Source organism: Eubalaena glacialis, chromosome 8 (genome assembly GCF_028564815.1).
Source record: "Eubalaena glacialis isolate mEubGla1 chromosome 8, mEubGla1.1.hap2.+ XY, whole genome shotgun sequence".
NCBI lineage: Eukaryota > Metazoa > Chordata > Mammalia > Artiodactyla > Balaenidae > Eubalaena > Eubalaena glacialis.
In genome coordinates, this window is record NC_083723.1 from 75,501,318 (window position 1) to 76,078,033 (window position 576,716).

The 576,716-nt window shown below is 37.2% G+C and overlaps 5 protein-coding genes and 1 pseudogene across 12 annotated transcripts; 5 read left to right on the forward strand and 1 right to left on the reverse strand.

Annotated features, from left to right (window-relative positions):
* Nucleotides 1-71,682: 71,682 nt before the first annotated feature.
* STEAP4 (STEAP4 metalloreductase) lies at nucleotides 71,683-90,880 on the forward strand. The gene is made up of 5 exons (XM_061197834.1): nucleotides 71,683-71,749; nucleotides 85,792-86,246; nucleotides 86,894-87,421; nucleotides 88,684-88,848; nucleotides 90,589-90,880. Exons 2-5 carry the CDS (start codon nucleotides 85,794-85,796, stop codon nucleotides 90,850-90,852), a joined length of 1,410 nt encoding a protein of 469 aa, XP_061053817.1. The 5' UTR covers nucleotides 71,683-71,749; nucleotides 85,792-85,793; the 3' UTR covers nucleotides 90,853-90,880.
* A 40,486-nt stretch (nucleotides 90,881-131,366) lies between these two features.
* Nucleotides 131,367-149,165, forward strand: SRI (sorcin). The gene is made up of 8 exons (XM_061197835.1): nucleotides 131,367-131,476; nucleotides 132,354-132,437; nucleotides 134,529-134,598; nucleotides 141,777-141,820; nucleotides 142,613-142,760; nucleotides 142,994-143,107; nucleotides 144,969-145,027; nucleotides 145,998-149,165. Exons 1-8 carry the CDS (start codon nucleotides 131,426-131,428, stop codon nucleotides 146,022-146,024), a joined length of 597 nt encoding a protein of 198 aa, XP_061053818.1. The 5' UTR covers nucleotides 131,367-131,425; the 3' UTR covers nucleotides 146,025-149,165.
* A 5,227-nt stretch (nucleotides 149,166-154,392) lies between these two features.
* Nucleotides 154,393-391,933, reverse strand: ADAM22 (ADAM metallopeptidase domain 22). 6 transcript variants are annotated; one of them, XM_061198586.1, is made up of 32 exons: nucleotides 391,559-391,933; nucleotides 390,944-391,101; nucleotides 357,752-357,828; nucleotides 268,393-268,459; nucleotides 243,402-243,484; nucleotides 238,871-238,934; nucleotides 236,720-236,789; nucleotides 232,021-232,091; nucleotides 228,621-228,695; nucleotides 226,623-226,694; nucleotides 225,645-225,811; nucleotides 224,101-224,185; nucleotides 222,987-223,077; nucleotides 221,362-221,413; nucleotides 208,864-208,963; nucleotides 206,779-206,850; nucleotides 206,465-206,557; nucleotides 202,631-202,711; nucleotides 199,824-199,874; nucleotides 199,536-199,599; nucleotides 197,437-197,542; nucleotides 195,037-195,156; nucleotides 191,295-191,463; nucleotides 187,579-187,693; nucleotides 185,087-185,177; nucleotides 181,279-181,296; nucleotides 172,182-172,282; nucleotides 171,770-171,836; nucleotides 169,438-169,548; nucleotides 167,146-167,232; nucleotides 161,391-161,514; nucleotides 154,393-156,517 (listed from the first exon to the last, which is right to left on the reverse strand). In XM_061198586.1, exons 1-32 carry the CDS (start codon nucleotides 391,641-391,643, stop codon nucleotides 156,497-156,499), a joined length of 2,808 nt encoding a protein of 935 aa, XP_061054569.1. In that variant the 5' UTR covers nucleotides 391,644-391,933; the 3' UTR covers nucleotides 154,393-156,496. The 6 variants fall into 6 exon arrangements, with proteins under 6 accessions (XP_061054569.1, XP_061054572.1, XP_061054571.1 ...); XM_061198589.1 differs by lacking the exons at nucleotides 167,146-167,232; nucleotides 206,779-206,850 and adding an exon at nucleotides 165,801-165,830; XM_061198588.1 differs by lacking the exon at nucleotides 169,438-169,548.
* Nucleotides 391,934-411,491: 19,558 nt separating this feature from the next.
* Nucleotides 411,492-438,047, forward strand: FAM221A (family with sequence similarity 221 member A). 2 transcript variants are annotated; one of them, XM_061198593.1, is made up of 7 exons: nucleotides 411,492-411,600; nucleotides 414,309-414,482; nucleotides 417,565-417,755; nucleotides 419,813-420,019; nucleotides 424,446-424,553; nucleotides 427,658-427,740; nucleotides 437,947-438,047. In XM_061198593.1, exons 1-7 carry the CDS (start codon nucleotides 411,536-411,538, stop codon nucleotides 438,013-438,015), a joined length of 897 nt encoding a protein of 298 aa, XP_061054576.1. In that variant the 5' UTR covers nucleotides 411,492-411,535; the 3' UTR covers nucleotides 438,016-438,047. The 2 variants fall into 2 exon arrangements, with proteins under 2 accessions (XP_061054576.1, XP_061054577.1); XM_061198594.1 differs by lacking the exon at nucleotides 424,446-424,553.
* A 7,762-nt stretch (nucleotides 438,048-445,809) lies between these two features.
* On the forward strand, nucleotides 445,810-538,332 carry STK31 (serine/threonine kinase 31). Of its 2 annotated transcripts, XM_061197836.1 has the most exons (23): nucleotides 445,810-445,837; nucleotides 445,926-445,978; nucleotides 451,549-451,647; nucleotides 456,676-456,750; nucleotides 458,175-458,333; nucleotides 462,682-463,040; nucleotides 464,013-464,187; nucleotides 469,754-469,869; nucleotides 471,275-471,434; nucleotides 474,473-474,595; nucleotides 480,252-480,431; nucleotides 482,045-482,161; nucleotides 483,462-483,581; nucleotides 484,675-484,806; nucleotides 486,033-486,134; nucleotides 487,481-487,561; nucleotides 489,449-489,574; nucleotides 490,208-490,333; nucleotides 491,861-491,947; nucleotides 492,657-492,806; nucleotides 495,722-495,844; nucleotides 515,149-515,217; nucleotides 538,171-538,332. In XM_061197836.1, exons 1-23 carry the CDS (start codon nucleotides 445,810-445,812, stop codon nucleotides 538,330-538,332), a joined length of 2,922 nt encoding a protein of 973 aa, XP_061053819.1. The 2 variants fall into 2 exon arrangements, with proteins under 2 accessions (XP_061053819.1, XP_061053820.1); XM_061197837.1 differs by lacking the exon at nucleotides 515,149-515,217.
* A 4,993-nt stretch (nucleotides 538,333-543,325) lies between these two features.
* Nucleotides 543,326-544,474, forward strand: LOC133096615 (tubulin alpha chain-like 3; annotated as a pseudogene).
* The last annotated feature ends 32,242 nt before the right edge of the window (nucleotides 544,475-576,716 follow it).

Consider the following 576,716-nt stretch of genomic DNA (forward strand, 5'->3'; position numbering starts at 1 on the left):
GCTCTTACATATATTTGCAAAAGTTTGTAAGTGACTTTTTCTGTGGTCTTATAATCAAGTTGATTATCGAGGTAATAATTAGAAACCAAGACCCAAAGAAGCAGAACCACTTAACCCAGATCACACAGAGAATTAATGACAAAGCCCAGTAAGGTAGATCTGGGGACACACATGCTGTCATTGCCCCGGCCCAGTGACAGAGATGGTTTTCCCAGCCAATCCTAAAAGGCTTTGTCTCCTGACTTCTAGTCTCCATCAGATAAATGCTTCTTGTATTTCTCCAACTTTTATTTTTATCACTAAATTTTTGCCCTATCAAATCACTGTCAAAACTACTTGTAGTGTCAATTTATGTCTAACTTATTTTCTAAAAAAACATCTTGAGCACTCCTTGTGTGTTAGCAACTGTGTTGGGCACAGGTGATAAAGTAACCAACAGGACAGATAAATCTCTACCCACTAAGAGATTTCCATCATGTTACAAACTTTTCTCTAGGCTTCAAAACCCTCTAGGTTCATTTTGTTGTCCATGAGCAGCAGGCTTGTCTATTTTTTCAGTTTATAAGGTAAGAAACAAAAATTATGGTTGAGCCTTATGTATAACTTTCATTTTTCCATTCCTCTGTATTTACTTACTAGTTGCTTACGGGTCAGAAAGAATCATGGTCTCGGCTTCCATTAAAAGGGATAATTGGTGAACAAGCATTTCTCAAACTCCTCAAAAAAGGCAAATATAATTGGTTCTCTTTGTTCATGGTAACTATATTCTATCAAGTCACTGAAAACCCTGAAACACTGGATGCTCCCAGGAGAAATAGAGGGTTAGATTCCTGCAAGCCTCTGATCACAGTATTTTCATCAACCAACCAATACAAAACTCTGTTTTATGTATGTTTCAGTTTTAAAGGCACCTTTTTAAATGTATACTGTTGACTCATTAATGTAGAAATCACGGCCAACATAGCTGCATGAATTTTACCCCACATATTCTCTCCATAAGGCACATTAAAGGCGGCTTCTGCACAGAAACACCTGACAGCCATTCAGCACTAAGCTTAGAGTCCATTTAAAAAAGTTGGAGAATGCAATAACCATGGCACTAAACAGACCAAGTCAAGGACGTGTGTTTACCTTAGGAGAGCTGAATCAAGAGAGCAGAGCATCAGCCTTGTTTAACCCCAGCTGGGACCGTGTACATGGGTCAACTCAAATTCTTCACCCACATGTCCATGAATGACCTCAAAACTGCCATGACAGAGGAATGGATAAAGATGTGGTACATATATACAGTGGAATATTACTCAGCCATTAAAAAAAGAATGAAATAATGCCATTTGCAGCAGCATGAATGGACCTAGAGATTATCATACTAAGTGAAGTAAGTCAGAGGGAGAAAGACAAATAGCATATGATATCACTCATATGTGGACTCTAATTTTAAAAAAAGACATAAATGAACTTATTTACAAAACAGAAACAGACTCACAGAATTTGAAAACAAACTCACAGATTTTGAAAACAAACTTATGGTTACCAGAGTGGAAACATGGGGGAGAGTTAAATTAGGAGCTTGGGATTAAAATACACACACTACTATATATTAAATAGATAACCAACAAGGACCTACTGTATAGCATGGGGAACTCTACTCAATGATTGAATCACTTTGCTGTACACCTGAAACTAACACAACATTGTAAATCAACTATACTTCAATAAAATTTAATAAAAAAATAAAAGTATTAAAAAAAAGATACAGGACAGTTCCATCAGAAAAAAAGAAAAAAACTGCCATGAGCTGATTTTAGGGTTACAGAGAAATTCTAGTGAATAGGAGAAGTCACAAAAATGGAACCCATGAACAATATGGATCAACTGTACCTGTCCTGGATGAAAGGTAAGTGGAACCTCACCCTGATTTTGCAGTAAGTTCTCATGAAACCTATATGTACCTAATAAATTTTTAAGAATTAATCAAGAATACTTAGTGATGTTACATTAAGAAGACCAGAAAAAATACATAATTGTTGAGACAATTTAAACTCCACTCTCTTTTCTAATGACCTAGCACACAGCAGCAATCATATTTGTTGAATGAATGAACAGAGTTGGGAACACGGCTTCCTTTGCCTATAGAATATGAAGCTAATTACAAGGCTGGGGGACTTGGAATGTACAATGAAATCTCATTATTTGGGCCTCCCCAAATTTTGCAATTCATATCATCAGGAAAAACCACATGGGCAAATTTTACATTCAGACTTTCCTTTAGAAAGGAGTTCACAAAACATCTTTAGTTGTAAAGGAAAAACCTTCAAAAAAAGATCTAATAAATCAGAGAACAAGCTTTCAGAAAATGTTACATGTACCTGTTTATGTATTTTAAACGCTTATTCAACTAATTCTGATTTAGTTGTCAAAAGGATAACTTTTCTAGATCTTGGTTTGTCTAGTTCCTTTTTCTGTGTGAACTTTGAAAAAATAAGATGCCATTAAAAAAAAATCATGAAGAAAACATTCTATGAATTTAGATTCATTTACTAACCTGTGACCTAGAAAATGAATCATATCCTATATGATCTCTATACGCTGACATTTGATGATTCTGTGATTTGTCCACATCAGTGAGGGCATTTTTTTTAAATTTATTTATTGTATTTATTTATTTTTGGCTGCATTGCGTCTTTGTTGCTGCACGCAGGCTCTCTCTAGTTGCGGCAAGCGGGACTACTCTTCGTTGTGGTGCACGGGCTTCTCATTGTGGTGGCCTCTCCTGTTGTGGAGCATGGGCACGTGGGCTTCAGTAGTTGCAGCACGTGGGCTCAGTAGTTGTGGCTCGTGGGCTCTAGAGGACAGGCTCAGCAGTTGTGGCATACTGGCTTAGTTGCTCCATGGCATGTGGGATCTTCCCGGACCAGGGATCGAACCCGTGTCCCTTGCGTTCGCAGGCGGATTCTCAACCACTGTGCCACCAGGGAAGCCCCAGTGAGGGCATTTTTGTACCGACTATACATATCTACAATAAGTCTCCATCCTCTGCACAGAAATTGCTTTCTCTTTGTTTTTAGCCCATGTTTGAGGTTGCATTTAGAGGTATTTTCTCCTCCTCCTCCTCCTACTTTTCTCTCTCCTGTTACTCTTTCTCCATTCCAGAGTTGAGATCAGTTCTAAAAATGCATATCCATTTCCAAAATCCTAGCCACATTTCTAGTTTAAAAAGAGAAATCTATAAGTCTCAAATTTGGTAAATCTGTAGTCTATGAGATTAATTCATATTAATAAAAATCACTTTCTTTTATTGGACACATATATTATATGCCATCACAACAATCCAGAAAGGTAGACGGTATTCATATTACCACGCTATAGGTGACAAAAAAGAAATTGGCTTACAAAGGCTAAGAAATTTGCTTTAGGCCTCACAGCTAGGAAGTAGAAAATCTGCCATGAGTTACAAAGCCATTAATTTAACCATTATGCTCTCCTGCCTCTGGACAGATACAAGACATGGGCATTAAAGGGATGCCTGATCCCAGGGCTTCATTAACATTCCTCCAACTAAAGGGAACATCATGATTTTATCTCCTCTTAACGTATTACTTACAAGGTTGTTTAAGTCCTTTAAAATATTAAATATTTAATTAGTCCTATTACAGCATCTCCCTGAGGCAAATAGTTAGCCTATATAATTGTTATGTTGGTTAAAAAGAAGAGTAAAAGGAAGCTTGAGCATAAATTAACAATAATAAAACAGATCATTACATTTCATGCCTGGAGATTAACATGGATAACTTGCTTCAAATAAAATTGTAAGGTGATTATTAAGATCAGTCTTTACAGATGACCTTAGTCATTACACTTTAACTGGGTCTCCATGTAACCAAAATGACCAGTCATTCCATTAAACATAAGGTTACCATTCTCATCCATTATTTCTCAAAGTGTCCACCAAAGACTCCTGCATCTGAATCACCTCGGGGTTTTGTTTAAAATGGAGATTTTGGTACTCACATGAATTATCTTTCTGCACTTTTAGCAAGTATTTCCAATGATTCTGGGGTAAAATATCAACCAGTTTTTTTAGGGCTGTAACCTTATTCGTAATATAAACGTATAAAACATTATTTCTACTTATATAAAGGTTAAGAGCGTTTTATTCCCTTACCGGTTTGAGAACACCTTGAGATTTGAGTCATGCTTTGTTCAATAATTATTCCACTGTTTAGAAAGAAACTGGAACAAAACTGAGCCTCAAAATGGTTTAATGTTGAATGATCCAAACATTGTTGACTGGATTTTTCATTTAAAAAAAAATCTGCTTTCAGCAAAATATATAACGTCTTACATAACATATCTTATGGACAAACCTGAACAAACTTTTTGGTCAACCCAATATATATATTCATGTAGCCATAGTCTTTAATAATCATCCGTAACAATTCTGGGAAAGATACTTGAGATTTGCTTCTTTCGTTACAGGATTGCCGACTAACCTACATGCTCTCAAAAAACTGGTCTCCTCCATTATCTAATCAGAAGAGGTTTGCAACAGTGAGCGTTCCCACAAAGAAAAGAAAAATGCTTTTCACAATGGGATGTCAACATTCCCGCCGACATGCCTCGTATTCTAAGCCTCCTTGAGCCAATAGCAGAACATTTTATTACTTTACACACTCATCTGAAAATCCAGAATTGATTGCCAAAAAAGCCCACTTCAGATATACCTAATGCAAGAGGAAGGCTCAGTCCAAAGGTCATGTTAAATTACACATTTAGATAAAGTTCTCAAGCTCTTGTCACTGTATTCAACTGCTTAATCATCAAGAAACAATATACTATCATCATACTGTTTTCATTCCCTCCCCAAAATCACTTCACAAAATCTAAATTTCACGACCTTAGCATTTATTGAAGACTAACATAAGAAAGGTATATTTTTAAAATTCTTTTCAATTTCTTTTTCAAAAAATATGACATTATACGTCATGTTACATTATGACCTTTTATACAAAGAGACACCTAATATATTCCTCTTAGTACTCAGTTGCAGGAAAATGTGTTTCTCTCCAGATGAACATGAATGATTCTATTCATCCTACTTTGAGAGCTCAGCAGCCTCTTACACTTCCCTGTTTGACTTCACTGCCCGAAAGAGGAGAATTAAATTCAGTTTTCAACGGCAGCAACTAATTCATTTCATATTCATTTAATATAAGTATGTTTTAGCTTCTTAAACTTGTTTCTATAATTTTTCCTTTTATCTTGCCTGTTTTAAGTAGGTTTTATCATTGCAAGTCACTTCTAATGATTTGAACTAGTAGACAAGGAAAAAGTCAACCTTTTTCAAGAATTAAACAAGCAAAGGTAAGTCTGGCGAGGAATGTGACAAGATTACCTGAATACATGGAAAGATCAAGCAGTTGGGACAGAATCAATTTTTCTTGTTTTATAGTCACAAGGTCATTTTAACTAACAATAATACCACCAAAACAGATCACTAAGAAACGTCACAGAAGCCAGCACGACACATGACCCTTGTCAGACTAGCTCAAAGCCAGATACAGAAGCAAAACAGCTGAAGGATAATGAACTATAATCTCATCTGTAATTAGGTAAAAATCACAAAGGCCCAAAGATGAAAAGGGTCTTAAATAGAGTGCTTTCAATGTCTGATAGTTAACTGCCCGGAAGTTATTTTTTAAGAAACATACACCCCTTCTCAAATTTTCATGTGAATATAAGTCACCTGATTATCTTAAAATACAGATTCAGATCCCATGATATTGGGGCCCAGGATTCTGCATTTTAATACAGTCCCAGGAGACACTGAGGCAGCCGGTCCAAGGACCACACTGAAATTCTGCCTTCTGAAATTCAATGCTGCCTTTAGAGCTTGCCGTGACCGAATCCATCCCAGCTTTACCACTTAAAAGTCGTGACATTAGCCAAGTCCTTTGACATCTCAGACCTTCAGTTAGCTTATCAGTTGCGTGGGGATAACAATATCTACCTTGTAGAGCCCTTGGGAGAATTTAAAAAGATAACCGCATCGTTCAATAAGGCCCTTGATAAATATTCTTTTAGTGAGAGGGCTGTCTTTATTATGACAGAACACCACTTTAGGATTTGGAATGTTATACTTTGTTTTTAAGTACAAAAGTATGCAAGATGAAAACCTAGATTCTATAAGATAAATTTTACACTTGAAAGGCAGATGTGTGTCTATATGTGTGTAAAGTTACACTAACAAAAGTTAAGTTTCACACCCCCATACTGACTACTATATAACCAAAATCTGGGATACTATGCACATGTTTATCTGATAAGCAATAGAATCTCTATGATCACGGCTTGGAGAGTAGCTGAGCAAGAAGGGCTCCATATTTTAGAGAAAAGACGGGCAGCAAAGGCATGAAATTAAACAGTATTCTCAAACCCATTCTTTTATATGACTCTTAAAGCCAAGTTCTCATCAGCACAAAATAGGGTTTGTCAACTTACACTCTTTGTGGAGCGAGGCAAGATATAAGCACCAAAAAATTAGAGTTTCTAAAATTACACAGAACTATATTAACGACCTAGGCAGTTAATTAAGAAATGTGTTAGTAATAACCAGAAAACTGTTACCAATAAAGGATTCTAACAGCACTCATGGCCAATTTTTTGCTGGCTTTTCAATTGATTTTTGACTTCAGGTTATATTCAGGGTCCAGGAAAAAACATTTTTTCTGCTTTGAAAAATAAAAACCCTGGCCTGAAATAGACAGAAACCTTGGAGAGTTTCCTTCTAACAAGCAAAAATGGTGGTATTTTGCTTCCCCTTAACCAAGATGAAATCTCTAAAACTGCATAGCCAGAAGCAAAACCCTCAGAAGACTAATAATACTTTAACATTTTCTGTTCACATGTGAATGTTAATTCCACTCTCTGAAGAGAACCACCAAAATGGCATTCGTTAAGATTAAAGCCATATTACTACGGAAATGGGAAATGTATATGTATGCTTCCTATAAAATGCAAATGCTGACAAAGAATGGGTCTCCACTGAGTTCTCTCCACACCTATTTCTTTGCAAAGTTAAACCACACTGGCGAAGCACTTCATAAAGGCAGTATAAAATTCTCAAGTAGCCGGTACTGGCTGCCCTGCTGCCAAGGTAGCCCTGCAGGTTGTTGACACCTGTGTGCCCCCCTGATGAATGCCCACCTATGCTCATGGAACAAGCATACGGCCCTGGTAATGGGGGCAGACAGGAGACATTCCAGACTTTCAGCATCTGGCAAAGTGGAAGAGGCTCCTGCAAAACACAGCTTCTGAGTGGGGTTGTCTTGCCCTTGGATCAAACATCTTACCTGGTTAAGTCCATTGAAGAATGTGATTTGCAATGGCTTTTTTCATGACTACAAAGAAACAAAAGAAAGGGTTATAGAAAACGCTAGAGCTATATTTTTTTCACTGTTTTTTTAACAGGCAGTATTTTTAACAGGTTACTGATAAACTACAATATTCAAATTAATGATTCATTACTGGGACTGCTTGGTCTAAGGGAATGAAAAGGAGAGATGGGAAAGAATATAGATTTGAGGAGGGAGTAAAGCATGAGGGAAAAAATGTGACGAATAATAGTAGGAGCTAAAAGTTACATAGTGATTTGTATATACCAACTCATAGGATCTTCCTAAGAATTCTATAACATCAGTAAATTTTGCATCACCCCAATTTTACATATGAGGAAACTGGGACATAAGGTGGTTAAAGAGCTTCCACGAAGCCCCACAATGTAATCTGATTCCAGGCTGTCTGGCTCTTATACACTACCTCTACTGCTTCTTATTCGCTGTAGTATTGGGTGCCTGTCACATACCAGTGCTCAATAAATATACGTGAAATGAATGAGAGATTTTCACAACCCCTGCAGCCATTATGTCCTAGACACAATGTCTCTGAGGGTAAGAACTGTCTTACTCATCTTGTCCTAATCCTCAGCACCTAGCGCAATGCCAGTCACACACAGTAGATGCTCCCAAGTTGTCTGATGAATGAATGAATACAGACTCAAATAGCTATAGGTAGTATGAACCATAAATAGACAGAATCACATGGTAAAATGAGGGAGAGTGGGTATAGTTCAGTATCTTCCCACAGTTCCATGAGGTGGTCTAGAATAACAAACACAATGGTCGATTTTATTATCCAGTTTCTCCTACCTAACTACTAGTAGGACACAGAATAGAAATTCTGAATTCCTCTTTGCAAAAGAAAACCTCATTTTCATGATGAATAAAACAATAGGTTCCTGAAGGAGCTCCACTTTCAAAAACATGATATGATCATTTCTACCAAAATGAAGACGACTAAGGAAATACCCAAATCAAAGTTGAATAACAAAGTAGGTGCACAAGCAGTGTTTCTTAACCCTGCCCAGTGAAGTAATCTTTGTTGCAGAGGAAAGTACATACGTTCCTCTGAGACATAGCTATAAGCAACCTGCTTCAGCATAAAATTTCACTGAGGTCTTATATTTTCTCTTAAATATTCATCATTTTTTTGGTATTCTGAGGTGTGTTTGTTTTTGTTTTACCACAAAAATTATGTTGTGATTACTTACCATTATGTAAAATGCAAAGGCCACCATCTTTATCCTTTAGCATTCAATACCCTATGGAATGTGTTAGCCCATTTGAGAAACCAGAGATTGTAGCATCTGGTACAGACTCCCATTTAGAAGCCCAAACATTTAGAAGCAAATTACGAATACACTAAGTGAAATATAAATACAGACCCCAAATGAGCGTAATGAAATTAGAATAATTTGGTGTGAGATATGGCATCTGTGCACTTAGCAAATACCTTCTTAATAACCATCCTGAATAACCACATATAAAGGTAAACAAATATGAAAGCTAGTTAGGACAGCTCACACTCAGGAATTTCTCCTACTCCAATGCCACATGGGAGGATTAAACTTCCCCAACTGCCTAAATCTGCCCATGTAATTTGCTGGGTCAAGAAAATGTGACTGGAAGTCACCTATGTCCATTCCAAGTGAAAACACTAAAGATTTAACCTGCAATTTCCTATGTTCTATCTTCCCTGCCACATGACTAATAAGGCCGTATGTTCCAAGATGATGGCACCTTCCTCAGCCTGGAAGCATGAGTTGTCAAACAGGGACAACTGTCTGGGAGCTTCATGCAGATGCACAGTGGACTCCAAAGAAGAAATAAACCTTTGTTGGGTTAAGCCACTGAGATGTTCTTACTGCAGCATAACCTAGCCCGTCCTGGCTGATATGCTCCCAGATGTTAAACTCAAATTCAAATAGACCAAGCTCCATAAACATTAGAGAGCCCTACCTTATTTCCGTTTTATTAGTCCAGAGCTATAAAACAACAATCTGTAAGCAATATGGTTATTTGTATGCAATGCCCAACAGTTTTAGCTAAAGTGACTCATAAACTGCTCTCTTAAAAAAAATTCTGTCAAATTGGGCATTTAGAAGTGTGTAAACAAGCAGTCAGTTGACACTTTTCTTTTCAAACCACTTCAATTGGATGTAAAGGGAAGAACCCATATAGCGCACTATAAAGTTCTCTACTGACACAGACGATATTGGTGAATATACTACATTAAATACTCATTGCTACTTAATTACCAGCAAATCATACCACAAAGCAAATACAAACTGCCAATTTAAAAAAAGAATTACAATCAATTTTATTAATTTTCAAAATTCTGATGTTCTATTACTTAGCAGCTCAACCAATTTTGAAAGTTACACAAACTCACTTTTTGTAGACGTCTCCATCCATCTATGTGAAGGTTTCTTAAACTTGGCACTATTAACATTTCAGACTGGATGGTTTTCATTAAGGGAAGAAGCTGTCCTGTGTATCGCAGGATGTTTGGAAGCATTCTCTGCCTCTACACACTAGATACCAATAGCACCTTCTCAGTTGAGACAACCAAAAAATGTCTCCAAACATTTCCAAATGTCTCCTGGCAGACAAAATCACCCCCAATTGAGAACCACTAATCTACTTCAAAGTTCCACACACACAAAAAATGTAAATATAAGCAGCTCTTTGCAGGAAGCAGCTCTCTGCAGGAGGCCTTTTGTCTTGTCACTTTAGTAAAGCTATATTTTAACTAATCTTTACACCAGATGCCCCCATGCTTAACTAACCTCCATCCCAAGCACACCTTTCAAATCTTTTGATCACACAGTGCCTTGCCTAACCTATTGATTCTTTCCTTAGATTAAAGAAGTAGAAATGAAGAATACGTAATTAACAGATGCCTAGATCTTTTGGCCAGCTTCCCCTTCAGTAATCTCATGAGCAGATGGTGTCAACAAGATACCACCTAAAGAAAGATCTCAAGGAGTAAACAAGCCTGCGCACTGTGCCAGATGACACGAGTCCGACCCCCTTCCTCAATGATTAACTGAAATACTTCACCTTTTTCCCTTTAAGAACTTTCATGACCAAGCAGAATCTTCAAAGTTGATTCTGGGACATGAGTTTGCCTTCTCCCCAGGTTGCTGGCCTCCTGAATAAAGCAACCTTCCCTTTTCCAATCAACACCTGTCCCTTGAGTATCGGCTTCTGAGTGGCAAGCAGCTGAACCTGAGGTCAGTAACATGAATTCCATCCTACAGTCCCTTTGCTGCCTTACTGAAGTGACTGACAATAGCACAATAAAGGTGGTATAACAGAATTTTACTTTCTTTTACTATTATATAAAGAAGACAAATATTAATTGTTAAAAATTAGAAAATAAAAATTTGCAAAACTAACAAAATAATTACTTGTAATCTCATCTCCGTTAGCATGTTTACAGACAGGTACTCCCCGGATTCACTCACTCCACAGTAACCGAGTGACTGCTTTGTGCTGGGCACTGTCCCAAACGTCAGAGATAGAGTGTTGAGGCAGACAGATTCTAGCCTTTCTGGAGCTTACAGCTTCATGGTGCCTTCAATACCAACAGCAAATGATGATAAGAATCATAAGGAAAAGTGCAGGCTCCTGTGGTCATACAGCATTGGCCTGAGGTGTTGTCTCAGGGAAGCCTCTTTGAAGAAACAGCATCTTAGCTGAGAACAGAAGGGTGTGGAATACCAATGGCTAGCACTCCAGTGGTGCTTGCTACCTGCCAGGCATTTTTCTAAGATTCTATGCATAATAACTCATCAATCCTCTGAACAACCCTGTAAGATAACTGCAATTATTATCCCTGTTGTAAGGATAGAATATGGGTTCAGAGATGAAGTACCTTGCCCCAGACCACAAAGCTAGTATGTGGAAGAAACAGAATCTGAACCTGGTCTGTGTCCCTAATGGCTAGGACAAGGACAATCAGCCCACCACCACCCCCAAAGCGAGCCAGGCAGAGTGGGAGGAAGGGGGGTTCTGGCAAAGGAGGCTGTGGTGCACTATTTTCCCAGACAAGGAGGCGTGACCTTCCAGCCACCAAGAGAGAACACAGAGGACACTGAACTCCACCTCATTATATACTTATGGTAGTTTCCTAGTGAAATGCAGCCTCCTTAAATCCTTTCTTGGGAGAAGATGAGGTATAAATTATTTATAAATTAATTAATTATGATGAGAAGTAAGCAACAGAATAGTCTAACACTGAAATTGAAAAGAGAGGTGGCAAGTTCCAAAAGTTTGAATTCATAACAGCAACTCACTCAAATACAAATACATATTGTAGGTGAGTCAGGAGGTCTGAATTTCTAGGCTAATAAACTCATATGTTTTGAGCTGAAGTGAATGCTCTCATGATGCTCCTGTAAGTTGTGTGGTTGCAATAAGATAAAGGGAAGTCTCCTCACTAAAATGATTTCCAAAAACTTCAATGATCTAAATCACTCCCTAAATCTGGTGATGACACAGTTAATCTTATAAATCTAAGAACATTCACTATGACAATACGGATTTCAATACTACTGAATATGCTCCTTTTATTGCTTTTATTGTTTGAGATACTGTTGGTTTAATTTCTATATGACCGCATTATATATAAATTCTAACTATTACAAAAGGGAATAATAAAAGTAACTATTTTGTTTTTTTAATTCACTTCCTATATGAATGATACTTTTCAGAATTTAGAATATATATAATTATCTGTTGGTTAGAATACTAGGCTAATAAAACTATATTTATGTATTTGATCTATATGTCAAATTGCTCTGTGGACATAGCTGCTTTGGGCATCTCAGCATAATCTACTATCAGATTTAGAATGTAACTCAACAGCATTGGGGACCACTAATTTCATTTTCATCTATGAAACATCTTATAGATACCAAAATCTCAAGGAATGAGTTGCTCTGATTAATTGCATTTTCTGGATAACTGAGACTTACCTAGAAAAGGTTTAGTATCCCATCCCTAGACTTGAAAATATACTGGTAGATGTTCTTGCCATAGCAAATCATATTTTAATCTTTGTGTGAGGACAGATAATACAAAGGATGATCATATGGAAATTAAAAATAATTTTACAGTATTGCAAATGGAAGTGACAGAACGAGCACGAGATTGTGTTGAATATGTACTCATCTCAGAGCCTAACCATTGCTTTTGAAAAAAAATACTAATGTTGCTTCATTCTATTATCACTTGTCCCATTATGAAAAAGTGAACTGCAAAGGAAAATGGGTTTGATTCTTGTTAGTGTTATTGCACAAGGAATAACTGAGAGGGATAAAAAGAATGTGCTGGATATTTTAGTACATGTGATATTTTTATTTCCCCCAACAAGCAAAAGTAATCTTCCTTTTCTATTACTATAATTAAATGTAATTCTCAGCTATTTTGAGACTCACACAGCAGTGTCTACTATAATTTGATACTGCTTAAGTCTATTGTTGCTTATCTATCAGCCAATTAAGAGGCAGCAATATACTGGATTAAAAAGCAGTACGAGTATGTCTGCATGTGTTTTTTAAACTACCTCCCATGTGCTGCCTAAACTCAAGTCTTGCTGGGAACTTTTGATACAACTCTCTCTTGCTTTTACTCTTCTGAGTATTTGTTTCTCTCTAGGGAAAAGGTATTAAATAATTTTGTTGAGACTAACAAACTATGTTAGTTCTCTTTTCAAATTGTGTGTTGTAACCATTTCCTACCTACATTTTACAAAAGTGGCTATACCTCAAAGAGCAGTGGCATGTTTATAATTATGCCCTTAATTAATGGAGTAGAACGCAGGCACTTTTATACTCTATAGCCCAGCGATTCTCAAAGTCTAGCCCCAGACCAGCAGCATCAGTACCACCTGGGACTTTGTTAGAAATGCACATTCTCAGGCCCCACCCCAAACCTACGAATTCAGAAACTCTGAGGATGGGACCCAGCCATGGGTGACCAAGCCCTCCAGGTGATTCTGATGTACATGAAAGTTTGAGAAGCAATGCTTTAGGCTGAAGGGTAAGGGGACTTACCCAAGGTTAGAAGCTAATTCAAGACAGGTTCTCCCCATTTTCAACATCCCATTTCTCCAGACTAAGTCACTAATTTAGACTTTTTGAAACATCAGCACTGACCTGTTATCAATGAATGGTCAATCATCTAGTTTTCTCTAAATTCATAAGGAAGGGATACCCAGATACTGTCCAGTATACACTCTCATGATATGAATAGCCCCCAAATAACTGAGAGAATCTGGTCATTCTCCTCACAGCTATATTGCCCCCAACTAGCTCACTGTGGATGCCTCTGCTAGAACCACAAGATGAAGATTAGTGTTGCTGCTGTTGTTGCCAATTAGTGAAATCTGACCAGAGTTTCCTAGTTTGACCAGATTTTTTAAATATTGCAAAACCAAATGTGGATTGTTCTCAGAAATATTAGTATTTTACACTGCTTCATGCAAATAATAGTCATGATTAGAAGAACAAAGCCTTATCAATAAATCTCAATGCACTTTAATAAATGGAACTGAATTTCCTAACAAAATTGAGAGAGAGCATAAAGTTCTTTGTATAAACTGATCTGGAAAATGAGTCAGAAAATATTTTCTGACCAGTTACCATTTCAAAACAGAGTTATAAAGCCAACCGGCTAATCAGTTTCCTTTCTTAACTGCTCCCTTCTTGCTGCTTGGAGGGAAGGGTGGGTTGGAGAGGGAGGAGAAAAGGCAGGGTTCCAGGCACACAGAGAAGGCAAGGCATGAAATCAGCTGGATTCAGGAACTAGAAGGAGATTCGTTAACGGTGTAGGGCAAGTGATGAGGAGAGGAGATCAACTGACGAACGAGGCCAGAAGTAGGCAGGTACTTCTCATGAAGGACAAGGTGAGGATTTGTTCCTAAAGGTGGCCAGAATTCATTACAAGATTTTACGTAAGACAGTGTTGTGATCAATCCAGAATTATAGTACAATCCCTTTGCCAACAAACGCTAGAAGGATGGATTCTAGGGAGAAAATGCTGAAGAGCAACTGCCATCAGGACAAAGGTGATAAGAACCAAAACTAAAAGCACTATCAGTGGGAACAGAGAGAAGAAAACGGATTCAAGGGATACATAGGCGGTAAACAGACCTTCTACTAGAGAGCTCTACTTAGGAAATAACAACCATGAGCCTCTAGCCTTCTCTCAAGAGTCCTTGCACTAAAAAAAAATGGCTTACAAACTTTTTAGTTAAATCACTTCTGAATCACACTCACATACAAATATTTGCTGGAGAGGAAAGGGGACACCAACTCTCTGTCAAACACAACCAGATTTTGAAGCCCAGTTTAGACTCAACTAGAGAAACACTCCCTACAGGCACCCATGTGCGTGTACACGCACACACACACACACACACACAAACTCGCGCGTGTCTGCACGCGCACATTCTACCATTAGATGATGGCCTTACAATTGAGTTAGGAAAGGCGTCTGTCCAAACTACCTTATCCACACCATGGTCTGGGCGATTCTCTCTCCTCCTCAGCCACCCCCATTCCCAACCTAGCCAGTTCTTTAGGCGGTCTACTGGAATTGCTTTCTAAATTGCCTGTGCCCACCACACCAAGCATAGATTTTCTGATTACTTCCAGTTAAACTTTAAAAAAATGCCATGATGACTTCAAAGACATGAGCCTTCAGTGGGAACCATTTTTTTTAAACCCTTTTCCTTTCACTTGTCTCCACTCAAGGTTACACCCTCCATTTCTCCATCTTTTCATTACCAGCTAGTTGTACGGAGGTTCCACAGGTGAGAATGCGGGCAGTTTCACTATGTTATTACTGTTTTACTCTCTGGTTTTTGAGCACTCTTTGGGCAGCACTCATGCTTGGTTGCCAAAGCGTGGCTACCATGGTAACATCAACAGATAGCAATATTTTAAAAAGAAAACAGCAAATTAAAAGCTTGTTTTAAATGAAACAGTGAGCAAAATAGGTAGAACTCAGTCAAGAGGCAGATTGCTGCTGAGTAATTCTCCTCTCCTGGGCACGCAACATTTTTTTAAAAAGCAGCCATTCTCCAGGGGAACATTACAGATAAATAGTCTGCTTGTTTGTTTTTTACTTACCTCTCAAAGTATTTCTTTAGTGGGGAAAGTTCCTGGTTTTTCAGTAGTTAGCCTAGGTGAGGAAGCAATCGTGTCTGCTTCCCCAAAATATCGTTGCTGACCTCTCCGAGCACTCCATTGAGGTCAGGGTGGAATTCTGCAGTCCTCAAACCTCTCAGAGAAATGTTCAGCCTTTCACTATTTTACGTACTCTCTCAAGAACTCATGTACAGAAATCCCACTACAGTAAAACCTCAACCAGGGAGAATACAAATAATGAACACGTCAGTCCCCTGGCAGCTGATACTAATAGCCAGGCTTATGCAAAACTAATTTCTTAAGTTGAAATTGGTTTATTGTGTGAGGTATGGCATTATATAATGTAACATTTAGCTGTTCTATTTAGTAAGAATTGGTCCTATTCTTGGCAAGTAAAAAAGCCCTAATATTAAATTATGTAATTTCCATGCTTTTCAATTTCTTGTGTGCCAATGTTACAGAAAGCCCAATTTGAAATATAAATAAGAGAATGTTACATTTTGTGCAAGTAGAGATTCAATAGTGATCTGAACTCTTTTTTTCCTTTAAAATATGTCTTTTAAATGCACACGTGATAGCTCCTGCATTTTCATAACATCTGAATTCTGAACTTCTAAGCAGCAATCAAAGCTGCTGGAGCTGACCTACTGCAATTTTACTGCCGTGGCAAAATCAGCCCCTTTATTCCATGGTACACATTTTCAAAGACAGTCTCGGCAGTGTGCTTTTTTTATGACTCCAGTTTATGCAACTTTTCCTTAGGACCTTACCTCATCCATATATCTGAGATTCCTAAATGCAGCGAGCTATCAAGTCATAGCATTATTTTCTTTTTCATCAGTAAAGTATGAGTACAGAACAGAGAATGAGGAATAAATTGGGGTCACAGACTTGCTGGGCATGTATCCTCTATGAAATCCATTCAGAAGTTATGAAAATGTAGGAGCTGACACTTGTACATTTAAAGGTATATATATTCAAAAGAAGGGGGAAAAGAAGAGTTCACATCATTTCAGAACTAGGGTTCTTTGTGAATAAAGGGCAAGGATCCTAATGGATACTGGAGGCTAGAAGCTCACACGGGGCCACAGCTGAAATTAATAGTGAGCAACTTCTAAGCAAGACCTCCAAAGGGAATGACTCAAAAGAGAAAAACCAAACTGCATGCATTCTTTTACTCCCTGCCAGAAAATCGGGGTCTCATAAATTCACTGAGACATCCAATTAGAACACAACTGGAATTTTCCCACTTGCAGAAAAATCAAAGGTGGCCATTTGGAAGGGAAGACAAGGGGGTCTTCTGAATCAAGGATTATAGTACTGGACAGGACTATGCAGGTCAGAGACGAAGTTTTTTTCCAAAAATGTCATCCTTTGAGTAATTATGTATTATCTGTGTTCCTATAGTTCCTGGAGCTATAAAACCAATGCATACCAACGTAATTTCTTTATATTTTATGAGACTTCAGCATTTCTATCTTTGTCCTTAACTAAGCTTTCGGTTGGAAGTGTCAGTTTGAGTAGAACCCCAGGAGTGAGCATAATCCCTCTACATGGGTCTAAAGAACAGAGAAGTGTACGGATGAACTTCCTTTAGCCCCTAACACCAAAGAGCTTCTCACTTCCCACAAGTAGAACTCTCTTGTATTTTGTGATTCTGAGGATATCAAGGAGAGTTTCAAGGAAAAGGAGTTACTCACCCAACAGACAAGATAAAGATCCATTCAACTCAGTAGCGTGTGAGCCGAGCTTCCACTAAAGCGAGGAGCTCAACATGTCATAATTTTCAAGGCAGCTTATAAAATCCAATTTCATCTCTCAGCAACGTGTAGCCGATAATGCTTGTCACCTGGATGGCCTGCAGATGTGTTTTAAGGATAAAAAAGACACTGAATTTAATTTACAACTTTCTCTAAAAAGAAGAGAGCTTTTCTGAAGTTAATAGAAAACATAACATTGAAAATTAGTACGCTTTTTCAGATACAGATAAATGTTAATCATATTAGCAATCCAAAGGAATTATTCATCTATTTCAATTAAAATATCTGTCTTGGCTTCAATTATGTAGCACATATGTAACTAGTTAGAATTTTTGAGAGAGTAACTCAAATAACTGCTTTAGTTCCCTACTATCTTTTATTGTTCATTTGCCCTGAAGACTGAGAAGAACTTTAAAAATAATATAGCTACCTTTTAATTATTCATGGAAAAAAGGTTAACAATGTGAGAATGCTTTACGTTCATTGCCATGATTAAATAAATAAATTATTACAATCATTTGCCAATTACTCTTCTGCTGTATTTGTGTTCTTTTGCTTATTGTTTGAAACTAAAATATTTTATCACCATCCTACCTGGTGAAAGGGGTAAAAGATAGAGTTTTCCTTACTCTGGTGATTTTTATTTCTCTAAGAAATGACAGTGTCAAATTTCCACATGGATTGAGAAAACCCAGCTGAGTTAGTTTTAGGTTATATGACTAGATCATTGGATATAAAGGTTTGAATTCTCATACATTTCAATAAAACCACTGATAATTAAACTTCTAACCACACAGTAAGATGCTAAAACAAGTATTTGCGGATTAGCTATGCAAAATCTACTTCCCCTAAAGGAAGATAATCCAAAATTAACTTTAAATAACTATGTATTAATTGAGCATATACTCTGCATGATCATATAACATACTAAATGCTAAAATTTATTTCTAATTCAAAAACCATCCTGGAGGAGGGAAATCATTGACCAGTAGCCTCTGCACATATATATAGTTGAATAGACTATGCTTATATTAGTCCCATGACTTTCTGCAACTAGACTTTTCTGCATTTCATAAAACTATCTCACCTTACTCAAATACTGTGATGCTTTGATAAATCAAATGCAAAGGCTGTACACAAACAATGCTGTTTTTTAACATAACAAAATTAAGATTTTTATTCCATATTTGAAGTAGCAGGTATGTATATGTTTGCATCCTAGAACAAAAATGGAGAATAAATAAATTTTCAGAATTGACAAATTAAGCGATACATCTGTCCACACATGGAAACAAATTGTTGAAAACGGTGTTATTTACTAGTCTGTGCTCAGGGAGGAAAGGGAAGAAGGGATGTATTAATTATACATGACGAATGACTTGACACTTCCTGGGTGTTAAGATGAAGTTTTGAAAGGTTTTCCTGGGGGATTGCTTCATGTTTCAGATGAATATGTGTTTCTTCATATTTTTACATTTTAAAGACTTTTAATAAAGATGGCAGAAATACATGATAAATTTTGGAATACACAAACACACACATACACGTACACACATATTAATCATATTCAATTGCTCTCAACATCCAAAGAGTCAACCTCTGGGTTTCTGTAAGAAAGACGGATGGTCCCCATTTATTCATGTGCCTATGGTAACCTAATGATTCCAGTTCTCGCTTATGTTCTAGATGGTAGCTTGCATCTTGTTAGTGTTACTATTTCATTCAAAGAAACCTGAATGACACAGTGCAGTAGTATTGATGTATACAGTAAAATTATGATTACCTATGAGAAAAGGAATGGCAAAAAAAACCCTCACATTTGAAAATGACCTTATACCAAAAGCCTACTTCCAAACATTGTACCAATGTTGGCTTTTTTCTTAAGATTGTGCCATTAAAAGACAATTAAACCATCACTTTGCTGTATACCTGAAACTAACACAACATTGTAAATCAACTATAATATAAAATAAAAATTAAATTAAAAAAAAAAAGACAATTAAACCTATTTATATATCTGTTATTTCCAAGGCTGTCAATTCGAGTTATCCCAGAGTTTGTTCCATAATCTCATACACTAGGTATTCATACAAGAAATCAAGAGACCTAACATCTCCAAATCCTAACCAATTCCCCTCTTCCTCCTTTAAGTTGAATTAAAAAATTATAATTTTATCTCTTTCCTTACGGCCTTGTCTCAGATTTCAGGAAGCTCACTGTGCATAGAGCGATGGGTGTTTCCAACAGAGAGAGACACCGTTTGGCAAAGAAAAAAAATCATCATTCTGAGTCATCGTGAATACTACAGATTGCCCCTACATCCCTGAAAGTAATTCCCTAATAAAGTAGATTACAACATACAGGGCCCAACTCGCCACATTTTGCGATGGAACGGTTGCTCTGTGATACGTAATGCTGAGATAATCCTGACATAATGTGTAAGGTCGAGATCTCTTCCTTTTTCTGCCCTCACACCAGCTCACCACCTGCACAATTAATTCATCACCCACCACCCCAGTTCCCAAAGACAACGACTCCAGAAAAGCAGTAGGCTAATCACATACCAGGTGTGCCAGCAGTGTAATGCCTTCTTTGTCTTTCCCTGCTTGTTTCTCCCATTAACACCTGAGAGCAGGGACCACATCCTACTCTATCACGTGTCTGTACAGCATATAGCACAGGACCTGGCATGTAATAGGCACAAAATAAGTGCAAGTGGAAAGAACAAATTTAAACCATGATTAGAGCAGAATCTATGGAAGCCTATGTAGTTAGGTTTTATGTAGTAAAACCTAAGTACACAGGGATTGTTTCCATTATGTGTAACTTTCCAAAGAGCACTGAGAAGACCTCATTGGCCTAGGCAAGAATTGGAACTTCTGCTTTGCAAGGAGGGGCCCCTGCTTCAGGTCCACTGGCCTCGGGAGGTGAGGAGGGAAAGGGCAGGGTAGCGGCCAGTTTAGCAGAGCAGTGCGGACAGGAGCAGGACTGGCCGGCAGCCACACACCGCTGCCCAGGGGTGCGGACTCTGGGAGGCCTGCAGAACAGATTTCCCTGTTTCGTGATTCTCTGGGGCACGGAGAAGAGGGTGTAAGTTAAATATTGGCATTTAGATCTGCTGTTGTTTCTGCATAAAAACCAGAAGTGCCTATTTTTTCCATTTATTTTCAGGTAAATGGATCTGTGGGTACCTAGGAAAGTATTTAAAACTCTACCTCCTTTAACTTCTGGCATCACTATTTACGTGTTTCCCAGGTAATTTACGGCTGAAATTTCATTGAGAATGAAAAGATTAGGCCAAAATATAAGAAGATGAGGACAGTGGGATTTAAAAAAAGATTGCTTCTCACCCCTTGCTGCAATTTTACTTGTTTAACGTGTCATATTTTTTCCTAACCTCCTACATTTACATAGCTGTAATACACTGTCTTTCAATTGTTACAGGAGAACCATTCAAAATATCACTTTCTGTGACTTCTCTATGATTCCTTTGGTAGATGCTTCTTGAGGGCACCAACTTTAACCAGAATCTGGTAGCATAAGGCTCTGTGTCCCAGGCATCAGGAAAAACACACTTCCTCTTCCCTCTCCTTTCTGAAAATCAGCTGTTGACACGATTGTTTACGCTGATTTTTAAGAAGCACCAGAATTCTACTGAAATCTACGTCGGGGTGGTGTGCTTAAGCGTACCCTGAACTTCCTGTCAGAACTTTGCGGCCACCCCTCCTCCCTCCAAGACATTCTGTCAGCCAGAAATAGAGAAGTCGGCACATTCTTTCATTTAAATAGCAAGGTATAAAAAGCTGATAGGATGCCTGATCACTGCTTCAGATTCTAGTGATGTCTCACCTTCCCATGATGTGGATTGTTCAACTTGAATAAACCAATCCAACTCGTACGAGTACCTCATCAGGCTCCAATTCTGCCATTTATGGGGCGCTTACCACGTGCCAAGCTCTGTGCCAAGCTTTTTACTCTTTACAACCACCTGATGCTGTAGGTGCCCTTGTTATCTCCAGACTACAAACCAAAGCTCAGAGAGAGTCCGTGCCTTAGACAAGTACACACAGCAAGTGGAGGAGCGGGGAATCAAACCCACACCCACCGTGTGGAGTTCTCGGTCTGGACCACAACCACTCCGCTCTCAGGCGGCTCTCTGAGGGTCTCGCACTTCCCCTCCAAAAAGGTCAGTGCATCTAAAACAATGAAAGGCCAACCTCCTAAAAACGCTTTCCTTTTAGAAAAAAGATGCGTTGCTGTATCACACATCGCGCGCTCTTATATTTCAGCAATTTTTTTTTTTAAGGCGGAGGTACACAGTGGCCTGAAAATATGAGTTGGGCCTTTATGTTGAGAGCATAATTAATAACTTGGTGAATTGGTATTGCTATCCTGACCGGTCAGCGTGCGGGCTGTTAAATCACCGGGCTCTGAGCTCTACCGCCGCTGGGCGGTGCAAAGCCCACGCCGACTCCGCGGTGTTCCTTCGCCATCTAGAGGCTCCGCTCTGCAGTGGTGCTGTGTCCCTGGAAGGCCAGGCTGAGTTCTGAAATGCATCCTTGTGCCCGTTTGGATCACTCCTTTCCGGCATTTCAGTCTTCTTTTCTCCTCTAAAAACAGAGTTGCTTTCTTCGTTAAGTCTCCAAACTTAAGAAAGGCCAATTGCATTAAATAAAATATGATGTTGATATTTTCATGATAATGAATTTGCGAACAGCAATCATGAGAAAAATAGCTCATTAAAGAGCTCTATTGTTGGCATTTTAGGAGTAAACACACTACTTTCTATACACAGTGATCAATTACCAATTACGTGAGCAGTGATACATCTCTCTTTTAATATGTCTGATATTTGAATGTTCATCATATAAGTTGCTAGATGTTTTCAAATAGCAATAAGAAATAAATTTTTCTCAAATACCAATGAGAAATAAAAACAGCAAGACCTGATTTCCTAATCTTTGCCTTATATGAAAAATTTAGAGGAAAAATTGCTAGCGGATATCTTATCTGATAAGCCGTAATAATGCTGATAATGATAATGATAAAACAACTAACATTTATTGAGTCCTACTGTGTTTAGATAGTTTTGTATGTTTATATATTATTTCTAAGCTCATAATAATTTGAAAGTTATTAGTATCATCATCTGAGGAAAAAAAATCTTAAATTCATATAAATTATAAAGCTGGTAAATTACAACCAGTAATTGATGAAACTGGCATTTAAAACAAGACTCCAAAAATCCATTGTTTTTCCACTAAATCATGTTAACTTGAAGATAATAAAGAGATACTAATTGTTTATCCAAAGTGACAAGTGATAAGTTAATATCATTAAGTATTTTGCATTAAAGATAAACAATGAAATTCTTTAACTTGTTTAAAATTGGATTGAAAATCATTGAAATAGGATACATTTTAAAACTGAGTGTACAGTTTAACCTGCTTCCAGGTCAGATGAAATTGTTTAACCTGAGGACTATCCCAGGGTGAATATAAGAGAGAACAGAGATGGGTATGGAAAAAGCAGAGGTAAGGGTGACGATGAAATGATATTGTGGGATGTTTTCAAGCATCTTTCAAAAATGAATCCACTGCTTCCAGGTTCATAGGCAGGTAGCCTGGTTCTAGATGAAGAGTTAGACTACAATATCTTCCGTTCCAGTGGAGCCAGATCCTTCCAGGGTGAGGGGTGAGATGGTCCTACAGAGCACAGGCCAACATCACAATGTCTGTTTCTGATATCCATGTTCTGAGTACTTCTGGCTTCTCCACAGCCTGTCTATTGTTAAAGATTTTTGCTGAGATTTATATTTTGTGACATTTTATTCACTCAGAAATACTTCAACAAAAAATATGTCATAAATGTTGAATAGTTAATGTCCTGAGAGATTTTTTAATGCAAATGTTTACATACAAGCTCTAATATATTCCTGTGGAAAATATATGTCCTGCTACCTCCAGATGGAAAAGGAATAACTATGAATACTTGGAGGGGTATCCACAAACGGGAGTGGGGGCACAATTATTCTTCTTAGTATATAAATGTGGATTCTTCGGTATTTTTTAAATTGTAAAAGTAGCATATGGGCAATATGATCTTAGAATGTTAAAACTAGAAGGGATGTAAATATCATCTATTCTAGTCAACATTACATTTTTCACAGATGAGAAATCTGGGGCCCACAGAGACGAAAGAACTTGCCCAATACTCACAGGAAGATAAGGGCAAATCCAAGAATAGAACTTGGTGTCCCGATTGCTAGTCTTGATCTTTTGATAGACAGTGCAATATGTGCTGTCCATGCATAGTCCTTCCTACTCACACACAATGCAGTAAGCTTGATGAATACACAATGTCTGTCTTTGCTGGGCTGTAACAGATCATAGTAAGTGCCTATAACAGTGCCTGGCATATAGTAGATACTCAATAAATACTGGCTGAATGTTGAATGCCTATATCAATGCACTCACCTGGTGGCATCTTCTACATCCACCTGTATAGAAGAGAATGAAATGGAAAAGATGATACCCAGAGGACAATTTTTGAAAAGAAACCCCTCCATTATTTTGTCCTTCACGTGATGGAAATGGAGGGAGAATGTCAGATTTGCCATAATGAAAAATCATTATCCTTTTGTCATAATTCCAGAGCACTTACACAGGAAATTGACAGTGTTTGTCATCACAGATAAAGACAAGTGATTTAATAAAACTGCTAGTCTTAGAATATATAAACTATCAGAAGAAAATACAAATTAGTAGTTATGAAATTCAGTAATTTGACAGATAAATAATGGGCTCATTCTAAGAGAAAGAGTGAAACACACTTAAGCACATTCTCTGAGTTGTGTCAACCTTGACATCCAGACACAGAGCTGGAGGGTCCTACCTTCTGAGCAGCCCCCATATGACTTCATATTGCATAAAATTATGAGAGTTCAAGGGGCACAGTCCAACAGGAATTCAAAAGGTCCACCCAATCAAGACTATGCCATAGATCTCAGCCTCATTCATAAAAACAGAAATGTGAATTTAAACTATCCCAATTTTATCTATCACATTGTTAGAATTTAAAATTGTGTTAATACTCTGTTGCCCAGGCTGTGAGGAAATAGGCACTCTCATATGTTGCTGCTAAGATTATCCCTATGGAAGACTGTTTCCCAATATCTATCAAAATAAGAACTGCACATACCCCTGGAGCCTGCAATTTCACTTTGTGAATTTATCCTACATATATACTTGCATTTGTGCAAAAAATAATGGTTAAATGTTCTTAACTACCAATGTGACAGTGAAAGAATGGAACCAATGCAAGTGTCCATCTATAAGGGAATAATTGAATAATTTATTGAACATTCATATAATGAATAATATTTGCAGCTAAAACAAAGAGTAAAGGACTTCCCTGGTGATCCAGGAGTAAAGAATCCGCCCACCAATGCAGGGGACAAGCCGACATGCCACAACTACTGAGTTCACGCGGTTCAACTAGAGAGCCCACATGCCACAAACTATGGAGCCTATGTGCTCTGGAGCCTTTGCACCACCACTAGAGAAGAGAAAACCTGCACACCACAACAAGCGAGTAGCCCGTACGCCACAACGAAAGATCCCACATGCTGCGATGAAGATCCTGTGTGCCAAAACTAAGACCCGACGCAGTCAAATAAATAAATAAATAATAATTAAAATTTTTTTGAATTTTATTTATTTTTTATCCAGCAGGTTCTTATTAGTTATCTATTATATACGTATTAGTATATATATGTCAATCGCAATCTCCTAATTCATCGCACCACCACCACCCTCCCTCCACTTCCCCCCCGCCTTGGTGTCCATACGTTTGTTCTCTGCATTGGTGCCTCTATTTCAGCCTTGCAAACTGGTTCGTCTGTACCATTTTTCTAGATTCCACATATATGCGTTAATATACGATATTTGTTTTTCTCTTTCTGACTTACTTCACTCTGTATGACAGTCTCTAGGTCCATCCACATCTCTACAAATGACCCAATTTCGTTCCTTTTTATGGCTGAGTAATAGTCCATTGTATATATGTACAACATCTTCTTTATCCATTCGTCTGTCGATGGACATTTAGGTTGCTTCTATGACCTAGCTATTGTAAATAGTGCTGCAATGAACATTGGGGTGCATGTGTCTTTTTGAATTATGGTTTTCTCAGGGTATATGCCCAGTAGTGGGATTGCTGGATCATATGGTAATTCTATTTTTAGTTTTTTAAGGAACCTCCATACTGTTCTCCATAGTGGCTGTATCAATTTACATTCCCACCAACAGTGCAAGAGTGTTCCCTTTCTCCACACCCTCTCCAGCATTTGTTGTTTGTAGATTTTCTGATGATGCCCATTCTAACTGGTGTGAGGTGATACCTCATTGTAGTTTTGATTTGCATTTCTCTAATAATTAGTGATGTTGAGCAGCTTTTCATGTGCATCTTGGCCATCTGTATGTCTTCTTTGGAGAGATGTCTATTTAGGTCTTCTGCCCATTTTCTGATTGGGTTGTTTGTTCTTTAATATTGAGCTGCATGAGCTGTTTATATATTTTGGAGATTAATCCTTTGTCTGTTGATTCGTTTGCAAATATTTTCTCCCATTCTGAGGGTTGTCTTTTCGTCTTGTTTATGGTTTCCTTTGCTGTGCAAAAGCTTTGAAGTTTCAGTAGGTCCCATTTGTTTATTTTTGTTTTTATTTCCATTACTCTAGGAGGTGGGTCAAAAAGGATCTTTCTGTGATTTATGTCATACAGTGTTCTTCCTATGTTTTCCTCTAAGAGTTTTTAGAGTGTCCAGGCTTATGTTTAGGTCTTTAATCCATTTTGAGTTAATTTTTGTGTATGGTGTTAGGGAAGGTTCTAATTTCATTCTTTTACATGTAGCTGTCCAGTTTTCCCAGCACCACTTATTGAAGAGACTGTCTTTTCTCCATTGTATATCCTTGCCTCCTTTGTCATAGATTAGTTGACCATAGATGTGTAGGTTTATCTCTGGGCTTTCTATCCTGTTACATTGGTCTATATTTCTGTTTTTGTGCCAGTACCATATTGTCTTGATTACTGAAGCTTTGTAGTATAGTCTGAAGTCAGGGAGTCTGATTCCTCCAGCTCCATTTTTTTCCCTCAAGATTGCTTTGGCTATTCAGCGTCTTTTGTGTCTCCATGTAAATTTTAAGATTTTTTGTTCCAGTTCTGTAAAAAATGCCATTGGTAACTTGATAGTGATTGCATTGAATCTGTAGATTGCTTTGGGTAGTATAGTCATTTTCACAATATTGATTCTTCCAATCCAAAAACATGGTATATCTCTCCAACTGTTTGTGTCACCTTTGACTTCTTTCATCAGTGTCTGAAAGTTTTCTGGGTACAGGTTTTTACCTCCTTAGGTAGGTTTATTCCTAGGTATTTTATTCTTTTGGTTGCAATGCTGAAAGGGACTGTTTCCTTAATTTCTCTTTCTGATCTTTCGTTGTTAGTGTACATGAATGCAAGAGATTTCTGTGCATTAATTTTGTATACTGCTACTTTACCAAATTCATTGATTAGCTCTAGAAGTTTTCTGTTGGCATCTTTAGGATTCCCTATGGATAGTATCATGTCATCTGCAAACAGTGACAATTTTCACATATTCTTTTCCAATTTGTATGCCTTTTATTTCTTTTTCTTCCCTGATTGTCGTGGCTAGGACTTCCAAAACTATGTTGAATAATAGTGGTGACAGTGGACATCCTTGTCTTGTTCCTGATCTTAGAGGAAATGCTTTCAGTTTACACCACTGAGAATGATGTTTGCTGTGAGTTTGTCGAATATGGCCTTTATGATGTTGAGGTAGGTTCCCTCTATGCCCACTTTCTGGAGAGTTTTTAACATAAATGGGTGTTGAATTTTGTCAAATGCTTTTTCTGCATCTATTGAGATGATCATATGGTTTTTATTCTTCAATTTATTAATATGGTGTATCACATTGATTGATTTGTGTATATTGAAGAATCCTTGAATCCCTGGGATAAATCCCACTTGATCATGGTGTATGATCCTTTTAAGGTGTTGTTGGATACTGTTTGCTAGTAGTTTGTTGAGGACTTTTGCATCTATATTCATCAGTGATATTGATCTGTAATTTTCTTTTTATATAGTATCTCTGTCTGGTTCTGGTATCAGGGTGATGGTGGCCTCGTAGAATGAGTTTGGGAGTGTTCCTTCCTCTGCAATTTTTTGGAATAGTTTGAGAAGGATGGGTGTTAGCTCTTCTCTAAATGTTCGATATAATTCACCTCTGAAGCCATCTGGTCCTGGAATTTTGTTTCTTGGAAGATTTTTCATCACAGTTTCAATTTCATTACTTGTGATCGGTCTGTTCATATTTTCTATTTCTTCCTGGTTCAGTCTAGGAAGGTTATACCTTTCTAAGAATTTGTCCATTTCTTCCAGGTTGTCCATTTTATTGGCAAAGAGGTGCTTCTAGTAGTCTCTTATGATGTTATGTATTTCTGTGGTGTCAGTTGTTACTTCTCCTTTTTCATTTCTAATTTTATTGAATTGAGTCCTCTCTTTTTCTTGATGAGTCTGGCTAATGGTTTATCAATTTTCTTTATCTTCTCAAAGAACCAGCTTTTAGTTTTATTGATCTTTCCTATTCTTTTCTTTGTTTCTATTTCATTTATTTCTGCTATCTTTATGATTTCTTTCCTTCTACTAACTTCAGGTTTTGTTTGTTCTTCTTTCTCTAGTTCCCTTAGGTGTAAGGTTAGATTGTTTATTTGAGATTTTTCTTGTTTCTTGGGGTAGGCTTGTATTGCTATAAACTTCCCTCTTAGAACTGCTTTTGTTGCATCCCATAGGTTTTGGATCGTCGTGTTTTCATTTTCCTCTAGGTATTTTTTGATTTCCTCTTTGATTTTTTCTGTGATCTCTTGCTTTTTAGTAACGTATTGTTTAGCCTCCATGTGTTTGTGTTTTTTACGTTTTTTTCCCTGTAATTGATTCCTAGTCTCATAGCATTGTGGTCAGAAAAGTTGCTTGATATGATTTCAATTTTCTTAAATTTACTGAGGCTTGCTTTGTGACCCAAGATGTGATCTATCCTGGAGAATGTTTCATGTGCACTTGAGAAGAAAGTGTACTCTGCTGTTTTCAGATGGAATGTCCTATAAATATCAATTAAATCCACCTGGTCTATTGTGTCACTTAAAGCTTGTGTTTCCTTATTAATTTTCTGTCTGGATGATCTGTCCATTGGTGTAAGTGAGGTGTTAAAGCCCCCCTCTATTACTGTGTTACTGTCGACTTCCTCTTTTATAGCTGTTAGCATTTGCCTTATGTATTAAGGTGTTCCTATGTTGGGTGCATATATATTTATAATTGTTACATCTTCTTCTTGGATTGATCCCTTGATCATTATGTAGTGTCCTTCCTTGTCTCTTGTAACACTGTTTATTTTAAAGTCTATTTTATCTGATATGAGTATTGCTACTCTGGCTTTCTTTTGATTTCCATTTGCATGAAATATCCTTTTCCATCCCCTCACTTTCAGTCTGTATGTGTCCCTAGGTCTGAAGTGGGTCTCTTGTAGACAGCACATATATGGGTCTTGTTTTTGTATCGATTCAGCCAGTCTGTGTCTTTTGGTTGGAGCATTTAATCCATTCATATTTAAGGTAATTATTGATATGTATGTTCCTATTACTATTTTCCTAGTTGTTTCAGGTTTGTTTTTTCTTCTCTTGTGTTTCCCACTTAGAGAAGTTTTTTAGCATTTGCTGTAAAGCTGGTTTGGAGGTGCTGAATTCTCTTAGCTTTTGCTTGTCTGTAAAGGTTTTAATTTCTCCATCAAATCTGAATGAGATCCTTGCTGGCTAGAGTGTACTTGGTTGTAGGTTCTTCCCATTCATCACTTTAAATATATTGTGCCACTCCCTTCTGGCTTGTAGAGTTTCTGCTGATAAATCAGCTGTTAACCTTATGGGAGTTCCCTTGTATGTTGTTATTTTTCCCTTGTTGCTTTCAATCATTTTTCTTTGTCTTTTATTTTTGTGAATTTGATTACTGTGTGTCTTGGCATGTTTCTCCTTGGGTTTATCCTGCCTGGTACTCTCTGAGCTTCCTGGACTTGGGTGGCTATCTCCTTTCCCATGTTAGGGAAGTTTTCGACTATAATCTCTTCAAAGATTTTCTCGGGTCCTTTCTCTCTCTCTTCTCCTTCTGGGACCCAAATAATGCGAATGTTGGTGCGTTTAATGTTGTTCCAGAGTTCTCTTAATCTGTCTTCATTTCTTTTCATTCTTTTTTCTTCATTCTGCTCCACGGTAGTGAATTCCACCATTCTGTCTTCCAGGTCACTTATCCGTTCTTCTGCCTAAGTTATTCTGCTATTGATTCCTTCTAGTGTATTTTTCATTTCAGTTATTATATTGTTAATTTCTGTTTGTTTGTTCTTCAATTCCTCTAGGTGTCTCTTCATTAATTCTTCTAAATCTTTGTTAAACATTTCTTGCATCTTCTCAATCTTTGACTCCATTCTTTTTCCAAGGTCCTGGATCATCACTATTATTATTCTGTATTCTTTTTTCTGGAAGGTTGCCTATCTCCCCTTCATTTAGTTGTTTTTCTGGGGTTTTATCTTCTTTCTTCATCTGGTATATAGTCCTCTACCTTTTCATTTTGTCTTTCTTTCTGTGAATGTGGTTTTCGTTCCACAGGCTGCAGAATTATAGTTCTTCTTGCTTCTGCTGTCTGCCCTCTGGTGGATGAGGCTATCTAAGAGGCTTGCGCAAGCTTCCTGATAGAAGGGACTGGTATTGGGTAGAGCTGGGCATTGCTCTGGTGGGCAGAGCTCAGTAAAACTTTAATCTCAGTAAACTTTAATGTATGGCATCTTCTCTTTTGTGTAAGAAAGAGAAGAAAAGACGATACTGGTATGTGCTTGAATAAAATTGTTTTGTTTTTATTAATTCTGGAAGGACACAAAAGAAACTGACAACAGTGGTTACCTGTGGCTGGAGGAAGATAGGAAATGGCCAGATGAGGGACATAAGTCACATGTAAGATTTACACTGTTTCCTTTAAGCTTTGAAAAATTTGAATTGTCTTCAACTTTAAGAAAGGGGGTGGTGGTGTTGAAGGTGATGGGAGAAAATAAACTGCACAGCCTAACATACTTAGTAGAGAATTTGTCAGGGTCTCAGACTTGCTGTGGGGCAGCCCTACAGGGAGTCTTGGGCAGGCAAGCAGCTGTGGCACTAAATGGGCACCCTGAAGGGCCAGAGCAGTCAGTCCCCAAAAGCCAGATCACTGCATGCACATCTTACCTGAGATTGACAGAAGAGAGCAGGATGACTGAGCTTTTGTAATTTGGGGGTATTCTGACTTCTACAATGCATTTTGATGCAGAATCTGGATCTGGCTGAGTTTAAACTGAAAGATCTTGAAAATACCTTTTCCTATGGACAACATACCTGCTGTAGGTAGAAGACATGGTGAGGGAGAGGCTTATAAATGGACATAAAAAGGCAGGCAAAATGGGGGTCCTCCCGAGAACCCATGTATACACACTCTCATATATGCATAAAAGTCTAATGGTAAGGCCAATTGTTATAAATCCTAAAGCCAATGTATTGTGAATCAGTTTTTATTTAACTCTATAGAAATGTAAATAAGCTTAAAAAACATAAAAGGAAAAACAAAAGAGTGTACAGGAAGAGTTGTTGACAGGAGAATATTAACAATACTGGTACTATCAATCCTATATGTGCATACTATAAATTAGAAAATCATGTGGACAGAAGGATGAAAACATGATTCTCCATGGCAACATCACTGAGAAAAGGCCTAATTTTATTCCCATGGACTTTGGCATAGTTAGACCTACCTAGAGATTTCCCAAAGCTGTTGACAGCTTGTTTCTCTCTAAATCTAAATGTTATTTTCTTTTTTGAAATGAAGTCAATATGAGAATTACACAATTTACACTTCAGTTACTTTAACCATAATTTTAAAAACATGCCATTGAATTCTGTGGGCTTGAAAACAGAAATGCCTTGAAATCCCTACTCCTCTAAATGTCTGACTAAATTACGGCACTGGAAAGTTCACAAGAAGACATTTTTACTGGCCAATGTCTGCCAGATGTATGATATAGTTCCTTTTTTTAATCTTCCTAGAAAAGACTATGGATCTTTCAAGTATTTTCCATAGGTAAAATTTGCTTTAAATTGTAATACCAAACTTAACCATGAAACCCAGGAAAGTCTTTAGTGTATGGGTTCTCCACTAGGGTAATTTGCCCCTTCCCCCACCCCTGGGACACTTGGCTATGTCTGGAGACATTTTTGATTGTCATAGTGGGGGAAGTGGGTAGGTTGGTGGCGCTATCAACATCTACTGGGTAGAGGCCAAGGATGCTACTAAACATCCTACAATGTACAGGACAGCCCCCACAACAAAGAACCTCCGGCCCCAAATGTCAATAGTGCTGAGGTTGAGATAACCTTGATCCTCTGTTATAAGAGGGATAACTGTATTTACATTTCTCAGATTAAATTAGGAATTCTGGCTAGAGCACACACAGGAAGGATGCTGCTGTTATCATATCCATTCCTAAGGTTAATTGTTGTTTTAAGTATATCTTGACTCCAATATTTTAGAAAGTGAAAATGTGACTGCATTTGTTAATGGGTTGAGTTTAATGGGCTTAGCATTGTACACTAGAAGGCACTTTCATTTCTTCACAATTCTGAGTCAGAAGACAATAGGAATCCAAATTAAAAAGAAGAAGTAAAACTGTCACTGTTTGCAGATGACATGATACTATAAGTAGAAAATCCTAAAGATGCCACCAGAAAACTACTGGAGCTCATCAACGAGTTTGATAAAGTTGCAGGATAAAAAATTAACACACAGAAATCTCTTGAATTCCTATACATTAACAATGAAAGATCAGAAAGAGAAATTAAGGAAACAAACTCATTCACCATTGCAATAAAAAGACTAAAATACCTAGGAATAAATCTACCTAAGGAGGCAAAAGACCTGTACTCAGAAAACTATAAGACACTGATGAAAGAAATCAAAGATGATAGAAACAGTTGGAGAGATATACCATGTTCTTCGACTGGAAAAATCAATATTGTAAAAATGACTAAACTACCCACAGCAATCTACAGATTCAATGCAATCCGTATCACATTACCATGGGCATTTTCCACAGAATTGGAAGAAACAAATTGTTACAATTTGTATGGAAACACAAAAGACCCCAAATAGCCAATGCAATCTTGAGAAAGAAAAACGAAGGTGGTGGAATAAGGCTCCCTGACTCCAGACTATATTACAAAGTTACAGTAATCAAAACAGTGTGGTACTGGCACAAAAACAGAAATATAAATCAGTGGAACAGGATAGAAAGCCCAGAGATAAATCCATGCACCTATGGTCATCTAATCTATGACAAAGGAGGCAAGAACATACAATGGAGAAAAGACAGTCTCTTCAATAGGTGATGCTGGGAAAACTGGACAGCTACATGTAAAAGAATGAAATTAGAACACACCCTAAAACCATACACAAAAACAAACTCAAAATGGATTAAAGACCTAAACATAAGGCCGGACACTATAAAACTCTTAGAGGAAAACATAGGCAGAACACTGTTTGGCATAAATTGCAACAAGATCTTTTTTGATCCCCCTCCTAAATTAATGAAAATAAAAACAAAAATAAACAAATGGGATCTACTTAAATTTAAAAGTTTTTGCACAGCAAAGGAAACCACAAACAAAACAATGCGAAGAAATATTTGCAAATATTTCTCAGAATGGGAGAAAATATTTGCAAACAAAACAACAGACAAGGGATTAATCTCCAATATATGAAACAACTCATACAGCTCAACATCAATAAAACCAAATAACCCAATCAAAAAATGGATGGAAGATCTAAATAGATATTTCTCCAAAGAAAACATACAGATGGCCAAAAAGCAAATGAAAAGATGTTCAACATTTCTAATTATTAGAGAAATGCAAATCAAAACTACAGTGAGGTATCACCTCACACCAGTCAGAATGTCCACTATCAAAAAATCTACAAACAATAAGTGTTGGAGAGGGTGTGGAGAAAAGGGAACCCTCTTGCACTGTTGGTGGGAATGTAAATTGATACAGCCACTATGGAGAACAGTATGGAGGTTCCTTAAAGAACTAAAAATAGAACTACCATATGACCCAGCAATCCCACTTCTGGGCATATACCCTGAGAAAACCATAATTCAAAAAGACACATGTACCCCAATGTTCATTGCAGCACTATTTACAATAGGCAGGACATGGAAACAACCTAAATGTCCATCAACAGAGGAATGGATAAAGAAGATGTGGTACATGTATACAATGGAATATTACTCAGCCATAAAAAAGAATAAAATAATGCCAGTTGCAGCAACATGGATGGACCTAGAGATTGTCATACTGAATGAAGTAAGTCAGACACAGAAAGACAAATGTCATATGATAACACTTATATATGGAATATTAAAAAAAAAGGGTACAAATGAACTTATTTAAAAAACAGAAGTAGAGTCACAGATGTAGAAAACAAACTTATGGTTAGCAGGGGAGAAGGGGGGAGAGATAAATTGCGAGATTGGGACTGACATATACAAACTACTATATATAAAATAGATAACTAATAAGAACCTGCTGTGTAGCACAGGGAACTCTACTCAACACACTGTAATGGCCTATACAGGAAAAGAATCAAAAAAAAAAAAAAAAACAGTGGATATATGTATATGTATAAGTGATTCACTTTGCTATAAACCTGAAATTAACACAACATTGTAAATCAACTATAATCCAATAAAAAAAATTTTTTAAGGTCAATAATGGGGGGAGCCAAGTCAAGATGGCGTACTAGGAGAATTCGGAATTCACGTCTCCTCACAACTAGGGCACCTAACCAGGCTTGGTGGGGGACCAAAGACACCTAAGGGGATGGGAGGAACCCCCAGCAACCAGGTAGGACATGGGGTGTGGGGGGAGTGAAGGGGGAAGAGAAGTGGAGGTGGGACGGGACTGGCACCCCTGAGGGGCAGCTGGGGGAGGGGAAGGGATCCCATGTCCCAAGGGGGAAATTGGGGAACCAATGGGAGGGCAGAGGATCAAAAGGGAGCATGGCCACGTTTCCCCTGCCCACTTGGGCCCCCAGGAACATGCTGAGATCCCAGGCCTGATCCTCTGCCCACCGAGGCCCCCTCCAGCTCCGCGGGTCCTGAGGGAGTGGGAGGGAGGGAAGGTGGGAGAAAAAGTAAAGGCCAGACATCTGGGAGGGCACCCCTGAGGGTTGGCTGGAAGAGGGAAGGAATTCCTACACCCAGTGGGACCCACGCACAGTTAGGGGTCCAGTGGGGATGGAGGAGACCCTGGGGGAGATGGGGGTAGGGGCACGAAAGAACAGAAGGGAATGCAGCCAGTGCTTTCCCTGTCCACTTAGGCACCGGGGAGCCTGTTGGGCTCCCGGGCCTAATCCTCTGCCCTCGGAGCCTCCTTCCTGCCACGCAGAGCACAAGCCCCTCCCCTACACCCCCACCAGGGCCCCACCTCTACACTCGGAGACCCCCTCCAACGGGCTGGGCCTAAACCCTGCCCACACACCCTCACTCAGGGCCCTACCTCCAAACTCCGGAACCCCACACTCCAGAGGCCCACCGTTCCAAGTGCTGCCTCTCCCCTTCTGCACAGGTCCTAAGCAGAGGCCCTGCCCTACGCTCAAACGTCACCCCCTCACCCGCCTAGGTCCCACCCTACCCTAAACCCCGCCCCTGCCTAAGTTCCACTCCCTGCCTAAACTCTGCCCCCATCGCCAAGGCTTTTTTTATTTCCTTTTTTTTCCCCTCTTTTAGATTGGGGCTGTTTTACTTTATTGATTCATTGTTTTTGACCCTTTTATATTTTTATTTTTCTTAGTAAATCTTTTATTTTTCTAATTTTATCTTATTCTTTGTACTTTGTTATTGTTCTCTCCTTTTGGCTTGTTCCCCCACCCCTTTTTTAAAAAATTTTTTCTGTTTTTTTTATTTTACCTTGTTGCAGTTGTTTCAATTATAGTTTTATTTTTCCTAATATATTTTTAATCTTTCTAATTTTATTTTATTTTTTTCTTTGACATTGTACTGCTCCTTTTTCTCTTTCTTTCTTTCTTTTTTTTTTTTAAGCCATGCCACGAAGCTTGCAGGATCTTGGTTCCCAGGCTGGAGGTCAGGCCCAAATTCCTGTTGTGGGAGCTCTGAGTCCAAACCACTGGACTAACAGAGAACCTCAGATGCCAGGGAATATCAATCGGAGTGAGGCCTCCCACAGGTCCTCATCTCAGCACCAAGACCAGGCTCTATCCAACTGTCTGCAAACTCCAGTGCTGGACATCTCAAGCCAAACAACCAGTAAAACAGGAATACAGCACCACACATCAAAAAAAAAAAAAAAAGAAAAGAAAAAAATGAAATGACAAAAATATAAGTTAGAGATGAAGGAGCAAGGTAAAAACCTACAAGACCAAATAAATGAAGACGAAATAGGCAACCTACCTGATAAAGAAGAGTAATGATAATAAAGATGATCCAAAATCTCGGAAGAAGAAAGGAGAAAATACAAGAAACATTTAACAAGGATCTGGAAGAAGTAAAGAGCAAACAAACAGTGATGAACAACACAATTACTGAAATTAAAAATACTCTAGAAGGAATCAATAGCAGAATAACTGAGGCAGAAGAACGGATAAGTGAGCTGGAAGATAAAATAGTGGAAATAACTGCCAGGGAGCAGAAAAAAGAAAAAGGAATGAAAAGAATTGAGGACAGTCTCAGAGACCTCTGGACAACATTAAACGCACCAACATTCGAATTATAGGGGTCCCAGAAGAAGAAGAGAAAAAGAAAGGGTCTGAGAAAATATTAGAAGAGATTATAGTCAAAAGCTTCCCTAACATGGAAAGGGAAATAGTCAATCAAGTCCAGGAAGCACAGAGAGTACCATACAGGATAAACCCAAAAGAGAAACATGCCAAAACACATATTAATCAAACTATCAAAAATTAAATACAAAGAAAAAATATTAAAAGCAGCAAGTGAAAAGCAACAAATAACATACAAGGGGATCCCCATAAGGTTAACAGCTGATCTTTCAGCAGAAACTCTGCAAGCCAGAATGGAGAGGCAGGACATATTTAAAGTGATGAAATGGAAAAACCTACAACCAAGATTACTCTACCCAGCAAGGATCTCATTCAGATTTAATGGAGAAACTGAAACCTTTACAGAAAAGCAAAAGTTAAGAGAATTCAGCACTACCAAACCAGCTTTACAACAAATGCTAAAGGAACTTCTCTAGGCAGGAAACACAAGAGAAGGAAAAGACCTACAAAAACAAACCCCACACTCCAGAGGGTAAATGGATTAAATGCTCCAACAAAAAGACATAGAATGGCTGAATGGATACAAAAACAAGACCTATATATATGCTGTCTAAAAGAGACCCACTTCAGACCTAGGGACACATACAGACTGAAAGTGAGGGGATGGAAAAAGATATTCCATGCAAATGGAAATCAAAAGAAAGCTGTAGAAGCAATTCTCATATCAGACAAAACATACTTTAAAATAAAGACTATTACAAGAGACAAAGAAGGACACTACATAATGATCAAGGGATCAATCCAAGAAGAAGATGTAACAATTGTAAATATTTATGCACCCAACATAGGAGCACCTCAATACATAAAGCAAATGCTAACAGCCATAAAAGGGGAAATCGACAGTAACACAATCATAGTAGGGGACTTTAACACCCCACTTTCACCAATGGCCAGTTCATCCAAAATGAAAATATATAAGGAAACACAAGCTTTAAATGACACATTAGACAAGAGGGACTTAATTGATATTTATAGGACATTCCATGCAAAAACAACAGAATACACTTTCTTCTCAAGTGTCCATGAAACATTCTCCAGGATAGACCATATCTTGGGTCAAAAATCAAGCCTTCCTAAATTTAAGAAGATTGAAATCATATCAAGTATCTTTTCCAACCACAACGTTATGAGACTAGATATCAATTACAGGAAACAAACTGTAAAAAATTCAAACACATGGATGCTAAACTATACACTACTAAAAAACCAAGAGATCACTGAAGGAATCAAACAGGAAATCAAAAAATACCTAGAAACAATTGACAATGAAAACATGACACCCCAAAACCTATGGGATGCAGCAAAAGCAGTTCTAAGAGGGAAGTTTATAACAATACAATCCTACCTCAAGAAACAAGAAAAATCTCAAATAAACAACCTAAACTTACACCTAAAGCCATTTGAGAAAGAAGAACAAAAAAATCTCAAAGTTGGCAGAAGGAAAGAAATCATAAATCAGGTCAGAAATAAATGAAAAAGAAATGAAGGAAACAATAGCAAATATCAATAAATCTAAAAGCTGGTTCCTTGAGAAGATAAGCAAAATTGATAAACCACTAGCCAGACTCATCAAGAAAAAAAGGGAGAAGACTCAAATCAACAGAACTAGAAATGAAAGAGGAGAAGTAACAACTGACATTGCAGAAATACAAAGAACCATTAGGGATTACTATAAGCAACTATATGCCAATAAAATGGGCAACCAGTAAGAAATAGACAAATTCTTAGAAAAGCACAACCTTCTGAGACTGAACCAGGAAGAAATAGAAAATATAAACAGACAATCACAAGCACTGAAATTAAAAGTGTGATTAAAAATCTTCCAACAAACAGAAGTCCAGGACCAGATGGCTTCACAGGTGAATTCTACCAAACATTTAGAGAAGAGCTAACACCTATCCTTCTCAAACTCTTCCAAAATAAAGCAGAGGGAGGAACACTCCCAAACTCATTCACGAGGCCACCATCACCCTGATACAAAAACCAGACAAAGCTGTCACAAAATAGAAAACTACAGGCCAACATCTCTGATGAACATAGATGCAAAAATCCTCAACAAAATACTAGCAAACAGAATCCAACAGCACATTAAAAGGATCATACACCATGATCAAGTGGGATTTATCCCAGGAATGCAATATACACAAATCAATCAATGTGATACACCATATTAACAAACTGAAGGATAAAAACCATATGATCATCTCAATAGGTGCAGAAAAAGCTTTTGACAAAATTCAACACCCATTTATAATAAAAACTCTCCAGAAAGTAGGCATAGAGGGAACCTACCTCAACATAATAAAGGCCATATATGACAAACCCACAGCCAACATCGTCCTCAATGGTGAAAAACTGAAACCATTTCCTCTGAAATCAGGAAGAAGACAAGGAAGCCCACTCTCACCACTATTATTCAACAGAGTTTTGGAAGTTTTAGCCACAGCAATCAGAGAAGAAAAAGAAATAAAAGGAATCCAAATCGGAAAAGAAGAAGTAAAGCTGTCACTGTTTGCAGATGACATGATACTATACATACAGAATCCTAAAGATGCTACCAGAAAACTACTAGAGCTAATCAATGAACTTGGTAAAGTAGAAGGATACAAAATTAATGCACAGAAATCTCTTGAATTCCTATACACTAATGATGAAAAATCTGAAAGGGAAATTAAGGAAACACTCCCATTTACCATTGCAATAAAAAGAATAAAATACCTAGGAATAAACCTACCTAAGGAGACAAAAGGCCTGTATGTAGAAAACTATAAGACACTGATGAAAGAAATTAAAATGATACGATCAGATGGAGAGATATACCATGTTCCTGGATTGGAAGAATCAACATTGTGAAAATGACTACACTGCCCAAAGCAATCTATAGATTCAATGCAATCCCTGTCAAACTACCAATGTCATTTTTCACAGAACTAGAACAAAAACTTTTACAATTTGTATGGAAACACAAAAGACCCCAAAGAGCCAAAGCAATCTTTAGAAAGAAAAACAGAGTTGGAGGAATCAGGCTCCCTGACTTCAGACTATACTACAAAGCTACAGTAATCAAGACAGTATGGTACTGGCACAAACAGAGAAATATAGATCAATGGAACAGGATAGAAAGCCCAGCGATTAACCCACGCACATATGGTCACCTTATCTTTGATAAAGGAGGCAAGAATATACAATGGAGAAAAGACAGCCTCTTCAATAAGTGGTGCTGGGAAAACTGGACAGCTACATGTAAAAGAATAAAATTAGAACACTTCCTAACAGCATACACAAAAATAAACTCAAAATGGACTAAAGACTTAAATGTAAGGCCAGACACTATAAAACTCTTAGAGGAAAACAAAGGCAGAACACTCTATGACATAAATCACAAAGACAGAACACTCTATGACATAAATCACAGCAAGATCCTTTCTGACCCACCTCCTTCAAAGCTTTTGCACACCATGAACAAGAGGAAAAGACAGCTCTCAGAATGGGAGAAAACATTTGCAAACGAAGCAACTGACAAAGGATTAATTTCCAAAATATACAAGCAGCTCATGCAGCTCAATATCAAAAAAACAAACAACCCAATCCAAATATGGGCAGAAGACCTAACTAGACATTTCTTCAAAGTAGATATACAGATTGCCAACAAACACATGAAAGGATGCTCAACATCACTAATCATTAGAGAAATGAAAATCAAAACTACAATGAGGTATCACCTCACACCAGTCAGAATGGACATCATCAAAAAATCTACAAACAATAAATGCTGGAGAGTGTGTGGAGAAAAGGGAACCCTCTTGCACTGTTGCTAGGAATGTAAATTGATACAGCCACTATGGAGAACAGTATGGAGGTTCCTTAAAAAACTAAAAATAGAACTACCATACGACCCAGCAATCCCACTGCTGGGCATATACCCTGAGAAAACCATAATTCAAAGAGTCATGTACCACAATGTTCATTGCAGCTCTATTTACAATAGCCAGGACATGGAAGCAACCTAAGTGTCCATTGACAGATGAATGGATAAAGAAGATGTGGTACATGTATACAATGGAATATTACTCAGCCATAAAAAGAAACGAAATTGAGTTATTTGTAGTGAAGTGGATGGACCTTCAGTCTGTCATACAGAGTGAAGTAAGTCAGAAAGAGAAAAACAAATGCCGTATGCTAACAAATATATATGGAATCTAAAAAAATAAATGGTTCTGAAGAACCTAGGGCCAGGACAGGAATAAAGATGTAGACATAGAGGACGGACTTGACACGGGGAGGGGGCAGGGTAAGCTGGGACAAAGTGAGAGAGTAGCATTGACATATATACACTACCAAATGTAAAATAGATAGCTAGTGGGAAGCAGCTGCCTGGCACAGGGAGATGAGCTTGGTGCTTTGCGACCACCTAGAGGGGTGGGATAGGGAGGGTGTGAGGGAGACACAAGAGGGAGGGGATATGGGGATATGCATATGCACGTAGCTGATTCACTTTGTTATACAGCAGAAACTAACACAACATGGTAAAGCAATTATACTGCAATAAAGATGTTAAGAAAAAAAAAAAAAAAGACAGTAATAGCCTTGGGAACAAAAGGGGAAAATAAACATGTTCAAGATTTTACTATTTTTTCTTCTCTGCTACAATTCACAAGAATTGTCTTTAGCTGTTACACATATAACTGTATTGTTTTACAATTTGATGTAGGATGCCAGATCACACCCAAAACTTTAGCTAAGTCTATACTACTAAAGCATAATTAAATCAGTCATTTACATTGACTATGGCTCACAGAGTGATAAGAAACATAACCCTAATAGACATGTTTTCATATCGCCATTGAAGCCACACCGTGAAACTCTGATTAAACAAACTAACAATTTTGGACTTACTCGATCTGCCTCTAATTACAGATAGAATCTTCCTATTCATGTTAACCATCCTGGAAACATTACAGTACTTTTTCAAATTATTTCTCCTGCCAGAAAGGCTTGACTTTTTAATCTAGGTCAAGTGGAGATAAAAAGTAAACAAACTAGTGACATGAGAAGCCATTGACTGCTATTGAACTTGCTACATTGGGGAAACTGGAATTTACTAAATGAAGCCAGAGAGGGGAAATAAACATGAGAAAACCCAGAACTTTAGACCTTATGGTTCAGGAGTTCAAATAGTACATGTTAGTAGTAACTTTTGATTATTTTCCAAGAAAGAAGAATATGTAAAAATTCAAACCAAACATGCAATTTTTTTAGAAAGGTAATTATAAGATGAGGGTAAAGTGGGCTTTCACAATAATGTGGAGAAACTCTAGTTCAACTTCACTTTAAATGGGCTGTTGAGTTTGTATTAAGGTTCATGAATATCAATCATTTACAAAGTGATTTAAAATATATCTGTGAACATGTGTGTGCTCAAAACAACTTATTTTCCTTTGGCTTTTGTGTGTCATGTAAAACACTTCATGTGTCAATGGGAAAAGAAGCCTTACATATATAGAGTTGCATTTGTTTTTTCATGTTGGTAGAGATACCACAGACCGGTTCTTTTCCATGACTTCCTCACCTTTTAAAAATGGGTCCTGAAAGTCAAAGCAGATAAAGTTCAAAACCTCAGCTGACATCTGTGCTGTGAGTCACCTTGACAATCTGGCCCCGACTCCCAGTACCTTCTAGCCTCCTCTAAGCTCGTCTAATGTCCTTCTCCCTCCAGAACAGGGGTTCCCATGACTGTCACTGATTGGTCTTATTTTTATCTCTGAAGGACAACATTTCTGTCATTCCCTTACCCTACAGCATAACCCTCAGAGAGTACACTGCAGCTCAGAATATGTGAGCTGAATTTTTTAAGCTCTCAAAGAGTGAACAAGCAGAGTCAAAATGTCAATTAAAGAAACTTGGAAACAACGTGATGCCCTGTGCCTTTTAGAGGTTGGCTAGGAGAGATTTTCTAGGATCCTGTGTAAGGCTTCCCTCCTCTTTTCCGGATGGATTAGACCATGCCCATCTCTTACTGATGGGAAAAACAATTTTGAAGGACAGTAATATTGACTCACTTTTTTCTGCAACCTACAATTTTTTTTAAAGATTTTTTTGATGTGAACTATTTTTAAACTCTTTATTGAATTTGTTACAATATTGCTTCTGTTTTATGTTTCGGTTTTTTGGCCAGAGGCACGTGGGATCTTAACTCCCCAACCAGGGATCGAACCCTCACCCCCCGCGTTGGAAGGCGAAGTCTCAACCACTGGACCGCCAGGGAAGTCCCTCTTATGATTTACGCTTCTTTCATTCAATCCTCATAACAACCATATAGGTTAGGCGTTATTTGTCATTACTAGTATTAGTATTATTAATGTTATTTCTGTTGCTGAGTGACTTGGCCAAAATAAGGATTTACGTTCAGAAGACACGAGACTGCATTTTCTGTATGCCTTTTCTGTACAAATTCAAGCAAACTACTTTCATCTCTCTGAGGATCTGTCTCTTTATCAGTATAGTTGTCCTAAAATAGATTATGTCATGGACTTGCAGAGAGAATTAAACAATACAGCCTACATGAAAGCATCCTCCAAAGTGCTCACAACACTCTTTATTTCATGCCATTTTTAGAATGAGGTTTGTTTATTTGGTTTGGTTGGGTCCATTTTTTTTTTTAATGAGGACATGATGACTCAAAGAAATTAGAGGATTTTCTCAAGGCCTCACAGGCCAGTATGGTAGAGCAGAACTGAAATTTAAGTCTTTGGAGTAGATGCTATGATGGACCAACCAGACGCTCTCCGTCCCCAGCCTGCACGTTCTGAGCAAAGCACTCGTTTCCCAGCTGCTTCCAGGATTGGTGGCGGGGAGCTCACGTTCCTCTCGGGACCAAAGGTAGCTGCTTCCAGGATTGGTGGCTGGGAGCTCACGTTCCTCTCGGGACCAAAGGTAGCTGTCTCCCACAAGGTAAGCCCCCTCCCCATGCTGGTCACTGCCAGGTACAGAGGCGTGCTTCCCTTGTCTCCCTTGCAGATAATGCTGGAGGTCCATCCTAGCTCCAGAGATCCCTGTAGGAAGGGCTGGAGTCTCTGTTGTCATGCCATCACAGTTCACCTTCTCCTTTTGCCCAGTCTTGCTTCCCTCACCCCGCACAGGTGCTGATCCCCAGAACATTCCCCGATAAACCTCCTGCTCACAAATCTCCACCTCAGAGTTTCCCAGGAACCAGACTTAATATAGTTTCCTGACTCCAAATTCCACGTTCGTGGCACAGCAGTTCATGTGAGAGTGGGCAAAAATTTCTTGACAATAAAACTATATCTGTCTGCCAAGTTATCAGCAAATCTTTTAAGAATGTAAAACAGGACGTGTAATTGTAGAGAGCTGTAGGGCAGCTTCAGGATCGTAAAGAACAGGGCCCCGAAGCAAAATTTAACACCAAAAATATCCTCTGCCCTTTATTTTGTTCAAGGAGGTACAAAAGGGGATAAAAGTGGCCCTTGCTATCAAGGACTTTGCAACCAAATTGCCCAGGATATCAGCTCCTCATAGAGGAAGAGAGCAGAGACATGGCTACTACTCAGAAGCCCCTGCTTTAGGGCTCTGCCTCCGTCAGAGTGCATAAACCAAGCATCTGAGTGCCTGCCCCCCCAGCAGTCACAGACCACTGGAAAGCTGTCTGTCCAGCATCGTCTTTGGGAACCATGCCCCTCACCCACACGGGTCTTCTCAGAGCTGTTTTATTTCTGCTGCCATTGTCCCCTTACCTAGAATTCACTGATTCGGAAGAGGATGGCTGAGGCAGGCTGAACCAATCAAATTCTCTCTCCCAATAATTTGGACTTTTAAACAAAGGCACCCAGAAACTGCCGGCCTCAGTACTGTGAAACTGCAGAAAAGGGGCCACAGATGGCTGCTGCGAAGACCCCTGGAACAGCCCTGCTTCCCAAGGCACAGATGGACCTCTTCCTTGGATTCTGAAAGATACACCATCACTTGTCTGATGAAGTTTGCTGAAGTAATCTGCGTTGGATTCTGTTCTTTGAAGTCCAAAGAAACTTCACTACTCCAGGTCCTCTGTAACATTTTACATAAAGCCCCAGACATTTTAATTATGCCTTTGGCAGAGAGACAGTATCTATCTGTATAAACTGTCTCCCACATGGTGATGGTGACAAAAGCAAAAGGGAATTTGAAAAAATATCCTCCTGTCTCAACGCCGTAGAACAAGACCATACAAGCAGAATTAGAAAACTCCAGAAGAGTAACAGAAGGTTAATAGGTGACATCACTTCTTTCTCAAAACCTTCCACTAGCTTCCTATCACACTTCAAATAAATGCAGCCTGTACATTGGCTGGACCCTACATTACCTACCTTACCTGACCCTTGGCTATCTCGGACCTCACCTCCTCCTACCCACCCCTTTACTTACTCCATCCATACACACTGGCTGCTTTGTGCTTCTCAAGCACACTCCCACTCAGGGCCTTTGCACTTGCAGTTTCCCCTAGCAGGACATCTATATGTCCTACAGATATCTACATGGCTTATTCTCACTCTTCCTTCAGGTCTCTGCTGAAATGCCATCTCTTCAGAAAGACCTTCTCTGACCTCCTATCCAGAAAGGTAGCCTTTCTCTCCCTTTAGCCTCATATGCCACTTAATTATTCTTCATAGCACTTGTCACTGCCTAACATCACATGATAAACCGCTGCCTATTTGTTAATTATCTGTCATCCCTACTAGATTGTAATCTCCATTGTGGTCATGAATTTGTTTATTTTTGTTCAATGTGGAGTCCATACCACTTAGAAGTGTCTGACCCATAGAAAGTTCTCAGTTTATATTTATTAGTTGGATGAATAAATAAACAGTTAAAATCTAAGCACTGAGATATTTCCATTTGGAGGCAGAGTGTCAAGAGTGTATGTGCAGGGTTAAAAATGACCTTGCTTCAGTCCCTCATGTCCTGTGTTGGACAAGGACAGCAGACATATACCCCTGGAGGAGAGAGTAGGCCGAGGCCCAACAAGGGAGCAGCCCTCCTTCTGATGTCACTTCAGCACATACCTGCCATGGGACCAGGTGATGAGTGTCTTGAGGCTTGAGGAAGGTGGAGGGCCTCTGTGAGGTAGACAGCCAGCTGGCTTTAATGGCCGCAACCAGAGCAAGGTGGCAATGAGTACCGACCAGGGCAATCCCAGGTTGGGGTGCAGGAGGAGAAACAAGACTTGGGAAAGAGGCAAAAGGATGTCCGACTAGCTAACTGTTGAAACATCTGCTCTGAAAACTGCAAGGTTTCTCCTACAGGTCTTTTCATTCTTGCTAAACAGCTTTTCAAATAATTCTGCATACATGAACTAGGCACATTCTCTTGTAGTTTTGAAATCTAGCCAAAATTGTGCATCTTCACCTCTGTTTGTTCCATAGTCTCACTCCACCTGCAAAATAGTTTCCCTTGGGTTCAAAGGAAAAATCAAGTTTTTATATATTAAATTTATTGTCTCACAAAATAAATTTTGTTGGAGTTTCCTAAACTTCTTTAAAGTGGGCCGAAGCAAGTAGGACAACTGTCATTCTGGCTTATACAGCGATGATGAATTGCATTACAAATGATCTCTAGACAAATATGGCTGGGATACAGCCACATAATGACAGGTCCTTTTCCTGCCATTCTTACCAAACCCACTGGGCATGGGTGAAGGACCAGGTTACAAGGGCCTTGGATGAGAAAGTGTCCCAGAGAGATGAATTCACACCACTGCTAAATATCAGTTTTCTTTTATAAAGTACAATATGTGAGGATACATAGATGCCATATATGTGTCCTTATGTTACTTTCTTAGGTAAGTAGGTAGGTAGGAAGGTAGATAGGTAGATAGATAGATAGATTGATCGATCCTTACTTGGTCGTTGGGTATCATACTAGTTGACAATTGAATATAAAATTCATGTTGCCAAAAGCAACAAAAATATAAAAATGGGCTCTTAGAGAGTGAAAATAGGTATGATCTCTTCAAGAGAAAAAAAATCAAAAGCCTCAAAAATATACTTCTCTTTGATCTTTGATTTCTGGGAATGTAGACTAAGATAATAATCATAGATATGCAGAAAAGTTCACTTACAAAGATGTTGGCATTGTGTGTAATCATAATCATGAAAATTTGGAAATAACATAAATGTCTAATGAAAGGAGCTGAGTAAAATAAGCTGTGAACTAGCAGCACTACTTACAATAGTCAGGACATGGAAGCAACCTAAGTGTCCATCGACAGACGAATGGATAAAGAAGATGTGGTCCATATATACAATGGAATATTACTCAGCCATAAAAAGGAATGAAATTGGGTCATTTGTAGAGACATGGATGGACCTAGAGAGTGTCATACAGAGTGAAATGAGTCAGAAAGAGAAAAGCAAGTATCGTACAATAACGCATATATGTGGAATCTAGAAAATGGGTATAGATGATCTTATTTCCAAAGCAGAAACAGAGACAGACGTAGAGAACAAATGTATGGATACCAAGGGGGAAAGGGGTGGGGTGGGAGGAATTGGGAGACTGGGATTGACATATATACGTTATTGATACTATGTATAAAATAGACAACCGATGGCAACATACTGTACAGCACAGGGAACTCTACCTAGTGCACTGTGGTAACCTAAATGGGAGGGAAGTCCAAAAGGGAGGGGATATCTGTATATGTATGGCTGATTCGTTTTGTTGTGCAGTGGAGGCCAACACAACATTATAAAGCAACCATACTCCAATAAAAATTAATAAAAAAAAAATAAGCCATGAACATCCATGCAAGGAGATATAATGAAGCCATTAATGAGATGTTAAAATATTTAGAGGTTTTGAAAAGTAACTACAATATAGTTTTAAGCTTGAAAATGTACTCTAATTTTTAATATACTGTAATGCCAACTTATTTGAAAAATAAATGTACATTTTTACTCAAACATTTACTCAAAGAAAAAACCTGGAAGGAAATATACCAAACATTATTAGTGGTTGTTCCTAAGTATTTTAATTACACATAATTTTTATTTATTGCCTCCATACCCTTACTCCAAATATCAGCTACAATGAATGTATATTGCCTTTTATTAAAAAGTGCTATGTATTTTTTTTAATTGGGGTATAGTTGCCTTACAATGTTGTGTTAGTTTCTGCTGTACAATGAAGTGAATCAGCTATATGTATACATATATCCCCTCCCTCTTGGACCTCCCTCCCACTCCCCCGCAATCCCACCCATCTAGGTCATCACAGAGCACCGAGCTGAGCTCCCTGCGCTATACAGCAGGTTCCCACTAGCTGTGTATTTTTAAACTGTATGATAAAGGAAATGCACATCGTGTGCAGCAGAAGATTGGAAACAAAAGCATTTGTTCATTGCAACGACAGAGAATAATTTGTGTGCTACCTCTTAGAGATATAGTTCTATCTTGCCACTCTGAAATGATAATAAATAACAACCACTCTTACAATGAAGCAGTGTCAGAGTGCCACAATGGGAAGCCAAAGTAATATTAATAGTCCCAAAGTTGTATGTCAAGCAAATGCAAAAGTTCTCTAGAAAAAGATGCTGGTAGAATAAATAATCAAGAATAGAAGACTGTACTTTTGGTAAATAGTGCGCCTTGTGAGGTGGCATAAACAGAATGAGTTTTAACAGCATTTAAGATATTAATCACTTCTAATTTTTGATGTGTGGTGATAAGTATTTGAAGAGTTATGTTGCTAGATTCATACAATCACCACATAAAGAGTTTGTGAAACAAAACGATTTGAAAATTTTGGTCTACATAATCACATTAAAAACTTATTTGTATTAAAGGGCTTATAAAATCATTATATCTACAAATTTATGAATATCGTTTTCCTTCAAATGTAACTTCCTTTAATTTCTCCCTACCCTGACCAAGCTTGCAGGCTCCCCAATACACACACACACACAGACACACACACGTACATGCTCCCATCCTATTGTCATGGTATCAAAAACAATCAGTATTTCTCTGCAGTTTTACCTGGTATATTTTCTACTCTCTGGTGAGAAAGGGAGCTGAAGCAACATACCAGGAATCAGAAGTTCATAAACTATCATTTCCTGCCAGGGCACTAGTCACTGGTGGCAGTAGTATAGCTTCCAAATGGGAGTCTTCTGGCACACCCGGAAATAGTAAGTCCTCAGAATAATAAAGAGACCTTGTCTCTGAATGATACAAACAGTACATATTTATCCTTCAAAGTGATTCAAACCATCTAGAGTGGAGAGCTTCAATTATCCTAATAATTGAAGTTCATTTCTAATTCTAAAGCTATTATTATTATTTTTTTAATTCATGAGACCATAAAATGTCTGAAAAGTAGCATTCAATAGCCCTTACTTGATTCATGGGTAAAACAATGGCATAGATGCCCTTGGGCTCCATTAAGCAGCCATCTACCAGTTGGAAATGTCTAATAGAACTTGAACAAATAGGCAACTTGTTCAACAATCACTACTCAGTGTTCACAGATACTGTTCTTCTTCACACAGAGAGGAAGGAACTCTAAGCTAGCCTAGTTTTAGACAGTGTTACACTGTATCTTTGCATCACACCAATGAGTAAGGAGCAAGTCCTTGGCAAATAGATTCTGAAATGGAGTTATCAGAGAAGAGTGGTGATAACATTATTTCAATCACTTTGAATCAGGGGTCACTGAAACCTCAAATCCACAATCTGATGTTAGAAACATAACTATTTTTTTGTTTATAATATATTTCTGTTTGATATAGTGAAAAGTAGTATAGTGTAGTGGCCAAGGTCATGAACTCTGAAATTAGATGTTTGGAATTCTGGCTTGCCACAAACCAGCCATGCAGCTTGGGCAATTCATTAAAGCTCTCCGTGCCTCCATTCTTTTATGTGTAAAATGAAGAGGATAATGTTTCCTATCCCAAAGAATTGTAGTAAGGATCAATACAAATAACACTCTTAGAACAATACTGGGCAATGTGATGAATATTAACTATTTTTAGTAGTGAATTACCATTTCCACATACTGGCTAGTACTCCATGAACTTCAGTTCACAAGAATTATTTGAAAACAGAAGTAAGCTGGAAAGAGTTTACAGATACGATTTAATTGCACCCAGATGTTAGTTAATATCTTGAGGAGATTAAGCTCTGTAAAAATTAGGAGCAAGCAGTTCTGACTTCAGTAGATCCAAACTTTTCTCTCTTTGACTTCTTGGTAAGAAATAACCTTTCCATTGCACACAGACATCCATTTATAAGACCCACATCCACACCCACACATAAACATATTTGCACACATACACCTAAAAACTGTTTCATGAAGCAGCACTCGTGATATTCTCTACTGTCTTTTATTTCAGTTTATTAAAATATCGGTAGAAACCTTCTACTGATTTCGCCATCATTAATGGTTCATGACCTAATGTTTGAAAAAATACTGTATAACCAATCCTTTCCATGAGATAATTTCATGGGAAAAATATGTGCCCTTCCCATTTCTGGCCACTCTTCGGCCCACTCCTGCCCCGTAGTACCAGGGTTAAGCTCTCCTTTAGTACAAAGGGAAACAGGAGTCTTTTTTCTAGATCTTCTCAAAAATTCCCAACTAGATCAGAATACCCTGATCTCTAGTCCTGACATCAGCTACTCATCCTTCTCAGCGCTTCTCTGAACATGGAGGATGTGGGGAATGATTGCTCCTTCCTGGGAAAATAAAGATGGTCTCTCTGACCCAAAGTTCTCCAGTTGTGAATGTGAGAGGCATGAGATTGCAGCAAGAAGGGGGTCATCAAACCCCTGGAGAGCTGTAAAGAGCTTCTTCCCAGCCCCAGAATAGAAATGATGTCCCTGCCCTTACATCCAATTTGTGGCCAAAGCAGCGCACAACACAGCATCTAGTTGAATCCTGGACAATTAAACACATAGCGAGTTTTAAGGGATGGAAATTTTGCAGGAACAAGGCCAGATGGAGTATATTTTTAGATCAATGGTCATTGTCTCCCACCACAAAATCACTTGAACCATGGTCCACTTGCTCTCTCAGCTTTTTCTACTCATATCAATTGTATATCACTACATTCTACCTTAGTCATGATACGTTTCTTATAAAGTAGCTCTACTCCCTGGTTTCCATACTTGGTGGATTGAATTTGAGATGTGAGACTTTCACTTCACAAAACAGTATTAAATGAGCGTTCTAAAAAGGTGATGATTGGGATTGCACAATGTAAATATACTTAATGCTGCTAATCTGTGCACTGAAACATGGTTAAGATAGTAAATTTCATGTGATGCGTATTTTACCACGAATAAAAAATAATTTTTAAAGTATTAAATAGAAGTTCTTTCAAATTCAGATTACACATTTAGACAATCCTCCCAACTCACCCCCTCATTACTAAAAAAAGAAAAAACACAAGCAAGCGTTACATTTTGTAGTTGTTAGTCAAGTAAAATTTAGCTAGTTATTTAGATCTTTAACTCTAAATGTCATCCATCACCACTTGCTAATTTTTGTGGTTGTGGGGGATAACCAGAGGAAACGGAAATATCCCTCTTAATCTCTTATTTACTTAAAAGTTTCCACACATACACCACCCGACTGAAAAAGTTCTCCCTAATAAACATGTATCCACAAATAGCCTGATATTTTCCCTGATGCCAGAATTGACATAGTAACTTAAGCTCTGGGTCAGAAACCCACTGACTTACTCAAACTGAGCAGTCAAAAGTAATAAAAATATATTCAAAGAATTGTATAAATATGCTGTTCTAAAAAGTATGAAAATAGAGGACTTGTTCAAAATTTCTGCTTGGCTACACCTTGAAAAGACAACAAGGACATTTGATTTGGGTGCCTCCTTTAAATGAGGGCTTGAAGAAAGCCAGGGGAGCCGTTCATTAAACATATGTGCTTCTCATTGACCTTGCGAGGCATCTGTCCGGCATCTGTCCAGCATCTTAAATAAAAGAATGCTTTGAGTAAGCATATGCTCTTACTGTTGAATTTTGATGGCCTTATAAGCCACTCAAGCTTCACCTTTGCGGTTAATGTGTAATCAGGATCCATTTCTAGTCATTTGTGGATAGCTTTGTTGTAGTTTCCAATTACCGTAGTATATAGGCTTCTCTCTCATGCTCCTGTTAATACCCAAACCAAACATTCTCCTTACTAAGAAAAAATTCACTTCATGTAAGATTCACTTTTAAAATCTTTTACATTTAGGCTTTTTTCACAGTGCTTGAATAATGCATTTAACATCTCAGTCTTAATTCTTATCTTGAAATCTACCTCATTCAAACATAATGGCTTGACAGTACTCCTGTGCCCCAGCCCACCCCTCCTGATTTCCCCAAATAATTGGTTATATAGGAAAGAGAGTATTATTGAAGGGATTGAAGGAAACACACTTAAAATTTAAGGCTGACTGTACAAATACCTGTTTTTCAATGAACAGTTCTGCTTAAGCTAAAGGCCTTAAGTAAAGCATATTTTGTGGCACCATCCTCATCTAGAACTAAAAGGAATTTCTAGACAAAAACAACAGGTCAAAGTTTCCAATCAAAAATTCTGTAGTCCTGTTATGTTGTGTAGTATACAACTACTATACTACAAGGAGTTGAAGGGAGATAGTCAAATATAACTAAAATTTCAAGGACAAACGATAAAAACAGATCATATTTCATACAACTACCAATGAGCAAATTATATCAACAGCAAGATTTTTTTAAACTTGGCAAAAGAGATTTTGAAATTTACATAATGGGCAAAAGATGAAGATTTATACATGCACACTTTCAAGTATAAGCCCCTTTAAAAATAAGGAAATCTCAATCTTGGACCCTTGAAGTCCTAAACCTATAAACAAGTAAGTATAGCTCACCCAAAATGTTAGTGGCATTTTTTTGCAGTAAACAAAGAGCTGTTAAATAGCTAAGAAGGGTGGAGGATATCGAATGCATTTCATACATTGGCCAGTTCACATTCCTTTCATCTTTCAATAGTCCTCCTGAAACCTTTTAGGCCCACATCCAGGAAATCTTTCCAAATGACTTATATATATCACACTCTTGTTATTATCACAGTCTACTCTGCTCAATCTAGTGACTTCCAAAAACTGTTGCTTTTTCAACTCCCAATCATGACTTTGATTACTACTAACACTTCCTACCATGTAAGAAGAAGAAAGGGAATGGGAATAGAAAAAAAAGGAAAAAGGGGGGAAAATATGGGAAATCAATGGAAGAAAAAAAACAAGTAAAATCATTATTACAATAGGGCAAAATACTTCATCCCATTCTTTTCCCATTCCCTAATTTACCAAATTCAGTGGCCATACATTGAAAATTCTTCTAACAACAATAGATAATGTTTACTGAGAACCTATTACGAGCCAGGTATTTCTCTAAGCACCTTACAAATATTATCTCATTTAATACAACAATTTAATGAGGTAGGTACTATTAACATTCCACTTTACAGAAAAAAGGCTGAGGTACAAAGAAGGTAAGTAACTTGACCCAAGTCATACAGCTAGTAAGTACCAGATTCAGAATTCAACCTAAGCAATCTAATTCTGGAGGTCACATTTTTGCCAAGTATGTTATGTTGCTTTTCTGTATTAGAGGACCTGCTAACCACATCCACCTGTGGGTTCCATTACAATACCAAGCACTCAGCAGGGAGGGAGATCCTAGGGATTCATTCCTTCGATAAACCTTTATGATGAAATGATTCTAGCTTTAGCTGCTTGAAAAGAACACAAAAATGAATGAATCATCATGCAAGCCCTAGATAAACTCACACTCTAGTGGAAGATATGTAATTACAACACAGTGGAAACAATGCTTATAGAGCTATGATCAAAATGTTACTGGGGACATGGGAGTGGAGTCACTAACTTCTTGGAGAATTCAGGGAGATGCCCCAGAGAAGGTGATAAACAGCCTAAGTTTTTTTTTTTTTTTTAACATCTTTATTGGAGCATAATTGCTTTACAATGTGTGTTAGTTTCTGCTTTATAACAAAGTGAATCAGCTATATGTATACATATATCCCCATATCCCCTCCCTCCTGCGTCTCCTTCTCACCCTCCCTATCCCACCCCTCTAGGTGGTCACAAAGCACCGAGCTGATCTCCCTGTGCTATGCGGCTGCTTCCCACTAGCTATCTATTTTACATTTGGTAGTGTATATATGTCCATGCCACTCTCTCACTTCATCCCAGCTTACCCCTCCCCCCTCCCCGTGTCCTCAAGTCCATTCTCTACGTCTGCATCTTTATTCCTGTCCTGCCCCTAGGTTCCTCAGAACCATTTTCTGATTCCATATATATGTGTTAGCAAACGGTATTTGTTTTTCTCTTTCTGACTTACTTCACTCTGTATGACAGTCTCTAGGTCCATCCACCTCACTACAAATAACTCAACTTCGTTTCTTTTTATGCAGCCTGAGTTTTTTAAAAGAAAAGTAGGAATTTCCAGAAATCAGGAAAGATAGAAAGAGTAACTAGGTATCCATGTTTTGGATAATGAAGATTCATTTGTTAATAAAAAAATGTTTGGTGCACGTATACACAAGGGTTTGTGCTATGCTTTTATAAATAAAAATTTATATAAAATATGTAATTTTTATAAAAATAAATTATAGTCTCTTTTTCAATAAGTTTATAATCTAGGAGAGGAGATAACACACAAATGAATATTGCAAGGCTACGTGTTTTTTTAAATGCTCTAAGGCTTCTACGTTACACCCTTTAAATTATCTAAGAGCTTCCTAGTATGAATGCAAAGAATTCTGGGGAACTGATGCCTAATCGGCTTCTATAACCCTGAGTTTAGGAACGTGGTTGGATCAGCTGAAGAGCCTGAGGGTAATGGATGAGGACTGCATGCACTGCTTCAATCCCATTCTGCATTAGACAACACTGAGCCTGATGAGGTGTACCTGGACCAAGTGAGGGAGGATCTGCACAGATCCAGACTAGACAGTGTGTAGGCCTTCTCCAGCCTTCTGCATAAACACTGGGCAAGGAAAGGGACAAGGTACACTTCCAGAAACACGTGCAGTCTGCACTCACAATCATATAATCCCTGGTTAGATGGGGGTGCTCAGAAACCTGCATCTTTGTACCAGATGATGCTGCTGATCTTGCCACCATTTATCGTAACTGCACTTTGTACTGCACTGCTAATATAAATAAAATGTGTTTGATTTGCTCAAAGGGTATCTATGCTTTGTCTTTCTGTCAAACCAAGCCTGCTAAAGAAATTTTCCAGGACGATAGTTGGGCAAGGAGTTGAACAAATTATACAGGAGTTTAGAAGAAGAGACTACTGCTGATTCAATAATGAAAGAGTTCTCCAAGGAAATGACATTGAAAGGATGACTAATTGAATCTACCCTACCACCAAACAATCAAGATTTCCGTCTGACTCACCCCCAAGTGATTGATACATTCACCCATTACGTAAGTTAATATATTCCAAAATATGAGAGTCTAGTCTTATTGGCCTTGGAAACATCCTGCCCTTTACAAGGTCTAATTTTACAATTTATTTATAAAGGGAAAAATTTTAATACCCTCATTCCCAGGTTCTTACAGGCATCTTACACTACTGACCAAGGATGTCAACAATAATAATAAACATCTATTGCATAGTTCTTTACTATTTACACAGCATTTTTTAAGATTATTGTCTCACTTGATTCCCCAGTAACCCTGTGAAATATTAGTCAAGTTTAGTGACTTGCCCCAGGCCACATGCCTAGTAAGTGGACAAGCCAGCTTTTTCCTGTTATCCCACAATGGAGTCCCAGTTCTGACTGAACACACTTTGGAACCTCCTCTTAACCCATGAATTATTACCCCCTCTCTTTTCTCTGAGAATTGTCCTCCCCATTACCCTCATAGGTGTACTCAGCCATGTTGTACCATATAACATCCCCACCCAGGCCCTAGTTAATTGGCCTCAAGTATACATAGAACTAAGCCAGAAAATCAGATTCTCTAAAGGAAGACTTCGGAAATTGACACCAAGATAAGGAGAGTTTTTCTCTCCACGTGCCAGGAAATAAAGTATGTAAATATAGAAGCTCTGAGGGGCCACATTCCTTCCTGAGAACAAATGTTGGAGAAGAGTTGGCAGAGAGAAGGATGAAGGAGAAGCACAAAGAGAAGCAAGGGACAGACACGAAGAGAGTACCCAGTGGCTTTGCCATCCCCATCTCAGGCCTGGGAGACATAGCTGTGTTCTTAGTCCTTAGTCCTTTCATCTTATTTAAAACCACTTTCTCACACCATATACAAAAATAAACTCAAAATGGATTAAAGACTTAAATGTAAAACCTGAAACCATTAAACTTCTAGAAGAAAACATAGGCCATATGCTCTTTGACATCAGTCTTAACAATATTTTTTTGGATATGTCTCCTTAGGCCAGGGAAACAAAAGCAAAAACAAACAAATGGGACTACATCAAACTAAAAAGCTTTCGCAGAGTGAAGGAAACTATCAGCAAAATGAAAAAGTTGCCTACTGAATGGGAGAAGATATTTGCAAATGATATATCCAACAAGGGATTAATATCTGAAATATACAAAGAACTCATACCACTCAACATCAAAAAATAAAAATAAAATAAAATAAAAGTGAGAAGAGGACCTGCATAGTCATTTTTTCAAAGAAGACATACAGATGGCCAACAGGCACACAAAAAGATGCTCAACATCACTAATCATCACAGAAATGTAAATCAAAGCCACAATTAGATATCACCTCACACCTATCAGGATGCCTATTATCAAAAAGACAACAAATAACAAGTGTTGGTGAGGACGTGGAGAAAAGGGAACCCTTGTGCACCATTGATGGGAATGTAAATTGGTGCAGCCACTATGGAAAACAGTGTGGAGATTCATCAAAGAATTAAAAATACAACTACCATATGATCCAGCAACTTCACTTCTGGGCATTCACCCGAAAAAAACAAAAACATTAATTTGAAAGGATATATGCACCCCTAAGTTCACTGCAGCATTATTTACAGCAGCTAAGACCTAAGCAACCTAAATGTCCATCAATAGATGAATGGATAAAGAAGATGTGGTATATATATACAATAGTATATTACTCAGCCATAAAAAAGAATTAAATCTTGCCATTTGCAACAGCATGGATAGACCTAGAGGGTATTATGCTAAGTGAAATAAGTCAGACAGGGATAGACAAATATGACTTCACTTATATATGGAATCTACAAAACAAAACAAATGAGCAACCATAACTAAACAGAAGCAGAGTCATAGCTGCAGAGAATAAATAGGTGGTGGCCAGAGGGTAGGGAGTTGAGGGGAGGAGAGAAATAGGTGAGGGAGATTAAGAGGTACACACCTTCAGTTACAAAATAAATGTCACAGGTATGAAATGTACAGCGTGGATAATATAGTCAATAATTATGTAATATCTTTGTATAATGACAGATGGTAACTAGACTTACCATGGTGATCATTTTGAAATGTATAGGAATATCGAATCACTATGTTGTGTACCAGGTCAATTACAGTGCTGTAGGTTAATTATACTTCAAAAACAAACAAACAAACAAACTCATAGAAAAAGAGATCAGATTTGTGGTTACCAGAGGCAGGGGGTGTAGGGAGGGGAATTAGATGAAGGCAGTTAAAAGGTACAGTTTCCAGTTATAAGGTAAATATGTAATAGGGATGTAATGTACAATATGATAAAGATAATTAACACTGAAAGTTGAAAAGAGAAAGCTGTGAAGAGAGTAAATCTTAAGAGCTCTTATCACAAGGAGAAAACTTTTTTTTCTATTTTTTAATGTTGTATTATATGAGATGATGGGTTTTCACTAAACCTATTGTGTTCATCATTTCATGATGCATGTAATTCAAATCATTATGCTGTACACCTTAAACTTATACAGTGATGTGTGTCAATTACATCTCAGTAGAACTAGAAAAATCAAAATTTAAAAAAAAGATCCTGGAAGGGAAAAAAACACCAATGTGTTCTTGAAGAAGAAAATGTGATTTACAGAGAAATATAGCTAAGTGAGCACGATGTCTTGCATTCTCTCTGTAACATCGCAGGAGAGAGATGATGCCAGCACTGACATCACAGTCCATAGCAGAGGTTGAGCAGATAATTGGCACTCAACAAATAAATGTCTATCAGATGAATTAATGAATATGCTACTCAAATGGGATATGGGGATATATGTATACATATAGTTGATTCACTTTGTTGTAACTAACACAACATTGTAAAGCAATTATACTCCAATAAAGATGTGGAAAAAAATGTATGTGAATATATGCATAGGTATTTTTGTTGCTGATTTTTTTTTTTAATTGGTTCAGAAAAGAGAGAGCATTCTGTAGTCCTTCACCCTAAGGAGAACCAAAAACAACAATAAGCTTGCTTGTCTTGAACATCAGAGAAGAGGAATGTCATTACATGTCATATCCAAGGTCATTCAGCCACACCTATACACCCCGAAGCTATATCATCAGCAGAACAAGGGAAGTTCCTAGATTACTTCTTTTAATAGAGTGATGATCTCAGAATCCTTTGACCACCACCCTACTCCCCCAGTTGCTTTATGATCTGTTTCTCTCTATTTAACATTCTTAACTAGCCAAATATCACATTCCTTCTGTATAACAAATGTGACACTGTGGTGATAATCCGTATAGTGTTTATATGATTAATTGTGACAATAAGATAATGGGCAATTAAAGTCAGCTTAGCCGAAAGGATTTTATTGCATTTTATGTTCATTTGGAGTTTACTCTTTGTACATAAGAAAATAAAATAAATATTGGATTTGTAAAAGAAAAAAAAAGGCAAAGTAATATAAACAGAGAGCATTTTCATCTTCATAAAGGAAATTCCATCACCCCTGTTTTCACACGACCTTTCTCTAATGTCACTGTTTTCCTGTGAAATGAATTGGCGTCCCCAGCACTAACATTCCAAGGGTAGCATGCTTCCCATTTCCACTGACACGTCAAATAAGGTCTATGAGTAAGGGAGGGTAAAGATTCTCACATGTTCCAGACCAAAGCTGAGCACTGGCAACGACTGATGATTATAACCTACTCCCCCCGGGCAGAAAACCTAATCAAACTTGCCCAAATATTACAGCAAGCAAAACAAATACGTTGTTACGCAAAATGTAAATAAAATGTAAAGTAATTAAAGAGAACAAGTGCTTGGATCATTTTTGGAAAATTGGAATATTACTTACTGCTATATGTCTATGCCCTCAAAGGAAATATGCTAAATAACCCAGTTTTCTGAGGAAGCAAATGATTTAGTGACCTCAGACCTCAGTTGTCTTTATTTCTAAGAGCTAATGCAGGGGTTCTTAAAATTTTCTGTGCCACTGATGTCTCTTTTATAGTCTGGTGAAGCCTATGAACTCCTCCCAAAAGAAAATTTGTAAATGCTTAAAATGAAACAGGTTTACAAAAGCAACTGAAATCGAATTACAATTGAAAAGCAATTGAAACACAACTATCAAAATATTAAAAGAAAATGTTGTGATATGGTACTATACAACTTCTTTATTAATATATTAAATAACAGCATTATTGATGGAGCTAATAACTACTATAATTCCAATATAGTAATTAGCATGAACAACATTTCAGAAATACTATAATGTGTAAGGAAATGCAAAAATATTAATGATTTCTACTGTGACAGAATCACAGGTATATAGTAACACAATATAGCATTCCTTGGCTCCATGGTTTGGAGCCTAAATTCATAATTGAAAGAAATTCTAAGTTTCAGTTTGAGCTTACTATAAATAAAGCAGGTTTGCTATGAACCTAAAATTATAGAATCCGGGTTAAGAACCCCTGGTTGTCCCTTTTACAAATAGTGCAAATACAACGGACAAAGGATTAATCTCCAAAATATATAAACAGCTCATGCAGCTCAATATTAAAAAAACAAACAACCCAATCCAAAAATGGCAGAAGACCTAAATAGACATTTCTCCAAAGAAGACATACAGATGGCCAAGAAGCACATGAAAAGATGCTCAACATCAGTAATTATTAGAGAAATGCAAATCAAAACTACAATGAGGTATCACCTCACACCACTTAGAATGGGCATCATCAGAAAATCTACAAACAACAAATGCTAGAGAGGGTGTGGAGAAAAGGGAACCCTCTTGCAGTGTTGGTGGGAATGTAAATTGATACAGCCACTATGGAGGTTCCTTAAAAAACTAAAAATAGAATTACCATATGATCCAGCAATCCCACTACTGGGCATATACCCAGAGAAAACCATAATTCAAAAAGACACATGCACCCCAATGTTCACTGCAGCACTATTTACAATAGCTAGGTCATGGAAGCAACCTAAATGCCCATCGACAGACGAATGGATAAAGAAGATGTTGTACATATATACAATGGACTATTACTCAGTCATAAAAAGGAACGAAATTGGGTCATTTGTTGAGACGTGGATGGATCTAGAGTCTGTCATACAGAGTGAAGTAAGTCAGAAAGAGAAAAACAAATATCGTATATTAGCGCATATATGTGGAACCTAGAAAAATGATACAGATGTACCTGTTTGCAGGGCAGAAATAGAGACACAGATGTAGAGAACAAACGTATGGACACCAAGGGGGGAAAGTGGCGGGGGGTGGGGGTGGTGGTGTGATGAATTGGGAGATTGAGATTGACATGTATACACTGATGTATATAAAATTGATGACTAATAAGAACCTGCGGTATAAAAAAATAAATAAAATAAAATTCAAAAATTAAAAAAGAAAATAGTACAAATACAATTGGTGTTCACCAACTGTGATTATTAACTAAATTTTTAAAATCCTACAACTACTAAGACTTCACTGAGTGATCAGAGAGGGCAGACATAGAACTGTGAAGGCTGCCGGCATGCATGGGAAAGATTAAAGTACATACATGGATGTGGAGAATCTCTGATACTCTCTGAGAAGCAAGGTCCAGGAAATCCACTTTACCACTAACCTGGCTCCCAGAAGGACCCTGAAGAAGGATCCTGAAAATCCATGATGTGCAAATGACAATCGTAAGTATCTAAGATCACGTTGCTAAAGTACCTTTCTCTCTGCAATATTTAGATTAAAATTCTACCAGAAGAAAGACTTAATTCACCAAAATTCTAAGTTAGGCATTGTTCATTAAAATATTAATAAAAATATAATCATTGGAATTTTCTAATACGAGCATATGTAAAACACACATGAAATACTTAAAAAGCAAAACCACAGAAGTACAGCTTTGTTTTGTTTAGTTGGTAGGTTGATTGTTGCTAGTATTGGGTTGTCTTTACTGTGAAGGTTGGGAGAAACAGCCCCTAACCCAGGTACTAGAGCCAAAGTGGGCATTTGATGATATATGAGACAGGAAAGAACCATAAAGGAAGCAATAATCAATAATAGGCAAGGATCTTCATGGCATTACCCAAGCCTGAATTTATTATTTGCCCACCTAAAACCAAATGTATTAGTTTCCTAGAGCTGCTATAACAAATTACCACAAAACTGGTGGCTTAAAACAACAGAAATTTATTCCTTCACACTTCCAGAGGCCAGAAGAACAAAATCAAGGTGTTGGCAGGGTTCGCTCCCTCTGGAGGCTCTGAGGGAGAATCTGTTCCGTGTCCCTCTCACGTTCCGTGGCTGCCAGCAACCTTTGGCCTTCCTTGGCTTGGGACCGCATAACTACTATCTACTTCTGTCTTCACCTGCCTTTCTCCTCTCTGTGTCTTTGTGTCTCTAATCTCTCCTTTCTCCTATAAGGACACCAGTTATTAGATTTAGAGCCCACCCTAAATCCAGAATGATCTCCTACAAGATCCTTAACTAACTACATCCACAAAGACCCTATTTCCAAATAAGGTCACATTCACAGATACCGGGAGTGAGGACTGGGATATATCTCTTGGGGTGGGGGGAACAATTCAATCTACTACACGGAAGAAGCCTAAAATTCCACACATTCTAGATACAGAGGCTTTTGATAAAAGATGATCAGAGGCAATACAAAACATAAAGCATTTTTTTCCTTACAGCAAGTATTAGTAGATACTTCTATATTTTTTAAAAAAACTGCACATCATAAATTCCTAGGATTGCAGACGTGTGCAGTAAACACAGGGAGGATATGGGTCTACAGAATTGAAATAGAGTTAGTGCAGACTGTGTAGTTTAGACAGAACGTTAAGATATTTTAGGGACTTAACTTTGAGAAATTATAGACACAAACCAGGAACTCCTGGCTATCATCTCTGAACCGAGCTGTACGCAGGCTGGCCCTGGAGGGTGTGGGCCAGTGTAGGATATAAAAACATGATGAAGAGACATGGCCCCTTAGTCACTGTTGCCTAAGGATAGTCTCAATTCTTCAGTGAAATAGGCTGAGTATCATCACCCAACCCAAGCAGGAGTTATGACTGGATTGTTTAAGATACGCTGTCTACACTGGTCCTTAAATTACCTCTTTGTGAGTTTAAAAAAAGAAAGTTCATAGTTCATCTAGTGGTACGTAGCCTACTTTACTAACCTAAAGTTTTTATGTTTACATAAAGTCCGAAATTAGTGGGAAAAAAGACTCAGTGTAGTACAAGGAAAAGTAGTATCTGAACTAGGTAAACCAACTAATACTGGCAGTCATAGTGTTCAAAGAGGGGAGACTGTCTGATGTCCAAATATGAAAATTTTTTTAGATCCAACACTCTTTATATATCCTAAGATTTGGGAAGCTGGTGCCAAGGTATGGTGATGTGGCCTTTATCCACATATCTAACTTAATAAATATTTTCCATGTCTTCAAAATAGAAAGCATGTTATCATCTAAAAATTAGAAGTATGCATGCAAAGGTGTATTTTATCAATTTGTTCATTTTGTTTAATGATATTATACAGTTCTTTGTAGATGTACAGTCCTTAGACTTACTAAATAGATTACCCCAGTCTTTCTAGAAAGAACCTTGTTTTATTCTTCTTCGGTATCTCCCATAATAGTCTGTTCCTAGTGTGTAATCAGTGATCAGTGGTAGCTACAAAATTTCCTAATACTTTATACTAAATGGCAGTTCCTTCTTATGGAAATGACCACCTACAGATGTGATTATCTGAAGGGATTCATATTAGATAAACACTGCTCAATATTTTTCCCACTGAAGCGACAATAAAACCTGAGTTTAGACAGCACTTAATTGTGCTGGTGCACTCGGTACCTCAGTTTCCCCATTTGTAAAATGGGGCTAATAGTTGTACCTGTTTCAGAGGGGAGTTGTGAGATTTAAATAAGTTAATATTTGGAAAGCATCCAGAAGAGTATCTGGCACATAGAGAGTGCTAGATAAGCATTTTTATTAGTAGTGGTGTTTATATTCTTATTATTATTCACTAGCCTTCCAGAAATAGGTTTGTTTGAAGGAATAAATACAGTAATACATCTTCTAGTGAACGTTGCTGGGGAACAATGTCTTGTGTGTCAGTCAATCCATCAGTCAGTATTTATCTCGCATCTATGCTGTGCCAGGCACTGTTCTCGAGTAACACAGTAAGACAGTAATAAAGAAGAGGCAGGGGCTTCCCTGGTGGCACAGTGGTTGAGAATCTGCCTGCTAATGCAGGGGACACGGGATCGAGCCATGGTCTGGGAAGATCCCACATGCCATGGAGCAACTAGGCCCGTGAGCCACAAATACTGAGCCTGCGCGTCTGGAGCCTGTGCTCCGCAACAAGAGAGGCCCGCGCACCGCGATGAAGAGTGGCCTCCGCTTGCCACAACTAGAGAAAGCCCTCGCACAGAAACGAAGACCCAACACAGCCAAAAATAAATAAATTAATTAAAAAAAAAAAAAAGAAGAGGCAGTCCCTGCCCTCAATAAGCTTACACCCCAGTGGGAAAATAAATACATAAACACAGTGATTAAAAAATAAAATAATATGTACCATGAAGAAAATAAAATTGTGTAATGTGACATACTCTGCCTGCCTGAAAGGTGGTGGAAAGGAGAGTTACTTTGAGCTGGAAACATCCTCAAAGGTTAAGAAGTTGAGCTGAGACCAGAATAATGAGGCCGTCGTTTGTAGATCTGAGAAAAGACCTTTCCAAGCAGAAGTGATAGAAACTACAACATGCAAACATCCTGAGAAAAGAACAAATGCTCAAGGTCGGTGTATTCAGTCATTACCTGAATGTTGTCAGATATGAGCCAGTGGAGAGAGATAAACTGATGACTGGGAGAAAGAAGAGGATAGTTAGAGGAGTGAAGTCTTCAGCAAGGTAGCATGAAGTGGGATCCAGAGTATATCTGGAGGGAATGGCCTTAGAGAGGGGCAAAGAGATGTGGCAGAGTCAAGTATGAATATGATGGACTCTTAGAATTAGAGTGAGATCATAACATGTGAGTGACGGGGGCAGGAAGGGACATAGAGGTTTAAGGTGTCATTTCAGAGAGTTAGAAAGTGAATATGTTTGGCAGGTATAGTAGGATGGCACTTAAGTTAGTGTGCCCTTGCCACGTATGGTCATGGTTTTGAAATGACTATAGCCGGCAAAAACTGTTGGATTTTCTCCAGCAACGTTTTAGCTGCTTGGAGGTGCATAGTGGGCGGTTAGTTGGGTGAAACCAGGGCTGATGTTTGCCAGGCAAGGAAAGTGGACAAAGAGATGGCCAAGGGAATCAGGGCGCTTTTGCAAGAAAATGATCATAGTACGTGAAATCTCAGCTGGGTAAGAAGGTTAAGTGAAAAGATAGGGGAAGCAAGAACAACTGATGAATATAAAAAAATAAATGATGAGGGCAGGGAATTGGAGGTACTGATGAAGATAGAAACTTGCAAGAGTGGGATAAACAGGGTAAGTGAATTGGATGGACAAGAGGTAATGATCAGAAAATGAGCTGTCTGAAGTGAAAGTGTGGCAGTTGTTAGTAATGAAAAGGTGGAAGTGGTGACTACATAAGTGGTACCTAAGGTAGGAGGGCCCACCAATATCAAAAACTGACCTTAAATATTTTATTACAAACATTTTGGATAGAAATTCCATTAAGATGGTTTTTACACAATTCCTTGTATTATTGGAGTAGGCCAAACATATTTTTTCTGGTCATAATAGGTTATCAACATAAAGATTAATTATGACACATATTATAATTCCCTCAGTATGTCCCAATTGTTTTGCCCCTGCAATAAATTATTCCTGACACTTGTATTTGGAGTCCTTGAGTCTGCTTTTTAGAGGTTTTTTAAGTTTTCCTGTCTCTTCCTTTGTTCCTTTCAGGCATAGTAGCCTGAAAACTGGACTTCTCAGAATTAACTAAAACATCCTTGAGTGAGGGTCTTAAAAGCACGCCTACAATTGAAGTCCATGAACTTGACTGAATTAGTTTGGTTTTCTCAGGTATCCTTTACTTGGTTTCCCTCCCTCTGGTCAAATGATGCTTTATTCTTTAAAGAGGAAGAGTGGGCACCAGGATCAACGGATGATACTAACAATAGTAATAATAATAATAATAATAAATAATAAGCTTTTATTTCTAGCAAGTGGATTTTGATGAGATTTTACAAACTTTTCTATTTAAATTTCTAGTGTTCAACTAAAATACTTCTCTTGCTTATAAATGATCTTCTTGGGGAATAGCTATCAAGTTATGAATGGCACTGGGTTTGAGTTCAATGTTAAAATAGTTCTGATCTAGGGTTTTATATAATTCACATTTGAATGACATAAAAAATTATAACCTACCTCCTCACTGCCTCCAAAGATTCTTTCTCTTGTGGCCTTTTTCATGTACAATATCTATCACTGCTTTATAAAATGCAAGAAAACACAAATTAAGAATATTCCCAAATGGCCACTAGCCCAAGCAAATTAGATATCTAAAGGGGACTAGGGGAGTAAGCCATTTACTTTGTTTTTCTCCACTTCCTTTTTTCAATGATAAAAATATTTTTTACTTAGGCCAATTGAAAGCAAATGTCCACATCTCTTTTTCCTGCAATTATTACGTAAAAACACAGATGACATTTCTGAGAAATCAAAACTCTTTCAGTGGCTGCTGTGCATTTCCAAAATGTGAAGAGGCGGGTGGTCTCCATTCCCTCTCATATAATGAATCCTGGACATCATTCCACAGCCTATTGACAACTGTAACTCCTGGGACTTAGCAAGCAATATCTCACTACAGAGACACTTACCAAAAAAAGGTCCAAGAACTCTATTATATTTTCACAAAATGCTATTGCAGACATAGGAGATATGGAGTTGGGAAAGAAGTAATTAAATGAAAAGATTATAGATGAAAAAAAGTCTGAAAAAAAGCAGAGCCCTGGGAATAGCAAGAGATAAACCAGCCGGAGGCATCTGGCCTTTTCTGAACAACTTTTGCACAAAAATGTTTGGCAATCAGCAGAGACAGTTACTTGAGTATTTCACTTTAGCTGCTGAAGCACAGGTTTAATCTCACCAATGTTTTTGACATGAATGATTTCAAAGATCTTAAATTTCTACATCCCTCTTTTACAGGTTTCTGTCAGTCCATCATTTTCCCTTCAAACTATTCACTCATTCATTCATCAGTATTTGTTGAAATAGTTCAAACAATATTTGAAAAAACAATATTTTTTTGTTTTTATAAAGAAGATTTATGACTGCCTACAATAATCCTTCGCAGTTTTCTTACTAGAATGGAATATGAGTTTTAGGACAGCTGTTGACTTAGTTGAGGCGGGTGGGGTAGAAGAAGAAATAGTCACAGTATTTTCAAAAAGTATAACACTGCAGTGAAGATTTTACATCAATTGATGATGCCCTAAGTTTTTCAGTTTTAAAATGACTTTTTAATTGCAAAGGAAGAGGTTTAAACACAGGAAATAAAATCTAGACCAGTCCATTATGCCTTTATTGAGACCCTATTATGCACTAGTCACCTTCTAGGTATTACATATACAGCAAAGCACAAATTACGCAAGAATTCTTTGTGCTCGCTGCACTTGCATTCCAGGGGAAAGGCAAACAATAAGCATAATAAGTAATTCAAGTACAGTGTGTTACAAAGTAATGAGTGCTATAGAAATAACACAAAGAAAGGAGGAGCAAGGGAAGGGAGCTGGGCGTGTATGTGCGTAATTTCAAATAGAACTGCCTTGACTGCTCTTTTCTGAATGATCTCTGAGTTACAGTAAGTGAAAAAAGTAAGATGTAGAAGAATGTGACTAGTAGGCTGCCACTTGTATTTTTTAAGAATAAGTATGTGTGCTTTTATATGCACAGTCTGTCTGTGAAAGGAGCCCATAAATCATCCACATGGTTGCCTCCAGGCAGGAAAACTCATTGTCTGGGGAAAAATGCTTTTTCAAGTACACCTTTCATATCTTGAATTTTGCACCTGTGCATCATTTTTTTGTCAAATATTTTAACTAATTCTTTAAAATGAAGTTTTATATAACCCAAAATAATCTATAGTAGTTAAATCAATGGTTTAGCAAATAATCTGTGAATATAAAATAAATCACCTAGATTTGGTATTTCCCTACCAGCAGGATAAAGTTTTAGAGTTATCCCAAGAAAAATAACTCTTAGAAGCAATTAATCTTTACACACAGTCAAAATTATGCAAAAATAAACGTATGCCTAATATTTTCATTCTTCTTGTCCTTTTCTTTTCCTCCTATGATCTGCTCATTGCTAATTCTGTTTGAAGGTGAACAGGACAATGGATGAAGCTACACGCACTCTAATTTTTTTCTCCTCTTTAGCAATTGAGAATCCAACTAACCTTCCTTTACTGGCACCAAGTGTAGACTGGCTGGGCTGGAATTGCCTTTACCAATAACACGTGCAGTACTAACAGTAATCCACTGTTGAATCATAGCTCTTTCAGCAGCCTGATAAGTCAGCGTGTCTACCAGGAGGCTGGGGTGAAGCTGAGATGGCTTATCTTCACTTTTAGGATTACCAATAGAGTATCTCTGTTAATAACAGTGGCATTTATCAAAACATTAACTCAACTTAAAAGTTTCTCCATCTCTTCAAGCTATTTTGAACATCTTGTTCTTTGATCACATCATAGCTAAGTGACCTCCTCTGTGGTCAGCAGGTGTGGCTTGGGTCACATCCAGATTTCGAGTGGGGATGATCAGTTCATAGCCCTGCCAGTGGCCTGGGAATCTCCAACATTAGCGCAGACTTTGTGACCTGGAGAATCAGAGAACTAGATAAAGAGGACTGGGACTTCTTGCCCATTTCCAATTCCCAGAAGTAGCTCCCCTCACATGTAGTCAGGGATTTTTAAAAATATTACTATTTACTTATCTCACACACTCAACTCTTCCATTTTACCTTCTCTTGAATTTCTAGTGAGAGTTTCTTTAGGGCATGTTTTATTTTTAAATTCTTTATTGTCATTCCTGACATCATCTCCTAGCCTAGTCGCCACTATTGTCAGTGTCCGGCATATTTTCCCATCAGGACTTTTTTTGGGTACAGGTGGGTGGCAAAATGTTGTTTGGTTTTGCTTCCTGCTGTGTGTTGGCAGGAATTCTAAAAATAAGTTAAAACCAGGTCCATGGCCTGTGTTTCTTTACTGTACCCCTTACAATTTTACAGTTCAGGGGGATGGGGTGGGTGGCTCAACTAGCCCACTTCCCGGTAAAGTAGGAAAGAAGTAGAAAAAGAAGTTTGCTGGGACAAGAAATTAAATTTCAAGTCTACCAGGAAGTAGCTGAGAAGCTTCAGCCACAGAGATTGTTTACCTACGTCCCAAATATGCTACAAGAAAACTCAGGGTTTTTTTGTTTTTTGTGTTTTTTTTCTGAACAAGTGTCATCCCTTTGTGTGATGAAGGCACCTTAAGTAGGCAGTATGATTGGAGAACCAAGGCTGATCAGGTGCCCTTCTCATCCTACCCAATCCCATTTTATTAGGCAGGACTATACAAAAAACAGACTATACAAATATGGACTCTTATAACTTAAAAGCCCAGGGTATAGAGCTCTCTTCAGGTATGGAGTTCCAACAATTTCAGAAAACTGTCTCTTCCCATCTCTTTGCTCTCCTTTCCCTTGAAGTGGCTTCTTTCTCAGGTTCACTTTCTCCTCACAGCCACATTCCAGCAGCTCAACAAGCCTCTGGAAAGAGTGTGGTTGTTCCTGGAAAGATTCCTATTGGCCCAGCTTAGGCCACATGTCATCACTGAGCCAATCACTGTGGACAAAGTTGTGTGCTTTAATTGGCCAGGCCTAAGTCATGGGTCTATTCCTGAAACCCCAGCAGTGCTGCCACTTCCACCTGGACCACAAGGATTGTGCAAGGGTGTTTCTCAAAGAAAAATAGGGCTATGATTAGCAGAAAGGAAATGGATCCTGCAAGGCTAGGACAAGAGGAGATCAGTGAAGCACCAACAGGCCAAAATTTAAAGAGGTACGCATTTTCTGATTCATGAAAGTTTGGTTTTGACAGTGAGCTTCTCCTCAAACTTTGTGCCCTAGGCTCCTCACTCACCTCACCCTCCTCCTGGCCCTGGATGCTGGGCAAACAAAAAAACAAAAAAATTCATTATACCCATGTTCAAAACTATGTCTCGGAGTACCTGAAATCCACACTTTTAGAGACTCATTTCTCTGAGTAGGCAGAGACATCTCCAGGGGTTCCTCAATTTCTTTTCCCCCAAAAACAGCTACAGGGTAAATCTTTAGTCAATGAAAGTTTCCCCAATACATGCTAGTTATAGGCTATCAAGTCAGTAACCTCCAGAGCCAGCACATGTTAAAAGCCCCACCCCATAAAAATGTGTGGTGCACTATGAGGGACAAGTGGGCAAGAGCTGGAACTGTACAGAAGAGGGTCCCTGGAGAGGAGGAAAATGACACAAAAAAAGGAGATACGAGATGTTAAAGGCACACTCTTATCCAATCATTTAATAACACTTAATGAACACTGGCTCTAGGTCTACTTCATCGATTTTCCTAAGTTCTACCATATGGAGAAATGAAGGTAGCAGGCTGGCAAGAGAGGATGTAGCCGGAAAGACTCAGGGCACAGTCCATGTGGAAATCTCTGAACAGGACCTCTTTGATGGTGTGCAACATCTGGGAAGGCTTATCTGGAGTTCCGATGATAAGGCTACAGGGAGGACAGTGAATCCTGCCAAGGGAAAATCCTTGCTTATTCTGGTGGCTGGTGTCTTTGAAAGCTTAATTTTCCCCTATGGTAAAGGTTTAAGGAAAGACTGGGAGAGTTATGAATTGTGTGTCACTCCTAGGACCAAGGGAAAAGTCAATTCTTAAACCACAAGATAAATAAGTCAATTACCTCTTAAGTTTGGTACTAATAAAGACAATTTTTTTTCTATCTTTCATATTCCGCTAATTTTAATCTTCCCTTTTTGGGACTCTAGTTGCCTTTGGCAAAGAAAAGAGCTTACGTAACTGAAATATATCTGCCTCTAATAAAAATCAGGTTTAAAAATTTTCATCCATCTTAAAGTTCATAAAGAAATGATTCTGTTATTAGTTGGAGGCTGCATTTGGGAATATGATTCTCCATTGTGTCAACTCATAATGGATCCAAACACTACCCAGAAAGCAGGGTAACCTGGTCCATAGACATCAGCTGTCTGCTTCTGGTGGCATATATGTCACCACGGTGTGAACGGTGGATGGCTAGATGCCAGCAACCTTACAACCTTATAACTCACTCCCCTGTTTATGGAGCAGCCTTCTACATAAAATGGCTTCCACAGGATGTGCCTACTGGGAGAGCATGTGGTGGCCAGAATGCCTGGTGTCCTCATCAACCATATTTCACAGTAACTATTTGCTTTATACTCCATTGATAACAAATCAGCATTCTAGTTGTAAGTACCAGGTTCAGTGTGCCAAGAGTCAAGTTTCTGTGCCCACAAGGCTTGCAGATGCTGGACCAGGGGCAAGTCACAGGAACTGTGTTGATCAACCATGAGGCCTCTTAGAGACACAGCAGGAAGCCTTCTTTCCTAGTTACACCCCTTCTCTCACCCTGTGAGTCTTCAAACTGGGAAAATTAGATGCTATAAAAGCAATGAATACCTTTTTAAGTTCTTCCTTGCCCAAAGAATACTACCAGATGAACTTTTTGCAAAATATAATAATTGGCAGTAGATTTATTAATGAGTGCAATAAATATTGAGTACCTTATTATATGCCAGCTACTGTCCTAGGTGTGGTGGAGAATTCCAGGCTGAAAAGGATAGGGTATCAGTCCTCAAAGCTTGCAGACCAGGAGAGGAGATACACAATAACTTTCTTAAGAGACAAATTATTCTAACTTCTGTAGTAGAAGAATGAACTACACTGTATGGATAAAGAAAAGATTAATTGTAGCAAGTGGCTCTGAGAAGACCTCTTGGAAGACATGGGATCTGAGCTGACTCCATGAGATGCTCTGGGGAGAGTTGCAATCCAGGCAAAAGGGGGTTTGGCTCAAAAGTGCAGGGAAAAGGACTCCCACGTGGCTGAACATCTGGGCCTTGGCAAGCATGCAATTAAGACCAGGTGACTGGGTGAGAGACAGACTGGGAAAACTCTGGGCTCTAGACCACAGAGCATGGGAGTGCAGGAGTGCTTTGTCCCATAGATTATCATGGTTAGTTAAATCTTAAACCACCATGGCTGTGTTTTTTGAGCTCTTCCTAAGTAGAAAGACTATCAGTCCAATATATATTATTGTGTATTAAGGTATCATCATCCCTCTCTTTCACTTGGTTTGTTTCTTTTGAACCATTTAATCTACCTAAATTAAGACCTCCAAATTCAAGATCATCCAGGCTATGACCCCCTCCCTGGAAAAAAAAAAAAAAAGAGGGTTTCCAGGCACAGGGGAAAGATGTCACCTCTGAATTAAGACACTATGGCACAGGGGGAAATTCCTAGGTGCCTAAATCAGGTGGTGTTTTCTCAGCTCTTCAGAGCGGCCCCTCTGGCTCCTTAGGAAAGGGGTCCTCCTCAGCCTCTCCAAGCCTTAATCTGCCTGGGATGCACATATCCCAAGGGGTTTGGGGAAAACCTTTTAAAAACCCCGCTGGTCCGAGATCAGCAGCAACATCTGAAGCAATAGCGGCAGTGGCAGCACTGGAATATCTGGTCTTTCCAGCTGCCCGGGATTCCCAGCTTGAACTCTTCCTGGAAACGCTTGCTTTCTTCACCGCTTCTCTTGCGCAATCTAGTGGGCCCTCCCTCCGCTCTCCGGCTTCTTATACCGACGACAGCGGCGAACTGCAGCCCCGAGCCTGAACGCCACACAGCGTCCCCTCCCGGCCCGGCACTCCGCGCGCCCCGCCGCAGCCACGCTGGACCACAGCTGCCTGGGAAACACCTCTCCCGCAGGTGGGTCACGCTGCTGCTGGCCTTCGCCTTGTACCTTTCGCCACAGGGCTCCCCTCCCTTATCAGCTTCCGCCCACCTCGAACCCCTGCTTCCAGGACCCCGCTCCGCAAACCTGCTCACCCTGGGAAGAAGGTGCAAGGCCACCCAAGGGTGTGGCCAGATGAGTTAAGCAATTCAACAAGTGGCTTGCTTCCTAGACTTTCATCCCCGGGGTGCAGACGAGACCGAAGGAGAAGACTCGGAGGTTTGGGTTCCTCTCTATATCTTACTTCTGGATAAAGGCAATCTAGATCTGAGTCCGCTTCTTGACCAAGAGCTGAAAATGTGTCCTGAGATCTGCAACCGCTTCCATCCTTGATCTTGATTCCAATGCCCTTCTGCAGTTTAGTGATTAATTGCTTTTCCAGAGAAATATTGTTTGGAATGTAATTGTTTAGAGTAAATAAAGCCTTTGGTTCCCTGTTTGTCCAGAGGCAGCTGGAAGGTAGGTAGTTTTCCCCTCTGGATAGTAATTTAGAAACTTTCTTGAAAAGATGACTGGTGTAAGGGAAAGTGAATTGGATGGAGACTAGGGCAGGGGTGGATTGGGGAATTCTATTCCTAGTTCTAATTAGAAGTTCAGTACCTCAGCCTCAGTTTCCACACATGTAAAATAAAAGGCTCTTGGACCAGAGCAGCCACAAAATCCAACTCTAACAAGGTGAAAACACATGACTAAAGATGTTTGCAGGTTTGAAATACACTGAAAATTTCATCAATGCTGTAAGTGTAACCAAGTAATTACTTTCTTCATAATAATGCAGGTTTCACTTTTATAGGGAAACTACCCAGCTGTGGAGAGATAGTCTTTCCCCACCGAGTATCTAGACTTGTACCACATTTATCATTCAGAGAATACTCTCAGCTTTCCAAACCAATTCTTCAGCCTTGCTGTATGAGAATGTCCTATTCCCTATAAATGGCAGTCATATAAATGTCACTCATATGAAAGAACATTTTTTTCTGATACAGTAGGTGTAATTTTATAAAATGGCACATTTATTTGAAGCAGTAACTTTTTTGCAAGGCCCTGAGTTTTTCAGAATGCTTTGATTTAGCACGGTATGAAATTCTACCTGCCTGTATTCTACCTGCATGGCAAACACTGCCAACCCGGAAAGCAGGATGAAGCACTCCCTGTTTATCAGGCTTCAAGGTTGTATAGGAAAATGGAACATGTGTATGGAGAAATTGGGTCATAGCACTCTGTCCATTTGGCAACATTTATGGTGCTGCCGAAGTTCACACAGCAACTTAAGGTTCAGAAACCAGCATGTTCGAGGCCTGACTCCTAACTTGAGAATGATTTTCGGATTCCTGCCTTGCTTAAGCTTGCTAACTGTTGTTAGAAGTAACCAAATACGTTTTTATAAGCCTGTTCGTACATTGAAGACCTTAAGCCTTGAGCCTTGTTCTGAACAGTTTTAAGAAAAATAGATTCATTTGTCATAGAATTCCAAAATGGAAGAAATCCTGAACAGTCACTCTACATTTCCTCATCTCCTGAAGGACCACCTCACATCACTCTACCATTGTTCATGACATTATTAAAAGGGTGTAGATTCTCTTTTTAAAGTTTCCTGAGTAGTTGATTCTGAAGTCACCCTTAGAAACACATCCAGTGTTTCATGATCCTCACCATCCAGTTATCTTTATAAGTCATTTGCATCTTTTGTCAACTGCTATTTAAAAATTATTTCCTTTTAAAATCTTCACAAAGTCAATAATCTGCTAGCAAAAAAAAAAAAAAAAAAGATATAATCACCTTTCAAACTTGAAGACTTGCCAGGGCAACTTTTAGGTTTCTTCTGGGTTGTCCTCTGAAGACGAAGTCAATTGTTCAGTGTCTGCAACTACATCTACCTATAATTCCTACTCTAAGAATCTAGGACAGGCTGTGGATAGTGAAGTTTTCTGTGTGGGATTTTTTTTGAAGTTGTAGTTAGGCCAGAAGTAATAGAAATAAAGTTTACAAGGCCTCTGAAGTCACCTGTTTGACTCTGTGCTTTGTATGTCCTTCTGTGCTCTGCACATCCAAAGAGAATGGGTCACTAGTTAACTATGAAGACAGTTAACTATGAACAGTTCCACATGATGCATTCAACCTACCATGAATTTTGAATGACTTTTAGGTCATTTCCAAAATGATTTGAATTAACACTTGTTCTTTTGTTGAGAAGAAATCAGACCTGGAAGGAATAAAGCTAAGTAAATAACTAAAGGATAATTAGTGCTGAAAACAATGTATGGTAAGAAAACATACTTGGCCAACATACGTAAGCAATTTGTTCTTCCAAAATCATTACGGAAAAAGGAACAAAGAATGCTTGCAATGTATGAAGATCATCTTTCAGAAATACATCACTGCAAAAAATATGCAATGTTCTACTCAAAGAAGCATTTCCACCCTAATTACCTAGGCAGGACATGACATCCTAATCTGAATGCTTCTCCACATTGTTCTAGAAGAGTGTAGTCTGCCATGTGTAAAAAAGCCTTATCATACTGAACTTTGATGGTTGCATACTTCTGAAAAGTTATTTTGAGGAAAGTATGTTTCTTTGAAATGTAGATTACATGATCAGTCTTCATGTCAGGATGAAGTTAAGTTCACTTTTCATCTTATTAGGAAGGTAAATGTGTGCAAAGGATAATTTTGAAAAGTCAGGAACTATAATTCTGAAAAAAAAGAAAGCTAAGAGGTAACTTAATATAACTATATAGCACTCCTCTTAGAAAGGGGTTATTAGAACACATCTCTTTTACCTTAGCTCCAAATATTGAAGGAAAAAAAATGTCATCAAGCACAGGGCCAAGTGTTCCAACCAGGGTTTCACTGGTGATGGCACAAGCACTGAGAAGCATGGGAATAGGAGGGCGTGGCTAATGGTCCACACTGATTATACATCTTTCATCTATACTTCTCATTTTACAGGGTGTGGAAACAGTTTTGAGCCCAAATTAAACAGTGGCTGAAGCAATTATGCACAGATTTTGGTAAACTTTCTTGTCCTACTTCCCAGGCAGAATAGCTCCCCTCCTCTGTATATGCAACATCTTCACACGTTGTATTGCAGCAGTTTGATTATGTGTCTACATCTTCCCCAACTTGGGAGCCCCTGGAGGACAAGGTCAGTCTAAAGTTTATCACTTTATCCCTCTTGTGTAGCACAGTGCCTGGCTCAGAGAGGATGTTCAATAAATCTGTCAAAAACATGCAATCCTACCAAGACATTGTTGATAACACTAATTTTTATTTTTGAAAGATGCTTATCATTATGGGCGTAGGAGGTTATAAGCATGGATGCCCCCCGAGCTGTACTAGTTAATAGGGTCAAAGTGTCCTGCCCTTTGGGAAGAAGCATGAGATTGCTGTATGCTGTACAGTACATATAAAGTAAGTAGTGGAAATTATTATAACTATTTTTAAAAGGATAAAGAAATTGCAGCAACCTCGGTATTTTTTCTCATTTTAGTAACCCCATTATGTTGCTATCCTGGGTAAGGTTCATAATAAATTTGTACCTATAATACTTTGGAGTTTAATTCATTTTAAAAAGTGACATAATGAGATTAAGGCATTTAACTGAGGTCGTGAAAGTTGGAATATTGAATTTTTAAAGGTTTTAATTAGTTTAACTTAAGTAAAACACTTGAGCCCTTCTTTAATACCTGAAGGCATGGCATAAGAAATGAAGCCTATTGAACAGTTCAAAAGAACTAAGTTACAGCAAATCATTCTTATTATAGAAATGATCATGCTTTTCGTTATTTCTTCTCCGGTACCCAAGTACTAAAATGATTTCTTCATCCTATTCAATTGCCCTGACTTAGGTGGTATGAGATACGGAAGGGGGCTGAGGAGAAAGCAATTAGCAAGTTGGTAAATGGTTCATTGCAGTTAATAATGGTTATCTTCGACTGAGATCCTAAACTGTGCTTTTTTTTTTTTAATGCACATCTGGAAAATTAGAAGATATGTGTTTGGGTTCGATGGTACACAAAGAGGTCCCTGAGGGAACCAAGAGTCTAGCGGTGTCAGACTTACAGCCAAATTCGTGTTAACTCCATGTGTGCAGTGGAGAGGGTCTGGAACATTTGTTGGGGGAGGGAAGCCACATGGATTCTGTTATCATTAAGAACCTAGGAGCCTTCCTAGAAGGAAGGCCTCTAAGGAAAGAGATTTTAAGGCTTAAAGTACAAAGTCAGGATTGGGAAAGTATATCATCCTGTCAGTCCAATTATTTCTCCATTTCCATGGTCACAGGCAGAGTCTTGGGGAGAAGGGGATGAGAGACAGAGAAAGAGTCAGTGGTATGCTGGTAAATGGCTCTCTAAGGCAAAAAAAAAATGTCCTGAATTACAGCATTTGCTGATTTCCATGGTGTGAAAACTCCCACCATGGCTGATTTCAAACTTCCAGCTGGCAAGCCAGCTCTGGTCATACCACACAACTAAAAAGAGCTGAAATTAAATACCTAGGACTTAAAAAGAAGGAGCTGCTTTCACTAAAATATATTTATCAACCAGCACTGCTCTCAGGCTTGTATATCAGAGTATAACACAGGAAGGGGAAAGGCGTTTCAAGGGTACTTTCTCTCCTGGGGTAAGAAATGAAGCAGCTGAAAGGCCAGATCATGGTCGCAGCTCAAGCTAATGGGGTCTTGGCGAACATTAGACGTACTCTGGCCATTGGGAGTCCTTGCCTCCAGAGCCAAATTAGAAATAGAGGAAAACGGTACCCAAAAGAAGATAAAGGAGACTCTATACAGGACATGTAAACCACCCCTAGGAGATTTCTAAAAATGCTAAGGAGATGCTTTGACGCAGATTGGAGTTACCCCATCAGCAGGGTTGGGGGCCAGGGAATGGGATCAGATCCACAGCAAAACTGCTCTATCTCCAAACTGAGTTGGCAGTTATCAATACTAAGATAATTCCCAGTGGCCTCAAGGTGAGGATAAATAACTATTCACAGGAAATTTATTTAAACAAAGTTAATTCTGAAATGATCAAATCACTTCCTAAATATCTCTGACTACAGCAGTCCGAGAAAAGCAAAACCCACTAATGGATACTAAATATTAAGTGGGTTTTTGTGATCACCAGATTACCCAATAAGCAAATGCTCAGGACTTCCCTGGTGGCACAGTGGTTAAGAATCCGCCTGCCAATGCAGAGGACATGGGTTCGAGCCCTGGTCTGGGAAGATCCCACATGCCACAGAGCAACTAAGCCCGTGCGCCACAACTACTGAGCCTGCGCTCTACAGCCTGCGAGCCACAACTACTGAGCCCACACACCTAGAGCCCGTGCTCCGCAACAAAGCGAAGCCACCCTAATGAGAAGCCCACGCACCGCAGGGAAGAGTAGCCTCCACTCACCGCAGCTAGAGAAAGCCTGCGGGCAGCAACAAAGACCCAACGCGGCCAAAAATAAATAAATAAATAAAATAAATTTTTTTAAAAATAAAAAAACTACTTAAAAAAAAAAAAATAAGCAAATGCTCAGGTATTGTGTACGAGTCAAATGCCACCCAGTCAGTGAGATACAGTTGTTTTTCTGATGGTGGCAATCCAGGTCCTGGTTCTCATGCTGAATCTTTGATGAACGACAGATTTATAAGCTGTTCAGGATTCAGAATGCAAACAGAGGTCAAGGTAAATTAACTCAGCCATGACTGAATCCCTGACCTTGCTGTCATGAGCCCCAGCTTTAATCAAATGAACTAACTAGCCTAGACAGGGGATAATAAACCTACATGATAAAATTCTTAGCCAGGGAATCATAAAACAATCTTCATTTATCTTGACAGATGCAGCTGAGATGTAAATGTGAAAACACGTATTAAAAAGATTTTTAGTTGGACCAGAATTTCACCAAAGAACCAATATTTAAAATAAATAAATTTTCTCCTAAAGTACAATTAAAACAGATAATATAGCTCTGCATTACCTTGCTCTCCTGGTATTCATTGGGTGGCAATGAAATGTTACTGACAGAATCATTTTAGCTGCAGCATGTCATGGCTAGTTTTACTTATTAGCAATTCATGCGGATATATATCCCCATAGAATATTAATGTAAAGGTTATATTTAGTTATGCTCTTGTGATTTAATCAGACTGTACAAGTTAAGATTAGCTTCCTTTTGGGTCATTCTATTGGCTAGCATAAAAACTAAGCATCAGTAAATTAGAGTGCTATGAGATACATAACATTTTCTCCCAAAACAATTTAAATAATTAATCAATTTTTCAGCAACTAACCTGCAGTGGTTTCTTTATTTAGATTAAGAGTTTTAAATGATAGATTTATGTCAGTCTATAGCTATTACTGACAGAGCTACTTCTAACTACAAGGCTAAAATAAGAAATGTACTATTATATTTTCAAATAACATATATAGACTGAAGATGGAACTGTCAAAAAAATTAGAAAACTCCATTAATTATGGGCTCATTACATTTTTTGTAAACTACAATCAGTGGTCTTTTTAAACCAAGAGCTTCTGATTTTGCTACAGTAATATATACCTGTTAGTAAAAGAATATGTGCTCAAATGTGAGCATGCTTGCTTTCCCTAAAGAGCCTTGATCTCACTAAATACAGAAATAGCTCAGTGAATAAACTGGATGGGTTCATGTATTATTGTAAGGTTTTTAAAAAAGATTTTTTTTTTTTTACTATTTTTTGCTTTCCAATTGTCCCTGGGATATATTAAAACAAATGCTCTGAATCAGAGGAAGGCTGGCCTACTTGCAGAACTCCCTCCTGCCCCTATGCCTGGTGATTAAAAGAAACATTTGATTGATGGGCTTCAGCTCATTACAAATGTGTTGTCAAGTCATCTAGGGCTTTCAGGTTGAAATTCAGAAGGGATAATAAAACAGAAGGAAGGAATTTTAAAAATCCCTGTTTACAGGCATCAAATTAAAATGAAAAATCCTGTCATGTCGTATAGAGTTTAAAAGTGTCATTTGTGTTCTGACTTCCTGGAGGTGCCAGGCCAGATCACTGGACTTGTGTGCTACAACCCTGACAGAGGGCAGGGGGGTGTCCGGAGAGGGTACTGTAGGAGGAGTTCAAAACCTTGTGTGAACAATCGCTTCAGAATTCAAAGCTGAATTCTCAAAGGGAGAAAGGGGCGGAATGTCTTTAATACTGGTTTCATACGAATGTAAACGGGATGTTGTCTGGCACCGTATGAGAGATGCTATAAAGGAGTGACTGTAGCAGATTCATGGCTGGATTTGATCAAACTATAACTTGTGGCTCATGGAAGACAACTCATCAAAGTTTCCTTAAGGGAGTTGTAGAGCAAAGCCTACCAAGTCTTGTGTCTGGCATCCCTTAACCCTCTCCCATAGGGGGCCTACACACTCTTTTTTTGCCTCCAGTTTTCATAAAAGTAGGAATTCTAGGCTATCAGACCCAGCCAATGGTTACTTAGAGGAAGAAATTGTAAAGCAGGTGAAATGTTTCTGCATCCCCCTACAAGCTCATCCACAGCCTGTTCTTCCTCTGCCTTTTCCCTCCTCACCATCTCTTTCCAAAAAAGATACCCTTATCTTTTCCCATTTCCAGTGGTTCTCAGCTCTGGATGCTCTTTAGAACTGATCTGTTTGGTCTGTTTTTTTAAAAATACAGATGTCTGGGCCCTACCTCAGAACAATTGATTCAGAATCTCAGGAGGTGGTACCTGAGCATTTAATAGCATTGACTTGTTAAGTATAAGCACTTAAAACATGCAAATTTTGTAACGCTGTTGCAACATTTCCAAACAGGGCATTCAGATAGCAAACTAGCAAATGAAGAAGTCCATACCATGGACTCAACACTAAAAAGGAACGAACTATTTACACGAACTATTTACATATGCGCCAACTTGGATGGATCTCAAGGGCATTATGCTAAGTGAAAAAAAGCCAATATGAAAAGGTTGCATTTTGTGTGATTTCATTATATAACATTCTCAAAATGATAAAATTACAAAGTAGAGAACAGATTAATGACTTCCAGGGGTTGGGGCTGGAGACAGAGAGGGGGATAAGTATGACTATAAAGGGGTAGTGATGGAATAGTTCTGCATCCTGATTGCAGTAGTGGGTACCTGAACCCACACAAGGGATAAAATGACAGAGAATTATACACACCCAATGTCCTGATATCAGTTTCCCAGTTTTGATATTGTACTCTAGCTATATAAAATGTAAACGCTGGAGGAAATGATAAAGGATGCACAAGGACCTCTTGTACTAGCTTTAAACTTACTGTGAATCTATAATTATTTTAAATAAAAAGGTTTCTTTGCTTGTTAAATACAAGCGTTTAAAATGTGAAATGTTTGTATTCCATTAGGACATTTCCATCTTTTTCATATGCTAGAATCCTCTAAAGTTGGAACTGGTCTGGGCCTCTCTGACCTCTGACCTCTGGGAGATGAGAGAAGTAAAAGCACAAGCCAGACTGGCCCTAACATCCTCATGGGATACCTAGTTGGGAACATCCAGCGGAATGCTGCCTTAGGTTCCCAGAACCCGGGGTGGGATCTGCAGACAGAGGGACCTGATGGGCGAGACTCTACATGACCCACACCAGTACCACTTCATCACACACGCACATGCGCGCGCGCACATACACACACACACACACACGCTTATGCTTCTTGGTGGCTGCTACCATGGCCCTCACAGTTGTCTCTGCCACCTTTGCATCTGCATCATTGGTTGCCAATCTCTAATCTATACAAACACTCTTGCGGGGTCGCTTTACCTGTCTTGGCCTCCCTCTCTGGGAGATGCTTCCACAGGAGGCAAAACCTGGAGATTTTCCAAACCAGGGGATAGTCTTGTTTTGCTTCCTGTTACATAACTGAGGTTTGGAAAGCGCTGAAGGAAGGAGAGGAGACCACTATGCCATAACCATCTTACCTCAACTTTCCCTTAATAACTCCGCTTCCTGTTTACCACCTTTCTTATTTTCTTTATTCCTTCCATCCTACATCTACGAATAAAAGAGGACTAGGAAAGTTTTTTTCCAAGTCTTTGAACAAGAAACCTTACTACCTCCATAAATCCATGTTTATACATGGGAGTTATTTTGAGTTACAAATAGTCTGAAATGATTGTAACTTCCTTCTTTACCTAGTACTTACTGTAAAATACACCCTCAATGAGATCTCCCTTGTGGTTTAGAGTGTGCATACATCTCATTTTCATGAACATCTATTATTAGGATATTTTTTCCAAGAGTGCTAAATCAAATTCTTCCAAAGAACTAGCTAACTTTTTTATTTTTTACATGTTATTTCATCATCCCAGTTGTAACCTGAGGTCTGATCATTTTTCTTCTACCATAAAAAGATAATAATAATCAAAATAGTGTATTATCCTGGGTTGATTTGCAAGCAGAGCCTGTGACAAAGGCTTGTGTGCAGATAGTTTATTATGGAAGTGATTCCAGGGAGCAGGAGTGAGGGGCAAGGGGCTTAAACCAGGGAACATGCGAAAGACAGGACAAGAGCCTATTAAATTGGCCACTGTTACAGATGAGTGGTACTCTATTCCTCTGGGACTTTCATAGGAGCCTTATGAAATGTGTGAGAACTGTGTTGCAGAAGATGAAAGGGGAAGCACTTATCCATGGAGTCCTGTGCCCCGTTGTCTATGATGGGGCCATGGGCTGTACATGTCTGAGTGCCAAACAGGCACAGGTATCAGAGAAGCCCAGGGCAAGGATCAAGAGATAAAAGATCTAGAGCCCCAAAGTGAGCCTCTGTTAGGCAGTGGGAACCGAGCAGAGCTCAGTTATTGCCCAAGGACTGGAAATAGAACCAGGTGGGTTTGAAGGGGAACTCAAGATGTGTGTGACACAATTATCAACCTTATAACTTCTATAACTTGATACGGCATAACTGACTGCCCAATGGAATCACTGTATTTCTTTCTATTAACTTCACCAGTGATATTTTAATATCTCCTTACTGTTTTTGTATCTTCAGTTTGCCTCTGAAGATTTAAGAGGGAAAATAAATTTTAATGCTTGGGATAACAGCCCAAGTGTGTTATATTGGATTGCCAAGCTGCATTTTAAGGGGGAAATATTAAAATAAAACGTGAAAGAATTACAAATGAGAGAAATTCACACTTGAGCTGTTTTTACATCTGTGTTTTGATAAATTCATAGGCTCTGGAGCCGTTTTATATAAGGTTTTATTTATGAGAAATAAGTGGGGAAAGCAGAAGCTTCTCAAGAATTATTGAATACTATTTCAGGTAAATTTTATATATTCCAATAATCACAGTTATAGAAGCATAATTAACCCTTAATTTATAGAATTTATATAAAGACTACATTAATTAGATCATTAATAGACTGATTAATTATAGCATATTAAATACTCTCCTAATAATAGCCAGCTTATTGAGTACTTACTAAGTCTCAGGAATTGTTCTAAGATACATTAAGTCATCTGATCCTCACAATGCCTCTAGAGTAGGTACTACAGATCTCTCATTTTAAAGTTGATGAAACTGAGACACAAAGAGTTTAACTTACCCAAGGTCACACGGCCAGTAAGTGGAGCAAAAAATACTAGTGTAGTGTAGTTAATATCTTCATTTTTTTCAAAAAAAGTCTATGACAGGTTAGAATAGATGAATGTAGGGGCCACGTGGTCAAAATAAAGTCTGGACTCTCTCTCTGCAATGATTAAGGTAATCCAAATGACAATATGTCAGTAAAGACATCATCCATTTCATTGCAGGACACAGGCAACTTTGCCAAATCTATATTTTGCTTGCAAATGTTCATCCCAATATAGGAGATAGAAAAATAATATATTAGGATAAAGAATGGAGAAAAAGTGAGGGAATAGCCAGGCACACTGGTATTCTTTCGATACACTCACAAACCAGTTCTACGAAGTAGAAAAATTAAGGCATCATTCAGCAGTTTAGGGTTTGAGTTATAACAATTAGTTGTTAACTGATTAGCAATATAATAGAATTTGCTACACTAGTTTACATTTGTAGATGCTGCTAAGAGTTTTTCAAAGGGACAGCTGTGTTTCCATATGATAGGCCCTGATCATATCCAGGTGCTTTCCCATATAAGGTCATTTCCTGCTCTGATAAAGTTCAGGATATCAGTCACTAGCTAGTTTACAAAATGATTCACTTGTTGTGCTTAATTAAATTATTCAAAGAGTTTCTGTGGAAGTACAGAGAAGTCTTGTATTTCTTGTCCCTTTTCTCCATGACTTCTGACTACTTACAAATGTCTGAATGGTCTGCTTTTGATATAGATACACACCTTCGGATAAGCTCAGGTAAGAATTCCTTTTCTCTAATTTGAAAAGATACATGCACCCCAATGTTCATAGAAGCACTATTTACAACAGCCGAGATATGGAAACAACCTAAATGTCCATCGACAGATCAATGGATAAAGAAGATGTGGTATATATATCTATACAATGGAACATTACTCAATCATAAAAGAGAATGAAATAATGCCATTCGCAGCAACATGGATGGACAAAGAAAATATCATACTAAGGGAAGTAAGTCAGACAGAGAAGGACACACATCATATGATATCACTTATATGTGGAATCTAAAAAAACATGATACAAATAAACTTATTTACAAAACAGAAATAGACTCACAGACATAGAAAACAAACTTATGGTTACCAAAGGGGAGGGGATAGCGGGGGCGGGGGAGACAAATTAGGAGTTTGGAATTAACATATACACACCACTATATATAAAAAATGTAAACAATAAGGACCAACTGTATAGCACAGGGAACCATTTTCAATTGAAATAACCTATAATGGAAAAGAATAGGTTATTGAAATAACCTATAATGGAAAAGAATCTGAAAAAGAATATATATATACATATATATATATATATGTATAATTGAATCACTTTGCTTACCCCCAAACTAACACAACATTGGAAATTAACTATACTTCAAGAAAAACAAACAAAAAACAGGTGTTTTCCATGGGCTAAAATGGAAAGGGCAAATTTCTGAAATCCTATTGAAAAGGTGCAATCTTCATATGCTCTACAATCTGCATGAAATTCACCATGCTGGAAGGGAAGAGTGATTAGGTCTGGTTTGAAATTCCTCATCAAATTCACGAAGTTTTACTTTAAACCCATTTGGGTGGAAGAAGTAATGTCCTTACAACACCTTCCCCCACTTCTCTGCTTCACCGTACTCCTCCCTAACGCCCAGTGCTCAGTCTGTACTCACTCAGCTTCCTCCTCGTCATGCACCTCATGCTGTGCCTGGCACACAGAGGAAACCGCTGCTTCCAGCGCCGACATTCCACCCTTCTAATATGATCCCACAAATATTTATCAAGAAGTGCCTGGTCCATCACAGGCAGTGCTCTTTCTTAGCACTGAGGATGCATCACTGAACACAAGAGACTACACACACACACACACACACACACACACACACACACACACACACACACCCCAAAAAAAGATTAAAAGTTTAAACTAAATGCTAAATATTGGGAAGAGAAAATTTGTTGAGAAAAATCCAGTACTGAAAGAAGAAATAATATTCTTTGAAAGTGGAGAGAGTATCCTAGATTATTTTATTAGATCATGAAAACTTCAAGATCTTTAAATTTCAAAAGCTTAAAAAGCAACACAATCACATGGTTTATAACAGTATCTCAGTTTAGTTTTTCCCTGCATTTCTTTTACTTTGGGTAAGATTAAGAAATCTTTTACTATATTGAAAAGTCATATTTCTCTAGGATGAACTAGCATCTCATTTTCTTTTGCCCTGTTGTCTAATGGGCAAATTTTTTATTGGTTTGTATGAGTAAAAAATGTTTTTCCAGTTTGATTATCTTGTGACTTCACTTATCATGATTTTTTGCTTCGCAGGTATTATTTATTTTTATGTAATCACATTTGTCCCTTTATTCTTTAATGGTTTCAAGGATTTGTGATATAGGAAAAGGGCCTTTCCCCTCTAAGGTTATAAAAGAATTCTCCATGGCCTCTTCTAGTTCTATTATAGTTCCATTTTTTAAAAAAATATATTTAAATCATTAATATATTTTAAATTTACCTTGGGGAGGAGTGTGAGGTATAGATTAAACTTTTTCTTCCAACTGGCTATTTAGATAGATACTTTGGCTATTTAAATAGATACTTTGTATGTTAAGGAAATATCTATTTGTTCCTTTTTAAATATGAATCAAGAATAAATGTCAGTTTTTTTTTAGGTTTTTTTTATTGAAGTATAGTTAATTTACAATGTTGTGTAAATTTCTGGAGACATATAGGTTCTTGATCTTTTAGTATACATAAATATGGCCACATTTTTCTCCTTAATCTTCTAATATGGTGAGTTCTATTAAGATTTTCTAATACTGAATTTACAGAACTAATCTTTACATTCCTAGAATAATCCCATTTGATCAATGTGCACTGTCTCTTAACACGCTGCCAGATTCTGTTGGGTAATTTGGGATTTTTGTATCACTAAACATAAATGAATTGGTCTGTAATTTCCTTATTACTGCATTCTTTGTCAGATTTTGCTCTTGAGAACTTTAGGAACTGTTAAGTGTTCAATAAATGCAGTATCATTGTGATACATGTCCATAGTTTAAGACAGCAACCAGTAAGCATCTTGGGTTTTTACTGAATTTCTTTATCCAATAGAAGATTTTGTTAAATAAGGCATATGAGACATATATACACTAATTTGTATAAAATAGATAACTAATAAGAACCTGCTATATAAAAAAAATTAAAATAAAATTGAAAAAAAATAAAGACATATGAGAATGTATGAGACAGTTTTTACTCCTTCCAAATTTTGTAGGGAATATGCTTGAGATAACTCAGTAAAAGATTAAAACAACATCAGTCAATCACTGCTTCCTGGATATAATTCTCATTAATTTTTCCCAGAACATTCATATTTTGTTGGGTGTTTGCATTATTATCTTTCAGTTATGGAGAAAACTACAGATGTACTTCCTCTCACTATGAATTCTTCAGAGAAGCAAGAGACTGTATGTATTTTTGGAACTGGAGATTTTGGACGATCACTGGGACTTGAAATGCTCCAATGTGGTTATTCTATTGTTTTTGGAAGTCGAAACCCCCGGATGTCCAGTCTGCTGCCCAATGGTGCAGAGGTCCTGAGCTACTCAGAAGCGGCCCAGAAATCTGACATTATAATCATAGCAATCCACAGGGAACATTACGATTTTCTCACAGAATTAACTGAGGTTCTCAATGGGAAAATACTGGTCGACGTCAGCAACAACCTCAAAATCAAGCAGTATCCGGAATCGAACGCAGAGTACCTTGCTCAGTTGGTGCTGGGAGCCCACGTGGTAAAAGCATTTAACACCATCTCAGCCTGGGCTCTCCAGTCAAGGGCACTGGATGCAAGTCGGCAGGTAAGATTAAATGATAAATTTACACTCCATCTTTAAAAAGTGAATGTTTTAATATGTGCTTACCTCAAAGATTCCAAAACATAATTCCAAAAGAAAACATTTCATTCTACTAATATGTGCCATGAATAACTTTCTTGGGCTTGACCAAGTAGGGTAACCAATTGTAGTGATTTATTTAGCACTGTCTACACCCTCAGCTTTTAGCTTGATGGAACCCAATGGTGTCGGTCTCTGGAGCCCTCTTGTCAGTACTAGAAAATAACACTGCTAAATTGTTGGTGGGTATCCCTTCCACTCCCATTACCTTGTATGAAATGGGTTCCATCTGTTCATTGAGATTAAAAGCAATCCATAAGTGATACGGCACCCAAGAATACAGGAGACCAAATTGTTTGCATTGTGGAGAACCAAGTCTTATCATATCAGTGTGATATGCTTACAGCCACGCTCAACTTAAAACCCTGGTACTTAACTATCCAACACACATGTGCAAGTCTAAACCATCATCTTGTTAAATATGTCCTTTCTACAGCCTTGTTTGAAAAGCAGTTAACTACCATATGGCATTGTCTTGCACAGTGCTTATACAGACTTTCAAAATAATTACTGAAGAAAGAATAAATACAAAATGAATTATTTTAACCCAGGTGTTTGTCTGCGGAAATGACAGCAAAGCCAAGCAAAGAGTGATGGATATTGTTCGTAGTCTTGGACTTACTCCATTGGATAAAGGATCTCTCATGGCAGCCAATGAAATTGAAAACTACCCACTGCAACTATTTCCAATGTGGAAGTTCCCCTTCTATTTGTCTGCTGTTCTGTGTGTATTCTTCTTTTTCTACTGTGTAATAAGAGAAGTAATCTACCCTTATGTTTATGAAAAAAAAGATAGGACATTCCGCCTGGCTATTTCTATTCCAAATCGTGTCTTTCCAATAGCAGCACTTACACTGCTGGCCTTGGTTTACCTCCCTGGTGTTATTGCGGCCATCCTGCAGCTGTACCGAGGTACAAAATACCGCCGATTCCCAGACTGGCTTGACCACTGGATGCTTTGCAGAAAGCAGCTTGGCTTGATAGCACTGGGATTTGCCTTCCTTCATGTCCTCTACACACTTGTGATCCCTATTCGTTATTATGTACGATGGACATTGACCAACAGAACCATTGCCCAGGTAAATCTCTACTCATTTGTATTCTCCTATTTTTTAAATCAAAGAGCAATCCTGCTACATCATATTCCACTTCACAGTTATAGAAAATCACTCTTCTAAGCATCTTTGTTTTTTAAAGTAGCTGTAATTAGACACCTCATGCTTGTTTTGGGGGGTTTGTTGTTTTGTTTTGTTTTGTTTTTTACTGAATCTGGTTGAAATCTCATACAACTATTGAGAATGAAAGGTAGATTCCCAGGTCCACTTGGGTCCATATCTGTATTCCCAGGACTCACTGAGATACTGACAAACTAACAGATTTGGAGGCTGAGGAAAACCTAATGAACCTACGTGAGTTAGTTCAATAATTGGAAGCCAAGGTGTTTTCAAGTTTCTATTTTTATGCATGCTACTTCCTTTTGGAAGTCAAAACCAACCATCTTATAAGTGAGGGGGCTGCCCAAACATGTGTCATAGGAATGTAAACAAATTCACAAAAGGGTGCTTATAACTCCATTAATGTTTGACTTGTGGGATGCTGTCCTCAATAACTAGAAAACTAAACAATTCTGAGCAAATGTCAAATACTATATTCTGCATAGTCAAAATATTCAGAGAGAATCAGCTCAGGGAGTCTTAAAGCAGTCCCAGAGGAAGTTCTATACATCAGTTCTAGTTTGGAAATAATTGATTTTGATCAATCTTACTGCAGTCTCAAAGGGCTGGGTCTGTGGATTTCTCTACATTATTTCCCTAACAAATACATGGGATGTCCTTGGGTAAGAGTCATGTTACAGGGGCCAGATTTCTCTCAAGATGTGATGCAACAGACTTGATGCTATATTACAACATAAAAAACATGAAAGAACTCAAAATTCATGTGTGTGAATAATCAGCATATAAAGCAGGAAAACAGAATCCTGATGTAATCATTTGAGAACATCAATTTTTGCTTGGGGAACAAGAAGCCATATGGTAAAGAAGGTTTAAGTAAATGCTTATTTTGTTTTAGGATTTATAGGGTCAATTAAAACTCTCTATACAACTCCTGGAGTCAACTATATTATTAATACAGTCCCAATAGAACCAATTACTTTTTCTATCAAAAAATATAATATCTAAGTGTATTTTTCTAAGTGTAATTATTTTCAGTGATTGTTAAGAAATGTTATACAATTTTCCTTGAGCAAAGAAACCATGCAGAGGTATTTTTTCATCCCCTTAAAAGTTTGGGCAGTTTGTAAAAAATGGAAGTTTTAAAAATTGCTTATAACTTTTCTTAGGCAATAGCCAAGAAAGAAAGTCCATTTAGTACCTCTACTGCCTGGCTCAGCGATTCATACGTCGCTATGGGAATGCTTGGATTTTTCCTGTTTGTACTCCTGGGAATCACTTCCTTGCCATCAGTTAGCAACATGGTCAACTGGAGAGAGTTCCGATTTGTCCAGGTAAAGGACTTCACGATTTAATCTACTTTACAGTGCAAAATGATTCTGGCTTTACAAATATTCTCATTTTTCTCTTATACCCTGCATAAATTTTCATTTTACTCCATCACTTCCCTAGCAATCTCATAAAAATAGCAACTGAAACAAGTTCAAATTAGAAAAGGCTAAACTCTGGTACCAAAAGGCAGATTCCATAATGGTTTAATTTCCTAGCAGGGCATCCCTTGCCAAGATTCTTGACCACTCCCAGAGCCACAGCTAAGAGTATAGCGTGAAAAGCACCAACTACTATTAAATTCTGTGTGTGGAGATGTACTAGGTGCAAGGTGGAGAGAAACCCAAACACAAAATTTCTTCTTCTGAAAACCAACTTTAGAATATGGACTTATTGATATGAAAAGGCGTATAATGAAATGATCTTTAAAACCTTCAAAGCAAGATACACTAGACTGTCATCACACCAGATTCAACGCTGGTCTGTAAGAGGGAAAATCGGTTTTTCCACACATCGACCACCAGATACCTCATTAAAAGCAGCTGGTAACTAATCTTACAGACCAGTGGTCTTCAAAGTGTGGTACCTGGACCAGCAGTGGCAGCGTCACCTGGGGTCATGTTAGATACAAATCCCCCGGCCCCACCCAGACCTGAATGAATCAGAAGCTCTGGAGGTATGGCCCAGCAGTTTGTTTTCACATGCCCTCTGGGTGATTCTGATGCATGTTCCTTGTGAACCAGTATAACAAAATAGACTATTAGTAACTGAAATCAGATTTGAACTTTATAGAACAATTTGAATTTCAGAAGTCTTGCAGTTTCTCCCAGGGACCAAATGCAGTCAACATTTTCTCATGTTTACACCTTTATTCAAGACATTAAGACGGAAATAAACATTGAGCTTTGTATTTAGGCCAAAACAAACAACCAACCAAAAGTAAAGTTTGCTAATTGCTCTTTATTGTGACAGAATGTAGCTAGCATCTGCTCTTAGTCAGCAACATATACTAATGTGGTGCTTCTTGAGGACATACTGTATCTTACTCATCTCTGGCCTCCAGAAAAGGTGATTCCGGAAAGTTTTACCATTGAAGAAGAAGGTACCTTATTTATTCTAATGCAAAAGAATTTACTCCTGGGAATCTTTCCTAACCTAATCTTTCCCAGTTAGGTTAAGATGAAACCACCATGTCATTTGCAAGCACAGTCTTTTTATTTATTTATTTATTTATTTATTTATTTATTTATTTATTTATTTATTTACTTGGCTGCGTTTTTTTTCTTTTTTTTGGTCTTCATTGCTGTGTGCAGGCTTTCTCTAGTTGCGGCGAGCGGGGGCTACTCTTCGTTGCGGTGTGTGGGCTTCTCATTGCGGTGGCTTCTCTTGTTGCGGAGCATGGGCTCTAGGCGCGTGGGCTTCAGTAGTTGTGGCACATGGGCTCAGTAGTTGTGGCGCACGGGCTTAGTTGCTCCACGGCATGCGGGATCTTCCCCGACTAGGGCTAGAACCCATGCCCCCTGCATTGGCAGGCAGATTCTTAACCACTGTGCCACCAGGGAAGCCCAGCACAGTCTTTTTTTAAATGATATACTGATCATCCTGAAGGAGAGTTAATGTTTTTTCAGTACTTAGCAGTGTTCTAAATATTACAGGTTTCAAAAGCTTGCGGCTTTGACAAATACCCTTCATTGGCTTACAGTGTAAACAGTGTTAATGTATATGTTTTTGTTTCTTGCTTATAGTCCAAACTGGGTTATTTGACCCTGATCTTGTGCACAGCCCACACCTTGGTGTACGGCGGAAAGAGATTCCTCAGTCCTTCAAGCCTCATCTGGTATCTTCCTTCAGCCTACGTGATAGCACTGATCATCCCTTGCACGGTGCTGGTGATCAAGTTCATCCTCATCCTGCCATGTATAGACAAGACCCTTACACGGATCCGCAAGGGCTGGGAAAGGAACCCGAAATTCTCAGAATCAGCATTGAATGGAAAAACAGATATTTAAAGCAAAGTTCAGTTCACCTGGACTTCTTAACTATGGTGTTGTATGTTTAGAGAATAATAATGGGTGCAGTGAAGAAAGCGTTTTTCTCCCACCACGGGCTGAAGCTTGTGAACAGAGAAAGAAATCATGCCTGACTTTGAGAAATGGACACCGTTTGATCTCAGGCCGGTGTTGAATCGGTGTTGGCCACTGCCTCTCCTTTTGCTGGAGGTGGGGGTGGTGCTGAGATCGTGATTAGCTTTGTGGTTTCACACTAGGAAGCTTCTTTGTTGTGGGCAGCATGCATGACCTAATGTCTTGCAAAATCTAGGGGAAGTCCATGCACTTTCCTTCTCTGGATCAAGGACAGAGAGGAGTGAAAGAGAAAACAGTAAGATGGTGGCCACTGATCAAGGCTTTATTAGATATGTCTGAAGAAGAGGGCTGAGGAAGTAAAAGGAATGAGATTTTTGGTTTGGTTTTTGGCAGTGCAGGTTATCATAAATATTGCCATGGTGAATTCTGTAGTTGCGTGTGCTCTTTTATTTTGCTACCAATATGGATGTGTAGTGTGGGGAATTATGTTATAAAACAATAAAAATATCACAGTTGATTGGAAGTAATCATGGGTTGGATATATAAAAATCTATATCATAAGATATAGATCCTTCCTCTACAAAGGAATAGGTATAGGAAAGATTGAGTTAAAAATGAGGGATACCCACTTGGATTTTCTCAATGTACAATAAGCAAAGAAGAGCTGATAAAAGCCCTTGTGCAAAAAGTTCAAATAAACCAAAATTTAAATAAATTTTGTAAAGTTGCACTTTACAGGTATTGGCATTGTTCAGGTTTGGTATTGTTTAGGTTTTGTGGTATGCTTTGTAAATAATATATTCCAAATTTTGTTCAACATTAATCATCTATGAAATGCATTTCTAGTATAAAAAAGTAGCTTCTGTTGTTTGTCATAGTTTGTTGTCAATTTAAGCAGTGAAATTAAATGAATAATGAAAGTGTAAGTTGGACCGATACATAGATGAGAGAGAATTATAGTGTCTTAGGGGAGAGAGGTGTGAGCAGTAGTTGTAATAGGAGACTTGGTTCTTTCTCAGATCCTTGCTGGAAGGCAGGATGGTTCTCTCTGCTTTTGTGTGCTGATGAGGCCATTTCCAAGACGACCTTCAGCAGGATTAGCCTTCCTGGCTCACACGTGGAGCTGAGAGGAGCCTTATGTGTGACCTTCGCACACTGAAATAACCAAAAGGCTTCGGGTTTGACATTTTTCTGCCTGCTCCACAAAGCCCATTTCTTTTACTTTTTAATTTTATTATCATATATTCTATATGACCTTATATAAAATGATTAAAATATATTAAAACATCACCCACAATCCAGGATATTTTTCTATAAAACTTTTTGAAAATAGTTCTACCTATACTGTATATTCAATTTTGTACCCGTCCTTTTTCACTTAATATATCATGGCTTTGTCTGCTTACTTACACGGTATATGTATTGAATCAGTGGCTGCATAATATTACATCAAATACGCATTTATTTAACCACTGCCCTAATTCAACATTTAGGTTATATCCATTTTTTACTAAAACAACATTTCAGAGGATATCTTGGCACGTACAATTTTTCCATATTTTAAATTACTTCCTCAGAATACTTGCAAAGAATTGGGATTAAAAAGTAAAGAACTTTTAATAGCATTGGATACATATTGCCAAATTATTTCTAAAGTCAATACCATTGGCACTGAATGAGGGTGCTGGTTTCATTATACCCTACCAGATTTTGTTTTTTATTTCTATTTGTGTTAATGAGAAGATACACAGAATATATACTCCATTACTTTATTCTTGATCCACCCAAGCAAGGATACAAAAAAGCTTGTGACTTTGAGCAGAGCTGTGGTGTGTGGTGCTGACCCGAGAGCATCAGTGAGAAAGGCAGGGAAATTGTCACTACTCATCCCTCTATTTTATGCAAAACGGCCAAGTATTCTAGGGTTGGCAGCTGCTTTTTGGCTAGAGAATTGGTTGATTAAAGATTAAGTACTATCCAGGCTGATCTAAAAAAAGCCTTTGGGATTAACCATGCTCCTTTTTGGGTAAAAGAGTAAAGTTTTTACTGGCTACATGGTTTATTAGTAAAAATAGAAAATGCCACTCTTAGGTTAAAAAAAAAAAGCTTACCTAGAGTAAAAAGAATTCTACTTTTATAACCTAGTAAAAATGCTCTACGTGGGTACTTCACAAAAGCCATCCAGGAAGCCAGACGTTACAGAGCGCCCCTGGTGTTTTGGCGTCACAGTGCATTGCTGGGCATGACCCTCAGCCTCATCCACAAGGGCTCCAAGCCCCACCAGCTGACCAGAGAAGCCAATTCCCTCCTTTCGCCCCTCCCAATATCCCTCCCTTCCCAAACCATCAAACCAATGTGCCCATCCTAACACAGCTGACTCCCCCAGTTTACTTAAGGTGGAAAGAATGAGTTTGAAACAGATAGAAATAGGTATGTTGGGTGAACTATATTCCTTTTAACTGTTCCAAACTATTCTTCTACATTAAAAAGTGAGACTAAACTTCCTTACTGCTGGTATGTTTCCTGTATTCTAGAAAAATTTTTATGACATCATATACCTTTTATTTTTTGTATGTTTTCCCCATATTAAGGGATGACTGCTTCTGTAAAATCTTTCTAGTTTTGTAATCATTCTGGTTTTGACTCATCAGCATTCCAAAGAAAGTGATTGAAAGGTTTTGAATCACAGTAGCTCCAGCATCTGGAACTAAAAATAGTTCCTTTCAGAGATAAGGAAAAGGAGAGGCAGTACAGGGGTTGCAAAGCACATTAGCGGATTTGCAGCTTCATGTGACACATGCTTGCACCCAGCGGGGTGATGCATTTCAACATCCTGCACGTTTCAGTTTTACCCTCAGAGAAGGGAAAACATCAGCTGGCCAAACAGGGGTAGGGGTAGACTATCCCACACTGGACTTTTGTGGAAGAAAAAAAAGGCTTTCCTTCCTCCCTCCAGATGGATGCCACCCGGACAGGGCAAATGCCTTAATGGGTAGACTGATTTCAAGTTGGATTTCAACCTGTGGGACCCGACATGAAATGCCCTGGACAACTGAACAGCTGCAGCCCTGATGGGTGTTATCATTCTTTTGAAAACAAAATAAAAACAGATAAATAAAGAGAGGGCCGGCAACCTGAAGTAAGCTAGAAGCAGAGAGAACGAAGTCCCTATTCGAAAGCTACTTCAGTTAGAAATTGCGTTCAAGAGCTCTTCATGCATTTATTGTTCAGGGATCACAGAAGAGCCATGATAACGATGAGTGTAAATATAATGAATTTGACCACTAGGAGCTCAAAAGGTTCTGGACCTCCTCCCCAAATCAAGGTGGAATGGCAGTCAAGGTGCTGCACACAGAGCTCTCAATTTCCATTCTCCATCAACACCACCATCAACCACACCGCCACCCGTTTAATACACACATACCAAAAATCTCCTTATACGATCCTCCTTCACTTTTCTACAGTGAGTTAAGATTACAATGTAGAAAAACCCTCTAGTCTTCTAAAGATTCGTTCAGTAGAATTCAGGAGGAGAGAGTAAGTCACTCTTCTCTTCATTACCTTTCTGAAGCTCAAGGCGCAGCCCTGACCTCTCAGATAAGAGGAAGCAAGAAGATCCAGCTGAGGGAGGAGGAGGATCAAGCGTGCAGGGGAAAGCAGTGAGGGCTGGGGAAAGCAGTGAGGGCAGGGGAAAGCAGTGAGGGCTGGGGAAAGCAGTGAGGGCAGGGGAAAGCAGTGAGGGCTGGGGAAAGCAGTGAGGGCAGGGGAAAGCAGTGAGGGCTGGGGAAAGCAGTGAGGGCAGGGGAAAGCAGTGAGGGCTGGGGAAAGCAGTGAGGGCAGGGGAAAGCAGTGAGGGCTGGGGAAAGCAGTGAGGGCAGGGGAAAGCAGTGAGGGCTGGGGAAAGCAGTGAGGGCTGGGGAAAGCAGTGAGGACAGGGGAAAGCAGTGAGGGCTGGGGAAAGCGGTGAGGGCAGGGGAAAGCGGTGAGGGCTGGGGAAAGCGGTGAGGGCTGGGGAAAGCAGTGAGGGCTGGGGAAAGGGGAGCGTGGACGAGTAGGATCGTGCACCCAGGCCCTAGCCCAGCCGATTTCCTCCTTTCATCCCTCCCAATATCTCTCCCTCCCCAAACCATCAAACCAATTTGACCATCCAAACACAGCTGACTCCTTCCGTTTACATAAGGTTCTATCTGTTTCCTGCTAGGAGGGAATCTTGGAAGGCTTTTAATGATGTTGATTGTATAATACTATGAGCAAACAATAAACACTTGACATGCATTATCTTATTTACTCCTCATAACAATTCTCTAAAATACTCTCATTATCCCCACTTTTCAGAGGAAACTGAGCCTTAAAAACATTGAGAGGCAGACATGGGATTTGAACTGAGCCCATCTGAGTAAGAGGCCTAGTAAGAGGCAGACATGGGATTTGAATTGAGGCCATCTGAGTCCAGGGCCATTGCCTTTCAACACCACAGTACAATGGAGGACCCTCACGCTGCCCTCCAAAACGTCCCTTTGGATCCATATATTAGGCAGAGTGGACTGAACCACTGGCAACGTTTTTTGGAAACTTTTTAAAGGAAGCTTTAAATATTCCTGATTGCCCCATCTTTAGCACTCCACATTTGCCTACTGTTGATTTTAGGATGCCCTTTAAGGTTGTAGTGACATGTGATCCCTCGGTTTCAGCATTGAGCTCAGCTCTAAGTGCCACTTTAATCTTGCTATTCCAATCTGGCTGCAAGCTTTCCTAATCAGCAGAGAGACCTCTGTTCAGGTAGAGGTAGGCAAAAACCCCTGGCCTGAGGGCTCAGAGGGGCAGCCAAGGAGAGTACAGCTCTTCAGAAGCTGCAAGGCAAATGTTTTCTTTCTCTCTGCTTCCACCTTAGTGCTTTGTGTACTGAGAGGACTTATTTGTTCTTGAGACCCAGTGACGCACCGGGAAATCTCATAACACTTTTCACTTAGTATTTTAATACTAGTTGAGAAATCTTAGTGTTAAAAGAAAAAAAAAAAATTCAGTCCCGCTACCTAAAGTTGCCAGTTTTTCAGTTTTGTAAATATGAAGGGCTGTTGGAATGGAACTCACAATATATCAAAAACGATCAGAACAGGATCAACTAAAATTAACCCCTTATGATTTTTAGAGAGTCAGCATGTATTAAGGAATACAAACCATGTATTGGTTTCATGTTTACTAATCTTTTCTTTCATAGAAAGAGGTGAATTACCGTTCAAGATTCATAAAGGCAGAGTAGTAAAATCTGTTAAAACGAAAGATCTGCCCTCAAACTCAAGGATTCTTTACAGTCTCACCAGCCCAGCCAACCAAGTGGGCGTAACTTTTCCCAAGTGTTGACTGCCACCAACAGGAAATCTTTCCATTTTTACGCACTGTGGGCAATTAGGAAATTCTCTCATATCTAACCATAATCGTCCTAATTGTTCTTCTATCCACTGGTCTTAGTGCCATCATTTAAAGTTGCGCCTTCTCCAACCGTGGAGTGTTTTTGGTTTTGTTTTTTCCAATTCGTCATAGACATTTGTGTGTGTGTGTGTGTGTGTGTGTGTGTAAAACATAAAATCACCACACTTAAACATCATAGCAACATCAAATAGCTGTAGAAGTTTCTAAACTTTTAAGCTCAATTTCTGAATTTATCAGACAGGTGACAGACAGGTCACAAACCATCTGCAGCCCACATTTTGAGGAGCACTCAAAGATGGGCCTCACAACCTGGCTTGACTTGGGTTCTGCCAGAAGCCAACTCTGAGGCAAGAATTCTAAAGCAAATGTGTAGTTTATTCTGGAAATGAAATCATTAAGTACTGGGAATGGAGTAGGGAAGTAGACAGAGCAAGGGAGGAATAAAGTGTGGGTTTTCAAGCCAGTTACCATGGTGGGCCCCACTCCACTGGGAAACTCTGGGAAACAGCGTCATATATACCTTTTATGCCCATCAAAGGGAAAGGAAGATGCGGGTTTTATACACCAAATTCCCGTTTGTTACTGGATGAGAGAAGCTGCTAGGGCCCTAACTTTCTGGTTCTTTTGAGTTTTCCCATATGCTCACTGTACATGCCGCCATGGCCAGGGAAAAATCCTGCAGGCAAGGTGTCACAGGTGTTCACACAAGCAGCTTTCAGCTCGTAAGGGTGAATGCCAAGAGGATGAGGGTTCAGTACTAACAACAGCTACACAATCCAACAGAAAATTGTGCAGCCGGTCTGAACAGTTCACAGGGGGAAAAAGGCTCGTCAACATATGAAAAGGCACTCTACTTCATTCATAAAGAAATGCATGAAGACTCAGCCTGCATTTAAATACCATTTCTCACTTCACAGATGGGCAAGAATCCAAGAGTTTGAGCACACATTCTGTGGGTGAGGATGTGAAAGCACGCATTCTCATGCATCACTCTTGGGTGTGCAAACTGGGACTACCCCAAGGAGAGCAGTTAGGCATTATCTTTCAAAATTAAAAATGCAGAGTTAATTCTTACCCAGGGGCCCCACTCCTGAGCATTATAGATATGCCTGCAAGCCTCTGAGATGACAAACAGACATTGCTATTCATTTTTTTTGTTTTTCAAGAACAACATTGTAAAAACAAAATATAGGCAAGAACTCAAGCATTCATCTTCAGGATGGATTAAGTACTCTGATGATTTCACAAAAAGGAATTCTATGTAGCTGTTTAAAACAAATGAGTCACCTTCTTATACATATAAAGAAAGAGCTCCAAAATATATTATTAAGCAAAAAAAAAAACAAAAAACAATCAAGGTGCAAAATAACATGTAAAGTTTGATTCCTTTTGTATATGTACATTTGCTGGTATTGCCTAAAGAAACAATGAAAGGATTTGAAAGAAACTAATAAAAAAATCATACCTAAACAGGATGGGGGAACAGAGGAGTAGAAATAAGAGTAGAAGCACTATATATGTTTTATACCATTTTGATTTTTTAATTATATGACTAATTTACCCAATTTTTAAAATAAATTTAATTTAAAAAGTAATTGGTTGTGGGTCCCTGCTAAGTCTTCTCTCGTTCACACTAAACCTCTCCAGCTCCTTCAGTCTCTTCTCTTACATAATTTCCGTATCTTTCATCACCCTGCTCCCTCTTCTTTGGATCTCCTACAAACATTTCAATGTTCCTTTTAAAACCAAAACCAGAACTCTAGATAGGGTGTAGCCAAGTTAGAGTACAATATAACTGTTGCTTCCCTTATTCTGGATCACGAGTCTCTATTAATGTAGTTAAGCATTTATTAGGTTTTTTTTTTGGAAAGTCACATGATATCGGGATCACATCACATAATATGCCTAAATTCTTTTCACATAAAATGTTTAGTCCAGTATCTCCACCATCTGCCCCACTAGCCCCATCCCTGCCCCCTTTCAGCACTAATACCACCCACTCAACACTGATTGCCACCAATATTTTTAAACTTATGTAAAGCAAAAATAAATAAGCACCCTGTACTATCTTCACAACAATTATGTAAATCTAAAACTTGTCTTAAAATAAAAGGTTTATTTTTTAAAAACAAACAACCCACTCTATCCTTATTAAAGTTTATCTTGTGGAAAGTAACCTATCATTTCAGCCTGGAAGATTTTTTAAATATTAATTGCATTTTCCAATATATGTGCTGTCCACACATTTCCTAAATATAGCTTCCATATCTTTATTTTAGTTTTTGATAACAAATATAGAGACATTTTAACCATAACCTCCAACTTCACCTACAAAATTTCATAGATTTGGAAACTGAAGCCCAAGGGGGTAAAGTAATTTCCGCAAGGTCACACAGCTACATGGTGACAAAGCAGAATTAGACCACAGATGATCTTATTCCCAGGCTAGGAGTTTTTCCAGTCCTTTTGGAAGCAAGTGATTCAGTTGAAAACGGTTGTAGATCAAAATCAAAAGGGTCAAAAGGACAGACTGATCAGAAACAGGTATATCCAGTTAGCAATTTTGTACTTTTCAGTAAGTGCTAAAGTGGTAAACTACTTTACCTTTAAAAAATGATAGGACTTCAGAATAGTATTATCTAATGGTATATTTAGATGGCCTATGATTATTAGAATGCTAAATAATAAAAAATGTTATTTTACCTCCTTTCACATTGTCTAAAGTGAGATAATATTAAAATTCTTAGTAGACATTTTAGGAATATCCAACAACAAAAAGTTATCCATTATTTAATCCCTGTTAGGATTTCCCCTCCCACCCCGTATGAAGGAGACTCTGTCAACCTGCTTTAATATATTGTAAAAGAAATTAACAGTAGAAATATCTCTTTGAAACTGGCTAAATACATCAAGTAGACATCAGTGGCAGCCATGGAGATAGTCACATGTCCCTTCAAGAGAATCTACTGCAAGGGAACATAGCTGATTGACAGCCTCCAGCTGCCACTCCTTGTAATGCACCACCTCACTCACTGGATTCATGATTCATGTTGCCCTTGGACTGCTCCCAGCCAATGACTATGCATGTCAGAGATACCGGAACCATTACTTCCTCACGCAAGATTCCTCTAATGAGCAACATTTGCTTGGGCATTTCCCATCAGGCCAGCCAAGTGTGTTTCACAACTGTACTGCAATCGGAATCTCTTCCTACCCAATCCTCCCCTTACTTTTTTTAAGTACTTTTTCTTTCACAGGTGTAAGACTTGTGCGGTGTGAAAGCTATATGAAAGCTCCCTCCTCCTTTATCCCGCAAGGCATTTCCTCCAATATATCTCTAATCCTATCTTGATGTCTGCTGCTTGGAGGACCTAACCGATAAGCATCATTGGCTGAAAAGTTGCAAAATAGATTATTTTATGATAATATGTCTTGATAATCATACCATTTATTGTGTCTTTCACCCAAATATACCCTTTAACAATTAGTTTCATTGACTATTGTGTATTAAGATAAGGTAGGCATAAATGAGAGAAAACGCTCATCACAGAGTGTGTTAGTAAAGTGCTAAATAGAGCTGGCATCTACTTTCCCAACCTCTAATCCCTTACCCATAAAAGAGAAGATAATATGCTTCTAAAGGCCTGAAGATGTAAAATACCCTTAAAAACAAATATACAAAAGAAAAAACTGTGTTTCTAATTTCACTGAAAATTGTGAAGCTGATGGTCTCTGAGATGGACTATGTGTTCAGAAGGTAAGAGGCTTGGGCTATAAAAGTTGAAAGCGGCCAAGTCTCAGAAAAAGGTATGGATTTAACCCCTCCTCTGTCCTGAGACTGAGGCAGACAGAGGGATGAGGGCTGTGGAATGAAGCATCACAAATGCTGTGAGACATCTTGCTGAGTTTGGGTATGACACAAAGGTTTTAATAAGAATCTTTAGCCATTGGAGTGAAATGCTTTAAGAAACATCTCTAAGGCCACCTGAAGCAAAGTGCTTAAATTGAGCTAATTCTTAACAGCAGTATCCTGTACCCAGAGGAGCCAAAATGATGTCAACCACCGTGGGCACAGGGCCAGACTCCTCACCATCTTCAATCACCAAATAATCCCTGGATTCTGCCTTGATAAAAGAGTGAGGGAGAATAAGTCACTCTATTAATCTGCTATTAGCTAGGTAAGGGGTAACTCCATAAAGAGTTTACTATTTAGAGAATTAAAGAATTGTAACATTCCTTATTCCCAGGAGTTGTGCAGGAAAAATTATGGAAGGATAGAAAAATGAGAATTGACAAATGTCAAGAATGAACTGGGGAAAAAAGAGCAAGAATTAGAAATAAGGACTGTCTCAAATTACTGAGGAAAAAGGTTATTATAATTATTAGGACAACTAGACACAAATTTGGGAAAAAAATAAAATCAGGTCAGTACTTCATACCAGAATAAATTCCAAATAAATCAAAATTTAAATGTACAATCTAAAAACATACTAAAAGAAAATATGGGAAAATTGCCTTATAAACTGATCTGAAGATAACCTTACTAATTCAAAACCTAGAGGCTATGAGATAAAATATTGATCAATCTAATTATGTTAATTTTCCTTAAAATATTGGTATGACACAAAAACAACACAAGCAAAGTTAAAAGACAAGTGATAAACTGAGAAAATATATTTGTATTTAAAAGGTTAAGAAACTTAAAATATTAAGAGTTCCTACATATTGGGAAGAAACAAAATAACAACCTGATAGGAAAGTGGCAAAATATATGAGCAGACATTCACAAAAGAAATGAAAATGGCACCTAAATGTACACAAAGATGCTCAAACTTGCTCTTACTCAGGGAAATGCAAATGAATACTGCTACAAGCTACAAGTTTTCATATATCTGATTGTCAAACATCCAAAAGTCTGACAACATATTCCATTGGCAAGGTTATAGGAAACAGCTGATGAGAATACAAAATGTACAACTCCTCGGCAAAGGAATTTGATAATATCTTTAAAAAAAATTACTAGCAAACTATCTAGCAATTTCAGTTCTAGGAATTTACCTCCAAAATATTCTGATAAAAATACAAAATGACTTGTATGCAAAGTGTATTTTTCCAATGGCAAGATACAGAACAGTATATGTACTATTCTAACATTTAGATAAGAAAAGAGATTGTTAATATGTACACAAATGTATTATATTCGCAAAAAAAAATCTAATAAAAATGGTTATCACTAGATCAGTGCTTCTTAAACTTTAGTGTACATAAAAATCACCTTCAGATCCTGACTCCCAAAGTTTCTGATTTAAAAATTCTGAAATGGGGCCCAAGAATTCGCATTTCTAACAAGTCTACAAGTGATGCTGAAGCAGCTGTTCTGAAGACCACGCTTTGCCCCCAAACTTAAAACAAATGGAAATAATTCGACCTATCAATATCAAATTCATTACATTATAATACAGGGAATAGATTTATTTATTTATATTTATAGATATAGTCATTTTTGAGTATTTTGAGAGTATATCTTAAGTGGAATGAGTTCTAATTCCAGACAGCTTCAAATAAATCTTAAACTTAATTCAGCATTTATTAGTAATATTAGTATTATTAATTTGAAACTAGTTTCTACACATGCAAATACAAACATTTATGCATGAAGTCAAATAATAGTGTCAATGTTGTTAAGAACTAAAATTATTGGTGTAAGAGAAAACAGTTTAAAGTTAAAGAAGTTAAATTAAAATTCAATGATGTTAAATTTCAATTGAATATTGCTATTGAACATCAGTATAATTGTATGGTTTTGTTTTTTCTGTTCAAAATATATATTCCTTAGCTCAGTGACCACCCAAAAACAAGAGTGCCCCTAGTGCCCACATTTTGGACTCTAAGTAGTGTTTCCCACTAAAAGGAACCAAAACTCTATGGTAGAATTCTGATTCCAGATTTGGAGAAGAAAATGCATTAAATGGGTTTGTGACAAGTTATGCCAGAAAGCAAGGAGGAAGTCAAAGACTAATGGGACATGTCAGAAGCAAATATAAACAAAGAGGAGCAAATATAAGGGAAGAATCCCATTGGCAAAATACGAGAACAAATTAAAAATAGTGACTGCAATTAATTAATTAGAATTCATGAATTCATTCTATCACTAAAAACACTAACAAAAATGAAAATTAAAAAAAAAACACACACAAGCAAAAATCTAGTTGGTCACTATTGTATTTAGAACATTTCCTTATTTTGAAAATTGACAGTAGAAAGAAAAGAATTAAGCATTTTTCCTTCCTTCTCTGTACTACAGAGTAACTAAAGAGCCCTAGTTGATGAGAGAAAGCTCTTCTCCATAGCAAACACCCAGCTAACAAAAGTTACAAGAAAGAGAAAATTAGAAAACTGCAACTTTGCCTAATGAAAATGCTTTCATCAGTCGATGAAATGGCTAGATGAAAAGTTGCTGGGTAATTGTACCATGTCAGCATCACAAAAGTGTGATAACTAGACACTAACACCATATGCTGTCTATGAAGCACCCAAGACCACAAATGTTTGCTAATAGAGGTGAACCTGAATCACTTCAAGCCTTGACTCCTCACTTCAATTACAGGAAATACAGGGGATAGGGTAACAAGTTAAAAGTCACCAACAGGAAGCAGACAGACAAATCCAGAATATGAAAAATTCTACAGGTTAAGTAACCCAATTTTTTTCAATAAATTAATGGCAAGGAGGGTATGGAACTACTCTAGATTAAGAGATTTAACCAAATGCAGAATGTGAACCTTGTGAGTTCCTTAATTGAATAAATCAAATATAAAAAGATATTTTTGAAACAGTTGGAGAATTGTAAGTATTGAATGTATTAGACTGCACCAAGGAATTGTTAATTTTGTTAGAGGTGATAATGGTTTAATGATTTTTTAAGTCTATTTTTTAACAGAGCATAGTAATATATGTCAAGGTAAAATAACACAACATTTGGGACTTGTCTCAAAATATTTCAGCGAAAAAGAAAAAAAGAATGGATGAAACAGGCGAAGTAAAATGATGATGATTACTGAACCTGGCACGTGAGCATTCATTATACTATCCTTTCTATTTTTACATATATTTAAATTTTCAAAATATATTTTTAAAAGTAGAATTGGCCCAAAGACCTCTGTCAACTTTTTAAAGTATTTCATGTCACTTTTTCAGAAGTACAATGGAAGATTCCAGATTACTGGTAATTACTGCTTTCTAATCACCTAAGAATTTAATCTAAACCCCACTTATAGAAAGCGCCCTAGAATACAAGTCCACAAGGAAACCTGGGGCCAGGCCCTCACGCTAATCTTCTGAATCTGGACAATCTTCTGAATTTCAGATCTCATGATCTGTAAAGATTGGAAATTAGACCACTTTATGTCTCATCTTTACCTCCAATCACTAGAAAGTAATATGACTGTACATTTTCAGGTGAGCAGAGGGCACAGAACTGGGTAACAAGAAAAGCATGAAAGTGTAGCTTAACCAGAATAACTTCCTCGAATCCCCATCTGGGAAATAAGTGAGTTAGATTACACTGTCTCTAAGATGTCTCTTAGTTCTAAAATTCTATGAAATGTAATAACTGTAGCCATAGTCCAGACAAATAATTGAGTGTTTTATATCAAATTCTAGTGGCTGACGTGGTGCTCAGTTTCAGTAAAGCAGTTGTTTCTTTACTCTGGGTAGACAGTATACTTACTAATCAATAGGATAGAAAAACATAGACCAGTTGTTTTCCAACTTTCTTATCCCTGGTTCATAATCCATGGCCCATATTAAAGAAAGAGCCTATTAAGGATGAAGAGGAAGTAAGTTAACTTTTTTTAGTGTTGCACTGCAGTACCTCAAGAGACACCCAGTGCTGTAACCCCAGACAAATATCCAGGCTCTCCAGGGAAAAAAAAAGTCATGATTAAGACAACAATTGATACTGAGCTGGAGAGTGTAGTGTCAGCACTCTAAAGGGAAGGTCCAAATTTAAACCTTGGCAGATGATAGATGTCCTTCAGTGTTACATTTGATGAGTTTTCATGGTAGGTGGAAGGGGTGAGGAGAAGCTGTTGGCCATTACTAGGACCAATAAGTGAAAGTCAGCAGGAGATACTTTTCACAGAACCTTGAGGATGAGATTGCTCTTCATAAGGGCTATGGCTGTCTGAAGACGGAATGGATCATCTCAGGGGAGACTGAACTCAAAGTCACTGGATGTTGTTTCACCAGAGGTTAGTGTGTACTTTATAAAGGGATTCCAAGCATCAGAAACAGCATAATTTATAAAATTTTAAAATTATAAATAGTGGAGGTGGGGCTCAAAAAAGCTATTCCATCATTTGTTTCAAGTATTTTTAAGCAGCAGAAATACAGTGAAGGGATCTACGTCACTGTAACTACTGTTCTTCATTCATTCGAGAAAATTCCAACTCTCAATTAATGAAATTTATAGTTGGAAATTCCTATTTGTCTATTCCATATATGAAATAAAGAAGATGGCTGCAGGGCTTCCCTGGTGGCACAGTGGTTAAGAATCCGCCTGCCAATGTAGGGGACACGGGTTCAAGCCCTGGTCCGGGAAGATCCCACATGCCCTGGAACCGCTAAGCCTGCGAGCCACCACTACTGAGCCCGCATGCCACAACTACTGAAGCCCACGCGCCTAGAGCCCGTGCTCTGCAACAAGAGAAGCCACCGCAATGAGAAGCCCGCGCACTGCAACAAAGAGTAGCCCCCGCTCACCTCAACTAGAGAAAGCCCACGTGCAGCAATGAAGACCCAATGCAACCAAAAAAATAAAATAAATAAATTTTTAAAAAAAGAAAGTGGTTGCAAATATTTTGCTAAATGAGTGAATACTTAAGAACTCAAAACGTGAAATTTCAGAGGGAAAATACGATTCATTCAACAAATTAGTTTTTGAAAGTCAACTATGTGCCAGAAAGTGGTAAATTCCCTGTCTTCATGGAGCTTTCATTCTAGCAGGAGGAGACAGTTGATAAACAAATTTTTTTAAATGTCAGATGATCATTATGTTGTACACCTGAAACTAATGTTATATGTTATTAAACCTCAATTAAAAAATATGTCGGGTGGTTAAATTCTATTAAAGAAAAGTAAACCAGATTAAGTGAACAGGATGAGGAGGCTGCTATTTTAGATAGGGTTTCCAGGAAAGCATGTGCCATAAGGTAACCCTGGAGCAGGGGCCTGAAAAGAACTGAGGGAAAAGCCCAGAGAGATGGAAGAGCAGGTACACAAGACCCCAAGGCAGGAGGGTGTTTGGCACTCAAGGAAGAACAAGGAGGTAAGCGTGATGGGAGCAGGATGAACCAGCAGGAGAACAGATGGAGGCAGGCCACAGGTGCCGGGGCCATTCCATGCACAGTCTCTCTGCGAGGGATGTTACTGCAGGGTCTTAAAGGGAGGAGTGACTTGTTTCAAAAGGATCACTCACTTTGCCGGGTGTAGACTGTGACAGGGCAAGGGAAGAAAGAAGACGATAATCCAGGAATGCAATAGCGGTGGTTTGGACTGGGGTGGTCGTAGTGAATATGGTGAGGCATGGTCAGGTTTGGGAGGAACTGGCTTGAAGGGAGGAAACTTCATTTTGGACATGTCAAATGTGAAATGCCCATTAGACATCCAGGTAAAAGTATCAGATATGCAGGTAGGTGTACATGTCTGAGAGCTGAACTGGAGACGTAAACTTAGGAGCCCTGGGCGTACAGATCTGGAATTGAATGAATCATCTGAGACATGAGTGTAGATGGAGAAGAAGTCTGGTCTAAAACTGAGATGTGGTGCATCCTAACCCTGGAGGGTGGGAAGATGAGGGAAGGAACCTCCAGCAAAGGAGACAGAGGTAGGACCCAAGGCCATATGAAGAAAGTGTGTCAAGCAGGAGGAAGTGATCACTAGGCGAAGAGCATCCCTTAAGCTCAATATGATAAAGGCTGAAAACTGACCATTGCATTTGGCAACATGGAAATCACTGGTAACCCTAATAACCCTAATCACTGTACCTCTGAGAATAAAAAAACATGGCGTGTGCTTAATAAACATTTATTGAATAAATGTAGATATATACTGCAATTCTGAAGTTTTTTTGATTTCAATAGTTGAGCCTCTTAAAAATACAGAATAAAAGAAGTTATTATATTTCTCTGATTAAGCAAAACAAAGGCACAAAGGAAAAAGAAATCTATACAAGTTGCCTCAATGCTAGAGATACTCAAGATTTTTCATACATGATTGAAAACAATCTTTTAATGCTGAATGTTATGTTTATTTAAGTAATTTTTTTGTTAAAAATAAATAAAAGCAAAACTCACTTGAGAGCCTTCCAGAGATAGTAATGTATAAGACTAACATAAAAACATTAGCTTCTAAAAGAGCTACAGAAGGAAGCATCCTGCCTCCAGGATGTCTAAGTAACCAGAGATCTCAGGGTAGACTTTCCAAATACCTGCTTAGAAATTGGCTTATTTTTTCAGATCTGTTCCTGTGGTTTTAATTAAGCTAAAGATCATATCAGAGTTTATGCTTGATATAAGTTATCACATTTCCAACAGCTCTGTAGAATTCTAAATAACGTGTAGAAGACATTAAAATGTTATGGTTTACTTTATGTCATTTCATTCAGTGAAGAAGTTTAACACCAATAATAAGAGATGATGGGGAAATGGGAGAAGTGGAGAATGAGTACAAAATACCAGATCTGAAAACCCTTGATGATTTTTCTAAAATATCTTCACACTTGTCTAAATATATCAAGTAATCTGAAAATAGGAATTGATATTTATGTGGTATCTATCCATTTTTAAATTTTAAAAAAATTTTTAATTAGTTTTTACTGGAGTATAGTTGATTTACAATGTTGTGTTAATTTCTGCCGTATAGCAAAGTGAATCAGTTATACATATACATATATCCACTCCTTTTTACATTCTATTCCCATATAGGTCATTACAGAGTATTGAGTAGAGCTCCCTGTGCTATACAGTAGGTTCTTTTTAGTTACCTATTTTATATATAGTAGTGTGTATATGTCAATTCCAATCTCCCAATTTATCCCTCCCCCCTCCTTTCCCCCTTGGTAACCATGAATTTGTTTTCTATATCTGTGGGTAGTATCTATCCATTTACAAGCATTTGAAAACATACCCTACAGGGAACATAAAAAAATACAAGAAATGATCAACTTATAGCCACCGATTTGCAAATAACAAATTGTACAGCTCACATTTGTATAAATAGTTTGAATTTAACATTTTTTGAGCATCTTATATGGGACAGAAATTAAAAACAAGGATGCATATAACACCTTCCTTCTTTATGAATTTTAAAACCTAGAGATTGTTTTCTCCCTTACTCCAAGGTAAGAACAGGTTGGTTGAAATTGTTGATTAAAGTGAAGGAAAGTTAAGCAAGTCAACTTTGGGGGTCAGAAAGCCCTTTCATGATTTCCCTGCAGACAGGACACAAGAGCAGCATAACATTTTGTGATCTAAAGAGTTAAGAAAATGAAAAAGAAACACAATGCATAAGGGGTAACTGGGTTAATGGGAATATGGACTGGGTATTAGAATTATTCATAATTATTAGGAGATCAATGTTAATTTTGTTACATATGACAATGGTGTTGTGGTTATGTTAGAAAATGTTCTTATTGTGTACAGATGGATATTAACACATTAAGGAGCAAAATGCCATGATATTATTTATTTACACCACTTCAGAAAGATAAAAAAAGAGAGAGAAGTGAATTGAAAGGGTATCAGCCACTTCTGCCTAATTCAAATGTTTGTCTGCTGTGGAACTTTGATCCATAAAATTAAAGGAATCTCTATCTCTGTCTCCCCAGGCAATGTGTACCCAACTTCTGAGACCCAAAAGGGCAGATTGGAATTATAGTTCAGCTAGGAATTAGATGTTTTTAAGTTCCTATCCATACTGAACAGAACCCAATATATAACCTGTCATATAACCCGATTTATCTCCCATTTGCATTGGCCTTCTTTTTGTTTTGCCTTTTACTCCCTCCCCTACCTCTTTTTTAAAATTTTCTAATTTTTCTGGATCTCTATTTTTGAGGACTATATACTACAAGAGCATAATACAGATATTTTTAAAATTTAATCTATTTTATTTGGAGAATTTAATCCATTTAAACTGATTGAGATTGTGACTAATGATACATTTGGATTTATTTAAAATATCTTATTTTGTTCTTTTAATTTTTTGTTTATGTTACTTTGTAATAATCCTTTTTCCCCTTTCTTGCCCTCTGCTGGATTGATGGACTATTTCCTCTCATTCCAGTATTTCCTTCTCCTACTTTGAAAATTATAGTCTATTGGTGTCCTTATAGTCAGTACCCTAGAGACTGCAACATGTGTATTTAACTTTTAAAAAGTTTAAAGATAATCAACGTCTTTACTCTCCTTCTAAATAACACAAAGACCAATAATGTTTTTATGCCAGCTGCCACCCCCTTCTCCTTATAAGTTCTTGTTGCTTGATTTATTCATGCTCCTTAGTTATGTACTGTCTCTCACCTCCAAGCCCACTCTGCTCTGTGCTGAGACTACAAACTGTATTTCCCAGACCTTCTTGCCCACTGACTTCCTATTGTGTTATTAGTAGGGACACAAAAGGGAGGTGAAAGATAAGAGAAGAGGAGAGGAGAAAAGTATTCCTTCCAATTTTCCAGTTCTAGTCAGCATTGCCCATCAACAACTTTGTTGGTTCAGCTCTCAGCCTTTTTCAGAACTCCCAACATCAGCCTAGGCAGTCTCCCTCAGAGCAGCTAGCAGCCTCCAGGAGCATCTCCCTGAGAAGCCCAAGCTGCAGCTGACTACTAAGAGTGGAAATGCTACACGGATTCTAAAATAAATATAATGTTACAGTGACACCTCGTGGATACTGGCAGTAGAACACTGACCCAAGCATCAGTGAAATGTAATATGAGATATACTGTACAAACACCAAAGATATTAGGTATTTGGGGACTTTAAAAAAAAAAAAAAGGTGTCTTAGTTAAGCTAGAAAAAATGAATAACAAACAAACATAGGACAATAGAGACTATAAATCGGTGAAATCACTTTTATATTCCTTGTGCTAGAGCATTAGATCATTCCTTTTTTTTTTTAATTCAGTTTAACTGCTTTATTCCGTAATATGAATGTACCGCGACTTCTTTATCCATTCTCTTGCTATTCAATTTATTTTCAGCTAGTATTTTGCTGTTACAAAAAAGATTTTCTTAAACATCATTGTTTGTCTCCTTGTGTATATGTGGGAGAGTTTCTTCAAACTATGTACCTATAAGACAAATTTCTGGAACTTAGAATTCCGTAATTTCTAGTAAAGTTGAAAATGTGAATATTCTAAGTTCTAGATCATTCCTTAAGACTACCTTTCTCCAGTTCAGTTTACTGTCATTTTAAATTTCCCAAGTTTAAAGACCTCATTTTTTGTTTTCAAATAACATTGATCCTCACCTTTTCTCAGAATTAAAGTGTTTCTCCTATTCATGATCTATGTTTTCTAGTTATACTCTGTGGATTTATACCTTTTTTATTAAAATCTTCAACTTGTCAAAAAGAAAAACTGAACTTCTGTACACTGTTTTTGTGTGAGATGATGAAATTAGCAGTGATATAATCATAGTACATCCATAAATTTTTCTAAATTTTCCCTTTTTAAAATAAAATTCTGGCCCTCCAGAGCAACAGTCAGCTCTACGCACCACCAGCCCGTCCCATGAGGAAACTTGCACAAGCCTCTTAGACAGACTCATCCACCAGAAGGCAGACAGCAGAAGCAAGAAGAACTACAATCCTGCAGCCTGTGGAACAAAAACCACATTCACAGAAAGGTAGACAAGATGAAAAGGCAGAGGGCTATGTACCAGATGAAGGAACAAGATAAAACACCAGAAAAACAACTAAATGAAGTGGAGATAGGCAACCTTCCAGAAAAAGAATTCAGAATAGTGATAGTGAAGATGATCCAGGACCTCGGAAAAAGAATGGAGGCAAAGATCGAGAAGATGCAAGAAATGTTTAACAAAGACCTACAAGAATTAAAGAACAAACAAACAAAGATGAACAATACAATAACTGAAATGAAAACTACACTAGAAGGAATCAATAGCAGAATAACTGAGGCAGAAGAACGGATAAGTGACCTGGAAGACAGAATGGTGGAATTCACTGCTGTGGAACAGAATAAAGAAAAAAGAATGAAAAGAAATGAAGACAGCCTAAGACACCTATGGGACAACATTAAACACAACAACATTCACATTATAGGGGTCCCAGAAGGAAAAGAGAGAGAGAAAGGACCAGAGAAAATATTTGACGAGATTACAGTCGAAAACTTCCCTAACATGGGAAAGGAAATAGCCACTCAATTCCAGCAAGTGCAGCGAGTCCCATACAGGATAAACCCAAGGAGAAACACGCCAAGACACACAGTAATCAAATTGGCAAAAATTAAAGACAAAGAAAAATTATTGAAAGCAGCAAGGGAAAAAAGACAAATAACATACAAAGGAACTCCCATAAGGTTAAAGCTGATTTCTCAGCAGAAACTCTACAAGCCAGAAGGGAGTGGCATGATATACTTAAAGGGATGAAAGGGAAGAACCTACAACCAAGATTACTCTACCTGGCAAGGATATCATTCAGATTCGATGGAGAAATCAAAAGCTTTACAGATAAGCAAAAGCCAAGAGAATTCAGCACCACCAAACCAGCTCTACAACAAACGCTAAAGGAACTTCTCTAAGTGGGAAACACAAGAGAAGAAAAGGACCTACAAAAACAAACCCAAAACAATTAAGAAAATGGTCATAGGAACATACATATCGATAATTACCTTAAACGTGAATGGATTAAATGCTCCAACCAAAAGACACAGGCTTGCTGAATGGATACAAAAACAAGACCCATATATATGCTTTCTACAAGAGACCCACTTCAGACCTAGGGACACATACAGACTGAAAGTGAGGGGATGGAAAAAGATATTCCATGCAAATGGAAATCAAAAGAAAGCTGGATTAGCAATATCATATCAGATAAAATAGACTTTAAAATAAAGAATGTTACAAGAGACAAGGAAAGACACTACATAATGATCAAGGGATCAATCCAAGAAGAAGATATAACAATTATAAATATATATGCACCCAACATAGGAGCACCTCAATACATAAGGCAACTAATAACAGCTATAAAAGAGGAAATTGACAGTAACACAATAATAGTGGGGGACTTTAACACCTCACTTACACCAATGGACAGATCATCCAAAATGAAAATAAATAAGGAAACAGAAGCTTTAAATGACACAATAGAGCAGATAGATTTAATTGATATTTATAGGACATTCCATCCAAAAACAGCAGATTACACTTTCTTCTCAAGTGTGTACGGAACATTCTCCAGGATAGATCACATCTTGGGTCACAAATCAAGCCTCAGTAAATTTAAGAAAATTGAAATCATATCAAGCATCTTTTCTGACCACAACGCTATGAGATTAGAAATCAATTACAGGGGAATAAATGTAAAAAACACAAACACATGGAGGCTAAACAATACGTTACTAATTAACCAAGAGATCACTGAAGAAATCAAAGAGGAAATCAAAAAATACCTAGAGACAAGTGACAATGAAAACACAATGATCCAAAACCTATGGGATGCAGCAAAAGCAGTTCTAAGAGGGAAGTTTATAGCTATACAAGCCTACCTCAAGAAACAAGAAACATCTCAAATAAACAATCTAACCTTACACTAAAGGAACTAGAGAAAGAAGAACAAACAAAACCCAAAGTTAGCATAAAGAAAGAAATCATAAACATCAGAGCAGAAATAAATGAAATAGAAACAAAGAAAACAATAGCAAAGATCGATAAAACTAAAAGCTGGTTCTTTTAGAAGATAAACTAAATTGATAAACAATTAGCCAGCCTCATTAAGAAAAAGAGGGGGCTTCCCTGGTGGCGCAGTGGTTGAGAGTCTGCCTGCCAATGCAGGAGACACGGGTTCAAGCCCTGGTCTGGGAAGATCCCACATGCCGCGGAGCAAATGGGCCCGTGAGCCACAATTACTGAGCCTGCGCGTCTGGAGCCTGTGCTCCGCAACAAGAGAGGCCGCGATAGTGAGAGGCCCACGCACCACGATGAAGAGTGGCCCCCGCTTGCCACAACTAGAGAAAGCCCTCGCACAGAAACGAAGATCCAACACAGCCATAAATAAATAAATAAAATAATTAATTAAAAAAACAAAAAACAAAAAACAAAAAAACTTTGCTAAAAAAAAAAAAAAAGAAAAAGAGGGAGAGGACTCAAATCAATAAAATTAGAAATGAAAAAGGAGAAGTTACAACAGACACCGCAGAAATACAAAGCATCCTAAGAGACTACTACAAGCAACTCTATGCCAATAAAATGGACAACCTGGAAGAAATGGACAAATTCTTAGAAAGGTATAACCTTCCAAGATTGAACCAGGAAGAAATAGAAAATATGAACAGACCAATAACAAGTAATGAAATTGAAACTGTGATTAAAAATCTTCCAACAAACAAAAGTCCAGGACCAGATGTTTTCACAGGTGAATTCTATCAAACATTTAGAGAAGAGCTAACACCCATCCTTCTCAAACTCTTCCAAAAAATTGCAGAGGAAGGAACACTCCCAAACTCATTCTATGAGGCCACCATCACCCTGATACCAAAACCAGACAAAGATACTACAAAAAAAGAAAATTACAGACCAATATCACTGATGAATATAGATGCAAAAATTCTCAACAAAATACTAGCAAACAGAATCCAACAACACATTAAAAGGATCATACACCATGATCAAGTGGGATTTATCCCAGGGATGCAAGGATTCTTCAATATACACAAATCAATCAATGTGATACACCATATTAACAAATTGAAGAAAAAAACCATATGGTCATCTCAATAGATGCAGAAAAAGCTTTTGACAAAATTCAACACCCATTTATGATAAAAACTCTCCAGAAAGTGGGCATAGAGGGAACCTACCTCAACAAAATAAAGGCCATATATGACAAACCCACAGCAAACATCATTCTCAATGGTGAAACAGTGAAACCATTTCCTCTAAGATCAGGAAGAAGACAAGGATGTCCACTCTCACCACTATTATTCAACATATTTTTGGACGTCCTAGCCACGGCCATCAGAGAAGAAAAAGAAATAAAAGGAATACAAATTGGAAAAGAAGAAATGAAACTGTCACTGTTTGCAGATGACATGATACTATACATAGAGAATCCTAAAGATGCCACCAGAAAACTACTAGAGCTAATCAATAAATTTGGTAAAGTTGCAGGATACAAAATTAATGCACAGAAATCTGTTGCATTCCTATACACTAAGGATGAAAAATCTGAAAGAGAAATTAAGGAAACACTCCCATTTACCACTGCAACAAAAAGAATAAAATACCTAGGAATAAACCTACCTAAGGAGGTAAAAGACCTGTATGCAGAAAACTATAAGACACTGATGAAAGAAATTAAAGATGATACCAACAGATGGAGAGATATACCATGTTCTTGGATTGGAAGAATCAATATTGTGAAAATGACTATACTACCCAAAGCAATCTAAAGTTTCAATGCAATCCCTATCAAATTACCAATGCCATTTTTTATAGAACTAGAACAAAAAATCTTAAAATTTGTATGGAGACACAAAAGACCCCGAATAGCCAAAGCAGTCTTGAGGGAAAAAAACGGAGCTGGAGGAATCAGACTCCCTGACTTCAGACTATACTACAAAGCTACAGTAATCAAGACAATATGGTACTGGCACAAAAACAGAAACATAGATCTATGGAACAAGATAGAAAGCCCAGAGATAAACACATGCACCTATGGTCAACTAATCTATGACAAAGGAGGCAGGGATATACAATGGAGAAAAGACAGTCTCTTCAGTAAGTGATGCTGGGAAAACTGGACAGCTACATGTAAAAGAATGAAATTAGAATACTCCCTAACACCATACACAAAAATAAACTCAAAATGGATTAGAGACCTAAATGTAAGACCGGACACTATAAAACTCTTAGAGGAAAACATAGGAAGAACACTCTTTGACATAAATCACAGCAAGATCTTTTTTCACCCACCTCCTAGAGTAATGGAAATAAAAACAAAAATAAACAAATGGGACCTAATGAAACTTCAAAGCTTTTGCACAGCAAAGGAAACCATAAACAAGACGAAAAGACAACCCTCAGAATGGGAGAAAATATTTGCAAACGAATCAATGGACAAAGGATTAATCTCCAAAATATATAAACAGGTCATGCAGCTCAATATTAAAGAAACAAACAACCTAATCCAAAAATGGGCAGAAGACCTAAATAGACATTTCTCCAAAGAAGACATACAGATGGCCAAGAAGCACATGAAAAGCTGCTCAACATCACTAATTATTAGAGGAATGCAAATCAACACTACAATGAGATATCACCTCACACCAGTTAGAATGGGCATCATCAGAAAATCTACAAACAACAAATGCTGGAGAGGGTGTGGAGAAAAGAGAACCCTCTTGCACTGTTGGTGGGAGTGTAAACTGATACAGCCACTATGGACAACAGTATGGAGGTTCCTTAAAAAACTAAAAATAGAATTACCATATGATCCAGCAATCCCACTACTGGGCATATACCCTGAGAAAACCATAATTCAAAAAGACACATGCACCCTAATGTTCATTGCAGCACTATTTACAATAGCCAGGTCATGGAAGCGACCTAAATGCCCATCGACAGACGAATGGATAAAGAAGATGTTGTACATATATACAATGGACTATTACTCAGTCATAAAAAGGAACGAAATTGGGTCATTTGTTGAGACGTGGATGGAGCTAGAGACTGTCATACAGAGTGAAGTAAGTCTGAAAGAGAAAAACAAATATCATATATTAACACATATATGTGGAACCTAGAAAAATGGTACAGATGAATCGGTTTGCAGGGCAGAAATTGAGACACAGATGTAGAGAACAAACATATGGACACCAAGGGGGGAAAGCCGTGGGGGGTGGGGGGGTGGTGTGATGAATTGGGAGATTGGGATTGACATGTATACACTGATGTGTATAAAATGGATGACTAATAACAACCTGCTGTATAAAATAAATTTTAAAAATAAATAAATAAGTAAAATTCTGTTTTTTAATAACCTTCTATTACTATTTGTGATGTGTGTGTCAACTATCATTTTAACAGAATTAAATCACTTTCTTTTTTTTTATTTTTTTATACAGCAGGTTCTTATTAGTCATCCATTTTATACAAATCAGTGTATACATGTCAATCCCAATCTCCCAATTCATCACACCACCACCCCCACCTGCCGCTGCTTTCCCCCCTTGGTGTCCATATGTTTGTTCTCTACATCTGTGTCTCAATTCATGTTTTAAAATTAAATTAATATGGAAAGAAATTTAGTAGACTAACATATTAGAAAATAAGAGACTTAGTTTGAAGCCCTAAATTCAAGTGTAGCCTTCCTACTTATTAGAGACCAGGGGGAAATTACTTCAATTTAGTTAGCCTCAATATAATCATCTGTAAGATGGGGATTAAAAACATGACTCACAAATCTTAAAATATTGACTAGGAAAATGAACAGAAAATATATATTATAAAGTATTATACAGATACAAGGAGCTGAAAAACATGTATGTATTATGTTTAGTATCTTTATTCATAAGAGTCTACTTATTTTAGAATTTTGTCTGAAAGAAATTTAAAGTAGCCCATTGCATGCATCTGGCAAACAATGATTACTGAGGGTCTATTTTTTGCAAGATACTTTGAGAAGATGAATAATTCCCAGTGATCGCCTTTGAAGCTTTATAATTTTTTTGAGGATTCACATACACTTAATAAGCTAGATTACAAAAAAAGAGATTTAACTAATCCTTAGGTGTCATCACGGAAGAAGTGTTCAGCTGAGTTTGGGGTAGAACATAGGTGAGGAGGGACATTTATTGATGAAAAAATGGTGTGAACAAAGGAATACTTTGATTTCCCTGTCTCAGTATTTACTGTTAATAAACATTATTATTTACTTTTGGCTCCTAACTATATGATCCTTTAACATACTGTTTTTGTTCCTAACTGTAACTTTTGGCTCCTATTTAATTGAGGATGCTTGCATGTATGTTCAATTAGACTTGGTCAATGATTTTCTCTTCTCTTTTTCTTCTAGTCTTGCATTGTTTTCATCATATTGCCTTTCTTTAAAATGAACTGGATAGCATCTCATTTTTTTCCATGTTTTGCAATAGTTTGTCTAAAGTGTGAATAATCTGTTATTTGAAGATTTAGTAAAACATGTCATTTGAGGATGGCAGAATTTTGCAATATCATTAATTTTTCTTTTGTGATAATTCCTCTATTCAAATTTTCTACTTCTTCTTTGGTCTATTTTGCCCAAATGTATTTCTTAAAAATTATCTGGATTTCTAGTTTTTCAAGTTTATTGTTAGCATAGCTGCAATAATGCTGTACAATAAACCACTCCAAACTTAGTGATATAAGGCAACATTTAATCCAGCTCACACACCTGTAAGACAGTTGGACACTGGCTGATCTCTGGGCTCGGCTGGGCTTGGCTCCATATCTGAGGGTATGTCTCATAACCTTCTTGGACCAACTGGCTACCCAAGATATGTTGTTCTCATGGTGATGGCAAAAGTACAAGCTGGATAAGTGGAAATAGGTGATGCCTCTTAAGGCCCAGATTCAGAACTGGAACACTGTCAGTTCTTCCTCATCAACCAAAGTAAGTCACATGATCCAGCCCTGTATCAAGAATGGAGGTGGATATACTCTACTTTACCAGGAGGAACTGCAAATTTATGTGACAAAGCTTATTGGTTTAGGAACGGGTGAAGAATTAAGAACAATTATACAATCCACCATAAATTGTGTTAAAATGTATATTCCTCTTTTTTGGGGGGGGGGCTCCTGTTGCTCTCTCCTCTTTGGTAAATCACACCCAAGAGTTTTCTACATTATTAGATTCCTTAAATAACTGACTTTTGATTTTATTAATGAATTCAAACTAGTTTTTTGGTTTATCTTTGTGGTCTATTGCATGGTCAATTTTCAAAGATGTTCTATGTTGAAAACAATGTGCATTCCTGTTTGTTGAGTGCACAGTAGTCTGTGTATTAGATCCTGCTTGTTAATGATGTCAGTCTAGCCTTCTCTATTCTTATTTTCTGCCTAATTGATCTTTTAGTGTCTGTGAGAGATGTGTAAAAACTGCCAGCAGGCTGTACTAGTCCATTCTTCCTTGTAGTTCTATCAGTTTTGTTTCATAAAGTCTGAGACTGTGCTGTTCCTGCATAAAAGTTAATGACTACTATGCATTCTTGGTAATCTGGGTTTCTTTTTCCAATGTGAAATAGCATTCTTTAGACCGTTTATCTTGGGAGATAAGTGAGAACATAAGCTGGTTTTTACTCAGAGGCACTAACTAGTGCTCTTGGGTATCCGTACTGAAAGCTCTGCAGGGTATGGAGGACTAAGAGATGCCAAACAATGGCCTAGAGAATCAAGTGGAAGAAACCTTTCAAACCACATAGAAAAAAAAAAAAAAAAAAGGAGAGAGAGACAAATTCATGAAGGAAAATATTAGAGAATTAGAGCATAAATCCAAGGGATGTAATATGCAAACTAACATTCCAGAAATAAAAGAAGGAACAGGTTATAATTAAAGAAATAATAGAAGAAGTTTTCCCAGGGCTGAAGGAAGACCTTGACAAGATCCAGGAAGGACTGATTTAACACATATATACACTATGGAGAACAGTATGGAGGTTCCTTAAAAAACTAAAAATAGAGCTACCATATGATCCAGCAATCACACTCCTGGGCATATATATGGAAAAGACAAAAAACTCTAATTCTAAAAGATACATGCACCCCAATGTTCATAGCAGCACTATTTAAAATAGCCCAGACATGGAAGCAACCTAAATGTCCATTAACAGACGAATGGATAAAGAAGATGTGATATATACATAAAGATATATATAGATATAGATATAAAATGGAATATTGCTCAGTTATAAAAAAGAATGAAATAATGCCATTTGCAGCAACATGGATGGACCTAGAGATTATTATACTAAATGAGGTAAGCCAGACAAAGAAAGACAAATAGCGTATGATATCACTTATATGTGGAATGTAAAAAAATGATACAAATGAACTTATTTACAAAACAGAAAGAGACTCAGACATAGAAAACAAATTTATGGTTACCAAAGGGTAAGGGGGGGTAGGGATAAATTAGGAATTTGGGATTAACAGTTACACACTACTATATATAAAATAGATAAACAACAAGGACTTACTGTAGAGCACAGGAAATTATATTCAATATCTTGTAATAACCTATAACAGAAAAGAATTTGAAAAAGAATATATAAATATCAATACCTATATGTGTGTGTATATATACATAGCTGAATCACTTTGCTGTACACCTGAAACACTGTAAATCAACTACACTTCAATAAAAAATTAATAAAAATAAAGTATATATATATATATATATATATATACACACACACACACACACACATATGTATGTATACACACACTTCAAGGTACATTCTACAAATTCCTAAACTCCAAGGAAAAAGGGAAAACCTTATAAGCATTCAGAAAGGAGAAACGAGTTGCCTATTGATAAGATTGGCAATGAACATCTCATCTGCAATGTTAGAAGACAGATTGGCATCCAAAGACCGGTGAGAGAAAAGTCCTGTAGCCCAACTATCCCATGCCAAACATATCAATAGATTTATGGCCATGAAAGGATTCAGAAAATATATCTGATTTAAGGAAAGATTCCCAACAATAAATGGATGTGAATAGAATAGTTAAAATACGGGCCTATGAAGAAGAGAGGAAGAGAGTAGTAAGCAATGTACTTTGCAATGTAACTGAATTTAAATTTAAATGACTAATGATAAACTGGGGATACAAAAAATAAGTAAAAATAGGGAACATTGAAATAGAAGAGATGTAATACCAGAGATATTCTAATAATAGTCATGAACTAAAAGCAGTAAAGATGATCAGCAATTCCTAGGAGCAGGTGGTCGGGATAGGAAAGAAGTAAAAACATTTCAATGGGGATCAGAGGAGGCTAGTTGAAGAGCAGGGATGACAAATTATTCTAAAGATCTGTCTTCTTGGGGAGGGGTAGTGAGGAAATTGAGCATTCTAGTGGGAGAAACACTGGGTATCATATAATAAACAGGTTTTCAAATAAGAGAAGTAGATGTCTAATTGTAAGTGATGAAACTTGAAAAGTATGGTGGAACGTACAAATTAATAAGGGGAAAAAACAGTAAACAACCAAATAAAAAACAAATAATAAAGTACCATGGAAGGAATATCAAGAATATTGGTTAGGAAATAATACTCCTACGAATACCCTCATGAAAAGATATAGATTCACTTGAAACAAAACCCAGCTACAGGCTGTTTTAAAAAAAAAAGGAAGAAGTATAAAGAAAGGCTGATAATGAAAGGAGGGGCAAAAAGATACCAGGAAAACATAAATATAAGCAAAACCAGGCTGGAAGAAAAGATTAACTTAAAGTTAAAAGTGACATAGTAGTAGGTCATATGTATGGCTGGAGATGGAGATGGAGATGCAGATGCAGATGGAGATAAGAGAAGCTCTTACAAATTGTAAGAACAAAATTTCCAGTAGGAAAAATGTCAAAGGATATAAGTAGAAATTTCCAAAAAAAGAAGGCAAATGTAAATAGCCTAATATAATACAAACAGTACATTACAACTCTTTAATACAAACATTAAACAATGTTCAAATTCTACTAGTCAGGGAAACACAAATTAAACTATCAATGAGACACGAATTTATTCCCATCAGATTGGCAAAAATTAGAACAATAACACTTATTTCTATCAGGGATATATGGAAAGAGGTATTTTTTTTGACAATGTTAGTAGAAATGCGAACCACTGCAGATTTTCTAGAAAGCTGTCTGGCAAGTGTATTAACATCTGAAGTATCTTCTGATCTGGGAATGTCTCCCGTAATAAGAAGATCACTAGAAGGTAAGGATACACGTACACAGGTGTTTATTGCAGCACCACATGTTAAGAAAGTTAATAGAGGAATGGTGTGTAAAATACTGTATATCCACACCATGGAATATTATACAGTTATTTTAAAGTACAAATTAGAGCTGTACTCATTTTCCTGGAGATTTTTCCAGATAGTACTGTTAACTGAAAAAGGCAAAAGACAGAAAAGTATATAAAATGCCATCCCATTAAAACAAACATCCATTCAATCTTATAAATATGTGCAAAAAATACAATTGTGTGATATGATTATATGAACATGGAATCATCAGAAATAACAAAGAAGCAAACAAAAAAGAACTCCAGAGAGTTAGATGGATACAGCCCACAGTGGCAGCTTCCTGGAACCTATAGGAGAGAAGCACCCAGAATCATCACTCAGGTCATTTGCAATGTTAAAAAAGTGCGTGCAGGGTGGCGGGCAGGGTAACGGGGTGGGGGGGGGCGGGGATGGGGGGGATGGAGGAGATTCCTAAAAAAGGGGAGAGTTGCGGAGCAATTCCTCAGAGGCTCAAGTCCTGTGTAGAAATAGCAGAATCGACTTGTTTTTGCTTTACAACAGCAACAAAGAATAAGATTATGGGTCTCAAATTTGTGAGCTGTAAGGGTACTTACATCTAGGGCAGTGGTTCTTACCCTGGGTGATTCTGCCCCCTAGACACATTTGGAGACATTTTCTATTGTGACCACTGAGGGTGGGAAGTGTTGCTGGCATCGGGTGGGTACAGGCCACGGATGCTGTAAACACCCTACAATGCACATGGCGGTCCCCCACCACAAAGAATTATCTAGCCTGAAATGTCAATAGTTCTGAGGCTGAGAAACCTTGTTAGGGTAAACAACCATCCTGGTTTGCCCAAGTCTGAGGAGTTTCTCGGAACTGAGGACTTTCAGCCCAAAAGCCAGTGAAGTCCTGAGTTATTGTGAATAAAAATGATTGGCCAAAAAAAAAAAAAAATGTGACTGTGTACAGAGCACTTCTGGGCGCTCAAGATACTGATCTAAATTGGACTCCTATCTCTGTCTCTACAGATGGTTTCACAGCTCCTTTAAAGTTACTTTGGAGCTGCAAATATAAAAAAATAGAGTTTACCCCACGGAGAGAAATTTTCTTCTCAGATAAAAGCTGAAATTAGGACAATGCCTCCTAATTTTTTTTTAACTTAGTAAATGGGCACAAAGACTAACCTATAAAGAAGTATGTGTTTGTCAAAATCAAAATTGTATATTTAAAAACTGGGGTTTTACTGTATGTAAATCAACCTCAATAAACCTGACTTTAGAAAAAGAAAGTCTTCTCTATATTTTTTAAATAAGTAATCCTAACGTATAGATTAGTTCCTAGGTCTAATGTAGCTCTATTTTTTTTTAATAGATACATAGTTTAGATAACTTAAAGAATACAGTCATGCTTAAGAAATAGTCTCTTTTTTTCAGGGAAGATGCTTCTGTGCTGCAAGTGACATGAAACACCGACTCAGCTACATTAAGTAATAAGGAAATCTCTTGCTCAGAAGTCTGGCAACTTTAGGTGCAGTAAGTCAGTGGTCTGGCTCTGTGCCCTGAGAGTCTGTTGGTGCATGTATGTCAGACTAGTAGTGAAACACATGTAACAATTCCAGACAACCATTTCTTCTTCAATCACTTTTCTTAAGAGCAAGCAAACATGTCCTAGACGCCCCCACATGACCTCCCTTCCAATCTTACTGGCCAGAATTAGATCATATGCTCATTCTTTTTTCTTATTGTGGTTAAAAAAATAAACACATAAATTTACCATCTAAACAATCTTTAAGTGTGCAGTACAATACTGGTAACCATGTGCACAGCGGTGTACTAGAACGTTTCCTCTCACATGGCTGAAACTCTGTACCACTGAACAACTAATCTCCCTTCCCCCACTCCTGGCAACCACCATGCCACTTTCTGTTTCAATGAGTTTGATTACTTATTTCATATAAGTGGAATCACATAGTATTTGTCTTTTTGTGACTGACTTAATTCACTTAGTACAATGTCCTCAAGGTTCATCCCTATTGTGGTACATGACAGGTTTTCCTTCTTTTTTAAGGCTAGATAATATATTTCATTGTATGTATACGTTACATTTTTAAAAATCGGTTCATCTGTAGGTGGACATTTGGGTTGCTTCCATATCTTGGCTATTGTGAATAATATTGTATGAAGATGGGTATGCAAATATCTCTTGGAGATTCTGTTTTCAATTTTTTTGGATATATACCCAGAAATGAGATGGCTGAATAATATGGTAATTTTATTTTTAACTTTTTTTGAGGTATCTCCACACTGTTTTCCATAGTGGCTGCACCATGTTACAATCCTGTGAACAGTACACAAGGGTTCTAATTTCTCCACATCATGGCTAACACTTGCTATGTTCTGGTTTTTTTTTGATAATGGCCTTCTTAATGGGTGTGAGGTGGTATCTCACTGCGGGTTTGATTTTCATTTCCCTGATGATTAATGGTGTAGAGCATCTTTTCACGTACCTGTTGGTCATTTGTATATCTTTTTTGGAGAAATGTCTGGTCAAGTCCTCAGCCCAATTTTTAATTGGGTCATTTGTTTTTTTGTTATTGAGTTGTAAGAGTTCTTTATATATCCTGGATCTTAAACCAACCATCACCAGGGTGTAATGGTTGTTGGGAAATCTATCAACACAGGACCCATCTGCCTAACTTTTGTATTACATCTCAATGAGAGAAGAGTTTATTAAAGACATTATGGAAGATTTTATTTAAATAGATGCATGTAGACAGCCAAGGTATAAGTGAGAGGAAATTGGAATGAGCCTCAGGTGACCTGGGTTCTTTTTAGGACTCAGAAACTGCTAACAGTGTGACCTTGTTAAATCACTTTACCTTTTAAAACTGTATGTAAACCAAAGGATGGTTTCCTAATTCCAAATTGTGACATCAAATTGCTGGATAGGTAGGCGTGGGCAGGTATGGATGTGTGTACACTTACGTTTGTAACTGAGAGTAATATGTATGGGCAAGGGTGTGTGTGTGTAGATGTAGGATTATAGGTAAGAGTGGGTATGGGTTGGTAAGGTGTGTGTGTGTGTGTGTGTGTGTGTGTGTGTGTGTAGGATTATAAGTGAGGGAGTGGTAGATCAAAGTGCAGAGTAGGCAAAGGACAGGATGAATCTCAATCAAACATGTCTCCATTTTACTGATTTATATTTAATTGTGTAGGATATAAACGCATTACTAAAGATGTTGCAAATATTTTTTCTAGTTTGTATGTGCCTTTTATTTTGTTCATGGTAGGGTTTTGTTAATGTTACAAAGTTTGTTTTCTATTTTTTTTAATTAATAGGACACTTCTTTCCTTTTAGTGTTCACTAAAAAATACGACAATTTACATATAAGGAAAATTAAAGAAAAAATGCCCATAAACTCAGCACCTAAGGATAACCACCTTAACAACTCAGTCTACAATCCAGTACTACAGAGGGAGAGATATGCAATGATATCATTGTACATCACTGCACACCTCTGTATAATAGACCTAAATGTTTCCATATCCTATTGATGATAGTATAAATTGGCTATAAACTTCCTGTGAGGCAATTTGTAATAACCGTCAATAATTTCAAAAACCTGCCACAAAGTACATGAAAAGATTCAACATCACTAATTATTAGAGAAATGCAAATCAAAACTACAATGAGTTATCACCTCACACCAGTCACAATGGCCACTATCAAAAAGTCTACAAACAAATGCTGGAGAGGGTATGGAGAAAAGGGAACCCTCCTACACTGTTGGTGGGAATGTAAACTGGTACAAGCCACTATGGAGAACAGTATGGAGGTTCCTTAAAAAACTAAAAATAGAGCTACCATATGATCCAACAATCCCACTCCTGTGCATATATCCAGAGAAAACTATAATTTGAAAAAATACATGCACCCCAATGTTCATTGCAGCACTATTTACAGTAGCCAAGATATGGAAGCAACCTAAATGTCCATCGACAGATGAATGGATAAAGAAGATGTAGTACGTACATACAATGGAATATTAGTCATAAAAAAGAATGAAATGATGCCATTTGCAGCAACATGGATGGACCTAGACATTATCATATTAAGTGAAGTAAGTCAGAAAGAGAAAGACAAATATCATATGATATCACTTATACGTGGAATCTAAAAAAATGATGCTAATGAACTTATTTACAAAACAGAAATAGACTCACAGATTTAGAAAAAACTTATGGTTACCAAAGGGGAAAGGTGGGGGAGAGGGATAAATTAGGAGGTTGGGAATCACATATACACACTACTGTATATAAAATAGATAATCAACAAGGACCTACTGTATAGCATAGGGAACTCCACTCAATATTCTGTAATAACCTATATGGGAAAAGGATCTGAAAAAGATTCAGATATATGTATAACTGAATCACTTTGCTGTATACCTAAAACTAACACATTGTAAATCAACAATACTCCAATATAAAATTAAAATTATAAATAAATAAATTTATTAAATAGATAAATTTCAATAAAATTAAAATTTTAGTTCCTCATTTCACACGCTCAATAGCCACATGTGATTATTGAGTATGGTATTGTATGGCACAGATATAGAATATTTCCAGCATGGCAAAAAGTTCTATTGAACAGCTGTGGTTCCAATTCATTATTACCCACAATGTGCCAGGAACTGGTTAAATACTTTACATGCGAGCACTAAAACATCAGTGATGGAAGTTTTACTATTCCTTTAAAATACTGTAGTTAGAAGATTAAGTGGGCTTTTACTCTGGGCAGTTAGAGAAAAGGGGTGTCTTTTATTCCCAAGTGAAGACTCTAATCTTCAAATTCTTTCCCATCCATCTTAAGAAAATAGAAATAATACTTCTTGGTTATATATGTTGTTATAAACAAACATTTCCACATATTTGGAGATCTGAGTTCTCTCTAAGGCAGAGGTTTTTAAATCATGAAGTGACACACCCAGATTAGAGTTAAAAGAAAGCTGAGACCTTAATCTGGCAAAGGTTATTGCTCATTTCTTCCTGATATGTTAGACCTGTGATCAATTCAACTGCAGGAAATGGTGAAAGAATGGCAGTTACTTATTTAGACTACTTCTTTCACCACTTCTCTGAGTGAGAAAGTTCTGGATGCCATACGCAGTACTTTATGTTAACATTTATCCAGGGGCAGAGAGTGTCCACATTGCCTTTTGTCTTCAAAGTATGAATACAGATGGATAGGGGAAGGTACACCACAAAAAAACAAGACCCACTCTGAGAGGTATATTCAGATAATGCCACAACTTTAATTGGAAGAGTCAAATATTTACATCAGGCTAGGCCAGCCCTTCAACATCTTGAGCCATGTACCTTCTCCCAGGCTTGGTTTCTTCATCTGTAAAACAACATGGTTGGGGAAGTTGATCACAAAGGCTTCTGTGATTCCAATGACTTTCCAAAATAACTATGATCCATAGCCTATCTAGAAACTTCCTATAATCAGCCATCAAAAAGAATGAAATAATGCCACTGGCAACAATGTGGATGAACCTAGAGATTATCATACTCGGTGAAGTAAGTCAGACAGAGAAGGACAAATGTCATATGATATCACTTACATGTGGAATCTAAAACATGATACAAATGAACTTATTTACAAAACAGAAACAGACACACAGACATAGAAAACAAACTTACGTTACCAAAGGGGAAAGGGGGGGATATATTAGGAGTATGGGATTAGCAGATACAAACTACTACATGTAAAACAGATAAACAACAAGGTCCTACTGTATAGCACAGGGAACTATATTCAATATCTTGTAATAAACCATAATGGAAAAGAATATATATAACTGAATCACTTTGCTGTACACTGGAAACTAACACCACATTGTAAATCAACTATACTTCAATTCAAAAAATAATAAATAAATATAAACCTCCCATAGCTCTCTCCCTGACCCACGCTGCTGCCAGGACCCTCAATCATTGTGGTACGGCTGCATAACTCTCACAATCTTTTGCTAGGACTTAGTAAATTGTTAGGACAAATAACACAGTATTCCAGCTCCCCAGACTGTCCATACCAGTTAGGAATCCCTCTTCTAACTATATAGCTTGGGTGCTCTGTTGCTGAGTTTCTTTAAATGACGTGAGGATTTTAGTGTCCATATCTAGGATTCTGTGATTTGAAGGTATAGGAATAAGATAAGAATGAGTTCTTATTCCACTGGGGTTTTTATTTGGTTCAAAATTAAAACAGATACAAGGAGTAGATTCTCTCGCTCTGAACTATTTCTTGGATGATTTGTGTTCTTGCCCAAGGCTGATACTTATAAACTTTGGAGGGTTTTTCTACCCCTAAGATTCTTTTCTGGCAGCCCCTCTTCTGCCCAAATTCCTCAGGAAGCGGCACAGTGATGGGGAAAATGTAAGCTTGGTTTAGCATCTTTGTAGTTTGTTTACATTTTAAACACCCTTGCTTTAGAGTTGGATAAATCATTTGGGCTCAAGACCTGGTCTGTAACCTTGGGGAAGTTACCTATACCTCAATTTCCTCATCTATAAAATGTGGATAATTGCATCTCTTTTCCAAGGTGATGTTCTTGAAGTGCAACCACAGGGAAGTACCTAGGCCAACACGTGGCACAAACCAAGGACTTAGTAAAGGTGCTCTTTTCTCTCACTCTCCACTTTCACCCCTTCCATTGGAATGAATATCAAAACCATAAAAGTAAATTGTCTGTATTCACCTCTATTCTTGTAGAGTTCTTATTGAATCTTCATTTTTTCCTGATTTTTTTTTTAGGCTTGGCAATACTCAGCCATAAATAAAGAATCCACGTTACATGAATAACATTTAAAAGCTATGTTCGCATCCAGCTTTGTCATGGTGCACACCCCTGGCTGCTACTACAAAGGGCAAGACTGAGACCAATGAGTCAGAGCTTCAGAGTTTTCCTTTTGACCATCTTACTGGAAGCCACTCTATACATAGGATCCTACCCCAGGGAGGTCAGCATTTCTCAGGGTAACTGAGCCACCAGTACCTATAAGCTTTATCTTTAAACCAATATCATTTGCTAACATGCTATTCTCCCAGAGTCATAAACCAGAATCCTGGAGGGGTTTGCAACAGTGTTTGCGGTTTGCAACAGTGTTTGAGGTTTGCAACAATGGTTGGCAAACTGCTACACAAGGGACAAATCTGGCCCACTTACTGCTTTTATACACCTGGGACCTAAATGATACATACTTTTTTTTAATAATTGAAAAAATAAAATAAAGAGTAATATTTCATGACATATGAAAATTATATGAAATGCAAATGCTGGTGTCCATAAATAAAGTTGTACTGGAACAAAGCCACAGCCATTCATTTGTGTATTGTCTATGGATGCTTGCATGGTACAGGGGCAGAACTGAGTAGTTGCTACAGAGACTATGTCCCACAAAACCTAATTTATTTACTATCTGGCCCTTTACAAAGTTTGCTGTCCCCTGATGTGGGGCACAGACTCCGGGAGCCAGACAGCCCGGTAGCATAATTCAGCTCTGGGCAAGTTCTCTCACCTCCTCTGTACCCTCAACTGGATATAGAGGATAACAGCATCCATCTCATGGGGTTTTATGAGGATTAAGCAAATATATAAAGCGCTTAGAAAACAGTCTGGCACATATTAAGTACTATATATGTGTCTGTTACTATTAGTTGTCACAAATTTTTTCATAAACTAAAGCAGCAGCAGCTTACCAATTTGTTAGCAATAATTGTGAGAATTTCATTTGTAGCACTCCATTAAATTCAATTCTTTAGCAGCAGGACAGTAGGAGGGTGTTAAAGACAACTGAAATGACAATGAGCATAGATGCTTATCCATAAAACTAGTTCTGCATTCTTACAAATATTTTTTATGCTATATACTTCTTTCAAACTTGAGTCTTGGAGGAGCTTACACTCAACTTTGAGTTCAGCCCTCACCTCTATTCCTTATAGTTGGAAGAAACAGACTCAAAACAGAGGCTAAGGAACAAAATAGAGAGCCCAGAAATAAATCCATGCATATACAGTCAACTGATCTTGGACAAGAATGCCAAAATTACACAATAGAGAAAGGATGGCCTCTTCAACAAATGGTGCTGGGAAAACTGGATATCCACATGCAAAAGAACGAAATTGGACCCCTATCTTACACCATACACAAAAATCAACTCAAAATGGATTAAAGACTTAAATGTAGGACCTAAAACTGTAAAACTTCTAGAAGAAAACTTAGGGGGAAAGCTTTGTCACATCGATCTTGGCAATGATTTCATGGCTATGACACCAAAAGCACAAGCGACAAAAACAAAATAAATAAGTAGGACTACACCAGACTAAAAAGCTTCTGCACAGCAAAAGAAACAACAGAATGAGAAGGCAACCCATGGAATGGCAGAAAATATTTGCAAACCATATATCTGACAAGGAGGTAGTCTCTAAAATACATAAGGAACTCCCGCAACTCAATGGTAAAAAAAAACCCCTAATAACCCAATTTAAAAATGGGCTCAAAACTTAAATAGACATTTTTACAAAAGAGACATACAAATGAACAGCAGGTATACGGGAAAATGTTCAATGTCACTAATTATCAGGGAAATGCAAATCAAAACCACAATGAGATATCACCTTATACCTGTCAGGATGTCTATTATCAAAACAAAAACAATAGACAATAAGTGTTGGCAAGTATTTGGAGAAATTGGAACTCCTGCACATTATTGGTGGGAATTAGAAATGGTGAGGCTGCTATGAAAACAGTATGGAAATACTCAGAAAATTAAAACTACCATATGGTCTAGCAACCCCACTTCTGGGTATATATTCAAAATAATTAAAAACAGGATTTCAAAGAGATTTTACACCCATGTTCACTGCAACATTATTCACAGTAACCAAGATGTAGCAGCAACCCAAATGTCCATCTATGCATGAATGGATATTTTAAAATGTGGTATATTACATACAATGCATTGTTATCCAGCCTTAAAAAAGAAGGAAATCCTGTCATATTCTACAACATGATTGAACTTCAAGGACAGTATGCTAAGTGAAACAAGTCAATCACAAGAAGACAAATATTGCATGATTCTACTTATATAAGGCATCTAAAGTAGTCAAACTCATAGAAACAAAGTAGAATGGTGGTTGCCAGGGGCTGAGAGGAGGAAATGGGGAGTTGTTCACTGGTATAGATTTTTAGTCATGTGAGAGGAAACGTTCTGGAGATCTTCTGTACAACACTGCATGCTTTTAACAAAAGTGCATGGTACACTTAAAAATTTGTTCGGTGGGTAGATCTCATGTTGTGCTCTTACCACAATAAAAAATAGTAGGGAGAAAAAACCCAAAAACTCCACATAGGCCAAAGGACTCATATGTCTAATCTATGTTGATGATGGCTGTGGTATTTGAAAACAGTAATCAACTTCCTGAATCAAACACAAAGCAAGTAATATATAGTTTATTTGATACAAGACAAGAGGGACTATTAGAATTTTCTCACAATTCAGGACTTCGGCTTTTAGCATTTGGGTATCCAGAAAGAGGACCTGAGACGGAAGTTTATACGTAAGAGGAAAACAATGACCCTAGTGAGAACACAGACAAGGAACTCAGTATGGAGGAACCCGGTCCACCACGGTGAACAAGCATAGTACCTGACACAGCGGGTGCGCCAATATTTGTTAAATGTTCATGACTCATTCAATTTTTCTGTGCAACCTCCATAGCAAATACTGCGAATCTTGCTCATTATTGCATTTCTTAAAACGTTAAAATTCAGAAAAACATTCTGCGTGACTGAAATTACATGAAACCAAACTAAACAAAAATCCCACATCTGAATTGCTTCAAATTGTTTAGGAAAAAGAAAACTGTGTGAAGTAAAGAAAACCGTTTCCTGAATCAACTGAGTGAAGTTCCAAGTTCCAGCTCTCTCACCCTCCTGAATATTTACCAGCACACTCTCAGCTTGCGCTAAACTTTTCTTGCATAAAAAGTAGCTGAGTAATTTCGGAGAATGGGATTGTTTTGCCTAAATCATCCAGATAATTCAAACAACTCAATTTCTAATAACAATCTGGGCGAGGCTGCCCTGCCCAGTAAATGCTCTCTATACGCCCCAGGCCATAGCCAAGTCACACCCAGCTTAGCCAGGAGATGACAGTGTCCCCTAGCAAGGAAACACGCCGTTATTGTTCAGTGATACGTGCAACGCCAGCCAACGCTCCCCCGCTCTCTGTTCCTCAAGTTTATTCCTGTTTCCCGAGGGCGCTTTCAAATTTTGACTTTTCGACGTCTCCTTTCCCCGACGACGCCTCCTTTCCCCGAAAGTATCTAAGAGCTGCCCTAAAGCCTTCAGCCCCTTCCCCCAATACCGCACTCTGCTTAGAGCCCGTAGGCCTGTCCAGTTAAGTTATTTAAAATAAAAAGCGTAACAGAAGATGTCCAAGCAGGAAGAGAAAAAGAATACCCCCGGGAACTGGGTTAGTGTCGGAACGTGCCATTCGTTTCGAAGGGAGGAGAGTCCCCGGTGCGAATTATATCGCGGGTCTGAAGTCACTTACCGGACCTCCGATTCGTCAGGACCTGAGTACATAAAACACCAAAGACCGGGCGGAGCGCAGGAGGGGGCGAGGGGCCGGGAGTGGAGCCTGGCAGGGCCCGCGGGCCTGAAGCGCGTCCCCCGTGGGCTCCGGTGGTGCGGCCCGAGGCGGCCGCGGCGGGGAGGCGGGAGGCGCAGGGCTGCGGCACAGAGGGCAGCATGGCGTACCCCGGGCACCCTGGCGCCGGCGGTGGCTACTACGCAGGCGGGGTGAGTGCTGCCCGCCCGGGCTTGCGGCCGGGGTGCGACCCCTGGACGCCGGGGGCGCCGAGAGGCCACACGTGGCGACTGCGCGGGGGCGGCTCCCGGGCGCCCCCGCCTTGCCAGCCGCCTCGCCCCGGGCCCCTGCCGACCGGCCTCTGTCTCCAGCGCCCTCTTTCCCTCTGTCCCTTCTCCCCCCGGCTGGCTGCTCGGGGCCGGGGCGCGGGTGGTTTTTACCCAAGAAGCCCACCCTGTGACTCCCGGATCCGCGGCGTGAAATCGTGCACATGGGGTGTTGCCTTCCTCTCCGCCTTCCCTGAGAGCAACAGCCATTTTAATCTAGAATGGTCCTGCGGTCCACTTCTCCCTCTCTGAAAGAAAGTGGGAAAAACAGGAAAGTCAGGGAAAGTCCGTTAGAGTCAAAGACCTCCGGGAGGAAGGCCGCTTCGCCTTGCGTCAGGGATGCGCGTTGTCGTGGGAACTGTTTCCAAAAGAGAAAGTTCCCTCGCCTTGACACACCTCACCCCTCCCGAGGCTACACCTGTCTCAAAACGCTTTAAAAATACCATAAACGCTAGAAAAATGTAAGTTGCATGCCCAGGTTGCGTTTATCTCAGTAGCCTGCGGGTTAATGGGGATTTGTAAAGTTGCTTCACTTACACTGATGTCACTGTCAAGACTACTCATTTTGACCCTAGCTGCCGGTTTTTAAATTATAACGGGGTGAGAATGGGAGAAAGGGGAGGAGTGATTGCAGGTAGAGAGTTCCGGGTGGCAAACGACTGACAGCGAAAGCCTGGCAATTGCCTGGCTTTGCATGAGGCACTCAGTGGTGAAAGAATAAAACTTCGTCAGCGGAATGATGCATTTGTTTCCTGTCTTACAGTATGGAGGGGCTCCCGGAGGGCCTGCGTTTCCCGGACAAACTCAGGATCCGCTGTATGGTTACTTTGCTGCTGTAGCTGGACAGGTTAGCTTTTCCCTTTAACATTAAAGGACTGTCAGATTCTACATTTGTATTAACCTTTGTTATAGTGACACAGAAAAACAGGCTTTCCTCTGGAAAAGAGTTCCTTTGCTTCTGCACAAGAAAAAAAAAAGTTCATAGGCAGTTACTTATTTTTGAATATTCAGAACAAATTAGATCAAAGGGTTACTCGTGTTTATGTTACATTCAGAACTAAACTTGTGATTGAATTAGGGTCAGATTCAACAGAACAGGCTAGTATAAGTGTGCTTTGAAGATATGTAAGGTAGAAAGATGTCTTTACAACTGAATTGTCAGGGTCCATAGTGGTTTCCAGAGAAGAAATACCAGATCTGCTGAACATTAAACCCTTCTTTGTACAATTAAAAGCATGTGGTACTAGTAATTCTGTAGCCAGATTCTAGGGGACACTTTCTTTGGGTAGAGTTTGATTGTTAATCAGTTACCCCCTTAGGAAATAGGTATTTATGGTAAAAACCCACCAGCTTCAAAATAAGAAAGGTACTATATTTTTCTTACTATCAGGAAGTTAATCTTCTGAACAGTTTAGTTCCTCTTTGATGCAGATGCTGTTACTAGGTCAGCTCTTCCATGTACTTATTAGGTGTTGTGGTCTATTGACCCAGAGAGAGAAATTAAGGTCAGCACCCCAAGACCATTCACTTCTTTACATTCTAAGTCATATGACAAGCGGTAGTGCATCTTCAGGGAGGCCCCTTCCCTAGCTCCCAGGTCACTGAATGTATATGGTAAATATACATTTATATTTAACCCAACATGTATAACCCAAACATGTCCAGAGGGGGTGTCTGTGCTTATGAATTCAGCTTAGCTTTGTTTTGATCAAAAGCTAGAAATAACACAATCTTAATGTGAAAATGCCTTAGACTATTATGGAATAACAACCTACAACCACCTTTTAGAATAGCGCTCTAAGAAATACGGTTTGAGAAACACTGGAAAATTGAGTCTAAAACTGAAAGAGCTGCCCCTTAAGTATCTGCTTCATCTGTTAGTGATCATTATCTTTGAAACCACAAGACACGGCAAAGCTCAAGACTCCTTATTCTTAGATTGCCTGTGCCTGCAGCCATGTAAGTGACCCCCCCCCTGCTTAGCTTTCAGCAGCCCCGGCCTGCAGCAGCATGTCCATCGGTTTTCACATTATTGATCATGCCCCTCGTCTAGAACATATAATAGTCATGGACTTGAGGATTGAGGTATTTTATTTTAAAATCCCTAAAAATAACATGTACCTAGTTCTGACCTAGGTCAGCCAGTGAATAAGCACGGGGAACCTGTCTCCCAGGTATAATCGTGATCCAAAAAAAAACAATTCATCACATCATAAGCAAAGGTGATCACAGAGGACGCTTTCTGTGGGAACCAGACTTTTCATTTACTGATGTCATCTGTGTACCCTGCTCTCCACACACCCTGACAAAAAAACAAGCTAGAAAGAGTAATAAGACTTTGAATCAACTACATAAATAATTTTATTTTAAAACGCTTGCTTTGGCAGATTCCTAGCTTAGACTGAGAGTAGTTCAAGACAATTTTATTCATACATTTAAAAATATCATGTCTCAGTGGAAGAAACTGAATTCACCTCACTGTTTTATTAAAAGAGGAACCTTATACTTGAGAACATTTATGCCAAGTCTAATTCGGGAATTTAGTATTACCAATACCTTTTCATCATTTCCTCTAAAGTATAGGTGTAAGCAGCTTTCAGACTTGGTTAATTCTTGTGTAATGATTATTTAAAATAAAGCCTGAAATTGAGTGCCCACTTTACCTAGGTATTAAGAAATGTATTTTTTGTTTATGGCCCTAATACATTTGTGGAAGAGGCCTTAACAATTTGTCTTTCTTTCTGAATTAAATTGTTATGGGAAGTAGAGTGAGGAAAAAGAATGCCTACTTTTGGCAGGCATCCCTTTAAAAAAACTCTCATGCATGATAATATTCATTTTCTTTACCATTATTGCTACACTGAATACTGAATGTAAACAAAGAACTAGAAAGTACAAATCACGATTGTGATTCCTTTTCCTATTTTTTTTTTTAAAGGATGGACAAATAGATGCTGATGAATTGCAGAGATGCCTGACACAGTCGGGCATTGCTGGAGGATACAAGCGTAAGTTAGGAGCCCCAAAGTGTCTCTAGAAATACTCTTGTGTTTCATATTTCAGGTGTTACTTGTGATTATTATAGCCTTCAAGGAATCTGAGCTTTTCTGATCCAGCAAAGTTAAGAATTTCAAAAGCTGAATTCGGTTGGTTCTTTTGTATTTCAGAATGTTAATTTGAAAACAGTTCTTACTGAACCATTCCACACTACCCACCGGTTTAGTGGGTGTCTTGGATTTGGGTTCCATGTATCTGGAACCATTCAAACCAATGACAGTCTATGTGGCCTCCTCAGAAAATGAGGTAAGGTGCTGAAATGAAATCCACCAGGTCAGGTGTCGTTAATGATAGGAGCTAACATTCACTGCTGTTTGCCAAGAGCTTATTCTGTCTCTGAGCCTGGTGACACTTAGGGCTTTGAGTGGCTGGTCCTGTGCCCCTGGTCCCAGAGTGGCCTGTCCTGCATGCCTAGTTCTGAGTAGTTGGTCCTACCCTCCCTTTTCCCTGGTGCCTGGTCGCCAACCCCTAGTCCTCAAGGAGCCAGTTCTGCACTCCTGGTCTCAGCTCCTGGCAGCATGAACGCTCACCTTGACATCCCCCAGGTCTTTCCTCTTTCTACATCAGGCTAAGACGTGCCCTTCCTAATTGCTAAACTCTTTAGAGTAGTCCTCCTTCCTGCCACCCCCCAGTTCCTCACAGACTTCCCCTGTACTTACACCTGCTTCCTGCCTTTTGACTCTGCATGAGCTGCAGAGAGGGAACTCCTGCCAAGATGCTGCATCCCACACATGCCACATGCTTCCCTTCAAATCATGTCTTGACCATGATAGAGAATAGTGTCTTGGCTAATGTACATGACCTACCAACTTCTCTGCCAGTTGTTAATTGAGACAGAACATCAGATCGAAGCCTCAACTTCCCAGTAAGCTGTGAATTAAAACACTCAAACTAGGGAATTCCCTGGCGGTCCAGTGGTTAGGACTCGGTGCTTTCACTGCGGTGGGCCCGGGATTTGATCCCTGGTTGGGAACTAAGATCCCTAAGAAAAAAAAAAAAAACAACACTCAAACTAGAATTCACACTTGAAGACCCGTAGTGGCCATTTTTGACTGTTTGATATGGCACAGTTACTAGGTGGCTCTCTTTTTAAACTACTTGCATATCCATTTTTATCATCCTTTGTTTTATGACTTCAGTATCCAGTTAACATTTCCTAGTTGTGGGAATTAATACAAAAGAGGAACGTTTTGCATTTCTGTCATCTACCCTGGTCCTAAACAAAAGAAGCCCTTTTCTAGATTAGGGAATTTTTTTTTTTTTAAACTATTGTAGGCAATACATTTAAATCATTAGTTGTTAACCTCAAGCAATTGGAGCTGGTGAACAAAGAAGGTCTAATAGCAGGGTTTACAGAAGTGAGCCATGTCACAACATAGACTATTACTCTACACCCTTTCAGTAGAAGAGGTGTGGCCGGTTTTCAAATCGAACAAAGTGGGCAGTATATCCTTGGAGAGCAGTCCTTTTAAAAATTTCATTTGAGAAAGCTGCATTTACTAATGATCTTAGATCACTGAGTTATAGAAAAGACATATCCTGAATCATCTGGATCATGTGATTGAATTAATTTGCTTGCTGTCATCTGGTTATGGAGGCTGTAATGAACCACAAAACCATCTTGGTTGTGAGATGTCAGAGTGAGTGTTGTAATGCAGAAGTTATACAGCCATTGGTCTTTTCAACCCAGCTTCCAAGCCAGAAAGTGCGGACGGGGTCTAGGGGTGGCAGGGGGGACAGAGAAACCTATGGCACCTTCTTAACCAGTTTAAGAGGGAGCAGTCATGCCTAGAGGTGGCGCTGATGAGGGAAGTTGCTCTTTTTTCCTCCAGTGTAGTAGTTGTTCCTCTGTGGTAAGGTTGAGAGAAACAACTGCAGGTGGGATTTTCCTGCTAGGTCTGTTACGTTGTGGATTTCCACTAGAAGAAAAGTTGTTTGAGGTATTTTAGCAGAATGAACAGGAGAAAGGAGATAAGAGTCAAGATAAAATTATAACAAAGATTCTTTTGAAATTATTTAAAATAGGATTAGCATTAGTAAAAGCTCTTTCTGGGGAAAAAAAAAATACTATTAAAATTGAACAAGGGTTCTCCTCACCCGAACTTATTAGATGTCAGTGTTCTAACTCATTGGAACTGCCCAGAATGGTGACTTTTCTGTTTTGTTCACTGCCTGCCTCATTCCCTCCCTTCTCAGTCCTCTCACAAAAGAGGACCAGATTTCTGTTCTCCCTGGCAAAGAGCTCTAACCTGTCATTCTCCTCCTCTAAAAATTCTGAGTAGCTCCATGGTGCCCATATAAAACAAAAGCTAGACAGCCTTGCAGGAATTCCGTCTCCTCAGTGATGCAGCCTCATCTAACGGTAATTTCTCCCACTTCCTTTGCCTGTCCGGACTTCACTGCTTCTCTCTGTGCTTATGCAGGTCCCTAGCTCTACATGGCTGTCGCCAGATGTCCCCAGTCTTTTCTGTTGTTCAAAACTTGGCTTAAATGCTGCTGCTTCTATGAAGTCTTTCTTACCAAGAAGGAGCCTCTCCTCAGCATCTGGTAGTTTTGGGTGCCTCCATTATGGCTTACCGTCCTCTACCTTGTGCACGTGACTTAGCTTTAACTTCAGACTGTCAGCTGGGCCAGGTTCCAGTGTCACGTTTGTATCTCCAATGTCCCTGGTACCCTGAGCCCTGCACATAATGAATATTTAATAGGCATTTGATGAATTAATGAGTATGGAAGACTTCCTAAAATGGAAAAATCATATACCCATATTTGAATTTTGACTTAAGATTGATATTTACCTAAGGGATTATACATTACTTTTAAGTATCAGTGAAAATCAGAAGAGTCCGTTTAAAACCCATATCCTCCTTAGGCTTTTTGATAGGGGTATACAGCTTCCTGCATAGGGATGAGAATTCAGTCTCACTCATTCATTTGGCCAACCAACACATTTCTAATGGACACCTACCACGTGGTAGGTGCTGGGGTCTGCAAGCTCCAACAGTGCCTGGGGAACATGGTGCAAAGCGCTGGGGTAGGTGACGGGTTTACCTTTTACTGTAAGCTGTGGGGTCACATCAGAGGGGCCAGTAACCCAGACAGAGGTCAGGAAAGTTTTCCTTGCAGAATCGATACCTCAACTGAGGAGAAATGAAAGTTGAGCAGAAATGATGCAGACCAAGAAGTGAGTGAGGTAGGGAAGCTGTGTGCCAGGCAAATAGAACAGTGTGTACCCAGAGATGAGAGGGGGGATGGTTCAGTCAAGGGACTGGGAGAAATTGACCAGAGATAGCTTATGGGGTTGAATGAACAGTGGGAAGGGAGCTGAACTGAGAAAATATGTGTATGATCTTATATGCCAATTAAGGTGTTTGGACTTCATCCTGAGGGCAGTGGAACACCTCCACTGGCTCTTAAGTAGAAAAGCACCTATTACCCTGGCTGTGCGAGAAAGACCAAATTGGGGAGTATGGGCGTGGGGAACGTGGGGAGTCAGGGATACCAGTTAGGTGGCCCTTGGAGTCAAAGAGATGAGAGAAGTGCTGACTACACGGGGGACAGGACAGTGGGACTGGAGTTGGATGGGTCCTAAGGCTGTTCAGAAGGTGATCAAATGTCAAGGGAGAGGGGATTGTGGACTTGCCCAGGTTTCTGGCTCAGGGGGCTGAGTGGGTAACGGTGTCATTCACAGACCTGGGAGACAGGGACTGGCTGCTTCCTGGCCGCCAGAAGCCTCGCTTTACATCCACACACAGTTGGCCCTGTCCTGTGGTTGTCAGGCCCTCTGGAGCAGCAGTCCTTACACTGCAGCAGCTGCAGCATCCCCTGGAAGGTTTGCTGAAACCAGATTGCCGGGCCCTGCTCTAGCATTTCTCTTTAGGATCTGGGGTGAGACCTGAGAATCTGCATCTCCAAACAGGTTTCCGGGCCTGCTGGTCCAGGTTGAACCAGCTGCTTTAATGTGAATATATATCCCCTGGGGATCTTGTTAAAAGCGCAGATTCTGATTTTGTTGGTTTATGTTAAGGGCTGAGATGCTGCAGTTCTAAAAGCTCCCAGGTGAGGAAAAACAGAGTTAATTATAAGGGAACACCCATAAGGCTATCTGCTGATTTCTCTGCAGAAGCTTTGCAGGCCGGAAGGGAGTGGCATGATATATTCAAAGTCTTGAAGGGGAAAAACCTGCAAACTAGGATACTCTACCCAGCAAGATTATCATTTAGAGTAGGAGAGAGAAAGGATTTCTCAGACAAGCAAAAACTAAAAGAATACAGCAATACTAAACATATCCTAAAAGATATATTGAAAGGTCTTCTCTGAATAGAAAAGAAGCAAGAATCTATAGGAAAGAGAAAAGCACAATTGGAAAGTAAATTATTTAAATAAGCCAGTATCCAGATTAAAAAAAAAAAAAAAATCCCCAAAATATTTTTGAAAGCGATGATAACTACAATGAACAGCAAAAGGATAAACGTGAAGATGTAAAAGAGGACCTCAAAATCATAAAATGTGGAGGAGGACAGTAAGAAAAAAATTTTTTTTTTTTTCAGAATGTATTTGAGCCTATATGACTATCAGTGTAAAGAAACTAGATATAGTAGTGGGTTAACATACTTGAAAAACAGGGTAACCACAAATCAAAAACATACAGTAGATTCACAAAAACCAAAAAGAAGTGAACACAAGTGTAATACAAAAGAAAACCATCTGTTACAAGGCCTGCGCTTGCCCAGTTTTGAGACCGAAGAAAGAGCCCGGAGTCAGCGACAGAGACATCAGTGGTTTAATGGCCGGGGGAGCTTACACGTCTGAAGCAAGGTCCTGGAGCGGCACCCCACCGTGTGCAGCAGAAGGCCGGCAGGACCTGGCAGCAGGCTTCACTCCAGAGGGGAAGGGGAGACTGCCAGTTACAAGGCGGGGTTACGTCAGGTGGGCTCATTCGTTACCAGGGAAGCCAGCAGAGGGGCACTCACCGCCCCTTCGATAAGAACAATCACCAGCTGGGGCCCAGGGCAAGTACGTAGGAAGGCCAGTCCTGTGCGTAGGGTAGAGGTGACGCAGGCCCTGGTCGGGCAGCGGATGTACAGGGAGAGAGAGAACAGGCATCTTGAGTGGCCTGACCATACGCCATCAAACCACAAAAAGAAAAACGAAAAGAAAAAAACAAAGAAGAAACAAAAGCTCCCAGGTGATATTAATAACAGTCCAGGAATCACACTTTGAGTAGAAGAGTGGTCTCAATCTTGACTACTCACTAGAATCATCTGAGAAGCTTTAAAAAAAAAAAAACAAAACTAATGCCTGAGGCCCATAGTCAGATTCTGATTTAATTGTTCTGTGGTGGTGGTGACTATAGTTAACAAAAGTTGTTGAGAGAGTACATCTTAAAACTTCTCACCACACACACAAAAGGTAGCTATGTGAGGTGATGGATGTGTGTTAATTAGCCTTATTATGGTAATCATTTTGCAGTATATACGTATAGAAAATCATTACAATGTACACCTTAAACTTACACAATGTTATATGTCAATAATATCTCAATAAAGCTGAAAAAATAATAATAATTGTTCTGTGGTGCAGCCCAGGTGTCAGGATCTTTTAAAGCCTCTGGGTGATTCTGATAAGCACCCAAGGGTTGAGAACCTCTGGTCTCCACTAGAGAGACTTCATACCTCCACACAACTTAAACATCAGAGTGAAGAACCAACCAACTCTTTCTCAAAAGTGTAGAAAAGTGTTGCCTCCTCTCAGAGAATTGTCTCTGTGGATCAGATGGAGGTTGAAGGACCAAAATAGAAACAGTCCCCAACCTTTTATTTCAGGGTTCCAGGATATGCCAAACAGAGGAATCTATTAAAAGTAGAAAACCTATAGTTTGTAATGTTTGGAGACATTACAGTAATAAGAGTTAGCTTAGTTGTGTTTTAAATTCACTTTTGTTAGAGATAAAAATGAAGCTAATAACAGCTGTAAGAAATGTTAATTCTGTGTGCATCTTAACAAACTTGTCAAATTTATGCTAGCTTTGCCCACGTGACCCTTGTCACTTCTTCCTTCTAGTTTTACAGCTTCTTTGTACCTCAGAATACTTCCTCAAAGTCATTGGTAAGGTGCAAGGAATTCTTTATTTTTAATTTATTAATGCTTAGAGTACCAGTAGGCCATTAACCAATAAGTGTATCCTAGCTTGGTTGTCTAAGTGAGGTATGGAAATGCCCTCAGAACACCCTTGAACTGTAAGTAAACTAAAACGGTTTCTGAACAGTGGCCATCACTAAGTGGGTCATCGGGTCTTAGTCCAGAATGCTCTTGTTTAACACACAGTTCTAGCAAGCGTATTTATCTTATTGTCTATGAAAAGAGGCCATAGGCTGTTTGGGGTAGGAGGTGACCATTCAGTGTCTGACATTAAAGGGAAAAGAAAGAAAAACAAATGATCAGACTCAGAGCTAGCAAAACCAGCTAGAGTCAATTGTGATTAGGAACAAAGCAACCCAACCCTCCCATTCACCATGGTGGATAATAATACATTGTGGTTCATTATGGTGAATTGAACTCACTATATTACAGTTTCAAAAGCAAGAAAGAATATAATACTTTTTAAAAACTATGTTAGAGAAAAGTTTAAGCTTATCCAAAAATAGAGGTAATTATACAGTGAACTCCTGTATACCCATCACTCAGCTTCAACAGTTATCAATGTGTTGCCATTCTTGTTTTATCTATAATCCTGCCCATGTTCTTTTAAAGCAAATTCCAGATCTCTTAACATTTATTCCACCTACAAATAACTTCAGTGTATACTTTTCTTAAAGATAAGGACACTTTTTTCCCCCCAATTTCAAAACCATAAATCACACCTAAAAATATTAACAGTACTATGCAAAACTTTTTAAAAAGATTTCTATTAAAGTTGTTAAAATCAAATTTGGGTTCTGGATGGAATCCTATCTAGCCGGAAAAAAAAAATCTACTTCAAAGCTCCATGAATTTAGTTCCACGTAGATTGAGCAGCATATAAAAATAAAAGTGTATAAATAATCACATTCCTAATTAATTTGAACATATCCAATGTAATGTGAATTTTTGAAATTGTATTAATATGTATGTACTTTTCTTGATTTAACAGCTTTTAACCTGGAGACTTGCCGGCTAATGGTTTCAATGCTGGATGTATCCTTTACCTTGATTGTGGCCTAGAGTATTTTTTTCTGGATAAAAAAAAAATCCTTCCTGAAGGAATTCATCTAAGGATTAATACCCGGTAAACACAAAGTGACAAATGACCACAAAAAAGTTTTCCGAAATCATTAGCTTTCAAGATGGTATTTGGTGTGAAAAAGGAAGCAAGTTTAGTAAGTAAAACATTCGTTATTTAAGAATTTGAGGAAGCATCAAAGACAAACAAGTATAGAAACCGGAGCAGTCAGGGAGGCTTTTTCACCGTGACGTTGATTGCCCTGCATGATTCAAACCTGGCCTTCAAGCAATGGGATTTTTCACATCACAGTTGTAAGACTAGTTTAGCTAGTGCTGATGGTATGGTTCTTTCATCCCACCTCATTTTCCAAAAGTGAAAACAGTGGGTCTGGGAGGGCTTACCAAGGGAGTGTTAGGGCTAAAGAGGACCCCGGACAGAAGGACAAGCAGCATAGCCTGGGCCACCCAGAAAGTGCAGCCCAGTTTGGTTGTTACAGGTGGCTCACAATGGCCTCGTTATTTCCTTGTAATCACATCATATCAATTATCTTTTTTCCCCAGGGGAAATAGGTACCTCAGAGCTTTTTCTCCATAGGCCCTTTTTATTATATCATTAGTCTCTTGTCCTATCATGTCCAAAAGAATGTATAACATTTTTAACCTTTTCAGCAGAAAGAATATTAAATTCCCTTATTCTTGACCTTTGATTTAATCATTAGAAAATGTTGCAAAATAAAGATGCGCTAATCCTTGATTACAGTTCAGAGAGATATGTCAGGCACAATGGGTTTCAACGAGTTTAAAGAACTCTGGGCTGTACTAAACGGCTGGAGACAACACTTTATCAGTTTTGACAGCGACAGGAGTGGAACAGTGGATCCCCAGGAATTGCAGAAGGCCCTGACAACAATGGGTGGGTATGACTGACTCCACCTCTCTGTTCATTGGTAGAAGTAATTTTTTTTTTTTAATCTCTAAAACTAAGTGCTACATGAAGGTGGTTTCTATTTGTAGAAGTAGTGCATATTCATAATTTAAATGAGCCCTCTCAGTCCTAAAAATTTGGGGGGGCTTGATTATTTTTAATGGTCTTCTTGTAATCCTTGATTTTTTTTTTTTTTGCTGGACGATTTTTCTTCCTTTCAGGATTTAGGTTGAGTCCCCAGGCTGTGAATTCAATTGCAAAACGATATAGCACCAATGGAAAGATCACCTTCGATGATTACATCGCCTGCTGCGTCAAGCTGCGAGCTCTAACAGGTGTGTCCTTTGAGATCACTATTAAGCATGTCTGGCAGAATAACTGTTGTCTCAGAAATTTTTTTCACATTACTAAGTAACCTGCCGTTAAAATAATCCTAACTAAATTCCCTGGTGGTCCAGTGGTGAGGACTCCATGCTCTCACTGTTGAGGGCCCAGGTTCGATCCTTGGTCGGGGAACTAAGATCCCCCAAGCCAGCGGCATGGCCAAAAAAAATCCTAACTAAACTTTACTAAAATGTTCCAAAACATAACAAGCTAACTGATACGTTTTTGATCAGAGTATGAGCAATATTCTGTGATTTCTCCCTAGAATGTGAAATACTTGAAAAAAGTGAAATTACCCATTGGTAGCTCTTCCCTATTTCCTCCTGTTGGAAAGATTTAAAATGGTGGTCTCTGTTTCAGATGTCCTTCTTAAATGTAGCTGTATGAATAATCTCTACTTTTCTCTCCCCTCTATTCTTTTTCTTTCTTTTGTATTTTTTTTCTTGTTTCGTTCCTCTCTTTAGCTTCTTACCCTTTTTAATATCTGGTTTTATGATTTTTTTGCATCCTGACACAAATTTGAGGGTGGATTTTCTTTTTTCTTTTTTTTTAAACATCTTTATTGAAGTATAATTGCTTTACAATGGTGTGTTCGCTTCTGCTTTATAACAAAGTGAATCAGTTATACATATACATATGTTCCCATATCTCTTCCCTCTTGCATCTCCCTCCCTCCCACCCTCCCTATCCCACCCCTCTAGGTGGTCACAAAGCACAGAGCTGATCTCCCTGTGCTATGCGGCTGCTTCCCACTAGCTATTTTACATTTGGTAGTGTATATATGTCCATGACACTCTCTCACCCTGTCACATCTCACCCCTCCCCCTCCCCATATCCTCAAGTCCATTCTCTAGTAGGTCTGTGTCTTTATTCCCATCTTGCCACTAGGTTCATCATGACCTTTTTTTTTTTTTTTTCCTTAGATTCCATATATATGTGTTAGCATACTGTATTTCTTTTTCTCTTTCTGACTTACTTCACTCTGTATGACAGACTCTAACTCCATCCACCTCATTACAAATACCTCCATTTCATTTCTTTTTATGGCTGAGTAATATTCCATTGTATATATGTGCCACATCTTCTTTATCCATTCATCTGTGATGGACACTTAGGTTGCTTCCATGTCCTGGCTATTGTAAACAGAGCTGCAATGAACATTTTGGTACATGACTCTTTTTGAATTATGGTTTTCTCAGGGTATATGCCCAGTAGTGGGATTGCTGGGTCGTATGGTAGTTCTATTTTTAGTTTTTTAAGGAACCTCCATACTGTTCTCCATAGTGGCTGTATCAATTTACATTCCCACCAACAGTGCAAGAGTGTTCCCTTTTCTCCACAGAGGGTGGATTTTCTTATTAAAGTAAACCCTTTTCATTTAATAGGACAGAGCTCAAATGGGTGGAATATCTGATCACAGCTGTTTGTCACATTAAGGACTCCATCCATCTATTTCCTAATTAAGCAATATCTATGTTATTAAGAAGTCGGAAACTCTGTGCTTCCATCACAATTAAGGAATGGTCTCGGAAGTCAGTGCAGCTTTTACTGACTTTGGGATGAGGCGTTTTCTTCCAGCTCCATGTTGAGAAAGACAGTTGGCCAACTTCTGCACGTTGTGTTATTTGGTTGCATATTAAATCTATTCATATTGGTACAGTTGGTTTCTTTGCTTTGGTCTTTTGTTTATGCTGGCTGGTTGTACAATTTAAATGTTACTGCATTTTGAACCCAGTGCCAACATAATTAACTATTATAATTTCAGATAAGATGCTTAAACAAACTCATAAATTTTACTGTGGTGTTTTACAGACAGCTTTCGAAGACGGGATACTGCTCAGCAAGGTGTTGTGAATTTCCCATATGATGATGTAAGTCTCAGTAAATTTGGAACTGACAAAATACAAAAATGCACATATTTTCGGTTTAGCAGCTGCTGCAGTTATGAGTACACTTTAAAAAGGCTTGTGTGTAAACATGTTTATTTCTTCTGCTTAAAGGTGTGTTCTCTTCAGTGTGCATTAACTTCTCCGGCGACAGTCCCGCTCTGTTTCCAAGAACGGAGAGGTGGCCTGTAGAGCAGAAAGTGCATAGGCTTTGGCCTCAGAAGGGCCACTTAAGGAGTATCTGAAAGTCCTGACCCAAGTTCCATTTTCCCTGAAAGAGGGGTAATCAGCCCGGCCTTGCAGGAATGCTGCAGGAATTAGCAGTGCCCAGGGCCTCACTGGTGTTGGAAGAATGCAAAAGAAAACTGAGAGCAAAGGCAGAGTCTATTGCTGTGTATTTGGTGGTGAAGCAAACATTTCACAGCGAATACTGATGCTTCTACACTCAGGTTTCTGATTTGCAAGGGAAGGGTCAGATATTCTGTTTCTGTGCATCCATATACTGGCCTGCTAGAATTTATTTTAATAAAGCAGATTTTAAGGGAATAAACCATTTTAAAGGCAGTCTGGTAGACTAGTGGGGTAAGACTGCAGTTCTGAAGTTCCCCATGGGATAGAATGGTATAAACTGTACTGTTACTTGTGAGTAGGTGCCTTTGATCATGACCATGTCTAGAGTAAGATATTATTTGGAATTTAAATAATTCTTTGTCCATTGGGGTAAGATCAGCTTCTTGTAAGAAGCTTTGATGTGAGAAACCCATTGGGTTTTATATATTAGACTGCTTCCTTCAAAAAATGAACCTTTCCACTCATCATTTACTCCTATTTTGAAAAGGATTTTTTTTAATCCACAATTCAAATGAGAATACCAAAAGGTAAGCTGCCTGAAAGTAAGCTAGGCTGTATTCTGTGTTCTGAGGTCTGCAGTGTAACGCTGATTTTTCTCTTTCAGTTCATTCAGTGCGTCATGAGTGTTTAAATCAGGAGGAAGACCTATGAAGATAATCCACATTCATTCCGACTGGAGTTCTCCTTTGCTCTTTGCCTTTGGTAATTGTGTGCAAACTTACACAGCCACTTTTCCTTAACAGCTGTTGTAAAGGTTTATTACTTTATGTACAACTGAAGTTTTTAGTTTTGATAATATATTCTTTGGAATGTTATTAATATCAGATCTGGTCAGTTAAACACCATTAAGAACTTCCTTGAGCCATTGTTAATCATGCCTTATTTTCTTGCTAAGCCTCTTTTATGTAAATTTAAGTGTGCAAATTGTTTAAGGCACATTATGTATTTTTCATTGTAAGCTACTAAAACCTTTTCATCAGACTACAGCCGTTGTCGTCCCTCTTTTAGAAGGGCTTTTACGTGGTATTGAAAGCTTTATGTGTGGCATAGTCTCGTCATGTAAATGGTTTAGACCCACTTGGATGCAAAAAAAACAACAAAAAAACAAACCTGGTAATATGTCAGGAATCTCCTGAGTGGAAACTTAACACAAGCTTAAAGGCTTACAGATATTTTGATGGCTGTATAAATGGAAACTGGTTGAATAATTTGAGTGGCAAATACTGCCTGTCATCAAGTTCCTTCTTGTCATCATCCATGTAGACCTTTGCTAACTATACTTAAAAATCTTGAACATTATGAGCTTAACGATGTAAAACAGAAAATTGATAGGAAAAGACTAAAGGAATATATGAAAATATTAACTGGTTATTTTTGGCTAATGGGATTCTAGGTGACTAATTCCCTTTATGCATTTCAGTATTTTCCAAGTTTTCTATAATGTGTGTGCTTTCCTTTTAAAATCAGAAGATGCTAATTTTTAAAACGGTGATACATCCATTTTGATATACCATGTGTTCACACTTACATTAAAAAATGTACACAGTACAGACGTAGAGAATGGACTTGAGGACACGGGGAGGGGGAAGGGTAAGCTGGGACGAAGTGAGAGAGTGGCATGGACTTATTATATATACCTCCAAATGTAAAATAGATAGCTAGTGGGAAGCAGCCACATAGCACAGGGAGATCAGCTCAGTGCTTTGTGACCACCTAGAGGGGTGGGATAGGGAGGGTGGGAGGGAGACGCAAGAGGAGGAGATATGGGGATATATATGTATAGCTGATTCACTTTGTTATAAAGCAGAAACTAACACACCATTGTAAAGCAATTATACTCCAATAAAGATGTTAAAAATATATATGTACACAGTAAAAGGACTGGAAAGAGTATACAAAAATGTTGATGTGGTTTCCACTGGAAGTCAGAATTATGAGCTCATTTTCCTTCTTCCTGCTACTCTTCCAAATATTCTCTGACAAGCAAGTATTACGTTTATAATGGAAGACATTTTTTTTTTTTTAATTTTTAAACCATGTACTAGTAAGGTCTGGATTCTAATGCTGGCTGTGCCTCTTACTAAATATGTGGTTTGATCATTTTAGATAAACTCAGAGCCTCAATTTCCCCATCTTGGAAAGGAGGTAATACATGCCTCCTGGGGTAGTCCGAATATGAAAAAGTGTTGGCATGATAAGCACCAGTAATGTTTCTGTTTCTTAAATTTAAAGCTGGCCTGGTTTGCTCTTTTTAGCAAAAGAGCTTAACAGATAAAACAATGAAATCAGTCTCCCTGCCAGCAAAATATCTCTTATTTTAGGGCACAATGTGAGAGTAACCATTCAGATGATCAATTAGTTGTCAACGAATGAAAAATAAAACATTTTCTAAGCATCTTTAGCCTCATTCCACTAACTTTTTTCAAATATTGCGTGCACGCTCTCTCTCTCTCCATACACACACACACAGATATATACATTTAACAAATATTTATTAAACCCTAACTTATGTATTTCTGTCATGTAGTCACACTCAGGCTACATCTCAGAATGTGAGTCAACCTGCTTTCTATTAATTTCATGGTGAGCCTAGGTTTCATTCCAGATATACTGTCTGTGAGGTCACAAAGCCTGGCTTGAGCCTGAGCTGTCCAGAAGAGAACTAATGGGGGCTCAGAGGACCAGAAGGCAAGGAACTCACCTTCAGAGTCCCAGCACCTGGAGGCTTCAAATTCATCAGGATCCTCTGAGGAAATCATAGTTTAAGGAAATGGTCATTTCCTGGGTGACTAAGGTGGTAAGGAAGAAGGCCCTGGCTGACCAAAGGTTATGCACCGTTCTTGCACCATCTGACTGCTTTGGAAGGTCCCAAGGTGTGTTGCATCAGTCATGGTTCTGAATTTGCTTTTGGGTAAGTGCTAAAGTGTTACAAAACTGTCTCTGGAAATAATTCAGCTTTAATTATTGATATCCTTATCTCCTCCACTTCTACTTTCACTGTTTCTTTCTGAAAGCGTACAGCCTGGTCTTCAGTATGTCCTGCAGTTAGAGAGTTTCCTTCCCCTTGACAAATATGACATATCCATCCTCTTTCTTTAATACAGCCAAAATCCTCATTACAAGTGAATCTCGTGTTGCCTGATTTCTGTTTTATGGTGGGTTCTGTTTCACTCATTATATACATCCAGTGCAGCCTCACCGCCTTCTTCAAAACTGTTTTTTGGTCTACTTTTCTTAGAGCATCTAGTTGGAGCATAATAAAGCTGTGAGCTCAAACTTGAATACTTCAGTCATTTGGAGAATTAAGTTCCTCAAATCACCCCAAGATTTAATTTAATTTTGGGGATGAGTGCTTTATCATGGTGTGTCAAGAGATTTGTGATTATAAAGTACTTACAGCCCTTTCTGAGCACTTCCATAGGAACGTGGCCGCAGAGGCCTGTGCTTCCCCGGGGACAGTTGGCATAGATTTGCACCACAGCAGTCATATTTCATTAATCAGAGCTCTCATTCCTATTGAGCCAAAAAGTCTAGACTCCACTTCAGCGTGATGTTCCAGGCGGTACCGTCAGTCTACAAAACGGCACGTGAGCGAGAACTTCTGCTATCTCTGAGCTAGACTTTGCTTTTGCTTTGCTGAGTGTATTACTGTTTCAGTGTTTCTCTTAGTGGATTATTATATGCCTAAAATACTATAAACTGAAGAAATGGAGCTATATGTAATCACCATTTTTCTAATCTCATAATAAATGTACAAACCCTTGGTCAATGACTTCTGTTTTTCTCACATTAAAACAGTACTTTACTTAGAACTGGTTTTTTCCTCAGCAGACTAGGAGCTGAAGGCAAGGAAGTTCCAAGTGCCGGGGTAAAGACTGGTAGATGAAAGGGCTGCTGGGGAGATGATGAAAAGGCCGGGTGCAAAAATTCTTTAGGCAGTGAATTCATGGACCTAAACTGAGCCCATCCAAGGTGCAGTGCTTTACAGTCTGACACAAGTGAACTCATTAAATAAGCACCACTGCCTGGGCTCTAGGACAGCATATAGTAAATTGATCCTTATTAGGGTGAGGGAGAAAGTGTTCATGAAATAAGGCAGGTGGATTAATAGAGAAGACTCCACATGTCACCCAGCTGGGGCAATTGTCCAACAAAGTAAGCGTTCAGGCTTCACTAAAGGATCATGGTATTTCTCCCCATGCCGATGGTCCATTCTAGAACCGCGTGGAACAGAAAAGAAAGAACCCCCAGCAGCATGCCCACAGAGCTTCTGAAAGAGAAAGAGTGACTGGGAGAAAAGTAGGATTAAAGGGAGTCATGCATCAAAATAACAAATCTTTTATTGAAAGTCACTTTATTGATGTTACAATGAGAGTAACATAGAAAAGCGTGGTACCTTATTAGCTTCAGAAGTGAATACTAATAAAATTGTGCCAGAAATTTGAACCTTAAGTTACAGTGACCTTTAAAAACAGCAAGATTTTGTTTACCTACAGTATAACAACTTTATAACTTGAACAGCCATGAAACAAATCGCACTTGATCTGGAAAGCAGTTGCCATATATTTCAGTTGCTGTTTGCCAAAACCCGGTAATAATGTTTAAAGTAGCTTAAGAACCCGAAGTGCAGAGTAGCCGAGAGAATATAATGTTAAAATGAAGCCAAACTATGTACACCTGATTACCTGGTTACCAAAAGTGAAACGGTGCTGCCATTAACACTTCCCCAAGCAGTGTCTTCCACTAGCTGTAGATGGGACATCACCCCTTGAAGATGATAGATGTGGAAAACATCAGTGCAGACCTACACTGGCTAACATATGAACTGCTATGTTCAGGTAAAAACGCTCAGTTTTTAAAAGAAGTTGTCTTTTTGTGATGCTAAATTGGAGAGGCAGGTCTCTTCCAGCAAGTTAAAAAAGGAGCACAGCATGTGCTTATTATTCTGAATAAACCTTTGCTAAGCATCTTTGAAGTTAGTGTAAAAAAAAAAAAGTTTTCCATACAAAACAATGATGTTGGGTCATTTTTACCCATTAAAAAGACTGGCTGTAGAATCACAGTTTGATTTTGTACCAGATTAGAAAAGTGGGGTTTCTCATCAGGCAGTGATACACATGTATAATTTAACAAGAACTCTTGTATTATTACTGAATAAATGTATTAATTTCTATCAGCACTTTCTGTATTGTGTTATCTAGTGTAACTTAGCACCACTGTGTTTAAAGATTTGGGGGCTCTTTGCATTTTTAAGAGCTTGACCATCGAAACACAAATCCACATCTGAAACTTCATAAACCGAGAGACTAAGCCCTAAAGTAAACATATCATAGTATAGTACACTATTGTATGCATATGTATTTTTTAACGAGAGGAAAATGCGCGTTTCTTCAAAAACTCATAAACTCTTCAAAAACAGTACTGATGAATTTGTTAAGCATATTATCTCAACATTGCTAGACTCATTGTATGCCTTTTCGTAAACAACGAAAAACAGAAAAGAAAAAAAAACGACACTTTTTCCGTGGTTTTGATTTCAAGGACACCTAAAAGCATGAAATGATGATGTCCTTAAGCCAAACCCCTGCCAGCCTTGAAGCACCTCCAGGTACGATACAGGTTCTATGAACAATGCAGCAGGGACAGCCACACCAGGCATTGGCCCATTATGACTAGACAATGAGGCTTTACACAGCCAACACAAACTGCAAAGCACACAGGTCTGCCCTAGGCACGCAGCACCTCTCCCTATCATACCACCAGCGGCCGACCTGTGCTCTTCCGCTGGCTTGGCTTCTGAGTTCTCCCTGGGACTCTCCACTCTGCTCCTATCCAGGGCTAAATGCCCCATGACCTCCCAAGCCTCGCTGTTTCTTATCTCCCCTCCAGCCTGAAACACACCCTGACAACCAATCTCTCAGTGACTTCCCAAGTTGCATAATCCATGCCCAGATGCCGATGGAAGGCTAAAAGTGCCTCTCCCCTAATTCCACACCCCCATGGTTCCCCGAGTGCCAATTCAGGCGAAGAAGTGACTTACCTCCATGACAGTGAAAGTTCCTAGTCAGGAGAAAAGGTCTGACAGCTACTGAAGAGAGAGCGACTTTGGAAGTAGGAAGGGTCTGGAAGCATCTCTCAAACCCACAGTGAGAATGCTTACTGTTTGTCAGGCTATGGATATAAAGGACAAAAATACTAGGCAGGTTTTTGTTGTTTCCGAATGTTTTGTGTTTCTACCTATAAACTGAACTGTAAGTTTGCTCCATTTGGGGGACTCTGACAAAGAAGAAACACTCCTGATTTCTAAGATCCCACTCCATCTTTGTTTTCTCAGCATCTGCAGGTGGGGTGGACAATTCCTCTTGGAATTGAAAGCACCCGCCCACAGAGCAGATGCTATGAGCATGCGCCGAAGGTTCCCAGCAGGTGTGGCTGCTCCGACCCCCCCCCCCCAGCCCCCCGCCCAGACCCCAGCACACACGCAGAGCCAGATAGGCTGCTCCCTCTCAGCTGATTTTCACAAGCGCAAGCTGGGCTCCTCAGGGTCCAATAAACAGGGGAAGCTGTTTAGGAAAGTTCTTAGCTCTGCCAGGCTGGAGGAAAGTTGCTGCCTCCGAAATCAGAAGTCTTAGCCCTTCAGAAAATATCTCAGAGGAGAAAAATTCAAAGTTTGAACCTCCAATTAAGCCCTATGTTTGCTTCGTATGTATTTTAAGCTAAAAGAATGAGAAATTCATCTTGACTCAATTTAAGAAAAGAAGTATTTGAGTGTCAGTTTTAGAGGAAACATGGGAAAGAAAAAAAAATAATTAGGAGCATAAAAAAGTAGACACTATGCTACAAATGGGAGTCAGAACGTTTCATGTAAAATTCATGTCAACTTACCAACTTGTACGATTGTACTTAAAATATGCTGCCCAGGGACTTCCCTGGCAGTCCAGTGGTTAAGACGCCGTGCTTCCACTGCAGGGGGAACAGGTTTGATCTCTCGTGGGGGAACTAAGATCCCACATGCGGCTTGGCCAAAAAAAAAAAAAAATGCTGCCCATAGGGGGCGTCCTGGTAGCAGGGGGCGGTGTTCTATCAGGCTGCGGGGGCAGCAGGCCTGCTTCCCTTCCTTCCCTCACTGCCTTTATTCAGCTCCCCTTCCCATACACTCGGCAAGCTACTCGGTAAGTTCCAGTATATTCCCTTTCCTTTTTAAGTAAAATAAAGTAAAATAAAATAGTCTTCTCTTTACATAAGGATTTATTATCATGTCGAATAACACAAGGAAATATTTAAAGCACTAAATATATATGTTAAAATAGAACTACATGACAGCAGGAAATGAAGAATGGATGAGATTAATAAATGAACAATTTTGAAACACTGAAAGTGAACAGAAATACCATATTTCCTCTAGCCCATAGGTAACTATAAAAATTAAAGAAGAAAATCTAAGAAGGTAAAAGGTAAAGGAGACACAAAAAGATCTGAGACAATAGACGGGATTAAATTATGCAAATCTGCAAGGGGATCAACAGAAAAAATAGAGAAATGTTAAGACTGTTTGGGAATTCAAACATAAATAGTCCTTCTGTGGAAGTGCCCAGAATACCTGATTTCATCTTTTCAGCGACTTCTTTTAGAAACCCTATCAATCTTATGTTCAGAAATCTATGCTGGATTGACTTTACACAGTAACACAATTTTAAAAGCCTTTTTAAAGCCAGGGGGTGTGGAGGTGGGCAGGGGAGTGAAACTGTAGTATCATTTAATAAAGCACCTATATATCAACCTGGAAAATAGCTTTGGCATTTACTTTATTAGTCAACGTTTTATTTTAAGGAAAAGCACTGGGTATCTTTAAAAAAATACAGCAACCACAAATTGAAAGGCCTCCTGATGCTGCACTGTTTGAGGAGTTTATTCCTTTCCACCGATTGCATGTGGCCTGGGGGCCACTTTCTAGCTGGGAGACCCCCGAGGAGGGTGCCACTTTCTGTCTAAAGAATGAGGGGCTGGACACAGAGACCAGTTAATCTGACCAGTCAGCTCCTTTATAGCTCCATGTTTCCCACACCTCCTTTGTTGACACTCTTAGGGGAGAGATATGTGTTGCTTTAAATCTGGGTTTACTATACTGTAACGACTATGGATAAATGGAACATCTCAGGCTGCAGAGTTGTCAATCTGAAGTCTAATCTACGCACAAGACTTCAGAAAGAGAGGAAAAAGGCATACAATGGAACACAAAGGCCAAAAAGCTGCTCTTCTCTGCTTAGTATAACAGTCCTATAGTTGACTGGGGGCTATAAATATTAGTTTAATGATACACAAACTGCTATGTGGCCTCAAAGTTGCTCTCCAAAATAGATACTCAAAAAAAATTAATAATAATAATAATGCTGTGCTTGCGTTTAGTGCCATGGGTCCATTCTCCCTGCCTCAGTGGATGAAAAGTCATAGATATTTAGATTTAATACAACCATGAGTTCACATATAGGTGCTTTTCACAAGTAGCCACTGAAATTATAAACTTGTCAAAGAATGCGGCAAATGGCTGTAAGAATGTTTACACACTCCTAGATAGAGTAGATATCTAGAATAGAACATCAAAGGTACTATAAAATCATAGTCTCTCTGCAGATAAAACACTTTTCATTCAGTTCTATATGAAGTTTATCATCGAGGAGGATGACAATAAACTGTATACCTCTAGAGCAACCATGTCTCCCAAAAGGCACAAATAATGATTTTTCACTTGAAATAATAATCTTCATGTAAAAATAATTGAGAAGGTGAGGAAAGAGAGAAGGGTGAAGGGATCCATCGACCACATAGCTAATCATTTGTGGATTCTTTCAAATGAGGGATGTGGAACCATAACTAGGACGCATATTTACATGAGGTACCTTACATTCAAATCTATAACTCTTTTATAGTCAAAATAAACCTTCTAACATTAGCCTTTTATACACTCAATATCAGAAAACATTCAGTGCACATTAAAGTGATCTTGGTCAAAAGCCACTTTATTTGCTACATCTTTAAATCTGTCTGCCCTCCTGTCCTTGGCTTGGGCTATATGGCAACATCGCCCAACTTGAGACTGATGGATCATTTTATTGTAGTCTCGACAATCACATCCCTTCCTGTCATGAAAACTGCTGTTTATACTTTATCATTTTGGATAATTAAACTGCTTTTCAAATGTTTTCAAAGACTTTCAGAAGAGAGGTCCGTTATGGAAGACATAGACACATAGAGGAGAAAACATTGCCTTCTAATGGGCCCTTTAGTTTGGGCCTCCAAGATGATTACACACGGAGATGAAATGGGTTTTGTCCTCGGACACTACTGGCAGAGATCAAATTTAGAGGATATTTCTGAAATCTTGTCTGCAGATTCCATTCCTCTCAAGAAAAAGGAGAGAAAATTAGAAAATTCAGAAGTACTCTTTATATCAAAGCATCTGATTGATCCCATTAATTTCTGAGCTCACTAGGGTCGCCTCGCAAGAGAAGTTTTCTTTAAGAATGGCAGAGCTGCATGATGACAGCTATCAAACTTTGGTTTTAAAGAAGGGGATTTAACATAGATTTCTCACTTTTCTATGGATTAAAAAAATAGAGAGTTCCGAACATCAGATTCTACCCCTTGCCAGCTGTTTGGATAACTTCACAGTTGCTGCACCCTTGGGGTTTTAGGTTTCTTTGAACCCTCTGCGACCTGTTGGGGCTTCCCAGCCCAGCTGGTAGAACCTTCCATATCTTACTTACACATCAGTGCAGAATGACCTGCTGGGACTCACGTCCCACCGATGATAAATACCCTCAATAAACAGTGTGAAAGTTGTTTTCATTAAAACACGTCATTCATGTCACAGATAAGGGTGGCTAAAAGGCTTTGTTAAAGAACAAAAGTTTAGGCCACAAAGGGTTAGAGTATTGGCAAGTTGGAAGCTACCAATGCATCAGCAGCTGTGGCCTCCTGTGTCTTTGGTGCATTTGTTTAACTCAGCAGGACACACTGCTGTGGGGCTCACAGGCGCCCCCAGGTGAGACTAGCAGATGTGCTCTGGCACCGAAAAAGAATAGCCACTGAGGCAGGCGCTGTAGCCCCCAGAAGGAAGATGGACAGCCTGGAGGATTCCCAGGGAGCAGCCAGCTGGCAGCAGAGCGCCTTGAGGCAGTAAGCAAGCTGTGGAGGCCCTAAGTTCTGTCGGACGTTTTGTTCTCTTGTTCAATTAATTACTCAGTAAAACTGCCTCTAGACTGTGCACACTTTAAAGGCAGAGCACATGGTTTGGACAAATACCAATTATGGGGAGACACATATACAGCCCTGACCACTATATTTACAACATCATCCGGTCATAATCTTTAAAGACCATTTGATGGATGATGATGACGTGATTGTGACTGATTGTTTTTAGGCATCTGGCAAAATACACTTGTGTGTAACAGCTGCTTTTTTTTTAATTTTAAAAATGTTTACATATGTACAATTGTCCTTGTATGCTGATATAAATATGAAAAGTAAAAAAAAGAAAAAAAAGAAAAATACATGTTTACAGTTAGCATATGGGATATTGGCCTCTCAAGCTTTAAAGTCCTGCAGAAGAAATCCTATATGCCTTAGCCCTGCATGCTAGTTTCTATTATGGGATGTTGTTTCCTTAAATGTAGAAAACAATAAACAGAAGCTTCATGCACATAGCATTACTGTCTACAATGAGGATGTGCTTCAGAATGTCAAGTTCTGAATCCACTATTGTCCCTTAGGAAACTTGCTACATTTGGGTCATGTGAGTTAATTTCAGTGATATTTCTACATATATCTGTCATGCGGATTATCCATTAACATACCAGTACCTTAGCTGTTCCATGTTATAGTGTAACATTTCAGTAGTTCTTTTCATGGTTCAATTAAATCTGAAGCCAATGACAAAAAGAAAATGGTATCCAGATGTGAGTCTCGGCTTCCTCTCCTCTGTGGCATTCAGAGATGTTTTCGAGTTGTTTGAAGAGCAGATAGATTTTCAGTGATTCAGTGAGGCTGAGTTTCTATAAAAGTTGAAGTAAACAGTTTCGATGTATCATATGTAAACAGCTGATCTTAAATGGATGTCTCCCATAGCTGCACAACAGAGAAAAGCAAAATTTCACACTGTGAAAGCAGGAAACAGACATATTCTGAGCTACAAAGATGAAAAAGATTCGGTAATTTCATCTATACTTATGTGATTGTGGATGCGAAGTCTCATAATGGATAAAATAAACACTCTAACTTTTAGTTCTCTTTTTCCTCTAAACCTGAGTCTCAACGTTTTTTTAACAACGGCCACTTTTCAATGCAAAAAACCCTCACATCCTCATTTAATATTGGGCTGGCCAAAAAGTTCTTTCGGTTTTAAAGTAAAAATAAAAGACGCGTTTTTCATTTTCACCAAGAACTTTATTGAACAACATATTCACCCTTTTGTTCCACTACTTTCTGCCATTTTTCAGGCAACTTCATAACTCCATCTTCCCAAAACGTTTTACCTTTTTGAGCAAAGAACTGTTCCAGGTGCCTTTTACAGTCTTCCAGGGAACTGAAATTTTTTACATTAAGAGAATTTTGTCAAGACCGAAATAAAAGGAAATCCGAAGGTGCAATGTCTGGTGAATACGGCAGATGAATCAGAACTTCCCAGGCAAGCTGTAACAGTTTTTGCCTGGTCATCAAAGAAGCATGCGGTCTTGCGTTATCCTGATGGAAGATAATGCGTTTTCTGTTGACTAATTCCGGATGCTTTTTGTTGAGTGCTGCTTTCAGTTGGTTTAACTGGATGCAGTACTTGTGGGAATTAATCGTTTAGTTTTTCTGGAAGGAGCTCATAATAGAGGACTCCCTTCCAATCCCACCGTATACGCAACATCACCTTCTTTGGATGAAGACCCGCCTTTGGTGTGGTTGGTGGTGGTTCATTTCACTTGCCCCACACTTTCTTCCGTTCCACGTTATTGTACAGTATACACTTTTCATCGCCTGTCACAATTTGTTTTAAAAATGGAACATTTTCATTACGTTTCAGTAGAGAATCGCATGCGGAAATATGGTCAAGAAGGTTTTTTTTTGCTTACGGGGAACCCAAACTTCAAAGCGATTCAAATAACCAAGCTGGTGCAAATGATTTTCAGTGCTTGATTTGGATATTTTGAGTATGCTGGCTATCTCCCACGTGGTATAACATTGATCGTTCTCAATTAATATCTCGATTTGATCGCTATCAACTTCAACTGGTCTACCCGACTGTGGAGCATCATCCAGTGAGAAATCTCCAGCACGAAATTTTGCAAACCACTTTTGACATGTTCAATCAGTCACAGCACCTTCTCCATACACTGCACAAATCTTTTTCTGCGTTTCAGTTGCATTTTTACCTTTCTTGAAATAATAAAGCATAATATGCTGAAATGTTGCTTTTTTCTTCCATCTTCAAAATTAAAATGGCTACACAAAAATTCACCAATTTTGATAAGTTTTTTTTAAAATGCACGCTGACACGACAGCTGTCACAATACAATCCAACAAAATTGTTTCGAATGCAGTTAAAGACAACTAAGTGCTACTAGAGCCATCTTACGGAAAAAAACGAACGAACTTTTTGGCCCATCCAATATTACTTGAACTTTTGAATAAATTAAATATTGTGTCTCATATGAAATAATTTAAAATATTATTTTTTAAAACTACACATACCCTTATTTTCCCCAGGATTCTGATACAGCCATCTAGAACAGTGGTTCTCAACCCAGCTGTACATTTCAATGATCTGGGGATGTTTTAAAAATCCCACTTCCTAGACAGCACACCAGACCAACTAAATCAAAATCTCTCTGGGTGGGACTCAGGCATCAGTATATTTTAAAAGTCCTTCAGACAATTCTGTACAGTCAATGCTGAGAACTACTGACCTTAGGAAAGTGTGAGTCCATTAATACCACCACCGCCCACTTAAAAATCATTGCCCTGGGCCTGTGGTCAGGCTATACACTCTCCAAATCCATCACTATCTGCTAAACAATTGTCCTCTCTCAGGAGCGGACATATCAGAGTAGAATGATGTATCCAGGGCAGGATGTCAATTTCGTAATTCCCTCACCTCTTCCCTCTCCTGGCCTCTGCCACCGTTTCTTTATACCAGCCCCACTGATATCTAATTTCTAAAATGTTCAGTAATTGCCTTAATGGACTGAATACAAGTTTGGCATGATCAAATATAAGTGCAATTCAGTTCACCAGAGAAGGAAGGCCAATTAAAAAAAAAGAAAAAAGATCAAGCTGATAAAATATGTTTCCAGGCAATATGATGTGGGTATAATTATTATGAACATGAACAAAGAAAGACTAAGATTAGTGTAACATAGGTTGCATCCAATTTCCATCCAAATCTCATTTTTACTGGAAATCTGGGGCCGGTCATAGTATGATACCCAATGAGTTTCTGAGGGAAAAAAAAGGAGAAATAGCAAAGGACTAAGTGGATGTTTCTCTACAGATTCTCTTAATATGTTCTCTTGACTCTTCATGGAAATATTCTGTTACCTACTTTCGGTCCACTTTATATGTCCTTTTCATTAAAAAAAGACACCAAATCTCTCAACTGTGAGGATCTTTGTGTGTGGATGACACCTGTTGGTGGAGACAAGTGAAAATGAATGGTTAAGCAGGAGATGTGCAGGGCGTCTGAGGGACAGAAGATCTGGATTGATGCTCAGATGATGATACAGAGTAGTTAAGAGTCCAGACTTCAGCTTCAGTGAGCCCAGTTTCTTCACAAATGGTTACGAAGATTAAATAATAAATGACAGCTCGCAGAAAGAAGAGAGGAACAAAGGAATGACACTGGGAAAACCTGAAGGTCACGATTATCCCAGTGAGGAAAAAGGAGCAAAGAATTGCCAAGCCATCGCTTTTAAGAATAGGCATGACCTTGGCCATGTCTGGATAGCTGTAACAGAAGGCTTGCTGATAGAAAGGTCTGCTCGTTAGATTGTCCACAGCCCACAAAGACAGCCCAGAGACAGGGGCTGCCTATTCTGTAGGATTCTGCTACTTGCTCATGGAAACCAAGAACCAAGCAGACCTTTCACACAACTGTCTCCAAGGCTACAGTCTTCACAGCTGCCCCACTCAGCCTAGAGAAAGGTCAAGGGCCAGCCATTTCTTCTGGAGGATGTCATTTCCATGGGCTCTCATGTGGGAACATCTCCAAACACCTGCACCCTGGCATGACAACAGTTAAAAGAATGTCCCCAGTTAGATAGAACAAAACAGCAATGTAGACAATTTATCAGGGAGAAAATGTGAAGTGTTCTACTTCAGCAATTCCCTGGGGAGAGAAGGAATGACATCAGCCTAAGGTTTCATTACCACATACTTATATCACAAACAAGTGGATGCCTACTCACAAGTCTTTTTTTTTTTTTTTTTTAAGGCCAAAAGCTGAGTGCTGGGAATCTGAGTTATCTTCTTCCATTCCATCTTTTACCATTGCCCATATTAATATATGAAGGTAATTTTTTGTATGGTTAATAAAATACCACTGATTGTTTTTAAACTCTTTTTGATTATAGTGATCTAATCAGCTCTTAATGAGTCATGTTTTCTTACTGACTCTGAATTGATCAAGTTAAAATTTGAATGATCCATGTTTACCTTGGACCCCATAATGTAAGTTCAGGGTCCAAGAGGCTCTGAAATATCTTTCAAAACCAAAAAGCCGGGCTTCCCTGGTGGCACAGTGGTTGATAATCTGCCTGCCAATGCAGGGGACACGGGTTCGAGCCCTGGTCTGGGAGGATCCCACATGCCGCGGAGCAACTAAGCCCATGTGCCACAGCTACTGAGCCTGCGCATCTGGAGCCTGTGCTCCGCAACAAGAGGGGCCGCGACAGTGAGAGGCCCGCGCATCGCGATGAAGAGTGGCCCCCGCTCGCCACAACTAGAGAAAGCCCTAGCACAGAAACGAAGACCCAACACAGCCAAAAATAAATAAATAAATTTATTAAAAAAAAAAACCAAAAAGCCTAGGAACCCAGGACCCACTAGCAGATAAATCTGTCCAGGCTTTTAAAGCTTTATTTTTTTGCAACATTATTTCTGAGAAGATCAAAATTATAGTGTAACTGACCACAAGAGAGCCTGGACACCAATAAAGGTAATTATTCTTTAGTTATATCTTTCACGTAAGTTTCTGAGGGTTGGTCTGCCTCTCTAAACTCGACTGTATCTCAAATTTCACATAATGGATGTGTTCTGGGAATATTGTGAGACTAAATAAAATCATAATTTAAATGTAAAGGAGAACTTAGTATTTACATGAAAATTCTGATGAATCATTTTTATAAAAATAGTAAATTCCAAATATGTTTTTAATGTTTTTTTTTAAATAAAAGGTTGCTAAATTTCACCATACCCTTTGCCATACTCTTAATATTACAGAGTTTCAAGGTTCCTTTCCTTGTACAGTTATCCAAATTCCACCCCCATCCCCAAGACACTGATCTGACTTTCTGTCATGGGTTCCTATTTTTTAAATCCTACTGGGTGTTATTAGCCAACAAAAGGCCTGAGTAAGCAAACTGGGCATGGAAATGAGGCTGGTTTACTTAATCTCTGGCATTTCAAGGTATATGTAAAAACTGATAAAGCAAAATACACTCTCTGTTTTGTCTCTTCCAGGTTGTAATATATTAGCTGCAATGAATAATAAAAGATACAAATATATAGCAGTGAATGATTAATATATGCCAAATATTTCTAGAATTCATCAATAATTAAACAAATTTGCCAATACAAATCTGGGCCCAAAAGCCCCAAGAATCTACTATTTTCCAAACTCAATTTTTTTCATGTTCTTATGAACAAAAAAAGGAAAAATGGCTCTCTCTTTTAAAACATCAACTCACAGATAAACGATCATGACTGAGGATGTTAGCATATGGAAGAAGTTCCCACATACCCTGGCACTTTGTCGGTTCATTTTCTTCTCCTCATCGGGAAGGGGAGGCATTGGATAAGGGTATTTTCTGCTGGAGGCAATAGACCCAGTTGACGAAGAAGGAGACTTGGCAGGAGATAAAGTCCTGAGACGTTGAGAACACATGAAATACATATTATGTGATTGCCTAATATCTTTTCAAATATCTGAAAAGTGGGTTCAGAAAGAACCCTCTGATTTCTACTTTCATAGGCCACTACTGCAAAGGTTTAACTACTGGGACATACTCTGTCATTCACAACACTAGAATGCTAGAATTTTATCTTCCTAACTTCATAACTGCAATGGATTGTTTAAATATTAGTACACAGAATACTTTTCAGCTAGAAAGCCACTAATGAGGTTTTTTATAGAATAGATTTTTAAAAAGCTAAAATGAAGAAGGGATTAAAAAATACTCTAAGAGCTCATAATGGTAAATTAAGTGTACGATATATTAATAGTCTACCTTATTTTTATCACTTAATGTAAAAAATGTTTTTAGTGCAGTAATTCCAATTATAGTTTTAAGATCTGAAAATACAACTGATACATTTATTAGTTACTAAGTCACACACCAGTTTACACAAAACTCATGCATTCAGAGGCCAGTGTGTTAGTTGTGAAAGAACAAAGGCAAATACGAGGGTTTTAATAACGCATTAGTAAACATGCAAGCAGTAAGGAGTGCAGAGTTCCAGCCAAACAAAGAGTCTGATGAGAACATACAAAAATGGTCTGATTAGTCCCTACAATCATCATTTCTGTATAGGGGAGGATTCTAAGCCATAGACATAGATCTTGGTAACTCATGTAGGGTATACTTGTCATGTCAATGAGGTGGCAACACTTTAATGACTGGAATTTTACTAAAACTAAAACAAAACACAACAACAAAAACTCTTCCTATTTGGATAACATGTGTTCTCCTCATCATGGAGATATTCCATATGAAAGATCTGCATAAGCTCTTGGTGCATTATGCTGTTCTTGTTTGATTCTGCATGCACAGTGGTAATATTTGTGACTAAGCAGAGTGCACTGGAAGAGACCATATCTGCTATTTTGTCTTTAAAGTGAAAAAAAAACAGCTGAGAGTGAAAAGCCTAGATTTACACTGTGTCAATGAAAAATAAACATGATAATTTGGCAGTAGCTCCCCATTCACAAATGTCACCACTACACATCCATGACTCCTTCATTCCTGGTGCAAGGTGGTAATGACCACATCACCGAACTGGTGGCACTGCCATGCTGGAGCACAGGTACTTATTTCAGTGGGGTGCATTGCATCTGCTGTAAGTGACTGAGTCAGCCTGCGGGTGTTTGTGGTGTGGTAGCCTTCTGTAGGGGGAGATCTAGTTACTGTACTGCCTGCACCAAATGAAGATGTCCTTTTCTCCCTGATTTTAAATTTCCGTTCCTATCTATATATTATTCTTTGCTCTGGTTCTGCTGTAGTTTTCAAATCAGTTTTTATTTTATGGACACTAAATTCAAGCTAAGATTTGAAAATAATTTTTCCTACGAACCCTGAGATTTGGCTCAATTTTAAGACTCAAGAGTGATTCAGTTTACTTTACATCTGTAATTCCTAATGTTTCCTCTGTTTCTGGAAAATGTCCAGGACCACTCCTTAATGTGAACTGTCACAATATTGCAGCTGCTGGACCTCTGTTGTATTAATGCTCTCCATTGCGGAGCAGATGGGTGGAACTAAGAATGTAAGTACTTCAAATCCTCTAAAGTACTATTTTTTTTTTTAAAGTACTATTAAAGCAATGTACTACCACATCTTTGTCTAATTCAGAAATTCATGATTATTTTCAATTTTAGGAAGACATTTCAAATAGGACTATGATCTTTAGAAAACAAATTCAGTATGTGTAGCATGAGCATATACTTTTGTATGTAAAGATTTAAATACATCTTTCTAAAACTACGGATATTAACCTGGGTTTGGATTTTAGCCTAATCACTACTGATAAGATATCCATGTTCAGAAAAACGAGTCAGGTACGCAAACAGCTAAATCTTGTTTACTTTAGGGGATCATACAAACTGAGTCCTCTTTTTCATTCTCTGCAGTGTGTGTGGGTGTCCATAGGATGAGGTATTATTGGCTTATAGCTTCAAAGTCATGCCAGCCATTCACTCGGCCATGGGTCCAAGTGACCCGCTTTGTATACATATAGGGCCATTCCAATGAGGTGCTGGAAGTCCAGTCTTCCCCTCAAATAGCTTTCCCTGGCCAAAGCCAATGAGTTTAAAAAAAAACATAGAGGTGTCCTCCAGAACCCCACAGAAACTGCACATTTACTTCTCACACTAACACACTAGTTTAACTGACACTTTGGACCCTAATGGGAAGAGAAACCAAGCAGCACAGTTTAGTAGGGAGCAAGGGGCATCAGGTGTGAGGTTGGGTAGTGTGTGACAGCATCAAGGGAATTATCTTGGGGGGATGGACAGCACCAGAGCAGGCGTCAAAATAAGAGTAGAGAACAAGGCAGGGTAAATCAGTTTAGGGAAAGCAAAAACAAACTTCATATTTCACAAATGTCTAAGAGAGACATTTCTTCAAAACCACCTCCAGGCTCTTTTCTGACCTTGGCTACTTGGTTGGTGGTTCCAAGCCCAGCTCATTCACTTACAAAGTAAATTTTGGACAAATGCTAACCGTTATCATTACTGCGTTTTTAAAAACCATAATAACCATAGTGGGTGCCATTTAGAATTACACAGTGAAGGTACGTCCCTGTGCCAATGGATTGTGGTGTGTCTTGGGGCTACATCAGACCTCCTGGGTTTGCCTTCTGTAGATAGGCAAGGCCAATCTCACTTCTGTCCCCCAGAACAGGCAAAAACCAGGCCAGTCACACACGTGGGACACACGCCTACTACTTATTCACTCGGCTGTGCTCATGTGCAAATTTTATAGTAGTCTGATGGAAAAGGAAGAGATTTTGGAGTCAGAGCCAGGCTTGTAATTCAGGTTCTGACACTTACTGGCTGTGCTATCTCGAGTTACTCTTTTGCTTCATAGAAAGGGAATAAGAATGCCTACATCTCATGATGTTGTGAGAAATAAAGGAACAATGCAGGCACTCAGACAGTTATTACCATTAGTTTCTTTCCAGAGTTACTGCATTTCCACAAGATCATGGAAGAGAACTCACAAACCACTGATGAAGTGAGTAATCCAGTGGATAATATCCAATAGTAAGGAAACCTTCTAAGAGCTTGTAAAGCACAGTCACCAACAGAACTGCCCCCAGGATCTAGCTGTGAGAAGATAATGCTCTCACTCTGACCTCACCTGCTCCTTTGTGATGATCTGAATATATACTGACAACAATTTGAGCAAACGCTGTCATACGAGAACTGGGTAAGGGAGCCCAAGTAAGGCACTCTGATCGCTCAAAATCTTTTGGCATTTGCTTTGCTCTTCATAGTAATATGGATACAATTTTTTTTTTTTAATGCTGGGCAGTATTTCGGACCAGTTTTCTGCAAAGTCCCCATTGCATTTTAATAAGGATGCCACAAACCCCACACCACATGGGTGATTAATAAAATGATCTTTGCCCTCACTGGTGGTTCTGGCAGGAGAGGTAACCCTGAATGACCAGGCGGCAGATGACGCAGACCTGAGCTTAACCATAGGGCTGGCAGAGCATTAGCCACGGTGTGGATGCTCTGTGCCTCCTACATGAGGCTTGGTGTGGACAGACAGTGGATGAAATTCACTCTGTTGCGCTAGAATCATTGCGTTGCAAGCCCTGGGATACCTCAATTATTCACCACTTCCACAAAAATTCTATGTTGATTTCCAAGTCTTACAGGCATAACCCTTATTAACCCCAAAATGACAGTTAACTTGTAACCCTCCTCTGAATTATATCTAGCCTTTAAACATAAATGTGGATTTTTAATAAGGAATTCTTCCTATGACTATCCACTGTAGGACCAACATCTCATATTACAAGAGGAGATAAAGGAACCCTCTACAATTGCCCTTGCAGCTTTGCGCGTGCAACTGGGGGAGCTGAAGCATTTCCCCATCCAAATTACATTTAGTCATGCAGCTTCTGGGCAGACCTGGGGGCTGGTTTTAAGAAATGTGAACTCTTCTCTGGGAGCCACATAAACTACTCAGCTTACCCAGGGAGGTGAATCAACTCTTCCGGAGTACCATTTCACAAATTACTGCTGCAAAATGCTAAGTCCATTTAGGTATATAAGGCCTACCCCATAAGGGACCAAAGTCATTGTGTTTTGGTTCCATGGCTAATACAAATTATAATCTGCCCACAAGCCTGAGGAAAAGAGAAAAGAGAAATAGGACTGCAGGTGAGCCAAGATTCCAAATAACATTCAAAATCATCTTACCTGTCTTCCTGACGCTGGCCATCTTGGGAGCTACAGGTGAGGGTGGGATGTTTGAATGTGAGTGTATGTATATGAGGTTCAGTGGAAAGTGGTATTAGCAGAGGGACAGGGCAGGAGGGAAAGATGGGGTATAAAAGCAGGAGATATTTTTGTGAGCAGGCAGGGGTTATGCTTCCCTTGGGTTATATGCAAATGTATGGATCAAATTAAAATGCAGGTAGGTCTAATCATTTTCTCAAACTATACATGTCTAAACTAAATGGTACACTGGAAGAGAAAGTCCACCTTATATGGGTGCTGAGAGTTAAAAACACATACATATTTTGATATCTGATAAATGCTGACCCAAGTCATGGTAATAAGTAATCTGAAAGCTTATTATTGAAGTTATGTTCAGAAGAGGTAGTAATTGAGTCTATATTGCTTTACATTACTGTCCACAAAGTAGTCAGATATAAAGTCGATGTTTACATCTAGGAAGTCAGTTTGATATTATAAAGAGTGAAAAAAATGCCATTAAGAGCCTTGGAAATTCTCTCTGACCTCTAATGTTACATGAGCTGCAGTGAACTGAGTAAATTTGCTAGTTTCTAAAATGTAGGAGTATTCTGTCTGCTCTTTTGTGAATCAAGATCGTGTTTCTGATCTGTTTCCTCTTCTATCTGAAGGGTAAGACAATGACATTCTTATTGGAATAAAAAATTCCTTTTGATGCTTTTTGAGAATCTGTAAAACCCTTTTCCAGCATAGCCTTCTCTGATAGCAAATGGTTGTACTGAACAAATAAAGCCTAAACTTATTCCACACACTCTCGTGTGGTCAATATTATCTCAACAATTTTCAAGTTCCATCAAATCAGTGTTTTTACTCAAAGTAAAATTCCACCACATTTCATTTGGTTTCTTTTCATGTTTTTCCTTGAGTTTTTGTATGCACTATGCACTCTTCAGGCAGTAGGTAGGAAAAATGCATTATGAAACCGCTAGATTCTAGAAATTAAATTGTTCAGGTTAATAGTGCTTCTTTATTAGTGGAAAGTATGTTTCATGCCCATAGAACACTACATAGCATAGCATGAAGAGAAAGCTACTAAAAAGCTCAAGATGGGGATAGGGACATGCACTAAATGGCAACCCTTTCAAATGGCTTCATTTGAAACATTCAGAAAAGAACTAGACTTGCTCACGAAGCCAAAAACAGAGATCAAAAGGCAGCAAATAAACAAGGACCCTTTCCACCTATGGGAACTTGTATTGGGAGATACAAGATAGAGAGCCAGTCACACTACAGTATTTGAATGTGCTGGGAGAGTTTGAAAAGGATATAAAATTAATTTATAAAATACCTAAAGTATGGTCCTTCAGTGTTTTTATTCACATCTTCTACCCACTTAGCTACATTATAGTCTCTTTTGAACCATGGGTTTAAATACCTGCAGAAAGCAATGGAAGGAACAAAGAAAGCAGAACAAGATAGAAAATCTGAAAATACACAGCACAAGCTTAGCAAGGATGTTCTTCACCCTCCAAACACTAATGACTATGGCAAATAAACCAGGATGGATGCTGGGTGATTATGAGGCAGTCTGTACGATGACATGGCAATAAACTCAGCTACAACAAGGCTCAAGGCATTCTAGAATGCATTCAACCTTTCAGGGAAAGCCTTTCCAGTGGTTTCCCAAAGTGAATCAGAAGCTCTCTTTCAGAGATCTGCCAGCAGTCCCATTCACCCACCTCCAAAGTGGCTTTTTCCAGGCCACCACTCATTTGGCTTCTTGGTTTTCAAAGGATAATGGGCCTTTTTGAGAATATTCAGTTGGCTGCAATTCCAACCTGGTGTTTGGGAATATAACACCCCAAGAACAATTAAAAGGGGCCACGTTCTCTTTCCAATATGAAAGGAAAGATTTTACACGGCCTCTGTCTCACTCCTGAGAGCAGATCCCAAGCTGGAGTCAACGAGAAAGGTGCTATAAGGGGCAGAAAGGGACCCACTCTTCTGATCCTGGAGCCCCAGCGCACAGTAAGTGTGGTCCCAAGAGGCCTCCATGTTCTTGAAGGTGGGTTTAGTAACTTAGGTGCAGCTGCAATGTCCCTTCCTCCCCTTTGTGCACTCCACACTCATGTTTCCAGTAGGAAATGGCCCTCACAGGTTGCCTTCCACGTGTCTGATCACTAAGGAGTGACTGCCAGAGGATAACAACAACCTTAGTTAACATTTCCCTGATGGATCTGGCCAAAGTCTCCATCAGAATTACTGCATAAAGAAAAATGTTAAAGGCAGTAAAATTATGAGTGCAAGGGTTTTGGGGTTTTTTTGTTTTTTTTCAGTTTCTTTTGATTTTTACCCTGGGAACCAAGCAAAATCACATTCTCTTAGAATATGCCCTTGTCAAATAAATACAGTTTCAACAAATTCAGTCATGGAAGAATTTGGAGGTTTTACTGAGTTTTCTCATTTAAAAGGTAACTTCTAGAGATGCTACAGACAATAAAGATTCAAGCTCCATAAAACTTTTAAAGTTACTTGGAAACAAACCAGGGAAAATGATAAAAAACACTGTTTTTTTGTGGTTAAAGTCTGCTTCTTTCCTCCATATTTAGTTTTAGTTAGTAGATACATTTAAATCAAGATACATTTCCACAGTTAAACAAACAAAATTAGATTATTTTTCCATAGTGCTTTTCCTCAACTTGTTAGCTATAACCAATGTACGCCACAAAATAACATCACGAGTTGCCTCCTGAGAGAAGGGCTTCATTGTTTTTCATGCTTACATGACCATCTTTGCTAAGACAGTGTCCCCTGACTTGAGAACAACTCGCACTTCTTTTTGCCTTTAGCCACAATCATTGCCAACTTGTGCTTTCGACAGAGATAGCCAATTAAAACTTGCATAAAGATTTCCACTGAGACTCTGAACAAAAAGAAAAAAGTCAAAAAGCAAGTGCAGCCACACATAAAGGCTAGTGAATGCTCTGGCCTGGGGAAAACCATAGAAAAAGCCCATGCAGCTGTTACCGGGTAAAACACAGCCACACAGCAAACTGAGTCACCCACAGGCAGTCGGCCACTTCCAGGAGGAGACATGTGTTCCTTTCACTGTCAATCTCAGAAGCGCCAAGGGGCAGCCATGGATGTTCCAGGAAACCTACAGCCACATGGCCTGACTTGCACATGGTGGACCTTTCTCTCTGTGTCCGGGAACATCTCAAGAAAGCTGTGGTCACTTCACTAGAGGTCACTGAAGAGAGCTCTCAACTGTAGTTCCCTCTGGGGATGTGCCCATGAAAGTGTCTTCACAGTGGGCCTCCTAACATCTCTAGGTAGTGCTGACTGGAGTGATGGGATTTCATCAAACTGTGATACATCTGCCTACGTGGCTTGACTTGGCTTGTAGCGCAACATGCAAAAAAAAAAAAAAAAAAAATGCGTTCGACAGGAGAGGAGAGCTCTCTGTGTTCTCCAGGATGGAAAGGCAGAGGAAAATTAGCTGGTGCTGGCTGGACCAGGACCACCTCCGAGCAGACGCTGGGGGTCAGTCACAGATCAAATGACCCTGTTCTCAGCCAAGGAAGGGACTTGGAGGCAGATTAAGTGGCAGCCCAAAATGAAGGGGCAGGTGGAGACTGACCTGTGATCCAGACTCCCTGTCTGGGGGCTGTCAGAGCCCCCTGGGTTTATGCCTTGGGATGGGACTGTCTGGGCGAGGGAGTGCCCAGGCTCAGGTGCTTGGGGCTCCCTCCTGTAAAAACACAATATATAATACAAAGTCTAAGCCAAAAACTTTCTTTACATCATGTACAACAGTGAGGAAGATGCAAAACTTTGAGTGGGAAAACAGTACAATAAACAAGGACATTTTATAGCGGAGTATGCATTTGTGAGGCATGGTTTCGTTCATGTCCCGATGTTTCATCATCCTTTGGGATGATGAGATACTAAAGGGAATGTTGAAATAATGGACCCGATAATACCTCATTATCTAAAAAAAATTTTAAAAGAGATGTTTGTCCGTGGTCATTCTGCTCCTCTTATAATTACACAAGTGATACTGCTATATCAGAAGCAAATGGGATTATTTAACAAATACGGAAAGTATTTTAAAAACCTGTCGACATAATTCTTGATATGCTGTGTATTAGGATTTCTTTTAAGAAAAACAAAATAAAACATAGTGTCCGAACAATAAGGTATGTGAGAATGTGAGAACAGTAGTCAGCTTCATGGACTTGGCTCCATTTAGGTTACATGAGTCATGTAACCAAATCTGAAAGTCTGAAAAATCTGAGAGAGTCCTGAACACTTCTTCTTCATAAAGATGACTTCATTATAATGTCTTATTAAATGTAATAATTATCTCACAGGCAAGATTTCTCAAGGGGTATCTATAGTATCATAATATTTGTTACATGATACGTAATTTTTTTAAAAAATAAGTGATCATGCTAGAAAATGTTGCTAAACACCAAGTGTTCCTTGGGTCCTAAACTCATAGCTTTAATACAATATTGGATATTTGGTTGTTGTTCACTTAAGAGTTTTCAAAGCAACAGTAGGAAATACTGTTAGAACACTAAACAGTACAAAAAGGAAGTTCTGAAGAACATTCTGCAGTTTTACCTGTACTCTTGTGAGCAACTGAGACAAGCTAAGAAGCTCTTACCAGGTGACCTCATGCAAAACAAATCAAACAACATTCCAAGAAGAGTTTATCCACAATGAGCCCTAAAGCATTCAAGCGCTTTGGGGATGTATAAGATAAACTCTAACAGATTAGTTATTTGTGATGGAGTTCTATGATGCCAGTCTGGACCATGCAGTGGTATCACTGGAACCTATCTATTGTTTCTAAGGTAAAGTATCCTCTAGTAAACTTTGACAAGCCACTTACAAGACAATACCATCAGCAGGAAGCTCCAAATTTCAGGGCAATGTTATTGTCCTGGACTGAAAAAGGCAGGGTATATGATGGAAAAGCTAACATGAGTTTCTGACAAGCGGTTAACAAATATCTGCTATTCAGATTTTTTTAAGTATTAAGGCATGAAGAAGCAATAGAGATGCAGGGAATCATCACTAGCACTGCAGTGAGAAATAAGTAAAAAAATAAAAAAATTTTTTTAGGTGGGTACAAAGAGTACAGTTAATTAAAACCAGGTGGCAAGGTCCAGAAGGAAACTAAGGATGTGTTTTATTCCATGATGGGAGATAAAGGTTTCAGGAAGCTTGGATTTGCTTGAACTTTCTTAAGTGGAGAAACAAACAAAAAAAGTGTATGGTGTTTACTTCATTATAAATGACTTTAAACGTAACGGCTGACCCTATCCCCACTTTAAAAAAAAAAAGTGTGGCTATCATTTAAAATGGATAGTGTTGCATTTAGTGACAATGATTCCGTTAAAGAGCAAGTTTAGGTAAATGTCCTTTTAAATGTCCTCAGAAGGAAAATTTAAAAGGGAACCATAGTCCAGTAGTCTGAGAGAATGCTTAGATGACAGCCATGAAGCCCTTGGAGCGGTGGTTTCACACTGTGAGCAGTTCTCATGCTCCAGTACGGTGGGAATTTTCCCCTGATGCTTCTAGGTTGTGTGAATACTGGAAAGAGGAAGGGTGACCCCTCTAAATGGCTGGACCCCCGGGTGATGAGAAGAAAGGAATGTTATCAAAATTCCCTTCAAACGGAACTGAAACACCACAATGGCAGGTTACTGGAGGACAAAGCCTGCAGCGAGGGTGAGACCCCCACTATCAAGGAGTATTGGTTTGGGCACAGTTGCGCAGATGCCTATGTAAAAGAGAAAAGCCATGGTTAATTTTAAAACGGCAAAAAAAAAAGAATTAAAAAGACAAAACCAAGACCAAGAGGCATGGTTTACAGTTCTTTGATGATCTGGTTAATTAACTTTTCACACTAATTGCACAGGACCTTGGAGTGTCTTTTTCCATTAGAGGTTCAGACTTACTCAGTTGAATTAGACCGAGGTCTAAATCTTTTGCCTCTGATTTTCTTTCTGTTGCCTCCCAGGTTACCTGAAAAAGATGGTTTATGGCTAGATTTGAATATAAATAAAACAATCGCTGTGTGTTTAATTACGGTATTTCAAGTGGGTGCAGTTCACAACCAGCACCAGCCCAGAACATAGGGCTTTAGAGCATTGTGCAGCCTTTTCAATGTGTCCAGTGAGCTGGTGCTACCAAATCCCATCATTTCCCATCCAAGAAAAGAGAACTGGATTCTCTCATAATAAATGCCCTCCTCTCTGTTGGGAGAAGAGCTTAAGACCTAATAAAAAAGAACAGGTCTTTACAACCAGGAACCACAAAATATAGACTTTAGGTTATGTGGACACATGGGTTGAGAATGCTGCCCTATACCTTGCCAAGAGTTACTGCGAGGTCGCCCATTTTCACAGATGTCTGAAATATGTTTTGTGTCTGGAATCCTTTCACTCCAAGAATGAGAGAGTCCATTTGACCTGAAATTGAAAATGTATATATATTGTTCAAAAATATAATCAAATGAATGTTTTGCAATCAGTAAGCAACATTTCTAAGCATTATTGTGCATTAAAATAAATCAAGAAAGAAAAAATCTGAAATGAAAGAATGAAGAGAACATGAAAGTCTTCATGAAGAAGGCAGAATTACACAACATTCAATTTAAGAAAAGTCAAATACAATGGAACCCCATTACAAGAGTTTGTAATTGAAAAGTATCAGGATGCAATGCAAGCCAATTATATTCCCAAGAACCATACATAGCAAATTCACTACATATTTCGGTTACGTAACCCACGCAACAGAGTTATAATGGGGTCCCACCATAGATGTTTCTTAATTGTAAAGCAATGGCTTCCATTCAAATATTATGAGAACATGGACTTCCAAGAGATTTCATTAAGATTTGCTCAACTGAACCTGGTTAACCTTTATCAAAGTAATATTTAGGTTTTCTTAAACAACAAAATTATTTTCTGAGAATTGGCATTTTTCTCCACAAATATGTTCCCCCCAAACATGACACTGTTGGTTAACTGTCCAATAACTGAAATGAGTCAGATGTTTATCATGGAGGTGTCTCTCACAAAGTCCATGTACCATTAAGACCTTCTACTCTTTGTGTCCTGCCATCTTTAAATGAATTGTCTACAAGAAGCAAAATTAACACACCTACCTTGTACCACATAAGAAAAGCATTCTGACAAACTACATATACTTAGGAGGAGTCACATAATTTGGTACAATATTTAACTGTTTAAAAGTCAAAACCCATTGAGATTTTGCTAAAATCTGGTAATGATTCAAATCGATATTTTAAGCTCTTCTTGAAGTACTTTAGAAAATAGCACTGTACTTTAAATCTTTTCCACATATCATACCAGTTAATTGCTAACAATGTCTATTTTAAAAGGAACTTTCTACTGATGAATGAAAATAGATGGAACTCAGCACAATTATTACATAATTCCCTAGATTTTTCAACACCATTTGCTAAGTATAGAATGACTCCTATTTTGTACAAAAGAACAACATAAATTCTGCTGGAATTCATTGATTTCTACGCTTCTTTACCATATTATTTAATTTAAAATTAAATATTTGACTAAGAAAATAATTATATACTGAGAGAATTTAAGTAAATCTTATTCTCTTAGCCAAAAACTCCCCAATAAATTAAAAGAATAAAATTTTTGAACATCCTACTATAGAACTGTACTCCTTATGCAGAAACTAATCATTTTACTTTCGCTTTAAGCTATGTTATTTGAGTAAAAACATCCTTCATGCTGAGGACAGTTCCACAGAGATTTCCCAGATCTCACTAATTCCTTCTATTCTTTTTCCTGATATTTATAAAGAGTGAGATCCACTGCAGAATTTTTACAGAGTATTTACTCTATTTAGAACTCCAGAAGAGATCATGTTTCTTCTCAATAAACTCGCAATTTCCCTTTCAGTCTACAAAGTAACTACTGTGTCCAAAGTTATGCAGGGGGCTATCAAATCTTTTTTTCTATACATTACACCCCTACCAACAAGTTTAAAGAAACTCTTCCACAGGAATATTTTAGCTTTTTTCAATGTGAATGTAGGTCTCATTTCCTAAAACATTCCAACTATTTATTTCTTCTGTCAGCTTATTTTATTAAGCAATTATAAAGCATGCAGAATTTTAAATGATCTTATACACCTTAAGATCCTGGAGCAAGAATACAGCATCCAAGTTTAAGACATATAAATAATATATTAACCCCATTTGGACTGTTATAAAACTCAGGCAAACATTAAATATGCTTAAATTAATTTGGCAACCAAGCTCTAAGTTATAAAGTCTAGAATTAGTCATTCCAGGAATGAAAGGCAAAATCATAATATTCAAATATATGATTCACAGAGAAGCAATCTTTTTTTTTCACACCAAGCTTAGCTTTGATAAATTTAAAATTAAAAAAATATTCAATGCAGCATTATATTACCAATTTATTTTAACAACTGCTTTTATTGAAGCGTGACAGTAACCTTTTTCTTTGACTACCAAGCATGACATAAAGCTCACCATTTAAAATACGATAAAATACTATGTGTAGTTTCTTAGGCAGTATAAGAGCAAGATTGAAAAACCCTGGGGTTTCTATATAGATTTAGGGTTGTTATTTGCTTAGTTTTGTTTTGTTTGTATTTCTGGCCTGATTTGTTAAACCAGTGGTTCTGAGCATATGGCATTTTGAAGTAGAGTAATCAAAGAACAAAGGATACTATTTTTTTTTAACATTCAAGAAAGAAGGAAGAAGTAATCAAACCTGCTGCAAAATAATGAAATGTTCTGACTAATGGAATAATGTGTGATGGAACAGGTAGAAATCTGAAAATGCGACAGAAAAGCAGACCTCTTCTTAGAACTAGATGCTGAGTTTGTGCTCACTCCAGGAGGAATGTCGCTATAAAAAGAGTCGCCATCTCCAGGCTCTTTTACATAATCTCCCTGGGGTAACTGTCTAAGGCATAATAAACATTTCAGAGTCAGAAAACAAGACACACACATGAGCACAGACATATACAAATAGTATTTTAGGAAAAAAGAGGTAGGGATAATGAGCTCCATGAATCAAGTCTATAACAACATGTAAGATTATTAATAAATGTGACAAGTTAAAGTCATTCTAACTGTAGAGGTCAGAAATGCAATCACTGAAGTCTTTACAGTCTGGATGAACAAACGCTTGCTTCAGGGGAAATATAGGAAAAGATGAGGTTTTTCACTGTAACTTCATTACACTTAGAGATGTGAACTGCTGTTTTGTCTTAAAAAAAAAGACACACAAAAAAACCTGGTGCTGAAGGAGACATGTTGAGACAGACAGTCCTTGCCCAGATAAGGCATCGTTTTTTTCACTGTGGTGAGTAAACTATTCATCATTTCTAAATATTATATAATGTAACCTTGATTTGGTCTTAAAAGAACTGATTGATTTCTAAACTATGTTCTATAATTTAATCCAAATAAATTCTTATTCGAGTTCTCTGTTCAATTTGGAGCCTCACTGATCATTTAACAGAAATATAATTGAAAGAGATTCAAAGGGCAATCAAAAATGTAATTCTATAACTGCACACTAGAATGTGTAAAGGAAGATAACTTAGCAAAAGGAAGAAAGGGTTGAAAAAATAATGGAATTCTTGTTGAGACTAGAGGAAGATATTTATAGGTGGCTGGTGTGTGACCTCCATTCTTTATCTCCAACAAGGGAAAATCTACATAGTCTGCACTATTACTGACCCCACTCACTCTGAGTTTGAATTAACTAAGATTGGAACAGATTTTTATTACTTCTCCTAAGGGAACAGGGTAGAAAACTTTAGATAGGACTGCCTGGTCAACCCTCCTACCTTGGTAGCTAATCTGATCCTTTGCCAGTGCATGGCCCCCAGACAAACAACTGCACCTCAAACTTGATTTGGTTCCATTCAGCACTAAAGTTGGAGGTGGTACAAACTAGTGTTGGACTGAGAATTTTAAACAGAGCTGTACTTAACTAGGTCTTCAACAAAGGCCCACATTTGCTAACGCCTCTTCCTATTTATTTTTCCCTTAGTTACCACACTAGTCATGGTTACTTGCTGATGCTAAATTCAATCCCTAAAATGTTTCGGCTGTTTCCTTGCTTATGCCAACTACCACATTGTTTTAAATGTTTAAAATGCTTGGTCATTCATTCTTTCGAATGACTGAATATGCTCTCTTATACTTTTTCAATCCTATATATTCACACATCTCTACAAATAAAATTGTTCAACTGATATAAAGCACCTATATTAATTTATGTGATTAAATCTACTCCTCCCCTTTAAAGAAATCAAATTTCTCATTAGACTTGTATGTAAGATTGACTTTACCTATAATTCTTTGATACATATTCCTTCAAAATATTTTTAACCCTTTAAGTGACTTCAGCTCATAACTGTAGTCTTTCTTTTTCCCAGTGTATTATGAAACACTAATTTTATGGGAAAAACAATGCAATTTCCCCATATTTATAGTGTTAATAACACAGGACAAATGATATATCTGCTTATGCAAGAGATCTTTAAATCTCTGGAATCATATTTTCTGTCTTGCCTCCTGTCAGTAAACTACTCTATCAATCCTTTGAAAAATGCTCTCAATAAAATCAAAATTCTGTAAGTTGCCTCAGGTAGGAAAATTCTCTTCTGTATCATATTAATATTTATAAAAGAATGCCAAAGAACATCCTATCAACATTACATTTCCAATAATAATCCTTATGGCTAACAAGTCATTTCTGTCACTATTGCCTTTAATGATAATCTTTATAAACTGATGAGATGCGCCTCACTAAATTCAAATTAAATAAAGACAAGTTCTGACTACACTTGATCTTGCCCATTAATCTATCCCCCAAACTACTCTCTCTTTACATGTTCTGACATTCGGGCACTTACCAAGGGCTCACTTAGCTGAGACTGCAGGATTAAACGAACTGCCTCTCACAATGGATGGTGGTTTTTTTTTTTTTGTTCATTTGTTTGTTTAACTAAGCACATTTTACCAGTCCTTCAATGTAATTTCTCTGCAGTCCATGGTCATCTTTTACACTGTGCACAAACATCCTAAATGCTAAACATATCATAAACTATGGGCTTCAGTCAAAGGGTTGAAAGGAAAGTTTAAGTTCAGTGAACTCTGGGGGTATAGCCTTGCTTTTATCATCCCAGGCAGATTAGATTCCTATCTATCTCTACTGTGAAGTCTCCAAAATAAAGAAACTACTCTGCATTCTCCTTAAAATTCCATAAGGAATGCATGTAATTTTCTTCACACAATAAATGCATTAAAATGTTAATAACAGATGAGGAACTTTGTTAAAGATCTTTTAAGAATAATACTTAACATCCTTCACTGTCCAGAAATTTATTCTTTTTTCAATATCCAATTACATATTATTACAAACCTATTTCTTCTTGATTAACCTTTAGTGAAGATAGAGAGTATCAGGTCCCCATGATCAATAAAATACCATTTCATCATTTATTATAAAAGATCATAAATGACCAACTAAGTAATAGCTTTAAATTTGTTAAAATTGAATTTATTTTTCTAGTCTTTATAGTTTTCTTCCTAAATTTTGCTAGTTTCATAGAATTTTGGAATTAGGTGGCCTGACCAATGCTAAGTTTTATAATGGAAAAATTACCTCATATTTCCAATATCACATGCAAATATTTTAGACATATGTATGAATTTTTTTAATAAATAATGACCAAAAGAAAATAAAAGCTTATTTAACTAAATTCTTTTTCCTCAAAAAGGATTCCTGTTATGAGGGAAGTCTGATGTTTCCTTAAAGAGTCCACTGAACCATAATATTTAACTTAATAATCCTTACACATACTCAAAATGAGATTACAATGAAAAAAATTAAGTCTTAACCTTAATGCTGAAGGAGCCATTTCTCTAAAGCTTTGTAGGTGTCTGGGCTGTCTGCTATTGGAATTGTTACTTTTCTGTTTGAAGAAATATTGTGTAATGCATACTAAGTCACACTGACAGATGCATGAGTATCACTGAAATAAGAATAATAATAATATTAAAAAAAAACTAAGAAAGGCTTGAAAAAAAAAGGAGGGAGGTTCACAAGCAGAAAGTAAAGTGGCTAAAACAGGTGAGAGAGAGAAAAGAAATGGGGAAGGGGGTTTCTGCTTTAGGTATGGATCAGGAAGACATGATCTAATTATTTATTCTAATTCACATTATGTATGTTCAATGATGTATGTTCATTTCAGAAAAAGGAAAAGAACATTGAGGAATATGGATGCTTTATAAATCCAAGTTTAATGAATGTTTTCTTATCCTATTGCTATTTGCAAACCTGCCTGAAAACCAAAATTCAAATTTCTAATTCTTGTTACAAAGTACACAGCTGCTAAGTCCTAAAGCAATTATGGTAAAATAGAAACAACAGCATCAACTGAAAAAAATTATGGAGGTCTTCGTTCCTGGAGATTTTAAAGAAGATAATCAATAGCCGTCCTTCCAACTATATGACATCTAAGAATTCTCCATGGCTCCTCAGTCCCATGGTCCTACCCTTCACAAGATGACACTGGCAAATTTAAAGTGATACCGTTCATGTATGGCATTCTGTCTCCCAGAATGGGACTTCTATTTTTTATTAGGCAGTTGGTAAACAAAAAGAAAAAAAAAAATGGGTTTCTTTCTCATCTTTTTGCCAGACATGAAATTAAACCTATCACACATTCCTTCAATATAAAGAAAACCTTGAGGACACATTCTCTGGTGGGAAAATTTACCAGGTTATCAGGTTTCTTCACAGAATTACTTGCCTGACGTTTCCAGTAATTTGAAAGTTATGTTCAATTTGGCATTTCTGAGCCACTGTATCATCAATAAGAATCTGAGAAGTGGCTACATACTTAATATGCATTCAGTGTCAAAGCAAACCCATATGTTCACCAACGCTTTCATACCAGCAAGTGCAGGCCTTACTCATGTCAGGAATGCTGCTTTCCTCTTTGAGGACAGCCATACCTACCTCCCTCTTTCATTTGAAGATTAGAGAAATGCAAAGTCTTCAGAGACCACACATTAATAACTTTCCTTACTAGAATGCTTCACAGATTACAAAGAACTTTTGTCCGTTTTTAGAGTTGAGGAAAGTTTAAGTGGTTTCCCAAGACCACATACTAGCAAGTGGATTTCTGATTCCTTTTCAACTGGTCCTCCCACCATGGAACCTCAGAGGAAAACTTAATTTAACTCAAAACTCAAAATTCTTATTTCTACTCCCCAGCACCCTTTGGAATTGGGCACATCTTTATTGGAATATCCTCAGATATTTTCACAAGATTGAAAATTTCCTAATGCATGCTTTGGTCCATTGGCCTTACCACCTTCTCTATAACCACTAACATATATTCTAAAAAAGGACAATCCTTCAGAAGATATTTATACACTCACAACTTCCTGATCTAAAGTCCCTTCCTTGCTGTTTCTCCATTTTAAGAATTATTATACAACCCTAAGATTCATTAGCTATGGACAAGGGCAAAAATAAACAAATAAAGGTTGTGCTGAAACATAGCAAAATATAAAAAAATTATATCTGCTGAAATGTGACAACTCTCAAAACATGCACTAGACTCCAAAAGAGTAGCCAGACTGATGAAATGGTGACTCAGTAATACCAGGAGGCATGAAATTACATCAGGCACAAAAAAGAGATTTCTAGCATAAAATTTTTCTTAACTGTACCTATGCATATATTTAGTTAGAATAGGAAATTGGTGCACAGGTTTACATATTTATCATTTTTTGTAGTGTAGGCAATTACTTTATTCTGGAGAATATCCCTGGTGAGAACACATCTTAGAGCACCATAACAGCTTTGCTTATGTTACATATTTGTGACACTGTGCTTTCCTTTTTATATAGTCAGCAATATTAAATTACATTATAGCCTTAATTCCTATGGAAATGGAGCTAAATCGTCAGTTTTTGATCTTGGTATTCTAATTTTATTTTTCACTGAAGAAAGCCACCAAACTTACATTTCTGATATGGCTGATCAACTTCTACCCAACAGAAAGCATAAATAGCTCCAGCTCTTCTCCAGTGTTTTTGGACACAAGAGTTTAAAACAGGTCACAAAGAAGTCTAGTTTTTTGTGTGTTTTTTTAATTTAATTAATTTTCTTTCAATTTTACTTTCTCCACTAATGGTAGAAGTTAGTTACTCCAGGGCAAGGTCAATATTTTCTAATATCTATGGCTAACTGACCAGGATCTCAATGGGTACCCTGTAGGTACCTCTTACGGATAAAACCTTACAGGGATTTTAAATTACAACACAGAAAGAAATAGAACAAGTTTAAAATTCTAGTTTCTGAAAAAAAATTAAAGCTGTGGCTGGGTCCTGAAAAAGTGTCACCACATTTATTATGTCTTATTCCTAACGTGCCTCAGGCATTTAATGGAACAGTTGGAAAAGGTAAGTTAGGAACCTACATAGGTATCCTGAGTACAAAACTAGTACTGTATGGTATGGTCTAGATTATCAATTTCCAGGATATTTTAATTTTTTATATCAATAGCTAATAGTATTCATAATTTTTTAAATGTGAAAAGTGAAGGATGTACCCCAATATGGGCTAATTTATATTTAGAAAAAATGGGCAAGTCTTACAGGACTACATGAATGCTTTGTTTCTCTTTTTACACTGCTGGTTAAACATAGATTTTAAGGTTATGATGAATGGAGTGCCTGACTTTAGCGGCTTTTTTATTAAAAAAAAAAAAGTGCACTAGGCAATCAGAGATTCTAACTATGCAAATTATTTCTTTCACTACCTGTGCAATTACCTAACCCATACAAAAAAATATTTTCTTATGCAGCGATAAAACAGATTCTTCAAATGCCAAGACATTCTCCTGACCACAGCACTGTGCCCATATAAATTTTATCATTTATGAATGAAAGTTACTAATATAACAACAGTAACAAAAAACAAGTTCCCTCAGAAAGTGTTAGGTAATAAGGGTGTTATAAACATGAACAAAAGCCAATCAACCAATGTAAACAAAGGTGACACCTTAACATAAAGGAATTTTGTTTTAGGTAGAAAAAAAAAAATCAACTCCAAATATATATTACTATAAAAGTAACACAAATAAGAACTATTAATTATAGTATTGTTGGATGACAGAACCATTAAAACTAAATAATGACAGATCTATTTCAAATTAATACATTCCACAGCAACATTACTAAAATTATCATTTCAAGGTCATGAAAAATCAAGATTAGTTTATGACCACTACAGCATAAAAACAAAGTGAACTTGATTTACAACTGTATGTATGAATTCCAAAGATGCTAACAGGATTTAAACCTTTCAGTTTTCAGTTCTATGTTCAGATTATTCTCATCACATACCTCTGTTCTCGATAGTTTCTTTTTATGGACAAGAAGAGAGAGAGAGAGAGAGAGAGAGAATTAGTTACCTACAAAAGTACATTAAGAGAGACCAGTAAACAAGAGCTTTAGCATTCGTTGAAAGGTCTCCACTAGAATTTCTAATTGCAGAATTAAAATGGGGAATAAAAACACAGTCTCCCTCTCTCACACACACACATACACACACACACACACAAATTTCACTTCATCTTTCAAGGAAGTGACACCAAAGGGTTAGTGACAATATCTTCAAGTAACCATTGTTTAAAAGCATAAAGCTTCAGTTATTAAAAATTAATTGTTTCCTCAATGTCAATTGTATATTAAACATTTAGTAATGTCCTAAAGTCAACCCTATTTCAAATACAGGTTTTCAGACATGTACATTGATTTAAATAAGGAAACTAGTCAAGTTACTTATATATATTAACTATGTTTTCATACAAATAAAAATTATACTCATTCTTTTTGGAATACATACCCCAAACTAAGCTCTTCCTAACAATTTCAAATAGGAAAACATAACTGGACACAAGAACATTTTGTGTATGATAAATTAGTTATCATAACAGCTAAACAGGTAACTAATTTATCATACACAAGAATAATAATAGAATTCACAGCTGTTATGGACCTCCCAAGTCATCACTACTTATTCACTGAAGCTTCACTGAAAGCTACATTGGAAACACTTTGTTCAAAGTCTCTGTTTTTTATCTGGCCATCTCCTAAAAGAAAATTGCATTAGTTTCAGAATAAACCATTCTGAAACAAAAATGTGTTCTAGAGAGTGTGGCAGTGAGGTGCCAATGATTTTTAACTTTTAAATCAAAAAAGTCCATGTAAAACTTTCTATCATGACCTAATTAGGTGTTAATATTTTGAAGATGTGTGGGAAGGTCAAGCAACTGAGCAGTAAGCTCCTTCCTCCAAGATCAAGGCTAATGTTTCCATATGGATTTCATTTGTAGCACTTTCACCTGCCAATCTATTCCATGCACTGTCTATCTCATTTAATAATGAGTTCATGAGAGTAAAAGTGCCAATTTGATACTTAACATTTTTCATTCCTGAAACCATAAGATAGAAGAAAAAATAAGCCAAAATTTTTCTATTCAACATGTTTTACTTTTTATTCTCTCAATCTGATTACCTGAGCGGTCCACCAGTTCCAAATGAGTATTCCTCATTTCCTATTCCTGCCATTCCCCCAAGGCTTGGAGAAGGGGTAGAAAGTTTAATTGGAAGGATTAATGAAAAAATGAGTTCTCAGGTCCTAAATTCATTTTGGAATTTGAAATAGAATATGTGAAACAGCATATTCATGAATTTAATTCTTGTATTAAAATTTCTACATCCTTATTCTATTTTTACACATATTCTGAATAAATTTAGTAACATTAAAACTTTCATCAGTCAGGTTCAAATTATTTACGAAGAGAATACTGTTTTATGAACAAGATTTGTCTTTTTCCTTAATAATCTGCAAAGTACATACATTCAGAAATGAAAAAAGTGAAACCACTTAAATTTCATAAAACTAAGAAATGACATACAGAAAGAAGTACTTTTCATTCTAATCATTAAAACAAACAGACACAGGTAATTTCATTAGCAGTAGGAGTAGATGTTTAGGTTTCATATTTCCGAAAGGGTAATTTTTTCCAAAATTGTAAACATGAAATATCAATTTGCATCAGTAGGTGGCAGAAAATCACACACCACAGAACTAACAATTTTGCTTTCCCTCTCACATGAGCAAATGAAACCACTGAACTACTTCAAAACAGCAAGGTTGTGATGGCAATTACTACATAAGTCTTGCATCAGGGAAGTCAAGGAAATAGTGTGACTCCTAGATGGGGCTAATTCACCTGAGGTGTGAGAAGAGCTCAAACAATATATATACAGAAAAGCCTTTCTTTCAGACATGTAATTTTATACTCCAAATGCTATGCTGAAATCAGCCTGTGCAAATGTAAGTATGCAATGTGCCTAACGAACTGCACATTAAAAAGGCACATAGGTACTGAGTATCTATGAGCTGGTACAGAGCTAGGTACCCATTTAATTAGGGCAAAGCATTACCACTATGCTGTGCTCTCCTTCGCTATGCTAGGCCACGTTAACTACATTACGCTAAACTTTACCCTGCTGTCTGTGCTATTCGTTAATACAACCTTGCACAAATGTCTTTCTGCATTTTAATACTTATACATACAAAGTTTATCCTGGCAGTCAACTAATTGCCCTCTCCTTTCAGCCAGAGAAACTTTCAGGATTTTGATCTCACAACAAGCAAGAGCCATAAACACTTTTAAGGAGGTTTCTTTTAATTCAGTTGGCTTAAAACCATGTCAGGGAATAATAATAACAACAACAGCAACAAATGATTATATAATGCCTAGTCTATTGAAAGGTTTGGGGTAATTTTAAAGTCTAAAAAAATCTAATTCCCAAGTCTTTTAGTAAGCCAAATTTGATCTATGAATTAAAAAAAGAAAACTATAAAATGGGCTAATACGCAGAAAGTCTAGCAAAATTTGCAGGACTTCTTTCCAAATGGAGAAACACCCTAAGCCTGGGGACCTGATACAACATTTCAGAGATCAGTAGGACTATGATTTTAACTTGAAATATTTAAAACACTTAAATGTTCGTCACATTTAAGTTTTACTTTATTAAACATAAATAAGTTAGTTGAATACTAAGGAAATTTGTCACATCATAAGACTGAAGTACTTAAAAAGGGAAATGAACATATTAAGTATACAAATAAGTTTGGAATGTGTGAAGTCATTTACTTAGCTAAATGCCTAGCTAAGGGGATCCAATATTCAAAAGTTATAAAATGTGTAACTTTTTCAAGTTTATAAATAGAACCAAAAAATTGTAAGTTGAACTTTGAAGCTTAAGAATTAGGTTTCTAATGGTACAGATGAACCGGTTTGCAGGGCAGAAGTTGAGACACAGATGTAGAGAACAAACGTATGGACACCAAGGGGGAAAACCACGGTGGGGTGGGGATGGTGGTGGGATGAATTGGGCGATTGGGATTGACATGTATACACTGATGTGTATAAAATTGATGACTGATTAAAAAAAAAAAAAACAAAAACACAAGCAGGGATAATCAGAAACAATGCATTAAAATAAAGCAAATTACTAAAAAAAAAAAAAGAATTAGGTTTCTAAAAGTTGTAACTTATAGTTGAATTTCAATTTTAACAAATTATATCTCTGAAGAGTTTTTTCTTCACACAAAAACACCCACATATGTAACAAATAACAATGCCTCCTTCATACTGGCTGTGGAGAGGTTTTGCTCTTCGCAGGATGCATGGCCACAGTGAAAGCACTCAGGAGCCGATCCTGCTGTTGTTCTTGTTGATAGGACCTTTGTTATTAAAGCGCTATGCTCTCTAATTCACTATCTTGCCTAGATTTGGGGGAATGGGTTTAAGTCAAGAGAACCTGCATCACTAAAGAGCAAACCAACACTGCCTTTGTATGAGACACAATTTAGATTGATTTTACTTCATGCAATGGTTTTAAGAAATACTCAGTATTTTTAGAATGGAAGGGAGTTATCTCAAAATCTAAAAAATGATAAATTATTATTACCTCTAAGCATGCCAAGAATAATCATTGATTGAATATTGAGCCAGACTTATTTTCACTGCAGGTATATTTATCCAATGATACAAAACTTTCCAGACGTTTCATTCGTTTGGATAAATATTTTAAAGTATAGTTTGACAGCAACATACTGAGCCATTTCACTTACTTATAGCCCCACGCAGTTATTCCTAATATGAGGGCCAGCACTAAAATGGTGCCAGCAATTATGCCTATTATAATATTGGTACCAGCAACACCTGGGGGGAAAAAAGAAACAATGAAGATCAGTGTATATAATTGAAATTTTGATATAAAATTCTTTCAGGAACTTTATTCTCCAGATCTGTAATCATCACACTAATAACATTATTTGTTTTAAAAAGTGGGTATTTTTTTCTTTATACAGTTTTAATTTTAGAGAACTTTTTTTTTCAAATTTTATTTATTTATTCAGATATAATTGACACATAACATTATATTACTTTCAGGTGTATGACAATGATCTGATATTCATATATACCTTGAAATTAAAAGTAGGTATTTTTCAAGGGAAGAAAAATCGACCATAACTTAGCAATCCATATCAATTTTTTTTTAAAAATAAATAGTTATTTCTGTATGTTCCCTGTTAATTCTTGTCCAAGTGCATTTTGCAGTTTTATTTTCCATGTATTTTTCTGGAAAATATAATGAGGTCATTGAACTAAAAGAAAGAAGAGTAAAGATAAAGGGAAGAAAGGAGGGGTGATACTACTGTATCACCATATAGCATAGCATCCTCTGGGGAGGAATATTTAGAAATCCATGTTCTTTTTGACCCTGACCTCTTTCTCAGAAATTCTAGAAATGTTATTGTTCCTATCACTCCATTTTGACAACCAGTGTAAGGTCCTTATTTTGTGTGATATTTTGTCTACGTAAATATAAGCTTCTAAAGGGGGAAAACATGCCTACAGATGAACAGAATCAGTGCTCAGGTAGTGTAGATGATAGAAGACTGTAGTTCCCAGTCTTGACAGTAATGGCTGTGGCATCCTAGAGAAGGAAAAACCAAAGGTAAGATAGAGTCTGGTGAGCTGGAGGTTGGTGCTGGTGAGGTGTGAGAGCGAGGCTACACCAGACTGACAGGAGGCCAGGGCAGGGCTGGAGCTCAGGACTGGGCAATGGCACTGTTGTGTCTGGCAGCATCCACTGTCAGGCAGGCTACGTTGCAATCCTTAAGGGATGACAGCAGTGAGAGCGGCCCAGTGAGTCAAAGGCCTGGACAACAAGTGCAAGTGAGAGCCCAAGAGCAGAAAAGGCCTGGCTCTGATACCAGGAGACCGGTTTTGCTGATAATGACTTATACCCCATGTTAAATTGCAGGGCTCTCACCCAGAGCAGCTCAGCTATCTCCTTGTCTGCTGCACTCCTGAGGAGTCCTTCTGGACATCAAAGGTCAGTAATCATGGGTGACTGGAGCAGATTCCAATTCCCCATGACAGAAATGGCAGCCTCTCTATCTGGGAGCCCTCAGTAGTCACGGGGGATAGCATGGCTCGGGCATCTAGGAGACTGGCCAACTCCACTCTGCCCAGGTCTTCTGTGGGATGGGTGGGTACAGATGCACCCCAGGACATTGGGATTTTCCTACTCTAAGACCTAGCCTATCTGTCTACCCTTCCTTTCCTTCCAGGGATTTAACAGGGATCAATAAACCTGAATGCTAGTCCTGATTACTTCTAAGCAATGGTATGACTTTTGACGAGTTACTTAAATCAACGGACGTGAATAGCTTCATCTCTCTATTAACTGCTGGAACCACACTACTATTGCTAAGACTGAGGATGCCAAAACCCTAATCATTCTGTGAGTTTCATTATTAAAGTCACATTGGCTAAGATGTTTAACCTGTATGGATGATTAGAATGAAAATAATCATTTTCTCATTCTTTGGAGGTGAATGGATGTCAGGATTTCAGTGTTTATTTTATGCAGAAGAATATTCAATAACGAAATGATAAAAATAGTTTAAAAGGGGACATTCATCTCCAAGGTATCTATCTGCACTTAATTTCTACTTCTCCATTTGGGCCACTCTAGCTTTTAGAACTGCAGCCGCTGTTTGTTATCCATGTCGAACCCCTTCCAGGCAACTTGGCCAAGGTTACTACTTCTAGAATTACCTACAGTTCAGGCTACAGAACTGGAGTTGAATATAGATGAGGTTCTTCAAGAAAGAATATTAAAGTCAACAAAATATTTTAAAATCAATTCCAATTTTTCCTCATTTATTCAGTCCCAATATATAAACATATAAAATATATAAAATATAAAATCAGACACAAGAATTTTGACTACTTTCTTCATTTAAAAGAAATGGTAGGGTTTGTTGTCAGTGCCAAATGAGTACAATACTTAAAAAATCTCCGTCTGATATAGGATAAGATCCAGCTAAATCAGTGGACTAAGTTATATTCAATATTTTATAACATTACAAGTTAATGGAAACAATCAGTTTCATAATGTGGGCCCCAAGTATATATTGTAATTCATTATTATGTGGATTTAACTTATGTTTGAGTTATATAAAAATAATCGAAATGAAACTTTCAGAAGGGCAGTTTTCTCCTTCCTTGTGCATAAAGACAACATAATGGGACCAAATTAAGTACCTACCATTGCCAGACAGAGTAATGCCAGCCTTTGCATCATCATTGTAAGGGAAGTAAGTGCTGCAGTCCTCACCTACCCAGTGTCTGTTACACACACACTTCAGCTCATTACTGCAAACCTGAAATCCAAAATCAATCTACAGTCAATGCCAAGTCTCTGGTGCAGAGGCATGAAAAATAAACATTAATTTCTTATTTTTATATGCCTAGAATTTGATGGAACTGAAAATTTATTGGTACTTTCTTCCTACTACTACTTTATATCTTACTCAAGTACTTAAAAAAATATTTTCTAGAGATCAACAGCTGACCCAGAGGGAACAGTGAATTTTAACAGAGGAATGAATTTATACGTCTAAAACAAAAATCAATGAAATGATTGGTTTGAATTTCATTAACTCAAATTTTATGAGGGAGATTTAAAAAACTAAGCAGAATTATAATCATTTGCCAATTATCCAATACAAAGCTTTCTTTCTTCTTCTTCTTCTTTTTTTTAATAAATTTATTTATTTATTTATTTTTGGCTGCGTTGCGTCTTCGTTGCTGCGCGCGGGCTTTATCTAGTTGCGGCGAGCGGGCTTCTCATTGCGGTGGCTTCTCTTGTTGTGGAGCACAGGCTCTAGGTGCATGGGCTTCAGTAGTTGCAGCGTGTGGGCTCAGCAGTTGTGGTGCATGGGCTTAGTTGCTCCACGGCATGTGGGATTTTCCCGGACCAGGGCTTGAACCTGTGTCCCCTGCACCAGCAGGCGTATTCTTAACCACTGCGCCACCAGGGAAGTCCCTAAAGTTTTCTTTCTTCTAAAGAAAGGATCTTTATACCAAAATTTTATTCATCTTTGAGGAAGCAGATGAGATAAAGAGAAATCTGACAAAGAAGAGGGGAGGCCTGAGGCTTTGCAGTGGTCTGAGAAGAAAGCTTCACAAAACCGTAACCTGGGCATCTCAACCCAAGCTCCAGAGATTAGCTACCTCAGGGTCATGGAAACTGAGAATTCCCTCAAACAGAGCCTAGGAAAAAAATTCACATAAAATGGCACCATATTTTTAAAAATTATCAGACAATAATGTCTTCATGGGGGCTTCCCTGGTGGCGCAGTGGTTGAGAATCTGCCTGCCAATGCAGGGGACACGGGTTCGAACCCTGGTCTGGGAAGATCCCACATGCCACGGAGCAACTAGGCCCATGAGCCACAATTACTGAGCCTGCGCGTCTGGAGCCTGTGCTCCGCAACAAGAGAGGCCGCGATAATGAGAGGCCCCACGCACCGTGATGAAGAGTGGCCCCCACTTGCCACAACTAGAGAAAGCCCTCGCACAGAAACGAAGACCCAACACAGCCATAAATGAATAAAATAAATAAATAAAATAGTGTTTAAAAAAAAAAAATAATGTCTTCATTTATATATCCAGGAAACAGAATCTATACCTAAGATCCTATGATTCAAAGCAACTTTGAAAGGAGTGGGAAGTAGGAGAGAATTCAGTTAGAGTTAAGATGAGAGAAGTGCTTCAGGAGACAGATTTTGACTGGATAGGTTTGTCTTTTGTCTGCTTGAATTTGCCAGAAGACAACATACATGCAGATCTAAATGTAACTATAAAATATGATTAACAAAGTGCAGATTTCAAATTAATTCAGATTAGCAAATTTCTGCAGATTAACAAACATGCAGGAAGAAAAAAAAAGGCCTGGGTTTGAGACCCCACTTCATCACTATCTTTTCTCTTTTTTTTTTTTTTTAATTAATTTATTTATGGCTGTGTTGGGTCTTCGTTTCTGTGCGAGGGCTTTCTCTAGTTGTGGCAAGCGGGGGCCACTCTTCATCGCGGTGCGCGGGCCTCTCACTATCGCAGCCTCTTTTGTTGCGGAGCACAGGCTCCAGACGCGCAGGCTCAGTAATTGTGGCTCACGGGCCCAGTTGCTCCGCGGCATGTGGAATCTTCCCAGACCAGGGCTCGAACCCATGTCCCCTGCATTGGCAGGCAGATTCTCAACCACTGCGCCACCAGGGAAGCCCCTCACCACTATCTTTTCAACAGACCATAACCAGGCCAACTGGTTTCTCCAAGTATGTTTCCATATCATACAACAGCACCAGTGACATAGTGACAAGAACAGTGATACCGATGTACGATGATCATAATAAATCCAGTCATAGCTAACATTATTGAACACTCACTATGTCACAAGGATTGTTTTAAGTATTACGTGTAAGTTACAGGTGTTAATTCATTGATTCTTCACAACAATCCTGTAAACTAGGCAATATTATTATTCACATTTTACAGAGGAAGAAAGTGAGTCACAGAGAGGCTAAGTAGTTTGCCCAATCTCACCCAGTTAGTAAGGAGTAGAGCTGGGATTCAAACTCAGATTGATTCCAAGCCCATACTCTTAACCTACATGATGTATACTATATAGAGAATATCTACTGTATTTCTCATTTTAATTTCTGTCACATATACAGTTATATTAAAAATACATAGAATATAACCTTTATAATAATTATACATAATTATTAAAAATTATTGGATGCTATTTGCCACCTGATTTACTTGTAACTATCACTCATTTACTCATTCCTTAAACAAATAGTTAATTAACACAACTGTGTTTCACACTCAGGACTTCTAGATGAATAAGATACAGTTATTCATTAGCATAATGATCAAGAAAGAATTCCATTATTATTTTCTCCCATCCCCCCAAAAAGCATCTCTCCCTAGCATCCTCTTAATTATTAAGGAAAAAAGAAAGAAGACTTAGCAGATCCCTTTATAGGAGCAGAACTACTTACTATATGTCTTCTCTATTCTCCTGTGCCATCAGAATCCCTATCCTTCGGCAAAAAGTAACAATTACTAATACCTCTCTAAGGAAATTCTTGGCATATCCCTTAGGGATATACATGGAATGACCAGGATTGAAGGCTTACAATTCCAGGACAGGGGTCCTTTACCTCAACTGGATAGTATAACCAGTTTAAGCAAAGAATCCAGAAGGAGAATAAAAAGAAAATCATAGCATATGCCAAAAGAAAAAGAACCAAGAAGTTTTTGTTAGTGTACGAATTCCTAACTGAAAATGTCAAAACTGGAATCACTAATAGAGCATGTTTATTTAACCTATAAACTTACTTATATAGGACATACATTATCAGATATATGACTTAAAGTATAGAATTTGGTCTTTTAAATACCACCATTCTTTCCATTTATTTCTGAGAAACATTTCCTTAATTATTCTGCTTCCATTTCTAGAAGTTATCCTCAGCTGGTACCTACTGTTGTGGCCAAGGTAGTTATTTATGGTCTGTTCTAACTGGTCAGTGCCTGGATCATACCAGTTGTTAAATATTGTGGCCATTGCCCCTGCTTTGCACTCCCTTTTTTATCCCATTATAGTTTGTTAAAATTTGTCTCCTAAGTCACTTGTAGAAAACTAGCATTATATTAAAGATAAATTTAACCTAATAGGAGAGGAAGATGGAAGAATTTGGTTAGGAACATTAAATTTTTTCTTATTCCCAGGCTTTCACAGATTACATGGCAGAAATATGCAAATGACTATGACCCCATGACGGTTTACATACCAGCTAGAGAAACATGGACAAGCATGTTTTTGATTATTACAGAAATAAGCAGTTTAGGGTCTTGTCTGTTTCTGTGATATAAAAGGACTGAATAGTTCCCCATGGTGAGGTACTGAATACTTACCCCATTTCCTGAACAAACAGTGCCTTCTTTAGTGCTTAAACAAGTACTAAAGTTGAAGGAAGCCACAGGAAGACACCTGTGTTCTAAGCACATCATTTGGGGACCACAAGGTGTCCCATCTTCCACATAGCCAAGGTCTACATCTTCGTCAAGCTTAACATGCCCACCACTAAAAATAAATTGAGAGCAAAAAGAAAATGGGATTCCATGAATTCACATTCATCTTGAGAACATGTTTAAAAACTTAAAAGTAGGCAATATCACTTTCTCTATTTTCTCTTTATTATCTAATAATAAACAGTAGCATAAACATTTTCAACCTTTAAATGGAGACAGCAATTGAATCTTTTGATCTAATTCCTTTCAGAGATATTGATATATCTTAGGATTTAAACATTATTATAACAAGGGCCTGAATTGAAGTGGCTTTATCATTTTGCCTTGGCTATCATGTGCAAGTCAAGTAAGCCATTATTACTAGCATTTGACTTGATAAATAAGTAGGTTTCAAGATGTCAAATATATTTCAAACAAGGATGAGAATTTTTGGTTTGGGTTTACATTTCCCAAAAAAGATTGTTCTATTAACAAATTACAGGTGACCTTTGAACAACGTGGGGGTTCGGGGTGCCACCCCTCCCCACAGTCGGAAATCCAAGTTCCATGTCCACAGATTCAACCAGTGGGGAGTTGTGTAGTGCTGTAGCACATATTTATTGAAAAAAATCCACGTAAAAGTGGACCCTCATAGTTCAAACCAGTGTTGTTCAAGGATCAACTGTATATTTGAGAAGACTATACTACTGCAACAGCTATTTAAAATAGCAAGCCCACATATTATGCAGGAATAAAAAATAAACAGGATAAAAATAAATTAATTAAATAAACAGGATGGGAACTGAAAATGTATATTCATAATCAATTTATTCATATGGTACCATGTCAGTGCTACTATAAATATCTCCATTCTTTTTGTTTATTTTTACCAAAATTATGCATGCACATAGTTTTAAGAGACAGTTTGGTTTTTAAAATGCAATAAAGCGATTCACTGCCCCCTACTGCTCCGTATATCCCTCCCTGAAGGAAACCAGTTTCTACTCTTAATTGACTCATTTGTTTTTTATGTACATATCTTTAAATAATGAGTTTGTATCACTATTTTTAATTTTTCCATTTTAAGTATTATCAATTGACTTCCCTCTATGGAATTTGAGAATTCACCTCTCCCCTACCTTCCATCACATATTTTGTTGATTGATAGTTAAATCAATAACAAATTGTGCATTGTTATGATTATGTAAATGTTATTTAGTTGAGTGATATAGTACGCCATAATTAAACCCCTTTCTTTTCCTTGTACAACTTTTTGTTTTCCCTCAGATTAGCAAGTCTCTTATTTGTTTGTTGAAGTATCACTACCTCAAAATTAGTCCAATTCTGCTGTCAAAATCTCCACTTAAGATGTGCCTGAACATCAGTTCACCTTCCTGAAATAATCTCTCCTGGAGTTTCCACCTGAAGTTTCCTCTCCTCCTATCTGATTTGGTTGGCTCCTATAAATGGTTCAGAGCTGGACATCTTGGATTTCCCCTCACGATTCATTGGAGGATTGCCATATCTCTCTCCATGGTGAGTATCTTGTTTCCTAAATTCCCTGTGTTTCTTTCTTAGTTTACTTCTTCATTTTGGTGAAGCACAATTTCTAATAGCTTCCTGAGAAAGGACATAGGGGAGTAAACTCAGGGGAAACTTGCATATTTAAATGTGACTTTATTTTCTACCCTCACTTGATTCATATTTTGCCTGGGTACAGAATTCTAGTTTGGAAATCATTTTCTCCATTGTCTTCTGGATCCCAGGGCTCTTGTTGATAGACCCTAAACCATTCTAATGCCTGATCCTTTCTGTCTTTCCTCTCTGGAAAGTTGGGATCTTTTTCTTTGTCCTAAGGTTCTGAAATTTCCTAACGATAAGTTTTTGATGTGTCTCTAATTTCGCCCATTGCACCTTGCACTTGGTGAGCCTGGCAATATGGAAATTCAAGTCCAGCAGTTCTAGATAATGCTCTTGGAGGTACTAATTGCTAATTTCCTCCCTGCTGTTTTCTCTGTTCTTTATTATTTCTATTACAAAATGGTGAGCTTTGCTCTATGTTCCCTTTCTTTGCCTCTTTGCCCTATTTTCTGGGAGATAATTTCAACTATTGAGTTTAATTTCTGCCATCATGTTTTTAATTTCCAACAGCCTTTCTTTTCTTTTCTTAATGTTCCTCATTTTTAAAAATCGCACTCTATTCTTGTTTCATGATAGAAATGTCTTATCTCTCATAAACGTTGATAGCTGGTTGCTGTATTTTCTGTTGTTTTTTTCTCTCTCTTCCTCTCTCTCTCTTTTTTCATGTTAGAGTCTTTCTTCACAAATCTGATAATCTGCTCATGTTTGAGTTGGGGAACCAGACAGATGATTAGAAATTCTAGGACTTTCTGACTGAATACCAGTGAGGCTGGACCACTTCTATACAAATCTGATATTGATATTTCCTGCTGTCCTTCAGTTTGGAAACCTTCTGTTTTATTTTTTGAAGACTGTAAAGCTCAAATCTTTCATGGGAGGGTGAGCAATCCCCAGTTTAGCTGAGTCAGGGAAGTAATCTGTGGATCTAGCAGCTTCTCTAACAGACTTCACCTATCTTCTTTATTTTAGCTCCTTTCCCAATCTCCAACTCCTTTACTCCCTCTTCCAGAAGTAGATGACACTGCCCATTTTTCAGCCTTTCGGGACTGACAGTATGTATTGGGTTATTTCTTGGTTTTCCCCATTACTGACTTAGGACTTCAGCTTTCTTAGTTTTTGTTTGTTTGTTTGTTGTTATTGTTTATCTATTTTATTTTATTTTTATTTTTAATTTTTATTGGTGTACAGTTGATTTATAATGTTGTGTTAGTGTACAGCAAAGTGAATCAGTTATACATATACATATATCCACTCTTTTTTAGATTCTTTTCCCATATGGGCCATTACAGAGTATTGAGTACAGTTCTCTACGCTTTATAGTAGGTTCTTATTAGTTCTCTATTTTATATATATAGTAGCATGTATATGTCAACCCCAGTCTCCCAATTTATCCCTCCTCTCCCTCTTACCCCCTGGTAACCATAAGTTTGTTTTCTACATCTGTGACTCTACTTCTGTTTTGCAAATCAGTTCATTTGTACCCTTTTTTGAGATTCCACATAGAAGCGATATCGTATATTTGTCTTTCTTAGTTTTGATAATCATCTATCACACATCTATTTGCTCTCCACATTCCAAAATTTTGTTGCTGTTGTTTCCCCTCCCTTCCTCTGCTTCCCTGTGGATACATGAATTCTAAAAAAGATCCATTTGGTGTCATTTTAGTGGGATTTCAGAAGGGAGCAAAAGAAGATGTATATATTTAATCTACTGATTTTACCCAGAAATCCTCTTTCATTTCCCTTAGTAAGAATGAAATGCAAACTAAACCCTGCAAGATTTTACTGACCAATTAAACATAACTCTAGCCACCATATAACATTCCACAGTCAACTAATTCTCTTCTTTTCATCTCTTTTCTGTCAGGATTTCCTTAATCACCTCTATGGACTAGAGTCCATTTCATCTTACTAACATACACATGGACTGAAAACAGAAGTAATCCTAAGCTACATTCCTGGGAAATAAGATGACTAATGTTCTCACAGAATGGTTAGATCATTACCTGCAGTTTAATGTTCTTGCCTGCTGTACAACTAAAGTAGATGTGATTTCACCATCGAGTTCTCCAAGCCTCGGTATATTACCAATGTTCGTACACAAAAGGTAACCACAAAGCACATCCCTGTGTCAAAAAAGTATGAAGTATTTACTTTACTTCTTTCTCCAAAGACATAACAAACCCTGTAAAGTTAGAATAATAATCTTATCTAATTTTAGCATTTGTTTTTCATCAATGATACTATTTCCTCAAATTATAAGCAAAATAAAATGAGCTCAAATTAGTTTACCCCTGCTTTAAAAAGTGTCTTCTCTGAAACTCTTGCTGGTGCACCAAAATCCCAACTGTGTTCTAGCCTTTCCTTTATTGTCCATTTAGTATTTATCTAAAGGAAATTACCCATGAAATAGACGTTTTTTATATCCGAATCTCTTTCCCCATAACACATTACTGGATATACTAAAACATTTATAAAAATATTTGATAAGTGAATCAATGATCTTTGGATGAGTATTCTTTTAGAATACAGTGCTTTCTTCAACCTGTGGCACCAGAATTAAAGAAGAGATTATACGTTTCATATACTTTGTAGATTCTCAACCACATAGGCTCATGATCCCTTTTTCAATATATGTCACTACTCCCCCAGCTATCACATACAATTCTAGTTTAACTTGTAAAATATTTTCATTTGTGTTAAATACTATCTTACTTATTCTCTATATTTAACACATTTTAATTGTTAATATAATAATGATAAACACATGTTCTAATAAATATCTTACAAAGACTGATTAGCAGGCCCGCAAGACTATATATGGAAATATTAGGCTTTATCAGATAGAAAAAGAGAAAAATTAAGACTTGTATGTATCACCAACATAGAAAAATATGTATTATTTCTTTCTTGAAAAATATTTTTTAAAAGTTATATCATCATTTTATTATATCTATCATAAATGAAAATGCTTTCTTAACACAGAAGAGATATGCATTCAACATTTTTTTGTTGGAGTTTACTAAATACTTTAGGATATATAAAACAATTAGACATGATTTTTATCCCCAAGGAAATTATACTCTGGATGAGAAGAGAAATCATATACATGAAACAATTATAAAACATAGAGTTGGCAAAAAGGGCCATAAAAATAGTACAAAGGGCTGTGGGAGTTCAGTGGAGAATAGGGAGAGGATTTATTTCCAGAGTAGATCCAGAAATAATTTACAGAGAGAGCATTGTCCAAGCGGGGCTTTGAGGATGGCTAAATTTTTGGCTGGTAATGGAGTGAGTATAGAGGGTGCTTCCTAAGGAATGAATAGCACAAGCACAGGCGTGGAGGTAGGACAATAAAATGTATTAGAAATGGCCAGGTTTGCTAGACTTTGGAAGAGCAGAAAAAACAAAATATGTAGGTTGGGGCCAAATTGAGGAAGAGGTACAGAGCCAAGCTAAGGTTCTATTTTGTTTGTTAAGCAAGACAATATGACATTCAGCAAAGTGGTTAAGAGGGAGTTCTAAAATCAGACTGCTGGAATTCTAATTCTGCTTCTGTTATATCCTAGTTACATAACCTTGGTCAAATTAATTAACTGTGTCTCAGTTTCCTCCTCCATAAAAGAGGGCAAACTGCCATAAAGATTAGACGATATAGTTTATGTGAAGTGTAATACAGTGCTTAACACACAGTGTGCATTCAATAGATGTTGGGTATTATTCTTACTATTAATTAGGTATGTGGAACCAGTGAAATTTGAACAAAGAATTTTTGACATGGTCAAAAAGATTCAGGAAAAGATTATTCTGATGGGAGCATGCTAGAGACTGCTGGCATAGAAAACTAGTAACAGGCTTTTGTAATAGTTGAAGAGTTGATATAGGTCTTAGTTGGGGTAATACAATAGAAATAGAAATGAAGGGATGAGTTAAAGACAAAGGGTGGAGGAGTAAAAGAGAATAATGAACATGATTTGGCCTTTGGACAAGGAGCCAGAGGGAAGGTGGCATCAGGGATCACCCTGAGGCTTCTAAACAGAAGGACAGTGAGATATTAAGACCTTTGGCAAAAAGAGTCCTTTATAAAAGTCAGAGCCAGTTAATTCAATCTACCAGCACTGAGGACATATTCTGTTGGCTTTAATTTTTGTTGCCTTTGAGATGCTGACAGGTGTCTTCTAGGTGAGAAAGTCCTGAGGCAGCTATAGGCATGGCCTGAGCCTTAGGGGAGAGGTCAGAATGCGTGTTAAGATTTGGGAGCTTTCTGCAAAGGCAATGCTGGAACTGTGGGAAGAGATGAGGTGAAGAGAATGCTTTACAGGATGCAGAAAACAGGAAAGTCCTGGTCGCTCAAAAAGCAGTGCCTGCAACTGAGGTATAAACTCTAGCTAATTTCTCCATCTCACCGTTTGTTGCACTGTATCCATGTGTCTTTGTCTTTCCCACAGTTACCCTTCTCGGTGCCTTCAATATTCAGTTTCTCATAGCAGTATTTGTCTGATGCTGTCACCTCTGAAGCGGAAGAGAGTTTTCTATCAGTGAGAGTTACACCACATGAGTTGTTCAGCATGTTTGCAGTAAGGGGAAAACACCCACGAAGGACTCTCCTTCACTACAATGTTATCAATTCCAAAAATTGTAGCTATGGTTCACAAGAGTTCCCTATACCAAAAGCATCCATCACTCAGGTACATTTTTCACAACTGCTCCTTTGAAACTTGGAAAACAAATCTATTTAGATCTTTGATAGGACTCAGGCTATAGGTTCTCAGAACAACACTCCTCAGAATTTGGCCAATAATTAGGGGAAGATGCTACCAAATGTTTCATTGAATAAATACTCAATGCTTTAATCTCAGTGCCAAATATAAAGCACGAATTTCTCACTCAGCAACTTTTATGAATCATAAAGACAATTTTATTAAAAGAGTGATGCACTATAATTAAAGATTCAAGAAACAGCAGTATTTCCACCTTGTTTATTAATTCTTAACAGCTATCGAAAAATGTTACTCTACTTTTAAACAAACTTGAATTCTGGTTAAATCTCTGAAAGTCAAATAACATTTTTAAGTCATGTCAGCATCTTTGTCAGGATTATTTTTGCTAAAGCCAAGGTTGATAGATGGAGCCATCCAAGAGCTAGATCAAAACAACTTTTTTTAAAAAAATTTATTTATTTTATTTATTTATTTTTGGCTGTGTTGGGTCTTTGTTGCTGCACACGGGCTTTCTCTAGTTGCGGCGAGCGGGGGCTACTCTTCGTTGCGGTGCGCAGGCTTCTCATTGCGGTGGCTTCTCTTGGTGCAGAGCACGGGCTCTAGGCGTGCGGGCTTCAGTAGTTGCAGCACGTGGGCTCAGTAGTTGTGGCTTGCGGGCTCTAGAGCGCAGGCTCAGTAGTTGTGGCGCACGGGCTTAGTTGCTCCGCGGCATGTGGGATCTTCCCGGACCAGGGCTCGAACCCGTGTCCCCTGCCTTGGCAGGCAGATTCTTAACCACTGCGCCACCAGGGAAGCCCCAAAACAACTTTTGCAAACTAATCAAAGATGACTGTCGGTATGTATATATAGATATATTTTAAACTAATTATATTGGTAGTTTCTTTTCCTACTTCTTGCTGTCAGCCACTAATTTTTCTTAAGGGGAAGAAGCAAAAACCATATTTCTTTGTCCAGGGCATAAACCTACATAACTAAATTTTTCTCCCATCCCCATGTTTCTCTAGTTGTTCCAAAGAGAGCATACACTTCCCCTCCCGAAAGGATTACAGCCACTGTTTGTGACAATTAAGGATTATCATTATCTTTATAGCTTGCTTTCTAATACAAATCATCTTTTGGAAGAGTTTAAAACAAAAACTGCTTTCAAAAGGGCCAGTAATACTTCTGGAAAATATATCACATTTAAATATACATTCAAGTTAAATATATTTTAGATATAAATGTTATATGTTTCCCTCTGAAACTCTGACGAATTTTGAAAGAAATAACATTAAAATTTCTTTATGATATGGCAGAGCTACCTCAGCAGAAATTTACCTATAACTAGGAAAACCAGCTGGAGTTTAAGAAAGAGAGTTAAGGAAGAAAAAGCAATTCTAGCTAAAATGCTACAGTCCTTATCCAAGGGTGCCCTATCCAGGGTCCATGTCCATTCCATGTGGTTGATGGGTTTTGCCTAAGGATACTCAGCTAAGGACAGCATAAGAGGAGTAAAACCCAGGTTTGCTCTATTCTCCAAGCTGCATGCACTAGAGTGGACTTTACCTGCCTGTCAGCAAAGGCACTTTCTGTCCAAAGACAGTGCCAGGTAGCCAAGAGGTATGGAGCTGTGTCTTCTCAAAGAAGGTGCTTTTCTCTAATTTCCACAAAAGTGCCCCTGCTAAGACCTGCAGTGGCTTTGAAAATCCCCTAGTCATAAAGTACTTGAAAAATTATTTCCAGCTCACATGTCTTTGGGCCAGATACCATACTTTGAAAAGGATCAAGCCATACTATTTACTTACTTTGCCCCCAGATGTATTTGCATTGTCTATCCCTGGTTTTACATCTTCCTCCAAAGCAAATTCCCTAAAATGGAAAAGCATACCCATTAGCAACACGATGTCCCCTTCTGTCAGATAACTGAAAAAGTAAATATGACTAGGAAAACTAGTAGATGAGTATTATATAGGCCTTTTACCTTCAGAGTTGATTACAAAACGTTTAATATGATCTTCCTACTTTGATAAGACTTTAGTATTTCTTTCATGCTGGTACACATGAAACATTTAGGTAAAGATGAAGTAACTTACCTGGACACCATCACATGAATAACCATCCATCTTATGAATATTGGGGGCACACTAGGAAAAGAAAACAGAAGTATGAACCAAATGCACAGCAAAATATCAAGATGAGCTAATCCCTTTATAAATATTTTCATTTTAAAAATAAAGTCTGATAATATAGGATAGTCTCCCAAACCATCTGAAAATAAAAAACAAACAAGATCAAGAGAAATCAAAAGGAAATGCAACAATTGGTGCACTTTCCCCTAAAAATATGGATCTACCAGAGGCAGAAGTAGTTGATTTGTAAATCCTTATTTACAAATAAAAAGAACTGACAGCAATGACTCAGCTAACTTATACAGACACACTATTCCTCAGAGCAAGAAAAACAAGAGCACAAGACAAAAGCAAGGAAGATGACAACAGATGGAGCAATAGGTATGGTTTCCTCTTTTTCACCATGAGAAGTAACATCGCCCTTACACTTAAAATGACTCTCAAGCGAAGGTCTACCTTGGACATGTTAGAAAAAGACATGCTTTATAGCCCACCCACCCCCTTTTCTTTCCTTGTAGCAATTGCAGAAAAGACTGTAAAGCATTCTTATGTGGATAGAAACAGAGTGTAATTTTTAAATTTATTATACCTCTTTTCTAGCATTATAGTAATTACATACTCATTTGAGAAGTTAGAAAATGTAAAAAAGTAGGAAAAATTAAAGACAAACGTCTCTCATTTTCCTACCACCCAAAGACAACTATTTTTTATATTTTGGTACATTTTTTTCCTCTACCATTTTCTACAAAATGTGATATTTTTAAACATAAGTGTAATCAAGTTATAGATAATGTTTTATATTCTGTTTCAGCCCTTTACTTTCATCATACAAGTTTCCTCACGTCATAATAAACTTTTTTGCCGGTATCATTTTTATAGCTGTAACACATTGCCCTGAGCTAACAAACCATATAATCAATGTACTAAAATATTTAGTTATAGTTATCTCCAATTTATGCTGTTACAACCAATGGAACAAGAGCATCTTTGTACGTACATCATTTTCGGATTTAGAATTCTTTTAAAATCCCTGCACATTTCAAAGAAGTTGCTCTAATATACTTTCATTCCCAGAGCCCATTCACTGTATTTCCATCATCACTAGGTGTTAGCTTAGAAACATAATGCTAATTAGATAGTAGGAAAGGAAAGTACTTTTACACAAAAGATCTTTAATCTCTTAGGATGACTACCTTTAAAATAAAGCATTTTTAATGGTTAAAGTAGATATACCACTACTGAATCCCTCTTCTCTAGAGAAAAAAGATGTGGGCAGTCTTCATTTTACATGAATTTCATTCACACTGGAGCATGAATTTCACTCACCGTGGTTTTGTTAAACAACACCAGTACCCCAAGGACACAGTTCCAATTTCAGTTACCACAGCAGATTAACTGTGAGTTATTGCATGAAGTACAAACTTTGCTACTAGCTCTTCAGTCCACTGATCACTAGGTAAACAAGAGATGCCCATCACAGTCAATGACCCATCTAGTCACTTCTTTCAAAGTCTGTCGGTGATTGGTCGCTGAGCATCTGTTCATTCAGTTCATGCACAGACAACAAAGAATGTAGCTTGTTACCTCTCTCTCTCTGGGTGATACCATGTGACACCTTACAAAATAGAATAGTTGAAAGAGGAAACTGGCCAACAAAGATGAAAGTGCACCAAAGAAATGAAAAGTGATGACATTGGAAGAGAAATTCAAGTCAAACGTAAATGGTGTGATAGAAAAAAATCACTATGGGAATGGAATGTTGATACCGCTGTTCAGCAAAAAACTTCCCATTCACCACTTCACATCTCTTGGAGATATTTCAGGACATTGAAAGCACAAAGGATAAAATGTCAAAAGCTGATATAAACTTAGAAAGGAGTGTGGCAATTCAACAAGGCATAGAAAAGATGCTCACCAAGCGTCATAAGGTATATGACCAGGAGAAGGCAAGCACAGCTCAAACTACTCTTGGTAAGTTTTTTAACAAAGAAATAAAATACTATAATTTTCAGTGTTTCTGTTTTAATTTAATATGCTAAATAAATGTTAGTTTATTTTTTTCACTTCCCTATTCATTTAAGACCAACAGTAAGAGAGTTTTTAATCATCTGACATTTTTTAAAGATCACAGAACAACTGTAACTTTTTCCATTGATTACTATAATAACTTTACATGGTTTCAGCTTGCATGGTCATTTGTGGTCCTGCACTAATATGCAAAGTAAGGACTGCCTATATACATGTACACTGAAATCTGTGAACCCCTGCCAAAGTTTATCAACTTCCCTATCTTCCCTATTGACAACTAAATGATATTAAATTCAAGAGCAGCTATTAGTGGCAAGCTGTGTCAGATAAACAAGAGTTAAGACAGGCCCCTTTTCAGAACCCAATACCCCGTGGGTCTCTCTGCCTTGGCTGACTCCTGCTTCAACCAGCTGAAGAGAAAGAGTCTTTTTGTTTCCTCCTTCACTAGCTAGACAAAAAGCAAATGCCTTTTACCCTCTACTTTAAACAAAAACAAAATAGTTAAGGCATGTACGTATACAGTCTTAAGTTAGTTCAACATTAAGACAAAATCACGCCGAACATCTGCTCAAGCTTTGATTACTGAAACTTCAATTCCCAAAAAATTAACAAAAGGAGAGTGAGAGTTGACATGAAAGAGAAACATGAGTATCTTGTCCATTTCCATTTCACCTGGGGGTCAGCACATTAAACATACTCCTACTTTTCCCCCATCGGGTTTAGAGAAATTATTCGTAAATTACCTGGCTTGAATTTCCTGAGCATGTTTCACGAATATCACAGTCATTTACTGCTTCACGGCATACAGTTCCCATAGGCTGAAACTAAAATGAACAAAAATCAATGTGCAAAGCTATCAAAGGAAAAAAACTCTCACAGTATCATCTTAAAAAAAAGGAAAATGAATATTTTTTGGATAGGAATACCTTAAACTAGTTTAAGATGGAAATCTGTGAAAACCACAGTTACTGCATGAAATGTCAACTTAATTGTTCTCAGAAAGAGTTTCTCACATATAAAGTAATTTGCATAGTCATCACACATAAGCCTTACAAGATCTTGTTAAAATAGGATGTGCTTGATGGTACATCTGTACCAGAAGGACAGTCAGTCCAAGTTCTAGTAATTCTTCCTTCTAAATAGCTTTTGGATTTACACTTTACCCTTCATTCTTACTGGCACCTTTATCACATTTTTCTTTTTTACCTCATCAGCCAAGAATTTGGAAGTTACATTTTGCACTGAATTGTAAAAGTGAGATTTTCTGGCAAAGCTATTTCCTCCCATGCTTTCCTTTACCATCTTCTCTCCTGCCTAATTTTTATACAGATCTATAGCTTGGTCTTTTATTCCTTTTTTAATGTTTCTATTATTTGTATTTGTGTATGAGAGTTTTTTTGTCTGTTTTCAACTCAAGTATTTTTTGTAAGTGTGGGAGTTGTACAACTAAATTTTATGCTTGTTGGATTCATAAATTGCAAGAGTATTCATTATAACAAAACAAACAGAGATCTATAAAGCTATCATCCTTCTCCTTCCCTCTTTAATCCCACTCTCTTTCCTGCTCCAAAATGTTTCTATTTGGGGTGGGATCTTTCCATGCTTTTATCTCTGCTCACACAAACATACACAGTATTCGGGATGCCTCCCCACCCACACACCCACACACCCACATACAACTTTCATCTTCTCTCCCTTGTTCACGACCCTCCAGGCATTTGAGTTTCCTGCTGTCCGTAGAACATGAGCAGCACACTGCCAACTGCAATCAGGCGTTCAACAGATATTTTTCAGAAGATCAGAACAAAACTTGTGTTCGTTCATTCATTCACCAAGTGTTTGCTAGGCACTTAAAATGTGCTAGGGACTCTAGCCACTAGAGACTCAGTGGTGAACAAAACACAAGAATCCTGCTGGCAAGGAACTTACATTTCAGTGGGAGTACATAAGCCATAAAAATAAAGAAATAAGCAAGATAAGTTAATTTCATATACTCTGGTTCTCTTCCTCCTTGGGACGGGTGCAAGCTACAATTCTAGAACTTCTGAGGTAGAAGTACGAGCAGATTTAAGGTAGAGTTTATGTGAGAGTGTAAATGTTCAAGAACTGTCAGGAAACTTCTGAAAGAAAGCATAGTAAAGGAGAACTTGTTCTAAGTACTGGGATAAAGCAGTAAATAAATCAACCCAAATCCCTGCCCTCTTGGAATTTACATACAAATAAAAGGAGAAAGAGAGGAAAGAAGTAAATAACCAATGAGTCCCCAAATTATGGCTTGAGGACAAACTTTGGTTGGCCACCTATTTTTATACATAAAGTTTTATTGGAACACTGCCACACCCATTTACTTCTGTATTTTCGATGGCTGCTTTCAAAGAAACAGTTGAGTAACTGAAACAGAGACCTTATAACCCACAAAGCCTAAACTATTTGCTATCTGGCCCTTTACAGAAAGTGTTTGCCAACTCTGACTTACAGATACATTTTTTTTTTTTTAACATCTTTATTGGAGTATAATTGCTTTACAATGGTGTGTTAGTTTCTGCTTTATAACAAAGTGAATCAGTTATACATAGACATATGTTCCCATATCTCTTCCCTCTTGCATCTCCCTCCCTCCCACCCTCCCTATCCCACCCCTCTAGGTGGTCACAAAGCACAGAGCAGATACATTATTATAAATACATACAGAAGAAAACAGAGATACATATGATTTCTCATCTTGTTCTTCCATTCCCTCCTTTCCATTCACTCTTCTGCCTGACTCCTTTAGGGATGAGAGTCGGGGTGTGGGGTAGAGAAAGTGGCAGAAGAGATCTTACTTGACTGGTAAAGTTGTAACTTATATTCTGGGATAGTTAACCCTGCCATTTTATTGTATATTTTAATTTTATTATTTTGTACTTGTTCCTTTCAATGATTATATCACAAAGAGTCTAATTGTATAAATCCAAGAAAAAATGGCGTAATTAAATGCATTTTATGGATGGGCAGACTTAAAACACTGAGAATTAAAATAAATGATTGGGGATCCCTGGAAGGCAGCTGGAGAAACTGAGAGAATAAACAGTTGAGGTAGCCAAAATGAAAGAATGTCTGTTTAACATTTGGTTTAATCTTTCTTTTTTAGAGAGCGCTTTCAGAGATCTCTGCCTGTGCTTTGCTTCTCTTAAAATGCTGCCAGAGACACAGTGGTAAAGTGGAAACAACAGAAATTGCTGCCAGCAAATCTGGGATGTAACTGCACATTTATTCCTTACTAGCTGAGTGAGCCTATGCAGGTTATTTCACATCCTTGAGACTGGCATTGCTCATTGGAAAAATCTGGATAATAATGCCCATCCCAAAAGTGTAGCTATGAGCATTATCTAAGACAGCAGTCTCAACAAGAGGACATTTGGCAATGTCTGAAGACATTGTGGTGTCATGACTTGGAGGGATGCTGCTGGCAACTAGTAGGTAGAAGTCAGGGATGTTGCTAAATATCCTACAAGACGTAAGACACACCCTCACAATAAAGAATTATCTGGCCAAAAATGTCAACAGTGCCAGGGTTACGAAACCTGGATATAGAATGACATAATTTGAAAGTGCTTAGTAGTTTCTGGCACACAATAGGGTATTTAATATGATAGGTTCATATTTCACCCTCTCTTAACTCATTGAAGTTAGTCAATCAGCAAATAATCAGTAAGAGAGTGCTGTGCATATTTATTCATTCATTCAACAATTATTTACTGAAGACCTGTACCAATTACAGTGTAAGTGCCTGGCTCTGGTTCCATAAAATGTACAGACCTGAGGGAGAGGAAGATATTGAACCTCAGAAATAATGTAGAATATTGTACCAGATTTTATATGAGAAGAGAGAAAAGATAGATTTCTTTGAGCAAGGTAAGCCCCAAGTAACTGTAGTCTTGATGTAGAGGCTTAAATATTTGGGGGCAGGTATAGGATACTGTTGGGAGGATGAAAACAGACAAGGTGTATAACAATGCATTAAACTCTCATGCACAACACATGAAAGGTGTTTTAATGTCTAAAGGGATTTCTTTTGTTCCCTCAACAGCTAATGCAAGAGATATACCAAGCTGAGCACCAAGAAAGGAAAGATCTATTGAATATCCACTTGGCTTTACAATAAAGGAAACACATCATTCAAAAAATAGTTTCATTTAAATTATATTACATTTTATTTTTATTATTGTTATTACATATATATGATAGCACATTAAATGGTTTCATTTAAAGTGCATGCTCCTCAGAGAGGCAGTAGAGAGAGGACAGACTCTGGGGATTACAAACATTCAGGCCCTAGCTCCTGACTTACTTGGTATAAGACCCAGGGAAAACTACTTAATCACTACAAGCCTCAGTGTTCTCATCTGTTAGATGGGAATAAAAACAGTAACTACTCCTGACAAAGTTTGTGAGGCTCCTGTAAAGCACCTGGCACTTAGTCACTCAACATATGTTAGGTCTTACTATTGTTATTTGGTTATATTTACCTAGCCTTAACAATTTAATCAAATATGTCTTCTTTTCTTTCAGCTGGTTATTAATCAACATTTATTTACCTTGCACTTTTTACAACAAAGACCATCACTGCACTGGGAGTCTTGAGTCAAGGTGCATTTCTTACAACACTCTGCTCCTTCAAGGACACATTCCTAAGGAATATAAACATTTGCAAAACGTCAGAGAATGGTGTCATTTTCCTGAAAGTACCAGGATATTTTCTAAAACAAATGTACAGCCTCACAATAAGCATCTTTCTTCCACAAATCTTATGAAATTTCTAGGCATAACACTTGCTCTTCATGTTTCAGTGTGTGAACCTGGAATAACCCCGAACAACCTAAAGAAATCATCCCAACACCCAGAGACTTACTGCCGGGGTCCCACAGTCACACTCCTCTCCAGTTTCAATGAAGCCATTGCCACACTCAGGAGGATCGAGAAGCTGTGGAATGAAAACCAAAAAGGGCACTAAAATGTAGAAAAGTCAACACCAAAGACCTTAGGAGAGACCACAGGTGCCACACCTACACTTCTGGCCTATCTGTCAGTCATTCCAAAATATATTTTTATTTTCCTAAACTGCAAAGTATGACTTCAGAATTTTAGAACTGGAAACTTTAGAACATAGTGTCTAATATTGTTTCCATTTCATATTTAATCATATTTTCATATATAACATACCTATCAAGCAGGGTCTGGTAAGTGTCATCAAAATAAAAGATCATCCAGGCATTGACTAAAACCAAGCCAGATGGACTCCTGAAATTTCATTTCAAACAGGACGCAAGGGATTTGGAGTCAGACATCTGGATTCAAATTGTGGCTCAGCTACTTATCTTGGGCAAATGGCTTGCCATCTCAGAGCCCAAGTGTTTTCGTATTTAAGACAGGAATAATAATAATATTAGCTTCCCATCTACTTAATGAATTGTTATGAGGATCAAGTTCAATTACCTATGAAAAGCCCTTTATTAACTGTTATTTCCTTGTGAAACAGAAAGTTATTTCATGGACAATAAGGAAAACATCACAAAAATTAATAAATCCACTGATTTATTTAATACAAAATACAACTCTTCCTATTAAGATAGCTCTGCAGAGAACAGCAATAATAATTTGCCCCAGAGATGGAAAAAGTTTTTGGCCTGTACAAGAGTATATTTTGAGACTTTTATATTTTTTAACTTTCTGCTGATTTTATTATCTTTTGAGTATAATTTATCTTATGGTGATAGGTAAAATTAGTAAATAGTAAATAGTTGCTATGTTCCAGATATATAATATTCATTCAAAAGTTAATACAAGTTTACATATTATAGAATGGAAGTGAGTACACACCCACATGCGTGCACGCACACACACACACTTTCTTAACCAACTAGAAGGAAAAAGCAAGCAAACAAACAAAAAATCAAGAAAGCAACAACAACAACAAAAGTCCCCACCTAATTTCAAATACTCCCTCCTCTCCTACAAAAGAATCAACTCATCTCTAGATTTCATTTTCAGTTGAAAGGATCATAATGAATGAGGCAGCTTTGAAGCCAAAATTAAAACTATCCAGATAAAAAAACACAGTTATTCTCTTACTCTGGGCTCAGAATAATCAATTAGTTTGGTTAAAAGACTTGAATTGTTTTTCATTTACGGAAGCAGGAATTTAGTTCCAATATCCCTTCTGAAGCTTTTGGAGAGAGTCTTAAAATTGTCAATTTGCTTTTCAGTGCAGTATGAAATTTCCTAAATTTCACTGGAGTGCACAGAGAATGAAACCAGGTAAATGATTACAAAGGCAATGCCACGTATCACTGTGAGGTAGGGAAGCACTTCATAGTTCACATAATTACCAAGGACAAAACACTCTTCTTTAACATGGGAAGTCTTCCAAATGTATGAAGAAGACCTGCTTTCTAGTCAGTAGCCAGAGGATGCTCTGCAAGCTATAAAAGCCTCTGACAAAGTCTAAGTACAGACCTTCTCCTTTTTAGCAGACTTAGTTTTTATATTGAGAAGTATTGTAATTTTGATCGTACTGCTCATTCTGAAAGGCAGTGGTGGGGAGTAAAGAGGGGAGACAGGCCTCCTTTTCTACCAGTATGAATTGTGATTCGGTATCCAAAGGCAGGGGAGGGGGAATGCATCAAGAAAATAAAAAAGAAAGGCAAAGTGAAACCATTTTTGTAAGCTAACCCTGAATCCTCATTTGGCCATATAAAAAGAAAATGGACATTTTTCAGAAAGCAAAACTAATTTCTACCTGCTTTTTATTCCCATCAGAATAACCCCAAATGCCCAAGATTAATTCAACTTAGAAATGCAGATATTTAGTGTATCTAGAATGTGTATATATAAGCTAGGTTGACAAGCTTTCTTTTATAAGACACAATGAATGAAAATTTGTGTTTACAATACTTTAGAAAGATTAATAACTAATAACTCTGATCACACTTATTACCTTAGAAGGTTTGTTGAAAAGGCAGGCACCACCTCCACTATTCAGGAAGTCATGATACTCTTCAATACTACACTGGGTGAACTTTTTAGGAAGATAATAGCTATAAAAGAGAAGAAAAGCAACAGCTGGGTACAATTTTAGTTTCCCTTGTTTGTAGATTAGTCTTAAAACTGAACATTGTTAACATTGTACATTATTCCTAAAAATAAAAGAATAAATAAATAATAAATTCCACTTATGTATAACATTTGCATTCAATCCATAAGAGTTTATTCAATAAGCACATTTCTAAATTCTTCATTAGGTGACTAATAGTAACTACGGTTTGCTCATTATCTGCATATCCATTCAAAGGAAACACACCTATAGTACCTGTAATTTCCATCAAAGAGAGTTAGAAATAATTTATTTCACAATGAGTTTTTCCTAAATATTAAACCTGGGCTGGAACCCAAACTGCAGGGCATTCTGCAAAATAACTGACCTATAATCTCCGAACATGTCAAAGTCATGACAGTCAAAGAAAGACTGAGGAATTGTTCCAGATTGAAGAGACCAAAAACTGACTGTGATGCCTGATTCTGAAGTGTTTGCTAAAATGACATTGTAGAAACATAGGGCTGATCTTGAATGAGGGCTAAGGATTAGAGGGAGATTAACCAAGATGGCGGAGTAGAAGGACGTGCTCTCACTCCCTCTTGCGAGAGCACCAGAATCACAACTGGCTGCTGGACAATCATCGACAGGAAGACACTGGAACGCACCAAGGAGGATACCCCATGTCCAAGGACAGAGGAGAAGCCACAGTGAGACGGTAGGAGGGGTGCAATCAGAGTAAAATCAAATCCCATAACTGCTGGGTGGGTGACTCACAGACTGGCGAACACTTATACCACAGAAGTCCACCCACTGGAGTGAAGGTTCTGAGCCCCACGTCAGGCTTCCCAACCTGGGGGTCCAGCAACGGGAGGAGGAATTCATAGAGAATCAGACTTTGAAGCCTAGTGGGAATTGATTGCAGGACTTCGACAGGACTGGGGGAAACAGAGACCCCACTCTTGCAGGGTGCACATGGAATAGTGTGTGCATCGGGACCCGGGGGAAGGAGCAGTGACCCTGGGGGAGACTGAACCAGACCTACCTGCTAGTGTTGGAGGGTCTCCTGCGGAGGCGGGGGCTGGCTCTGTTTCACCGTGGGGACAAGGACGCTGGCAGCGGAGGTTCTGGGAAGTACTCCTTGGCGTGAGCCCTCCCAGAGTCTGCCATTAGCCCCACCAAAGAGCCCAGGTAGGCTCCAGTCCTGGGTTGCCTCAGGCAAAAGAACCAACAGGGAGGGAACCCAGCCCCACCCATCAACAGTCAAGTGGATTAAAGTTTTACGGAGCTCTGACCGCCACAGCAACAGTCAGCTCTACCCACCACCAGAGCCTCCCATCAAGCCTCTTAGATAGCCTCAACCACCAGAGGGCAGACAGCAGAAGCAAGAAAAACTACAATCCTGCAGCCTGTGGAACAAAAACCACATTTACAGAAAGATAGACAAGATGAAAAGGCACAGGGCTATATACCAGATGAAGTAACAAGAAAAAACCCCAGAAGAACAACTAAATGAAGTGGAGATAGGCAACCTTCCAGAAAAAGAATTCAGAATGATGATAGTGAAGATGATCCAGGACCTCGGAATAAGAATGGAGGCAAAGATTGAGAAGATGCAAGAAATGATTAACAAAGACCTAGAAGAATTAAAGAACAAACAAACAGAGATGACCAATAAAATAACTGAAATGAAAACTACACTAGAAGGAATCAATAGCAGAATAACTGAGGCAGAAGAACGGATAAGTGACCTGGAAGACAGAATGGTGGAATTCATTGCTGCGGAACAGACTAAAGAAAAAAGAATGAAAAGAAATGAAGACAGCCTAAGAGACCTCTGGGACAACATTAAACGCAACAACATTCGCATTATAGGGGTCCCAGAAGGAGAAGAGAGAGAGAAAGGACCCGAGAAAATATTTGAAGAGATTATAGTCGAAAACTTCCCTAACAGGGGAAAGGAAATAGCCACCCAAGTCCAGGAAGCACAGAGAGTCCCATACAGGATAAACCCAAGGAGAAACACGCCGAGACACATAGTAATCAAAGTGGCAAACATTGAAGACAAAGAAAAATTCTTGAAAGCAGCAAGGGAAAAACGACAAATAACATACAAGGGAACTCCCATAAGGTTAACAGCTGATTTCTCAGTAGAAACTCTACAAGCCAGAAGGGAGTGGCATGATATACTTAAAGTGATGAAAGGGAAGAACCTACAACCAAGATGACTCTACCCGGCAAGGATCTCATTTAGATTTGATGGAGAAATCAAAAGCTTTACAGACAAGCCAAAGCCAAGAGAATTCAGCACCACCAAACCAGCTCTACAACAAATGCTAAAGGAACTTCTCTAAGTGGGAAACACAAGAGAAGAAAAGGACCTACAGAAACAAACCCAAAACAATTAAGAAAATGGTCATAGGAACATACATATCGATAATTACCTTAAACGGGAATGGATTAAATGCTCCAACCAAAAGACACAGGCTTCCTGAATGGATACAAAAACAAGACCCATATATATGCTGTCTACAAGAGACCCACTTTAGACCTAGGGACACATACAGACTGAAAGTGAGGGGATGGAAAAAGATATTCCATGCAAATGGAAATCAAAAGAAAGCTGGAGTAGCTATACTTATATCAGATAAAATAGACTTTAAAATAAAGAATGTTACAAGAGACAAGGAAGGACACTACATAATGATCAAGGGATCAATCCAAGAAGAAGATATAACAATTATAAATATATATGCACCCAACATAGGAGCACCTCAATACATAAGGCAACTGCTAACAGCTATAAAAGAGGAAATTGACAGTAACACAGTAATAGTGGGGGACTTTAACACCTCACTTACACCAATGGACAGATCACCCAAAATGAAAATAAATAAGGAAACAGAAGCTTTAAATGACACAATAGACCAGATAGATTTAATTGATATTTATAGGACATTCCATCCAAAAACAGCAGATTACACGTTCTTCTCAAGTGTGCACGGAACATTCTCCAGGATAGATCACATCTTGGGTCACAAATCAAGCCTCAGTAAATTTAAGAAAATTGAAATCATATCAAGCATCTTTTCTGACCACAACGCTATGAGATTAGAAATGAATTACAGGGAAAAAAACGTAAAAAACACAAACACATGGAGGCTAAACAATACGTTACTAAATAACCAAGAGATCACTGAAGAAATCAAAGAGGAAATCAAAAAATACCTAGAGACAAATGACAATGAAAACACGACGACCCAAAACCTATGGGATGCAGCAAAAGCAGTTCTAAGAGGGAAGTTTATAGCTATACAAGCCTACCTTAAGAAACAAGAAAAATCTCAAGTAAACAATCTAACCTTACACCTGAAGAAACTAGAGAAAGAAGAACAAACAAAACCCAAAGTTAGCAGAAGGAAAGAAATCATAAAGATCAGAGCGGAAATAAATGAAATAGAAACAAAGAAAACAATAGCAAAGATCAATAAAACTAAAAGGTGGTTCTTGGAGAAGATAAAATCGATAAGCCATTAGCCAGACTCATCAAGAAAAAGTGGGAGAGGACTCAAATCAATAAAATCAGAAATGAAAAAGGAGGAGTTACAACAGACACCGCAGAAATACAAAGCATCCTAAGAGACTACTACAAGCAACTCTATGCCAATAAAATGGACAACTTGGAAGAAATGGACAAATTCTTAGAAAGGTATAACCTTCTAAGACTGAACCAGGAAGAAACAGAAGATATGAACAGACCAATAACAAGTAATGAAATTGAAACTGTGATTAAAAATCTTCCAACAAACAAAAGTCCAGGACCAGATGGCTTCACAGGTGAATTCTATCAAACATTTAGAGAAGAGCTAACACCTATCCTTCTCAAACTCTTCCAAAAAATTGCAGAGGAAGGAACACTCCCAAACTCATTCTATGAGGCCACCATCACCCTGATACCAAAACCAGACAAAGACACTACAAAAAAAGAAAATTACACACCAATATCACTGATGAATATAGATGCAAAAATCCTCAACAAAATACTAGCAAACAGAATCCAACAACACATTAAAAGGATCATACACCACGATCAAGTGGGATTTATCCCAGGGATGCAAGGATTCTTCAATATATGCAAATCAATCAATGTGATACACCATATTAACAAATTGAAGAATAAAAACCATATGATCATCTCAATAGATGCAGAAAAAACTTTTGACAAAATTCAACACCCATTTATGATAAAAACTCTCCAGAAAGTGGGCATAGAGGGAACCTACCTCAACATCATAAAGGCCATATATGACAAACCCACAGCAAACATCATTCTCAATGGTGAAAAACTGAAAGCATTTCCTCTAAGATCAGGAATGAGACAAGGATGTCCACTCTCACCACTATTATTCAACATAGTTCTGGAAGTCCTAGCCACGGCAATCAGAGAAGAAAAAGAAATAAAAGGAATACAAATTGGAAAAGAAGAAGTAAAACTGTCATTGTTTGCAGATGACATGATACCATACATAGAGAATCCAAAAACTGCCACCAGAAAACTGCTAGAGCTAATTAATGAATTTGGTAAAGTTGCAGGATACAAAATTAATGCACAGAAATCTCTTGCATTCCTATACACTAATGATGAAAAATCTGAAAGAGAAATTATGGAAACACTCCCATTTACCATTCCAACAAAAAGAATAAAATACCTAGGTATAAACCTACCTAGGGAGACAAAAGACCTGTATGCAGAAAACTATAAGACACTGATGAAAGAAATTAAAGATGATACCAACAGATGGAGAGATATACCATGTTCTTGGATTGGAAGAATCAACATTGTGAAAATGACTCTACTACCCAAAGCAATCTACAGATTCAATGCAATCCCTATCAAATTACCAATGGCATTTTTTACGGAACTAGAACAAATCATCTTAAAATTTGTATGGAGACACAAAAGACCCCGAATAGCCCAAGCAGTCTTGAGGGAAAAAAACGGAGCTGGAGGAATCAGACTCCCTGACTTCAGACTATACTATAAAGCTACAGTAATCAAGACAATATGGTACTGGCACAAAAACAGAAACATAGATCAATGGAACAAGATAGAAAGCCCAGAGATAAACCCACGCACCTATGGTCAACTAATCTATGACAAAGGAGGCAAAGATATACAATGGAGAAAAGACAGTCTCTTCAATAAGTGGTGCTGGGAAAACTGGACAGCTACATGTAAAAGAATGAAATTAGAATACTCCCTAACACCATACACAAAAATAAACTCAAAATGGATTAGAGACCTAAATGTAAGACCGGACACTATAAAACTCTTAGAGGAAAACATAGGAAGAACACTCTTTGACATAAATCACAGCAAGATCTTTTTTGATCCACCTCCTAGAGTAATGGAAATAAAAACAAAAATAAACAAATGGGACCTAATGAAACTTCAAAGCTTTTGCACAGCAAAGGAAACCATAAACAAGACGAAAAGACAAGCCTCAGAATGGGAGAAAATATTTGCAAACGAATCAACGGACAAAGGATTAATCTCCAAAATATATGAACAGCTCATTCAGCTCAATATTAAAGAAACAAACACCCCAATCCAAAAATGGGCAGAAGACCTAACTAGACATTTCTCCAAAGAAGACATACAGACGGCCACGAAGCACATGAAAAGATGCTCAACATCACTAATTATTAGAGAAATGCAAATCAAAACTACAATGAGGTATCACCTCACACCAGTTAGAATGGGCATCATCAGAAAATCTACAAACAACAAATGCTGGAGAGGGTGTGGAGAAAAGGGAACCCTCTTGCACTGTTGGTGCGAATGTAAATTGATACAGCCACTATGGAGAACAATATGGAGATTCCTTAAAAAACTAAAAATAGAATTACCATATGACCCAGCAATCCCACTACTGGGCATATACCCAGAGAAAACCGTAATTCAAAAAGACACATGCACCCGAATGTTCATTGCAGCACTATTTACAATAGCCAGGTCATGGAAGCAGCCTAAATGCCCATCAACAGACGAATGGATAAAGAAGTTGTGGTACATTTATACAATGGAATATTACTCAGCCATAAAAAGGAACGAAATTGAGTCATTTGTTGAGACGTGGAGGGATCTAGAGACTGTCATACAGAGTGAAGTAAGTCAGAAAGAGAAAAACAAATATCGTATATTAACGCATGTATGTGGAACCTAGAAAAATGGTACAGATGAGCCGGTTTGCAGGGCAGAAGTTGAGACACAGATGTAGAGAACAGACATATGGACACCAAGGGGGGAAAACTGCGGTGGGGTGGGGATGGTGGTGTGCTGAATTGGGCGATTGGGATTGACATGTATACACTGATGTGTATAAAATTGATGACTAATAAGAACCTGCAGTATAAAAAAAACAACAAACAAAACAACTAATACTAAACTTTCATTGGGTTATTTGTATGGAAATATGTTAATATAAATGTTTCAGACATTACATGAAATTTCTAAAAATCTTATATGTTCTGGTATAATGTTATAAGTCATAATCCTAGTTATTACTTTAAAATGTATATCTCAGAAATAACTAATTTTCTTGTCAACTGCATTATTATGAACTTTCATCAAATCTTTAACCATGGTCATTTTTAAGTCTTTTGTCATTTACAGACAGTTCTGGGTGTACTCTGATGCTTTTGCAAATATGTTCCTATAAAAGGGTTTCATCTTCAAGAAATTCATGGAAAAGGCTCTGACAAGTACAGGTTTCTAGTAACTGACTGTACTGCTGAACTGAATGAATAAGCATTTTCAGAACTCTAATGGAAAACTGATGAATTCATAAAAGTGCTAACAAAAGATCAAGATGAAAAAGAAAAATTAATTACATGGGACTGAGTGAACTGATGAGGATGATTATAATTTTTGTGACTTTCTGTTTGAATAACAAAAAATCCCACAAGGACTCAGAGGCAAAAAAATATACAAATCAATTTTCACTGCAAAGTAAAGGAGCTGTTACAGTGGAGGATTACTGGACTGAATGTCAATATTATGACATAGTATGAGTGTGTTTCGTGCTTGGTAATTGCAATCATTGTTGTTTTTGTTGTGGTCATCCATGTACAATGCTTGGTGTCAGTCTATCTCTTGTAAAAATAAAATACAGTGTGTGTGTGTGTGAAAAAAAAAAAAAAACACACAGTTTTCAAGGGCCGGATCTCACTGTCTCCCCCTCTGCCTGGCAAAGCAATAAAGCTATTCTCTTCTACTTCACCCCCCCCAAAAAAAAAAAAAAAAAAACTTTTCACAATAGAGTAAAAATAACATTAAAATGTTACAAAATTTCAATCATATTACAGTGTTTTAATCAATTAGCTTTCAAAATGCCTGATTAACTGAATTAAATGCAACTAACTTTGTATGGGATTTTTTTTTTATGTTTTCCCAGCATTTCAAAATGGTTATGGAATATAACTTTTAAAATGTCAAAATACGCTATACATATTGCACTTTTCTGCTAGGCTGGGCTAGTATCCTCCATGGCAAGATACCAAAACTATTGAATAAAATACACTTTAAAATCAAAAAAAAAAAAAAAAGAATTAGATGATTTTCTTGGTTGTATTGTGGTCCTATAGGAAGATGCCTTTGTTTGCAGAAATGCACATAAAGTTAGGTATTTGGAGGTGATAGGCACCATGTAAAAACTTACAATTCAGAGACAAAAAGGTTCTTTGTAACTATTCTTCTAACTCTTCAAGTTTCAGACTGTTTCAAAATACAAAAAAAAAAAAAAAAAAAAAATTATACCCACCCAAAATAATCAAGGGTCAATAGAAAAAGAAACCTCGCGATAGAGCAATTTGGAACTATGCATTAAGAATCTTCAGAATGTGAAATATCCTTAAATCTAGTAATTTTACTTTCAGAAATTTTTCTTGAGGAATTGATTTGCTATGTGTGCAGAGATGTCTGAATAAAAATATTTACGGTGGCATAATTTATAGTAGCAAATAACATGAAAATAATCTAAATGTTCAATAGTAGAAAACTGTTAACTAAACTGTGATATATTAATAAAATAGAATACCATGTAGTTATTAATAATCATGGTAGTGTTAAAGAATGAAGACTCAGAAAAATGCTGACTATATAATGTTAAGTAAAAAATGAATAAACAGTCATATCCAACATAATCCAAATTTTATAAAACAGTAAACATGTAAAGAGAAAAAATACAAAACTCCTGGATTTATTTTATTTTATTTTTTAGCCGCGCCACGCGGCATGCAGGATCTTAGTTCCTGACCAGGGATCGAACCCATGCCCTGTACAGTGGAAGCGCAGAGTCCTAACCACTGGACCGCTAGCGAAGTCCCAAAACTGCTAGATTTAAGCAGCAGTATTTTAACATTAACCACAGTTACCACCCAATGGTGAGAAGAGAGGTGATACAAATTTTATTTTCTGTATTTTTCAAAAATTATTTTACATTGAGCTTTTTATAAAAGTGAAAACACAATTAAGATAAGAATGGATAGTTTTTATAAAAGTCTCTCCCACTAGCCTGTCCGTTTATATGCCTACTTCTTCCTAGCATAACGATTAATGCTTAAGTGAACTGACTAATGGAATTTACGATTATTTACCCTAAACTCATTTACCAAGTATTTCATGCCAAACTCTCCAAATAAAGTTGTCTTGGGTTTAAACTGTCTGAACTACTTTACTTCCTTCACTTCATTTTCCTAATAAGTCATATACTTTATTATTTTAAAATTTTCTTACATATATTACTTCCTTTTTGCTTTTCAGTGCCTACACTTCAGCCAATGTTTTTATCGCCTTATCTATAATCCATTGTATATATCCCTGTCAGGATTATGGAATTTAAGCAGGAATTTCTTCAAGTTCCCTCTTTATTCTACTGGTCAAAATCGGAGGTGTTTCTCTATTTCTAAAGAAGAAAGTCACTGATTTTCAGTGCTGGACCCTTAGAAGTCAAAGTCTAGTTCAGCCCCTGCCCTGCAAAGGCACCATCAGGGGGTTCAGGTTAGCCCAGTCTCCTGCCCACTGCACAGCTGGGAGCTCAGTCTGCTCTCCAGTAGTGACAAGAAACTCTTCCCAGATAGGGAAGCTCTTTTTACACATGAAGAGTTGAAATCTGTACATTGCGCTTACCTTCCCTATGCCACATCTGACTTCCTATAACTGCCGCACACAGTCCTGTATTAAGTATATCAAATGAGACTAATTCTTTACCATACCATGACCCTTCCAATACCTGAAAGCAGATACCATTTCTCTCCCTAAGCTTGGCCCCAAAGCTTCTTTTTTGCAAGGTAACAAATCTATTCAATGCATTCTTACATTTTTAATTCTTATACCTTTAAATAGGACCGACAGTCTTCATTTCAACAATGCTTTCCAACATTTAACAGTACAGAGGAACTTCAGAAAGTAGAAATGGGAGGGAATGTACCCATGGGAAATATATGTCCATAATTAGTGCTGATAGGTGATGTTTGGCACAGATCAAATGATATCTAGCATTGTACCAGACAATGTTTTATGTAAAGAGCTTTCTTCTTGTATGCAACTATTTGATGTAAGGAGTTCCAATGCAAAGAGCTATGCATATTCCAGTGTAGCCATTGATTTTGCTGCATATTATGCTTAGTGCTAAGCAGATTGTCTATATAATTCTTTTAGTTAATCAGAATAATCAGACAAGATTAAAAAACAAGAACCTCTAGCATGGAATTTAGTAATTGTTAGAAAATTACAACTACAAAGACTTTTATCATTTCTTCTTAATACTAAGCAAAAAGTCCAAAGATATTTTGAAAAATATTTTAGACACAAAAAGTCCAAAGATATTTTGAAAAATATTTGCATGTACATTCCCTCCATCATCTATTCTTCTTGTCATGCATATGCTGGGAGTTCACATTTCAAATACAATCAATACATATTTATTGAAAAACAAGTCTGTACAAGAGAGTATGGTGTGAGGTCTGACAAAAATAAAAATTAGTGCAATATATAATCCTAAAAAATTTACAACTAATTGGTGAGAGGAAGCAAAGACATACAGAATCAAATTAAAATGCAGGCGTTAAAAATTATTAATAAATCTCAAGTGGTTAGAAATGTGGTTAGATAGAAAAAAAATGAGAATTCCAGATGAAGAGAATATATTAAAGAAATCAAAAGAGGCTGGAAATTCATGCACAATTATGATGAGCATATTTTTCAGAGGCTGAACATCCATGTAGGATTACGGTTAACAAATCAGAAAAGGTGGAAACCCATATACAATTATGGTAAACAAACCACATAAATAGTAGTAGAAAATGAGATTGCAAATGAGTATGAAGAAAGATTATGGACCTCTAAATACTGAAGGAAGGAATGTGAACCTTATTCTTTACACAATGGAGACACAAAAGTTCTGAGCAGGAAAATGACATGATTCATGTGTTTGACATAAAAATTCATGTGCATTAAAAGAAGAATGGAGAAATTGTGCTGTACACATTCAATGAACTAGAGCTGTATATATATATATATATATATATATATATATATATATATATATATATATATGTACATCAGCATGGATGAACCCCACAAACATAAAGCTGATCAAGAAAGTAAGTCACAGAAAAATACATATAGTATGACGCCTTTCATATAAACTGAAAACATGCAAAGCCATGCTATGTATTACTCCAACACACACACACACATAAGTAGCTGGAATGTTATCAAAATAATAAGGGCACAAGATGATAAAAGTTTAAAGTAAGGTGGTAATGATAAGCTTGTCATGAAAGGGATGGCTGTAAAATTTATTTAGAAAGAATAAAAGATTGATGCCTGATAGTGTGTCAAGGGTAGGACAGTATAAAAATGAAAACTTTTCTTAGGAGATGGATTGAGCACACCACTTCCGACTCTTAATTCCCACAGGTAGCTTGAAATCAGCCACTGTGGGAGCATTTACACCATAGGCTTCTGCATAAGGTAGAAGGCTGCTGGAAATCTGAGAAAACTACTCATTAGGGCTCACTTCTTGTTTTTGTTTTTGAGACACACTTCTGTTTAGAACTCATTTAATTAGAAGAAGATAAAAGGAAAGGGAATTAGAAAGTAAGCCTTCAAGAACAAAGTTGTTGCTCATTTCTTACATTTCCAGCCTCAATTCAAGGCTAAAAAGTCTTTGATCAAACTACAACAAGGTACCACCTCACACCGGTCAAAATGGCCATCTTTAAAAAATTTACGAATACCAAATGCAGGAGAGGGTGTGGAGAAAAGGGAACCCTCCTACACTGTTGAAGGGTGCAGCCACTATGGAAAACATTATGGAGGTTCCTCAATAAACTAAAAATAGAATTACCATATGATCCAGCAATCCCACTCCTGGGTGTATATCCAGACAAAACTATAATTCAAAAAGATACATGCACCCCAATGTTCACAGCAGCACTATTTACAATAGCCAAGACATGGAAACAACCTAAATGTCCATCAACCCATGAATAGATAAAGAAGATGTGGTAATATATACAATGGAATACTACTCAGCCATTAAAAAGAACGAAATAATGCCATTTGCCACAACATGGATGCAACTAGAGATAATCATCCTGAGTGAAATAAGTCAGAAAGATACAGACAAATACCATATAATACCACTTATATGTGGAATCTAAAATATGACACAAATGAACTTATCTACAAAACAGAAACAGACTCACAGACATAGAGAACAGACTTGGGGTTGCCAGGGGGAGGGGGATGGAGGAGGGATGGACTGGGAGTTTGGGATTAGCAGATGCAAACTATTATATATAGAATGGATAAACAACAAGGTCCTACTGTATAGCCAAGAGAACTATATTCAATATCCTGTAATAAACCACAATGGAAAAAATATGAAAAAGAATGTATATATGTATGTATACCTGAATCACTTTGCTGTACAGCAGAAATTAATGCAACACTGTGAATCAACTATACTTCAATAAATTTTCTAAAAAAGAAAGAAATTCTTTAAAAAAATTATTATATTTACCTGAAGTTGGTGGAATCATATAGACTGCATGCCCCTGACTCACCACATTTCAAATTCCCCACGCCAAAAAAAAATCTTTGACCTACTAGCTTAAAGGGCAGCAATTGTTTTCATAAATAAGAGACTATTTTGTGAAAATATATTCCCTACAGAGCCATTGAGAATATCTACTTCCAATTTTTAATGCCTGTGGTAAGGTTCCAGGCACATAAGGTTCCAGGCACTAAGTTATTGAGTGCCATCCTCCTAAGAAGACAACAGCACCGCAGAGAAAGGAACAGTGGGTTATTTTTAGATAGAAGTGGCTCACCCAGTGTCTCCCATTATGCATCCAGACCACGTGTCCTCACACTTGCACTCACCTAAGAGAAAATGAATACACATGCCTTGTTACAAAGTGAAAACAGGTGCATTAGAGTAGTTCCTATTTTAAAAAGTATATGTTCACTTTATCCCTTATATACCTTTAAAAAAGTAATACCAGACTTCTCATTTTCCTTACATTTGAAGTGTTTTATGCAATGCATAACAACAAAAATCTATTGTACTTTGACCCTATCGAGATTATATAATTTTTACTAAAATAAAATCTTTTCATATTTTAACAAGTGGCCATATTTTCAAAGCACTCACTTAAAATGGCTTAACAATCAAATACCAATGAAATAGTGATGCACCACTACAGGATTCTGGTTTCATAGGCCTTCATGGGAATTCTAACAATTTCTCATCCATTTTTAAAACCTCTGCACCCAAGGCTTCTGGTAGAAGGCAGTATAGTATATTGGTTAAGCAAAAAAGCCTCAGAATCAGAAATACCTAGGTTCAAAATCTGGGTATGCCACGTAATATATGTGTAATCTTAGAGACATTACCCTTTTAAGATCTAGTCACTTTATCTGTAAAATGGGAGCTGATAATGAATATCTTGCAGGATTATCTTGAGGATTAAATGAGCATCTAGATGTATATAATTCTGGCATTCAATTATCTGTTATATAATGGGTACTTCATAAATGGTAATAGTTGTATTACCAATAATGGTAATCATATTTATAATATTTGTTACTAAAATAATACAATAAATATGATTATAATCAACTTACTCCAAATATATGGTGTTTGACCATTCCTGGTAAAGTAACTTTACCTACTTGGGAAAATATATTCATCATAGATGTTAAACCTAGCATATTTTACTAGGCCCACATTGTATTAAGCCCTTTATCAGGTCTGATCCTGGCAGGCAAATTCTACCTCTGTGGCAATACTAAAAGATGTTTTAAATAAACTGTAATAAAATAGTATGCCTTATGAATAACTTATGTTAGCATAGGCTTAGTGGAAATGCTTGAGTTTTGGAGTCACACAGACCCACCTCTATAACCTACCTTGTGAACTTAATGCAATTTACTTTTAAGTTTATTCATTCAACGACACTGGTTTGAACACCTCCTACGTGTCAGGCTCTGTTCTCAGCACTGGGATACATAACTAATCAAAATAAAGGGCCCTTTCTTCAGGAAGCTCACATTCTAGCACAGGAGATAGTCAATAAATAATAAACCTGAAAAGCAAATGACTTATATGGTACAAAAATACAGAAAAAAAAAACAACAGTATGCCTTAAACCTAGATGCCCAGACCATTCAAAATTACCAAACTGAATTTATATCCTTTATTAGATTAAATTCAACTGTGAATTCAACATCACCTGGCTTTAAATGTTTATTATACATGGAAGAAATTCATCTGTAATGTAAATATTAACATTTGTATTACTTTTGGAAAAAAAATTTTTGTGTCCTGGCTATCTTTATATTATCACTTAAACTCTTTTGATCAATTAAATGAATTAAAGAATGTCGTTCTCCAAAATATTTTACAGATAGTCTACTTTAAATACAACTAAACCACACATGTACTTAAACTTACCACTTGCTAACTTTCTTTTGTCTGAGATAATACCAATATTATGGGCTAACGACTGGGCAAGTGTAACTGCCATTAAATCCGTTTTCCCAAACTGAAAGACAAAAACAAAAATAAAATACTTGTAAATGCAAATTATTTTTTATTTAAGATGGGCCAGAGAAAATGTCACAACATAATTGAAAATAAGTAATTTCTAAGCATTTTATTTAGCAGAGGTTAAACACATAATAGCTAGTGCTGAACTACTAAGCATTTGGGAAGAAGTAGTAAGAAATAAATCCATGTTTGACTAAGTCTTACAGAGAAGACTAGAAGCCAGGGAATCATCGACTTTTGGATTTGGAAACTTACATCTAATTTTGAGCCCAAATTTCACCAGTGACATTCCTGAAAAACTGAATACTTGTACCACAGTTAAGCCAGTCTTTCAGATAAGAGAAAATAAAAATAAATGTGTAATTTATTTGGAACTTGTTCATCCTTGTGTGTCCACTAGCACTCCTAAAATCCCCAAACTGAATAGAACTTGGCTTCAGAAAACCAATGGTATGAGTCATAGGAAATGGTGATGATCTTTGGCCACAAGAAACTTGAAAAGACCTAGGGATATTTTTTTCGATATGCAGCCTCCCAAAGATTCAGGTATTTTTCTTTTAGATCACTTCCATCAGCTTTAGTGCCCTAAGGGTAGAAGTAACCCTTTGGAAAACCTAGTCTATTTTTCCCTCCAAAAATTTGCCAAATATTGAGGAAGAAAATTTTCAATTGAGTTCTTAAGCAGTAACCCAGTGCTTCAGGGAATTACTCAATTCTCTGGAAAAACAGTCAACGTGATAAATAGGGCCTTATTTTCAATAAAGGTAAAGGTAAAGATTTTCTCTATATAATCTGTATATAGCTAAACCTGGAAATTATTCTAAGTAGAACATGAACAGAATTATCCGATATTATCTTTCCTTATTTCCCTATCCTGGCCTCGGGCACTAACCATGTTGGTTGTTAATAAAATAACAATATCTGGAGTATGTGGAATACTGAGAAACTGTCCCTTAAATATTAGGAAAACATCATCAGCCATCATATCACTTTGTATCTTACAGATGTTCACACCTACTTCATTCACGCCTCCTCCTTTCAGCAACGAGCAAATCCCGCCAATATACGCTGCCCCGCTCCGGCTACTCTCAAATTGACTTCCCCTTTCAGAAAAGGAAATGAAAAAGGCTTACTACTCTCAGTCCACATATCATAGCACCTCTCATTGTTAACTTACCACACTTATTTTCTCAATGCACATACATTTCTCTATTATATACTCCTGAGGTAAGGGAGGAATATGAAAATTGTTTGCATGTATAACCAAAGGAAAAGGTTTCTGAGGAATGTTTCCCCACGTGATCAATAAATATCTTAAATAGAACTATGCCTATGAAAAAAGGATCTCTAACATGAGGTACACTTACGTGCTATTTCCGTCAAAAATGCGTATAACTTGAATCTCATAGTGAGAAAACATCAGACATTCTCACAATGAGGAACATTCTATAAAATAAGTGGCCTATACGCTTCAAAAATGTTAACCTCAAAAGAGACAAAGAAAGGCTGAGGAAATATTTCAGATTAAAGGAAAGCAAAGAGACATGACGATTAAATGTAATGTGTGATCCTGGATTGGATCCTGGATTTGGGCAAGGGTTGGGGGGTAGCTATAAAACATTATTGAAACAATTGGTGAAATCTGAATATAGACAGTGGGTTAGATAAAAACATTGTACCAATGTTAAATTTTCTGGTTTTGATAGTTTACTGTGGTTAGATAAGAGAATGTCTTTATGCTTAGGGAATATATATAAGTATTTAGTAGTAAAGGCCCAGTAAGTAAATGTCTCCAACTTACTCTCAAACAGTTCAGGAAGAAAAACAAAAAAAGACACTGATAGATAGATAAATGGAAGGAAGGAAGAAGGATAGAAAGAAGAAAATCATAAAACAAATGGGATAAAATGTTAACAATTGATGAATCTGGGTAAAGGGCATATGGTATTTCCTTGTATTATTCTTGCAACTTTTCTGTAAATTTGGAATTGTGTAAAATAAAAAGTTACCTCAAAAATACTCTTTTACTTCCATTTGTAACTTTCTTCAACAGCTCTGGCTTTAGATGGTAGGTTTTTAAATTGCTGCAATTTATGATTTGCTCTTACATCAAATATGCAGGTTACCCCCCAGAAAAACCATAAGAGTAAGAAAAAATAAAAAATAAAATGTACCCTAGGTATACTAAGCTCTCCCCTTAGACCAAAAACAAAGATAACATTAACATTTAAAAGACATCAACTTTAAAGAATATATAATAATTAATCTGTTGTTAAGAATACTCTTTATGAGAATTAATAGTACTTTCATTCAGTAAATGCTCTGATTAAATCTCTTGAAAAAAATTACATGAAATGTACATGCAATAATAAAATAACTCAAAATTAAATCTATTGAATATTCGTGACAGTTTCGATCTGTACTTTAAAACTTCTTTCAAATATATCTGCCACATAAAATCCTAATTGCATTATGCAGTAGAAAGAATACATCTCATCCACAAGTAATAGAGTATTCAACATGGAATAAAAAAAGTAATAAATCATTACAAAAGTTACGTACGAAAAAAGGTGAACTGCATCACTTTTCTCTTTGATAAAATCCCTCCTGTATTTCATAAACTCACGTAGGGTGATCAATGGATTTTCAGATATGGCAAACTTGTTGTCAGCCGCCCAGGTTTCCATGGCAACCAATACTATCCTTGTCTTAAGTTGGTCTTGATATATCTAGTATATTAACAAAAGGAACACACCAGCTATACATGTGGTAAAAATCAACTGATTTATGAACAGGACTACAAAGCTCCTTTTATGGAAACTCCTTGAGTTTTAGCTAAATGTGAGAAATTCCATTGTTTTTAGGGGAGACAATTGTTTTTCTAACTTACATGCATTTCCCTTGAGTAATAGAGAGTCCAATTGTTTACCAAGTCATACCCAAAGAATAGAGTACTAGTAGAAACAAAATATTGCTTTTTGACAAATCTTTGCACCCTTACTCAAGGTTCCCCCAGAGTCCATTTTCTGGCACCCTATAAGATTCACACTAGCAAAAAGTGGAACACTCATGAAGGAGATAATTTCTGTACACCCTAGCTGGCCCTAATTAAACTCATGGGGAAGGTACTGGCATTGCCTTGTCAGGAAGATTTGGAAAGTAGTTTCAGTAGAATTATTTAGTTGCATCTTTCCCATGGCACCAGGCACTCTTTTGAAAAGGCACAACTGTTTCTCCATTGCTAGAAGTACACTGTGAATATCTTTGTTAGGAGCTACGACTCAACCTTTTCTTTGCCAGTGTGAAAAATACAGGAAAAAAACTTCAGGCATAAAGCTGTAACTCTGACCACTTCCCTTTATCATTTTCCCAGCCAGAGATCAAGTCAATAAAGTTCATGGCAAAGTTACCAGGGACTTAACAGGACACCTTGGCTAAAGCGCATTTTAGGGCAGTGAAAATATAAGAACATTATCTGATTTATTAGCAATCAGGAGATAAATTTCCTCTGTGGCAATATTGAATCAGGTTCATACTTACTAAATCCGCCATGTTCACCACAGATTTCGCATAGGTATTGGTAAGTACCACTGAAAGCCGATGTTTTTTAAACTGAAAGCAAAAGAAAACAAGTGAAGGGCTTCAAGATCATCAGCAAATACTCATCTCAGCAGAGGAAATATGGTGTAATTGAAAGGCCTCTAAAGCTTTCTGTAAAAAATGCAAGTTGACACCTAGTTCTTTAGATGCTGCGTAGTCTGAGGCAACGCTCCTAAAAGTTTGAGGCCTCACAGGTCTTTGAGGTAAAGTAGAAAACACCCATTCCATCCATTTCAAAAGTTTATTTTTTATCACAAGATTGTTATTCAAAATGATAAAACATATGAAAGTTGTTGATGAATTGCAAGACATACAAATAAAGGTAGGGTGAATGCCAGAAAAACTGAATGTGAATAATGCTAAAAGTATAAAAAGTTCCACAAGACTTACTCAGTAAAGAGAAGAAAGCCCTAATGGTCACGAGGAGGTGGCTTATAGGCTTGATGTGAATAACATATATCTTTGGTTTGGCCTCAATGCTGTTTTAAAAATCAGGAAATATCATGATTTCTGGCTTAACTCAAAATTAGTATCCCCACATGGTAATAACTGGCAAGGGCTGAGAAGCAGACTCTTCCGTTGGACAGACCATGTGACTTCTCTTTTGCCACAGGCCTCACCCCTCCCTATTGTTTTATACCTGGCTCACTTTATTTGAATTATCTGCTACAGATGCTTACAGACATCTGAATTTATGATATCCTAAAATGTCTAAAATATGTGTTCTTGCAACTTATTTTTATTCTGTAAAAATCTCAGGAAAAAGTAACATTAACAAAATCAAATCGGTAGAAAGATAGAACTTAGCCCTACCCTGAACAAGGAAGAAGCACTCAATAATAATTATTATTAATAATTAATAATCAATATTATTAGTTTAATCATATTTAAATAAATGACACATTTTCCCCCAAATAAATAATTCAAAGTAAATTAAAATGTATGTGTACCTGAAATTAAGTAAAATTCAGCAACGTGCATCACTGAATATTTTTAGTTTAAACCTCTGCCCATGAATTGAGTATACAACATGCTCATGAACTGAATATACAACATGCCCATGAATTGAGTATTAAAAAAAACCTGACTCAACAAAAAAGGAAGTTTGGCTAGGTTTTTATCCTAAAAATCTTCACTGCTTGGCTATATAAGCTTTTCTTTTTTTTTTTTAAGTTTTATTCTATATTGCATCATATATTGATTAACAATGTTGTGTTAGTTTCGGGTGTACAGTAAAGTGATTCAGTTATACTATACATGTATCTACTCTTTTTCAAATTCTTTTCCCATTTAGGTTATTACAGAATATTGAGCAGAGTTCCCTGTGCTATACAGTAGGTCCTTGTTGGTTATCTATTTTAAATGTAGTAGTGTGTACATGTCAATCCCAAACTCCCAATCTATCCCTCCCCTCCACCCTTTTCCCCTGGTAACCATAAGTTCATTCTCTAAGTCTGTGAGTCTGTTTCTGTTTTGTAAATAAGTTTATAAGCCTTTCCAAGTGGTTTACTACATAGCAAGACAGAAATAGAAAAATTGCTTTCCATTTATTAGGATAAAGCTGTACATTGCAAACTAAAGAATCACATTATTGCTGCTTCACTTTTTCAATATAAAACGGAAGTTTCCCTTTTTTTTTAACCTTGCGATTTTAGTAAGATAAGATATTAGCCCCTACATTAACTAAGTGAATCCAAAGAGTTAACATTATGAGTCACAGAAATATTTTTGGAACCTCACAAAATACTGTTAATTTCTTTACCTAAGAGTGTTTCCTACTTACAGGTTGTTGCTGGGTAACAGAGATGTTTCTTTATACAAATACCTTCTCCAACTTACAACTTTACGGACTTCTTTCTTCTAAACATATTTCTGCACCCACTAGTTTTACCCTAGGCACAGGCAAGTTCAAACAACACAAAATTCAGCAAATCCTACCATGAGATGATCATTCACAATCATCAGTTCAATATATTTGGTTTCCTCCTCTACGTTACGAGGATATCGACGAAGCTGCAATATAATAAAGGAAATAGCACGTAAATAAGCCTCCGATCTTGGCTATGGGAAACTTATGTTACATATTAGATTCTCAGATATTATCCCTCTTTTAGTTGAGAGTTTGTACTCTTTTACCAACCTCTCCCTACCTAGTTTCCCCCACTACCTAGCCCCTGGCAACCGCTTTTCTACTCTGTCTCTATGAGGTTTTTTTTTTTTTTTTAGATTCCACATGTAGGTGATATGATGCCATATTTGTTTTTCTCTGTTTGGCTTATTTCACTTAGCATAATGCCCTCCAGGTTCATCCATGTTGTCGCAAATGACAGGATTTCCTTCTTTATTAAGGCTGAGTAATATTCCATTGTGTGTGTGTGTGTGTGTGTGTGTGTGTGTGTGTGTATATATATATATATATATATATACATTTTCTTTGTCCATTCACCCATTGATGGACACTTACATTGATAACACTATATTGTATAATTGAAATTTGCTAATAGAGTAGAATTTCAATGCTCTCACCAAAAAAAAAAAAAAAGGGAAATACATAAGGTGATGGATATGTTAATTAAATCCATGGGGGGAATCCTTTCACAAATATAATGTATATCAAATCATCCTACTGTATACTTTAAATATCTTGCATTTGTCAATTATACCTCAATAAAGCTGAAACAAAAATTTTTAATTAAAAAAATTTTAAATATGGGAGAAATAAACAAAACAAAATTTCCCCTTTTATTTATTTAGTATTTTTTTCATTTTCATCAATTTACTTAGTTTTTGAGTGAGTAATACATTTGCATGGTTCAAAAATTAAAGAATTATGAAAAGGTATAGGATGAAAGTTCTCCTCTCACCTCTGTCCCCCATCTACCAATTGTTACTCCTTCCCCCACAATGGGTACAGCACAGTTACTGGTTTCTTCCAGAAATATGTATGCATATAAAATCAAATATGAGATATATTTTATTTTGTACTTCCATTTACCTCCTTCTCTTTTGCATCAGGCTATTTTCATTTAACAGTATATCTTGGAGATTATAACAAATGGTTTAAGCTCCTGAGAATCTCTGAGAGTTCTACATAGGGAGTGGAATGATTGACACTTTTACTATATAATCTCCAGATCAGGCTTTGAGACATGCCCCTTCTGCTGATAGGGTTCAGAGGATGTCCCAAGTGATATATAGGAGCTCTGTTAGGATAGTTTGGAGAGCTCTCAGGCAGTCTTTGGTTACCCAGTGCAGCTATATCTGTCTGTTCAACCACAAATTTTCTCCACCTTCAAAATCATGACCAATGAATGGTACTGTCAAGAGCCACGAAGGCAGCCACATCCTTTGGTTCTCTGCAGTTAGTCTATAGCACAATCTTTAACAAGATCTGCAAAATTAACTTTTTCCTTTGTGCCATACTTTGACACACATTTATTTTTTCAATAAACCTTTTTGTTCACTTGCCCAAGGGCCATTTTTGTCATAAGGGTATACAATCAAACCTAAAACAATACATGAATGTTTGAGTATTGCACTTAAACTAAAATATTTCTGCCACATGGATTTTGTTTCATTGCTAATGCATTCCCAAATTCTAAAAAACTTTACTTTTCAAAATCCCTTAAAACATCAACTTAATAGGAAATAATAGACTATAATTCTGGTTTTGGAAACCAAAAAATAACATAAACTGCATCCACTGACAAGAGTTTTTTAAATGGATTTTTTACAGATGTAATACTAAAATAAAATTTATATCAATTATTAGAAATCAAATTCACAAATGTATAAACAATAAAACATTTCTAGGAAAAATAAAAAGGATGTTGTTAGGATGATAGTATTTGCTTTGTTAACTGTGGTACAGACCTGAGCCTTTCTAACAAGTAGACTTATAACAAGTCCCAGTATTTTCTTAGTGTCAGAGAGTTGCCATATTGGCCACACGGTTTTATAACACCTCACCTCCAGGGTCCACAGCTTTCTCATAAAGGGAAATCAAGGGTTTGTCTGCTTAGTAAATGACTGGATGTTGCAGATGTTTATGAAGAACTTCAAGGATCATGTCAAAAGAAAATTATCCCATTCTCTTGGTTCTTAAGTCATCAAAGTAAATACTGATTCAAATTAAATCCTGACGGCAATTACTTTTATCTATTTAACTGGGCCTCGATATATGTGTACATTCACAAAATATATAGAGCTCATAGTAGTAATTCATGGGAAACAACAGCTTCTGAGAGGCAGTATGTAATGCACACATGGTTATAAGCACTGCTCTGAGACCAGACTTCTAGGTCAGAATCCCAGCTCCACCACTGGGTAACCCAGTGTAACCCTGGGCAAGCTTCTTAAGCCTCTTATACTTCAATGTCTTTATCAGTAAATTAGTGATAATATTAATAATAATTCCCTCCTCAAAAGATTGTTATGAGGATTAAGTATGTTAATACAATTGCATGTGGTGAGTACTCAATAAAGTTTAGGAATTATCATTCATATTAGAAATCTGTATGTAAACACATTTTATTTCATACTTATTAAACATATATTAAAAAGAAGATACCTCATTCCTTCAACAGCTTTATCTTACTAGAGATCTATTTCTCTCATCCTATTTTTATGCCATACACACACACTAATGCCAACCACCACCACAACTGTGATACTATCTTAATTCTGATGACCAGAGTTCTTATTTTATCTAAAACTATTTACCAGCTCTATGATTCTGGGCAAGTCATTTGCACATTTCAGAGACATCATTATCTTTTTGCTGTGAAAGGGGAATAATAGCACCTACTTCATGTGGTTTAAAGCACTGTACGAACTGTTGTTATTAGTAAGTTCAATATCCTTTGAACATTCATAAAGCAGACATTCGGATTTTATATCCTAGACTCCAAAGTATTGATAGCTCAAATGTGAAAATACATTTTGTGGCTTCAAAACCTGATGGAGTCACTCTTAAGGGGGTATCTTTAAGGGGATAAATACAAGGACATGTACCACACAAGTAGACTCCATGATGTGGTGTACACCCAGGCAAGGAAAGAGGCCTATGGTAGAAAGAACCTGAGATGCCACAGCAGGGGCCTCATAATCCATCTGTATGATGAATGACCATATTACCACCACTATGAGTGCTTTTGAGTCTATGAAATAATATGGCCCCAACTCCACTGCTCCTAAGAATGTGTCACCCTTCTTGTTTACCACACTATAGCAAATGCCTGAACTAATTCTTATCTCTCACAGACTTCATGTAGATTAAATTGATTGGCAGTTGCCAAATGTTTTTAAAACATCATGACATATACCTGTGAATACATACCTGTCGTTTACTCCGTTTTGGTCTTGGCTTCAAAATAAATTTTGGTGGAGTGATGTTTGCTTGTTGGAATTCTAAAAGGAAATAAAAATAAATTAAATTTAACTTAGTGCATTTGCCAGGTTTCTTTCACGAAGGGTAATCAAAGTTTTACTAGCCCTTCTTAGTATAAATTATATAACTGTACTTTAATCATCAATGAGTATTATAATTATAACTTATAAGTTACAGAATTATAATTATGAATTTTATAACATATAATATTGTGCTTACTGAAAATACAGAACATTGATCTAAGTAACTGCATTCATATTAATACTAAGTAAATATACCACAAAGTAATACAATTCAAAACAAATCTCAAACATTATTCCTGTTCTAATTTATCTCAAAATTTTTCTCAAAATTCTCCTATAAATACCATCACATTTTTTTTTAAAAGGAACTCCTTTATTTATTTATTTACTTATTTATTTATTTTTGGCTGTGTTGGGTCTTCGTTTCTGTGTGAGGGCCTTCTGTAGTTGTGGCAAGCAGGGGCCACTCTTCATCGCGGTGCGCGGGCCTCTCACTATCGTGGCCTGTCTTGTTGCGGAGCACAGTCTCCAGCTCCAGACGCGCAGGCTCCGTAGTTGTGGCTCACGGGCCTAGTTGCTCCGCGGCATGTGGGATCTTCCCTGACCAGGGCTCGAACCTGTGTCCCCTGCACTGGCAGGCAGACTCTCAACCACTGCGCCACCAGGGAAGCCCCCCCATCACATTTTTATGGGGAATTGTCTGAATAGCCACTCGACCTTCACTTTCACCACTGACCTTCACTAAAGAATGACACACCAAATGTTGGTGAAGATGTGGAGCAGTTAGAACTCTCATATAATGCTGATGAGAGTATAAAATGGTATAACCACTTTGGTAAAAGGTTCTGCAATTTCTCCTCCAACAGTAGTTCTTAAATTGTGATCCTTGGACCAGTGGCATCAGCATTACCTGGGAACTTGGAAATGCAATTTCTCATAACCCACCCAAGGTATACTTAATCAAAAGCTGTAGAAATTAGTGCAGCCACTATGGAAAACATTACGAAGGTTCCTGAAAGAATTTAAAAGAGAAATACCATATGATCCAGCAATCCCACTTCTGGGTGTATAGCCAAAGGAATTTAAATCAGGATCTCAAAGAAATATCTGTACTCCCATGTTCACTGCAGCATTATTAACAACAGTCAAGATACAGAAGCAACCTAAATGTCCATCAGTGGATGAGTGGATAAAGAAAATATGATATATACATACAATGGAATATTATTCAGCCTTAAAAAAGGAAATCCTGCCATTTGCGACAACATAGATGAACCTAGAGGACATTTTGTTAAGTGAAATAAGCTAGACACAGAAGGACAAATACTATAGGATACCACATATATGAGGGATCTAAAATAGTCAAACTCAGAGAAACAGAGATTAGAATGGTAGTTGCCAGGGGCTGCGGGGAAGGGGATATAAGGAGTTATTAGTCAAAGTGCACAAAGTTTCAGTTATACAAGATGAGTAAGTCCTAGAGATCTATTGTACAGCTTAGTGCATATAGTTAACGATACTGTATTGTATACTTAAAAATTTGCTAAGAGGTTAGATTTTATGTTAAGTGTTTTTATCATCATCATAAATAAAGAGGGCTGGAGGAAACTTTTGGAATGGATGGATATGTTTATGGCAGAGATTGTGATGATGATTTCATGGGTGTATATTTATCTCCAAACTCATCAAGTTGTATACAGTAAACATATAAAGCTTTTTGTATGTCAATTATACCATAATAAAGCAGCTGAAAAAAAAAAAAAAACCCTAAAGATGAGGCCAGCAATCTGTGTTGACCAAGCCCTCCAGGTGATTCTGATGCATGCTGAAGTTTGAGAACAATGGTATACAGTTAAACATATACCTACCTTATGACCCAGTGATTTCACTCCCAGGTATTTGATAGAGAAATGTAGACGTGCGTCCACAAAAAAGATTTGGACAAGAATTTTCATAGTTGTTATAGTCATAATAGCTAAAAACTGGAAACAATCCAAATGTCCATCAACGGAAGAGATAAAAAATTGTGGTATATTCATACAATAAGAACATACTCAATAATATAAAAGAAAGAACAATTGCTACCCTCAACGACATAGATCTCAGGCATGTGCTAAGCAAAACAAACTGAACATGATGCATAATTCCATTTGTATGAAGAGCTACAACAGGAGAAACTAATCTATGGTGAAAAAGTCAGAAAAGGGACTGCAGAAGTGGTGGCACTGACAGGGAACAGACACAAAGGAAGTTACTGGGGTAATAGAAATGCCCTATATCTCACCAGGGGAGTATATGGGTGTCAAAACTCAGCAAACAGTACACTAGTTTTGTGTATTTCATCATAGTAATTTTCTATTGCAGTACAATTGACATACAATATCATATTAATTTCAGGTGTACATCACCGTGATTTGATATTTATTGAATGTAGATAGTTTGAAATGGTTAGGTAAGTCTAGTTACCATCTGTCTCCATACAAAGTTATTACAATATTATTGACTACATTCCCTACGCTTTACATTACATCCCCATGACGTATTTATTTTATAACTGGAAGTTTGTACCTCATCACCCTCTTTACCTATTTCACCTGGCCCCCATTCCCATCTGCTCTGGCAATCACCCAACTGTTCTCTGTATCTCTGAGTCTATTTCTGTTCTGTTTGCTTGGTTTGTTTTTCATTGTAGTAATTTTTAAAACACTGACTGCTAAGTGGTCAGTGTTTAAATAAATAAGCTTTTCTCAAAATGTGTTCTTAGGAATACTAGTCCTGAGAGATGTGTCAGATGAAACAAAACGTTCCACAGTCAAACAAGTTTGGGGAGCACCTGATCATATTTCTATCTCTGGCAAATACATAATGCATAGCAAAAAAAAAAAAAAGACATAATATAATCCGTAACTCAGTGACACTTTATTAAATCTAAAATAAAAAAGCTTACTTTTGAGCTTATATCACAAAAATTGCAGTTTTAACATTTGTCTATTTTTTGTTTCTTTCTAATTTGTCATAGTAAATCTAAATATCTTGAGAGACAAATGACACTCAAAATTGACACTGTAAACTTCTGATAAGAAAAGAAAACCAGGAACAAACTGAGACAGACTTCAGTTTTCAAAGAATATGTTCAAAACTCATTTTTAATAACAGCAAAACTGCTGAGTCACTTCCAAAGTTTCTGTTGTAAAGAAACCCTGAACAAAGTTTTTTAAAAATTATAAGATTGTATCATGGCAAGCCTACAATAAAGTCCTTAGGGGGGACTCTTTATTTATTACTTTAAATATTAATTAATGTTTATTGTTTCCAGTAATGCCTATAAGATTGTAACTTTGTTCTCAGGCAGCTAACCATGATTTATTTTCTTCCCATAATAGGGATTATAAAAAGTTTCATAAGATAACGAAGGAACAGTCTAAAGTGTCCATGTAAAGTAAAAGCAGCTAGCTATATGCTCATTTGCAGATTTTTCCAAATAGTGAATTCTATAAAATAGGATCTTCTATTTCTTTGGCAGCAGGAGGGAAGGGGTGAGTTCTGTTTCTCTTCAGGGTAACTGCAGAAGGTCAAGGAGTTACAAATTTGTTTCAGAGAGGAAGGAACATTAGAAAACACTTATTTCATTTTCCAATGAGAAGACAATGCAGCCTTTAAGTCATTTTCCTAAGTAGTAGTTTAGGGTTTGCTTTAGTCTAGTAATTTTTCCATTTGCCCTTGTGCCTCTCTCCCAGGGTACATTCTCGTAATGCCATAATCCAAACCCCCTTTCAGCCCCTTACTAGCTGTGGGACCCTAGAAAAAACAAACTAGCTGAGCTTCTGTTTCTTCATCTATAAAATGGGAATGATAATATTGACCTCACAGAGCTGTTGCAAAGATTAAAAAGAGTTTAAAAATTAGAATGTACTATGGCCATAGTCAGGGCTCACTAAATAGGGTAGGAAGCATCTCCACATCAGATATTCAAAGTGTGCCCTATCTTTAGAAGGAGAACATGAATGAGTCTAGCATAGCCAAAGATAAATGCACTCTGCATAATCATTGCTCCACTAACGAGGCCAAAGCATGAGTACTCTGCCTTTCTTGCCAAGAGAAGACATGGATGCAACTCTCAAATCTATAAATAGATGGACCCATAAACACACATGGGAAGGAAGACCAATTTCACAAATAGCACATCATAATAATAAATGTTAATCTACAATAGTTCTTTCTTAAAATGCTGGGGCAAAAAGAGATGAGGAAACAACAAATGGGAAAATAATTAAGGGTTCATCTCTATGTTTACAAACTCAGTATTTCACCAAGAATGAATTTTATATATTCTATGTATGCAGACCAATTTTTGCTTTAACATTATTTCTCCTGTAATACCTTACCTTGAGCGTTATAATTTTAAAAAGTTTTCCTTCATCATGTTCAAGCTATATCTTTCCAAACTCATCCACTATAAACATGAGGTAGGTTTGCATTTTATTCTCTCTCGATGTCACTTGACTTTCTAAAACAGTTATAAGCAGTCACAGGCTGATGATATTCCACATATAATTAGCTCTAAAGCATTAAAATGAATTACTAAAGTTGTCTTTTTTTTTAAAATCACTATAAGAAGATCATACCAGATGGAAGATCATCCAAGGGAAATTCAAACAGTCTGGATTTGTAAACCGAATGAAAATGGAAATCCTCCTGAAACAACACAAACAAGAGAGATGAGGCATGAACAACCAGATATCTCCAGGCTCAGGCAATCATAGCTGGAGGAGCTTAGACCTTAAAAGAACCGTCGCTTGACTACGCATTCTCTTGGGTTTGGAAAGGCGAAGAGCCATTGCACAACCCCTCCAGCTCACTCTTGTATTCTCCCAGCACCAGAGTGACAGCCCATTAAAAGCAAAACGCCTTCACAGACAGAGAAGCCAAAGCCTGCAGTAATCAAAAAGAAATGAATGGACCTATTCCCCCAAAGAGAAGCAAGACGTCTGGGAAAATGGGTTAATGTTTTTTACGACTGGTTCCTTTCCACGGAGCCCTGCCCCCTTTTAGAGCCTGATAGCTTTGTTAGGCACACTGCAGAGCTAACAGTCTTCCTGTACTGGGGAGCAGGATGACTGGAACAAGCAGAATGCCCAAAGCAGACCCTGCCTCAAAATTCAAGTGTCACATAAACTTCTGTGAAAAACCAACAGATAAAAAGCCATGTTTCAGCTAAGAAAACTTAATGAACATTCAAATAACTTCATCTGGCTTCCTTCAATTACCAAAAAAAGAATGTCAAAAAATAGTCAAGTTTCATGATATTACTTTTTAAAAAAAATCACTGTCGGGCTTCCCTGGTGGCGCAGTGGTTAGGAATCCGCCTGCCAATGCAGGGGACGCGGGTTCGAGCCCTGGTCTGGAAGATCCCACATGCCGCGGAGCAGCTAAGCCCATGCGCCACAACTATTGAGCCTGCGCTCTAGAGCCCGTGCGCCACAACTACTGAGCCTGTGCTCTAGAGCCCGCAAGCCACAACTACTGAAGCCCGTGCGCCTAGAGCCCGTGCTCTGCAACAAGAGAAGCCACCACAATGAGAAGCCCGCGCACCGCAATGAAGAGTAGCCCCCGCTCACTGCAACTAGAGAAAGCCCACACACAGCAACGAAGACCCAACACAGCCAAAAATAAATAAATAAATTTATTAAAAAAAAAAAATCACACTGTCAAGCAAAGTGACAGGACAGCTCTCAGTGGGTACCCAGAAAATAACACACAAAACAGATAGTTTCCCACACAAGATTGTTTATGAGTGGCAAAACAATGTGTGTTTCTTGAAATTATTTGCCTCTCTAAGTGTTTGATCAGTGTTCCATGATACATGGAAGAATATCTGTATGTACAGAGCTAGGATGGAAGTGCATTATGTTTCTCTGTAGCCAGTAATAGTAACCCTTTTCTAATTTGTGAAAAATGAATGTTTCAACTAGAGTGAGAGAGAGAATTGAGAAAACCCAGATTTCTCTAAACTTCATCACCACGGGGCCTTAAAGAAAATGGGCAATAGAGAAAAATCTGGAATCTAGAAAAGAAAGAGGGTGGAAAATCACATTATCTGTGGATTCGATCTGTTATGAACTGACTATGTGTCTTCCAAAATTCATGTTTAAGCCCTAAACGCCTAGTGTGATTATATTGGGAGACAGGGCCTGTGAGGATGCGATAAAGGTTAACAGAGGTCACAAGAGTGAGGTCCTAATCTGATAAGGCTTGTGCCCTTATAAGAAGAGGAAAAGACACCAGACCTCACACTCTCTCTCTGTCATGTGAGGACACAGTGAGAAGGTGGCTGTCTGCACCCCAGGGAGAGAGCCCTCAGTGGACACTGACCCTGCTGGCACCTTGATCTTGGACTTCCAGTCCCCAGAACTGTGCGAAAATAAATTTCTGTTGTTTAAGCCACCCAGTATTTTATAATGATAGCCTGAGCAGATTAAGACAGACCACAGCACATTACGGTGGAGATAGACATGAAGGCTTCAGAACACCTCAGAAAGTATTTCCAACCGAATGGAAGAGTAATAGGCAGATTTTTTTTGAAAAGATCACTGTGATTTTGCCTTATTCACTATTTAATTTAAATATATATGTGTACATATTATATGTATATATGTATACATATATTCCTGACCCTAAAATATGAAAATAAAGCAAAATAGACAGAAAAAAAGAGGGAAAAAAAGCTCCCAGCATCAACATTTACATTTGCCACAGCAAACAGAAGGAGCACTTACTTGGGAGGTGTCATTTCCTTCTGGCTCGATGAGATAGGTGTGGTTCCCATCATAGAACATCCCACTGCCAAGGACAAGAAAATAGTTAGGCCTGGCAATTGACTCTTGCCTCAGAACAAGATCATTTTAAAGTCAGCAGCAGCCGGAGGGCCAGTTGGCTTCTCAATGCCCACTTCCCAGTCCCACCCATCACACGGGGTGCACACCACATAGCACACCCCCCCCACATACACACCACCCACACCACACATCATACACACTCACACACACCACACACACCACACATCATACACTCACACACACCACCCATACCACACATCATACACACACATACACGACCCACACCACACATCATACACACTCACACACCACCCATACCACAGATCATACACACTCACACACACCACCCATACCACACACATACACATACACGACCCATACCACACATACACACACACACTCACACACACCACACACACCACACATCATACACACTCACACACACCACCCATACCACACACACACACCACCCACATACCATACCACACACACACACACACCATATACCATACATTACACACCACAACCCCACACATATACACATCACATACCACAGACACACACACACCACACAACACACACACCCCACTCCACGTATCTCACACACACACATATATACACACACATCATATACATTTAATAAGATGAAAAAAGCTGCAGGAAGAGCAGAATAAGGCGGGCACAAGGCAGCAGGATGCAGGGAACAGGGCGCAAATCTGAAGTTCAATTTTGGACCTCATTGGCTAGAGATGACTATCAGCCAATTGAGAAATCCTCTGGAGGGCATCTTAAGCTACATATGGCCTCAGCTCCCACTCAGAAAGATCCGATAGCCACCCCTTGTAGAGGAATGTGGTTTTTCTACTAAGATCAGGTCCCTTCTGATACTGAAGGAACTTGTGTTACCACTCAGGTGTCTAAGGGAGGTGAAGCTGTGATCTTCTGCAGTCACTTTTCAGTGTTAGGTGGAAATGACTGTATTATACCCAAGCTGCTAACCATAGAATAGTATGTGTCTTTCATTGATCGCTTAGTGAAATCGGCTGGTTTCCTGAGCTATAATTATAATGGCCTCCAGCTCTGTGTCTATCCAAGTTCATTCACTCCTGCAGTAACATCTTCCACATGTCCTCTACTTTCATATACCCTTAGAACTGCCCTTTTCACATCCGTAATGTTTTCAACCCAAAGTGCACTTTCTGAATTTGGATGACATTGCATTTGGAATTTAAAGATAAACAGACGCAGTTTGTAAGATATTACTAACAATATATGCCTAAGGAATCAGTGAGGGGAGCATTTTCAAAACAGTAGCCAAAATACGGCAGTGAACATTCTGCTGATAACAGGCCAGACCCAACCAGAAAACTGTACAAAACCATCACCCTTTGCTGAAGTTCACATGGCTACACTGATTAAGTAGCAAGCAGATTGTTTTCTTTAAATAGTATTGGGTGCTATTTCCTCTTGAATGAGGTTAGTATCCAATGCAAAAATCAGTTATTTTTTATTGGATTTAAACATCATGATACATGGTATAAACAAAGCAGATTCTGACACCATCCATGAAGATTCTGGTTCCCTAAATGAATTATTATTATTTTTTTGGCCCCAGGGCATGTGGAACTTCCTGGACTAGGGATCGAACCCATGCCCCCTGCACTGGAAGTGTGGAGTCTTAACCACTGGACCACCAGGGAAGTCCTGGTTCCCTAAATGAAAATATGCCATTTTTGATTCTTTAACAATTAAAAAGCAGTGTGTTTCATTTACTTTGAGGATTGAAAGCTTTCTGTTACATTTATATAAATTCCAAATAGTATACTGAGTCCATCACAGAGTTTATAATTGATAAAATCCTATAGCTAGGACCAAGTCATTACCGGCCAATCGATTGAGCTAAAATTTTAAAAGGCTGCACCAAAACAAGATTTTGAAAGGAAATAGTCATTCTTACAAATTGCCACAAGAGGGCAATAAACTTACATTTGATTCCATTCTTTAATGTTCCCATAGTTACAGGATTTTGTCAAAACATCAGACATACCAGGACCAAAATATTGCCCATCAGTCCTTCGAATTTGAAAAAAAATGTGCTCCTGCAGGTTCTTTATGGAAAAGATATGAGTTTGATTACTTTACCCTTCATGTTCTTTAATGGAATTCAGTAAATCAAGAAAAATGAAAAATCTCAACATGTACTTGGTCACTTATAGAAGATGAGTCATGGATGAAATAATATATCTCATATCTAAATCACTGCAATTGAGACAACATAAATTATTTAATATTTAGAAATACCTCCCCCAAATATTTCTGTCAGCAATGTTTGTTCAGAAGGTAAAATCAAGATGAAAAGTAATAATTAATAAATAACAAAAAGGAACAAGAGTGAATTTTTTCACATGCTCATAAAAGTCTAAGAACACCAAAATACACTTGTACACAATCCTGACAGTGTCCCTACACACGGTGGGTTTTCTGTTTGTTTCTTCTTGTTTAGTCTTAAATGAAAAAGTTTCTAAAGGGAGAAATAAATTTTACTTAGTTACAACAACAGAAGCTGGCTCTGAGTTCAACTCCTCATCTAGTCACTAAAACGTCCTTAAAGTTCCCTTTCCATCCTTAGAACTGTGTAGGATTAGTAGCTGTTGGTCTGAGGGTCTCAGGTCTGTTAGGGTCCTTAGAAGGCAGTAATACCTTCTCTCTGATTCTCACAATATTGTGTCCATTTGGAAAACTGGGGGGTGGGGGAGGGGAGGGGCAGGGAGGAATTGGAACATGCACTGGGCAAGACACTTACACTGTGACTTTGGACTGAGATTTTAAGAGGAAGAGAGAGGAAGGAAAAAGCCTAGAACAGACATTTGCTGTCACAAAAGTCGGCAGGCCCAGTGTACTATTCCTGGCTGACAGCTGTGCTCATCTTGAGATCAGAGATGGCAATTTTACTGCTGAAGGGGATATCGACGTTTCTTTTTCCAGATTAAGAACACAGAGGCTCTCAGATATTAGGAACGGATTCCATGTTTGTAAAAATGTCTCCTTATTCAAAGAATTTATTTAAAATTAGTAAAATGGTCCTTTAGAAAAAAACAATAAGCAAATGGAGGTCCATCCTGCTCTCAGGCATGTGACCTCCTTTCTCTGGCTATTTATCTGACCCCTGTGCTCTCTCCTTCCTGCCTCTCACGTACCTACTGCCAGAGCCTGACCAGAGGCACCACTTAGGCAGACTGGCTAGACTTCCCAGCCTTTCCCATTAGGTCTCTTTCCTCACTTTCTTTGGACCTGTCAGTCGAACCCCTCTCCTGGAAGATTCTATCAAAGCCTGTTCCAGGGCCCACTCCATCTTCTTCAGGTGATATCTCTCTGGAGCCCTCGGGGATGACCTCATTCTTCAGTGCCCACTCTCAGCTTGCGTTTTTCTCAGTTTTTTTCTCTCTCAAAGAAAACAAATATACCTACCACATTCCATAGCACAAAGCTGGGCTAGATTTAGCTTCCCCACTAGACTGGGAGCTCTTGCGGGCAGGGCTCACGTTCTAATCCCCTTAATATTCCAAGTGGCTGGCACACACCAGATGCTCAATAACTGTTGGTTAGATGAGAAACCCACGTCTCTAACTTGGTAACAGACAGGAAGTATTTTAAAGCTTCCAAACAAAAATTTCACAAAACTAAAGTGCTAGCTGGTTCTGGGCCCCAAAAAGTAACAAGGAGCTTGGATGATTTAGTCTAAGTAGAATGCTGAGGGCTGACACAGTATCTTTATAAGGGGTCACAAGACAAGTAAGAGACAGACAGCCACCTGGGTATCACCATCATTGACAGGATGGAGGAAGCTGATCTATTTCCATAGTAAACATCAGCAAACCTACTTTGATAGTGAAGGTTATGTAAAAGGAAGCAAGGCCCTGAGGAAGGATGAACTTCATTCCATAGAGATTTCTGAGAACAAATGGACCCTCCCACTAGTTTGCTGTGAGTTAGGTGGGATTCTGGCTGAATAAAGGGCTAAAACACATGAGCTCTTGAGATCACCTGCAGCCCTTGTCTTTGTGCAAGGAGTCAGGAGTTTCCCCCTCCTGAAATCTCTATTATTGCATACAAATGTAAAAATGAACATCAAGGAGTAGGAGGGGTAGAACAGGTACCAAGGGGCTAAACACCCACGGAAACAGAGAACAAAGTTACCCAAACCACTCCTGTCTCCATCTGGATGAAACTAGAAAAATGTTTCAAACATCACTAAGGATGCATATTACAATCATAGAGCCCCTGGTTTCTGCATCTCTAATTTAACAATCTGCTTGGTTTATAAACCACAAAGGAGAAAAAGATTTGATCCGTCACTGATTTAAAATTAGTTCTTGATATAAAATAGAGATTTTGACCACGGTGCATTAAAAATAAAGAAAATAAGTGATTGAAAAAAAATGGATGATACAAAAAATTTGGGGACACTTACTGAAGTCCATGGCATGTTGACAATGCCACAAATGAGGCAGGGTTTCCTCGGATGTGGCCCTGGTAGTAACAGTGCTCTCCTCCCTGAAAGCAGAAATAGAGAACATAAGCCTTTGCCATCACAAAGAGAATCTGTCACATCGTTTCACAGGTTTCTGCCCAGACTGTACCTCCATGTGCAAAGCTCTGTACAATGTTTCACTATCCAGGCTAGTACTAGCAAACCATTTCTAACAGAATTATTCATAAACACTCCCAGCGAGCTGACTCCAAATCAAAAGACAGGGAAATAAAAGTTGACTTAACTTTCCTTTTATGTAGGTGATGATAGATGGAACAAAGAAACAGACTCTGAAATACATATGTGGCCCCCAGCACCAGGAAAAGTTCAATCAGCGGTTTCCCCAGTCCTGAGAAACTCAACCTTGAGTAGCAGCAAAATGATGTGCTTTCCCATAAAGTGAAGTAAAATGAATATAAATCATCTGAGAGTCACTAAATTAAATTGATGGAGAAAAATGCCTATTTTCACAGTTATCAAAACTTGACAAGTTTACACTAGTCTTTTCTCCAACCAGGAATGGCTTTACTGGTAAGCAGTCTAGGGTAGGGTTTGAAATTGAGAAGTTTCTTCTAGAAGTGAGCCAAATTAACAAAATTCCACTAAGAGACTCATTTCTTTGGATTAAATGTTCCTGGAAAAGGTAACAGGGTAGAGCCTCTGGCATCTCAAGGTGGTACCTCAGTCCTTAGATGCTTGCTACTCAGACTGTGGTCTAGAAAACAGCAGCAATGGCATCACCAGAAGCATGTCAGAAATGCAGAATCCCAGGGCCCACCCCCGACCTACTGGATCAGAATCAGCATTTTAACAAGGTACCTAGGTGATTCATATGCACATTTAAGTTTGAGAAGCACTGGTCTAAATGACCTTTCCCATTCCCCCACTAATCTCCCATTTCCTCAGAAGCTGAAAGCTTTTAATTCAACTGACTCACTGATATGTGAAAGAGCAATGTAGGAAGGACTGAAGGAATGGGTGCTTTAAAGGGGCAGATGTTACCTACTTCACAGTCTGGCTTAAGGACTAACCCCACTTAAAATACTCAGTGCTTGACAAAGGCAGGGGAGAGAACAGGAAGACGTAATGACGGAACAAGGTTGAAGACATTTTCTTCACTGGAATTCCAAGGAAGGCAGCCTGGCCCAAGCCTGCTGTTCCTCATGAGATAATTGCACAGGACAGGGTGAAGCTCAGCTTTGCTGAGGGAGCAGAGAGCAGGCAAAATGGCACGCAGCACAAGCCCTGACACTCTGACACCTCCACATTCCCAAGGGATTCACTGAGAATCATGAACTGAGGACTGGGGTTGGATCGGACGGAGGATAAGATAGGGAGGTACTTCACGTGTAATTCTGACAGGCAATGGAACCCAGAAGGCCATAGACTTAAGGGGAGAAACCAAGCCAGGCCCTGACTTCCGGGGTAGGGTTGGTTTGGATGTTAACAGTGTGAGCTATTAGCTCCTTCACTTACTAGCCGTGTAATCTCAAGCAAATCACAGAGCCTCCCTGTGTAATAATCTCATAGGGTTGTTCAGAGGATTAAAGAGTTAACATGCATAAAGGGCTTAGAATAACGCATGGCACTTGGTACACACTCAATAAATGTTTGCTACCATTATGATTACTGTGTGTCAGTTATTGTCCTACTCAGTTTACACACACAATCTCCTTAAATCCTCACATCGCTTCTACAAAGAAATATTGTCGTCTCTATTTCACATAGGAGGTCACAATCTCTGAGAGTCAAGGCTGTCCACCTGGGAAGTTGCCAAGTAGGGGTGCAAACTTTGTGTGAATGTGTGAATGCGAGGCCTGTGTCCTTCCCCCTACATTACTTATGAGTTGGAGCTAGAACCTGTGAGTTATGCAATGCAAGCTTCCCCTAGGCTGTTTTTGTTTGTTTGTTTGTTTTTAATTTTTGGAGTAAAGCTGGGGGGTAAATTTAACAGAACTTAAAATTCCCTCTGTTGGGCTGTTGGATTGGTGAACTATCCAAAAGATTAGTGGAGGAGAGGTTACTATGTTTCAAATGACCTTGATTTCCTGGACACATCTGATTGGACCAATCAAAACTCTAGCATTTGATTGGCCAGACACAAAAAGCCAACGGTCAATGGGTTGACCTGGAAAGACAGAGCAGCATTTCTTTAAATTGGACACAGACTAAATAACCCAATCAGATCTCTCTCAGAGGTCTAAAACTCACAGTGAAGAGTAGGTAGAAAGATAGTAGAAACAAAGAGAAGCAGAAACCAGGAAGATAATCACAAGAATTATGGTATCAGGTTAGGGAACAATGGAAGCTGACAAGTCATTGTATGTGGGGAAAATACATCAGAGGTACAGGCAAATAAGACATGTTTTATAAATTACTAAAGTTTTCTTTAAAATACCAACTTTGGAAACATGTTATGTTAAATCATAAAAAAGGACAAAGAGTTCATGTTTTGAAACAATCCATTATATAGGGGCTAAATAGACGATTAGATAATAGAAAACAATCTTTCACTAATTTCTGATTCTGAAAAATAGGAGTCAATCCAAAAACAGCATATGATCATCATCCGTCTGCACAAAAGCCTAACACTGCAAATGAAGTAAAGAGCTCAATATGGTTGAATCATTATCAAATGTTTCCATGACACTTCAAGAGAAGCATAAACACCAGGGGGGGAAATCTCCTCAATTTAGACTATTATAATTCAAATCTTGAGGCTCTCAACTGGCATTATATGTAATTCTTCTAAATAATGGTGGAAATTAATTTTTGTGTTGTAACTTTTTTTTTCAGGACTTATTCGCCATAAAACAACAATTATTTCAACTTAGAACTAAAGTAGATTGTTTTTTTCCTTTGACATGCCTGGAAATATTTCTTAGTCCAGAATAGAGGCCTTAATGTTGAAGGGCTTCTTTAATTTATATAAATCTATAGTTAAATTATTAAAATAAATAGACAAAATAAATTTAATAGATTTTTGCTTTTAAATAAGTATTTTCACACATTATTTTTAAAATAATAAATACTTATGGCAAAAATCCTAAGAATTCAGGTGGTACATGGTAAAGAGTAAAAATATCCCCTTCCTACACATTGTCCAGGCTGCAGTTGCCTCCTAAAAGGTAAGCATTTTTGACAGATTTTGTGTACCACGTCAGGAGTTGTCTATGCATATTTAAGGAAATGTGTATATACATAAATATACATATATCCTTTTCAGTGCATAAATGAGTTTACACTACCCATACTGTTCTGCCACTTGATTTTTTTCCTTAAGGTAACCTTAACATCAACCTCATTCTTTCAATGATGGCAGAATATTCTATCACAGGGGTGAATCACAATTCATTTAAACAATCCTGTACAAATGGACATTTAGGTTATTGCAACAAACATTCTTTCATATATTTCTGTGCACTTCTGTCAGTATATATGTAGGATAGATTACCAGATGTGTAGGTCGAAGAATATGTGCGTTTAAAATTTTAGTGGATAGTTTAAAAGACAAATATAATTGTATTTCTTTACACATATCTGTTTTAAAAGATGCATGGCATTTTAAAATAATAAAGTGCATTTTATTAAAAATTACATATTTTAATAAAGACTACCACTTAAACCAACTTTCTCAAATCTTATCAATAATAAAGATTCTCCATATCTTCACATGACTTTCTTAAGGAACGAGATGCTTTATGGAAGTAGGTATTATAAAAAATAACCTAAGACAGATGTTGTAGGAAAAGAAAAAAGCCAGCACATCCCAACAGAGTTTAGCTCTTTATCCAACTGCCAGTCATGGCTTTATTCCTTACTGTCTCTTTTGTTCCAGAAATAAATCCATTGTCCTTGAAACTTTCTCCATACTCGTTGATTTAATAACACAGTCATAACAGTACAGATGTTTATTTTTAGCTAATTAGATAGTTGTAGCTAAAAAAATTACCCACCTCTATAAAAATGAACTATATGATAATTCACATGTCATATTGGTTTATCTTCCCTGTGGAAAAAAGCTTAATGAAATTTAATTCTAGGGAAGTTGAAATAATCATTTGTTTGAAAAATTCAAACACAAACCACTTTTTTATTAAGCATCCAGAACTCAAAAGAAAAGCAGAATTTATTACAAATATGACGAGATGATAATGCAAAGGAAGTTACACAGCCTGGGTTATAAAACTATGAAAACCCAATAAAAGAAACTAATTAGAGCACAGCTGCAAGGCCATGGTCATTTGCTCTCCATCCAGACCCTCAAAGGAAACTACAACTTTATCAGCTCCAAGATGGACCACGGCCACCTCTTCCAAAAAGCCTTCTCAGATTCCCTCCTCCTCATAAAATTAACCTTGCTAACCCTTCTTTCTCTGAATTTTCATATTTTATCTCCTTCTACCTGCATTCTTGTTTCTGTCCCATGCCCCCACTAAACTATGGTCTCCTTTCAGGGAAGCACAGGTGCCTGATCTATATTTACATCCCCAAGTGTGCTGTTAGGGGCAGAGCCTCCCAGAATCTCAGCTTCCTCATCAATCAAATGGGAAAAATAACAACCCACACTGCCTCACAAAAGAATGCAGTGGAATCCATGAGATACAAAGTCAAGTCCGCTGTAAACTGCTATATAATTAGGTGCAGTCAGGCAATATTTACTCAATGAGGGATTCTATATGTCCCTCTAGCTATTATTCTCATACTTTATTTGTTAAGACTAACAAATTGTTAAATTCAGGGCATTAGCTAATTAATAATGCAGCTCACTGTGTCTCTCGCCCAGAGACAGCTCTGAGGTTAGACCCAAGAATCTGCATTTTAACAAATATCCCATGTTTTTCTTGCTCTAAGAATACACTAGAACAGTGGTCCTCAACCTTGGCTGCGTATCAGAAACACCTTGGGGAGCTTTCAAAACCCCAGTGCTCAGGCTGTACTCCAACCCAATTAAATCATACTCTCTGGAGACAGGACGCAGGCCTCAGCATCTTTTTAAGTGCTCCAGATGATTCAATGAAGCTACAGTGTCTGAGAATCCCTGCCCTAAAGAAATATTGCCCAACAGCAGGGGTTCTCAAAACTGACTATCAGAATCACCGTGACTCCCAGAATCACCCACTGGTTTCCAGGCATTCCCTCAGACCTACTGGATCCAAATCTCCAAGGAGAGAGGGCTCTAGGCTTTTTAGGGCTGCAAAACGTTCCCCAGCTGATTTTGATGATCATATTTGGAATTATTAACCTAAAAATATTCAACCCAATACCAAACCATCCCCAGGGAGAGGACACCAGAAAGACTGAGATCTTTCAGAGAATGAAAGTGTATGCCATATCCTGGGCATTCTGCTTGGTGATGAATGTACTATTTCATGATGACTGATGAAGTGAATATTAATTTTTCCATTTCACTAGTGAGAAAATATAGATTTAAAGTGAGCCTTCACACCCAGGTATGCCTGATGCAGAGTCAAGTCTCTTTATGTTGGTGGTTCTCAAAGAGTGGTGTCCAGCCCCAAAGCATCAGCTTATTAGAAATGCAAATTCTTAAGCCTCTCCCCAGACATACTCAATCAGAGGCTCTGGAAGCTCTCCAGTGACTTCCAGGCACTCAAAATTTAAGAACAACTGCTTTTCGCTACATCTGCCTCTGCATTTTAAAGCTCCTCATTTGCTGAGCTCCCCGAAATCCTACACTAGTTCCTGAGCAGAGTCTAACTGAAGCATAAAAGATATAAACAGCCATAGCTCTTCTCCACTTCTTCTCTTTTTCTCCCAAAGCCAGCTGGTTTTATCAGAAACAGAATTGAGGGTAAAAGGTGAAATAAGAATACGTGAGGGACTTCCCTGGTGGCGCAGTGGATAAGACTCTGCACTCCCAATGCAGGGGGCCCAGGTTCGATCCCTGGTCAGGGAACTAGATCTCATATGCATGCCACAACTAAGAGTTTGCGTGTCACAACTAAGAAGCCCACCTGCTGCAACTAAGACCCAGTGCAACCAAATAAATAAATAAAAAGATTAAAAAAAGATTATGTGAGAATTTTACCATGTACACAGCCAGGAAGAGCAGAGCTATTCTTTGTAGGTGCTGGTAAGAGGGTACCATACAGGATGCTTTGGCCAGGACTCAAGGGACTAGAGCAATCAACGTCCCATTAGCCTGGAACTAAGGGGTCTCCCAGGATGCAGGTCATTCAGTGCTCCATCCAAGAAAGTCACAGGCAAAAATCAGTGTGAGTTTGGTCACCCCAAAAGGGACAGGGTTACTGCAGACACTTCCAGACCAAAACACCGGCCTGTAACCCTTGTGATCCTGCTCTGCTCCCTGAGTCATAGCTCTCTCCCCCTCTGTGGGCACCAGTCCCAGGACTGGCTTCTGCCCTGCAGATCGGGGTTCATGCCAGTCATCCTCATCCATAAGTTGAGACCCTTGCTCACTCTAGAAGTTCGCCACCCAGGGTGCACATTAGTGTCACATTACTGTCACGAGGGAAGTATTTTTTAAAAAAGATCAAGCCTTATTCCATGCCAATTATATCAGGACCTCTAGGGATGGAACCTGAACATTATTTTAAACTGCCCAGATGATTCCAACATGCTGCCTTAGGTTGAGAAGCTATGCTCTAGGCAATTTCCCCTTTGCAGGAACTGAAGACCTGTCCCTGAACTCTACTGCACCCTAAATTTCTCCCAGGCATGTGCACTGGCTAGACTTCTGTTTGTGGCTGCATGGCTGGAATCTGTTCTGCCAGGCATTTGTCTACAATAGCCTCTTCCCAATTTCCTCCTGATTGGCATTGACATGACGTGCCTCTCCCTCCCAATAGTGAGAAATGACATTTTAAAGTCAGGAATATTCCGAGTCTCCCTAGGGTCATCTGCATCAAGGAAATTCATAGAAAAGCTAAATCTTATTTTGGAGAGGATCCAGCAACCTACCCTGATTAAAATGTATAACCTGGAATTATATAGAATCAGATGGGATTCATAAAAGGGACATAAGTTAAACATTTGTTCAGTTACAGAATGTAAGGTTATCTGATTCTACAGGCTCTCCAAGGAAAACAGAGAGAAAAGCAATCCCATCTTATTTTACAGTAAATTAAATTAAATAAAGCTATCACATGGTCGATAATCCATGGATCTATACTATGCATGTCAAAATCTTTACCAGTTCATGCCAAAATAAGAAAAATAAGGGCAATTCAGTCAGTTTTTCATAAAGCTAAATGCATTTAATTTTCATATAACTGTCCTTTGTTTTGAGATTTATTCTTGCCTTCTCTTTATTAAAATTATCCATTTTTTATTTTTAATAGGCTTTTTTATTTTGAAATAATTGTAGATTCACAGAAAAGTTGCGAAGATGGTACAGAGAGTTCTAGTATATCTATCACTCAGTTTCTCCCATTGTTAACATCTTAACATCACCTAAGTACATTTGTCAAAACTAAAAGACTGACATCAGAATGTTACCGATTACTAGGCTCTGAACATTTAGATTTCACTAGTGTTTCCATTAACTTCCTCTTTCTGTTCCAGGATCCAGTCCAGGTTACCATATTGCATTAGTTGTCATAGTCATTCTTTTTTGAACTGGGAGCAATAGTAAATAGAATTTAGGTATTTTGAAGGGGCTGTTTCCATATACAGTAAAATAAAAAGATTGGCAACCCTATATTGATCTAAAATTTGTTTTGTTAGTATACTGGGCTATGAAATGCAAGTCCAGGATCAAGTATGAATGAATATTTCCTAGACTCTAACTTAGCACTATAGGTTTCAAAATATTTTTTTAAAAAAACTACCCTTATGTAAACAAGCTTAATTTAAACAACTTATTAAAATGTAACTTTTAATATAACCCATAGAGATAATTTCTGAAAGGTTACTCAATAACACTTTTCTATAACAATAATCTAGGACTCCTCATTGCCTGAAATTGTTCTGGACTGTCCTTTCAAGGATGTTTGCAGAGTGAAAAGCCTTTGAAGATAGAGCTATCTCCCTCTAGAGCAAAAAAGAAGCATGTTTACTTCCTATGATAAAAGATTCGAGTTTTTTTAATTCAGAATTTCTCTAGTAACACAACATGCTGTGTGTGCAGGTGTCACCTGGCCCTTTCCTCTGTCACCCTCTGGGGATCGAGGCTCACGATACAAGCATAAGAAAATGCTGATATTCTGGCTACTTCTTTGACCCAGGATCTCCTGTCTTCTGCCAGAATAGATGAAACTGCAACAGGCTAACTTGTTAACTTGCAAGTAGGATAAAATCTTAGACCCTCACAGTTGTTGAAAGTTGGATTTCCATTTTCCCCTGAAGATTAGGAGATTTGTTAACAGTGAGCCTCCATTTCCACATTTGCCTTTTGCTGTAGGATACAAATCAGCTGCAGATAAGAATAAGATACACATTGTTCATCTTATTACAGCTAGCCTGTCTCTCATTTATACCACTAGTTGACACCTTTGGACATTTGTGTTTGCCATCCCATTCCAGGATACAAGTGTTCAAGCAGTATCAAAATTATCACCTCATTTCAACATCTAAAGCTAAATGGTCCTTCAAAACCTCTGCACTATTTTAATACTCATCGATAAGCACTAGGATCTTGCAGCATAGTCATCAACCAAAAAACATTTTAAAAACTAAAAGGAGAAAATCTAGCTGACAAAAAAGGAAATAATTTCATTTAAAAATATGCATGGTTCCTGTTGAAGAGGAAAGATATATAAGAATATTATTGCAGCAAATATTCTTGAATATTATTGTAGCGAAAGTTTCTACAAGAAAGGAGAAAAGAGACAGAACTAGAAAGCCAGCCATTGGATATAAATAAAAGTGATAAGCAAAAGAGTTTCTTATTGGAAAATGGTGAACACCACAGAAAATAGGGACCATAAATTTCTTATGAGCTCTCGAGTTTAAAAAAAAAAAAAAGCCCACTAGGGATGCAGTGAACTTAAAATCTATTTTTATTGTTGTGCAGGAATCTTTCCTTATACTAATTTCCCCTGGGTATTGTCAGCTGTGGAAAACAAAACATAAAAATGATGATAGTTTTCCAGGAGTTAAAGCTCACAAGTATCCTAACTGAACAATTGTTAAAGTGTTTATGAGATGCAATCCATTTTTAAAAGTTAAAGACTTACTCCCCTCCTCTTGTATGTAGGCTCAGGCACCTCCAGCACATGCTCTAATTGTTTTTACATTAGTTACAATCAAAATGCCTTCTGTATTCATTTCCTAGGACTCTCATAACAGATTACCAAAACCTGGGAGGCTTAAAACAACAGAAATTTATTCTCTCACAGTACTGCAGACGAGAAGTCTGAAATCAAGGTGTTGGCAGAGCCATGCTCCCTCTAGACAAGAATCCTTCCTTGCTTCTTCCTAACTTCCAGTGGTTGCCAACAATTCTAAGGGTTCCTTGGCTTGGAGATGCATCCTCCAATCTCTGCCACCTTCTTCACATGGCATTCTTCCTGTGCGTCTGTCTCTGCATCTCTATGTCTAAACTTCCCTCTTATAAGGACACCAGTCATTGGATTAGGGCCCTCCTCTTAACTTGATCACACCTGAAAAGGCCCTGTTTGCAAAAAAGGTCACATTCACAGGTACCAGGGGACATGACTTTTGAGGGGACACTATTCAACATAGTACAATTTCTCATCTCTTTCAATGTGACCAATTGAATTTTTATATTCCTAATCCAGAGATTTTGCTTCTAAGAAGCTTGGCTCAGTGAAATAAACCGCAGGTGTCTACTACAGCAGCCCTCACCTAAAAAGATTAACCCGTATCTTAATTACCTCTAGCCAGACATTCTAGTTTCCCATAGCTTAATTTAACAATACTCATCATTATTTTACACAAATAATACAGTAAACCTGATCTTCAGTTCTTTTATTAAGTCGAACAGAGCTTCCAAAATTGCTTATTTTTAACCAGAAAATAGTCAAGAAAAATTATTTTTAAGCTGTCAGGTAATCATTTACAGACCTATTAATATAACAATGTCTGATCAGACTACGAAAACATTTTAGGTTCCCACAGAATGCTCCTCAGCAACAAATTACCGTAATGCAGAGAGGGTACTTAGCAGGTTCTCTATGTTGCAGTTCTAAATTGAGAGAATGGAAAATCAATGTGGACCACATACAGTGACTATATAATTATAAACTCATGAAATTATAACTCTTTCCAGGAAATTACTACATTACTGTATCTTTTTAACAAATAATAGACACTTAAATGTATTGCTCTGTATGAATGCTTTAGCATAAGACATGCATATTACCTAAAACCTTCTTCTGTAGTTGGTGTTTGAATATCAATAGGAAAAAATATAATTGTCTAGAAGACAGTTACAGAAAACGAAAGCATATTTGGCATCCCTAAAATAAAGGCAGAAAAAGATTTCTGTTCCATCTGAAAAGAATAATATTTTTGTTGTTTTCTTCTCTTCCTTTTTTGTTTTAGAAGATGTAACTATATGAGGGTTTGAGGTAAAGAAAAAAAGACATTTTTTCCCACTACCACCAAGAACTTATTCTCCTTTAATTTCACTTCCATTCTATCATCCTCCCATCCACTCTTTTTTTGAAAAAGGAAGGATAAACAGGGAAAACTTCTAGCTGCCAAAAGAAAGCTGCATTGCAGCATCTCTTTCTCCTGTTATACTTGAACCTTAAACACTGTGCTCAAGAACTCAACACTAGCATCCAGTGGTCATTCTTATTCCTCAGTGGATGATTCTGCATTAGCCCAGGATTAATTTAAAGGTACAAACAAAGGGTTGGCTTACTAAGGACGAACTTCTCAAACGATTCCTTCAGGGAGGCAAAGTAGTATTTAAGGGTTGTATCTGACAAGAAGTGATGCTAAACCTGAAAAAATTAAGTGCTTTTCTTTCAGCAATGTTTCTATGAGCACATGATTGTCATTTGCCATTTTCGGGGTATTTTCCTGTAAAATGAAGGAGGAGTTGAATTTGGTGGTCTCTAAAGTTCTTTCTGGTTCTATGATTTGCAATCTATTTTTAAAAAATCAAAGATTACCAACTTTTTATTTCTTTTAAATAATCAGGCCAACTTTCAAGGAATTACCATTAAAAAAATTAAACCAACAACAAAAGATACTCATGTGTTTGGAAAATTTTTAAATGTTACATACAAAAATTTTAAACAATTTAAAAATTATTTCTAAAATTTCAAATAATTTATGAGTCATATAAGAGTCATAGTATAAATTACAGAATATACATATTTATGGGCAGTGAAAAAATGTATGTATCAGAACTTTTAGGATGCTGCTAAAATGGTACTTAAGAATAAATTCTTCATCCCTAGATGCTGGTAGAAAAGAAAGATTGATAATGAATAAGTTAAATTTTAACTCAATGAGTTATGAAAAGAACAAAGGAGAATTTAAGTAAAAGAAAGTAGACGTTAATAACAGAAGTAGAGCTCGTTCCTTGAACAAAATATATCTTAAAAAACTCAAACAAGATTAACCAAGTAAGAGTAAAGGCACAAATAAAGTATAATAGAAATGAAACAGGAGATACTCTGGTATAGAATTATCAGACTTTAAAAACCAAAAATGACTTGAAGCAAATTTAACAAAATGCTAACATGTATCTACACATGTATCTTTTACATTTTATAGAATTTTTAATATGTTTGAAATATTTCAAAGTTACTGAAATTTTTATCATAGGTCAATTGCTGGTATTTCATGACTTGAAATTTAAAACTGATTTAGAAGTGGCTCTAATATACCTTTCAAAGACAGCATGTGAATATGAGCCTCAGTACACAGGATGACCTCAGCATCAGGTGAACAGATGGAACACTTTTATTTTTCCTGTTTATATTCACTGCATCTTTTCATAGCAGGGGGAATAACCTGCTCTCCCAGACCTGTCCAAACTGGACTTCTCCTCACATAGCGTTAGGTGAACAGGAGAAACTACCCAATTTCCTAACACGCGGCTTAATTCATTCACTTAATTTTTCTGTTTAACAAAAAAAATTGTTGAATTATTGTCTTCGAGGTACATACATTATGCTAAGAGCTAGGAACTCAGTACAAGTTCCCCTGGGAGTCTACTCTTGGAGTAACTTCTCATAGAATGTATAGTCTAGGGGCATAGAAGATTGTCTTCATATGAAGCAGAGCATGAAGAAGTGCTGTGGGTGATCCTGACATGCTTCCTGTATCTCAAGCAGAATCAGAAACTAGCAGTAAGAAGTATAGGCCACCAAAGACCTAGCCAGAAATTCTTTACAAATTTCCACTTTACCTCAATAATGATTTCAACACTAATATTTATGGAGCATTTCCCATACCCAAAGCTCTGAGCTACATGTCTGTCTTTCTCATTTAACAGATGAGAAAAATGAACCATGGAAGAAATAAGTAAATTGTCCAAGGCCACATGAAAATTGATTGGCATAGTCAGGATTTGAATTTAGGTCTATCTATCCCTAACAATATCCTTGGTCTCTAAGTTTACTGCCTCCAAACTACAGATTTATCCTGGACTTAGAAACAAAAGAAATGACTAGCTTCATTTATTAACACTAGTTGAGAAAAAAATTTTTTTTAATTTTTTTAAATCAGAAAGGTAGCAATGACCTCAAGAAGACAGCACTTACTCTGTCCAAAAATCAAATTGCTGCGTGGGATACCTGTTGACCCCACTCAGAATTACCCAAAAAACCACTCTGCCTTCTAAAGACAGTTAGAGGTACACTTTCAGATTTTTGAGAATATGGAGAGAAGAGAAAACAAAGGCAGAAAATAATCAATATATGAAGTCCAAAGGCATACTTGGTCTTGTTTCCATTAGGTCATACCTGATTTCTTTGGGTCAAGGCTCTGCTCAAATGTTATACTCCTGCTTTCTCTCCCTTTTTTTTAAAAATTCATTTTATTTACGTATAGTTGACTTACAATGTTGTGTTAATTTCTGCTGTACAGCAAAGTGATTCAATTATATATATATAAAATTGAAGAATTAAGAATTTCTCATATTCTTTTCCATTATGGTTTATTACAGGGTATTGAATATAGTTCCTGTGCTATACAGTAGGACCTTGTTGTTTATCCATCCTATACATAAGAGTTTGCATCTGCTAATCCCAAACTCCCAATCCACCCCTCCCCCAACCCCCTCCCCCTTAGCAACCACAAGTCTGTTCTCTATGTCTGTGAGTCTGTTTCTGTTTCGTAGATAAGTTCATTTGTGTTATATTTTAAATTCCACATATAAGTGATAATCATATAATATTTGTCTTTGTCTGGTTTACTTCACTTAGTATGATAATCTCTAGGCCCATCCATGTTGCCGAAAATGGCATTATTTCATTCTTTTTTTATGGCTGAGTAATATTTCATTATATATATATATATATATATATATATATATATATATATATATATTTATACACCTCATCTTCTTTATCCATTCATCTGTCGATGGACATTTAGGTTGTTTCCATGTCTTGGCTATTATGAATAGTGCTGCTATGAACGTAGGGGTGCATGTATCTTTTCAAATTACAGTTTTGTCCAGATATATGCCCAGGAGTAGGATTATTGGATCATATGGTAGCTTTATTTTAATTTTTTGAGGAACCTCCATACTGTTTTCCATAGTAACTGCACCAATTTACATTCCCACCAACAGTGTAGCTTCTCTCCCTCTTGTACCACTCACTGTCTCCATTAAGCGTCTAATGTCACTTACTCTCCACATGCCTAAATTTTTAGGAGTTCCTATGGGGATAATCAAGTGCACCTACACCTTCCTCCTTTTGTACTTCATAGATGCAATGAAAAGTTTACTATGATAAAACATCAACTGGAAATCTAATCAATTACTCCTAAACATGGCTGAAAACACCCAAACTACTCAATACCAAGGTACTAATTCTCTGGTCTTTATTACCTGTTCTTATTTTTATAGTGGCCACTTATTCACCAGAAAATAAGAATTTTTTTATAAATGAAAAAGAAAATAATACTAGTTTGGGACAACACCCAGGGAATAATTTGTGATTTTTTTTGGGGGGGTGCTTCAAACCAGTTTCAAACTCGTCAAAAACAACATTTCCGCAATTTCCTGCTCAATCATAGTTCACTCTAATTTCAAAAAATATTCTGACAGTATATTTGTATAAGACATTATACAATACAAAGATTAGTTCTGTAATTAGAATTAAAATAGGAACAATATTCTATTATAAAATAGTTAATTGGCTCCATATAGAGAAATACTATTAGTGTTACTTCAAATGTTTTTAAATTTATGGCTGAACATGCTTTTTAAGTTTATAGATAACATCTTGAATATTAACAGATGAAATAATTCCTTAGATATTTAACTGAAAAAAATCTTACACTGGAAAGAAAATAAAGAGGACTTCCTACTGAAATAGGTTACAGAGCTTAGAAACAGAACTCATGCTGACACCAGCTGTCACATTCCATTTCTCCTTACCCCCAGCACTAAGATATCTGACCTGTATAAACTGGTAATGGGCCAATATATTTTCTTCAGGCTACAGAGTCAAGACTACTTGCAATCTTAACAATGCCATTAAGGCAGCTGATGCATTATTCATGATGATGGACCTAGAGCAACCTTGCTTTGGTCCCAAGGGAAAGCGAAATTTACTTAATCCCCAAAGAATTTTTTCCAATAATACAAAGAGAACTAAATCATGAAAGCTGAGACCTCCCTGAAACCACACGGATTACAAAATGGCAGAGGAACATATGTCTGCACAAGCCTGCCAGGGGAAAAATGCAGTGTCCAGCTCATCAAAAAGATGCTAAATAGATGACTGGCAGCAGATAAAAAGTAAAGTTAGGAGACATACCTGGAATAACTGTTGCATGTGAGGAAGAAACAAACATTTTATCAGTTTGTTTATGAGATTTGTGCAGATCTTTTACTTTCTTCCCTGGGTGTGTGTGGGGGGGGAGGGGTGGGGAAGGAAGGGGGACAGGCATTTTGAAGCACCTTGGCAGGGATACAGCCAAATATCTTCTAGTCTTTTGGCAGAATGATGACATGTTTCAGCTTCGCTACTCTTGTCCATAAAACATCACATTTCCTCCACACGCAGACAAATGTACTCGTAAGCGTACGATGGGCATTAGAATTGAGCCATGTGTTTGCCATGTGCAAGATGGCCACATATTTCATATGGCTACAGTTTAAAAGCCACAGCAATTCCCTCTACTGAACAATACTCAGTCTAACTTCTAAGGAGTACATAGAAGAACTAAAAATAAACTTCAAGAGAAAACAGTTGAAAAAACAGGGCTTGCTTACAAGGCATTTACTTTTCTTTAGGATAATGGAAATTTTATGTTTAGAATAAATGAGACTCACCTGAACCAAACAGTTACATCTTCAATTCATGTCTTACTAAAACATCTACTAAGGAAGATATAATTGCAAATGGTGAAATGAAGTGCTGTAATTTAAATATTTGCATTTCGATTCCTCTGCTACTATAATTATTGGTTTCCATAGAGAGGATAGACTATAGTGGATATTAGTATGAATTCCGGCACCAGGCTGCTTGGCTACAAATTCCTGGGCAAGTTAGTTAAACTTTATGTGCTCAGTTTCCTCATCTGCAAAATGAGGATACCAATGGTACTACTGAGGGATTAAATGACGTAAAATATGTAAAACACTTATTAGACTAGTGCCTGGAACATAGTAAGTACCATACAAATGTTTGCTATTTCTCCAACTGCCACTAGTAATTCTACTCTTATTACTCCTCAGTCCAGTTACAAGTGGTGATCCCATCAAAAATATGAACATTATTCAAAGAGGTAGAGATTGTACAAAATGGGAAATCCAGGATGGTAAAATGAACACTTATGGGTATAATAATTATTTATTTGCAAAAATACAAAATTTTGAGAATGATACAAAGTCATTATAGCAAGTCATTATATTTTAAAATTCAGTTAAAGTGAGTGTTTCATTAGCTGGAGAGAACATGCCACCAATAGTCTTAAGGAAGCAAAATGAGTTTGGCTTTGTGAGAGGTGGTTAACTCTTCCAAGTGACTAGCATTAAACCACTGGCAGCTGTTATTTGCCTCTAAGATAAGATGTAGCCTTGGAGTTAATAGATAGCAAATGAAAGCCTAGTCTTTCCACAGTACAGTAAGACAGTAACATATGGTAATTATCAGTCAATGAAAGCAGCTCACTAGGACTCCCATACATCAACCATCAAATATATGGTTTTTCCGCTATACTTTTGTTCAGCATTTAAAATACTTTATAATACTTTTGTGAGGATATCATGGCTCTTGCAACAGTAAGAGAGAAAATTAATGAATCCTCCTTCTGATATAATTCACCACTTAAAAATGAAAGTATTTAAAAATGGGCAGCAGCTCAAACCCAGAGGACCCAAAGGACAAGGTTTCCTGTGCTGGTCATCTCTAAATTAGAAGATCCTGGAATTGAATCCCACCATCCCTAAAATTCAATTCAATAATTTTTTATCAAATTACTAGAAGATTAACCCTATTTGTATATTTATTTTTTAGAAAGTCTAGATCTCATTCTTGTAGGATTCTTATATCCTGAGGTTTAAGAAAAATCATTTATGTCAGCAGTTAGGAGCTAACAAAGTCATTAAATATAATAAAATTTAAAACTAGCTACAGCTAATAAGTAAATATTTGTGTATAAGGAAAATACATTGATCAATATTTTTTAATCATTCTAATTTTATTACTAGTCATACTGATGTTAAGTCATGGCTAAACTGTTTCAGAGAATGGACTTAAGACATTTCTCCAAGTCATCTAATTTTAAAATGTGCATATTTGTGGGTAATTTGATTTTTAGTAGTGTAAAAAGATATCATGTCCATAGCTATGACATCTGAAATTTTCGCTCTGGCAAAAGTACCTGTGTGAGGTACCTGCATGCCCATCCCACAACCTGTGACACCTGCATCTGAAGTTTTCCTTCATCCTGCACCAGAGGTTCTGCTCTCAGAGTTTAGGCTCAGTGCTGTGAGTCCTTAACCTAAATCTCTCAGAAAGTGCAGCAGAAGAACACAAATACAGATTCTAACATATGGGTAGTTGCATCTGCCAAACATTCCTATCATTGCAGCAGGATCCCCTAAAAGAACCAACTAAAGATCTTTAATTGGGGCTTCCCTGGTGGCGCAGTGGTTAAGAATCCATCTGCCAATGCAGGGGACACGGGTTCGAACCCTGGTCTAGGGAAGATACCACATGCGGCACAGCAACTAAGCCTGGGCGCTGCAACTACTGAGCCCACGTGCCACAACTACCGTAGCCTGCGTGCCTAGAGCCCGTGCTCCGCAACAGAAGCCACCGCAATGAGAAGCCTGCGCACCACAACGAAGAGTAACCCCCGCTCTCCGCAACGAGAGAAAGCTGGCGCGTAGCAATGAAGACCCAATTCAGCCAAAAATAAATAAATAAAAAATAAATAAATTTTTTTAAAAAGACACCTTAAGAAACATTATTCTTTTAACACATTGTGCACATTTGAAGTATTCAAGTATTGAGAATTACGGTCCTCATGGAGAAATCTAGAAAACAGTATGAGAAAGTGTGAATACAATTCAAGATCACAAGCAATTTTCTATGGATGCTTTTTAGGTTTACAGAAGCTAGAAAGTTAGCATGAGCCAGGAAGGTATCTGTTGTCCTGACAGTCAGCATACATAAATTTTTCTAAGTGATTTCTTATGGCTGTCCTCCACTAGTATTTTTTCTTGTTATTGACACATTCATTGTGGAAGACAAAAAAATTAAGGTGGGATTTAAAAAAAAACAAAGGGGGCTTCCCTGGTGGTGCAGTGGTTGAGAGTCTGCCTGCTGGTGCAGGGGACACGGGTTCGAGCCCTGGTCTGGGAAGATCCCACATGCCGCGGAGCAACTAGGCCCGTGAGCCACAACTACTGAGCCTGCGCGTCTGGAGCCTGTGCTCCACAACAAGAGAGGCCGCGATAGTGAGAGGCCCGCGCACCACGATGAAGAGTGGCCCCCGCTTGCCGCAACTAGAGAAAGCCCTAGCACAGAAACGAAGACCCAACATAACAATCAACCAATCAATCAATCTTTAAAAAAAAAAAAAACTAAAAAAAAAACAAAGGTATATCTTTTTTTAAGAAAATAGAATTGAACTGGAAATCTGACTTAGAAAAAATGAATGCAAAAGGAATTTGCATTCCTAGAGAGTCTACTGGTAGCACAACCACCTGCTGGGAGATGATATTGTGCTGAGCTAAAAATCTTTCATGGACCTCCAACCTCAGGGAGGGGAGATGGATGTGACCACCAGGAGAAAAACTATCTTGTAAAAAACACTCAGGCTTTCTACTTGCTTCTATATCAACATCCCTGATACTCTGTTTCCAGAAGTGACTGTGGCCATTTCAGTTTGCCTAGACAATATTTTTTAAGGAAAATTACACCACCATTCCATCAGAGTAAAAGGTTCTCTAGAGTCACAATAACCTCTCCCACCTATTAAGCAGACACTTTCTCCCCTGACACCTGCTCTCCAACACATAACACTCTCTCCAATTCCTTCACCCATTTCCAGACTTCAACCTTGACCCTTTGCTTTTGCCTTCTTATCCATCTTCTTACTGCCACTACGGACATAATTAAGACTTTGAGACAATGATCCTTGAGTGCACTCAATTCAATTAAGTGATGGGTAGTAACCAGTTAAGTGCCAGTCAAAAGTCAATACTGGAAAATGCGTGTCTCTACATATCCATCCTTAACGATTGGTATCCTGATTCAAGGACAAGTTGGGAGTGCTCACGTACAGTTTAGAAATAATTTGAACTAATAAAAAAAGGACACTCAGCAGCTATTACTTTTGATTATTATCATAACAGATCAAATAATTTAACCAAAAAAATACTATCAGAACTAATAATATTGATGACTGGTCATGATCTTTCACTGGTAATAATACAATTAATCATATCTCTACCAAGATGTCTATTTTTACTTTTTGACTCCAAGGAAATCCACTTCCTCCCCCATCCATACATATCTAGAGGATTTACCATTCCTCTCCTAGTGTTCTAAAACTCCTACTATGGCTATTTTCCTGAGATATGAAAAATAAAACAGACTTTGTACTAGAGTGTGTCTTTACCATTTTTGCCCAAGGCAACTGACGTTATCAAAAAGCTACCCAACTGCATAACCAAATTTAAGAGGGATACCTAAAGGCTCTTCACTTAGACCACCATTTCAGTCTAAAGAGAAGACTATAAAGGAGTAATTGTTAGGGACCTCCAAAAAATGAGATATGTATATAATAAGTCTACGTAAAATACCTATCAATTTGTATAGCTATCCTATTTTACATACTGTAGAATATATATAGATAATATGGTATAAGAGTCAGCTCTGGAGTTAGATAACCTAGATTCAAACTGCAGCTCTACCCCTCCTTACTGTGTTACTTTCAGCAAGTTATGTAACCTCTCTATACCTCAGTTTCCTGTCAAGTGGGATAATAGTTACATTTATAATCAGAGGTTGTTTTGAGGATTGAATATATGTAAATTCATACGCCCGTCACATCATGAACAATAAATGTTAGTGATTACTATTATTAGGATTATAATACTGATTAACCAGAGCCTATATAATGGGAGACTTAGACTGACCAGCATATTGGCATTTGTCAGCTTCAAGATAAAAAAGTTAGCTAACAATAGAACAACAAACTGCATGGTTTAGACTCATTCGCTGCTACTCATCAATTTCAGTTTCCTTTGCCTTAAGAAGCCAGAACCATAGTTGGCCACAATCAAAATAAAAAGATTCTGTTCCCAGGGTATTCTGATTAATAGAGGTTTTATGTTTAAATTCTTTTTAAAGTTTATGTCAAACACACAAAAGTTCTCCCTAAGCTAAGGGGCAAATTTCAAATTTAATTTTTAAATGATTTGGAAATAAATGCAAGTGAAAGATGATATTAATATGTTTTATTAAAGGAACAAATTAAAAGTATCTATTATGTTTTTTCTGCTTAAAGCCTTTCTTTGTAATCTTTGGGTAAAAAAAAAAAGGTTTAGATAGAACTTCAAGATCAGAATTATGCACCTCTATGATCGGAATAAAACGGCCTTCCATGAGACATAGAATGTCTTGCAGATAATACAAATCATTATCTTAAGGAAAGATCACTAAAATATATTTCCTTTTACTGTGAATATAAAATTGCAATCAAGAGCAAAATCCAGACTGTGAGAGACTGTATAAGATAAACAACCTGATTTCTTCAACAAATATCAATAAATTGTAAGGAAGAATAAAAAGAGAAAGATAAGCGGAAACCAATGGATTAAAGGAGACTTTTAAAAACTTAGTAAAAAAAAAAACCTAAACACACAATACTAAACTCTAGGACACACTTGGGTGATAAAACTATAAACAAAAGTAAGGAAAAAATAACCACAAAAGTCAGGATAGTGTTTACATGTCTTACAAGAAGAGGAGGGAGGGACCTGGGCTTGGGAAGCAACACATGGAAAAGTGGGCCAAGGTCTATTTCTTAAACTGGATAGTGGTTATTGGGTGTTCACCCTTTAGTCATTTTTGTGTCAGTGTTATATTTTACAATTAAAAAGATTTTAAAAATAAAATTGCAATTTAAAAGATTCACCAAAGTAGTTATTATCTTTTTCATGAAAATGTCTTCCTTTTCCCACATACATACTCACACCCTTAAATCCAATGCATTGCACCTGAATTTTCACAAATAAAGGTTCCATGACACCTGAGCAGAGTCATATACCAGACTGGTTTCTAGCCATTGTTTAAATCAGACTTGATAATTATTTTGATTTTAATTTTGCATCCTCAAGATCAATATGATTGGGCTTCCCTGGTGGTGCAGTGGTTAAGAATCTGCCTGCCACTGCAGGGGACACGGGTTCGAGCCCTGGTCTGGGAAGATATCACATGCCGCGGAGCAACTAAGCCCATGCGCCACAACTACTGAGTCTGTGCTCTAGAGCCCATGAGCCACAACTACTGAGCCTGCGTGCCACAACTACTAAAGCCCGTGCACCTAGAGCCCGTGCTCCGCAACAAGAGAAGCCACTGCAGTGAGAAGCCCATGCACCACAACGAAGAGTAGCCCCCCGCTCGCCCCAACTAGAGAAAAGCCTGTGCGCAGCAACAAAGACCCAACACAGCCAAAAATAAATAAATTTATATGAAAAAAAGATCAATGTGATTATGTTTGTGCCAACTGACAAAAACAAAAAGTTCTTACCTACAGTTTTGCTTTGATCCCATATACCCTTTCAAACACTTCAATGCCAGGAGAAAAGCCAATTTAGAAAAAAATTCATAGGCCTCTTAGGGAAGGTGTTATGGGCTGAATTTTATATTGTATTCCCCTAAAATTCGTGTGTTGAAGTCCTAACCCCTAGTACCTCAGATTATAACTATATTTGGAGATAGAGTTTTTCAAGAGGTAATTAAGTTCAAATGAGGTCATTAGGGTGGGGCCTGATCCAATACGACTGGACTGGTGTCCTTATAAGAAGAAATTAGGATACAGATACACACACAGAGAAGATCATGTGAAGACACAGAGAGAAGACAGCCATCTGTAAGCCAAAGAGAGAAGCTTAAAGAAACCAACCCTGTTGACACCTTGATCTTGGACTTCTAGCCTCCAGAACTGTGATAAAATAAAATAAATTTCTCTGTTCAAGCCACCCTGTCTATGGGACTTTGTTATGGCAGCCCTAGCAAACTAATGTAGAAGGTAAAAGAGGAATAAAATATTCTGGTTTTTTTTTTAAGTAGTAGAGGGAAGAAAAAGAAAAATATGAAATGTTATAATTTTACAGTTTTATTCGACTCATAATGTGTAGTAAAAAGAAAAACTTAAGAAAATTCTGAGTCATTAGTAAAGAACGGAGATCTAACAGACTCCATGTAAAAAGAAACACCCAAAGAGCTTAGCACAAGGGCAAGACATGAGGAAACCAGAAGGAAAATAACTGGCTACTGACTTTGATTTGATGGGACAGGACTCAGCGCTTTCAATATGGTTTCTGGAAAAAACCCAGAGGAGAATTTTGAGTTTTAAATGGACTAAAAACAAATTGAGGTGATGGGTGAGATCAAAGTGGTTTTCTTAATGGGAGGAATTCCGCTGGCTCTAGGGTTCGGATGAAGTTTGGATTTACATTTCCCTGGTTGGATAGGCTTGGGAGTTAGGCAAATCATCAAGGAAGAAAATGCAATTCTCAGGCTGGAAAATCAGCAGTGGTTGTGTGGTGAAGTCCGTGTTCTGGGTGTTATATATACCCATGGAGCCTAATGATCTGAGTGGACTATGCTTTGTTGATTAATATAAGTTTCTTGCAAAGGGATACTACTGTAGAGACAGCAGATAGCTATTGCTGGATCCACCCTCCAAACCTCCATGCTTATATTTGCATTTCATCATTCCACTGACAGACGTGAACGGAAATAAATAGTGAACTGCCTGTTTCCTCTCTTCTCTAATTTAGCAAAGGAATAAGATACACTCTGCATTCCAAAAAGCATCATACAAAATAGAAAATGAAATCAAATAAGCAAGGATGAGATTAAAAGGAGTCCAGAGATTCTAAATCTAGTTAAATATTTTTTCCAACTGTAAGCAAAATGGCTCCATTTTCTTATGTCATACTAAGAAGAATCCTAATATGCTTTCTGATGTAAGGCAGTGATACAAATCAATCAAACATTCAATTAGTCAGTTTTCAAATAAGTTTAGAATAACTTTCTAGAGGGACTGGCATAATTATTATATCTAGATCACTTGTAAAAATTAACAGATTTTGCTTTAAGTGTTTATCATTTAGAGATGTATAGATGTGTGAAGATTTATTTCCTGGGAAAAATGTCCCAATGTCTGGAATTTGCTTTTGTAGAGGAACAAAGTTTGCCACCCCAAAATATCTCTTTGGCATATGGATTATTTGGAGCTGAAAATAATCAAGACCCCAAAAGACTCAGGAAGAAACTTGGACCTTCCCTAAAACTACCCAAAGAGTGTGGTTAGAGGACCTGTCCCAGGAAGGGAGCCATCACCACAGATGACTACAGGATGAACTAGGTGTGTAGACAGGGAGGAACCTAGCAAAGTCTGTTGCTAAAACTCCTCTCTGTGTCCCATTGTCTCTGTGTGGCCCAGCAAACATCTGGTTACCAAACATTTGCTTTTCCATCTCCATGTGAATTGCCTTCCCCCTCTGTGAGGTCCCAAACCACTACCCTCAACATCTTTTGTCTTCAGCTGAAGATGGTATTTAAGGTGAGGGTTTCAGCCTTTTTGGCGAATTACTCAGTTCTTGGTCTCTCCCATGTATACATGTCATCAAACTTTTGTTTGACTTTTGTCCTGTTAATCTGTCTCACGTATATTTAATTCACAGAGCAGCTAGAAGAACCTAGAAGGGCAGAGAAAAATTTCTTCCTCCTCACACTTTAAAATACTACACACACATAGAGAGTGAAAAGATTATCAAAATGTTTATAACTATTGATGCTGGATAATGGGTATGTAGGAGTTCATTGTAGTATTCTTTTTACCTCTGTATATGTTTGAGACGTTCCGTAATAAAAAGTTTTCTTTTTTTAGTTAACATGTAATTGCAAAATCCAATCCCCTTCACTTGTCACTGGACTAGGACAATGTAATTTATTTTGGTTATTGATAACAGAGTTTAATTTAAATAAAAAGCTTTGTTACAGTAATACATTTAAGTTGAAAAGCAGTAGACAAAAAAATAAAAAAATAAATTAAAAAGCAGTAGACATAAGTTCAAAGGAAAGTAACTTTAGAAAATGTTTACAATATAATGTTTACTGTTAAAAAGCAAGATACAATATTGTAAATATGTATGATACAAAGTCTGTAAAATATGAAAATATAAATACATGCACAGGACAAAAAAAATACTAGAAGGAAATACAACAAAATGAAAACAAAGTTTATCTGTCAGTGATGAGTTTATGGATGATTTTTCCTTTTTTGATACATTTTTTCTCCACTAACAAGTTTTCTAAAATGAGTATAAATTAAATTAATAATCAGAAAAAGAAAGCAAATATGTATATTTGCTTTCTTTATATATATATATATATATATATATATATATATATGACATTATAATTCTGATAAGGCAGAATAGATAGTCTGAATGCTGTTCAGAAGAAAATAAACACTTAGCTAAAACTCTTTATACTAAACATTGGTTCTAAAGAAACTCTTGGGTGGGGTTTGGTCTCATATGCCTCAGACAACATCATCACTGATATGAAAGACACATACATTCTTATGCTTATAACTGGAGAATTTTTTTTTTTTGTATGTAATCTTTTTCAGAACTTACCTGACAAGAACCAATATCTTGAGATTTGTCTCCAGGGATTTAAAACTCCCTGGGACATCCCTGTTGACATAATAAGTTCATAATTTTACCAGAGAAATCTTTCCCAAATGAATGCAAAGCCAGGCACCTACCCTGGACCCAAGATTTCACCTCTTGATTCTCAGTGCTAACCTTAAAAGCAAATTTCAGAAATTATTTTCTGTGACATAATCTAAAAGAGAACTACTTGCAGTAATATTAATCCCACAAAGCATAACTCCAACAATTCCGGTAGTACAGTAAGAATTCGTTTTCTGGTAACTAAATTTTTTTCCCTAAGTCAGTGACACCCTCTCTTGATAAATTCTGAAATATAAAAACCCCAAAACTACATTGGAAGTATCACTGAAGATTAAAATCATAATCAGTACTTAAAAGATTCTCAAAAGTTTCCCCCAAGAGAAAAATTTTACTTACTTTCACTTCCACAGTCTTCCCTCCATGTTCAATGTGTCTCTCCACGTATTCAGAGGACAGCAAATCACTGCAACAGAAAGAAATGATGATGAAAGAGGACCTTGAAAATGTAAATCATTTGAAAACCACCATTAAGTTTACAACATTCCAGCTTGAATGATTCTATTTTTTGTTGTTTTGTTTTGTGTTTTGTTTTATAAATTTATTTATTTTATTTATTTATTTTTGGCTGCATTGGGTCTTCATTGCTGGGCGCGGGCTTTCTCTAGTTGCGGCGAGCGGGGGCTACTCTGTTGCAGTGGGTGGGCTTCTCACTGTGGTGGCTTCTCTTGTTGTAGAGCACAGGCTCTAGATGCATGGGCTCAGTAGTTGTGGCTCGTGGGCTCTAGAGGGCAGGCTCAGTAGCTGTGGTGCATGGGCTTAGTTGCTCCACAGCATGTGGGATCTTCCTGGACCAGGGATTGAACCCGTGTCCCCTGCATTGGCAGGAGGATTCTTAACCACTGCGCCACCAGGGAAGCCCAGCTTGAATGATTCTTTAATCCAGATTTTAAAACAAAAATAAAACTTTATAGGTCTCTCTCTTTCTCTCCCTCTCTCTCTCTCTCTCTCACACACACACAGCCTAGTACTTGTAAAAGGATATGAGGCTAAACTGACTAAATCACCTGTCACCCCCTTGCTTAGCAGAGCTAGTTCCACCGATCTAGTTCAGCAATTCTAGGAAACTACCATTATTTTTAAGACATCTTATTCTTCCCTTTTTTACTTTAGCTTTTTTGTGTGTGAAGATTTTAATTTAAGTTTTTATTATACCTTACATCCTTCTTTGCTGTTTCTCTCCCCTAACCTTTGAATAGTGGGGTACTCCTAGGAGGCTTAGTCTCCCCACATTCCTTGGTGCTCTTTTCCTATCTCATGTATTTAAGTATTAAGATGCTGTCAATTTCTAAATATATATTTCTAATTCAGACCTTTTCTCAAACTGTAGATGTAACTGCTTACTGGACATCACTGCTTAAATATCTAATAAGCATCTCAAACTTGACATGCCAAGGCTGAATTCTCTGACCCTCACCCATTCCCTACCGCCTGCTCGGCCCACAGCCTTCCACAACAGCTAACATCAACACCATCATTTCAACTGCTTTGCCGAAAACTTTGAAATTATTGACTCTTCTCATACCCCACATCCTTGCTTTAGCTTTTTATCAAACACTTTTGATTTACTACCATACTTCACCATTTCTCATATGTTACGTGTGATATTTTATCTAACAAAATATTAGTTTCCCCCACAAAAAAATTAAACAGAGGCAAAGAAAGTTAGAAGAAATGAAAAAGAATATGCTTTCAGCATTTTAAAATAACCTTTTTTGAAATCTCTCCTAAACAACCACCACCTTCTTGTATAATTTTTAAATGTTTACATCATCTTAAATATACTTCTCTTTAATTCTATATAAGAGGAAAACATTTCCCCTTTAATAGAGGCACCTCAAGGCACAACTCCAATAAACAGTCTTAAAGTCTTTAAATTTTTAAAGCAGTAAAATGTAGATAAAATTCACATTAATAAATAAAAATATGAACTTCTAAATCTACCCCTCTATTAATAAACATTCACCCAACTAAAAAAATGTGTTTCACAGTGCTCTGAAGGTCACCATCCAAAATTGTCCCAATCATAAAAAAAGGTGAATTTCTAAGCACAAGAGCTACCATGATAAGCACTATGCCTACAATTGCTTGGAATGTAAACAGAAAGATCAAATACGCATTACATTAATGCAGGCACGAGAGTCAGTTTCTTATAGTATCTGATGCTTACATTTCTATCTAGGTAACCTATAATTATAGTCTAAGTCCTTGTTTCATTTGTCTTTGGAATACATTTTCCTATTGACTTTATGGGGGAAACAGCTAGAATGCTCTAAGCTGCAAGTTGTAGAAAACACAACTAAAAGTGGCTTAAACAATCAGGACATTGATATCATTTCTTGTTAGAAATTCCTGGGCAGGTGTGATGTGAATTTGCTTCTGCAACTCTTCAATTCTGGTAGGTGAATACATTCAAAGTTTATAAAATATAGGCAAAACACTTTTTAAGATGTTTTAAGTATAGATAAGTAGCTACTAAGCAAAATTTTGTTAGACGTGGGCAAAATGCATAAGATGTGTAAAGCATAAGTAAGAAGATCATGTGTGTATCTCACACTGATAGAAAGCGATGGATGACCAAAAGATACGTAACATTTTTAAGGCACCTGGGTAATAAGTGTTCGTGATATAACAAATATATAAAAGACACTATGCAGGATATGCTTATACATAAACAGTTAATATTTATGAGGTCTTATTTCAACCACCTATTGGTAACACCCAGGATTTCTCAACTTCCACAATACTGACATTTCAGGCCAGATAATTCTTTGTCTTGGGGAGTATCTTAGGCATTGTCACATGATTAGCAGCATCCATGACCTCTACCCACTAGATGCCAGCATCACACACACATACACACACACACCAGCCATGACAATCACAAATGTCTCCAGACATTGCCAAATGTACACTGGGGGTTAAAACTGCCCTGGTTAAGAACTGCTACTGACACCCATTCCTGCCCCATGTTTTCTCTGAACAAACAGAATTCATGGTTGTCCATCAAGCTAATGCACAGGCTACAGCTCCTGACCAAGCATACTTGTCCCTGTGTCTCTCAGATACAGCATGTGGGCGTCATTAGCTCAGGCCACCTTGCATCTGTGGAGCTTGCCCAAACCTCATCTCTGGTCCTTGTAACTACATATCAGCAGGGAAGGCAGATGCAGCAGAGAGAGAAGCAGATCCTAAGAATACAGTGTACCCCAGTACACATTAGCTGGAGTGGTCCTTCCACCCCACTTGCACCCTATCCTAAGCGTGCTAACCTACCCTTTTCTTTCCTCTTGCTTCTCACTGTGTGCTTTAATTTGATTTAGCACATCATGTGATTTGAGGATTTTAATTTGGTCGGTGAGGGCTTGCTGTTTGTTCCCTTACTTCTGGGATAGCTTGCTAGCTAGTATACTTGTAGGCAACCATTGCAGCAGAGGAATTTTCCACTGGACATCAGAGCGGTTCCAGGGCTGGTTCACGTGGTGGCTCAGCACCATTAATGAGACCAGGAGTATGTCCATCCTTCTGCTCTGCCACCAGAATGGTGGGTGACGTGTCCTTGTAACTGGCTCCTCTCATGACCCTAACGTGGCTGCTGCAGGTCTAAGCATCTCATGCAGATAAAGATATCCCAAGGTAAAAAAGCCTTGTATTTCTGTACAAGAGTCAGCAAACTCTTCACAAAAAGCCTCTAGCATTCATCTTCTCAAGTATGTTTTGCCAGGATTACACTACTTGGCCCTGCCAAAGCCAGTCTTTTGACAAGGACATCTGTCTCTGAACAATCAAGATTCTCCTCCTCCTCCCCCTCTCTCTCCTCCTCCCATGAACATCATGACTACTCGGAAGGAGGTAAACAACACTACAGGGTGGAGAGAATAGCTGTTGCATAGCCAACAGACAGCTGTCTTTTTTTTTTTAAATATAATTTTTACCATGAGTATGTTGGATACTTCAAAAATTTCCAAAGGTTTCGAACAAAATAGTGAAGCTTCATGGTCAAGATCTGCTGAAGCAAAACCTGTCATTGCTCCACCATCCACATCCCACTCTTTATCCAAGACCGTACCCCCAACAGGAGAGGTACCAGAAAGATGTCTGCAAAAAACTGCCCCCTAACCTTGCTATCAGTCTCCAACAACTTCTCCAGCAGTGAGAGAGAAAAATTACCCTACAGAGGCAGTGTTTATTAGCAGAGCCAGCCAGATTCCCTCTCTTGGGAATCTGAACTAGTAAATTCAGAAGAAAAACAATCATTCAGTGGATGAAGGAAAGAGAAACTGAAAGTCAAAAATAAGCAGTCACTTGAGAGAAACTGGGCTGTGCCAGTGGTGAATCCTGTTACCCAAAAAGCGGTTCCTCTCTTGGTGGATCTCAAGCCAAAATACACAACCAAGCCAAAGAGTGGGAGAAGGAAGAATTTATTACTTGCAGCAAGTAAGGAGAACACCGGGGATCTTTCCCAAAGCAGTGTCTCCCCCAAGAGCAAAACTGGGGAAGTTTTAAGCTAAGGTTACATGCATATTCATGAAAGGGCTTGAGGTGAAGAAAATTCAGCGTAGAATTGGGACAATGGTCAACAGAGTCCACACTTTAGTTGATTGAAGTCAAGAGGGTCAGAAAAGGTCAACATCATCATTCCTTAGGTTGCATTTGATGGAGGGGGATTTAAATTCTGCAAAACAGCTCAAGAAAGTGCTTGAGGCTAATCTTTACCACTGAAACAGAACTAGGAGTCTTTACAACTGATTTATTATCTTTGCTATTGTTACTTCTCTTGCCTGAAAACAGTTTACTCTTTTGTTCCCTTAAGATCATTATTACTGAGATCTATTCAAGAGCAAGCACTATGGCCAGGCTTAGATCATAATTGGCTTCTATGTCAAAAACCTATATCCAGTCTTTTCCTCCAGCCCAGCCCTGATGTTGGATACCTTTCTCCTTCACTGCCATGTGAGTAAACCCCCATTACTGGAGCCAGCATGAGTGAGATCAAAAAGGGGGAGGAATTGTATAGTAGTAGGAGTAATAATAATAACAATAATAATTAAAAAAAAAAAAACCAGCTTTTGAGTCTTCCAGGTATTCAAATTTCAAGGGAATATTTTTCTTTGAATTATAAAATCTAGGAATTAAGAGAGTATGAGTCACCACATGAATGTAATTACAGCAAAGAAAAGCCTCTGCTCAGGAATTATGCAGCTATTTCAATCAAGCCTCTATACCTACAAGTATTGCTGGAAAGGGCTGTCTGTAATTTAAACCAAAAACAGCCCATGCAATTTTTGGTTTTGTTTGTTGCAGTATTGTGGAAGTCTGCTAAGTATTGTTATTTTAATTATTGGGCTGAAAAACCTTCTATTTAAAATGCCATTTTTTGCAGACATAGAGAATGGACTTGAGGACACGGGGAGGGGGAAGGGTAAGCTGGGACTAAGTGAGAGAGTGGCATGGACATATGTACACTACCAAATGTAAAATAGATAGCTAGTGGGAAGGAGCTGCATAGCACAGGGAGATCAGCTCGGTGCTTTGTGACCACCTAGAGGGGTAGGATAGGGAGGGTGGAAGGGAGACACAAGAGGGAGGGAATATGGGGATATATGTATATATATAGATAATTCACTTTGTTATACAGCAGAAACTAACACAACATTGTAAAGCAATTATACTCCAATAAAGATGTGTAAAAAAAAAAAGTCATTTTTTCCTCTACTGAAGCATAAAATCCTTACTACCACCAACTCAGAACCTCAGTAAAAATTTTTGAAGCCTCCTAAAGTAGAGATAATCAAAATTACCTTAAGTTCTATTTTTTTTTTTAAGATCATTGTTTATCATTAAGTAGGAATCTACTTAATTTTAAGTGTGGGAAAATGGAGGATCTTCTTAACACATGGGAAATTTTATCTGACTGGGTAGAATTTGCTTCCTGTTTACAGCTAACTCAAAACTAATGTGTGAATGCTTCTTTGTGAATTTTGAAAGATGGAAGTGAAAATCATTTTCAGTCAAATTCTAAACCCGCTCATTTTCTAAAGGAAATAAGGAGATGTTTTAAAAGTTAGAAATGTATTCTGAGGCCCCTTTTTAAAAATTTATTTGCATGCCATAATATGCCTGGAATAAGCAAAACAGATACAATGTAAACATTTTCAGTCATAATAATGATTACCCTTTGTCTATCGTGCAACTGAATCAGAGGCAGCTGGTATAGTACAAAGGTTTTGGAATTTAAAAACAAAAGCAAATATTCTGATTTCCTATCCAAACGCTGCCATTTACTAACTATGTGACCTTGGCCAAGTTATTTAATCTTTATGAACACAATTTGCCCATGTCTAAAATGAAGATAAAAAAAATTTCTTTATAAAGTTGGTACGGTATTAAATCAGAACATATGTGAAAGGCCTCCCAAATCCTGATTTCAATTATCCCACTCCTTATTCATCATCTCCTACTCATCTTTCTCTAGAACTCACACTTTAACTGTTTGTGTTACCGAACCCAGCTTCGGCTGGAAAGCCAGTACTTGAGAGATGCGTGTTGGTTGGAAAGAAAAGCCTGCTTTAATCAGGAGGCCAGCAACCTGGGGAGAAGGCAGACTTGTGTCCAAAAACCAACTCTGAAGATTCTGCTTGACCATGAAAGTTTTTAAAGAGAGAATCATTTGGGGAGGGGGTCAGAGTCTTCATTATCTTCCACTGTGTGCAAACTTTCTTCTGATTGGTTGGTACGGTGCTCCAGGAATCTTGTGCTCAGCCTGAAGTTACCATCCTCCACCTGGGTGAGGGCCTTAGTTCCTACAGAAGAACTCAAAGGTATTGGTTATGTTTATTCCTTGAGGAGGAACCAGAACCCTCCCGCATTGCTGCACTATTGTTTCTTGACTGTTCCTCCTTTGTTTCTTCATTCCCTCCGTTCCCTGATAAGCAACTGTTTGAATCTGCCATTTGGAACTTGAGGAAGGTCAAGGGGGCTGAATGAAGCCCATTACCTACAAACATGAAATGGGGAAACAGAAAGGATTTATACCTGGGAGGGCCCCACAGGGTCCAGCTCCATTTCATTTGGAGACTTTTAAACCATTGACCCTACCTACTACTTTTTCACTGTCCTTCACCTGCCTCCTACCCCCCTAATCTAGCTTACAGTCCATGATTCATCATGCAAATCACTCCCTTCCTCCTCTCTCTCTCCACTATGCTCATTGGCCAAACCTCAACCATGGTAAAACTTAACTCTTCTAGGAATCAAAGTCTGACCCCCTAGAAGCGGAACATCCTGAATGGTCATACACCATTCAGTGGTGTTGAATGGTCAACACCATTCAAGATGTTCATACATTGAACCACGTAATTTATGGCCACAATATCAAGTGGTTCCCCTTAACACAATACTGCCCATAAATCCACTAGTCCAATTTACTAGACAATTTACTCTGAGAAGACCCTTCCAAACTTTTCTCTCCTGAAATCTCCAAGGCATTTCTTCATCATCACTCCCTGCTGATGACCTCACTTCTGTATTCACTGAGAAAGTGGAAACAGAAAAGGGCTGCTTCATCTTTCCAATCCACCAACACCCCTGTTTTCTGAACCAGTCTCTGAAACAGAGCAAGACACTATGGGGCCTTCCCAGGACAGAACTTCCTCCACATCCTCTGCCCGCCTTTTGTCTGTAGAAAAACTTTAGCCAAGTAATAAATTTAATGAGAGAAACGAGAAAATGCAGAAGCAAAGGAAAACAGTCAAATAATACCAAATAATAATAGTTTAGTCATTAAGAAAAGTCAAGGACCTTTAGTTCATCCTCAAGGGCTAGAGTTAATATTCTGAGCCACATCCTTGGAGCTGTTTTGTAGATACTGAAACCCCCACCAGGTGGAAGAAGTTAACTACATGATGACCAGACTGTAGCCATGACATGAGCTGCCACAATTCTGAGAACTGGACTCAAGAAAACCAACCCTACAACTGAAGATGAACTAAGTACCTAAAACAATCAAGATGATGCTGATCAGACCACCACATGACCAATTTCAAGATGATAATCAGAGCTGACTGTGCTGTTCTGCATGTAGCCCTTTCCCTCCGCCTATACACCCCTGAAACTCCCCTTTAAAAGCTCTTGCCCACTGATCAACAGTGGAGAGTTGGGTTTTGGAAATGATTCTGACTTCTCCCCCAGTTGCCAGCCTCCGCAGTAAAACAAACTTTTCTTTCTAGCAACACTTGCCTCTCCAGTATTGGCTTTCGAGGTGCGAGCAGCCAGACATCTCAAACTCAACATGGTTAATGCATAGCTCTCTCAGCCAAATCGCCATAGTCAATTCCCTACTCAAAATGTATCCTACTATTAACTTCACAGTGAAGAAAACTGGGGAACTTCACCTTAACTGAGTGATCATAGTTAACATTGCCAATAATGGAAGAAACCAAAATCATGGGCTCCCAAAGTGATGCACTGAGAAGGATAAATCATTTACAGTATTCCCACTAAAAATGCATAAGAAAGAAAGAAACAAATGATTAAAGAAACCTGAATCAGCAATAGATTTTCAAAGAAATAGCCTCAGAGCAAAGATCTAATCCAAAGTGCTGCCATTCAAATGTGACCTCAAGGTCAAGATCAAATCAAGGGTATGGTTGTAAGACACTTTGGTAAGACCTCAGAAGGACTTTTAATGCTGTTTTGCCTAGACTATATCATCTATATTAAAAAAGTTTCTAAGATTCTTAAGAGCCTGCCTATTATTGATAGATCCTCAGCTACACCAAAAAGTTTCTAAGAACCTTAAGGTATGACTCATAGATAGTCTCACCTAAACAAAAGACTTCTAAGAATCTTAAGGGCATCTTAACTCACAGTCCAAAGTAGAGAAAGGCCTATCTCAAGAAGATTTGTGGATGTCGTTTTGTCTGATGGGGTAAATCCCTAAGATTCACATGAAACCCACCAATGGAAACACCACCAGCTTGGATTAAAATGGACAAGTCAATTCAAACCTTTTACAGTCAGGAAGCAGACCTAGAAATATACTTAGATTAAGGTCTGGGTCATTTCTCATGGAAAAGAAATGGTGACTCAAAGGGTGGAGCCAAGAACCATAGGCAACCACTATCAGGAATGTATGTATTCAACATACATTCCCTTTCCCAAAACGGGGGAACTGGTGACATACACCTGGCTGAATATCAGAATTTCAGAGGACCAGTGATAGCTAGGTACCTCCTATTCCTCCCATTTTAAAATAGGAATATCTACTGTAATCATCCTGTCCTCATCTCCCCACTGTATACTGAGTGTATATGGAATAGATAACTTGTCATTTTAGTTCAAAGGTCTGTACCTGTGTTACCTCATCTAAAAGCCTTAATCAGATTGAGATGATAAGAATTTGAACCTTGAGTTTGAGCCTGATAGTATAATGGAATGAGATTTTTCAGGAAATCTTTGGAGGAATTAGTGCATTTTACATATATGAGAAATGTAAATAATTTGTGGTCAAAGGATAGACTGTGGTTGAACAAAAATGTCTAAAAATGCTGTGTGACTCCTCTTATGGTAAAGTGGAGACCATTTCTCCTTTCCTTGCATCTGAGCTGGTCCTATAACAAACACAATGAGACAGAAGTGATATTGCATAACATCTGAGATCTGCAACTTCCACTTCCATGCATGTGGAACTCTCCATCTTGTAGAGGAGAACCAAAGTGCCTAGCTGACCCTTGTAGAGGAGAACCAAAGTCCCTAGACCCAGTTGAATTTCCAGCCAGTGCTGGCACTAATTTCCAACCATGTGATTGAAGCCATTTTGGAACTTCCAGATGTAATAATGCCCCAGCTAACAGCACATGAAGCAAAACTGCCCAGTCAACCCACAGAATTGTACAAAATAATACACTGTAAGGCAATAGGTTGATCATGCCTTCTTATTAGAACATTCAATGATTGTTTTACTGCACAACATCATGTTTTCCTTAGAGCAGTCTACAGGGAATTCCCTGGCGGTCCAGTGGTTAGGACTTGGCACTTTCACTGTCGGGGCCAAGGTTCGATCCCTGGTCAGGGAACTAAGATCCCACAAGCTGCATGGCAAGGCCATTAAAAAAAAAAAAAAAAAGAGCAGCCTCCAAATGAGTACAGTGTAATTTGTTTTGGATAATATTAACATACAGACAATTTAGGATTTTTCGACTTTATGATGGTACGAAAGCTATATGCATGCAGTAGAAACCATACTTCAAATTTTGAATTTTGATCATTTCCTGGCCTAGCAGTGTGCTGTATGATACTCTCACATGATGCAGTGAGCAGCAGCTCCCAGTCAGCCACGCAATCACGATGGTAACCAACCAATACACTTACAACTATTCCATACCCATGCAACCTTTCTGTTTTTCACTTTCAATACAGTATTCAATAAATTACATGAGATATTCAACACTTTATTATAAAACAGGTTTTGTGTTAGATGATTTTGCCCAACAGTAGACAAATGTAAGTGTTCTGAGCACATTTAAGGTAGGCTAGACTAAGCTATGATGTTCAGTAGGTTAGGTGTATTAAATGCATTTTAAACTTACAATATTTTCAATGTACAATGGGTTTATCGGGACATAACCCGATCATAAGTCGAGGAAGATCTGCAAAAGAATCATAAAAGCTTCAAATATGACTATAATCCACCCAGTGAGGTAGTAAAAATCCCCATAGGTCATGGGTCACAATGGAAAATTAAGAGATTTCATTAGGTATTTAAGTCATGAAAAGCTTTTCAGAAGAACAGAACTGGGAAAACGAAAAATTTAAGGACCCAAATTTCATTATTTTATTTTATTTAAGAGGAATAAAAAATTATAAGCTTAGAAAGTTTTTTAAAAGAAAACATTTTTCCCATTCTCTCCATTCTATGCATCGTTCCCCCCATTTCATCTTCTCTCTCTTTATTTTCTTATTCTGTCTAGCCAAGCATTAACCTTCCAGATCCTTTTGGAAAACTAGTCTTTGCTGAGAATCCTCACTACAGAAAATGGATAAATGTCCTGAACTTTCATACCACTGAGAATTAATCATCCTGTTTTTAGCTTTGTTTTGTGCAAAAACTGTTATCTATATCCTCAGTATGTAATAACTAGTACTTAAAATTCCTATTTTGTTTGAACTAAATTAAAGGGAAACTACAAATGTGAATTAAAAGTTTTTCCAAAATTTGCCTTTTAGATGAAAGTTTCATTTTATTATTTTCCAATTTGTAAACATGAAAATTCCTTTCCTGTTTATATACACGCAAGAGATTTTCTGTACACCCTTGTGGCTACAGGGGAAGTTATTTTAGTTATATTCTACTGAGGAAGTCATAATCTGATGAAAATTTTCAGGGAGCTTTCAGTGTGTATGCCAGGACTAGGGCACTTAAAGTAAATGTGGTTATGAAAGTTGAAATAGGCACCATCATTAACATTAGCTCTTATTTATAAAATCCTTATTCCTTATGCCCGGGCATCCCCACACCTACCAAATCAGAATCTCCTGAGTTTATTCTGATATATAAAAAATGTTAACAGGACATGAAAGTATAATCACATTAAGTCTACAAACATTCTAGTAAAATTCTATTAATATAATGGTGTGTTGGCATATTCTGATCATTGTGACTCATTACCACACTGAAAGCCAAAGACATCAGGGAACACATTACAGCAAAGCAATTAAAAGAAGTCCCTGATAAATCTCACGGCACACAATCAACAGAGGGAGACATGTTCCTCTCCATTACAATCAAATCAAGAACTAATTTTTTAAGAAGACAATTGCCAGACTTACTTCAAAACTTACTTAAATTTTGTGTGAGTACCCTAGAAATGGAAGATTTTGGTATTTTTATAAAGTTGCAATTTTTAGGTGTGGTTCAAATAAATTATTTATATTAATTAAAGATGAAATTTTTATAATATTAATTAGTTGAAAATCAGCAAGGCAGAGCTAGCCTCAAATTCTCTCTATTGCCAACTGACTGATAAACATCTTTACCTTCTTCATCTCCTTCCTCTCCACATCCACATTCTAGGAGTGAGACCATATCCCTTGGCCAGACTCCATCGTCAGAGATCAAGAGCCCAGGGCTCAAAATAAGACTGCTCCCCACCCCCATCTTCATGACCTTATGAGTTGGAGTCAAGTGGGGGTCCCAAATTCTGTTAGTTCCTGGCAAGAGAACATCTACCTACCATCAAAACTCAGTCTCATCACAGCAATATGCTTTAAAATCATCAAGATTAACTTAATCAGGCCCTTTATCCTCATTCATGTCTGCCACTTCAAGAAGCTCAGGCTCCCAAATCATCCTTCATCTCCAGCTCTCTAATCCACATATGGTTCTGTCCCCTTTTCCAACCATCTCCTGATACCCTTTGATGATGCTTTCTGGAACTCACACATGCCATTAGCAAAATCCCCTATCTCCAGTCTCTTCTTTGAATATTTCCTTCACCATCTTACCCTGAGAACCAGCTCTCCAGTGGAGGAAATGCTTCTCCTGCAAACCCTGCACGTTTGGTGGGGCGGGGGGGGGGAGGGGGTAGGAAACATCCTTCTTGCTTCTCATTGTCATGTCATGCCATTCTCCCTCATTCCACTAAAAACAACCCCACTTTATATCCTGTATCATCAGACTGTACCACCTATCATTGATCCCTGTAGTAATTTATTGACTCCTGGTCACTTCCCCGCATTTCCCTGAAGATTTTAACTTCTAGTTTACAATCACACTCTCCAGCACTACCCCTGATACAATTATTGGTGATTTTGATATCTACTTAGGTGACTGTTCCAATTCTGGCTTCTCAGCTCCTTGAACTCATCTCCTCCAATGATCTTCTCCATTCTACATCACCCCCCCCAACATATTCTCAAATTCAAGCATCTCACTCTCTGACCAACTCCATCCATCCTAGCTTTCTCTTTCAAAACCCCATTTCAGACCCCAATAAGACCCATAACCCACGAAATTACTACTATTTCACTGTCTTCACCTCTCTCATGTCTCACTCCCTTCCTTGCTCAGATTAAATTCAATCTTAATATTCACTGCTTTGCAAATCTCCCTACCCATCTCCTAACATCTGATTCTCCCTTCCCTAAACCAAGCCTAGTTGAAACAAACTCTTTACTGGCTTCATGCCCGCTCAGTGCAGTTGAATGAAGCTGAAGAATAGCATATCATCAGGCTGACTGCTCACTTTACACTGAAAACCACTAACCTCAAGGGGTCCCTTAAAGCTGCCTGGCAATTATACTCCATTTTTCTAGGACATTTACTCTCCCAACTGTGTCTCAATACCATTTCACACCTTCTCCCTCTTTTCTCAAACCTCTAACATCTACTCCCCATCTGTTCTGAGAAGATGATTATGCTCCCTACATCACTGAGAAAAAAGCAATCAAAAGGTAAGTTCCATAGACTCCCATCACCACTTCTCTACACCTACTAGCATCCGCACTCATATGCTCAGCCTTTCCTCCCATCCTAGGAATTAGCTGTCCATGTAATTATTCAAAGCCAATCCCCCCACTGGTCACCACAATCCATCCCTTCTTGCCTACCCAAGAACGTGGCACCAGATATCCCTCCCTCTCCTGCATCATCAAATTCTCCCTTTCTACTAGCTCTTTCCTATTACTGTATAAACTCTGTTATTTCTCCCATTTCCAAAAACAAACAAAACAATTATCAACACAATTTTCCTGTCCAATGACTGCTATATATCCTTCTGTCCATTAAGCAAAACCACTCAAGAGAATTACCCATAGTCATTATCTTTCCTTTTTCTCCTCCGTTATCTCTTGAACCCATCTAATCAGATTTTCACCACACCACTTCACCAAAACCACTCTTATTGAAGTCACTAATTACCTTTCCATGTTGTTATATCTAATGTCAATTCTCAATCTTCATATTACTTGACCTATAAGCAGCATTTGACTCAGCTGAGTGCCCCCTTCTCTTGGAAATATTTCCTTAGACTTCCTATCAGGCACCACACTCTCCTGGTTTTTCTCCTACTTCTCCTGCTGCTGTTTTTCCATACCCTTTGCTAGTTTCTTCCCATTCCCCCAACCTCTAGACATTGTAGTGCCTGGAGATTCAGTCTTTGATCCTGCTCTCACTCCTTTGGTGATTTCATCTAATGTCTCCCCTTGAATAACGACTATTTTCTGATGACCCTCAGATTTCTCTCTCCAGTTTAGAATTCTCCTTTGAATTCTTGAATCATATGTCCAACTCCATACTCAACATCTCCTCCCGTTTATCAAATAAGCATATCACACTTAATATGTCCAAACCTGAGCCCCTGATCTGGCTTGACAAACAGGATTTTCCTACAGTCTTCCCGTCTTCAAAAATGGCTACTTTGTCTTTCCAGTCACCCTGGCCAAAAACCAAGGAGTGGTCACTGTCTCATCAATTTCTCTTACAAAATATATCCAGAATATGACCACTTCCATTGCTACCACCCTGCTCTGAATCACCATGATATCGTGCCTGGATTATTACAATGCCTTTTTCTGTCAACCCATCAATGTTTTCCTACTAATCTGTGTAAGGAATAGAACAGTCCCATCCTTAGTGAGAACACAGATTAATAGGCATTATTACCCACTGTTAATGATGGTCAATTACTGCCATCTTTTGAGAAAGCAATCTTTCAAAATTTAGTAAACATCTTAAAATTCTGATATTCTTCGTACCCAGGAATCTAATGAAGGAAAACAACTACATAGAAGTTGTTTTATGCCATTTTATAAATAATTTTTATTAGAAAACCTAGTGTTGAAAGGCTACTAGGGAACACTAGGGAACATTAGGGAACACTACTAGGGGCTACTAGCACAAACACTGTGAACATAGTTTTGTAGACTTTTCATGGAGGACAGTCTGACACTACATACTAAATGTGTATCCTTTTTTTTTTTTTAAACATCTTTATTGGAGCATAATTGCTTTACAATGGTGTGTTAGTTTCTGCTTTATAACGTGTATCCTTTTTATCTGCAATTCTGTTTCTAAGAATGTAACCTAGGAAAATAATTTTTAATGTGTACGGATGTTTAGTTATAAAGATTGTCAATACAACATTATCATGGAGAAACACTGGAAATAACAGAAAAGCAATTAAGTAAATAGGGTACAACAATTTAGAATTGAATATTCTGCTAACACTAACATGTCATTGACGATATTAAAAGATTTTTCATAATGTCTACTTAAGAAAAGTTCCAAATTTTGCAAAAGAAAGAAAAATATATATGTATGAAGGAAAAAGAGAATAAAGCATACATTAAGATGCTAGCAGTGTTTATCTCCGGGTAATTAGTTAACTGCTACATTTATTTTACTTGTTTTACTTCTACATGTTATCTAAAACATCTACAATAAACATGTTTTACATTTAAGAAACTAAAGAAATGTTACATATATAATTTCATGGAAATAAACAAAACTAAATTTGAAATGTATTTCACAAATACCATCATCCCAAAGTTATTCACAAAACAACCTCAGTATACAAAAAGAGATGATTGGTTGAGCAAATTATTTTTCCATCCATTTAGTGGAAAATAATAAATTCAACAAAATGTTTTAATAAGAGTTTGTATTAACAGGGGAATGCTTCTTAAGTTAAAAAAGAAAAGCAGTACATGAAATTATATAGAAAGAATAGAACAATTATATAAATAAAACAATGCACAGAAAAAACAATTGGAAGGAAATGCAACCAAATGTTTAAAAAATTCACCTTTGAGTGATGGCCTTATAGGATATTAAAATTTTTTTGTTTTGTTTTCAGTTTGTTAAGCAGTTTCTTCTGGGTATTTATCACCACATTTCTCAAAAAGAAGTATGCTTAAACTTATATGTCTGGATTTTTTTTTAATTTTAAAATTAATAGCAATAATAAAATAATGGTTATAATTTTGAGCCCTTACTACTACTATTACTACTATTATTACTAATACTACTACTACTGACCTAACAGCTTCACAGGCATTAACTCATTTAATCTTCACAACAATCCTGTTAAGTAGGTATTATTAGTATTTCCATACAGATGAGGAAACGGAAGCACAGAGAGATAAGTAACTTACTCAAGGATACTCAAGTGTGATAAGTGGTAGAGACAGGATTCAAATTCAGATGGTCTGACTCCAGAGTTCATCCTCTTGCCCAATGAAACCCAACCCCAACATGTACTTTCCCTTCTCTTCTTGTTTATTTAATTTTCTACGTATGTCACTAAATCAGCCCAAACTTTCCCACAGAGCCACAAAGCCTTCAATATGCTCAAACACGTCAGGAACTGTGGCCCTCCATCCTCCTGCTCATATCTGGACTAATGGACTCTAAGCTTGTTGCATAGCTGTAATCCTGATATCTCTCATTCACCATGATCCTTGGAATCCTCTTTGATTCTCTCATTGTAAACCTGTTTCCATATCTCACATCTTCATCTTTCTTGATCTTCTCCCCTTTATTTTGGGGGGACTCAGTCTCCAGTACCTTCCAAATAAATAATGCATGATGTTCATTTATTTCAGACCTTGTATGTACATTTTTTGAGAACTCACCTTTGACTGCTGGTTTGGACTTGTAAGTACAGAGATCCCTCAGAAATTGACACAGCATTGCTCCACTGTCTCCCAGCATCTAGTATTACTAATGAGAAATCGGATGTTATTCTGATTCTGTTCCTTCCAATGTGACCTAGTTCTTGTTTAAAGAAGCTTTTTGGACCTTCTCTTTTATCTCCACTATCCTAAAACTTCAAAATTATATGTCTTTATGTGGGTCTTCATTCGTTCACCATTCTGGACACTTGAGACCTTTCAATCTGGAAATTCATGTCCTTCAGTTATAAAGAATAATCTTTGATAATTTCCTTTCTCTATTTTCTCTCTACTCTCTTTATGGGATTCTTACTAGTCAGATGTTTAATCTCCTGGATTGATCCTCTCACAGTTTTTATCTTTTCTCTCCTATGTTCTACTTCTTCACCTTTAGTCCTGTTTTCTGAGAGACTTTTTTTCCCCTAACTTTATCATTCAACCCTTCTATTGATTTGTATTGTTTCTAATATTTTTTCTAATTGTTTTCTTTGTATTTTTAAATAGCACTTTCTTGTTTCATAGATGCAGTACTTATACCTCTGAATATATTATTATTGAGTTAGTTTTTAAAGATTTTCTTCTGTTCCCTTCATTTTCTTTGTTTCAACTGAATTCTTTTCATCTGTTTGTTTTGATTGCCTCCTTTTTTGTTAGATATTCTCCTTAAATATCTGGTAATCCATATTATAAGCTTCATGCATTTCAAACCTGCTTTTTTCTAACTACTGGAATTCCAACACTCAGCTTTAACAAGATAGGCTCTTCCAACTATTGGTGAAAGAAAGTTTGTCGAGATGAAAAGAAAACATTCCTTCTTCTAGAGCAGCAGGAAAGCAAATACTAATCTAAGTCATAGAATAGTCTTAGAAAACATGATTTCCAACAATAGATTCTTATCCAGAATCCAGACATGAAAAAGTGTTGCTATGTCTTATAAAAGTAAGTATAACCTTTAAAAAGCCTGTAATTCTTTTTTTTTTGAACATGAGACAGACTTTTATTTTAGAATCCAGGCCAGGAGCCCTGCTTCTGAGGCAAGAACATCAGGCAGGAATTCCTTACTAGCCACACAAACTTCTTGGGGCAGGAGAGAGTTGTATTTCTTGTAAGCAGTGGGAAAAGCACTGCCATCTCAACTCATGCTTGTGCTGTGAGTTCAGAATTTGCCAATATCCAATATCTAGAATATTCTGTGAGAAACAAAAAGTCAGTAATTCTATTTAGTTGCTTTACTTAATAATCTGTTATCCTATTAAAATGTTAAACAGACATATCTGTTTTCTGCAAAGCACAAATAATTGTTAAGCCAAAAGAATATCGCTGGCACTTCCATCTTCCTCCATATGTTTATAGATGTAAAACAAAATAAAAGTATGACTGTTGGATTTCCCATTATAAAACAGAGTTGTAGAGTTAATATCTTTTTAAGTTGATAAACCTACCTTCTTCAGCCCCACACCACACCCCAGTTTTCTGAGATATCTGGAGCCTCCATCTCCAGGGTCTTTCCCAGGTTCTGCTTCCCATTGCAATTAGTAGTCAGCTTTTTCCACTTGGTTAAGTCAGTTACCACTTGTCCATTTTTGTTACATCTTCCAAAATTTTATTGATGTCTCTTGTCTGCTTTGTTCTTGTAAGCTTATTACACCCTCACTGTCATTATAATGGAGGAAAGATATATGTAAGGGTTGAATCTGCCAGATACATGCAGGGCATTTGAAATGTTTCTTTTTCTATCATGATCATATAATTTTTATGATGGACAATTATTAGATTAAACCAGAGCCAAGGAAATCTAGGCCATATGGGTATGAAATAGACACCAAAGATAGAAAATTATATCTCTCCATGTCTCAAAATTCTAGCAATAAGTCCTTAAAAGGTGCCCTTTCTGCTCTCACACATTTCATTCTATTCCATTAGCTGTCATTTCCTTACCTATCTTTCAATTCCAAGGGCCATTTCCAGCTAATGTGCAAATGGTAATTACACCAAGTCAAACTACTTTATTTTGGTTCCACCAGAATGCCTTTGTTTCTTCACAATACCAGAATGCTACAATTAATAATGAGTGTGAGTGGTTTTTAAAAATTGTAGCAGAACTAAATAACCAGCTGAATGCTGTCACTTTCAAAACTGTCTTCCTGAGATCCTCTTCACTTATGCCAGTAATACTGCAATAGCTGAAAACTTTGTTAAACTTTCCCCTTTGGAATTGCCTTCAGAGATGATTTATGTGACACATAAGAAAACCAGTCTCATTATTTCCTAACCATATCTTCAAAATAATAAATAGGCCAATCACCCATCCTACTGAAGAGATGATTGTGAGTGGCTGTTGGCTACGTTGGAGATTCAAATTTACCTGTACTTACTGATGTTATGCCACCACTAAAAAGATTCCCAAAATGTGCTATAGACTTTTATAGCAATCCTCCTCAAAAGATCTAACATTGCTTTGAGCAATAGAGCTGTTATTGTAATAAGTGCAATGCCTTCCTGTGGTGACAGCTTTGAATGGGACAACTCACCTGGCTGTACAAGTTTTGAAAAGCTTGTTTAAAAAGAGCTTCATCATCTCATAGTCACTCCTCAAACTGGCTTAAATGAGCAATAAATGGAAAGAAAACTAGTCAGGTCACTATGACCTGACCCAGAGTTAGTGTCTATATTCTAAGAGCTAATAATCAAAACACAAAACTGCGAACATAAAAGTTAAGGATGGGGACTTCCCTGGTGGTGCAGTGGTTAAGAATCTGCCTGCCAATGCAGGGGACACAGGTTCAAGCCCTGGTCCAGGAAGATCCCACAAGCCGCAGAGCAACTAAGCCCATGCACCACAACTACTGAACCTGCACTCTAGAGCCCACGGGCCACAACTACGGAAGCCCGCGTGCCACAACTACTGAAGCCCACGCACCTGGAGCCCATGCTTCGCAACAAGAGAAGCCACCACGATGAGAAGCCTGCACACCACAACAAAAAGTAGCCCCTGCTCACCGTAACTAGAAAAAGTCTGTGCACAGCAACAAAGACCCAACGCAGCCAAAAATAAATTAATTAATTAATTAATTTTTTTAAAAGTTGAGGATGCTTTGGTCTCCTATTCTCTTAGATTTTAGAAAATTACCTCTAGGGAAACCTTTTAGGAGTGCATTATCTTGTGGAAAATTACTGAACTTTTTGCATTTGAAAATATGCAAAAGGAGATAAGAAAGCCAAGGAGAAAGTGTCATATATATCAGTTGTGCATGTCTATACTCCAAACACAGAGGGATTGATTATCTAAGGCCTTTGTATGTGGCACCCCTTTTCACAATTATCTGATGAACCACTGTATTCCTCTCAGTCTAAATTCAGCCACCAACCCAGGAAAAGGAAAAAGAGTGTTTTCAGTGCTGCTTTTCATTCATAAATTTCCAATTATGTTTTTATAAAAGAGAAATCAATGCATAATGGTAGGCTTCATGTTCAGTTACTGGGGAATAAGCAGAGATCCTGAAACAAAATAATCTCTATTAATACACATGCAAATGAAAAAGACCAAACATATATCCACGAGGCTGACATATCTCCCACATGGCACTCTCTGGTTTTTGCTCTAATTTTAGGTTTCAGTATCAAATGAATTAGGCACTTGGAGGGAATGTTTTAATAAAACTTAAGCATTTCTCTTGCTTATTAAATAAAGAGGATGGAGAAGAAAGAATCTATGAATATTCTATGCAGATCTACCAAGAAGTATAAAACTGTAACAGCAGGGACTCCATAAATATTAAAAAAATTGCAATTAAATGAAATTGAAGTGGGAACTAGAGGTTGCACAGGACATTTCTCAAAATGCTTGAGAGTCATGTGGGGTTTTTCTTATACGTAGGGGCCATGAGGAATGATATCAGGGTTTGAAAGCCTGAAAAGATGACTAGCAATTCAAACAGTAGGTAAAACATTTGTCATGGCGAGAGGCTGGAGACTAAGAAAACTGGGTTACTACAGTTCAAGCAGAGAAAACACAAAACACATAAAAAAGGTATGTGCAAAAAAAAGAGCCATAACTAAACATGGGAAGTGGTTAAGAAAGATGTTGGGAGCCTCACTTTCCCTCCCATATCCCTCATTTTCATGTGAGGGCTCAGCACTGGGTTCTTTCCTGGATTCCTACCCTTCTCCCTGTCTTGAAGAAATGAGTTGACCTGGTTAGGGGCACACTGGTCCACATTTCTGACTTGGGTAATGTTAACCTTGTAAAAGACTGTAAATACTGAGGACCTCCTCTCTTTTCTTTTCCTCTCTGCTCCAACCAATGTGAACACGGAGATTCTGAGAAACTGTGTCCACTCCACAGCCCCAAATCTGTCCTAAATACCAAAGTCTAGACGTTACTGGAGGGCATGGAGATAGGAAGCATTAATAGGATCATCTGGCCTTCTCACTAATGCATGATGTTTTTATCAGAAAAAACAGTGATTCTTTGCTCTCCAGCTTCCTGTCTATCTCTCAGTGCTTCCAAACTTGGGTAGGTCTTAGGAAACTTGTTCCAAACAAGGTCTTGAGGACAAAGGATAATTGAGCAATAAAAGAAATGGAAAGAAGCAAAAGATAGGTCTTTGATATTAGCTGAGTTTGAAGAAACAATAGCATATTCCATTATAAAAAACCCTCCACATCAAGGGCTGTAGTACTGGGGTACTGATTTGAACCCAGAGAAAAAGAGTCGGAGGCAAGTAAAAAACAACTGGCTTTAGTTCTTCCCTTAAAGAAAAGTAAAGCAATGAATTGCCTGATTTTGAATTTAGAACATTAAGATGAAGAACTTTGTTTTTCACTTTATAAAGTGAATGTGTTGGATGGATTAAATCACCAAGGTCCCAACTACTCACCAACTCTAACCTTAGATTTCTCAATTTATGATCAATGTCATGATAGACAAATCCCATTCACCCCAAACTTTAGTTATCCAAATGGCACATGGAAGAGTATACATGGAAAAGTTCTGTTCCAGAATAGATGATATGTCAGACCCTGGACAAGTAATCTACCTTCCATGAACTTCGATTTAAGATGGGAAATAACCTAACTCCCTATATTAAAATAAGAAAACTGAGAGTCAGAGAGGTTAAGGGATTTCCCAGAACTTGTAACCTGTTAGTAGCCATTAAAATGTCAAGAAGAGGGGGTTCCCTGGTGGTGCAGTGGTTAAGAATCCTCCTGCCAATGCAGGGGACACAGGTTCGAGCCCTGGTCCGGGAAGATCCCACATGCCGCGGAGCAAATAAGCCCATGCACCTCAACTACTGAGCCTGAGCTCTAGAGCCCACGAGCCACAACTACTGAAGCCGGCACGCCTAGAGCCTGTACTCCACAACAAGAGAAGCCACCGCAGTGAGAAGCCGCGCACCACAATGAAGAGTAGCCCTGGCTCACCGCAGCTAGAGAAAGCCCGCACGCAGCAATGAAGACCCAATGCAGCCTAAAATTAATTAATTAATTAATTAATTAATTTTTTAAAAAAAACTTCAAGAGGCCTCCAATGAGAACAATTGGCAGGCCTTTCTGAAAAGTAAAGGTGGAGACTTACTTCACACTAATACCTATATAAATTCTAAATGGGTTAAATCGACAATTATTAAAAATAAAAATATAAAGTAGCAGGAGAAAACTTGAATGACTACTTCCTCAATTTCCTCAATGAAGAGGACCTTTCTAAAAGCAAAACTGAAAATAAAACATCTAATAGATTTTGCTACATAAAAATTTAAGTAGTCCTTTTGACAAGCTACACCAAACTCAGTTAATGATAAATGACACACTGGGGGGTAAAGAGTGAAGGGTGAAGTCTTTGTAGAAGATATAGGATGGCCACAACATGTGGAAACATAGATAATATTATTTGATCATGAATTATAATATAATACCTATAAATAATTCATCATATATTCTTCTGTGTTTCCAGACTTGGTGACAATCCTGTATATCAAACAAATAGTTAATATTCTTAATGTATAAGTCAGCAAGAAAAAGGTGAACATCCCAGTAGAAAACAGGCAGATTACATGAAGAAGTGATTCATAAAATGCCTACAAATGGTCAATAAACATATCAAAAGATATGTTCAACCTTTCCAGAATCAAAAAATAAAGAAAAGAATATTAAAAGAAAAAAAGTAACCTATCACAGGCAAGGATTTTGAAAGATTAATGAAGTGATAGGAACACAGACTAATATTGAGAGAATAAATTTTGTTTTTCTTGGCTGTGCAGCGCGGCATGTGGGATCCCAGTTCCCCAACCAGGGATCGAACTCACGCCCCCTGCATTGGAAGTGCAGAGTCTTAACCACTGGACCTCCAGGGAACATTTATAGATAGAAGTTTGACAATATGCCTCATAAATAAAGGATGTATCTGAATAAAATAATTGGTCAAGAACACTAATATACATGAACAAGGATATTCGTATTATAATAGCAAAATATTAGAAACAATCAAAATATCCACTAATAGCTTAATCATTAAATAAATTATAGAGCAACCATATATTGGCATACTATTTAACCATTAAAAATGATGATATGAATCTACTTTTAATATGGAAATATTTATAAAATAAAGTTAGTAAAAAAAAAAAGGCCACAGAACAGCACAAATATTGTCCTTTTTACACATGTAACAAGGAACACCATTATTCTGTTTTAATAGTTGGCAGCAGTCCAGAAACAGGGCAGGACATGAGGAGAAAACTGAGAAAACATAGCAGTAGAGGAATACTAGGAGGCAGAGATGTTCAAGGGACTTCCAATTTCACTTTTATTAAAATAAAATATCAAAAATAGAATATCAAAAATATATTCATGTTAATTGAAGCATTATTTTAAATTTCCAAGGCATGGAAACAACCTAGGTGTCCACTGACAGATGAATGGGTAAAGAAAATGTAAATGTATCCATGGAATATTATTCAGCCATAAAAAAGAAGGAAATCTTGCCATTTGCAACAACATGGATGGACCTTGAGGACATTACGCTAAGTGAAGTAAGTCAGATAGAGAAAGACAAATACTGCATGCTATCACTTGTATGTGGAATCTAAAATAAAACCCTAACCTTTCTTAGTCCCACTTTTATCTTTTACTTTTTAAAAATGTATTTAATTTTTTTCTTACGTATTACACATAATTTTATTTAAATGTATACATTTGATGTATTTATTTCATCCATTGATTTATTTATAAATACATAGTGCCCTGCATATGTGTAATCTAAAATTTTACTTTTTAAATAAATCTTTGTGAAAGACCCTGCCAAAATAAGTGACAAAGGAAATTTCTACATGAATGTATTCCAAACTCACATATTTAATAAAATTGTTAACAATTAAAATATTTAGTAGAATATTCAGTTTTCATTTGCAAATATGTACAGTTAATGGTAAATAACACAAAACTATTTTTTTTTTTTAAGACAAAACACAGTTCAACAACATGACTGCACGTTCAGTTCTCAGGAAGATGTGAGAATTTAAAGGGCACTTGAACCCATGAAACTTCAAGTCTTATTATGGAAGCAAGAAAATACAAAGAAGAGATCTCAGCACTATGTATGATTGAGAGTCACGGTAAATGGAACTGATGGTAGGCACATGGAATCCACAAAAAGAAAAGATTTCGGTGAATTAGAACAGTCATCTCAGGGTTCACCAAGGGGATAAGAGTTTATTCTTAGAAGATAGACAGAATGTTAGTAGGATGGAGAGAAGCAGAGAAAGACATTTCAAATGAGAGGAATAACCAAAGTGGAGTTGTGGGAAGGACAAAACTGCAAGCAACTCCAGAGGTAGTGAAAAGATAAGCCTGCCTAGACCTGAGGACTAGAGTTGAGGAAATAATACTAACAGCTAGTGTTTGTGGAGGGCTTACTGGGTGTCAGGCACTGTGCTAGGTGCTTTACATGCATTAGTAGCTCACTGAAGTACGTAAGCCACCAATAAGGTAGGTATAAATATGATCCTTTTTGGTAGGTAAGAAGCAGAAGCCAAGAGAGGTCAAGTGGAAGCCCAAAGTTCCCCATCTGGTCAATGACAGCACCAGGTTCATTTCCAGTAGGTCTTATTCCTGAGTCCACACTCTGAACAACCACATCCCTCTATTAATGGAAAAGGGTAAAAACAGGCTACCGAGGGTTTTATCCTGTAGCAACAAGATGGCCAATGAACATGAAAGGACTCTTCAAGATGAAAGTCCTATTAAAAATAACCTAACTGAAGTAGGTAGAGAGGGTTAGCAAAGGAGATTCATGATAAAAAAAGTCTCTATTACATGCGTTAGAATGAATTTCTCCAATTTAAGGTAGATTAGTGGAATTCCACATATTCATCCATCTGTGTATTATCATTATGAGAACATCTAAAAGAGAAGATAACATGGTAGTTCACGAGCATTCTAAAAAATGCCATTATCATCATAGTCACAGATGATATGTGAATGCACTATCCATAATCTAAAAGGGAAGAAAAACTTCTACATTAATTTTAAACCACTTTCTTTAAATAAGGTAATTACCAATAGCTTAACTAAGACTGAAACTGCAGTGTAATATCCAAGAGTTATAAACAGCCATAATATGACTATAATTTTGACAAATATTTAAAATATTTACTTTTTAATAGGTTGCATATTGTTTCACTTCCCTATTCCAATTTCAAAAAGAAGTACTTCTCTTTGGTTTTAATATAAGCCATATTGTAGCGATGAAAAGAATGGCATATTTGATTTATATAATGCACATACATAAAAATAGATGAAAAGAAGTATCTTTGATGCTAAGGATGAAATTATTTTCCCTGGGATCTCTTGTACTTCTAAATTGTACGCATACTGATGAAAAATTTTCCACAGTGTCCACCCACATGTCGATATGTGTAGATGTGTACGGATGTATCTGAAATAATCTAAATGCTCTCCTTAGTAAGTTGCGTATATCTTTATTCAAATAGAAAAGGAATGTACATTTCTAAGTGTACATTTTTTATAATATGGAATACTACAAACCTTACCATGAAGAACAGAACATTCCTTATCCATATGTTCATATATCTGTGCTAACGTACACATTTAATAAAATAATGACTGAATTACTCATTACTTTCCCAACAGTTACTTCCCTAATATCCATGTTTCAGATAAGAAATGGCACTATTGTTTGAAACTACAGATTTGAAAAATGCAACTGGCACCAAACATTTACAAAGAGAAAAAACAAGTAAGCTACTTGAAAAGTGACCACTGCACCAAGAAGTGTGTTTCATCCACCTTCTTGCTACCAGTAGCAACAAATTCTCCCTTCTACAGCTGTGGTATATTCCATTCCTTAGAAGGCTATTAATATCCTCAAAATTAGATCTGGTACAACACCCAGAAAATAGGAAGAAATATTGATGAATGAACAAGATAACCAGGGCCTAAAACACATCAAACACCTTGAGATTGGGTTAGAAACACATTTTAGTGACACTCAAGAACAAGACATTATCTTAAAATCATCAAGACTTCCTTAATTGTGGCAGAATGTCAGCCTGACCTGAACAAGTTCAAGAAAGACTTGAATTTGAAGATGAATACAATTACTGATGGAGCCATGAATCTTTCTTTTTTTTTCTTCCCTAAGAGAGGAGAAATGCAAAACCAATCAAGAGAAATGAGGACTGAATGTGTATGTGGGTAGAGATAAGCATATTAGTTTCCAATTTCATTTTAAAAGCCTTCAGATCAAGTACAAAGTTAGAGGGACTACAGCAGAGTAATCTATGAATACATATGTAAAATAATGTTCCACATAATGGCCTTGATACCTACAGAAGCTCCAAATTAAACAAACAAAACAGGTCTTCAAGTGTCAGTATTTAATTTCATATCAGCAAAATACCTTATCAGCATAACCCACTGATTTGAAAATAAAACAAAGTTTACTTCTTCTTTCTTTTTTTCCTGCAAAATTCTCTGGCTAATATACCATATTTGTAAAAAATCATATAAGTTTTTGAATACCAGCCTCTGTAAAATAGAAGTAAGTTTGAATATCTCTTTTTTCATAGCTTATTGAATAAATAGCCAAAAATTGGCAATAGGCTCTGATTTATGCAAAATCAACAAAAAACACTGACTCCCCTAAAGAGGTACTTTCTTCTTAGATTGGGGAAATGGTTTAGACAGCAGAGCAAAGAATACAAAATAGATATGACTCAAAGAAAGGCTCTACCACCAATTTTAGCAACACAAGCAAAAAATAAGTAACAACAAATTTCTATATTTATGTAGAAACAGATGCTATTTATAAATACATTTTGGGAAACCAGAGCAGAAACACTATTCTCTTTATTCAAATAAGAAATCTACATTTTTATTTATTTTCTTAACAGATTTGTTGCTAAGAAAAATAACATTTCAAATGTAGTTTGGTTCACACACATACATGCAAAACAACTGAAAATAAGAGGAATGTTTTTCCTCCAAAGGTCAGAGGGTGAAGTAGGATGAAAGCCACACTCTGCTTACTCACCAGAAGCAATTAGCCTTATCTGGAAGGATAGATGAAGACAGTCAACTCATATTATACTTTACTCAGGTTAGCTAGGGAAAAAAACATGTATAATTTTCCAGAATTTTATAACAAAGAATAAGGGCGAAAAGCACTCACTTGTATCTCTCAATAAAAACATAATAATTCCAAAAGTAATCTTAAATTTCACATTCAAATATGGTTGAGTTGTGGGAAATGTGTACCAATAAGCATTAAAGACAGATTGAAGATAAAATTAGTACAGTGTAATGTATGATGCATGCATATTAAAACATTTTCTAGGTATGTTTTTTAAAAATACATATCATAAAGATGTTAAAAAAATAAAAAATAAAAATAAAAAAATAAAAATAAAAATACATATCAATATGTATATATAATTAGTATAATTTTTCATAAACACACACACATACACACACACACACACAAATGAAATCTTAAACTGGTATTCTATTGGCACCACCTATGTTAGTGTAACTATCTTAAGGTCATCATTTAAGTAACTAATGATGGCAGTCATGACCATGCTTGCTTCCACCTATCCTGAGATAAGCAGAATTCTACGTTGGCCCCCAGGATTCTTACCCCATGATGTGTACACCCTGCATAATCCCTTCCCCCTGAGTATGGGTAGGAGTGCGAATAGGGTGGGCTATCACTCTCATGATTATGGTACACTATATGGAAAAAGGGATTTTGCAGATGTAATTAAGGTTCTTTATCAGCCGACTCTGAGTTAATGAAAAGGGAGATAATATGCCTTGGGCCTGACTTAATCAGGTGAGCACTTAATCAGGTCAAGAAGCAGCAGCAGAAGGTCTCCTGCAGGCCTGGAAAGAGCGACAGCCATGCTATGAACTGCCAATGAAAGGGACTATGTAGCGAGCACCTGAGGGTGATGTCTAGGAGCTGAGAGAGGTCTCCAGACAACAGCTAGCAAGAAAACAGGGACCTCAGTCATATAATCTCAAGTTCATTCTGAATTCTGCCAATAACCTGAATGACCTCAGAAGAGAACCCTGAGCCTCAGATGCAATGACCTCCCCAGCCAGCACCTTTATTCCACCCTGAGCAGAAGACCCAGCTAATCTGAAAATGGTCTCCTGACCCACAGAAACAATGAGATAATAAATTGTGCTCTTTTAAGCCTCTATGTTTAATTTGTTACACAGCAATAGAAAGCTAACCCTAATCAAAATTCAAATTTTCTCTTTACCAAATCATCTGCAACAGATATCTAATAAGCCTGGATGTCTGGGGAAGTAGTAGAACCACTTACAGATATGTGAAAATCTTGAAAAAGACGATTTCAGCAACAAACATGTTGATCCAGAAGTGATTACAGAAAACCTGGTCCGTTGAGAGGTAGCAATAAGAACTGGAGGTGTGGGGAGAAAACTCATGAAAGAGGCCAGGTTCAGGAAATATCCTCAGAAACAGATTTGAGCTATGACAGTAAGTGGGAGAATAAAAAGGACATTGACTCAGGCTTGGATATGCCCACATTTAGAGAAAGAAGTGATATTAAAGAAGTAGGAGAAAAGGAAGGATGAATTAGTATTTTTTTAAATTAATTTATTTATTTTTGGCTGTGTTGAGTCTTCATTGCTACACGTGGGCTTCCTCTAGTTGCGGTGAGTGGGCGCTACTCTTCGTTGCAGTGCACGGGCTTCTCACTGTGGTGGTTTCTCTTGTTGCAGAGCACGGGCTCTAGGCACATGGGTTTCAGTAGCTGCAGCACATGGGCTCAGTAGTTGTGGCGCATGGGCTCAGTAGTTGTGGCACACGGGGCCCTAGAGCACGCAGGCTTCAGTAGTTGCAGCACGTGGGCTCAGTAGTTGTGGCTTGCAGGCTCTAGAGCACAGGCTCAGTAGTTGTGGTGCATGGGCTTACTTGCTCCCGGCATGTGGGATCTTCCTGGACCAGGGACCGAACCCATGTCCCCTGCATTGGCAGGCGGATTCTTAACCACTGCACCACTAGGGAAGTCCATGAATTAGTATTAAGAAGAGTTCTGAGGGTGAGAGAATCAACCTTTTCAAGTACTTAGAGAGAAGCCAAGGACAAAAAAGGCATTAAATTAGAAGACGAGTATGTTACAGGTAATGTGGGAGAGAGCAGATTCAGTAGAATAACACTGGCAGAAACCAGACAGAAAATGAAAAAGTGGTTCATTATTTTTTCTTTTTTAGAGAGGTAATAAGTACTGGATAATCATCACCACAACCATTCTATAAATGAATATACACATATGTATGAAGAATGAAAAACATTTCAAGTATAATCCTATTATCTTTTCCTGTTCTTGAATTCTTCAATATTTGGAAAGATGTGGGATTATAGCTACCCTATGGGAAACCATCTGTTTTCTAATTTAGAATTCCTCCTCATAAAGTTGATTATGCTACCATCCTTTGCAGATCTATAGTCTTGGGGAAGAAATTTGGAAATGTCCAGTTGGATTAAGAAAAGTATGCATGCAATTACTGGGTAGAATAACAAAGACGTATCTTTCTGTTCACGTAAATTTTTGGAGCTTGCCTATAAATGGAGGCTCTAGCCTACGTTTTTATCCAGTGACTTTGCAGTTTACAAGGCAATGAATATGTCTGACAACCATAAGCCAACATGTTCTGGAATTTATACTGTATATTAAAAATGTTGAGAGATTGAATTAATTTTTTATAATTTTTTATCCTAAGTCAAAATAAGCCAATTGTTCATGGGACTTGTCCCTTTATAGTCTATATTCTCTCTCACAGAATGAGATGGAATATACTTATCTCTCCAAGAGATGTGGAGAATGCTAAAAGTCATACTTGCCAGGGACTGAGCTAAAATGAAATACAAGATGATATCTGATTTCCCAAGCCTCCAATCAGGTGGCTCACAACTCCTGAACATTTCCATGTCAGATGAAATATGTCACAACATCCAATGTCCACAGGGTGAAAAAAACTGCTAATGAGGTACAGTGTTCAGAATTAATCCATTATCTTGGTTTTCCAAGTTGTCCAACAGGCACTGAAGACTTCTCTTAATACTGGCACAATGTTTCCCACTGAAAGCCTTAGAGAGATGGAATACACGATTATACCATACACAAAAAATTAAAAATACCTAGTTTCATGAAAAATCCCAGAAGAGTGTGTATATGTATGGTAAGGATGAGGGGTAGGGTAATCATCCAAAAGCTTCTTTTAAAGAGAAAGATGGTGGGGAAATATTAAATCATCATTCTTCACTGACCAATGACTGGGTTGAAAGGTTAACACATAGATACAGTCATGAAATAAGCTCTTATCAATGGGCAAAAAAAGGATAAAAGAAATCAGGGCAGACCAAATGGAAATTAGACAGCAGGGTGAAAAGAAAAATCAATACATGGCCCCTCACCTTTCTCTCTCTTTTCTTTCTTTCACATGTGAATCTATGCTTTAGGTTTTCATTTTTTCCCCCACATAATTAACAGAGTTAAAAAAGGTAATTTGGTAGAACGTGTGGGATGGAGTCAATGCATAATAAAAACTACACTCACATGAACCTCAATTTAAAAAACTGTAACATGGTAGCTACATATTTCCAATTTTTAAAATATCTCAAATTCACTGTAAAATTACATTATAAAAAGTGCTCTACTCCTTGATCCAGTAACCCCATTACTTAGAATTTTTCTTGAAGAAATAATCCCCCAAAAGGCTCTAATACACAAATATGTTCATAATAGCATCATTTATAAGTTCAAGTCCAGAAATAATATACATGTCCAATAAAATGTTAATTCCTTTGCAAATTATGGAACATCAGCAAATTAGATCATATGTAGCCAAACTGGATGTGCAACATATGGAAATATTTACAACAAATGTTAAATGAAATGGGCAGAATACAAATTCTAACTAAATATGACAATGACATAAAATACCTGTGTATATATGTATATATATATTTATAAATATATATATTTATGTGTGTGTCTATATATATGTGTGTGTGTACACATACACACACACACACACACACCCTCACTGGAAAAGGACAAGAAAGAAAGAAAGAGGGAAAAGCCAGTTGTTTTCTTTGGATAGTAAGATTGTATAAGAGGTCTTTTTTTCTTTTTATTTCTGTTATTGTTGTCATAAATTGTGGGCATCTTTTATAAAACGATCATTCAAAAAAGGGTGACTATTGAGGACACGGGGAGGGGGAAGGGTAAGCTGGGACAAAGTGAGAGCATAGCATTGACATATACACTACCAAATGTAAAATAGGTAGCTAGTGGGAAGCAGCTGCATAGCACAGGGAGTTCAGCTCGGTGCTTTGTGACCACCTAGAGGGGTGGGATAGGGAGGGTGGGAGAGAGACGCAAGAGGGAGGGGATATGGGGAGATATGTATACATATAGCTGATTCACTTTGTTATACAGCAGAAACTAACACAACATTGTAAAGCAATTATACTCCAATAAAGATGTTTTTAAAAAAAAAGGTGACTAAATCAGGAGAATTTTTCATTTTATTGTAATTTACTTCTCATCACTTAGGTGGGAAGGAGGGATGACAAAGAACAATTATTAAAATCAAAAGAGACTAAGGATGGGCTCAGAGATTTTTACATCAAAGAAGAGGAAAAGATACAGTTTTGTTTGCTCCAATGAACTGTAAAATAGTGGCAAGAAAACCTTCTCATAGCTTTAGTCCATGGCGGCTGTGTATATGGCTGGTTTTACTGTTAATGTATTGTTACTGTATCACAAGGATAATAAACTGTAATAAATATAATGAGGAAATGAATTAATATATTGAAACTGGGATTGTGAAAAATATTTTGTATCTTTATTCCTTTTAGTGTCTGTGTCTAGCCCTAATTAGAATGCTACACATAAGAAAGGTATTATTGATTTTTTCCATCAAAATACTTAAGGGAATGAAGACATTCACTCTAGAGGACTTCTGAACTTTGGGAGGGGCAATAAACCTTGCATCAATTATGACTCTTGATTCTTTTCATTCTTTAGTGAAGGTTTTTCTCAATTTTCAAAAATAAAAAAAGGAAGATTATATGGAAAAATGAGCAGTGAAGGCCTATTGTATTCAAAATACTCATGCAGGAATTATTTCCAAATGTGTCAGAAGCATAAGACATGATGTGCTACTTATTTTTCATTTGCATTCATATTTAATTTTACCAGCTAGTCAGCAACTTAAAAGCCTTCTGTGATAATAAAGATTATGATTATATTTAAGTATTATCTACTTAACATGCTTCTACAGAAAGATCAACAACATGTGGAGATCAAACAGATCCTTATTTTCCCAGACTTTGTGCTTTTATACTTAAAACAGAACAAGCAATATAATTCTTAGCTCACAGAGCCCAGAGGATGGCATTCTAGATACTAATTCAGCAGCAGGATTTTCTGACACATGTATATATTAACTCACTGGACATCTGCTGGTTAGGTCAGTCCAGCAACCTTATTCCCTTACTCTGCTAATAGTATTCCTCCCCTTCCTTTCGGAACTGGCTCCACCATTCAGTGAATGGACTACTAATCGTGGGATAAGCTGCTGACACTATCACTTGATCCAACAATTGGACATGTGACACATGCCAGGCTGATCAAGTTCCTTCCCTTGGATTTTTATATACTCTTAAGTGAGGAAAGAGAAGTTTTCTTCCTACAATGTAGGAAGTTTTCTTCCTACATTGTTTACTGGCTGGAATGCTACAAGTCTGGATCTTTCTATAACCATGTCTTTCTCAGCATGAAGAAAAACTGTATTAAAAGAGAATGAGGCTGGGACTTCCCTGGTGGTGCAGTGGTTAAGAATCTGCCTGCAAATGCAGGGGACACGGGTTCGAGCCCTGGTCCAGGAAGATCCCACATGCCGCGGAGCAACTAAGCCCGTGAGCCACAACTACTGAGCCTACGGGCCACAACTACTGAAGCCAACGCACCTAGAGCCCGTGCTCTGCAGCAAGAGAAGCCCGCAATGAGAAGCCCACACACCGCAACGAAGAGTAGCCCCCGCTCGCTGCAACTAGAGAAAGCCCATGCGCAGCAACGGAGACCCAACGCAACCAAAAATAAATAAATAAATAAATTTATTTTGAAAAAAAAAGAGAGAGAGAGAATGAGGCTGATACAGACAGAAGAAGAGCCAGGAAATAAAAAGGAAGAGACTTGATGAAACTGGGACTTTGGTAGTCGTGCCTGACGCCAGCTTGGCCTCCATTGCTCTGAATATAATTTCTGTAAATAAAGAGAAATTCCCTGTTTTGCTTAAGTTAGTAAGGTTTCAGACATCTGTGGTCAGAGTCCTAAGCAAATGAAAAGAGAAATAAGGAGAGGTAAAGGGTTGATACATCTAATCTAGTCTAACAATGTGCTACAGTGTAATAGGAATTACATTGCTCCATTAATAGTTTCATCCTTTTAAATGCTGTTAGAAAATCATATCTTGAACTCACTCAGTGATTTTCAATATTAAATTAGAATTTTTCTTCTCAGAAAAATATTTGGCCAGAGGACAGAGTACATAAAGCAAGAATCCAAAATATGGCAAACCTTTGAAATCATTCACAGAAAGCAACAATAATTTTATGATAAAAATCTTAAATATGTTTAATTTATCATGTCTTTGTTGAATTTATCAAGTCTACATATGCATATGAAGAAAATGACAATTTTCACACAACAGAATATACTATAAAATTGCTGGAAAATTTCATGTAGAAAAAAAAATAGTATGTAACTTTTTCATTTATCTAAATCCTCTTTCCTATCACGTAAGCAAAACATTTTTCTCTGGGATAAATCCAAATGAAATATTCTCATTGAACATAAATCATCTTGTAAACTGACCATAGTGGGATTTCTTGACCAAGATCACACTGTTTTATTTCAAGGACCTTTTAGCATATAATTGATCACATTAGAGAATTTTAGTTTTCAGGTTACTGAAAGCATTTGAATTTCCATGTCAAGAAACATCTGGGGAGGAGCTTCAAGATGGAAGAGTAAGACGTGGAGATCACCTTCCTCCCCACAAATACATCAGAAATACATCTACATGTGGAACAACTCCTACAGAACACCTACTGAACGCTGGCAGAAGACCTCAGACCTCCCAAAAGGCAAAAAACTCCCCACGTACCTGGGTTGGGCAAAAGAAAAAAGAAAAAACAGAGACAAAAGAATAGGGACGGGACATGCACCAGTGGGAGGGAGCTGTGAAGGAGGAAAGGTTTCCACACACTAGGAAGCCCCTTCGCGGGCAGAGACTGCAGGTGGCGGAGGGGGGAAGCTTTGGAGTCACGGAGGAGAGCGCAGCCACAGGGGTGCAGAGGGCAAAGCGGAGAGATTCCCGCCCAGAGGATCGGTGCCAGCCAGCACTCACAAGCCCGAGAGGCTTGTCTGCTCACCCGCCGGGGTGGGTGGGGGCTGGGAGCTGAGGCTCAGGCTTTGGAGGTCAGATCCCAGGGAGAGGACTGGGGTTGGCTGCGTGAACACAGCCTGAAGGGGCTAGTGCGCCACAGCTAGCCATGAGGGAGTCCGAAAAAAGTCTGGAGCTGCCGAAGAGACAAGAGAATTTTTCTTGCCTCTTTGTTTCATGGTGCTCGAGGAGAGGGGATTCAGAGCACGGCTTAAAGGAGCTCCAGAGACGGGCGCAAGCCGCGGCTATCAGCGCGGACCCCAGAGACGGGCATGAGACACTAAGGCTGCTGCTGCAGCCATCAAAAAGCCTGTGTGCAAGCACAGGTCACTATCCACACCACCCCTCCTGGGAGCCTGTGCAGCCCGCCACTGCCAGGGTCCCGTGGTCCAGGGACAACTTCTCCGGGAGAACACACGGCACGCCTCAGGCTGGTGCAACGTCACGCCGGCCTCTGCCGCTGCAGGCCCGCCCCGCACTCAGTACCCCTCTCTCCCCCCGGCCTGAGTGAGCCAGAGCCCCCGAATCAGCTGCTCCTTTAACCCCATCCTGTCTGAGCGAAGAACAGAGGCCCTCAGGTGACCTACACGCAGAGGCGGGGCCAAATCCAAAGCTGAACCCCGGGAGCTGTGCAAACAAAGAAGAGAAAGGGAAATCTCTCCCAGCAGCCTCAGGAGCAGCGGATTAAATCTCCACAATCAACTTGATGTACCCTGCATCTCTGGAATATCTGAATAGACAACGAATCATCCCACATTGACGAAGTGGACTTTGGAAGTGACGATATATTTTTTTTTCCCCTTTTTCTCTTTTTGTGAGTGTGTATGTGTATGCTTCTGTGTGTGATTTTGTCTGTGTAGCTTTGCTTTTACCATTTGTCCTAGGGCTCTGTCTGTCCGTTTTTGTTTTTTGTTTTTTAGTATAGTTTTTAGCGCTTGTTATCATTGGTGGATTTGTTTTTTGGTTTGGTTGCTCTTTTCTTTCCTTCTTTTTTTTTTTGTTATTTAAAAAATTTTTTTAATAATTATTTTTTATTTTAATAACTTTATTTTATTTTATTTTACCTTCTTCTTTCTTTCTTTTTTTTCTCCCTTTTATTCTGAGCTGTGTGGATGACAGGCTCTTGGTGCTCCAGCCAGGCATCAGGTCTGTGTCTCTGAGGTGGGAGAGCCAAGTTCAGGACATTGGTCCACAAGAGACCTCCCAGCTCCATGTAATATCAAACGGCGAATATCTCCCAGAGATCTCCATCTCAACACCAAGACCCAGCCCCACTCAACGACCATCAAACTCCAGTGCTGGACACCCTATGTCAAACAACTAGCAAGACAGGAACACAACACCACCCATTAGCAGGGAGGCTGCCTAAAATCATAATAAGGCCACAGACACCCCAAAATACACCACCAGACGTGGACCTGCCCACCAGAAAGACAAGATCCAGCCTCATCCACCAGAACACAGGCACTAGTCCCCTCCACCAGGAAGCCTACAAAACTCACTGAACCAACCTTAGCCACTGCGGGAAGACACCAAAAACAACGGGAACTACGAACCTGCAGCCTGTGAAAAGGAAACCCCAAACAGAGTAAGTTAAGCAAAATGAGAAGACAGAGAAACACACAGCAGATGAAGAAGCAAGGTAAAAACCCACCAGACCTAACAAATGAAGAGGAAATAGGCAGTCTGCCTGAAAAAGAATTCAGAATAATGATAGTAAAGATGTTCCAAAATCTTGGAAATAGAATGGAGAAAATACAAGAAACGTTTAACAAGGACCTAGAAGAACTAAAGAGCAAACAGTGATGAACAACACAATAAATGAAATTTAAAATTCTCTACAAGGGATCAATAGCAGAATAACTGAGGCACAACAATGGATAAGTGACCTGGAAGATAAAATAGTGGAAATAACTACTGCAGAACAGAATAAAGAAAAACAAAAAAATGAAAAGAATTGAGGACAGTCTCAGAGACTTCTGGGACAACATTAAACGCACAACATTCGAATTATAGGGGTCCCAGAAGAAGAAGAGAAAAAGAAAGGGACTGAGAAAATATTTGAAGAGATTATAGTTGAAAAATTCCCTAATATGGGAAAGGAAATAGTTAATCAAGTCCAGGAAGCAGAGAGAGTCCCATACAGTAAAAATCCAAGGAGAAACACACCAAGACATATAATAATCAAACTATCAAAAATTAAATACAAAGAAAAACTATTAAAACCAGCAAGTGAAAAACAACAAATAACATTCAAGGGAATCCCCATAAGGTTAACAGCTGATCTTTCAGCAGAAACTCTGCAAGCCAGAAGGGAGTGGCAGGACATATTTAAAGTGATGAAGGGAAAAAACGTACAACCAAGATTACTCTACCCCGCAAGGATCTCATTCAGATTTGACGGAGAAATTAAAACCTTTACAGACAAGCAAAACCTAAGAGAATTCAGCACCACCAAACCAGCTTTACAACAAATGCTAAAGGAACTTCTCTAGGCAGGAAACACAAGAGAAGGAAAAGACCTACAATAACAAACCCAAAACAATTAAGAAAATGGTAATAGGAACATACATATCAATAATTACCTTAAATGTAACTGGATTATATGTTCCAACCAAAAGACATAGACTGGTGAATGGATCCAAAAAAAAAGACCTGTATATATGCTGTCTACAAGAGACTCACTTCAGACCTATGGACACATACAGACTGAAAGTGAGGGGATGGAAAAAAGATTTTCCATGCCAATGGAAATCAAAAGAAAGCTGGAGTAGCATTTCTCATATCAGACAAAATAGACTTTAAAATAAAGACTAATACAACAGACAAAGAAGGACACTACATAATGAACAAAGGATCAATCCAAGAAGAAGATATAAACATTGTAAATATCTATGCACCCAACATAGGAGCACCTCAATACATAAGGCAAATACTAACAGCCATAAAAGGGGAAATCGACAGCAACACAATCATAGTAGGGGACTTTAACACCCTACTTTCATCAATGGACAGATCATCCAAAATGAAAATAAATAAGGAAACACAAGCTTTAAATGATACATCAAACAAGATGGACTTACCTGATATTTAGAGGACATTCCATCCAAAAACAACAGAATACACTTTCTTCTCAAGTGCTCATGGATCATTCTCCAGGATAGATCACATCTTGGGTCACAAATCAAGCCTCAGTAAATTTAAGAAAATTGAAATCGTATCAAGTACCTTATCCGACCACAACGCTATGAGACTAGATATCAGTAACAGGAAAAAATCTGTAAAAAATACAAATACATGGAGGCTAAACAATACACTACTTAATAACCAAGAGATCACTGAAGAAATCAAAGAGGAAATCCAAAAATACCTAGAAACAAATGACAATGAAAACACGATGACACAAATCCTATGGGATGCAGTAAAAGCAGTTCTAAGAGGGAAGTTTATAGCAATACAATCCTACCTTAAGAAACAATAAACATATCAAATAAACAACCTAACCTTACACCTAAAGCAATTAGAGAAAGAAGAACAAAAAAATCCCAAAGTTAGCAGAAGGAAAAAAATCATAAAGGTCAGACCAGAAATAAATGAAAAAGAAATGAAGGAAACTATATCAAAGACCAATAAAACTAAAAGCTGGTTCTTTGAGAAGATAAACATAATTGATAAACCATTAGCCAGACTCATCAAGAAAAAAAGGGAGAAGACTTAAATCAATACAATTAGAAATGAAAAAGGAGAAGTAACAACTGACACTGCAGAAATACAAAGGATCATGAGAGATCACTACAAGTAACTATATGCTAATAAAATGGACAACCTGGAGGAAATGGACAAATTCTTAGAAATGCACAATCTTCCGAGACTAAACCAGGAAGAAATAGAAAATATGAACAGACCAATCATAAGCACTGAAATTGAAACTGATAAAAATCTTCCAAGACTGAACCAGGAAGAAATAGAAAATATGAACAGACCAATCACAAGCACTGAAATTGAAACTGTGATTAAAAATCTTCCAGCAAAGAAAAGCCCAGGACCAGATGGCTTCACAGGCGAATTCTATCAAACATTTAGAGAAGAGCTAACACCTATCCTTCTCAAACTCTTCCAAAATATAGCAGAAGGAGGAACACTCCCAAACTCATTCTACGAGGCCACCATCACCCTGGTACCAAAACGAGATAAAGATGTCACAAAGAAAACTACAGGCCAGTATCACTGATGAACATAGATGCAAAAATCCTCAACAAAATACTAGCAAACAGAATCCAACAGCACATTAAAAAGATCATACACCATGATCAAGTGGGGTTTATCCCAGGAATGCAAGGATTCTTCAATATATGCAAATCAATCGACGTGATACACCATATTAACAAATCGAAGGAGAAAAACCATATAATCATCTCAATAGATGCAGAGAAAGCTTTCGACAAAATTCAACACCTATTTATGATAAAAACCCTCCGGAAAGTAGGCATAGAGGGAACTTACCTCAACATAATAAAGGCCATATATGACAAACCCACAGCCAACATTGTCCTCAATGGTGAAAAACTGAAACCATTTCCACTAAGATCAGGAACAAGACAAGGTTGCCCACTCTCACCACTATTATTCAACATAGTTTTGGAAGTTTTAGCCACAGCAATCAGAGAAGAAAAAGAAATAACAGGAATCCGAATCAGAAAAGAAGAAGTAAAGTTGTCACTGTTTGCAGATGACATGATACTATACACAGAGAACCCTAAAGATGCTACCAGAAAACTACTAGAACTAATCAATGAATTTGGTAAAGTAGCAGGATACAAAGTTAATGCACAGAAATCTCTTGCATTCCTATACACTAATGATGAAAAATCTGAAAGTGAAATTAAGAAAACACTCCCGTTTACCATTGCAACAAAAAGAATAAAATATCTGGGAATAAACCTACCTAAGGAGATGAACGACCTGTATGCAGAAAATTATAATACACTGATGAAAGAAATTACAGATGATACAAATAGATGGAGAGATATACCATGTTCTTGGATTGGAAGAATCAACATTGTGAAAATGACTATACTACCCAAAGCAATCTACAGATTCAATGCAATCCCTATCAAACTACCACTGGCATTTTTCACAGAACTAGAACAAAAAATTTCACAATTTGTATGGAAACACAAAAGACCCCGAATACCCAAAGCAATCTTGAGAAAGAAAAACGGAGCTGGAGGAATCAGGCTCCCTGACTTCAGACTATACTACAAAGCTACAGTAATCAGGACAGTGTGGTACTGGCACAAAAACAGAAATATAGATCAATGGAACAGGATAGAAAGCCCAGAGATAAACCCACGTACATATGGTCACCTTATCTTTGATAAAGGAAGCAAGAATATACAGTGGAGAAAAGACAGCCTCTTCAATAAGTGGTGATGGGAAAACTGGATAGCTTCATGTAAAAGAATGAAATTAGAACACCCTAACACCATACACAAAAATAAACTCAAAAAAAATTAAAGACCTAAATGTAAGGCCAGACACTATCAAACTCTTAGAGGAAAACATAGGCAGAACACTCTATGACATAAATCACAGCAAGATCCTTTTTGACCCACCTCCTAGAGAAATGGAATTAAAGACAAAAATAAACAAATGGGACCTAATGAAACTTAAAACAGCAAAGGAAACCATAAACAAGACGAAAAGACAACCCTCAGAATGGGAGAAAATATTTGCAAATGAAGCAACTGACAAAGGATTAATCTCCAAAATTTACAAGCAGCTCATGCAGCTCAATATCAAATAAACAAACAACCCAATCCAAAAATGGGCAGAAGACCTAAATAGACATTTCTCCAAAGAAGATATACAGATTGCCAACAAACACATGAAAGAATGCTCAACATCACTAATCATTAGAGAAATGCAAATCAAAACTACAAGGAGATATCATCTCACACCAGTCAGAATGGCCATCATCAAAAAATCTACAAACAATAAATGGTGAAGAGGGTGTGGAGAAAAGGGAACCCTCTTGCACTGCTGGTGGGAATGTAAATTGATACAGCCACTATGGAGAACAGTATGGACGTTCCTTAAAAAACTAAAAATAGAACCACCATACGACCCAGCAATCCCACTACTGGGCATATACCCTGAGAAAACCATAATTCAAAAAGAGTCATGTACCACAATATTCATTGCAGCTCTATTTACAACAGCCAGGACATGGAAGCAACCTAAGTGTCCATCGACAGATGAACGGATAAAGAAGGTGTGGCACATATATACAATGGAATATTACTCAGCCATAAAAAGAAACAAAATTGAGTTATTTGTAGTGAGGTGGATGGACCTAGAAACTGTCATACAGAGTGAAGTAAGTCAGAAAGAGAAAAACAAATACCATATGCTAACACATATATATGGAATCTAAAAAAAAAAAAAAATGGGCATGAAGAACCTAGGGTCAAGACGGGAGTAAAGACCCAGACCTACTAGAGAATGGACTTGAGGATATGGGGAGGGGGAAGGGTAAGCTGGGACAAAGTGAGAGAGTGGCATGGACATATATACACTACCAAATGTAAAATAGCTAGCTAGTGGGAAGCAGCCGCATAGCACAGGGAGATCAGCTCGGTGCTTTGTGACCACCTAGAGGGGTGGGATAGGGAGGGTGGGAGGGAGGGAGATGCCAGAGGGAAGAGATATGGGGATATATGTATATGTATAACTGATTCACTTTGGTATGAAGCAGAAACTAACACACCATTGTAAAGCAATTATACTCCAATAAAGATGTTAAAAAATAAATAAACTAAAAAAAAAAAAAAAGAAACATCTGGTATCATTCACTTTGTCCAGGCTACTGAACCCCAGGAATGCAGAGGTCACATTAAAAATATGTAATAAGAGGAAGAAGAAATTCCAAATGAATCAAAACTTCCTTTAGATCAATGTTCTTAGTCTTTCATGACACAAAGACCTCAATGAGAGTGTGATGAAAGCTGTGGCCCTGCTGTCCTGAATTTCACACGTTAAATGTGATTTCAGGAGTTCCGGAAAGTCAGTGTCCATCTGAACAGCAGGTTATGAAACTGTGCTTTAGATCCATTAAAAAGTCTGTTTAAGAAAAAAATGCTATAATCACTTGTCTGAAAAGAGCCAATATATTTTTATATGTTTTATTTCTGAGCCAGATCACTAATAGGAAACACAAGGCAATAACACAAAAACTTAACCTATTTAGCATTTTTAAGGCCAAAATGGACCATTCAAAGCACCCAGAACACAGGAACAGGATATGTGTCATATTGTCTTAAGTGACCCTCAGCAAACCTTTGGCACACATCAGGGGGATTATTCCCAGCAATAAAGTTTGCTTTAGGCAAATTTTCAAATCTGTAAAAAGAATCTCCACCCTTAGTTTACTTACAAAATACCAAGATTTAAGATCTCTGGAAGGTTCGGGTAAATGGTTGCTTTTGCACTGGGGAACTGGGCACCAGGGCAGGAGAGAGACTTTCCCCATATAGCTTGAGTGCTAGGTATCTTCTACTTGTTCCTTGAGATCCCACTTGCCACCGTGCTTGTGCCCCAGGAGGCTGACCTGCAGGGGTAGCATCAAGGGTTTCCTGCCCTCTGGATTCAGCTGGGTTGGACAACGGAAAGCAGGACAGAAGGTCAGTGGGAGGGAGGAGAGTAGGGACAGAGTATTTTTTCTGGGCTCTCCCACTCAAGGTTCCCTGAAGTTGGCCATCTCTCCACAGAAGGTTACAGCTCCTCAAGGGCTGACCACTCTACCATAGGACTCGCCCCCTTGGTTCTGATGCCCCTCCCTCCCCTCATCCCCAACTGGTTTGGTACTAACAGCCAGGTTACTGCATCACCCCTTGAAGTTCCCTTACCCCTCTGCTTTTGTAAAAGTTTTCATCATAAGTAAACCCTCCCAGAATAACCTATTTTGAATCCCATCTGTTCCCTGCTGGGCCCCTGACTGATTCACTCTTTTTCATATTTTGAATTATATACTATGTGAAGACAAAATAAATAAATTAAAAAAATTTTTAATATATGCTATCTTGGAGTAAAAAGTCTGCAGGACTTGGTGACTACCTGGGCCTATTGCACTGGTAGGCAGACGAAGGAGTTAAAGATTTAATGAGAACTCACCTGGTAAAATTTCAGCAGTACTGCCAAGGTAGTTTGGAATAGCGAAGGATGGAATGAGGCCAACCAAGGTCGATACAAATTGGAGGAAACAAACCAGACAAGAGCTTCCGCTCTCCCAGTGACAGCTGGGAAGTACAATCACAAATCCACCCACTTGGCAGAGAAGAACCCTCCTTTCTGGGTGAAGATGCATTGTGAGGTATAGCGCCCCCTGAAGAGTGTTACACATGCTCTGCACACCATGGGCTGAGCATTTAAAGACTTATGAGGCTTTCGCCAGCAAGTCCCAACTTTCGATTAAAGGGCACTACGGGTCTGGCATGAATGAGGCCCCAGGAGAAAAGATACTAACAAGCGTGTCATTCTCATTGTCAATTTCTTTCCCATTGGTAGTTGGAGAGCCCACCATGGGTAATACTTAATGCTTGCTCATTAACACCACACCAGCCGTCATGAGAATGCAGTCAAGTCACAGGTGTCACAGCAGAGCCTTTTCTGATTAATCATTAGTATTCCCCAGAAAAAACTTACTATCCACATAAGAGATGGCTTTCACAATTCTTTGCCAACTTCAGGAACTTAACATTTATTCCACTGTCATCAGTATTATGGAAGATGACAACACTACTTTTTCATGGTTTAAGGTTTCCTCTTTTTAAGAACAAAATACATTTATTTATTTATTTATTTATTTAAAGGAAGGAAATTCTTTTTTTTATTTTTTTATTTTTATTTATTTTATTTTTGGCTGCGTTGGGTTTTCCTTGGTGCGCATGGGCTTTTCTCTAGTTGCGGCGAGCGGGGGCTACTCTTTGTTGTGGTACGCGGGCTTCTCACTGCTGTGGCTTCTCTTGTTGCAGAGCACGGGCTCTAGGCACGTGGGCTCAGTAGTTGTGGCTCGTGGGCTATAGAGTGCAGGCTCAGTATTTGTGGCGCACAGGTTTAGTTGCTCCGTGGCATGTGGGATCTTCCCGGACCAAGGCTCCAACCCGTGTCCCCTGCATTAGCAGGCGGATTCTTAACCACTGTGCCACCAGGGAAGCCCCAAGAACAAAATATAATTAAAAGTAAGTTTCCCCCCATAAAAATTTCAAAATCAGCATGCTGAACTTTAAAAAGGGCTAATATATCTTGTCCTTAGCCCAATGCTAAATTGCTTGAGTCTTTTCCCACCATACAAAAATGGAATGCTAGTTAATGGAATTAAGTTAATGATTTTTTCTAGTTTAATTGTTTACACATTTTTAATAGATTTCAGAAAAGAAAATCAATATGTATGATATATCATGGTATATAGTATACCATGATATATACCATGATATATATTTTGATATTATAAATAAGCTCAATCTTTTTATATCAAAAAGTTTTAGAGCTCATAAGCCATCTATCAAAGGGAATGTGCAATGATACCACCTTTGTCTAAAGCTTTATGCAAACATTATTATATATATCCAATCATTTGTTGCAAAGTAATTATGCAGTTTTCTTTCTAAGATTACTATGTAAGAATCAGAGCTATTTATTGCTAAGGAGCCACTATTCACTGCTAAGAAACCATTCAAATAACATTTGACCTCCAGGGGTTTTCATGTTCCAAGTTTGTGTGCCTGAAACAGGAAAACAGGAAGTGAACATACCATTGGGAGTCTCAGCGAGTTCAATTGGAAAATCTTTCTTTGGAAAGAGTGATTTCTTTCTTTACAATGTGCCTTATTGTCATTGCATGTTGCAAATAAGGAAAAAAGCAATGCTTTGTATTTCTACCCAAATCCCAACCATACTGGTATTCTATTAGATTTGGCTTATTTATTTTTTCATGTTTTTCTGCTCTAGTTAACGTGAATATGCAAATTTAGTAGAACAGTCTAGTGATGGGCAAAAAAGAAAATAAAACCTATAGATTACCTAATATAATTTATTTACAAAATAAAAGGTCCCTTACAGAGGACTCAAATAATGGCACTGCTCTGTAATGGTTCTCAACAATGTTTTAAGGAAGAAAAGCCACACAACAGACTGTGGGATCTAGAACAAACTGAAACAACAGGTAATATGGTGGTTTCTGGATGCTACATCTGGATCTTTTATTTTCAGAGGACAAAAGTAGGCAAAATCACTTCTTTCTTGGCCACCTGACAACAATATTGTTTGGATAATCTACGTATGAGATAGCACACAAACAAGATACACTGTGCTATTTCTTAAGTCCTTTTCATTGGCATGGGTAGTAAATGCTGACCCTGGACAACAGTTCTTTATAAAGTAAAGGGTCTAGTTTAGAGATCTGAGACAAAAGAAGATCTACGAACAAAATGAACCATTAATTTAATGGGACCATCTCAGAATCTTTAGGGAGTTGAGAGAAACTGGTAGTTTACAAGGATTCTCCTTGATCTCCAGGATATATATGGAGGGGAAAATGTGAGGAAAAAAACACAGAGCAATAATTTGTAGTTTTTGTAAAAAGGTGTGAGAAACAAGCTTTATGTAAACATTATTATATATCTAATCATTTGTGGCAAAGTAATTACGCAATTTTCTTCTTCATATATATATATGCTTGCATTTGTAAAAAGAACTAATGAAAGGATAAGTGAGAAATTAATAAAAAACGGTAACCTATAAGAAGGGAAGAGGTGGAAACTGGATGGAAGAAACAGATGTAGATGAAACTGCTCTGAGGATACACTTTATATATTTTACCTAGTTTTTAATATGTATATGTCTTAGATATTTCAAAAATTAAATCAAAAGAGAAAATGTTGGCTCTATCCGAAAACAAACTGAAACAACCTACGTATATGCCAAATTGGTAATATAACTAAACAGAGAAAATAAGTATTTAAAGTAAATTTAAAGTATAGTACTTTGACTGTACTTCCTTACTGGGAAATCTAAAACCCAAAGAAGATACAAAGTAATCTTTACACATAATTCAGTAGTTTATGATTAGCAAGAAGTAATTAGGTTACTTTTTTTTAAGGAACTATGAATTTTAGTATAAGAAAAAAGATACATGATATAGAATTTAGTACACTGTAAAGTACCTATTGATAATTCTAATTTTAAAATAACTCACAATTTAAAAATCTGTCCCATAAAAGACCCTAGAATTAATACCCCAATAGCAATAAACACATATAGGATCCAGATTTCAGTCTCCAGAGCCATTTTCCACTGCTCTAGGAGGGGTGAACTTCCTATTCTGTTTTGTTTGTGTTAATATCATACATGAAAGCCATAATCTTTGTTAGGAAGGCCCCTACCCACGTGACAACAGATAAGAAGACAGAAATAAAATCAGAAAACGTCACATCCACTGGCAAAAATCAAGAAGCTTTAGGAAAGTGACTTTCAAACTTTAATTTGCATAAGGATCACTTTGAGGTTGTTTAAAATACAGATGGCTGGGTCCCACAACCCAGCAAGTCTGACTTAGTAAGTCTGGAATGGGACTCCTCATTTTTAACAATCACCCCAGCTAATACTGATGACAGTGATCAGAGAACTGACTTTGAAAAACACAGTTTTAGGGAAAAGCATAACAGACATTTTCTAGTTCTATATTTCCTTCTGTATTTATTATATATGAGGAAAAAGAAAGAATTGAAAGTGGTTGCCTCATGGGAAAGTGGACAACTATTAAATTCATTTTAAAGTGCATATATGTTGGGCAATTCCCTGGTGGTCCAGTGGTTAGGACTTGGGGTTTTCACTTCAGAGGCCTAGGTTCGATCCCTGGTCGGGGAACTAAGATCACGCAAGCCATGTGGTGCCGCGAAAAAATATACGTGTGTGTGTGTGTGTGTTTATATATATATAAACTTGATTAAAAATAAAAACTCCAAGGGAAGAAACAATAAATGCCTCTGCTCCACCCCACAAATTTCACTAGTGCAAAATGAATCATAGAGATGTTTAGATTAGTAATAAAAGAACAATACACGAGAATATTAAACCTCATCATTTGCCGGGACATGTGCTCAAGGAAAAATCCAAGCCGCCTAGCTTCAGAAGTCAAGCTCTTAATATTTCCTGGGCTTTGTTTGGCTTTGGTAAGAAGATTTAATGCACTAAGATGAAATGTGATGGTTGGAGGTGTGGTTCCATTTCCTCCTTAAGTTGCATCATTGCAGCTTTTTTTATTTGATCCAATTTATTCCTTTTACCATTTAGCTTCTCTGAACCTCTTCCCTGAAACCAAATGCTTGCAGCTATGCACGCCTGTGATGATTGATTCCAAATGTACAGAGAAGGGTGTCAGGGATGGCAGAGACAGCCGAGTTATATGGACAGAGCAAGAATCCACAGTTGCTTTACTTTGCTATGATATGGGGAAATTATTTAGGTATTTTACTACTATCTTTCTAGCTCTTTAAAAGGAGAACAAGATGTTTCTACTTCATAGATAATCAGCGTTTATTAAGGGCTTCCCAATGTCTTAGTCTGACCAAACTGCTATAACAAAATACCATCGCTTGAGTGGCTTAAACAATTTACTTCTCACAGTTTTGGAGGCTGTGAAGTCCAAGGTCAAGGTGCCCACAGATTCAGTGTCTGGTGAGCACAATTCTTCCTAGCTTACAGATGGTGGCCTTCTTGATTATCCTCTCATAGCTGAGAGAGAGAAAGCTTTGGTCTCTTCCTCTTCTTATGAGGGCACTAATCCCATCCAGGGGCTCCATCCTCACGACCTCATCTAAACCCAATTACCTCCCAAAGGTCCCACTTCCTAATGCCATCACACTGGAAGATAAGCATTCAACAAATGAATTTTGGGAGGACACATTCAGTCCATAATACCAATCTGCAGATAACATTTATTAGGGTTCAAGTCAGCTCAACCAACTTTAACCCCTAACTCCTTCTGAGATGGTTTTTAAAGTTCTTTTGCTCTCCAGAAGAATGGTATATTCAGTACCCACAATCCATTTCTTTTTCTGTTTAATTACATCCTTGGTACTTTATTTAGAATAAGTAAAAAGTTTCACAGTATATGTTGAACTATTAGATAATGTTTCTACCCCATACCAATGATCACTACATAGACCAGAGCATATATAGTCATGGCTCTATATGGGGATCACCTGGGGAGCTCTACAAGCCAGCAGATTCCCAGGTCCTCCCCAACAGTTCTACTGAATCAGAATCTCTGTGGGTGGGACATGGCTTGGGAATCATTTCTCCAAAAGTCCCCCAAGTGATTCTGCTGCAGCCAGTCTGATAATCAGCATTTGGAGGTCACTGGAATATCACATTTCTCAATAGAATGATGACTTGGGAAATGTTGGCTAAGAAATTTCCAAAATTAACATGACAGACACCAAACCACAGCTCTAGGAAGTTCAGAGACTATAAAGCAGGATAAATACCAATATATCTATACTTGGGCATTTCATATTCAAACTGCAGCGAATCAAAGACAAAGAGAAAATCTTGAAAGAAGCTATGGGGAAAAAAATCCACCTTAGCTATAGAGAAACAAGGATGATAATTATAGTAGAATTTTCTACAGAAACCATGCAAGCAAAAAGAGAGTGGAATGAAATATCTAAAGCTGAAAGAAAAAAAACTAGCAAACTAGAATTCTATATCTAGCTAAATTATTCTTAAAAGTAGAGAAGAAATATATAGACTTTCTCAGACAAACAAATATTGAAGGAATTCCTCACCAGCAGACCTGTCCTGCAAGCAATGTTAAAAGAGATTTTTCAGAGACAAGGAAAATGATATAGGCCAGAAACTCAGCTCTGTGTAAAGAAAGAGTGTCAGAGAAGGAATAAGTGAAGGTAAAATAAAATCTTCAATTTTTCTTATTCTTAATTTATCTACAGTAATAATGATAACAATATATACCATATGGATACATGAAATGAATGACAGCAACATTATAAGGGACAGGAAGGAGGAATTAGAAATACTCTAAGATATCTGTACTACTGGTGAAGTGGTATAGTGTTATTTGAAAGTGAACTTAGACTGGTTGTAAAGATATATTGTAAGCTCTAGGGAAATACCAAAAAAATTTTTTGAATAAGTATAACTGATAGGCTAAAAGAGGAGAGAAAATGGAATTATATAAAATGTTCAATTAAAACCAGAGATGACAAAAAAGGGGAAGGGGGAAGGAGAAAAAGGAACAAAGAATAAGTACAACAAATAGAACATTCCAAACATGATAGATATCAATCCAATTATGTCAGTAATCACTTTTAATGTGAATGGTCTAAATACATTGATTAAAAGACAGAAATCATCTGAGTTAACAAAAAAAAGTTGTATATAAGAAACCCAATTTAAATATAAAGACACAGATATTTATTTATTTATTTTTGGCTGCGTTGGGTCTTTGTTGCTGTGTGCGGGCTTTCTCCAGTTGTGGCAAGCGGGGGCTACTCTTCATTGCAGTGCATGTGCTTCTCATTGCGGTAGCTTCTCTTGTTGTGGAGCACGGGCTCTAGGCACATGGGCTTCAGGAGTTGTGGCACACAGGCTTAGCAGCTCTGCGGCATGTGGGATCTTCATGGACCAGGGATCGAACTCATGTCCCCTGCATTGGCAGGCAGATTCTTAACCACTGCGCCACCAGGGAAGTCCCAAGACACAGATATTTTAAAAATAAAGGGATGGAGAAAACCTATCCACCAATTTGTTTCGTTAACAGTCCTTTCCTGATGGCTGAAAAATAAATAAGAAGCAACTGTACCTAAAAAACAGTGATTCTTACCCTCCAGAAATCCATTTTAAAATATCATCATTAATGATGAATAAGAGAGAAATAAAAGCCTCAGTGCCTAAAAAAGCAAGGCATGTCAGGTTGGAATTAAGAAAAATTTAATCATCATCTTTCTCCCACAAATCATACTTTCTGTCTAAATGCAAGAACGAAAAAAAGGATTCTTCTGACCAAAAACAAAATGTTTATAATCTTTTGAAATAAATTTTTAATGTAAACTTGAAAATTTTCAACCAAATTTTCTCAATTTTATTTTCTTTTAGCTAAAGAACTATCATTTCAACTCTTCCTTAGGAGGGTTTTGTTTTGGTCTTTGTCTTTTAAATATTGGTGAAGAATCTAATTAATTTCTCTACTGTAAAAAGTATCTGTACAAAAAGGACACACATGGAACGTTCTCTCACCCTCCTTCCCCACATGTAAGTTGTGGTGGTGCTTTTCTCATTGTACTTTTCTGAAGAACATCGCAGCAACCGTCAAGAACTTTTAAAACATTCCTACTCTTTAACCAGCAAACCTACATTTAAGAATACATCCTGAGGAAACTTTTAGGGATGGCACAAATATTTACGTAGAAGGATATTCATCAGAGTTGTTCTTAACAGTGAAAAAAAAATGAAAACAACTCAAATGCTCAACAACAGAGAAGTAATTAACTATTTCAAAACAATATTTATTAATGATATTTTATAATATTATATAATATATACCATATTATATATAGTAATGTTCATACTACAATAAAGCCAAAATTTAAATGTATTTTTTTAAATCTAGAAACAAGTATCTTTTTCATTCTAGATATTTCCAATGCATAGTTAAGAGCTCTGCAGCCAAGTTAACTGAGTTCAAAGACAGCTCCACCACTTACTAGTTGGGTGATGGGCAAATTTTTTAACCCCTCTGAGCCTCAATTTTTTCTTCTCCAAAATGGGGGTAATAATTGTTACCTATTGCATTATATTGATTAAATAGGATACATACATGTTAAAGTATTAGAATAGGGCCTGACACATAGTAAAAGTTCAATAAGTGCTGCCTATTATTAATTTTATTATGTCTTTCTAGTTACTAATACTCAACTTCTTTCAGGACCTCTCCAAGGTCTATACTGCTAAAACTGCTATATCACAAACCCCTTTCTCTAAGTAAAATATAATAACTCAAAAAAATGTTTTCCCCCATAAGAGCAGTTATATTTTTTAACACTAAGTATACAAATTGTCTATACACAGTGTTAAATATGTTTTTTCAAGATCAAATTTCGAAATTTTACATTCTATGTTGACAATGCATAACACCCAGCAAAATCTAAATTATGTCACCTCATTCAAAGGTATGATACTATCGCTCTTCTACTAGAATAAGACAATATCATTATAACATTCTACCACTGAGAATGTTTCTCACAATGCTATCATCCAATGAATAATATATTTCTTCCACAAAAAGAGTATGGATCTAATACATGAAGAATGAAGTTTAATTTATGTTATATTTTCATGAAGTTTATACATTGACCATTGAACAATACAGGTGTGAACTGGCTGGGTCCACTTATACAAGGATATTTTTCGATAGTAAATACTAGAGTACTACACTGTCTGCACTTGGTTGAATCCATGCGTACGGAGATATTAAGGATACAGAAGGCTGACTATAAATTATACTCAGATTAACATCTGTGTTGTTCAAAGTCAACTGCACTTCTTTAAATGAATGTATGACCATGTTATTACTAAAGAATCTCAAATAATTAAGAAATAATTATAAACTAATAATGTAAACTAATTATAATGCAGTCTAGCTTAAGTCATATTTGATATAGAAGGAAGGTTATTTTCAGGGTTCACCTTTCATTCAAGAACAAATATTACCTAACTAATAATGTTCCCTACCAGGTTGACTTAACAGAACAAAAATGCTGAGTCTTTCATTTCAATATTCAATATCAGTTGTCTTATTTAATTAGTTTACATCAATAATAATTTAATTTAAACATTCCATTTTTTTAATCTTTTTAAAAATTTTTTTAATTTTATTTTTTTATACAGCAGGTTCTTATTAGTTATTCATTTTATACACATTAGTGTATATATGTCAATCCCATTCTCCCAATTCATCACACCACCACCCCAGCCCCTGCCGCTTTCCCTCCTTGGTGACCATACGTTTGTTCTCTACGTCTGTGTCTCAATTTCTGCCCTGCAAACCGGTTCATCTGTACCATTTTTCTAGGTTCCACATATATGAGTTAATATACGATATTTGTTTTTCTCTTTCTGACTTACTTCACTCTGTTTGATAGTCTCTAGATTCATCCACATCCCTACAAATGACCCAATTTCGTTCCTTTTTCTGGCTGAGTAATATTCCATTGTACATACGTACCACATCTTCTTTATCCATTTGCCTGTTGATGGGCATTTAGGTTGCTTCCATGACCTGGCTACTGTAAATAGTGCTGCAATGAACATTAGGGTGCATGTGTCCTTTTGAACTATGGTTTTCCTTGCATATATGCCCAGTAGTGGGATTGCTGGATCATATGGTAATTCTAGTTTTAGTTCTTTAAGGAACCTCCATACTGTTCTCCATAGTGGCTGTATCAATTTACATTCCCACCAACAGTGCAAGAGGGTTCTCCTTTCTCTACACCCTCTCCAGCATTTGTTGTTTGTACATTTTCTGATGATGCCCATTCTAAGTGGTGTGAGATGATACCTCATTGTAGTTTTGATTTGCATTTCTCTAATAATTAGTGATGTTGAGCAGCTTTTCATGTGCATCTTGGCCATCTTTATGTCTTCTTTGGAGAAATGTCTATTTAGGTCTTCTGCCCATTTTTGGATTGGGTTGTTTGTTTTTTTAATATTGAGCTGCATGAGCTGTTTATATATTTTGGAGATTAATCCTTTGTCCGTTGATTCGTTTGCAAATATTTTCTCCCATTCTCAGGGTTGTCTTTTTGTCTTGTTTGTAGTTTCCTTTGCTGTGCAAAAGCTTTTAATTTTCATTAGGTAAGACTTGTTTATTTTTGTTTTTATTTCCATTACTCTAGGAGGTGGGTCAAAAAGATCTTGCTGTGATTTATGTCAAAGAGTATTCTTCCTATGTTTTCCTCTAAGAGTTTTATAGTATCTGGTCTTACATTTAGGTTTTTAATCCATTTTGAGTTTATTTTTGTGTATGGCATTAGGGAGTGTTCTAATTTCATTCTTTTACATGTAGCTGTCCAGTTTTCCCAGCACCACTTATTGAAGAGACTGTCTTTTCTCCATTGTACATCCTTGCCTCCTTTGTCATACATTAGTTGACCATAGGTGCGTGGGTTTATCTCTGGGCTTTCTGTCTTGTTCCATTGATCTATATTTCTGTTTTTGTGCCAGTACCATATTGTCTTGATTACTGGAGTTTTGTAGTATAGTCTGAAGTCAGGGAGTCTGATTCTTCCAGCTCCATTTTTTTCCCTCAAGACTGCTTGGGCTATTCGGGGTCTTTTGTGTCTCCATACAAATTTTAAGATTTTTTGTTCTAGTTCTGTAAAAAATGCCATTGGTAATTTGGTAGGGATTGTACTGAATCTGTAGATTGCTTTGGGTAGTATAGTCATTTTCACAATATTGATTCTTCCAACCCAAGAACATGGTATATCTCTCCATCTGTTGGTATCAACTTTAATTTCTTTCATCAGTATCTTATAGTTTTCTGCATACAGGTCTTTTGTCTCCCTAGGTAGGTTTATTTCTAGGTATTTTATTCCTTTTGTTGCAGTGGTAAATGGGAGTGTTTCCTTAATTTCTCTTTCAGATTTTTCATCATTAGTGTACAGGAATGCAAGAGATTTCTGTGCATTAATTTTGTATCCTGCAACTTTACCAAATTCATTGATTAGCTCTAGTAGTTTTCTGGTGGCATCTTTAGGATTCTCTATGTATAGTATCATGTCATCAGCAAACAGTGACAGTTTTACTTCTTCTTTTCCAATTTGTATTCCTTTTATATCTTTTTCTTCTCTGACTGCCATGGCTAGGACTCCCAAAACTATGTTGAATAACAGTGGTGAGAGTGGACATCCTTGTCTTGTTCCAGATCTTAGAGGAAATGCTTTCAATTTTTCACCATTGAGAAGGATGCTTGCTGTGGGTTTGTCATATATGGCCTTTATGATGTTGAGGTAGGTTCCCTCTATGCCCACTTTCTGGAGAGTTTTTATCATAAATGGGTGTTGAATTTTGTCAAAAGCTTTTTCTGCATCTATTGAGATGATCATATGGTTTTTATTCTTCAATTTGCTAATATGGTGTATCACATTGATCTGCGTATATTGAAGAATCCTTGCATCCCTGGGATAAATCCCACTTGATCATGGTGTATGATCCTTTTAATGTGTTGTTGGATTCTGTTTGCTAGTATTTTGTTGAGGATTTTTACATCTATATTCATCAGTGTTATTGGTCTGTAATTTTCTTTTTTTGTAGTATCTTTGTCTGGTTTTGGTATCAGGGTGATGGTGGCCTCATAGAATGAGTTTGGGAGTGCTCCTTCCTCTGCAATTTTCAGGAAGAGTTCGAGAAGGATGGGTGTTAGCTCTTCTCTAAATGTTTGATAGAATTCACCTGTGAAGCCATCTGGTCCTGGACTTTTGTTTGTTGAAGATTTTTAATCATAGTTTCAATTTCATTACTTCTGATTGGTCTGTTCATATTTTCTGTTTCTTCCTGGTTCAGTCTTGGAAGGTTATACCTTTCTAAGAATTTGTCCATTTCTTCCAGGTTGTCCATTTTATTGGCATAGAGTTGCTTGTAGTAGTCTCTTAGGATGCCTTGTATTTCTGCGGTGTGTCTTGTAAGTTCTCCTTTTTCATTTCTAATTTTATTGATTTGAGTCCTCACCCTCTCTTTCTTGATGAGTCTGGCTAATGGTTTATCAATTTTGTTTATCTTCTAAAAGAACCAGCTTTTAGTTTTATTGATCTTTGCTATTGTTTTCTTTGTTTCTATTTCATTTATTTCTTCTCTGATCTTTACAATTTCTTTCCTTCTGCTAACTTTGGGCTTGTTTGTTCTTCTTTCTCTAGTTCCTTTAGGTGTAAGGTTAGATTGTTTATTTGAGATTTTTCTTGTTTCTTGAGGGAGGTTTGTACTGCTATAAACTTCCCTCTTAGAACTGCTTTTGCTGCATCCCATAGGTTTTGGATCGTCGTGTTTTCATTGTCATTTGTCTCTAGGTATTTTTTTATTTCCTCTTTGATTTCTTCAGTGATCTCTTGGTTATTTAGTAACGTATTGTTTAGCCTCCATGTGTCTGTGTTTTTTACGGTTTTTTCCCTGTAATTGATTTCTAATTTCATAGCGTTGTGGTCATAAAACATGCTTTATATGATTTCAATTTTCTTAAATTTACTGAGGCTTGATTTGTGACCCAAGATGTGATCTATCCTGGAGAATGTTCCATGCGCACTTGAGAAGAAAGTGTAATCTGCTGTTTTTGGATGGAATGTCCTATAAATATCAATTAAATCTATCTGGTCTATTGTGTCATTTAAAGCTTGTGTTTCCTCATTAATTTTCTGTTTGCATGATCTGTCCATTGGCTTACGTGAGGTGTTAAAGTCCCCCACTATTATTGTGTTACTGTTGATTTCCTCTTTTATAGCTGTTAGTAGTTGCCTTACGTATTGAGGTGCTCCTATGTTGGGTGCACATATATTTATAATTGTTATATCTTCTTCTTGGATTGACCCCTTGATCATTATGTAGTGTCCTTCCTTGTCTCTTGTAACATTCTTTATTTTAAAGTCTATTTTATCTGATATGAGTATTGCTACTCCAGCATTCTTTTGATTTCCTTTGCATGAAATATCTTTTTCCATCCCCTCACTTTCAGTCTGTATGTGTCTCTAGGTCTGAAGTGCGTCTCTTGTAGACAGCATATATATGGGTCTTGTTTATGTATCCATTCAGCGAGCCTGTGTCTTTTGGTTGGAGCATTTAATCCATTCACGTTTAAGGTAATTATCGATATGTATGTTCCTATGACCATTTTCTTAATTGTTTTGGGTTTGTTTTTGTAGGTCCTTTTCTTCTCATGTGTTTCCCACTTAGAGAAGTTCCTTTAGCATTTGTTGTAGAGCTGTTTTGGTGGTGCTGAATTCTCTTAGCTTTTACTTGTCTGTAAAGCTTTTGATTTCTCCATCGAATCTGAATGAGGTCCTTGCCAGGTAGAGTAATCTTGGTTGTAGGTTCTTCCCTTTCATCAGTTTAAATATGTCCTGTCACTCCCTTCTGGCTGGTAGAGTTTCTGCTGAAAAATCAGCTGTTAACCTTATGGGAGTTCCCTTGTATGTTATTTGTCGTTTTTCCCTTGCTGCTTTCAGTAATTTTTCTTTGTCTTTATTTTTGCCAATTTGATTACTATGTGTCTCGGCATGTTTCTCCTTGGGTTTATCCTGTATGGGACTCTCTGCTTCCTGGACTTGGATGGCTATCTCCTTTCCCATGTTAGGGAAGTTTTCAACTATAATCTCTTTGAATATTTTCTCTGGTCCTTTCTCTCTCTCTTCTCCTTCTGGGACCCCTATCATGCAAATGTTGTTGCATTTAATGTTGTCCCAGAGGTCTCTAAGGCTGTCTTCATTTCTTTTCATTCTTTTTTCTTTATTCTGTTCCAGGGCAGTGACTTCCACCATTCTGTCTTCCAGGTCACTTATCCATTCTTCTGCCTCAGTTATTCTGCTATTGATTCCTTCTAGTGTATTTTTCAGTTCAGTTATTGTATTGTTCGTCTCTGTTTGTTTGTTCTTTAATTCTTTTAGGTCTTTGTTAATCATTTCTTGCATCTTCTCAATCTTTGCCTCCATTCTTATTCTGAGGTCCTGGATTGTCTTCACTATCATTATTCTGAATTCTTTTTCTGGAAGGTTGCCTATCTCCACTTCATTTAGTTGTTTTTCTGGGGTTTTATCTTGTTCCTTCATGTGGTACATAGCCCTCTGCCTTTTCATCCTGTCTATCTTTCTGTAAACACTCCATTTTTAACCATTTTAGTATAAACATTAACAATGCTGCTTCTAAAAGTCTCTTGGCCCTCCAATCTCTTTGTTTCCCAACTGCCAACTGAGCTGCTATATTCCAAATTATATGAGTTTGAGCCTTGAATGATTTTTAGAACTAATTTAGTCCCATTTTACCCATGCATCAAGGAAGGGTTATATGAATTAACTCTTAAAACACTATGACATGCTTTAAAAGGCACACACCTAACAAACACAGAGAAGTCACTTTCTGAGAATTAGTGAATTTTGTACCTAAATTTATCTTCAAAGTGGGGATAAGTTACAGGTCTACATGAGGAATGGCACACTCCATGCAGTGGGTTTCATCAGTTGTATGACTTCCATGCCCACCTCCACACCAAGCCTCAGCCTGAGCTACTGCCGTGACAATTATGGTTTTGTCTGACCAAAATGGTACCCTGCTTCTATAGGGGACCTGCTCCTCCCTCCCAACTATCACATGTCAATCACAATGCCCCACCCCTGCTGCCTGCAATCATTTTTTAGAAAAAGATCATTTTCAGGAATGAAAAATAAAACTAATATAGAGAAACAGATTGGAAAAGAAAAAAAAAACAGAATGAATAGATGTGAAGCTATTCAAATCACTATATCCAGATGACCCTTAAGCTAGCTCCAACCTGCGTACCTTTCAGTGTTCTGTTATCTTGCACAATAAGTTCTTTCCACCAAAGCCATGACTAGTTAAAATTGGGTGTCTGTCACATGCAACCAAAAGAGGCTTGAGCCAAATTCATAAACATACAATTCAGACAAGAGATCTCTGATCATTTCACATGAGACATATTTGAAAGTAGGTCAGTTTCTGGCACCCTCGAGCCAGAGTGTCCCACTGGCTGTCCTTTCATGGTTACCCTAAATGATCTGTTCAAAGTGAAGTACAGCCAGAGGCAGGTTTATCCTGAATCTAAGAACCCCTTCCATGCACAGTTTTCTTCCAAGTCCTACAGAAGACCTTAGCAGTATGTTCACATGGTCTTATGTGTTTTTGTATTTGCAAAAGATATTTAACCACAATGGGCTGGAATAGCTGTGGGCATTTTGGGCATCCAGGTAAAGGGAAAGTAGAATTGGGAAAACACTTATGTGGTTCCCATCACTTTCATGTAGGGTTAAGTTATTGCTAGTCTTAGTGGTATAGGGACGGCATCCAGGTACACTCCCACAGCCTTGTGCCGACTCAATCATCAATATGACAAGAAGGTGCAGGGCCAAAGTCATATCACTGAAAGGATGTGCCCTGTGACAGCTGACTCTGAAGGATACCAGTCGTGGAGATGAAAGGTTTGAAATAAAAGCTAATCTGTGGGAAATTTTTCCAGTCACCAGAGGTCTAAAATTAAAGCAGAGGATTCCATTATCACTGATGCCTAGTCAAAATTCAAAGTGCTCTTCTGTCAGAAATATATTCAATATAAATGCACTATACTTTTTTCTTTTTTAATGGGAAATGGCATATTTTATAAAGTTTGAATACATCATTTTAACTGCAATTTGAAAGATATTTCAATAAAACTAGTGAAAATTATGATGCTTGATTTGGGTATATATACAAAGGGTACCTTCTTTTGTCATTTTTAAATTTATTAAACAACTAAAAGAAAATTCAGATTAAAAAAATTAATGGAATCTGAAACAAAAGCGACCAAGAACAGCCATGTAACCAACTGAAATTATCTTGACACTGAGAAGCAAATGTTATAAATTTTTTCATATTGTAACAAAGGCAGCAATCCATCAAAAAGAAATAAAAATAATGAATAAGCTCTTGAGTTGTTTAAAAATTATAATTATGAAGAGGAGTTAATCATATGATACTAGAAAAAGATTTAAATATCTTACTAATTTGATATGAAATACTGACATGAGTGAAGATAATGCAAAACTCATAGTATGTCACTAAAAAAGGACACTGATGACAAACCATTTAATTAGAGTCATTAATTCAGAGTATTTAAGATTAGTCATGGTTCCCCCAGAACTTGAAATGCCATAAAATCTTGCTGCTTATTATGACAGAGGTTTTCCCAAATTTCGTCCAAAGTCCCCTAAATTTACAAGACATTATTAATAACAAGATGGAAACCTGAAAGAAAATTTTCTAAATTACCAATAATTGAAAGTCAATTTCAATCAACCTTGCTACTGGAAAGATTGAATTCTCTCTAGATTCTCTCTATAGAAAATTATATTTCAAAATGATTATCATATGAAGAGAGATAATTAGAAAGTATGCAGCCACTGTACATAGATTAAAATAAAGTAGTAACGTGGTGTGTCAGGCAATTAATTTTTTAATGTTATTTTTCCGTATTTTGTGATGTTTCCTATATTTGTTGGCCTTTAAAAATATTAATTTCTTTTCTCATTCTATATAAATGTTCGTATCCATACCTAACTTTGTATTTATCATTTTGTATCTTTTTTCTTTAAAAGAGTCAGCAAAATTATGTAACTTTCAGGCCCTAGGAAACCTGGAGCCAACCATGGATCCAGACCTGTATCATATTAATAAAATTCCAAGTTAAGCCTACATGAGTCAAGGTTAATGTGGCAGATTTAACATCTCTCTCTGCCTGATCCCTTCATCCACCCAATCTGGCATCTGTGTTTAATTAGGTGCTCTCTGGTTCCTATGATCTCATATCCATCCAGTCCAAGAATCAAGATCTGAGCCTGTTAATATTCTGATACAAACCTCCAAAAGCGAGTTAGGTCTGGAAAGAGTACTTTTCTAGTGCCTTAAAAGTCAAATTGTTCAAAGGCAATAGATCCCATGGTGATGGCAACAGCATTGGGCCCACAGGCTCAAAAATCTCCCTCCTCAGTAGGAAACTTCTGCTTATTTAGACGGCTTCTACAACCCCTGCAATGCCCAGAAGCTTCCCTGCTTCCCCAGGCCCTGACATGCAGAAGGTGGCAGCTTTGTATTCCTATACATTAAGGAGCTGCACCCTTCCTGTATCTCCTTCCTCCAAGCCCTGTTTCCTTGTCACACTGTCACCAACAACTTCCTCACTAACACCAAGTTATCAGTTCAATCTGAGCCTACCATTCACAATCCCCAAAGCCTTGAATTATACACTCTTGGTTAATGACTTTCAATTGACGATGGGAATGATCCACCCAAATGTAGATATGGCCTTCCCTCCAGAGTGGCCTTCTCTTTTGCTCTGGCATTTCCCCAGAACACGCTGATTCATTTTCCTTCATTCAGAACAAGATGCAACACCAATTGGGCAACCAGGCAATCTCCTATCCTTATAATACACAAATGCATTGGGGAGTGGGTAATTATTGCTTTATAGTAATAGAGCATAAAATTCCCACATTCAGTACTAAATTAACCAGAAGTCAATCTATGCTGATGCTTACAAAGGCTCTAGAATGCAAGACCACCCCACCATAGAAAAAAAAATTTTTTTACTAAAAATTCAACTTATGTTTTCAAAAGTATTGAAATTGTTAATCTAAGAAGCAGAATATATATTGTTTAAGAGCATAAACTCTGGCACTAAATTGTCTTGTTTTGAATCTCAGCTCTACCACCAACTTCATGGGTGGCCTTATAAAATTTACTTAATCTCTCTGTGCTTCGGTTTATTGTTGTAAGTTTTGAACACATTTATATACATGAAATGCTTAGAACAGTGCCTGGCACACAGTAAGTGGTAAGTGCTTTCATCATTTAGAAAATTAGAACTTTGTGGGACTTCCTTATTTTACAGCTTAGTGTCCTTTTATTTTAAATGACATTTTACATGGTCACCATCCTCTCTTCAGTGCCTCCGGCCTCAAAATTCATAATTTGATCCTAATATCTTGGGCCTTTATCTCCCTAACTGTGGTCCAGAATATGTTAATAGGTGTTTTCACCACCCCTGCCCGCCCCCCCCCCCCGCAAAGTAACACATGACCAAGAAAGTTTGAGAAATGCTAAATTAAGCAAGTTTCTTTACCTCAGGGCTTCTCCCTAGGAAGAAAAATCAGCTTCCCAGGCCCTCAGATCTCCAAGAAAGCCCCAGCTGCTGCAGTGCTGCTTAAATGCTGTAAGATTCATTTAGGTTTTCAAGTCTTTCTTATATTTTCTTCCCAGACCCTCCTAACTGTTGTGTCTCAGGCCTTGTGTCTGCCTGTCTACCAGATAGATGCAAGCAACCAAAAACAATCCTGTACATTGCTGAGTGCTCATTTGAGACTCTCAGGTAGATCAAGGTCATTCCCCAGGCACCACACGCTCATCTGTATACAAATCCAAGAGGCAGACACAGTGCAGAGCATTTCCCAAATTTCTCTGACCATCGAAACTTTTCTTTAGGAACACTGAAAATCATCTCCAGAAATACCAGTTGCCCTTAAACAGTGATAAGATTTTTTTTCAAAGTTTCTGAAAATACTTGTCTTTTGACTCAGAGTCTCCTTTTCTTAAAGAAAAAGATTTCCCTACTTTGAACAAGATTTCTCTACCTTGAACAAGATTTCTCTGCTTTTGGACATGATAATCTGTCTTCTATTTGTTTCCCAAATTTAAAATAGTCAAATATTTTATAATATCTCATTTAATTCTGGCCTACAACTCTGTCTTGGAAAAATTCAAAGAGTGATTTTCAGGATACATCTAATTTGAAGGAAAATCCAAATGAATGAGGTTCATTCTAATCCTTAGGAAGCTGCATAGAATATTTGAGCTACAGCAGGAGCACCACAGATCCACTTGATTCCCAGGTAAAGCCACATCTCTAACCTTGAGCAGTTGTAAATGTAATAATTTGTAGTTGTAATAACTGAGCAAGTTATTTAACTTCCCTAAGCTTGAGTTTCCCCATCTGTAAAAGAAAATGATCATGAGGTTTAAATGAGATGGTGTATATATATATATAAGTTTCTGGAACAAAGAAGGCCATTTTATTTATTTTTTAAATATGTATTTGTTTGTTTGTTTGTTTATTTGGCTGCACCAGGTCTTAGTTGCAGCACGCTGGATCTTTTAGTTGTAGCATGTGAACTCTTAGTTGCGGCATGTGGGATCTAGTTCCCTGACCAGGCATCAAACCCGGGCCCCCTGCATTGGGAACGTGGAGCCTTAGCCGCTGACCACCAGGGAAATCCACAAAGAAGCCCACTTTAAATTGTCAGTTTCTTTCTTGAGTTATAGTTGTTTAATTTTCTGCCTCCCTACTTCTCCTTTAATTTGTTTATTCCAGATCTCCTAAGACTCCTTGTTCTCCACAGGGACAGCAACAGCATGCCTCCTGCAGCTGTCTGCCTTTCCCAAAGAAAATTTTATTCGTTTTCATAATTTCCTGCTTCAACTCTTTTTCATTCTGACCCCACTTAGTCACTGAAAATCAGAATCAATTTTACAATTCGTGTAGCTACTTTGCTGGCAATAACGTGTACTTTTCTCACAAAGAATTACTAGTTCTAACTAAAGCTTCCAACACTTCACAAATTACATCCTCCTCTTATTTCAGCCAAGGGTGAAGTTTTCCTAATCCTACTCCTTTGGACTGAGCTCAACCTCCCTAAAAATGAATTGTTTCTTGGGTTAGGATCAAGAAGGAAGTGAAAACAGTCTCAAAAAATGGTCATCTACTAGGGTGTAGGTCACTTTCTCTAGGTATGATGATTCACCTCTTCCAAGCTGCATAAAGGAGAGGGTCCTGCCTCACCCAGCTCATTGACTTTATCTGTCCTCAATCATGTCTGGTCTTTTTCCTCTCTGGTTTATCAAATAAAATTTCCCTTCGAAATTGTGTCCTTTCTTGGCTTTCATAAATGCACATGAACTATTTAGCTTTTCTTTTAAGCCATTAAATATTCTCTTCACAGAGAAGAAAACGACAGTATCTTGTTCAGCAGAAAGTTGTTCTTGTGACAGAATTCCCTGACATTGGTAAAGTCCTTTGGGGAATCACACCTCCCCTCACATTCAGTTCCTGTGGTTTGGGAAGGATCCCCAGCTCCAGGGGCAGGTCCAGACTAACCTCAGACAATGGCTACAACCTATTTCCTGGTTTTGGTACCTGGTTCAGGGATGGGCATGTGAGTCAATCAAAGCTGCTGGAAGACAATGAGACTCACTGGGACAGAGGCAGGCAGTCCTCCCTACTGGACTAAACTTGAGGCACATCAGGGCTTGTGGCCAGAGGTATACATTGAGTTGGAAGCTGAAGATGGAGAGGAGCAGAGCTAAGAGTGGAGAGCGACAGGGTCCCAAGACTTGAAAACCAGGCCTGCCCCTGGATTCGGTTGCATGAGCCAATAAATCTCATTTTCCTTTACAGATTTGGGTTAAATTTTTGTCACTTGCAAATGAAAGGTTCCCAACTGATACACATCATATTTGACTACACAGCAAAGTTTACAAACGTTTGTCTTTCACAACAACTCTGCCAGGTCAAGTACAGTAAGAACACTTACCATTTTAAAGCCAAGGAACCTGATCTCCAGAGAGATTATACAGCATGGCCAAGGTTGCATCACTAGTAAGTTACAGAGCTACAACTCAAACCTGGGTCTTCTGAGTCCCTGCTCTGTCATAATTTTTCTTATAGAAACTTCCAATGTGCTTGCTGTCACTTGTCTCACTCATCCTGCTTGCTCTTCACCCAAGTGCTAGATCCTGTAATACTAAGCTGTTGGTAATTAAGAGAATCACAGACATTGTTAGGCACCATGGGAAACAAAGGGGAAATGATCACTTTTTTCTATACTATAAGCTGGACCTTGAAAATACAAAGTTATTAAGTGAAAGTACATGGTGTGCCACACATCAATTCCAGCGTTAAAGCTCAAAACAATATCCCCTCCGGCTTTGAAGTGAGCAGCAGATTCCCCAGGTATAAACCCAAGACTATAAAACCAGGAAAACAGAGAGCCTCGGTCCTCTCTCTAAAAAGACAATGATATAATAGATCTCTAAAGAAAAGGGAATTATTTATTCCGAAATATCTTAACCTTTGAGTTTCCACTGTCTTTCATGCTGTCTTGGCCCAAAGCTTATATATTATTTTTCTGTATATGTTTCTATACCTTGTCACTGAAAGATAAGCAGGTACCAGAGTAAAAATTGCCTTCCTTGGATGATATCGCATAAAATATAACCAATCTCAATTTGTCTGAGGCCAAAAAAGATAGAAGCAATTCCAAAATAATATAATCTTAGTGCCTGACCTGCATTTTGTCTATAAAGCAAAAGCAAATTATAAACAACAAGCAAAAGAAATGGAGAGCAACCTTCCTTAAGACCAGGATAAAAACAAAACCTAGTTCTCTCTTGTCAACTATTCCATTTCTTACCTTCCCAACATATCACAGTTAATTAAAATTGTATTTATTCTTACTGAAAGAAATATGAATTTTCCTAACCTTTAGTCTAAATGGACAAATATTCAAATAATCATATTCAGTATAGGCACCTATCACAAAGCTTCATTTGTAAAGTTATTTTTGTTAAGGAATCCATGTTATGTAAAATGAAATTTATTTTTTGAATAATAAAGTTGTTCCCTAACAGCCAAGATTTAAAATATTTTATCATAATAAATCATGCTAAGTTAGAATATTTTCTTTGTGGATATGAAAACCAAATAACAGGAACAGAATGAAGACACCAGAAAAATCTTTAGTCTTCATTTCACATTTATTTTTCAAAACAGCGCACAATCCTGAATATGCATGCCTATTCCAGTTTTTTTAATCCTGTGACAATTATAAAATGAAAAACAATAAGATTTTTTCAGTAACAATTCGGAAGAAATTCCTATTCATATACTTATTACAGCTGTGTTTCTCGTATCTTAGCTAAAATACTTCTCTTGAAAACTACACTGTGATTTGCTGTTCTAATTGATGCATATTTTTATCTCTCTGTACAGTTGCTTTCTGTCAACACTTTACTACATAGAGAAAACAGAGACCAAAACAGCAAGGAGGAAATGAAACAGAAATCAGCAGGGGAGCTGTTTACTTTTCAAAAGAGAATACTTTACATCAAAGGAATAACAAACTGGATATCCAAGGAATAATAAGGGATTACTTAACAACAATGAATGTACAGAAATGTTCCAGCATTGGAACATTTAATGTTTCCAGCATTTAATAATGGCTGCTAAATTGGTAAACTGTCTCATTTTAAGAGATGGCAATTTACAGCAAATAATTTTTAATAGAGAATTCATCCAAGAATAAAATATTCAACTGTGACTCTAATTTTAAGGTTTAACTGATAGAAAAAAAAAGATCCTAAAAAAAAGGAAATTTGTAATCCCACATAACTGATAATCCTAAATACAAATTAATTCTGGTAACAAACCAAGCATCATAAATTGCCCCTGTAAGAAGTTTTAAAACGTTTTAAATATTCCAAAAAGCACTTGTAAATCAATAGTTATATATTAAAAACAACTACCTTAACAGGGTGAAGCAGGAGACTAGAGTTTAAATCCCAGATCAGCTTCTAAATAGGAGCTTCTTTGATGAATAGAGACTTTGAAGTCAGAACTAAGTTCAAATTCCAGTTCCACACCTACCAGCCATGTGACCCTAAGCAAGTTACTCACTTTCCCTGATTCTTAATTCCAGCACATGTAAAATGAAAAAATAACAACACACGTAGGTAGTAAACATTAAATCTCTCACACACACACACACACACACACAGACTTTGTGTGAATGTACATAAAACCAATAGCATAGTGTTTATTAAATGTTATTTTCTTCCATCCTTTCCCTTCTTATCTACAATACTGATGTCCCCTTCTGAATCTTCAAAATAACCAGTCTGTCTTGAAAGTCCCTTCTAGTTCTCTAAGTATGAATACGGAGAACACATTAATATCCGTTTTCTCAAGAAGTAAGTGTTACACAGGTACCATCTCACAGTAGTTTAAAATATAAATATAATATAAATATAAATGCTTTAAAAAATATCTTTTACCTGTAACTTTTTACGACACATCTGCAATCCCTTCAACAACCCTTGAGGCCAGATGTGTTTTGGAGTTTAGAAATGTTTTAATTTTAGAAAGGTAACAATGTGCATATATCCTATATTACATAATGCTCCCAGCAGGATGAAAGGATCAAAGACAACACCCTTTATCAAACATATTGATACAGGCATACCTCATTTTATTGTGCTTCCCAGATATTGTATTTTACAAATTGAATGCTTGTGGCAACCCTGTGTTGAGCAAGTCTATTGGTGCCATTTTGCCAACAGCATTATTTTTAAATTAAGATATATACACCATTTTTTATACATAATGCTATTGCACACTTAACAGACTACAGTATAGTGTAAATATAACTTTTACAGGCACTGGGAAACCAAACAATTTGTATGACTTGCTTTATTTTGATATTCGCTCTACTGCAGTGGTCTAGAACAAAACCCACAATATCTCCGAGGCATGCTTGTGATTCCTATACCAAATGAGAGTCACACAAAGTGGGCTAAAGACTATTAAATAGTTTTCTGCATTGACATAGGCACAGTTTTCAAGACGTCCCCCCAGGATTCCCATTCTCTGATAAGTCAATCGAATATAGTCATCCCTTGGTATCCACGGAGGATTGGTTCCAGGAGCCACCATGAGTACTAAGATCTACAGATGCTCAGGTCCCTTACATAAAATGTCATAGTACAATGAATACAGCTGGCCCTCCATATTCACAGGTTTCACATCCTCAGGTTCGACCAACCGTGGATGGAAATTTCAATTCGTGGTGGTTGGTTCCGCATATAGGAAACCACAACTATAAAGGGCAGACTGCATATCTATTGGAAAAGAATCCACCTGTATGTAAGTGGGCCCACCCAGTTCAATCCCATGTTGTTCAAGGGTCAATGCTACTAATCTAGGTACTACATGAAGAGACTTTGCAGATGGAATTAAAGTTACTAATCAGCTGACTTTAAAATGCGGAGATACCCTAGATTATCCTAGATTATCCAGGTGGCCCAATGTAATCACAAGAGCCCTTAAAAGAAGAAGAGGAAGGCAGACAAGTCAGTCGAAGGGGGATGGTGGAAGAGAATGGCAAAGAAAGGATGAAGCAGAAGGGGAGGTCAGAGAGAGAGACTGGACCGGCCATTGTTGCTTTGGAAGGTGGAGGAAGGGGGGCACTGGCCAAGGAATGTGGACAGCCCCTAGAAGAACAGTCCATGGCCAACAGCCAGCAAGGAAGTGGGGACCTCAATCCTATAATCTCAAGGAACTGAATTTTGCCAACAATCTAAAAATGCCTGAAATAGAGTCTTCCCCAAAGCCTCCAGGAAGGAGCACAGCCTGGATGACACCTTGACAGAGGCCTGTGAGACTCTAAGCAGGGGATCCAGCTGAGCCGGACTTCTGACTTTTGGAAACTGTGAGATAATCAATTTGTGTTGTTTTAAGCTGCTAAATTTAGGGTAATTTGTTATGGCAGCAATACAAAACTAATATGTGTGTGTTCAAGTGAGATTTTTAAGGCCAAATGAGTTGCTGGAAATGTGCAAAACCTTTCCGTTTTCAGAGCTTCTGGGGTTTCAGAATTGCACAGAAGGGATTCAGAACTATTGACTTCTGTGATTTAAATATGTTCAGTGAGCTTACCAAGTTAATAAATACTAACTAGGCTTTGAAACTTTCAAAAAAACCTTGTTCTACATGCATTAAAAAAAGAAAAAATCTCCAATAATAATCTCAATGCCTAAGTCCCTTTTAGTTGTAAAGCTTTCAATGTAAGCCAGTCCCTTCAAGACAGCTGGCCTCAGAGTAGCTCTTTAAAGGACAGTGCCTCTGTTAGCTAATAATAGCCAATACTTACTGAACACCTCCACAGCCAGGCACTGTTCTGGATGCTTCATATACATTCACCCATTGAACCTGTCGAGTACCCCATGAGAAAAGTACTGCTACCTTTCCTATGTTACAAGTGGAGAAGTCCAGGCACCGAGCAGCTAACTGACTTGCCCGAGGTCACACAGCTAGGAAGGGGAACAGTTTCTAGACCCAGGCAGTCCAGCTGCAAAGGATTTGCTGCTAACCACTTGGCTACATTGCCTCTCTGTTGGCACAGGCACCATTTAATCACACACCTACAGCTGGCACAGTAAGTACAAGGTACCTGCTGCCCTGGCATCTACAGGCTAAATCTTTCTCTACACAAACTTTCACACTGACCCCTCAAGTCCTAATAATATTTCCTCTAGGAAGCGCAGTACACTAACCAACCAACCAGCATAATCTGCTGCCTTTCATCCTATCATAGTGTGAAATTCTGCAAAGCCATGCCAACAATTGGATCGAAAATCCCAGATTACCTTGTGTCATGGCTGTGTCCTTATTAATAATAGGGACGTGCAAAATAAACTCATGGTGCCTGGCTGAGTTCACCATGGGAACCAATTCACAATCTTCCAGCTCAAGGATACAACACCTCAGGTCAAAGCAAGCTATACAAGGCCCAGCAGGAAGTCTTCTTCCACCTAATTTGTAATAACCAAGCATATTTTTTAAAAAATCAATCAACAGCAACAGCAAAAAATCTTCACAGGTTTCAATAGGATTTACCCACAAGACGCTATGTTTATTACAATATGAGTGAGAACAGTTAAATTATTGAACCTTGAACAATAACAACAGAAAGTTCCTATTGAAATATACATAAGGAGATGGGTGACACACAGATACAGGGTTGGGGTCTGGACTATATCAAGATCATGAGAAAAAAAACTGATAGCAGGAGGTGAGTGTCCCAGGGAAAATAGACTAGATCAGTGGTTCTCAAATCTGAACACACATCAAAATCATTCAGAGGGCTTTTGTTAAAACACCGTTTCCTGAGTCCTACTCCACCAGAAGTTCTGAGTCAGTAAGTCTGTGTGAGGATCTTGAATGTTCATCTCTAACAAGTTCCCAGATGATGTGGATGCTGTTATGCTGTTGGTCCAGGGACGAAACTGGGAAACCACTAGCTGGTCTAGAATGGGACCCAGGCATTGGTAGTTTTTACAATTACAATTTTACAATTCCCCAAGTAATTGTAATATGAAGCCAGAGTTGAGATCACTGGGCTAGGAAAACTGTTAATGAGGAAGACAATGTAGAAATTTTGCATGAGTTTGCATGACTGGGAAAGATGCAAAAGGTAAGATGTCCCTGAGGGTGGGCTTGCAGGCTAGTTCATGGCCTGTGAGAAGAGTCCTTTTGGACATTGCCCAGTAGCAATCAGCAGTGTACTTCAGGGAAAACCCTAAGCCTCTCCATCCAGGCACTGGAATTTCCAAGATCATTTTTGCAGAGGGAGGAGTAAATACACATCTGCTATTTCTCTAAAATCCTCTGGTATTCATATCCATGGCCATGTGTTACTAGTTAAATAAAAGACCTTTAAAAACCACTGCCAGAGGGCTGTTTCAAAGCCATTTCACCACATTGAAGAATATTTATTCGCATGATAAATTTTAATTAGGAAGTTTACGTGATTATGCGCTTTAAATGCAAGGTACATAGCAAAGTGAGAATTGGGATTTTCTGTGACCTCTATTAAGCTTTGTTGTCTGTTACAATCTGAGCCACAAGCTTTAGAAGAGGAATTGGGGTGGGACCAGAGTCAGAAAAAATATTTTTAAAAAAGATATATGGATTACATCCACATCAAAATTAGATCCAGAGAGGCAGAAAGTATTGGGGGAAAGAATTACTCAAGCGACAGCAGGGTACCTGATCTCTGCAATGAAGTTTGGCTGAAGAATGACAATCAATCATTTCATTGTGGAATTGACTTGAATTAATACAAAACTACTCAAAATAAATTTTGTAAAAAGAAGAGAGGGTTTTTTTTAGTATGTTATTTATATCAGAAAACTTAGAAGCTTTCATTATTAAGATGGTTTGATTTTGTTTTTTCTCTAAATGATTATTGCTTAAGTGTTCAGAATCTCTCAGTGAAGTCTAGTGTAAATCTGGGTTCATGGGCTCAAATCATCCTTTGAATAGGGCAACTTCTATGCATACCATGCTTTTCGTGCAGTGAAAATTAAGAGACATCACAGTGCTTAAAATCCTTCTATGCAGTCCTAGGTGGCCTGAAATACCACCTTTTAGAGTCAATCGTTGGAGTTACTCCCAAGAGGCTGAAAGGTCACATACATGGGCTAAGAAGGGAACTCGAACCAGGCAACACATCATCATGGAATAATTTATCAGAGAACAGGTTCTTAACAGGACCAAGGTAGTTGGGTGACACCCAGCAGGGGGCAGGACAGAGCGTACTTGATGGGTGAGGTAATGGAAAGGGTAAAGCAAGGGCTGGAAAGGCCTGAGGCATACTGACTTTCCTACAGAGGGAAGTGATGGGCTCTGGTGGGGTCCAGAGTCAGGCAGCCGCAAGGCTGAATTTCGCAGCATGCGTAGAGCTTTCCTGGGGAAACCTGACATTTGATACATCTAATCTGATCATTCACCTACTTACAGAAGAAGTTACTAAAATGAAAAAAAGTTAAAGCAATTTATTACAGGGGTTCAGTAGATATGAATAAGAATAAGATGTACATGGGATTACAAAAGCCAATGAATAAAATTCAGTAAGAATTCCCAGGTTTTATTGTCACGTGACTCGTTATTTTTGGTTAAGGCAGTCCCTCTCGGATCAGGTATAAAGGGATGTGCATTTGGCAGATCAGAGGGTTCTCGTGTCAGCAAGTCTGTGGAATGAACTCAGCCTCAGTATTGCAATAGCACTCCAATCTATTCTTTGAAGATCATCTTTACCCGATGTTCTCTTTGGCAGACTCTGTTGGCTACCTCTCAATATCCACTCCATATGCCACTAGCTAACAGAACCCTGAATGGGTCAGAGATCCTCCCTTCTCCCATCTGACAGGGGAAAGATGAACTCACCCCAGCTCCAGGGTAATCCTGATTATTATCAACTCATCACAGGGACACCTTTCCTTTTGCCAAGGAGTGGTTTAACAGCGGTTTGACTCAATTCTGGCCAGCAAGACTTTGGAAGTTTCAGTAAAAAGGCTTTTCCTGGATCCCCAGAGTGAGACAGACGGGTAGGAAGTCTTTTTGTCTCCTCTGGACATGAGAGTGGCAAAGGAGCAGAGCTGGAGCCACGCCTGGGGCTGCCCAACCTCTGGACTAACAGTTATGTGAGATTAGAATCTCCTATTACGTAAGATTCTTTGAGTTAGACTTTTCCATCATTTTTAACCCAAAAAATCCCAACTAATTCATTATCAAAATGTGCTATAGGTAAACAATTTCATAATATGAATAAGTAAAATCACCGCCTACGGTAAACCTAAAAAGTTATACTACCTATGGGATTCAGAAATTATTTTTGAGAATCAAAGCCACTAATAAAAGAAGCTTCTTAATATGTAGCTCAAAACACACCAGGTTTTTGTTTTCACGATTAACCAAATTTCCATACTACTATCAAAATTATCTTTCTGAATTTACAACTTAATCGCTTAAAAACTTTGACAGTCCTCCATTGCCAACCAGATAAAGTCCAGATAGTATGGCAATCAAGAACTCACTTAGACATACCTGTCAGGCCCCCAACCTAATATAATAGCTTAATCTCCTAGTTCCCCAGCTCCCTGAACTTTATACAACTCTGCCCCAAGGCACTTTCACATGACCATATCATTGTTCTGTCTCTTTTCTCTGCTTTAGATAAACCCTGTCCTAGCAAAGTCTTACACCGCTTAATACTCAGAACAAAATATCAATCTTCTGTGAAGTTTTATCAAAAGCCCTTTAATGGGCAAGATCGTTCATTCCCTCCCTGGATTGATACCACTAGAATCAGCTTTGATCATCTTGCACTATAGATCCCTGGATAGGTATTCGTTTCCTCCACACAGTCAAGAGTAACCTGAACACCAAGATCATTTCTCTGATCTGAGTTGAATCTGATTAGGGTTTACAGATTTCTAATCAAATCTCTTTTGGTTAGAAGAGAAAAAGACATGAAGAATTTCACTGGTGGGTAGGGAAACAAATGTAGCTCTTTTTTAATTGATTGTTTCAACCTTAAGGATATTAAGAACTTATTCCCTTAGAATTCTAATGTTGCTTTAAAATTCTGATTATCACCTCAAGCCCTACTTATGGCTAACTATTATAATATTGTTAAAGCAGACATATCTGAGATCCTGTATTTCACCTAATTTAATTATTATGTGTAAGGCAATCCTCCTGAAAGACAAGTAACTGGAATGCTTTTGTTATTGATTCATGTGTTGGTTCAATATTTGATTAAAAATAAGAATAAGTGATAGCTGTCAGTCCTTGGCTTTTTTATGTAATAAGGTGATGATGATATACAACTGAATTAGCAAAATGAAGATAACTATCAGTCTATTAAAAAACAGAAATCAGTTCTGAAGTAAAAAGTGAACCTGGTTGTCCCAGAAGCCAAGAAGTCTTTCTTGTTGGCCCAGAAGGCAAAGAAGCACTTAAACATTAATGGGGTCATGTCAAAAGGACACAGGAACCAAAATGAAAGGGTTCCCACTAGCCAACTTTGGGATAATTTGAGCATCACAAAGACTAATGACTGTGATCGAATGTAAACATTTCATAAATAAAAATCCACAAGTCTACCCTATGTTCAAATTTTGTAAAAGAGATAGAGATGTACCTTTGTGTTTAGGGATGCATATATAAGGGGTAAAACTATACAATGATATAAATATGGACTTTATATAAGGTTGTACCCAGTCCGTACTGGCCCTCTGGATACACAATAGATATTACCCTCTGCCTGAGAATAGTTAAGGTTAACACTCACGGGACAAGAGTATACAGTACAATCTGCCACATCAGATCTCATTGGCTGAGAACGTATGCCAACAGGTATTTTTCACAGGGTGTGATAACAGATTCTTACATATTTTTTGTATGTGTGAGAAAATATTTCAGAGACAAAGAGCAACAAGCAGGCTCTATGCAGATGGTGTCAGTTGGGTAAGCATGTACCTTACACCTCACTCTACATAGTCTTTACTATAAAACAAATATCGCTATTACAGAACAAGTGTCCAGTTACTCAAACTGCAAAGATTTTGTTCACCCAATATTTTAACAATCGTATCATAAACTTAAATTATATTAAATAAATCTAGGGAATCCAATTTGCTGTACCTGCTGTCAAAGTTCCCTGTGGTTGGGCTATTCCACTATCACTGCTAGATAATTTAACAGAGTTCAATAATTTGGCACCTGGGAGAAAAACAGCAGTGAGCTGATAATTTAGTCTTCAACATGTCTCCTAATCACTGTAAAAGCACAAAAGAGTTTCTATGCAATTATGCAAAAACATTACACGTTTCATTGTTGTACATTAAGACTATTTACTATATCTAGCAAATTACATTTTCAGCTCATCTAATAAATCTGTAATACAAAAATATACATTAATCATTTTAACTATAAAAATAGTATTTATATGGTATTTTCCTTGAAGAACTAACACCATAAATAGTCTTGGTTATATTGAATAATTCTGTAATTATTTTATTTACAATTTAAATAATGTGCTTACAAGTATGCTGAAATCTCCAGATTCCCCTATTAAAAGAGCAGATAATGCTAAAAACATCTCAAGGTCATATTTTAAACACAATGCATTTGCACTAAGGCTGTACTTTAAAAAGCCAGCCAGAAAGCAGAAAGCTTAAATAGACCAGTTTAATAAGAAGATGCACAGGGAGCTGACTCCGCTACTCAGCTCCGATCTCTCCGTATAAAAGGGCTGACCTGAGCCTTGCAGTAGCTTCCTCCTCACCCATGAGCTTGGCCTTCTGAACACTATAAAAGGCTCCAGCCCCTAGGGTCCTATTGCCTCTAGGATTCCTTCCAGATGCCCCTTCCAAAACAACTTCCAGGTCTTAGCTTTAGGACTGGCTCTCTGCCTTGGGTCACTTTCTGGCTCTTTGTCAGACATACCCAATGGCCCTTCCAGTGCCTTCCAACCCAGTTCCCCTTTACTCTGGGTTTCGCAGCTGTCCCACTAACAACCGAGGCTACCCTGGGCTAGGCCCAGGAGACTTTCTGCCTGTGAGAGGAAGTTGTAAAGTCTAGTTTTAGGATTCCTAGATTAAAACTACCACTTTTCAACTCAGAATAAACAAGAGGAAATGAAATATGCTTTAGCTAAGGCATAAGAGTTGTGAGGTCTACTTAAAGTTCCTTAGGGTATTCTACCAATGGTGGAATCCCACCCTTCAAAAAGTGTCAAAAGTTCAAGATATATTTCAAAGGTATGAAACTCTTTTTATATATTCTCAAAGGTAGAGCTTTATTATGAACCAAAGAGCTTAAGATCATAATCACGAGAAGTATGAAACTCTTTCCAGATTTGCCATGGACATGGAATGGAAAACCTGAAAGCTTAGCAACTGTTTATGCTTGACACCACCCCTCCTGTGAAATAGAGCTTACAGAAAAACAGCTGTTACTGCACCATTAAAAACTCAAAAGTCCACTCTGGAAACCAGTTTAAGCATTTCTCAAAACAATTAAACATAAGCCTACCACAGGACTCAAAAATTCCACGTCTAGGTATCTACCTAAGAGAAATGAAAACTTACATCCACACAGAGACTTGCATGTGAATGTTCACAGCAGCATTATTCATAATAGCCCCAAACTAGAAACAACAATGGATAGATATAATGTGGTATATCTATACAATGAAGTAACACTCAACAATAAAAAGGATGAAGTACTGACACATCTACATCAGAGATGAACTTCAAAAACATGCCAAATAAAAGAAAAAAGACACAAGAACACATGTTATATGATTCCCTTTATATGAAATGTCCAGAAAAGGCAAATTTATAAAGATGAAAAGTAAATTAGTGATTGCCTGGGGCTGGAGATAGGAATGGGGATTAAGTTTAAATGGAAATGAGGGATATTTTTGGAGAGATGAAAAGTGTTTTAAAACTGATGTTATGGTAGGGCTTCCCTGGTGGCGCAGTGGTTAAGAATCCACCTGCCAATGCAGGGGACACGGGTTCGAGCCCTGGTCTGGGAAGATCCCACATGCCACGGAGCAACTAAGCCCATGCACCACAACTACTGAACCTGTGCTCTAGAGCACGCGAGCCACAACTACTGAAGCCCGCACACCTAGAGCCGGTGCTCCACAAGAGAAGCCACCGCAATGAGAAGCCCGCGCACCACAATGAAGAGTAGCTCGCGCTCACTGCAACTAGAGAAAGCCCGCGCACAGCAACGAAGACCCAATGCAGCCATAAATAAATAAATTAAATTAAAATTAAAATAAATAAATAAATTAAACTGATGTTATGGTAACGGTAATGGTTGCACCACTCAGTAAAGTTACTTTTAAAAAATCATTAAATGTATAACATGAAATGGATGAATTTTATGACAAGTAAAAATACCTCAATAAAAATTTTTTTAAGCTTTTTTTTTAAAATAAATTTATTTATTTATTTATTTTTGGCTGCATTGGGTCTTCATTGCTGCACGCAGGCTTTCTCTAGTTGCGGCGAGTGCGAGCTACTCTTCATTGTGGTGCACAGGCTTCTCATTGCGGTGGCTTCTCTTGCGGAGCACGGGCTCTAGGCGTGTGGGCTTCAGTAGTTGTGGCACGAGGGCTTCAGTAGTTGTGGCTCGCAGGCTCTAGAGTGCAGGCTTAGTAGTTGTGGCACACGGGCTTAGCTGCTCCGCGGCATGTGGGATCTTCCTGGACCAGGGCTCGAACCCGTGTCCCCTGCATTGGCAGGCAGATTCTTAACCACTGCGCCACCAGCGAAGTCCCTCAATAAAAAATTTTAATGAAAAGTCTTTAATTTTATGCAATAAGTGTTTCTAAAAGTTTGTATATATCGGGTTATATTTGATAAGATAAGCACAAATAAAAGTAGCATTGGGAAAGAAGATATAATAATAGATACAGAAGAAATTTTAGAAATTATTTTCTAGAAAGCATGTGTAGGGAATTCCCTGGCTTCCCAGTGGCTACTCCACACTTCCACTGCCAGGGGCCCAGGTTCAATCCCTGGTCTGGGAACTAAGATCCCGTAAGCCGTGCTCAATGATGCGGACAATTCTTTGGGAAAATGCAATTTCCCAAAGTTGGCTTAACAAGAAGTAGATGAATACATCAATACCCATCAAAAAATAGCTTATCAATGTCTTATCTATTAAAAGTGTTACAGAACCAGTCAGGATAAAGATAAGGACTTTTAAACATTAAAATATATATGTATGAGTCCTATACACACAAGATAATGTTTCAGGGAATTTTTTGTAAGTGAAAAATACCATTTTTTACAGCTTTTTAACTCTGATACCAAAAAAAAAAAAAAAAAGACTAATGCCAATCTCATTTATGATTGCTGATGCAAAAATTCTAAATAATGTAACAGCAAAATTATTTTAGTAGTTAGTAATGGGGTACCTAAAGAGACTGGATCTTATAATTTTAAGCTATAAAACTAACTTAAAATCAGTTGCAGCATTCTAAAATGAATACTAGAATTTGTAATTGGGCAACCTTCCCTTTTTGGAGGGGCAGGTCCCCCTAGAAAACCCTCGGAGTTGTCTGAACTGTGGGGAGAGCTTGAACCAGTAGAGAAAAGCAATTACACTCACCTCAAGGTGTTAACTGCAGAGTTAAGCCACTACACGTCTGTTGCTTGTCAGACAGCTCCACTCCCAAAAACTGTCTGTCCTTGTCTAAGCACTGGATCAGAGGAAATTAGGAGCCCAAGTTAAACTGGGAAGGCTGTACAATCCTGATCTTTTCTTCACTTCATGCAGGAGGAACAACTATGACAAGGAAATGTATTCGGTGCTCTGAGCTGTAGGCACCCCACATGGGATATTGTTTAAAGTTAAATAAGCCATCCTTTGGGAAAGGTATTGTCAAGCCATGGGAGTCAAGTCAGATCATAACTCTGAAAGCAGGGGTTCAGTTTCACCTTCTGAGAGTGGATGTCCCCATTGCTTTTCACCTTGAAAGAAAATGTAAGGTGACTTGGACTGGGAAAAGTAAGGACTTTCCCTTTTCTCTGCCTGTCTCTGAGCAGAGGATATGTCTGTGTGCTCCCAGTGGTGTCACTGACCTCCACAAGAAGGCCTGTGGATGGGTTTGGACTTGTGGGTTCTTAGCGGGACCACTCCTGGCAGATATAAGCAGCCATCACTGGTGGAGGACAGCTGTGCCCAGCAGCGCAGCTGTCATGAGGGTCAATGCAGGGGATCTATCGGAGGCAAGAATAGAGTGGCAAGATAAAAGACTAGAGAACAAATCTCACAAACAGTTGAGGGAAAAAAACACTTGGAGATGGAGGTAATTTACAGAAGGAAGGCCAGCTGGGACTTGTGTCATAGTAATTTAGATAAAAACAGGAGGTGTGATTCCATTTTATAGTCACAAGGAGAGAGGCCAGGAACAATGAGTTATCCAACATAACAATGTAGAGTTTATCCTCTACAGTCAAGAATAATTTCTAATAACAGGAAACATTACTGTACTAAATCACAATAAGTCAAATAAGAAAATCCATATGTTCACTTGCATTGATTAAAAAGGCATTCAATAAAATCTGGATGATTATTGATAAGAACTATTCAACACAGATTTGTGTTCTACACAAAAATTTTGTATTAAACGTACGTATAAACAAATACCATAATGAATTTAGTTAAATGGCAAGACAGTTACAGATTCATTAATAACAGTGAAAGATCTCATGCTATTCATTATCATCACATAACATCATCATTTTTAATTATAATCTTAACCTCATCGCTTATTTTTATCTACACTGTAAGCATTCTATTTACCACACTGAAAATAGGGCACGGTTAAGTAAATGAGACCCTTCCAAACTTAACATTCGATTCCAATTGAATTCATTCCCTGTCTTTTACCTACTGTGATTCCTACTTTCCTTGCAAATTCAAGAGTCCCAGTGGAAAGCAAGCGAAAGATGACTAATTGGCAGATGATTCCCCTAAATGAAAGAAGACAAGATGGACTTGCTCATTTGAATAGAATTTGGGTGTTCCTTGTCTGACCTGGCTCCTGCTTCTCCTCCCACCCCATTCCCATCTCCCACCCCTGGCACTACATCACCTCCCATCTGCACGGGCAACCCATCTACTGACAGCTGTCACGTTTGAGTCCCTGGTTGCCCTCCCTACCCCCCTGTGCCCCCGTGAAGTAGGAAAAAAAGAGAAATGGATATAAGAATCACAGAGTGAGAGAAACTATTTTTGTTGTTATTGAAATAAGATAAAAGTGAAAGAATCTATTTTTTAAAAAGCCAAAATTTAAGAATTGGATCATCTCAAGATCTGATAGCTGGACAGCAAAATCCCTTCCACATACACACAACTATATTTAAAATAGATAACCAACACTGTTAATCAACCATACTTCAATATAAAATAAATATTTTTATAAATTATTGACAAAAAAAAGATGGGTTCTCTCTTTATTGTTATGTGTTTCACATCCTAAAACAACCAACTACAGTCCACGTGGAGTATTTGCTTCTTTGCATGGTGTGTGGTGTGGGGTGTGTGTATGTGTATATGTGGTTTATTTCTGTCAGGTCACCTGCTGTAAAAAAATCAAGGAGTTCTGAAAAGAAACTTTTTCAATATTCTTGCATTGCTTTGGGCAGTTTAATTATCCACTTCGTGAAGAAGACAGGAGAGAGTTACAGGAACAGACCTGGCCTGAATTACTTCAATAATAGAGTTAAATATCTTTATTGACCCTTATCTTTTTTTTCTTCTATTTTTTTTTATAGAGCAGGTTCTTATTAGTTATCTATTTTATACATATTAGTGTATATATGTAAATCCCAACCTCCCAATTCATCCCACCACCACCACCCCCCAAATTTCCCCCCTTGGTGTCCATGTTTGATTTCTACATCTGTGTCTCTATTTCTGCCTTGCAAACTGGTTCATCTGTACCATTTTTCTAGATTCCACATATAGGCATTAATATAAGATATTTGTTTTTCTCTTTCTTACTTCACTCTGTATGACACTCTCTAGGTCCATCCACGTCTCTACAAATGACCCAATTTCATTCCTTCTTATGGCTGAGTAATATTCCATTGTATATATGTACCACATCCTCTTTATCCACTCGTCTCTTGAAGGGCGGATTCAGTGAATAAATTTAGATTTATTCTAAATTTCCTGTTTCCTGTTATTAGATTCAGTGAATCTCTCTTTAGATTGCTTCCATGACCTGGCTATTGTAAACAGTGCTGCAGTGAACAATGGGGTGCATGTGTCTTTTTGAATTATGGTTTTCCCTGGGTATATGCCCAGTAGTGGGATTGCTGAGTCATATGGTAATTCTATTTTTAGATTTTTAAGGCACCTCCATACTGTTCTCCATAGTGGCTGTATCAATTTACATTCCCACCAACAGTACAAGAGGGTTCCTTTTTTATCCACACCCTCTCCAGCATTTGTTGTTTGGCGATTTTCTGATGCTGCCCATTCTAAACAGTGTGAGGTGATACCTCATTGTAGTTTTGATTTGCATTTCTCTAATAATTAGTGATGTTGAGCAGCTTTTCATGTGCCTCTTGGCCATCTGTATGTCCTCTTTGGAAAATGTCTATTTAGGTCTTCTGCCCATTATTGGATTGGGTTGTTTGTTTTTTTAATATTGAGCTGCATGAGCTGTTTATATATTTTGGAGATTAATCCTTTGTCCGTTGATTCATTTGCAAATATTTTCTCCCATTCTGAGGGCTGTCTTTCCATCTTGTTTATAGTTTTCTTCGCTGTGCAAAAGCTTTTAATTTTCATTAGGTCAGATTTGTTTATTTTTGTTTTTATTTCCATTACTCTAGGAGGTGGGTCAAAAAGATCATGCTGTGATTTATGTCAAAGAGTGTTCTTCCTATGTTTTCCTCTAAGAGTTTTATAGTGTTCGGTCTTACATTTATGTCTTTAATCCATTTTGAGTTTATTTTTGTGTATGGTGTTAGGGAGTGTTCTAATTTCGTTCTTTTACATATAGCTGTCCAGTTTTCCCAGCACCACTTACTGAAGGGACTGTCTTTTCTCCATTGTATATCCTTGCCTCCTTTGTCATACATTAGTTGACCATAGGTGCGTGGGTTTATCTCTGGGCTTTCTATCCATTTCCATTGATCTATATTCCTGTTTTTGTGCCAGTACCATATTGTCTTGATTACTGTAGCTTTGTAGTATAGTCTGAAGTTGGGGAGTCTGATTCCTCCAGCTCTGTTTTTTTCCCTCAAGATTGCTTTGGCTCTTCGGGGTCTTTTGTGTTTCCATACAAATTTTAAGATTTTTTGTTCTAGTTCTGTAAAAAAACTCATTGGTAATTTGATAGGGATTGCATTGAATGTGTAGAGTGCTTTGGGTAGTATAGTCATTTTCACAATATTGATTCTTCCAATCCAAGAACATGGTATATCTCTCCATCTGTTTGTGTCATCTTTGATTTCTTTCATCAGTGTCTTATAGTTTTCTGCACACAGGTCTTTTACCTCCTTAGGTAGGTTCATTCCTAGGTATTTCATTTTTTTGTTGCAATGGTGAATGGGATTGTTTCCTTAATTTCTCTTTCATATCTTTCATTGTTAGTGTACAGGAATGCAAGAGATATCTGTGCATTAATTATGTATCCTGCAACTTTACCAAATTCAATGATTAGCTCTAGTAGTTTTCTGGTGACATCTTTAGGATTATCTATGTATAGTATCATGTCATCTGCAAACAGTGACAGTTTTACTTCTTTTCCAATTTGTATTACTTTTATTTCTTTTTCTTCTCTGATTGCCATGGCTAGGACTTCCAAAACTATGTTGAATAATAGTGGCGAGAGTGGACATCCTTGTCTCGTTCCTGATCTTAGAGGAAATGCTTTCAGTTTTTCACCATTGAGAATGATGTTTGCTGTGGGTCTGTCGTATATGGCCTTTATTAGGTTGAGGTAGGTTCCCTCTATGCTCACTTTCTGGAGAGTTTTTATCATAAATGGTGTTGAATTGTGTCAAGCTTTTTCTGCATCTATTGAGATGATCATATGGTTTTTATTCTTCAATTTGTTAATATGGTGTATCACATTGATTGATTTGCGTATATTGAAGAATCCTTGCATCCCTGGGATAAATCCCACTTGATCATGGTGTATGATCCTTTTAAAGTGTTGTTGGATTCTGTTTGTTAGTATTTTGTTGAGGGTTTTTTCATCTATATTCATCAGTGATATTGGCCTGTAATTTTCTTTTTTTGCAGTATCTTTGTCTGGTTTTGGTATCAGCGTGATGGTGGCCTCGTAGAATGAGTTTGGGAGTGTTCCTTCCTCTGCAATTTTTTGAAAGAGTTTGAGAAGGATGGGTGTTAGCTCTTCTCGCCTGTGAAACCACCTGGTCCTGGACTTCTGTTTGTTGGAAGATTTCTAATCACAGTTTCAATTTCATTACTGGTGATTGGTCTGTTCATATTTTCTATCTCTTCCTGGTTCAGTCTTGGAAGGTAATACTTTTCTAAGAATTTGTCCATTTCTTCCAGGTTGTCCATTTTATTGGCATAGAGTTGCTTGTAGTAGTCTCTTAGGATGCTTTGTACTTCTGCGGTGTCAGTTGTAACTTCTTTTTCATTTCTAATTTTATTGATTTCAGTCCTCTCCCTCTTCTTCTTGATGAGTCTGGCTAAAGGTTTATCAATTTTGTTTATCTTCTCAAAGAACCAGCTTTTAGTTTTATTGATCTTTGCTATTGTTTACTTGGTTTCTATTTCATTTATTTCTGCTCTGATCTTTCCAATTTCTTTCCTTCTGCTAACTTTGGGTTTTGTTTGTTCTTCTTTCTCTAGTTCCTTTAGGTGTAAGGTTAGATTGTTTATTTGAGATTTTTCTTGTTTCTTGAGGGAGGTTTGTACTGCTATAAACTTCCCTCTTAGAACTGCTTTTGCTGCATCCCATAGGTTTTGGATCGTCGTGTTTTCATTGTCATTTGTCTCTAGATATTTCTGGATTTCCTCTTTGATTTCTTCAGTGATCTCTTGGTTATTTAGTAACGTATTGTTTAGCCTCCATGTGTTTGTGTTTTTTACGTTTTTTTCCCTGTAATTGATTTCTAATCTCATAGTGCTGTGGTCATAAAACATGCTTGATATGATTTCAATTTTCTTAAATTTACCGAGGCTTGATTTGTGACCCAAGATGTGATCTATTCCAGAGAATGTTCCATGTGCACTTGAGAAGAAAGTGTAATCTGCTGTTTTCAGATGGAATGTCCTATAAATATCAATTAAATCTATCTGGTTGACTGTGTCATTTAAAGCTTGTCTTTACTTATTAATTTTCTGTCTGGATGATCTGTCCATTGGTGTAAGTGAGGTGTTAAAGTCCCCCACTATTATTGTGTTACTGTTGATTTCCTCTTTTTTGGCTCTTAGCATTTGCCTTATATATTGAGGTGCTCCTATGTTGGGTACATATATATTTATAATTGTTATATCTTCTTCTTGGATTGATCCCTTGATCATTATGTAGTGTCCTTCCTTGTCTCTTGTAACATTCTTTATTTTAAAGTCTATTTTATCTGATATGAGTATGGCTACTCCAGCTTTCTTTTGACTTCCTTTGCATGGAATATTTTTTTCCATCCCCTCACTTTCAGTCTGTATGTGTCCCTAGGTCTGAAGTGGGTCTCTTGTAGACAGCATATATATGGGTTTTGTTTTTGTATCCATTGAGCGAGCCTGTTTCTTTTGGTTGCAGCATTTAATCCATTCACATTTAAGGTAATTATCGATATGTATGTTCCTATGACCATTTTCTTAATTGTTTTGGGTTTGTTTTTGTAGGTCCTTTTCTTCTCTTGTGTTTCCCACTTAGAGAAGTTCCTTTAGCATTTGTTGTAGAGCTGGTTTGGTGGTGCTGAATTCTCTTAGCTTCTGCTTGTCTGTAAAGCTTTTGATTTCTCCATCAAATCTGAATGAGACCCTTGCTGGGTAGAATAATCTTGGCTGTAGGTTCTTCCCTTTTATCACTTTAAATATATCGTGCCACTCTCTCTGGCTTGTACAGTTTCTGCTGTTAACCTTATGGGAGTTCCCTTGTATGTTATTTGTCGTTTTTCCCTTGTTGCTTTTAATAATTTTTCTTTGTCTTTAATTTTTGTCAATTTGATTACTATGTGTCTTGGCATGTTTCTCCTTGGGTTTATCCTGCCTGGGACTCTCTGTGCTTCCTGGACTTGCATGGCTATTTCCCTTCCCATGTTAGGGAAGTTTTCGACTATAATCTCTCCAAATATTTTCTCGGGTCCTTTCTCTCTCTCTTCTCCTTCTGGGACCCCTATAATGTGAATGTTGTTGTGTTTAATGTTGTCCCAGAGGTCTCTTAGGCTGTCTTCATTTCTTTTGTTCTGTTTTTTTTTTATTCTGTTCCATGTCAGTGAATTCCACCATTCTGTCTTCCAGGTCACATATCCGTTCTTCTGCCTCAGTTATTCTGCTATTGATTACTTCTAGTGTATTTTTCATTTCAGTTATTGTATTGTTCATCTCTGTTTGTTTGTTCTTTAATTCTTCTAGGTGTTTGTTCTTTAATTCTTCTAGGTCTTTGTTAAACATTTCTTGCACCTTCTCGATCTTTGCCTCCATTCTTTTTCCGAGGTCCTGGATCATCTTCACTATCATTATTCTGAATTCTTTTTCTGGAAGATTGTCTATCTCCACTTCATTTAGTTGTTTTTCTGGGGTTTTATCTTGTTCCTTCATCTGGTACACAGTCCTCTGCCTTTTCATTTTGTCTATCTTTCTGTGAATGTGGTTTTCGTTCCATAGGCTGCAGGATTGTAGTTCTTCTTGCTCCTGCTATCTGCCCTTTCAAGCCTTTTCTTTCTGAGGAATCTTTCACAATAAAGTATAACACCAGTTCTTGGCCCCTGGAAAGATCCAATGTGGCCTCAGGACTAGTTTGACCAGGCCAGGCCATATGATTGGTTTTATTAACATATCTGTCCCAAAGAGTGAAATTTCACACCTGTGTGACCCCTTGAAGGAGTTGAGAACTGCTTCCCGCCCTTCATAGTCTTGATAACACAGGAACTGGCTGTGCTTTTCATTTTTAACCATCCCATAGTCTTTATCTGCCTCCTGTACAAGTTACAACCTAAAGGTTGAATTAGTATATAATTGGTTACAGGTAACCTTGTTTACTGAACATTCAGAAGGAATATAATCTAATGATACTTTTCCTTCCTTCCAATCTAAAAATATGTATTATTGGATCCATCCTGCAACTGGAATCCAGCTACACAAGGACTTACTTAATTTGTCTCCAGTTTCAAACAAGACAAAAAACTCTACTTGTTCCATAGCCCTATAAATTGCTTCATAAGGTAAAAAGCTTAGGTTAAAGAGTTCCCGAGATGGTGGAGTAGGAAGACCCTGTGTTCTCCTTCTCTCAGGGCCTCTCACACCAAAATGACAACTGTTTACAAGAAACTGGGCTTCCCAGGTGGTGCAGTAGTTAAGAATCCACCTGCCAATGCAGGGGACATGGGTTCGAGCCCTCATCCAGGAAGATCACACATGTCGTGGAGCAACTAAGCCCGTGCGCCACAACTACTGAGCCTGCGCTCTAGAGCCCACAAGCCACAACTACTGAGCCTGCATGCCACAGCTACTGAAGCCTGCACGCCTAGAGCCCATGCTCCGCAACAAAGAGAAGCCACCGCAATGAGAAGCCTGCGAACCGCAACGAAGAGTAGCCCCCGCTTGCCGCAACTAGAGAAAGCCCGCACACAGCAACAAAGACCCAACGCAGCCAAAAATGATAATAAATTTATATACAAGAAACTACCGATGTGAAAGACCAGAACCTACCAGAAAAGACCTTCTACAACTAAAGATAGAAAGAAGGAACCACAGCGAGACAGGTAGGAGGGGCAAAATTGCGAAAGAGTCCAGACCCATACCAGTGGGTGGGCGAGCCACAAACAGGAGAATAGCTATAATTGCAGAGATTCTTCCCAAGGAGTGAGGGGTTGGAGCCCCACACTGTGCTCCCCAGCCCGAGGGTCCAGTGCCAGGAAAATGAGCCCCCAGAATGTTTGGCTTTAAAGGCCAGCAGGGATTACTTTTGGGGGAGCCAGAGGGCTGTGGGAAATAGAGACTCCACTCTTAAAGGGTGCACACAAAATCTCACATACTCTAGGACTCAGGGCAGAAGTAGTCGTTTGAAAGGAGCCTGTGGCAGACCCACCTGCTGATACTGGAAAGTGTTCCAGAGAGGCAGGAGGAAACTGGAGACCAAGACACGGGCGGCAGCCATTTTGGGGAGCTCGTTCTACCACGGAGACACTGGTGCTGGCGGGCACCATTCTGGAATCCTCCCTGTAGCTTATTAGCTCCAAGACCCAGCCCCATCCCTACTCACCAGCCTGCAGGCACCAGTACTGAGACATCTCAGGCCAAGTGACTAGCTGGGAGGGGACACAGACCCACCACCAGCAGGCCAGCTGCCTGAAGACCTGCTGAGCCCATAGCCAATCCTGGATACAGCCCTGTGCATCAGAGATCCCAGGACGTGGCCCCACACACCAGGGTGCAAACGCTAGATCCGGGACCCCCCAGGGTCCTGCAGCTAGAGACGTGGGGAGCCTGCTCCACCCGCAGTGCACAGGCACCAATCCCAGAACCCCCTGGGCTATAGCCCTGCCCACCAGCCAGCCAGTTCTAGCCTTGGTACCAGCCTCACCCACCAGCAGGTGGACATCTGTCCCCAAACAACTGTAGCCCTGCAGCCTGCCATGGCAGGACCCAGTCCTCTCACCAGCAGGCCAGCCCCAACCCTGAGACACCTTGGGCCCCTCAGCCAGTCGCCCCAGGATCTGACCCCATTCTTCAGCAGGGAGACACAACTTCGGGATACCCTGGACCCTGCAGCCAGCTGTATCAGGAACTGGCCCCACCCAACAGTGATCCAACACCAGCTCTGGGAGCCTTGGACCCTGCAGCCAGAGACCCCAGGACTAGACCCTGCTCAGCAACAGGTCAACTCCAGATTTGGGACACCTTGGGCACCTCAGCCAGTGGCCCTGGGATCTAGCCCCACCCACTAGCTTTGGGACCCCCAGGGCCCACCAGTCAGAGTCCCCAGGACCCAGTTCCACCCACCAGTGAGCCAGCACTAGCCCTGGGACTCCCTGGGGTTCCACAGCCAGCCTTGTCATTAGGCAGCCCTACCAACCAGTGGCCAGCAGCCTCCACACAAGGCAGGGCCTCACAACCAGCTGAACAGGGGGCCAGCCATGCCAACCAGCACGCCCACAGTAGTCTGCCCACCACAACAGAAGGACCCACACAGCCCACATAGGGGGAACCCCTAGAGTACATAGCTCTGGTGACCAGAGCTGCTGGAACGTATAAGATATCTCCTACAAAAGGCCACTTCTCTAACACTGGGAAACATAACAAACCTACCAGATACAAAGGATGAAATTTTGCATTTTCCACAACATGGATGGACCTAGAGGGTATTATGCTTAGTGAAATAAGTCAGACAAAGACAAATACTTTATGTTGTCATTCATATGTGGAACCAGAAAATAAAATAAATGAATCAATATGATAAAACAGAAACAGACTCACAGATATACAGAACAAACTAGTGGTTTCCAGTGGGGCTAGGGAAGAAGGGGGGAGGGGCAACATGGGGGTAGAAGATTAAGAGGTAAAGATGATTATGTATAAAATTAATAATCTACAAGGATATATTGTACAGCACAGGGAATGTAGTCATTATTTTATAATAACGTCAAATGGAGTACAGTTTTGAATCACTATGTTGTACACCTGAAACTACTATAATATTGTAAATCAGCTAGACCTCAATAAAAAAAATCGTTTTAAGAAGAAAAAGTAAAAAACAACAAACAACCAACAAACTACGTTAAATAAATGTTAGTAAGCATATGAGTGAGGAAAAAAAAGAAAGGAAGGAAGGAATGGAGGGAGGGAGGGAGGGAGGGAGGAAGGAAGGAAAACTTAAAGAGCATCATCGATTTTTCATCTTTCTGCTCCTTAATCAATATAACCACTAGACAATATATAAAGTGAAACCATGAAATAAAAACATTCTCCATAAAAATAAGAAAAAAAACCTTTGTATCAAATCATCCTAGACCGTAAAGCATAAAGAAAATAGATACCTGACATCTATGTTTAATATAGATCCCAGGCCAAAAAAAACAACTTTGCATATTTCTCAGCTCAGGAAATCTCTATTTATGCTATTATTTTATCCTTTGTACTGCAATAAGAAGAAGGGAGGTTCTTGCCAGTATCTAGAAAGAAATTTTGCTTCACCCTTAGTATTCTAAGCTTCATGCTCTGATAAGTATGGCCATATGTGTTTCCCCTTCAGGAACAGAAAACTATAGTGCTCGGATTCCTCCAGAGGAAGTGAGATGGCTTGGGCAGAATGAATAAATATCCTTTCTTCATTGCGGTACTGAAAGTCAAGGCATTACAAATGTCAGAAACCAGAAAACAAGGCAGGGGGTATCCACCAGAGCCATGATTTGAAGGGATGGGAAGGAGTCATTGAAATAGAGACCTAGGAACCTGACTTTCCAAATCATACCTAGATGTGTACGCTCAGCTTTTTTAGAAGCCAGCCCCAAACACTTGCCCTCTTTCTTTTTTGCTGCTTCACTCTTCCCCAGTTGATAGCCTCCACCCTCATCCATCATCTCCTCTGTCTCCTGGCCTATTCCAGCCTTTAGTTGCTAAGTCAATATGACTTCCCAACCTAGAATTTAGTGCCTATTCTGGGCTAAGGATACAACAATAAACGAAAAAACATCTCAGCCCTCAATGAGCTTAAATTCTAGATGGAGGAAAAAGACAAAAAATTAATAAATATAAAATTTTTAAAAATAAATTAAAAATTAAAACACAGAGAATTAGTTGACCATATGACAATGATGGTCATCAAATTTTTGACCTGCAAAAATGGCAATTTCATGAGTCAACCTTTATATTAAATTGTGATAATATTTTTTAAATTAAGCAAGGGAGAATAGGTAGTAGGGTGTATGGGAAAGTGAGCACAGAGAGGGTTACAACTTAAAACAGGGCAATCAGTGTCTAAGTGGTAGAATTATATGAGATTGTTTTTCTACTCTTTCATTATTTTTCTAAGGAGCATGCATTCTTTCATAATGAGTTTTTTAAAACTTTATGACATTAAAATTGCTGAAAAACTGAAATGAGTCATACAAACATGTAAATTTTAGGGTATTTACATCAAGCAGGAATATAAGATACAGATCGTATTAACACAATCTTATTCATGCCCTATGAAATTAGGGTAAAATACAGTGTGGTATAAAACATCTAATATTTATGTTCTAAGCCATAAATTTTAAAAATAAGAAAGAAACTATTTTAATGAGTATTGTAGAAATACAACTTATGTTACATTTTTTAAATATGCATGATCAAAGAACAAAACACTCCCATTGTTAGATCACCCAAATAACAGACTGCCATCTAACACATGCTTTTCAGTATTTAAATTGTTTGTGAAACAAAAATGTGGGGAGAGGGAAGCACTACTTACAAAATGTACCTACCTACAAGGCAGCTTAATTAAAAAATAAACTAATATATAACTTAAACACTAAAACAATAACTATGGTATGATGAAAACTTTGTAAATAAATTCCATAAAAATTAGGATACTAGTAAAATTAATTATTAAATTAATCTATTAAACATAGACTAAAATCTAAAAGGAAGAAGTGAATTCTCCTGAATACTGATTGACCTCGCTCAATAATCTTAACAGTGCACATGTGCCCTTTCCTCAAAGGAAATCTCTAAACCAGCACTGTGCAACAGAACTTTCTGCAATGTTGGAAATGTTCTGCCTTGTCCTATAAGGTAACCACTAACTACACATGGCTACTGAGCATTTGAAATGCGGTTCATGCATCTAAGAAACAGAATTTTTTATTTTATTTTAATTATTTAATTTTAATTTAAACAGCCACAAGAGGCTAGTGGCTACCTATCCAGATAGTACAGCTCTAAGAACTGCCTCTTACATCCTTTTTTTAATTAACTCATAGCCTTCCATCTGGCTGATTCCCCACTGTATACAAATTAGGCTCTAGTTCTCACTCTCGGTCTACCGTACTGTCCTCCTGGCCTGAAACTTTCTTCCTAAGTTGTTGCATAGCTGATTTCAGCAAAGCTGTGGTCCAGTGCTGCTCAGCTCAGAAACACTGGCTGACAGAGCCCTGGTCTCTTCCTGCTTGTTCAGGATAAGAAGTGGGATACTAATGCTTTTTTTAAAAAGTGAATAGACAACTAAATGTCCTGTAAGACTTCTTAGATACTAACCCAGAGGGAAGAGGTTAAATCCAGTGATTTATCAAAAGCCACTCCCAAACTTAAAATTCTACTATTCCAAACCTAAAATTCTAGGTAATGACAATTTCCAAAATTATATAGTATTTACAGAATAATTCCAGTACCTTAAACCTTACAAAAATCAACTCCCAAATCAAAGCATCTAATGGCATTATTTGGAATCACACTATCATGCAACCACTCCCCTGACTCACTGAGCAAAAAGGGTAACTTACCTTTTCTGCTGTTCTTAAGATGTTTTAATACTCAAAGTATTATTTTCATAATTTATTGTCATTCATAGGAACTTAGGTCATATATATCTTTATGCAAAATATTGGAGTAAATCTTTCCCTCAATTTTACATTCTTAAAGCTGTTACAGTTGTTCAATTTCAAGCGGATACCCATTTTCTGTTATTTACCAGACTTTATAACTTACAGTCAATAGATACAATAGTTTTAAATATAGTATTTAACTGATATTGGAAAACGAAGTAAAATATAGTAAGAAAAAAATTTTTACAGCAGGATAAGAAACTGGATTCAATGTGTATCTGAAAACAGTGAGTGCAGCTCAAGAAAAACTTACTGATTTAGCAGGACATCAAGAATAAACGATGTTCCAAAGGCACCCAGCAGGAAGCTTGCCTGGTCAACGTGAGTCAACTGCAGTATCAGAAGGATAAAAGGTATTTATTATTCAGCCATAGAGATCAGATGATAAGCACTTCTCATGATCATTTGAAAGTTTTATAATATAAATTAGAAAACCAGTTCAACATAGAAATTAAATAAAAACAAAGTAAAATTTGCACCTTCTTAGAAGCTATTCACTAATCTAAAGTAAAGTACCACTTAATCAAGGAGGGCAAGTACCCTCCCTTTCTGCTTTATCTCAAGTGGTTAAACATTTCATTTCCAAGAAGACTGAACTACATTTCATTCTGTTCCTTTAAAATTAAGCTTTGTAGATTAAAAAAGAAATAGGGAAAAATATGTTCAGTGCAAGAGTAAATTAAGATGATGAATGTGATCTATTTACAAGGAAGACATCTAAACTTCTAAAAAACCCTTTTCATCCTATCTCAAATACATACTTTCAAAGTAATAGTTCAGTTCTAATTTACCAAATGTAATTTCATAGAGGTTTCCACAATTTCCTAAGAGAAAAACTGAGCCTCTGCCCATCTACTGCAAACATCACCCATCAAAAGTTTAATGGGAAAAAAAAAATCACTATTTCCTATGCCAATCTAGGGACTCCCAGAGACAATCACAAGGGACTCTAGAAAACATACAGTGCTACCAATAACATTAATATTAGCGTATTGAGTAACCACATGTAATAACTGAAAAGAAAGGAGGAAGGAAGCAAAACTATTTATTTTGACTCCCCATATTAACAGTAGCTATACCTGAGCAGTAGAACTATAAATTATTTGATTTTTTGGTTCATATTTGTCTATAGTATCCAAAATTTCTACAATAAACATGTATAATTCCTGCAGTGAGAAAAGCAAACATACACTATTTTAGAGACATAAACCATCTGAGCAACTGTATTTATGTAGCACGTGAGGTAGATGGTGGTGCTGGTCCCCGAGAACCAGCGCATCTTAGGAAGGGACATTCTAGGATTCTGTGGGGCACAAAGGGCACCTCAATCAGACCTAGGATTTTCACACTCATTAAGCTATGGTATCAGGAGAAAGGAGAGTGCTTAATAATCATAAAGCTTTCTGGAAACAAAGGATAACCTTTCCATTTTAAAATCTTTGAAATAAGTGGGAGTGGGAGAATGCCACACCTCAGCTGCTAACACATTCCAATCCTCGTGAAACCCCAAGGATGAAGAATTATCTGGATACTTCTTAGCCTCGTTAAACATCCAACCCTAACTCCTCACTCTTCCCAATTAACACCCAGGTTATCACCAAACTCTGGCTTCTTTTTCCTTTTTATGATGGTTTCTTGGATCCACACTTTACTCTTCATTTTCATATCTGCCACATTTCATATCTTCCCTGATTTTCCTAAAACTGACTCCTTACCAAAACCCCAAATGTAAGTCCTATATTTTCTACTACATCAAATACAAACTTTCTCTCTCTGCATATCAAGATCCTCCACAATCACCTCCCCCACCCCAGACATAACAGCACACAAGTTCCCAAGGACCCACCCATATCCCATTCACACTCAGTTCTCTCTTCTACTCTTTAATTCCACAAACTATGTGCATTCCAACTTTTTCTGTAGCTTTCATTCATCACTTGTGCTTTTCCAAACCAGACCCTGGGGTAGTGATCTTCACCATGGCCATTTCCCAGAAATGGCCCTATTCATCCTTCAAGACTTAGATCAAGTTCCTTTTTGTATTAGTCTACCCGGGCTACCATAAGAAAGTACCACAGACCGGATGACGTAAACAACAGAAATTTGCTTTCTCACAGTTCTGGAGGCTGGAAGTCCAAGCTCAAGGTGTTGGCAGATTTGGTTTCTCCTGAGGCCTCTCTCCTTGGCTTGCAGATGGCCACATGGCTTCCTCTCTATGCATGTGTACCCCAGGTCTCTCTCTCTCTCTCTCTCTCTCTCCTCTTATAAGGATATCAGTCATATTGGATTAGCATCCACCCTTACAACTTCATTTAATCTAATTACCTCTTTAAACACCCTGTCACCAAATACAGTCCCATTAGCAGTTAGGGCTTCAACATATAAATTTTGGAGGGGACACAATTCAATCCAAACTTTCCTCTCCCAGGAAGTCTTCCCAATCCCTTCTAGCTTCCTTCTCTCCTCTTCCTCAATACGGTTCATTTTGATATGAGGGCCTCAGTACTGACCAGCATCAGGTATTCAATAAGTATTTCCTGACTGACTGACTCATTTGAGGGTTTGTTTGATCAATTACCTGCACGCATACATGAACAACAATTGCACAGCTATAAATTACCTGCTTACAGAAATGCCATCCTTCCATCAAGTTGTTCTTAATGCCACCTCAATGGATAATTTCTTTTCTCTAAAAGCTCTTTGAGTTTCCTGAAGTGCTAACAACCATGTTTTGGGAACAGCCTGAGGAAAGCTCTGTCTCAATTAAAAAGAACCTCTCTCTCCTCCATTCTTTCTCAGCATTTATTATGAACATGGCAGAGGACACATGTTATTCATCACGGCATCATGATTACAGCTTGGATCAAAATAACATTACTATTCTTTTTTAGCAAGATATTTACTGTTTGCATTAATTCTGTCTAATTCTTATATTTTCTTTTTCCTGCAGCTTCAGTTTACATCTGGTATTTTACTTTATTGACCTCATCCATGTCCCAAGGAGAAACCCATTATGTAAATTCAACAGAAAATCTATTTGACAGCATGTTTAACTGCCGTTAGTGAAAAATGTTTGCATTATTGATAGTAATAGGAACGGGATTATATTAATATTGTTTTAATGTAAGGAAGGCTTCCTTAGACTGTATACAGATTGATTCATTCAACAAACATCTGAGAGTCTACCAAGTGCTGGGAACTCTTCTGATTTAGGGAGCAAGATGAAGAAGACTGATCATGTTTCCGCTCTAGTGGGGCTTATCTTCTAGTGGAAGGAGATAGAAAGTGATAAATAAAATGACAGAAAATGAACAATTAGATAAAAATAAACTTAGAATATAAATACACTGTTCTCAGATTTAATAAAACAGGGTAAACAGGTAACCAGGGTAGATAGGGTTCTAGGTGGTATGGAGGCCTCTCTGAGGAGATGACATCTGGATGATGACCTGGATGATTAGAAGGGATCTATGGCAGACAGACTGATGGCCCCAAAGATGCCCACACTCTAATCTCTGGAACTTGTGAACATGTTACCTCACACAGCAAAAGGGACTTCGCAGATGTGATAAAGTTAGGGACCCTGAGATGGGGAGAGTATACTGGATTATCCAGGTGGACCCAATGTAGTCACCAGAGTCTTATAAGGATCAGAGTCAGAGAAGGAGATGTGATGATAGAAGTAGAGATTAAAATGAGGTTAGGAAAAGGCCACATGCCAAGGAATGTTGGCAGCCTCTAGAAACTGGAAAAAACAAGGAACAATTTTCCCCTAAAGCCCCCAAAAGGAGCATAGCCCTGAGAACACCTTCATTTTAGCCTTTTAAGACCTAATTCAGGCTTCTGATCTCTAGAACTGTAAGAAAATTAATTTTAGTTGTTTTATGACATTAAGTTAGTGGTATAACGTGTTACAGCAGCAATGGGAAACTAATACAGCATCACTGGCAATGTCCCTGAACATTTAGAAAAGCAACTCCAATAACGAGTTGATTGCATCAGTGTTCAATGTCATTTTCCTCCGTGGCTGGGTTAAAACCAAGGCACCTGCACCAGTAGAACTGACACTCATGAAGGCAAAAGGATCAAACTCCAAACATAGGACTTCCCAGCCAAAACAAATTTGCAGTAGTAATCACGAAAATACATGTTAGCATGGTTTCCTTGCATTCTGGATGGTCATCTACCATTCAGGCACCTGCCATCCCCATATGTCTGACTTAACAAGTAGGCTGAAGAGAAGAAACATATTTACCTCTTTAGGTTATCTTGGAGAAATTATAAATTAAGTAGAATTACACTGAACTCATGCAATTAACAATCCAGCTTATTATTCAACACCTTAATCTTAGACCTTACCTTCTTAGCTCAAAAGAAAAGAAAATGTTTAAGAAGAGAGAACTAGTCTAATCAGGATATTCCTCTTTATTTTGGTGGGGGAGTGCCTAACATATATTGCCCCCCAAAATTCTAATATGTATTAACTTAACTAGAAGATTAAAAGGTAGTAATGGCTCTTAGAGACATTTGAAAATTATTATTATTTTGCAGAAATGCATTTTTTCAAATTACTATATAAGAATGACTTGTGATTTTAAAATCTATTAACCAAATGCCTTGTTACCCTAGAATAACCTAGAGCTCATATAATACACATCCTTATTTTACAAATAAGGAAACTGAGGCATGTGGGTAAAAGTCATTTCCAAATCACCCTGTTTGGTAGTAGGGCAGCATTTCACCTCCTGGCAGGCCTTTTCCATCATGCTTCATCTTTGCTTTCATTCTGCAGTTTGCAGGTGCTTGCAGGTTTTACTGGGTTCTAAAGAGCACTTCTAGAGCATATGAGAAGAAAATCAAACCATGAAAAACAATCTTTGGAACTCTGACTTCATCAGAAAAGTCAGTAACATTACCACATCTGACACAAAGCACAACCTTAGAAATTAAGCATTATACTTTACAATACACATGGAAATCCATTTTTTAAGAAAAAAAATTACACAGGTATGGTAAAGTGTGTGTGTTTTAAGCAGTGAGGCTGACTTTGATCATAGCTGTGAAAAAAGACTGAGGGAGAAAAAGGCAAAAATATAAAATAACTATCCAGATGGCAAGAAAACTTAATAAATCAATATAATTACATAAGGATAATTTAAATTTCAAATTTCAAAAATGAATCATAGAATTTTAGGACCAGAAGAACCTGATACAGTCCCCAGATTGAGGCCTGTTTATTATCCATGAGCAATAGCTGAAACTTAAATGTGAAGTTAATGTAACCCCCAAGCTCCTTATGCATTTTGCTTCTTAGCAGCCTGTCTTTTTCTCCTCACATCTCCTAGAGCCATGAACCAGAGCAACCCTACATATTACAAAGAGCAGACATAAATGAACTTTTCAAGCTTGTCTTACTTACAACCTTTTTTTTTTTTAAAGATTTTGTTGTTGATGTGGACCATTTTTAAAGTCTTCATTGAATTTGTTACAATATTGTTTTGTTTTACGTTTTTGGCTTTTTTTTTGGCTGCGAGGCATGTGGGATCTTAGCTCCCCGACCAGGGATCGAACCCGCACCCCCTGCATTGGAAGGCGAAGTCTTAACCACTGGACTGCCAGGGAAGTCCCTACAACCTTTTTTTAAAGCAAAAATGACACTAAAACTGTCATGGTAGAATCAGAACTTTGACACAAGGAGAAAGACAGGTAGTTTGGGTTTTTAATTAAGCTCAACCTGAATAATGAATCAATGAATATCAGTGGCGTGGGAGTATTACCAGTCAAACAGTATTGTACAACAGGATAATTCTGAAAATAATTAACATAATTAAAACAAAGTCTTCAATGTATGTAACAGAATCTTTAGCTATTCTGCATCCTAAATTCTTCTTTGCCATTTGATTGCTTCTATTTAGTTTTTTTTAAAAATATAGGTGTAATTCCTGGTATCCAATACTTTGAGCTCAATAAAAAAACAAAATACCAATAATTACTTTTATCTATTTTCCCTGGTCTTCTACATCAGACAAGGCAACTGAAGAATCACCATAACCTGACTGTAATTACTCCATTGCCTTATGTGGACTTCTGACAAAACAGTTCAAACAGACTGACACTACAACCTATTAACATTAAGATTCCTCATTCTAGAATTTCCTGTAGCCACATCAACAATATTGTTTTCCCCTGTTACTAAAGATATGGAACTTATTGAAGCAGAATTGTATAACAATGGCTTCTTTTAACAGAGGATTCTACCAAATAGATCTACCTAATACATAAATTAGCACAATATGTAAGAGCATTAGTGTTTTCTATTCATAATTGTATATCTATGACTCTATGTTAAATGCTTCCCTCTTTTCATGTGGTCAACTCAATCATGTCCATAGTTGTCATAATCTGTATCTTATATTGCATTTAATTTACATATTATCTTTAACCAAAATGCTCTTAAAATCCAACCTTCTATATTTAATATTGCAAGAACCAAATAGTGTCCAGCAACAGGACATTTTAAAACAAAATGAAAGAAAACAAAAAAGCATAGCCTTTAAAGCCAGGCTTTAAAGCCAGGGTTTGAATTCTGGGTCTTCCATTTATTAATGGAACAAACTAGGGCAAATTGTTTAATGTCTCTGAACTGAAAGTCCTTGTCTCTAAAAGACCAAAAATAATAATACACACTCTGTAGCTTTATTGTGAAAACGAAAGGATAAGTTACAATCCATTCAACCTTTATGGAGCACTGACCATACCTCAGGAAACACACCAGGCTCTGGGGATACAAAGAACAGTCAGATATGGCCCCTGCACCCGGGAAACTCACAGTCAAAAAGGGGAGCTGCTACACAAATTATTACAAAATATTTGAAAGTCCAATAATAGATATATGTACAAGGTATAACAGCAGCCCTCTGACTATAGGATTACAGAGAGTTGAGGAGGTGCTCCTAGACCAAGAATGCAGGGGAAAGCACTCCTGGTAAAAGACCCTACAAAGGCACAAAAATGGGAAACTCAACACATTCAGGGATTGTAGGAAATGCTATATTCCTGAGACAGAAGATGTGAGGCATCTATTGTGGGAGAACAGGCTGGAACCCCAAATGCCAAAGAACTTCCAAACCAGTGGTTCTCAATCCTGATTGCATATTAGGCTTGCTCAGGAAGCTTTTTAAAAAATACCACTGCCTGGGCCCCAAACTCAGAGATTCTAATTCTTTTGGTCTGGGATGGATCCTGGGCATCAATATTTTTTAAAGAGCTACCCTGTGATTCTGAGGGGTGGCCAAGGGTTCAGAACCACTAGTATAAAACAATGTAAGAAATGTACTCTTTATCCGGGAAACAATAAGAAATGGATGTAAAAGGCTTTGAGATGATAGATGTTCAATAAACAATAGCTCCTTTCCCTTATCTTCACAATTTACGACAAAATATGTTTAGCTTTGAAACTGATGATCTACTTACTGAATCCCCCTATATTTCTTGCAAGTAAAATGTATGTTCTTTTGACAATTTACTGCCTGAATTTTGTCGTTGAGTTCAACCAAAATAATAAAAGTTTTAAAAGTTAAAAAAAAAAAAAGGAGAGGGAGAGTAAGAGAAGGCCAAAAAAGGAGGTAAAAGGGATTCCATCTGGTGGCCTCCCCAGATAAATTAAGTGAGGGCCAAGAAACATCTCTGCAAGCACCTTAGCATACTATTTTGCACACAGCAGACTCTCAACACACTATAAGAAAAAAAAAGGAAGGACAAGGAGCAATAGATTGGAACTCCCACGGGAATTTTTAAAGAGCTAACCATGTGGGTCTAATGAGTAACCAATTCCCATGGAATTCCTCTCTAGTCATACTTGCTCTATAATTCAAATGCCGGTTCTTGCTATTATTTGAAGCAAAAAATTTTACAATTGATGTAAACATGTTCCACTGTTGTGGACATGCGCCTGTTTGGGGATGTATTACCCAAGGACAGAGATTATGTCATATAGATCTCAGCAGCCAGGAGCCCTAGGTGAAGCCAAATACACCACAAAAAAAAAAAAAAAAAAAAAAGGCTTTTCTTAGGTGAGTTATTGAGAGGCATTCTGTGAATTTGCCTTGCTGAGTTTCCAGTTCTGACGTCACTGAAAGCCCTCGACTCTGTGATTCCTGGCGGCCGAGGACTCCTCTCTCCAGTGGCCCCTGCTCCAACAAGCTGGAGGTGGAGGGGCTGTGCCGACACTGGCATCAGCTCTGATTTTCTCCTCTCCATTCAGGAAGTCAGGCAGCCTCATTACCTATTTATGCTCTGCTATCTTCTGATAAATCAGTCTCTCCATCATCTTGGCTATTAACTGCCCATTACTAGGCCTTCATTTCGGGCCTGAACAAGAAAACGCTTTCTCTCAGAAGCCTGAAAGTCGGAGCAGACCTTTACGATCTTTAGCATCCTGAGAATAATACCATATGTAGTCATATTGAGCTGTAATTTAATCCGAGTACAAGGAACTCCAACGTTTGGATGCAACAAAATCAGGAGACAAAATCCCTCAGATGAACCAGCCCTGGGAAACAGATACTCTACCTTAATGCAAGAAAGGCTTGGGAGAAAAATTACAGGTCTTCCTGGCCTCACTGCTGACTTGACATTTGATTTTTGGAGCTACTAAAACTTTCTCTGCTTCACCTTGTTTTTCCCCAAATGTGAACTGAAAATAGTATGAATTATAGAATGCTGTGAGAATAACACCTTACATTTTTGTTTATGGTGAAAGAGTATATAAAAGCTTGTTGCAAAGAATAATGTAACTACTGAGAGTTAAATAAAACACAGGTAAAAAGAACAGAGGAGGGGAAAGGCAGTTAAGCTATTATATTATCAAATGAATAACTAGTCAGTTCAGCTCTAAATTGGATGATTTTAAAAGCAGGCCTGGAACTTCCCTGGTGGTGCAGTCGTTAAGACTCCGCACTTCCAATACAGGGGGCGTGGGTTCAATCCCTTGTCAGGGAATAAGATCCCACATGCTGCACGGCGCGGCCAAAAGATATAAAATAAATAAATAAAATTTGTTTAAAAAAATAAAAATAAAAGCAGGCCTGGAAATAAGTGTCATCTCTGCCAGCTGGGTCACAGTCTTTCCTGGAGGCAACATCAGAAATAGGCCAAGTCTAAAGAAGAAAATTAAGAATGGTGAGTTCTTCACATCAACATTCACTTCATCCAGTTGTTAAGGCAATGGATTTTTGTTTGCTTGCTTGCTTAATTTCACCTTCCTTACATAGATATTAGAGGCATCTGAGAGTTAAGGCTCACTTCCATGAAAGGGCCAGCTCCCAGTGTTTGAGGAAAGAAAAATCAGAGCTATCACTGACCAAAATGCCATGATAAATAGCGGACATGTAAGAATTCCATAGTATTTTCTTTAAGAAACAAATTTACATAGGGTAAGAAAGTTTTTTGTCTCCTAGAACTAAAGACTAAAACTACATAATTATAGAGGACTTTCTGCTCACACATATACATATATACACATGCATACTAAACTTTAGAAGGAACAGATTCTTTCTTTACTATCTCAACTGCCCAAGAGTTTTCCAAGAACACAGTCGAGAAATAATCTTAGTAAAATATTGCAAGAGCAAAGCTCCTGCTTAAAAGAAAAAGAAGAAAAAGGCAGTAAGTCTCTAATATCAAGAATCTTCAAAAGATGTTTTTTTATCTGTAACTTGACAGTCACCCACCAAAGGCTTTCTTTACTGGGACACAAAATGAGACACAAACCTTGCAAAAATATCTATTTATTTTGGGGGATTTCCCAAGTAGCTAGAATGAAGATTGGTTGGAAGAACACACCAGTTATCTCAATTACCACAATTATGAAATGAAGGAAGGAATGGATAGTGTGTGTGTGTGTGTGTGTGTGTGTGTGTGTGTGAAGGGGGGGGGGACTTGACCAATTAAGAGCAAGCATGCAGATTACCAGCCATCCCTAAGGAAACCATGTCTCAGAAACATGGAATCTTTCAATGCGTGCATAGGTTAGAACATAGCAAGATTCTGCTACAGAGATTCAGTATGACATGAATCTGCCCCCCAAATTCTTAAACTGATGGGCTTCCACATACTACCAGCTGGTGTCTCCAAGCTGCTTTGAAAGGTAACTCCTTGCCCTTAAATTATAGGGAAATTGAAAGAATCCATTCATGATGCATGTTTATTAGAAAACAAATACCCAGTGAGAAAATTTTTGTTAAATGTGCTGCATTACATGTATCAGATCTACAGTTTCTCTGGGATATGGACTTCAAAAGCATCTGAATCTAAAGAAATTAAAGAGTAAAAATTTTCCAACACATTACTAGGAAATATCTAAGGGGTAGCAAAATAATGAAATTACTCTGTTGGACAAGAGTAATTAAAAAACTCTAGACATTACTTTTCCTTGCACTTCCATTATTTATTGGCACTAGTGACTACTGCCCCTTGCAATAAGTAGATCAATCGTGTTACTTAATCCTTAGCACTAAACACTTTCCCTAGAAAAGTGAAATGCCTTTTAAAAATACATTGATTGTAAATAATCTCTTCAAGCAGGAATTCTAAGAGATACTGCTATTGAGAGAGATAGAAAACCTCACCAAACCAAGTCACATTAACCATTGTACATCCAATAATGCTTCCATGTGCATGTGTGTGCATACCTGCGTATACATCACGGCAGGAATAGCTTGTAGTCAGCTGTAACCTAGAAAATAATTACTACTCAAAACAAGTAAACTCTGTAGTGCTGGTGAGTTCAACTCTAAAAAGATCTAATAGAAGGAATAACTGCTGCTCTAAAATGGAGACAGGATATAAATCCTCATTGGAGGGTCTCTAGACCTAGGACAAGGTAACAGTGTCTAGTGATGTAAAGTCAGAATCAAATGTAGACTATCCCTTAGGCCTGAAATATGTCTTCATTACAAGAAAAAACCACGACAAAACTTCGGAGATTTCTAACTATTGTTATGACTTTGTGTCTGAATAAAAAGAAATAAAATCCAGGTCTGACCACTCTTTTCTTCACTGGCATGAACTCAGCTCTTGATAGAAACAATATCATGTCAAAGGTTGATGGAACTTGACCTCCTCTGTGTTAGAAACAGAAAGGGTAGGGAATTCCCTGGTGTCCAGTGATTAGGACTTGGCGCTTTCACTGCTGAGGGCCTGGGTTCAATCTCTGGTCGGGGAACTAAGATCTCACAACCTGTGTGGTGTGGCCAAAACAACAACACCAAAAAAAAAGATCCAAAAAACAGAAACGATTCACAGATAGGATCACAAGGAGCCATGACCTTGTGAAGGCGTGTCAGTGGAGCTTGGGAGCCAATAGCTTGATTAGAGCCATTCATACTTCCCTCTGTTTAAACTCTCTGCCTTAACAAAAGAGCAAGCATGCAGGGGCACTGAACTGTTTTCAATGTTCCATACATGACTCAGGCTTCTATGCTGTTGATGTGTTTTGACATAAAGCTGAATAAACCAAACTCTATAGTTGTTGCCTCTATTGGGGGCAAATTACGGCAGTTTAACGAGGCCTCTGTGCCTCTGACACGCTGGGTTAAAGAAAGGATTCCTAAAAGATATCCTGATTCTCTTTTATAAAGGAAAACTTCTGGGCACAGCCTTCCTTTCTGTTCGTTTTATAATTGTTTTTGTTTGTTTATTTTTACTTCTTGTTGCTCTGAAGCAAATGAATACTTTGAAGTAACAGAGAGTTCACTTTTCAATTAATTTATTAAATGATACCCTGGGAGAATGTCTTGACTTCTGAGAAGTGTGTACGCCGTCACTCTGAACTACCCCCACTGGGCTTCTGGGAAGCTGCCTCCTGGCAAAGCCTCCTGACCAAAATGTTCCCTAGATCAGCATCCTCAGCAAACTGCCGCCAAGCCATCCTTTTTGTCCTTCTCTGGCCTTCCCTGCAGGTCCCATCCCCTCCCTCACCACCATCACGTCCTGAACCCCTACCTGTGCTCAGGACTCCATGAGGACCATAGCGGATGCTATGAAAGATACAACCCCTGCCCACAGATTTGTATGGTCTGGTAAAACATGTTACTCTTGTACAGGCAGTAACATAATCCAGTAGTACTAAACTCTTTTGTCCTAAAGAGTTTTCCCTCTCTTTTAGAAATGTGAGCAGTTACTTATGAAAAGTGGCAGAGGGTAGTGGCTAAGACTCCAGGTTCCAGAGCCAAATTTCCTGTTTCAAATTCTACCTCCACCCCTTCCCAAACCGAACAATCTCGGGCAAGTCATTTAAGCTCCCTGTGCCTCAGTTTCTCCATTTAGTAAATGGGAACAACAGTATCAACTTCTGAGGATTGCTGAGAAGACTGAATACCTGTAAACTATATAGAACAGTCTAGTTCCCTCAGTGTTATTTATTATTACACCGCATGAGCGGCCAAAGTCTGAGGGTGCGTGACGAGAATTCTGTGTTACATCCAGAAGTCAGAATTATTCTTGCTTCCCCCTTGTCACTTCCAGATGACAGTTCCTCTATTCCTCTCTCCTTGAGGTCCATGCCTCACAGCTACACCACCCTCCATTCTCAACTCTGGACCAAGTGCCTCTGTATTCCCAGCACTACTCAGTACCTCGTTTGGCACAAAGCACATGCTCACTTACAAATTTAAAACAAATCTGACAACTCTTATTTGACAGTAAGATGGACAAACGTTATTTTGCAAACTGTAAATTAGCCCAAAATGGGAAGTATTGCTAGTTCTCAGGAATATAACCCTAACAAAGGTTGCTTTCATCTAGTTAGTTAAACCAATTATTTTATTGGTTTCTTTGTTAGTTCTCCAGTAGTTTATAAGCACTATCGCTGTTATAGAGGGTAAAACCTTTACCAGCAGATGCATTCTACTCCTTAAAAATTTCTTACCTGTGTCCCTGTGCTCATTTTATTCAATCAACATTTGTTGGTGAGTTTGTAGCCATTTGGCTACATGACTTGAAATATGTATTATCTATAGTTCAGAGGGAGAAGGATGGAACTTTGAGCTTTAGGGAACCTCAATGAGTTATGTGATTCACTTCCTACCTATGAGTAAACATCTACTCAAAACCATCTTGAAAAAATGATTGCTGAGCCTATTTTGTATGTTTTTGAGACAGTTCCTCAACCTATAATTGTAGTTTCTCCCAATGCTGAATCACCTTCTTTTCCCTCTTCAATAGCTAACAGAACTCTCTCTTAATGCAATTTAGACCTATTTCGTCCATTTGTGAAACAGGAGAGGTTCAAAGATGACTTGAAAGTATGCCTCTCATCTGTTAGGCACAGTAGAAACTATGTGCTACTTTGTAAGCTTTATGGCAGGCTAGCACTAAAAATATCTACCAACTACACAGGATAAAACATCCTGCAGGGCTTCCCTGGTGGCGCAGTGGTTGAGAATCCACCTGCCAATGCAGGGGACACGGGTTCGAGCCCTGGTCCAGGAAGATCCCACATGCCACGGAGCAACTAAGCCTGTAAGCCACAACTACTGAGCCTGCACTCTAGAGCCATCGAGGCACAACTACTGAGACCCGCGTGCCTAGCCCGTGCTCTGCAACAAGAGGCGCCACCACAACGAGAAGCCCGCACAGCACAATGAAGAGTAACCCCCGCTCGCCACAACTAGAGAGAAGCCCACATGCAGCAACGAAGACCCAACGCAGCCAAAAATAGAAATAAATCAATAAATAAATTTATTCAAAAAAAAATCCTGCTGAAAGAGTGATCCATGCATGTATAAACATAAAAGAGAAGTACATTTAAGTGCACCAAAGTAATACCGTCTTGCAAAGAAGAATCCAAGTGCATTACATTGGGGGTGGTAGATGAATTACATTCAGCCACTCAAGTGAAAATTTGTGTGGTCTTCTTTGGTGAGATAATACAATCCTTTGAGAACATATAATGAAACTGAAAATACCGCCAGAGATATGGATACTTTCAAATAACTTCACTGGGAAAGCCCCCAATACAGTTTTCATTGAGATCCTCCGTCACCCACCTTCTTTGGAGCAGTAGTCTTGTTACTCAAACTTGACAGACATGTTCTAGCCTTGGAATCATTGTACCAACTGTTCTCTCCTCCAGAAATGCTCTTCCACAGAAGAGCCTGGCTCACTTCCCACTCCCTTCAAGCTTTTCCCAATGTCACCTTCTCCGTGAGGCCTATTGGATCACCCTATTAAAAATTACAACCTATGTCCCCTACAACCCTGGCACTCCCAATGTCCATTACCATGCTATATTTTTTTCTTTTCTTTTCCATGGTACTTGTCACCTTCTAATATACTAAATAATTTATCCTTTATTATGTTTTTGTCTATCTACTAGAACATAAGTCCCATGAAGAAACAAATTTGGGTTTTTTTTTTTAATTCATTGATGTATCGTAAGAAGTCAGATAGTGCCTGCCTGTAGTAGATCCTCAATAAATATTTGGGGAGTAAATTTTTTAAACGTCAGTTCAAAAATCAAATCACAGGAATTAATTCCATCTCCCTCTCTCTCTCTCCCTCTCTCTCTCTCTCTCTCACACACACACACACACAATGTTAATATTGCCCAAAACAGTTATTGAGCCTTAATATGAAAAATAAAAGAACCAATGGAAAAATTTTAATTGCAAATCTGGCGAGTTTAAACTTTATCATAAAAGGAACAGGAATCTAAGTCTATTAAATATTTGCAGTCTTCTCAGTTCCCTCATTATTCAAAGATAGAACAAGGAAAAGTGAAATCAAGAATCTCTAGTTCTAGTGAAAACACGCTGCAGAGAACAGGAGCTATAAAAAGGCATGATTAATAGCTCAAACATAACTAAAATACCCAACTGCACAAGGGCCAGAAGGTGCAGAGACAAGTGTAGCTTTTTCTCTCATTGAGCGAAATGTGAGAACTAAAACAGACTCGATGGCCCTATGGAGATGGGCTATTCCACGAAGACTCTCCAGACAGATACACACACACACACACACACACACACACACACACACACCACTACCACCACCAGCAACAATAATATCTGCACATGGAGCTGCTCTTGCTGAACACTTTCTGCAGTGAGCATATGATGCTAAAAGAAGAGCATATGGGCTTCTTCTAACCCAATTATTTCCTGAGAAAGAGAAATAACACAAACAATTAACTTTGGAATAACAGATTTTGGAAAGACTGTTTCTTGAAAACTGTTGGAAATTCAGGAACACATGGTTGATTGATTAAGTGTTAAAATATTTATTAAATATGGGAATCCACTACAAGAAAATGGAAGTTCTTCCATGGAGCTGAAGGCCACATCTAATGCTGGGCTGCATCGGCTTAGCAAGAAGCTGAGCAAAGGAACTGATGATCACGACTGGTTTACAACAGGACCAAAAACAACAGAATGACAAAAAGTAGAGAGCCAAAAGAGAAAGGGAAAACTGAGAACTGTGGATGACTAAAAGTTTCATTAAAAGCTATATTAAAAACCACCGATCGTATGCTTTAAAAGGGTGAATTTTATGGTACATGAATTATATTTCAATAAAGCTGTTATTAAAAAACTATATTGGGGCTTCCCTGGTGGTGCAGTGGTTGAGAATCTGCCTGCCAATGCAGGGGACACGGGTTCGAGCCCTGGTCTGGGAAGATCCTACATACCGCGGAGCAACTGGGCCCGTGAGCCACAACTACTGAGCCTGCGCGTCTGGAGCCTGTGCTCCGCAACAAGAGAGGCCGCGATAGTGAGAGGCCCGCGCACCGCGATGAAGAGTGGCCCCCCCCTTGCCGCAACTAGAGAAAGCCCTCGCACAGAGACGAAGACCAAACACAGCCAAAAATAAATAAATAAATAAATAAAATAAATTTTAAAAAAAGAAAAATAATTAGAAATGGACTGCTTACCTTTCAAAAAAAAAACTATATTAAAAATTAAGATTGTGATCATAAACATAATTCAAATGCAGAAGAGGAATGGTCTTTGTTATAATAACTGCTACCTTTTATAAAATTCTGGGAGCCCTTTCTTCCTCAACTGTCTGTTCCCTTAGATTTTTGTCTTTTGAAGTTCTTAGATTTTTGTCTTTTGAACATGTTTTTAAAACATGTTTTTTAAAAATAAAATAAAACAAGCTATTAAATGGAGCATCCTATCCTCTACTAAAGTTAAAAATATAGCTTCCAACACTCAGCCTAGTTTGGGAACTATGAGTCCAACCTTTATCTCACTGCCCGTTAATCTCTTCATGTTGTGCCCTCCCTTCCTTTCCTCACTTCCCAGCTGGGAGCAGCCCTATGAGGATACAGACTATTGAGGGCTCAGCTAAGGCAGAGATGCTTCCCATCCCAAAGTAATGGAGCTGCATTGTTACTCATTTAATTAAAAAAAAAAAACAAATCCCACCTGATGTTTGAACCAATATTATATTGGGGGTTGGGGGAGTGGGAGGACAAGATTAACTTGGTTTGTTAAATTCCTGGAAAAAATGCAGTGAGACCAAAGCTGGGATCCAGAATTAGCACGAGGGTCCAAATTGTTCTACCCTCCTGGAACATTTGATGCAAATCACAGCTCTTGTGAAAACAATCGAAGAAATCCAGTGATCTGTGTACACAAGAAACTGGGCAAACAGTTTTATACCAAGATATAATCATTATAGGAGCTAAAAAAACAGCCACAAAAAAAAGAGCTAACATGTACGGAGCCCTTACCATATGCCAAATGCTCAGCTACAAACTTTATGCATTTTATCTCCTTAATCCTCACAACATATGAGCTGGGCGCTATTCTTATTCCTATTTTATTGGTGTAAAAACTCAGGATTAGAGAAATTAAGTGCAGTTAGTGGCAAAGGTGGGCTTTGAATCCATGCACTCTAATTCCAGGTTCTCAAACTCTTAATCACTATCCTACAATACTTTCTTAGAAGAAAATTATATATCAGGCAGTCATTTTACTAAAAATGAAGACTTATTCTAAAAAAACTATAGTAGATTCGGCAGTAGTATAGTAATACATAAACACAATCATGAAGAAAAGAATCGATATGTATAACACCAAGAAAATTTTTTTAATCTGTTACAACAAAAGATACCATGAGAATGAATAAATAAGCCACAATTTTTAAAGTGTTTGCAACAGAGATAAACAATAATAGGAAAGAATCCATAACATACTTAAAATGCCTGTAAATCAATAAGAAAAAGACACTTGAAAAATGGGGAAAGTATATAACTAGGCCATTCAAAGGAAGAAATACAGATTACCAAAGGTGCTCTACCTCATTAGTCATCAGGGAAATGGAAAGCAAAGTAATCAGACACTACTTCACACCCATAATATTGTTAGAAATTTTAAAGTCTTATGATTCCAAATGATGATAAAGATGGGGATACACAGAAATTCTCATGCACCATGGGTGGAGTATAAATTGGTATATCGTTGTGTGATTTGTCAGTATGTGGAGAAGTTGAGAAGGGACAAACCCTAAGAATCAACAATTTCACTTCTAAATAAATGCCCCACAGAAACACACGCACATGTATGCATTAATGGCATACACTGCTTATAACATCAAAAAATCAGGGTCAATCTATAAATGCCATTAATAGGAAAATAAATACATAGATGAGGGTAGGTTTATAAAATGGAAAGCCAGACAGCAATAAAAAGGAATGAATTCAATTACTTTACCTGTATCAAGATAAGAGACTGAAAATCAAAGTCTGTCACATTATTCTATCTACTTTTTGGTATATTTAAACTATTTCAAAACATAAGCTTTTTAAAATTAAAAATGTGACAAAAGTTGTCTTGAAGAAATTTTCATATGCACCTTCATGTGCTTGATTTCACTGATGCCACACATAACAGCTCAGGGGTGAGTAACACAACCACAGAGATGTCTTTAGTACTGTTGCCAAGAAAACTACAAGAAACAAAAATTAACAGCTGGAAGCTGCCAGGAGGCACATGACTCAATCTTTAAAACCTTAGCCATAGCTGCCTCACAGGTACTGCTAGGCTCCCCTGTCAGGAATCCTGTAGGACAGTTTTTTAAACTGTGGATCAGATCATGACCCATTAGAACGCTCTGAAATCACTTTAGTGAACCATGCCAGGATTTTTTAGAAAATGACAAAGAACAGAGTAGAATGAAAAGCATACACTTCATGCTTCAAGGATAAGTATTGTTTCACAACACACTTGTTTTGATCTTTGCTGTATGTGTGTGTTTTCACTTGTTCATACGAAAACTTTAACACAAATGTTCATAGCAGTATTATGCATGATTTCCCCAAAGTGGAAACAACCCAAATCTCCATCAAAGTGAATGGATAAATAATGGATGTTATTCATCAATAAAAAGGAATGAGGGGACTTCCCTGGTGGTGCAGTGGTTAAGAATCTGCCTGCCAATGCAGGGGACACAGTTTCGAGCCCTGGTCCAGGAAGATCCCACATGCCGCGGAGCAACTAAGCCCCTGCGCCTCAACTACTGAGCCGGCATTCTAGAGCCTGCGAGCCACAACTACTGAGACCGCATGCCACAACTACTGAAGCCCACACGCCTAGAGCCTGTGCTCCGCAACAAAGAGAAGCCACTACAATGAGAAGCCCACACACCACAACAAAGAGTAGCTCGCACTCGCCGCAACTAGAGAAAGCCTGCGCACAGCAACGAAGACCCAACGCAGACAAAAATAAATAAATAAAATAAATAAATTTTTTTAAAAAAGGAATGAGGTAAAAACGCATGCTACAACATGGATAAACCTTGAAATCATTATGCTAAGTAACAGAAGCCAGTCACAAAAGACCAGATAGTTTATGATTCCATTTTATGAAATGTCTAGAATAGGCAAAGCTATAAAGACAGAAAGTAGATTAGTGGTTGCCCAGGGCTGGGGGTGCAGATAGGCAGGGCGGGAGAGAGTCTGGGGAATGTGAATGGGATTTCTTTTTGAGGTGAGGAAAATGTTTAAAACTGACTATGGTGATGCTTGCACAATTGCTTGAATACACTAATAAACTTTGAATTGTACACTATTGTTAAATGGGTGAATTCTATGGTATGCAAATTATATTTCAATAATGGCCTTATAACTATATATAATGAAAATGTGAATTATTTTGTTCCTGAGATTATACTAAATCAGCTGAAGTCATGAAAAGTCAGCTGATTATACTAAATCAGCTGAAGGCATGTTAAAGAGTTCATTTTTGTGGGCCAGTTACTTAATCTTAACATTTTGATGCGGGACCCCCTCCCCGACACAAGCCCTTACTTTCTTTTCTGATCATAAACCTACTTTCAGATCAATCCTTCATTCACACTAAGATATTAATGCTTGAAAACAGCTCAGAGTGCCATCCCTCTCTAGGGTCTCTACTTATACCAAAGTGGCTATTCTCAAGTGGCGTGTTTTCTGATTTAAATCAAATGTGCAGATCTTTTAGAGCCTGGAGGTTTCATAGAGTAATAGTTCTATAACAGTAGTATCTACCACCTAAGAAATAAAGAAAGTAAATATTTTTTACTCAGCAGAATTCCTGGAGTTTTGTTTGTTTGTTTGTTTTCTGCCACTTTGTGTGGCATGCGGGATCTTGGTTCCCCAACCAGGGATTGAACCCGTGCCCCCTGCAGTGGAAGTGCGGAGTCTTAACCACTGGATGGCCAGGGAAGTTCCAGAATGTAAATATTTTATATTAACTTGTTAGTCCACAATAGGGAGGTAAAGATTGAGAAAAAAATAAAAATAAAACAAAATATTAGACAAGAAAGTATTGGAGGCTTAATTACAGGGAGAAAAAAAAAGAGGATGCTGTCCTTGGTTCAAAAAAAAAATCAAAACTCCACAAACAAATATCAGAAAAACTCCTTAGCTAAATATGTCATACGAGTTCAGAACTATCAGAAATACTATATGTCACTTTCCCAGAAGACAGACATCATCGTCTTAAAGAAAATGCAGCTCCAGGCAGCAAATGGCAAAGTCTGATGAATAAAGTCACACACAAAGGTTAAACAGCTTGGATTTATTTGTGTTGGGAGAGACAGGGCTAGAAACTGACATGAATGATTTTGTCACAGTGATTAAAGCAGCCGGGAGATAGCAAGGCAGCTTTATATGGTAGAATATCAGTCTGCCAGTCATTACCCAAGTTCCCACTGCTTTCTCCAGTCTTCTCTCTCCTATCCTCATGGCCCTGCCTCACACGTGAAGCAAGGGGGACAGCTACTGCAGTTCAGGTGCTCACCGTATTGAGATCCTCACAGAACCTGGGCTTTCTATATAGACAGGGTGGCTCTGTCGGGCTGGCAAGAATGTACGCGGAGGGAAAAAAAATTTTTTTTAAATAATAAAAAATAAAGAATGTACGCGGAGGGAAGGGGAAGAAAGAGGTCAGGGATAAGGTATAAATGTGGAAGGAGGGCCGTGCTCCTCTCGAACCCATCCCAACAAAAGATTTTAACAATCCGGAGGAAAGAAATACTGTGATGGTTGGAAATACATCAGAAGAACATAAATGGTCACAGAACACTTTTTCTGCATCTTTGAGATTGAAAATTGAAACAAAGGCAGACCATAAATATTGGCCGAGTACCACCTATCCATCAGAGTGTTAAGCAGTGAACAAATAATGGTGAAAACAAACGACAAAGTTCCAGCCCAACATTAGAGTCCATCTCATGGGGACACCTTCTATTAACCCACCCAAATGATCAGTGCACCATTACCCCTGCACCAACACACACACACAAGCAGGAGTAATTTTATGCCAAGCCTGTGAGGCAAGTTGAACTATTAGTATACCTGTAAAAGTGCCTCGTCATTGCTCAATGCTGAGTCTGAATCCTGCAGCAATGGAGCAATGGACCCCTCTGGAAGACTCTGAGAAGTGACACGCTCGGCAGTTGTGGAGGATGGACCAGACACATAACTCAGAGTTTAAGTCCAGGGGATTATGAGCAGTGAGAACAAGGAGAATGATTTTCGGAAGGCGACTATTCCAACAGCAAAGAGCAGAAGTGAAACTCACTGCAATCCACACCCAAAGAAGGGAATGAATGAGGGACAATTTAAGGGGAACAAAAGAAACAACAAATGAAAAAGAAAAACCACATAAAAAACAGGTTTAAAGGTAAGTAGTAGAGTGGGAAGCTTGTTGAACTATAACACATTTTGCAAATCCCAAAATAAGTCAGTCCAGCAACAGGCAACAGGGATGGTTCCCAACACTGAATATAAATAACCTTTCAGAGACTTGTTTTTACTTTAGTTGCTAAGAGAAAAAGAGGCATTTGACAGAAAGAGAGTAGGGGAAAAAATACAAAATAAACCAAGGGTCATAGGGAAAGTGAACAGAGCAAGGCTATGTTCACAGGAAAATGATAAATGGAAAGAGGCAACAGGAACGTGACAGAGCCTGAACTGAGAAATGAGGAAAGAAAGAGATGAGAGAAAAGAAAAAAAATAATCAATCAGGGAAAACCTGATGTAACAACAGGGGTCTAGAGGCATAAGAATGGAACAGGGCTCTCTAAGTCATGGCATCAATGATGTCATCCAGTTCTCGTTTGCTTTTTGAGCACTTGCTATGTACAAGGCTCTGAGCTCAACGCTGGGAAGAAATAAAAATGGATATTTTTTTATTTATGCCCTCACACCATGTTTTTCCCTAAATTAAATTGAAATAATTCTTACCCCGTCACCCTGGGACAACTGCAAACTTCATGATTTCATAATCAGAACACTTTAAAAAAAGTCCTAAAAAACTCATTAGTCAATGACCTCAAGTAGATTTCATATTAAATTGGTTAAGTTATGAATGAATAGTACCTTCCCTTCATTAAGTATGAGAGAACATTGTCCATGCAAGATCATTAAGAACTATAAGGACATCATGCTAAACTTACCTCAGAAATTAAATTAAATGAAAAATTCATAGTATCTCAGCACCTCTTTTTACCCTGGAGGATGCTGAGGACCAACGAAAGTTGCTACACACCATGGTTTGAAATAGCCTCATCTCTAGTCACTCATCCAGTCAGAAATGGCTTCACCTTTGGTGATAGCAATGAACACAACTTGAATTTTGCCCACCTCCTTATCAATCAATATCTGTCCAAGCTTTCAGGTACTTTTATGAGGAAATCAGTTTGAAAAAAAGCAATGTGCTGTTTATAGCTAAACAAGCTGTATACTTTTGTAAAACGTAAGAACGATTTTCCTGTCCTGCATCAAAACTTCCATTATCTTCAAAGATGTTTAAGTTTCTATCATAGTCAATAAAACTCTTTCTAAGAAATGATGGCTTGATTACTTAACACAATGGTAAATTTGTTAATGTATCTGTAAAAAAAATTTTCCCATTCTTCTTCTTAAACACTTTCCTAAAGTTTTCTTGAAAAACACATCAAAGTACTCCTAACTATTGCTAAACTGCAGGTGATACCAAACTAATCTTGAAAATAACCCACTATTTATAGCAAATGGAGACTGACACCAAAATTATCCATCTCAATAAGAACAAATTTTCCAAACTCCCACTTACAAGGACTCTTCCATTATTAACATACATTTTTTTTAACATGTACCACATGCCATGTAAAATGAGCTTGTTGCTCATTTTGCACAAAGTAAGTGTGATTTTTCAGAGCATCAGCTGTCACACAAGTTAGGAAATCAATCTTTATGTAAGTGTCATCTCCTGATCCAGGACAGGCACAGTCTGCAGTCTGAACTACGTTAATGGGGAAAAGAGTGGGCCCCTGAAAGCCCCCTCCCACTAGCCTGCAGAGCCTTAGACACGACCAGTGAAGAATATGATCTTGGAGGAGGAAGGAAGGAGGGAAACTAAGGAATAATGAAGAAGAAGAATAGGAAGGAGAAGAAGAAGAGGAGGAAGAGGAGGAGGAGACAGTGGTCCCTCCCTCTGAACCAAACACTTAAAGCTCATGAGGGCATGGAAACAATCCCAAGGGCCATTAGAGCAAGTCTGGCTAAAAAACACATGGTTCTCTTTAAAAACATGAGACCTCGGTCAAGAGTGGAGCCAACCACTGAAACCTCAATGGGCTGAGATCAAAAACTCAGAAAGTGTCTCAGACTTTTTCAGCTCACTCTCTCTAGTTGAGCCAGGAGGATACTGGACTGAGCTGGCACAGTGGACCCAGTATCTTCTCTCTAGACCTGATTTTTTGTTTTTATTTCCCTGAGCCTCGCCTTCCACTACCCTTTTACCCACGGCCTGCTCCTGCCCCGTGTTCTGATGACCCAAGATTACCCTTCTGCAAACTGCTCCGACTCCAGCCTACCCTAGGTTAATACTACCCTGCATAACCTTGACTGCTATGGATCCACAGCTAGGTTCCAGGCCAGACTCCTGACAGGATAGTCCAAAGGCATTAAAAATCCACCAGGGAATTCATGGACTCCAGGTCTATGAAGTGGCAACTCTCTCTGCAGCATCTTGCTATCTAACCCGAAGAAAGAGAAACCACTGAGAGCAAAGCTTGAGCTCTGACCAGGAGTAGCAACTGGCGTGTACCAGCCTGACCCCAAAATCCTCACCTCACTAGAGGAGGAAATGAACGCAGTTTTTCCCAAAGAAGCCTGCTTAAAAGGCAAACTGGAAAAAAAAAAAAAAAAATTACATAAGAATAGAAAGTGACCAACTAGAGGCATGATTCAGTGCCAAACAGAATAAGAGGTCGAAGAAAACTGTCAACCAGTTCTACTGTCTTGGGCAGAAAATTTTAAAACGACTTGCAAAATGTGAGCTCTTGAGGTCTAGCTTCAGGGAAGTATCATTGATTTCCCATCTTCAAAGAGTCATCTAATGTTCTTTACTTGGGACAAAAAAAAAAAAAAAAAAAAAAATGCAGCAAAAGGGCGACTATTGCTAAGTGCTAAAATCCCCTCATACAAAATTAATTTTTAAAAAGGAGAATAAAAATGTTGATTTACACTTACAGATGAATATGATTCTGAAACATCGTTTCAATACAAACAACAAATAGATTGTGAGACAGGATTGGGCAGGGGGAGGGAAGGATTAAGCTCCTTACTCTTTCTCTGTCTAGCTTTAGAACTGCTGATATTTCTGAATCATGGTACAACATTTTAAATTTTATCTTCAAAATCAAGTTATATATAATACTCTGCTCTGGGAAAAACAGATTTCTGTCTTAAAAGCAACTCAGAAGGTAAAATCAAAAAGTAAAGGACACCTAGAAGTTTAAAATCAGTTTTTCTATATGATGTTTTCATATTTTTTAAAATACAGCATATTGAACTCCATTTCTGTGTCAAATAATTGTAATTATCAAAGGGGTTGTAAATTCAATATTTGAAAAGACTAAAATTATTCATGCATTTATTCATATGGAGCCCAACCTTATTCCAAAAAAGATTTCAGCTTGTTCTATGTGGACAATTACAAGATAAAATAAAATTTTTAAGTAGATGAGGAACCCAGGGGAGACGGAAAACTCTTTAATTCAATAAATATTTATTAAGCACCAACTCTGTGCCAGTCACTGCTCTAGGCAGTGGAGATGTGTGGTGACGGAACAGACAAGATCACTATTCTCATGTAGTTTACCGTCCAGTGATGGCATAATGAAAGAAAGACAATAAACAAGACAATCGTTAAAAAGAATGTCAAGTGCTACGAAGAAAATAAGACTAATGGTGACAAGGAGGGGAGTGGAATGGGAATACTTTAGAAAAGTGGACAGAGGAAACCTCTTGAGATCACTTTTTTTAAGACTAATATTTATCTTAGTCTAACATGCGCTTGAAAATGTGCACAGATATGACTTCCCAGATTGATAAATTATCACTAGTCGAGAGAGATTTCGGATGACTTTTGCATTGAAATGGGGATGATGAGAAGGAAGAGGACAATGAGCTAGGAATGAAGCTGCTACGAAAACTTATGCTGGGACTTCTGCTTTGGAGGAGGACACAATTCACCTTGAAACTTTTGGCATCCAAGTCAAGGAAGGAAACACAGTTACAAGATAAATCTCTCCTCTTGGTCATGCTGAGACACCATGTGTAATGTTCTCCAAGACTTCAATGAATAATGTAACTGGTTTCTCAGGAACATTTCTTACAATGTCCTTCAAAATATCTTTTAGAAAAAGCCTGGAAGGTGATTGAAGAGGTCAGGGAAGTGACTGAGAAAACGGATACCAATTCAGATACCAAACTCCCTTGTGACTAACTGAAATCCAAGAGATTTAAGAAAAAATATCTTAAACCTTGAGAATACAAAGAGCTCCTAGACCCTGGGTACAAACTGGAATCCCCTGGAGAGACTTATAAAAATACTCCCACCCCAGAATGCACTATGGAGGAATAGATGATAATTCTCCATAAATACTTTCTGTTAAGTGAATTTCTGGCAGATTAAACTCCAACAAGTATTCAGAGTGCAGATGTTCTCTGCTGCCATTTAGAAGAAGATTCAGATATTTCCATGTGGTTAAAAGAATATCTGAGGTAGAGGTAGAAATTATACCCATTTCTAGAAATGAAGACATATAACAAGTGTGAAACAGGACATCAATTCACCCCTGAATGAAGCTAGCGAGGGAGGAGACCAGGGCAGGACCAAGAGTTTTAAAGAAATGTTAGGTTTGTTCCAATACATAGATGACACAGTAACCACATGTGAAATAAGTAAGAAAGATTACAAGAGGCTTATTTTATGTGGATCTCTAACATTTTCTTTGAGAATTCTTAACCCAATTCTACTACTTGTCAGTTGTATGACCTTGGGCTGGTTAATTAGCTTCCTTAAGCCTCAGTTTCCTCATCTATAAAATGGGTATAATAATATCTACCTCATAATGAGAGATAACACATGTAAATCGCTCAGCACAGTGTCTGACACATGGTAAATATTCAGTAAATATTAATTCTTATTTTCAACTCTTTCCCTCAATATTTGCTTTCTAATGCTTTTATTACCAAAGTAAACACATCCAGCTAGATGTTCACAGAAGCTATCATTTTGGATATTATTATTACATATGTCTTTGACCTGAATGCTTTGACATCTGGGACTCTAGAGCTACTTGTTCTATGAAGACACAAAAGATATTTTGTATCTTTTCATTTGGAGAAGGATACACAAACACGGATTCCTTTTTAGCATTTCATGTTTCTGCTTTATGAAACTTAAAGCAGAAGAAGAGCATGTATAATTTTGGTACTGACGACTGGATCCTGAAATCTTTGATTTACGAAGAAAGATTATAACAATCAATGTTCACATGCAGTTCCAAAACAAAACACACATCCTTTGAGAGGTGTTTCTAACCTTTAAAATGTTAAATATCTTTATATATTCCATTCTCATTCTCAAGGTAGTAGAAATGAAGCATTCCTACTGTGTTCTGCAAGTTTCTTCACTACTATATAACTTTTAAAAATATTTTCAAGTGCTGCAAGAAATATATAGTTCCAATGGGACAGATGTAAGACATCTTTTACCCCAGTGCCATTGAAAGATATCTAAGGAAATGTTGGTGACCTCCTGTGCTAAGGCCAGGTTAGCCTAGTGCTTCAGCACATAGGCAGTGCAGTGGAGCTGAAGTGTCTGGGTTCAAATACCCTCTCCGCTACCTACCAGCTTTGTGATTTTGCAGCTAAATATTACCTGTCACATGATTCTTGTGAGGATGCAATGTGTTTGTACAGATCAAAAGTACTCAGAAAACTGTTCAGCACATAAAAAGTAACCACATGAGTTACCATTTATTAAATATTTATTAAATATTATTAAATATTTTAGTGTATACTATAACATGACAACACTATTATAAGTATTTCTCTTTTCCTGGTTTCTCTTTCCTTCCTCCTTCTTGCCATTCTCCTCAAGGTCTCTTCCTCTTCTTGTGCCCTCCCCCACTCTTTTTAATAACATCTTTTTTCCCTTTGGGGCTTATCCATAATCCTCAATGATAAATGTGGCAATATATGGGCCCCACTGGAGTTATAGAGTACTACTAACCCTATATGACAAGAAAGCAGACCTCCCTCCATGTACTTTTAGAAGGGGCTTTAATCATTAAAAATCATAGAACACTTGGCATTCTTTGAAATAAGAGAAAAGAAATAAAACTTAAGGACAATTTGTATCATCCCATAAGCTTTTAGAGTCATTCATAGTTTTCCACGTGTAGCTGTAAAGAAGCGATGAAAGACAAGGTTCTTCTGTGCACGGTGTGCACAGTAAAACCACTGGGCAGAATTTCAAAGATGCCCAAAAGAAATATATACAAATTGGGATTGCATAGACTAAAAGCAAGATGTAAGGAAAACTCCTACAATTCTAAATTTTATTTTCTTTTAACTATTTAACTGTAAGAGAAGGTTGACAGGAGAATAAAAATGTGCTGGGAAATGTCTCCTTCCTATTTATGGCAGTGGAACAAAGTTTTGACTGGTGGCAAACTTTATCAGTATTGAGCTACTTAGGTTTAACAAATGCACATTAAGGGAAAAAAAAGATGTTTGTGCTATCCTTGCAAAATACTTCTAAAGCTGTAATTCCTAGGAGTCCTTTTCCGCCAGGGAAGCAGTACTGCAGACAACTTATGGTTAAGCTGACTCAGTGCTCCCAAGTGAAACAACCCAATTTTAAGTACAGCTCATCCATGCTTAGGCATATGGATAATTATATTAATAAGAACAGAGCACAGGCACTTCTCTGGTGGCACAGTGGTTAAGAATCTGCCTGCCGAAGCAGGGTCATGGGTTCAAGCCCTGGTCCAGGAAGATCCCACATGCTGCAGAGCAACTAAGCCCATGCGCCACAACTACTGAGCCTGCGCTCTAGAGCCCGTGAACCACAACTACTGAGCCCGCGTGCCGCAACTACTGAAGCCCCCCGCCTAGAGCCCGTGCTCCGCAACAAGAAAAGCCACCGCAATGAGAAGCCCGCGCACCGCCAACAAAGAGCAGCCCCCCCTCGCCGCAACTAGAGAAAGCCCGCGCACAGCAACAAAGACTCAATGCAGGGCTTCCCTGGTGGCGCAGTGATTAAGAATCTGCCTGCCAATGCAGGGGACACAGGTTCGAGCCCTGGTCTGGGAAGATCCCACATGCCACGGAGCAACTGGGCCCGTGAGCCACAATTACTGAGCCTGCGCGTCTGGAGCCTGTGCTCCGCAACAAGAGAGGCCGCGATAGTGAGAAGCCCGCGCGCCGCGATGAAGAGTGGCCCCCACTTGCCGCAACTGGAGAAAGCCCTCGCACAGAAACGAAGACCCAACACAGCCATAAATAAATAAATAAATAAATAAATAAATAAATAAATAAATAAAAAATAAAATTAAAAAAAAAAGACTCAATGCAGCCAAAATTAATTAATTTTTTAAAAAACGAATGGAGCACAGCTACTGCTTGCCATCCTGCGACTATCTTGCATTTTCCCCATTCATTACTGATTATCAAAACTATAATAAATGGTACATCTATGTTCTCGGCACTTGACTACTTGAGAAGCTTACAACACTTTCCAGGGAATGAGATAGAAAGAAAAATAAGTAGCCTCTCTATTCACTGGCAATAAAGACTTCTGACAAAAAGAAATTCTGCTACTTGTAGAGAAAAGCAATTACTGGCTGCAAAACAAATTATTGAAAATGTATGGGGTGACCACACAACAAAATAAACCACCAAATAACCTCTGATGCTACAGTAAAACTATCACGCTTGGCTAGCAAAAAAGGAGAAACCATTAAGGTGCTTACTCTGAAAAACAGAAATTATATGATCATCAGTATCAAACCAACAGTAGGACTCAGTAGGTGATATCTTTCCCATATGGGTGTCCAGTTAAAAATATATTTTATCCTATTATCTGCAACATACAATTTTTTCAGCACAAAAAATTTCAAGTCAGAGGAAAGGAAGACTGAATACTTTGAATATTCTAGTTCTGAGTGCTATTTTACAGGACTGAAATTACTTCAGACTAGGCAGACAATCTTTAGGACAGCAAGGTTACCCACAATCAAATATAATTTCTTTGACTACCATTTCTAGAACTTCATGGCACAATAAGCTTTCAGTATGGGCTGATCATCTGCTTGAGGATAAAAATAAAGTATGCATTCAAGTAACTGGCCAGATAGTAAAGAAATCTTTTACAATATGGACTCATACAAACAGAATGATTATTTCACACCAGTCAAACTGCCAGTATTTCCACAGAACTAAAATATTAAAATTTTTTCCAAAAATATAACTGTGCAGTTCCATTTAGTGATGAAAACTGAAGTAAGGACACATTAAAAGTAAAATTAAGGTGTTTTATACCATCACAGTTCTTGTGAGCTTTCTGAAACATTAAGTAAAACATTGCTGGTTTCCTTACTCTAGGTTAATGGCTCTATCTTACCAGGTGAGAAGTGATTCTTGAATTAGGTTAGATGACTTATAACATTTCTTCCATCTCTACAACTGTTAAGATTCCACTTATGTAAATTCGAGTAATTTGTAACTTCTAGGAATGTGTTAAATTCAGGTAATTAGGGCACCATTTTGCATTAAGGCAATGTCATAAAATTTCTAAACAGTACTCAAGCAGCCTGAGGGAGTTAATGTTATTTAACAAAAACTCATATAGTGCTTACAGAATATGCAGCACTGTTCTAAATGCTTTATAAATATTAACTCATTTATACTAAGCAGCTAAGTATACTTAGTAACTAAGTTCTTGCAAGCTTAATGAGTATGTGAATTGGCATTTAACAATGAATTAAAGTGAACAACCACTTTCACTCAGCCTTTGAAATTAAGATAATTCATTTCTGGGACTTCCCTGGCGGCGCAGTGGTTAAGAATCTGCCTGCCAATTCAGGGGACATGGGTTCGATCCCTGGTCTGGGAAGATCCCACATGCCGCGGAGCAACTAAGCACCTGCGCCACAACTACTGAGCCTGTGCTCTAGAGCCCACGTGCCACAACTACTGAAGCCCACGCGCCTATGGCCTGTGCTCCGCAATGAGAAGCCACCGCAATGAGAAGCCCACGCACTGCAACGAAGAGTAGCCCCCGCTTGCTGCAACTAGAGAAAGCACACATGCAACAACGAAGACCCAATGCAGCAAAAAAAAAAAGATTATTCATTTCTAACAATTAGGGTTATTCCACGACAACATGAATCTGGTCAGTAACTCTCCTTACTGAAATCCTTGAATCGCTTTCAGGACAAGTCCAAATTCCTCAGCAAGTCATGAAGGTGCTGCACCATCTATTTTCTGGTTTCCTGTTTTGTTTCATCTGTCCCTTAAATCCTAACTATTTGCAGTTTAAAATGTGTCTTGATGTCACATGCCCACGTACCTCCTGCCCCTTCTGTTTGATATGCCCACCCCTTTCCTTTAATTTGGCCACTTCCTACTCACCCTCAAAACACAGCTCAGATAACACCTCTCTCTGAGAGCCCTGACTGCTCACCTGGGTTAAGCACTGTCTTCTCTTTTCCACAGCTCTCCGTGATCACCTCCAGAAAATCACACACAAGTACAGAGTGTAATTGCCTATCCATTCATCCATCTTCCTACTTGTCTGTAAATTCCTTAAAGGCTAGAACTGGGTCTTTTATCTCTAAATCCCCAGGGTCTTGCAAAAAAATTGGTACACAGTATGAACTCAAGTATATAAATGCCTTTTTAATAAACAAATAAACAAATCAATATATACCTTTGTGAGCTGATAGAAAAGCATCTTAATTTTATTTCTGAAGTAGAAAGGAAGTTGCTAAACATATTTATGAGTATAAATTACATCTATTTTAATCACCAAAGAAATAACAAGGTCCATACAGAATTAACTTATGTTTTGGGGTTCAATGACAGCTCTCAACGAAACAAGAAATGACAAATTGCAGGACCACTCCTTACTTTCCTAACTGTAGGAAGTGTTGGCTTATGACAACTAAGTCTTTACAACTCTAACTGCCAGATTCAGTCCTACTAGTCAGTGATCACTAACTGTAGTTGAGGAGCATGGTAAACTGCTACAGCTCCCAGGTGATCCAGGCATCCAACCAGATGCACTATGTATACCTCACCATGTGCCAGCACTGACATAATTGCTTGTCATAATTACTTTGATGATAAGACAGGATCTTCACTCTCATTTCTGACTTGAATGAATAATCTACTCACGCTGTTTAACCTAAATCCTACTGATTCATTCACACCTCACCAAAAGCCAGAGTCATTCTTCTCAATAGTGAGGTTTATTCTTATAGGAAGTAGAAGCTGCACAGGCCCCAAGTATCTTCTGCCCCAAGTAGAGAGGCCTATGAACCAAAAAAATCTACAGAAGTGGTATTTCAGAAATGGGGAGAAAAAGGAGGACTGCCTGTTGTCCAAGAGTGGTGGTCTTTACCAACACAGAGAAGGGCAGAGGGTACCTAAAGACATGACCAGCATGAGGCAGAGACTCCGGAGTTTAGAGGTGCAATCCTGCAGCATTTTCTGCATCTCTACTTTCTTCCTCTCTGAGAAACTCTTTGTGACTTGTTTTAAAGCACTGTCTGTACCAGTAAAAATTCAGATTGTGAAAGACTCTACTGGATAAAAGACCCCACATCTTCAATGAATAAATTGCATGGAAAAAAGCAAGGAAATGGAGGGGGAAACCATGCATTAAAGAGACTTTAAAAACAAAAAAAAAACCTAATTGCAGTTTATAGACATTATCTGGGCCCTGGATCAAACAAACTTAAATATATATATAATATTTATATATCTATTTTATATATTTACATATATTTAACACATTTGTATATTTAATACATATCAACTATGATAATATCATGGTTACATTTTCTAAAAAATCTGCATCTTTTAGAGGTGCATAGTGAAATTTTATAAATGAAATGATATGATTTGCTTCAAAATAATACAGAAAGGGAGAAAAAATAGATAGGATGTAGATAAAACGAGATTGGCTATGAGTTGTTAATGATTGAAGCTGGGAGTTCATTATAATAGTCTGTCTACTTTTGTGTGCGTGTTTGAAATTTTTTATAATCAAAAGTTGTAACTGAGCGTGAGAATATTCCTCTACAGAAATAATTGTAATGTATTGAAAAATAAGACAGTGTCCTATGCTTCTTCAGTTTTACTATGGAAAAAAGTCAAAATGGAAAAGGTATTTACCAAACATTAATTCAAATAAATAAATAAAATTCAAATAAAAAATAAATAAAATAGGTATTTACCAAACAATTCAAATGATGGGATTCTTCATTAATGCTTGGCATATTAGATTTTCTACTCTAATAATGTAACTAATGGATATTACTATAGCCCTTTAAATTAATTTCTATCATGTTAAAATGTTAACAGAACTAAGTACTTGGCTACAAATACAGATTTAAGTAGTATTTTTCTATTTTTACTTATTTTACACTTACAGATAAATTACTGAGTATCACATCATCAAGATACATCTTAAAATATTAAGAATATATTTATACATGTGAAAATGTTCAGCCTGCCTTTGCTTCAGTGAAGTGTGCAAAATTTTCAACTACATGAACAAGTTCTGCCTTAACATGTACTTACAGGTGGGTGAACTGGTTGCCAGGTTGATACATGTAAATACAAAAAATGCTTACATAGCCCCAAAATATTTACTTAAATTAACCAGTAAATTCAAAATAATTTTCAAGTATATCTGTGGATGTGTGATATTGACCTAAATATGGGTAAACGGTAGTTCAATTTTTATTTAAAAACATACTTTATAAATGCCCAATAAGCAACAGGGCCCTACTTACACCAAGAGGACTGCTACCAATGAAGAAAGGGGGGAGCCGGACACCTTTTCTGGAAGGTGGAGGTGAATGGGTACAACTCTGATGTCCACAAATTGAGTGAGCTGAGAACCTTGCAGTTCTGCTTAATTTTAAGGTTTGAGTTTAGTTAGGGATGTCTAGGCTTGGTTTTCCAATTTTCCTACAGTACCAATCTTGGCTTAAATCACATAAAGTCTTCTCTTTGAAAATTAAAACAACCACAACAACAATAATGATGATGCAAATCCTGCTCAAATATTATATCCCTTCTTGCCTACGCATGGCTTTTGCCTGGCAGAGATGAGAGGGTCTCCGCCCCTTCGCTCAGGTTGCCGCACAACTGCCGGAGGCAACCCGCACAAACTCCTCTCCAGCAAAGCCCCCGGCCTGTGGCTCTTTTGGGGTTTGTCGCCCCTTTCTCTTCTTTTTTGCACAGGGAGCGCCACGCATGACTCGCATTAGAATTGCACTGGTTTCACCCAAGACACTTCATCTCCAGGGCAACGGAGAGCAAACGCGGGGTCGGAGTGGGCCGGGCCGCGCGGAGGACCACCCCCAGCACCACGCCTCTCACCTGCCCGCCGCCGGGGTCGCCCCGCACCCGCGTATCGAGCGCGTCGTGCCCAGTTTCGTCTTCGCCCGAGCTGTAGATGAGCCGGAGTGGCACGATGCTCTGGCGCTCCAGGAAGCGGTTTTCCTTCCTCCTCTCCAGCTCCGTCAACGAGGCGTCTCCTCCAGGCAGGAAAGGGGGAAGGAGGAATTGGGGAGAAAAGGCGAAAATAATGACCCTGACCCACACTCGTCCATCCTGCGGTCCAACGTCTCCCTTATGAAGATCCCACCTCCCCCTCCCTACCGGACCCCATCTGGTAAGGATGCAGAGACACAAGACGCAGAGCCTTGGACCAGCTAATCTTAGAGCATCCAGGATCGGGGCCCAGAAGCAGAGCACCCCTCTCCCATCCTCCGCATTCCTCTTCTACTTCAGAAGAAAAACAGGCATTTGACCTAAAGCTTCTAATGCATCCACACTGTATTTTTGCTTCACTTCTCTCCACCCTTCTAAAAAAACAAAAAAATCTCCCTGCGCACTCGGGAAATGGGGATGCCTCTTTACAAATGCGCTTGAAGGCTGCAAAGATGCCCGGAAAATGGTACGTCCCGGAGCCACAGAGGGCGGAGAACTTACCTGCCCGGCCGCAGCCCGCCGGGGGACAGGTCCCCAGGGCGCAGAGCAGCAAGAAGGGCACGGATACAGCCGCCGCCGCCTGCATGGTGCAGCCGTCAGCCCTCCTCGCCCGAGACGCTCAGCTCCTCATGCCCGGGCAGCCGCGTCCGGATCCCGCGCCCCGTGGCCCCGGCTCGCCTGGGCCGCCCCCTCCCAGCCCCGGCCGGTGCTGCGGCGACCGCGGCGCTGCAGCCTCCACCGCGGCGCTGCCTCAGTGCTGCATTGTGCTCCGCGGGCGCTTCCGCTGGCGGGGGGAGCGAGCGAGTGCTGCATTGGGCGGTTGGCTGTAGCTAAGTGGTTTCTAGCGCCACCCACCTCATCCCCTGGCAGAGGCTCCGGCGGGCGACGAGAACTCGGCGGGGAGCGAGCGCCGGGTGAACTCTCCCCCGCGCGCGGGCAGGGGCGCGCGCACGAGAGTCAGCTGGGAAATGTAGTTCTCTCTCCACTTCCCGCTCGTCTCCAAGACGGCGCGGACTGTCGCGACCTCGTGACCACAGGGTCATCTACAGACTGGAGACGGGAGGGAGGAAAAGGTCGAAAGAAAGAAAGGTCATCGCTGGCAAGGCCTCCCGGCACCGAGCATGCCCGAATGCGCCGACGCGGGAGCCGGGATTCAGGCACTGCGTCCCCAAAGAACTGTAATAATGTTTCCTGCAGATTTAGTAGTTAATTTAAATTATTACCAGGCAATCATACCCTCAAGAGTACATGGTAAGTTAATCATTCAACAAACATTGTTTGAGTACCTACTATGTGCATGGCGGTTGACAAGAGCAAGGGACACAACAGTGAAGGACACGGGTATGAGGCAACTGCTGTCAGATACATTGAGTGAATACCGTTTTGTACAGTACAGTGATGTTTTCCTCCTTCCCTGGAAGAATTCTTTTTTTTACTCCCTGCCTCTATTGACATGGTTTCAAGTCCACTCACAATCATGGTGATTTGAAAATACTCTCCAGTGTGTCAGTGTCCCAGCCCAAGTGTGTTATCCAGCATTAAATACGACTTAGACATGGTTTCCCAAGCAAACAGTAGAGAGGGACTCTTTTTTCTGTTGTCCTAAATTCTTGCCTAAGAGAAAAATCTATCATATTTCAGTAACCACATCTCACTGAGCTTATTGTCGCTTCAAAAAATTTCCCCCAAATCTTCAACTAATGAGACCCTTAGGAATTCTATATATGACATGCAACTAAAACCTGAATAAGGACTACAAAATTTCAGTAGTGCACTTTAGACCTTGATGCAGAAGATTCCATAATAGTTACAGTAAAATAAAACTAGAACCCAAGGGCCTGAAAAAGCCCTTTACATTCATTCCCTGCATTATGGACCCAAATTCTTACCCCAGTTCTCTCAGTTCGGAGAATTAATTTTACAGGTTTTGTAACTGTTGTGCTTCTCTAAGTATACCCCACAATTTTTAAATTTAAATCTTTTGCTGTTATAAACAATGCCTCCCTGCACATGTGTTGTGAGCATTTCTCTAAGGCAGATACCAAAACAAGAAATTGCTTGGTTCACAGGGTTTGCACATTTTTTAAATGTAATAAATACATGCCTTTAAACCATTCCATCTCCCTGGGACAGAATGGACCTCCTGAGAGGCAAGGTAAGTGAGAAGATTCCTCTGGCGCTAAGCTACAGTTTCCCAAGCAGTGTGTTTATGGAGGCAGAGGAGTGGGAATAAGCTTGTCTCAGTAGCACTTCAAAACAAAGCATCCCATCCTGTCCTATAGGGACAGAATCTCCTTTGAATCTCTTGGAAGGTAGTGCATTTCTGGCAACATCTTTCCTATTTCATATATATATCTACATATTTGTGGGATTTTTGCTGTTTTTCTTCTTTCATTTGATTCCCACCAGCTAGTTCATTAACACATTTCTCACCTCGCATATTTCTCTCTTTTTTTTGATGAGAACATTTAAGTTCTATGCTTAGCAAATCTCTATTTAGTACCGGTGTTATCAACTGTAGTCACCATTTTTTACATTAGATCTCAGATATTATTCGTCTTATAGCTGAAAGTTGGCATGCTTTTACCAACCTCTGTTTCCCCCATTCCCAGCCTCTGGTACCCACGTTCCTACTCTCTATTTCTATAAGTTTTACTTTTTTTTAATTCCACATGTAAGTGATATCATGCAGTATGTCTTTCTCTGTCTGACTTATTTTACTTATAATGTCTTCAGGTCCATCCATGTTGTCACAAGTAGCAGGATTTCCTTCTTTCTTATGGCTAAATAATATTCCAGTGTGTGTGTGTGTGTGTGTGTGTGTGTGTAGATATACATATATACACACACACCCACCCATACATACATATATATATATATATATATATATATATATATATATATGGGCTTGGCCAAAAAGTTCGTTCAGTTTTAAGTAAAAATAAAAGACACATTTTTCATTTTCATTAAGAACTTTATTGAACAACGTATTCCCTAACTGAACGAACTTTTTGGCCAACCCAATATATATACACACACCAATTTTCCTTTATCCATTCATTTGTTGATAGACATTTCAGTTGTTTCCACATCTTGGATAGTGTGAATATGCTGCAATGAACATGGGGCTGCAGCAGTTTGGGGGGAAGCTCCCACTCCAGCCCCGCCACTCTTAACACCAAGAGTTAGGAGTTACAGGTTTGGGGAGAAACTAAAGCCATAGTTTTTGACCCCCTGAGGCTAACCCTGATTCATAAGGCTACCTGCACCTCTGGATTTTGGATTCACAGATCAAGTCCAAGCCCATTCTTATGTCACCATCAAGGCCCCCAAAAGGCATTCTCACTACTTCTGTTTGTTTTTGTACATTTTATTAGAAAGGACTATAAAATAGCCATTTAGACATTTTACCTCTTCAGTATGCAAATATAAATAAGATGTAATATAGGAAATCTTTGTTTTCATATAAGAATAAGTCTGTCCAGTTTCTGCTATACATTATTAAGGTTTCATTCACAGAACCAAAAAAAGTATGTCTTCTTTGCAAAAATGTCTGTTTAGTTCCTCTGCCCATTTTTAATTGGATTATTTGGGGGTTTTTATTTTTGTTTGTTTTGTGGGGTTTTTTTGTTATTTTTTGTGTTTTGTTTTATTTTGTTTTTTTGCCATTGCATTGTATGAGTTCTTTATATATTTTGGATATTAATCCCTTATCAGATACATGATTTGCAAATATTTTCTCCCATTCAGAAGGCTGACTTTTCGTTTTGTTGATGGGTTCCTTTTCTGTACAGAAGCTTTTTAGTTTAATGTGTCCCACTTATTTATTTTTGCTTTTGTTGCCTTTGCTTTTGGTGTCAATTCCAAAAAGTCATCACCAAGACCAATATTAAGGAGCTTATCCCATATGTTTCCTAGTTTCAGGTCTTAGGCTTAAGTGTTATGAGTTTCCGGTCTTACATTAAGTCTTTAAGCCATTTTAAATTGATTTTTGTATATGGTATAAAATAGGGGTCTAGTATCATTCTTTTGCATATGGCCATCCAGTTTTCCCAACACCATTTACTGAAGAGACTCCTTTCTCTATTGTATATTCTTGGCTCCTTTGTTGTAAATTAATTGACCATATATGCATGGGTTTATTTCTGGGCTCTCTATTCTGTTCCTTTGATTGATGTGTCTGTTTTTATGCCAATACTATACTGTTTTGATTACTATTGCTTTGTAATATAGTTTAAAATCAGGAAGTATGATGCCTCCAGCCTTGTTTTTCTTTCTCCATATTGCTTTGGCTATTTGGGCTTTTTGTGGTCCCATACAAGTTTTAGGATTTTTTTGTTTATTTCTGTGAAAAATGTCTTTGGAATTTTGATACAGATTGCATTGAATCTGTAGTATGGACATTTTAACAATATTAATTCTTCCAATCCATGAACAAAGGATACCTTTCCATTTACTCGTGTCTTCTTTGATTTCTTCCATCAATGTTTTATAGTTTTCAGTGTACACGTTTTTTACCTCCTTGGTTAAACTTATTCCTAGTTATTTTATTCTTTTTGATGCAATAGTAAGTGGGATTGTTTTCTCCATTTCTCTTTCTGAGAGTTAATTATTAATGTAAAGAAATGAAATTGATTTTTGTATTTGATTTTGTATCAGGTTTGGCTTGCAGGTGATGCTGCCATAAGCCATCAGAAACCCATAAGATGTCAGCTTGAAAAGAGTGCAGTGTTAGGTACCCAACAATCTTGTCAGTATGAAGTCCTCCAAGATGCAGGCCATAAAACACTTAAAGAAGTAAAGGTATTTTACAACCCAAATAACATTGCAATATGTTGATACTGATTGAGACTTGTCTGGAAGGCTGCTTTCCACTTGCCTCCATGTTATAAGAGGTTATAAGCACCCTGCTCCAGGGAGCTGGTTCAGAAGGTCAGAGGTCAGTGGGATCCAATAACTCATGGGTAGACCAGTCTGTGACTCTACTGTGACCACAGATACAAATTGAAGAGGAAATCAAAAAATACCTAAAGACAATGAAAATGAAAACACGATGATCCAAAATCTGTGGGTGCACCAAAAGCAGTTCTAAGAGGGAAGTTTATAGCAATACAAGACTACCTCAGGAAACAAGAAAAATCTCAAGTAAATAACCTAACTTTATGCCTAAAGCAACTAGAGAAAGAAGGACAAACAAAACCCAAAGTTAGTAGAAGGAAAGAAATCATAAAGATCAGAGCAGAATTAAATGAAATAGAGACTAAAAATAAAAAAAAAAGAAAGAAAAGATCAATGAAACTAAAAGCTGGTTCTTTGAAAAGGTAAACAAAATTGATAAACCCTTAGCCAGACTTATCAAGAAAAAGAGGGAGAGGGCCCAAATCAATAAAATCTGAAATGAAAAAGGAGACGGTACAACCGACACCACAGAAATACAAATGATCATGAGACTACTACAAGCAACTATATGCCAATAAAATGGGCAACCTAGAAGAAATGGACAAATTTTTAGAAAGGTACAATCTCCCAACACTGAACCAGGAAGAAATAGAAAATATGAATAAACCAATTACCAGTACTGAAATTGAATCAGTAATTTAAAAACTCCCAATAAATAAAAGTCCAGGACCAAATGGCTTCTCAGGTGAATTCTACCACACACTTAGAAAAGAGTTAATACCTATTCTTCTAAAACTATTCCAAAAAAATTGCAGAGGAAGGAACGCTTCCAAACTCACTCTATGTGGCCACCATCACCCTGATACCAAAACCGGACAAAGATAGCACAAAAAAAAGAAACTTACAGGCCAATATCACTGATGAACATAGATGCAAAAATCCTGAACAAAATACTAGCAAATAGAATCCAACAACACATTAAAAGGGTCATACACCATGATCAAGTGGGATTTATCCCAGGGATGCAAGGATTTTTCAATATCTGCAAATCAATCAATGTGATACACCACATTAACAAATTGAAGAATAAAAACCATATGATCATCTCAATAGATGCAGGAAAAGCTTTTGACAAAATTCAACACCCATTTATGATAAAAACTCTTCAGAAAGTAGGCATAGAAGGAATCTACCTTAACATAATAAAGGCCATATATGACAAACCCACAGCTAACACCATACTCAAAGGTGAAAAGCTGAAAGCATTTCCTCTAAGATCAGGAATAAGACAAGTATACCCACTCTCACCACTTTTATTCAACATAGTTTTGGAAGTCCTAGCCACAGCAATCAGAGAAGAAAAAGAAATAAAAGGAATCCAAATTGGAAAAGAAGTAAAACTGTCACTGTTTGCAGATGACATGATGCTATACATAGAAAATCCTGAAGACGCTACCAGAAAACTACCAGAGCACGTAAGTAAAGTTGCTGATTACAAAATTAATATACCAAAATCTGTTGCATTTCTATATGCCAACAATGAAATATCAGAAAGAGAAGTTAAGGAAACAATCCCATTTACCATCGCATCAAAAAGAATAAAATACCTAGTAATAAACCTACCTAAGGTGGCAAAAGACCTGTACTCCAAAAACTATAAGACTCTGATGAAAGAAATTGAAGATGACACTAACAAGTGGAAAGACATACCTTGTTCTTGGATTGGAAGAATCAATATCATTAAAATGACTATACTACCCAAGGCAATCTACAGATTCAATGCAACCCCTATCAAATTGCCAATGGCATTTTTCACAGAACTAGAATGAATAATTTAAAAATTTGTATGGAAACACAAAAAGCCCCAAATAGCCAAAACCATCTGGAGAAAGAAGAATGGAGCTGGAGGAATCATGCTTTCTGACTTCAGACTATACTACAAATTACAGTAATCAAAATGGTATGGTACTGGCACAAAAACAGACATATAGATCAATGGAACAGGATACAAAGCCCAGAAATAAACCCACGCACCTATGATCAATAACTCTATGAAAAAGGAAGTAAGAATATACAATGGAGAAAAGACAGTCTCTTTAATAAGTGGTGCTAGGAAAACTGGACAGCTACATGTAAAAGAATAAAATTAGAATATTCTCTAACACCATATACAAAATGAACTCAAAATGGATTAAAGACCTAAATGTAATACTGAATATTCTAAAACTCCTAAGGAAAACATAGGGAGAACAACACTCTTTGACATAAATTGCAGCAATATCTTTTTGGATCCACCTCCTAGAGTAATGAAAATAAAAACAAACAAACAAAAAACAAATGGGACCTAATTAAACTTAAAAGTTTTTGCACAGCAAAGGAAACCATAAACAAAATGAAAAGACAACCTACAGAATGGGAGAAAATATTTGCAAATGATGCAGCCGACAAGGGATTAATGTCCAAAATATACAAACAGCTCATACAACTCAATATCAAAAAAACAAATAATGCAATCAAAAAATGGGCAGAAGATCTAAGTAGACATTTCTCCAAAGAAGACATACCGATGGCCAACAGGCACATGAAGAAATGCTCACCATCACTAATTATTAGAGAAATGCAAATCAAAACTACAATAAGGTATCACCTCACTCCGGTCAGAATGGCCATCATCAAGAAGTCTACAAAAGAATAATGCTGGAGAGGGTGTGAAGAAAAGGGAACTCTCCTACACTGTCGGTGGGAAAGTAAATTGGTATAGCCACTATGAAAAACAGTACGGAGATTCCATAAAAAACTGAAAATAGAACTACCATATGATCCAGCAATCCCATTCCTGTGCATATGTCGGAAGAGAACTCTAATCTGAAAAGATACATGCACCCCAACGTTCATAGCAGCACTATTTACAATAGCCAAGACATGGAAGCAACCTAAATGTCCATCAACAGATGAATGGATAAAGAAGATATGGTACATATATACAATGGAATATTACTCAGCCATAAAAAAGAATGAAATAATGCCATTTGCAGCAACATGGATGGACCTAGAGATTATCATACTAAGTGAAGTCAGACAAAGACAAATATTATATGGTATCGCTTATATGTTGAAAAATGATACAAATGAACTTATTTACAAAACAGACACAGAGTCACAGATGTAGGAAACAAACTTATGGTTACCATGGGGGAAGGGGGAAAGGGATAAATGGGGAGACTGAGATTGACATATACACACTACTATATATAAACAGATAACTAATAAGGACCTACTGTATAGCACAGGGAACTCTACTCAATACTCTGTAGTGACCTATATGGGAAAAGAATCTAAGGAGTGTATATGTATATGTATAACTGATTCACTGTGCTGTACAGCAGCAACTAACGCAACATTTTAAATCAACTATACTCCAATAAAAATTTTTAAAAAAGAAAAGATATGGTGTATGTATACAGATGCGCACACACACACACACACACACACACACACACACACACACACACACACTGGAATATTACTGAGCTGTAAAAAAGAATGAAATAATGCCATTTGCAGCAACATGGATGGATCTAGAGATTATCATACTAAGTGAAGTAAGCCAGACAGAGAAAGAGAAATATCATATGATATCACTTTTATGTGGAAGCTAAAGAAAAATGATATAAATGAACTTATTTACAAAACAGAAATAGACTCACAGACATAGGAAACAAACTTATGGTTACCAAAGGGGATGGAGGAGTGGGAAGGAATAAATTAGGAGTTTGGGATTAACATATACACACTACTTTGTATAAAATAGTTAAACAACATGAACCTACTGTATGACACAGGGAACTGTATTTAGTATCTTGTAATAACCTACAATGGAAAAGTTATATATATAACTGAATCCCTTTGCTATACACCTGAAACTAACAAAAAATTGTAAATAATACTTCAATTTTGAAAATGGTTTTAAAAAGTCAAGGAAGACATCATAGAAGACTGAATGTTCATCCTGAATTTTAGAGGTGAGGAGGAGTTTGTATGATGGACAAGGGAAGAAAAAGGTGGGTGTTCCAGAAATATTGCCAGCACAAGCAGTAGGACCTAGAAATTTGAAAATTCTAAACATTAGTGAAAACTTTTCATATGCTTACCTATCTCTATGTTTTTAAAGGTCCTAATATTGCAGGGCTGGGAAATAGAGTTACCTCCTTTCCAGAGGAGGGGAAATTTGAGCTGAGTTCTGAGGATGGGAGTTGGATAAGTAGAGATGGCAGGAAGGAGGGCTGATGCTGCATTAGCCATCGTGTGATGGTGAAGGAAAGGCCAAAGACACTGCAGAGATGTCAGCAATGACATCATTTAGCTGCTGAACCAGCTGAATTTGTTTCAGCTACTTCAGTTGAGTTTTCTATTATTTTTAGTAAAATGCATTCCTAACTCTAGAGAATCCAATACCACATGGAGTACTAAAAGCAAGAGGCTTTAAAATACAGAATTGGTTGGGTAGAGGGGTTAAGATAGTGGGCAGTGAGGACCTACAACTTTCCTAGGCCGCTGATAACAGTGGAAAAATTGGTCAAATTATCATCTGCTGTGTTTGGGGACCAAGAAAATGTAACAGGAACAAGGCTATAGTTTTAGAAGAAATGTTTGGAAAATCTCAGGTTTTTCATGTGTGTTGGCTACTTCTTGTTGTTGAAAATAAAAGGATGGAAAAAGATATACAATCAAAATAAAGTTGGTGTAGCTTTATTAATGTCAAGTAAAATAGACTTTGAACCAAAAAAAAAAAAACTCACTAGAAATGGATTTACTTCATATGGATATATAGCTTAATGCACCAATTGTAACAATTATAACAATTCTAAACTCGTATTGCCTAATACTTGCCTAAAACAAGTTTAGTATTCAAAATGTATAAAGCAGAAAGTGAAGGAAGTGATTAGGTGAAAAGTGGAAGGGGAATATTATAGGTCAGGCTGGCAAGAACTGAACTCAGTGATCAATGTTAACATTACAGAGACAACCAAACCGCATCTGTACATTGCACATGGAAGTATACACCACCACTTATGAGGTATTCTTGCTAAAAATTTGAACATCAGTCTGATCAAGGCTCTAGATCATGGGAAATACAGAGTACAGAGGAACAGATAAAGCCTAACCACAGGAAGGTAATCAGTGAAACTCAGAATGTGGAAAAACACAGGACAAATGGGCCCAGTGTCTTCAATAAATACATTTAAAGGGGAGAAAAGTCTTAGAAAGGCACAACCTGCCAAGACTGAACCAGGAAGAAATAGAAAATATAAACAGACCAATCACAAGCACTGAAATTGAAACTGTGATTAAAAATCTTCCAACACACAAAAGCCCAGGACCAGATGGCTTCACAGGCGAATTCTACCAAACATTTAGAGAAGAGCTAACACCTATCCTTCTCAAACTCTTCCAAAATATTGCAGAGGGAGGAACACTCCCCAACTCATTCTACGAGGCCACCATCACCCTGATACCAAAACCAGACAAAGATGTCACAAAGAAAGAAAACTACAGGCCAATATCACTGATGAACATAGATGCAAAAATCCTCAACAAAATACTAGCAAACAGAATCCAACAGCACATTAAAAGGATTATTCACCATGATCAAGTGGGGTTTATTCCAGGAATGCAAGGATTCTTCAATATACGCAAATCAATCAACGTGATACATCATATTAACAAATTGAAGGAGAAAAACCATATGATCATCTCAATAGATGCAGAGAAAGCTTTCGACAAAATTCAACACCCATTTATGATAAAAGTCCTGCAGAAAGTAGGCATAGAGGGAACTTTCCTCAACATAATAAAGGCCGTATATGACAAACCGACAGCCAACATTGTCCTCAATGGTGAAAAACTGAAACCATTTCCACTAAGATCAGGAACAAGACAAGGTTGCCCACTCTCACCACTATTATTCAACATAGTTTTGGAAGTGTTAGCCACAGCAATCAGAGAAGAAAAAGAAATAAAAGGAATCCAAATCGGAAAAGAAGAAGTAAAGCTGTCACTGCAGATGACATGATACTATACATAGAGAATCCAAAAGATGCTACCAGAAAACTACTAGAGCTAATCAATGAATTTGATAAAGTAGCAGGATACAAAATTAATGCACAGAAATCTCTTGCATTCCTGTATACTAATGATGAAAAATCTGAAAGTGAAATTAAGAAAACACTCCCGTTTACCATTGCAACAAAAAGAATAAAATATCTAGGAATAAACCTACCTAAGGAGACAAAAGACCTGTATGCAGAAAATTATAGGACACTGATGAAAGAAATTAAAGATGATACAAATAGATGGAGAGATATACCATGTTCTTGGATTGGAAGAATCAACATTGTGAAAATGACTCTACTACCCAAAGCAATCTACAGATTCAATGCAATCCCTATCAAACTGCCACTGGCATTTTTCACAGAACTAGAACAAAAAATTTCACAATTTGTATGGAAACACAAAAGACCCCGAATAGCCAAAGCAATCTTGAGAACGAAAAATGGAGCTGGAGGAATCAGGCTCCCTGACTTCAGACTATATTACAAAGCTACAGTAATCAAGACAGTTTGGTACTGGCACAAAAACAGAAATATAGATCAATGGAACAGGATAGAAAGCCCAGAGATAAGCCCACGCACATATGGTCACCTTATCTTTGATAAAGGAGGCAAGCATATACAGTGGAGAAAAGACAGCCTCTTCAATAAGTGGTGCTGGGAAAATTGGACAGGTACATGTAAAAGTATGAAATTAGAACACTCCCTGACACCATACACAAAAATAAACTCAAAATGGATTAAAGACCTAAGTGTAAGGCCAGACACTATCAAACTCTTAGAGGAAAACATAGGCAGAACACTCTATGACATAAATCACAGCAAGATCCTTTTTGACCCAGCTCCTAGAGAAATGGAAATAAAAACACAAATAAACAAATGGGACCTAATGAAACTTAAAAGCTTTTGCACAGCAAAGGAAACCATAAACAAGACCAAAAGACAACCCTCAGAATGGGAGAAAATATTTGCAAATGAAGCAACTGACAAAGGATTAATCTCCAAGATTTACAAGCAGCTCATGCAGCTCAATAACAAAAAAACGAACAACCCAATCCAAAAATGGGCAGAAGACCTAAATAGACATTTCTCCAAAGAAGATATACAGATTGCCAACAGACACATGAAAGAATGCTCAACATCATTAATCATTAGAGAAATGCAAATCAAAACTACCATGAGGTATCATCTCACACCGGTCAGAATGGCCATCATCAAAAAATCTAGAAACAATAAATGCTGGAGAGGGTGTGGAGAAAAGGGAACACTCTTGCACTGTTGGTGGGAATGTAAATTGATACAGCCACTATGGAGAACAGTATGGAGGTTCCTTAAAAAGCTAAAAATAGAACTATCATATGACCCAGCAATCCCAATACTGGGCATATACCCTGAGAAAACCATAATTCAGAAAGAGTCATGTACCAAAATATTCATTGCAGCTCTGTTTACAATAGCCAGGACATGGAAGCAACCTAGGTGTCCATCATCGGATGAATGGATAAAGAAGATGTGGCACATATATACAATGGAATATTACTCAGCCATAAAAAGAAATGAAATGGAGGTATTTGTAATGAGGTGGATGGAGTTAGAGTCTGTCATACAGAGTGAAGTAAGTCAGAAAGAGAAAAAGAAATACAGTATGCTAACACATATATATGGAATCTAAGGAAAAAAAATTTTAAAAAAGGTCATGAAGAACCTAGTGGCAAGATGGGAATAAAGACACAGACCTACTAGAGAATGGACTTGAGGATATGCGGAGGGGGAGGGGTGAGATGTGACAGGGTGAGAGAGTGTCATGGACATATATACACTACCAAATGTAAAATAGCTAGCTAGTGGGAAGCAGCCGCATAGCACGGAGAGATCAGCTCGGTGCTTTGTGACCACCTAGAGGGGTGGGATAGGGAGGGTGGGACGGAGGGAGATGCAAGAGGGAAGAGATATGGGAACATATGTATATGTATAACTGATTCACTTTGTTATAAAGCAGAAGCTAACACACCATTGTAAAGCAATTATACTTCAATAAAGATGTTTAAAAAATAAAAATAAAAATAAAGGGGAGAAAAGGATAAATGTATACATTAAAATAGATTTAGGACACTGTCTTAGCCTGGGTCCTCCTGAAAGTGAATAATTTACATGGGAGTGTGAACCCAGAGATTAAGGAAGTAAAACAGAGAAAGAAAAAGAGTAAAGACAGGTTACTGATCAGGAAATCTTTCAATCCCATGGGATCTTCTGAGGCGGCATATGAAACACATCTCTGAAACATCGTAGGGGAGAAAGAGGGAAAAATTTATCGGCTCACATTCCCCACTGGTCAAAGTTTGCTCCCAGGGCATTAACTTGCCCTTCTGGGTTTTGCCCGTGCATGAAGAACAAGCAGTTTCCTACACTAAAACAGTCCTGAGAACATTAGCTGTTCCAGGCAAACTTGCACTTTGTTTTTTGTTTTTTTTTAAAGATTTTTTTTAATAGTTAATTTATTTTCCCTACAGTTCAATTCTTTTATTATTATTATTTTATTTTATTTATTTTTGGCTGTGTTGGGTCTTCGTTGCTGTGCACAGGCTTTCTCTAGTTGCGGCGAGCGGGGGCTACTCTTCGTTGTGGTGCACGGGCTTCTCACTGCAGTGGCTTCTCTTGTTACAGAGCATGTGCTCTAGGCGTGCAGGCTTCATTAGTTGTGGCACGCGGGCTCAGTAGTTGTGGCTCACGGGCTCTAGAGCATAGGATCGCTCAGTAGTTGTGGCACACGGGCTTAGTTGCTCTGCGGCATGTGGGATCTTCCCGGACCAGGGCTCGAACCTGTGTCCCCTGCATTGGCAGGCGGATTCTTAACCACTGCACCACCAGAGAAGTCACTTTCTTTCTTTTTTTTTTTTTTTTTTGATGCCGACCATCTCTAAAGTCGTTATTGAATTTGCCACAGTACTGCCTCTGCTTCATGCCTTGGCTTTTTGGCTGCAAGTCATGTGGGATCCCAGCTCCCCAACCAGGGCTCGAACCCTCACCCCCACATTGGAAGGCGAAGTCCCAAACATTGGACCACCAGGGAAGTCCCAGAACTTTGGTTTTGATGGCTTAGCTCAGTGAGGGGGACTGAGGTCAAAGCCCAAGAGGAGAAGTCTAATAGGAGACCCTCTCCACATTAACCTGGGACCCCAAAGGGCCCAGAGTAAGGGTGAATGAAGTATATCCAAAATCTCCCCCTCATCCACAGAGGACTACAGAGAAAATGGCCTTGGCACTGAGCTGGGTTGAGGGATGGGGAAAGGAGGGAAACTGGTTCCTAAGTATACAGCACCATCTTATGTGGGCCTTATGGGAATTTGCAGGCAAGCCTGTCCCCAAAAGTCATGAATTCAGGACACAGCATCATCAGTGAAGAAAAGAACTTCTGAATTTAATACCCAGTGAAGTCTTCAGATTTATATATGAATTTATAGGAGATAGGGGCTAGAAGAATATAATAAATGATACTTTTTGGTAAACAATCCAATCCAGAAAGATATTCTACAAGAAAAATGACCCAGTTTTTTTCAACAAATAGATGGCACAAAAAGTCAGAGTGGGAAACAGGGAACTGTTTAAGATTACAAAAGACTTGTTATATATTAAGCACATATAAACCAAATGCAAAGTGTAGACCTTACTTGGATTCTAATTAGAAAAAAATCAGGGAAATTTGAATAAGGACTGGGTATTAGATGATATCAAGGAATTATTGCTTAATTTATTAGGTATCATAATGATATTGTGGATTTTTAAAAAGTCATTTGTTAAAGATACATGCCGACGTATAATATTTATGAGTAAAAACATATGACATCTGGCATTTTGCTCTAAGACACTTAAAAATATATTAGGAGGAGCATAGGTAAATTGTTTACTCACAAACTGGCCCCCATACACAGAGGGCAAGGAGAGACTGAAGAAAGAGGCAGACCACTCCAGATTGCAGGTGGCAGGTTTAATAAGCAAGGGAACTCACTTACAAGGCTTGTCTTGGGTGGCCACAAGACAGGTAGATCTCCGCACCAGCCTTATAGAATCTTAACGTTTACATAGAGGCCTTAAGTAGGTTCAGTCACATATACTATCCAGATGGTCTCAACAACTCTCTCAAGGCTGCAGCCTTGAAACAGCTCCCACTGCAGGAATGGAGGGTAGAACTGTACATTCCAAGGACAGGGTGTAACTGAGCAGGAACCTACGGGGCTTCCCAGGACGGGCCCTTCCCTCATATCCTCTGCTTTAGCTCCTCTCTGAAGTACCTAGATAACAGTATCTAATGCACATTCCTGAGTTGTTTTTACAAATGTGGAAACCCCCCACCAAGTAGAAGATGTTAACTACTTGATGATCATATGAGCATGTAGCCCCCAGACCTACTGACACCTAAAGATTGATAATGTTAACCCCTGTGACACTGCCCTGTTACCTCACCATCAGCCAATCAGAGAATTGTGCACAAGCTGATCACATACTCTGCAGACTGCCCCCCACCACCACCTAGCCTTTAAAAACGCTTTGCTGAAACCCTTCAGGGAGTTCAGGTTTTGGAGGGGCATGAGCCACCTGTCTCCTTGCATGGCCCTGCAGTAAACCTTTCTCTGCTCCAAACTCTGACATTTCTGTTTGTTTGGCCTCACTGTGTGTCAGGTGCACTAACTTGCACTAACAAGGGGAGGGGGCAAGGGGCCTCCAATTGCCTGGGTCCAGCTCCAGGGTCAACTGGTGGTTATCTCTTTTCAATTACCTCTCCGACAATAAGAATGGCAAAATGTTGATAATTTTTGGAGCTCAGTGACGGGTCCATTTTACTATTTTCTCTACTTTTGCAGGTTTTAAAATTTCTATTATAATATTTTGTAAGAAGAAAAGAAACAAAATGGTTCCATACTAGCAGTTCCTCTGAGCACCTGGCAGAAGCAAATGCAAAACATCTCTGGAAGAAAGCAACTTCAAACTAGGCCTTTAAGAATCCTCAAAAATTGTTTTTAAGGAGCAATGGTACATGAATGAGAATCAGCAGAAATTATTTAGCAGAAACATACCTGCTAGGTCCTTAACTTTACACCATACACCAAAGTCAGTTCTAGGTGGATTAACACTCTAAATGTCAACCTTTTAGAAAACAATGTAGAAGACTATATTTATGACCTTTGGTTAGAGAATGATTTCTGAAAGAGGACACAAAAAGCACAAACCATAAACAAAAAGATGGATAAATCTGACAACATTAAATAATTTTCGTTCATTTATGCTAGAACCTGGAGAAGATATTTATAGCATGTACAACCAACAAAAGGTTATTATACAGAATGTGTAAAGAACTCCTATAAATCAGTGGAAGAAACAATCAAAATGGGAGAAATTGGTGAATAGGCATTTCACAGAAGAGAAAATAGAAATGCTTAATAAAGATGAAGAAGTGCTCAATGTCATTAATTATTGGGGAGATACAAATTAATACAATGATGTTGGTATGCATGAAAAAAAAGTCTGACAATTTCAAATGCTGGTGAGGATATAGAGCAATCTGAATGTTTTTATACTGCTGCTTGGAGCACAATCTTGGAAAACACTTTGACATTATCTAGAAAGGAGTGCACTCACATATCATATGACTAAGCAATTCCACACCTCTATAGATACCGTAGAGGAGTCTCCAGACCAGCAGAACAAGCATTACAAATAAAAATTCTCAGTCCTACCCCAGACTTTCTAAATCAGAAGCTCTGAGGATGGGGCCAATAATCTAGTTTAACAAGCCCTCCAGGTGATTTTAATGTACACTAAAATTCAAAAACGATTGTCCTAGAGATACTTTTTAAGACAATATATATGTATATATATACATATATATCTATATACATATTTATATTTGCAGATTTATTGAGGTATAATTTACATATCATAAAATTGTTTTAAGCGTCCCCTAGAGAAACACTTGCACCAGGAGAGATGTACTTTGGACATTCATAATAGCAATGTTTATAAAAAGTGGAAAGGGCCCAAATGTACATTACAGTAGAATGGATGAGTAAATTTTATATAATTGCTTAATTACTATTCATAAATGAAGGATAATCTAATACAGACATCAATGTTTATGAATCTCAAAAACATAAAGATGATTTCAACAACAATTTTCAGAAGAACAAATCCTATGAAATTCAAAAACGTGCAAAATTAAACATATGACTTAGGGATACATTTTCTGTAAAAAAGAAAGGAAACATTAGTAAAAACAAAAGACTGGTATTGGTCTATTTCTTAAGCTTGTTGATGACTACTTGGGTGTTATTATTATTATTAAAAAACTAAACTGTGCATATATGTTATATATGTGCTTTTGTATGAATAATATAGTTAAATAAAAATAAGAAAAATTGATTTTGTCTAAACAGGTGTTTGGTTGTGGACACTCATACAAAAAAGTTGATCAAAAGAAAGAAAAACACTTGAAGGCTGCTAAATTTGGGGGGAAAATTGTCTCAAAAATCTTAAGCTTGCCTGGAAAACTCGAGATTCTTCAACACTTACTGTCCCCTGGATTCTGTATTTGCGCCAACCGGGAGTAGATTGTGAAAGTTGTGCCTATCCCCCAAAAAAGACATTTTCCCCAAAGCCCACACGAGATGCTACCATACGTGGCTTTGGAATAAGAACTTCTTCAAAAGAGGTACACCAGGAGCTGGGAGGGGATGGGTAAGGGAGATTCTTCCAGATAACAGAATCAGAGGCTGCCTAATCTCATTGGCCCTGCAAGAAACTTTCTCCACTGTTGGAAGTGGGAGTCATTACCACCTGCCCAGCAGTATTTGGTATGTGCCATGGATTCTTGTCTTTTATGTATTTCCCATTCTTTCCTTCTCTGAGACCTTTGTATTGTAATTATCCTATTCTATCCTCATTACTATAATATTAGGTATTTTGTGATGGGGGAGAAGTGACTTTCTTGTCCTTTAGCTATCAACTGCCAAACCCATTAAGAGTGATTGACAGTGGGACTTCCCTGGCAGTCCAGTGGTTAGGGCTCCGCACTTCCACTGCAGGGGGCACGGGTTCAATCCCTGGTCGGGGAACTAAATTCCCGCATGCTGCGCGGCGCGGCCAAAAAGAAAAAAAAAAAAATTGAATGACAGAGAAGACTTCAAACCAGTTTCAGTAGCTGGCTGAGACTTTGGGGTTGCCTTCCTTAGGGGTCTGATGACTACATTTAATGTAAAATGCCTACATTGGGGAGAAGGGTGTGCATGGGTATTAACAGTTCAAGGGGTGAGCTGGGCAGACTAACCAAACACACATTTCTAACTCTCTTCTTGACCACCTCCATCATAGACCCTGGGAAACGTTAGTCCTGTATTTGTTTTCCCAGTCTCCTTTGTACAACCAGGGATGGCCATGTGACATAGTTCTGGTCAATGATACATAAGTGAAAATTTTTTAGAGGGGCTTCTAGGAAAACTCTTTCGTACTTGATAAAAGGAATAGCTGATATTGGTTGCCCCCTTTCTTTCTTCTTTGAATTTGGATATAATTTCAGGGGTTGTTGAAACTATGGGGATAATGCCCTGAACCAATGCCAGCAACCACCTACCCCAACACTTCTTTAGAGTAACAACAACAAAAACCCAATGTTTAATTAAGCCACTGTTAGATTATTCTGTCATTTGCAGAAGAAAGCATTCCTAACTTATACATCACTGCAAAATGCTGATATTTCCAATCTCATTTTATGAGGACTTAATATGTAAAATGTCTAATACTTGCCAAGGCAAGTGTCCCTCTTTCGTGTCCCTCTGTCCGTCATATTTCCTAGATCAATTTAGATATCTTTGGGAATAAATTATAGTTCAATTATACTTAAAAAAAATTAAAGCAGAGGTCAAAAACATATACAATATTCTAATTAGCAAAGTTGTCAGTTTTCTCCAAGGTTAGGATAACATTTTCTATTTTGTTCCAAACTCTTATTTGTCATTCCTAATATTTTTGTTGACTCTTTTGGTCAGAAGATTTTTCTGCTCCAGAATCTTCCTGGAAGAGTCCACAACTGCACTAAGCCTATTTTAATTATTTCTCTCTAGATTCATTAACTTGTACTTGCCTGCATAGCCATTCCCCTGCCACCTTTCTATAAGCTCACATAGCCTGGCACTTTATGCTATTTAATCTTTGTTAGTTCAGCTGCTGCCTAAAAGCAGGGCTAGGTGTTCAGAAAGAGATAAAAGCTGGCAGCAGCAGCCCATAGGTGTGATTGGAGAGAGTACTGAGCAGGGCTCCTTCCCCTAAAATAACCCTATTTCAGGATCACTCCTTGACCCAACTGTTGAAAGCCTTTTAACCTTAAAACGTCTCTATAAAAATGCAAATGTGGCTGGGAGGCTTCAAAGTTTATTGGCTAAGGTTGAGTTAGGAGGTAACACTTTGGGTAGAGAGTAATTAACAAAAAGTAGTAAGGGTGTCAAAGTTGGGAAGAGACCTGCCTGACTGCCTATGTAGGAGGACCGACTCTAGAAGGGATGAAAGGGCAGTGATAAGGAAGGGGGGCACCTAAGCAATCTGTCTATATCATATTTTGCCTTTGGGACCTTAACTATCCAGGGAACTATTTTTGAAATAAAGTATTGGAGTTCAACGAATTATTTGTCTTATTGTTTGTGGATTCTCCCTCCCAGATAATTTATAGAGGGTGCTCAAGCTGACCTCTAGGGAGCCTCAGAGTTTGACCCCTCAATAATGATGGATTTCCTACCTCTTTTCCAGGTTACTAAACCAGATTCTGTGCAAATTACCAATCGCATTGTAATTCACCTTTGAAAAGGATTTTGTGGAGAATATTTACAAAGGTTTAAAAAAATCTTAACTAAATTGTTTCCCCTTGTTTCCGCTTAAACCGCTACTCAATTTCTTTGAAGAACATGTTGCTTTAGCGACAACCAAACTGGACGCAGACACTCAGGACTACTGATTTTACATCACAGTTTTTTAAACGCCAAATTTGAAAACACGGCTGGCGATTATGGGGAGGTGGGCCTCACACGTTCCAGAACCTTCTCACAACCAGCGAAAAACGCTGCACAAAGAAATAACCCATGTTCTGTGCATCCATTACATGCGAGGCATTGCACTCCCTCGTCACTCGTTATTTTACAAGGACACCTACCAGACCAGGGAAAACGAGAGGGACAAGGTTTGCGGAGGGCGGTAAACAGCATCCCGAGCGCGGCGCGGTTGAGCGTGGAGGCCAGGTTTCTCGTGGGCAGCCAGGTGGAAGCGCGCGCCCTGCGTGGTCACCGCGGTCTTCCTGCGGGCCAATCGGGAGGCGGGTGGGAGGGGGCGCGGCCGGCCAGGGCGGGACCGGTTTTGGCTCCTCAGGGTTCTGCTCACGTGCGCAGGGCGGGCTGGGGCCCCAGAGCCGGCGTCTCCCGGTTCCCCGCCCGCCATGGAGCGGCTGACGTTGCCCGCCGGCGGCGCGGCGGCCGTGGACGAGTACGTGGAGTACCGGAGGTGAGGCGGCGGCTCCGCGGGGCCAGGAGGCCCCGGGCAGGCCCGGTCCCCCTCGAGGGAGGAGCGCTGGAGGCGCAGGCAGGGGCCCAGCGCTGGCTCGCTGGGGCTCCCGGAATCCCTTCCCGGGCTGGTGGGGGAGGCTTACATTGATTGCAGGTTTTCTCTTTCTGTAATTAAATATTGTACTGACACGCAGTTCTATTCTAATAAGTTTCTTCCGAGGCAGTTTAAAAGGCCTCCCGCTCTGACCTCTTTGAGGAAGGATTATTAACTAGATTTATGCAAAGATCCTTTTTTTTCTTCTCAACTGCCAGTGTAGATTACACATTGAGTACTCGGGGCCTGTAAAAGCAGCCATCCAGTTTGCATGTTAACTTAGTAATAGGGTAAGTCATGAACTTCTAAACGTGCTCCCACCCCCGAGGGACTGTTTTTAAGAGAAGGACACTGGTGTAGTGTTGGTGGTTCTGGAGAAACTCTCCTCTGGAAACTGGAAGTGCAGCCGCTTCTGGGGCTTTAGGGGGTGATTCACTGCCTGGGGCCCTGACAAAGGCCGATGCACCTGTAGTGATGTGTTTTTTCGGTCTCCCAAGAAAGGTTTTTGACAGTTGGGAAACTGGGTGAGTGGGAATTACTGGAGAGGGACAGGCAGGAGGACGGGGAGTTGAGGCGTGTGTGTGTGTGTGTGTGTGTGTGTGTGTGTGTGTGTGTGTAAGGGGGAAGTGAGACGATTGTATCCTCACCTGGGAAGCTTGAGCGGCCTGAAACCCAAGCCAGAGGAGTTGCTCTGCTTAAAGGTGGTCGCCCCAGGGCTTCCCTGGTGGCGCAGTGGTTGAGAATCTGCCTGCCAATGCAGGGGACACGGGTTCGAGGCCTGGTCTGGGAAGATCCCACATGCCGCGGAGCGACTGGGCCCGTGAGCCACAAACTACTGAGCCTGCGCGTCGGGAGCCTGTGCTCCGCTACAAGAGAGGCCCGCGCACCGCGATCAAGAGTGGCCCCCGCTTGCCGCAACTAGAGAAAGACCTCGCACAGAAACGAAGACCCAACACAGACAAAAATAAAAATAAATGGATAAATTAATTAATTAAAAAAAAAAAGTGGTCGCCCCAAATTACTTGGGCAAATGAGTTCCTATCTGACTGCACTTCCCTCTGGCTGTCTAGGTGACATACTTTTGGGTAATGCCTAGAAATGTCTTGGTAATTCTGAGCCAGAAAAAGTGAGGGTGAGAAGCTTGATGGGTCAGGCCTCATTACTGGTTCGGGTAACACGAGGAGACTTGTGCCCAGAACGGCTTCCACCCAGCCCTCACATAGGGCAGAGCCGGCTCTTTGAGGCTCCAAGTCTTACATTTCCCTGGGAGCAAGTTGCTGGGTCCTGATGTTGACTGATAACTTAGATATTTAGATATTCAGGGATGTGGAATGTGGGCCTTCAGTTGTAGTCTCTTGCCTGGCTCAGAAAATGTTAGGGCCTGGGAGGAAATTATTTTTCAAACATAAACTACCTGGAATAATTCTCTAAAACTTAGGGGCTTGCTGCTCAAAGTGTAGCAGTCATTGGCATCACCAGGGAGCATCACCAGGCCCTCTTCAGTCATTTTAATCTGAATCTGCATTTGAACTAGATTTCTTGGGGATTCTGTAAATAAAGTTTGAGCTACACTGGTTTAGAACTTAAAATCAAATGATCTCTTTCTTTAAAGATCTGCATTGATCTTAAGGTCTTTTTAGTACCTGTTGGTATACTTCTTGGTAGCTCTAATAAAGTGAAGTGGCTCAAAACTTATCTCAGAATAAAATGCCCTTTGTTTTAATTTTTTTTACTATTGTGTATCTAAATTATTTAAGTAAGGAAGAAGCTTGTAATGGTTTCATAGCCTCTGAGTTGGTTTTATTTATCTACCTCAGCTAAAGGTTTGAAAGTATGGAAAAGGATATGGATTGCACCAAAAATTATGTAGCATTCTGCAAGCAACACTTTTCATGACTTTTAAAGGGGGTATTTTCAAGGAGATATTTCTTCAATTTTAATTGTGCTTCCTTTTCCTCCAAGGAGTCCAATTCTTAATTTCCTAAGAAATTAAGAAAGAGTGTTGGCTTAATTTTTCCCATAAAATTTTGAGGTCGGTCTTCTGGAATTAAACAGTGTTACACCTGATTACTCAGTGCATATGTTGGGTTTGAGCTGGTGCAGATCCAAGGGTGTTTGTGAGTCCCATCTTAGTTTAAACTCCTGGCCAGGGTTTGGAGTCAGGTGTGGGCATTAGTCATGTTATCTTCAGCATCAATGTTTTTTGTACTATTTGTTTTTTTGGGAGGGGGACTATTTTTTAAGGAGGAAAATATTAGAATTTTTTTAGCAGTTTAGGCTCTAGCTTTTAATGCAAAAAATGAGCATGTTTGCTTCAGAATCAAAGGAAAAATTGAGATGAATATGTGGTAATTCTCTAGTGGTAAACCTGGATCATTGAAGTCAGATGTTATGAATTCATTGACTTTCTTATTCATAATTCTCTTTTATATGGGAAGCAAAAGCTTTATTACTATTGTGTGTAATTTTGCTATTAACATGAGCCTAAGTAAAAAAACAAAGCCAAAGCAGCCTTTCCTTTGACTATACAAGTATAGTTTAATTTTAGAGTTTAGTATTTTTAACCTGGAAAATAAATACACAAGGCTTAAGAGAAATATTTTTTGTTGTAGAATTGTTGGTGAGGATGATGGAGGGAAACTTTTTACTCCTGAAGAATATGAAGAATACAAAAGAAAAGTCTTACTTATGCGTTTACAGAACAGATTATTCGTGAGCTGGCGATCACCAACTGGAATGGATTGTAAACTTGTGGGTCCAGAGACACTATGTTTTTGTACCCATAGGTAAGATATTTTATTGCTAAGGTTTCTGGTGATTAGGAAATATAGAACTGTAGCAGAGCATATCTTCCTTCTATAAATAACATTATTGGTGATAATAGGGAAACATTTGAAAACAGGCCTTTATATACCAATAATATGCCAGAAATTATTTAAGGTTTTTTGGGGCTATATTTTAAAAATTTCTGTTGTATCCTATTAGAACTCATTATGGAGTCTATCACCTTAAGCATCTTTTCTCTTACCATTGGTAAGAAAGATATTGGTGCCCCTGTGGCTTTGCCAGGGGTCTTTCAGTTAGGCTGGGGAGCAGAGTCTGCCTCTCCCACCACTGGACAAGGTCGTAGAGAATGGGTCATCAGACTGCAGAGCTGATTTTATTTTTATTTTTATTTTTTTCTCTGCAGAAAGAGTTTATTTTATTTATTCATTTTCACCTTTCATTATGAACATTTTCAGACACACTCAGTATTGGAGAGTATGGTATAATCGACCCCCACATAGCCATTCTTCAGCTTACATAAGTTATGCAGAACTGATTTTAGAGTTGCTTGAGTTGAGCTACACTGAACAGGTTACCAATCTACAAATAGAAGCATTTCTCCTCACATTTACTAATCTCCCTTTACACTTTAAGAAGTGTGTTGTATGAATACCTTTCTCTTTTATTTACACACACACACACACACGCCTGTGAAGGATTGGTTCCAGGACCCACTGCGGACACCAAAATCTGGGGATGCTCAAGTCCGATAGCTGGGCCCTCCTATCTGCGGATGTGGATTCAGCCAACCTCAGATCATAAACATAGTAGGAACACAATACGTGGTTGGTTTAATGCCCAGATGAGGAAGCCACGGATACTGAGGGCCTACTGCATATTTACTGAAAAAAAATCTGCAGTTTAAACCTGTATTGTTCAGGGGTCAACTCTGTGTGTATGTGTGTGTGTGTGTGTGTGTGTGTGTACGTACATATATATATACCTTTCTTTAAACAAAAATACAAGCACACAGCTTTTTATTACAAGTGGTCCTCTTCTGAGAAAAGCACATGGAGGAAAGGAAATACATGAGGCTCCAACCATTGATATGTTGATGTGTGTTACCTATACCTGAGGTTTGCATTTTGCTGTGTTTGTCCTGTTCTACTTTAAATTTTATGACTGTCACAGGTCTTAGTTGTAAAGCTCAAAAGGACAAAGCTGCTTCAAGGAAAAATCACAGAAACTATTACGTGGTTTTAGGTAACGACTTCAACTTTCTGTTCCAAAGGAACCATGGGAGAGCCGCCCTGTTCTGATAGTTTCTGGGGCTCTTTCCTGAGGTACTCTGTGTAGTTGCTGTTTACAGACTTGCAGTTTGCTGGAGGTTGTTAGGCAGTTGCTAGGATAAGTAATGTTGTGTATAGATTGACTTGAAATTTATTTAGCAACCCCAAATAAAAACACTGTGGAGGAATGGAGGATGAGGGTTATGTGGATATCTTTCAGAATTGAAGAGGACTTTGGTAAATTTGTTAGTTTTATCATTTATCCTCGTAAAAATTTAGTGCCAGTCTCATATCTATGTATAATTGTACAGCATGGAATTAACCTTCAAAAGTGACCCAACCCCACTTGGATGGAAAAGTTCTTTAGTACCAGTCACTCAGTGAGATCTCTGTCTAAATTAATTTTTCCTTATTATGGATGTGAAACATTGGTTATTTAAGGAAAATGAGGAATATATAGAAACGTAGAAAGAAGACTCACCACCTAAAGCCAGCTGCTGTTAATATGTTTTACTATGTTCTTGTACTTTTTTCTTTACATAGTTCATTTAGTTGTTAATTATATGTATGTATAAATATTGAACCAGTTTTTCATTACAGAATCACGGGAATGTTTCCACACGGTTCGTAGTAATTGCAAACAAGATATTTAATACCTGCTTGATATTCCAGCTAGTCCAGTGGTGTTCATTGTGTTTTCCCCAGAGCTATGACGGAGTCTGAGGGGCGTACCAGGTGGAAGGGCAGGTTAGGGGAAGGACAGACTCCAATTATGCCTCTTCGCCTTGCTTTAACCAATTCTGCTTTTATCTATTTTGTATAGTATTATGGTTCTGTAAAAGATTTTATCTGAAGAAAAATTTCCACTGGTAAAGAGTTTGAAAACTGTCTTCTAGTAATATACTTATCCATTCCCTTATTATGAGTACGTTTTATGTATATTGCTATTGTAAGTGCTGTTGCTAATGCTATCCTTATGCACAAAGCTCTTTATATACATGGAATAATTTTCTTAGGGTATATTCTTCAAAAATGAACCATCTAGGTTAAAGGATGCATCTTTTTATGTTTCTTGAAACCCTATTAAATGGGACTGGTTCTTTTGTAACACTCTTGACAGCATTGTGAAATATGTACAGTTAAGAAAACTTCAGCTCTCTTTGCTAAGTGAAAAATGGTATCTCATTGTTATTTTAACTTCTATTACCTAGGATAATATTGAGAATAATAAATTTAATATTATTTTACTGAGTATCACTTAATGAGAAGGAAGCCAGTGGCCTGAGAAAATTACGTACAGCATTTTAACAAAGAGCTTTGGCTTTGAAAGGTGTTGATAGTTTATTTTGAAGTTTAAAGTTAAAAATTAAATTATATTAAAATAAATAGCATTAGTATACATTTATTGAACTATTTCAATTTTAAGTAGCAAACCTGTGAAAATAAATGTAAATACTGCACTTTGATAAAAAGAATTTTCATGAAGAAGTTTTTTCATACTCTTGGGTTGTGCTTCTGTATTAAAGAATCTGTAGTGCTATTTTAAGATAATTATTTGCTATTTCTTTGTATATTGTTGTGACAATTCTTCTTAAATAATTAAAAATAAAAATCTAGATGGGTGAAGATTTTATCTGACCAAAGCAACATAGCTGACAAATACTGCATGCAGGGGAGTGTATTTTCAACCTTACTGATAAGAACAATGAAACAAAATTAAAAATGAAAAAGAATCATTTTGCATTTAACAGAACAGCAGTTGTAATTTCTGGTAGTACCTGCATTGTGCTTTTATTTCTTCTATTTTTTTTAGGTATAAGCAACATAAAACTGACTTTGAAACGATTCCTCAGCAGCGCCCCATCAGTCTGCCTTGTCAAGTGATGGGCTGCCCATGCAGGGCTTACCTCTACGTGCCTCTGAATGGCATGCAGCCCATTCGCTGCAGGTGCAAGCACTTTGCTGATCAGCATAGTGCTGGGCCTGGCTTTATGTGCAATGCCTGTGAGTTACATTATGATAAACACACAAACAGAATGCTTTTATCTCCTTATTGAATGTTTAATGTGTCTCTGTGCCAGTTTCATTCAGCTATAGCGACATTAAACAACTAGGATGATGGATAGCTACTCTAAAATTTTATTTTTGTGGAAAATCTCAGTTATTTATATGCTTTGCAGTCATCAACCTTAATCTCTAATCTCATGTAATTCAAATAAGTTAAGTAATAGTAATAGATTTTAAAGAATCACTAGACATGATCTGATTCAAATTTTTGAATCGCGGACGTTTTACCAACTGAATTCTATTTACAGAATAATAATCCTTAAAAAGGATTTTATAAGTCTAAAAATTTTTTATAATTTGCTGGCAGATTATTATGTTATTGCCTAAGACATAGGTTGATGGGAAAAGCAAAATGTAACATGATGCTTTTAACACTTTGTAGGCAATAGCACCCTTATCTCAATACCTATACCCAAATCCCAGCCACCATCCCATATACCCTTTCTCTTCATCCTTTTAAAAACCCTTTGAAATAGATAGGATATTTTTTTTTAATTCTTTTAAAAATTTTAAAAATTTTATTTTATTTTTACTTATTTTACTTATTTATTTTTGGCTGCGTTGGGTCTTCATTGCTGCGCACTGACTTTCTCTAGTTTTGGCTAGCGGGGGCTATTCTTTGTTGCTGTGTGCTGGCTTCTCATTGCGGTGGCTTCTCTTGTTGCGGAGCACGGGCTCTAGGCACGCGGGCTTCAGTAGTTGCGGCACGTGGGCTCAGTAGTTGTGGTTCATGGGCTCTAGAGTGCAGGCTCAGTAGTTGTGGCACATGGGCTTAGTTGCTCTGCGACATGTGGGATCTTCCCAGACCAAGGCTCGAACCTGTGTCCCCTGCATTGGCAGGCGGATTCTTAACCACTGTGCAACCAAGGAAGCTGTAGGTAGGATATTTTAAAAAATAGGTAAAATATTTTTCTTCAGGAGATAGTTTTTCCACTTCTTTTTGTAGTATCTTGAATTGAAATCTTATGATGAAATATGTTATAAAACATTTTTAATAACAGTGGCAGAAATAAATATGTTTCACTGACAATGTATGGGAGTATTTGAATAAAACTTATTTATTATGTGCCTTGGTTCCCATACACATTTGTCAGAAGTGTGAGTGTGTAAAGATTTTGTTAATGGTGTATTCTGGACTCCATTTCAATGTGGCTTGTTTTTTTTTTACAAACAGTAATTTTATTGATATAATTCACATACTATATAATTCATCCATTTTGAGGGTACAACTTAATGGTTTTTAATATAGTCACAGAGTTGTGCACCCATCACCACAATAAATTTTAGAATATTTTCATCACCCCAAAAAGAAATTCCATATCGATTAGCAGTCATTCCTTATTTCTTCCTCCCCTCAGCTCTAGACGACCAATAATCTACTTTCTGTCTCTGTGGATTTGCCTGTTCTAGACATTTCATATAAGTGGAATCATAGAGTATGTGGTCTTTTCTGATTAGCATCTTTCACTTAGTGTAATGTTTTTATGATTCATCCACGCTGTAACATGCATCAGTACTTCTTTCCTTTTTGTTGTTAAACAGTATTCTGTTGCATCTTTCTATGTCTTTGGGTTGGCCTTCCAATATGGCTTTTATGGAGAATTGACCCACAGAGACGTTTCCACATTATTTCTTCACCACTGGGCTGTCCCCCCCCATACCTGCTTTTAACTCAGTATTTGAGGAGAGGGCCTGTATTTCCTGGCTCTCCAATGTTTAGCTCAGTTTCCTTTAGTCCTGATTGGTTTTTCCAATTTTTTTTTTTTTTTTTTTTTTTACTACATACTCTCTTATCACTTTAGCATCTCTTAAAAGTAAGAGCAGTGGCAGGGAGGGAGTGAGTTCAGGGGCTAGAGGTAAGAGGTACAGGGGCCAGAGCACAGTGTGTGAGGGATCCAGATTCAGGTGATTTCGGCCAAGCTAAGTGGTTTATAGGGCATACAGCTCATTACCTATATTTAAAAACGTTTAACTTGGTTTACATCTTGATTCAGGTTCTAAGTGTTCAGGATTCCATAGTAGCTTCACTTGTGCTTGTGGTCAGCCTGCATATGCCCATGACACAGTAGTGGAAACTAAGCAAGAAAGACTGGCTCAGAGAAAACCGGTGGGACGGGATGTTCCTTATGCAGCAATGGGAGGACTAACTGGCTTTAGCTCGCTGGCAGAAGACTACATGCGATTAGATGACAGTGGAATTGGTAAGTGATGATATATGAACTGTGAGCTTGTCATATTGTGCTAACACAATATGTGTTATGTGTGCTAACAATAGTGAAGCCTTGTATTTGTTTTGCACTTTAAGTTCTTCATGTTATTTTCAAAAAATATTCTCTCATTTGATTTTTATTTTTTTAAAAAGATTTTATTGTCACTATCCGATGTATGATGATTACAGAAAAATTAGAAAACATAAGAGAAAAGATCACTCCTACCCCAATACTCGTACCGAAATCCCAACTCACAACCCCGTTGTTTGTAATAGCGGAATAATAATTTGTTTTATTTGATGTGATATAGTTTACCTGTTATCCTATTGTATGTAATTTTTGCCATTATAACATCTCATTTCGGAAACATAGGCTTTTGTCCATGTGTGTATGTACATGCATGTGTGTACATGTTATCACATCTGTAGTAATGTATGCTCATATGTCTACATGTATGTACACAAATATATCCGCTTGCATATATAAAAACTTAAAGTAATATACAGAGAAGTTTAATTGGATATATCTCAAACTATTGAAGGTAGTTGGTTCCTTCTGGGGAAAAGAACTATGGTTCCTATCTACTTTAAATACTTCTATGTGTGTGGATTTTTTTTTTTCATAAAAAGCATGTATTACTTTTATTTTTTTCATTACAAAGATTACAAAAACATAAATGAATATTTTCTTGTTAAAAAAGATTCAAACAAGTCCCCCTTGAACACTTTTCTTAACCCCAGATTCTTTCCTAGAGGGTAATTTGCTGTCATCAATTGATTTGTATTTCTCTTTGTAACGTACATTTTTATAGTTTACTTTTTTTAACTTAGAATAATTTTTGAAGGCCTATTTATATCAGGACATACAAATCTACTTATTTTTTAACTGCTTCATAGTATTCCACACTATAGATATATATCAGTTTATCTGAACCATTTCCTTGTTCATGGCATTTAGATTGTTTCCGTTTTATTTTTTTGCCTTTACAAACATCGTGCCCCCCAAATCCTTGAACTTGCTTCCTTGTGTACTATGTGAATTTGACTCTAAGGCCGATGGAGAGAAGTAGAATTGTTGGGTTGAAGAGTGTGCACATGTGAAATTGTAATACATTCTGTCGAATTGCCCTCCAAAAATGCTGTACTTGTTTATACTTCCTTTAGTGATGTTTTAGCTTACCTATTTCCCAACATTTATGCTGATCATTGATGTCATTAAACTTAGTTTTTTTGCCAGTCTAATGTGTGAAAATGTTATCATTGTTTCACTTCAGTTGATTTCCCTCGTTATTAGTGAGATGAGAGTCTTCTTATATTTAGTGGCCGTTTTACTTTCTGTGAATTGTCTGTCCATATACTTTGCTCATTTTTATGTTTTTATATTTTCTCATTGATTTATAAGAAGTCTTCTTATATATTCTGTATACTAATCCTTTGTATTTATTTTGCAGATATTTTCTTCCAATATGTCATTTGTCTTTTGGGTTTTTTACTTCTTATTGTTCTTGTTTTACAGTTTTTAAATGTAGGAAGCAGACCTTCCCTACTCTAATTTTATAAATATGTTCTCCTTCATTTTACTTTAATGCTTATTTTTTTTGCTTTTATGTTTAGCTTTCTTATGTATCTGGAATTTATTTTTTGTGAAAGTGTGAGGTGTGTATAACTTCAGTTTTTGTCCAAATCAATGGCAAGTTATACAAGCACCATTTTTCCCAAATAATTTGAAACTTTACCTTTACCATATTCTATCATACTTTCTATTTTGTGCCATTGGCCTAATTGCATACTTTGTGCCAATATTTCGTATTTTTAATTATTGTTCTTCATAGTGTGCTTTGATAATTGGTATGGTAAATTCTTCCTGTTTGTGTTTGTTTTTCAGGATTGCCTTGATATATTTGTGCATTTTCTCTTCTAGGTTATTTTATAACTAGCTTGTTAAATTCCATAAATAAATCCTTTTTCAATTTTTATGGATACATGATTGTATTAGGCTCATGCAACATTAACAGAAAACCCAGTTATCAGTGGCAAACAAAAAATGATGGTAATGATGTTGTTGATGATAATTATGACTTTGTACTGCGAGGCTTGTTCCAGCCTCTTTATATCTATTACCTCATTTAATCCTCACAACAACTCTGAGTTAGGTGCTATTATTAATCCTTTTTGCAGACGAGGAAACTCAGCACAGAGTAGTAAAACATCTTGTTCTGTGTTATTCAGCTAGTAAGTGGTAGAACTGGGTTCAACCCAAAAATTGTTCTGGGCTCATTAGTCAGCCTCATTATTGTCTATTTCTGTGCGACTACCATATTGTTTTCATTACTACAGCTTTATAATAAATTAATATGTATGACTTCATTTTTTTACTTTAGAATTTTCCTGACCTATTCTTCCCTTTTAATTCTTTCAGACCTTTGGCATTATTTTTTAAAAACATTCTATTATTACAAAACATTCTATTATTTTAGTTGAATATGTAGATTAATATAGGAAGATTTGCTGTTTTAAAATATTGAGTCTCTTCATTTCTTTGTCTTCTTCTGTGTAGCTTAGTGGAATTCTGAAGTTACCTTCATGAAAGTCCTGCACAATTCTTAATTTTATTTCTAGATATTTCATCTTTTTTATAGCTATCATATATGGATTTTTCCCTTCCTTTATATTTTCTAGCTGATTATTGTTTGTTTATGAAAAAGGAAATGTTGTATGCTGCTTTTGTTACCAGTCATTATTACTTAATCTTAAGATTTTAAATGTAAATCTTTAGTTGATTTTGCATATACAGTTGACCCTTGAACAACAGGGCTTTGAACTGCAAGGGTCCATTTATACATGGATTTTTTTTCAGTAGCAAACACTATGATACTATACAATCTGTAGTTGGTTGAATCTGCAGGTGTGGAACCGTGGATACGGAAGGCTGACTGTAAAGTTATATGTGGATTTTGACTGCGTGAAGGGTTGGCACCCTTAACCCCTGCACAGTTCAAAGGGCAACTGTAATGATAGTTTTGCTTCTTCCTTTCCAATATTTATGACTCTTCTTACTCTTTGACTAATCAGAATGACTGGTACTTTCAGAACAATGCTAAGTAATAGTGGTAGTAGCTGGCATCTTTGCCTTTTTGTGACTTCTGGTATTTTATCACTTAAGTATCTTTATAATATAAAGAAAAAAAAACTTTTCCTTCTGGCCCCTGCTGGAAGGTGGGGTGAAGAAAGATGAGAACGAGGAGAGGAAACATAAGATGCTTTTGTCTTGATTTTAGATGTAGGGGAGCCCGGGCAGAGGGACGTCTGCTCCATTAGCCATGTAGAGTCCTGGACAGAGATGACCTTTTGCTGGAATTTGTTCCTTTGTGATACTGAAGGAGCCCGTAGTAATTCCCAGCTCCTGTGGGGTGCTTGGAAGGCAGGTGAGCTGTGAGGCAGTGGGCCTGCCATAGCATCTATCATAGCAAGGGGCAAAGGTGACTGCAGAGCAGAGCTAGATGTGGTTCCCCTGAGCTCTGGGGGATTTGGTAGAAAAAGTGGCAGGCAGCTGAGAGGTCTGTACTTCTAGTGAGAGCGTGTGAGGCTACCAGGCCCTACCAAGCTGAGAGACGAAATTGCAACTTACGCCAGCCTTTAGCATTTGAGATCAGTAGTGCACACAGCAACCAGAGAACACACAAGGACCTGGCTGGACCTGAGTCCCCTTCTCTGATCTTCCCACAGGTCACAAGAGGGAGGAGCTGGGGAAGGAGGGGTGCAGGAATCTGAAAGGCTGAGCAATTGTCCCACACTATTCACTTTATAGGAAAGGACTAAGAGTTTATTTCCTTCTCTCTACCCGTGGATGGGGATAGGCATGTGGGGGAGGGGTGGTTTGTGCAGAAGTAGGGGACTTATTAATTTTTTCTGCAGCTTCCTTCCTTTCGGTCCAAAAGTGAATGTAGCAGTTGGTCTTTGTAGTTTGTGGTTTAGGATTGTGATTGTTTCCTCATTTCACTGAAGAAGTTTTCTTTATTTTTTCATATTTTGTTTCTAGATAGTTTCCCAGTGAGGAATAGAAGAAAAATACACTTATTCTATCCTCTTCAACTTGAGGTTTTTAAATTCTAAATGTCTTGCTTTTGATAATGTTTTGTGATTATGTGAAGGTCTTATACTTCTTTGCTGACATACAATTACATTCGTGCATTTTTTTTTTTCTGTGAGAAAGGTCTCTGAGAAATGCAGAAGTACTTTTATCCATTTGCCTTTACTTTATATGGCAAAAATTTATATAAACAAAAATTTTCATTGTACAGAAAGGATTTTTCTAATGATTCTGCTTGGGGTTCTAATTTATTTCACATTTGAAATAACTTCTTTGTATCCTAACAAATAAAGATTTAATTTTCATTCTTCACATATTTTGTTCTCAGGTGCACCTTCAGTTGAATTTTTAGACTCTCCAGTTACAGCCGTGGACCACCCATTTCTAAAAGCGTTTCAAGCATCATCTAGCTCTTCTCCAGAAACACTAACAGATGGTAATGAAATTAAATTGAGAAATATTTTTGGATGTAGTAAAGAATATAGATTGATACATTTTCCAGATTACTCTTTTTTTCCAGTATTACCACAATTTGATTATCATTTCACTTTTATATTGGCCAGGCACTGAGAAAAAGCAAGAATCTTCATTTTAATTGGGAAAAATTGTTAAATCTTGGAATTATGAGGATTCTGATAATATAAAAATTTGGAGTTTTAAAACCTTATTCTGGTACATGTTATTGCTTTGATCTGAATAAGAGAGCCCTCTAGTGGACTAATTGCCTTGATCCTTTAGGCTCTCCCAAACAAGGTGTAATCCCTTGATAATTATAGATTAGCAAGGTTTTACCATTTATAAATTGCACATAAAAATGAATAAAGTTCATTTTTATACATTTTAAGTATTCTATTTCCTTTATTGAAAACAAGAATAAAAACGAAGAAGGAATTTGTATGATTTATGAGGTATTTAATATTTTAAAATATTCTGAAATGAGAATTTTCTTTGATTTATTTGTGTTTTCATACAACCTTTTCATGTACACTGACTTTTTGCGCAAGGGATTTGCACAGTGAAGTAATTATAAAATGTAGATAGAAGTAAGAAATCAAAACAAAAGGACACAATTGTGTCACTTTTTTTTTAGTGAGGTATAGTCGACTTACAGTATTATATTCCTTTCAGGTATACACATAGTGATTCAGAATTTGTATAGATTATACTCTGTTTAAAGTTATTATAAAATATGGGCTATATTTCCTATGCTGTACGATATATCCTTGTAGCTTATTTATATGTAGTAGTTTCTATCTCTTAATCCCCTTCCCCTATCTTGCCCCTCCCCAACTTCCCTCTTCCCACTGCTGACCACTAGTTCATTCTCTATATCTGTGAGTTGTGTCAACTTTCAAAGTTGATGTAACTATTACATTAAGCTGCAGTTTTGACTGAGTTGTAGTGGTAGCCAAGGTACAAAAAGGAAGGTGAGATCAGTTAAATACTTTTCCTTATTAGAAAGGAGGAGCCATGAATTCCTCGGTGCACATGAAAGTTGTACCAGTGCTGGATTTTTTTTTTATAAATTTATTTATTTATTTGTTTTTATTTTTGGCTGCGTTGGGTCTTCGTTGCTGCGCATGGGCTTTCTCTAGTTGTGGAGAGCGGGGGCTACTCTTCGTTGCGGTGCGCGGGCTTCTCATGCGGTGGCTTCTCTTGTTAGGAGCACGGGCTCTAGGCACGTGGGCTTCAGTAGCTGTGGTACGCGGGCTCTAGAGTGCAGGCTCAGTAGTTGTGGCGCACGGGCTTTGTCGCTCCGCGGCATGTGGGATTTTCCAGGGCCAGGGATCGAACCTGTGTCCCCTACATTGGCAGGTGGATTCTTAACCACTGCGCTACCAGGGAAGCCCCCCAGTGCTGGATTTTAAAGATATTTATGTAGTGACCCTCAATGATGCAGTAGCCCAAGGTTCTTAAAAACTTTTTTTCAGCAAATGCAGCCTCTGGTTGGTTAATTCTGATACTTACCTTTGATAAAAGTGGTAATATCCCATTTTACCAGATAAATGGTAACATACCATTTATTAAAATGTAACTCAGTGAAGGTGATTCTGCAAGAAGCTTAGCTCAGATGGTCCAGCGTGATCCAGGGAAAGACCCAGGGTTTACAGACAAATGGATAGAGAGCATATATTCTAAGCAATTTTTCTTGTTTTTCTCAACAAGATTTGTATTAGGTAGCTGTTGGCAGTGTGGTTATACTCTGTGGTGATCATCTGGAGTTACATAATTTTTATGTTGCTGGTTGAGGGTGAATTCATATGCTTTAAAAACAAGAACAGGTGTTCAGGTTGATATTCTATTTTGGATGTGAAGGGACCCAACCAAGACATTCACCTGAAATGAAGGTGAACTTTTCTATGGAATTAGGTGCTTGGTTTACCTACAAGGAAAACCAGATTTTCCTTTCTGAAGCGATTTTAAATTCCTTTCAGCACATAAACTAGTTATTGACAAGGTTTAAAAAAGTGAATACCATGGAAATGATTAAAATTATTTTAGTTTTGAAAAATTTCAAAGCAGGAAGTAGCATCACTTTTGGTTGACTATACAAACTCTCTTAGTCTGTTCAGGTGGCTATAACAAAATACCATAGACTGGGTTGCTTATAAACAGCAGAAACTTATTTCTCACAGTTCTGGAGGTGGGGAAGTCCCAGATAAAGGTGCCAGCATGGTTGCGTTCTGGTGACAGCGCTCTTCCTGATTCATAGCCAGTGCCTTCTCCTTGTGTCCTCACATGGTAGAAGGGTTGAGGACTCTCTATGGGGTCTCTTTTATAAGAACACTAATCCCATTCATGAGCGGTCCACCCTCATGATCTAAGTACCTCCCAAAGGCCCCACCTCCTAGGACCATCACATTGGGCATTAGGATTTCAACATATGAATTTTGGGTGGTCGGGGGAGGGGGCATGAACACAAACATTCAGACCATAGTGCAAACCTTCAATAGTTACTTCTGCGCATTATCTGTTACAGTGTTACATGAATTTCTAGCTATAAAATGTAAAAAGTAGTTGAACAAAGCTAAATGAGTTCTGATGTGAAATAGCTATATGGTGTTATTTAATATGAACCACTTGAATATTTGGAGAATGTTTACCAATGAACATTACTTTTGTCTTATGATGCCCTGCTTTCTGAAAAAGAGGGAGTAGGATCAATGATTCATTTAGATCATTTCTGGTTTGAAAAACACAAAATAATCACTCAGTAGGAGGAAAGTTTTTTTTCTGTTTTTTATTTCAGAAGAATTTATAATTATATGAATACAGTTGACTCTTGAACAACACAGCTGGGTTAGGGACCCCCACCCCTGTGCAGTTGAAAAATCCTCGTATAAGTTTATAGCTGGGCCTCTGTAACCACAGTTCCTCTGTATCCACGGTTCCTCCACATCTGCGGATTCAACCAACCCAGGAGCATGCAGTAGTGTAGTAGGTATTTATTGAAAAAAATCTGAGTATAAGTGGATACACAGTGCAAACCCATGTTTTTCAAGGGTCAACTGTACTTAGATTTTTTTTTTTCCTTATTAGTAGGTACAAGCAGTCAAGTTTCTTCCTTAAGGAAACCTGAAGAGGACGATATGGCTTTCTTTGAAAGACGATACCAGGAAAGGGTAAGTCTGTAGGAAAATCTGCTTACATTAAGCATTTACTTGTAACAGACACTATAGAACAACTATATATTGATTGTGGATCATCATTAAAAATAATTTATAACGTCTACTTATAGCGAGTGTTAGGCCTTGAGGCTTATTTAGAACAATTCAGAGAGAAACAGGACTAATGAATATGATAATTTATGGAGGTCATAAAGATTGACTAAATATACACATAAAATTGTCAATAATAAACATCAACCTGAGCAGATTTGTAAATTATATATATATATTGAATTCTTTTTTTAAAATTAAGTAAGTTATTTATTTTTGGCTGCGTTGGGTCTTCGTTGCTGCGCGCGGGCTTTCTCTAGTTGCAGTGAGTGGGGCCTACTCTTTGTTGCGGTGCGTGGGCTTCTCATTGCGGTGGCTTCTCTTGTTGCAGAGCATGGGCTCTAGGCACGCGGGCTTCAGTATTTGTGGCACGTGGGCTTAGTAGTTGTGGCTTGTGGGCTCTAGAGCGCAGGCTCAGTAGTTGTGGTGCACGGGCTTAGTTGTTCCATGACATGTGGGATCTTCCTGGACCAGGGATCGAACCCATGTCCCCTGCATTGGCAGGTGGATTCTTAACCACTGCGCCACCAGGGAAGTCCCTGTATATTGAATTCTTAATGTATAGTATTTCTTCTCCTTAGTGGCTTCTAGGTATAGGCAGACTCAAGTTAGAATTACCCAATAGCCTTTAAGAAGCAGAACACTAAACATAAACATATTTTAACAATTTTCAGGGCTCAACAACTACAGTGTTGATGTGTTCCCTGCTTTGAGTAATGATAATTTTCATCAGTTCACCACCACACCATAAACTCCTTGGGGATAAGTATAGTATATTTTATTATCTGTATTTTCCCCAGAAGTAAGTACAGTGCCTTGTACATAGATGTTTTCAATAAATATTTATGGAAAATTGAAAAGATAAATACAGGTATAATTGATATTTGCTTTCACACATGTCATCTACTTACACATGTGATGTGTTTCATGTCAGTGTTCATATTTGAACGTTTTGTTTTGTTCTTGTTTATTGCCAGGTGAGGGGATGCTGGCTTGATGAGGCATGGGGGATTATATCCAGCCATATGGTACATTCCCCAAAGTGCTTTCCTTAGGATTATTTTATAGTTGCTTTGTGGGCGTTCATTGTCTCTCGGACTAGGTAGTAAGTGCCATGAAAGTAAAGACACTCATCACTTTTTGTTATATTCTCTACAACTCTTAAACAAGAGCTTGTTGAGTAACTAAATTAGGTGTGGAAAAAGGAGACCATTAAATAAATTCACCATCCAAGAGCAGAGGAAGTGAGTAGGGGACAGAGAGATTAGCATATCTTTCCTAATGAAGAATTTTAAAATAAAGGGGGAGAGTCCTTGGTATGACTTAAGGCAGAGCTAGAAAGTAGAACTTTCTGCAGTGATTTGGATATGATTTAAGGCAGAACTAGAAAATAGAACTGTCTATTTATCACTGCAGTGATAAATATTGTCTGTGCTATAGCCATTCATCATATGTGGCTATATATGTCTAAATTTAAATAAATTAAAAATTATTTCCTCAGTCACACTAGCCATGTTTCAGGGACTCAGTAGCCACATGTGGCTAATGGCTACCTTGTTGGGCAGTGCAGAAAGTTCTTTTGGAAAGCTCTGATCTAAGAGAAAGAGTTGGTGGTAGAGTTTCACGGGGAGGATGAAATAGTTAGAGTGAGGAAAGAAGAGGCTATTTTTGCAGCATAATCAAAGATAGACTTTTAATCAAATCAATCTGTGTTCTTAGAACACACACATTCACAGCTGAACTTTAGTTTTTCCTCATAGGCTTATGAGGGACAGGTTTCTAGAACTCCTTCCTTCCCTCCTCCAGGAGCTTGGGTAGTGTTGACTGCCTTGAAAAACATGCTGATGGTATTTGCTTGTGGCAAGGTAAAGGGGGTAGTTCTTATCTGTGAATGTTTTAGGGGATATACCTGGCCCATCCAGACTGCTTATTATAAATAGACCTAGAATTTATGGATTTATGGGATGTGGTTTATAACTCTTCAGCCTGTGTGATTTATGGATTTATGAGATACAGCTTATAACCTCTCCAGCCTGTGTGATGAATGGATTATAAAAACTAAGAAACTCAAACCTAAACAACTTCCTCTGAGCTGATGTGTATCATACACGTTGTTAGTACTCATCTTTTACTCCAAAAAACTACGACAAGCACCACTGAGGGAAAAAGGATGATTAGGAAACTAAATCTGATGGGTTCAGGGCCCCTTTAGAAAGCAGTGCTACATCTGAATCTGGTTTTGCTTGTATCCTTTGCTACTCATTGGTATCATTGGGTGTGGGGAAGAATCTATGATTAGTGTGAGTTGGTTTTGATAATTGAAGCCTTTGTGGTAACACAGATTACTAACTACCTTTACATATTGAAGAGTTGCTTCTTAGCTTCTGTAATATATCAGGTCAAATTATTTTCTTCTGTTGTGGATGGCCTTTGGTCTCTTTTCCTCAAGAAAGGAGAATTTTATTAAGGAGACAATTATTAAAGGTCAGCTAGGTGCAAGACACTGTGTTAATGCCAGAAAATTAAAAAGAAAAAATTTAAGGAGAGGGCAGACAGCAGAAGCAAGAAGAACTACAGTCCTGCAGCCTGTGGAACAAAAACCACATTCACAGAAAGATAGACAAGATGAAAAGGCAGAGGGATATGTACCAGATGAAGGAACAAGATAAAACCCCAGAAAATCAACTAAATGAAGTGGAGATTGGCAACCTTCCAGAAAAAGAATTCAGAATAATGATAGTGAAGATGATCCAGGACCTCGGAAAAAGAATGGAGGCAAAGATAGAGAAGGTGCAAGAAATGTTTAACAAAGACCTAGAAGAATTAAAGAACAAACAAACAGAGATGAACAATACAATAACTGAAATGAAAACTACACTAGAAGGAATCAATAGCAGAATAACTGAGGCAGAAGAATGGATATGTGACCTGGAAGACAGAATGGTGGAACTTGCTGCTGCGGAACACAATAAAGAAAAAAGAATGAAAAGAAATGAAGACAGCCTAAGAGACCTCTGGGACAACATTAAACGCAACAACATTCGCATTATAGTGGTCCCAGAAGGAGAAGAGAGAGAGAAAGGACCAGAGAAAATATTTTAAGAGATTATAGTCGAAAACTTCCCTAACATGGGAAAGGAAACAGCCACCCAAGTCCAGGAAACGCAGAGAGTCCCATACAGGATAAACCCAAGGAGAAACACGCGGAGACACATAGTAATCAAATTGGGAAAAATTAAAGACAAAGAAAAATTATTGAAAGCAGCAAGGGAAAAATGACAAATAACATACAAGGGAACTCCCATAAGGTTAACAGCTGATTTCTCAGCAGAAACTCTACAAGCCAGAAGGGAGTGGCATGATATACTGAAAGTGATGAAAGGGAAGAACCTACAACCAAGATGACTCTACTCAGCAAGGATCTCATTCAGATTTGATGGAGAAATCAAAAGCTTTACAGACAAGCAAAAGCTAAGAGAATTCAGCACCACCAAACCAGCTCTACAACAAATGCTAAAGGAACTTCTCTAAGTGGGAAACACAAGAGAAGAAAAGGACCTACAAAAACAAACCCAAAACAATTAAGAAAATGGTCATAGGAACATACATATTGATAATTACCTTAAACATGAATGGATTAAATGCTCCAACCAAAAGACACAGGCTTGCTGAATGGATACAAAAACAAGACAAGAGACCCACTTCAGACCTAGGGACACATTCAGACTGAAAGAGGGGATGGAAAAAGATATTCCATGCAAATGGAAATCAAAAGAAAGCTGGAGTAACAATACTCATATCAGATAAAATAGACTTTCAAATAAAGAATGTTACAAGAGACAAGGAAGGACACTACATAAAGATCAAGGGGTCAATCCAAGAAGAAGATATAACAATTATAAATATATATGCACCCAACATAGGAGCACCTCAATACATAAGGCAACTGCTAACAGCTATAAAAGAGGAAATCAACAGTAACACAATAATGGTGGGGAACTTTAACACCTCACTTACCAATGGACCAATGGACAGATCATCCAAACAGAAAATTAATAAGGAGACAGAAGCTTTAAATGACACAATAGACCAGATAGATTTAATTGATATTTATAGGACATTCCATCCAAAAACAGCAGTAAAGACACTCATCACTTTTTGTTATATTCTCTACAACTCTACTTTCTTCTCAAGTGCACATGGAACATTCTCCAGGATAGATCACATCTTGGGTCACAAATCAAGCCTCAGTAAATTTAAGAAAATTGAAATCATATCAAGCATCTTTTCTGACCACAACGCTATGAGATTAGAAATGAATTACAGGGAAAAAACCGTAAAAAACACAAACACATGGAGGCTAAACAATACGTTACTAAATAACCAAGAGATCACTGAAGAAATCAAAGAGGAAATCAAAAAATACCTAGAGACAAATGACAATGAAAACACGACGACCCAAAACCTATGGGATGCAGCAAAAGCAGTTCTAAGAGGGAAGTTTATAGCTATACAAGCCTACCTCAAGAAACAAGAAAAATCTCAAATAAACAACCTAACCTTACACCTAAAGCAATTAGAGAAAGAAGAACAAAAAAACCTCAAAGTTAGCAGAAGGAAAGAAATCATAAAGATCAGATCAGAAATAAATGAAAAAGAAAAGAAAGCAATAGCAAAGATCAAAAAAACTAAAAGGTGGTTCTTTGAGAAGATAAACAAAATGATAAACCATTAGCCAGACTCATCAAGAAAAAAAGGGAGAAGGCTCAAATCAACAGAATTAGAAATGGAAAGAAGAAGTAACTGACACTGCAGAAATACAAACGATCAGGAGAGATTACTATAAGCAATTATATGCCAATAAAATGGACAACCTGGAAGAAATGGACAAATTCTTAGAAAAGCACAACCTTCTGAGACTGAACCAGGAAGAAATAGGAAATATAAACAGACCAATCACAAGCACTGAAATTGAAACTGTGATTAAAATTCTTCCAACAAACAAAAGCCCAGGACCAGATGGCTTCACAGGTGAATTCTATCAAACATTGAGAGAAGAGCTAACACCTATCCTTCTCAAACTCTTCCAAAATATAGCAGAGGGAGATTAACGCATGTATGTGGAACCTAGAAAAATGGTACAGATGAGCCGGTTTGCAGGGCAGAAATTGAGACACAGATGTAGAGAACAGACATATGGACACCAACGGGGGAAAACTGCAGTGGGGTGGGGATGTTGGTGTGCTGAATTGGGCCATTGGGATTGACATGTATACACTGATGTGTATAAAAATGATGACTAATAAGAACCTGCAGTATAAAAAAACAAACAAACAAAACAACTAATAAAAAAAAAATATATAGCAGAGGGAGGAACACTCCCAAACTCATTTTATGAGGCCACCATCACCCTGATAACCAAAACCAGACAAAGATGTCACAAAGAAAGAAAACTACAAGCCAATATCACTGATGAACATAGATGCAAAAATCCTGAACAAAATACTAGCAAACGGAATCCAACAGCACATGAAAAGGATCATACACCATGATCAAGTGGGGTTTATCCCAGGAATGCAAGGATTCTTCAATATACATAAATCAATCAATGTGATATACCATATTAACAAATTGAAGAATAAAAACCATATGATCATCTCAATAGATGTAGAAAAAGCTTTTGACAAAATTCAACACCCATTTATGATAAAAACTCTCCAGAAAGTGGGCATAGAGGGAACCTACCTCAACATAATAAAGGCCATATACGACAAACCCACAGCAAACATCATTCTCAATGGTGAAAAACTGAAAGCATTTCCTCTAAGATCAGGAACAAGACAAGGATGTCCACTCTCACCACTATTATTCAACATAGTTTTGGAAGTCCTAGCCACGGCAATCAGAGAAGAAAAAGAAATAAAAGGAATACAAATTGGAAAAGAAGTAAAACTGTCACTGTTTGCAGATGACATGATACTATACATAGAGAATCCTAAAGACGCCACCAGAAAACTACTAGAGCTAATCAATGAATTTGGTAAAGTTGCAGGATACAAAATTAATGCACAGAAATCTCTTGCATTCCAATACACTAATGATGAAAAATCTGAAAGAGAAATTAAGGAAACACTCCCATTTATCATTGCAACAAAAAGAATAAAATACCTAGGAATAAACTTACCTAGAGAGACAAAAGACCTGTATGCAGAAAACTATAAGACACTGATGAAAGAAATTAAAGATGATACCAACAGATGGAGAGATATACCATGTTCTTGGATTGGAAGAATCAATATTGTGAAAATGACTATACTACCCAAAGCAATCTACAGATTCAATGCAATCCCTATCAAACTACCAATGGCATTTTTTACAGAACTAGAACAAAAAATCTTAAAATTTGTATGGAGACACAAAAGACCCCGAATAGCCAAAGCAGTCTTGAGGGAAAAAAATGGACCTGGAGGAATCATACTCCCTGACTTCAGACTATACTATAAAACTACAGTAATCAAGACAATATGGTACTGGCACAAAAACAGAAACATAGATCAATGGAACAGGGTAGAAAGCCCAGAGATAAACCCACGCACCTATGGTCAACTAATGTATGACAAAGGAGGCAAGGATATACAATGGAGAAAAGACAGTCTCTTCAATAAGTGGTGCTGGGAAAACTGGACAGCTACATGTAAAAGAATGAAATTAGAACACTCCCTAACACTATACACAAAAATAAACTCAAAATGGATTAGAGACCTAAATGTAAGACCAGACGCTATAAAACTCTTAGAGGAAAACATAGGAAGAACACTCTTTGACACAAATCACAGCAAGATCTTTTTTGATCCACCTCCTAGAGTAATGGAAATAAAAACAAAAATAAACAAATGGGACCTAATGAAACTTAAAAGCTTTTTGCACAGCAAAGGAAACCATAAACCAGACAAAAAGACAACCCTCAGAATGGGAGAAAATATTTGCAAATGAATCAACGGACAAAGGATTAATCTCCAAAATATATAAACAACTCATGCAGCTCAATATTAAAAAAACAAACAACCCAATCCAAAAATGGGCAGAAGACCTAAATAGACATTTCTCCAGAGAAGACATACAGATGGCCAAGAAGCACATGAAAAGCTGCTCAACATCACTAATTATTAGAGAAATGCAAATCAAAACTACAATGAGGTATCACCTCACACCACTTAGAATGGGCATCATCAGAAAATCTACAAACAACAAATGCTGGAGAGGGTGTGGAGAAAAGGGAACCCTCTTGCAGTGTTGGTGGGAATGTAAATTGATACAGCCACTATGGAGAACAGTATGGAGGTTCCTTAAAAAACTAAATATAGAATTACCATATGATCCAGCAATCCCACTACTGGGCATATACCCAGAGAAAACCATAATTCAAAAAGACACATGCACCTCCAATGTTCATTGCAGCACTATTTACAATAGCCAGGTCATGGAAGCAACCTAAATGCCCATTGACAGACGAATGGATAAAGAAGATGTGGTACATATATACAATGGAATATTACTCAGCCATAAAAAGGAACTAATTGGGTCATTTGTTGAGACGTGGATGGATCTAGAGACTGTCATACAGAGTGAAGTAAGTCAGAAAGAGAAAAACAAATATTGCATATTAACGCATGTATGTGGAACCTAGAAAAATGGTACAGATGAACCAGTTTGCAGGGCAGAAATTGAGACACAGATGTAGAGAACAAACGTATGGACACCAAGCGGGGAAAGCTGCGGGGTGGTGGTGGTGGTGGTGTGATGAATTGGGCGATTGGGATTGACATGTATACACTGATGTATATAAAAGTGATGACTAATAAGGACCTGCTGTATAAAAAAATAAAAAAATTAAAAATTAAGGAGGAGCAAGAGGAGGTGTTTTTGCTCTTTGGACACTGTATTAGGTGGATGTATTTGCTAAGTACCATTTGAAATGGGTAAACGCTGCTTTGGCTTTTGTTGTTTGTTTAGCATATTTGATCTTTTTTGATGTTACTGTAAATGTAACACTTGGCCCTAAATGAGCGGGGTAAGAGGACTAGCATTTGAGTGCTTATTAAGTACCTAGATTTATATATATATATAAGTAAAATCTTATTTAAACCTTTAGAACGACCCTATTACATAGTGCCTATTACGATGACCTTTTTTACAAAGGACAAAACTGTTGGTTAGTAGCTTGCCTCAGATGGTTAATCAACAGTAGAAGTAGGATTCAGGTGTTCTTCTGACTCCGAGGCCCATAATCTTTGCCTCAGAACAGAGTGTTCTTTGGGGGTCCTTCAGATGGCCTGTTGACCTTTACAGTGTACAAGAGTGACATGAGTGTACGATTTTTATTTATTTATTTTTTTGGCCGTGCCACGCAGCATGCAGTATCTTAGTTCCCTGACCAGGGATCGAACTCGTGCACCCTGCAGTGGAAGTCTGGAATCTTAACCACTGGACCGCAAGGGAAGTCCCGAGTGTATGATTTTTGAATGAGGTTCCCAGCCAACTCAAAGAGGAGAGAGAGAGGGAGAAAATGGGGAAGAGACAGAGGTGAGATTCATTCAATTTTATTTTTAGGAGGTTACTTGCAGTTTGGTGACATTGGGTAGAGTGGTTTTGCCAGGCCTATTCTGGTTTTTTGGTATTATTCCCATCATATTAGGAAGTAAGAGGCCTTGCCTCCACCCACCATGCCCCATATTTTCTCTCCCCTTCTCTTGCAGGGGTAAGGCAGTGGTGCTGCCTTGGAATTGGTGTGTGTGAGTGTGAGTGGCAGTAAAAGGAAGGTGGGTTTTGTGTTCTATGGAGTCTTTTTTTTTTTTCCCAAGGAAAGGGTTTATATGTTTCTAAAAGATCAGAAGGCTGCTGCTTAGGGTATGCAAGCTTCTTCTTTGTTTCAGTTACAGTGGAGAAGGACAACCTTCAGGAAGGTAACTGTTGAAATGTAGAAATCAGAATTATAGGTAACTGTCCTTTAAGCAGTATGTGTTCCAGAGATAATCCAACTGGATTAGGTGTATCCTGTAATGCTGTAGGGAATGTGCATAGGCTGGATGTAAGGTTAGGCATTTAAGCTTTTCTTTTTTTTAACTTTAGTGGCAATTAAAATTAATCATTTCTCCAAAGCAATATTCATTATATGTTATTTTTGTTAAAATGCTTTTGTAAAGTTGAAATCAAGCAGTACTTGATAACTTTTTAAAAAAATTTATTATTTTTGGCTGCGTTGGGTCTTCGTTGCTGCGTGCAGGCTTTCTCTAGTTGTGGCGGCTTCTCTTGTTGCGGAGCACGGGCTCTAGGCGTGCGGGCTTCAGTAATTGCAGTACGCGGGTTCAGTAGTTGTGGCTCGCGGGCTCTAGAGCGCAGGCTTAGTAGTTGTGGCACACGGGCTTAGTTGTTTCACAGGATGTGGGATCTTCCCGGACCAGGGCTCAAACCCGTGTCCCTGCATTGGCAGGCAGATTCTTAACCACTGCGCCACCAGGGAAGTCCCTGATTACTTTTTTAAATAAAAAATTTTGTCATTCTTTGACTGTGTTTGAGATATACACACACACACACACACACACATACACACACTCACTCACACACTGAGATAGAGACAGAGCCCTTGACAGGACCCCTCTCTGCAGGGTTCTCACTTTTGTGCTCATTCTGTGAGTCCTCTGTTCAGTCAGTACTCCTCAAATCTCTCCCGTGTGCTGGGCTGTGTGTGAAGGGGTGTGTGTGTGTAAGTGAGACTCTCTGCCTCTTCCCCCTCCCTCTGACCCATTCTCTCTCTGTCTCTAAGGTGTTACTGAAGTACGCCCTGGCTCTGAGAGAGAAGAACAGAGGAAACAGAGGAGGGAGAGGAGTTGGGAGCTTGCATACCCCAAAAAACCATATTTTAAAAATGCAGTTAGGTCCCTTCAACAATCAGATTGTAGCTTTAGTATTTAGCAGCTTAATAACCGCTAAGTAACTGTGTAAAATGGCTGTGATAAATAAGACATGAACCCAAATGAGGTATGTGCAACCTTTTTTCTTCTTTAGGATGTTTTACAAATTATTATATCAACAAATATTTTAAATTTTCAGATAAAAATGGAAAAGGCTGCTAAGCAGAAAGGAAAAGCACCATTGCCATCAACTACAAAACCTTCATGAAGACTACTGGGGAAATTAAAACCAGCATCCAAATATGTCTTTTGTGTGTTAATTATTTAAGTATAATAATACAATTTATTTTTCCTCAAATTATTTACTTCTTTTTCTGTGTAAAAATATCTTTTTGAATGTTTCCTTAATTTATTTAAGTGAAAATACCTTATATTACTTTTGTCAAAATTCATGATTTATTACTTTATATAAACTTTTTCTCTCTCCTAACAAATGAGGTTATTTTTATATTAGCCAAAAGCTTAAAGTACAGTAAATATTTTTAGTTTAACTTTTTCAGGCTATTTTAAAAATTAAAGATGTTATTGAGGGTTTTGAACAAATATATTTCATTCAAAATAGTTACATGAAAATCCTTAATTTTTTTATCTTTCAAACTTAGTAATGTTGATTTGTTTTAAAATAAAAAAGTGTATTTTAAAATTATATAATCATTTTCTAGTGGTATCTAATGATTTTTAAGTTGTTTTGTTAACTATGCATTGTTTATAACTGTATTGATGCCTCCCGTGTGCCACTTCAAATTCTCTTGGTGCACCTCTAACTCCAGTACTGCTGTGAAACACTTCCAAGCAGGCTTCTGACAGCTTCACATGGAAGCCATTTGATGGCACTTTGTCTTGCTGTCTTCTCTAAAGATCCTCTGACACTGTAGCTTGGGATGCCCACTGGAACCCCTCTGCATCATACATGTATGAAATACACGGGTGGGTTAATGACCTTGGGACCAAACTTGACTAATGGGAGGTGGAAGCCAATAGATAGATAAATAGTTCCCCTTCCTTCTGCTGGGAAGACAGTTCTGAGATGCCTTTCATAATCTTTCTCAGAAAATAGGATTGAGCACTAGTCACCCATAGCAATGGTCAACCCCATAATACATCCTTATGTTAGCTTTCTCTTTTCCCCTTTTCCACTCCCTGACTCCTCCCTCTAGTTCCCTCAGATCACTTCCCAAATATACTTACCTGTATTTGAACATTTGTCTTAGGCTTTGCTTTTTTGTGAGGGGTAAACCCAGGCTATGATGGGTATCAGGAATGGCCTTAAAAAGCAAACCCTCAGGATGGGATTCTGTGACTGCAATATTCATTGAATAGATGACAATAAAGACCCATAGCTGGTGGTAAGTGGGGTAGTGATAACTCCTGGCATGTAGATGCATCACAGTTACTGTAGTGGATTTGCATGAATAGTAGGTGGAAGGTGAAGTGTTAGGTTATACCGTAGCAGTGACATTACTGTGGAATGGGACTAACGGAAATTATAAAGATGGAGGTGTTCTTTAGCCATTGTTAACTGCTTTGGAAACCTTGAAAAAAGAAAATGGCATAGGTTCATGTTAGCTACTTAAGGCATGCTGCGGAAACCAGAGTGCCTCAATAGCACCTTTCAAGAAAAATCTCATCTCATGCGGATGTAGGCCGTCTGTGCTGACATTCCAGCCCAAATTTAATAGTAAAGGTGGCAAGGCTGCAAAGGAAACTGAATGCACAGCCTTGATCATTTCCTCCACCAAAGTTAGCATGCCTACAGGAAAAGGAACCCTGAAACATGCAATGGGGATGTGTGTTGGTGAGACTGAGAAATATTGAACCCTCAGGTTTTCCTGAACCTTTGAGCTGGCCGAAGCAGTCTCCTCCACATTGCTAGAGGAGAGCAGCCTGCACTTGCCTGGAGATACTGCAAAGCCTATTTGAGGCACTTGCATTGCAAGATAATACTTGTTCTCCTTAAGACCCATCCCTGCTATGCCTCACTGACTCTAAACTGATAACTAGGATCAGATCTCAGCATACTCTTAGAGCAGATATACAGTCCTTCCTATAGGAGGATAGGTTACAATCTGCATGAACTGCAGGTTCTGGTCTAAATGTACTGGCAGGGACCTAGGAAACATGTTTGGGAATAGATCTTGAGGGTGTTGGATCAGGGAGTGGAATATAAGGCTTGACAGGAAAGAGTGACATCGTAGCACTTACTCATGACTCAGGCTTTAATGTCCTGGCAAGGGTATCTGGAGTTGGTCCTAACACATTGCTACGATAGCATATGGAAGATATGGTAGAAATGCCAGAAGTTATCTGGCATAGTATTGAGGAAGGGGTCAGAAAGCTCAGGAAAACAGCAGTGTTAGAATGGATTTGTTGTTTAAAACTGGAGAAGCTACCACTTGACTGTTTTCTTTGGGAAGGCTCAGATGATGCTTGTAACTAAGGCAATAAGAAATGTAATGGTGAAGCATATATTGGCAACACAGAAGTTTGGCAGTGACTAACCTCTGCAGGGTAGAGTTGATGGTAGAAGATGCTGCCATGATACTGGGCTCCTTTATATAAGTGTAGATGATGGGATGCAGAAATGTCAAAGGCCAGGTTGTGGAACTTAACTGTCAGAGGCCCAATGGACATAATTAATAGGTACGAAGGCATGGATCTGTGAAGAAGGTTAAGATCATGATGTTCCAAGGGGAAAGATAGAAGCACAGCTGATTAGGATGTTATTTGACTTGTATAACCACGGTTCCTCACTCAATTTCTGAATCTAAGGCAGTTCAGATCTAGAGCCCATTGATGGAAGGGAAAGCCCAGATCCCTTTGAGGAAGGATTCTCAAGTATATATGATAAACATCCCCTTGATGCTTCCCCAAAGTGTCAGTCATTTAACACCATTTACCAGGGTAACTATGCAGTGGAGAAAGAGGAATATTGAGATTTTTAAACCAAGGACTATTGGACAGGATCTGAGCTGACATGGATCCCAAGGGACCCAAAACACCATTATGGTCCTCTGGTTTTATGGAAGCCCAATGATAAATGAAGTCCTGGCCAAAGTCCATCTCAGTGGGTACGGTGGGTCTGGCCACACTCTTTATTTCTACAGTCCTTAAATATATATAATTGGGATAGATCAACTTAGATCTTGCTTTTTGCCCTAGATGCTTCTCAGGTGCTGGAGGCTTGAGTCAGAGTTAATGACCTAAGGGCCTCCCTAACCAATGGGTTATGTAGATATAAAGTCAGTAGGGATATAGAAGACCTGAACAACTATTAACCAACTTGACCTAAGTGACATTTATAGAACACTGAACCTAATGACAGCAGAATACAGTAGTCCCCCCTTATCCCTGGTCGATATGTTCCAAGAACCCTAGTGGATTCTTGAAACCGTAGATGGTACCAAACCCTATAAATATTACATTTTTTCTATACATACATACCTATGATAAAGTTTAATGTATAAATTAGGCACAGTAAGAGATTAACAATAATAACTAACAAAATATAACAATTATAACAATATACTATAAAAAAATTATGTGATAAAAATTTTCTCTCACAATATCTTATTGTACTGTAGCCACATTTCTTCTTGTGATGATGTGAGATGATACAATGGCTACATGATTAGATGAAGTGAAGTGAATGGCATAGGCATTGTGATGTAGCATTGGGCTACTATTGACTTTCTGAAGATATGTCAGAAGGAAGGTCATCTACTTTGGGTGATCGTGGGTCATCAGGCCATGATGATGTCAGTGATTGGATGTTAGGGGCAGACAATGTCAATGGTTGGGGATCCAGGGCAGTATGAAGCAGGAAAGTGTAGGATTTCATCATACTTACTCAGATGCGTGCACAATTTAATACTTATAATTGTTTATTTTTGGAATTTTCCATTTAATATTTTCAAACCCTGGTTGACCATGGGTAACTGAAACTGTGGAAAGTGAAACCATGGATAAGGGAGAACTGCTGTACACATTCTTTTTTCTTTTTTTAGTGCACATGGAACATTTACTAAGATTGACTATATTCTATAAAACAAGTCTCAATACTTTTAAGATGATTCAGATGGTAATTTATGTCCTCTGACAGCAATGGAATTAAATTAGAAATCAAAACAAGGTGTCCCAATATTTGGGACATCTCCAAATATTTGAAACTTATATAACATGTGTCTAAATAATCCATGGGTCAAAGAAAAAAATTAGAAGAGGAATGAAAGTACTTTTAATGGAATGAGAATGAAAACATAAAAATATGTGTGTGATTCAGCTAAAGCAGTACTTAGAGGGAAATTTACAGCACCAAGTGCCTATACCAGAAAAGGAGATTTCAAATCAGTGACCTCAGCTTTCACCTTAAGAAACTAGAGGAAGAAGAGAAAATGAAAATTAAAATAAATAGGAAAAAGGAAATAATAAAGATCAGAGCAGAAATAGAAATAGAAAACAGAGAAGTAATAGAGAAAATGAATAAAACCAAATGCTGGGTTTTTTTTGAGAAGACAAAATTGATAAACCTCTAGCTAGATGGATCAGCAAAAGATAAAGAGAGCAGACAATTCACCAACATTAGGAACAAGAGTGGTGATATCACTATAGATTCTACAGATATTAAAAGGATAATAAAGGAATGTTATAAACAACTTCATGCCAATGAATTTGACAGCTTGGATGAAATGGATAAATTCCTTGAAAGACACAAACTATGAAGTTCATTCAATAATAAATAGATAATAGATGATTAGCCCTATATCTATTATATGCTGATTAGCCTATGTATCAATTAAAGAAACTGAATTTGTGGTTAATAACATTCCCACAAAGAAAATTCCAGGCCCAGATGGCTGCACTGTGAATTTTACCAAATATTTAAGGAACAAAGATTACCAGTTCTATACAGACTTTTCCAGAAAACTGAAGTTAGGAATTCTTTACAACTCATTCTATGTGGCTAGTATTGCTCTGTATCAAAACCAGACAAAGACATTACAAGAAAAGAAAATTTCAGACCAATATCCCTCTTGAACATAGATGCAAAAATTCTTAACGTTTTAGCAAATCTAATACAAGAATATATAAAAAGGATAATACATCATGACCAAGTGGGTTTTATCCAAGAGGTGCAAGGTTGGTTTAACATTTGAAAATTAGCCAATGTAATTCATCATATTAACTAATTAAAAAAGAACCACATGATCATCACAATAGATGGAGTATTCGACAAAACTGAATATACATTCATGATAAAAACTCTCAGCAAACTTAGAAGGTAATTTCTTCAATCTGATAAAGGGTATCTACTAAAACCCCACAGCTGGTATCAGTGGAATAGTACTTAGCAATAAGGAGCAATGAACTATTGATACATGTGAAAAAATGGATGAATCTCAAAATAATTATGCTGAATGAAAGAAAACAGAGAAAATGGACATATTGTATGATTTCATTAACATCCAGTTCTAGAAAATGCAAACTTACGTATGGTGACAGAAAGCAGAATCTGTTCTTTGGGGTAGACATGGGGAGCCAAGTACTATAAAAAGGCATGAGGAAACTTTTGGGGGGGGTAAAGGAAATGACTGCTATCTTTCTTAACAGTGAGGATGACTGCAGCAGTATATAATATGTTCGGTCATCTAAATATGTACTTTTAATACCTTCAGTTTATTGTATATTAATTATACTTCAATCAAGCTGTTAAAAATTAATGGAGATAATTTTCTACTGTTATGCAAGGTTTGCCACAAAGGGTAATATCTGCTTATAACTGGATAGATAAGCTATATTAGTTTTTCCCCCTTAATGTCGTGAAAAACGCTGCAACACAAGAGAGAGATCTGACGCTAGGCTGGACTGAGAAATGCTTGTAAAGCTACGAATCTGAAAACCACATTTTCATTAACCAAAGTCATTTTCTCCTTTCCACCTGTAAAAAAGAATGCCGGGATTCTTCTAACTTGGCTGCTTTAAAATTTTAATCACCGTGTACAAATTAGGAAAGGCCACAAAATCCAAGCCACTACCTTATGTCATTATTTGAAGCCTTGTTAAAGAAGCAGCCATTAGCCCGCAGGTGCTGGGGATACCCGCCCATAAATCTTGCCAGCGCAGTCTCCGTGCGCTGCCCTCCGGGTGCCTGGCCTCAGCCACCACGCCCCGCCCTAGGCCCCCAGGCTTTGGTGGTCACGTGAGGGAGGCACCGGCTCGCGCCAAGCCAGTATGAAGGCGCAGCGATGACTGCGCAAGCGCAGTGTGGGGCCAGAGTGGCCGGGGCACGCGAGGTAAGCCTCTGCACATGCGCCACGGCGGGCTGACGGTGAGCTGACGGCAAGCCACGGCCTCGGGTTGGAGGGCTGAGGGCCAAGCGTGTGGGGCCGGGGGCACTTTTCTAGAACTTCTCTGGTGAGCAGTGCGAGGTCAGTAGGAGTCTTTTTGGTAGGTTCGATGGTGGCTGCTTCAGGGACCGTATTTTCACCCCTGGTGGTCTTTTAGGGCTGACCAGTATGGGCGCGGCCCGTTTCCTGGCCTTCTGGGTTTCCGAGCCGCCGCCCCACTTCTGAGGGTGACAGGCACCCCAGTGGCTGAGTGTGGTGCCGGGAGGCGAAGCCGGCCTGCAAATAACTGAGACCTGCGTGTTCTGGGTGAAGACAGGGACATGCAGGCCTCTTGTCGGGTGGAATTTTCTCTTCCCGCAAACTACGTGCCGTTTAAACTTCGAAATCCCTCCTAAAATAGGTGTTAAGGAATGACCTGGACTGACTTATTCCAAACTCTCGATGTGAATTGGAAGTGCCGTTTGGTAATCCAGGTTTGCAGAAAGTGGGTGCAGCATCACTTCCTTCATAACCATGTGAAAAAGTCTTTTGTGACCCCTTTAAAAGTAAGATTTAAACATTATTCTAGCAGTGGCTTTTTAGATCGTGTGGTGCGATTTCCAAAGTAAACATTTTCATTTTTACTAAGTTTAAGCCAGTGCCTTCCAGTGAAATATAGTCTCCCTGAACAGATTTCAACTTGATTTTACAACTTTTTGCTCAATTTAAAAATTACTTTTGGCCAGTATTTGAGGAAGAATCCTTCTTTTAAAGATGTGTTGATCCTAGTTAGTGTATGCGAAAAAAATTTTTTAAAGTTGTAACAAAAATAAGAATAAAGTTTAAAAAATAATTTTTATGACCTTCCCCCCTCCCCCCCCCATAGGGTTAACTTTTTTCTCCATAGTTGGGAGAGTATTTGGAGCTTTGGTGTAGTGATGTTTCGTTAACTCTTAAATTTCTTTAAAAAAATTTATTGTTTTCCATTTCCTTCAAAAAACTAACATTTATGCTAGTAAAGTGCAATCTTTTAGTGTTTTAAGGATAAAATTATAAACTAGTAGACATTTATCTTGAAATATTTTGCAGTTGGGAAAGCAAATTATTTAATGAAAATTATGTTTGAAGGTACTGTAAAGTTTGATTCATTTTGCAGTTTTTAAATGCAGGGTATCTTCAAAAGCAGAAACAACTATGCCTTTTAAATAAAATGGATATGTTTATTTAAAAATTAAATACCAGTCGGAAGCATTTGTTTTATATATGTTTGTAGTATTTCTTTTTGTTTAAATTATGGAAGTCCTACTCATGTTTGGGGAGGGCATCAATTATTTTAAAAGAGTATGCACATTGTTCTGAAGTATTTATGTAACTGATCAAAGTGTGCATGAATTATACACTTCAAGGTAAATTTGTAAAGGTTTGGCTAAGGAGATAATTTCAAAGATAGAAATTACGTATGATGAAATTGCAAAATACAATATACTCAAAACAATTATTGAAGAAAATATCTTTGGGGTTGTTTTTAATATAGAGTTTAAATTTTGATAACTTAGGACAAAACGTACTTGGAGGAATTTGGACATTATATGGTTTAGTCTTTATTCAGTGTTAATGGACAGATTAATAGAACCTAATTCAAAGTATTGAATTGTTTTAGTTTTTCAGGAATTGTCCAAATGGATGAAGAAGTACATTACAGTAAAGGTACTGACACTAAAAATTATTTTTGGTTGTAAGAGCTAGATGATCTTGATTAATTTCTAATTTTCTTTGCATTGTGATTTGGTTTTAGTTGAAGATGTGGTTGGAAGTCATGTAGAAGATGCAGTAACGTTTTGGGCCCAGGTAAATAGTAGCCTGGTTGATTTCCTCTCCCACCCTTTCCTCCACTAATCCAGGAACTCCCCAACAAAAACAAAAATAAAAACCCTGTAATGTATATATATCATTGTTATTCTCAATGCTTAATTTTTATTGAACATTATTTAACACAGGGCATTATTAGAAGACAAATGGTTACAGCTGGAACTTAATACCAGAATTATTAGTAGTATGCTCATAATACACTGAGTTAAAAAAGAGAACAGCAAAATTGTAGTTGTGGTTTTAGAATTACATTCAATTTAACACATCTAGGCTGCATCAATTACTGAAGATGCTGAAAAACTGTTGTATTTCTGAAGTTACAGCCCCATCTAGAGGTCTCTGATAAGATTGTTTCTTAAGTGATACTAAGTTTTAAAATTTCAGTCATTTTTTTCTATTGGCTTAATTTTGAATTTGAGGTACAATGTTTTTCTCATCATATAATTGGAAGTACTAATGGAACATTTATAATTTTACATTGGCATGCTTCAAGACAGATAAGTTTACTCGGTTTAAATACAAAGCAAAGCACCAAAGTGCTTATGTTCCAGAATTTAAAAGGTGAATCCTTCAGAGGTACACAATTACTCACTAATTTTTAATTTTGTGAACTACATGATATGGGAGGGAAGAGAATAACATTTCTCTGTACTTCTACGGCCTGAGAACTCCTTTTTGTACGGGTAGAGTGAATTGGCAATGTGGGAAATAGGATTTATGAGAAGAAAGGTTATAGAAGACATACAATTAACTCAGTGTTCTTAAATCTATATAGAAAACATTTTAGAAGGCTGATAGTCATAGAAAAATTTTGGCAAATTTGTATCTCTGCTTATGAACATATTTTCTAAAGGTTGCCCACAGTGTTCTGGTTCAATGCCCATTGTCTCTGCATTAATAGCACCTGTGTCCCTCTCAACAGTGTCCCAGGTTGGATGATAAATGATATTTTTAAGCTCATTACATAGGAAAAACATTTATTATCTTAAATAAGATTTTCAGACCAGCACTGTCTGGTAGAAATATAATGTGAGTCATATAAGTAATTTAAAATTTAGCAGACACATAAAAAAGTAAAAAGAAATGGGCAAAATTGATTTTAATAAATATGTTTTATGTAACTCAGCATATCCAAAATATCATTTCAAAATATAATCAATACAAATGTTACCAAGATAGTTTATTTTCCTTTTTTTCATATCCAGTGTATATTTTAGATTTACAGCACAACTTAAATCAGACTAGCCATATTTCAAGTAAGAATTGGCTATTGTATTGGTCATTGCAGCTCTAGACTTTGATTTTTATTGACCTTTATGTGAAGCTGTTGCTTGAATTTGGAACTATGATTTAAACCAGGAGTCAGCAAACTTTTTCTGTGAAATATTAGATAGTAAATATTTTAAGGTTTGTGGGTCTCTTTTGCAACTGTTCAGCTCTACAAAAGCTGCCATTGTAGTGCAAAGGCAGCCATAGACAATACATAAATAAATACGTATAGCTGTGATCTATTAAAATTTTATTTACCAAAACAGGTAGGAGAGCCCATAATTTGCCAACCTCTGATTTCAACTGTGAAGTTGAGGCCCCTGTAGAAATTTAAACATATTTGAAAAAGTGAGGAAAAATGTCTTAATTGGATGAAAAGATGAAGTGAAAACTGCTAAGGCGTCCATATGAATCGAATGATTTTTTTCGAGAAGCAAATTGTGCACACGTGTGTGAATCCATACCGGAGACATGCCCTGTATGTGCCCCTTCGACGGTTGTAATAAGTTTGCTCAGTCGACTAACCTGAAATCTCACATCTTAACACATGCTAAGGCCAAAAACAACCAGTGAGAAAAAGAAGACCCTTCTCAACCTTGAGAATCTTCTTTCAGGAGTGTGATTGGGAGTAAATATGCTTCTCCTTTGTATATTGTTTCTAGGCAAGAATTTTAAAAATGAATCCTACATATCTAAGGGACATCTTTTGATGTTTGATAAAGTTTTGATATATTTTGATAAAGTAGTAAAAATCAAAGAAAAAAACTTTAGTAAGATGCCATTGCTAAGATGCTCTATCTTGCTCTGTAATCTCGTTTCAAAAATGTGGTATTTTTGTAAAGTGTGGTCCCAACAGGAGGACAATTCATGAATTTCACATCAAAAGACAGTTCTTTATACAACAGTGCTAAAAATGGGAGGACTTCTTTTCACATTCTTATAAATATGCAGCTCACCTGTTGCTTACAGTTGTTTTAATTTTGTATTTTTCAAGTGTGCATTTTGTACACTTTGTGGGGATAGGCTTAGTGTGTGTGATTTTTCTGGAGGTTGATAATTTTGCTTTAAGTAGGTTTTCTTTAAAAGAATGGGCAGTTACATGCAGGTTTCAAGAGTATTTTCTGTTAAAAAAAAGTTATATAGGCTTTGTTTGCTATTTTAATTTTGGTTGTATTCTTTGATGTTAACACATTTTATGTAATTGTATGGCTGTATTGAATCATATAATATCAAATATTAGAAGTGATTTAATAGTGTTAATCAATTTAAACCCACTTTAGACACTTTTTTTTTTTCTGAAAAATACTGCCAGATGCTGATGTTCAGTATAATTTCTTTGCCTGTTCAGTTACAGAAAGTGGTGCTCAGCTGTAGAATGTATTGTACTTTGTAACACCAGTTGTGTACATCCTGTGCAACAGGAAGGGCAACAATAAAATAGTAATCCTACAGAAAGAATACGGCAGGAAAAAAAAGATGCAAATTTTAACATTTGATTAGGTTGGGATAGGGTGTAGATGAAGAGTAAATAGAGATTTAGAAACACGTGGAGGCAGGTCAAGATGAAGGTTTGCTCACACATAGTCTCTGTGTTTCTACCACTATGGATTTCTGCCATTTAAGCCGTTTACATGAAACACTTCAGAATTTTTGGTAGGCCTAGTTTGATGAGTGGCAGTTGAAGGAATCTTAAGTATTTGACCTTTGAGAAAAAGAGCTTCTGTTTATGCTAGTCCGTATACCTACAAAATCTAATTATGTAAAATACTTCGGTGTATTTTGAACTTTAGAGAGCTCATTCCAGGAGTTTATTTACAAAGGCTGCTTCAAGCGTGTCTTGGGGTCAGTTTAAATTCACTTCCCATTTTTGCTGTTTATCAATACTTATATTCATCGTGATGTCGTTTGAACTGCTCTTTCAGAGTTTATTTTCAGTTACAGAGATAATCATGTTCTTTCTAGCCTTATTGAATACGGTATTGATATAGATTTTTTTATTTTGTTTTTGTTTTTTTGAATTTTATTTATTTTTTTTAATACAGTAGGTTCTTATTAGTTATCTATTTTATACATATTAGTGTATACATGTCAATCCCAATCTACCAGTTCATCCCCCCCTCCCACCCTCCCTCTACCCCCCGCTTTCCCCCCTTGGTGTCCATACGCTTGTTCTCTACATCTGTGTCTCTATTTCTGCCTCGCAAACTGGTTCATCTGTACCATTTTTCTGGATTCCACATATATGCGTTAATATACAATATTTGTTTTTCTCTTTCTGACTTCATGTTATTGATATATTTTTAAAGAACATATATATATATATTTAACAGTTTACGTTGAAATAACTTTAGACTTACAGGAAAGTTGTAAAATTAATTTCTTTATACCCTTCACCTAGCTTTCCTTGTTGCTAACATTTTACATAACCAAAGTACAATGGTCAAAGTCAGGAAATTAACATTGGTACAATGCTGTTAAATCTTAACTACAGCTCTTATTCAAATTCCACCAGTTCCCCACACCCCCCCCCCCGCCTTTTTTTTTGTTTCTATTACAGGATCTAATTCAGGATCCCACATTATATTTAGTTGTCATGTATCCTTAGTCTCTTCCAACTTTTGATAGTTCCTTTATTTATACATATTTTTCATGATTTTGACATTTTTAATGAATTCTGGTCAGTTTGTATTTGTTTATGATTTCTCATAAATAGATTGGCAGTAGTACTACAGAAGTGATGTGTACTGAAAGTACGTCATATTGGGGATTTAGGATGTTGTTATATTTCACTATTGATGATGTTAACCTTGATCCACTTGGTTAAGGTGGTAACTGCTGGGTTTCTCAGTTGTAAAGTTACTGTTTTTCCTTTTGTAAGTAATAAGTGTTTTAGAGGGAGATGCATTGAGACTATCTAATCTTGTTTCTCTTAAACTTTTTACCCACAAATTTTTTATTTATTGCTATGGCCTTTGCCTAATGATGGTTTTCTATTTTCCTCATTCCTTCTACATTTATTAATTGGAATTCCTCTTTAAGGAAGAGCTGTTTCCTCTCCAGCGTTTATGTATTTATTTATTCAATTATTTATATTAATATAAATCCATGGGTATTTATTCCATGGATTATAATCCCATACTATCACTTATTTTGTTGTTTAAATTGTTCCAGCTTTGGCCAATAGGAGATTGTTCACATTGGCTACTGTATCCTTTAAAATGCACCCATTCTTTTTTTGAATATTTCTTGACTTTCTGGCATCACCAGATGTTCCAGGATCATCTTTTATTTTCCTGTCCTAGCCCTGGATTCAACCACTCTCCAAAGAACTCTTGTTCCTTTTATTGGAGAATGGTGTTTAAAAATCAAGATCTGGGCACTAGGTGTGCTTATTGCTACTTGAGTGTCATTGATTCTAGGCTCTCTCAGCGGACAGAGATAGGAACTATATATATATTTATAAATATACTATATAAATACAAATATATATATAACTAACACATATACACATCTGTATCTCTGTGTCTCTTTCATATATGCATATATTAACACACAAATATATGTATACACACACATGCACACACATATATGTGTGTTTGTGTATATGTGTGTGTGTGTATATACACACACACACACACACACACACACACACAAGTTCATACTGATACTTCCCAATTGTAATCTAACACTGCAGGTTCATTCTAGCCTTCCTTCCTTATTTGTAATTTCTCTCTCCCTGCTTTCATTATCTAGAACATATTTACTTAACTTGTTCAGTCCTAGTATATACCTAAAGTAGTTTCAAAATTGTTAACCCATGCCCCTGTGAGAAATAAATTTACTAACTAGATTACAGTATTTATATACAGAGAACCTGTACATTTTGAAATTGTTTTTACATGTTTCCTTTACACAACAACAAATATGTGAGAAGGCCCATGTCATTTGACCAAAGTATGGTATCTATTTTGAGCAATTAGAGCTAAAGTAAAACCCAGAGACAATTGTTTAAAGTTACCTCTTAATATGATATTAATAATATTTGGTATCTTAGTTTGAATTCCAAGTAATTTGAACTCATTGGGAAGTAAAAATTTTCTATAGCCTAGTTCCATTTCTTACAAAGAACTTGTTTGAATTATGAAAAAATAATGACATAAGAATTGATTTAATTTCTAATGCTCCAAAACCTTTTAAGTATTATGCATAGTAGAACCCTCATTTGCATAACACTGTCAAATAATATTTTACTGAATCTTATACTATATCTATTCTTCTAGAGTATCAGTAGAAATAACGATATTATGAAGATTGGTTGTTCACTGTCTGAAGTCTGTCCCCATGCCAGTTCAGTTTTTGGGAATCTTGATCCAAAGAAGGTGAGCCATATTCTTGGGTATAATTATTCTGTCTTTCTTATTAGCTTTCCTGTGTCTTAGATTTTATAGTTTTTGGAATTTTTAATATGTTTGAAAGGAAGAGGCAAGTTTTTAGAATTTGTATAAACTACAGTCATAATAAGTTTACTTTTTCAAAAATACTTATCAGCTATCTGCTAGGTACTGGGCACTGTGTTAAGCATTGAGTATACAGTGGTGAACAAAATAGAATCCTTGCCCTTGACACTGATTCATAAAAATTTGTAAGAGACATACTTATGGAGAACAGTTGGACAATATATATATGTACATATATTTTTTAATTGACATATAACTTACAGTGAAGTGTGTATCTCTTAATCTCTTGATGAATTTTTCATATCTATGCATCTGTGTGATCATCACCCAGATCAAGATACAATTCTATCACCCTAGAAAATTCCCTCAGGCCCCTTCTTAGTCAATTCTTGGTCAGTAGTCTCTTAACAGAGGTAATCATTATTCTGACTTCTATCACCATAGGTTCATTTGCCTGTTCGTAAATTATACAATATGTACTCTTTTGTATATGTCTGGCTTCTTTTGTTCAACGTAATTTCTGAGATTTATCCATATTATTGTGTGCATCTATATTATTGTGTGTTTGTTCTTTTTCAAGCTATGCAGTATTTCACTGTATAAATATACCAAAATTTATCTGTTCTCCTTTGATGGGCGTTTGGAGTGTTTGTAGTTTTTGGCTACTGTGAATGAAACTGCTATGAAATCCTTATACAAGCCTTCTAATGGATATTTTAACTTATTTCTTTTTTGTATATACCTAGGAGTAAAATTGCCAAGTCATAGGGTAGGCATGTTTCACTATAGTAGGTACTGGCCAATCAGTTTGGAAAAGTATTGAAGCAGTTTGCATCCTTACCAGCAAAGTATGAGAGTTCTAGTTCCTCTGTGTCCTCACCAACCCTTCTCATTGTCAGTCTTTCTAATTTTAGCCATTTTGGTGGGTGTGTATTGTTATTTTGTGATTTTAATTTCATTTTCCTGATGAGTACTAAGCTTAAGCATGCTTTTCAGGTTTTATTAGCCATTTGGATATCCTGTTTTGTGAAGTACCTATTTAGATCTTTTCCCAGTTTTCAAGGTTGTTTGTCTAGATTGATTTGTAGGAAGTTCTATACAGTTGGCCCTCCATATCCATGGGTTCCACATCCATGGATTCATCCAATTGTGGATCAAAAACATTCCAAAAAATTTTCAGGAAGTTCCAAAAAGCAAAATTTGAATTTGCTATGTACTGGCAACTATTTACATGGCATTTACATTGTATTTACAACTATTTATGTAGCAATTACATTGTATTCAGTATTACAAGTAATGTAGAGATGATTTAAATTTTATGGGAGGATGTGTATAAGTTATATGCAAATACTGTGCCATTTTTTATAAGGGACTTCAGCGTCTGAGGGGGGTCCTGGGACCAATCCCCTGTGGATACCAAGGGACAACTGCACATGTTCTTTATATATTCTGGATATGAGTCCGTTGTCTTATATGTGTGTTGCCACTGTCTTCTCCTAGTGTATGGCTTCCCTATTCACATTCTTGATAACATTTGAAATCTGTTAATTTTTTCTTTTTTGGTTTGTGCTTTCTGTTTCCTATATAAGATCTCTTCACTTACCCCAAGGCCATGACTATATTCTCCAATTTTGTTTTTTCCCTAGAAGTTTTTGCCTCTTGCATTTAGGGCTGTGGTTTACCTCCAATAAATTTTTGGTTATGATGTGAAGTAGAGGTTACATTAATTTTCTTCCATATCGATATCCAGTTATATCAGCACCATTTATTGAAATAACAATCCTTTCTTTGTTGAATTGTCTTGGAATCTTTGCTTTAAATCAGATGACTATATGTGCGTGTTAACCATCTTTTTCAAAATAGTAAATGCCTGTAGTCTTGGCTGCATCAGTTTCTCTGCCAAGAATTTACCCTTTGGACATTTAAGTACAGAAAGTACTCAGAGATGTTTGTACAGATATATTCAATGTAGCATTATTTGTAATAGGCAAAAGTGGAGATTAAATATCCTTTAATATATCAATATTACAGTAGTAGTAGTAGTGATAATAATGATAGCTTGCATTTGAATCTTACCCTTTGTGAGACAGAGACAGTGTTCTAAATACTTGGCTACTAACTCATTTAATCCTCACTCATTTGTACTAACATTTAATCCTCACAGCAACCCTGTGAGGCAGATGTTATTATTTTATACTTTATTTTTTGGAAATTGAGACACAGCTAGGATAACTTTATGAAAATCACCGGCTAGTTAAAGGTGGATCAAATATTTAAACTCACAGAGCCCACCTTCTTAACTGTTACCCTGTATTGGAATAATTAATGAACTGTGGTAGATCCTTATTTTGGAATACTAAGTAATCATTTTGGGGGCTGATAGCTAGGGTAAGGTAAGCACTGAATTTAAGGAGGCACTTTTGCAAGTTTAGGGTTGATACCTCAGAGTGAATTCCCCTTTAAAAATTTTGTGCCCTGGGTGCCTTGCTTGCCTCACCCAGCCCCAAGCCCTGGTTATTTAAATGAGGGAGATAGAGTTCTGTATTTTGATATGGAATTAGGTGAAAAATAGTACATTTAAAATGAACTCATTTATATAAATAAAACAAACATATAGTGTACATGTGAAATTAGTGTAAATGTAAAATTATTTTCAGGAGGTGCATGTGGAAGAGTATTGGGAAGGAAGTCTTACTCTTTACCTCTTTGGGTATACTTTGATTTTCTTTTAATAATGTGCCTTTATTTAGTTTTATTTAAAAATAATTTAAAACCCCAATGACATATATAGAAAAGTATAAAAAGAAGAAATTTAGAAGGAAGAAAGGATTGTAGCTTGGAGCTGAGCATCAGAATGGATAAGATAATGCAATTTGTAAAGATTTTAGGTTTTTTTTAAGCATCCTTGTAGTCTGTGACTGTGTTTAATAGTATTATGAGTTAAGACATATCCGTTTTTCGTCTGTTGAATGCAGAATAAATTACTTGCTTTACAAAAAATTCAACCTATTTTCAGTAATAGACCTCTCATTATAAATGATTACTTAGCCACCTCTGATTATCTGTGAATGGATTATACTGTGTAAATTTTCTTTAGTGATTGAGTAGTCCTCTTCCTCTTACCATGTAGTCAGGACATGGGGTGTGAATTGTGGAGTCGTGAGAGAAGATGGGGACTAGGCACAATGGGAATGACTATATAGTTCTGACTGTGCTCTCAAGACAAACCTATTTGGGATAGATTTGTGTTTATGATGGTGGTTGTGATTATTCACACTAACAGAGTCAAGAACTTTAGATTGCTCAGTTTGGTTGGGTTCGAGCTCTATTTCTAGAGGTATCCCCACCCCTACCTAGACTGGGTTACAGTGATACACCATTTCTGTCACTTGCCTTGTATTGAATTGTTAATTATATTGGTATATATTACAAAATCGTAACGGCAATGTGATCTTTTGCAAGGTTTGAAATTGGATAGGACGGTTGATCAGGTATTTCTGCTACTAAACCTGTTTGCTTGCTGAAAAATGAAGTAAGATGGCTGGGAGAGGGTACCATGCCATTTGTGCTCTCTCTTGCCCTTCAGTTGGTGAGTGTTAGCTGAGGGAACCAGAGTTAAGTGCTAATTGAACACACCTGTCCTTTGTAGCATTTGCTTTCTTAGCTATCCATTTGTGTGTCTAAGTTGATTTGTACTTTGTTGCTTTGGGGAGTTGAGGATTTTTACATTTCACCCTCTGTATTCCTTTTGCTTTAAAATCTGTGAATTTGTCCTAGTTCAGAGTGATATACTTAAAATTAATTTTATACTCCATCACCTAAAGCCATGCTCCTCAACCTTTTTTTCATTATGCCCTTCTAAGGCATTTTTTTCCCTAATGGGTCTCCTCTCTGCAAGACATTTTAACACCACAGATACACTGGATATCTATTTATGTTGTCAGGTAGGGTTGAACTTTGGAGGACTACAAACCACTGTAATATCTAAGATTCTCCACCATGCTCCAAGAACCAGTTTTTACTCCCATGGGGATAATATTTCTCCCATTGAGAATGTATGGTTTAAAGTGGTTATCAACGTGGGGTTACTTTGTATCTTCCACTCCCACCCCCAGGAGACATTTGGCAATGCGTGGAGACATTTTTGGTTGTCACAACTGGAGGGAGTGCTATTGGCATCTTGTAGGTAGAGGCCAGGGGGGGAAGCTGCTAAACATCCTACAACGCATATGAGAGAAGACAGCCTCCATCCCCCCACCAAGGAATTATCCTGTCTCTAATGTCAGTAGTGCTGAGGTTGAGACACTGACTTAAAGTATGTAAATTTTTCTCTTTGTTCTCTATTAAACATAATTAAATTAAAATATAAATTTAAAATATATGAAGGTTCAGTATTAAGGATATTATCTAATGTAATTTATTTGCTTATATTTACAATAACACTGAAGTCTTTCTGTATAAAGTAAAAAGTGTAAGAATCTTTCTTGTCTGGTTGGACATAGGGATCCTACCATGGTTGAGAATTAGACTTAAGTGGCATGTACTTGGCATGTTTGTGTTTTAAGAACAATTAATTGTACCAATTATGTCTTCAGACATTAAAACAGCATGACATTAAGTCTTTGATGCTTGGGCCTTTTTTTGAGTTTTCTGTTTTTGTGTCTTTCGTCTTCTCTCTCCTTTTTTTTGGAGAGGCAGAAAAACATAATGGACTCTGAAGTCAGTTGCCTGAATTTGAATCCTGGTTCTGCTGCTTACTAGTTTATGACTTTGGGCATATAATGGTGAAAACAAAGTACCTGCCTCATAGGGTTGTTATGAGAATAAAATAAGTTATTATGCTTATTTATGTATAGTAAGTCATTAATAAATGCTAATTATTATTCTGATCTACTTAGCATTAAATTCATTAAAATGCCAAATAATTTTACTTTCTTTTTCTCTTTGTAGATTTATGGAGGATTATTTTCTGAAGATAAATGTTGGTACAGATGCAAAGTACTGAAAATCATCAGTGATGAAAAGGCAGGAACAAGTGTTCAATTTTTTTGCTCTGAGGAATATTTATTTTGGTTCCAAAATTTGATGCTTATTTAGTCCTTCATTGCTTATTCATAGTAGTAATAAAATATGGTTGAATGAACTTATAAACTGATTAAAATATAAATTTTTCCCCTTAGAGAACACAAAAGAAATGAATTGCTTAAAAAAATACAAGTCAGATTCAGGAATAGTCTTCTGATTTTAAGTTGTTGTATAATCATCCCAGATTTTCCAAGAATAGATTACATAATTTGTGATTATTTTTGGTGACCAATTGGTTCTTTGTACCTCAGTTCTTAATAATTATGTTTGATTCTTGCTGAGTAACTTAAAATTTCATTCTATTAAGATTGAGTAGGAAAAGAACATTTGATTGATCCTGAAGTTATGGTTATCTTTTACTTAGTTGATGTGCATATTGTTAATAATGAAGATTGGCTTGCCACTTTCTCACGCCTTGATTAAATGTGATGAATTTTCTTTGCATTTAGCTATTTTGTTTTTTACGTTGTGAAATTGTGGGAGATTTTTAAGGGAATTTGTGGAGATAGGATTCTGAATAGCTGTTTGGTGGCAATTGCACATTGCAGGCTCTGTAAAAGCATCTCTGTAGGGTTTCTTTTACTGTTTTTTTCTGTCTACTTTCCTGGACTTAAAATATTTTATAATATATATGTTTTGTAAATATTGTTCTTGGTGTAATGAGAAGGTAAGGTGAAACACCTTGAGTAATGTTCCAAATATCTTTTAAAAAAATCTCGTGATTTATTACTGTCATGGGTAGTGGTTTATCTTAGTGAAATAGACCTTTTCTCCACAGTTTGACAACTGGAGATGATATTTTGTGTTTGCTTTTGGTTTAGCTTTAACTTTTTTAAATTAAAGGGCAAGATGGCTTTTGACCTTGTAATAAACTATTTTTCTTTTTTACCTTCTATACAGATATAGAGCTGGAGGTAAGGGTGAATTTGATTCATTTCCAAGATCTAACAGTTGGAGTAGGCTTAAGTTTATCAAAGAAAGTTTCATAACTTTGCCTTTATTTTCAGATTTTATTGTTTCCAACTTGAATTTAAGAAGGTTGATTTTAACATTTGAGATAGGAGAGAGTCATAAGTTTCATAGATTTATGTTTATTTAAATACTGTTGTTTAAAAAAAATCAAAATGAGAAGTGGTACTATTGGAAATAGTACCAAATATAGAAATCCTCGGGATCTCATGGACTATAGATTTTCTGTATTTTGAGGATATTGCTGGAGCTCTCATTTCTGAATGCATTTTGTCAGTTTCAGGTAAAATGCTATCATGATTTACAGGTAGTTAACAGAAAGCAGCAAATGGGTAGTTTCTTTGGAGATATTTAATCTAAGTTCTGTATTAGCATTTCTCTCATTTTTTTTCCAGTGTCTGGTGAGATATATTGACTATGGAAATACTGAAGTTCTAAGTCGATCTGATATAGCTGAGATTCCTTTGGATCTGCAATTTTCTAGTGTTGCCAAAAAGTATAGACTTTGGGGACTACAGATTCCTTCTGGCCAAGAAGTTACCCAGTTTGATCAGGCAAGTCAAAGATTGTAAATATTTTTGCTAATAGAAGTAAAACTATGTGCTGGAAACGCAATATAAGTGTGCTAAAAATCCATTAATTTTCTTTGATGTAAAAGCTTGTATAAATTAATGAAAAATATGAAATTATAGAATAATTCACAGACAATTGTATAATAATATATTTGTGCTCGTCTTTGCTAGGTAAACATTCTGATCAGATAAGACTGATATGATATATGTGTGTGTGTGTGTGTGTGTGTATATATGTGCACACATATAATAAATGTAAATAGTTTCTTCTGATGTGAAAACTTCAAAGGATAGTCTCTTTTATGATGGAGAGAATGATGAATCTAATTATTCTGTTTTTTGCTTTTGTGAAAGTATTTATTAAATAAAAGTGCTCTTTAATCTAGCCCTGGCGATAAATATCACAAATTTGAAATTAGTGGAGTTGTAAATTAATCAGATTGTATCATTTTGGCAGAGGCTCATACTGTTCGATATAGTAATTGGCAGTGATGTTCTGCTAATCTAGACTACTGTTTGTATTCGTTTCCATTAAATTTTGGGTTAGCAACCTAATTCTGGAAGACCTCTAATAATTTCAGGGGTAGTCTTAACAAGAATCCTACCTCCTTTTAAATCTGTGCAATAGTGATGTTCTTTTGGTAGCTGATATTGCCATTGAGGGAATATCACATTGCAAAGTAATCAGATTTGTATTGTATATTTAGCAGCTCAAATGACTTATTTGAAAATAATTTAATCAGTACTAGAAGGAACAGTAAAATTTGAAAACCTTCTCTTTGCCTCTTTTTGTTGTTTTTAGAATCTTTTAGGTCGTTGGGTGTAGTTTTGTCTGCACTATAGTTACTTATAAGAAATGTTTCTGTACTTAAAACTTAGACTCTCATAAATAGAGTAAAGCATAGATATTATTGTAAAATTACACCCTAAATTTTTGGTTTAAAATCTAAAATTTATTACTTTTTTTTTAATATAAGTGTTTTGACCAAGGTAGAGGCTTGTTTTGAATTTCTTGCATGCCTAGAACCTTGGAATCTTAAATTTACAGACCTTAGAATTCATCTGCTCTCATCTTACTGTTTTGCAAATAAAGAAATTGGGTCTACAACAATTAAATGACTTATTAATAAAGTCATAAAGCTAATTAGGGCTGAGCTAGGGCTAGAACTCAAGTCCATTGCTATTCTCTTAGTAAGATGATATAAAATTTATGTAGATTGAAACAAACATGAATCAAAGAAAATGTCATTTTCAAAATTTATTTTTGGAACTGAGGAAATAAACTTCAGTATTGAGAATGTTTTATATGCTTCATAGATTCTTAATAGATGGTATTATTTGTATTTGCATGCTTACATTCAATAAAAAGACTATTCATTGGAGTTGAACTAATTAGCAAACTGAATGTTTTCTGGAAAGAAATGGTTATTCTTGAATGCCTCTGCTTAGAAAGTCCATGTTTAGCCATTAATTCTCAGCTGAAGGTTCAAATGTAATTTCTTATAAGAAGTCTTTGCTGATACCCACCATTCATTCTCCTGCAGCTGTTTTAGTTCAATTTATAGGCATGTAGAGGTGTAATTTTTTTCCTCCCCCCACAAGATGGTGAGCTTGGTAGAGACAAGACTGTCTTGGTAGAGACAAGTATTTTATTCATTTTTTATGCCTAATCTCCCTGCTTCTTTCTGCCTGTTAGGTGTTAGATGAGCATCCAGTTTATCTAGCATTTGAATGGATGAATGGATAAGTAGGGATTCAGTTAAAAAAAAAAAAAAAAGAGGGTGTCCTGGGCACTGAAATACTTTCAACACATTTTAAACCAACACTTTCACACCTGTGCTGAAGCACAGTTGAAACTGAAACTCAAAATGGTGGTAAAAATTGCTGAAGATCAAAGAAGATTAAATTATGTCCTAAATGCCTTTCTTACTTTGAAAATTTTCATGTAGAATCAGGGAATGAGAGGTAGAGATTGGAATATGGGTTTAACAGTTTAAAGGTCTTTTAACCTGTTTTCTAATATATCCAGACAAGGTTGGGTAGACTAAGAAAGCAAGTGATGCTTTCCTATTTCTGAATAAAGCGTTTTGTTAGAATTTAGGAGAACTCAGATTTTATTCCAAATTCAGGGTTTTGCCTGTAATTATATATGATTCAGGGAGAATCTGGTTGAACAGTTTTGTACTAATTGTGATAAATGACCATAACTAAAAAGAATTTGACTTCAGAGAAAAGTCTAAAAATCAGATTTCTGTGTAAAAATTTCTAAATAGTATACCTTTAGAACATTCAACTTTAGGTAATTGGAACTTTTGTAAAAAGTAGATTTATTTCCACTTAAATTCATATGTTGCCCAAGGACAGAGTTTCTTGAAGTGTTAAGTATTAAGAATTTCACATATTGCAGCAATAATTTTCAGACACTGTCACTTCCATTAAGATTGGTTAGGGGTGGAAGTTATACTTGAATTTTAGATAGACTTTCAACATTAAGGGTTGAAGTTAAGGATTTTTTTTATGAAAGAGGTTAACTAAAAACTATATTCTGATTGATCGAAATCTTAGATATATTTCAGTGAATTATATTTTGAGCTTGTTAGCTTTGCCTGCTTGATCTCATTTTTTGGTGATGCATTCTGGACCATCTTTGCTTTCTCTATTGGTGTTCTTGGTGAATTCAAGTATCTCAATATGTGTGTATTTAAAATTTTTATGATTTGAAAAATTTATTAAACCTGTGTTTTTGGTAACTTAAAATACTTTGTCATTTTGGTTTGCGGATTAAAAAAATTCTTTTTTCTTTTTTCTTTTTGGTAGTGATGGTTGGTGATCCTTGAGCCTAAGTAGTTTGAATCTCCTGTACCCTTTCAGATGCATCCTTTTAGGCTCAGGAGTTCTTAACCTGGGCTTAAAATATATCATGGTGAAATAATTTTCTTTGTAGTTCTCCTTATGTTTATGTTATACATTTAAAAACATTTTCCAAGAAGGATTCCAAAGGGTTCACCAGATCGATAAAGGAGCCCATGGCATGGAAAAAGTTAAGAACTCCTACATAGATCTCCCTTCTGCCCTCTATACTACCATATAGTTAAAAAGGAAATAGTTACTCCCTATCAATATTATTTAGTTTCTTGTACCTTGAAAAATTTTTTTCTTTCTTTCTTTTTTTTTTTAAATGTGACTAGCTTGTATTTTCTGGTTTTTAATTTGTTCTTTATGCTCGTGTTGCCTGGCTTATTATTGGTATGATTACCTATTCGGTTTTATTTGCATCAGCTTTATTGTTTGTCATATTTACCTAGTGGGAATATAACTAAAAATAAAGCTTCTCCCTAAGAGGGTTATGGCCCATAAGATTAATTACATCAGGGATTCCAAGGAAGATATGAAACAAGATATTTTTGTCTCAAATTTATACTTTATATATTCTGAGAAATGATTCATTTCCTCTATAGGATGAAAGTTAGGTAAGGAACTTAGAGAAATTTGGGAAGAGAGGAATAATTATCAAATTGGACCACATCAAAGTAATTTTAGGAGTTCAGATTTCGGGAGATGTAAGCAAGTTCTTATTAAAATTAAATCTCAAGATATCTTCAATTCTAAATATGTTTTAGGTATGTCTTTGCTCAGTGCTGTGGATCAATAATCTATAATTAAATGTTATCAAGTACCTAATTACTCACATGTCTTCTCATATGCCAGTTATACAGGTATTGCTCCCTCAGACAAAATTCTATTTAAGAGAGTTTTAATTTAGGAATTTCTAACATCTCATATTCCATAATTGCAGTTGGTTGATTTTTTTAAAAAATTGTTGATGTTTTATGCTTTGAGTTTCTGTTTTCTGCTTCTGCTCTTGTCTTACTTTGAAATGAGAGTACCTGATTAGGCCTTTAAAATGATTTTTACAGTTTTGTTGAATTTGAGCACTTTTTCTAGATACCAAAATTCATTTTTATGTGGTGTAGCTCCTCAGGGCACCATTATATGTAGTTAGGGCCAAAATGTCAACAGAATCTGCTTGGTTTAAAAAAATTATTCTAGGGTATTTAATTGGTACACATTTAAAAATGTATAAATATGGCTGCCTATACTGGTCTCAGCTCTACTTCTGGAAAGGATTTTAGCAAGTGTGTAATTGGAATATAGTCATACACATGCAGAAGTATATTTGCATTTAGCCAACAACAAGGTAAGACCACTTTTATAGAGATTTCAGAGTGAGGAAATACGATCATTGGAAAAACTAGGTAGAAACAAAATAAGTGGAGAAAAACATGTTGGTGTAGCTGGTTTATGTCTTCTTTTTTTTTATGTTTCTTAGGGCAGAATCTTTTTGGGGAGCTTGATTTTTGAAAAGCAAATAAAAATGAGAATTAAAGCAGCCTATCAAGATGGAACAGTTATTGCTCAGGCTGAGTATGGCAGTGTGGATATAGGGGAAGAGGTGGCTAAGAAAGGATTTGCAGAAAAATGCAAACTTACTTCCAGCACTGACATCTGTGAGGAAAAAAAATCGGATCCTGGTCAGCTTGTCCTCAGGAACCTCAAAAGCCCCATTCCTTTGTGGGAGCATAGATCAAACCAGTCACCCTTCATCAGGCCAAAGAACCGCTTAAGTGGGAGGCTGTCTCTTGACTTGAAGAGTGAAAATGATGCAGGAAATCATGTGGCACTTCCAAAGTAAGACTACGTTGGGATTTTTAGTCTTAACTAATTTCTGATTTATGGTGTAAGCCCTTGTCATAGTAGAAGTCAAGGCTTATGTTTTTGGAGTCCTCAACTATGTCAGTGATTCTGAGGGATGATACTGATTACTTCTGTTTTTCTCAAGCAGGTATTCCTCTCCTCTTTAGCAGGAGTATTTTAATTAAAAGCCATTTTGAAAGAAAAATCATTCCTGAATTTTTTGAAGTTCACATACCAACTCTTCATTCCAACTCTTTCGAATACATTTATTAAAAATAAAAATCTACCCCTAAATCTAAATGATTCAGCCGAGAGCCAGAATTTCAGATAAACTTGAAGTTTTTCCTTTGGCTTTAAGAGTATTTTAATGAGTTTTAGGGAATTGCCTTCCCTTTTTAACAAAAGAGAGGCTCTTTGTTCTTCCTGTGAAAATTTACTGTGATAGATTATTACAAAAGGTGTTCACTTTTTAGATAATTTTGAATTATAAACTTGAAGCAAAAAGCCAGGTTTGATGTTTACCAAACCATTCTTATACTTCTGTATCATGATCTAGGCCATGATGCCATGTCTTGGGTAATATAGCTGTTTTTTGGGACCTTATCAGTGCTCTAGGAACTAAACTGTCAGATGGAGTGGGGGTGATGGGGAGGAGGGATTGGAAGAAACTGATACAGAAATGCTTTTTACTGTATTTCCTGGAGTTGATATTGCTATGAAGAAGTTGGAATATGTATTCTTTGAGATTTGGAGGCATTGTTTTTGAAGTGTTTCTTCAGTTATAAAATCTAGTTTGCATTAAAAATATTTTTTAATGTTGAACTAGGTAAAGGTTTTAGATTAGTTTCCAAAATTAACTTTAAGATATATCATGCTAAAAAAAAACCCAAGAGAATTTTAGGGTTTGATCTCTCTGTAACACTTACACAATTTGTTTTTTACAATGAGTGAATTTGTTTTTAATAGGGAAAATTTGGCTGTTGGTGGCTTTAATTTAGGGTCGAATGTCAGCCTGGCAAAAATTAAGCAGGACCAGAAACTGATTGAAGAAAATGAAAAGCTTAAAACAGAGAAGGCGGTTCTTCTTGAAAGGTATAAGGCATTAGAATTGAAAGTAGAACAGACTGTCCAGGAGCTGCAGGTATGGTATGTTCAATGGTGTAAGGTAAAGCATGACGAACTGGGAAATCCTTATATTCATTTGCTCTTATTTGTTTGTTTAATTCTCTGTCTCCTTTCCTTTCCTTCCCTTCATCTCCCCACTCTTTATTCTCTCCTTTCTTTATATTTGTTTATAGATTTTTTTCTTATGCTACAAACTAATCATCTTTGGATTTCATTGGATGTTTGAGAGATTAATAATTTCTCAGTTACATTTCCTCTTACGTTCTTTAAAATTTTTAACTATGGAAATTTTCGAACATTTTATTTATTTATTTAATCTATTATTTATTTTTGGCTGCGTTGGGTCTTTGTTGCTGTGTGCGGGCTTTCCCTAGTTGCGACGAGCGGGGGCTACTCTTCGTTGTGGTGCGCAGGCTTCTCATTGAGGTGGCTTCTCCTGTTGAGGAGCACAGGCTCTAGGCACGGAGGCTTCAGTAGTTGTGGCTCGCGGGCCCTAGAGCGCAGGCTGAGTAGTTGTGGTGCACGGGCTTAGTTGCTCTGTGGCATGTGGGATCTTCCCGGACCAGGGATCGAACCCGTGTCCCCTGCATTGGCAGGCAGATTCTCAACCACTGCGCCACCAGGGAAGCCCCCTCAAACATTTTAAAAAGAGAGAATTGAATAATTAATACTTACGTATCCATCACCCAGTTTTTACAATTATTAAATACACAGCAGTCTTTTTTAAAATCTATACCTCCTGAGTAATTTTAAAACAAATCCCATTCATAATATTTTAATGTATGTGCTTTTGTATGTATCTCTAATAGAAAAGAACTTCAAAAAAGACATAACCATAATACTATTATACTTAAAAATTAACAATAATTCCTTAATATCATTTAATATCCAGTCAGTGTTCAGGTTTCCCATATTGTTCCATGAATGTCCTTTTACGGTTGGTTTCTTCTAATCAGAATTCCTGTTAGGCCCATACATTGCATTTTGGTTGATAGATCTCTTAAATTGCTTAATCTGCATCCTTGTGTTGCTTAACAGGCTCGTGTATCTCCATGTGTTTCCTTTTATGGTAGTTAGTTCTCAAGGTTTGCTCAGATTCGGGGCAGTTTTTTTCCCCCCAAGAATACTGTGTGGTTTTCAAATGTGTAGCTTTTTCTGATACTAAATATGTTATCCCAATACTATTTTCCAATTCTCTAACACCAACTGGATGTCCTACAATTCATTTTTGATACTAAATACCAGGAGTTATCTCAGACTCCACAGGGTAAGGACTCAGTCCCTCAAGATTTAGCCCAGTTCAGGTACCAGCCACAAATCACATCCCAGGCTACCCACACTTCTGTCTGGCTGAGTATAAATTTGAGGGTTCCTATGATCCCACCCCCACCCCCTGCCCTCAATTCAGTAATTCTCTAAAACAACTCACAGGACTCAGGGAAATGCTATGCTTATGGTTACAGTTTTATTATAAAGGATAAAACTCAGGAACAGCCAAGTAGAAGGAAGAGATGCATAGGGGAAGTTATGAAGGGGGTGGAGATGGGGTAAGGGGTGGGGTGTCTCTGGGCCTGCCACTCCCCCAGCACATGGATTTGTTCACCAGTCTGGAAGCTCCCCCAAAGCTCATCATTCTGAATTTTTAAATTTTTTTCTGAGTTTTTTTTAAATCAAGGTTTTATTACATAGGCCTGGTTAAGTCATTGACCATTGGTGATTGAACTCAATCTCCAGCCCCTAGATTCATATGTGACATTCTTCAGGGAACTCTGACTCATAAATCCATAAATCGTGGGTTTTATCCATTATAACTATCCTTTAGCCAGGAACATTTTGCTAAGTGCATTTCAGAGATACGGTCTCTTCCTCTTAGAAAACAGTCTGTTTTCTTTTTAGAGGTTTAGTTGACAAGGAAATTAGACTAGTTACCTGCCTTTTATTTTCTCTATGGGTGTCCTGGTGCCCTTCCATGAAGAGAGTAAATGGATTATAGGCCAACTGCTTTACCTGTTGGAGATATAAAGCCTTTCTTTCAACCCTGGAAAGTTCCTTGGTATCTCTTTCTGGCCTATCCTCTCTTCCTCCCACTCAGGGCAACCATTCTTCTGATTTATATATAACCACAGTTTCGTTTTCCTGGTCCTGTACTTCATATAAATGGAATAATCCTCTGATACGTATTCTATTATGTTTGGCTTCATTCACTTAAAGAATAATGTCTGTGAGATATATTGAGGTTGTGTTTATCAGTAGTTTGTTCATTTTTATTGCAAAGTAGTGTTCCATTCTATCAATATACCACAGTTTATTTACTCATTTTCCTATTCATGGGCATTTAGGTTGCTTTCAGTTTTTGGCCATTATAAATAAAGCCACTGTGAATATTCTTCTACAGGTCTTTTTGTGGATATATGGATTCACGTATTTTGGATTATATTCTTTCCTCAGCCATATCTAGTCTACTGATAAGCCCATCAAAAGCATTTTTCATTTCTGTCTACAGTGTTTTTGATTTCTGGCATGTTTTGTTTGTTTCTTTCTTAGAATTTCCATCTCTCTGCTTACATTGCCTGTATGTTCTTGCATGCTGTCTACTTTATCTGTTAGAGCCCTTAGCATATTTATCGTACCATGTTTGAAATTTCTGGTATGATAATCCCAGTATTCCTGCCAGATCTGAATTTGATGCTGATGTTTGCTTTGTCTCTTCCAACTGTGTTTTTGTCTTTTAACATGTCTTACAAATTTTTTTTTTTTTTTGATAGCCAGGCATGATGTATTTGGTGAAAGGAACTGCTATAAATAGGAATTTAGTAAATATGATGATTAGGTGTGGGGGAAGGAGAAGCGTTTTATAGTCTAAAAAGACTAAGAAGGTCTTTTAGTGAGCCTGTGCCTCCAGACTGTGAATTTCACACTTGCATCTAGATTTCTCCCCCACTCCCTTTAGAAAGGACAGGATGGCTAGAGTGGGTTGGATTTGGGTATTTCCCTTCCCCCAGGTTAATTAGGCTTGGATAAAATCCTAGCAGGTAGGCTCTGTTTAAATGGTTTCCCCTGAGGGCAGATCTTGTTAAGTACAGAATGTTCTAACATATTTCAAAATGGTTCCTTTTCCCCTCCTCCTGCTGGAAGCTTGAGGGGATTTACTGTGAGAACCTGCTGGAGATCCAGGAGGTAAAACTCACAAAAATGTGGGGGCATCCTGATGATGGGGTCCCCCTGGTGTTTTTAACTTTCAGTTGTTCATACTGAGCCTCTAGCAGTACGTCAGTTACAGTTGTGGCTTCCCTACTCCAGACTTCTTCCCTGGGCGGTGGGGATTGCTGCTCCAGAAAGTTTTGAGTTTCCTTTATTAGCCTGTCTTGTCTTTCCAGTTGTGCCTTGTGACCTTACCTCTGTGACAAATCTAAGAAGAAATATTGATTTTTCAGTTTGCTCAACTTTTTACTAGTTAGGATGGACTGGTGACTTTTCTTCTTACGTGCTGGACTGGAAACTGGAAGTCCTTAACATTTTTCAAGAACTAATTTTTGCTTCTGTTGATTTTTTTTTCTTTATTGTTTGTCTCTATTCTACTTTATTGTTTTCTTTACTTATTGTTATTATTTCCTTCCTTCAGGTTGTTCTTCTAGCTTCTGTAGATGGAAATTTGTATCATTGTTTTATTTTTTATTCATATTATTGTTTTTAATCTTTTGTTTTTTTATAATGTTTAAAGATTTCCCTTTAAGCATCACTTTACTTTTAGTCCACAAATTTTGATATTTTTTTTATTATTTAATCAAACATTTAAAAACTTCCCGTTATTATTATTTTTTTTAATCATGAGCTATTTAGAAGTGTGTTGCCTAATTTCCACATATTTGGAGATTTCCCCCCAATATATTTTTGTTACTGATATTTTATTTTCTTAGCATCAGAGAGCATACTCAGTATGGTTTTAGTCCTTTTACATTTATTGATATTTGTTTTATTATCCAGCATATTGTTTGTCCTTGGAAATGTTCTGTATGCTTTTAAAAATTATGTGTATTCTACAGTTGTGTGGTGGAGTGTTTTATAAATGTTAGTTAGGTCGAATTGGTTGATGGTATTGTGGTTTTATATATTTCTTCCTTTTGTTCAGTCAGGTTTTACTTTGTGGTTTTGAAGCTTTGTTATTAGGTGCATTCACATTTAGAATTGTTGTGTCTTCTTGATGAATTAATTCATTTGTCTTTATGAAATATCCCAGTTTATTGCTGGGAATGCTCCTTGTACTGAAGTCCACATAGCCTGATATTAATATAGCAATGTTTGCCTTGTATATAGTTTCCATCCTTCAGTTTTTATCTGTCTCTTTATATCTAATAAGTGTTTCTAATAAGCAGCATATGGTTGAGTCTAAGCTGTTTTCATCCAGATTGATAATCTCACATCTTTTAATTGGAGTGTTTAGCTAATTTTCATTTAATGTAATTATTAATGTGGTTGGGTTTAAGTTTGGCATCTTTTCTATTTGTTTTATTTGTTGTTTGTCTTAAAAACCATACTAATTATTTGTCATCTGAGCTCCGGTTTTTTTTTTTTACAGGTGGATTAACAATAAGTTTAAGACAGTTGAGAAATAAACTGAGTTGACATTTCTTTTAGATTTAAATGATTCTTCAGAATTTTATAGTTCTCATCCACATGTATTTCATTAGCAATTTGTACTAAAAATTTGCTTTTATGGAGTCTTTGTAAAGCATTAAACACATTTTCAAAGATTCAACAACTTTTTATTTTCCCACTTCTGTTTCTTAGATTTATGTAATTTTTGGAGTAATTATCATAGCAATTACAGTGGATATAAACAGATTTAAGAACAAACATAACTGCTTCTTCATGGTCATCCTCCTCAGCAAATGGGAGCAGAAGGGCATGAGCATTCCCAAATGTAACTTACTATTAATCAGCATTCAGTATTGGCTCTCTTTTTATTTAACTGAAGCATTGGAGAGAATGTGAACACCAGAGAGCACGTTGTTTAAATACTGAGTAAAAGTTGTGTGTTTAACTATGTAATACCTGGTTTGTAGTATAATTGGAATAAAATTGCTAAGTCTTTATCCATATTACTGCACTATACATTATTTTGAATAATTATATTAGACATATTGTTAAGGTACCACTCAGAATCAAGGAGTTTAATCTAGCTTGGGTCAAGGAAATGATGTTTTTGATTCTTTTATAATGCAGAATGACATCAGACTTCATCAGAAAACAAATTGTCATTGATTATCATTTGGTTTTTAAGGGGATCTTTTATTTTTCTTTTTAAAATCTAAGTATTAAGACATATAATATGTGAAATTTTGTTTTTATTTGGTTTCTTATTAGAATGCAATATAAGAGTGTCTCATCTGTGTGAAGGCAGAAGACTGGAATAGTTTATCTTTTTCAGATCCTAGCTAGCAGGGAAATCAGTGTTTGTTGTCCTGTCGCCTAACATTTTTTAGCCTTTAAAATTTTAATTACGCCTAAAAATCATTTAAATAACAGTAGAAATACAGTTTCCTATTTCGGTCTAACTAAGATGTATTTGTTCTTTGCTTCAGCAAGAGAAAGCAACTACCATGGATTTGACTAAACATTTAGAAAGTACTCTGAAGACTTGTGTAGGTACCAGAATGAAAAATCTGGCAGCTAAGGTTGAAATATTGAAAGAAATTAGGTAGGTAAAAGCATATTTTTAAGAAGGATAGTTTAAAACAAATGCTAATTAGTTGGTGCTTTGTTTTGTATGCCTGCCATTTTTGCTTTGTAACTTAATCTTTGTATTTTTATTACTTTAAAGAAGGAAACTAAAAATAGTTACTCCTGAGACAAATTTTATATTGTTTTTGTTAGTGTTCTGTTGTCACTATGTGGCATGATAGTGTCCTAAAGTCATCTATGAGAATGAAATTAAAAAGTCAACACAACTTCTTAGTGGTAGTTTGATGAGAAACTACTATGTCCTCTTGTTTTGCTTGGGGTTATTTTCAGTCCTATACTGAAACTATAGATTTCAGTAATCTAAATTAATTATACTCCGTCTAAAGAAAGAAGAAAGTAGTCTTCATGGAGTTAGAAGAAAAGTGATCTTCATGGAGTCAGAAGAAATTGGTTAGCAAGTTTTGTACAGAGTTTATTCAGCATATCTCAGACTCTATATATGAATTATGTAGGTATTTTACTTTATAGAGGATTGCTTTATTATTGGTTAGGGATAATTTTTCACCCTTTTCTGGAATGTGGAAAAAATAGTTCTCAAAACAACCTAGTTCTCTTTTTGTGCTATACATACAACTTAAACCAGTAATTCATTTTCTCATGTACTTTGAAACACTAAGAAGATGTTGCCCTGAATTAATCCTGCACATTCATCTTTTGTCCAGTGGGAATTTATATTCTGCAGTATAAATCCATCAATCGGTATCTGGTTTATAAGTTTCTAAATAGTTTGAGTAAATTAAGTCTCTCTAGAGCTTAATCAACTTTTAATGCACAACCAAAAATTCAAGTGACTACACTTGCAAAGCTGTGAGATAGACTTTGGACCAAAACAGTTCAAAATATTTTAACCCATATTTGAGGAAATAATGTGCTGTTAGAATGGTGGCAGTCTAACTGGAAGCTAGAAAAAAGAAAATGATGGGCCTTGTTGGTTTTGCTATTTGGTCTTTCTCATTGTTTTTTTTTTGGATATTTTAAAAAACTCTGCAAATGCTAGTCTGCTTATTAAGGTACAAGGACTATGTGCCTGTCATCTTGGTAAGCAAGATTGGCTTAAGTATAAAATTTTACAGAATTATTTATAAATCTAATTTAATATCGTTTAAAATCTGCAGACTTTTGAAGTTGTCTTCTTATATAAAGCTTTTTGGAAAAGATATTTAAGTTTTTTTCTCAATCAATTATGTTTTTAATTAAAAGTTTGTATCAAAGTTGTTTATGATTTTATATGATTTTAAAAAGTACCTCTTCATAGCCAGTGTTGTAAATAGTAACTCTAGACCATTCGTATTTAAGTGTAATTTTTTTTCTCACAACACCTTAAAAATTTCTTGATCTTTTCCTTTTTGCTGTTTTAATAGATGTGTCAATATCAATGTTCATTTTGGAAATGACCTTTCAGATGCTATACAAGTGTTGTATGAAGACTGCTTTACTATCCCAGCTTCTTTGAATGAATTAGAGATAATTTGGGCAGAATACTGTCTGGCTCAGGAGAAGATTCAAACTTGTCAGAATGTGGTGGGTTAAGAATTTTTCTCTATGATGATTTTTATCTGTTGAACATAAGGAGATAATGTCTTTCAAGAAAGCAGAAGGACTGCAGATATTGTAATGATACTTTATGTGAAATCTTTAACTTTTACAGTATCTTCATATTACTAATTTGATTTCTTTTGTTGCCTTGTAAGAAAGGTAGGATAGATAAGTAGTGACTGTGGAAAAAGGGTTAATTAACAAAATCTTTCCCCCTTTTGCGTGAGAATTTACCTCTCTCTGTTCCCTTGGTAATTTGATGAAATGATATTTCAGTCATGTTACTGGCAACGTTGTTTAGGTAAAAATAAAACCCCTGATAGGTAAATTGTATCTGGACTGGGAGGAACTGTAAACTACAAATACTTGCAACTGGGCATACCCCTTGAGGGACCCTGGCAGCTATACCTATAAGAGATGGTGGCTTTTGAGGGACATGAGGCTTGTAAGCCAGAGTGGCTCCCACAACTGCTAATGTGGATCTTTTTTTAAATTTTTTTATTTATTTATTTTTGGCTGTGTTGGGTCTTCGTTTCTGTGCGAGGGCTTTCTCCAGTTGCGGCGAGCGGGGGCCACTCTTCATCGCGGTGCGCAGGCCTCTCACTGTCGCGGCCTCTCCCGTTGCGGAGCACAGGCTCCAGATGCGCAGGCTCAGTAGTTGTGGCTCACGGGCCTAGCCGCTCTGCGGCATGTGGGATCTTCCTGGACCAGGGCACGAACCCGTGTCCCCTGCATTGGCAGGCAGATTCCTAACCACTGCGCCACCAGGGAAGCCCGTTAATGTGGATCTTGTCTTCTGGTCTGAGTGGCGTGTTTTATGCTGCATTATAGGACTCTGCCTTACTGTTAAATGCTATCTAAGCCATCCATATGTGGGTAGGGGAGGGATATGATGAATGGAATATTTCATGTGACTTCTTCACTAGTGTAGGTAAAAATATATTTATTTCCTCTTGGAATTTTCTTTAGTTTATTATATTGAGCTGAATGGAACTCCCTGTTTTTCATATAAAGATATTTGGTACAACAATCATAGCTTTCCATAGTACCTATGAGCCCTAAACTTGTGTTTGGAGTTGTCCTATCTTAAGTATCGGTGGTTTCTGCCTCTGGGGATTGTACCCTGAAAGTCTTATTCCCTATTCATTCTAGGTTGGCCAGTTGGCAGCCTAACTGGCTCTGAATGAGAAAAGTAAACAGAAAGACTAAGCCTTTGAAAATGCCAGGAATGTTTAATTTGGATAAGGGATTCGATTTGGGTTATTTTACATATTAGACCTTTACTGGTCACTTCTGATTATGGAAGAAAAAAAAGTGACAGAAGTAATAATTTTTGAATCTGTTTGAAACACAGGCAGTGTTATAGATACTTTATAAACTTTTTCGTACACTAACTTTTAAAAATGGGCACTTTTGCTCCTCAGGAAACTGAGGCCCACAGGGTTTAAGGAAATTGTTCAAGATTACGTAGTTCTAAATGTTAATATGGAATTTGAACCCAGGTATGTCTGATTGCAAAGTGTATTCTAGTTCCATTTAAACCATACTGCCAGTATTAAAATACTTCATCATGTACTTTCATGTAGTAAGATGAAAAGATGAAAAAGGACTGCTTTTTAATTTTTGTTTTGTTTTGTTTTTGTCATTTGAGCATAGGAAAGTGATTTATCACAGGGAGGGAGAGGGCTTAGTATATACCTAGGACTTGGTATTCTAGTAGAACAAATGTGATTTTTTTTTTTTTGAAGCAATTTATTTCCACTACTGCTGATGTTTCAGGACTTACTTTTAGGCTTTATTGCCCTAAAGTTCATTTGACAGACTGAAGAGTAGATTATTGGATAAATAGAGAGTCATAATTGTCCCTCAGATAAAGTTGTAATTTTATTTCCCTTCTTGTACTTAATTTGGGTCTTAGTATTGTTATTTTCATTTATGTATTTCGCACAGTTCCTTAACTTGATTGCCATGTGTACTTTTTTTTTTTTTAATAAATTTACTTATTTATTTATTTTTGGCTGCGTTGGGTCTTCATTGCTGCTAGCGGGCTTTCTCTAGTTGCGGTGAGCAGGGGCTACTCTTCGTTGCCGTGTGCGGGCTTCTCATTATGGTGGTTTCTCTTGTTGCGGAGCACGGACTCTAGGCACACGGGCTTCAGTAGTTGTTGCACGTGGGCTCAGTAGTTGTGGCGCATGGGCTTAGTTGCTCCGCGGCATGTGGGACCTTCCTAGACCAGGGATCGAACCTGTGTCCCCTGCATTGGCAGGCGGATTCTTAACCACTGTGCCACCAAGGAAGCCCGCCAGGTGTATTTTTGATGAAAGAGATTCTTTTTTTTGTCTTTATAATTAGTTATATAATGGTCTGGTTGAGCTTACACAAAAAAGAGTATTCTAACATTCAGGCTTTTAAGTGTATGTGCCAGACACTGTTACAGGTAGTAGACACATGCATTTGTTTAAGACGTGGTCCTATCCCTCTATCTACCTTGGGTATTGGCGGGATATATAAATAGATAGTTTTAATATAGTTTGGTAAGTACTATAACAGAGGTAATGCACAGCGTTCTTGGATATCTCTCATATCTATTTCCAAACATAGCCTTTTGGGTGAATTGGAGGTTTTATCATGGTGGAGATTAACTGAATCTTGAAAGATAAGTAGATGAAGGAATTGAGGGTGGGCTGAGAGTAGGAAGGAGACAGTGTGTAATTAGCCATAGACACTTGTATAATTTTCTTAAGAAAAGCAAAAATTTTATTGTTGCAGAAATAATGGGAAAAGATGAAGATTAACAGAGCAGAATTGTTGAACGTAAATCTTATTTCTAATTAAGGGAGAGAAAACTCTTTGTCAGTTTGGTGATCTAAGGAGACAGGTGTTTGTCTGAAATGTTACTATGTTTGGAGAACGTAATGTTAAATTTTACTAACTTTAAGAGATCAGTTTTTTTCATAGAGGTCAGTGTGTAAAAAAAACACCTGATATATTAATGATGGTTATTCTTTTTTTCCTTCCTCCAGAATGAAGGGAATATTTTGATAGCCAAAAGAAATGAAGTACAACAGAAGCTGTACATGGCAGTAGAAGTTTTTATTCTGGAAGTTGATGAGTTACCTCTTAATAAACGCTTGAAAACATTACAGGTTGGAATTTTAAAAGATATTAAATATACAGTAAAATATGTTTGTCATTTGAGAGGTGAAATTAGCATTTACCTTTAGACTTCAGATAGTACTGATGGCTGCAAAAGTTTTTCTTTGATAAATCCTAGTTTCTTTTTAATGGTGTTAAAATTTTATATTGATATATTTAATGTGTTTATGTATGTATATGTATTTATCCTGCAAACAAGGTAAAATGATCAGGCACGTCAGGCTTGCTAGAGCAGCATTCTTTGGGAAAACTCACAGAGACAGGAGCAGTAGCAGGCAGGTGAGTCCCTGTTACCCACTGCATTCTAGCAGAAAATCTAGTAAAACCGTATGTTAGAGTTAGGGAGAGGGATCCTGATCCTTGAATTACAGGGTTTTTAAGATCTGTGATAGGGGATGGAGTACAGTAGCTGTATGATGTTGTGGAACCTTGTCTTTAGTCCTATCCTGTCAGCTCAGAAATGACTAATTTGGAGTGAATGAGTGTGACAATGTTGTCATTCCAACTATTAACATAGTCTTTCTACTTATTCATATCTTTTATTATGTTTTTTAATGATGTTTAAAATTTTTCTCCATAGAGCCTCATGCATTTTCTTCATTTAACTCCAAGACATTTATACTTTTGATTGCTTTTGTGAATGTTATCTTATTTTCCATTTCCTAGTTATTTTTGATGGTGTAGAGGGATACTATTGATTTTTATATATTGATGTCTCTCTGGCAACTCTGCTGAACTCTCTTTTAGTTTTTGTCAGTTGATACTCTGAGCTTTCTGTGTGGTCATATCATTTGAACACAATAACCCTCTTCTACTCCTTCTACCTTTTATGTATCTTAGAATTTTTACTGTTTTTGTCAGTATCTTTAATACCAAGTTGAATAATAGCTGTCTTGTTTTATACTGTAGGGAATAAGCTTGCTGGAGAATTGGAGAAAAGGATATTCAGGGACATCTGGGCACTGTCTCTGTTTGTCCACCTAGATGAAGGTGTAGTTTTCGTATTACTGTGTATGGTTCAGGAGCCATTGGAGCCCTGGTTTGAAACATTTTCTTAAATGGAATTGCATAAATAGTATAGGTTATTCCAGAATGGTGAAGTGAGCTTTTCATATAAAAGGATAGTGATGAAAGAATTCACCTGTCTGCATTGCAGCTTCTACTTTACCCTGTAAAGGTTTATTTCTTCTCATTAACTGTTAGAAAACAGAGGTAAAGGATCAGCAAACAAGGTCATTTTTAAAGCTCTTTTCTTTTTAAAGTTTAATCTTAAAAGAAGTTTTGCCAAATCTGGTTTGTCTCTCTTTCTACTATTCCCCTCGGTCACCAGTTTATTCTTTTTTTAAAATTTTTCCTGGAGTATAGTTGATTTACAATGTTGTGTTAGTTTCAGGTGTACAGCAAAGTGAATAAGTTACATATATACACTCTCTTTTAGATTCTTTTCCCATGTAGGCCATTGCAGAGTATTGAGTAGAGTTACCTGTGCTGTACAGTAGGTTCTTATGAGTTATCTATCTTATATATAGTAGTGTGTATATGTCCCCCTACCCGGAATCATATTTTTCTACATCTGTAACTCTATTTCTGTTTTGTAGATAAGTTCATTTGTACCCTTTTTTTAGATTCCACATATAAACGATATCATATGATATTTGTCTTTCTCTGTCTGACTTCACGCAGTATGACAATCGCTAGGTCCATCCATGTTGCTGCAGATGGCATTATTTCATTCTTTTTTATGGCTGAGTAATATTCCACTGTATATATGTACCACATCTTCTTTATCCATTCCTCTGTTGATGGATGTTTAGGTTGCTTCCATGTCCTGGCTATTGTAACAGTGCTACAGTGAACATTACGGTGCATGTATCTTTTTGAATTATGGTTTTCTCCAGAGCTACATGTAAATGAATGAAATTTGAACACTCCCTAACACCATACACAAAAATAAACTCAAAATGGATTGAAGACCTAAATGTAAGGCTGGATACTATAAACCTCTTAGAGGAAAACATAGGCAGAACACTTTTTGACATAAATCACAGCAAGATCTTTTTCAATTCACCTCCTAGAGTAATGAAAATAAAAACAAAAATAAACAAATGGGACCTAACTAAATTTAAAAGCTTTTGCACAGCAAAGGAAACCATAAACAAAATGAAAAGACAACTTACAGAATGGGAGAAAATATTTGCAAATAAAACAACTGACAAGGGATTAATCTCCAAAATATACAAATGGCTCACGCAGCTCAATATCAATAAAACAAACAACCCAGTCAAAAAACGGGCGGAAGATCTAAATAGACCTTTCTCCAAAGAAGACACACAGATGGCTAAAAAGCACATGAAAAGATTCTCAACATCACTAATTATTAGAGAAATACAGATCAAAACTACAATGAGATATCACCTCACACTGGTCAGAATGGCCATCATCAAAAAGTCTACAAATAATACATGCTGGAGAGGGTGTGGAGAAAAGGGAACCCACTTGCTCTGTTGGTGGGAATGTAAATTGGTACAGCCACTATGGAGAACAGTATGGAGGTTCCTTATAAAACTAAAAATAGAGTTACCATGTGATCCAGCAGTCCCACTCCTGGGCACCAGATTATTCTTTAAGCTTCTCTTTAGTTTGCTGAAAAATAGTTTGATTTTTATTTATATTCTTCAAGTAAATACTTAAGAAATATAACTTATACTTTGATAATGAGGGTCAAAGAAGTGAAATGTCATGATTTTGATTTCCTCAGCATTTATTGAGATTTTTTTTGTGGCCTACAATACACGGTTAATTTTTCATGACTGTTCCTTTTAAGTTCAAAAAGAAAGTATATTCTAGGTTTTCTTTGTGTGCAGTTTCTGACCTATAGCTATTATTTTAAGCTTTAATCTTCTGTATCTTTGCTTAGTTTTTTTATCTGATCAGTTTATCAGTTTGGGGATATTTTTATTATATATTCTAGTTAAAATATTGTTATATATTCTGGTTCTTTAAATTGTTCAAAATATTTCATTGCTGTATTGTTGAGTGTTAATGAATTTGTGATTGTTATGTATTTTAAACTGTTATGTAACATTATTTTTCCCTTAAGGTGTTTTGGGATAAAATTTTATTTTTGTTTTCTTTTAAAATTCTTATCCCACCTGTCTTTCTGGTTAATATTTGCTTTATATATGTTTTCTTTTTTTTTCCCTTTATTTTAAATGTCTCTCTTAGACAAGACACTAACAGATCATTTTTAAAAAGAATCCAACGTATAAGTCTGCCTTTTGATCGGTAGCTTGATTTATATATTTATAATTACTGTTTTATTAGAACTTATTTCTGTGATTATTTTTGTGTTTCTGTTTATCATGGTTTCTTTTTTTTCTCCCTTTTTTTTCACCTTCTACCCCTGATATCTTAGAACATTTTCACTTGCCTCTGGTGTGTCTTTTTGTCTGTCTGTATCTCCCTCCCATGAATCTAACAACCACAATTGTTGTCTAGGATTTGACTCACAGATTATTACAGATATTGTATATGATATCTCAAGTAACAGACTTTAGAGTTATTTTCCCACTCTTATTTATTTTGTAAATTATTGGATATCTTTTGGTTTACTCTGTATTGGAATACTTTCTTTGAGAGTACTTTCAAGGAGGGCTTTGAGTGGTTGACTTTGTGAGGTATTAAATGTCTCAGGATATTGTATTTAAACAATTTAAATATTTAAACAATTGCTTACATTTAAGCTCTTTAAACAATTGTTTAGTGAGCTACAAAATATTAGGTCCATTTTCTCTTCAGACCTTTGACAATAATAATCCATTGTTTTCTTATTTCAGTAGTTGTTGATATGAGTCTGATTTTTGTTCTTCTGTTACCTTTTTTCCTCCTGGAGCTTGAACATTTTCTCTTGACTTATTTCCTAAATTGCACTGAAACATATATAAGTTTAGATTTAATCTGAGGCAATTCAGTTTGAGGTTTTTCTTTAACTCTAGGAAATATTTGATAATTATTTCTTAAAATACTGTCCCCCCCCACTCCCTCCCACCTCATTTACATTTTCTTTCTTTCTGAGACTTCTGTTAGATGGATGTTTAAACTTCTGTTCTTTACGTATTTTAATTGTTCACTCATTTTTTTCTATCTTTTTATCCCTTTCTGTGTCTTTTTGGGAGGATCCTTGACTTAACCACCTAGTCACTAATTGGTTCTTTTGCTGTATTTCTTCTGCCACTTAACCAATCCCTTGTGTTCTTTATTTCAAAGATTATTTCTTTCATACTTAATAATTTCAGTTGGATATTATTCATAGCTACTTGGTTTTGCTTTATATTTCCAATATTCTTTCTTTCTTTGAGAATATTTGTTATGTTTATTTTGAGGTCTTACTATTATCTAGGTGACTGATTTTGCTTCCTTTTTATAAGGTGGCTTAGTTTATTATATTTCTTTCAGAGTGCTTGTATTATTCACACATTTCATCCTCCCCTGTACTTCCCCTCAGGACCTCATATTCTCTTGAAGAATTATAAGCTGCCTTAGTGTGCTGTTGTATACATATGTGATAGTGTGGTAATGGGACCTAGGGAGGGGTGAAAGCTTGGACCATAACTTCTGAGACTTCAGATGGGTTTAGGGAATAGGATGGGGTTGTTACTCAGAACTTCTAGGGTTGCAGTCTGGGCTCAACTACTTCCTATTGGCTTTTCTTCTAGATGATCTTACTCTTCAGAGGACCTCCCAGTCCTGGGAGGAAAAGAGCCACTGCTCTTTTCCAGGGACTGCCACCGTTGGGTGTAAATGCTACCAGGTATTCAGGGCAAAAGGGAAGAAAAGAGAGTGCTTGGCCAATTCTTTTGTATTGGTTATCAATTTTTGCCTCATCTAGGTTCCTATACTGTACTTGTATAAATCTATTGCCTCTTGCTTGTGCTGCTGCCTTCCTGCCCAGTGTGAGGGAGAAAGAAGGGCATATGAAGACATTTCTTTTCCCACAGGATATTCTCTGCTGTGGTACAGGCCTTCTCCCACTTGCTATGACCGTATTCATTCAGTGCTAAGCACCAGCCATCCTCTCTTTTTCCAAGGGTTTGTCAGAGTTTTGTGATAAAAATTTCTGCGATCTATTAAGTTTTCCTCTTGTCTCTGTGACATTTCTAGAGTCTGATTCCTAGAGAGAGCCATCAAGCTCTTTTGTCTCTTCTAGTCCTTTCTAAAAATGCTTTTAAGTGCATACACACACACATATATATATGCTTAATGTCTTTCCTTAATTGGAATTATTTGAATATTTTGGTGTGTTTATTTTTGCTTAGCAGTAGCTCTTAGAAACTTCCATATCAGGACAAAATAGTAGTGATTCTTACGTAAAGTCAGAGAAAAGAGGATAATTTCTACTTGATTAAAAACCTAAGAATATAAAACCTTCTATTTATAACCTTAATGAACGTTTTACTCTTACAGTCCAAATAAATCACCTTATAGGTAGTTTTATGCTTTTATGTCTAATTATTCTAAGTTTTATTTATAAAATGCTCCAAGATAGGGATTCAACATACTACTTTTCTGTCTCTCAGATTCTAATATGGTGCTTGAATCCTAATATAAAGTTAATAAACTTTAATAAACAGAAGTATCTCTCTGCAGGATTTGTCAGTCTCCTTAGAAGCAGTATATGGACAGGCCACAGAAGGGACAAACTCTGAAGAAACACTGAAGAAATTTTATGACTGGAAGTGTAATAAAAGAGACGAGCTCACCAGTGTTAGAAGTGAAACAGAGGTTTCTCTACAACATCTTGTAACGTGGTTTCAGAGTACCTTAAAGGTAACAAGAGCTGTTGCCGAGTGGTGTCATAGCATAAACCAGGGAATATGTATTTTTAAATTGTCCACATGTAATTTACTTCTTTCTGAGAGAGGGAGGGAGGGAGAGAGAGATAAAAAGGAGAAAAAATATTAATGAGAATATGAATGAGAATGCTGGGATAGAAAGTGAGGGATTTACATATTTACATTCTCTGTTTAGGACACATATGAAAACAACTTCAATCAAGTTACAGGTGTAAGATAATATCAGTGGAATTTATTACAAGTGTAGTGTATATTTTACAGCTATAGTGTAGAGATAAGGGTATGTGCTTTGAGGGTAGTGGAGCTTTCCTCTTTTTGGTTTCTTTTTTAGCAAGACATATGTGTTTTAACATTAGTTGGCTAACTAGCCATGATTACAATGTTGTTTAGCAGTGTAAGTCTTTTAAGTTTTAGTTATCTTAAATATCCTAAAGATATCTAAAATAAATGGGGAATATTAGTCTCATTTGATATTAGATATTAGAAAAGGTATCTTGTATGTCTTTTTTTTTTGTTTTAGTTCTCAATTATTATTGTGAAAACACCATGTAATTTTCTAAAAGGCTTGGAGGCATGTGGCTTTGTGTAATGTACTCAGAACCCTAATTAAATTTTGGCCTAATTTTGTTATTGATTCTGTGTTCTTCTGTCTGCTTTACATCCTCCTGAGCAAAGGGAAAGACACCTATAGTGTCATTTATCTCTCTGTGTGAATGATTTCCAAATATGCAGTTCTAGCTTTGGGGGAAAAAAAATCTTTAATCTCCTGCTACTTCTAGAACTCTTCATTTTTGGTACTTTTTATGGATACATTAATGTAACTAAGTTATTTGTCTTATTTTGTTATTGATCATAATTGTCTTTCCATTTAGGTTAATTATCTGTTATCCTTTTCTTTCATTTCCATATCCGTTTCCCAAATCTAGACCTCCATAAACACAAATCTGAACCTCTGAAAGCTGAGTGACTGCTTCTGACATTTATGTTCTGTATTATAGTTTGGGTCCCTGATGTCATTCTATTTAACACCTTATTATAAAGTCTGTTTCCTGATAGAAAGTACCTTAGTTTTCCTAATGAGATGGAAACTATCAGGGTTTAATTTTTAACTTTGAATCTTCATATTCCTTAATGCTAGTGGGTCATCATTAAGTACCAGGTATAATCATACCCCTTCTTTGTATAAACGCTGATATTGTCTGCCCACTACCTGTCAGATTTAAACTTGCTCCCTGAGCAGTCAAGGTTCTTTACCAGTTTTTAGTCAGACTGCCTCTTTTACTATTCCCCCAAAACATCTTGGTCTTGTCCCTGTTTTTTCTCATAATTTTCCTCTGTATTGTCCTCTCATCTCTGTTAATCACTAATTACCTTAACAAAAATCTGTGTTTTCTTTAGGCATGTGAGGTGTGTATACCTTTTCTTTCCGGTGCATAAGTTTTGTGAGGGTAGTACTTTATGTTTCTTGTGTTTATTTCCCCCTCGTTGCCCAGTACATAGGTTAATGCTCTGCTCCAGGTATAAGGACACAATACTAATTGAAATAATTAAATGAGATACTTCATGTTTTTTATTTTTGCAAACGAGGCCTTTGATCTATCTGTGGAAGAATCACTGACTTCTGAAGACACAATTGGTAATATTGATGAAATCCTAGAGAAGACTGAGTCAAGTGTCTGCAAAGAGCTGGACATATCTCTGATTGTGAGTACTGATATTCTTTATTACTGCTTCCTTTGAAGCAAAGTGGTTTCCTTACTAGGTAGAGAGTGTTAAGACTAGTCTTAGCTTTCCTCGTAAAGGCCTATTTGAGATAGTAACACTGTCAAGTTCTAATCCAAATACAGTGCGAAGTCTTATTCTTCCACAGGGTGGTATTTTGATTTTAGTAGGATATTTCACATGAAAAAAAAATCTAATGTTTAATTCTAGGAAAACAACTCTTTTTTTTTTTTTAATTAATTAATTAATTTATTTTTGGCTGCGTTGGGTCTACGTTTCTGTGCGCGGGCTTTCTCCAGCTGCGGCAAGCGGGGGCCACTCCTCATCGCGGTGCGCGGGCCTCTCACTGTCGCGGCCTCTCTTGTTGCGGAGCACAGGCTCCAGACGCGCAGGCTCAGTAGCTGTGGCGCACGGGCCCAGCCGCTCCGCGGCATGTGGGATCCTCCCAGACCAGGGCACGAACCCGTGTCCCCTGCATTGGCAGGCAGACCCTCAACCACTGTGCCACCAGGGAAGCCCCGAAAACAACTCTTAATCTGAGTGTATCAGCTTTCTTTAGCACTTGATTCTTGAGTCCATCATACCCAATGACTGTAAGTGTAAGATAAGACTCTTTAGAGTTTGTGAAAACTTGAAATAAAATCTGAGAGAGCTCTTGGAAGTGGATACACACGTTTGATTAGTAGCTCCCTTTCCCTACTGTGTATACTCTCTTTTGCTGTGTAAAGTTAAAAATTAGTGTATTTTGTAATGTTAATATTGCTCACTGGAACTCTTAACCAGTTTTTCAGGCTGCTTACCAAAGCCTCATTGGTTATGTTCTTTATTTTGCTTGTTTCTCTTTACCTTTTGTGATTTTATAAAGATTGGCATTAAAAAATACACATTACTATATTTCCCTATTGTCAAATTGTCCTTATTTAGATGGTTTTGTCAGGCTTGATTTTAGAAGTGGTTGTTAACAGATATCTAAAAATAAAGTGTTGAAGTTCTATATATTGTTTAGTTCTTACATTTAGCATAACAGTATCCCTGATTTCCTTTAACACTCTACTTCAGAGAGTTTTAAGTATAATAGCATTATGGGAATAACATTTCCCATATGAACATCTTTGACATCAATCTCTCTTCTCCCTAGAAAAATATCTATGTTTAAGAAATATTTTGAAATAGATATAGAAGTTCGTTAAGGGTATCATTTTAAAGTGTATCCATTGTTATCGAAGGTTTTAACTATTTTGTATTCCTTTGTATATAAATCTGTGTGTATGATTTCATTTAGGAGCAAGGTGATGCAGACAAGGAGATCACTTTAAATACATATAGTCAAGTAGTACAAAAGATCCGTTCAGAGGAAAGGCTTATTGCCACAGTACAATCCAAGTACAAGGACAGTGTTGAGGTTGGATTATGCTTTATATTATTGGTCTTATATACTGATGCTTTGAAATTTTTAATACTTAAACTTTTCTCAAGTAGTTTAATACCCAGTGTGTAGATAAATTATTTACTATTGCTAGAAAAACACTATAGCCATTGTTAGCTGGTATATAATTAAATTCATCCTATAGTGGAAATGGCATTTCACTGATATAAATATATTGAGATTTTTTTATTGTCTTAAATCTTTGATTTTCTTATGTCCTTTAAAACATAACTTTTATCATTTTCTTTTTGCCTATACAAGTTTACAGTAGAAAACTTGCTATATACAGAAAGAGAAGAAATAAAAACATTGATTATAGTCCCCTTTGCTTAAGAGATACTCACTGCTAGTTTCAGAGTATTTCCTTTGTGAATGGTGACTTATATATATGTATGAATATTATGTGCACTGCATCATTTTGTAAACTGTTTTGAAAATGTTTTCTTCATTTAATTGTGTATTATGAACATTTGCCCATGTGATTAATAATTCTTGTATACTGTCATTTTGAGTGACTAAAACATCATCTCTTGCATAGATGTACAGTGTTATTTAACCTTTCATCTATCAGATGTTAAGGTTACTTCCATTTTTTTTACCATACATAACACTGTACATAATCTTTGTACATAATTTTGTGTGTGTGTTTCCTCAAATAGAGTCCTGAAAATTGTTAATTACTAAGTCAAAAGGAATGAACATTCTTAAAACTTGATACATATTGTCAAACTACTTTTGGGAAGGGTAATTTCAATTTACATCCTCACTAGAAATTCAATTTGCATTTTCTGTAGCAAAGTGTGTCTCACTGTGTGTCTCAGCTTGAAATATTTTTTCCCTTTGCTTCTTTGATTGCTAGAATGATACTCTTCTAAATAGATATGTGGATAATTAAGAAATCAGTGGGTAGAATTGTCTTGTTGAAAATTGAAGAATTTCTTATTTCAATCTAAACTCAGTAAATACTAGTTGAATCTTAATAGAGAATTAATGAGTGGTCAGAAAGCGACTGTTCGATTAATATTGTTGTCTGTGTGTTGAAAATATAACAACTCTTTCTCTCACTTAGTTTAAGAAACAGATTATTGAATGTTTAAATAAGAGCCCCAATGTGGATCACTTGCTGTCCATTAAAAAGACACTGAAAAGCTTAAAGGCTCGACTGAGATGGAAATTGGTTGAAAAGAATAATTTGGAAGAAGTAAGGAACAGTTGGTTCTTACTGAACTCTGTGTGTACCTCATTTTATTTATGTGTAAGAGTAATGCATAAATACACTCTTTAAAATTATTCACATTTTGTTTTATTTTTCCCTTCTGTGTTTGTGTTTAAATAAAATTACTACGTTAATAGTGTAAACATTTTCCCATGTCATGAAATGTTTTTAAAAAACTTTTTACATGGTTGCCTTGGTTGTTAGTAAGATAAGCATTTTCGAATAATTTAAAAAACTGTTGCCATGGACTGTTATAATATCTATTAAAAACAAGCCTACTGCATGCTGCGAGGTGATGGGGTACTCCCCCAAAGGCAGAATTTTGTCGTAAAGATCAGGATGTCTTTTGTTATCTCTCTTTTTAATGGCTGGACATACTATTTCTTGCAAATAGTTTAAGTTGTTTTCATATTATAATAGAACTGGAAGAATTAGGACACTTTAAACTGGACTAAACCTCCTTCTTTAGGCTTGAAACTTTGTGAATAAACTGGCATTCTTTGTTTCCTTGAACAAAGAATTTACTTATCAAAGGGATTTACATTATATCTTAATCCAACTTGAGTTAGCTTTCTTCCTCATTGGAGCATTTAAGCATGGAGTGGAGCTAATTTAATAGTTTAAAATTTTTCTAGTTTTATCCTATTCTGGGCTGTGGGAAATGGGGTCTTTTTTAGTTTAATTTTTTAACTTTTATAGAAACATCTAACTTTGAAAACATGTACCTTTTAAGGAGGCTTGTTAATTATCTTAGAGTTTTATGGAGTCTTTGTGAGTTCTACATTGTCTTTCCTGTAGTAGACATGCCACATGTTTACTAATTTTTTAAAAATCAAATCTTACATAGGAAAAGGTTCCAGGGAGTTTAATTGTATTCTGGTTCCTATTCTTGACATATACTTTATGGTGGCAGTTGGTCATCTTAGAGAAAATGTACAGCAAATTAAGAGATAACAAAAATCTATGTAATTAATTTTATGACTTTATTTTTATAATTCCTTTTTGTAGGTTTTGGAAAAGTCAGGATTAGAATAAACTAATAAATATTAGTTCGACAAGCGTTAATGAGAGATTGTTATGTGCTAGGTATAGAAGGATACATAGAAATCAGAGTGATTTGCTGTAGAAGTTGCATTAATTCTTACTAGGAAGAGTTGTTTTGAGTCTACTTTCATAAGTCTGTAAGGTCACTTTTTTCTTTCTGATTAAAGTCCGATGACCATGATGGATCTGAGATTGAGGAAATAAAACAAGAAATAACTCAATTGCGGAATAGTGTCTTTCAGGAAATTTATCATGAGCGGGAGGAATATGTAAGTATTTGATTCTTTGAAATTTTGAATTAGTTTTTACTGTAAAAATTGAATTCAAATATCCATTTTTATGAAGTGTACTGTAATCAAAAGATCAGAGATTATATTGGCATAGTTAAGTTGGTATAGTAATGTTTGTGAGTTTAGAAATTAATTTCTGATGACAAAATAATTCATAACCATTGTGCCAAATGTGAAAATTACAGAAAAGTATAAGGAAGAAGAAACATCATCTGTAATGTTCTCACTCAGTGGTAACAGTAGTATAATCACACTTAACTTTTGAGTTAACTTCCTTTTAGTTTTCTTTCTGCTTGTTTTTACAAGAATTGAGATTATAACAGACACTTTTGCATATTGCTTGTTTTCTGTTGAAGATAAAGCCTAAAGATTTTTTCCTTTATTAAAATCTGTATGAACATCATTTTAGCTTAAAACTGCAATGAAAACATTAATAGGGCATCATAATTTAGTTGAAGAATATAACAAAATAAAACTACAGGGTTGGGGGAAAGTTCTACCATGAATTTTTGTGACTGTGGAAGAGTCAGTCAGCATATTTTGTCTTTAAAATGGAGAGGATATTGTATTTTATGTTTCAGGGATGTTATGGGAAAGAAGTAAGATAAGAAACAATGCCTCTGAAAAATAAAAATACTATGAAAATAATAGGCATTTTAAGTGTTATGCATTATTTAGCAAACTTATCTGTGTGTGCTTCATTGTTCACCTTATGAACCTTGGATAAAATAGCTATCTCCCAGGAACGTGATAAGTATCTAGAAGTTTTACTTAATAAACATGTGATAAGTGACTTTTCTAAGGATCCTCAATTTACACATTTGCTTCAAAGTAGCTTTTGTAGAGCTACATGTTTATTTTTCCTTTCAAGGCTTTTATGATTTTTTTCTTCCTAAAATGAAATAGCCATTATTTAAAACTGTTAACTGTGTTCTATTTTGTTCTGTGTTTGTACTGTGTTCCATTTTGAGAAATAGTGACAATTTTATGACTCAAATTGGTTTTTCATCACACTTTTTCATTTTAGCTTGTGAGTGAGTATGGACTTTGACCTTAGGCAAGGTTTTGTGCCTGTATATGTATATTAAGCTTAAAATTGGTAATTAAGTTTTTCTTCTGTTAGTAAGATGGTAATTTAGAACCAAATGACTCTTGGTTTTCGTTTAATATTTCTTGTAGTAGAAGGCAAAATCAGTGATTATATATTTTATGAGGTTATATATATTATTAGATTATATATCTTGTTAGATACATAATAAGGGAGATACCAACATGTCACAATTGAATATATATTGATCTATAATAAAAATATTTTTTAAATTTAGGAGAAGCTGAATAGCTTGGTACAGAAATGGTTCCCTGAGCTTCCTCTACTTCATCCTGAAATAGGATTACTTAAGTACATGGTAAGCTTTGTTTCCTCTGAGAATTACTATTCTGCAGAGTGTTGAAAAGTGATGACGTTAAAATTATGTGTTAGTGTTAAATTTATAATATCCTTACTTTATGAAAATGTTCCTGAGGAATGGTTTTTAGGTATTATTAGAACTTTTCTCAAGACTGTCTTTAATACTTGCATACTATATGTATATCAATTTGCATGTTTTTAATTTTTATATCAATTTTTATATCAATTTGCATGTTTTTCTTTGTTTTCTCTTTTCCTCATACCCACTCAATACATTGCATGGCACTTATTTGAATTACAGGTGTTTATTTTTTGAAGTGATGAAGCAGTTTTAACTTCTGTTCCAGGTTAGAATAAAAGCAGGACACTGATAGTCATGAGGAATTTAAACAGAATTTATCTTTTAAGTTAAAGCAGGCAGGATTCAAAGCCTGGGAGATCAGTGTGTTAGAAGGACTCTGTGGAGCAGGATTGGTAAACTTCGGCTCTCAGAGCAGAATGTGTTAGCTCTGTGTTTTATATTGTCTGCTAGGGATGAGGGACTAGATGAGATGTTTATTCTTTTTTTTTTTTTTTTTTAATTTATTTATTTTTGGCAGCATTGGGTCTTCATTGCTACGCGTGGGGCTTTCTCTAGTTGCGGCGAGCGGGGGCTACTCTTTGTTGCGGTGCGGGGGCGTCTCATTGCGGTGGCTTCTCTTGTTGCGGAGCACGGGCTCTAGGCATGCGGGCTTCAGTAGTTGTGGCACGTGGGCTGAGTTGCTCTGCGGCATGTGGGATCTTCCCAGACCAGGGCTGGAACCCGTGTCCCCTGCATTGGCAGGCGGATTCTTAACCACTGCGCCACAAGGGAAGCCCAAGATGTGTATTCTTTAAGATTGTCATTAAGTCCATGATAATAGCTTAAATACAGTACCTAAAGGGATGTTCACATAGACTTGTGAACTCATAAATATGTAAGATTAATAAGTCCCATAAATTGTTAAAGCAATTACTGTATAATCTTTTCAGACTAAACTTTAAAATAATGTAGTGTTTTTCTTGCAATTATTTAACTCTTGCTTAGAGACTCTCTCTTATAGGATGGGTGAGTGAATATGTGGTGCCATATAGGACTTGAAAATTAATTTTAAAAATATGCTAATCTGTTTTATTGTGGAAGATTATAAAAGGTTCGAATTGTGGCTTATGGATGCCTTTAATTATTTTAAGATGTTTTCCTGTGATGTATCCTTAGGAAACCCCTGTAGATTATGTATTGTGGATTACTTAAATATGCTGACAACACTTAAAAAAAAAAACCAGAAAATAATTTCACAACCTCTCTTACTAAAACTATACCACAGTAAAACTCAGCTTGATTTAAAATGTTGATAGTCGTGTTTTAGTGCAAAAAAGTTATTCCTTTTAAAAAGTAGCAGAAATACCTAGTAGAGTTAAATTATTTAAAAGCCATTTTCACTTTTGAGGATTCCACTTCAGAGGCAGGGGTGTTAGAGTTCACAGTAGTCATAATTTTTAGACATCTCATTCCCATTGTACAGTCTCCTTTTTATTTGTCATCATTTTAATATTTTTTAGGAAACACATGAAGTTTTCCAAGTAAACATCAGGGTCCCTTGGAAGCACGTCTGGTTCATCCCAGTCATCTTCAGAATCTGTTAGAGAGCTGTTGCAAGGATTAAATGTATGGTCATTACATTTTGGGTGGGAGTTCAAGAGCCAGGAAATAGAAAAAATATGAAACTTTAAATATTTTTATTTATTGGTGTCTCCAGTAGGGTTGATGTCCAATCCATCTAATAGTATGTAACTAATTTTGTTGATTATTTAAAAGTGCTGGGATTATTTGGATTCTTAAACTGTAACAAAAACTTGTGCCTAGAACTCTGGTGGTCTTCTTACAATGAGCTTGGAAAGGGATCTTCTTGATGCTGAGCCCATGAAGGAACTTAGCAGGAAGCGTCCTTTGATATGTTCTGAGGTTAATGGGCAGATGGTTCTTTTAAAGGTAAGTTTAAGTTCTTTGGACTTGTGGGAGATTCAGAAGTACAAAGGGGAGTGGTGGTGGTACTTTTCAGGAAAGTAAAGACCCACTATTTATTTTCTAAATTATGTGAATTGACTGGTACGATGATTATGCTTCCAGTGTGGTTGCCAGAACTAATTTTGAATTTAAAGTTTCTCTCATTTCCCTAAATAATGTATGTCTTTAATAGGATATACTTGCTTTCCTTTTTTCGGGTGAACTTATTACATTCTAGCCAAGAGCCTTTTAAAATTCTTGTTTTTCTTACATTTCTCTTTGAAATCTCAACTATTTTGCCAACACAGTCTTCTGTTCTTTGATTTCTTCTCTTCATTGACCTGGAAAACTGTTAATCATGATAGTAGGATAATTACTTTGGCCTTAGTGAGTACATATTGTAGAGTGTATATTTAGCTACTGGTAGAAATGTTCTTTTCTTTCTAAATCATATCATTTAAAGCAGATAGAAAAAGCACTTATGCAATTTAAAAAAATAAATTTAGATATATTTTAACTTACATAAAAATCTAATTTAAGTTGGAATGATATATAATTAGAGTGAGATTTTTAATCTTGGAATTGCCAATCCCTCTTTTTTTTTTTTTTTGGTACAAGGGCTATTCTGTGGATGTCGACACAGAAACCAGGGTAATTCAGAGAGCAGCCGCGTATCACAGAGCTTGGAGAGAAGTTAAAGAAGAGTCTGGGTTGCTACCATTGATATTCCTATTTTTGTGTAAGGTAAAGTTTTTATGCTAATCTCTTGCAGAAAACATTTTATTTAAAGTGCGTTTTAGCTCCAAGCTTTAGAGAAGTAATTAATTCCTTTTAATTTTTTTAAAATTGAAGTATATAGTTGATTTACAATATTGTGTTAGTTTCAGGTGTACAGCAAAGTGATTCAGTATATTTGCAGATTTTATTCCATTACATGATAATGGGTATAATTCCCTGTGCTACACAGTAAATCCTTGTTGCTTATCTATTTTATATATAATAGTTTGTATTTGTTAATCCCATACCCCTAATTTGTCCCTCCCACTTTCCCTCTCCCCTTTGGTAACCACAAGTTTGTTTTCTATGTCTGTGAGTTTGTTTCTGTTTTGTATATACATTCATTTGTATTATTTTTTAGATTCCACATATGTGATATCATATAGTATTTGTCTTTCTCTGACTTATTTCACTAAGCATGATATTTTCTATCCATGTTGTTGCAAATGGCAGTATTTCATTCTTTTAAGTGGCTAATATCACATTGTATATCTACCACATCTTCTTAATCCAGTCATCTTTTGATGGGCATTTGGGTTGCTTCCATGTCTTGGCTATTATAAATAGTGCTGTTATGAACATTGGGGTGCATGTATCTTTTAGAATGAGTTTTTTTGTTTTTTCCGGATATATACCCAGGAGTGGAATTGCTGGATCATATGGTAGTTCTATTTTTAGTTTTTTGAGGAACCTCCATACTGTTTTCCATAGTAGCGACACCAATTTACATTCCTACCAACAGTGTATGAGGGCTCGCTTTTCGCCACATCTTCTCCACAATTTGTTATTTGTAGATTTTTTGATGATAGCCATTATGACAGGTGTGAGGTGATACCTCATTGTGGTTTTGATTTGCATTTCTCTAATAACTAGTGATATTGAGCATCTTCTCATGTACGTTAGCCATTTGTATGTCTTCTTTGGAAAAATGTCTATTCAAGTTTTCTGCCCATTTTTTGATTGTTTGGTGTTTTTTGATATTGAGTTGTATGAGTTCTTTGTATATTCTGGATATTAACCCCTTGTTAATCGCATCATTTGTGAAAATTTCTCTCATTTCGTAGGTTGTCTTCATTTTGTTGATAGTTTCCTTTGCTGTGCAAAAGCTTTTAAGTTTAATTAGACAGTCTTTTCAAAAGGTGGTGCTGGGCATGTAAAACAGTGAAATTAGAGCATTCCCTTACACCGTATATAAAAATAAACTCAAAATAGTTTAAAGACCTAAATGTAAGACATGAAACCATAGAACTCCTGGAAGAGAACATAGAAGAAACAGTCTTTGACATAAATTGTAGCAATATTTTCTCCTATCAGTCTCCCAAGGCAAAAGAAATAAAAGCAAAAATAAACAAACGGGGCCTAATTAAACTTAAAAGCTTTTGCACAGCACAGAAGTAATTCTTTCCAGAAAAGTTATTTTGTACAGTCATTGTATACTAAAAATATATTGAAGAATTTTTCACTTACATTCTCATTCTCTGTTTTGCTTCTCAGTCTGATCCTATGGCTTATCTGATGGTCCCATACTATCCTAGGGCAAACCTGAGTGCTATTCAGTCCAGCATGCCTTTAACTTTAGAAGTAAGTAAAAAACCTTATTTCCATGGATGTATTAAATGAGAAAAATAACATCTAAAGTTTACTGAGGATATACTACATGCTTTATACAGTGTACAATTTTGACTCATTCTATTTAATTGTCATATCAGCCCTGTGATATGAGTTATCCCATTATATACAGATTAGAAAAATGAGGCTTACAGAGATTAATGTGACTTGCACAGGGTCCCTCATCCAGTGGCTGAGTTGGGACTTGGAATTGGGTCTTTTTGGCACCAAAGCCTATCCTTATAACTATTAAGCTGTGCTGTATGTAAATTGTGTAGTATAGCACTTGGTATTATAAGTTTTAAGCAATAGCTTTGATTTCTATCATAAATTTGAATTAGTAATAACAATAAAGGATGCCCAGATTCTTGCTACCCAGTAACACTATTTCAGTCTCTTTTTCTTTTCTAGATGCTTTCTGCTCATTATTTGTAATCCAAGTCTTCTTAGAGACTGTAGTCTCTAAGTCATACACACACACACACCCCCCCACCACACGGTATTACCAGTTACATAATCAGGACTTCTGTCCTTTAATTCTTTCTCTATGCTGTATTCTTTTTAAAGGTTCATTTGGAAGAAGCTTAGTCACTTCTGGAAAAGTCTTTTAATTAGAGAAAAGGTTCAGCTGGTAAAATGATTTGTCTACTTCCTGACTTCTTTTGTATGTACTTGTCTATAGGAAGCTTTAAAGGTCATGAAAGGTGTTGCCCAGGGCCTGCATACGTTGCACAAGGCTGACATAATTCATGGATCACTTCATCAGAACAATGTATTTGCTTTAAACCGTCAACATGGAATTGTTGGAGATTTTGACTTCACCAAATCTGTGGTAAAATATAGTGGTTTTATAAATAAGTTCTAGACTTCATTTAGTATTATTATTATTAGGCAGTAGTTCAGCACTTTTACATCATATGGTAATTTATTATAAGATCTTTGCCTTCAGTTAAGGTGTGTCATGTAGTGTAAGCAATTATGTGTTATCAGGTAGGTGCTGGAACAAGAGTTTCTAAAGTTGTGCGTTATATTTTTTAACCGTAAGTCTTAGGAGCAACCTGAAATTACAGTCAGTGGCGTTGACAACATTAGCATTAATTAATTAATTCATCAAGAAACATTTAGTTGCTGGAAGTACACAAGGAAAACTAGGTGGCCATCTCCTGTCTCCCAGTCTACTGGTGCCCTCCCCCTCAATAGATTAAATTTAGATATACATGCTTTGCTATTTTTTGATTAATGGGCATTTTTAGAAACTTGAGAACCTTGGACTTTTCCATTTAATTCAAGTTCTAGTTTGATGACATTGCCTGTGAATTTTGGTGTCATATTACCTCAGAAGAGGCAGTTTGTGGGAATAACAAACATCAGACAATTGAAGAGCATATTGTGATCTTTTTTATTTTTCTTGTTGGTAGAATGGGCAATTTCAAAATACACACAATCACGAGGGAGCAGTTCTATTTGTTAAAATAACAGCTTTATTGAGATATAATTCACATACCATAATGTGTATATTTCACTACTAATTTTAATATAGTCAAAAAGTTCTGCATCAATCACCACTGTCTAATTCCAGAACATTTTTTATCACCCTCAAAAAGAAACCCCATACCGGTTTGCAGTTACTCCCCCTTTCTTTCTCTACTCAGCGTGTTGGAAACCACTAATCATTTTCTGTCCCTATGGATTTGCCTATTCTGGACATTTCCTATAAATGGAATCATGTGTGGCCTTTCGTGATTGACTTATTTCACTCTGCATAATGTTTTAAAGGTTCATCCATGTTGTAGCATGTGTCTAAACTTCATTCCCTTTTAAAAATGCCCAAATAATATTTCGTTGTATGGATATGCCATATTTTGTTTTTACCTTTGTCAGTTTGTGGGCATTTGGGTTTCCACTTTTTGATTATTATGAATAATGCGGCTATGAAAATCAGTATACAAGTTTTTGTGTGGAGATATGTTTTCTTGGGAGTGGAATTGTTGGGTTATATGGTAACTCTTCTGTGTTTCACCGTTTAAGGAACAAAACTGTTTTCCAACGTGGCTGCACTGTTTTACATTCTCATCAGCGATGTATGAGGATTCCAGTTTCTCAACATCCTTGCCAACATTTTATTGTCTGAGGAGTTCCCTTTTGACTAGTAAAAGTCATAATGCTTTTTTATTTTTTTTTAAAGATTTTTTTTGATGTGGACCATTTTTTTAAAGTCTTGATTGAATTTGTTACAATTATTGCTTCTGTTTTGTGTTTTGGGTTTTTTGGCCGTGAGGCCTGTGGGATCTTAGCTCCCTGACCACGGATCGAACCTGCACCCCCTGCATTGGAAGGCAGAGTCTTAACCACTGGACTGCCAGGGAAGTCCCCATAATGCTTTATTTGTTGGTCGTCTGCAAGTTATAGGATAATGCCACCTGTCTGTATACAGTTTCAGTGGTGTTCATACGGTGCCTCAAAAAGAAGAGAAAATAAAAATGTAAAACTATAATGAAATGCTGGATTATAGAGGATTTATACATAGTAGATTTGCTGAAGTGTTTATGTTTATTTATTTGAAAATTAGGATAACATCTTAAGAAAAATAACTGAACTGTGAGTTTTAAAAAGTTCTCAATTCATAGGGATCCTGGTTACTTTACCTTTTGAACATGCCATTTGCACAACTATAGATATGACTCCAAGGAATTCTTCCTGTTTTATACTGATTTGTCAGCTGTTATTATCCAACAAAACATTGTTTTTAATCTCTATTTAAAATTATTTACTTTGAAATATTGATTAAACTCACCTTTTGCTTCATTTTTCACCCTACTCTCAGATTGAAGTACTAATCAGGAAGGGTAATTTGAAAAGTAGACTGTAGTCAAGAGCATTGCTTTTCATACTTCATACTCCATGTGAATCTCCTGGGGATCTTGTTAAAATGCAATTTTTAGAAATTGAGGTAAAATTAGTATATGATACTATATGTTTCAGGTGTACATAAAATGCAGATTTTTATTCAGCATTTCTGGGATGGAGATTTTGTATTTCTGACAAGCTCCCGGGTGATACTGTAGCTGCTGGTCTTTGGACCACACTCTGAGAAGCAAGGATAATGATGGTAGTGATATGTGCTAGGTAATTGTTGTGCTGATTACCTTTACCTTTACAATAACTCTGTAAAGTAGTTACAAATTAATTAATTTCCTCTTTACAGATTAATTATTTTGGGCTCAAAGTGGTTAAAGCCCAAGGTCACATAGCAAATAAATGGCAGAGTGGGAATTGCAGTCAAGGTTTGTCTGAATCCAGGGTTCATGTTCTTGTCATTCATTATCCTTTGACACATTGGAAATGAAATGGTGTACTTAGAAAATGGTCAGTAAGGAAGTACTTTGTAGACTTGTGGTTTTTAAAAGTTATTTAGAATTTTCAGAATTAGAAAATAGCACTGCCTCTAGCCCTTATGAAGTGTGTTTTTTAAAAAAAGAGCACCAAATTCTTAAAGAATCACTGGTTCTTAATTTTTAATCTGCTGGAGTCTACAATGTGAAATGTAACCCTAGTCTCACTGTTAATTTCATGAGACTGATTTTAAGAGCAATTTATAATAGTGGAAATTAGGTAAAAATATTTGAAAGCAAGAGAGAATAAAATATTTCAAATGAATATTTTTTGTGTTGATTAAATGCAGATTACTTCACAGAATGCCGCCTCAACTGTGTTGCCTTTAAAATATTTAACCTACTGTTTTTGTAGAGTCAGCGAGCCTCAGTGAACATGATGGTTGGTGACTTGAGTTTGCTATCACCTGAATTGAAAATGGGAAAACCTGCTTCTCCAAGTTCTGACTTATATGCTTACGGCTGCCTTTTATTGTGGGTATGTTATTTTTTTATTGAAACAGATAAGTCATTTATTTATATATATTTCAGTATAGAAAGTGATGATTTGAAGTGGCTTTCCTCAGTATATTACTCTGAATAAAAAATAGTGGTAGATTTTTAGTAGAAAAAAATTTCTTCCCACTTGTTTTTAAAATTTTGTCATAAACTGTTGCTCTACAGTTGATCTTTGAACAACATGGGTTTGAACCGCCTGGGTCCGCTTAAGCGCAGTTTCATTTTCAATAGTATATACTATAGTACCACGCCATCCATGGTTGCACGGATACAGAGGAACCAGGGATATGGAGGGCCAACCATAAATTCTATGCGGGTTTTCAACTGTGCCAAGCTTCGGCGCCTCTAACCTCCATGTTGTTCAAGAGTCAGCTGTACTTCTTATCATCTGTTGTGTACTTTCTAGAAATTGGCTTGATAATATGCTTTACATAGCATGCTACTGTCTTAGTTTTATTGAAGTCAAGATTAACAGTGAAGATGGTTTTGTCCTATGTTAATCTGGAAGTAATTCATGCATATATGGAAAATAAATATTAAATGATATTAAATGAGCCTTGAGTAAATGTTCCTGCTTTGAGTGTAAACCAAATAGCTATTTCTAATCCATGGTTTAAACCCATTCTTCCTGTGAAATATGAGGGATTAAGTGTTAACAGGGGAAGGATGTCTGTTCTCACTTCTTCTGTTTAACATTGTACTGGAGGTTCTAGCCCAGGGGTCAGCAAAATTTTCCATAAGCGGCCAGATGGTAAATAGTTCAGGCTTTGTGGGACATACAGTTTCTGCTGCTTTAGCGTGAAAGCTTCTATAGACAGTACATAAATGAGTGAGTGTCTCTGTTCCAATAAAACTTTATTTATGGATATTGAAATCTGAATTTCATATAATTTTCATGTGTCATGAAATAGTATTCTTCGATTTTCTTTTAAACATTTTAAAATGTGAAAACCATTCTTGGCTTGCACACTGCATGAAAACAAGCAGTGGGATGGATTTGGCATGCAGGCTGTAGTTTGCTAATCCTGGTTCTAGTCAGTCAAATAAGGCAACAAAAAGAAATAAAAGGTATACAGTTTGAAAATGAAGAAGTAAAGCCATCTTTATTTGCAGATGACGTGATTAATTATGTAGAAAATCTTTATGAATGTTATATACATAAATGCTACTAAAACCAACAAATTTAGCAAGGTTGCAGGATACAAAGTCAGTATAATAATTAATTGTGTTTCTATATACTAGGAAATTGAAATTAAACAGTCATTTACAGAAGTATAAAAAATATGGAGCTTTTAGAGCTAAATTGACAAAAGATTTGCAAGATCTGTATACTGAAAACTACAAAAGTATTGTTGAGAGAAACTAAAGAGGGTGTAAATAAATGGAGAGATGCGCCATGTTCATGGACTGGAAGAATCAGTGTTGTATGGATGTGAGTTCTTCTCAAATTGGTCACAGTTGTGATACAATTTCAACAAAACTCCTTCTAGGCTTGCTTTTTTTGTTTTTGACAGTAATTGACAATCAGATTCTGTAGTTTATATGAAAATACATGGGATCTGGGATAGCTAAAACAATTTTGAAAAAATACAAGTGGAGGATTTTAACTGATTTTAAGACTTAATAAAATTACAGTAAATCAAGACAGTGTGATATTGGTGTAAAGTTAGACATAGATCAATGGAACAGAATAGAGACAGTAGAAATACACCCACTAAAATATGGTCAATTGATTTTTGACCAAGGTGCCAGGACAGTTCTATGAGGGAAAAGATAGTCTTCAACAAACGGTATTGTAACAATTGGATATCTGTACATAAAAAATAAACTTTGACTCATTCATTGCACAATGTATAAAAATTAACTCTAAATGTATATTAGACCAAAATGTAAAACCGAAGTCTCTAAAACTCATGAATAAAATACAGGAGAAAATCTTACTGAGTTTGGCAAAGATTTCTTGTAATAGGACACAAAAAACATCAAGTATAAAAGAAAATAATTTGGATTTCATCAAAATTTAAAATTGTGGTCTTCACAAGACACTGTTACAAAAATGAAAGGCAAGTCATACACAAACTTGGAGGAAATATTTACAAAACATACATCTGACAGAAGACTTCTATCCAGCTTACAATGAACTCTTACAACTGAATAATAAGAAGACAACTCGGGGCTTCCCTGGTGGCGCAGTGGTTGAGAGTCTGCCTGCCAATGCAGGGGACACGGGTTCGAGCCCTGGTCTCGGAAGATCCCACATGCCGTAGAGCGGCTAGGCCCGTGAGCCACAATTACTGAGCCTGCGCGTCTGGAGCCTGTGCTGCGCAGCAAGAGAGGCCCGCGCACCACGATGAAGAGTGGCCCCCACTTGCCACAACTAGAGAAAGCCCTCGCGCAGAAACGAAGACCCAACACAGCCAAAAATAAATAAATAAATAAATAAAAATTAAAAACAAAAAACAAAAACAACAACAAAAAACACTTTCCTACACAATTTCCCCTTCACCCCCGGATAGATTTATAAGAAAAAAAAAGACGACAACTCAAAAATGGGCAAAATATTTAAATAGGCACTTACCAAATAAAGTGTCCAGATGGTAAATAAGCATATGAAAACATGCTCTCAATATCATTAGTCATTGGGGAAATATAAATTAAAACCAAAATGAGATACTACCACATGCCCACTGTAATGTCTAAAATTAAAAATACCACATCAAGTGTTGGCTAAGATGTATAGCAACTAGAACTCTCATATATTGCTGAGGGGAATGTAAATGTAACAACCACTTTGGAAAACAACTTGGCAGTTGTTCAAAGGTTAAACATATACCTATTATGTGACCCAGCTGTTTTACTCTTAGGTATTTAGCCAAGAGAAGTAAAAGCATATGTCCACATAAAGACTTGTACAAAAGTATTCAAAGACATTTTATTTGTAAGAGCCAAAAAATGGGAACAACCCGAATGTCCATAAACGGATGAATGGAAAAACAGTCTGCTATATATTCATTGGAATACTACTCAGCAATAAAAAGGAATGAACTATTAATACAGGCATGCCTTGTTTTATTGTGCTTCACTTTATTGCACTTCGCATATATAGTGTTTTTTATATATTGAAGATTTGTGGCAACCCTGCATGTCAGATGATGGTTAGCGTTTTTTAGCAATAAAGTATATTCTTAAATTAGGGTATGTACATTGTTTTTTATTCTTTTATCTTTTTAACATCTTTATTGGAGTATTAATTGCTTTACAGTGTTGTAAAGTTTCTGCTGTATACCAAAGTGAATCAGCTATATGTGTACATATATCCCCATATACCCTGCCTCTTGCGTCTCCCTCCCACCCTCCCTATCCCACCCTTCTAGGTGGTCACAAAGCACCAAGCTGATCTCCCTGTGCTATGCAGCTGCTTCCCACTAGCTATCTGTTTTACATTTGGTAGTGTATATATGTCCATGCCACTCTCTGACTTCATCCCAGCTTACCCTTCCCCCTCCCCGTGTCCTCAAGGCCATTCTCTGTGTCTGCGTCTTTATTGCTGTCCTGCCCCTAGGTTCATCAGAACCATTTTTTTTTTTTTATTCTATAAATATATGTGTTAGCATACGGTATTTGTTTTTCTCTTTCTGACTTCACTCTGTATGACAGAGTCTAGGTCCATCCAACTCACTACAAATAACTCAATTTCATTTCTTTTTTATGGCTGAGTAATATTCCATTGTATATATGTGCCCCATCTTCTTTATCTATTCATCTGTCGATGGACACTTAGGTTGCTTCCATGTCCTGGCTATTGTAAATAGTGCTGCAGTGAATATTGTGGGACATGACTCTTTGAATTATGGTTTTCTCAGGGTATATGCCCAGTAGTGCGATTGCTGGGTCATATGGTAGTTCTATTTTTAGTTTTTTAAGGAACCTGCATACTGTTCTCCATAGTGGCTGAACCAATTTACTTTCCCACCAACAGTGCAAGACCTTTTCTCCACACCTTCTCCAGCATTTATGGTTTGTAGATTTTTTTGATGATGGCCATTCTGACTGGTGTGAGGTGGTACCACATTGTAGTTTTGATTTGCATTTCTCTAATGATTAGTGATGTTGAGCATCCTTTCATGTTTATTTTCATGTTTATTGGCAATCTGTATATCTTCTTAGGAGAAATGTCTATTTAGGTCGTCTGCCCATTTTTGGATTGGGTTGTTTGTTTTTTTGATATTGAGCTGCATGGGCTGCTTGTATATTTTTGGAGATTAATCCTTTGTCAGTTGCTTCATTTGCAAATATTTTCTCCCATTCTGGGGGTTGTCTTTTCGTCTTGTTTATGGTTTCCTTTGCTGTGCAAAAGCTTTGAAGTTTCATTAGGTCCCATTTGTTTATTTTTGTTTTTATTTCCATTTCTCTTGGAGGTGGGTCAAAAAGGATCTTGCTGTGATTTATGTCATAGAGTGTTCTGCCTATGTTTTCCTCTAAGAGTTTGATGGTGTCTGGCCTTACGTTTAGGTCTTTAATCCATTTTGAGTTTATTTTTGTGTATGGTGTTAGGAAGTGTTCTAATTTCATTCTTTTACATGTAGCTGTCCAGTTTTCCCAGCACCACTTATTGAAGAGGCTGTCTTTTCTCCATTGTATATGCTTGCCTCCTTTATCAAAGATAAGGTGACCATGTGTGCATGGGTTTATCTCTGGGCTTTCTATCCCGTTCCGTTAATCTATATTTCTGTTTTTGTGCCAGTACCATACTGTCTTGATTACTGTAGCTTTGTAGTATAGTGTGAGGTCAGGGAGCCTGATTCCTCCAGCTCCATTTTTCTTTCTCATGATTGCTTTGCCTATTTGGGGTCTTTTGTGTTTCCATACAAATTGTGAAATTTTTTGTTCTAGTTCTGTGAATAATGCCAGTGGTAGTTTGATAGGGATTGCATTGAATCTGTAGATTGCTTTGGGTAGTAGAGTCATTTTCACAATGTTGATTCTTCCAATCCAAGAACATGGTATATCTCTCCATCTGTTTGTATCCTCTTTAATTTCTTTCATCACTGTCTTATAGTTTTCTGCATACAGGTCTTTTGTCTCCTTAGGTAGGTTTATTCCTAGATATTTTATTCTTTTTGTTGTGGTGGTAAATGGGAGTGATTCCTTAATTTCTCTTTCAGATTTTTCATCATTAGTGTATAGGAATGCAAGAGATTTCTGTGCATTATCTTTGTATCCTGCTACTTTACCAAATTCATTGATTAGCTCTAGCAGTTTTCTGATAGCATCTTTAGGATTCTCTATGTATAGTATCGTGTCATCTGCAGACAGTGACAGTTTTACTTCTTTTCGATTTGGATTCCTTTTATTTCTTTTTTGTCTCTGAGTGCTGTGGCTAAAGCTTCCAAAACTATGTTGAATAATAGTGGTGAGAGTGGGCAACCTTGTCTTGCTCCTGATCTTAGAGGAAATGGTTTCAGTTTTTCACCATTGAGAACAATGTTGGCTGTGGGTCTTATATGGCCTTTATTATGTTGATGTAGGTTCCCTCTATGCCTACTTTCTGGAGAGTTTTTATCATAAATGGGTGTTGAATTTTGTCGAAAGCTTTTTCTGCATCTGTTGAGATTTTCATATGGTTTTTATCCTTCAGTTTTTTAATACGGTGTATCACATTGATTGATTTCTGTATATTGAAGAATCCTTGCATTCCTGAGGTAAACCTCACTTGATCATGGTGTATGATCCTTTTAATGTGCTGTTGGATTCTGTTTGCTAGTATTTTGCTGAGGATTTTTGCATCTGTGTTCATCAGTGATATTGGCCTGCAGTTTTCCTTTTTTGTGACATCTTTGTCTGGTTTTGGTATCAGGGTGATGGTGGCCTCATGGAATGAGTTTGGGAGGGTTCCTCCCTCTGCTATATTTTGGAAGAGTTTGAGAAGGATAGGTGTTAGCTCTTCTCTAAATGTTTGATAGAATTCTCCTGTGAAGCCATCTGGTCCTGGGCTTTTGCTTGTTGGATGACTTTTAATCACAGTTTCAATTTCAGGGCTTGTGATTGGTGTTTTTACGTTTTCTATTTCTTCCTGGTTCAGTCTCAGAAGGTTGTGCTTTTCTAAGAATTTGTCCATTTCTTCCAGGTTGTCTGTTTTACTGGCATATAGTTGCTTGTAGTAATCTCTCCTGATCCTTTGTATTTCTGCAGTGTCCCTTTGTATTTCTGCAGTGTCCCTTTGTATTTCTGCAGTGTCAGTTGTCACTTCTCCTTTTTCATTTCTAATTCTATTGTTTTGAGTCTTCTCCCTTTTTTTCTTGATGAGTCTGCCTAATGGTTTATCAATTTTGTTTATCCTCTCAAAGAACCAGCTTTTAGTTCTATTGATCTTTGCTATTGTTTCCTTCATTTTTTTTTCATTTATTTCTGATCTGCCCTTTATGATTTCTTTCCTTCTGCTAACTTTGGGTTTTTTTGTTCTTCTTTCTCTAATTGCTTTAGGTGTAAGGTGAGGTTGTTTATTTGAGATGTTTCTTGTTTCTTGAGGTAGGATTGTATTGCTATAAACTTCCCTCTTAGAACTGCTTTTGCTACATCCCATAGGTTTTGGGTCATCGTGTTTTCATTGTCATTTGTTTCTAGGTATTTTTTTGATTTCCTCTTTGATTTCTTCAGTGATCTCTTAGTTATTTAGTAGCATATTTAGCCTCCGTGCGTTTGTATTTTTTACAGTTTTTTCCTGTAATTGACATCTAGTCTCATAGCGTTGTGGTCAGAAAAGATACTTGATATGATTTCAGTTTTCTTAAATTTACCGAGGCTTGATTTGTGACCCAAGATATGATCTATCTTGGAGAATGTTCCATGAACACTTGAGAAGAAAGTATATTCTGTTGTTTTTGGATAGATTGTCCTATAAATATCAATTAAGTCCATCTTGTTTAATGTGTCATTTAAAGCTTGTGTTTCCTTATTTATTTTCATTTTGGATGATCTGTCCATTGTGAAAGTGTGGTGTTAAAGCCCCGTACTATGATTGTCTTGCTGTCGATTTCCCCTTTTATGGCTGTTAGCATTTGCCTTATGTGTTGAGGTGCTCCTATGTTGGGTGCATAAATATTTATGATTGTTATATCTTCTTCTTGGATTGATCCCTTGATCATTATGTAGTGTCCTTCTTTGTCTCTTGTAATAGTCTTTGTTTTAAAGTCTATTTTGTCTGATACGAGAATTGCTACTCCAGCTTTCTTTTGATACCCATTTGCATGGAATAATCTTTTTCCATCCCCTCACTTTCAGTCTGTGGGTCCTTAGGTCTGAAGTGGGTCTCTTGTTGACAGTACATATACAGGTCTTGTTTTTGAGTACATTCATCCAGTCTGTGTCTTTTGCTTGGAGCATTTATTCCATTTACATGTAAGGTAATTATCGATATGTATGTTCCTATTACCATTTTCTTAATTATTTGGGGTTTGTTTTTGTAGGTCTTTTCCTCCTCTTGTGTTTTCTGCCTAGAGAAGTTCCTTTAGCATTTGTTGTAAAGCTGGTTTGGTGGTGCTGAATTCTCTTAGCTTTTGCTTACCTGTAAAGGTTTTAATTTCTCTGTCAAATGTGAATGAGATCCTTGCTGGGTAGAGTAATCTTGGTTGTAGGTTTGTCCCTTTTATCACTTTAAGTATGTCCTGCCACTCCCTTCTGGCTTGCAGGGTCTGCTGAAAGATCAGCTGTTAACCTTATGGGGCATTCCATTGTATGTTATTTGTTGCTTTTCCCTTGCTGCTTTTAATATTTTCTCTTTGTCTGTAATTTTTGATAGTTTGATTACTGTGTGTGTTGGCATGTTTCTCCTTGAATTTATCCTGTATGGGACTCTCTGTGCTTCCTGGACTTGATTAACTATTTCCTTTCCCATGTTAGGGAAGTTTTCAACTATCATCTCTTCAAATATTTTCTCAGACCCTTTCCTTTTCTCTTCTTCTTCTGGGACCCCTATAATTCGAATGTTGGTGCGTTTAATGTTGTCCCAGCGGTCTCTGAGACTGTCCTCAATTCTTTTCATTCTTTTTTCTTTATACTGCTGTGTGGTAGTTATTTCCACTATTTTATCTTCCAGGTCACGTATCTGTTCTTCTGCCTCAGTTATTCTGCTATTGATTCCTTCTAGAGAATTTTTAATTTCATTTCTTGTGTTGTTCATCATTGTTTCGTTGCTCTTTTATTCTTTTAGTTCCTTGTTAAATGTTTCTTGCATTTTCTCCATTCTGTTTCCAAGATTTTGGATCATCTTTACTATCATTACTCTGAATTCTTTCTTTTTCAGGTAGACTGCCTATTTCCTCTTCATTTGTTTGGTCTGGTGGGTTTTTACCTTGTTCCTTCCATCTGCTGCATGTCTTCTCATTTTGCATAACTTACTGTGTTTGGGGTCTCCTTTTCGCAGGCTGCAGGTTCATTGTTCCCGTTGTTTTTGGTGTCTGCCTCCAGTGGGTAAGGTTGGTTCAGTGGATTGTGTAGGCTTCCTGGTGGAGGGTACTGTGCCTGTGTTCTGGTAGGTGGGGATGGATCTTGTCTTTTTAGTGGGCAGAACCACGTGCGGTGGTGTGCTTTGGGGTGTCTTTGAACTTAGTATGATCTTAGGCAGCCTCTCTGCTAATGGGTGCAGTTATGTTCCTGTCTTGCTAGTTTTTTTGGCATGGGGCGTCCAGCACTGGAGCTTGCTGGCTGTTGGGTGGAGCTGGGTCTTAGCGTTGAGGCTTAGATCTCTGGGAGAGCTCTAGCCGATTGATATTACGTGGGGCTGGGAGGTCTCTGGTGGTCCAGTGTTCTGAACTCGGCTCTCCCACCTCAGAGGCTCAGGCCTGGTAGCAGGCAGGAGCACCGAGACCCTTTCATCCACACAGCTCAGAAGAAAAGGGAGAAAAAAAGAAAGAAAAAAAACCCAGTAAATAATAAAAGTTAAAAAAAATTATGAAAATAAAAAAATTTTTTTAAATTATTAGAATAAAAAAGTAGTAATAATAAAAAAAGAAAAAGAGAGCAATCAAATCAGTAAATCCACCAATGATAACAAGCACTAGAAACTATACTAAGATAAACATAAAAGTCAGAAAGAAGTCAGTTGCAGACAGCAAACCCCAAGTCTACAGTTGCTCCCAAAGTCCACAACCTGTTTTTGGGATGATTCATTGTCTATTCAGATATTCCACAGATGCAGGGTACCTCAAGTTGATTTTGGGGATTTAATCCGCTGCTCCTGAGGCTGCACGGAGAGATTTCCCTTTCTCTTCTTGTTCGCACAGCTCCTGGGGTTCAGCTTTGGTTTTGGCCCTGCCTCTGTATGTAGGTTGTCTTCAGGCCTCTGTTCCCACCCAGACAGGACAGGGTTAAAACAGCGGCTGATTAGGGCAGTGTGCCTCACTCAGGCCGGGGAGAGGGAGGGGTACGGTAGTTATAATTGGAATGCGGGGCGAGCCCGCAGTGGCAGAGGCTGGCGTGATGTTGCAACAGCCTGAGGCGTGCCGTATGTTCTCCTGGGGAAGTTGTCCCTGGACCACGGGACCCTGGTAGTGGCGGGCTGCACAGGCTCCTGGGGTGGGGGTGTGGGGTATGTGGATAGTGACCTGTGCTTGCACACAGGATTCTTGGTGGCTGCAGCAGCAGTTAGCATTTCATGCCCGTCCCTGGTGTCCGAGGTGATAGCCGCGGCTCGTGCCCATCTCTGGAGCTCGTTTAGGTTTTGCTTTGCTTTCTGTGGACAGACAGGGAAAGAATCCCCTCTCCTCGCACACCCTGAAATAATAGTCTCTTGCATCTTAGGAAGGTCCAGACTTTTTCCCGGACTCCCTCCCCACTAGCTGTGGCGCACTTGTCCCCTTCAAGATGTCTTCACGCAGCCAACCCCAGTCCTCTCCTTGGGATCTGACCTCCGAAGCCCGAGCCTCAACTCCCAGCCCCCACTTGCCCTGGCGGGTGAGCAGACAAGCCTCTCAGGCTGGTGAGTGCTGGTCAGCACCGATCCTCTGTGTGGGAATCTCTCCGCTTTGCCCTCTGCACCCCTGTTGCTGCGCTCTCCTCTGTGGCTCTGAAGCTTCCCCCCTGCCCACCTCCCATCTCTGCCAGTGAAGGGGCTTCCTAGTGTGTGGAAACTTTTCCTCCTTCACAGCTCCATCCCAGAGGTGCAGATCCCATCCCTATTCTTTTGTCTCTGTTTTTTCTTTTGCCCTCTCCAGGTACGTGAGGATTTTCTTGCCTATTGGGAAGTCTTAGGTCTTCTGCCAGCATTCAGTAGTTTTTCTGTAGGAGTTGTTCCACATGTAGATGTATTTTTGATGTATTTGTGGGGAGGAAGGTGATCTCCACATCTTATTCCTCTGCCATCTTGAAGGTCCCCCCCTTACATTGTTTTTTAGACATAATGCTTTTGCATACTTAATAGGTTACAGTATAGTGTAAACATAACTTTTATGTTACGGGAAACCAAAAAAAATTGCATGACTCACTTTATTTCAGTATTCACTTTATTGCGGTGGTCTGGAACTGAATCCTCAGTATCTCTCAGGTTATGCCTCTACACTCAGTAATATGGAGGAATCTCAAAATAATTCTGCCAAGCTAAAAAAAGCCAAAGGAAAGAAAGAGTACATATTTTATGTTTCTATTTATATAGAATTCTAAAAAATGCAAACTTATCTATGGTGATAGAAAGGAGTGCTCTGGGGTTTGAGGGCAGAAAGGAAGGGAGCAATAGATTACAAAGGGGCATGAGGAAATTTTTTTGGCATGATCACCATGTTCACCAGATTGATTGTGGTGATGATTTTGTAGCAGGATACATATATCAAAAATATTGATAATTATATACTTTAAATACATGTAGTTTATTGTACATCAACTATACCTCAATAAAACTGATATAAAAAGAGTATTTATACCTACCCAAGTGGTAATCAGTGGGAATCCCATTCAACAATTAATTATTCACAAGTTTTAGCCTTATGCTGGCATATGTACTTAAATTTATGTGGTTTCATAGAACCATCATAGCCATAGAAATTATTGTACTGGCATCATTTTTGTCATTGCTTTAGTAATCTCTTTATTCTTTACATCAGGACGAAAGTGAATGTCTCAAATGTTCTTATGTTCCTGAGAGCTATCATAAAATATCACTTAAGTATGGTAATAGCAGTCTTTATTCCACCAATTTCCTTTCTTCATTAACTGGTAGTAAAGAGCTTTATGAGTAAAGACACTATTGTGCTTAATTCCTGCTCATCTTTAATGTTGACTGAGTTCTTTTAAAAATTTTATTTTTAAATTACCATGTAGTACAGTTGATTGGTTTTTGGTGTTCAGGCCTATGAATTTTAACATATGTATAGATTAGTATATCCATCACCACAACTGGGATACAGAACAGTTCCCTAGCTCTAAAAAAAAAAAAATCCTATGTGCTGTCCCTTTGTAGTCATACCCTCTCCCTAACCCTTAACCCTTGGCAACCGCTGATCTCTTCTATATCACTACAGCTTTGTCTTTTTAAGAATGTCATATAAATGTTATCTTACAGTATGTAACCTTTTGAGACTAGCTTCTTCACTCAGCATAATGCCTTTGAAATTCATCCAAGTTGTTTAGTATATCAATAGGTCATTCCATTTTTGTGACTGAGTAGTACTCTATTATATGGATGTACCAACTTTGTTTATCTGTTGAAGGACATTCGGGTTTCCAGTTTTTGGCTATTACAAATAAAGCTGCTAGGAACAGTTGTGTATAGGTTTTTGTGTGAACATGGTTTTACTTCTCTAGAATAAATAGGAGGGCGATTATTTAGTAGACTGTAATTGTATGTATAACTTTATAAGGTGGTGCCAAACTGTTTTTCAGAGTGGCTGTGCCATTTTGCATTCTCAGAACCAGCACTGTATGAGAGTTTCAGACACTCTGCATGATTGTTAATACCTCATATTGCCATTGTTTTCTGTTTTAGCCATTCTCTTAGGTCTGTAATAGTGTCTTCTCATGGTGGTTTTACATTTCTCTAATGCGTAATGATGTTGAGCATCTTTTTATTTGATGATTATTTGCCTTGCATATATCCTCTGTGGTGAAGTGTCTGTTTAAGTCTTTTGCCCATTTTAAAAATTGGGTTTCTTACTGTTGAGTTGTGAGCATTTAAAAATATATTCTAGATCCAAATCCCTTGTCAGATGTCATTTGAATATTTTTCCTAGTCTGTAGCTTGTCTTTTCATTTTCCTAATAGTGTCTTTTTATTTATTTATTTATTTATTTTTAATTTTTTAAAAATTTATTTATTTATTTATTTATGGCTGTGCTGGGTCTTCGTTTCTGTGCGAGGGCTTTCTCTAGTTGCGGCGAGCAGGGGCCACTCTTCATCGCGGTGCGCGGGCCTCTCACTGTCGCGGCCTCTCTTGTTGCGGAGCACAGGCGCCAGACGCGCAGTCTCAGCAGTTGTGGCTCACGGGCCCAGCTGCTACGCGGCATGTGGGATCTTCCCAGACCAGGGCTCGAACCCGTGTCCCCTGCATTGGCAGGCAGATTCTCAACCACTGCGCCACTAGGGAAGCCGCCTAATAGTGTCTTTTGTAGAGAAAAAGGTTTTAATTTTGAGGAAGTTCAATTTATGATTGTTCTCCTTCAGTGGGTAATGCTTTTGGTATTGTAGTTAGGAAATCTTTGCCTAACCCCAGGTCATAAAGATTTTCTCTTATATTTTCTTCTAAAGGCTTTATAGTTACATGTTTTACATTTTAGATCTAGGATCTATTTTGATGTAATTTTTGTGTAAGGAGTGAGGTTTATGTCAAGGTCCACTTTTTTTTTTTTTTTTGCATATGGTTGTCCAGTTATTAAAAAGACTATGATTCTCTACTGAATTTCCTTTGCACCTTTGTAAAAAATCAGTTGGTAATATTTGTGTGAGTCTGTTTCAGGACTCTTTATTCTGTTCCATTGATCTATATATCTATCTGTTTACTAATACCACATTATCTTGATTACTGTATCTTTATAGTAAATCTTAAAATTGTATGATTAGTAAAACAGTTTTTTCAAATTGTTTAGCAATTCAGATATCTTTGCCTTTCCATACACATTTTAGAAACAGCTTGTCTGTATACACAGAAAGCCTCTGTGATTTTGATTTTGACTGGAACTACATTAAATCTGTTGATCAAGTTGGGGAGAATTGACATTTTCAGTAATTGACATCTTTACTATGTTAAGTTTTTTAATCCGTGAATCCATTTATTTAGGTCTTCTTTGATTTGTTTCATCAGCATTTTGTTATTTTTGAGCTTATAGATCCTATACATGTGTTGTTAGATTTTATACCTAAGTATTTCATTTTTTTGGAGCTATTGTGATATCTTAAAAAAACTAAAAAACTGTTTTCTAGTTGTTAAAGTTCTTTTTTTAAAAAAACAGCTATTTTATTGATAGGAAAGTTAGTTTAGTACCAGAGGTTACAGACGCTTTGATCTTCCTCCTCAAAGAACTGGGCAAGTTACAATAGCAACACATAGTGTAAAATATATAAAAGGGCAAAAAGTCAAGACCCAAGGGCTATGCTTCAAAAGACAATATTCAGAGTTAAACTGGAATCATTAGCGAAGAATCTTATTTCCAGAGCCATGAATAGATTACTGTCACGATATGGCTTTTAAAAGTTTTGGAATTAGCAAAAATGAAAGTAACAGCTTATTTGATATTAAAACACTAGAATACTGACTGGATGTTTTGGGGCATATCAAGATATTTTGGTTTAGGATCATTTTTGTTATGAGACCCAGATTAAATGACAGAAAGATTCTGAAGACTGCCTTCAACTACAGAAAATTCTAGTGTTTGAGTGTTGGCACCCCTTCTGCCTCAAGCAATAAATCATGTCTTTTAACTGGTACGTTTGGCAGGTAGTCTTATCTTAAAGTTGTTTGTATTAAGGTTCTTCTGTATTTTTTCGGATTATAATGAAATTCTTAAAGGCATTTCTAGAAGCCAGTTTTAAAAATTAGAACAGTTCTGATGTGATATTGAAAAAAATAGTGTGTGGGTGCTACTGTGAGGAAGCTGAATAATTTTAAAATAGAGAGAAGTAAATGGTTATTTTCTTTTATTCAAATGACACTTTTTTAGCATGAACTTCTCTAAAATGCAACGCTTTTCCCTGCTTTAGTTTTCTCTTAACGTGCTATACATGTGTTTTATTTATCTTTATTATTGTCTGCTTCTGCCAATAGAATGTAATCTCCTTTCAGGTAGCTTGTCTGTCTTGTTTGCTAGTGGATCCTATGCCTAGAAGCGTCCCTGGTGTAGAGCTGTCACTGGAACATTAATTGAATGAAAGCATGCCTTTATGATATCAAAATGAATGTTTAAATTTTAGCCACAATTATGTGCTGAAGTATTAGGCTTTTTTTTTTTTTTTTTTTTTTTAAATAAAATGTGCCATGTTTCCTTGGTGCGTTCATCTTCTGATCTCTCCACCATGGCCCGTTGTACATTTCTTTGGAACCTTGTTTGAAGATTTTCTTTTTATTCCAACTCCAAAGATGTTCCTAGGAGATATTAGTGGTCATATTGATCCCCCATTGAACAACTTAGCTTTGCGTTTTTTGGACCTCCTTAACAATTTGAGACCCATACCTTCATGCAGTTTCAGTTACCTTCCGAAACCAGGATTTTGTGATTCCGTATAGTTTTTCTTTTACAAAAGTAAAGAATCCAATCCAGTATATTTTTATCTGGACAGGACTTCCTATCCTCTCATTTTACTATAACTGCTCTTAAATCTCCAATATGTTTTGTCCACTGTCTTCCCTTTCTCCCTAGTCTATCAGCAACCTCCTAGCTTCTCTTCCTTTCTTCTTCAGCGTTGGATCCCATCATATAACATCTAGGCTACCCTGTATCCCCTTTGACTCCTATTCATCTCTTTAGCCTCTTTAGACAACCCTTGTTTCTAGATATGTTTTGTGGTCTGCTATATATGATTTTAAAAATATTCTATTTTTTTAAGGTTTTATTTCTTTGTGAGACTAATTTTTATAAAAGACACATATATTTGATTTTTCTCCAGAGTATGACCAAACATTATGTTTATTAATTTAAGGACATTATTATGTGTATTTATAACATGGTGATAACATCCTCCCTTGCTGGGAACACATAGTGCATGTTTGGAACTTAGTTAATAAGTGCTTTATGAACTTCATCTCATTGCATCCTCCTAAACAACCACGTGAGGGAGCACATCATCATCCTAAGTGTAGACGTGAGGCATGTGAAAGTCAGAGAAGGCCATCACTTCTTAAGTAACGTCCCATCTCAGAATTTCAGTGTCTTGAGGCTGCGTTCAAGACCACCTTCTGCATTCACATCACATATTAAGCCTTGAAGGTGCAGTCTTCACTGAAGCCAATGATGAACAATTGCTGAAGGGACCCAGGCTTTGGAAATAAGTTACTAATAAGTGTCATTGCACTGATTACAATGAAGTCCCTTACATTTTACAGTGCCCTATTAAGGCATCTCTAACCTTGTCTTCTATGAGCTCTTTGGTGAGAAGTCCTCCTTTTAGAAAGCCTTGCATGGATGTGAGTAACACTCCTGTTTAGAGGTCAGGTGTACTTTTTATACATTATGCTTCGTTTTGATGTTTAATCCCCAACTAAGAGACAAGGGGAAAAGTAATATTCCATATCTGTCATTCCTTTAGACCCAGCTAATGTGGCCTATGATGAGTGCCTTTCACAAATATTCAATTAAGAGAAATCTCAAGAGAAGGAAAATGGGTGGCAGCCCCCTAAAATCTGGAAGTGATGCTAATATCATAATTAAGCAGACTGAGTGGAATGGATCTCATTATTACAGAATTGGATGTAGGAGGATTAAGGCTTCCAGGCTGGATGGAGCCACTAACATCTCTAATGCCCTCCTCTGTGCAGGAATTTCATGTGTTTCTGGACCTCCTTTGAGACCCAACCAAGAACCTCAGACTCATTAGCTTTCTTATTGGATCCAAGTGCAGATAGCTTGGAGTTCACTTCTCAAAGTGTGTTATTTATGAGGATCATCTATAACATCTACCCATATTTTTACTCTTTTCAATTGTTCTTTTTTCATTCCTGATGTTTCAGTATTTATTCTTTTATCATTTCCTTTCTATTTTAAGAACTTACTTTAGCCATTCTTTCAAGGTAAGTCTGCTGGTGACAAATTGTTAGTTTTCCTTCATCTGAGAGCATCTTAATTACACCTTCATTTCTGAAGGATATTTTTTGCTGTGTACAGAATTCTGGGTTTATAGTTCTTTTCTTTCAGTGCTTCAAAAATGCTGTGCCACTTTCATTGGGCCTTCATGGTTTCTCATGAGAACTCCACTGTCATTTGAATCATTATTCCTCTTATAGGTAATGTGATGTTTCTCTCCACCTGTTTTTAAGACTTTTCTTTGTTTTTAGTTTTCTGAAGTTTGATTATGATGTGTCTTAGCACAGATTTCTTTGGGTTTACTCTCTTTGGGGTTTGCCCAGTTTCTTCAGTTTGTTTATGTTTTTAGCAAATTTGTGAAATTTGGTTCAGCTGTTATTCATATAACTATTTTGTTAGTCCTACATTCTTTCTCGTTTTTTCCTGAGACTCTGATGATACAAATTTTGGATCTTTTGTTATTGTCCCACAGGTTCCTGAGGCTGTGTTCATTTTCTTTCTGTTGTTCAATCCGGATATTTTCTGTTATTCTGTCTTCAGTTTCATCAATGCTTTCCTCTGTCATATTCATTCTACTGTTGAGCCAATCCAGTGAGTTATTTCTGTTGTTCTGTTGTTGTTTTTCATTTCTAAAATTTCTATTTGGTTTTCTCTATATCTTCTGTCTTCTTTGCTGAGGCTTTCTATTTTTTTTTCTTTCATGCATGTTTCAAATTGATCTCTAAGCATTGTTATGATGGCTCCTTTAAAATCCTTGTCAGATAATCCTTGCATCTGTGTCATCTTGATGTCTTCTGTTGATTGTCTTTTTGTCATTTAAGATTTTGTTGGTTTTGAATTTGACATGTGATTTTTGATTGTAGCCTGAACATTTGGGGTATTATGTTCTGAGACTCTGCATCCTATTTAATCTTCATTTTTTGCAGACAGTTACCTTGTTTAGGTGTAGTGTACAGTTTCAGACGAGTTTAGATCTTCAGCTCCCCATTGAGCTCTGCTGACACCACCTCAGCAAAAGTGGAATGCTGATTTGTACTACTTTGCCTCTTCTCGTTCCTGATGGTTGGGAGTGGAAATTCATCTCTCTATTGAGTGCAGGGGGCAGGAGGAGCAATGTGTTAAACTATTACTGCTTTACCACTACCTTATTCCACCTCCTTGTACCTTGTTGCTACCTGGTGAGGGTATAAGTTTCATTTCCCACTGGGTCGTCCTGTCACTTGGGGAGTGGAGAGGGAAAAATAGAGTGCTGGCTAACACTGCCTCACACTGCTTTTTCCACTTTGTTGCTGTTGAGTGGTAGTAGAAGATAGCTCCCCACTGGGTCCCACTGACAGTACCCCTTGGAGTAGATTGCCAACTAGTGCCATCACATACAACCTTGTTCTGCCTTTTTGCTGATGAGTACGGGTGGGAGTTCAGCTCCCCACTCAGCCCCGCTGACACAGTTTTTCCTTTGGTGTTTGGCTGGGATAGAGGCTGTTACCAAAAAGGTTTTCTGTTCTGCTAGACTACCCTATTCACAGTCCTTTAGCTAGATGGAGCAGGCTTTTCTTGTGGCTATTTTGGTCTGTGGCTCTTGCCATTTCTGGGTTGCAGGCTTCTCCAGCATCCATTGTGGGATATAGGAGAGTCAAAAATAAAACCCAGGGAATTCACCATTGTGTCATTTCTTAAATCCCAAGGTTCCTAGCCACTTCACTTTCTTCTTTCCATTTTAGCTTCTTATTTCCACTTTTCAGAGTCTTCTTAGGTTTGTTGGTTATGTTTTATTCAGATTTTATTTTAAGAGGGAAGACTGGTATGGAATGGGACCCCTGGAACACCTTGGGAACTGAATGCTTTTGCAGAATGTCACCACCATATCAGTCTTACTTCCGTTAGGTCCTCAGTGCTTTCTTTTAGTCCTTTCACCTGCCCACAGCCAGTTCATTCTCATATTTCCCTCAACGATTACTTTAAACCTTTTACTGCTTTCCTCAAGCCCCTACCTAAATCTTATACCCATTCTTTTCAGTAGACCTTGCCTCTTAATTTTTTTTTTTTAAACTGAGATCATGATATGTGCTTTCCATAAAATTTCAGTGCTTCTGTCTACAAACTTGTCACCTCTTTACTTGGTCTTCTGTCTTCTACTCCTATCTCAGAGAATTAAAGTGCTCCTTCTCTAGTGCAAGCCATCTGCATGTGACCTTGATCCCATTCTCTCTCCTGTTCTAATACCTCACTTTTACCATTCTTCTGTCTTCACTGTATCTTTAGTCTATTTCTTTTCTTTTTATTCTTCACCTTTCCTTTAGCCTAAAAATACGGTTAAGTCTGATCTATCAGGAAAAAAAAATGCCACAGTAATTACTTTACCCATTGTTTTCTATGACACAATACCTTCTAAGTTCTTCTTTTGCCTCTGTGACTGGGCATTTCTTATACTCCTCTTTACTGCCTATCTGTTAAATGTTAGTGTTCCCAAGGATTTAGCCCACATCCTACTAAAGTTTTCACTGTACAGCCCTTCCTTGGGTGGTGTTGTTTACTCTCATAGCTTCTGGAACCACCTATTTGTTGCAGTTCTTACATTTATGAGAGTAATCTAGTCCTCTTGCCAGAGTTTCAGCCTTGTGTATATATGCCTTCCTTTTGGCTGACTTTACCTTAATTTATTAAATACCTTATCTTGTGCCAGAAAGGATGTAAGGCAGTTCGCAGGGGTACATGAAAACAGAGCAAGATATTATAAATTGAAGATGAGAAGAAAGAAGAAAGTGGTTGTGGACATAAAGTAGAACCATGAATGGGAGTGCTACAAAATTTTAATATATTTGCTTGTAAAGTGAGGAAGTATTAAAAGTGCTTATAGTGTGTGCATCAACTCTGATTAATATGTTAGGAGCCCCAGGGACTGTTTGGTAGTTGTTATTATTAAAGTTTTTTTATCCTGCAAGAATTAATGTGCTTTCTTTGAGCTCTGCTCTTCTCTCTAGAACCTGAAAAGTTCCAGATTGGCCTCTGCTATTGGATCGGTATTTTGGTACATTGGGAACTTATTCATTCTCATTCTCTTTAACAGCTTTCTGTTCAAAATCAGGAATTTGAGACAAATGAGGATGGAATCCCGAAGGTGGATCAGTTTCATTTGGTATGTTACCTTTTTGTCATTTACTGGTTGGAAATCTGTGATACAGGTGTGTAGCAGTAATATAAACTTAAATATTTGACTGAAGATGTCCTCTTATTTTTGTAAGAATACAAAATAGCATTCACAGTAAAGAAGTATTGAAAAAATTTAAGTGCAGTACTTACACCATTGCCAGAAAATTACTGCTAGAGAGTACTACTGGATTGTATGTTTGTCACACAAATTGTATATGTAATCTGTGCAATAATTAAGGAAGAACAGTCTTTGCTATATCTTCAAAGATCATATTATATTAAAATTAGTGTTTTACTACTTTTTATAAGTACCTGGCTGTATCTTTTCTTTGTCTTACATCTGTGTCATTCATACTGCTTTGAGATCTATATATATATATGTATACAGACAACCTATTTTGAGTATCTTCTATATCAGGAATTGAACTAGGTGCTGCTTTTTAGGATTACAGCATTGAAGGAGTTAATAATTTAGAAATGTGAACAAGTAAACAACCAATATTTATATATAGAATATTAAGAAAGTACTCTGGAGGGAGCTGATATTTAATTTGGCAGAAAAAAGGGGAGGGGAGAGGCTGTTCAAAAATGCCACCAAATAGTTATTTGAGGTGAATCTTCAACGTTGAATTAGGATTTTACGAGAGTTAGAATGAGATGATGGGCATTTCAGGTAAAGACAGTAGCCTGAACTAAGACATGAAAGTATTAAAATCTTTTGAAATGGAATAGTCCCCAGTGTGACTAGATATTAAGGAGTTAAATATGGCAGTAAACATGTCTATAAAAGTATAATGATACTGAGCTGCATGAGCTGCTTGTATATTTTGGAGATTAATCCTTAGTCAGTTGCTTCGTTTGCAGATATTTTCTCCCATTCTGAGGATTGTCTTTTCGTCTTGTTTATGGTTTCCTTTGCTGTGCAAAAGCTTTTAAGTTTCATTAGGTCCCATTTGTTTATTTTTGTTTTTATTTCCATTTCTCTAGGAGGTGGGTCAAAAAGGATCTTGCTGTGATTTATGTCATAGAATGTTCTGCCTATGTTTTCCTCTAAGAGTTTGATAGTGTCTGGCCTTACATTTAGGTCTTTAATCCATTTTGAGTTTATTTTTGTGTATGGTGTTAGGGAGTGTTCTAATTTCATCCTTTTACATGTACCTGTCCAGTTTTCCCAGCACCACTTACTGAAGAGGCTGTCTTTTCTCCATTGTATACTCTTCCCTCCTTTATCAAAGGTAAGGTGACCATATGTGCATGGGTTTATCTCTGGGCTTTCTATCCTGTTCCATTGATCTATATTTTCTGTTTTTGTGCCATATTGTCTTGATTACTGTAGCTTTGTAGTGTAGTCTGAAGTCAGGGAGCCTGATTCTTCCAGCTCTGTTTTTCTTTCTCAAGATTGCTTTGGCTATTCAGGCTCTTTTGTGTTTCCAAAGGATTAATCTTCAAAATATACATGCAGCTCAATATAAATAAAACAAACAACCCAATCCAAAAATGGGCAGAAGACTTAAATAGACATTTCTCCAAAGAAGATATGCAGATTGCCAACACACACATGAAAGGATGCTCAACATTACTAATCATTAGAGAAATGCAAATCAAAACTACAATGAGGTATCACCTCACACCAGTCAGAATGCCCATCATCAAAAAAATCTACAAACAATAAATGCTGGAGAGGGTGTGGAGAAAAGGGAACCCTCTTGCACTGTTGGTAGGAATGTAAATAGATACAGCCACTATGGAGAACAGTATGGAGGTTCCTTATAAAACTGAAAATAGAACTACCATATGACCCAGCAATCCCACTATTGGACATATACCCTGAGAAAACCATAATTCAAAAAGAGTCATGTCCCACAATGTTCATTGCAGCACTATTTACAATAACCAGGACATGGAAACAACCTGAGTGTCCATTGACAGGTGAATGGATAAAGAAGATGTGGCACATATATACAATGGAATATTACTCAACCATAAAAAGAAATGAAATTGAGTTATTTGTAGTGAGGTGGATGGACCTAGAGTCTGTTATACAGAGTGAAGTAAGTCAGAAAGAGAAAAACAAACACCGTATGCTAACACATATATATGGAATCTAAAAAAATAAAAATGGTTCTGATGAACCTAGGGGCAGGGCAGGAATAAAGACACAGACGTAGAGAATGGACTTGAGGACAGAGGGAGGGGGAAGGGCAAGCTGGGGCAAAGAGAGTAGCATTGACATATATACACTACCAAATGTAAAATAGACGGCTAGTGGGAAGCACCTGCATAGCCCAGGGAGATCGGCTCCATGCTTTGTGACCACCTAGAGGGGTGGGATAGGGAGGGTGGGAGGGAGATGCAAGAGGAAAGGGATATGGGGATATATGTATATGTATAGCTGATTCACTTTGTTATACAGCAGAAACTAACACAACATTGTAAAGCAATTATACTCCAATAAAGATGTTAAAAAAATCATAATGATCAGGCTGTAAAAGTTCTCTTGCCATTTTTTTTAAAAGAGAATATTTTATGTTCTACAACTGCTTTTATGGCTTTATTTTCTTAAGAACAGTTTTAGATTCACAGCAAAAATTAGAAGGTAGAGATTTCCCATAGGTTTCCTTCCCCCACATACGCAGTTTATCCATTATCAACATCCCCTACCAGAGTTATACATTTGTTGCAATTGATACCTACATTGATATATCATTATTTCCTGAAGTCCATAGCTTAAATTAGGGTTCACTCTTGGTGTTGTACATTCTTACAGGTTTGAACATATGTATGATGCCATGTATCTACCATTATAATATCATACACAGTATTTTCATTGCCCTAAAAATCCTCTGTGCTCTACCTTTTCATCTCTACTTTCTCCAAACACCTGGAGACTGATCTTTTTCCTGTCTTCATAATTTTGCCTTTTCCAGAATGTCATATAGTTGGAATCATACAGTATGTAGCCTCTTCAGATTGGCTTTTTCCACTTAATAATATGCACATAAGTTTCCTCTATGTCTTTTCATGGCTTGATAGCTCATTTCTTTTTAGCCTGATCCATTGTCTGAATGTTCCACAATCTATTTATCTCTTCACCTACTGAAGGACAACTTGGTTGTTTCCAGGTTTTGACAATTATGAATAAAGCTGCAATAAACATCCGTGTGCAGGTTTTTGTGTGGACATAAGTTTTCTATTTCCTTGGGTGAGTACCAAGGAGTGCAGTTGCTGGATTGTATGGTAATAATATATTTAAATAGTTTAGTTTTTAAAGAAATTGCCAAACTGTCTTCTAAGCTGTACCATTTTTGATTGCCACTAGCAATGAATAAGCGCTCCTGTTGCTCCACAGCCTTACTAGCATTCGGTCAGTGTTTTGGATTGTGGCCATTCTTATAGATGTGTACTAGTATCTCATTGTTTGAATTTACTTTTCCCTGGTGACATGTGATGTGGAGCATCTTTTCATATGCTTATTTGCCATCTGTATATCTTCTTTGGTGAGGTATTTGGCAAGGTCTTTGGCGCATTTTTTAATCATGTTTTCTTATTGTTGAGTTTTAAGAGTTCTCTGTATATTTTGAATAACAGTCTTTTATCAGATACGTCTTTTGCAGATATTTTCTCACAGTCTGTGGTTGTCTTCTAATTTTCTTGAATGTGTCTTTTGCAGAACAAATTTTTAATTTTAATGCAGTCCAGTTTATTCTTTCCTTTCATGGATTGTGCTTTTGGTGTTGGATCTTGAAAATCGTTGCCAAACCCAGTTTCATCTATATTTTCTCCTATGTTTTCTAGGAGTTTTATAGTTTTGCATTTGACATTTAGGTCTGTGATCCTTTTTGAGTTAATTATTGTGACAGGTATAAGATCTGTGTCTAGATTCATTTTTTTGCATGTGGATGTCCAGTTGTTCCAGTACCATTTGTTGAAAAGACTATCTTCTTCGTTGTATTGCCCTTTCTCCTTTGTCAAAGATCAGTTGTCTATATTTATGTGGGTCTGTTTTGTTCCACTGATCTATTTGTTTATTCTTTTACTAATACCACAGAGTCTTGACTACTGTAGCTTTACAGTGAGTTTTGAAGTTGGGTAGTAACAGTCCTTTAACTTTATTCTTTTCCTTTAATTTTGTATTGGCTATTCTGGGGCTTTTGCCTCTCAATGTACACATTAGAATCGTTTTGTTGATATCCACAAAATGACTTGCTGGGATTTTGATTGAGATTGCATTGAATCTATAGATGAAGTTGGGAAGAATTGATATCTTGACAATATTGGGTTTTTTTCCATGAGTATGGAATAACCATTTATTTAGTTCTTTCATGTCTTTCATTGGAGTTTTATAATTTTTTTCTCAAATAGATCCTGTACATATTTTGTTAGATTTGTACTCAAGTATTTAATATTGGAGGGTATGAATATAAATGGTATTGTGTTTTTAAATTCAAATTCTACTTGTTTATTGCTGGTATATAGGAAAATGATTGAATTTTGTATATTAATCTTATAGCCTACAAATTTTCTATAATCACTCAACTAGTTCTAGGAGTTTTTTTATTTGATGCTTTCATATTTTCTACATAGACAGTCATGTCATCTATGAACGAAGACAGTTTTATTTCTTCCTTCCAGCTGACATGACCTCATATTCTTTTGGTAGTTTGAACTGCAATGAAGGAACACACACAGTTTTGTTTAACTCTATATGGTCTCTTACTTGACCAAAAAATTTTTGTTTTGTAGTACCTACTATTATCCCATGAAATTAATTTTTTAAATAAATTTATCTATTTATTCTATTTACTTTATTTTTGGCTGCGTTGGGTCCTCATTGCTGCACGCGGGCTTTCTCTAGTTGCGGTGAGTGGGGGCTACTCTTCATTGTGGTGCGCAGGTTCTAGGCGCGCCAGCTTCAGTAGTTGTGGCTCACAGACTCTAGAGTGCAAGCTCAGTAGTTGTGGCACACGGGCTTAGTTGCTCTGTGGCATGTGGGATCTTCCCGGACCAGGGCTCGAATCCGTGACCCCTGCCCTGGCAAGAGGATTCTTAACCACTGCGCCACCAGGGAAGCCCATGAAATTAATTTTTTTTTTTTAATCAGTCATCAATTTTATACACATCACTTTATACATGTCAATCCCAATCACCCAATTCAGCACACCACCATCCCCACCCCACCGCAGTTTTCCCCCCTTGGTGTCCATACGTTTGTTCTCTACATCTGTGTCTCAACTTCTGCCCTGCAACCCGGTTCATCTGTACCATTTTTCTAGGTTCCACATACATGCGTTAATATACGATATTTGTTTTTCTCTTTCTGACTTACTTCACTCTGTATGACAGTCTCTAGATCCATCCACGTCTCAACAAATGACTCAATTTCGTTCCTTTTTATGGCTGAGTAATATTCCATTGTATAAATGTACCACAACTTCTTTATCCATTCGTCTGTTGATGGGCATTTAGGTTGCTTCCATGACCTGGCTATTGTAAATAGTGCTGCAATGAACATTGGGGTGCATGTGTCTTTTTGAATTACGGTTTTCTCTGGGTATATGCCCAGTAGTGGGATTGCTGGGTCATATGGTAATTCTATTTTTAGTTTTTTAAGGAACCTCCATACTGTTCTCCATAGTGGCTGTATCAATTTACATTCCCACCAACACTGCAAGAGGGTTCCCTTTTCTCCACACCCTCTCCAGCATTTGTTGTTTGTAGATTTTCTGATGATGCCCATTCTAACTGGTGTGAGGTGATACCTCATTGTAGTTTTGATTTGCATTTCTCTAATAATTAGTGATGTTGAGCATCTTTTCATGTGCTTCGTGGCCGTCTGTATGTCTTCTTTGGAGAAATGTCTATTTAGGTCTTCTGCCCATTTTTGGATTGGGGTGTTTGTTTCTTTAATATTGAGCTGAATGAGCTGTTTATATATTTTGGAGATTAATCCTTTGTCCGTTGATTCGTTTGCAAATATTTTCTCCCATTCTGAGGGTTGTCTTTTCATCTTGTTTATGGTTTCCTTTGCTGTGCAAAAGCTGTGAAGTTTCATTAGGTCCCATTTGTTTATTTTTGTTTTTATTTCCATTACTCTAGGAGGTGGATCAAAAAAGATCTTGCTGTGATTTATGTCAAAGAGTGTTCTTCCTATGTTTTCCTCTAAGAGTTTTATAGTGTCCAGTCTTACATTTTGGTCTCTAATCCATTTTGAGTTTATTTTTGTGTATGGTGTTAGGGAGTATTCTAATTTCATTCTTTTACATGTAGCTGTCCAGTTTTCCCAGCACCACTTATTGAAGAGACTGTCTTTTCTCCATTGTATATCTTTGTCTTCTTTGTCATAGATTAGTTGACCATAGGTGCGTGGGTTTATCTCTGGGCTTTCTATCTTGTTCCATTGATCTATGTTTCTGTTTTTGTGCCAGTACCATATTGTCTTGATTACTGTAGTTTTATAGTATAGTCTGAAGTCAGGGAGTCTGATTCCTCCAGCTCCGTTTTTTTTCCTCAAGACTGCTTTGGCTATTCGGGGTCTTTTGTGTCTTCATACAAATTTTAAGATGATTTGTTCTAGCTCCGTAAAAAATGCCATTGGTAATTTGATAGGGATTGCATTGAATCTGTAGATTGCTTTGGGTAGTATAGTCATTTTCACAATGTTGATTCTTCCAATCCAAGAACATGGTATATCTCTCCATCTGTTGGTATCATCTTTAATTTCTTTTATCAGTGTCTTATAGTTTTCTGCATACAGGTCTTTTGTCTCCTTAGGTAGGTTTATTCCTAGGTATTTTATTCTTTTTGTTGGAATGGTAAATGGGAGTGTTTCCATAATTTCTCTTTCAGATTTTTCATCATTAGTGTATAGGAATGCAAGAGATTTCTGTGCATTAATTTTGTATCCTGCAACTTTACCAAATTCATTAATTAGCTCTAGCAGTTTTCTGGTGACATCTTTAGGATTCTCTATGTATAGTATCATGTCATCTGCAAACAGTGACAGTTTTACTTCTTCTTTTGCAATTTGTATTCCTTTTATTTCCTTTTCTTCTCTGATTGCCATGGCTAGGACTTCCAGAACTATGTTGAATAATAGTGGTGAGAGTGGACATCCTTGTCTCGTTCCTGATCTTAGAGGAGATAGTTTCAGTTTTTCACCATTGAGAATGATGTTTGCTGTGGGTTTGTCATATATGGCCTTTATTATGTTGAGGTAGGTTCCCTCTGTTCCCACTTTCTGGAGAGTTTTTATCAGAAATGGGTGTTGAATTTTGTCAAAAGCTTTTTCTGCATCTATTGAGATGATCATATGGTTTTTATTCTTCAATTTGTTAATATGGTGTATCACATTGATTGATTTGCGTATATTGAAGAATCCTTGCATCCCTGGGATAAATCCCACTTGATCGTGGTGTATGATCCTTTTAATGTGTTGTTGGATTCTGTTTGCTAGTATTTTGTTGAGGATTTTTGCATCTATATTCATCAGTGATATTGGTGTGTAATTTTCTTTTTTTGTAGTGTCTTTGTCTGGTTTTGGTATCAGGGTGATGGTGGCCTCATAGAATGAGTTTGGGAGTATTCCTTCCTCTGCAATTTTTTGGAAGAGTTTGAGAAGGATAGGTATTAGCTCTTCTCTAAATGTTTGATAGAATTCACCTGTGAAGCCATCTGGTCCTGGACTGTTGTTTGTTGGAAGATTTTTAATCACAGTTTCAATTTCATTACTTGTGATTGGTCTGTTCATATTTTCTATTTCTTCCTGGTTCAGTCTTGGAAGGTTATACCTTTCTAAAAATTTGTCCATTTCTTCCAGGTTGTCCATTTTATTGGCATAGAGTTGCTTGTAGTAGTCTCTTAGGATGCTTTGTATTTCTGCAGTGTCTGTTGTAACTTCTCCTTTTTGATTTCTGATTTTATTGATTTGAGTCCTCTCCCTCTTTTTCTTGATGAGTCTGGCTAATGGCTTATCAATTTTGTTTATCTTCTCAAAGAACCACCTTTTAGTTTTATTGATCTTTGCTATTGTTTTCTTTGTTTCTATTTCATTTATTTCCACTCTGATCTTTATGATTTCTTTCCTTCTGCTAACTTTGGGTTTTGTTTGTTCTTCTTTCTCTAGTTTCTTCAGGTGTAAGGTTAGATTGTTTACTTGAGATTTTTCTTGTTTCTTGAGGTAGGCTTGTATAGCTATAAACTTCCCTCTTAGAACTGCTTTTGCTGCATCCCATAGGTTTTGGGTCGTCGTGTTTTCATTGTCATTTGTCTCTAGGTATTTTTTGATTTCCTCTTTGATTTCTTCAGTGATCTCTTGGTTATTTAGTAACATATTGTTTAACCTCCATGTGTTTGTGTTTTTTACATTTTTTTCCCTGTAATTCATTTCTAATCTCATAGTGTTGTGGTCAGAAAAGATGCTTGATATGATTTCAATTTTCTTAAATTTACTGAGGCTTGATTTGTGACCCAAGATGTGATCTATCCTGGAGAATGTTCCGTGCGCACTTGAGAAGAAAGTGTAATCTGCTGTTTTTGGATGGAATGTCCTATAAATATCAATTAAATCTATCTGGTCTATTGTGTCATTTAAAGCTTGTGTTTCCTTATTAATTTTCTGTTTGGATGATCTGTCCATTGGTGTAAGTGAGGTGTTAAAGTCCCCCACTATTATTGTGTTACTGTCGATTTCCTCTTTTATAGCTGTTAGCAGTTGCCTTATGTATTGAGGTGCTCCTATATTGGGTGCATATATATTTATAATTGTTATACCTTCTTCTTGAATTGATTCCTTGATCATTATGTAGTGTCCTTCCTTGTCTCTTGTAACATTCTTTATTTTAAAGTCTATTTTATCTGATATAAGTATAGCTACTCCAGCTTTCTTTTGATTTCCATTTGCATGGAATATCTTTTTCCATCCCCTCACTTTCAGTCTGTATGTGTCCCTAGGTCTAAAGTGGGTCTCTTGTAGACAGCATATATATGGGTCTTGTTTTTGTATCCATTCAGCAAGCCTGTGTCTTTTGGTTGGAGCATTTAATCCATTCATGTTTAAGGTAATTATCGATATGTATGTTCCTATGACCATTTTCTTAATTGTTTTGGGTTTGTTTTTGTAGGTCCTTTTCTTCTCTTGTGTTTCCCACTTTAGAGCTGGTTTGGTGGTGCTGAATTCTCTTAGCTTTTGCTTGTCTGTAAAGCTTTTGATTTCTCTATCAAATCTAAATGAGATCCTTGCCGGGGAGAGTAATCTTGGTTGTAGGTTCTTCCCTTTCATCACTTGAAGTATATCATGCCGCTCCCTTCTGGCTTGTAGAGTTTCTGCTGAGAAATCAGCTGTTAACCTTATGGGAGTTCCCTTGTATGTTATTTGTCGTTTTTCCCTTGCTGCTTTCAAGAATTTTTCTTTGTCTTTAATTTTTGCCAATTTGATTACTGTGTGTCTCGGCGTGTTTCTCCTTGGGTTTATCCTGTATGGGACTCTCTGCGCTTCCTGGACTTGGGTGGCTATTTCCTTTCCCATGTTAGGGAAGTTTTCGATTATAATCTCTTCAGATATTTTCTCTGATCCTTTCTCTCTCTCTTCTCCTTCTGGGACCCCTCTAATCCGAATGTTATTGCGTTTAATGTTGTCCCAGAGGTCTCTTAGGCTGTCTTCATTTCTTTTCATTCTTTTTTCTTTAGTCTGTTCCGCAGCAGTGAATTCCACCATTCTGTCTTCCAGGTCACTTATCCGTTCTTCTGCCTCAGTTATTCTGCTATTGATTCCTTCTAGTGTAGTTTTCATTTCAGATATTGTATTGGTCATCTCTGTTTGTTTGTTCTTTAATTCTTCTAGGTCTTTGTTAATCATTTCTTGCATCTTCTCAATCTTTGCCTCCATTCTTATTCTGAGGTCCTGGATCATCTTCACTATCATTATTCTGAATTCTTTTTCTGGAAGGTTGCCTATCTCCACTTCATTTAGTTGTTTTTCTGGGGTTTTTTCTTGTTCCTTCATCTGGTATATAGCCCTCTGCCTTTTCATCTTGTCTATCTTTCTGTAAATGTGGTTTTTGTTCCACAGGCTGCAGGATTGTAGTTTTTCTTGCTTCTGCTGTCTGCCCTCTGGTGGTTGAGGCTATCTAAGAGGCTTGATGGGAGGCTCTGGTGGTGGGTAGAGCTGACTGTTGCTGTGGCGGTCAGAGCTCCGTAAAACTTTAATCCACTTGACTGTTGATGGGTGGGGCTGGGTTCCCTCCCTGTTGGTTCTTTTGCCTGAGGCAACCCAGGACTGGAGCCTACCTGGGCTCTTTGGTGGGGCTAATGGCAGACTCTGGGAGGGCTCACGCCAAGGAGTACTTCCCAGAACCTCCGCTGCCATGCCAGTGTCCTTGTCCCCACGGTGAAACAGAGCCAGCCCCCGCCTCTGCAGGAGACCCTCCAACACTAGCAGGTAGGTCTGGTTCAGTCTTCCCCAGGGTCACTGCTCCTTCCCCCGGGTCCTGATGCGCACACTATTCCATGTGCGCCCTCCAAGAGTGGGGTCTCTGTTTCCCCCAGTCCTGTCGAAGTCCTGCAATCAATTCCCACTAGGCTTCAAAGTCTGATTCTCTATGAATTCCTCCTCCCGTTGCCAGACCCCCAGGTTGCGAAGCCTGACGTGGGGCTCAGAACTTTCACTCTAGTGGGTGGACTTTTGTGATATAAGTGTTCGCCAGTCTTTGAGTCACCCACCCAGCAGTTATGGGATTTGATTTTACTCTGATTGCGCCCCTCCTACCATCTCACTGTGGCTTCTCCTCTGTCCTTGGACGTGGGGTATCCTCCTTGGTGAAGTCCAGTGTCTTCCTGTCGATGATTGTCCAGCAGCCAGTTGTGATTCTGGTGTTCTCGCAAGAGGGAGTGAGAGCACGTCCTTCTACTCTGCCATCTTGGTTAATCTCCGAAATTAATTTTTAAACACACATTAGGAATGATTATTAAGGAGTTTTGCCCCACTTCTTGGGCAGTAGTAAAAAACATTGGAGACAACTTTTGGGAGATTATGAAACTATTCATTACACCTACTGGCCATCTCTATAGAATGGGATAATGAAGAAGGTTGATAATATTTTACATTTTTGAAAAGCGTATGATACAGAGTTTTTGCCATTAGAAAAATAACAGAGGTTACAGCTTCATCTAAAGCGAACACTTGAAACTCATGTTCTTTCAGGTTTGAAAGAAAAAATTACCCTGTAACAAATTATCCAGAAACTTAGTGATTTAACACACATTTATTGTCTTAAAAGTTTGTGAGCCAGGAGTCTGAGTGCAGCTTATTTGGATCCTCTACTTCATGTCCTTTCACAAGCTGCAGTCAAGTTGTTGGGTGGACTGTAGTCATCTTAAAGGTCGACTGAGGAAGGATCTGTTTCCAGGCTCACATAGTTGTTGGCAGAATTAGTTTCTCTCTAGTTGTTGACCAGAGGTTGCCGTATTTCCATCATGGCAACTTTTCTCATCAAAGTGCATAAGCAGAGAAAGCAGTAGAAAAGAGTCTGTTAGTTAGACATAAGTCACAGTTTTTCATAACCAACTCATGGATGTGATATCCATCACTTTTTCTCTTTGTTAGAGGCATTTCACTAGGTCAAGCCTATACTCGAAGGGATGGGATAATGTAACAAAATGAATACTGGGAAGTAGGACTGACTGGAGGACATCTTAGGGGTCTGCCTACGACAGGTTGTAATCTGTCAGCCGTGTGCTAGACACTCTGCTAGGTGTATGTGTAAGGAAGATGAATAAACACAAGAAGTCTGTCTTTAATGTCGGTAGCTATGTGTGGACATTAAATTAGAAAAATACTTGGCATGTGCAGTATTTGCTTCTATCTGAGGCAGCCATTAGTGCTGGGAATGGTGTTGTCTTTACCCACATTTTGTGATCACACATAGTTACCAAACAAATGAGGGAGCTCTTGTCTGGACATTGCAGGGCCCATGTCACAAATGGAGAGAAATCATGGAATTATGCAATGAAAGAGTTATTAGAGGATAATTAATTCACTTGTCCCCAGCCCCCTGGGAGAATTTCTTCAATAATATCCCTAACAGATGGCCTTCATTCTCTGCTTAAATACCTTTAAGTTTGGAGAAACCCATTTCACTATTGTACAACTCTTATATTTATTATAAGGTTAGTTCCTTCAAATAGTTGTTCCTTCACATAATGTGTATGGTGCAAAATTCAAGAGTTACAAGAGGAAGCACATGCTGTTAGAAATCTCTCTATTCGTATTCCGTCAGCTATCCAAGTCCCTTCCCTAGAAACACTTGTTATTGCTAGTTTCTTGTGAATCTTTCTATAAAAGTCTGTGTATGTATCCTTTTAAAAATAGATTATTGTTTCATTAAGTTTTTAAAAAATTTATATTTGGTCTGTAAGCTCAATAAAGCAGGGACTTTGTGTTATGCAGCATTGTATCCCCAGTGTCTGTAGCAGTGCTTTACACATAGTAGGACCTTAATAAATATTTTTGAATGAATGAATCTTGCTTTATTATATTTTTTCTGGTTAAATGATCTTCATCTGCTATTTCTTGGACCTGCCTTTTCCCTCCATTTCCCGTTTATATTTTTAATCCTTCTCAAATCAATTTTTGTGTATGATACGAAGTTAAGGATCTAATTTTATCTAATTATATGTGGACAGATAGTTGACCCAGCCCCATTTATTCAATAATCAGTCATTTCCCACTGATTAATAATGCCAGTCTATGCTGTATCAAATTTCCGTGTATTCATGAATCTATTTTGGGCCTATTCTGTTCTTTGACTATTGATCCCTGTGCTGGCACTACACTATTTTAAATGCTGTATCTTTGTAGAGGGCGTTGGCTTTCCTTCCTCACATTTTTCTTTAACATTGCCTTGGCTATTCTTGTCACTTTATTTTTCCATGTGAATTTTGGCACCAACTTGTTAATAAGTCTTCTGAAAAACACTGTTGAGACTTTGAAAGTATATTGAATTTATAGGTTAATTTGAAGGAGAATTGCTATCTTAATGATACACTATTTTTGTGATTGGGAAAATAATAGCTTTCCATTTGTTTAGGACATTATTATTTTACTTTTTATTGTATTGATTGTAAGATAGATTTTATTATTATTACTAATATTTTTTGTTCTAAATAATTTCATAAGTAGTTTTAATTATATTCAAAGGTACATATATCATGTAGCAAAAATTGATTCTTTTTTTCATTTTTTAAAATTGGGGTATAATTAACATATAACATTATATTAGCTTTAAGCATTCAACATAATGGTTCAATATTTATATACGTTGTGAAAATGCTCACCACAGTAAGTCTAGTTAACATCTATGACCATAATAGTTACAAAATTTTTTGTGTGTGTGTGATGAGAACTTTTAAGATCTACTCTCCTAGGAACTTTCAAATACAAATACAATATTATTATTATTTTTTTTTAAAGGAACATTTATGTATTTATTTATTTTGGCTGCGTTGGGTCTTTGTTGCTGTGCTCTGGCTTTCTTTAGTTGTGGCGAGCAGGGGCTACTCTTCCTTGCGGTGCGTGCGCTTCTCATTGCAGTGGCTTCTCCTGTTGCGGAGCACGGGCTCTAGGCGTGCGGGCTTCAATAGTTGTGGCTTGTGGGCTCTAGGAGCACAGGCTCAGTAGTTGTGGCACATGGGCTTAATTGCTTCGCAGCATATGGGATCTTCCTGGACCAGGTCTCGAACCCGTGTCCCCTCCATTGTCAGGTGGATTCTTAACCACTGCGCCACCAGGGAAGTCCCAGTATTACTATTTTTTAAAACAATTTATTATCTCTGAAGTTGGGCTATTTCTCATAATCGAAGTCTTTTTATCATGGTTCATAGTTTTATTGGGAGTATTTTAATTCCTTAGTGTTTTAGTGTCCCTTATGTTAAATGAAATATGGCATGTCTTTCGGTAAAGTTTTATAATCATTTTTAAATAGCTTTATTGAGAAATAACTTAAACACCTTACAGTTCACCCATTTAAAGTTTACAACTCAGTGATTTTTAGTATATTCAAAGATGCATGCAAACTATCACCACAGTCAGTTTTAGAACATTTTCATTACCTCAAAAAGAAATTCCATATTCCTTAGTTATGGACACTCTATGTCACTATCCAGCCACACCAGTCCTAAATGACCGCTAACGTACTATTTGTCTCCCTAGATTTTTTCTATTCTGGACATACATATGAATGGAATCATATGATATGTAAACTTTTATGATTGGCTTTGTTAATTTAGCATAATGTTTTCAAGCTTTATCCAAGTTTTAGTGTGTATCAGTACTTACTCCCTTTAATGGCTGAATAATATTCCATTGTGTGGATTTACCACATTTTATTTATCCTTTTGTCTGTTGATAGACATTTGGGTTGTTTCTACCTTTTGGCTATTATGAATAATGCTGCTGTAAACATTGGTATACAGGTTTCTCTGCGGACATATGTTTTCATTTCTCTTGGGTATGTACCTCAGAGTGGAATTTCTGGGTCAAACTGTAACTCTGTGTTTAGTTGTTTGAGGAACTGCCAGACTGTTTCCCAAAGTGGCTGCAACCATTTTAAATTTCCATCAGCAGTGTATCAGGCAAGGTTCCAAGTTTTTATCCTCCCCAACACTTGTTTTTTACCTGACTTTTTGCTTCTAGCCATCTTAGTAGGTGTGAAGTAGTATCTCGTTGTAGTTTCAATTTGCATTTCCCTGATGATTAACGATGTTGAGCATCTTTTCATTTCCTTATTGGCCGTTTGTATATATATATATTTCTTGGTGAAATGTCTATTCAGAACTTTTGATCATTTTTAAATTGGGTTATCTTTATATTACTGAGTTGTAAGAGTTCCTTATATTCTAGATACAAGTCCTTTATTAGATAGATGATTTGCAAATATTTTCTCCCATTCTGTGGGTTGCATTTTCACTTTATTTTTTTATTGAAGTATATTTGATGTACAGTATTATGTGAGTTTTCAGGTGTACAACGTAGTGATTCACAATTTTTAAAGGTTATGTTCCATGTATAGCTATTATAAAATATTGGCCATATTTCCTGTGTTGTACAATATATCTTGTAGCTTATGTATTTTATACATAGTAGTTTGTAACTCCGAGTTCCCTACCCATATCTTGCCCCTCCTCCCTCCCCTCTCCAATAAACTGGTAACTACTAGTTTATTCTCTATATGTGTGATTCTGTTTCTTTTTTCTTATATTCACTAATTTATTTTTTTAGATTCCACATATAAGTGATATCATACAGTATTTGTCTTTCTCTGTCTGACTTGTTTCACTTAGCATAATACCCTCCAAGTCCATCCATGTTATTGCAAATGGCAAAATTTCATTATTTTTTATGGCTGAGTAATATTCCATTGAATATATATACCACATCTTCTTTATCCATTCATATGTTAGTGGGCACTTATGTTGCTTCCATATATTGGCAATTGTAAATAATGCTGCTACGAACATTGGGGTGCATGTATCTTTTTGAATTGTTTTCATTTTTTTTTTTGTATATATACACAGGAATGGAATTGCTAGATCATATGGTAGTTCTATTTTTAGTTTTCTGAGGAACCTCCATACTGTTTTGGACAGTGGCTGTGCCAATTTACCCTCCCACCAACAGTGTAGGAGGGTTCCCTTTTCTCTACACCCTCTCCAGCATTTGTTATTTGTGTTCTTTTTGATGATGACCATTCTGACGGGTGTGAGGTGATGTCTCGTTTTCATTTGCATTACTGATGATTAGTGATGTTGAGCAGCTTTTCATGTGCCTGTTGGCCATCTGTATGTCTTCTCTGGAAAAATATCTTTGCAGGTCTTCTGCCCGTTTTTAAAATGGGTTTTTTTTTTGATGTTGAGATGTATGAGCTGTTTGTTTATTTTGAATGTTAACCCCTTATCTGTCATATCATTTGTAAATATTTTCTCTCATTAAGTAGGTTGTCTTTTTATTTTGTCAATGATTTCCTCTGCTATGCAAAAGCTTTTAAGTTTAATTAGGTCCTGTTTGCTTATTTTTGCTTTTATCTCCTTTGCTTTAGGAGATAGACCCAAAAAATATATTGCTGGGGTTTATGTCACAGAATGTTCTGCCTATGTTTTCCCCTAGGAGTTTAATGATTTCAGGTCTTACATTTAGGTCTTTAATCCATTTTGAATTTATTTTTGTATATGGTGTTAGAGAATGTTCTAATTTCATTCTTTTACATGTAGCTGACCAGTTTTCCAGCACCACTTATTGAAGAGACTGTTTTTCTCCGTTGTATTTTTTTTTGCCTCCTTTGTAGATTAATTGATCATAGGTGCATGGGTTTATTTCTGGGCTGTCTGTTCTATTCCATTGACCTATGTCTTTGTTTTTTGTGCCATTACCATGCTGTTTTGATTACTGTGGCTTTGTAGTATAGTCTGAAGTCAGGGAGTGTGATACCTCCAGCTTTGTTCTTTTTTCTCAAGATTGCTTTGGCAATTTGGGTTATCCTCTGGTTCCACATAAATTTTAGGATTATTTGTTCTATTTCTGTGAAATATGTCATAGGTGTTTTGATAGGGATTACATTAAATCTCTAGATTGCTTTAGGTAGTATGGTCATTTTAACAATATTAATTTTTACAGTCCAAAAACATAGTATATCTTTCCACTTCTTTGTATTATTTTCAGATTCCTTCATCAGAGTTTTATAGTTTTCAGAGTATAGGTCTTTCACCTCCTTGGTTAAGGTTATTTCAAGGTATTTCATTCTTTTTGATGTGATTTTATTTATTTATTTTGAAAACATTTATTATTTATTTATTTATTTTATTATTTTTGGCTGCATCGGGTCTTAGTTGCAGCACATGGGATCTTTGTTGAGGCATGCGAGATCTTTTGTTGTGACGTGCAGCCTTCTCTCTTGTTGTGGTGTGCAGGTTCCAGAGTGCATGGGCTCTGTAGTTTGCGGCACGCAGGCTCTCTAGTTGAGGCACACAAGCTCAGTAGTTGTGGCGCGCGGGCTTAGTTGCCCCGTAGCATGTGGGATCTTTGTTCCCTGACCCTCATCCCCTGCATTGTAAGGCGATTCTTTACCACTGGACCACCAGGGAAGTCCCTGATGTGATTTTAAATGGGATTGTTCTCTTGCTTTATCTTTCTGATACTTCATTACTAGTGTGTAGAAAATAAACAGATTTCTATATGTTAATCCTGAATTTTTCAACTTTAATGAATTCCTTTATTAGTTCTAATAGTTTCTTGGTGGAGACTTTAGGGTTTTGTATATATAGTATTATGTCATTTGCAAATAGTGACAGTTTTATTTCTTCCCTTCCAATTTATATGTTTTTTATTTCTTTATCTTGCCTGATTACTATGGATAGGACTCCCAATACTATTGTAAATAGAAGTGGTGAGAGTGGTCATCCTTGTCTTGTTCCTGATTTTAGAAGAAAGGCTTTCAGCTTTTCACTATTGAGTATGACGTTAGCTGTGGATTTGTCATAAATGGCCTTTATTACGTTGAGATATGCTCCCTCTGTACAAACTCTGATGAGTTTTTATCCTTAATGGATGTTGAATTTTTGTCAAATGCTTTATCTGTGTCTGAGATGATCATGTGATTTTTATCCTTCCTTTTGTTAATCTGGTGTATCATAATGATTGATTTGTAAATATTGAACCATCCTTGCATACCTGGAATAAATCTGTCTTGATTACAGTATATGATCCTTTTTATATATTGTTGGATTTGGTTTGCTGGTATTTTATTGAGGATATTTGCATCTCTATTCATCAGAGATACTGGCCTGAAATTTTCTTTTTTCATGGAGTGTTTGTCTGGTTTTGGTATCAAGGCAGTGGTGGCCTTGTAGAATGAATTTGGGAGTGTTCCATCCTCTTCAAGTTTTTGGAATAGTTTGAGAAGGAGAGGTATTACCTCTTCTTTGTATGTTTGGTGGAATTCACCTGTGAAGCTGTCTGCTCCTGGATTTTTGTATATGGGGAGTTTTTTAAATTACAGTTTCATTTTCACTCCTGGTGATTAGTCTGTTCAGATTATCTATTTCTTCCCAACTCAGTCTTCCTAGGTTTTATGTTTCTAGATATTTGTCCATTTCTTCTAGTTATCCAATTTACTGGCATAAAACTGTTTGTAGTATTCTGTTGTTTTTGTATCTCTATGGTATTGGTTGTTATTTCTCCTCTTTCACTTCTCATTTGGGGCCTCTCCCTTTTCTTCTTCATGTACCTGGCTTAAGGTTTGTCAGTTTTGTTTATCTTTTCAAAAAACCATCTCTTGGTTTCATTAATTATTTTTTAATTTTATTTATTCCCTCTCCGATATTTATTACTTCCTTCCTCTACTGACTTTGAGCTTCATTTGTTCTTTTTCTAATTCCTTTAGATTGTAGGTTAGGTTGTTTGAGATTTTTCTTGTTACTTGAGGTAGGTCTTCATTGCCATAAGTGTCCCTCTTAGAACTGCTTTTGTTACATCCCATAGATTTTGGAAAGTTGTGTTTCCATTTTCAGTTCTCTAGAGTTATTTTTTGATTTCCTCTTTTATTCCTTGGTTTTTTAGTAGCGTGTTGTTTAGTTTGCATATATTTGTACTTTTCCCATTTTTTTTTCTGTAATTTTTTTCTAGTTTCTTTTGTGATTGGAAGAACTGCTAGATATAATTTCTGTCCTCTTAAATTTGTCGAGACTTGTTTTGTGGCCTAGCATGTGATCTGTCCTGGAGAATGTTCCGTGTGCATTTGAAAAGCATGTATTTTGGTGATTTTGGATGGAATGTTCTGGAGATATTTATTAAGTCTAACTGGTATATTGTGTCATGTAAGACCACTGTGGCCTTCTTGGTTTTCTGTTTGGATGATCTGTCTGTCCATTGATGTAAGTGGGGTGTTAAAGTACCCTACTATTACTGTATTGTTGTCAGTTTCTCCCGTTATGCATATTTGCCTTATATATTTAGGTGCTCCTGTATTGGGTGCATATATGTTAATGAGTGTAATATCCTCTTTTTTTATTTATCCCTTTATCATTATATAATGCATTTCTTTGTATTTTGTTACAGAGTTTGTTTTAAAGTCTATTTTGTCTGATATGAGAGTTACTACCACCAGTTTTTTTGTTGTTTCCATTTGCACGAAATACCGTTTTTCCATCCACTTACTTTAAGTGTGTGTGCTTCTTTAGCTCTGAAGTGAGTTCTGTGTAAGCAGTATACAGATGGGCCTTAATTTTTATCCAGTCAGCTACCCTGTGTCTTTTGATTGGAGCAATTAGTCCATTGACATTTCAAATAATTATTGATAGGTATGTACTTATTGCCATTTTGTTACTTTTTTTCTGGTTATTTTTGCAGTTCTTTTCTGTTTATTTCTTCTCTTTTTGTTTCTTCCCTATGGTTTGATAATTTTCTTTAGTAGTTTGCTTGTGTTTCTTTCTTTCTAGTTTTTGTGTATGTGTTGAAGGTTTTTGATTTGTGGTTACCATGGTGTACATATATGCTGACCTATAACTATATCTACTTGTTTTAAACTGGTAGTTATTTAAGTTCAAACAGGTTCTAAAAGATCTATATTTTTACTCCCCTCCCCCACATTTTGTATGTTTTATGTCATATTTTACATGTTTATGTTTATCCCTTAACTCTCTGTAGTTACAGTTGATTTTAGAATTTTTTGTCTTTTAATCTTTTTACTAGCTTAAGTGGTTTATCCCCAGCCTTTACTATATATTTGCCTTTACTAATGGGATTTTTCCTTTCCTGTAGATTCTTTCTTCTTGTTACAGCCTTTTCTTTTGCATTTAGAGGAAACTCTTTAAGCTATGAACTGTTAGCTTTTCTTGTCTGAGAAGTTCTTTATCTCTCCCTCAATTCTAAATGATAATCTTGCTGGGTAGAGTATCCTAGGTTCAAGTTTTTCCCCTTTCATTACTCTGAATATGCTATTGCACTCCCTTCTGGCCTGAAAAATTTCTGCAGAAAAATAAGCTGATAGTCTTATGTGGGTTCCCTCATATGTGATGCTTTGTTTTTCTCTTATTGCCTTTATAATTCTTTCTCTTTCGCTTTTGACATTTTAATTATGATACCTCTTGGTATGAGTCTGTTTGGGTTCATTTTGTTTGGGACCCTCTCTTTCCTTCTTCAGGTTTGAGAAGTATTCAGCCATAATTTCATCAAATACATTGTCAGCTCATTTCACTTTCTCCTTTTTTTCTGGGACTCCTATAATGCAAATGTTGGTATGCTTCATATTATCTCAAAGATCTCTTAAACTGTTTCATTCATTATCTCTTAAACTGTTCCATTCATTATTTAATTTTTCCATTCACTGCCTAGTAATTTTAGCATCATTTAGTGATGGTCCTCTAGATACTTTGTTTTGTTGAATACTGGTGATTTTCCAGTTCTGTTATTGCATCTGTGTTTATTAATTGAAATGTTTTGATAAACTTTGTCTCAACAATTATTGGGTTACCCTACATTTTAGTTCGTTCAGGGAAAGAAATTTTAAGAAAAATTAGTTGGTGTCTTGGCAACCTCTAAAAGGTATCAATCAAATTTTAAAACTTTGTTTTAATGGTATGATTATAGTCTTGTGGATTTAAACATATTTTAATTTGTCTTAATTTGTTGAAGTCATTTTAAAAAGTATTTTGCTCAAATTCTAATTCATTGAGAACCCTATTCAAGATGGATCCTGTGACCTTTGTCACAAATTGAATTGTCTTTTATAACTTGCTTTTTGCATAAGATGTCCCTTATTATCTTGTACATTCTTTGCCCAAAAACTGGAATTAGCCATTTTCCCAAGGAAGCTGGGATCCTTTTAGCAGGAAATTTAGAGACAAAAACATGGGTTGCAAAGGTTGTTCATTGTTATTGGAAGTTCATTTTTTTTTTAGAAAAAGAAAAATGAATGCATATTTTGTATAGGTATTTCCAAATAAAATTCAAGATTATAGGCTTTTTACTTAATTTTAATTACAAATTTCCTCTTTCCTTTTATACTAATATTCATTTTTATGATATTAACAGTTACATAATTGCTTCACCTTGAAATAAATTTGATAGTTTGAAAATAACAGTGATATTATTAGAAACAGTAAGGTTATTGAGTACACTTTAACATTTCTTTGAAGGTCTTTCTTTAGGATGTATGTCACTAGATCCTTATCCCACTACGATTGTATAGCCAAAATACTTGTTTTAAAGTCAGTTAAAATAATTTTCTGTGTGATTATGTTACCTGATACATAGTTCATTTGTTTAATTTTGGTTTTGACATTTAGAGATTGCTTTTGTTTTTGTTCTTTAGCTGTGTTTTATAATTTTACAATATTTTATAATTTGTGAGAGGGATAACCTTAAGGTAGAAATTTTTTGTCTATAGTTACTTTTGGGAATTGAGAAAACTTTTTTCCTAGTAATTAGATAATTTTATTTTATACATTTAGATTTTTGATACATTTGTAATTATCCTGGTGTTTGGTGTGAGGAATAGATCTGATTTTATTTTTTTCCATTGGGTCCATTTGTCCCAGTACCTTTTATTAAAAAGTTATCCACTTCTTCCATTAGAAATGTCATATTTCTTATAATAAAATTTTATTTGTACAAGAGTGTATTTTTAGTTTTTCTGTTTTGTTCCATTGGTGTGTTTATTCGTATTCTTTTGCCATATTCCTTTAATTTACAGATGGTATGATATCTTTTAATACTTGGAAAGGCTAGTTTCTTCCTTATTGATACTCTGTATCAGAACTTTCATGTCTGTTCTCACTTATCATTCTTATAAAAGATCTATACAGTTAACTTATCTAGTTCCAAGGGGGAAAAACTGATTGTATGTTATTGGAATCAGGTAAAGCTTATAAATTAACTTAAAAATTGGCTCATTACTGATGAGATCCTTTTTGTCCAAGAACATGATATGATTTTCTACTTGTTCTAAATCTATTTTTGTGGCTTTCAAGAGTGTGTGCTAGTTTTTTTCATTTAGATTTTGTAATTTTTAGTCAAGTTTATACTTACTAAAGGTATTATCTTTAAATGTGTTTAAAAACATATTCTGTAGAATTCAGTATGGGCATTGGCATTCATTCAGTTAGCAGATGTATACTGAATACCTGCTATATCCCTGACACTGTGCTTGTTGTTGGGGATGAAGTGAGAAACTAAGATTTCTGGTCTTATGCATCTTAGAGTCTAATGAGGACACTACCAATAAATAGGTGAGTTTTATTCAGTGTGAAATGTGCTCTGATTGGATTCATCATAGGGAGCAAGAAAAAAGGCATACTTTGGGAGGTGGAACTAGTGGAAGAGGAACATTATAATGTTATTTACATGTGATAACATGAATAACGTTCTTTGAAATTGTGGTACATAATAAAATCCGTAATAATGATGATAATGTGTTAGGGGTGGTAGAAATGTTTCAAGAGGAGATCATTTCATAAGTGAAACCAGAAGCAGTTGACCAAGTAAAGGTTAGGCTACCCTTCCAGACAGAGGAGCTTCAGTGTAAAATTTTCATAGTGTCAAATTCTGACTAGTGCCCTAAAAAAGAAGGAAAAGGGGAAGTAAAATATACAGTTTTTTTTTTTTTTGAATTTCACTTGTTTTTGATAAATTTCAGTTGTGATTCTTTTCTTTTTCCGTTTACATTTCCCTGTAATTTGATTCCATTGTTTTAATACTGGATTAATCCCTTTCCAATAAAAACCAGTTGATATTGGTAAAAATTTTTTAAAAACCTAAATAGGAAAAATTGATTTTAGCTCTGTATCATTGATTAAAAGTATTTTTGAATTGGATACTCCTTACTTATTACAAGCTTGTCCTTTCATTCATTTGTTTTGATTTTATTTTTGTTTTGTAACATCTTTTTTCTTACAGGATGATAATGTCAAATCCCTCCTCTGTAGCTTGATCTATTGTAGAAGTTCAGTGACTGCTGAGCAAGTTTTCAATGCTGAATGTTTCTTGCTACCAAAGGGGAAATCAACTCCAAACTCAGAAAAAGATACTGAATACACCCCCAAAAAAGAGGAAGAATAATTAAAGGTGGAGAACTTGGATAAAGATAAGGAAAAGACAAGATATGGTGAAGCCAAATTTGATTGATCAATATTTTTTTTGTTGTTGCAGATGTTCCTTTTTAAAACTTTGTTTAGTTTGGTTAAATAAACAGAAAAAAATCTGGAAGTGTTCTGGAGCTAGTTGGGTGTATCTTTGGTATTCCAGTTGTGAAAATAAAAGATGTTTTTGGTTATGCAAAAAAATTGTATACTTTGAAATTTCATTTAACTAGAGTTGTGAAGGAAGGATTTTCTGTCTGTAGTTACTTTTTGAACTTTTTGAAATTGTATAGTCCGACTATGTTACTTGTAATAGAAAAAGGTTATTAGATTGTTGGACAGCTCCTACACAGATTTTCAGTATGTAGGCCAGCTCATTATGAAGGGTAATACTTTTGTTTAAGAGATGATAGTTGCCATATGCTTTGTACCCAGTTTTGGGAATATAAAGATAAGTTAAACGTGGTTCTTACACTTAAAAAGCACATAAATCTATTGAGAAAGTTAGAGATCTAAACAGATCTTCATAATACAGTATAGAATATCTAATGATAGTTCTGGGCAGAGCTTTTATGTGGTCACACAGGAGGGATACTCATCTTACGGAAGAGGGGTGTCATGGAAAGCTTTCTGGAGGAGATACTACCTTAGTTAAATCATAAAGGATGAGTAGTAAAGGTGAAGGACGATCAAGAGTATCTTACTAGCAGAGACAGCATGATGAAAGCACTGAAGGGAGAAACAGTTTGTGTGTTTAATAGGGAATAGTCATATAGGTAGATGAGGGCTTTATATGAAGTAATAAAATGCTCATACCTTATAATTTTATAGGAAATGTGGAGCCATTGAAGAATTTTAAACAGCTTTAGCTTCTTCAAAATCTGTCTTATACCTACTACCAGGATAAGAGGTAGGGAGACTGATCAGAAGGATATTATGATAAAGTAGGTGAGCAGCGATGAAAGTAAGATCTACAGAGGAGAAAGAAACAGTGATGAAACATATGGGTCCAATTTATGAAATAGTTAGGCAGTTCTGTCGGACTTGGTGATTGAAGCGTATGTAGACTAAAGTAGTATGTTAGAGTCTCTAGATGCCTATTCAAAATCTAGTCTTTCTTTCTTCCTTAGTAGTAGATAGCAGTTTTATTCGGGGTGGCAGTGTACTTGGTTAAAAGACTACATTTACCATCTTCTCTATTAGTTGAAGCTTTTTGACTAAATTTTTGCAAATAAGGATCCTTAAAAGGAGCTGACTTAGCTTGGAGATGTGCCCTTTCACCCTTACCCCTTTCCTATTGCCTAGAAGTTAACATGGTGGTTAGAATTTGAGCAGTCTCCTTGGATCATGAGGTGACCTTGAGGAAACTCATGAAACTAGGATGATGGAGCAGCAAGTTAGAAGGAGCTGATGCTCCTAATAATTCTGGAGCCTTTGTACTAGTCTCAAGATTTCATGTTATTTGAGAGAATAAACCCTTACATCACAGTGTGGTCCCTATATCAGCAGCCTCAGTATCACCTGGAGGCTTATTTGAAATGCAAATTCTCAGCTCCACTCCAGATTTTTTAAATGAGAATCTCGGGGGTTGGGTGGAGCCTGTGTTTTAACAAGCACTGTTAAGTCATTGTAATACATACTAAAGAGGACTGTTGCCACACATTCAAGCTATTGTTCCATTTTGGGTTTCTTGTTTTATAGTAGAACTTAATTCTACCTGATTAAGTAATAAAGACACAGCAGTTAGGTTTAAAACAAACTTGGATAATTTAAAGGGGCAAAGAATAGATCACTTTACTTATACTCACTATTTTAAATAAAGAATTAGATTATCATTTTCCAAATGTGTTCTGCTGAAAGAACACTAGTCCCTTGGGATGCTCATTACAAAAAGAATTCTGTGATTAGTTGTTTGGAAAATAATGAATGCTAAATTGGAGATTGATCATGCATATTAGAGGGTAAAGGTTCTAAAATGCTTTCCGGAAAAGAAACCTGTTTAGTTTTATTTAGCCAGCATGTACCAAAATTGACAATGAGACCGCCTTTTTTTCACGTAAGACCTAGCAACTTCTCCCTTGTGAAACTAGAGTTTCAGATTTTGTGGCATACCAAGTTAGATAGTACTTATTTTTATTTCTTGTTTTAAAATGGCAAGTATTAATGTGTGGTGGAAAGAGACAAATTCATGTGTCTCTTCAATGCCACAGATGTTTCTTGAGATATGTGTATATATGTGTAAGGGCAATACAGAGGCCAAAAAACGTGTTCACTGCCCTGTGGCCAGTCTGAGAATAATGCAGTATGTAATAAGCTACAAGAACGAAATGTATGTCATCACAAAGAAGAGGAAGGGAAGAGAGGAATAATGAGGTTGGGGGATAGCTGTTTGACTCGTTTTAGAGGTGCAGTAGTATTCTGCTTATTTAGAACTGGAAAAAGGTATTCCAGACAAAGGAAATTAAGAAACCTCAAAGGGTAGATTTGGGAAAGGGCAAGAATTTGGCTGGAGTATAGGATATTCATGGGGTAGCTGAGAAAAAAGCTTAGGAAAGTATTTTGGGGGCAGATCATAGAGGGTCGTGAGTTGCCAAGAGACGGGACTCTATTATAAATTTATGAGCAGCTGAATCACACAGTCATGCTTATTTTAGAATAAAATAGCTAACTAGAGAGGATGATTTGGGAAATAATGGAAATAAGGAAAAGTCAAGGATGGCATATTTCACTAAAGTAATTGAGGCAAAGAAAACATCTTGTTTTAGATCAAAGTATTGAAAAGGAGAGAATTAAGAGTATAAACTGTTCCTCAAAAGAAATTTATGGGGAACCTCTGGTCCATTTCATAGTATCAGTGCTAAGTCATTTCAGTGTATATTTAAATGTCAGTATTTGTTAAGTTTCTTTTTAGCATCTCTCTTTTAACTCAACAAATGACATGCTTTATCATTTCTTAGTTGTTAGTATAACCATATCTTCTGCCATCAAAACTACATGTGGAAGCAGTTCTGGAATGTAAGGACCTCTGAAGATCTAGTTCTCCATAAAAGCAACAAGAACACTGGCAAAAATTGTCAAATGAAGCTAAGTTGCACATGAAAAGAATACAGACTTCACAGAATTAGTCCAGGAAAGTCACTAAGCAAACATCGTCGTCGTCATCAGTAACAACTAGCAATAACAATCTCTGTGTTGGTGGGGGGGGAATATGATTTTCAAAGTTGGAAATTGCTATGTTTAAAATGTCCAGTTTTGTGCAAAAAAAAAAAAGTGAGACATGAAACAGGAAAGTATGGTCTGTATGCTAGGAAAAAAAGCAACCAATAAAAAGTGTCCCAGAGGAAGCTAGATGTTGGACTTTTAAGTTCACAAAGACTTTATATCAACTATTAAAATATGTTCAAAGAACTAAAGGAAATCATTTCTAAGAATTAAAGGAAAGTGTGAGAATAATGTTTCACCAAATAGAGAATGCCAGTAGAGAGATAGAAATTATAAGAAAGAACCAAATATAAATTAGGGAGCTGAAAAGTACAACAACCAGAATAAAAAATTCATGAAAGGGGCTCAACAGCAGATTTGAGTTAACAAAAGAAAAGATCTGTGAACTTAAACGTAGGTCAATTTAAGTCATCTAGACTGAGGAACAGAAAGAAAAAGAAAGAAGAAAAATGAGACTAAGAGGCCTATGAGACACCATCAAACATACCAACAGCATAATGGGAGTCTTAGAAGGAGAGAAGAAAAAGGGACAGAAAGAATATTGAAGGAATAATGGCCGAAAAATTTCCAAATTTGACAAAAAACATAAATCTACATAATCAAGAAGCTCATCAAGTTCCAAGTAGGATAAACTCAAAGAGACTCACAACTAGACACATCATAATCAAACTACTGAAAGCTAAAACCAAGGACAGAATCTTGAAAGTAGCAAGAGAGAAATGATTTACTGAGTACGAGGCATCCTCAATAAGAGCAACATCTGATTTTTCATCAGAAATAAATGGAGGCTAGAATTCAGTTGGATGATGTATTCAAAGCATTAAAAGAAAGAAAGCCTTGTCAAACAAGAATTGTATATCCAGCAAAAATGAAGGAGATATTAAAGATTTAGATTTATGATGTTAAACCATTCCTAGATAAACAGAATTTGTTACTAGAATATGTGCCATACAAAAACAAAAAAGGGGTCTTTCAGGCTGAAATGAAAGCACACTAGATGGTAACTTCAGTTCACACAAAAACAAAGAGCACTGGATAAGGAAAATACATGGGTAAATATAAAGCACAGTATTAATGTATTTTTGTTTGTAACTCTTTTCTTCTATCTGATTTAAAAGAAAACTGCATAAAGCATTAATTATAAGACTGTGTTAATGACCTTATAATGTGGAAAGATGTAATTTTTCTGACAAAGGAGAGGGGAGAAAATGGAGGTATATTGGGGCAAAGTTTTTGTTTGCTGTTGAAATTAAGTTGGTATTAATGCAAACTAGATTGATTTAAGTTAAGATTTTAATTGTAATAACTGGTGCAACCATTAAGAAAATCAGAAGTATGGTTCATTAAGAAAATCAGAAGTATGGTAGAGGAAACAACAAAGGAATGGTACACTAGAAATACCTAACAATAAAGAAGACAGTGGTGGAGATACAGAGAAAAAAGATACAAGGCATACAGAAAACAAACAGCAAAATGAAAGCTGTAAATCTGCTATAGTAATTACATTAAGTACAAGTGTATTAAATTTTCCAGTCAAAAGATAGAAACTGGAAAAATATATTTTAAAATAGGATCAAATCATGTGCTGTCTATAAGAGATGCAGTTTTAGTGCCATAACCACAGAGTGGTGTTGACACCTTCAGATCAGCATGAGGGAGTGAGTGCCTTTCCATTCATATTGGCCAAGCTGACATCTAGATTGAGGACACGTGCTGGAAACTCTGTTGCCTAGAGTATGGAATTCAGCCAGATGGCGTCATTCTTGGCAGTAAAAAGGATCAGTAGGAAAATGCTAAAATAGAGCATATGAATGCATCTTTTGTGAGACAAGAGCTGGGAGTCATGTGCCCAGAGCACTCTTCCCAACCTAGAACCAACTGTTAGAGATGGGATTCATACAGGGAAGTACCAGTCACTCTTTTACCCAGAGCAGCTTGTTAGCAGAAAGGAGGGTAGTGGGAACAGCTATGTCTGAGGTCACTATGGGGTCAGAGATTGTCTGCCTTCGACTAAAGAGCATCAGAAAGCTGGCAGAACAGTTTCTGACTTTCTGAAGCTTTGGAAGAAGCATTGAATCAGGATTTACATCTCTTAATAGAGTGGCTCATGATAGAATATAGCAGGAAGACTAAATTGAGTTATCTGTATATTCAGCCTTCAGGATCTTCACTGCTGTAGAGCCTTACAGCTCTGTTCTTAGAGCACACAGACTGTAGCTGCATGGTAGACAATGAAGCCATCTGTGACATATGCCGTCATATGCTTGGTGTATAGTGCCACCTCTTCTGTTAGCATTAATAAGCTGACAGGTCTTCTATTACTGCTTGCTTCTGGTTTGAAGGGCCTTTGAATGGGTACCTAATTGAATTCCAGAACAAATTAGTAACTTATCTGAGAATATATTTCCCCATGACAACCCTTGCCCTCATCACCTCTGCTGACAGAACCTACCAGGAGCAGCTCTCCATTTCAGACATCACTACTGCTTGCTTTGAGTTCTCCAACCAGCTGGTTAAGTGTGATCCTCAACTTGGGAATTACATGGCCTGCTACCTGCTCTACAAAGGGGATGTTTTTCCCAAGGGTGTGAATGCAACAGTTGCAGCCATAAAGTCAAGGAACTCTGTTCAGTTTATAGATTGGCTTCCAAATGGTTTCAAGGTGGCCATCAACAATCAGCTATCCGTGGTGATGCCAGGAGTTAACCTGGCTGAAGTCCAGAAGGCTATCTGCATGCTGAGCAACAGCACAGCAATTGTGAAGGCCTTAACCCTACTAGACCACAGGTTTGACCACATGTATGCCAAGAGGGCATTTCTACATTGGTATATCAGAAGAGGTGTGGGAGTTCTCAGACACCAGGAAAGATTTGGCAGCCTTAGAGAAGGATTATAAGTAAGTGGGGTAAAGTTTCTGATGCAAATATTATTGGTTAAAAAAATGAATAAGTTAAAGTGTTATGCTTTCTTTTTAAAACATTATACAGTTAGTAGGTAGTTTCCTTGATTAGAAGAGAAAATAAATTAGGCAAGACCCTAAGTTTCACACTATATCAAATGGCTCAATATTATCAATGAGCACATATTTCCTTGTCTATCAGTGATATTCAGCACTACTACCTGTGACCTTTCTAAGGTTTGGAGTCCTTTGAACTACTGGATCACTTTGTGTGTGTGTGTGTGTGTGTGAGAGAGAGAGAGAGAGAGAGAGAGAATGGAAACCTGGCTTTATCCTTTGCTTTTTAAACCAAGAGACTCTGAAATCCTGTGCAACGTTTATACTTTTCCTTTCCTGTACATGAGGTAGAAAACTGCACATATAGTTTATTAATGTCATTTCCATATATATATAAAATATATACAGTATATATTACATTGATTAAAGAATTATAATTTTTTTTAAAAGACCCAATTTAGTTTCAAAGATACAAATAGATTAAGAGTAGAGAGATGGAAAAGATATACCATGCAAACAGTACCCAAAAGAACTGTAGTGCCTACACTAATACCAGACAAAATAGTCTTTGGCAAAAATTATTACTAAAGATAAAAAATATTTTGTAATGGAAAAAAAGTCAATACATCACAAAGATGTGTGCATACATCTAACAGCAGAGTCCCAAATTTATAAAGCAAAACTTGACAGAATTGAAGAGAGAAATAGACAATTCAACAATAACAATTGGAGATTTTGTTACCTCAGGTTTAATAGTGGATTGAACAACTACGCAGATGATAAACAAATAGAAGAAATGAACAACACTATAAATTAAAGGCCAACTTTAGAACACTGTACCCCAAAAGAGCAGAATGCATGTTCTTCTCAGGTGTACATGGAACATTCTACAGGATGGACTATATATGAAATCATGAAACAAGTCTCAAAACAGTTTAAAAGGATTTAAATCATAAGTATGTTTTCTAATCACAGTGGAATGAAATTAGAAATCAATAACAAGGAAATTTAGAAAATTCACAAATATATGGAAATTAAAAAAAACCCACTTCTAAATAACCGATGGATCAAAGAAAGAAATAGCATAAATTAGAAAATACTTTGAGGTGAAGGAAAATGGAAACACAACATACCAAAACTTACAGGATGCAGCTAAAGCAGAGCTTAGAGGGAAATCTATAGCTGTAAATGCTTATATTAATAAAGGAGTGAGATGTCAATCACTAACCTAACCTAACACAGCCTTAGTTTCTGTCTTAAGAAACGATAAAATGATGAGCAAACTAAACCAAAAGCAAGCAGAAGAAAGGAAATAATGAAGATTAAAACAAATAAATGAAATAACAGAAAAACAATAGAGAAACTTGAGACCAGAAGTCATTTCTCTGAAAACATCAACAAAATTGAGAAAAACTTCAGCTAGATGGACCAAGAAAGAAAGACTCCAGTTATGAAAATCAGTAATTAAAGAAGGGACTTCACTACAGACCTTAGAGAAGTAAGAGATTGTAAGGAAGCACTATGAACAACTGTATACCAACAAATAGATAGCCCAGATGAAATGAACAAATTCCTAGGAAGACACAAACCTGAAAAACTGGCACAAGAAGAAGAAAATCTGAATAGACCTATAAGGAGAAAGAAATAGTAAATCAGAAAATTCTTACCAAGGAAAGCCCAAGCTAAATGACTGAATGGTGAATTCTACTAGACAAAGACATCACACACACAAAAAAACTATAGATCAGTATCTCTTATGAATATAGATGCAAAATTTCTCAACAAAATACTAGCAAACTAAATCTAGCAACATTATACACCATGAACAGCAGGGATTTATCTCAAGAATGCAAGGCCGGTTTAATATTTGAAAATCAATCAATGTAATATACTATATTAATAGAATAAAAACAAAAAGCTTATCTTTTCTTAATAGATGCAGAAAAAGCATTTAACAATATCCAATATCCCTTTTATGATAAAAACACTTAAACTAATAATGAAGAGTTTACTCAACCTGATAAATAATATCATTAATAACTCATAGCTAGGGCTTCCCTGGTGGTGCAGTGGTTAAGAATCCGCCTGCCAATGCAGAGGACACAGGTTTGAGCCTTGGGCTGGGAAGATCCCATGTGCTGTGGAACAACTAAGCCCCTATGCCACAACTACTGAGCCTGTCCTCTAGAGCCCACGAGCCACAACTACTGAAGCTTGCGTGCTTAGAGCCTGTGCTCCGCAACAAGAGAAGCCACCGCAATGAGAAGCCTGCACACTGCAATGAAGAGTAGCCCCCGCTCACCACAACTAGAGAAAGCCCACGTGCAGTGACAAAGACCCAGCGCAGCCAAAACAAAAAACAAAAAAACCCCTCATAGCTAACATCATACTTAATGGTAAAAGACTGGATTTCTCCTAAGATAAGGAACAAGTCAAGGCCTCCACTCCTGCCACTTCTCTTCGACATTGTACTATTGGTTTTAGCTAGGACAATTAGACAAGAAAAAGAAATAAAAGGCATCCAGATGGAAAGGGAGGTGTAATACTATTTCTATTCTCAGATGACTTGATCTTGTCCACAGAGAATCTTAAGAAATCCATTTTAAAACTTTTAGAAGTAATCAGTTCATCATGGTTGCAGATACAAGGTCATTACATAAAAATAAATTACATTTCTATAGCCTAGAAATTTTTATAACAATTTCGCTTACAATAGCATAAAGAAAAAATAATTAGGAGTAAATATAACAAAAGAAGTGTAAGACTTGTATACTAAAACTACAAAACATTGGTGAAAGAAAGTAAAGAAAACCTAAATAAACTCAAAGATATATTAATGTATCGGAAGACTTAATATTGTTAAGTTGGTAATACTTAATTATCTAGAGATTCAACACAGTCTCTATCAAAATCTTTGCTTCTGTTTTTGCAGAAACTAACAAGCTGATCCTAAAATTCATGTGGAAATGGAATGGACCCAGAATAGCCAAAACAATACTGAAAAAGGAGAACAAATAGGAGGAATCACACTCCTAATTTCCAACTTACTATAAAGCAATGATAATCAAGACAGTGTGGGTGCTGGCATAAGGATAGATATGTAGATCCATGGAATAGGATTGAGAGTTACTATTTATTTATTTATTATTTATTTATTTATTTATGGCTGCATTGGGTCTTCATTGCTGCGCAAGGGCTTTCCCTAGTTGCAGTGAGTGGGGACCACTCCTCGTTGCGGTACGTGGGCTGCTCACTGCGGTGGCCTCCCCCGCCGCGGAGCACAGGCTCTAGGCGCGCGGGCTTCAGCAGTTGTGGCATGTGGGCTCAACAGTTGTAGCCTGCGGGTTCTAGAGCGCAGGCTCAGCAGCTGTGGCACATTAGCTGCTCTGCAGCATGCGGGATCCTTCCGGACCAGGGTTCGAACCCGTGTCCCCTGCACTGGCAGACGTATTCTCAACCACTGCGCCACCAGGGAAGCCCAGGAGAGTTTCCATTAAATTACAATATTTTGTGCTTCAAAAGACACTATCAAGAAAGTGAAACGACAACCCACAAAATGGGAGAAATATTTTCAAATCATGTATCTGCTAAAGGACTTGTAGTTAGTGTGAGAACTCCTACAACTGAATAATAAAAAGACAAACCAATTAAAAATGGGGAAAGGCTCTGAACGGATATTTCTCCTAAGAAGATATACAAATGGCCAATAGCACATGAGAAAATGTTCAACATCATTAGTCATTAAGGAAATGCAAATCAAACTACGAGATACAACTTCATAACCACTAGGATGGCTAGGATTAAAAAGTCAGATAATGACAAATGTTGGGGAGGATGAGGAGAAAGTGGAACTGCTGGTAGAAGTGTATAGAGGTACAACTGCTTTGGAAAACAGTTTGGCAGTTCCTCAAAATGTTAAACATGGAATTACCATACAACCTGGGAATTTAACGCCTAGCTAATTACCCATTAGTCATGAAAACCTGTGTTTACACAGAAACCTTGTTCTTGAACAATTATTGCAGCATATTCATGGTAGCCAAAAAGTGGAAATAATCCAAATATCCATCTATTGATGAATGGATAAACATAATGTGGTATATTCATACAATGGAATGTTATTCAACAATAAAAAGGAATAAAGTATTAATACATGCTACAACATGGACAAACCTTGAAAACATTAAAAAAAACTCAGTCATAGAAGACTGCATACATTTATCTGAACATTTCATATCTGGGCATTATGGAATGTTCCAAATAGGTAAATCTATAAAGGCAGAAATTAGATTAGTAATTGCCTGGGAATGGAGGTAGAGGGTAGAGGGTATGACTGCTAATGGGTGTATGACCTTTTTTGGTGTGATAGAAATAATCTCTAATTAGATAGTGACGATGGTTTCACAACTTTGAATATACTAAAACCACCGAATTGTTTACTTTTTTTAAAGGGTAAATTTTATGGTACATGAATTATACCTCAAAAAGCTATTATATAAGAAAAAATACACATATGTGTTCATTCAATAAATATTTGAGGGATTCCTGAATGTCAGTCATCTTATGTTGCTTTCTTATCTTCTACTAATCCAACTGTGTGTGAGTCACCTACTTTTTCTCCTGGTTTGTGACTTTCAAGCCTAAATCTGCATGAGAATCATCTGGTAATCTTTTTAAAAAATTCAAGTTTCCCAATGTTCGTACCCAGAGATTCTACCTCAGTATATCAGAGATGGGACTTGGGAATCTATATTTATAACAAGTACCCATAATTATGTCTGATGTAGCTACTCTGGGAGGACCACATTTAGAAAAAGTGTTCTAGGAGAATTTTACCAGCCACATTTTATTCATTTATTTTCCTAGTCCCTTCTTAAAGGGACCTTTACTCTCTACATTGAATGTGTATAGATTAAAACCAAAAAATTAGAATATTTGTCATATTTGTGGAGAAATAATGTATCTCCTAGTTCTAAATTGATTGAAGAAATCATGAAGGTTGAGACTGACAGATGAGAATATATAAAAATCAACATAGTAAAAATAAAGGATGAGAGCTGTCCAGAAAAATCTGCATGAGTTTAGAAGACAGTGGGTTAATAGTTATAACTCATAAAGTGATTATTCAAATTTATAAGAAAATTATTAAGATTCCAGTAGATAAATGCAGAAATAAATATGTAAATTTTTTTTCAAAAATCAAAGAAGTGTAAATTGACCTCTGAATAAAAGCAAATTTCATGCTTAGTAAAGCAGCAAAATATTAAAATGGCAAGGTCCTATGATATTAGCTAAATTGGTGCTGGTTTTCATTTACGAAAGCAGTGTGAAGTTGGTAGATAGTAGTTTGATCCTATGTCTCATGAGCCATGAAAATGATTCTCTCCTTTGATCCTAATGATACTAGTCTTAAAATTTTGTCTTAGGAACATGATTTAACAGAAATAAAGTTACACATAAATAAATGTTCAATTGGAAATTGAATAAATATTCAACAAGTGAATTGTTTCATAATTCATTGTACATCAGTATAATAGATTGCTACACAAGCATAAATTATGAAGACACACACATAATGCTCATACATACGGGAAACAATACCTAAAAATGTGCTTGTGAGAAATATAAGGGTAATGAAACATTTTTTAAAATTCTTCATTTTTTCAACATTTTATTATGAACATTTCCCAACATACTGCAAAGTTAAAAGAATTTTACAGTGACTATTCATATATCATCATTTAGGGTATATCATTAACATGTAGTTATACTTTACCGTATAATTTTTCTTTACCTTAATATTTTTATATTTGTTTCTTATTGAGTTTAAAATTTCCCGCAGTATATTGAGCAGAGTTCCCTGTGCTATACAGTAGGTCCTTGTTCGTTATCTATCTCAATATTCTATAACAACCTAAATGGGAAAAGAATTTGAAAAAGAACAGAAAAAAGTAAATAAATAAAACTTAAAAAATTTCCCCCAGTTTTCAAGTAATAATATGACATTTCCTGAGAAACGCTTATTTTTGATTAACAGAGGAGTAACTTTAATTTCACTGAAAGGCTTAGAACTCTTGTAAGTATGTATATGGCCACAAGGTGTAGCTCTGGACCTATCACATCCTGGGATACGCATCTGTAAGCAAGGTTGTAGTAAAGGTAACTTCTGAATGCAATCAGACTTTTTTTTTTTTGAGTGAAGGTACAGTAAATTTCTCCTCCATTAAGATCTAAAGTAATTTAGGTTGTATATTTATTTCATTGTTCAAAATGTCTTTGCCACAATTTCTCTTACCTGGAACTTGACTTTCTTAATCCACAGCCTCCGAGTCAGAAGTTTTGGGTTATGCAGCAAATATGTTTGTTACTAGCTGTTTGAAATGATAATTTTAAGAAGATTTAAATTAGTCATGGAAATAGAAATTTTCAGACTTTTTTGTACAGTGAAAACTCATCAAAACTATAATTTTTCTTTAGTGTGATTATTTGATTAATGTATGTATTTCTTTAAATATAAACTCTATGAGGTTTGGGACTGTACCTAGCACAATGACAGACATTCAAAAAATACTAGTTGAATGATAAATTTAAAGAGTGATTTGAAACTTTTACTGAAGGTTATTTTGTAGGAATTGGTAAATCTACTCTTTAAAAGTATGCTTATTCATTTTAACGATAAGATGATTACCTTTAGATATACTTCATAGTTTAAAAATAGCTCCCAGATGAAAATATTTTTCTGTTTTTAGTTGTAAAAAAGAATATAGTCATTTTTAAAGGAAAGTAGAGCCTAATTTGTTGAAATCCATTTTAACCAAAAATGCTTTCTCTTCTTCCCCTTCAAGGAATCCTCAGTTTCTCTCTACATTAGATGTCATCAACTGTCAATTTGTTTCTTCATACCAAAGAATAAAATCATGGAGGCAAGAATCCAATAGTATGGTCAAGTAAATCAAACTGTCTACTGGAATAACCAGGGGAAGGGTTTTCCAATTTAAAGTCTTTTTCTTTTTTTTAAAGGAGAGAATATTTGACAAGCAGTGTATGAAACATAGTAGTCTTTTTCATAAAATAAAGCTATTCAAAGTTAAAGGTCTTGGGAAAATTTTAGTTTAAGTAGAGATGTTCTTCTCAAAGAATTTAATGTCATTCTTTTGAATTTCAGCTAGGATGGTAAAAAAAATTCATCAAGGGAGAAGACAAGAACAAACATTTAGAAGGACTCTTATTTTACAGAAAGAAGAGAAATACCAGAGAAACAAGACCACAAAATTACTTAGCTCAAGAATTAAATTATCGACAAACTTTTTGTATTATCCCTGTATACTGCTTTTACATGTGTTCTTTCAACTGTACTTGACAAGGGAGAAGAGTCATTATATACACATAGCCTGAAGGGCTTGGACTTTGAAGGTCTTTACTATCCTTCATTTCCTTAAAAGGTAAGTAATGTTTATATTGCAAACCTGTCTTGTATACCCTCTCCCTCCTCCTTTCTCTCCTATCTCCTTTTTCCCCTTTTTTCTTCTCCCTGCACCTTTTTTTTTTTTTTTTTAACATTACTAGTTCATTTAGAGGAAGATTAATAGCTGCTGAAAGAATTAAATTGGAAACATAAAATATTTCTTGAACAACTTCTACTAAGGTACAGACTTGTTATTACCATCATGTTTCTGTAACTGCCCCAAAATATTATACATATCAATATTTTAACACTTACTTGCTTTTCCTTGAATATCATGATTTATTTTTATCTGATATCAGCTCCATTTATGGCAACTAACTGGTAACTGCAAATTACAATTGCTATGACAAACTGTATATGAATAATGCAAGCATAATTTTGGTCATGATTATTGTACTTGCCTGAGTCATGGCTTGCATCATCTCCTGCAATTCTATTTATGATTCACAAAATTTTATTTCCATATATCCTTTTCAACCTTGCATAAGCATCAGCCATATCATATAAATATGTGATAACAATTTGCTTTAGTAGGAAAACCCAGATAATTTCTTTTGGCTTCTGTAAGAATTTTCAGCCTTTTCTTTAAAGCAAATAATAAACTTTATGCCCCATTAAATGACTTTTTTTCCTGTATGGTAGTGTTTAAAGTCATGCTTAGAGGTTATTTTAAATTTGATTCTTTACTAGTTAATGCGCTTGACAAAATTATGTCATTGTATTTTTGCAGGTTGGGAAGGGATGTGGTTTGTTCTAACATGATGATAGCATATTCAGAGTAAAAATCTGAGCCAGGGTAGTCATAGATGACTTTAATGTAATTAACTACATTAGACCCTGATATAACAGTTGATTTTAAAACATACTTTGGTTGTTAGTTTAATCTACTGCTTTCAATTCTCCCCTCCTTTTGTGTTAAAAATTTCTGAAGTCTGGAAATGTTTCATTTGTTTCCTATTTTGTTTCATAATTAAAAGCTATGGAGCTCCCCTGTGTTCATAGCAGCACTATTCACAATAGCCAAGACATGGAAACAACCTAAATGTCCATCGACAGATGAATGGATAAAGAAGATGTGGTACATATATGCAGTGGAATACTACTCAGCCATTAAAAAGAATGAAATAATACCATTTGCAGTGACATGGATGGAATTAGAGATTATCATACTAAGTGAAGTAAGTCAGAAAGAGAAATACCATATGATATCACTTATATGTGGAATTTAAAATATGACACAAATGAACCTATCTATGAAACAGAAACAGACTCACAGACATAGAGAACAGACTTGCGGTTGCCAAGGAAAAGGAGTAGGGGAGGGATGGACTGGGAGTTTGAGTTTAGCAGATGCAAACTATTACATATAGAATGGATAAACAGCAAGGTCCTACTATATAGTACGGGGAACTATACTCAATATCCTGAGATAAACCATAATGGAAAAGAATATAAAAAAGAATGTGTATATATATATATATATATATATTAGCTGCATCACTTTGCTATACAGCAGAAATTAACACGACATTGTAAATCAACTATACTTCTTAAAAAAACAAAAAAACCCATCTTTATAAAAATAGATATTATGCTTATAGTCAATTATAATAGAACATAAGTGTACATTCATATTTTTATGGAAAAAGATGTATAGATGCATAAAAGCAGGTTTGGAACACTACACACTGAAATGCAAACAGTGAAAAAGAAAGAATAATTCCAAAGAAAATATGACAGTTATATAGAATATACATACGTAAAAGTAACAGAAAAAAAAAATAAATGCTATGTAGCATCAATTACCTCAGTGCAGAAGTTAAGGTGGATGGATGCTAGGTATTTTGTCTACATTGTCTCGTTTAATCTTCACAACAACCCCATAAAGTGCAAATATTATTCCTCTTTTACAGAAAAAGAAGGAAAATGAGGCATGAGTGACTAGGTTTTGGCAAGGATCACATTTATCATCACTGAAATTATATGTGGGACACCAGGATTGATGCTGAAAACACTAAGAGGTATGAGTCTTTGTTTTAGAAAGCCTTCAGTATGCTTGAGACAAGGCATATCTGTGAAGAAAATGAGAGGAGACTCTCTTGCTAAGTGCTGTTAATCCTAAAGTGGTGTCTCCCACAAAAGTGAATCAATCTTGGGGTCAGCGAATCTACCTAAAACTCTGTCTTAGCAGAGGAGTCCAAAATGAAGTGGAACTCTACAATTTTTGCATAAGTCTGTTTATTGCCATTACATTTATTAATTTATTTAATTTTTGGCTGTGTTGGGTCTTTGTTGCTGTGCGCAGGCTTTCTCTAGTTGTGGTGAGCGGGGGCTACTCTTCGTTGCGGTGCGCGGGCTTCTCATTGTGGTGGCTTCTCTTGTTGCGGAGCACAGGCTCTAGGCACACGGGCTTCAGTAGTTGTGGTGTGCAGGCTCAGTAGTTGTGGCTCATTGGCTATAGAGTGCAGGCTCAGTAGTTGTGGTGCATGGGCTTAGGTGTTCCGCGGCATGTGGGATCTTCCTGGACCAGGGATCGAACCCATGTCCCCTGCACTAGCAGGTGGATTCTTAACCGCTGTGCCACCAGGGAAGTCTGCCATTACATTCTTGAGAGAGTTAAAATGTATTTCTCCTGATTGTTTTCTTGAAGTGACACTTGGAAGGATAGCTTCTGTACAGGAAATAAAATGCTCTTACTTTAGGTATCAAGTCGTCCATTATTTGTCCACTTTGGTAAATCAGAAGTTTGTTATTTTCAAGTGTAAAGATAATTTCCTTGAATGGCTGGCAGAAAGATTCACTATACATGTAAAGAAATAAATATTAATTTCTGTGTATGTTTAATTTTTTATCAAAATGTACTATTGTAGGAGATATCCCTTTAACAGAAACAGTTTGTAATTGAAGCTCATTTTCCATGCGAAAGTCATTGCCAGGGACCATTTATGTAGAACAAATAAGTAACTGTAATATGGAATTCGAAATTACCAATTCTGGTTTGAGTAAGAGATTAAAGTGAGTTTATTAACTCTCACAGCAATTTGAGGGAAATATCTCTCAATTTGAGGGCAAACAAAACACAGTAGGTATGCTGTATAGTTTTTGCTTTCCTTCATTATTATCAGAGTTTGAGAGAAAGGGAAAAGAGGCATTACATGCAGAGAGATTAGAAGGAAGTGTTACCCACCTCAGTGTTCCAAAACTTTTTGTTTGTTATGCACTTTTGAAGAGTAGAAATTTTGGCATTTTATTTAAGGAATTTAGAAGATGGATTTTTTTTTTCTTAAAAAAGTTTTGGGAAACAGAAAATGCATTTCACGGTTATTGTATTCTTTGCTGTTACTGTTTGACACTATTGATTTTTTTGTCTACATTCTCCTTCATACTCAGAGGCTTTCAGTTCTTACATGTTCTAGCAAATCACTAATTTTTTTTTTTTTTTTTGGAACTGACAAGATGCTCCATCACATCTCTTATTACTAATTTACAGCAAGTTGTATCTTCTCTGTGCTAATCTCTCACATAAAGTATAAGTCTAATACAAATTATTGTAACACTATATATCCTTATATTTTTACTTGTAGCAAAAGTAAATTTTATATGTATAGTAGTTTACCTGTGAAGGGTTTGTGGTACACGAATGAGCTGTGGCCTATATTACCATAAGCCTACACAGCAAAGGGTGAAGAGACCAACTGGTGCTGAGACAGAAAGCAACTGACCTTTAGGAATTAAGAAACTTGAGACCGTTGAAGACCATGGCAGCCTGGAAGATGAAAATCAAATTCTGGGTAGAACTTATGACAATGTTAGGATTCTGACTGAATTGACAAAGGAAATTTTGATTATTTATATATTGCTTTTTAAAAATTAAGAAATGTAAGGTATTAAGTTATACTTTGTTATTTTATTGCTTCTTAAAAGTTATACTTTTTTATATTGTTTATTTTTTACTACCACATGTTTACACACATTGGAAAACCTAGAAAAGTTGAAATAAAAGGAAATAAAATAACAAATTTCAATCACTTAAAAAGTGATTATTCACATTTTAGTGTTTTCCATGCAGTTTTTCTCCATGCACAGCCTTTTAAAATAATCTGTTATTATATATATATCTTAGCTCTGCTGGCTGCCTTGCTTTCTGCTGACAAGTTGATACCTTGTTACTGCTCTCATCAGTGGCATTTCTGTTGCTATTTTTCTTACGTGGCATGTTGAAACAGAAACATGGTGTCAAGGTTCCCTGGTGTAATGCCTTTGGGCAAAGATTTGGTCAGATCTTTGTTCTGGGCTCTCTACTCGGGAATGTAGGCAAGATCCCTTCCAGCAACAAATCAGCAATTCCATTATCTGAGTTGGTTAAATAATGTTTTTGGAAATATTCTGAACCCATCAGATTCCTGGAAGAAATAAAATATTATATTTGAAAAAAATCTGTTATTATAATACTGTATATATAATTATCTTTTTCTGGTTAAAATTATACCATAACTACTTTTTCATTATTATAAAGTCTTCACAAACTAATTTTTAAAAATGGCTTTAAAGTATTCTTTTAAGTGAGTATATCTTAGGTCATGAAAATATTGTTTGTTTAGTTCACTCTGGAAGGGAGGAGGAGATAACAGGGTTAAGTTAGGTGGACTGGACTTAGAAGCTGGAACAGAAGTCTGGATTCTGAACTGTTAAGTTAATGATTAAACCTACCCAAATTAGAAGCAACTTAAAGATCAAGGTCCAGGACAAGATTAGCAAAAACTATAATGCCACCCTACTGCTCCATGGCAGATCTTTAGTAGATTATGGCATTCTTTCCCGTGAACCCAGGTACTTTTGCCATTGCAGGTTAGGGATTTAAGAAATTCAGTTTTTAGGTAAAAACTAAGGATCTGAAATTAGAGATTGCAATAACCAGATCTAATGTGTCAAAAAGAAGATGCAAAAATCTAGAACTCAGAAGTGAAGAGAGCCAGGTAACATAAGAAATTAGAACACAGGAATCTGAACCAGGGGTAAAGGTGATTTTCCTACTGACTCTCTTGTACTAAATGTATTGATAAATGTATTTTTTCTAAATGTATTCAAGAAGTCTCTGCATTGTGATACAATTAAAGGGAAATGATTAGGTTATATTAGGATAGTGATTTTAATAGTAATTTTTTCTCTTACTTAAGTTTCTAAATTTTCTGTAGTATGAATATATTTACTGTTATAATTAAAATAATTTATAAGTATTATTCAAATAAGTTGAAGAATATCACCTATATTGAATTAGAAAACAAAAATTCCATAGTAGATAATAAGTGTTGTAAATGCATATATCTGAATTAGCTCTGGACTTGGGGTCACAGGAACTGGGTTTTAGGCCAACCTATACCATTACAATGTATGATTCTGACTCCAATTCTGATGTATGTTTTTTTCCCACCCACCAAGCAATTCTCTGACACCAGCTAGGTGTCCTATAATTCACCTCAATTCTAACACTATAGTTGACTAAAAAAAATGCACAACTGGGACTTCCCTGGTGGTCCAGTGGTTAAGACTTCACGCTTCCACTGCAGGGGGCATAGGTTCAATCCCTGGTTGGGGAATGAAGATCCCGTATGTCGAACGGTGTGGCCAAATAAATAAACAAGTAAATAAATAAAATGCTCTTAAAAAAAAAAGATGGAAAAAAATGCATGACCTAAAAGTTGAGAATTATGTTTTATTTGGCAAACAAAACTGGGAACTTAAGCCTTGGAAGATAGCCTCTCAGATAGCTCTGAGGGACTACTCTGAGAGGTAAGGGAGGAATCAGAATATATAGGAGTTTTGCAATAAAAACCAGGGATTTGGAACATCAAAAGATTACTGTTAAATAAAGAAAACCAGACATCTCAAGTTAACGAATTTATGTACTTTTTTATTTATGGGAAGATGCAAGAGTCTGGGCTCATTGAAATCATCCCTTTGATATGTGCCTTAACTATCTAGGGCCAGTATCCTGCTTTTCTCCATCTTGAATCCCCCAAGGTGCACAGTTGGGGGTGGCTTCAGTGGCTGCTGGCTTGATAGCTGCAACATCCTTTGTTTACTGATATGGCAGGCAACATTTTTCATCTATACTGTCTACTTGGAGATAGTGTCAGATTCTACAGGTTAATGGCTCAGTCCCACAAGACTGCTCCCACTGCAGATGCCAGTTAATTGCAGGTCCAGATCAATACCCATGACCCCCTCTTTGGGTTTGAGTAATTTGCTAGAATGGCTTACAGAACTCAGGAAACCAGATGACTTGCTATATTACTAGTTTATTATAGAAGGATGTAACCCAGGAACAGTCAGATGGAAGAGATTCATAGGGCAAGACATGTGAGAAATGGCCACAGTGCTTCCATGTTCTCTCCACTCTCCCTATATCTCCACATGTTCACCAACCCAGAAGCTCTCTTAACCCAGTCCTTTTGGGTTTTTATGGAGGCTTTGTTACATAGGCACAATTGATTAAATCACTGGCCATTGACTATCCATCAATTCAACCCCCCACCCCTCTCCCATCCTGGGAGGTCAGGGAGGTGGGAATGAAAGTTCTAACCCTCTAATTTCATGGTTAGTTCCCTGGTTTTCCAAAAGTCATCTCATTGTTGTCGAAAGAGATATCAAAGCATTTATTATGATATCAAATCAACTTTATGGCTCTTATGACTTAGGAAATTCCAAGTGTTTTAGGAGTTCTGTATCAGAAATAGGGACAAAGTATATAGATTTCTCATTATAAACGACAATATTGCACTATGGAAGTCACTTTTTTTATCTGGGTTTCCACTTCCTTACCTGTAAAATTGAAATAAAATAATATCTACCTTTAAGGCCATTTGAACGGATTATGATAATGTCTTTGAAAGTACTTGGTAGTGTGCTACACAAATGTAAATTACATTGGAATGGTATGAAGCAAAAGCAAGTTCTTTCAAGTTTTGGAAGTATTTAAAAATACAAAGTAAGAGAAAAGACAGTCTCTTTGGCAAGTGATGTTGGAAAAGCTGGACAGCCACATGTAAATCAATGAAGTTAGAACACTGCCTCACGCCATACACAAAAATAAACTCAAAATAGCTTAAAGACTTAAATATAAGGCCTGACACCATAAAACTCCTAGAAGAGAACATAGGCAAAATATTCTCTGACATAAATCATAGCAATGCTTTCTCAGGTTAGTCTCCCAAGTCAATAGAAATCAAAGCAAAAATGAACAAATAGGACCTAATCAAATGTATAAGCTTTTTCACCGCAAAGGAAACTATAAACAAATCGAAAAGAGAGCCTATGGAATGGGAGGAAATATTTGCAAATGATGTGACTGACAAGGGCTTAACTCCCAAAATATACAAACATCTCGTACAACTCAATAACAAAAAAAACCAAACAACCCATTCAAAAAATGGGCAGAAGACCTAAATAGATATGTCTCCAAAGAAGATATCCAGGTGACCTCACACTGGGCAGAATGGCCATCATTTAAAAAGTCTACAAATAATAAATGCTGGAGAGGGTGTGGAGAAAAGGGAACCCTCCTACACTGTTGGTGGGAATGTAAATTGGTGCAGCCACTACAGAGAACAGTATGGAGGTTTCTTAAAAACTAAAAATAGAGTATATTGATATTATAACATGTCCCTTTTTTAACATTAAATGTAAATGGTGTAAACATTTCTATCAAAAGGCAGAAATTATCAGACCTGTGAAATCCAACTATATGCTGTTTACAGGAAATGCACTTTAAATATGAAGATATAGATATATTAAAAAGTAAAAGGATGGAAAAAGACATACTATACAATTTCTAGTCAAAGGAAAACTAGATTGGATATTTTAATATAAAACACAGTAGATTTCAGAATGAGGAATATTACAAGGGATAAAAAGAAACATTACATAATGATAAAAGAGTTTATTCACCAAGAATCATAACAATTTTAAATGTGTATGCACCTAACAACAGAATTTCAAAAAACACAAAGAAAAACCAGATCAAACCAAAAGGAATAGACAAATTCATCCACAATGGTGTGAAATTAGAAATCAGTTATAAGAATAAAACTGGAAAATTCACAAATATGTGGAGATTAAACAATATGCTATTGAATGGTTCAAAGAAGAAATAAAAAAAATTAAAAATATCTTGAGACAAATGAAAATGAAAATACAACATACAAAAACTTATGTGATGTGGCAAAAGCAGTTCTAAAAGCAAAGTTCATAGTGATGAAACCTACTTTAGGAAACAAGAAAGATCTAAAATAAACAAACCAACTTTACAGTTCAAGGAACTAGAAAAAGAACAAAGCCCAAAGTTAGTAGAAAAAAGAAAATAACAAAGATCAGAGTGGAAATAAATAGAGACTAAAAAGACAATTGAAAAGATCAATGAAACTAAGAGATTTTTTTTTGAGAAGATAAACAATTAATTTAAAAGAATTTAAAGAATTTAAATCACAATCATACAGAATATATTTTCTGACCATGATGAAACTGAGTTAGGTTTAAAATATACACAAGTACCTGGAAAATTCCCTTAATATTGAAAAATTAATACATTTCCAAATAATCCACACATCAAGGAAGAAATCACAAAGGAAATTAGAAAGTATTTTAAACTGAATGAAAATGAAAACATGATGCCAAAATTTGCAGAATGCAGCTAAAGCAGTGTTCACAGGTAAATTACAGATTTAAATGCTTATATTAGAAAAGGAGCGTTTAAAATCAGTGATCTAAGCTTCCATTTTAAGAAACTAGAAGAAGAAAAATAACCCCAAAGGAAGTAGAAGGAAGGATATAATAAGGAGTGGAAATCAATGAAATAGAATCAGTAAAAACTACAGATCAATAACCCTCTAGAATATAGATTCAAATATCTTTAACAAAATATTAGCAAATCAAATAGAGCAATATATAAAAAGGATAATGTATTATGGCTAAGTAGGGATTATCACAGGAACTCTAGGTTCCTTTAACGTTTGAAAACCTATCAATATAATTATCCATATTAACTGATTCAAAAGGGAAAACCATATGATCATCAGTAGATGCAGGAAAAAAACAAAAACAAAAACAAAAAACAAAAAAAACTCTTGCCCCAATTCTACATCTATTCATGATAACAACTCTTAGCATATAATCCCAGGCCAGTCCTCTGCCCTCCAAGGCCCCCTCCAGTCCATGTGGGTCCTTGAGGGCATAGGAGGGAGGTCGGGGAGATCAGGAGAGACAGGCGGGAGGAACCATCCAGGAGGAGAGGGAGAGGAGCAGAGGGTGATTGCCCTGCCCACTCGAGCCCAGGAAGCCTGGTGGGCTCCCAGGTGAGGTCCCCTGTCCTCTGGATCAGGGGTGGAGGACACACCTGGGCCCCTTCTGTTCCTTGAGCCTAAGCCCCAACCTGCCGCAGCCCTCAGGGCCTTTTCCAGCCCTGTGGGTCCTGAGCATTGGCCCCGCCCACTGCCCAAACCTCGCCCTTGCTTAGGCCCCGCCCTCCACAGCCAAGGCCTTCCCTCCCCACCCCCACCTTTTTTTTCTTTTCCCTCCTCCTCTTTTTTACTACTGTGGTACTGATACACCTTCCGGTTGTTCATTCATCTATATTTTTATTTTTATATTCTTCCTAACATATCTGTTAGTTTCCTAGTCTAATTTTGTTTTTTACTTTGTTATTTATTTATTTGTTTTTGCCACCCCAGGTGGCTTGAGGGATCTTGGTTCACAAGCCCGGGGTCGGGCCGAAGCTCCTGCAGTGGGAGCTCCGAGTCCAAACCACTGGACTAACAGAGAACCTCAGACCCCAGGGAATATTTATTGGAGTGAGGTCTCACAGAGTTCCTCATCTCAGCACCAAGACCCAGCTCTACCCAATAGCCTACAAACCCTAATGTTGGAAGCCTCAGGCCAAACAACCAGTAAGACAGGAACACAATCCCACTCATAAAAAATAATAATAATAATAATAAGATGGCAAAAAAATGTCACAGATGAAGGAGCAAGGTAAAAACCTACAAGACCAAATAATGAAGAGGAAATAGGCAATCTACCTGAAAAAGAATTCAGAGTAATGATAGTAAAGATGATCAAGAATCTCAGAAGTAGAATGGAGGCACAGATTGAGAAAATACAAGAAATATTTAACAAAGGTCTAGAAGAACTAAAGAACAAACAAACAGAGATGAGCAACACAATAACTGATACGAAAAATACACTAGAAGGAATCAATAACTGAATAACTGAGGCAGAAGAACGAATAAGTGAGCTGAAAGACAAAATGGTGGAAATAACTGCTGAGGAGCAGTTGAATGAAAAGAATTGAAGACAATCTCAGAGACCTCTGGGACAACACTAAATGCACCAACATTCAAATTATAGGGTCCCAGAAGAAGAAGAGAAAAAGAAAGGGTCTGAGAAAATATTTGAAGAGATTATAGTTGAAAACTTCCCTAACATGGGAAAGGAAATACCCAAGTCCAGGAAGCACAGAGAGTCCCATACAGGATAAACCCTAGGAAAAACACACCAAGACACATATTAATCAAACTAACAAAAATTAAATGGAAAGAAAAAATATTAAAAGCAGCAAGGGAATAACAAAAAATAACATACAAAGGAATCCCCATAAGGTTATCAGCTGATTTTTCAGCAGAAACTCTGCAGGCCAGAAGGGAGTAGCAAGATATACTTAAAGTCCTGAAAGAGAAAAACCTACAACTAAGATTACTTTACCCAGCAAGGTTCTCATTCAGATTCTATGGAGAACTCAAAAGCTTTTCAGAAAAGCAAAAGCTAAGAGAATTCAGCACCACCAAACCAGCTTTACAACAAATGCTGAAGAAACTTCTCTAAGCAGGGAACACAAGAGAAGAAAAAGACCCACAAAAACAAACCCCAAACAATTAAGAAAATGCTAATAGGAACATACATATTGATAATAACCTTGAATGTAAATGGTTTAAATGCCCCAACCAAAAGAAACAGACTGGCTGAATGGATACAAAAACAAGACCCATATATATGCTGTCTAAAAGAGACCCACTTCAGACCTAGGGACACATACAGACTGAAAGTGAAGAGACGGAAAAAGACATTCCATGCAAATGGAAATCAAAAGAAAGGTGGAGTAGCAATACTCGTATCAGATAAAATAGACTGTAAAATAAAGACTGTTACAAGAGATAAGGAGGGACACTACATAATGATCAAAGGATCAATCCAAGAAGAAGATATAACAGTTATAAATGTTTATGCACCCAACATAGGACCTCAATACATAAAGCAAATGCTAGCAACCATGAAAGGAGAAATCAACAGTAACACAATAATAGTGGGGAACTTTAACGCCCCACTTACACCAATGGACAGATCATCCAAACAGAAATAAATAAGGAAACACAAGCTTTAAATGACACAATAGACCAGATAGATCTAATTGATATTTATAGAACATTCCACCCAAAAGTGGTAGAATACACTTTCTTATCAAGTGCACATGGAACATTCTCCAGGATAGATCACATCTTGGGTCACAAATCAAGCCTTGGAAAATTTAAGAAAATTGGAATCGTATCAAGCATCTTTTCTGACAACAACACTATGAGATTGGAAATCAATTGCAGGAAAAAAACTGTAAAAATCACAAATACATGGAGGCTAAACAGTGCGCTACTAAATAACCAAGAAATCACTGAAGAAATCAGAGGAAAAATCAAAAAATGCCTAGAAAAAAAAGACAACAAAAACATGACGACACAAAACCTATGGGATGCAGCAAAAGCAGTTCTAAGAGGGAAGTTTATAGCAATACAATCTCACCTCAAGAAACAAGAAAAATCTCAAATGAACAATCTAACCCTACACTTAAAACAGAGAAAGAAGAACAAAGAAAACCCAAAGTCAGTAGAAGGAAAGAAATTATAAAGATCAGAGCAGAAATAAATCAAATAGAAATGAAGAAAACAATAGCAAAGATCAATAAAACTAAAAGCTTGTTCTTTGAGAAGATAAACAAAATTGATAAACCCATAGCCAGACTCTTCAAGAAAAAAAGGGAGAGGATGCAAATCAATAAAATTAGAAACAAAAAAGGAGAAATCACAACTGACACTGCAGAAATACAAAGGATTATAAGAGACTACTACAAACATCTATATGCCAATAAAATGGACAACCACGAAGAAATGGACAAATGCTTGGAAAGGTACACCTTTCTAAGACTGAACCAAGAAGGATTAGAATATAAACAGACCTATCACAAGTAATGAAATTGAAACTGTAATTAAAAATCTTCCAACAAACGGAAGTCCAGGACCAGATGGCAAATTCTATCAAACATTTAGAGAAAAGCTAACACCGATCCTTCTCAAACTCTTCCAAAAAATTGCAGAGGGAGAAACACTCCCAAATTCATTCTACGAAAACCAATAGTAGTCAAGAGAGTGTGGTATTAGCACTAGGATATACATATTGATCAGCAGAACAAGAGTCTAGAAGTAGACTCACACATTTTGGTCAATTGTCTTTTGATAAAAGTGCCAATATAATTCTATTAGAAAAGGTAGTCTTTAAAAAAAAATGGAACTGGAACAATTGGGTATCATTTGGGAAAAAAATGAAGCTTAATTACTATCACATGCCATACAACAAAATTAACTCGAAAGAGATCATAGACTTAAATATAAGAGTGAAAACTCTAAAACTTTTGGTGGAAAACATAGAGGATCTTTCTTTTTATAACCTTGGGCTAGGCAAAGATTTCTTAGGTAGAACATGAAAACGCATGAACTATTAAAAATATTGATAAAGTGGACTTCATGACGTTAAAAAACTTCTGCTCTTCAAAAGATATCATTAAGAAAGCTAAAAGGCAAACCACAGTCTAAGAGAAAATATTCACAATACATCTACCTGACAAATGACTTCTATCCAAAATATAACAATTATATCCAAAATATAACAGTGACATATCCAAAATATAACAATATTACAATAGTATATCTTCTCAATATTAAGAAACTTTTAAAAAGGGGCAAAAATATTTTAAAAGATATTTCACAAGAGGAAATAGACAAATGGGAGCTAAGCATGTGAAAGATGCTTAATATCATTAGTCCTCAGGGAAATGCAAATTAAATCCACAGTGAGATACCACTATACATCAATTAGAAAGGATTCTATTGAATTCAAATGACTGACAATACAGCATACTGGCAAGGATGTGGAGCGTCTGGGAATGTACAATATTGAAAATCTTCTATTTTTAAAAAAATTAATTAATTAATTTTTGGCTGCATTGGGCCTTCATTGCCACACACGGGCTTTCTCTAGTTGTGGCCAGCGGAGGCTACTCTTCATTGCAGTGTGCAGGCTTCTCATTGTGGTGGCTTCTCTTGTTGTGGAGCACAGGCTCTAGGCACACAGGCTTCAATAGTTGTGGCATGCAGGCTCAGTAGTTGTGGCGCACGGGCTTAGTTGCTCTGCGGCATTGGGATCTTCCCGGACCAGGGATTGAACCTGTGTCCCCTGCATTGGCAGGTGGATTCTTAACCACTGCACCACCACGGAAGTCCCACAAATCTTCAATATTGAAAAAAATTGCAATTTCTTTATACATTTACCATATAAACCATGAACTCCTAGTTATTTACTCAAGAAAAAAACAGAAACAAAAACATACCGAGGCAAGATTTTTCCAAGAATGTTCCTAACTGTTTTATATATAGTAGCCAAATATTGGAAACAAAAGAAATGTCCATCAACAGGTAAATGGATATACACTTTGTGGTATATCCATACAATGGAATACTACTCAGCAATAATAAGAATTTTAAAAAAACCCAAAGAACTACTGATACACACAGCATGGATTAATCTAAAAAATTATGCTGATCAAAAGAAGCCAGACACAACAGAGTAAATACTATATGATTCTATTTATTTGAAACTCTATAAATTACAAATTTAATTTATATGATAGGAAACATATCAATAGTTGGGTAGGATGAGGTGGGTAGGGACTGGTTGGCAAGGATCACAAGGGAATTTTTGGTGATGGATATTCTCTGTGTCTTGAATGTGTTGGTAGGTATAGTACATTCTGTATACATTTGTCAAAATTCAAAAATATATAAAACTGTAAAACCTTGTCAAAATTCACTAAACTCTAAACTTAAAGTGGATTCGTTTATTGAGGTAAATTAGAAAAAGGAAACCTGTAAATGTCAATTGCATTTTTTTCTATACCATCAACAAGGTGTAAAAAATAGTTAAAATACCAATATAAGAATAAATGTAACAAAACGTGGGAGACCTGTTCAAGAAAAAAATTTTAAAATTTACTGAAAGATGTTAACGAAGACCTAAATTAATGGAGAGATATATACTATTAATAGATAAAAAGATTTACTATTTTAAAGATATCAACTCTCCCCAAATAAAGTTATAGATTTGCATCAACTCCAATTAAAATAATAAATTTTTGTGTGTGCCTGTGTGTAACTTGACAAACTAATTCTGAAATTTATATTGAAGAAAGAAGGGTCACAGGTAGCTAACAAACTTCTGGCAAAAAAAAAAAAAAAAAAATTAGGAGGAGAGTCTTGTCTTACCAGATATCAGGACTTATTATAAATCAATTTGGTGGCTATCAGCACGTGGATAGATACATTGGCCAATGGAAGAGACTGGAGCTCAGAAACAGACCCATGTAAGCATGGAACTTTGATAAAAGAAAAATAGTATTTAAGACTGGTCAATGAAGCGTGGGGGGGGGGGCGCGGGGCTTTTTAATAAACAGCTGGAAAAATTATTTAGCCATAAGGAAAAAAAAAAAGAAATTTGATCTCTATCTCATATCACACATAAAAATGAACTTCAGATGTAGTAAGAACTTAAAAATAAGAAATAAAGCTTTAAAACTCTTTGTAGAAAATATAGGTGTGTAGCTTTTAGAACTGATATATGGAATGATTTACTAAAGAAGGTACAAAAAAATGCTAGCCATTAAAGATTAGATTTATGGATGTGATTACATGAAAAAATGTAAAACCTTTATGTATCAAAAACTATCTTATATAGTGTTTGTTTTTCTCTTATATTAATGGAAAACTTCTGATTTTTATAGTCTTAGAACAGATAGAACTCGCTATATTTCACAATTTATGTGGCTGAGTTAGTATACTTTTGACAGTTCCATCATGTTTTTCATACAAATTTTTCCCTTCTCATGAGAAATTGGGGATATCCACTTAGAGAGAGGGAGATGTCCCTCTCTCTCTTTATCTATCTCTGTCTCTCCTGAGGACTAGAGGAAAGCTGATAAAATTGGAACAGAATATCCACTATGGAAGAAGCATTTACACATTTAAAAGACAATATTTAAAAGCAACAACGACACCACCACCATGCGGAACATTTTGTTTTCTGACCCTTTGAAAATTACTTTACTCAAGAGGTTTCAGTAGACTGGTTAGGGCAAACTGAGATATGAAGCTACACTTAAAATGTAAAGCATATTGGAGGAAAAAAATAGTTGGGTGTGTAGTAGGAAAGTTTCACTGCTTCTTTTAAGCACTTTCCCTTTTTACCCCCAATACGTAATCATGAAAAATTCAACCATACAATAAAGTTGAATTTTGCAGTAAACACCAAAATATTCAACTCTAAATTCTACAACTGACATGTTACCATACTTGCTTTACCTATCCATTCCTCTAATCCATTTTGTTTTTTGATGCACTTCAAAGTAATTGTTTAAAAATACTTTTGCTATTATTTCATAGGAGGGACTAGAGAATTTGTAGTCTACTATGCTAAATATCTCCTCTTTATTCCTTCAGATCTACTCTCCACTCTTCTACTCCTTGCTCTGTGCCATGGAAGTTGACCACATCAGCGGCTTCCCTAACCTCATCCTTTACTGAGTCACCTAACTGTCCACAGTTTGCCCCTTCTGTTTTGTCGCTTGCACACACACACGTGCTCTTACATGTGTGTTTTTATAAATACATCTGCTTTTTTTTAACCATTTGAAATTAAGTTGCATGTATTTTAGTCCTTTTATCCCTGAAAGCTTTGTTGTGTGTTTCTCTTACAGTACAAAATTTGTCCTCTCTCACAAAGCAGTCTGAACAATAGTTTGGAGCTGGCATGGCAGTTCAATGGTGTCTCAAACTCCTCTCTTGCTGCTCAGCCATCTCTAGATTAAGTATGTTCTTATACACATTCAAAGATGGCTCACTACCCCTATGTCCACATCTGAGCAGGAAGGAAAAAAGAAAAGGGATGCGTGTATCCTTTCCTTTTAAGAGGATGTTTTAGAAACTGTACACATAACCTCTAGATACATGGCCATACCAGCTGCAAAGGAGACTGAAATTGTGTTCTTTACCTGGTAGTAATGATGTGTCCAGCTGAAACACAGTATTATGTTAATGAGAGAAATAGGAAGGAATGAGTATAGGAGGAAAACAGTATTTCCCACATGGTGGTAAACAGTAGCAGCAGTGATTTGATGAGGATGATATATAAGAATGACTTCTATGCAAAGAGATCAGATATATGTGATAATTACATGGTGCCAAAATGGTGTTAAGACTGAGCATGAGACCAACTCTCTTCTTCTTACCCTGTTACATTGTTAGATAACTTGGGTCCTCCATATATAATGATAATGGAGAATGATAATATCTTTGTGGATAGCCAGGAAGGGAGTAAGAAGGCAGTAGTCATGAGTAGTCATGAACGAGTACTATAGGACTTCCAGTCCACTCTCCCCCCCAAAAAAACTTTCCAGAGGGGACTTAAAAATTGTGGTCATAATTAAAATAATGGCCAAAGAAAATGAAATCAGTTATACAAATTGTAAAATGTAAATCATGGCACACCTACCAGAATGGTTACAATAAAAAAGACAGATGATAACAAGTGTTGGCAGAGATGTGGAGAAATGGGAACCCTCATACATTGCTGGTAGGAATGTAAAATGATGTGGCCACCTTGGAGAACAGTCTGGCAGTGCCTAAAAAGTTTCAACATAGAGTTACCATATGACCCAGTCTAGGTCACCCAAGAGAAATAAAAATGCACATCTACACAAAAAGTTGTACAGAATGTTCATATCAACATTTTTCATGCTAGCTTAAGAGTAGAACAACACAAATTTTCATCAACTAATGAATAGATAAATAAAATGTAATATTTCCATTATATAATGGAATATAATTTGGTAATTTTTTAATCAAAATAAACGAAGTACTGATGCATGCTACAATATGACTAACCTTGAAAACATCATGCTAAGTGAAAGAAGCTAGTTACAAAAGACCACATGCTGTATGATTCCATTTACGTGAAATATCTGGAATAGACAAATTCCTGGAGACAGAAAGTATATTAGTGTTTGCCAGGAGCTTGGGGAGTTGTTGGTAAATGGCAAGTGATGGATAATCCATATGGAGTTTCTTTTTGGAGTGATGAGAATGTTCCCAAGTTTGTTGTGGTGATGATTGCACAGCTCTGTGAATATGCTAAACACCATTGAATTATGTACTTCGTATGCACGCAGCAACGAAGACCCAATGCAGGCAAAAATAAATAAATTAATTAATTAATTTAAAAAAAATAAGTAAAGTCAAAGAAGACACCATGAGCACTAGCAGTAATTGGTCAAAAGTTACCAGTGAGCCAAGGTACTCTGGCTCATAATGGCTATGCAAAACCATAGACAGCAGCACACAGGTTTTACCCTCTACTCCCATTTCTGTGATGACACTCTTAAAAAAATTGTGCAAATGCAAGTAAGCTAGAGGAAAACAGAATGTGTTAAAAGATAATTTTCAAAAAAAGGTAAAATCATGGTACTCATACAGATATATAAATGAACATATGTTGAAGATATTATTTAATTCGTTCAATATGGGAACTAGGCAGATGTTATAACCGGTTCAAAAGGCAATTCAAAGAACAGATGTATTTATAGAATTGTAAAATAAAGACAATGAAAGGGCTAAAATCAGATAACCTGTCAGAGTGTGCTGTATGTAGACAGTGCTCAACAATGAAAGCCAGAAGCACATCCTCTAGACAAGGCATAGTTTTCTACTGAAACACATTTTTTCCCCCTCACCAAATGTGTGCCTCAAATAGACCACAATGTGGATGGAGGGTTAGGATAGAACTAGGATGAGGAGTGAGAGCAGAAAGGAAAAAAACATTCAACAGTTTGTGCCCAGAGCTGTAGACCTGACAGGAATGATGGAGGCATATACCAGACATAAGAGAAAGGGAAATTTATTGTGACAGAAGGCAGTAGCTTGAGGAGTAGAAGTACACAGAAAAAGGGAAGGGAAGGGTCGCCTAGGTAAGGGAGAGGAGAACTTATACAGATGAACTTTGACATATACTTGATCAGATGGACATCGCCACAGAGACAGTCTAAGCAGGCTAGATCTTTGCTTTTAAAATGCAAGGCTCAGTTGTTGCTCAAGAGGTGCTTTAAAAATAATGACTGCTTTTTCAAGTGACCAATTTACCTATTAACTAGTTTGCCAGCATCAATTTGCCAAATAATTAATTCAGCAGATAATAAATTCAGCAATTTGGTTCAGTTTTGCTGTAACATTGGCAAATTGCTCACTCAATGAATTGATTTTCAATGAATCGGTTTTCTTCCAGATTCTGATTCCCCAGGCAAACCAGTTTCCCAAAGTTGAGTTGCCTTTTATAAGCCACACTCTTCTTTCACTAATTTATGCATTCATTCACTGGCAATTTTTAAAACACCTATGTATGTCTGGTACTATTCTAGGAGAGAACTTCCTGCCAATAGATCTGAGGAAGGAAATGGTTTCAACCACTGTATAGGGTACATAATTGACAAAGATGTCTTATTTCCATAAAAAAGTACATTTCCCCAAATATTAGTAAATTATAAGGATTTACCTAAAATAGGATTCTAAATAGACAGTATTAAGACATGGGAAACTATCTAAAAATCCAACAAATATTTATGAAGTCTTTTCTGTTTCCTGCGTTGTGCTAGGTAGTAAGTATTTTGAGGGGTAACAAGTGTACTACAGAAAAAACCCAAGGAATGAATAAGTTGAGTTTTTAAAATTCATGTGTAGGCTACTTGATATAGGTCATCCATTCTTTCCACAGAAATGATGCTATGAACAGGTATTAGCTTCCTGGGTTGGCTCACAGCACTTTATCGTCAATGTAGCAATGAGCACAGCAAGAGAGACAGTGTGCAATGTAGTGTAAAAACAAGGACTCTGGAATCAGACCTGAATTTGAGTAGTTGGGTAACCCTGGGCAAATTACTTATGCTCTCTGAATCTCATCTGTAATATGAGAATGATAATGGCTACCCCAAAGCAATTGGTGGTCAAATGAGATAATATGAAAATCCTTCTCAAGGTGTTCCCTATCTTTTTATAGGTAGACAAACCACACATGTCCCCTCCTCTTTTTTCTGCTTTCTGAAAAAGAACAGATTAACCCTAATTTAGTATTTTGTGACTCTGGTTCATTAGCTACTTGTGTTGTAATATGGTAGGTTGTGCCCTCAGGAGCAGTTTGCTTATATAGGGCTATTGCTTCTACATTAAATTATCTTTGAGTGTTATTTTATGTTTTATAGCTTTCGATGCCTCACCTTCACTGTAAAGCATCACTTCCAGCTGTTATTAGTGTCTAGTTCTAGCTTTATTATGTGCTACTCTTAATCTTCTGGGGAGAGAACCCAGAGGACTTTATTCATTAGAATTGCCTATAAGCCAAACAGAGGCACGCTCTGAGGATTTAGAGGCTCTATCATGAAGAAAACATGGTCTTTGTTATTGCTGTAGAAACTCCTTTACCCCCAGTTTTACCTGAAGTCACAGATCAGAAACAAAGCTATATTCCAGAGTCAAACATTACCAGAGAGCCCTCTTTCAACAGAAAGATAATGGAAGCAGTGGTTGTGTGCACTCATTACATTGCTTATCAGCCTTCCACGTGTTTGCCCTGTTTGCATCTAGCTTTGAGGTTATACATGAACATTGTTAACCTCATCATATTTCTTCAGTGTTAAACAGAAAGAATGTTGACAGTACTAGTTAAAAGAGGCATGTGATTAGGATGGAGATGAAAGCAAAGATGAAAAATAATGGAATAGCAAGAAAATGGGCACATCAGAGAATTGTTTAACAGTAGATTAATTCTAAAGGCCTAAGAGCAAATTCTGGAACATTTGCCTGTGCAATAGGCAAAAATGGGTAAGTATTGCATGTATGAAATGATTCATGCACAAAGCTATCCACTGCAGCTTTGTTGTAATAGAAAAATCCTACAAACAACCTAATTGCAAAACAGAAGGAGACTGGGTAAATAATTATGATATATTCATGCAATGGAAAACTATGCACATCTGAAAAAATGAGGATGCTGTTTATGTATTAATATTAAATGACCTTCAATTTTATTTGTTAAGTTAAACAAAATCAAGATACAGAAGAGCATTTATTGTATATTCTTATTTCTATAAGGAAAGAATGAAAAGTATATACATATACTCTTTTAGAAGTATAGAATATCTCTAAGACTATCTCTATGACATTACAATTGATACCACAGAAATAAAAAGGATCATAAAAGGTTACTATGAACAACTATGTACCAACAAACTGAACAACCTAGAAGAAATGGAAAAATCCTTAGAAGTATACAACCTACCAAGACTAAATCAGGAAGTAATAGAAAATATGAACAGACCAGTTACTAGTAAGGAGGTTGAATCAGTAACCAAAAATTTCCCAATAAAGAAAAGCCTAGGACCAGGTGACTTCACTGGTGAATTTTACCAATCATTTAAAGAAGAGTCAATTCCAATTCTTCCCAAACACTTTCAAAAAGTCGAAGAGGGGGGGACACTCCCAAACACTCATTTTATGAGGCCAATATTACTCTGATATCAAAGCCAGATAAGGACACTACAGAAAAGAAAACTACAGGCCAATATCCCTAATGAATATAGATGAAAAAATTCTTAAAAAAATAGCAAACTCAAACCATCAGCACATTAAAAGGGGATCATTTACCATGATCAAGTGTGATTTATCCCTGGGATGCAAGGATTGTTCAACATTCACAAATCAATAAATATGATACATCATATTAATAGAATGAGAGGAAAAATCTTATGATCATCTCAGTAGACACAGAAAAAGCATTTGACAAAATTCAACATTTGTTCATGATACAAACTCTTAACAACTTATGTTTAGAAGGAATGTATATCTCAACATAATAAAGGCCATATATGACAAACCCTCAGCTAACAACATACTCAATGCTAAAATGTTGAAAACTTTTCCTCTAAGATCAGGACAAAGACAAGAGTGCCCACTCTCACCACTCCAATTCAACATAATACTGGAACTCCTAGCCAGAGCAATCAGGCAAGAAAAAGAAATAAAAGACATCAGAATTGTAAAGGAAGAAGTACATTGTCTCTATTTGTAGATGACATGATTTTATATATAGAAAATCCTAAAGACTCCATCAAAATCTGTTAGATCTAATCAACAAATTCAGTATAGTTGCAGGATACAAAATTGACATACAGAAGTAAGTTGCATTTCTATACGCTAACAATGAACTGTCTGAAAAAGAGATAAATGATCCCATTTAAAATAGCATTAAAGACAATAAAATACTTAGGAATAAATTTATTCAGTGATGAAATATCTCTACAGTGAAAACTATAGAACACTGATGGAAGAAATCAAAGAAGACACAAATAGATGGAAAGGTATCCTGTGTTCATGGATTGGAAGAATTAATATTGTTAAAATGTCCATGTTACCCAAAGCAATCTATGTATGAATGCAGTCCCTCTCAAAATTCCACTGGCATTTTCTACAGAAGAGGAAAAGCAATCCTAAAATGTATATGGAACCACAAAAGACCCCTAATAGCTAGAGCAATTCTGAGGAAGAAAAATGAAGTAGGAGACATTATACTTCCTGATTTAAAACTATATTATAAAGCTATAGTAATCAAAACAGTATGGTGCTGGCATAAAACAGACACATAGACCAATGGAACAAAATTCAGAGCCCAGAAATAAACCCATGCATATATGGTCAGTTAATATTTAACAAGGCAGCCAAGAATATTCAATGGAGGAAAGACAATCTCTTTAATAAATGGTGCTGAGAAAACTGGATATTCACATGTAAAAGAATGAAATTAGACCCCTATCTTAAACCAGTCACAAAAATTAACTTGAAATGGATTACAGGCTTAAATGCAAGACCTGAAACCATAAAACTTTTGGAAGAAAACACAGGACAAAGCTCCTTGACGTGGGTCTTGGCGGTAATTTTTTTGGATATGACAGCTAAAGCTCAAGCAACAAAAGCAAAAATAAATGAGTGGGACTACATAGAACTAAAAATGTTCTGCACAGTAAGAGAAACAGTCAGTAACATGGCAGCCTGTGGAATGGGAGAAAATATTTGCAAATCAGATTATCTGATAGGCTGTTAATATCCAAAATATATAAAGAACTCATACAACGCAATAGCAAAAAAACAAAAAACAACAAAAAAAAAACCCTACAAATAATCCAATTAAAAAGTGGGCAAAGGACCAGAATAGACATTGTTCCAAAGCAGATAATTGTGTGATTGTGATTTGTTGGGTTGGCCAAAAGCTTTGTTCGGTTTTTTCCAGAAGATGGCTCTAGTAGCACTTAGATGTCTTTAACTTCATTCAAAACAATTTTGTTAGATGGTATGTGGCAGCTGTCATATCAGTGTGAATTTAAAAAGGACTTATCAAAATTGGTGATAGCCATTTTAATATTGAAGATGGAAGAAAAAGAGCAACATTTTTGGCATATTATGCTTTATTATTTCAAGAAAGGTAAAAACGCAACCAAAACGCAAAAAAAAAAGATTTGTGCAGTGTATGGCGAAGGTGCTGTGACTGACCAAATGTGTCAAAAGTGGTTTGTGAAGTATCGTGCTAGAGATTTCTCGCTGGACAGTGCTCCACAGTTGGGTAGACCAGTTGCAGTTGATAGTGATCAAATCGAGACATTAATTGAGAACAATCAATGTTATACCACGCGGGAGGTAGCCGACATACTTAAAATATCCAAATCAAGCACTGAAAATCATTTGCACCAGCCCGGTTATGTGAATCGCTTTGATGTTTGGGTTCTACATAAGATAAGCATAAAAAAACCTTCTTGACCGTATTTCTGCATGCGATGCTCTACTTAAACATAACAAAAATGTTGTTTTTAAAACAAATTGTGATGGGTGATGAAAAGTGGGTACTGTACAATAATGTGGAATGGAAGAGAGAGTGGGGCAAGTGAAACGAAGGCCGGTCTTCATCCAAAGAAGGTGATGTTGTGTATATGGTGGGATTGGAAGGGAGTCCTCTATTATGAGCTCCTTCCAGAAAACCAAACAATTAATTCCAACAAGTACTGCTCCCAGTTAGACCAACTGAAAGCATCACTCGATGAAAAGCATCCAGAATTAGTCATCAGAAAACGCATAATCTTCCATCAGAACACCACAAGACTGCATGTTTCTTTGATGACCAGGCGAAAACTGTTACAGCTTCAGATTGCCTGGGAAGTTCTGATTCATCCACTGTATTCACTAGACATTGCACCTTCAGATTTCCATTTATTTCGGTCTTTATAAAATACTCTTAATGGAAAAAAATTCCATTTCCTGGAAGACTGTAAAAGGCACCTGGAACAGTTCTTTGCTCAAAAAGATAAGTTTGGGGAAGACGGAATTATGAAGTTGCCTGAAAAATGGCAGAAGGTAGTGGAACAAAAGGGTAAATATGTTGTTCAATAAAGTTCTTGGTGAAAATGAAAAATGTGTCTTTTACTTTTACTTAAAAATCAAAGGCACTTTTTGGCCAACCCAGTATAATAAGAAACAAATATTTGGTCTTCATCCATTTCTGGCACAGAGCTCCTAAAACCTTTGGAATTTCCCAAGTGATGAGAGTGACAAAGATATATTTTGATATGTTAATGAGGTGACTTCTGGACTACACCTAAGGATGAGAACTGGTTACCAGTGGAACCAACCATGTGATTAGAGAGTTGGAACTTTCAGTCCCATCTCTTGACCTCTGGAGAGGCGGGAGAGGCTGGAGATTGAATTTTATCATCAGTGGCCAATGATCTAACCAATAATGCCTATTTAATGAAGCCTCCATAAAAAGTCCAAAGAATGGGGGTTTGGAGAGCTTCTGGATTGGTGAACACATGGAGATTTAGGGAGAGTTCTGTGCTTGGAGAAAGTTTGGAAATCACTGCACTAATATGCAGCAATGTTTGGAAACCACTGATATAGTCCTTTTAATCCTCTTAGAAAACATATTTTTTCATTCATACCACAGACATCTATTAGGACTCTCTGTGTGTCAAGCACAGGGCTAAATGCCAGGGCCTACTAGGGAACCAGACATTATAAATACTTATCATCTGGCAAGTATCATACATTATGAAATCCCAGAAGGAGGGAAGGTTCTGCCAGAGAAGGTTTCGAGGAAGAAGTAAAGTGGGTCTTGAGGAGAGCATAGGAATTGTCCAGATGGATGGGGAGAATATGAAGTGAGGAGAAATTACATTTCTTGGGGGAGAGAGTATGGTATAAACACATATTCA

Excerpts from the sequence above, each read along its gene's own strand:
- ADAM22 (XM_061198586.1), bottom strand. The coding sequence starts at position 391,643 with ATGCAGGCGGCGGCGGCTGTATCCGTGCCCTTCTTGCTGCTCTGCGCC. Across the intron at positions 228,696-232,020 it reads CAAAACGGAGTAAACGACAG|CTTCGTCGATATCCTCGTAA; the intron begins GTATGTATTCAC and ends ATTATATTGCAG. Across the intron at positions 224,186-225,644 it reads GATGCAGTTCACCTTTTTTC|GGGAAGTCAATTTGAGAGTA; the intron begins GTACGTAACTTT and ends CTTTTCTGAAAG.
- STK31 (XM_061197836.1), top strand. The coding sequence starts at position 445,810 with ATGGATGAAGAAGTACATTACAGTAAAG. Across the intron at positions 480,432-482,044 it reads GGTTTCAGAGTACCTTAAAG|GCCTTTGATCTATCTGTGGA; the intron begins GTAACAAGAGCT and ends TTTGCAAACGAG. Across the intron at positions 491,948-492,656 it reads GCATGCCTTTAACTTTAGAA|GAAGCTTTAAAGGTCATGAA; the intron begins GTAAGTAAAAAA and ends ACTTGTCTATAG.
- FAM221A (XM_061198593.1), top strand. The coding sequence starts at position 411,536 with ATGGAGCGGCTGACGTTGCCCGCCGGCGGCGCGGCGGCCGTGGACGAG. Across the intron at positions 417,756-419,812 it reads TGGCTTTATGTGCAATGCCT|GTTCTAAGTGTTCAGGATTC; the intron begins GTGAGTTACATT and ends ATCTTGATTCAG. Across the intron at positions 420,020-424,445 it reads ATTAGATGACAGTGGAATTG|GTGCACCTTCAGTTGAATTT; the intron begins GTAAGTGATGAT and ends TTTTGTTCTCAG.
- SRI (XM_061197835.1), top strand. The coding sequence starts at position 131,426 with ATGGCGTACCCCGGGCACCCTGGCGCCGGCGGTGGCTACTACGCAGGC. Across the intron at positions 134,599-141,776 it reads CATTGCTGGAGGATACAAGC|CTTTTAACCTGGAGACTTGC; the intron begins GTAAGTTAGGAG and ends TTGATTTAACAG. Across the intron at positions 141,821-142,612 it reads TAATGGTTTCAATGCTGGAT|AGAGATATGTCAGGCACAAT; the intron begins GTATCCTTTACC and ends ATTACAGTTCAG.
- STEAP4 (XM_061197834.1), top strand. The coding sequence starts at position 85,794 with ATGGAGAAAACTACAGATGTACTTCCTCTCACTATGAATTCTTCAGAG. Across the intron at positions 86,247-86,893 it reads CACTGGATGCAAGTCGGCAG|GTGTTTGTCTGCGGAAATGA; the intron begins GTAAGATTAAAT and ends ATTTTAACCCAG. Across the intron at positions 88,849-90,588 it reads GAGAGTTCCGATTTGTCCAG|TCCAAACTGGGTTATTTGAC; the intron begins GTAAAGGACTTC and ends TCTTGCTTATAG.